Raw genomic sequence first — 576,716 nt, 5'->3', positions numbered from 1 at the left:
AAGGTTTGGATCAGTATCCTTCATTGTTCAAGCCAATAGCGCAGCCTTGCAGTGTGGGCTAAGAGAATGCCTGTGCCTGAGCAGACAGCACAACATGCAGTCCAGTGGCTGAAGCTGCCACCAATCAGCCAATTGGAGTAGGGCGGAAGTGGGTGAGGTTTGGGGCAGCCAATGAACGCACTACATATTGACCATCCAAGTGGTGGCCAACACTCTCCTGCACACGTGAAGGAGCCTTCAGACTTAACCAAGAGAGATTCTTAGGACACACGTTTCTCTCTTTGATCCTGCAGGAGGACGACATCAGGACCATGGAGCCTGAAGATTTATTGGCATGCCTCATGGCTTACAGAGAGCCGTGCAAAAGAAGAGTGTGGCAGAGGTGCCTGGCTTGGCAGAGGGAGGAGCAACTTCCTCTAGATGAAGAGGCAGCAGGGCCTGCTATTCATGCAGCTGAATATCCATAGTGAGCCATCGCTCATAGGTGCCTCGCTGGGCCCAGAATCTATAGACAGCGCTTGTCATTCCTGCAGATGGCTGAGAACCAGTTTTGTCAGTGAGAACCAGAAGATTGCACATGTTTGGGAACTGGTCAGTCACATATACCACCTGCTGCAGGCTTTGGCACCAGGGGGATGTGGAGGGCATCCATTGCCAGTATTGTGAAAGTGACCATGGCGTTCAACTTTTATGCCAGTAGCTCCTTCCAAGGCTCCACAGGTGACCTGTGCAGGATTGCACAAGGCTTCATGCTCAGGTGTATCCTGGAGGTAACGGATGCCATCTTCACGAAGGCACAGGAATTTGTTCATTTTGTCCGGATCAGGAAAGCCAGGATTTACACAGATCTCTGGTGTTCCACAGACGCTGGCTGCAATCAACTGCACTCACATGGGGCTTAGGTCTCTGCAGCAACGAGCAATCAATTCTGTCAGCCGCAAGGGCTTCAACTCAATCAACGTTCAGCTGGTGTGCAACTATCACAAACACATCCTACAGGTCTGTGCACGATTCCCCGGGACCGTTCACAACTCCTACATCTTTAGCAGGCCTCAGATCCATGATATTTTCCAGGGTCCACAGAGGCTAAAGGACCGGCTCCTCAGAGACAAGGGTTACCCACAGAGGATGTGACTGATGAAGCCGATGCAGTGGCCTCAGACTGCAGCAGAGCGATGGTATAATGCAACTTATGCTGCAACCAGACTTTGGTGGGGCAAACAATAGGCATTTTGAGAATGAGGTTCTGGTGCCTCGACAGGTCCAGTGGAGCACTGCAATCCAGTCCCCAGAGGGTGTCGCGCATTATCGTCGCTTGCTGCGCACTCCACAACCTGGCGCTGCAACAGTGGGGGGGACCTGGCTGAGAAGAAGATGGAGGAGCTGCACATTTCCTCCAATGAGGAGGACATCGAAGGGGATGATGATGATGAGCTCCTCGAAGGCGAGGATGCCGGCGATGAGGCCATTGCACTGGCCAGATGAGGCAGTCGCGTTCTTGAGGTTCTCATAGCCACAAGATTCATGGAGGATGATGACAAGACGCAGTGAGAACAGTCCTGACATCCTCACATTGCCTCTGTGAATGTTTGATTCTTGTGTGGCTGATGGCAGCGCACATACCCTCAGTGCTCAGGCTCATGTCATGGAGGCGCAGTAAAGGCCCTAATAGGTGCTAGATTGCAGGAGGATGATGACAACATACAGTGAGGACACTCCATAGATATTCACATTGCCTCTGTGAATGTCTGACCCCTGTCTGTCTGAGGACAGCTCACTTGTTCTCTGTGATCAGGGTCATATCATGGAATCACAGCCGTGAAACTTTAAAAGCACCTGATCTTTTGTTAGCCTTCAGCACCTGAGCCCTTCAGGAGCACAGCATCACCAGTCACAGATGCTGAAGAAATGGGGGCCAGCCCCACTTCAAAGTTGCTGAGAGCACACAGAGAGAATGACGGAACTCTGTGACTCCTGCCCACAACATTCTGGCAGCAATGACAAGCACCATCGAGGTGCAGGCATCACAAATGTGTCCAGGGAGTATCTAGACCATCACTTTGGTCTGAAGGCTGCACAAAGCACAGGGAAGAAACCCTGGATTGAGGCACCTGCCTTTATCTTGTGCAGGAACCAAAGTTTCACATTCGAGTGACACGAACAATGCTCATCAGAACAAGGAGCCTTGGCAGGGAGAATTTATTTACAATAGTGAACATTATATAAAAAGTGATTAACACCGTGCCCAGGCTTCGCAACTACATCACCTTCTTAACCCTGCCGCTACGTCTTGGGGTCCCCCAACATCCACAGTGGAGGCGGAGGCAGCCTGCTGACTGAAACACCCTGTCTGTGATGACCTTGGTGGGTGTCCTCTGGAGGGGCAAAACCTGGAGGGCCCCGGCCTGCTTTGGGTGTCCTGCTGTGTGGCAGTGGCACCCTCCTCTGCCTGTTAAACTGGAGCTCTGGATGTCACAAGAAGAGGGGATTGGGTCGACCAGGCATTCCCAGAGTGAATAGCTCTGGGGTGTTGAGCTGCTGGTCCTCCTCACTATGGGTGCCAGACGTTCGCTGGCTGACTCCTTGAGAACAAGAAGCTGGAGTGAGATTGAGCTGCTCCGCATCCCTCTGGTATAGACACTGTTAGAGGAAAACTATGGCATCAGCAATGGAGTTCAGCCCATGCAGCAGTGCAGGACCAATACCCTGGACCAAGGTCTCCATGGCGGCTGCCATCTTACCAGTGTTGACCTCGGTGCATTGGTATGCTACCACTATCACCTCAGACTGAAGGCAGACAGACTCCTCCATCATGCCTTGTAATCTGAGGAGTGCAGCGGACATCCCTTCCTGATGTTCCCGAGCTTGCATTTGCAGCTCCAGCAACTGAGGTATGACTGAGTCCAGAGGCTCATCATCTGACTCAGACTCAGCAACTTTCTGGCTTCCAGCAGTCCTCCAAGTGCCGGAAACCTTGGAAGTCCCTGCCTCTACAAAAATAAAAATACCTGGAAAAACTCAGCAGGTCTGGCAGCATCTGCGGAGAGGAACACGGTTAACGTTTCGAGTCTGTATGACTCTTCAACAGAACTAAGTAAAAATAGAAAAGAGGTGAAATATAAGCTGGTTTAAGGTGGGGGGAGGAGGGTAGAGCTGGATAGAGGGCCAGTGATAGGTGGAGATAACCAAAAGATGTCACAGACAAAAGGACAAAGAGGTGTTGAAGGTGGTGATATTATCTATGGAATATGCTAATTAAGGGTAGAAAGCAGGATGAGCAAGGTACAGATAGCCCTAGTGGGGGTGGGGTGAAGGGAAGGGATCAAAATAGGCTAAAAGGTAGAGATAAAACAATAGATGGAAATACATTTAAAAATAATGGAAATAGGTGGGAAAAGAAAAATCTATATAAATTATTGGAAAAAAAAAGGGGGGGGATCGGAAAGGGGGTGGGGATGGAGGAGAGAGTTCATGATCTAAAATTGTTGAACTCAATATTCAGTCCGGAAGGCTGTAAAGTGCATAGTCGGAAGATGAGGTGCTGTTCCTCCAGTTTGCGTTGAGCTTCACTGGAACAATGCAGCAGGCCAAGGACAGACATGTGGGCATGACAGCAGGGTGGAGTGTAGAAATGGCAAGCGACAGGGAGGTCTGGGTCATGCTTGCGGACAGACCTCCTTGCCTCTGCTTGCTCTGGGTAAGATTGTGACCCTGAGGCTGCTCTAGAACTAGGTCCCACCGAGGTGCATGTCTCTGTACTGGTGGAGGGTGTGGGTGAGTAGCTGTGATGGGTCTTCAATTAGGGGGTCATTAGATTCTTCCTCCAAGGTGTCTTCAGGGCTTTAGTCAAGGATTTGGCTCATGGACCCCCTCGGCTGCTTCCCAGATGTGTCTGCGAAAGCAGGGAGAGATAATTAGTGCATGGCAGGGGGCTGCGGAACAGTGGAACTCACATCGTGGTTGTCTGATGGATGTTCGACTGCTGGATCCTCACTCAATCAACCATCACCAACCTCACGGTCAGCACAGGAGTGGTCCCGGTCATCACCAGCCAGCTGGATGACTCTATTTTGAAAATCTGTGAAGACCCTAATGTTGGGCATTCGTCTACCAGCCTGTGATCTCTCCCTTCTGTTGTGTGCCAGCTTGTCCTGCATGAAGACAGATGGAGAGAATGTAATCATGGACATCTGCCAGGTCAGATAATAAGGATGCCTGGCATGTGTGGGTGGTGATTAGTGCCATGGATGAGATGAGGACACTATCCGCAGGGCAGATGAAGGTGCATGTGAGAGAGTGAATGGTAATGTCCCTTGAACTGGCAGTGAATGAGATCCCTGTGGATGTCTGATGAGAGTGATGAGAAGAGTGACTTACCCTGGAGATCATCATTCATCCTCTTTCGGCACTGGGTGGCTGTCCTCTTTTGCAGGGCACTGGCGCTGACCACCGCTGCCAATGCCTCCCATGCAGGACTGGTAACCTTGCTTGCTGGTTTTCACCCAGGGCAGGGATAGAGGACTTCACGGCGGGCCTCCACTGTGTCCAGTCGGTGCCTGAAAGAGGCATCGCTAAATTTGGGGGCAACATGTTTCCTCCTCTGGCAACCATGACTTTGCAGCAGCCTTCAGTCCCTTAGAGGGTGCTAGCTCTGTGCAAGGGAGGTGGTCGCGTAGTGGTATTGTCACTTGGCTAGTACTCCAGATACCCAGGGTAATGCTCTGGAGATCTGGGTTCAAATCCCACCATGGCAGATATGATTAATTAAAATGATTAATTAAAAATCTGGAATTAAAAGTCTAATTATGACCATGAAATGATTGTTGTAAAAACCCATATGGTTCAGTAAAGGAAATCTGCCATCCTTACCTGGTTTGGCCTACATGTGACTCCAGACCCACAGTAATGTGTTTGACTCTTAAATGGCCTAGCAAACTACTCAGTTCTCAACGGCAGTTAGGGTGGGCAATAAATGCTAGCCCAGCCAGCGACACCCACATGAACAAATGAAAAAGAATTACAGAAGGCCTGAGGTGACAAAGGGGCAGGCGAATCAGAGGCTGCCCTGCCAGGGGTCTGGAGTGTTTCCCATGCATTGTCAATGAGGCAGGACCTGCCAGGAATAGGACAAAATGGCACGAAAACCTGCCATTGTGGCCGGTAGTAGAAATGACTTTTTTTCACGCCCAGTGCCATTCCCCTAGGCCGGATTTAATGGAGCCCGCTGGAGTGGACTAAGGAGCAGGTGGCCTACATAATCGCAAGGTAAGCCATGCAAACTATTCCAGCCAGTGGGAAAACTGACCCCCATTTAGGCAGCGGCAGGAATTGCAAACCTGCCCACTGGCTAAGTAGGTTCATCATTGAGTCCATTATCCCTGCACCCCAATAGGTTTTAGCAGTGGCTCAAGGGTTTTCCTGAACTTGCATGGGTCTCTCATTGCCTTCTGAAGGCTGCCCAGCAAACCCTGCCTGGTTTGTCAGTGGCACCCTGAGGGGAACTTCCTTCAGCAACATGCAATGCCCAATCGAGGGACCCTGCACTTGGAATGGGATGCCTGTTGCATCGGAACCTCCTCCCCTCCTCACTGGTGACCCCGTCCCCATGATCCACAACCTGCCCCGCTTACCTGTCTCCAGGGATTCATTGATGAACCCTGGTGAAGGCCTCTGAGCACTGCTGACAGCAGCCACCACTCCTAGTGGCGGTGTCTTTAATGTAGAGTTGTCAGCTGCTGATTGGCCGGCAGCTTTCAGGGGCAGGATTTCCACCCTGCTGAGGACTTAATCCTGCGGGAGGCCTGACACTGCCTACTTAAGTGCCTGATTGCACTATTTAAGTGTTGGGTACCCCTTGGACAGGTGACATGGGTTTCTCACTGAATCCCCTACTGGTGGGCCGAACCCACGTCACCTGCACTGAATTCCACCCTTCATTCGAAAACATAAAGGCCCCAAAGATCCACAATTCGGATTTGCCATCATAACAATGGTAGAATGAGACTTTGCTCCACTGGCTAGTGACACAACTGATATTATCAGAATTTCTGCCATCAGGCAAGTTGAATACAATGGGAAGGCAACCACGTTCGTATCAGTGGAACTGTGATGCCCTCAAGGTGGGGGAAGGGGGAGAAAATTATGGTGTTTGTAAGTTATTGAAGAAGCACAAAACCATCCTTTTCCAGAAGGCTGCTTTACTGTATGTGATTCCTTGATGTAAGAAAACCAGCTTTCAGAATTTAGTGGACCCTCCTCCTTCTAGCTTAAAAGTACTGTATGCCAGCTTGACGCTGGTATATAATTTGTTGTGGCCATCAGAGGCAGTTTTGGTGGGAATGGCACCAAATTGTCATTACCTATCCCACTTCCTTCTATCATGCTAGGTTAATAGTGGGTGGACACAGGAGCTGCCACCTCCGCCTTTACCGAGAAAAACAGCAGGGTGGTCACTTAACGTAATGGGTCCTGCCCAGATATGCACCCACTAAACCTGTCCTACCCTCAGAGCCCCACTGTGGTTTAAAGCCCAATAAAATTCAAGATCAAAATGTTATGAGCATTAAATGAATAGAGCTGGATGAGGAAATCTCTATTTAAAAAAAAAATATAGGGTGGAATTTTCCGTCCCCATTGGCATCGGGCGTCATGGCGGGCGTGAGCGGACAATATGGCAGGAAGGCCAAAAAATGGTTTTATGGTGTTGTGAACCCAGTTTATAATCGCCCGCCCCGCTCATCCTTGGCAGGCCGCCTTTCCTGCCGCCAGACATCGGGAACATCATTTTAATACATCTGCATATCATAAGCCCTGCTCACTGGAATCATCCTCCCTAAGCTGGACCCTCCGGGCACGTCGGTGTGATTGCACGCTGACATGTTTCACAACAGCATTTAGAAGGCGTGCACCTGTTGAGCTGTACATTGAGGGAACTCAGAGGTGAGTGCACAGTAACATTGCGCAGTGCTCGCGAGGGTCGCCCATTCGACTTTAAGGTCGAGGCGCCGCGCATTCAAGCGAGGGCACAAGCAAGTCACCTTTTCCCGACTAGCTGTCAGTGTGGTGCAGGGCAAGGGCTGTCCTGCGGTTGGGGCGAGTTGGCAGGGGTGGGGCTGCACTGCGTCTGAGGTGAGTCATGGGGGACAAGGGCTGAATTGTGTCTGATGGTGCATAAGCACATGCAGGGCTGGGGGGAGGGAAGTCACCATGCATTCAGGAAAGCTTGTATAAAAGTGACCATTCCTCTACAACTGAGACAATTCAGGCGCAGCCACATTGATATGCTTGGAGCCAGGCCACTATCTTATCTGCCCACTGAAGCAACTCAGAGGCTTGAAAGTGCCAGCAAATGCTCCAGAGCTTTTCACCTCTCGGGCACAGACTGCAAACTAATGAGCGTTTTAGTGGACTGCAGAACAATTGGATGATTGGGAACGTTGTACAATCTCCTTGCTAAAGCTGGCCATGGAGCAGTCACTGGTGGAGGTGCTCACAGCTCCTTGCAATGTCATCATTCAGGTTTAGACCAGTCTCCCACATGGTTCAAGCTAACAGTGCAGCCTTGCAGTGCAGGTTGGGAGAATGCCTGCACCTGAGCTGAGAGCACAGAATGCAGTCCAGCGGGTGAAACTGCCGCTAAATCAGTCAGGTGGAGTGGGGCGGAGGAGGGTGGGGTTTCGGGCAGCCATGCAGCGCACTAAACTCTGGCCATCCAAGTGATGGCCAACAATCTCTGGGATGCATTAAGGGGCCTTCAGACATAACCAAGAGAGGTTCTTAGTACACCCATGCTAATCCACACATCTGTCTTTCATCCTGCAGGAGAAGTACATCTGGAGCATGGAGTCTGGTGACCTAGCTGTATGCCTCATGGCTTACAGAGAGCGGAGACGATGGAGAAGAGAGCAATAGAGATGCCTGGCTGGACAGAGGGAGGAGCAGCACCCTCAGGAAGACGGAGCAGCTGGGGCTCCCATGCACATCGCTGAAGAGCCACAGCAAGCAGTCGCCTAGCAACACCCAGGGTCTATATACCCTGCAGGTGACAGAGAACCTGCAGATGGCCGAAGACTGCACACGTCTAAGGAATTGGTAGGGAACAGGATTTGGTACCCTGGGACATGGAGGGCATCCACTGCAAGTGGCCATGAAAGTGACCGCAGTGCTCAATTTTTATGCCAGTGGCTCCTTTCAGGGCTCCACAGGTGACCTCTGTGGGATATTGCAAGTCTCCACCCACAAATGCATCCAGGAGGTCACAGACATCATATTCGCGCAGGCACACAACTTTGGACACATCGCCTGGGATCAGAAAAACCAGGAAGAAAGAGCATTGGGATTTGCTCAGGTCTCAAGTTTTCCACAGGTACAGGGTGCCATCAACTACACTCACATGGTGCTCAGATCGCCATGGCAACAAGCAGCCAACTACTTCAACCAAAAGGGCTGAATATTCAGCTGGAATGTGACCACCACAAACACATCCTGCAGCCCTGCCCATAGTTTCCAGGGAGTGCCCCCGACTCCTATATTCTCAGTAGGTCTCAGATCCCTGACGTCTTCCAGGGTCCACAGAGGCTGCATGATTGGCTCCTCGGGGACAAGGGCTACCTGCAGGGGACGTGGATGATGACACCAGTACGGTGGCCTCAGACTGCAGCAGAGCGAAAGTATAACGAGGCTCATGCTGCAACTCGCACCTTGGTGGAGCAGACCATCGGGATGCTGAAAATGAGGTTCCAATGCCTGGACCGGTCTGGTGGAGCCCTGCAATACAGTCCACAGAGAGTGTCACACATCATCGTTGCCTGCTGTGCCCTTCACAACCTGGTGCTGCAACGTGGAGAAGAGCTGGCTAAGGAGGAGATGGAGGAGTCACATGGTCCCTCCGATGAGGAGAACATCGACAGGGAGGAGGGTGAGGAGTTCCTTGAAGGTGAGGATGACGGTGATGAAGACATTGCACTGGCCAGACGAGGCAGGCGCGCTCAGGAGGCCCTCACAGTTGCTAGATTCATGGAGGATGATGACGACATGCAGTGAGGAAACCTCAGATAGATCCTCACATTGCATCTGTGAATGTTTGACTCCTGTCTGGCTGATGGCAGCGCGCATACCCTCTGTGATAAGGCTCCTGTCATGGAGAAGCAGTGGAAGCGCATAGTCCCTACATTCCAGGAGGATGATGGTGAAATGCAGTGGGGACATGCCATAGATCCTCATAGAGCTTATGTGAATGTCTGACTCCTGTCTGGCTGATGGCTCCTTGCTTCGCTCTGTGAACAGGGTCATATCATGGAGATGCAGTAGGGAACCGTTAATTTCTTCTGATCCTATGGCATATTTGTGAGCTGAACACTTCAGGGCTACACTGTCACCGGACACAGACGCTGATAAGATGGGGGGCCAGCTGCACTTCAAAGGTGCTGGGAGCACACAGGGAGAATGACGGAACTCTGTGCCGCCAGCCCAGGGCATTCTGGCAGCAATGATCATCCCCATCACGGTGCAGGCATGACTGATGTGTCCAGCAACAGTGAAATTGCACCATTAGTGTGCTAGGAAGGTTGCATAAAGCACAGGGAAGAGTTCTTTGACTGAGACACCTGCCTTTTATCTTGTGCAGGGACCAAGCTTTCACATCTGAATGACACGAGGACTGCTCATCATAACAAGGAGCCATAGGCAAGAGGACATTCTTGGGAGTTTATTAACAAAGTGAATATTATGTACAAGTGATTAACACCGGTGCCCAGGCTGTGTAACTACATCTTCTTAACCTTCCTAACTCTGCCGCTACATCTTGGTGCCCCCCGACAACCACTGCGACACCCTGTCTGTGATGATCTTGACAGGTGTCCTCTGGAGGGCCAAAACATGGAGGGCCCTGGCCTGCTTTCGTGGTCCTGCTATGTGGCAGTGGCACTCTCCTTGGCCTGTGAAGCTTGATTTGCTGGGGTCACAGGAAGTGGAGATTCGGATGGGCCAGACACGCCCTGTGGGTGCCCGAGAGCCCTGGCTGACTCCTTGAGAAGGGGAAGCTGGAGTGAGATCGAGCTGCCCCGCACCCCTCTCACGCTGACACTGTTGGAGGCCAATTATGGCAACAGCGATGGAGTTCATCTCGCGCAGCAGGGTAGGATCGATGTCCTAGACCAAGGTCCCCATGGCAGCCACCATCTTACCACTGTCGACCTCAGTGCGTTGGCATGCTGGTGCTATTGCGTAAGACTGAAGGCGGATGGACTCCTCCATTGTGCCTTGCAATCTGAGGACTGCAGCAGACATCCCTTCCTGATGCTCCCGAGCTTGCCTTTGCAGATCCAACAACTGAGGTGTGACTGAGGACAGAGGGTCGTCATCTGACCCAGCAGTCCTCCAAGTGCCGGAAACCTGGCAAGTCCCTGCCTCCGCCTGCTGTGGATCAGACAGTGTGACCCTGAGGCTACTCTAAAGCTAGGTCCCACCGAGGTGTGTGTCACTGCGCTTGTGGAGGGTGTGGGTGAGCGCTATGATGGGTCTTCAGTTAGAGTTTCATCAGATTCCTCTTCTGAGTCGTCTTTGGGGCTTGAGTCGAGGACCTGGCTTGTGGACCCCATCAACTGTTTCCCAGAGGTGCCTGCGAAAGCAAAGAGAGATAATTAATGCATGGCAGTGGCCTGTGAAACAGGACACATCACTCACAGCATGGTTGTCTGATGAAGTTGCACTGCTGGGTCCTCACTTGGTTGAGCACAGCTGGCCTCATGGTCAGCACAGGCATTGGTCCAGATCTTCACTGGCCAGCGGATGACTCTATTTTCAAAGCCCATGAGGATTTTGATTTCAGGCATTCCTCCACCAGTGTGTGACCTCTCCTTTTGTTATGTGCCAGCTTGTCCTGTATGAATCCAGATGGAGACAATGTAAGCAGGACGCCTGCCAGATCAGATAATAATGATGAGTGGTGGTGTATGTGTGTGTTTGCGCGTGTATATATAGTGATGTCCCTTGAACGGGCAGTGAGTAAGGGCCCTATGGATGTGTGATGGGCTTGTGAGCGTGTGACTTGAGAGTGATGAGAAGAGTGACTTACCCTGGCACAACGTAAAAGATCATTCATCCTCTTTCAGTGCTGGGTGGCTGTCCTCTTTTGCAGGGCATTAGCACTGACCACTGCTGCCACTGCCTCCCATGCAGGATTGATGACCTTGCTTGCTGGTCTTCACCCAGAACAGGGCAAGACGACATCTAGGCGGGCCTCCACTGCATCCAGTAGGGAGGGAGGCATCACTAGATTTGGGGCACCATGTTTCCTCCCTTTGGCAGCCATCAGTTTGCAGCAGTTTCCTATCCCTTGAAGAGTGCTAGCTCTTTTCAGGGGCAGCCTTTAAATATGGCACCCAGTTTATTGAATACCTGAGGTGATGGTGGGGTGAGCGAATGAGAGGAAGACCTGGCGTGTTTCCCAGGAACGCATGATTAATGAGGTGGAATTGGGATGATACAGCATGAAAACCCGCCATTGCGGCCAGGAGGTAAAGCGTCCTTTTTCCAAACCGCGACTGTACTGAGTGCAAATCTGGGACAATTCCACCATAATTAGTGATTTTCTAATGTTGTTTTAAATCATTTAACTTTTGTGTTCTCAGCCTCACCGTGGCATAATGTGTCACAAAAATATCACCTCATATTGCCAATCAGCCATTCCTTATGATGACAAGCATTTACTTGATCCAGATATTGTGACAAGTGTGTGTCTTGTGGTGTGGTGAATGTGGGAGATGAATTATTGTCACAGGCTGTAGGGCAAAAGGGGGGGAAAATGTTCTGCTGTTTGAATTCATGCCTCGTATTATCAGGAATTGCCAGGGAGCTAAAATGACATAAGCTGTGATTAATCAAGTGAGGATTGTGTCTGGGCGATTTATCTGGACAGACAACTCGTATTTCATCTACAAAACCTGTTTTAACAAAAACAGAGGACCAGAATGATCCAGGACAACTCTGGTTTAAAAAAAAACTGTGCTGCAAAATTGGGCTCCATAGCACCCATAGCTTTGGTATTATGGGTACATTTTGGGTACCCAAATGTCATCCATGCCATGCGTGCACTGTTTGGCATGGCCCGCAATGAATGGCGTCTTGATAAGGGTGTTAGGATTGTATTCCAGAAACATGTAAAGTAGAACATACAAAATAGGAGCAGAAGTAGGCCATTCGGCCCCTTGAGCCTGCTCAGCCATTCATTAAGATTATGGCTGATCTTTTTGTGTTTCAAATTCCACATTCCCATCTACCTCCGATAGCCTTTGATTCCCTTGCCTAACAAGAATCCATCTACCTTTGCCTTAAAATTATTCAATGACCCACCTCCAATGCCTTTGGAGGCAGAGAGCTCCAAAGTCGCACAACCCTCAGAGAAAAAAATTCTCTTCATCTCTGTACTAAAAGAGCAACCCCTAATTTTTAAACAGTGCCCCCTATATCTGGACTCACTCACCAGACGAAACATCCTTTCCACGTCCACCTTGTCAATATTGTTCAGGATCTTATATACTTCAGTCAAGACACCCCTCTCTTCTAAACTCCAGTGGAAACAAGCCCAGACTCTCTAACCTTGCCTCATAAGATAACCCACTCATTCCAGGTATCAATCTAGTAAACCTCCTCTGAACCGCCTCCAATGCCTTTGCATTCTTCCTTAAATAAAGAGACCAAAACTGCACACAATATTTGACATGTGTGATCTCATCAATGCCCTGTATAACTGAAGCACAACGTCCTTACTTTTATGTTGAATTCCTCTCGTAATAAAGGATAGCATTCTATTAGCTCTCTTCATTACTTGCTGTACCTGCATACTAACTTTTTGTGACTCATGCACTAGAACACCTAGATTCCTCTGCAACTCAGAATTCTGCAGCCGTTTTCGGTTTAAGTAACATTCTGCTTTTTTATTCTTCCTGCCAAAGTGAACAACTTCACATTTTCCACATTATAATCCATCTGCTATATTTTTGCCCACTCACTCACCTATCTATATCTGTCTGCAATGTCCTTATGCCCTCTTCACAATATAGTTTCCTACCTATCTTTGTTTCATCTGAAAATTTAGCTACCATGCTTTCACTCCCCTCATCTAAGTCATTGATGTAAATTTTTTAAAAATATGAGGCCCCAGCACAGACCCTTACAGGACTCCACTGGTCACATCCTGCAAATCAGAAAAAGACCCATTTAGACATACTCTGTTTTCTGCCAGCCAACCAATCTTCTATCCATGTTGATACATTACCCCTACACCATGAGCTTTTATTTTCTGCAATAACCTTTGATGTGGCACCTTATCAAATGCCTTCTGGAAACCCAAGTACAGCACATTTACAGGCTCCACTTTATCCACAGCACATGTTGCTCCTTCAAAGAACTCCAATAAACTGGTTAAACGTGATTTCCCTTTCACAATACCATGCTGACTCTTCCCGATTACCTTGAGTTTCTCTAAGTGCCCAGCTATAACCTCTTTAATGATCGATTCTGATGCCTTCCTCCTAACAGACATCAAGCTAACTGGCCTATAGGTTCCTGTTTTCTGCCTCCCTCCCTTCTTGAATCGAGGGGTTATGTTTGCTACTTTCCAGTCTGATGGAACTTTTACAGAATCTAGCTAATTTTGGAAAATTAACACCAACGGATCTACTATCTCATTAACCACCTCTTTTAAGACCCTAAGATGAAGTCAGGAACCGGAAACCTGTCAGCCCACAGCTCCATCAGTTTGCTCAGTACCGCTTCCCTAGTGATTGTAATTTCACCAAGTTTCCCTCTCCCTTCTATCTCCTGATTTACAGCTATTACGGGAATGATTTTGTATCCTCTATTGTGAAGACAGGGGCAAAATATTTGTTCATTTCATCTGCCATTTCCTTATTATCTACTGTTAACTCCCCATTGTCCAATACTCACTTTACTTACTCTTTTCCTTTTTAAATACCTGTAGAAACTCTAGCTATCCATTTTTACTTTTCTAGCTAGCTTCCTCTCATATTCTTACTCCTGATTAATCTTTTAGTCATTCTCGGCCGTTCTTTATTTTCTAACCAATCATCTGACCTGCCACTCATCTTTGCGCAGTTATATGCTTTTTCCTTAAGTTTGATGCTTTCCTTAACTTCTTTAGTTAACCATGGATGGTGGTTCCGGCATGAAGTCAGTTAACATAACAGCACTGCCGTATTGAACATCACCACTCCCATTAACACCTTCTCTTGAGTATGCACAACTGAACATGTACCCAACGGCAGAAAGGACCCCACCTCCCAGCCAGAACTTTCGAGGTATCAAAATCTTGCAGGTTAGTCGCTAATTATTTTCCACTGGCTCTGTTTGAGTTTGTAGACCTGCTTGGTGTTTTCCATAATTGGTTAAAGTCGATGAAGTCAACAAGGAGTAGTTCTGAAGGTGCTGATAGCCTTGGTTCTGACTTCAAGAGTCACATCTCTGGCCTGCAACAATCCTGAATCAATGAAATTCAGGGCTTTGGTCACCTTCACAGCCACTGACAATGTTGTCTTCGACCTGCTCTAAGGTTGCAGGTCTGTTTGCCAGAGTTCTGTAAACAGCTCCTTTCGAAAGTGCACATGATGCACAGGCTGATCCTGGCCTAGTGGGACATAGAAAATGCTTCCTGAAGACTGTAGTTGGAGAAGGCCTCCTCCTGAGAGGTCTTCTCCCCCTCCTCCTCCTCCCTCTGAACAACTTGTCCTTTTCTTTGCCGCCTCTGCTCCATCTCTTTCTGTCAGGAGGGGGGTGTTCTTTCTGGTAAGAGAAAAGCAAGCAGACTTTGTCTGAATAGCAGGTTCCCCCATGGTGCGAGGTACCATTGATTGCAAGCAGGCAGCTTTGCAGGTGCTGCATCTCAATACTAAGAGGACATACTGCAACAGCAAAGGTCACTACTTGATGAATGTATAGTTGGTGTGCAATGCTCAGAGCATTATGCCGGTGAATGCCCAGTATCGTGGCAACAGTCATGATACATTTATTCTGCACCACTCCATGAGCGGAATGTTACATTGGCAGAATTTTACAATCCTGCCGAAGTCATCCCAGAAGGAAAAACAATTCGGACCAGTACTCTTGTTCCCCAGTTTTTACTGGTGTTCCATTTTAAGGTATACAAGACCAGTTCAGCCCAGTATTCTGATTTCCCAGTTTTTACTGCTTTTTCGTCTGGGAATGGACTTTTGCTGCATTTTACAGCCCTGCCCCTGCCAAGGCAGGACAGAATTTTACAGCCCATGTTCCCTCAGTATGAGCTGCCATGTGGAACCGGAGGGTGGCTCCTGGCAACAAGGATTTTCTATGCTACACCTGGCTCATTTTCTGTAACCCAATCACAGCTGGCCCGTACACGTACAACGGAAGTTAAGCCATGTTAATTGTATATTAATTAAGTGCTGAATTGCATTCAGGTGGCAGGAATTAACTGGGGATTCAATTGTGCTCCTGCACGGAGGAACAGACTGAAACTGTGGCTGTTATGTTTGGAGGCAATTGTTTGTATTGTAAATAAAAGCTTGTAATTGTAATGGTTAGGCTCCAGTTCTCTCCTTCACTGCCTGACTATCTGGAGAAGAAGACACAAAGTACCATGAGCAAACCATTGAGGTACTGGAGCAAGTGTTCTGCTGCCTTGAAGGCTGTGGAGAGGCCCTGTAGTGCTCAAGGGAGTGTGTAATCCAATTCTTGGTGTCTGCTGTATTGTCCACAACCTCACTATCATGAGGGCACGATCCTTGCCACCAGGGATTTGCTGAGGAGCAGGGGGCTGAGAAGGAGGAGGAGAAGGAAAGGGTGGAGGTAACCAGGACATTTTTTATCACCTCATTTGGCTGCAGTTCTATTGAACACAACATCAAATCCCCACTGTCATACAATGCACCATCCCTCTCTCACAGACCATCCTGTGACCACAATGCTGAAATAGAAGACACCACAAAACAAACATTCCAATCCAATTTTATCTAAAAACCATCCAATATTCCATTCAAAAGCCAATCATACTTGTGCATTCCAATCATCCCTCTTCTGTGTGCTTTTGCCTGTCCTGTTGCTTCTACACAGTGCTACCCCAGTGACTGCAGCATGACTGGTGGAAGGCTGCTGACTTCAGTTGGGTGACTGCAGTTGGCCTTACAGGGCATCCTCAAGCAGCTGTGGCCTTAGAAGTCTGAGCTGGCTGCCTGTGAAGCAACAGCAAGGGCACTGGTGGAGTGACAATAGTGGGAGCATGAATCATATCATCATGAGAGAGGAGAATGGATTTGTGCTCCATGGAATCACTGCTATTCCACCAGGGTGCTGCCTCAGCCAGAGAGCTGGGGAAGAGCAGGGGAGCAGGGTCAGAGGAGCCAGAGGAGTGTATGTAGGGAGAGGAATCAGGGGCAAACCAGGGAACAGAGCTGGCGGTGGAGGGGGGAGCAAGGGGAGAGGAGCCAGAGGAGTGGGGGAGTTTTAACACTCTTGGTTTGAAAGGATTGTGTTCCTGATCAGGCTCTAACTATGTCTGCTAGAAGCAGCCCTAATAAAAAGGCATAAAAAGTAGTGTAAGTCTGGGCAATTAGCCCAAGTTCCCAAATGACAGGTCCTGGAGTAACCATTAGTCTGGGTTCCTCTGGAGTCCATTCAGGTTCACCACAACTTCTGGATTTGAGCGAAAGGGGGCTCACTGGAAGTTGTTACCATTCTGGCCCTCAATAGCGGTGAACTTCTCAGCATTCATCACTATTGGGACTGCAAGGTCCAGACCAATAAATTTCATCTTACTGCCATTAGATATTTGACTGGCCCTTGTTTTCATCTGGGGACAAGAAAAAAACATTAAAGCTCCTTGTTCGAAATTCATGTTTGCTCTTGTTGTGAACAATCTGATTCAAGTCAGATATTCCTGTCACACAAGATAATTCAAGAGATCATATGCGCCTAGAAATTTGGCTGTGAAGTGCATGAATAAGGACACTAACTGATGGCTAAGTCTCTATTGTGAGCTAGAAGTGCATTAAACACCATTTTTGTAAAGCCAAAAATTTGAAATAGAATGTCCAATATGCAAATAAGGGGCCTAATGATTGCTTGAGACCTCCTCTGCAAGATTAGTTTGCTTTAGAGTAGCTGGCAACAGCTGCATTCAGGAAGACGAGATCTACATGAGGCCTAACATGTAGTCTGGACTGTCTTTTAGACCAAAACCAACAAGGACTGCTCCTACCAACCGCCACATTCAAAGCTTGCATATCATATGCAACCATCACCTCCAGTCTGACTGTCACACACGCAAGAGCTGCCAGTAACCCCCAACCCCTTCCCCTGGCAACTACTTCCTCTCATCAGCCATTGCAACTTCCCAAACTAATTACCCCCTTTCTGATTTCCCTCCCCCCACCACTTACCCGTTCCCCTTTGGTCAAGACCCTAGCCAACCCATCCAGTGCAGCTATGATAATGATATCTATGTGATAATGTAAAACATTTCCTCAGCATATCCTATCCACAAAAAGCAGGATGAATCTAACCTAGTCACTTTCTTCCTTAATCAGCCTCTTTTTAATCATCAAAAGGTTGATAGAAGGAGCCAGCAAAGGTGCTATTGTTTAGCAGTTTCTCACCAATAATGTGCTCACCAATGTTAATTTCTGGTTATGACAGAACCACTTTGCTCCCAACCTTTTCCCAGCCTTAATTCAGACCTGGAAGGAAGAGCTAATGCCAGCAGAGAGGTGCAATCACAGCTGCATTTGTCCAAGTGCGGTACCAAGAAGCCCAACAAACATGAGGTGACCTACGGCACATGTCATTACTATGGGGCAGAAATCCCATGAAATTATGACACAAGTGACATATGCCATTGTTACACACATCATCATTTCCTGGGAGCTCCACAGACCTCCACTGAAAAAGTTGATCAGCTAATTATAATAGCATCACTCTCCCATTAAAATCAGCAGCGAGATCAAGCCGCATTTTGGCCAGTATTCATGCTACTGTCACTAAGGCTGAAAAATAATGGCACTGGAGACCAGTCTGTGGCATGATTTATGTGTTTATTCAAGATGGTTGCAGCTGATGCCTCATTATCCACACTAAGCGAACACAAGATCAATCTGGAGAGAATTCCCAGGCCCATTCTCATAAATCAAATTTAAGGTGCCATGAGACATTTCTGAGAGATTTTATAAGTGCTAAATAAATTATGGTCTTTGTTTATAATTTGTAATGTTATAATTGGCAAACCTACCTCTATTTAGAATCAAAAAGTAATAACATAGGCAAGATTTTAACCAAACATCCAGAGAACATGAAGATAGCATACTCTTGGTAAAATAATACATCAAATTCAGTTAGAAACTCAAGTTAGGCACATTCATTTCATGGCTATGTCCAGTTTGGAATGTTTTTGGTGCTTTCAGAATTGTGGTTAAGCAACATCAACAACAACAACTTGCATTTATATGGTACCTTAGGCACAGCAAACAGCGCTATCAATGAAAATATCCTGGACTCTCAGCTACAGAAAGAGATATCAGATATAAACATCAGCAATATGTGAAAAGTTAAAAATGAGCTTTCACCACTGGTGGAAATGTCAGCAACCATTTCCAACTGGCCACATTTCACTGAGGCTCCCGTCACAGTCAATCAGTTCATCATTTGCAAAATAAATTTTAAGCTTTGTTAAACAAGTGAATTATGTGGCATCAGCACAGCATATCAGCAAAATAGTGCCTAATAGATATTACCTTAAAATTGAAATAACTTACAAAGTGAAAATCTACTCTTGAAGACATGTTACACATCTATAGGTGAGAATGATAGCAATTGCTGCATTCATACTACTGTTTCCTTAAGTGTCACCGTGAGTAAAACATGTTACTTATTCCAAAATGCCAGTTTCCCAAAATGACTTGTTAAAGCATGCTGGGTCTGTATCAATCTTTGGCTGTACCACTTCTGATACACCACCATTCTCACTGCAGCCTACTCTAATTAGTGCAGTAACAAACTGTGGTGTAATTCACCAATGAAGGATCAGGAAGCATAACAGTCTAACTTATGGAGGTCGTCATCACTATCACCATTGCAGCAAAATCTAGGCCATTGTCTGCAAGTTCACTTCTAAGCCACATACCATCCTGACTTGGAAATGAGTTGCTAAAGATTCATTATCATGGGATCAAAATCCTGGAATTCCCACAACATCAATGCGGAAGCACCATCACCAGAGGCACTACATCAGTTCAGAAAAAAGCAGGCCAACTCCGGATACACACTAAATGCAGCCTCGCCATTATAACCCACATCCTAACAATTTGTTTTAAAGCACAAAGACGTTTGAAAGAAAACAGTCCATTACTAGGAAACAGACAACCTAGAAAATAAGTACAGCAGAACTAAAATTAAAAGAAATCAAATTCCCTGAAGGTAATGACCCAGTTACAGTTCTGAACATTTCCATTAGGAATATTCTGAACCTACGAAACCGACTATCTTCTGAGGAACTGCAGTCAAGTGGAAGTATATTGGTCTCCTTAGGTTGGTTCAGACCCAAATCAATCAGGCGCCATGTGGTAAAAAGAAACTACTCTGATTTTCAAATGGTTGTATAAAGGAGAAAAGACTTGCACAAAATCATGGCACGATATGCCCCAAAGGAATTCAGTGCCCAATAATTCCTTTCCCATTTGCGGCATATTCTTTTCTGCCCTGTGAAGAACTCAATTGCATGTACGAGATCAGGAACACAGAGAGATACTAAATAAAGAAAAAGTTGAGATTTAAAAGTGACTACACACTGAAGTTCTTGACTTTTTGAAAGAATGAAAAGGAAAGATCTTATAGCAATGGTAGAGCTCTTGACAGATCCCAGTCAAAGAACAGGTTTAACGAATAATCAAACATTTCATTATTTGGAGCTCTAAAGTATCGATTTATCAATTAGTCAGATATCTCATAAGAAAAAAATAAGAAATGTGTAAACATATTACAATCCTGTAGCGTAGTAAATGGAATGCCCTAGAAAAAAACCATAATGATTAAATATCATTCTCCATCCCTCAAACTTGAGAGTATTCTCTAATGTATTCCCAGACAGAGTTCTAGTATTGACCCAAGATTGGCATTTTGCAGAAGAAGTGGGAAGGTGCATGCAAAAAGAATGAGAGTAGCTGTCTTTCGTTCACATTTGAATTCACATTAATTCAGATTATGGGCAGAATTTTACGGCCCCGTTTTGGCGGGGACAGGGCCATAAACTGCGGCGAGACATTCTAAACCCCATTGACTTCAGCGGGAACATAAAATCCCTCTGTCGTAAGATTATGCCCCATGAGTCTCAATAGGAACAATATACGCTGGAAACACCTCATTGATATTTATTAAACTGAAATATTCAATAGATATTTGGTTCCCAAATGTAGATTTCTGGAGACTAATGACATCAAGGGATATGGAGAAAGCACAGGAAAGTGGCGTTGAGGTAAATGATCAGCAATGATCTAAATGAATGGTGGGGCAGGCTCAAAAGGCTAAATGGCCTACTCCTGTTCCTGTGTTGCTACGTTTGGTAAATCGTTGCTTGTCATGCTGGAATATTCTGAAGTACCCCCCCCACCCCCATCATCACTCCTTTCTTATATAGAAGTTGGAACAAATACTGAAGGTCCAATGGATTTGGTTACATCCAATTTAATTCATTTCTCAAGAATGTATCTTTCACAAACAAATACAAATTGCTGCTTCCAAGTCAATTCAGGATTTGCTGTTAGGAAATTAACTAGGAAAACAGAGATCTCATGGCCACTGAGAATTAGAACAGAGATATTCTAGGAAATAGCTCAGATAGGTGAGTGCAGTTAGTGTGGGTGAGGTAGGGTTCTTCATAAAATCTTAGGTCAAATCATGTGCATCGTCTACATCAAAAACACAATGGGCAGAATTTTCTGCCTGCCGGGCGGGCGGGCCAAACCCAATCTCCGGCGGGCTGGGAGCCGATCCCCGCTGGAGAAGCGGGCCCCGCCGCCATTTTAAGTGGGCGGGCCAATTAAGGCCCGCCCAGCGTGACGTCCGGCAAGAAGCGCTATACGCTCCCTGTGCGGGCGGGGGGGGCGATTCCCCAAATGCGAGAGTGCACTCTTTCACACATGTGCATGAAAGAGCGCACATTGCTTACATTTTTAAAAATATGAAAAATAGAAACAAAAAAATTCCCTAACATGTCCCCCTCATGTGACAATGTCACACTGAGATGGGACATGTCCATAATTTACATAATAAGTTTATTAAACTTTTTAAAACCCTACATGAAACCTCATCCCGCCGGTGGATGAGGTTTCATGTTTTTTCTATTGCCCGCCGGGGCTCCTGGCCTGCCTGGAAACCTTAAGGTTGGACGGGCAGGTCCTTTAAATGTATAAATGATCCTGTCAATGGCCTCAATTGGCCATTGACAGGCCGGCGGGTGCACAGCTGATTTTGCTGCGGGCCCACCTTCCTGAAAATTTAAATGGGGCGGGATGACACTGGGGGTTCTGCCCAACGTCATCTCGTGTCATTTTACACATCGGCGAGCGGGCCCCATCCCCTGCTCGCCGACGGCAAAATTCTGCCCAATGACTACCCTTTTGGAAATTCAGTGGCTCACATATTTGAATTGTGGAATATAAGAGTATTTCACAGCTGCAGTTAATAGCAGGAAGTTTTCGTACACAAAATAGGTGGATTAGGTTTAGGTCAAAAGTAAAAATTTCTTCAAAAATCTGTATAGTGACCCAAAAACGCCTCTAATCCACCCTTTTCTGGGTTTAATGGAGATGAGACAAGGGATAGGCTGCTAATCCACTCCCAGGAGACAGGTTGGCAATTTAAATGTTTTGGTGAGGCCGACAGCCTCTGATTTAACCCTTTACAGCTTTTACAGTGCAGGTATGGCCAGGTTTCACAGATCTAAGTAAAGCCTGTAGCTGGTGAGGCGGGTGCAGCTTCAGGGAGAAGGGAAGTTCCTTTATTGAAAAGCTTGAGGGCCAGAGGGGAAGGAGTGCCATCAGCTGGCTCCCCCCAAGTTCCTCCTCATCAAACCGTCCCCACACAAAGGCCACTGGGTTCAGACATCCGGGATCAGACCTCCAACCCCATCAGGGTCATGGATTGCACCCTGGGTCCTGTGGTTTGCTCTAGTGCATTCCCCACATGACTGGAAGCCAAGCCTGTAAATCAGGCTGACTTGCAAACAGGAGACTTGTAATGGCCAAAAGACATACTCTATGGACTTAAACACTTTACTGGTTTACAGCAAACAGATAAAAGAATGTACAACAGAAAGTATGGCTTGGATATTCATGGGCAGGATGTGGAGACGGATTGTGGAGTTTCATGAAGAATAAAGAGTTAATATCAGGAGCACCCTGATATTAATGTAACAATGATGTAACTATGATGCATTATTACTTGGTTAAGTAACTCAGATCTAGTGGGAAGCAGAAGCACACAGATCTGTAAATAAATAAGAATGGTTTTTACAAATAACAGTCTAGGGTAGCATCCTTAGGGTAACAGGCAAACCCTGAAGCAGCCCCATTTAGACCCCGAATGCAAGATGAAACATCTCAAACAGGCAAGCTGGATGTCTGGGGGTTAACAGCATGCTGGCCAGCCAGGTTCCCCATTTGAAACTGCTCACCTTGTTATACTCAGCCTGTCCTGTTGATATCCAGGCCAACATTTCTAATGCACGTTTGTTGTAAACCAGTGATTAACCTTGGGCTCAGTGAGAGATTAACATGTTAAAAATCTGAAAGAATTCCAACATGCCTCAAAGCTGCCCATTCCTGTTTTAACAGAGGTGGATGGATAAGCAGGAGACCAAGATGTGGGTCAGTCAATGAAGCATTTTACAGGGTTTCCATTTTAACCAATGTCAGCCAAGTTTGAGGAATCTGTCAAGTGAAGGATGTGAAAAGAGCTGCAGCTGTCAAGTTTTTTTTTTAAATTCACTCATGGGATGTGGGCACTGCTGGCTAGGCTAGCATTTATTGCCCACTCCTAATTGCCCTTGTAAAGAGGACATTTTCTTCTAAGAGTCATCACATTGCTGTGGGTCTGGAGTCACAGACCAGGTAAGGACAGCAGGTTTCCTTCATTAGTGAACCAGATGGTTCTTACAATAATTGGGAATGGTTTCATGGTCATCATCAGATTCATAATTCCAGATTTTTTAAAAATTCAAACTTCACCATCTGCCATAGTGGGATTTGAACCTCGGTCCCCAGACTATTACCCTGGGTCTCTAGATTACTGGTCCAGTGGCAGTACAACTATGCCACCACCTCCTCTTTACAGCAATACTTGTGAGCCAGGAGGAACAGGGTGTTTCCTCCAAGCCCAACAAGCTAACAGCCAACAAGCTGTAAACATTCCTTCACCTCCATGATCTCGCCCAAGGAACTCCCTTGAATAATGCTACCAACATCCCCCGTCACAATCTCCAACTCTCCCCTCCACCTCACTACTACATCTCCCCCCCTCAATCACCGGTACTCCCCCGATCTTCGACCCTGAAATTAAGCCTCGAGCCTCATTTAATTAAGTCGGCCTCTGTTGTGTCCCGTCGCTGGATCAATTTTTCGGGACACCTGCCTTGCCAGTCGTGGTCTTCAGACAATTCTTGTGGATTTGTAAGGAGAGCGGGAGTTGGGCCAAGCAGCAGCTCTCAGGAGGCAGTGAAAGTGAGTGGAACATTCCTGATCCCACTTGTTCCACAGAAACATTTAAAACAACAGGAATTACAGACCAGATTTTGCCATCAAGACAACAATGAAGTGAACAGCATTCACGCTATATATGAGTAAAAATAAGGTAACTTCAGGTCTACGTATCACTATATATGGGTATCACTATGGGCAGGATTTTACCCCTGTTGGGGGCGAAGTTGAAGTGCAGGCGTGTGGAGGCACGCCTACGATGGCGCGCCGCCATTTTATGTGGGCGGGCCAATTAAGGCCCACCCAGCATGACGTCCGCATGGAAGTGCTATGCGCTCCATGTACGGGCGAAGGGGGAGGATTCCCTAAACGTGAAAGTGTGCTCTTTCGTGCATGCGCCCAAAAGAGTGCACTCATCTCCCTGAGGCTAAGTGCTGCCTCAGGGAGTTCTACAATAAAAAATATTAAAAATAGAAAAAAAAAATCCCTGACATGTCCCCTCATGTGACTCTGTCACATGAGTTGAGACATGCCCATAACTTTTTAAAAAACTTTTATTACACTTTTTAAGACCTACATGGAACCTCATTCCGCCCCGGATGAGGTTTTATGTTTTTTCTAATGCCCGCCAGGGCTCCCGGCCTGCCCACCAACCTTAAGGTTGGAAGGGCAGGTCCATCAATTATGACTCTGTCAATGGCCTCAATTGGCCATTGACAGGTTGGCAGACGCACAGCTGATTTTTCGCCTATCCGAAAATTTAAATGGGGCGCAGTGACATCGGGAGTTCCGCCCGACTCACCATGTGGCATTTTACGCGTCGGCAAGTGGGCCCCACCCACTCGCTGACAGGGAAATCCTGCCCTATACCTATCACTATATACATATTGCTATAAATAATTCAGTGCTTCAGGTGCGAGATTAAATGCAAGAAGTTATGTCGGAGTTGTGAGACACCCCCCCTTTAACTTCATGAAAACACCATTTTGCTCTGCCTCACCATTGAAACACATTAAATGGCAAGGTGGCTGGGGATAGTGGGGTCAGATAATGGTAATATTACCAGACTAGCAGTAACCAAGAGCCCAACGTGCTTTGGAGACAAGAGTTCAAATCCCACCATGGCTTGAATTTAAATTAAATTAAGTAATAAATCTGGTGTAAAATGCTACTATCATTAATAATGATCATGAAACTACTGGATTGCTACAACTTGGTTCACTAATGCCTCTCGGGGGGAGGAAATCTGCTGTCCTTACCTCGTCTGGCCAATCTCTGACCCCAATCCCACTAATTATAGATGCTGCTGAAATGGCTTAGCAGGTCACTCAGTTGTATCAAACTGCTAGGGAAACAAAGCCCACTACCAGGACAAACCCACCAGATATATTTGTACAGTGGTATACAATGTGGAAGGAATGGCCCTGGGTCTCCTCAACATTAACCCTGGACCCCAGAAAGTTTCATGGATATATAATTATTTGGACAGCCAAGGGCTGATTAAGGATAGTCAGCATGGCTTTGTGCGTGGTAGATCGTGTTTAACGAGCCTTGTAGAGTTTTTCGAGGAGGTTACCAAGAAAGTAGATGAAGGAAAGGCTGTGGATGTTGTCTACATGGACTTTAGTAAGGCCTTTGACAAGGTCCCACATGGGAGGTTAGTTCAGAAGGTTCAGACACTTGGTATCCATGGAGAGGTTGTAAACTGGATTCGAAATTGGCTGTGTGGGAGAAGACAGAGAGTGGTAGTGGATGATTGCTTCTCAGACTGGAGGTCTGTGACTAGTGGTGTGCCTTAGGGATCTCTACTGGGACCATTGTTGTTTGTTGTCTATATCAATGATTTGGATGATAATGTGGTGAATTGGATCAGTAAGTTTGCTGATGACACTAAGATTGGAGGCATTGTTGACAGCGAGGAAGGCTTTCAAAGCTTGCAGAGAGATCTGGACCAACTTGAAAAATGGGCCAGAAAATGGCAGATGGAATTTAATGCAGAAAAGTGTGAGGTGTTACATTTTGGAAGGTCAAACCAAGGTAGGACATACACAGTAAATGGTAGGGCACTGAGGAGTGCGGAGGAACAAAGGGATCTGGGAGTTCAGATACATAATTCCCTGAAAGTGGCGTCACAGGTAGACAGGGTTGTAAAGAAAGCTTTTGGCATACTGGCCTTCATAAATCAAAGTATTGAGTATAGGAGTTGGGATGTTATGGTGAGGTTGTATAAGACATTGGTGAGGCCAACATTGGAGTATTGTGTGCAGTTCTGGTCGCCTAACTACAGGAAGGATATCAGTAAGATTGAGAGAGTGCAGAGAAGATTTACTAGGATGTTGCCGGGTGTTAAGGAGTTGAGTTACAGGGAAAGATTAAACAGGTTAGGATTTTATTCCTTGGAGCATAGAAGAATGAGGGGAGATTTGATAGAAGTTTACAAAATTGTGAGGGTTATAGACAGAGTAAATGCGAGTAGGCTCTTTCCACTTAGATTAGGAGAAATAAAGACGAGAGGACATGGCTTTAGGGTGAAAGGGGAAAGGTTTAGGGGGAACATTAGGGGGAACTTCTTCACTCAGAGAGTGGTGAGAGTGTGGAACGAGCTACCATCTGACGTGGTAAATGCGGGCTCACTCTTAAGTTTTAAGAATAACTTAGATAGATACATGGATGGGAGAGGTCTGGAGGGTTATGGACTAGGTGCAGGTCAATGGGGCTAGTGGAATAATATTTTGGCACAGACTAGAAGGGCTGAATGGCCTGTTTTCTGTGTTGTAGTGTTCTATGGTCAAACATAGGCAAGGAAATATCCTGCTGATTACCACATACCTCCGTCAGCAGATGAATCAGTGCTCCTCCATGTTAAGCATTCCTTGGAGGGTAGCAAGGGCATAGAATGTACTCTGGGTGGGGGACTTCAATGTCCATCACCAACAGTGGCTCAGTAGCAGCACAAATGACCAAGCTGGCCATGTCTTGAAGGACATATCTACCAGACTGAGCATGTAGCAAGTGGTGAGATAACCAACACAAAGGAAAAACCTACCCGACCTCGTCCACATCAATCTACCAGCCACAGATGCATCTGTTCCATGACAGTATCGCTAGGTTGGGTGACCACCACACAGTCCTCACACACACAAAGCCTGTCTTCACCCTGCGGACACCCTCCATTGTGTTATGTGGTACTGCCACTGTGCTGAATTGGATAGATTCAGAACAGTTCTAGTAGCTCAGATGAGGTAATGTGGGTCATCAGCAGCAGCAGAATTGCAGCCACAACAACTTGTAACATCACTTTATGATTACTACCAAGCTAGGGGATCAACCCTGGTTCAATGAGGAGTTCAGGAGGGCATGCCAGGAGCAGCAACAGGCATACTTGAAAATGAGGTGCTAACCTAGTGAAGCTGCAACACAGGGCTATATGCATACAAAAAAGCAGAACCAGTATGCTACATACTGAGCTAATTGATCCACATCCTGCACATCCTGTCATGAATGATGGTGGATCATTAAACAACTAACTGGAGGAGGTGGCTTCACAAACATCTCCATCATCAGAGCCCCAAAAATCAGTGCAAGAGTCAGGGCTGATTCATTTGCAACTATAGTTAGCCAGAAGTGTCCAGTGAATGATCAATCACAGCCTCCTCCTAAGGTCCTCAGCATCATAGGTACCAATCTTTTGCAATTCGATTCACACTACATGATATCAAGAAACGACTGAAGACACTGGATACAGCAATCACTCTGGGCCCTGACAACATCCGACTATGGTGCTGAAGACTTGTGCTCAAGAACTAGCTACACGCATAGCCAAGGTGTTCCAGTACAGCTACAACAATTGCATCAATTTAGCAATGTGGAAATTACCCAGGTATGACCTATCCACAAAAAGCAGGACAAAGCCAATCCACCCAATTACTGTTCTTTAGTCTACTCTCAATTATCAGCAAAGTGATGGATGGTGGCGTTGACAAACTATCACATAACTTTTATTCAGAAATAACCTGTTCACCGATGCTCAGTTTGGATGCCTCCAGGGCCACTTGGCTCCAGACCTCATTACAGCCTTGATGCAAAAATGGACAAAACAGTTGAATTCCAAAGACGAAGTGAAGGTGACGGCCTTTGTCAACAAGGCACTTTTTGACCAAATGTGGCATCAAGGAGCCCTAGCAAAATTGCAATCAATGGGAAGCAGGGGGAAAACTCTCCACTGGTTGGAGTCATACATTTTGTTGTTGAAGGCCAACCATCTCAGTCCCAGGACATTGCTGCAGGAGCTCCTCAGGGTAGTGTCCTAGGCCCAAACATCTTCAACTGCTTCGTCAATGATCTCCCCTCCATCATAAGGTCAGAATTGGGGATGTTTGCTGATGGATTGCACAGTGTTCAGCACCTACTGCAATTCCTCAGATACTGAAGCAGTCTATGCCTGGATGTTGCCATTCCTCGACAGCATTCCGGTTTGGGCTGATAAGTGGCAGGTAACGTTCATGTCACACATGTATTATCAATGACCATCTCCAACAAGAGACGATATAATCATCTCCCTTCACATTCAACAGTATCATCGTCACTGAATCCCACACCATCAACATCCTGGGAGTTACCATTGACCTGAAACTGAACTGGACCAGACATATAAATACTGTAGCTGCAAAAGCAGGTCAGAGCCTGAGGATTCTGTGGCGAGTAACTCACCTCCTGACTCCCTAAAACATGACCACCATCTCCCAGGCATAAGCCAGGAATGTGATGAAATAGTTTCCACTTGCCTGGATGAATGCAGCTCCAATAACACCCCAAGAAGCTTGACATCATCCCAGACAAAGCAACCCACTTTGTCAGAACCCCAACCACCACTGACACATAGTGGCAGCAGTGTGTACCATCTACAAGATGAACTCAGAAAGGCTGCTCCGATGGCATTTTCCATAGAACCATTGAAAATTTACAGCACAGAAGGAGGCCATTCAGCCCATCTTGTCCATGCCAGCCCGAGGACACCCAGGTGCCCTTTCTAATCCCACCTTCCTGCACCCGGCCCATAGCCCTGCAGCTTACAGCACTTAAGGTGCAGATCCAGGTTCTTTTTAAAAGAGTTTAGAGTTTCTGCCTCTACCACCAACTTGGGCAGCGAATTCTGGACACCCACTACCTCTGCATAAAAAAGTTCTTCCTCATGTCCCCCCTACACCTTCTGCCACTTATCTTGAATCTATGTCCCCTGGTTCTAAAATTCTCCACCAAGGGAAACAATTTTATCCTGTCCACTCTTTCTATTCTCCTCATAATTTTGTACATCTCAATCAAGTCACCTCTCAGCCTTCTTTGTTCTAAGGAAAATAACCCCAACCTATCCAATCTCTCCTCGTATCTACACTTTTCTAACCCTGGCAACATTCTTGTAAACCTCCTCTGCACTCTCTCCAGAGCTATTATGTCCTTCCTGTAATGTGGTGACCAGAACTGCACACAATACTCCAGTTGTGGCCTCACCAATGCTCTATACAATTCCAACATTATATCCTTACTTTTATATTCCATACCTCTGCCAATGAAGGAGAGTATTCCATATGCCTTCTTTACAACCTTGTCTACTTTAACTGCTGCCTTCAGGGACCTGTGTACTTGTACGCCAAGATCTCTCACTTCACCTACCCCTGTTAGAATATTCCCATTTATTGTGTAATTCTTGTAACTGTTTGACCTCCCTAAATGTATGACCTCACATTTCTCTATGTTAAAACCCATCTGCCACTTTACTGTCCACTCCACCAACCCATCTATATAGTTTTGGAGATTATGGCTATCCTCTACACTATCCACTACTCGGCCAATCTTTGTGTCATCTGCAAATTTCCCAATCATGTTCATGTCCAAATCGTTAATATATAACACAAACAGCAAGGGTCCCAACACCGAGCCCTGTGGAACACCATTTGAGACAACTTTCCATTCGCAACGGCATCCATCAACCATTACCCTTTGTTTCCTGTTAAAAAGCCAACCTTTTATCCAGTTTGCCATATTACCCTGAATCCCATGGGCTTTTACTTTCCTGACAAATCTGCCATGTTGGACTTTGTCAAATGCCGTGCTAAAATCCATGTACACAACATCCACTGCGCTACCTTCATCAACCCTTCTTGTCACTTCCTCAAATAATTCAATCAAATTTGTGAGGCAAGAACTTCCTTTAACAAATCCATGCTGACCATCCCTGACCAGTCCATACCTTTCCACATGACAGTTAATCCTATCTCTCAGGATTGATTCTACTAATTTTCTCACCACTGATATAAGACTAACTGGCCTATAATTGTTTGGCATTTCCTTTGACCCCTTTTTAAACAATGGAACTACATTTGCACTTCTCCAGTCCTCCGGTATCTCCCCTGTATCTAGTGAAGATTGGAAAATCATCCTCAGAGCATCTACTATCTCCTCCCTGACTTCCTTCAGCAGCCTCGGAAACAATCCATCTGGCCCTGGTGACTTATCAACTTTCAAGGATTTCAACCCTTCGAGTACTTCCTCTCTCTTTATGACTATCCCATCCAATATCTCGCAGTGTTCCTCCTGGACTACTATATCTACATCCTCCCTTTCCTTTGTAAACATGGAGACAAAATACTCATTCAAAACCCTTCCCACAGCCTCTGCATCTACACACAAGTTTCCATCTTCATCTCTGATAGGTCCCACTTTTTCCTTAACTAACCTTTTAGCATTAATGTATTGGTAAAACATCTTTGGGTTATCTTTAATTTTACTTGCTAATCTTTTTTCATGCCCTTTCTTTGATTTCCTTATTTCCTTTTTTACTTCGTCCCTGCACTTCATATATTCATCTAGGCTATCTGCAGTGCCTAGTTCTTTGTGCTTATCATACGCTTTCCTTTTCTGTTTGATCTTCCCCTGTATTCCTCTAGACAACCAGGGGGATCTAGATTTGGCAGTACCACTCTTATTTTTGTAGGGAACATATCTACTTTGTACAATTAGGATCTCGCTTTTTAGTGCTTCCCACTGGTTTTCCACTGTTTTATCCTCCAGCAGTGCTGCCCAGTCCACCTCAACCAAGTCCCTTCTCATTTCTGCAAAATTTCTTTTTGCCTTCCCCCAGTTCAAGACTTTTACTCCTGCCTTATCTCTGTCCTTTTCCATGGTAATGCTAAATTTAACTGAATTGTGATCACTGTCCCCGATATGGTCGCCAACTGTCACTTCACCCACTTGCCCTTCTTCGTTCCCCAATACTAGGTCTGGAATTGCATCTCCTCTCATTGGGTTTGTTACTAATTGGTTGAAAAAATTTTCCTGGACACACTGCATGAATTTTTCTCCCTCAGTGCCCCTTATATTGTTTGAATCCCAGTTGATATTAGGATAGTTGAAGTCTCCTACTATTATTGCCCTCTTGTTCTTACAAGCAGAAATTTGCCTGCATATTTGTTCTTCTATCTCCCTTTCACTATTTGGGGTCTGTAGTATACTCCCAGTAGTGTGACTGCCCCTTTTTTATTTCTAAGCTCAATCCATAAAGCTTCATTTGTTGACCCATTTAGTATATCATCCCTTCTCACAACTGGAATTGATTATTTAACCATTAGTGCTACCCCCACCTCCCCCCCACCTCCTTTTTAATCTCCTACTCTATCGTGTCTGAAGACTCTATAACCAGGGATATTAAGCTGCCAGTTTTGTCCCTCCTTTAGCCAGGTCTCAGTTATAGCAATGACATCCTGCTGCCATGTGTCTACCTGTGCCCTTAACTCATCTACCTTGTTTGTAATACTCCTTGCATTGAAGTATAAACAGTTTAACCCCATCAATTTCCCTTGCTGGACACTTGGTAAACTTTGCTTCTCCTGAAACTCCATGTCTATCACAATGTCCCTAGCTAATGTTCTACCTCCATTTTTCTGATCAGAATCTGACCTATCTGATCCTACTCCTGGGATCCCATCCCCCTGCCACACTAGTTTAAATACTCCCCAACAGAACTAGTAAAAGCCCCCGCAAGGAAATTGGTCCCAGCTCTGCCTGGGTGCAGCCCGTCCAGTTTGTACAGGTCCCAACTTCCCCAGAACCGGTCCCAGTGCCTCAAGAATCTGAATCTCTCCTGGCTACACCATCTGTCCAGCCACGTGTTCATTTGGTCTATCCTCTTATTCCTGCTCTTGCTAGCACGTGGAACTAGGAGTAATCTGAGATTACTACATTTGAGGTCCTGCGTTTTAATTTATCTCCAAGCTTCCTGTACTGAGCTTGCAGGTCCTCATCCCTTAGTTTACCTATGTCGTTGGTACCAATGTGTACCACGACCACTGGCTGCTTACCTTCCCTCCCCAGAATGTCCTGCAGCCGCTCTGTGACATCCTGGACCCTGGCACCAGGGAGGCAATATACCATCCTTGATTCACGTTTGCGGCCACAGAAGCGTCTGTCTGTGCCTCTAACTATTGAATCCCCTATCACTATAGTCCTGCCACTTGTTTTCCTCCCACCCCTCTGAGCAGCAGAGCCACCCACAGTGCCATGAGCTTGGCTGTTGCTGCTTTCCCCTGTGAGGCCTTGCCCCCCTTCAGAATCCAAAGTGGTATATCTGTTAGAGAGGGGGATGACCACAGGGGACTCCTGCACTACCTTCCTGAGTCTTTTACTGTTCCTGATGGTCACCCATTCCCTTTCTGCCTGTGCAATCTTCACCTGCGGTGTGACCACCTCGCTAAACATGCTATCCATGACTTGCTCAGCATCGCAGATGCTCCACAATGAGTCCACTCACAGCTCTAGCTCCGAAATCCAGTTAGCTAGAAGCTGCATTTGGACACACCTTCCGCACACATGGTCACCAGGAACACTGAAAGCAACCCTCATTTCCCACATCCTGCAGGAGGAGCATATCACGGGTCTGAGATCTCCTGCCATGACATCCCTCTCAATTAAGCTAGTTACTCCCTTAAAAATACGCTAGCTCGGGGCCTTATTTATGTTTGCTAGGAACCTTGTTTCTTGACTAATTCTACTTGTACAGTACTACTCTGTACTTTTTTTATAGCCCCTACCTCAGTATTAAGCAATGCATAACTTTAATATGTTGAAAAAAAGACTCACCAGGATTTACTCACCAATCAGCTGCTTTTTAAAAAATCTACTTTCAGAAAAGTGTCCCTCGCAGGTCTGGTGCTCTCCTGAAGGTACTGCCTCTCCCTCTCTCTCTCTTTTTTTTTTGGTTTGAGGAGGAGGGAGGGATGGAAACACTACAGCAATGTAATGTTTGGGGCTATTCCGTTCTTTGACAGTGGGTCCTCCTTGATCCCCTTCTGAGTTGCGGTGACTGCGCTGACTTCTCCCAGAATACTTCTCAGTCACTTCTCACTACCACCCTCTGTTGGTTCCAAACCCGTGACCTCTACCACCTAGAACAGCTAATAAGGCATATAGTACCTTAAGCTTCTGTTCTTTGACAGTGGGTCCTCCTTGATCCCCTTCTGATTTGCGCTGACTTCTCCCAGAATGCTTCTCAGTCACTTCTCACTACCACCCTCTGTTGGTTCCAAACCCGTGACCTCTACCACTTAGAACAGCTAATAAGACATATAGTACCTTAAGCTTTACTAATAAGGGCATCGAGTACAAGAGTAAGGAGGTCATGTTGAACTTGTATAAGACATTAGTTAGGCCTCATCTGGAGTACTGCATCCAGTTCTAGGCACCATGCTCGAGGATGTATCTGTAGGCTTTGGAGAGGGTACAGAGAAGATTCACAAGAATGATTCCTGGGATGAAGAACTGTAGTTATGAGGATACATTGGAGAGGTTGGACTCTTTTCCTTGGAGAAAAGGTGATTGAGAGGAGACTTGATAGAGGTTTTCAAGATCCTGAGGGGTATAGACATGGTAAATAGTGAGAAACTATTCCCACTCAAGTGAATATCAAGAACTAGAGGGCACAGATTCAAAATAATTGACAAAAGGAGTAAATGTGATTTGAGGAAAAAAATTTTCACCCAGAGGGTGGTTGGAGTCTGGAACAAACTTCCTGAAAGGGTGCTGGAGGCAGGTTTGATCAAGGTATTCAAAGGGAATTGGATTGCTACTTGAAAAGAGAGAATGTGCAAGGTCACGGGGATAAGGCAGGGGAGTGGGACTAGGTGGAATGTTCTTTCAGAGAGCCAGTGCAGACTCAATGGGCCAAATGGCCTCCTTCTGCACTGTAAAGATATTGATACTATGATACTGTGAGAAGGACAACGGCCTTACACCATCCTGACTAGGAACTATATTGTCATTGCTTCACTGTCACTGGATCAAAATCCCTTGCTAACAGCACTGTAAGTGTGCCTACACAACATGGACTGCAGTGGTTCAAAAAAAAAAAATTCTTTCGAGTTATCAACAGTCACAGATTGCAACTCTTTTGAGTACAATCACAGTTCTTGGTTTCTGGGAGTGGGACATGAACCCACAACCTTCTGATCCAAAGGCAAGGGTGCTATGGACTGAGCCACAGCTGACACCTCCTGCAGTGGTTCAAGAAGGCAGCTCACCACAGCCTTCTCAAATGTCAATTAGGGATGGGCATTAAATTCTGGTCTTGCAGTGATGTTCATAGATCAAAGTGAATAAAGATAATATACAGTGTGCAGTGGATACAAACTAAATTCGCCTCAGTGATTAGTTGCATTAAGTACACTTTCAATGATGTGATAATTATTAATCCTTGACAATCAACCTCTCTGACATTGAAAATTAACTATCAACATCATGGAACCTCATTCTTACAGGTTTTGATTTTTTTTAGGGGGGGAATTTAAAAAAAAATATTTCTACATTTTTCTTGCACTTCCTTTCTCGTTTTTTCAATCCAATCTTTCTTTCACTCTCTTTACTTCTCTTCGTGTACCTGATTTTAAATTGAATTCACTCACTTTCCTTCATCCTCCTTCTCAGGCCTTTTGCTATTTATTTCACAATCATTCAATCTGATTGATTAAGGCAATACACAGTTGCTTACCCTGTTCATTCAGGTCCCAGATACCTTAGTTCCTATTTGCTGCACCATTATCAGCTCACGCTGTTTTGGACTGAAGGGTGTAGAGTCAAGTCAAACTAATGGCTTGTCCAATTAGAGCAAAACTCGTCCCTGTCATTTAGTTGGCAGGTGCTGCTTAGGCCACAGCAGACACAGAAGAATTCTAAGCAGAAAAAGTCTGAAGTCTGTTCAACTCAGAACCCAGTGTAGGAGAGGGGTCCTTAATGTCGGCCTTAGGCCCCTGATTTACATAAGTAAAAAGTCTATCCACTATTTTAGGTGACTGCCAGTAGCGCCTGAAAAATCAATCCATCCTATGTTGGGTGGTTATCTTTCAGATGTTGTTGCATGGTGCACCAGATGTTTGTCCCTGACATTGGACCACGTTGTCATGTTTCATCAGCATAAATCAGGAGAAATTAGATCCAATTTTGAGACCCCGTTATCTGGAGGCATATGCCACCCATAATAAGTAGTACGATATTTTGCCATTTGTATAATATGTCTCATTTATGATCTTTCAGTTTTGGAGTCTCTTTCAAAAGGAAGGATGTAATTGAACTCATGGATAAAAGATTGCAGTACTACAAGTGAAATGCAGCAGGAATAAAATAGAGAATTGTGACAATTTATTCTATTTGGGGAAAGCATTAAAATTGAAGTCTTACAAAATATACAGTGAAATTCTCTGAAGAGCACATAGGATTGTCACAGTTTTAAGAAAAGTGTTAATGTGAATTTGTCACTGCAGTTTTTAATTGAGTCTAGGCTTTGTACTTAGGAAGTAATTACGATTCTGTGTTGTTACTGGGGATTGGGATTCACTTCACTTCGCCCCAGATAATCCTGCAAACCAATGTGAATTTGCAGGCAACTCCCACTAACACCGCTAAACTATAGAGTTTTAGCACGTTATATCCATTGTGCTCCTGTACAAACCTGAATGCAGTGTTCAGTTGTTCTGTGTTTGATGGTGTGAGTCCATTTACAATCGGTGCCCAGTGCGCTTCATTGGTTAAGCCTGGGTCTGGATGAAGAGAAAAGTAAGCAAAACTGTAAAAAATTCTGGAAGCCAGAACTGAAGCATGAAGTAAACATTTTTTAGCAGTGTAAATGAAACCTGTTACACACAAAGAGGGGAATTAACATACATAGGAGAGAATTTTCTCCCTGTCAGGCAGGCTGATCAGGAGCAGGCATGGGCAGGCGTGGAGCCAATTGCTGCCTGCGATTGGCTCCGCGCCGCCATTTTACGTCGGCGGGCCAATTAAGGCCCGCCCAGCGTGACACACAGCCAGTAGCGCATAGCGCTACCTGTGCAGGCGGGGGGAAGAGGGAGAGTCAGAGCCTGCACTCATTTGTGCATGCCTCAGGGAGATTAAGTATATATTGAGACTTTTCAATAAAGAAACATAGAAATTACTTGCACATGTCATCTCATGTGACAGTAGCACATGAGCTGGAACATGTTTACGAGATGTGAAAACATTATTTATTTATTTAATAAAACCTTCAGGAAACCTCACCCCGCCTGTGGATGAGGTTTCCTGAAAAACACAAAGGCCGCTTGGGCTCTTCATCTGCCCACCAACCTTAAGGTTGGACAGGCTGCTTTGTTAATTATCTGAATTGTTTTTTTATTGGCCTTAACAGGCCTTTGACAGTTCGGCAGGCGCAGACGCATCCGGCGTGTGCCCACTGAACGAAAGCTTGGAATGACGCGCGGTGACGTCAGGACACACGCCCGACGTCACCACGCATCATTTTATGCGTCGGCGTGCTGAGCCCGCCCCCGCACTCCGACGTGAAAATTCTGGCCATAGAAACAAGTGTCACCTCTGCAGAGATCCAATATATAATACATACAGCAAGGTGACAATGAAGTTGATGGAGAAAAGTTTATATCCATCACCTCCTGCACCTTTCCTTTCTTCACCGGGAGATCCATGCAAGCCGTGGGATTGATGGTTGTCAGGATTCAAGACCTACTTGCTCACCACAGGGGTGGAAAGTCCAGAGGTAGCAGCAATCTGGAAGAAGGTGATAATTGGATATTGTCTTGGAGCAGAAGGCCAGCAAATATTCAAGCAGCTCACAGAAGATGCCTATATGATATAGTGGTAAGTACTGTCAAAAAATACTTCGAGCCAAGGAAAAGTGTGATGATCAAACAATATGCATTGTACCAAAGATGCCAGGGAAAAGTTGTAGTGTTCAATTGTTCTATGTTTGATTGTGTGAGCCTGTTTACAATTAATGGTTACTGTGCTGATTGGTCAAGCCTGGGTCTAGACTCATGAATGGTGGCTTGCTGACAGTGCACAGCCCAAATGAGGGACTGGCAAATTAGACCAAATAGAAATTGCGGCCTTCATTATTACTATTTGGACAAGTTGACAGCACCTGTTGCGCATCCACAATGAGCTTCCCCTTTTCTAAAGGTGAATGCCAGCCAGCTAGCCTTCTTGAAGCTTCTGGTCCTATAGAAATGTTTTAAAAGACAAAACAAAACAAAAATTAAAAACCAGACTGCTGTTAAAATAATGGCAAAGCTAATGGTGCTCACCATTGTTTTTGTATAAATGGCACTTCAGCTTCAGATTCTGATTCTTTTTTGAACAAAGTAAACTTACCTATAACTGGTGGTCAATGGAGCAACTAAAGAATCCAGAATGGTATTGGCCTGACTCCTGTTCTGTTGGTTGTCAACCAATGTTGACAAGGGGACCCAAAACATGCATTAGGCCTCTCGTTGATGTACAACAAGGACCTTACACTTGTTTTAGCAAACTATCAGGATATCTGAAAAATGGGCCTGAAAATCAGTGACCTGTACATGTACATATTGAGTGTCAGCTGTCCAACTACTAAATCATAGAAGCTACATATATTCATGTACAGGGACCTGTCCTCAGCAGACAAAAGGAAAATGTTCAAGCATTACCATCTTTTTAGACTTAAATAAAAGCATGGGGGACAAAAATTCCCTGCTGCATTCTCCATGACAATGCCTCAACTTGCCAACTAATCAGCACATTTTTCTCATGCAGTGTAAATCGCTGTTCCCTTTGAAATTTGGCATTCTTGTGCCTGTCCTGTTGACTGCAGGACAAAAAGCTTTGACTGCATGTCTCTTTTCTCAGCAATAAATCATGGAATCATAAAATGGTTGCAGCACAGGAAGGGGCCATTTGGCCTGTCATATCATGCTGGATCTCTGCAGGAGCAATTCACTTAGAGCCATTCCCATGCCTTTATCCCTGTAGCCCTGCACATTTTTCCCTTTTCAGGTAATGATCCAATTCCCATTATTAAATTATCATGCTTGTGTCTGTTTAATGCTCAAAATGCACACAAATTTGTACCTCAGAAGCACTATAGCCAGAAATTTTTGCTCGTTAGGCAGGCACACGCCCAACCCAAACTAGCGTATAATGATGTGCGATGACGTTGGCTGAGTGTCCCAACGTCATCACGCACTTGCGCGATATTTCAGTCAGCGGGCGTAGACGGGAGTCAACAGCGTGCGCGTAGACAATTAACAGGCCTATCAAGGCCATTAAAGTACCAACTGAATTTAATTTTTCACTGCCAGTCCAACCTTACAGTTGGCGGGCAGGTGAAAAGGCCAAGTGGCCTTTGGATTTTTTTAAGGAAACCTCATCCACGGGCAGAATAAAGTTTCCAACAGCAATTAAAAATTAAATAAAAATGTTAACATTTCATTAATAACATGTCCCTGCTCATGTGATAGAGTTGCTTGAGGAAGCATTTTTTTTTAACGTTTTAAAATTCTTTATTTTTAATTTTTAAAATCTTAATCGGAGCTTCTCCTGGTGCACCCGCACACATGTGCGAATTTCCATGCTCGCGCTCCGCCCCCCACACAACAGAGCTGTATGGCGTGTTTCACACTGGGCGGGCCTTAATTGACCCACCAGTGTGAAATCACAGTTGCAGCCCAATTACGGGCGGTGGTCGGCTTCCCGACCACTCCCGCTCACCCCCGCTGAGCCCACACAATGAGGGCAAAATTCTGCCCTACCAGCGTAGATTCCACAGTAATTCAGTTTGCAGAATTGTAAACATAGCGACCAGGATTTTCCATTCGTCGGGCGGGAGTGGTCAGGAAGCCGACTGCTGCCCGCGATCAGCTCCACACTGCGATTTCATGCGGGTGGGCCAATTAAGGCTCACCCTGCCTGGACCACGAGCGGTAGCACTGAGTGCTGCCTGTGTGGGCAGGGGAGGGAGGGAGAGTCGGGGTCAGCGCTCTTTCACGCATGCGCACGAAAGAGCGCTTCAATCTCCCTGAGGCACAGGGCTGCCTTAGGGATATGGAAGCGCTTTATAAAAAAAAATAAATACAATAAAAATTTAATGAAACATGTCCCCTCATGTGACTGTGTCACATGAGATGGGACATTTTTTTTTTCAAAAAATAGTTTTTATTTAATTTGTAAAAGCTTTAGGAAACCTCATCCCACTCGAGGATGAGGTTTCCTAAAAAAATGTAAAGGCCGCTTTGCCTTTTCGCCTGCCCGCCAACCGTTAGGTTGGATGGACAGCATTAAATTCAGGTTAATTACCTGGTTAATGGCCTTAATAGGCCTATCAATTATTGGCAGGTGAGCAGCCAACTCTGGTGCGCGCCCACCAAACAAAATATTGCACGACTTCGCGATGATGTCTGGACGCACACCCGACATCATCGCGCATCATTTAACATTCCAGGACATCGGGCGCACGCCGAATGGAAAATTCTGCCCAGTGAGTTTTTAAATAGGTGAGACTCCCAGCTGATTTGGAAATAGAAACAGTTTAAATAAGCTATATTTGTGTTTATGTGTGTTAGGAGTGAGTTTTAGCTTTAAAGTTTAAGTTTGATTTGTATTTCTGTATTTGTGTGTTAAGAAAAAGGTCAAGTTTTAGTTTCATTTTAAAAGGTGAAACCTGGGATCTAATTTCATTTCTGAGTAGAAACAGCAGGTCTAAAGCTGTTTCTATAGCTTCATTTCTAATGAGTTTTACAACTCTAAGAGAAGTTAAAGCAAACAGGAGTAGAAAAAAAAACTGTGCTGTTGTTTAGCAACAGGGGCCCAGAGGGGGAGACCCACCCACACACACACACACACACACAGAAAAAACAGAAGCCAGGACAGGCAGAACATGAAAAGGGACAGATAGCAGGTTCCATACTAAAGAAGAAAGTCTCCAATATCCAGGGGAGTGGAACAGGAGAAGGACCCAAGAAAATCTTCTAGTCAAAGGAAGGACAGGAACCTGGAAAAGGGCCTGTTAAGTGAAGTAAAGAGTGAGGAGCTTATAGGGAGAAAGCTACAGGAAGAAGATTTAAAGTGACATAAATACTTGCGAGAAGTCAGCAGGTCCAAAAACACAGTTGAAGGTCTATAACTCTTGGATATGGGCATATGAAGCAGTGGTGTACTGTTGACAGCTGAGTCAGTGGGAGAAAATGCATGGAAGAAAGCTTGAGTGCATGTGGTGACCCGGGGAGAGGAACATCAGAAGGAGAGTTCGAAACCCTGGAGGTGAGCCCTTGCGGAAGGCATCTGAGAGAAAGCGTCAGCTTGGGAGAAAATTCCAAAGCGAGTTCTTGGGAGAGTGGAGATTGGAAACCCTCATGTGAAAGACGGAATTCAGTGAGACCTGTTGACTTATGGTGTGACAAGCATCTGGGGGGACGGGAGCTGATGAGAGATCCATAGCATCTGTTTGGAGTGGCATCTGTCACTTGGATTCAGGGTGTGGTGTGTCTGACCACAGGTCACCTGGGTGTTTACATGGACTGTGTACTTAATATGAGTATTAGAGTATAAAATAGCTTTTGTAACTTGTGTTATCCTTATAAATCTGTCTATATCGGTAAAGGTATAGTTGTGAGTAATGTAATATAGTTAATCTTTTCTTGTTTAATAAATGTTTTATTCTTTTGTTAAAAGTTCATCAGCTGACTTCTGTGACTCTCTTCACAACCACTCTCCATGTATCTAAACAAACAAATAAAAGTCAGGATCTCTCAAGCCGGGTTCCATCCTGCGATCAGGCTTGTCCAATAGTAACATCGGCTAGGATCAGAACACCACAAAAAAAAAGGCTCTTTTCTCAGAAAACATAATCTATAAATTAATTAATAGATAACAGCAAACTAGACTTAACAGTAGATAACCATGCAGCTGATACACATATCTTTCATCTTTCTGATCATATCTTTCACTTGTTCAACATTTTTATGGTGCAAAGTATTCAGATTATTTGCTGGCACTAATTGTCTTATTATGCATATAAATCCCTGTTATACTGAAAGTCAAGAAAACATTCACAGCGAACTTACAGTTGTCCTACATTTACTTAAGACTTCTGTTCAATGTTGGCTGTTTAAAAGGTTGTGAACTAAATGTAGGACAAAGATTGCAAAGATCACATTGGGGTTCTGTATGCAGAGGGAGGAGGAGGGCTCTCCACAGAGGCTCTTCTGATCAAGAGTCTTCAGGGGGCACTTCTCCTAACTCCACCTTTGTAAGTTCTTTTGAACTTCAATTCCAATTTTGTTCATTTGGGACTTTAACCATTCAGGCAACAGGAGACAGTTTAGAGAAGACAGTTTAGTGAAGTAACTCAGGAAACTTTAATAAGTTACAACTTAATACTTATTACAGCAGGGCAGCGACTTTACAGGCGTACCACGGTTCTTGCTTCCCGGTTCAGCTTTGGGTGCAAGTCGACACTCATCTCGCTCTCGCTCTCTGGCTTCTGACCTTCTACTTTCAGCTGACAAGAAGTCCTCAGTTTCAAAATCAGCATACGTTGCTCAGTGAAAGCTGTTGCTTATTAACTCTTTCCAGCAACAACCCACAGTGTGATCAATGATGTTATTGTATTCTGATTGGCCTAAACGAGGCAAGGCTATTTTCTAATTAGCTTAAGAGGCACATGATCAGTCTGTGATTGGCCCCATAGATGATGGTCATCAATTGATATAACTTCTCACTAGAGTTTATTTGTTATTTTAATAACTTCTTGCTAAGACAAAAGGGTGTTTTATGATATCTTCTTTTGACAATTTGTTTAGGATAGGGGAGGCATGCTATCATGTCCTCATGAATGATACCCTGAGCTCAACATCTCAGAACCCTAATCAATAACTGTCTCTAGAGGCCATCTGCTGGGTGATGTTTTTCTCCCTGTGTTGTTGGTAATTGGAATGAGTTACTTTTCTTTTAAAACAAGAGGATCATTTGGAAAAGTTGCTTATAACCTTACAACTATGTAGGCCTAATACAAAAGATTACAAAATAGGCAATACTTAAAAGTTATACAAAATGTGTATAAAATATAAGTGCATAGCAGTAATCAGTGTTTAAAATGTAAGGTGGTAAAGTCTCCTTATACATTCAATTAATACAAAACCTAGAGAGGAAAAAGACTAAAAAGATTATACAGTTACAAAACTAGTCACACATTGTTACAAAAGTTAGTTCTTAAGATAAAGAATATATTGCGTCAAATATAATTGCTTTATTCTAAAACACCACAAAGTAAAACTAGCTTAACGTCGGACACAGCCATTGTTATTCTTTCCCTCCTACCTTCCATTTCCTGATACCCAACTCTGATAAGGTTCTATGATGTGGGGGAATATAAGCTTGTCCATTCAACCTTGAAAGTGGCAACTCAACGTGGCTCTGTAATATGGAGGTAAGTACAACAAGGGCCTCTTCATCAGTTGTTCTCTATCCCATTGTGCCTTTCTCTGTCAAATGAAGCCAAGCAGAGTCACATGATATTAACCGTTGATATCCTCTATTGGTTACAGTTTAAAAGAATAGTATACTACAAGGTTAAAAGATCAATATGGTTTAATTGTGTGACCTAAACTAAAATTAATCATTAAACATCATTTTCCCTACGCCATAGCCGGCAGCAATGTGTGAGGTGCATGCAATTCAATAAAGAGGTGGTCACTGAACTGTACCATCTCCTTCCAGAAGACCTGCAGCCTCAAAGCTAGGTGAGGATGGCACTGTCCATGGTTGTCAAAGCCACCATCACCCTCAAATTCTACATAACCAAATTCTTCCATGTGGAAGCATTTCTAACAATTCTCTGCTCTCCATCATGCTCACGTGTCATGTGCACCTCACCGTTTGACAACGCAGCTATCTCTACTGTATTACAGACCGAGATGGAAGGAGTGCACAGTAAATTCTAGCCCCACTTCTCCACAGGTCATAACAGTAGTTTAAATGTTTAATTCGCCCACAAAACTGGCCAATTGTTACCCTTTCATACTATTATTCCCAGCATAGAAATACTCTAACCAGGCTTCTTACAGTAAATACAAAAAAATTAACTTATTGTAAACAAACTCCTTTTTGAAACAAATTAATAAACTGTTAATTAACATACAAGTTGTAGTTTATGAGAGTAACAATTTCCCCCTTTTTTAAAAAAATAGATATTCGAACACCCCCATACACTCACATGCAAACACAAAACAAGACAAAGCAAACACAGTCCCCTGAAGAAGCTGAAGTATGGGAATGTTTCTTTTAAAAGGATAAAATTCAAGGAGAACTCAATCCTGTCGACCTAACTGAATTCTGGTCACAATAGGTCTGGAAGTTCCTTCACATGGATTTTTTTTTGGTGAAACTGTCCTTGGCGACTCTTACTTATCACAACTTTGCAAATGATCAAAAAAAAAATAGATGAGTTATCATGATGAGGCTTTTCACAAAGGTGGGGCAGAGAGAGGGAAAGAGAAAGTCTTTTTTTTGCAGCTTGCTTCTAAGGCACTCCCACACACACTTTGTCTGAGAGTTTTAAAGACTGAAATGTTCAAAAAATATTTCCCTTAGACCAGGTGTTTTTAACCAACCAGCCTTTAGCCTGGAAACAGCAGTTCTTTATTGACTTAGATATGCAAAGTATTTTTTTTTATTCATTCATAGGATGTGGGCATCACTGGCTAGGCCAGCATTTATTGCCCATCCCTAATTGTTCCTGTTCAGAGGGTGTTTAAGAGTCAACCGCTGTGCGTCTGGAGTCACATGTAGGCCAGACCAGGTAAGGTCAGATTTCCTTCCCAAAAGGACATTAGTGAACCAGTTGGCTTTTTACAACAATTGACAATGGTTTCATGGTCATCATTAGACTTTTAATTCCAGATTTTTAAAATTGAATTCAAATTCCACCATGTGCCGTGGCAGGATTCAAACCCAGGACCTCAGAGCATTACCCTGGGTCTCTGGATTACTAGTCCAGCGACAATAGCACTACGCTTTCACCTCCCCAGAGTATCTCTTCCCTCACTAGTTGTTCCCCATTGGATACCTATCTTGACCCGTGCTCTCTTAAAGAATGGCATATTCACAGCCCGAATTAATGTCGCAAACTTTTAAAAATAACTCAGGAGGAAGAACGTCCAAAATTTAATGCCCTTCAAATTTTCAAAAAACGGGTTCCTCACCTGACTCCACCCGTAAGAAATGAAACACCATTTTCAAATGTGTTTCATTGCAAAACATATAGGAAAACACCTACAACATATGTATAAAAATTTTAAACATGCACTCATCCATTCTCACTCACTCCTTATACAGAATGCCTGTATACATTCTTATCTTTTGATTTCTATATTATACTAACAAAAATACCTTCTGGATAACACATCAGCAATTACATTGCCTTTTCCAGTGATACGGACGACCTTTAAGTTATAAGGCTGTAGTAACAAACTACATCGAAACAGTCTGACATTCTGAGTCTTAAACATTTCTCTAAAGGCCAGGGGATTATGGTTAGCATATATTAGGGTTTTTTTTGCAGCCATGATGGATATATATCTCAAAATGTTTTAGAGGCAGCATCAATCCCATGGTAAAAGCAAAATACCGTGGATGCTGGAAATCTGAAAGAAAAACAGAAAATGCTGGAAAAACTCAGCAGGTCTGACAGCATCTGTATTTTTTTGTTGGAGGGAAGAGCAATACTTCTTCAAGGTAGGCATTCCTGGAAGAGAGTTGCAGTGAATTAAACACTAAGATAAAAACAAAATACTGGGGATCCCAGGGTTTCCTTTTCCATGGTCGAGTGTCTTTTTTGATGCTGATTTAACTTTTTAGAACAGTATGCTGCTGGCATTTCTATGCCTGATTAATCCTCTTGTAATAAGCCCGCACCCTAGTCACTGGCATCGATTGCCACCTTGAAGGGCTTAGTGAAGTTAGGGGCAGCCAACACAGGTTCAATTAAGTGATTTTTCAGCATGGGTTGGATTTCTGCTTCTACCTGAGCCTGTTTCTCCGGGCTTAAACAATAAAGGTGTTGGTTTATTGCAGAAGACCTCCCAATATCCACATCATGCATAGCTAAAGTTATACGCCCTGGTTCATTTCTGTAGATTTCTTTCAATTTCGTAAATAAAGATCTTCTCGTTGTCCTCCCTCTTAGTATGAGAACATGGTGTCTAACTGTCCTAATATTTTAGAATTAACTAATTGAATAGCAAGAGGTTCAATTGGTGAACAGTTTAAATCTCCTTCTGCCTCACTCTCACTGTCTTCTTCATCCTCCACTCTCCTTACTATCTGACATACCTGCTCCTTCTCATCCTCCTCCCTATGATGGTATGGTTTCAGCATGTTGATGTGACATAGCCAATTATTTTTCCAGTGATCTGGCGCATCTATCAAATAATTTACTTTACTAACCCTCTTAACTAGCTTGTATGGACCACTGAACCATGCTTTCAGAGGATTCTCCTGTAAAGGCAATAACACTAAAACTCATCCCTTGGTTGAAAGGTTCGGGTCTCAGTTTTTTTTTATCTGCCCATTCCTTCATCTTTGTTTGAGAAAATTTAAGATGCTCTAGAGTCATTTTGCAGGCTCCCATGAGCTGTTCCTGGAACATGGACACATAATCTACAATACAGGATTCGTCCCTCTGTCCTCAAAGCTTTTCTTTGATTAATTTCAGAGGACCTCTTATCTCATGTCCATAGATTAATTCAAAAGGACTAACACTGATAGATTCATTCGGTGAATCTCGGGTGGCAAATAAAGGAATGTCCAGCCCTTTGTCCCAATCATGGGGATATTCATGACAACGTGCTTTAATCATTGTTTTCAGAGTTTGATGGTACCTCTCCCAAGTTCTATATATCTGTGGATGGTATGCCATGGACTTAACTGTTTTATACCCAAACTACTCATTATGTTTTGAAGAGTTTTAGACATAAAATTGGAACCTTGGTCTGACTGGATTTCCAATGGTAACCCATAAGTAGTAAAAAATTGGGTTAACTTTTCTACCACAACCTTAGCTGTAAGCATTCTCAAAAGGATGACCTCTGGAAATTATGTTGTCATATCCATAATATACCAGTGTCCCATTTTCGTTTTCGGTAACAGTCCCACACAGTCTACTAACACCCTACTAAATGGTTCTCCTAAAACAGATATGGGAATTAAAGGTGCCAGTTTGATTGTGGTTTTCCCACCATGTACCATGTATGGCATGTTTGACAAAACTGCACCATGCCCTTGTGAAGACCTGGCCAGTAAAAATGTTGACTTACACATGCTTGGGTCTTTCAATCCCTACATGTCCTACCATAGGAATCTCATGAGCTACCCTTAATATTCCCTGATATTTTGGCGGTACAACTACCTGATGAACCACTGTCCAATCTTCATCTGCAGCTATGTGAGGAGGTCTCCACTTCCTGATCCGATCCAGAACCCTTCTGTTTCAGCTCTGGTTTGAGCTGATTGTGCCACTTTACTTAGCTCTGGATCGGCTTGCTGAGCCTCAATCAGAGACAACTTACTGAGCATTTCCTTCAGATTGTCCAAATCCCCAAAGAAAGCTTCAGATAGCCAAATATCTGTTTGTGGTGCCAATTTTATCTCTGATGATAGAACTTGTTTAGTCATTGCTTTGGTCACTACACAGGAAGGAAATATTTCTGGAACTTTTTCCTGCAACTGTTCTGAATTCACTTGGTCTTTCTGTAACTACTGGAGAAACTATTGTCTGGCACATTGACCTCTACCTCGCGGAGGCTGAGCGTCAACTCGCAGACGTTTCCTCCTACCTCTCCCTGGACCATGACCCCACCACAGAACATCAAGCCATTGTTTCCAGGACTGTCACTGACCTCATCTCCTCTGGAGATCTTCCTCCCACAGCTTCCAACTTGATAGTCGCCCAACCTCGGACGGCCCGCTTCTACCTCCTACCCAAAATCCACAAACAGAACTGTCCTGGCAGACCGATCGTGTCAGCCTGTTCCTGCCCCACGGAACTCATTTCTCGTTATCTTGACTCCCTTCTCTCTCCCCTTGTCCAGTTCTTCCCACCTACATCCGTGATTCCTCTGACACCTTACGTCACATCAACAATTTCCAGTTCCCTGGCCCCAACCGCTTCCTCTTCACCATGGATGTCCAATCCCTCTACACCTCCATCCCCCACCAGGATGGTCTGAGGGCCCTTAGCTTCTTCCTTGAACAGAGGCCCCAACAATCCCCATCCACCACTACTCTCCTCCGTCTGGCTGAACTTGTTCTCACACTGAACAATTTCTCCTTTAACTCCTCTCACTTCCTCCAAATAAAAGGTGTGGCTATGGGTACCCGCATGGGCCCCAGCTATGCCTGTCTCTTTATGGGGTATATGGAACATTCCTTGTTCCAGTCCTACTCCGGCCCCCTCCCACAACTCTTTCTCCGGTACATCGATGATTACTTCGGTGCTGCTTCATGCTCTCGTCGGGACCTGGAAAAATTTATTAATTTTGCTTCCAATCTCCACCCCTCCATCATCTTCACATGGTCCATCTCTGACACTTCTCTTCCCTTCCTTGACCTCTCTGTCTCAATTTCTGATGATAGACTGTCCACCAATATCCATTACAAGCCTACCGACTCCCACAGCTACCTCGACTACAGCTCCTCACACCCCGCTTCCTGTAAAGACTCCATCCCATTCTCTCAGTTCCTTCGCCTCCGTCGCATCTGTTCTGATGACGCTACCTTCAAAAACAGCTCCTCTGACATGTCCTCCTTCTTCCTTAACCGAGGTTTTCCATCCACGGTCGTTGACAGGGCCCTCAACCGTGTCCGGCCCATATCCCGCGCATCCTCCCTCACGCCTTCTCCTCCTTCCCAGAAACATGATAGGGTCCCCCTTGTCCTCACTTATCACCCCACCAGCCTCCGCATTCAAAGGATCATCCTCCGCCATTTCCGCCAACTCCAGCATGATGCCACCACCAAACACATCTTCCCTTCACCCCCCTTGACGGCATTCCATAGGGATCGTTCCATCCGGGACACCCTGGTCCACTCCTCCATCACCCCCTACTCCTCAACCCCCACTTATGGCACCTCCCCATGCCCACGCAGAAGATGCAACACCTGCCCCTTCACTTCCTCTCTCCTCACCATCCAAGGGCCCAAACACTCCTTTCAAGTGAAGCAGCATTTCACTTGCATTTCCCCTAACTTAGTCTACTGCATTCGTTGCTCCCAATGCGGTCTCCTCTACATTGGAGAGACCAAACGCAAACTGGGCGACCGTTTTGCGGAACACCTGCGGTCTGTCCGCAAGAAAGACCCAAACCTCCCTGTCGCTTGCCATTTTAACACTCCACCCTGTTCTCTTGCCAACATCTCTGTCCTTGGCTTGCTGCATTGTTCCAGTGAAGCCCAACGCAAACTGGAGGAACAGCACCTCATCTTCCGACTAGGCACTTTACAGCCCTCTGGGCTGAATATTGAATTCAACAACTTTAGATCTTAAACTCCCCCTCCCCCCATCTCCACCCCATTTCTTTCCCCCCCCACCCCCGCTTTTTTTTTCAATAATTTATATAGATTCTTCTTTCCCCACCTATTTCCATTATTTTTAAATCTAAAACTAAAACCTTTAGTCTTTCCACCCCACCCCCACTAGAGCTGTACTTTGAATATCCTGTCTTCCATTCTTAATTAGCACTTTTCTCAGACAAAGACCACCACCTTCAACACCTCTTTGACCCTTTTGTCTGTGACATCTTTTGATTATCTGCTCATCTCCACAATCATCACACCACACCCTCAATGTGTCTCTTCCCCCCCTTTCCCACCCCCCCACCTCCCACCCACCTTAAACCAATTTATATTTCTCCCTTCTTCTAATCTATGCTCCAGTTCTGCCGAAGGGCCATGAAGGCTCGAAATGTTAACTGATTTCTTCTCCGCCGATGCTGCCAGACTTGCTGAGTTTTTCCAGGTAATTCTGTTTTTGTTTTGGATTTCCAGCATCCGCAGTAGCTTTTAGCTTTTTGTTTTTATCTTGGAGAAACTACTATTCTTGCTCCGGTCAAATCATTTCCAAAGAGTAAGTCAACTCCATCTACAGGCAAACTATGAACAATTCCTATTGTTATCGCTCCAGACATTAGGTCACACTCCAGGTGCACCTGATAAAAAGGAACAGATATATTCTCCCAGCCAATATCATTCACTAAAACCTTGGCATTTAGTGAACTCTCTGGTAGGGAATTCAGGCCTTTCCTCACCAAAAGTGTTTGGGTAGCCCTGCATCCCTAAGTATAAGTGTAGGTTTACCTGTTTCACTTGAGGAATAAAGAGTTACTTTTCATTTTGACAAGAATTCCCTGTAGCTTTCAGGTATCTTGTTCACCTCAGCAACACTCAAAAAAGTGTTCACACTCGGACTCACAGCTACAGTTAATAGTACAACTTGATAAGTTGTATTTTCAGTCAGAGCTTTTTTTTCTGAATCATCCTTACATACCCCAGTAAGCCCCATGGATTTTCCACGTAACTTACAGCAATTTTCCTGAATGTGTCCCACCTTGTTACAATGGAAACACTTAGACCTTCGGACATCAGTCCCGCCCTCAGAACTTTCCTTTTTGGTCTGAGGAGGAGATTTCAGCTCATTCCCAGTTATCCCTTCTCTTCCCTGGCTTCTTGCCTTCCTTTCACCCTCCCATATTCTATCCTTCTCAGGTTTGTGGCGGTGATGGAAAAGGTGTTTGAATTCATGGACAAGCTCGTAATCATCAGCATCTCCGCTGCCTGCCTAGCTGTTGAAACCTGCTGGCTCTCTACATGAGTTCTTACTACTGGAGGGAGTGAAATTTTAAATTCCTCCAGAATTATTTCCCTAAGGGACTCATACGTGGCCTGTGCCTTCAGTGCCCATATCCAATGATCAAAGTTAGTTTGCTTTACCCTCTCAAATTCAACGTAGGTCTGCCCCGGCTGTTTCCTTATGTTTAAAGAATGTTGCCTGTATGCCTCAGGGACTAACTCATATGCACTAAGAATATCCTTTTTTACTGCATCATAATACATAGGCACCTCTTCCGAAAGTGATGCATAAACCTCTTGAGCTCTGCCCACTAACCTACTTTGCAGGAGCAATGTCCAGTTTCCTTTTGGCCACTTAATTTGCTTAACTACCTTCTCAAATGAAATGGAGAATGCCTCTACATCCCTTTCCTCAAACTTTGGTAGGGCATGTACAAATTTAAACATCTCCCCATTGGATTCTGGGTTATGATAAGTTCATCTGTCCGTAAAACGTTCCCCAACATCTGGTGCCTCGGTTTTAAATTTCAGCCTTTTAAGCTGGTCTTCGCTATCTCATTCCTTCTCCCTTGCCTGAAATTCCAGTTCTAGCTGCCGAAATGCTCTTTCTCATTTTGCTCTTTCCTGTTCAAGTTTATGTTTCTTCATTTTTTTTTTGTGTTCAAGCTGCTTCATTTGCAACCGAATCCTAGCTAACTCAATTGACTCATTTCCTGGAGAATGTGATCTCTCTTGTAGCCCTTCCAATTTCAAATGCTACGTATGTCTGATTTCCTCACCCCCTTTGGTCCATTCTAACTTCAACTTTTCTGCCAATTCCTTTAGCTTAGCCTTGGTTACTTTTTGTAATCCAATCAGGGATAAACCTTCCATCTTTAAAAATGTCATTGCAACTTCCAAAGTCATGTTGGTTACCAATGAATTAGAAACCTGGTATCTATCTTTTTATCCTTTAACAGTTATTATTAATCTGCATCCATTCATTCATTGTCCGCACTTCAAATCCTGTGAAAGACCCCAATCTTATGAAGTGGACCAAGGTGGGAGGAGTGCGCAGTTAATTTTAGGCCCACTTCTCCACAGGTCCTAACAATAGTTTAAATGTTTAATTCACTCACAAAACTGGCCAATTTTTACCCTTACATACTGTTATTCCCAGCATAAAAATATCCTAACCAGGCTTTGTTCAGTAAATGATTCATTATAAGGCAAACTACATTTTAAAACAAATTAATAAACTGGTTAACATACAAGTTGTAGTTTAGAAATGTAACTATTTTCCTCTTTTAAATTAAAAAAAAACAGATATTCGAAACCCCCCACCCCATACACTCACGCACAAACACGAAAGAAGGCAAAACAAATACGGTCCCCTGTTGAGGCTGGAGTAAGGGAACATTTCTTTTGAAAGGATAAAATTCAAAGAGATTTGGTCACAATAGGTCTGGAAGTTCCTCCAGGTAGATTTTTTTTTGGTGAAACTGTCCTTGATGACTTTTATCACGACTTTGTGGACTCTCAAAAAAACAGATGAGTTATCCTGATGGGATGTTTCTGAGGAAGGTTTAACACAAAAGTGGCTGAGAGAGGGAAAGAGAAAGTCTTTTTCTTGCAGCTTACTTCTAAGGTACCCACACACACACACTCTCTGCCTGAGGGTTTTAAAAACTGAGATGGTCAAATAATACCTCTCTTAGGCCAGGTGTTTTTAACCACTCAGCAAGAGTCTTTAGACTGGCAACAGCAGTTCTTTGTGAACTTAGATATACAAAGCACCTCTTCCCCATTGGATATCTATGTTGACCAGTGATTCCTTAAAGAATGGCATAGTCACAGCCCAAATTAATATTGCAAACTTTAAAAAAAAAATAATTCCACTAGCTGCTGTGGTGGGATTTGGACCTGTGTCCTGAGAGCATTAGTTTGGACTTCTAGATTAGTACATTTCTACTATGCTACTGTCTACCCTGAACGATGAAAGACAAGAATTCCAACTGACACGTGGACAGGCCTCAAAGTCTATATTGTGCAGACTATGGGCTGAATTTTCCAGCTCCATTGGATTTGGGCCTGCAGGCGGGAGGCCCGACGACATGTCGGGGGAAAAGAGGGAGGCCCGACATCTTCCCACCTCCATGGCATATTGCCAACGGCAGGAACCTTATCGAATTAACCAATTGAGCAACTTAAAGGGCCATTCTGCTCCCTGCAGGCATTTTACCTGCATCTGGAGGGCCTACCAGCATGTAGGGAGAGCATTGGGTTAACCCTGGTGGCCTCCCAGCGAGTTCCTGGCGGAGTTCCTCCTTTATGGGCACTTCATGGACCACATAGAGGGCACCCAGCTGCAAAGGAATGTCAGTGCACCTCGATCACTCCCTTTCTAGATTGCTAGGCCCTGCCTGATGGCCCCCACTTCCCCACAAAAACCGCACCTCTTTGAGGGCCCAACATATTTAAGGTGGCTTCATCCTGGAGCTGCAAACTCAACAATGGCCACCTTCAGCAGTGGCACTACTGAAGCTGCTGGGCTGTCGGCCCTCTGATTGGGATGGTAGATCTTGAGGGTGCCGTTAATTGGATGACAGCCCCGGCAATGGCCTGTTAATTAGTCGTCACCGGCAAAATGCTGCCCCAGGATCCCTCTGCCTGCCAAAGCAGGGCCAGCTCCCATTTTTTGTTTCAACAATGGGACTTCAACTTCCCTGGACAAATCAGCTCTACATTCAGTTAATGATGATCACAAATAAAAGTGACCATGGTGTGTCAAGTTACAGTGTGATACCTAATTTTGTTACCAGGCGTGCTGGTGACCCCCATTTGTCCATGGACTGTGCCACCCTGTCAATATTCAACATTTCTTCCGAAGTGATAAAGGTGACCATAAATTAGGATCACCCCTGATCCCCTGATCTGCCTCTCCCTGGAGTTGTGTGCTCTCTTATCGTCTAATGAGATAATGCAGAGTTATGTGTGTGAAAAATGGAATGCCCAAAGAGGATGGAATGACAACATTTGTACAGGATGACTGTGAGGGATAGGTGCAAGTTTTCAATAAGATGAGGGTGAGTGTGAATATTGGCTGTTCAGATGTGGATGTGAGGAGGTGCTTTGATAGAGAAGAATGAGTGAAACAGTAATGATTACTGTTTTGAGGAGTGTTTCAGAGAAGAATGCTGGGGAAATCAGAGTGTGGAGGTTGGGACCTGAAAGTGAGATGCCACTCACCTTTCCTACCATTATGCGGTAATGAACCTTTTGTGACACCGTATCCATGGTCTAGGGACCACACTCCACTTGCTCACTGCATCAGAGACTTCAGCTATGACTGCTTGGTTTGTGACTGGCTTTCACCTTCCATCCATGGCAAACTACATGTTTCTTGGGGCCATCACCTTCAAATGAGTCAGGGGGTAACTATGCTGCATCCTGCTTTCATTGCTTTGCTTCCAGAACTATCCTGATGTGATATGTATGATGCAGCCATTCTGATCCCTGCCTCGTCCCTTTGAATAGAAATCCTTCCATTGACAAGTATGAGTCTTTGTCACATCCACATTCTGTCACTGGCCAGGAAACCTAGAAGCAGGACGCTAATACCATATCTGAGTTAAACAGCCACAGCAAATCTGACAGCTGCAACAATTGGGATCCTGGCCTGCTGCCAGCACCTTTTCCCACATCCCCCCACAACACCCCAGCTAAAATAACTGCAGCCAGGATCAGTTGTGACTCACACACAAGGGATTTCCGGCCTTCAGAAATAGCAGCAACCTCATTATCTCTAAAGAGGTGCTAATGCCAATTGTGACTGCCAAGATCAGATCTTAAGGTGTTGAACAAAGATAATTTACACTTCTAAGGCCAGCATTGACAATCTGTCTGTATAGACAAAGGACGCTGAAACCTCTGTTGAACTTACTAATGGATGAAATATTAACCATCTCAAGAATCCAGACCAGGGATATACATCCTTTTCCCAAACCAAGGGGGAGAAGTGGGAGTTATGTCACATGATGGCCCCCACAAGCCCTAAGCTGCTTGGACCTGTAATATTGCTTTGTGGAGCCCAAAAGACACAGTCTGTCATCTTCTAATCGCCAAACAGCAGCAGAACCAGAGCTCTGTGCAGGTTTAAATTGCTTGGCCCTCATCTACACTGTTTCTACGAGAATGTCTGAACTTCTGTACCAGTGCCTACAAGACTAATTCATCCCCACGGACCCATCTCATCGTGGAAGTCATTTTTACTGGAAAAGTGAATTATCCAGCATCAATCTGCAGCCTGCCAACTCTGGGAGAATACACTATTGGACTTTGATTCTGGACTCTGGATTCATGTGAAACAATAATTCTTATCTTATCTGCAGTCTTTGCCCTGTACCTCTTCCTTTCCCTTATCTTTCTTCTACTGTATGAATGTACCAGGGCAATGTAGCAATACCCCCTTCCATGCTTTGAATGTGTGTTAAAATAAACTAACCCTTTGATTTTACCCAAGTTTGCTGTGGGGTTATTAGTAGAGGATTAAATCATTCCAAAACTGGGCGGTTGGGGAAAATACGCCACCAATTATAAAAGGCGGAATCAAAAATCAAAAATACCTTTCTGTTTAAGGATGGGTGGTGAGAGGAGAAATCAGGGCTGTTTAAATTAAACCCCCTTCTGTCCATAACACCAGTGTGTTTGGATGATATACCTGCCATAGCTGAACAGATGGAGGTATGTGGAAGCTGTGAGTGGTGGGCGTGAGACTGACATCATTGAAAGATGTGTGAAGGTGATGTGGAGTATCTGAATGTTAAGCATGTGAGCCCTGAGTGTTAGGAAGTGCTGATTGGTGTGTGGTGGGACATGGTGCATTGAGCAGCATGAAAGGTTGGTGATGTGGTGGGTATAAGATGTTATGTGAAGATGCATCACTACCCTTGACCACCCGTGTGGCGTCATTAAACTTCTTGCAGCATTGCTGCTATATCCTCGAGTCAACTCTGGTCTTATAGGGACATTGCTCAAAAAGAAAATACATGCTTTTCCCAAAGTACTAGGGTCAATCACACTGGGACACACTTCTCTCTTGCCTGGTGCTTCCCTTTGTGCCTCTCTCCTTATAGCCATTTGTAATGCAGGCAGCCAACATTAACTTCTGCGTAACAAATGCTGTTCCTCTATAAGAGGGGCAGGCTATCTTTAAGAGGCACAGGCGAGCTGAAACTTAGCAAGGTTCATTAGGCAACACCTTCTAAAGCCACGACCATTACCATTTAGAAGGACAAGGGCAACAGATACATGGGAACACCACCACCCGGGAGTTCCCTTCCAAGCCACTCGCCATCCTGACTTGGAAATATATTGCTGCTCCTTCACTGTCGCTGGGTCAAAACCCTGGAACTCACTCACTGATAGTGTTGTGGGTGTACCTACAGCACAGGGACTGCAGCAGTTCAAGAAAGCAGCTCACCACCACCTTCTCAAGGGCAATTAGGAATGGGCAATAAATGCTGGACTAGCCAGCGACGCCTAGCCATGAACACTGCTGAGTTCCCTGCTGAGCATTCAGTCAGTCAGCATCAGAAGTTGTGCTCGGCTGAACATTACAATTATTCAGATGAGGAGGCAGCACAAAGTTTGTGTGCTACCTGCCTCAAAGGGATCAGGTACGGGATAATCACTACCCTCAACCCCCTGTTCAAAATTAGGGTCAAATTGTGAGCATTTGACCCTAATGCTCAAAATTATAGTCTTATTTTGAAACCCAATAACCTAGAAATAAACGGGAAACTGATCTGTTCACCTATGACTTGTTTTTAAGTGGAGCAACCTATAATTGAGTTCTTCCCAAACATCCAATTCTGCCTTTGGAAGGGTGAAAAATGAGCCATAAAGGAATGTTTAAGCAATGGATTTGAATTTATGTTTTGGCAATGGTGTTTATTTGTGACTCAGCTGGTGGAACTGGCCATTGCTGGCATTATATAAATTTGTGTTATTTTATATTTCATTTTTAGTGGCATGTGAATTGCTGCAATATATTGGGGAGGATGGGAACAGTTAAGTCAGAGAGACTGCACCATGTCAAGCACTGATGCAGCTTGGAACAAAAATAGCCATCCCTAACGGCTCTGCCTGGCAGCACACAGATGGCCGCACTTTAGGTTTACTAGAGACATATGTAACTCTAGTTTATATTTACAGACCTAAAATAGCCTTGAATATGCCTGCAGTGTGAACAGCATTCTTCCCACTGCATGCTTACTATGGTTTATCTGAGTAGCGGGAATCACATTATTTTGTTGTTTGCCAACTTAGAAGCGTATTAAACAGGATACTTTTCTTAATATAAAATATCCCTTTTTGCACTCTAGGACAATGGGAAGCTATTAATATTATCGTGCCAACATTAAATTGTTTTGAAAAACAAACAAAGCAACTAAATGCTACACATCCATTCTTATGATGACTAATGTTAGTTACACATTGTTAGGGTCAGCAGACAAGTTAAGGCACAACAATTGCCCAAAAAGGCAGATGTTCTTTGAGATGGTCCACATCTTTGTATTTGTGTTTATTACCATGGTTAGCTCATTATTAGCCTAGGTTGCTTGTATTTTCCCTGCAACTCACTAGGAGCCATACAAATAGTAAGTCAGGTGAGTCTCAGATTTATTTCTTCCATGTGTTCTTTGTATAACATAAGCACTCCAGCGTATTGTGAGAAATGAACTGCCAAGTTAGAACATTATAATACTTAATGGTTTATGAAAAAAAATAAGTGCATTATCTAAAGGAATCCAATAGATGCTAATGATGAAGATGCATAGGAGCCTTACTAAGCACTCTTCCTAAATATTGCAGTTATCAGCCATTTCTCCATAAATACTTGGGCCAGGATTTTGCGGCCCCTCCCGCCCAGCGGGGTATTATGGCCCCACCGAACTGGATGGAGATTTAAATGGCTCGCCGCACCCACCGGTGGGGAGACACGCCGCGGAGGGGCCATAAAATCCTGGCCTGGGTGTTAGACTAATTGCAGTTCACCTGCTCTAAATATTTATTCAAATAATATTTTACATTGGAATTTTGTCAATTTCTTCATAAAATTAGTCTGTTTCCAAAACATTAGCGCTGTACATTTAAATAGGCGAAAATGTGTGCAGATTTGCACAGTATGAAAGGAAGATGGATGATACTGTTCCCAAATAAAACGAAGTGCTGTTATAAATAGAGACAAATTCAACATAAGCTCGTCCTTCTATAAATTTAAAATAAACATCATTAATCAGCTTTCGATAGGACAAAATACATTTGGATAATTGTAAATTTGAGTTTTATTCAAAGAAATCTCAGAGGTTATCAGTTTGGATTTTCCTCAAGATAGCAATGAGCTACCCCACGAATGAGCAGGGATAAATATACGGCCAGGGAATAACATAAAAACAGGTCCTTTGTACTTTGTGATGCTGGTGCTAGCAGCCTGATTAAAACACTCAAAACTGCATCATATTCTTCTGATGGCCTTTAGACCTTGAAACATCAGCAGAAATTTAGAGGCAGAAAGATTGGTCCAGTCATTCTCGGCTGCATATGGTCAGCTGCTTTGTCTCAACCCTAACCAGCTATCTTTCTGATACCACTTAGGACAGGATTATAACCACGGAGAGAAGAGCAGCTGTTTTAAAATGCATTTTTGCTGATCAGCTCAGTTCAGCCAGTGGCTGGTATCATTCCCTTTGCTGTAACATATAAAGATAGCAGTACTGAGTCCAGGTAAGATGTAGTTTTACGTGACGGTCAAAATGTGTAAATTACAGAATAAATAATAGCAATGTCTTTACATTTAGCAGGAAAAAAACGGAGGGAGGGAAAAAATAGGGAATTGCAGACTGCTTAGCCTAACATCAGTGATAGGGAAAATGCTAGAGTCTATTATAAAGGATGTGATAATAGGACGTGTAAAAAATATCAACGGGATTAGACAAAATCAATATAGATTTATGAAAGGGAAATCATGTTTGACAAGCCTTATGGAGTTTTTTGAGGATGTAACTAGCAGCATAGATAAGGGGGAATCAGTGGATGTGATGTATTTGGATTTTCAGAAAACTTTTGATAAAGTCCCACATAAGATGTTAGCGTGTAAAATTAAAGCATGGGATTGGGGGTAATATGTTGAAATGGATTAAGAATTGATTAGCAGTCAGGGAACAGAGAGTAGAAATAAATGGGTCCTTTCGGAATGGCAGGCTGTGACTAATGGGGTACCGCAGGGATCAGTGCTTGGGCTGCCATTCACAATATATATCAATGATGTGGATGAGGGACCCAAATGTAATATTTCCAAGTTTGCTGACGACACAAAACTAGGTGGGAATGTGAGTGGCGAGGAGGATGTTAAGAGGCTTCAAGGCGATTTGGACAAGTTGAGTGAGTGGGCAAATACATGGCTGATGCAGTATAACTTGGATAAGCGCGAAGTTATCCATTTTGGTAGGAAAATCAGAATGACAGAGTATTATTTAAATGGTGATAGATTGGGAAATGTTGATGTACAAATAGATCTGGGTGTCCTTGTACAGCAATCACTGAAGGCAAGCATGTAGGTGTAGCAAACAGTTAAGAAGGCAAATGGTATGCTGGCCTTCATTGTGAGAGGACTTGAGTACAGGAGCAAGCATGCCTTACTGTAGCTGTACAGGGCCTTGGTAAGACCATACCTGGAGTATTGTGTGCAGTTTAGGTCTCCTTTCCTAAGAAAGGATAAACTTGCCATAGAGGGAGTGCAGCGAATATTCACTATACTGATCCCTGGAGTGGCAGGATTGTCATATGAGGAGAGATTAGGTTGACTAGGCCTATATACACTGGAGCTTAGAAGAATTAGAGAGGATCTCATCAAAACGTATACAATTCTGACAGGAATGGACAGACTGGATGCAGGGGTGATGTTTCCGATGGCTGGGGGGGTCTAGAACGAGGGGGCACAATCTCAGGATATGGGGTAGGCCATTTAGGTGAGGAGAAACTTCTTCACTCAGAGGGTGGTGAACCTGTGGAATTCTCTACTACAGGGGGCTGTAGTCACTGAATATATTTAAGAAGGAAATCGATAGATTTCTAGACTCTAAAGGCATCAAGGGGCATGAGGAGAGCGCGGGAGTAAGGCATTGAGATAGAAGATCAACTATGATCATATTGAATGGCGGGGCGGGCTTGAAAGGCCAAATGACCTACTCCTGTTTCTATGTTTCTATGAAAATATGAGGTATCCCTTCTGAGCAACAGAAACTATCAAGAATCTTTTGAAAAGCTTGGTAGGATCTGCCTGAAGAAAAAATATCAAAATGATTTATTTCATTAAGGTATTTTTGTTTCAAAATTATTCTACCTGAAGTTATTTTCAAAAGTTATAATTTATTTAAGAGAACCATAATTAGTGATTAATTCATATAGAAATGTGAAAGAGCACCTTTTACAACATAGGATGTCACAAAGCAATTCACAGCCAATTAAGTACTTTTGAAGTGTAGTCACTGTTGCATTGTAAGGAAATGCTGCAATCAATTTGCACACAACAAGATTCCACAAACAGCATTGTGATAAATGGCCAGGTAATCTGTTTTAGTAATGTTGTTTGAGGGATGGACACTATCAAGAAGAACAGAGAGAACACTCCTACTTTTCAACTTACGCCATGGGAAGTTTTCCAGCTGAGGGGCAGACTGAGCCTCAGTTTAACATCTAATTTCGAAAGACAACACATCCCAGAGTGTACCTCTCCTCCAGTGCAACAATACATTCTCAGCCTGGACTATGTACTCAAGTATCTGGAATAAAGCTTAAGTCCACGTCCTTCAATATTTGAGTGTTACCATTGAGTCAAGACTGACAAAATGTATCAATGTTAAGACAAACAATTTGCTCATACATAGATTTATTCAGAAACTGGCATTTCCAAGAACGTTGTTATGCAAATATCAGACTCCAAGACTCCAATATTTACAGGGAGGCACAGTTAGACCAGGAGAGGAATCCAGAACAGAAAACTCAAAACTCCTCAGACATCCTGCAGCTATAAAAGCTGTATTTTATATTTTTACTGTGTGCTTCCTGTTATGACGCGGCAGATGTCGTGTGCCAGGCTGATCAAATCCACAAGGGAAACTTGATCATGCAGTCACAACAGTTTTGCAATTTGTATTTTATTTCAAGATGCGTGCCCTGAATTCAGTGGTAATAAGTCCACCAAGACTTCAGAGTTTTTTCAGAAAACTAAATTAAACATTTATTAACAAAAGAAAAGATTTCAAGCACATACATAGATCTGCAAATTACTACCATAACAACTCCTAAAACCCCTAACTAATCTGGCTTCCAGTTACATCCCTGTTAAGGCAACAGAAAAAAAAAATAGATTTAAGCAGATCCAGGCAAGTTAACACAACCCCCTAGGCAGTAGAATTCAAAATGGCTTTTCCCAGCTTCGGTTTCTGTAGACAGCGGGGTTAATGCACAAATACTGGAGGTTTCTCACACTTCTGTTCGACCTTACACATAGCCTCATTTTTCTTTATACATGTTTCTCCCTTTTAATGTAAATTCCATGTCTTTGGAACTTTGCCTTTCTCATAATACAAATCTTTTTATATTGTCAATAGCCTTTGGGAAAACTAAACACACTGCTTGGCCTAGCTTCTCTTTGAAATTCAAACTACCCTGATTTATCTAAAAATGCAATTTCTCCTCACCTCACATTCTAAGACTTCAGCCATGTTTGCGTATTTAGCATTTCAAATCTAGCTTCCTTTGATGAGTCAAAGCCTCCAGACCAACTGTCTCCAATTCAATTAAATCCCACACACACACACACACACACACACACACAGAAACTATCTAAGCCCCACTATTAACCTACTTTTATAATAAATCACAATAGTATTAAGAGAATTATTACACTCCCATGACATTCCTGCCTGGTAGCCTGTCAGGCACCAATGCCATTAGCACCAAGGACATTGCTGGGTACCAGAAAGCAGGGAAGGAGGCAGTGATAGATCATAGTTTGGAGTAGTTTTGGGGGGATGTTCATTGTCTAGGGGAGAGATCATGGTGGGAGGGTGATTAATTGTTTGGAGTGCAGATCGTGGTTGGGAGGAGAGATTGCAGGGGGGAGATGGTTGCGAGGGGGAAGATGCTGGTTGGCTGGTGGGGAATATTGTGGTCAGCGGGGGATGTTCAAGCATTTTAAAATGGATAAATGGTGAAGTCAAATAGAGAAAAGGAGAAATTGTTTGGTTCTGTGTGAACAAAATGAGCTGAGCCATGAGAATCAGGCACTGAGGTAGGGCTTGTAGTTGCTAAGATACCGCATACCACAGTATACTGCTAAAGAGGTCAGAAATGTGAAGGCCTGAAAGCAACAAGTATATAAAAATTGGCCTACGCAATGCAGTATGATAAACAAGCTTGTGGGACAGAGTTAGTGGCTGAAAAATTAGAGCATAGTGTAAACACCTCAAGCATGGTGTCAGTTTGGTGTGATATTGTCCTGAAAATGTGCAGCCCAATGTAGCTGGCCCCCCCAAAAGTTAGAGCGTTCTTGGGGAAAGTCGGAAGCCCTTTTGCTTTAATGCTAACCCCACAATGGTGTTTACAAGTCTGATCAGCTTGGACTTTGTACAGGAAATAGGTTGTATTTATTGCTTGTCATTTAATGTAATATTGTGGAAAAATAGTACAAGAACAATATTTTATTAGTTAATGCATATTACCGATTATTGTTTAAAACCACTCAGTCTTGAAGCACACAGAGCTAATTGTTGCAGGACTAACCCTTTGTTGCCACTGTAACCATGGGAAATCCACTAACAGGAGCATTGAGGGCACGGGCATATAGGAGATTGTGGGGGAGGGAATAATCGGGGTGGGGTGGGGGGAGTCGGTTACCCTGGAGCTGGATAAAGAGAAATTATCTGGGCTGGGAGGAAGCACACCTGCTCTCCTTGGCTCACAAGCAGTGCTGTAAATGCTGACATGTCTCCTGAGAAGTGATAGTTCACCCATGCCCCCATCTCATCTCCGTTAAAACTGGAAACAGGCAGTCTCAAGGCAGAAAAGCAAAACACAGAAAATGCTGGAAAAACTCAGCAGGTCTGACAGCATCTGTGGAGAGAGAAACAGTCAACAGAGCCCTGAAGAAGGATCATACGGACTCGATACATCAATTCTGTTATTCTCTCCACAGATGCTATCAGACCTGTTGAGTTTTATCAGCATTTTCTGTGCTTGTTTCAGGTTTCCAGCGTCTGCAGTATTTTGCTTTTACCAGGTTCAAGGCAGGTTGGGGCCAGGATTGACATATTTTTAAAAATGTAATTTCTTATCTACATAAACCCATTCATTCTCAGTGGTTAAAATTGACAACACAATTCACACTACACACGGTAGAATAAATTCACCACTTCCAAGCTTTCAGCTGGAACCTGCACTCAGGGTCAAGGCGAAATTTTCACTGCCCGCATCAGGCGTCATGGTGGACGTGAGCGGACAATATGGTGGGAAGGCCAAAAATCGACTTCACGCTGTCATGAAACCAGTTGGCAATCGTCTGCTCCACTGTCAATGGTGGGCTGCATTTCCTGCCATCACACGTCAGGAATGTCATTTTAATACACCTGCATATCATTATAAGCCCTGCTCACCAGAATCATCCCCCTACACTGGATCATCTGGGCACACCGACGTGATTGCACACCGACGTGATTGCACACCGGCGTGATTGCACACCGGGGTGATTGCACACCGACGTGATTGAACACTGACGTGATTGCACACCAACGTGATTGCACACCGACGTGATTGCACACCGGCATGATTGCACACCGGGGTGATTACACACCGACGTGATTGAACACTGACGTGATTGCGCACCGACGTGATTGCACAACGACGTGATTGCACACCGGGGTGATTGCACACCCGGGTGATTGCACACCGACGTGATTGCACACCGGGGTGATTGCACACCGACGTGATTGCACACCGGCATGATTGCACACCGACGTGATTGCACACCGGCGTGATTGCACACTGACGTGATTGCACACCGACGTGATTACACACCGGTGTGATTGCACACCGACGTGATTACACACCGGTGTGATTGCACACCGACGTGATTACACACCGGTGTGATTGCACACCGACGTGATTGCACACCAGGGTGTTTGCACACCGGTGTGATTGCACACCGACGTGATTGCACACCAGGGTGTTTGCACACCGGAGCAATTGCACACTGTCGTGATTGCACACCGACGTGTTTCACAACAGCATTTATAGGGCATAAACCTGGCGAGCTGCACTTCGAGGAGAACTCAGAGATTAGTGCACAATGACATTGCACAGCATTCGTGAGAGTTGCCTGTTGGACTTCAAGGTTGAAGCACCGCGCATTCCGGTGAGGGTGTGGCAAATCGCTTTTTCCCAGATGGCTGACAGTGTGGTGCCAGGGAAAGGGCTGCCCTGAGGTTGAGGTGAGTTGTGGTCAGGTAGGGGCACTGGGCAATGGTTAATAGTAGTGCACAAGCACATGTGAGGGGGCAGTGTGGAGGGAAATGGCAACACATTAGGGAAACCTTGTATAAAGTGACCATTCTTCCACAGCTCAGACAGTTCAGGTGCAGCCACATTGACATACTTGGAGTCGGGTCTCTAGCTTATCCGCCCACTCAAGCAACGCAGAGGCCTGAAAGTGCCAAGTGCTCCAGAGCTTTTCACCCCTTGGGCACAGACTGCAAACTAATGAGCATTTTGGTGGACTTCAGAACAATTGGATAACTGGGCACATTGTACAATCTCCTTGCGAAAGCTGGCCATGCAGCAGTCACTGGTGGAGGCGCTCACAGCCCTTTACAATGTCATCATTCAGGTTTGTACCAGTGTCCCCCATGGTTCAAGTTAACAGTGCAGCCTTGCAGTGCGGGTTAGGAGAATGCCTGCGCCTGAGCTGAGAGCACAGCATGCAGTCCAGTGGGCAAAGGTGGATTGGGACGGAGTTGGGTGGGGACTCAGGCAGCCATGTAGCGCACTAAACTCTGGCCATCCAAGTAGTAGACAACACTTTGGATGCGTTAAGGGGCATTCAGAGTTAACCAAGACAGGTTTTTAGTACACCCATACTAACCCACACAACTCTCTCTTTCATCGTGCAGAAGGAGCACATCAGGAGTGTGGAGCCTGGTGACCTAGCTGTATGCCTCATATGCCATGAGGCACAAAGAGTGGAGACGAAGAAGAAGAGAGCGATGGAGGTGCCTGGCATGGTAGGGAGGAGCATCACCCGCGCATGACACTGAAAAGCTACAGTGAGCAATCAATGGTCGCCCAGCTAGATCCAAGTTCTATAGATGGCACTTGTGATTCCTGCAGATGCCCAAGAACCAGTGTCGCCAAAGACTGTGCATGCCCAGGGAAATGGTTGGTCACATCTGCCACCTGCTGCAGGATCTGGCACCATGGGTACATGGAGAGTATCCACTGCCAGTGGCTGTGGAAGTGACTGCGGCGCTAAATTTTTATGCCAGTGGCTCCTTTCAGGACTCCACAGGTGACCTCTGTGGGATCTCTCAAGCCTCCACAATGCATCCATGAAGTCCACAGATGCCACCTTTGCGAAGGCACACAGCTTTGTGCATTTCACCTGGGATCAGGAAAGCCAGGAAGCAAGAGCAATTGGATTTGCCCAGGTCTCAGGCTTTCCACAGGTACAAGGTACCATCAACTGTACTCATGTGGCACTCAGATCTCCGTGGCAACAAGCGGTTCAACTACTTCAACCACAAGGGTTTCCACTCGGTGAATGTTCAGCTGGAGTGACCACCACAAATGCATCCTACAGGCCTGCACGTAATTCCCAGGGAGTGTCCTCGACTCCTACATTCTCAGTTAGTCTCAGATCCCTGACATCTTCCACGATCCACAGAGGCTTCAGGGATGGCTCCTCGGGGACAAAGGACACAGAGGACATGGCTGATGATGCCCGCCTCAGACTGCAGCAGAGAGAAGCACAATGAGGCTCATGCTGCAACTTGCACCTTGGTGGAGCAAACCATTGGAATATTAAAAATGAGGTTCCGGTACCTGGACCGGTCTGGTGGAGCCCTGCAATACAGTCCACAGATTATTTCACCCATCGTCGTCGCCTGACACTGAGGGGAGAGGAGCTGGCTGAGCAGGAGATGGAGGAGCTGCAGGTCTCCTCCAATGAAGAGGATATCAATGGGGATGAGGATGAGGATGTCCTCAAAGGTGAGGATGATAGCAATGAGGCCTTTGCACTGGCCAGGTACAGCAGGTGCTCTCGGGAGGCCCTCATAGCTGCTAGATTCATGGAGGATGATGACGACATGCAGTAAGGAGACACCATGGATTCACACATTGCATCTGTGAATGTTTGACTCCTGTCTGGCTGATGGCAGTGCACATACCCTCTGTGATAAGGCTCCTGTCATGGAGACGCAGCGGATGCCCACAGTCCCTACATTTCAGGAGGATAATGATGACATGCAGTGGGGACACTCCATAGATCCTCACATAGCTTATGTGAATGTCTGACTCCTGTCTGGCTGATGGCAGATTGCTTACACTCTGTGAACAGGGTCATATCATGGAGATGCAGTGGGGAAACTTTAACTTCTCCTGATCCTATGGCATCCTTTGTGAGCTGAACCCTTCAAGTACTACTGGACACAGATGCTGATGAGATGGGGGGGCCAGCCACACCTCAAAGCTGCTGAGAGCACAAAGAGAGAATGACGGAACTCTGTGCCACTGGCCCAGGACATTGTGGCAGCAATGATAAGCCCCATCGAGGTGCAGGCATGACTGATATCCAGTGACTGTGAAGGTGCACTATCAGTGTGCTGGGAAGGTTGCACAAAGCACACGGAAGAGGCCCAGAACTGAGACAGCTGCTTTTATCTTGTGCAGAGACCAAAGTTTCACATCTGAATGACACGAACACTGCTCATCATAACAAGGAGCCATAGGCAAGGGGACATTCTTGGGAGTTTATTAACAAAGTGAACATTGTGTACAAGTGATTAACACCTGTGCCCAGGCTGTGCAACTACATTTTCTTCACCTTCCTAATCCTGCCGCCATGTTTTCATGCTCCCCCGACATGCACAGCAGAGGTGGAGGCATCCTGCCGACTGCTACGCCCTGCCTGTGATGACCTTGATGGGCCAAGACCAGCGGGCCCCGGCCTGCTTTCATGTTCCTTCTGTGTGGCAGTGGCACCCTCCTTGGCTTGTGGAGCTGGAGCTGCTGGGGTCACAGGAAGAGGGGATTCTGATGGGCCAGACAATCCCAGAGTCATCTGGGTGGATGGCTCCGGGGAGTGCACCTGCTGATCCTCCTCCCTTTGGGTGCCACAGGGCCCCTGGCTGACTCCATGAGGAGAAGGGAAAGCTGGGGTAACATTGAACAGTCCTGCACCCCTCTTGCATTGACATTTTTGGAGGCCATCTATGGCATCAGCGATGGAGTACAGCCTGTGCATTCCGCAACCATCGTCTCCATGGTATTAGAATCATATTCCTCAAGCCTGAAGTTTTCTTTTACAAAGTGGAAAGATTTGGCATGATCTGGACATGTGGATGTTAACCTGGGATTTTTTTTTAAAAGGTCATAAATTTACCTTGGAACTGTCAAAAAGCAGGCCTCTTCCAAGAAATCGCCTGACCTATATGGTACTTGAAAAGAAGTTGTTTGTTTGTGTTGAACTGCAAAGCACTTTAATTACTGAAGCTGGGAGACAAAAAGACAATCACATGGGAGAGTGGGGAAAAAACTTAAGTTGTGAACCTCCTTGTTTTGTAGGCAGTCTTTTTGGAGAACAAGCTGCTAAAGGAAGGTTACCTTGACTGGCTCCCTCTCTCTAACGTGCCTAAAATTGTCTGTGGATATCAACCTGTAGCCAAAGTACCCTCATCGGAATGTAACTAGTCTGTATTTGGACCTGCAAAGCTGAGACCAGTGGTAAGAACTATCAGGCATCCACCAGGATCTTCACATGAGAGAACTCCAGGTCAACAGCATCGACAGCCTGCGGACTTTATCCTTTATTTTATAATACCCACCTTCCAAAGCCCACCTCTGCAGAGAGACTCCATCTGTTTGTCCTTTGTTTATCTGTGTGTGCATCTGTGCGTGTGCTTGGGGAATTCTTTAGGAAGGGATAGATAGTTATACTTCTTGATTACAATTGTGTGTTAACCACTACTTGCAACTTGTTTAAAGAAGTTTTATTTTAAAAATAAATTAATCATTCTGAGTTTTTGAAAGAAGCCTGTTTCTGGGTACTAGAGGTATAGGTACACAATTGGCCATGTCGGTGAGAAAATTAAACATTTAAATTAATGGTATGGCCTGCACAGTAGTGGGGTTTTATAATTCACACACTCCTCCCATCCTGGCCGTAAACCGGGAATTGTGCAGTGGTATTGTCGCTGGACTAGTAACCCAGAAACCCAGGGTGATGCTCTGGGGATCTGGGTGTGAATCCTGCCATGGCAGAGGGTGGAATTTGAGTTCAATAAAAATCTGAAATAAAAACCTAGCTGGTTCACTAATGAAATCTACCGTTCTTACCTGATCTGGCCTCCAGGTTGACTCTTAATGCCCTCTGAAATGGCCTAGCAAGCCACTCAGTTGTATCAAACTGCTACAAAGCCTCAAAAAAGGAATGAAACCGGCTGGACCATCTGGCAAAAGCCTAAGAAATGGCAATGGCAAACACAGCTCTGTTGACCCTGCAGCTGCTTTATCAATGACTTTCCTTTTCTTCCATCAGAAGTGGGGATGTTCACTGATGATTGATGATTGCACAATGTTCAGCACCATTTGCAACTCCTCAAATGCAGCAAGACCTGGACAATATCCAGGCTTGGGCTAACAAGTGGCAAGTAACCGCGCCGCACAATTGTCAGGCAATGACCATCTCCAACAAGAGAGAATCTAACCATTGTCCCATAATGTTCAATGGCATTAACATCACTGAATCCTCCACTATCAACATCCTGGGGGTTACCATTGACTACAAACTGAACTAGACTAACCATATGAATACTGTGGCTACAAGAGCAGGTCAGAAGCTAGGAATCGTGTGACAAGTAACTCACCTCCTGACTCCCCAAAGCCTGTCCACCATCTACGAGGCACAAATCAGGAGTGTGATGGAACATTCCCCACTTGCCTGGATGAGTGCAGCTCCCATAACATTCAAGAATCCTGAAATTCCAGGACAAAGCAGCCCACTTGATTGGCACCACATCCACAGATATTCACTCCCTCCACCACCGACGCACAGTAGCAGCAGTGTGTACCATCTACAAGATGCATTGCAGGAATTCACCAAGGCTCCTTCAATAGCACCTTCCAAACCCACAACCACCACCATCTAGAAGGACAAGGACAGCAGACAGATGGAAATACCAATACCTGGAAGTTCCTCTCCAAGTCACTCACAATCCTGACTTGCAAATATATCACCGTTCCTTCACTGTCGCTGGGTCAAAATCCTGGAACACCCTTTCTAACAGCACCGTGGGTCTACCTACACCATATGGACTGCAGCGGTTCAAGAAGGCAGCTGACCACCACCTTCTCAAGGGCAACTAGGGATGGGTCCAGCCAGTGAAGGCCACATCCTGTGAATGAATACATTTTTTCAAAAATCATAAACTGGGGGCTCTTGTGGGATTTTGAAATGCGGACAGCAGGTGATTGGATTCCTCCATTATGCCTTGCAATCTGAGGAGTGCAGCGGACATCCCTTCCTGACGTTCCTGAGCTTGCCTTTGCAGCTTCAGCAACTGAGGTACGACTGAGTCCAGAGGCTCGTCATCTGACTCGGACTCAGCAGATTTCTGGTCTCTAGCAGTGCTCGGATGCTGGAAACCTAGGAAGTCCCTGCTGCCACCTGCTGTGCATCAGACAGTGTGATGTGTTCACCAGATTGTGACCCCGAGGCTACTCTAAAGCTTGGTCCCACTGAGGTGTGAGTCTATGCATTGGTGGAGGGTGTGGGTGAGCGCTGTGATGGATCTTCAATGAGGGTTTCAGCAGGTTCCTCTTCTGAGGTGTCTTCGGTGCTTGAGTCAAGTACCTGGGCCATGGAATCCCTCAGCTGATTCCCAGAATTGCCTGCAAAGTAAGGAGAGATCCTTAGTGCATGGCAATGGCCTGTAAAACAGGGCACATCACTCACAGCATGGTTGTCTGATGGCTGTTGCACTGCTGGATCCTCACTTGACCTCAACATAAGTACGGGAACGGTCCAGATCCTCGCCTGCCACCCGGATGGCTCTGTTTTCAAAGTGCGTGAGGATCTTGATTTCAGGCATTCCTCCACCGGCCTGTGACCTCTCCCTTTTGTTGTGTGCCAGCTTGTCCTGTATTAATACAGATGGAGAAAGTGTAAGCAGGACACCTGCCAGGACAGATGATTAGTATGCCTGGTATATGTGGGTGGTGAGTGGTGCCAGGGACAGGATGAGGACAACAACGGTTTGTGTGTGAGATTTAATAGTGATGCCTCTTGAACTGGCAGTGAGTGAGATCTCTGTGGATGTGTGATGGGTTTGTGAGTGTGTGAGTTGAGAGTGATGAGAAAAGTGATTTACCCTAGCAAAACGGACTTCATTCATCCTCTTTCAGCACTGGTTGGCTGTCCTCTTTTGCAGGGCTTTGGCACTGACCACAACTTCCACCACCTCCCATGCTGGATTTGTCATCTTGCTGGCCTTTACCCAGAGCAGGAGTAGAGGACATCGCAGCAGGCCTTCACAGCGTTCAATAGATGCTCGAGGGAGGCATCAGTAAATCTGGGGGGCAACATGTTTCCTCCCTTAGGAAGCTATGACTTTGCAGCAGCTTCCTATCCCCTGAAGAGTGCTGGCTCCTCGCAGGGGTAGCCTTTAAATTTGGTGCCCAGTTTACTGAAAGCCTGGGGTGACGGTGGCGTTGTCGCTGGCCCTGCCAGTGAGCCAGCGTGTTTCCAAGGTATCAACGATGTGGGATTGGGACGATAGGGTGTGAAAAGTCACCATTGCAGCCACCGGGTAAAATGTACTTTTTCCCACGTGCTAACACACTTAGTGCAAACCCTGGACAATTCTTCCCCTTGTGTGGAGCTGTGATTGGGATATATGCTCCCTTCAAGAATGACCCTTGGTGAATTTACCCTAGTAAGTGTCGAGATTTGTCATGGCTGCTTAGCCACAACAAATCACTTGTCTCGGTCAGAAGTGTACGGCACTGTAGAAAGTTCAAATATTGTCACAGAGAACGTAATTTCCTTCTGGCTCCTGTTTTAAACAAATACAAAAAGGCAGAAACTAAAACAATTTCATTTTTAAATTAATCAGGAAGTGCCATCCACCATTAAACTGATTTGTGGAAAAGGCAAGATAATATATTCATGTTCAATATGTCTATGACTCACCCGGCCTTTCTCAATCTATGTGGTTAACCATGCATTATTGTTCATTTAACTTTATGGATAGGATAGTTTTTTGAATGCTGCTACAACAGCCCTACATTCTCAAATACTGAGTTCTGTTTCAAAATGGTTGTCAGCAACAACACATATTTTTCTTGTATTTATGAGTTTTCTGGCTTATCCCACATATAATTTGCAAAAGATCGATTTAAATTTGACAGCAGTGTTTTACACATTGTTATGTTGGCACTACAGCTAAATGGATGTTTTTTTCTTTGGGGGTATTTCTGCACAATTTCGTCTCCACGTGCCTTTTCCAAAACATTACACTAACATAAATCAGCAACTTGTGCTTGAATTATTTGCACCTGGTATTTCTTGGCATTAACTTGGTTCAAAACATGTAACCCACATAAGCAGTATTTATTATCTAGCTCTTACCTTATAGCACTGAATGTGGTCTTCGATCTTGTCTATCTGAAATTGTGGCCTTGATTTTTATCAGGTGCAGGAAGAGTAAATGCGGGAATCCAGTAACAGGCGACACACACCATTTATTGGACAATAAGGACTTGGCTATCTTACCAGTGCAACTTTATTTAAGTAAAACTTCCTTGACTCTTTCCAACATTCGCTATATTCACAGCCCAGTTGCCTATCAGGAAGGGGGGGTGGTTTGGCCACGGGAGGCTGCAGCCGGAGATCCACGGGAATGGTTCCTGGTAGCCACTGGGAGGAGAGGTTCCAGGGCAGTCTCAATGTACAATTTGGGAGTTCAGCATTCCCTCACTATGTGGTATAGAACAACTAGAGATTGCCTCAGGATGAGGGTGCATACTGCTCCTCTTGGTCCACAAGGACTTCAAAGAGAAGAACATTTTCTGAAACTTAACCTGCTGTATTCTGATTAGTGAAACCCCAACTGGTCAACCAGCGTCCTTTAAGAAAGGAAACACACTTTCCTTATGCAGTCTGGCCTGCATGTGATGATTAACTTAGCAACCCAGTTATTTAAAACCATGATAGCAGTTCAAGAAGACCCAACTTCTCAGGGCAGCTAGGGTTGAGCAATAAATTCGGGCCTTGCCAATGTGGCCCAGGACCTGAAAATTAATTAATAGGCTTGACTACTGTGAGGAGATAGATGGGAATCCAGAAGTTTCGTGGTCTTTAAAAAGCACCAAAATCAGCCAAAATGCATTGAACTGTTCTTGCTATTTATTTGTAAACAATGCTGCACACAGTCTTTTTGCTGGCTTCAAACCTTCTGCATAAGCCAGTTGCTCCCAAATGTGGGTGCACCTGTCGACTTTCCTCTTGGGGTTGAGCATGATTGCGAAAATTAGCAGAGACCATAAAGAGCAGGACCAGCTTCTAGAAAAGGGAGGTGGAGGAGAGAAGGAGGAAACCATGTCTGCAGAGGATATTCAAGGAACAATTCTCTTACTTGAACCTCAGTGATGACTGATGTTTGGGACATCTGTGCTTCAGTAATGAAATCAGCTTTGAAATATTCTAACTGTTGCAACTGCAACCCCAAACTTAGAGCAGGACAAACATAGCATTCCTAATGGCTGTGAAGGTGACCCTGGTGAGAACTTTTATATTCCTGAGTCCTTCCAATCTGGTGCTGGAGATATTTGCAATATCTCGCGGTTTGCCATCCACTGTTGCATAAAGGAGGACACTGAAGCTCTTTATTCAAAGAGAGATAACTTCATTTCACTCCCCCCTGCCAAAGACAAAAAGGTGGAATGAGCTTGAGTGTTTGCAAGTTTTGCACGCTTCTGCATGGTGGAGTGTGCCATTGAATGCATGCACATTCCATTGCAGGTGTCACATGTCACCTCTGCCATACACTGGAACCAAAAGGGATTTCGCTCCCTCAACATGCAACTGGTGGATGACCATTGCCGTGCATCATGCAGATTAATGCTCAGTGTCCCGGCAGTAGTCATGATGGCCTCATTCTGCAGCAGTCTGCTGTGCCAGCTGCATATCAGTCACAATGGCAAATCAAATGGTGGCTACTGGATGACAAGGGCTAACCACTGACAACATGGCTGAGAACTCCACAGCATGTGCACAGCATGCATGCTATGAGAAACATGCTGCAATGTGAAATGTGATAGGGGCAGCAACTGACTGACAGGTAACAGCAAGGGCACTGGCAGAGGTGGCAGTGATGCGAGAATGAATGTTGTCACCCTGAGAGAGGCCAGCAGGCTCGTACTCCACAGAGCCACTACCACTCTCTTGGGACGGCGCCTCAGGAATCCTAAAGTCTATTGGGGGACAGATTGCTGAAATGCTGTGAACACCCTTTTAAACATGGGGTCCACACCTATGATGGCAGCAGTCTGAACTTCCACAGCAGCAGCCAGATTTTTGGTGGAAGCTGCTTATGCTGTAAATTAGGCTAAAACATTGGCCATCGGATGTTAAATCATAATTGGGTCCACAGTGTGTTGATGGAGTTGGCCAGCTTCCATGCTGCAAAGGTTGAGCTCCTAACTTTTCACAAATACCAATACCAAGTTGGTGCCAGACTCTTCTATGCTCCTTGACATTGAATACAGGCTCACTGGCAGGCTCCCAAATGCACCAAGCTTTTCATGGTGTATACCTAGCAGTTTTCTTCTGTAGTCTGGCCCAGTGAAGTCCTCATCTGAGTCCTCGGCACATGAACTCATCTGCGACTTAATCCTCCGGCGAGCTGGCACTTCTGCTATCCTTGCTCCCTCTCTTGCTGCAATGCACATATACCTGCTCTTTTACCACATGCAGATCTTTGGCTCAATGCTACCCTCTAAGATAGTTGCAGCATCTGAAACTGAGTTGGTGGCTGTAAGCATGAAATCAAGTTATGGCGCATCTTTGTCATCACTCTTCTTGGTCAGCTTCCACAGCGTGAAAGGAAAATGACACAAGAGCAAGTTTGTGGTGTAGGAAAGGGGGCAAGTAGGAGGTGCATGCTTACACCATTTGCAGCTTGGAAGTCAGAAGAGATAGTGGAATAAGGGGGAAGTGAGTTATGAGAAGAAGGATTAATGTAAGGATATCATCATCCTCAATGGTTTCACTGTCGCCACTGGCCATTGCTTTAGCAATAAACTTTCAATAAGGGTCAGCATCATCTCCTTCATGGGGAATAGAGCATGCAGGCATCCCTCTCCCATTCAGTTAGCTTATGCTGCCTCTGGTTGTGTGCCACCTCCTGCTGCAAGAGAGAGAGGGAAGGATGTTAATGAGTGTGGTGCCATCTGTTTGGGTGATGTGGCTGTCAGGGTTGAATAGCTGGCAGTATGTGCAGGTGTGAGATCTGGGTGGGAGGCTTGCAACAGTGCTAACTGTGAGATGAAGATCTGAATGCAAGGTATGAACCCTGATTGAGGACCTTGATGCCTGACTCCTGGCATTAATTTTCATTGCTGTCTGCTCCCACTTCTTTCTCACTGTGTGTCTGGGGGATTTTCTGTTGTCTTGTAGATACAGGACATTTCTCCTGATAGCATTTGGTAGAAAGTAATCGTTACAATCCCAACTGATGTTAATACTGGACAAGTCAGGTCCCAGAGTGAAACCTGGCTTGATAGATCCTAATCTTTTTTTTAAGAAACCGTGGAGGTAAGTTACTGAACACATTCCCAGGAGTCTGCTGATGAACTCTTAACACAAAGAATAAGACAAATTAGCTTTTTATTACACTGGACAAAAAGGTTGGAAAAATCTCATTACAAACACAGGAAAATTATGCAAACATTCACTATTCCTTCACCGCAGCTATAACTTTACATACATATACAAATTCATAAAGATGAATCAATTTACCATATCTATCTTATATTCTAATATTCAAGGTAAGCATGTGGTACATGTGAACAAATTGGTGAACTGTGGTCAGGCACACCACATTCCAAAGCAGATGGCAGATGTGAACAAAGCAGATTCTATAGATTTTTCAACAACCTATCCAGATGCTTTTCATACCCTGAGCCAACCGGTCTCACTAAAGCTCTGTCTTTCTCATGAGGATTTCCAATCTCCATTTTTGAAGAACTCACCTTGGAATTCTCTCCCAAAAGTCACTCTCACTCAAACAGCTTCAACAAGAATCCACCTCCTGGGTTTCAACCTCGCCTTCTGAGATTCATTTGCCCTGGATCTCCACATACACTCAAACTTCACCTTCCAAGCATACTTTCAGATCCTTGGCCATGCCAAGCAGAACACAACTGCTCCAAAAGGTCACCTTTGCCCTCACAGCCCCCAGCATGGAGTCAACAACCTTCGGCTGCCTTCTCAGAACTTCAGGGCTTCTCTCAAGGCCACTTCACTTCAATCTGCTCCGCACAGCTCTCTAACTTGGAGCCTTTTTCTCAGATCCTGTCAAGTATCTTGACTCAATGCAATCCAACTCTGATCCCTGCTTTTGTCCCTACCTGGGACTTTTTCCTGGGACCTTTTTCAGGTTTGGGAACATCTTTCTGGTTTGGGACCTTCGCCCTGTCCCCCTCCCCGTGTCCTGCTCCCTGGGACACCTTCCCTACAATGATGCTTCTCTTCAGGTGACCTGCCCTGCATGTTCATGCTGTTTTACTTTTCATCTTCCTTTTCTTCTGCCCAGGCATGCAGGGCTGATTCCCAGCTTAGAAAATGTAAAAAAGACTTACAGCATTCGTGTGGTCATTTCCCGGCTGGCACATGCATGAAATCAACAAGCTGCACATGTGTGGTCATCTCCCGGCTGGTGAATGCGCAAGAGACACAAAAACGGAAAAAGACTCGAACTACGAGGTAAGTATTCGAGTTTTGCAACCCTGCCCCTCAGAAGAAAGAAAGCTTCACTATAGTGAAGGTTCCCTTATAATGGCTTAACACTTTATTTGCAAGGACCTAACATCACAAACTCCTAACAAATAGCTTATCACATACTAGACAGATAATTTTCACTTTGTTTCACAACTATACATCATATTACAAAGGTACAATGGTTTGCCCAATACAAAAGTCAATGTGTGCACTAATATAATAAGAATTTAAACATCGTAGAATTATCATAACTCAACACTTACGTTTCTTTTTTTTTCTTATTCCCAGTCTTTAACTCAGCAAAGAATGTCTCATTTAAGTCCACAGCTCAACCATTGTCTTTTTCATTAGCTGTGGGTGTAACTCCATAATCAAGCACTTTTTCCAAGCTCAAACATGGTGAATTCTTAACTTGAGACAATAAAGTCAAAATGGCATTTTTGTGCGTTAACACCACAATTCTCCTCTTATCAAAATGTCTTTTAGCCATTTCAAGGGTCTTATCAAGATGCTTTTTATGGTCACACAAAAAGATTTCATACTCTTGCTCGCTTTGATCATTGAACATTTTAAGATTTTGTAGATTCTCCTGATCCCATTTCAAACGGGTCTTGTTTAATTCCCTTCGAGCAACATCAACTAGTTCCTCCCTCTGCAGTTTTATTGTTCGTTTCAATACTTCAACTCTTCTACATAATTCACAAACCATATCATTCCCCTCCTCTGCAGATTTCAAATGGTCTTTTGCAAGCTGTCCACTTGCCAGAATTCCAGGTGCTGTTCCCTGCATGTCAACCTTGGCTAGAACTTGTAAAGCAGTGTCTCTGGTTATTGACCCTTCCAGATCATACACCTCATCTTTCATATTCTCCAGATTGCATTAAAGTTCAAGAATCTCATTGCTTTTTTCACGACAAAGTTCTAACAGTTCATCAGTCTTGGTTTTTAATTCTGCATTAAACCAACTGTTCTGAGTCACTAGCAATTCATTTTCCTGTTCAAAGCATTTTTCATGATACTTCATTGAGACTTCTGATGCTTGAAATTTATCAAATTTTAACTGAAGATCTACCTTTGCTAAATTTGCTTCTACCAGTTTATCATTTAGGCATTTCAAGTCCTCATTCAAGTATTCTACTTCCTGTGACTGATAGTCAATTGTTCTCATCAATTTTCATTTTTCATTAGCAAACCCATCTTTCATGCATAAAAGTTGGTTCTCCACACTATTCACTTTTTCCTTCAATCACTCGTTATCAGCAATAAGCTTCTTGTTTTTGGACACAGTCTTTTTTTGGAGTTTGTTAAGATCAGCATGATCAAATGCCTGCTACAAGACAGTAGCCACTATGTTACTGTCTCTGCTAACCAAATCATTACCCAGAATAAAATCCACATAGGTAACCCAGGAACAATTCCCACCTTAACCATTCTGTTTATTAAGTCACTTCATAAATTGACTTTACACAAAGGAACAGGTTTATAAATTACATAAACATCTCCTATTAGTACCTTTTCTTTTATCAAACTATCTCGAACACAAATTGTATCATCAGCCACCATCAATGACTGATCTGCCCCAGTATTTCTCAAAATATTAACTTGTTTACTTATTTTGTTGGAGGAGTAAGGGAACACTTCTCCCTTTGAGATAAAACATCCAGAACCTTTGGTAACCTGACTCTCTTCAGTAGTAGTCAAAGAAGAATTCTCTTGACTATGATGAGCCATTTCCCACTTTCTAGTAGGTTCTGAGGGAACACATTTCACCTGTACCATCATTACACTTTTAAAACCCATTTTCATTTCTGGTACAACCTTTTCTGAGGATTCCTTGAGTGTTCCTATGACTGCAATATGCTTCCCAATTAATTTCCAATGATTAACTTTAGTATATCTAGCTTTATTACAATGGAAACATATCATTTTCTTTACATCACTTGTAGGTTCTAGCCTATCTCCTTTATTATTTTGACACCCTTCTTTCAGTTCTCTAGAACTAGTATCTTGTCCATCACCAGATTTTCCATTCCTCCAATTTCCCTGTTGATTCCCATATGACCATTTCCAGGCATGTAACTTCCTGTGTGAGGTATCATAGATATCTGTCAAAACTGCCACTTCTCAGATCTTTGATGCTTGACACTCATCTAAATAAGTCTTAATATTTACTGAAATGCAATTTTGGAATTATCCCCTAATCATAATTTCCCTCACGTTCTCAAAAGTTTTTTTTCTAATTTCAGTGATCAAAATCACTGATCCAACAGCATTTCTTTTTCTCTTGCAAATTCTACAAATGTCTGATCAGGTTTCTTTCTTAAACATTAATTGATAAGCTTCAGGCATAAGCTCAAAGGCATTGAGTATTGCATTTTTAACCATTTCATAGTCTGCACATTGTTCTTCTGACAGACTAGTGTACACACTCATAGCTATACCTCACAGAGCACTTTGCAACATGAAGGTCCAAGCATCTTTTGGCCATTTCAACTTCACAGCTATCATTTCAACTCCATCCTCTCTAAATTTTGGTATTAAACAAAGATTTTTAGTTAAATCAAATGGCTCTGTGGAATTAGAATTATTCTCTGGAGCACTATCTCTCATTTCTTCCTTTATCCCAGGCATTTCTCTAGCTAGGTCATGCTGTCTGATTTCTTTCTTTCTTTGAAACTCCAGCTCAAGCTTTCACATTTCCATTCTTTTTTCTTTTTCCTCTTTTTCCAGATCAAGCTTTTTCATTTCCAGTCTTTTACTGCTGAAAAAAGAGACACGTCAAAGTTTTTTGTTTTGCATTCATTAGGATACTTTGCAGGAATACCGATATAAGGGGAAAACAACAAATTTTACTGTATGTCAGGAGAGTGCTGATTGGTCAGCAAATGGACTCTGATTGGTACAGGCATTGCCATGAGGAATGCACCAATGGTGGTGACTGACAGTTAACTGCCAAGTATTGTTTGAAATTTAAATCAGGCAGCTTGACTCTAATTGGTCAAGGCATTGCCCTAAGGAATGAGTCAGCGAATGGCTGCCACTTATTTTTGTTTAGGTGAAACAGGTGCAATGTGTGTACATGTTCTTTCTGTCTGCAAAGAACAGGGCCTAGTGTATTAATACATGTAGCTTCCAGTACACGCAAATGCACCACACTGTGAGCCTGACTGGTAATCTTTAATTGGTTGTCAGCGTAATTCTTAGCAAACTGAGCATTACTTAGCAAATGTTATCCAATCATGGAATCACATCTAGTTTTGGACACTGTGTTTTGAGGTTTGCAAGCACGGGCTGGTTGGATACGATCTGCACCTTGCCCATTGCGAACAGTAGCTGGGACATGCTGTTTGATACAATCTGCCAATCTTTGGATCGTATGGCCAATATAACTAGCATCATACTGGCACTGAAATTCATACACCCCATTACTCATTTGTGTGATAGGCAGAACATATTTTTAGCTTGATGGCAGCGTCTTGTTAGTAGCAAACGCCACTCATGTTGCTACTGCATAGTAGCAGTGTGAAACAGCTAGCTTTATCTGTCGCTCAAATTTCTGAGATACCTTGCCCTTCCAGGGTAATCTGTAGTAGACTGGGTATTTTTCAGGGTCAAAAGTGACAGCCTTAGGCCCATTCATGTGTTTATGTGATATACAGCGCATAGCGATCTGATCAGGTTAGCCATTATCCTGCAGGATGCCTTTGGTGCACCCTATTTCAGCATCAAGCTTGCATGGTGAGCATTGGCTCAGGCGCTATTTACAAGATTAATGATAAAAACAATCTTATAGCTTGTGGAAATGTAAGAATCCCAATGCGTATGTTAACCAGTGAAGGGCGGCTTGCAGTAGACTGTGGTAGAAAACCCCTGACAGATTTCTCAACTAGTATCCCAAGGAAAGGGAGTTCATTTGACTGCTCTATTTCAAAGGTGATTTTGAGCACAGGTTGGAGCCCATTAAGATATGTAAGAACATTATTACATACAGCTTTGGATATAAATATAGCAGACACATCATCCACATATTAGAAATATGCGAGGGTAAGAAGTTAGGTGTCATTCCATTGAAGACACATTTCTCATGGAACCCAAAAATGATGCTTGTGAGAGCTGAGCCTAGAAAGGATCCCATGGCAACACCATCTATTTGGGCATACATGGTGTCATTACAGATAAGTTACAGTTAAGTTAAGAACAGGTAAGCTATTTATGAATTTCTCCAAGTGTGTATTAAACCTAAGGATGTGTCAGTTTTCATTTACAAATGTATCGATAATGAGACACAGTTCCACCATCAAGCAAGCGTTTATGCAAGATGAGATTGAACAGAATGGTAATAGGGTTACTAATTTATGCCATGCCCTACACTGTGCTTGGTCTGAGGTGCACAATTCTTTTTTATTTTTCAATTTGGTCCGTTTATGCTGCTATATTGCTTCAATAGATGACAGCATCATAAACAGTACCCATTTGAAACATGCCTGGACTATAAACTCACTTAAGTGGAAGCGGTTTGGCAACACAATTAATGATGCCACTAAAGACGCCAAAAATCTCCCTGTCATAAAAATATAATAATATTCATGATGTTATTGGGACTTATTGTAAAGCAGGAATAGTGGGGTCTGGATAGTATGTGTGTATGTGTGTGTGTGTGTATGTATGTGTGTGTGTGTGTGTGTGTGTGTGACTTAATTGAGTTAAAGACAGCTGGTCTGAAGGCTTTGATGTATCAGAAGAGAAGCTAGGTTTGAAATGCTAAATAAATAAACATGCCTGAAGTTTAAGAATGTGAGGTGTAAAGGAACATTTGCACTTTTAAATAAGCCAGAGTAGTTGAATTTCAAAAGATAGGTTGAAATGTTACACTTAGCCAGAAAAAGCCAATCAATAAGTTTATTTTTCCCAAAGCTTACTGATAAAATTGGTACTATGAAAGATTTTTATTATTAGAAATGTAAAGTCCAAAGACACATTGAAACAATGAAATTTACATTCAAAGGGGAAAATATGTGTAAAGGTGAGAAGGCTATGTGTAAGAGGAAGGAATTCTAAGATCTGACAAGTGTGAAAAGCCTCCAGCCTCTATGTACCAAGCAGTTGCCTGTAGGAACTGAAGCTAAGAGAATTCATTGTGAATATCCCTGTCCAGGATTTTGTGTGCTTTGCCTGTGTCTGTTAAAATCCATTTTGTTTTTACTGTTGCCTTAACAGGGGTGTAACTGGGAGACAGATTAATTAGGTGAACTAGGAGTTATCATGGTAGTAATTTGTAGACCTATGTATCTGCTTAAAATTATTTATTTTATTAATAAATGTTTAATTTAGTTTTGTAAAAAAATACACCAAGGCTCGGTGGACTTATTACTATTGAATTCAAGGCATGCATCTCGAAATAAAAAATACAAATGGCAAAACAGTTGTGGCAGGTACTTCAAGTTTTCTGCTGGGATTTGAGCATCTTAGCATTTACCGTCCTCTGTGCCATAACACTGACCATGTACTCTCAGAAAGCAAGGAGTTTGTTCTCGCACATAGTTTCAATTTTGGTGTGCCTTCATCCCAAATCAAACAGGAAGAGGTATTTGCTGAGTTAAATCTCCTTTACTCCCAACTATCCCACCACAAACCAGCATCCACCACAAACCAGCGTCCACTGAAGACGTTGAATCATTGAAAGTGCGCTTAACTGATATAGCACACGCATTTTGCAGAATTCCAAACAAACTTTCTGACTTTCACATGCAAAGCAAATACCTTGCAATGTTGCAGGGCCTTAAGACCAACCTGGACATACACATCAGTACAGCTGACAAAGGGATGGGAATAGTCATCCTTAACAAGCATGACTATATCAATAAAATGCACGCCATTCTTAATGACAGGTCCAAATTCATATCCATTGGATCTGCCGTTCAACATGACTAGAAAGCCTTGCTCAAAAGTAAGTTAAAAAAAAATGGTTTCTGTACTTGTGTAAGAGCACGGAGCTGCCACATGATATATATGACAACGTTTGTCCTCACGGTTCGCTACATGCTGGTACGTATGTGTTGCCCAAGAGACACAAAAGTGATGTCCCTTTACGCTCTATCTTATCTATGACTGGTTCTGCACAATGTGAATTGGCCAAATGGTTGGGTGAACAACCAGTTTTCACCAAGTTTTCCACATACACGGTGAAGGACTCCTTCATATTTGCGAAGGCCACACAGGACTTGCAAATCGATAGTAATGCAGTGTCCACATGTGCACTTGACATTGCTAGACTATTCACCAATGTTCCACTTAAGGAGGCCATAGATATTTGTGCTGCAGCACTTTATCGTGGCGATCCAAACCTGCCATCATTGTGTAAATCAGTATTCATTGAAAATATGAACTCGGCAACCCGTGCAGTTGAGTTCAGTTTTAACAACACCATGTATGCCCAAATAAATGGTGTTGCCATGGCATCCCCTCTAGACCCAGCTCTCACAACATCTTTGTTGGGTTCCATGGGAAACGTGCCTTCAATGAAATGACATCTAACCTCTTATCCGTCGCATATTTCCATTATGTGGATGATACGTATGCTATATTTATATCCGCAGCTGCATGTAACAATTTCCTTACATATCTTAATGGGCTCCATCCTGTACTCAAATTCACCTTCGAAATGGAGCAGTCAAATGAACTTGTTCTCACACTGAACAATTTCTCCTTAAACTCCTCTCACTTCCTCCAAATAAAAGGTGTGGCTATGGGTACCTGCATGGGCCCCAGCTTTGCCTGTCTCTTAATGGGGTATGTGGAACATTCCTTGTTCCAGTCCTACTCCAGCCCCCTCCCACAACTCTTTATCCGGTACATCGATGATTGCTTCGGTGCTGCTTCATGCTCTTCTCTGGACCTGAAAAAATATAATAATTTTGCTTCCAATTTCCACCCCTCCATCATTTTCACATGGTCCATCTCTGACACTTCCCTTCCCTTCCTTGACCTCTCTGTCTCAATTTCTGGTGATAAACTGTCCACCAATATTCATTACAAGCCTACCGATTCCCACAGCTACCTTGACTACCGCTCCTCATACCCCGCTTCCTGTAAGGACTCCATCCCATTCTCTCAGTTCCTTTGCCTCCGTTGCATCTGTTCTGATGATGCCACTTTCAAAAACAGTTCCTCTGACACGTCCTCCTTCTTCCTTAACTGAGGTTTTTCACCCAAGGTGGTTGACAGGGCCCTCAACCATGTCCGGCCCATCTCCCGCGCATCCGCCCTCACACCTTCTTCTCCCTCCCAGAACCATGATAGGGTCCCCCTTGTCCTCACTTATCACCCCACCAGCCTCCGCATTCAAAGGATCATCCTCCGTCATTTCCGCCAACTCCAGCATGATGCCACCACCAAACACATCTTCCCTTCACCCCCAGGGATCGTTCCCTCCGGGACACCCTGGTCCACTCCTCCATCACCCCCTACACCTCAACTCCCTCCCACGGCACCTTCCCATGCAACCGCAGAAGGTGCAACACCTGCCTCTTTACTTCCTCTCTCCTCACCGTCCAAGGGCCCAAACACTCCTTTCAAGTGAAGCAGCATTTCACTTTCACTTCCCTCAATTTAGTCTACTGTATTCGCTGCTCCCAATGCAGTCTCCTCTACATTGGAGAGACCAAACGCAGACTGGGTGACCGCTTTGCAGAACACCTTCGGTCTGTCCGCAAGCATGACCCAGACCTCTCTGTCGCTTGCCATTTCAACACTCCACCCTGCTCTCATGCCCACATGTTCGTCCTTGGCTTTCTGCATTGTTCCAGTGAAGCTCAACGCAAACTGGAAGAACAGCACCTCATCTTCTGATTAGGCACTTTACAGCCTTCCGGACTGAATATTGAGTTCAACAATTTTAAATCATGAACTCTCTCCTCCATCCCCACCCCCTTTCCGATTCCCCCCCTTTTTTTTCCAATAATTTATATAGATTTTTCTTTTCCCACCTACTTCCATTATTTTTAAATGTATTTCCATCCACTGTTTTATCTCTACCTTTTGGCCTTTTTTGATTCCTTCACCCCACCCCACCCCCACTAGGGCTGTCTATAGCTTGCTTGTCCTGCTTTCTACCCTTAATTAGCACATTCCTTAGATAATATCACCACCTTCAACACCTCTTTGACATTTTGTCTGTGACACCTTTTGGTTATCTCCACCTATCACTGGCCCTCTATCCAGCTCTACTTGTCCCACCACTCCCCCACCACCTCCCCCTTAAACCAGCTTATATTTTACCTCTCTTCTATTTTTACTTAGTTCTGTTGAAAGGTCATTTGGACTCGAAACGTTAACTGTGCTCCTCTCCGCACATGCTGCCAGACCTGCTGAGTTTTTCCAGGTATTTTTGTTTTTGTTTTGAGTCAAATGAACTTCCCTTCCTTGACGTACTAGTTGAGAAATCCGTCAGGGGGTTCTCTACAATGGTCTACTGCAAGCCTACCTTCACTGGTCAATATATGCATCGGAATTTGAGCAACAGGTGAAGCCAGCTGTTTCATGTTGCTATTATACAGTAGCAACACGAGTGGTATTAGCCACTAACAGGAAGCTCCAATCAAGTCAAAAAGACATTCTGCCTATCACACAAATGTGTAAAATGGTATGTGAATTTCAGTGCAGGTATGATGCTAGTTATGTAGGCCGCATGCTCTAAAGATTAGTGGATCGTGTTAAACAGCATTTCTGAGCTGCTGTTCGCAATGGGTAGGGTACGGACTGTACCCAACCAGCCTGTGCTTGCAAAACTCAAAACACAGTGTCCAACATTAGATGTGATTCTGCGATTGGACAACATTTGCTAAATAATCCTCAGTGTGCTAAGAATTACACTGACATTCAATTTAAGATTGTCAGTCAGGCTCGCAGTTGGTGCATTTGTGTGTAGTGGAAGCTACATATATTAATACACAGGGCCCTGTTCTTTGCAGACAGAAAGAGCATGTACACACATTGTGCCTGTTCCAGCTAAACAAAATAGGTTGCAGCCATTTGCTGACTCATTCCTCAGGGCAATGCCTTGACCAATCAAGGTCATGCTACCTGACTTAAATTTCAAACATTGCATGGCAGTTAACTGCCAGTCACCATCACTGGTGCATTCTCCATGGCAATGCCTCTACCAAGTGGAATCCACTTGCCAACCAATTAACACTCTCTTCACATACAGTATAAATGGTTGTCTTCCCCTTATATTGGTATTCTTGCAAAGTGCCCTGACAAATGCAAGATAAAAAGCTTCTTTTGGTCTCTTTTTTCAACAGTACTCAAGTTCTGTACTACCAAACAACTATTTCCATTTTTTTCCCCCAAGTTCGATCTTCTGCTTTTCTCCACCTCTTCTTATCTCTATTTCTTTCATTCTAAACTGAATTTTAGCAAACTAGCTGGGAGGCACCAAATTTAGGTTTCTCTCCTTTTAATTCTAAATGCTGGGCAATTACTTTAATCATATGATCCTGACAAGATCTTGCTTCTATTTCTACGTTCAATTGATCTGTTAACTCTCTTGGTTTAGCCTTAGTCAAGGATTTCAGATAATCTAATGTTACATCTTCTACACTCAGAAAAAGTCTTAGTAACATTCAAAGCCACTTCTGAGTTCCAACCATTGTATTTTACTTTTCAGCAAATCCTGTTCCCACTCTCAGTACTTCTACATACTTAATTCTTTAAGGATTCATTGATCCCACCGAAATTCATGGATTTTTTATCCCGCAAGAGCCTTACTTTGTTATGATCCCAGCTGATGATGATGAAAACTGCTCAGATTCCAGATTGAAACCTGGCTTGATAGGTCCTAACTTTTGCCAGGAGTTTCCTTGCCCACCGGAGTCAGGTGTATTTGGTGGTGTGAGCGGACAACATGGTGAGAAGGCCAAAAATCAGTTTCACAACATCCTGAAGCCTGTTTGCGATTGTCCACTCTACCCACTAATGGTGGGCTTTATTCCCTGCCATTGGACCTCAAGAACCTCATTGTAATACATCAACATATCATTATAAGGCCTGCCCGCCGGATCATCCTCCACCACTGGATTGTCCGCCCATGACATCGGGAAAACATGCCGACATGTTTCACAACAGCATATATAAGGTGTGCACTTAGCGGGCTGCACTTCTCTTGGGACTTCAAGGTTTTTTTGCCTACCTTGCTTCGGTCAGCACTCGCAGTCATCAGTGCCAGGCTTCACAGACAACACCACATCACTTTTAGTGGGGCTCATGGGTAGGTCTCTACCTACAGATCAGCCATATGTGGGTAGCTTTTCAACAGCGGGTCAAGGTCTTGCTTGAGGAAGGGGGAGAAGTGGCCTCAGGCAAGGGAAGAGGCTGCAGGATGAGAGTTGTACTGGGGAAGGAGAGCATCACAAGGTGTGTTGGGGGTGGGGGGGCTACATATTAATTTGTGCAAGTGACCTCAAGATGGTGAGGGCTGAGGAGGCAGTCTCCAGAGGAGATGAAGCCAGATGGACATGTGAGGGCATGTGTGTGAGAATGGGTGGTGATGTCCCTTGAGCTGACAGTGAGTGAGATGCCAGTGAATGTGTGATGGGCTTGAGTGTGTGAGTTTAGAGTGATGAGATAGTTGCCTTACTCTGGCTGCACAGATGAGATCATTCATCATCTATCTGCATTGAATGGCCAACCTCTTCTGTGCAGCATTGGCACTGATCACCACAGCCATCGCCCACCAAGCTGGAGTGGTAATGTAGCTGCCCCTCCTGCGCAAGAGCGGCCGTAGAGGGCATCACAGTGGGCCTCCACAGCATCCAAAAGGCACTCGAGGGCTGCAGTCTTGCCTTTCGGGGCCATGTCTTTTTTGCTGCAGTCCTGGGCTGGTAGCACTGAGCGCAGTTGTACTTTAAATATGGTGCCTGGCGTGATGAAGCGGCGAGGTGACGGCGTGGCAGGTGAATCAGAGCCTTCCCATCACCGAAACGGCATGTGTCCTGGGAATGCATAGTTAATGCAGCGGGTTTGGGATGATAAGCCGTGAAAAGCTGTCATTGCGGTCGGTGGGTAAAATGTCATTTTATCCACCCACTACCACACTTGGTGCAAATCTGGGACGATCCCGTCCCTTGTTTTTTATTTAGAAACTGTAGATAAAAGTTACTGAACAAATTGACAGGAGTTTACTGATGAACTTTTAACATAAAGAATAGAACATTTATTAAACAAGAGGAAAAAATGAACCATATTACATTAGACAACAAGATTGGAAAGATCTCAATACAAACACAAAAAAATGATTCAATCTCACGCCATTCCGTTTATCCCAGCAATACCCATACAGACACAAACCTAATGAAGATTCACCCCTATCTTAACATCAAGATGCTTGGCTGGCTCATTTGCAAATGGTTTTCTTATGGTGGTTTTTGAGCATTCACTGGACTCTTTTTTCCCCAGCTGGTGCTGTTCCCTGATTATCCCAAAACCATACTCCAAACTCACTATTACTTGAACTGCAGAGCAAACACGTAAGTTCCCTAAACTCAGTCCCCAACATCTTTGCAGTACTTCTTATCAGAGAGCTTAGAGCTCCTGCCTTCACCCTCTGACATACACACTCTGAACTTCTTTTCTATCTTTCCCTGTGTCTCTAAGTGTCACTGGACCACTATCGCCAGGCAACAGCAGTTTTTTCTACTTTGTGTTTTTTCCCAAAATCACTAAACCGCTAACCCCTTTGTAACCCATCTCTTCACTTCAAGGGTTGTAGAACCTCATTAAAATTGCATGTATAGAAACAAACCGGGAAAACCTGACCTTTTTGCTAGGAGGCCCTCCAGACTTCCCAACACCAAGCTCACAAAAAAAAACCTAAATGAAGCTAAAACCATGTTCCACCTTTCTTAGCACAAAAATGTAAAAATAAATTAAACTTAAAGTTATACATTGTTTCTAACTTTATGATTTTGGGTCCCCTATAGATGTATGCAACCAATGAACAGTGCAGTTAGTCCTGGTTGCATGCAGAAATTATAATAATGAACAATCGCTACAAAGGAAATCTCAAATGCTTGTTTTCAGTGACCACTAATTTAACCCTCTAAATCTCTTAAGAACCAAAACCAGCCCTTTTATATATGCTGTCAGATTAACAAGAAGAGAGCTATTTGTGAGAAAATGGACATTTGGAAAGGCAATGCTAGGTATACATCATTTGTCCAAGGGTACAGTCAGCATAGCTGAGAAATTTGTATGGGGCATCAAGCAGAGAGGAGAATGAGAATAAGCTGAGAAAAAGCTTCGGGAAAATTACTGCAGAAGCATGGACTGGCAGGAAAATGCCAGAAGAGAATAGCAATCTGTGCAATGATTTATCTCATTAGAATGCTTGTAAGTTGCAAGTAGACCTCTGGAGTTGACTCTCACATGTTGAAAGGTTGCAGTTAATGACTGGGTATCAGTGTTTCCAGCAAGCTATTCCATTTAATGGTGCAGCAATTGAATTCATCTGCTCCTTCTTCGGTCAAACTGTATATGTTAACGTTTCGTTTAAATTGCTGCAAGTACTAAGTAACTTCCCTTGACTTAATTAATTTATGAGCAAGGACATGGACACACACGAACAAAGAGCCCATCAAGGCAAGCCATCCCTCACTGAATATGATGATAGGTCTGGTTATTTATGTGTATGGCTCAACACTGCCACAGAAACAATGAGATTCCCTGAGAGCTGCTGATGGCTATAAGCAATTTCTAAAGAGCACTTATCCAATCTAATTAAAATAATTCATCATAAGATACAGTCCATCGTATGCTGAAGATGCAGTCCTGGTGGGCAGACTGAAGTGGAGTCACCCTTCAGTACACACCAGCCAGGGACTCCTCAATGGTTGTGAAGTGCTGCACTTCCAACAACATTGTGCAGCAGCGAGAATTGGACCTGCAAGAGGAGCGAGGTAAGCAGTTCAGATCCTCCGTGGATGTTTTGGAGGGGGAAGAGGAGGAAGAGGAAGAAGAGGAAAGGAGGAGGATGAGCGCAATGCACCCTCTCAGCAACCAAAAGAACCAGCTGTAGTTCGGTGGAAAGTATGCTCATTGCCCTCAATTTTTCTCGCGTCGGCAGGAGTGAGCAGGGATGTGGCGGAGCCGACTGCCGCCCGCAATCGGCTCTGTGCCACCATTTTACACAGGCGGGCCAATTAAGGCCTGTCCAGCATAAGATGTGAGCAGTAGCGCTCAGTGCTACTTGTGCGGGTTGGGGGAGGAGGGAGAGCTGGGGCCAGCGCTCTTTTGCGCATGGAGCTGGCTCAGGGAGATTGAAGCACTTTTGAAATAAAGAAATAAATGGAATAAGAACTTAATGAAACATGTCCCCTTATGTGACTATGTCACATGAGATGGGGCATGGTTTTATATTTCAGAAACATTTTTTATTCAATTTGTATTAGCTTTAGGAAACATCATCCCGCTCGTGCATGAGGTTTCCTAAAAAACATAAAGGCCGCTTGGCCTTTTTACCTGCCCACCAACCGTTAGGTTGGACGGGCAGTGTAAATTTGAAATTAATTAGTTCCTTAATGGCCTTAATAGGCCTTGTAATTATCAGCAGGCGCACAGCCGACTCCGGCATGTGCCCGCCGAATGAAACGTCGTGAGACAGCACGATGATGTCAGGCGCGTGTTCTGACGTCATCGCGCATCCTTTTGCATGCCAGCATGTAGGGCCCATCCCCCCATGCCGACTGGAAAATCCAGGCCATTGAATCAGAAGGTTCTGGTTTCCAGGTCCAGTACAGAAACTTGGACCAGGATTTTATACTCAGCCAGGGTCCTAACCCCTGGTGCAAATGTTGGGGGCAAGCTATCTACCTGCTCTGGCAGCTCGCCTGATGACCATATAACAATCAATGGGCCGTTAAATGGCTTGAGGTGGACCCTCCAAGCCCATTTTTAAAATTATTCATTTGTGGGATGCGGGCTTCGCGGCTTGGGCCAGCATTTATTGCCCATCCTTAACCGTCCTTGAGAAGGTGGTGGTGAGCTGCCTTTTTGACCACTGCAGTTCACATGTAGGTGCACCTGCAGTGTTGTTAGGGAGGGAGTTCCAGGATTTTTACCCAATGACAGTGAAGGAACGGCGATATATTTCCAAGTCAGGATGGTGTGTAGTTTGGAGGGGAACTGCCAGGTGGTGGTGCTCCCATGTATCTGCTGCCCTTGTCCTTCTAGATGTTAATGGTCGTGGGTTTGGAAGGTGCTGCCTAAGGAGCCTTGGTGAGTTTCTGCAATGCATTTTGTAGATGGTACACACAAAGTAGGTGCTAACTCCCTTGCCCACCACTAACCCAAGCAGTGAAAACTGTTGGTTTTCCGGCAGTGTGGACCTTTGCCCACTGCAGGAAAATTTGTGGAGGGGGTGGTCCATCTTCCCGTTGGCTACTTAAGGGCCTCAATTGACCAATAGGTGGGTGGGTCACCCAATGCCTTCCCCGCCACCCATAAAATTACGAAGGGGTAGGTGGGTAGACTCAAGGAATGGTAACCAAGGCATAGTGCACAATTTTATGCTCCCAGCCCACCTGCCAACCTGTCCCCAGGCAATGTAAAACTCAGCCCTTGAGAGCAAAATCTAAGCTCACAATACAGTGCATTATTGAGGGAACATAGCACTGTTGGAGATGCTGTCTTTCAGATAATATATTAGCTGAAGTTCTGTCAGCTCTCTTGGGTGGACAGACAAGTACCCATATTAATATTTTGAATTAGAGCATGGGTGTTGTGCCTCATGTTCTTCCAATATTCATCACTCAATCAACAACACTAAAGTGATTACTGTTCGTGGGAGCTTGCTTTTCAAATTGGTTGCCATGTTTTCTACATCACAAAGGTACACCTTCAAAGTACATCATTAGCTGTAAGAACTTTGGGACATCCTGCGGTTGTGAAAGGTACCATATACACACAAGACTTACTTTTTTGCATTGCTGCTCAGGATCCCACCCCCATCCCCACCTATGCCACTGACGACAGCAGTCCTGGAATCAACCAACCACCCCTTGAACATTCCCTATTGGTCACCATCAATGCATGTGTTCCCATTCAGCATCAAACAATTTAAAAGGCCACTCACCACCATGCACCCAAGAATAGATAAGGCAGGAGGGTGATGAAAGCGAGTAACATTTATGTGAGCTAAATCAACAACAGAAACTTTTCCATGCAATATTTCCAAAGATACTCACATGCATACCCTTGTGCAACTACAAAGCTATACTTTTCCTTTTCCTGCTACTCCTATGTGGTGCAACTTATATGGTTCCAGCAGAGGTGGAGACAGGCCACTCAGATCCATGTTCTGACTGCTGAGATGCCAATATGCTCTGAGTTTTGCAAACTGTGCGGGCCCTGTCAAAGACTGCTCCTCCTGCACACATCCAGGGACAAACTTGGTCAACGGGACATAAGGCAGCATGTGGGCTGCAAACTGATAGGGGAACAGTGGGTGAGAAATTGAATTAATTTGAGTGGAGTTTCCACTTCCATGTCCCCTTTCACCATCATCCCCCACTTGTCACAGCCACGCTTCACTCCTACAACTCTGCTGGTGCAGATCAGCACGGTCCAGCAAGGCCAAGGAAAGATATCTGTCACCCTAATTAATGCTGCAGCTTTTGGCAACCTGTGCATAGATGATTGAAGTGTTTAATGTTCGAAGGCACTGTACACTCTATGCATGGAAAAGCAAATCATCTTATTGGCCTACAGTATCAACCCACTCAAGCTTGAGGTGGACTCCTCCATTCTATCTGCAATCATGGTTGAGTGGGATTTGAAGGCCTTTAAATGCATCACACATTACCTGCTGCTGCTCAACGATTCTCCTTTTCATTGATGGTCATTCCTTGCCCCAGGGCACAGCATCTCTGTCCAGTTAATCAGAGCTTGTGGGAAGCTGCACTCTTCTTCATGAAATCTCAATTTCTGTTACTGTCACCACCATCTGTTCTTGCTCACTTTATGTAGTGTGAATCACCAAGTAAAACCACAATTATTTGGCTCAATAGTCGTAGCGAAATGTGAGTATCTGAACTGGTGCATAGTCTGCATGAATCATGAGACGGTGCATCCTGAAAAGAACTCAACTTCTTGAAATTTCATCATCAACTATAACCACTAACTTCTATTACACCTGTGACAGTCCTGTTGGAGATATAAGACATGAATTAGCTGTAGCAAGGTAAGAATGTTGCAAGTTATTATGGAGATGATCATTTTCACTCACTGTTGAAGCCAAGTCACCATGGCTGAGTGCCATATGACATGGGTGGCTAATATTTAATGGTTTCACCAAGTAGCTGGAAGATCTTCATCTTCCTATCTCCAACAGCTAGGCACACTGAAACTCCACTGTTTTTTATCATCTGCCCCTCTGCAGTAAAATTTGTCCAGGGCCATCTCCACTTTTCTTCTTCTCCCTAGTGTTGAGTCCCCTTTCCCTGAAAAGTGGGAAGAAACACACCTATTATCGAGAGTAATGGCATGTGTTCACCTGATGGGTGGAGTGAATTTGTTGAGGATGAGAGGGGGAGATGCATGAAATTTAATAAATGTGGGGGTGGCGTGGAGTGGCGGATGGATAGATGGAGGTGTGAGGGAGTGTATAGAAAGAGAAAGATGGATGCACCTGGAAGGTGTGAGGAGAGATGTGATCAGTAGGTTTGAGAAGACAGAGTGTGGGGGTGGGATAATGTATACAGCAGAATTTCAGTGAATGTATTTACCTTCCTTGACCTAGTTAGGCCATTGAACCACTTCCTACACTGATTCCAGGAATATAGCATAATGGTCCAACTGCTGACCTGCTCTTCCACTTCCAACCATGCCTTCTCAGTTTCAGCTGCACCCTACTCCTTCCCATTGCTGGGGGACAGTATCTCCCTTTAAGAACATAAGAACATGAGAAATAGGAACAGAAATAGACCATTTAGCCCCTCGAGCCTGCTGATCATGGCTGATCTTCTTGTGTTTCGATTTCCACATTCCCATCTACCCCTGATAACCTTTGATTCCCTTGCCTAACAAGAATCTATCTACCCCTGCCTTAAAAACATTCAATGACCCCACCTCCACCACCTTCTGAGGCAGAGAATTCCAAAGTCACACAACCCTCTGAGAGAAAAAAATTCTCCTCATCTCTATCTTAAAAGGTGACCCCTAATTTTAAAACAGTGCCCCCTGGTTCTAGACTCACCCGCGAGAGGAAACATCCTTTTGACATTCACCTTGTCAAGGACGTTCAGGATCTTGTATACTTCAATCAAATCACACCGCACTCTTCTAAACTCCAGTGGAAACAAGCCCAGTCTGTCTAACTTATCCTCACAAGACAGCCCGCTCATTCCAGGTATCAATCTAGTAAATCTCCTCTGAACCGCCTCCAATGAATTTACATCCTTCCTTAAATAAGGAGACCAAAACAACACACAGTATTCAAGGTGCGGTCTCACCAATGCCCTGTATAACTGAAGCATAAAACCCTTACTTTTATGTTCAATCCCTCTCGTAATAAAGGATAGCATGCCATTAGCCTTCTTAATTGCTTGCTGTACCTGCATACTAACTTTTTGTGAAGCATGTACTGGAACACCCAGATCCCTCTGCACCTCAGAATTATGCAGCCATTCTCCATTTAAATAATGCCCTGGTTTTTTGTTCTTCCTGCCAAAGTGAACAACTTCATATTTTCCCACATTAAACTCCATTTGTCAGACCTTTGCCTACTCACTCAACCTATCTATATCCATCTGCAACCTCCTCATGTCCTCTTCACAACACACTTCCCTACCTATCTTTCTGTCATCTGCAAATTTAGCTACCATGTCTTCACTCCCATAATCTAAGTCATTGATGTAAATCGTAAAAAGTTGAGGCCCCAGTACAGACCCCTGTGGGACTCCACTCATCACATCCTGCCAATCAGAAAAAGACCCATCTATGCATGCTCCCTGCTTTCTGCCAGCCAGCCAATCTTCTATCCATGCTAATATGTTACCCCCTACACTATGCACTTTTATTTTCCATAATAATCTTTGATGTGGCACCTAATGAAATGCCTTCTGGAAATCCAAGTACAGTACGTCTACAGTCTCCTTTATCCACTGCACATGTTACTCCTTCAAAAACTCAAATAAATTGGTTAAACATGATTTTCCTTTCAAAAAACCATGCTGACTCTTTCCGATTGCCTTGAACTCTTCCAAGTGCCCAGCTATAACCTCCTTAATGATTGATTCTAATAACTTCCCCACGACAGACATCAAGCTAACTGGCCTATAGTTTTCTGTTTTCTGCCTCCGTCCCTTCTTGAATAGGGGGGTTATATTTGCCACCTTCAAGTCTGATGGAGCCTTTCCAGAATCTAGGGAATTTTGGAAAATTAACACCAGCGCATTAACTAACTCTTTTAAGACCCAAGGATGTTGTCCATTGGGACCCGGAGACTTGCCAGCCTGCAGCTCCATCAATTTGCTCAGTACTGTTTCCATAGTGATTGTAATTTCACCAAGTTCCTTTCTCCCGTTCACCTCCTGATTTGCAGCTATTACTGGAATGTATTTTGTGTCCTTTATAGTGACCACAGGAGCAAAATATTTGTTCATTTCTTCAACCATTTCCTTATTAACTATTATTAACTCCCCACTGTCACTTCCTAGAGGACCAACACTCACTTTACTTACTCTTTTCTTTTTTAAATACCTGTAGAAACTCTTGCTATCCATTTTTACATTTCTAGGTAGCTTCCTCTCATACTCTAATTTCTTTCTCCTGATTAACCTTTTAGTTATTCTCTGCCATTCTTTATATTCTGTCCAATTATCTGTCCTGCCACTCATCTTTGCGGAGTTGTATGCTTTTTTCCTTAAGTTTGATGCTTTCCTTAACTTCTTTAGTTAACCATGGATGATGGGTCCTCCCCTTACAATTTTTCTTTATAGTAGGAATGTACTTATTCTGAACACCCTGAAATATCCCCTTCAATGTCTGCCACTGCTTCTCTATTGAACTTTCCTCTAGCCTAGTTACCCAGTTCACTTCAGCTAGTTCAGCTTTCATCCCCACATAGTTGCCCATATTTAGATTTAAGATACTAGTCTTAGACCCACTCTTCTCTCTTTCAAACTGGATGTAAAATTCAATCATATTGTGGCCGCTGCTACCTAAGGATGCCTTTACCCTGAGGTCATTAATTAATCCTGTTTGGCTCCTGTGAAGACCCTTTGGCTTCTCACAGCTCCTAGCAACACATCAAGGGAGGTTTCAATAGAGCAGGACACAGCCTTTGAGCATCTGGACTCCATTGTGAGACTTCCTATTCTCTTCCTATCAACTGCAACTCCTCCAATTTGTACCTCATTTTACGGTAGCCATACTGTTATTGTATGGCTCTCTTTTAAGTTACATTTCAGTTTAATTTCCCTATTAACCACTTACATCTATTCAATTATATGCTTATTTTTTGCCTTTCCAATGAAAATTTAAAATGGGCTGTTTCCATAACAGGTGGCCAATCTGAAATCCCAGTTCTAACAGTAGATGGCAAGTTGAATATCTAGTCTCCATCCAGGCTAATGTGCAATGCCATGGGAGATTGAATTGTATGCAAAAAAAAGTTGTATCACGTGGCACAATTAATAAATCCCCAGATACCAAATTATCCTCTTGTAACCCATGCTGCTCCTGAAGTTACTTTCATAATAATCAAAATCATGATTATTAGAAAATCAGAAGGGCAAAAGTTAGACTGATTCTTTGCACTTGATCACGAGAGGAGGATAAAGGGAGATGCACTATCATAACACTGTTGCTTCCAAGTAATTTTTAAAAGAAATTTGTGGTCTCTAACATGAGCTGAAAGTTTTGAAGGTGCTATAATATGTCCCTGCTTATTAAATAAGGCACTTAATAAACTTCAGTGTAGGCATCTTAATAGATAAACTACAAAATATCAATATTCAAATGGAGACATGCAATGTCTCAACGTAATTTCAAGGTAATAATCTCATTACAGTATTCAGATAGAATCTGCTGTTCTGATTTCTAACTCACTGATGATTTTGTTTTGGGATGTAGGAACTGGAGTAGGCCATTCAGCCCCTAGTGTCTGCTCCACCATTCAATGAAATTTTGGCTGTCCTGTATCCTAACACCCACCCTGACTCATAGCCCTGCATCCCCTTTGCTAGCAAGAATCTATTTTTAACAGATTTCACATCTATTGCTTTTTGTGTGAGAGAGATCCACATTTTTGTGAAAAAAATTTCCTAACTTCTTGCTATAATGGCCTGGCTCTGATTTTATAATTATGTCACTTTGTCCTCATTTTCTCCGCTAGCAGAAAAGATTTCCCTCCACCTAACTTATCATTTCCTTTAAAATCTAAAATCCTTAATTAAATCACTCCTTAGCTTTCTAATTCCAAGGAATACAAACCCAGTTTATGTATTCGCTCTTCAAAATGTAATCCTTAGAGCCCTGGTAACATTCTGATGGATCTGTGCAACATTCCATTCAAGGCCAATATATCCTTTCTAGGGGGAAGTGCCCAGAACCTGCTCAAGATGTGGTTTAACCAGAGCTTTGTATAACAAAACTTCCTTCCCTTTAGATTCTAGTGCTCTAGTTAGCAATTTTGGGTTTTTTTGTACCTGGTCATTACATTTAGTACCCTTTGCATCTCTTTGGATGGCCAATGTTTCTAGCTTTTCACCATTTATGAGAACAGAAGAAATAGCATGAGTAGACCATGTGGCACCTTAAGTTCCTCGCTCTTATTAGCTCCTTGTTATTTTCTATTTCTAATATGTAATTTATATCTTCTACTGTGAAGACTGACACAAAATATTTGTTCAATATCTCTGCCATTTCCTCATTCCCCATGATAATTTCTCCTGCCTCTGTTTCTAATGGACCAATGTTTACTTTAGCTACTTTCCTTTTTATATATTTGTCAAAGTTTACAATCTGTTTTTATATTCTTGGGTAATTTATTTTCATATTCTAATTTCTTTCCCTTTTTATCAACTTTTTGATGGCCCTTTGTTGGTTTCTAAAACACTTCCAATCCTCAAACTTCCTAGTATCTTTGGAAATTTATAATTCTCTTATTTTAACCTAATGCTATCATTAACTTCCTAATTAAGCCACTGATGGCTTTTTCTTGTTGAGCTCTTTGTTTTTTAATGGGATATAATTTGTTGAACATTTTGCATTCTTTCTTTAAATGTTTCTCACTGTTTATTTATCACAATACCTTTTAGTTTAACCACCCTATCAACCTTAGCCAGCTTTCCTCTCACACCTAATTTGGCTTTGTTTAAGTTTAAGATTCTTGTTAGGGACTGCGATATGTTGCTTTCAAACATTAATATTGACTTCAATATGATCTCTTTTGCGCAGCGGACCTTTTGCTATGAGATTACTAATTAACTCTGCCTCATTGCACAATACTAGATCTAAATTAGTTTTAACCCCAATTGGTTCCACAACGTATTGTTCCAGGAAACTGTCATGAAAGCAACCTACAAACTCACCTTCCAGATCATCTTTGCCAATTTCATTGTCCCAGTCTATATGACACAATTATTACATTGCCTTTGATTACCCTTTGCTGGCATCATATCCCAGTATATTATTAACTTTCAGTCAATACTTTTAAAACTGGATGCAAGCTATTAACATAACTGTTGAAGAACATGTGACCATTGGCATTTTGACTTTCAGCATTTTGACCTTCAGACAGTCCTAAGTCTCAAGTGGATACCTAATTAAATATGGACATTCACAGCCATTTGGGGAATGCACATTTTTTTGTTTAAGGATGGATCAACATAGAAGGACTACAGAATTCCATCCAACCTGACTCTCTGATTTTTCCTGGACAAATTGAGGCATCAAAAGTCAAAGTGTGTATGACAGACGTGAATGGATCCTAAAACCTTCCACTTATTATTATGGTTTCCCTCATCCAAACTAGACTAGGTGAATCTGAAGGTCTCAATGGCAACAGAAGATGATTGGAATCAACATTCACACCACCCTTTGTTTGGAAAAAGGACTTTGAACTTGTGGAAGTCACATAATGAGAGAACCATCTTTATTGTCTGCTTTTAAAATCATCAAGAAGCTGCTTGTAGACAGAGAGTTCCACTGAAAGCCATCAAACTAGCTGCAAGTCATCCAAACAAAGTCCACCTGAGAACCAATCTCCTAGAAATTCAACTATAACAGACCTCACAAGCTGCTGAGAATCTTTCACTTTACCAGACCTTCACTTCAACTTAAAAGCATCAACATCATCTAAGAAACTGCGGGCCTACTACAAAAAGACTGAGATAATTAATCTGTATCTAATTTTGTATGTGTGAGAGTATATGTGAGATGAGTGAGTGAAACTTTGCAGTAATATGGGATAAGTGTGTAATAATAAATAACCTTTTTTTTAAACTCACAAAAAGCTGGCTGCTAAATTTTTTCAATGGGCCACATACTCCAGGGTAAGAAAACACAAACCTCTTTCACTACAAAACTTTATTAATCACGGGCAATAAAGAAACACATACATTCTGTCCAGGATACTGCTTTCTAAAACTCTTCTAACCCTTAGATTCACTGCTCCTCTTGGCAACATTGTAGTACTCCTCCTGCAGTCTAGTACTATGCTTAAGCTCTTTTTAAGCTCCACTCTTGATCTTGCCCTTTAGCACTGCTCCATTCTTGTTAGCCATTGATGGATCACTTTTGCTATGGAGTTTTTAATTTCTCAACGGGACATGTATTCATTGAGAATTATGAAATATTTCTTTAAATGCTTGACATGGCTTATTTACCATAATACCTTTTATTTTAATTTCCAAATCTATTTTAGCCAATTCACCCCTCATATCTGTGTAATTGTATTTAATTAAGTTTAATACTCTGGTTTCAGACTTAAATGTGTCAGTCTCGAAGTCAGTGTAAAATTCTATAATTTTGTAATTCTTCTTCAGAGGATCCCTTACTACGAGATCACTAACTAACACAGTCTAATTACATAAGATAAGATCTAAAATAGCCTCTTCCCCAGGTAATCAGTGATTGTTAGCTTTGAAGTTTTACTTTGTAATTTGGACCCTAGTTCCTCAAACTCCCTCAGCAGAGTCTCAACCCTAATTCCACCGATGTCATGTGTTCCCACATGGACCACAACAACTGGTTCCAACCCACCTACTATAAGTTCTTTAACCCTGCCACAGGGAAGGCAACAACACTTTCAAAACACCCAATTCCAACCCCTACTCCTTAATTACACTGTTCCCTACCATTATCACATTCCTATTCACTCCTTCCACCTTGACTGGCCTCCTGTAACACAGTGCTGTGATCAATTTGTTCATCCAACTTGCAGACATTTCTCTGATCCACACGGGCAGCAAGAACCTCGTACCTGTTAGATAAGGACAAAACCAAGGTTCCTCCAGCACTACACCTGTGGTTCCCTGACCTGCCTGATTCACAGTCACACCTTGTTGTGTTAGCACGAAACAGACACGTACCAATACGTGAGCAACTTCTAAATTAAGTTTCCAGATAACTGTCCCCCTTCTTGATGCTCTGCAATGGCTAGACCTCATACTCCAGCTCAATAATTATGAGCTGAATCTCCTCGAAGTACAGACACCTAGAGAGATGTTGTTCTATGGAATCAGGATGCTCTCCACAAGCACCCACATGCAACAGTTATGACACTCCATCTACATAGCGACCCCTATATAATCTTGCGCTGTGGTGTCACTTTGTACTGTTTCTCCTGCACCCCACACAGACCACCCTTTAGTACTGCTCCACTCTGTAACACACCCTTTAGCATGGCTCCACTCTCGATCTCACCCTTTAGCACTGCTCTGCTCATATCTCAACCTTTAGCACTGCTCCGCTCGTATCTCACCCGTTAGTACTATTCCATTCTGTATCTCACCCTTTGGTACTGCTCCAATCTCAATCTCACACTTTAGCACGGCTCCACTCTCAGCCTTACCCTTTAGCACTGTTCCACTCTCAATCTCACTATTTAGTACTGCTCCACTCTCAATTTCACCCTTTAGTACTGCTCCACTCTCAATCTCACCCTTTAGTACTGCTCCGCTCTCAATCTCACCCTTTAGTACGGCTCCGCTCTCAATCTCACCCTTTAGTACTGCTCCACTCTCAATCTCACCCTTTAGTACTGCTCTGCTGTCAATCTCACCCTTTACTACTGCTCCACTCCCAATCTCATCCTTTAGTACTGCTCCACTCTCCATTTCACCATTTATAACTGCTCCGCTCTCAATTTCACCCTTTAGTACTGCTCCACTCTCAATCTCACCCTTTAGTACTGCTCCACTCTCAATCTCACCCTTTAGTACTGCTCCACTCTCAATCTCACCCTTTAGAACTGCTCCACTCTCAATTTCACCCTTTAGAACTGCTCCGCTCTCAATTTCACCCTTTAGTACTGCTCCGCTCTCAATTTCACCCTTTACTACTGCTCCGCTCTCAATTTCACCCTTTAGTACTGCTCCGCTCTCAATTTCACCCTTTAGTACTGCTCCACTCTCAATCTCACACTTTAGTACTGCTCCGCTCTCAATTTCACCCTTTAGTACTGCTCCACTCTCAATTTCACCCTTTAGTACTGCTCCACTCTCAATCTCACCCTTTAGTACTGCTCCGCTCTCAACTTCACCCTTTACTACTGCTCCGCTCTCAATTTCACCCTTTAGTACTGCTCCGCTCTCAATTTCACCCTTTAGTACTGCTCCACTCTCAATCTCACCCTTTAGTACTGCTCCGCTCTCAATTTCACCCTTTAGTACTGCTCCGCTCTCAATTTCACCCTTTAGTACTGCTCCGCTCTCAATTTCACACTTTAGTACTGCTCCGCTCTCAATTTCACCCTTTAGTACTGCTCCGCTCTCAATTTCACCCTTTAGTAATGCTCCACTCTCAATCTCACCCTTTAGTACTGCTCCGCTCTCAATTTCACCCTTTAGTACTGCTCCGCTCTCAATTTCACCCTTTACTACTGCTCCGCTCTCAATTTCACCCTTTAGTACTGCTCCACTCTCAATTTCACCCTTTAGTACTGCTCCACTCTCAATCTCACCCTTTAGTACTGCTCCGCTCTCAATTTCAGCCTTTAGTACTGCTCTGCTCTCAATTTCAGCCTTTAGTACTGCTCCGCTCTCAATTTCACCCTTTAGTACTGCTCCACTCTCAATCTCACCCTTTAGAACTGCTCCACTCTCAATTTCACCCTTTAATACTGCTCCGCTCTCAATTTCACCCTTTAGTACTGCTCCGCTCTCAATCTCACCCTTTAGTACTGCTCCGCTCTCAATCTCACCCTTTAGTACTGCTCCGCTCTCAATCTCACCCTTTACTACTGCTCCACTCTCAATCTCACCCTTTAGTACTGCTCCGCTCTCAATTTCACCCTTTAGTACTGCTCCACTCTCAATTTCACCCTTTATACAGCTCCACTCTCAATTTCACCCTTTACTACTGCTCCACTCTCAATCTCACCCTTTACTACTGCTCCACTCTCAATTTCACCCTTTAGTACTGCTCCACTCTCAATCCCACCCTTTAGTACTGCCCCACTCTCAATTTCACCCTTTAGTACTGCTCCACTCTCAATTTCACCCTTTAGTACTGCTCCACTCTCAATCTCACCCTTTAGTACTGCTCCACTCTCAATTTCACCCTTTACTACTGCTCCACTCTCAATTTCACCCTTTACTACTGCTCCGCTCTCAATTTCACCCTTTAGTACTGCTCCACTCTCAATTTCACCCTTTACTACTGCTCCACTCTCAATTTCACCCTTTAGTACTGCTCCACTCTCAATTTCACCCTTTACTACTGCTCCGCTCTCAATTTCACCCTTTAGTACTGCTCCACTCTCAATTTCACCCTTTAGTACTGCTCCGCTCTCAATTTCACCCTTTAGTTCTGCTCCGCTCTCAATCTCACCCTTTAGTACTGCTCCACTCTCAATTTCCCCCTTTAGTACTGCTCCGCTCTCAATTTCACCCTTTAGTACAGCCCCGCTCTCAATCTCACCCTTTACTACTGCTCCACTCTCAATCTCACCCTTTAGTACTGCTCCACTCTCAATTTCACCCTTTAGTACTGCTCCACTCTCAATCCCACCCTTTATTACTGCTCCACTCTCAATTTCACCCTTTAGTACTCCTCCACTCTCAATTTCACCCTTTAGTACTGCTGCAATCTCAATTTCACCCTTTAGTACTGCTCCACTCTCAATCTCACCCTTTAGTACTCCTCCACTCTCAATTTCACCCTTTAGTACTGCTCCACTCTCAATCTCACCCTTTAGTACTGCTCCACTCTCAATCTCACCCTTTAGTACTGCTCCGCTCTTGTCCTCGCCCTTCAGCACTGCTTCACTCACGGCCTCACCGTTTAGCACTGCTCCACCCTGGATCTCACCCTTGCGTACTGCTTCACTCTCAATCTCACCCTTTTCCATTGCTCCGTCCTTAACCATAGTCTTTTCTGTCACTTCTGCCTCACCCTTTTCTTATAGCTTAGATTTCCTTTAGCTAAACGATATTATAATTATGTACTGAGGTAAATTAAAAATTAAACATTTTGATGTAATTCCTCGGCTGCTGATGCTCCTCATTCCCAATCAACATTGTGTGATTTTTTAGTTAATCTCCCTCCTCATTTGGTATTGGTGCCTGCTCTCTGTGCAGTTCCCTGAGTGCTCTCTGTGGCTGCTCTCTGTGCAGCTCCCTGAGTGCTCTCTGTGGCTGCTCTCTGTGCAGCTCCCTGACTGCTCTCTGTGCCTGCTCTCTGTGGCTGCTCTCTGTGCAGCTCCCTGACTGCTCTCTGTGCCTGCTCTCTGTGCCTGCTCTCTGTGACTGCTGTCTGTGCCTGCTCTCTGTGACTGCTCTCTGTGCCTGCTCTCTGTGCCTGCTCTCTGTGCCTGCTCTCTGTGCCTGCTCTCTGTGACTGCTCCCTGTGCCTGCTCTCTGTGACTGCTGTCTGTGCCTGCTCTCTGTGACTGCTCTCTGTGCCTGCTCTCTGTGCCTGCTCTCTGTGCCTGCTCTCTGTGGCTGCTCTCTGTGACTGCTCTCTGTGACTGCTCTCTGTGCCTGCTCTCTGTGACTGCTCTCTGTGCCTGCTCTCTGTGCCTGCTCTCTGTGCCTGCTCTCTGTGACTGCTCTCTGTGCCTGCTCTCTGTGACTGCTCTCTGTGACTGCTCTCTGTGCCTGCTCTCTGTGCCTGCTCTCTGTGCCTGCTCTCTGTGACTGCTGTCTGTGCCTGCTCTCTGTGACTGCTCTCTGTGCCTGCTCTCTGTGCCTGCTCTCTGTGACTGCTGTCTGTGCCTGCTCTCTGTGGCTGCTCTCTGTGCAGCTCCCTGACTGCTCTCTGTGGCTGCTCTCTGTGCCTGCTCTCTGTGACTGCTCTCTGTGCCTGCTCTCTGTGCCTGCTCTCTGTGACTGCTCTCTGTGCCTGCTCTCTGTGCCTGCTTTCTGTGCCTGCTCTCTGTGACTGCTCTCTGTGCCTGCTCTCTGTGACTGCTCTCTGCGACTGCTCTCTGTGCCTGCTCTCTGTGACTGCTCTCTGTGCCTGCTTTCTGTGCCTGCTCTCTGTGACTGCTCTCTGTGCCTGCTCTCTGTGACTGCTCTCTGTGCCTGCTCTCTGTGCCTGCTCTCTGTGCCTGCTCTCTGTGACTGCTCTCTGTGCCTGCTCTCTGCGCCTGCTCTCTGCTCTCTGTGACTGCTCTCTGTGACTGCTCTCTGTGACTGCTCTCTGTGCCTGTTCTCTGTGACTGCTCTCTGTGGCTGCTCTCTGTGCCTGATCCCTGTGCCTGCTCTCTGTGCCTGTTCTCTGTGACTGCTCTCTGTGACTGCTCTCTGCCTCTGCTCTCTGTGCCTGCTCTCTGTGACTGCTCTCTGTGCCTGCTCTCTGCCTCTGCTCTCTGTGCCTGCTCTCTGTGACTGCTCTCTGTGGCTGCTCTCTGCCTCTGCTCTCTGTGCCTGCTCTCTGTGCCTGCTCTCTGTGCCTGCTCTCAGTGGCTGTTCTCTGTGCCTGCTCTCGGTGGCTGCTCTCTGTGCCTGCTCTCTGCGATTGCTCTCTTTTGCTGCCATCAGGGTTGCTCTCTCTGGCTAGTCTCTATGGCTGCTCTCTGTGGCTGTTTTCTGTGGCTGCTTTCTGTGTCCATTCTCTGCGTGTTCTCTATGTCACTGCTGTTTGTGGTTGCCTCCTGTGGCCGTACTCTGCCACTGGTCTCTGTGTCTGGTCTCTGCAGCTTCTCTATGCCATTGCTGTTTTAGCCTGCTCTTTGTTGCTGCTCTCTGTGATTGCCCTCTGCCACTCTTTTTTAATATTAATTTTTGTAGCAATGGAAGAAAAAAGGACAAGAGAATAATTTAAGATTGATAATAAAAACGTCTCATAGCACTAAGTTTTACCAGTAATCATTGGGTAAAGTAAACACATTGTTTCTAAACTTCACCTGGCTAGGTGACATGTTTCACTTCCTCTTTTGAAAACAATCTAGACTGGTTTATTAAAAGTGCAAATGCTCCCTTGATACCTATGTTTCTAATCTCCCTCATGTTTACCTAATTAACATTTCAAACCTAACTTCTCCTCTTACATCAAAGCATCCACGCTAGCTGCCTCTAATTCAATTAAATCACACACACACACACACACACACTGACATATATAGATACATAGTCACATCCTACTATTACTCTATTTTACAATAAGTTACAATAATATTATGAAAATTATTATATCTTCCCAATCTTCAGGCATGCAATATGCTCAATAAGGCCTTTAAAAAATATGCAGTCACAGCACTATAACAGTTTCTTAAGCTAGACAATGTTGATGGAGCTTAGCATCCATATAAAGTGGTCACTGGTTGGTTGGACCATTACACAGATGTAAATTAATGAACTGTGCTCTTAAGGGACCTCACCATGGATTCTGCAGGAAGATAAATAAAACTGCAACCAGAGACAGAACAGGTCTCCAACTACAAATGAGAAGGTGCATTTGTATAACAAACCAAACATTCAGCAAGAATCATAAAGTGCTTGATACATTGAAGTACATTAAGGAACATTAAGGCATGGATAAACAAGACCTGCACTATACCCAAGGAAATTAGAATGCCTCAAAGCAGGCTCCAGTACAAAAGTGGGAAATGTGCACATAGGTGGAGCACTGGGGGCTGTTAAGGTTAGGTGGGGAGCTACCCCACTCCGCAATGAGAACATCCTCCTGCACAAGTAGATTCCCTCCTTCATTCTTTAACTTTTCTTTTATTTCCTGTATGTCCAATCCTACAACTTTGGCTCGGTAACGCCATTGCTGACCAAGCTGATGAAGTCCTAAAGGGCATAGCTGCCAAGCTGGATCTGTGGCAGGTGGTGAGGGAACCAACAAGAGGGAAAAACGTATTTGACCTCATCCTCACCAACCTGCCTGCCACAGATGCATCTGTCCGTGACAGTATCGGTAGGAGTGACCACCACACAGTCCTTGTGAAGACGAAATACCGTCTTCACACTGAGGATACCCTCCATCATGCTGTGTGGCACTGCCACCATGCTAAATGGGATAAATTTTGAACGGATCTAGCAATTCAAGACTGGGCATCCATGAGGCACTGTGGGCAATCAGCAGCAACAGAATTGTACTCAACCACAATCTGTAACCTCATGGCCCGACATATCCCCCGCTCTACCATTACCACTGAGCCAGGGGATCAACACTTGTTCAATGAATAGTGCAGGAGGGCATGTCAGGAGCAGCACCAGGCATACCGAAAAATGAGGTGTCAACCTGGTGAAGCTACAACACAGGATTACTTGCATGACAAACAGCATAAGCAGCAAGTGATAGACAGGGCTAAGCGATTCCACAACCAATGGATCAGATCTAAGCTCTGCAGTTCTACCACATCCAATCGTGAATGGTGGTGGACAATTAAATGACTCACTGGAGGAGGAGGCTTCGCAAATATCCCCATCCTCAATGATGGGGGAAACCAGCACATCTGTGCAAAAGGTAAGGCTGAAGCATTCGTAACAGTCTTCAGCCAAAAGTGCTGAGTGGATGATCCATCTCGGCCTTGTCCAGAGGGCCCCAGCATTACAGATGCCAGGCTTCAGCCAATTCAATTAATTCCACATGATATCAAGAAATGGCTGAAGATAGTTGGTACTGCAGAGGCTATGGACCCTGACAATATTCTGGCAATAAGACTGAAGGCATGTGTTCCAGAACTTGCTGCATCCCTAGCCAAGCTGATCCAGTAGAGCTACAACACTGTCATCTACCCAGCAATGTGCAAAATTGCCCAGGTATGTCCTATCCACAAAAAGCAAGACAAATCCAACCCAGCCAATTACCACCCCATCAGTCTACTCTCCATCATCACTAAAGTGATGGAACGGGTCAACTACAGTGCTATCAAGTGGCACTTGCTTAGCAATAACCTACTCACTGATGTTCAGTTTGGGTTCCTCCAGGGCCACTCAGCTCCTGACCTCATTACAGCCTTGGTTCAAACATGGACAAAAGAGCTAAACTCCAGAGGTGAGGTGAGAGTGACTGCCCTTGACATCAAGGCAACATTTGACCGAGTGTGGCATCAAGGAGCCCTAGTAAAACTGGAGTCAATGGGAATCAGAGGGAAAACTCGCCTCTGGTTGGAGTCATACCTAGCATGAAGGAAGATGGTTGTGGTTGTTGGAAGTCAATCATCTTAGTTCCAGGACATCACTGCAGGAGATCCTCAGAGAAGTGTCCTAGGCACAACCATTTTCAGCTGTTTCATCAATGACCTTCCTTCCACCGTGAAGTGGGGATGTTCGCTGATGATTGCACAATGTTCAGCACCATTCGCGACTCCTCAGATACTGAAGTGTCCAAATGCATCAAGACCTGGACAATATCCAGGTTTGGGCTGGCAAGTGGTAAGTAACATTCACATGACACAAGTGCCAGGCAATGACCATCTCCAACATTGGAGAATCTAACAATTACCTCTTTACATTCAATCACATTACCATCACTGAATCGCCCATTATCAACATCCTGAGGGTTACCATTGACCAGAAACTGAACTGGACTAGCAATATAAATACTGTGGCTACAAGAGCGGGTCAAAGGCTAGGAATCCTGTGGCAGGAAACTCACCTCTTGATTCCCCAAAGCCCGTCCACCATCTACAAGGCACAAGTCAGGAGTGTGATAGAATACTGCCCACTTGCCTGGATGAGTGCAGCTCCAACAGCACTTAAGAAACTTGACACCATCTAGGACAAAGCAACCCGCATGTTTGGCACCCCATCCACAAACACTCACTCCCTCCACCACCAATGCACAGTAGCAGCAGTGTGTACCATCCAGAAGATGCACTGCAGGAATTCACCAAGGCTCCTTTGACAGCACCTTCCAAACCCATGACCACAACCATCTAGAAGGACAAAGGCAGCAGATAGATGTGAACACCACCACCTGGAAGTTCGCCTCCAAGCCACTCACCATCCTGACTTGGAAATATATTGCCATTCCTTCACTGTTGCTGGTCAAAATCCTGGAACTCCCTTCCTAACAGCACTGTGGATGTACTTACACCACATGGACTGCAGCAGCTCAAGAAGGCAGCTCATCACCACCTTCTCAAATGCAATTAGGAAAGGGCAATAAATGCTGTCCTGGCCAGCAATGCCCACATCCCACGAATGAATAAAACAAATCCCTGAGCTTCTTAAAATTCTGATTTCTTGCACATCCCCAATTGCTCCAATATTGGTGCCTGTGCCTTCAGCTGCATTGGCCTTAAGCTCTTCAGTTCCCCCCCTAAACTTCTCTGCCTCTCTATATATCTCTTGCTCTCCATCACCACCTTCGAGAAGATCCTTAAAACTAATTTCTTTGACCAAGCTTTTGGTCACTTGTCCTAATATTTCCTTATGTGGTTCAGTGTCAAATTTTATTCAGCAACACTTCTGTGATTTGAGTGTAAGCGCAACCAGAAGTAGGGCAGAACACAATTTATGCAGGAAAAATGTAATGTGTGCTGATCTCCAGAGTCAAGCTCATTATATTTTTTTGGATGAGCTCCAAGTGTCAGGAATTTTTAGAGCTTATCCATGGTTCGCTGCTTACCCATGGGGGGAGGAATATCCTAATTATTTTTGGTCAAAGAGAAAGGTTCAGAGAATAAGAATGTCTGACAGGTCTGCAGGATAGAAAGTCCCCAGGATCTCAGCTGCAGCAGTGGAAGCATTTTCACTGCCAAGAATGTGTGAGTGGAAAGACAGTGATGTTCCAGTTGATTTGACACTGCCAGCCCTTCACATCATATGTTGTGACTCACTCAATCTGTCACAAGCACCAAAGGCAACCCAGGAGAGTCAGAAACCAAAGGAGATGAAAGGCACTGGTGATCAGGAGCAACTTCTGGTGGCACAGGAGAAACTGACATCACTGTCAAGAGGGCCAGAAGGTATTGCCTCTTGGCTGAAAATGACCCAGAAATCTGAAACCCAAGGCTTTGCTCCTAAAACAAAATAAAAGGACGCTTCTAGAGCATCCACACTGGTGCAAGTGCTAGAGTCCATGTTAAACAGAGTGCTCCAGATGGTGACTCTGGTAGAGGAAGCCATTGTGCAGGACTTAAGAGGATCAATTTACAACTCAGTTGCCCACCATATGGAATCTTCAGGGACCTCTGTAGCAATTTCCCCATGATACATGATCTAAAAGCAGCTTGTGCATCTTCCATGAATGGTCAGACTGCCACCATAGAGGTCTACATTACAACATCCTCAAGATCATTGAGGCAGGGTTGCCAAAAAAAAACACCAGCTTCACTGATCATGTTGGGACCATTAAGTATGTTTTTCCTCAGTTCAGTGCCTACATTGAACATGCACCACTGTTCATCACGTGGCATGAAGGGGCATGAATCATCGTGCCGTTTCTAGGGAATAATGGTATCATTTCTATTTCCCTTTCATTGACCTCTGGGCAGCCAGATTACAGTAAATCACACAACATTTTCAAAGGGAAATCCATTTTTACATCACCAATGTCCAGAATATCCAATGCTCTTAACAATTTCATTGTCTGCTAGAAATGTCATGTTCCAAAGAATCTAATAAAGGCAACATGGCTTGGAAATTGCATGCAGGCATTAATTCTGATTTTGCCTGGCTCAAAAGTGACTTTATCATACTTGTCCCACTAACTAGTTTCTTTGTTATATATTAATGGACGGGACTTGGGTAAAAAGGGTTCAATTTCAAAGTTAGCAGACAACAGGAAACTTGGAAGTGTAGTCAACAAGTAATAGATTTCAGGAGAACATAGACTGATGAAACAGACAGACATATGGCAGATTCAATTTGATACAGAAAAATGTGGTGATATATTTTGTTAGAAAGAACGAGGAGAAGCGATATAAACAAAATGGTAGAATTTTAATGGGTGCAAGGAGGGAAAAATTTGTGTGTTTGGTATATAAACCTTTGAAAGTAACAGGATAGGTTAAGAAGACTGTTAATAAAGCAAATGTGATGCTGGTTTCAAAAATAAAGGTACAGAGCGCAAATGCAAGGAGGCTATACTAAATATTTATAAAACAGGGCTGAGACTCATCTGGAGTGTAGAGTCCCATTCTGGTCATCACACTTTTAAGTATATAAGAACAGGCACTTGTTATTTTTTATTCATTCACAGGACGTGGGCTTTGCTGGCTGGGCCAGCATTTATTGCCCACCCCTAATTGCCCTTGAGAAGGTGGTGGTGAGCTGCCTTCTTGAACCGCTGCAGTCTATGTGGTGTAGGTGCACCCACAGTGCTCTTAGGAAGGGAGTTCTTGGATTTTGACCCAGCAACAGTAAAGGAATGGTGATATAGTTCCAAGTCAGGATGGTGAATGACTTGGAGGGGAACTTCCAGGTAATGGTGTTCCCATCTATCTGCTGCCTTTGTCCTTCTAGATGGTAGCAGTTGTGGGTTTGGAAGGTGCTGTCATAAGCCATGGTGAATTCCTGCAGTGCATCTTGTAGATGGTACACCCTGCTGCCGCTGTGTGTTGGTGGTGGAGGGAATGAATGTTTGTGGATGGGGTGCCAATCAAGCGGGCAGCTTTGTCCTGGATGGTGTCAAGCTTTTTGAGTGTTTTGGGAGCTGCAATCGTCCAGGCAAGTGTACTTGGTAGTGCAGAACTTGAGTATTGCTGAAAAAAAGACATGCCGTTGAAGCTTTTTGTCTTGCACTCATCAGGACAGACACAAGAATGCCAAATTTCAAAGGTAACAACAATTTATACTGCCTGAGAAAAGGATGCAGATAGATTGGCAAGTTGACTCTGATTGGTTGCCATGGGCAATTCACCAGGGAACTATTGTTCCCCATGCTTTTGTTAAATTCAAATATGGCACAATGCCTGGACATATTTCTTTTGCCTTAAGAGGATAGGTCCCTGAGTATGAATATATGTAGCTTCACGCAAGCATAAGTGAGCCACAATGTGAGCCTGGCTGATAATCTTAAATTGGTTATTGGTGTAATTTATGGTGCACTTGGGATTGTTCAGCAAGTTCTGCCCCATCATAGAATCACGTCTGAATTTTGAAAGCATGGGCTGGTTGAGTACAGTCAGCACTTTTCTTAATGTGAACAGCTGAAGGGCCATGCTGTTTGATATGATCTACCAGTCGTTGGAACTTTCAGCCTAAGTACTTGGCACCACACTGGCACTGAATTCATATATTATTCACTTTTATGATAGGCAGAACATCTTCTTGGCTTGATGGCAGCATCCTGTTAGTGGAAAATACCACTCATGTTGCTACTGCTTAGCAGTAGGGTAAAACGGCTAGCTTCACCTGTTACTCAAATTTTTGAGATACCTTTCCTTTCCAGGATACTATGAGGTAGACCGAGCACTTCTATGGTTTGAAAGTGGTGGCATTAGGCACATTCATGAAGATGTGCTATACACAATGAGCAATGACCTGATCAGGGTAGCCATTATCCCGCAGAATAGCTTTGATATGCTGTATTTCAGCATCAAGTTGCACAGTAAGCAAATGTGTCAGGCCCTAATTAGGGATTGCCAATAAGGCCAATCTTAAAATGCATGGAGCTGGAGGAAGCCCAATGCATATATTGACCAATGAAGGTAGGCTTTCGGTAGGCAGTAGTAGAGAACCCATTAGCAGATTTCTCCTCAATTTGCTAGTTGATTTCTCAGTCATGTATTTTTCTCCAATTATCTTCATAATTTTATATGATTTTTCTTCAATTTAGTTCTGCTACCAAGACAAATAACATAGTTATATATTTGAAGAGTTAAACTCCATTCTTGTAGATCTCCACTGGTACAGTTCTACTAGAACGCCATTCGCCATTTTGTACTTCGGTTGCAGTGAGAACACAGTGCATTTGGGACACATTCCATTGATTATGGGCAGGATTTTTTCGCCCCCATTTGTGGTGGGTGTTCTGGCAGGCAGGAGCAGAAAATATGGTGAGAAGGCCAAAAATCAATTTAGGCATCGTAAAACCAGTTTGCAATTGTGTGCTGCTGCCTTCAATGGCGGCTACGTTTCCCACCACGACACATCAGGAACAGAATTTCAGTAGGTTTGTGTCTCATTATATGGACTCATCATTGGAATCATACCCCAACGCTGGACCATCAAGGCACGTCGGTGTGCAGTTAGAAAGATACGTTTCACAACAGTAAATATGCGACATGCACTGGGCGACCTGCTCTTCACTCATGACTTTGAGTTTGGTTAGCCACCTTCACATCAGACAGTGCTCACAGTGCGCCAAGCTTCGCAGGCAACACCACATCGCTTTCAGGGGGCTGTCAGAGGCAAGTCTGTACTTACCAGACCAGCGGTGAGGTGGGGTTGGCTTGTAATGGGCTGCAGGGTTAGCGTTGCACTGGGGAAGGGGAGAAACTGGTCTGAGACATAGGAAAGAGCTGCAGGGCTAGGGCTGTATTGGGGGGTACGAGTGGGGAAGGTTGTACTCAGACACATGACTGGTGGAAGGATGCGGAGGATTTGCATCCTCACTGCCAGGATCAGGTGAGAGTATGTTACAGAATGACATAAGCCATTTGGGGCCAGAATGGGAGGAGTGCTGAATGAAGAAGCGCTTCAGTTTACATTGCTGAGCTTGCAAAAACTGTCCTTGTCCCAGTCCAGGGAGGGGAGGGTCAGTCCAGTCTTAGTCGTGCCCAGCATGTTGTGCATAGGGCGATGTTGTAACATCATGCGCCTCACTCCGTGGGGTTTCTGGCATAATACTTGGCTGCAAATGGTGCACTCAGTCAGAGAGACATCTGCAGCCTACAGAGGGGGAAAAAGTATTGTGGGGACATTCAAGGGTGTGTGGGGGGATGGGCATATGTTTAACTGTGCAAGTGACATCAAAATGGGGAGGGGTGAGGTGCACATGGGGCATAGGCACATCCACCTCAAACTGTTCAGGGGCTAACAAATAGATATCCATCACAATCACGATGGGATCAAGGAATACAGGAGGAGGATTGAGTGGTCTTGGATGGAAGGAAACCTGAATATGAAACTCATCTGGGACAATGGGAGGGGTTTCCATACTCACACAAGCAGGGTCCAAGCTGGTCTGGCAGTGAGAATTCAGCACCACCATCTTCGAGCCTGCAGCGATGGCACAGTACAAAATTAAAATGAGGAGAAACTCTGCTGATCAGCGCTCTGTGGATGGATTGGAGAGCAGGTAAATTTACTGGGGGGCCGATTAAAGGGGCACCCAACTGAACTGTGCATTCCCAAATGAGGAGAGAGGCACAGCTAAGACGCCTTAGGAGCCTTCAAATGACAATGCAGGAAATCAGGAAAGTGAAGCAATTCATGCAAGACTAATCCCACAAGTGGCACTAATCCATCTCCTTGTTTTAACCTCTTGTTCACAATGTGGAGATTCCCCAGAGTGATAACACACTCCAGAGCAATTGGGTGACTGGTCAAGCTTCAGAAGCACATTAGAGTCGTGGAGCTGGAAGGTCCACGAAAGAGAAGTCTTAGGCCCCCCTCAAATAATCTGACCAAGCATTTACCCTCATGCTTATTCCAAAGAATGTAGTGAATGAGGATCCCAGTGCCTGGGCTGAAAGCAGCACATCCAAGTGCCTGGCCAAAGCAGCGTCACAGCAGTTGGTCATGTAAAGGGATGGGGTAGGGCGGCGGGGGTGCCTTGATACGCACCCTGCCCTGGCCATCACCTCAGGGGCGAGTATTTGCTGACATGAGGACAAAGCCCTTAAACCCACATTCACAGCCAAGTCATTGACAGAAAGAAGACCATTGGAGACTAATGCTGACTCTTGTTTGTTTCTGATCAATACTACAAAGAGGAGACCATCCACACAATGTAACTGGATTTATTGCTGCTTGCATAATTGCATACAGTTATGGAGAGAAGGAAAAGAGAAGATTGCAGCGGAGGTGCCTGTCTCACCAAAGGGAGGAGTTAAACCCTCAAGACCAAGGGCCAGCTGGGTCTCCTCCGGATGCAGAGGATGAGGCTCACAGAGACATCGTGTGTAGGTGCCTCATGAGACTGAGGGTGTACAGAACTCGCATGTCCTGTCCGCAGATGAGTGAAAACCAGTGTCGCCAACAGTTCCACATGTCCAGGGATCTGGTGACTCACATTTGCCACATTCTCCAGGAATTTGCACCATGGGGACTGGGGACAGTGCTGGTGATCCATTGCCAGTGGCTCTGAAAGTAACAGCCGCACTCAACTTATACACCAGTGGCTCCTTCTAGGCCTCCACTGAGGACCTCTGTGGGATGTCTCAAGCATCCACTCACAAATGAGGTCATGGATGCACTTTTTGCCAAGGCCCACAATTACGTCAACTTCGACAGAGATCAAGAAAGCCAGGACACCAGAACACTGGGCTTTGCTGAGATTTCTGGATTCCCACAGGTGCAAGATGACATTGACTGCATTCATGTGACTATAAAAGCTCCCTGGCAACAGACGCTCCAATACATAAACAGAAAAGGCTTCCACTCGCTCAATATACAGTTGGTCTGCAACTACAAAAAACGTATCATGCAGGTTTGCGCTACATACCTAGGAAGCGTCCACGACCCATACATCTTGAGTGGATCGCAGATCCCAGACATCTTTGAGGGGTCACACAGCATCCAGAGTTGGCTCCTCAGTGAAAAGAGGTACTCACAAAGGACGTGGCTGATGACGCCTGTGTGGCAGCCACAAACTCCTACAGAGAGAAGGTACAACGATGCCCATGCCGCTACCTGAGCATTGTTGGAGCACACCATTAGCATGTTAAAGATGTGATTCTGGCATGTGGACAGATCTGACAGAGCATTCCAGTATACTCCCTAGAGGGTCTCACGGATCACCGTGGCTTGCTGCATGCTGCACAACCTGGCATTGCCAAGGGGGACAGACTTGCCATGTGCTCACATGGAGTAGCTGCACATCTCCTCCGATGACAAGGACATCATAGGGGATGAGGGCATTGAGTTGGAGGAAGCCGAGGCTGCAGGGGAAGAGGCCATAATACAGGCCAAACAAGGCAGGCATGCGTATGAGGCCCTCATAGCCACCAGATTCCCAGAGGAGGATGACGAGCTGCAATAAATACCCTCATGGACAGGAGCCCTCCATCATGGGGCAACATGAACACCAGCATTGCTATGTCTCTCATTTCAACCATGCACTTCTATCTGAGAGTGAATAGTAACGCATAAAGGTCACATTGTCCTGATCCTTTGAAGGATGATGAAGACTCGGGAGCACGTGTCCTTGCTGAGATGAGGTGCTAACTGGAGGAGGGAGTCCCCATCAGATGTCAGAAGGTGCTGACTCTTCAAGCATCTCCCCAGTCGCAATGACAGCCTACAAGAGCCAGGAGTTGTTCCACTACCCTCAGTGGGCTCGTAGCTGTATGTCTTCAATCTGACAAAGATCCTCAAGGAAATCCACCTCCAGCAACTGGACAACGCATTCTGTGTAATGTCGCTAGTGAAACGGATAGGTGACCCTTGGGCCAAGGCAGTCGAGGACATTCCGCAGGTGTGTATCTAATCAGAGGTGGGTCCATCCTCCGTGTCACCTTCTTCTCTATCACATTAATATCCAACACCCTCGGTTAGGGACGCTGGCCCACTTTTATCCTCACTTCACTATGTATGTGGACCACCTGAAGGTGACGACATTCAACCACTTTATTAAAACAGTAAAATGCCTCCTCTTTAAGACACACATTGTCTTATGGCCCTCGTGGCCAGCCCTGGCCCCTGCGAACTTTAAAATTCTCAGACACCATGAAGCCCTCAATGTCACGAGTCATTGCTAATAAAGAGTGGACTTCAGCTTCAGTACATCCTCGTTCTTTTCCCATTGCACCGTCAACATTGTCTAAAGCTATGATGTGTGCTTCCAGAGCATGCTGAAAGGCTCTACTGACCGCCAAATATCACTATTTGCAATTAGCACCACTCGTCTCAGCGAGTGTTTAGGTGATGGGATGCACAGCGCTGCATCAACATTGTGACAAGAGCCTTGTGGCCACAATCCAGACAATTACAGGTTGAGAAACGCTCAATGTTTCCGGTTTGAGCACCAGGGCAATAATGTGACTGAGAGGGGCAGACCTTCAGCACCTTGAGGTGGCAAGGTGCTCCCACTTATTGGTGAGCTTAGCAACTATATATTCGGAAAGTCGGAAACGCAATTGGCAGACAGGAGTGCACACGAGTTCTGAGTATGGGCTCATAGCATGGAAACCTTGCTGAGAGAGAGCACGTGGAGTTACCCTATATATGGCCCTTCTCCATGCGTAAACGCATCTCTCCTTGTAGACTATACCTTCACCTTTCAAAAATGCAGACAAGATTGGAGGATAGCTCTGCCTCAATCTTACACAGCCAAGAATAAACATGACATGACCCAGCAAAGCATGTGAATGAGGTTCCTTCCACAATCACACTTAACATTAAGGTCAAAGCATCACTGATGTAGAGGATGATCTGGAAAAAGGCTACATACTGGTGATATGGAAGCAGACTACATAGATGTGAGACTCATGATAGCAACATCTGCAATAAGTTGGGGGAAGGGTCATTGTGTCATACCTGATTGACAGCAACACAGCTCATCATAAAAAGAAGACATATACAAGAGGAGATGTGAAATGTGCATGATTCTATTTATTTATTTCTATCTGGTGCTTCTCCGACATCCACAGCGGAGGTGGAGGCAGCCTGTTGACTGCTACACCCTGTTGACTGTGATGGGCATCCTCTGGCGGGCCGAGACCTGGAGGGCCCCAGCCTGCTTTGGGTGTCCTGCCGTGGGGCAGGTGAACCTTCCTTGGCCTGTGGAGCTGGAGGTGATGGGGTCACAGAAAGAGGTGATCATGATCAGCCGGACAGTTCCATAGTCACCTGGGTGGATGGCCCTGGGGTATCAGCTGCTAGTTCTCATCTCTATGGATATCCAAGGGCCCCTCATTGACTCCTTGAGGAGGAGGGTCAGCTGGGATGAGATCAAGGTGCCCAGCCCCCCTCTGGTGTAGCCACTGATGGACGTCACCAATGGCTACAGCGATGGAGTGCTGCTCCTGCAGCAGTGCAGGACCAATGTTCTGGACCAAGGTCTCCATGAGGCAGACACCATCCTACCAGTATTGGCTTTGCTGTGTTGGCATGTCAGCGCTATCACTTCAGACTGAACATGTCCATTATCCATTGCAATCTGAGGAATGGAGCTGACATCTCTTCCTGATATCCTCTTGATTGTCGCTGCAGCTCCGCAATCTGATTCAGGAAAGATTCTGGAGGCTTATCCTCTAACTAGGACTTCACAGATTCCTGGCTTTCAACAATCCTCCGAGCGCTGGTGACCTCAGATGTCCCTGCCTCCGCCTGCTGTGCACCAGATTGTGTGCTGTGCTCACCAGATTATGACCCTGAGGCTGTTCTAGAACTGGATCCCACTGAGGTGTGTGTGTCTGCAATGCTGGAGGGTGTGGGTGAATGCTGTGACAAGTGTTCTATGGTTCTCTCCTCTGGTTCCTTGTCCAAGGTGTCATCAGGGCTGGAGCTAAGGGCCTGGCTTGTGGATGCCCTTGGGCGCTTTTCAGAGGTGCCTATGAAAGAAGGGAGAGATAATGGCAGGTAACTTTAAAACAGGATGATGCCCTCAAAATATAGTTGTCTGAGGCATGAGCTAGTGCAGAATCCTCACTTGAGTGTGCGCTGCCCACCTCATCATCACCAGAGGCACGGCCCACATCCTCTCCAGCCAGCTTGATGGCTTGATTCTGGTAGGGAGGGAGGACCTTGATTTCAGCCACCCCACCCCTGGTCTGGGACCTCTGTCTCTGATTGTGTGCAAGCTTGTCCAGCATAAAGACAGATGGAAAGAGTGCGAGCAGGAAGCATGCCAGGCAAGATGATAAGGATGCATGGCATGTGTGGGTGGTGAGTGCAGCCATGGACGGGATGAGGATACGAACTGCAGAGTATATGAGGCCAGATGGAGATGTGAAGGTGTGTGTGAGACAGTAAGTGGTGATGTCACTTGAGCTGGCAGCATGTGAGATGCCAATGAATGTATGATGGGCTAGTGAGTGTGGGAGTTGAGAGTGATGAGATGGTTGACTTAACCAGGCATCACAGATGATATCATTCATCCTCTTTCTGCACTGGGTGGCTGACCTCTTCTGCGCTACAGTGGCACTGACCACTGCTCCCACTACCTCCCAAGCTGGAGTAATGAGGTTGGTGGACCTCCTCTGGCCATCATGGGGGTAAAGGACATCAAGGTGGGCCTTAACTAGGGTTTTTTTATTCATTCACGGGATGTGGGCTTCACTGGCTGGGCCAGCATTTATTGCCCATCCCTAGTTGCCCTTGAGAAGGTGGTGATGAGCTGCCTTCTTGAGCTGCTGCAGTCCATGTAGTGTAGGTACACCCACAGTGCTGTTAGGAGGGGAGTTCCAGGATTTTGACCCAGTGACAGTGAAGGAACGGTGATATATTTCCAAGTCAGGATAATGAGTGACTTGGAGGGGAACTTCCAGATGGTGGTGTTCCCATGCGTCTGCTATCCTTGTCCTTCTAGATAGTAGTGGTCGTGGGTTTGGAAGGTGCTGTCAAAGGAGCCTTGGTGAATGCCCAGCAGATGTTCCAGTGAGGCATCACTGAATGTCTTCCCTTCTGGGGTTATCTTTCTCCTCTGTGGTGGTCCTGGGCTACTGACATTGAGAATGCTCTGCATGGGTGCTGTTTAAATATGGCAACTGTAATGAGAAAGTATGAGTTCACAGCAGGGCAGCTGAATCAGAGGCGTGTTTCCCATGCATGCATAATTGATCCGGTGGGAGGAGGATGATATGGCGCGAATACCCGCCATTGTGGACGGCAGGTAGAAGGCCAGTTTTCATGCCCGCTGCTGAATTTAGTGCAATGGGAGGAAAATCCTATCCTATATCTTCAGGGTATGATTTCCATAGCACAATTATCTGGATTGCTAGATATTATAATAGGTAACAGAAAGCATACTGCAATAGTACATTTACATTTTGGCATGAAAAATCTCATTTGAAGTACAGTGCTAACACAGTGCATGAATTGTGGATATTATTTAATTCTTGCAAATCATGCTTTAGATTTTGTAGAAATGCTTAATTTTTGAACAGTATAAAGTTTGGATCTCCTACTCTGATAATTTGCATGCAATTATCCAATAATATAAATTAAACAACGTAAATAGCACAGCAAATTGAAAATTTAGCACAAAAATGGATTTATCAAATAAATCAAATTGAGCTCTTTGAATTAAAAGAAGTAAACTGTATAAATGATGACCTCCAATTACCTGAATAAATAGTCGCTGTGGTAATTCTTTTAATTTGATCCAGGAAATGTTACTGGGCAGAATATTGCACTCGTCGGGCATGCAAGCGCCACCGAACGAGTGTAAAATGACGCGCGATGATGTCGGGCGAGTGTCCCGATGCCGTCACGCACTCGCACGATATTTCGATCAGCGGGTATGCGCGGGAGTCGGCAGCACACCCGCCGACAATTAAACAGCCTATTAAGGCCCTTAATGAGCTAATTGATCGAAATTTTTCACTGCCCGTCCAACCGTTCAGTTGCCGGGCAGGCGAAAAGGCCAAGTGGCCTTTGCATTTTTGGAGAAACCTCATCCACGGGCGGGATGAAATCTCGTCCGGTGATTAAAAAAAAACTTTTTGAATTCATCTCTAGCATGTCCCTGCTCATGTGATAAAGTCACGTGAGGGGACATGTTTTTTTAACATTTTTAAATTCTTTATTGATAATTTGGAAAATCTCCAGCTCCCTGTGGTAGCTCTGGCCGTTAATTGGCCGGCCAGCGTGAAGTCGGGGTCCGATTGCGGACGGCGGTCCGTTTCACAGCCGCTCCCGCTCGCCCCGGCTGAGCCTTCCTCATGACCGGGAAATCCTGGCCGCTATGTTACGAAGAAAATGTTCAGGTGGTAAAATGCGTATTTTATTACCTTTTGCAACCGTTGCTGATTTGGGGTGAAAATTTACAATTATCACCTCGTTATTTTCTGTGAATGCCCTTCACCTAAATTTCAATCTGTTCTGATTTTAGGCTTATAATGCTAAAATATCCTGTAAAAATCAGGAATTTACCATTACCACCTCATGTTATTTTCTCTGAATGCCCTTCATCTAAATTTCAATCTGTTCTGATTTTAAGCTTATAATGCTAAAGTATCTTGTAAAAATCAGGATTGACTATGGTACATAACACAACAACATAGCTAACACACAAACGCTATACATTTCAAACACACAACATAACCATCTATATTTTTCATGTCTATTTGCAAGAGGCCTGTCCATTAAATAGTTACGTCACTTGCTGTTGCCCTGGGTTACAGGAGACCATGTGTAAACTTGCATACATTTTTCTCAAAGAAAGAACACATGATGCTGTTAGATAAATCGCCCTAAGGAAACAGAATTTAACACAGTAAAATTAATTATTCTGGACAGAAACCTGTAGTATCTTAAATTACATGAAGTTTAGTAGTCTTTAAAAGCATTTGAGGCTGTCAAACAAAATCCCATGTGTTTACTTGTCCAGAATGTGCAAAAACATAGCTTAGACCTGTCATGTACAACAATGTTTATTAGCTTCTAAGCAGAATTACACCACTTAGAAATGAATTTTAAACATAGCGTGTGTCTTCTGTGTTGCAAACACCGAGTCAATTATTTGTACATACTGACGTGGTTGAACCCCTTGAAGTATATTTTAACCAATGTCCAACAGTTCCATACAATGTGTCATTAAGTCACAGGTGGATTTTTCTCTAGAGCTAGAAATTTTATCAGTTTCTCTTTGGATCAATAGCACTCACATAAGATATCACTCTCTCAACTTGCAGCTTGATTTATTTATTCCTTCACAGGATGTGGGCTTCACTGGCTGGGCCAGAGTTTATTGCCCACCCCTACTTGCCCTTGAGAAGGTGGTGGTGAGCTGCCTTCTTGAACCGCTGCAGCCCATGTGGTGTAGGAACACCCACAGTGCTGTTTGGAGGGGAGTTCCAGGATCTTGATTGAGCGACAGTGAAGGAACGACGATATAGTTCTAAGTCAGGATTGTGAGTGACTTGGAGGGGAACCTCCAGGTGGAGGTGTTCCCATGTATCTGCTGCCCTAGCTCTTCTAGGTGGTAATAGTCATAGGTTTGGAAGGTGCTGTCCAAGGAGCCTTGGTGAATTCCTGCAGTGCATCTTGTAGATGATACACACTGCTGCTACTGTGCGTCGGTGGTGGAGGGAATGAATGTTTATGGATGTAGTGCCAATCAAATGGACTGCTTTGTCCTGGATGGTGTCCAGTTTCTTCAGTGTTGTGGGAGCTGTACTCATCCAGGTAAATGGGAGTAATCCATCACACTCCTGACTTGTGCCTTGTAGGTGGTGGACAGACTTTGGGGAGTCAGGAGGTGAGTTACTCATCACACGATTCCTAGCCTCTGACCGCTCTTGTAGCCACAGTATTTATATGGCTAGTCCAGTTCAGTTTCTGGTCAATGGTAACCCACAGGATGTTGATAGTGGGGGTTTCAGTGATAGTAATGCCAACATCAAGGGGCGGTGGTTGTATTCTCTCTTGTTGGAAATGGTCATTGCTTGACACCTGTGTGGCGCAAATGTTACTTTCCACTTGTCAGCCCAAGCCTGGATATTGTGCAGGTCTTGCTGCATTTGGACATGGACTGCTTCAGTATCTGAGGAGTTGCAAATGGTGCTGAATATTGTGCAGTCATCAGCGAACAACCCATTTGTGACCTTATGATGGAAGGAAGGTCATTGATGAAGCAGCTGAAGATGGTTGGGCCACGGACACTACCCTGGGGAACTCCTGCAGTGATGTCCTGGAGCTGAGATGACTGACCTCCAACAACCACAAACATCATCCTTTGTGTTAGGTATGACCACAACCAGCGGAGAGTTTTCCCCCTGATTCCCATTGATTCCAGTTTTGCTAGGGCTCCTTAAGGCCACACTCGGTCAAATGCTGCCTTGATGTCAAGGGCGGTCACTCTTACCTCACCTCGGGAGTTCAGCTCTTTTGTCCATGTTTAAACCAAGGCTGTAATGAGGTCAGGAGCTGAGTGGCCCTGGTGGAACCCAAACTGGCTGTCAGTGAGCAGGTTATTGCTAAGCAAGTGCTGCTTGAGAGCACTGTTGATGACCTCTTCCATTACTAATGATCGAGAATAGAGTCATGGGGCGGTAATTGGCCGGGTTGCATTTGTCCTGCTTTTTGTGTACAGGATATACCTGGGCAATTTTCCACACAGCTGGGTAGATGCCAGTGTTGTAGCTGTACTGGAACAACTTGGCTAGGGGCGAGGCAAGTTCTGGAGCACATGTCCTTAGTACTATTGATGGAATGTTGTCAGGGTCGATAGCCTTTGCAGTGTCCAGTGCCTTCAGCAGTTTCTTGATATCATGTGAACTGAATCGAATTGATTGAAGACTGGCATCTGTGATGCTGGGGACCTCCAGAAGAGGCCAAGATGGATCATCCACTCAGCACTTCTGGCTGAAGATTGTTGCGAATATTTTGCATTGCTGTGCTGGGCTCCTACATCATTGAAGATGGGGATATTTGTGGAGCCTCTTCTTCCAGTGTGTCGTTTAATTGTCCACCATCATTCATGACTGGGTGTGGCAGGACTGCTGAGCTTAGATCTGATCTATTGACTGTAGGATCGCTTAGCTCTGTCTATCACTTGCTGCTTATGCTGTTTGGTATGCAAGTAGACCTGTGTTATAGCTTCATCAGGTTGACACCTCATTTTTAGGTATGCCTGGTGCTGCTCCTGACATGCCCTCTTGCACTCCTCATTGAACCAGGGCTGATCGCCTGGCTTGATGGTAATGGTAGAGTGGGGGATATGTCGGGCCATGAGGTTACAGATTGTGTTCGAGTACAATTCTGCTGTTGCTGATGACCCACAGTGCCTTGTGGACGCCCAGTCTTAAGCTGCTAGGTCTGTTCGAAACCTGTCCCATTTAGCACAGTGGTAGTACCACACAACACGTTGGAGGGTACCCTCAATGTGAAGACGGGACTTCAACTCCACAATGACTGTGCAGTGGTCACTCCTACTGATACTGTCATGGACAGATGCATTTGCGGCAGGCAGGTTGGTGAGGACGAGGTCAAGTATGTTTTTCCCTCTTGTTGGTTCCCTCACCACCTGCCACAGACCCAGTCTAGCAGCTATGTCATTTAGGACTCGGCCAGCTCGGTCAGCAGTGGTGCTACCGAGCCACTCTTTGTGATGGACATTGAAGTCCCCCACCAAGAGTATATTCTGTGCCCTTGCCACCCTCTGTGCTTCCTCCCAACGATGTTCAACATGGAGGAGGACTGGCTCATTAGCTGAGGGGGGTGGGTACGTGGTAATCAGCAGGAGGTTTTCTTGCCCATGTTTGACCTGATGCCATTAGACTTCATGGGGTCCAGAGTCAATGTTGAGGTCTCCCAGGGCAACTCCCTTCCGACTGTATACCACTGTGCTGCCACCTCTGCTGGGTCTGTCCTGCCAGTGAGACAGGACATACCCAGGAATGGTGATGGTGGAGCCTGGGACATTATCTGTAAGGTATGATTCCGTTAGGGTGACTATGTCAGGCTGTTGCTTGACTAGTCTGTGAGACAGCTCTCCCAATTTTGGCACTTGCCCCCAGATGTTAGTAAGGAGGACTTTGCAGGGTCGACAGGGCTGAGATTGCCATTGTTGTTTCCGGTGCCTAGGTCGATGCCGGGTGGTCCATCCGGTTTCATTTCTTTTTTGTGACTTTGTAGTGTTTTGTTACAACTGTGTGGCCAGGCCATTTCAGAGAGCATTTAAGAGTCAACCACATTGCTATGGGTCTGGAGTCACATGTAGGCCAGACCAGGTAAGGACGACAGATTTCCTTCCCTAAAGGACATTAGTGAACCAGATGGGTTTTTATAACAATCGACAGTGGCTTCATGGTCATCATTGGACTTTTAATTCCAGATTTTTATTCAATTTAAATTCCACCATCTGCCTTGGCGGGATTTGAACCAGGATCCCCAGAGCATTACCCTGGGTCTCTGGGTTACTAGTCCAGCAACAAGACCACTATGACATCGCCTCCCCTAAACAAATTGTCCTAAACAAAGTCATTAATGACATTGTGGGTATTACCTATGACTTATTGAGCCTTGAAGAATCCAGCAATTTTGTTTTTCACAGATTGCCAGGTCTCTGGGAAGATCTTTTTCAACCTTGGCTGATGACACCTATGTGCTTTCTTACAAACCCAGCTATGGCAATGTTGCTTTAAGATCCATGCAGACTCCAGAATCATAGAGCACACCAAAGGGATGTTGAAGGTGTACTATGGTGCTAAGATCAATTGGGGGTATCCCTTAGTACAGTTTGACAGGGGTGTTAAGGATCACAACAAAAACAGAATTACCTGGAAAAACTCAGCAGGTCTGGCAGCATCGGCGGAGAAGAAAAGAGTTGACGTTTCGAGTCCTCATGACCCTTCAGCAGAACTGAGTATGATCTGCTGAAGGGTCATGAGGACTCGAAACGTCAACTCTTTTCTTCTCCGCCGATGCTGCCAGACCTGCTGAGTTTTTCCAGGTAATTCTGTTTTTGTTTTGGATTTCCAGCATCCGCAGTAGTTTTTTGTTTTTATCTCTGTGTTAAGGATCATGCTGTATGTTGCCAAATTTCACCTCTTCATGGAATGCGCAGAGGATGAATGCTTCCGTAATGGGAAGCGCATTAGCCCGAAGAATGTAATTTAAGAGACACATGCTAATTTGAGAAGATTTGGGAGGATTTCTTTTTGAGTATCACATCTGCCTGTTAAATGAAAGAAAACACTTGCACTTATGTAGCACCTTTCACGACCTCTGGGTGCCCCAAAGCACTTTACAGTCAATTAACTACTTTTCGAATTGAAGTCACTGTTGTAATGAAGAAATGAAGCGGTCAATTTGTGCAGCCACGTCTCACGAATAAAATAATGACCCGATAAACTGTTCTGTTGATGTTACTTGAAGGATAAATATTAGTTAGAAAACCTTCAAAATAATGCTGTGAGATGTTTTATGTTCACCTGAGAACAGATTAGGTCTCAGTTTAAAGTCTCATCAAATGATGGCCCTCCTGACACTGCACTGGAATGTCAGCATAGATTTTGTACACAGGTCTCTGGGGTAGGACTTGAACCCAACCTTATGGTTTACAGATAGAAAGTTATAAGTGAACCATGCCTGACACCTGGGTGGAATTTAATTCCCTCCCAGGTGCATGTTTGGTAGCGAGGGGAGCATTTAATTCCCCCATTCCCACTTTCCCCACTTCCCACCACCACCCCAATTAAGTTCAGGCCGGGACTCGTGGATGATCTTCCTGCTGCTGATATTCCATGCAGGAAGCCCAAAAAGCACATCTTGTCGGGGCTGCTTGCTGGCTTCCGGGAGTCACATGTTGTCAGGCACTCAATGCCTGATTGAGGGACTCAGCATTGGGAAAGGGTGGCCCACTGAGAACCATTCACTGCCCTCACTGCTGACTCCCTCCTCCATCCTCCACCCTGCAAACCCCTCTCTCACCAAGGTTGGGTCCCTTGGTGATCCTGGGCCTCAGGTGGGTGCATTTCAGAAGCAGCCACTGCCTCCCCGGTGGCACTGCCAAGCAATGTACAGCAGCCGGTCTTTGATTGGCTCGCAACTCTTGGAGGGCAGGATTTCTGCCCCTGGGATCCTTGACGTTGGGGAAAGCCTGCCACTGCTAGTTAAGTGCCAGCACATCATTTGACGGACCTTCCCAAGAGTAGGTGACGCAGGGCTCTTGCCAGCTTTTCAGCCCGTAGGTGAGGCCACTGTCACCTACATTAAACTCTGACCCTAAAAACTGCACAGTTCTCTGTACTTCTTCATTTTTTCCATCATAAATATGCCATCATCTTTAATCCTGCCTCTATGCACATCAGCTCACATAATTTACATTCATATAAACTCATAACCATTTTCAAAACTTACCAATAACAATTTCTCTATGCACTACAACTTTATTGCAACCAAGCTTTTAATGAAAAACATACATGGATATATGTAGAGGTGATGCTAACTCCCCTCACCTAGTGGGACTGGGGAAATAGCAGAGTTAAAATCACACTGGGGGGGATTTACCTGCTAAATTCCCACAATTCACCATTTTCAATGCACAGTCCTTTTAAAGCACAGGGCCAACCATCGGTATCAGGCATACTTATGAATACAAATTATGGTCCTATGATGACATTTGTATCTCAATGTTATTTTAATGAGCAAAAACTAAAGTTCCACTCAGCATTGAACCCATTGAATAATTGAGATTGGATTCCCTAGGTCTATCCAAAGCAGTGTTTTAAAGGAGTTACTCACCTGAAATCATTCAGATCATAGGTATCTGTTTACTATTGCTGTAGTAATTATGATTTTATTTAGTGTGTAATGTATCTTTAAGCATAATACGTGTTAAGGGAGATCACATGATCTGTAGTAACCAATAGGAGAGTAGTGTGGGCTAGCTCAGCAGTCAGTAAAGAGATAAGAGTTGGAGTTGAAAGCACATGTGTAGTTGCTGCTGAGTAAATTGTAAATAAACTTAATGTTTCCACCTAAGAAGTGTCTGCAGATCAACTATATCATTAATAGCACAACTCGGCCAACCTTACAACAATTGCATGTTTGGATTTCCACAGAAGATGGTGCATTGGAGATTTTCTTTTTTCCCTGAATATATTCAAGTTAACCAACGCACAACTTATGATGAATGTAATTCTTGTAAATTTGATTCAGCTACAAAATGAGGGAGAGAAGCAAAAGAGGAGCTGCAAAAGTAGCGGAAACGGTTGGGCCAATTAGAAGGTAACAAATGAGCTGGGGGCTCTGCACACAAAGCCTCCCACATTGAATGTATAAGCAGAGAGTAAGTTTCCTAGGTAAGAGGAACCTGCTTCTTCAGGTAGGTTGTCAGACTTCTGCAGTTTCCATTTTTTAAATTTCTGCTCAGGAGGTGGGTTGACAAGGCTGCAATTTATTACTCATCCCTAGTTACCCTTGAGGGTGTGGTAGTGAACCTTCTTTTTGAACTGTTGCAGTCCAAATGGTTAATGTGCTCCCACAATGGTATTAGGCAGTGTGTTCCTGCTTTCGCACTGGCCTAGTTACTATGGGCCTGAACTCCGTGGAGGCCAATCAGAGTTGGATTGTTAATCCGCTCCTAGTTTCCTATCTGGAAATCCAGCTGCTCCTTTCTTGATCGACCTTCTGACTCAGGCTGGGCGCGAGCATAGTCGAGGGCTGGAGAGTTGGAGGTAAGGAAGCCAAGGCCCCCTTTTATATGGCACATGCTGCCAGTCAGTTGGGGGCATGTCAGTTGGTCAATGGGGAGTGGGGGGTTGGGTAGTCAGTGCGGCGGGTCAGTTGGGGGGGGATTGCTTGGTCAGTGTGGGCATGTGGGGTTCAGGTGGACAATAGAGTGGGTCAGTCAGTGGGGTTTGTTGGTCGGTCAGTGGGTGGTGAGGTTGGCTGGGGACTGGATTGGTCGGGGGGGGTGGTGGTGATTAGTGGGGTGGGTCAGTCAGGGGGATAGGTTGGTCAGTGCGGGGGGGCGGGTGCGGTCGTGTGTTCAGTGGGGGAGGTCAGTCAAGAGGGTCGGTTGGTCAGTGGGGAGTATGAAGGCTGGGTGGTCAATGTAGGGGGTCAGTCAGGGTGTTTGGTCAGGGGGTGTTGGTTGGTCTGGGGGGGGAGGTCAGTCAGAGGAGGGTAGGTCGGTCAGTCGGCAGGGGTCGGTTGGTCAGTGGGGGGGTGGGGGTCCGATGGTCAGTGGGGAAGGTCAGTTGAGAGGTGTCAGGCATTTGGGAGGAAGAATCAAGTGATCGGGGGGGTGTCTGGTCAGTGGGGGGGAGAGGGGCAGTCAGGTGGTCAGGAGGGATGTCCCATGGGGGTGGGGGAGTCTCCTGGGGGTTCCGGGAGGTGGGGTCAGTGCTATAGTTACCCAGGAGCTAGAAGTGGTTTTACTTCTTCTAACTTTTTCTGGGTAACTGTTACTGTAAGACAGTTGGAACTATCTGAAGTTTGCGATTTATATTGTCATTTTGGATAGTTCTCAGTGCAGGGCAATTGCCCAACAGAGGTTTGAACTTCCTGGGCATTTGCCAGGCAATCCTTACTTGGGCACTTCTGGGGGGGGTGGTTGCAGATTTCCCAGTGCATATTTGGGGTACATCCCTAGCTATAACACCTGGAAGCTTGGAAGATAAGGGCCCATATCTTTACCAGCGTTAAACCCAATTGATGGAGGTGATGCTCCTGGAATTAACTATCTCTGCCACCCATCTCCAAAGCTGTTGAATGTTATGCTTTGGCATCTTTTTCTCATCTGATTGAAATTGAATGTGCCTCTGTGCCCTCACCTCTTCACTTAGGACCTTAATGGATGAATCAAAAAATGTGGGGGCTTGCTTCCAATTTATCTTCCAAATTAAGATATTTCCAAGAAACGAAGAGGCCATCATCAGCAATGTGGATGAAACCTGTCTTTGAAAGTTGCATTTACATTTTAAATAGCCATCTGTAGGCCTGCTGGAAATCCACCTGCAGGTGAGTGTGCAGCCGTCACTGATACCATCAGGTAGGCAGCTGGGCAGTCATATGTTAATGATGCTTTGCTGTTAAAATCCATGTGCGCTCAGGCTGATGCCACCTACCTAAAACCTGCTGCTACTTAAAACGCATGTGTGTGTGTGTGTGTGCTTTTTTTCGCAGTCCTTCTCCTTAGTGGCAGTGTGTGATGTGAGAAATTTAACCTTGTGTTTCTGAGATAAAGTCTGGCAGATTGCTAGTTGTTGTGCTTTTATTGTCGTCTCTTGGCCCTTTTGAGGGCCTCAACTTGAAGCAGTGAAGTCCCTTCAGTGAATAGTGAAGTAAGGTGGCTCTACTGCAGCATGCAATCCGTGGAGGGGTGATAACTGGTCCATGTAACAAACATGACACACCATGTGAGATTTCTAATGGGGTGAATGCATCAAAAGCTGTGAGTGAAAGGACTCTACCAGATAACGTTGTAAAGGATGATGCTCGCACTCCTAGGTATCAATGGTAAGCAGTTTAAGCACTTTATCTTAGTGTGAGAGAACATAACCTCTAAGGAGTTTAGATGTTTTAGTACAATGCTTCTTGAAAAACTGTGACTGCCTCCTCTTAGCTTACCTGACCTGATAAGATCATTAATTACCACATGTGTTGTTGTTCATTAGTGCTAACTGCTCTTGCAAATGCTACTCTCTGTTGGGTGCTGTTCTTTTTTTTAAACCCGTTCATGGGATGTCAGTGTCGTTGGCTAGGCCAGCATTTATTGCCCATCCCTAATTGCCCTTGAGGAGGTGGTGGTGAGCTGCCTTCTTGAACCGCTGCAGTCCATGTGGTGTAGGTGCATCCACAGTGCTGTTAGGGAGGGAGTTCCAGGATTTTGACCCAGCGACAGTGAAGGAATGGTGATATATTTCCAAGCCAGGATGGTGAGTGACTTGGAGGGGAACTTCCACGTAGTGGTGTTCCCATGTGTCAGCTGTACTTGTCCTTTTTAGATGGTAGTGGTTGTGGATTTGGAAGATGCTATCTAAGGAGGCTTAGTGAGTTCCTATAGTGCATCTTGTAGATGGTACACACTGCTGCCACTGTTTGTCAGTGGTGGAGGAAGTGAATGTTTGTGGATGGGGTGCCAATCAAGCAAGCTGCTTTGTCCTAGATGGTGTCAAGCTTCTGGAGTGTTGTTGGAGATGCACTCAAACAGACAAGTGGAGAGTATTCCATCACATTCTGACTTGTGCTGCTTGAAACCAAACAGGTTGCTACTCTACTGACTATGTTTTGGCACAAGCAGTTCTAAAACTTCGTCAGATCTTAGTAGACTCAATAAATTTTGCTTGCAATATAAATTTTCTAATTTTCTTACTGCAAATTTTCTTATGTGCTAACTTCTTAAAGTTGCTGCAGCCCTTTACATGCTGCAGGAGATTGAAAATCCCTATCCCTCAAGTGGCAAACTCCCCAGCAAAGGTGTTAGTGGCACTGGAAGCTTAGCATGATTATTGAAATTGGGCTGGATCTCAAGAATACAGTGAAGCCAGCTCACCTTAGTTTGGGTGAATGTGATCCTTCATTATTCACCTCTGGCTTTTGCTGAGGTACAAATTCTAGCTCCCAAGGGTCCAAACATGGCAAAAAAAGTAGCATAGCTGGAATATTGGACTCAGGGGTAGGCACAGGCAGAACAGATTACTTTGAATTCTCCAGCATAAATCAAGAGACTAGCAAGATACAGAATTTTCCTGTTGCCCTTCTCTAGTTTAAAGTATTATGGAGTTATGGAAGGATTTAAAAAGACACCCAAAATGCATGACCAACACAATGATATTTTAATAGTGCAATTATATCTTCTGAAATTATTTTCAAAAATCAAAGTTAGTTTAACATTTAGTTTCAAAATAGTAGATTTTTAACATTTCAATGTTACAATTCGTTTAAAAAAATGGCAATATTTCATGAAGTATAGAGCCTTATACACAAGTATGAAAGTGGTGCCAAGAATTTGCATCAGGACCATGTATGTGGATATTTGGGGGACCAGCACTCTGCTATAGATTGTGATACAGCTTGCTAATGTATTATTGGTATCATTAATTCTGCATGTATCTATTTTTTTTCTTTCATTGGATGTTATCATCACTGGCAAGGCCTGCATTTATTGCCCACCCCTAATTGCCTTTGAACTCAGTGGCATGCTGAGCCATTTCAGAGGGCTGTTAAGAGTCAACCACATTGCTTTGGGTCTGGAATCACATGTAGGCCAGAGCAGGTAAGGATAGCAGATTTCCTTCCCTAAAGGATATAATGGCCACTATTACTGAGACAAGCTTTATATTCCAGATTTATTAATTGAATTTAAATACCATCAGCTGCCATGGTGGGATTTGAGCCCACGTCCCTGCAGCATTAGCCTGGGCCTCTGGATTACTAGTTTAGTGACATTACCACTATGCCACCACCTTCCCGTGATACCGTTTTGCAAAATGGTATCCCTGTTCAGGGCACTAACCAAGTCATAAGAACAGAAGAAATATGAGCAGGAGTCAGCCATTTGTTCCTTCGAGCTTGCTCCACAATTCAACAAAATTATGGCTAACCTTCTATTTCAAATCCACCTTCTCACATTATCCCCATTTTCGTTTATTTTTCTTCATATCCAAAAATCTATGGGTCTTTGTCTTGAAGATATTCAATGTGTTATGACCAGGTGAGGAGTGAATTGGATTCCCTCTATTCAGCTTCTTCGGTTGGTCACAACATTTCTTTTTCACAAGGATATGCCTTTTTCAAATCCAAATGTATTTAACTATTTATGCAGTGAGCAATGAGGAGCCAATCAGACAAGGTTTTCTTGAGTTAAAGAAAAAGCTAACAAAAACAGTTAATTAAAACGCGACGTCACACACACAGGCTTCAGAAATAAGGGAAGTTAGAGTCCAATAAAAAAAAAGTCAAAAGAACATACTGTTAGGTGTCCTTTGCTTGTCCTCGCAGCATAGGCTGGGATTTTCCGGCCCCATTGTGGGCGGGACCCAGGGCCAGCAAGATGGCGCCCCAGCCAGAAGTCCATTGACTTGCGGCGGGACCGGAAGATCGCGGCGGCGGGCGAGTGTGGAAAATCCCGCCCATAGATTTTAAACGTTGTGGCCAATTTAGGTTAGCTGGTTTCGTGGGTTCGGTCAGATGTAGAAGATATTGCAATTATTACAAGATCTCCATTCGCTGGTAGATTACTAGTAAAGGTATCTTCTGAACTACTGGTTGATACACTTGTTCCAGAAGAGGGAGAGAGAGCCCAGCTTTTCGGCTGAAAACTTTACTGACTCTCCCTGTGTCACTTGCAATCTCTCTGCAGTGGCTGTAGCCTGGCGTGTTATACTACACCCATTGTGTCTTTCCAAGGGGTTTTGTGTGGGTCTGTCTGTAGCAGCCATTGTTGCAATATCCTGCACTTTGCATTTTAATGTTTCTTCCTTTGACAGTGACAAGTTTTGATGGATCTTTGAATTATTGGAAATATCCTTCTGTTCACACTCCCTGAGGGTGCATTGTTTGCTTTTTCACGTTCACCTTGGAAGGTGGTCTTGAAGTAGTTTGTTCTGTCTCATTTCAAATTGTAAATTTCCAAGTCAGTTGAAAGTTGAAAAGTCGCATTTTCAAAAATAAGGGGGCAAAGCCTTGTGACAAGTGTCTGGACATTCATGGCTTTTTGGAGTAGAGAATTCCAAGGATTTATAACCCTTTGAGTGATAAGATTTTTCCTCATCTAAGCCTTAAATAGTTGACCCTTTATTCTAAGTCTGTAAAATGTGTTCTAGATTCCCCAGCCAGGAAAACATTTTCTCAGCATATCTGTCAAACTTGTTAAAAATTTGATCTGTTTCAATTGGAAACCTCTCCTAAATCCTAGTGGTGGAATCGTCCCAGATTTGCACTAAATGAGGTAGTGGACAGGTAAAAAGAACGTTTTACCCATCGGCCACAAAGCCGGCTTTTCACATCGTATCATCCCAAACAGGCTGCATTAATTATGCATGCCTGGGATACACGCCATTTTGATGGCGGACGGGCTCCAATTCACATGCCACACCATCACCTCGCCACTTCATGACACCACGCATCGCATTTAAAGTACAGCCGCGCTCAGTGCTTCCAGTCCAGGACTGCAGCAAAGAACACATGGCCCCGAAACGCAAGAAGACTGCAGCCCTCGAGAGCCTTTTGGAGGCCCGCTGTGATGTCCTCTGCCCCTGCCCTGGCCACAGGAGGAGCAGCTACATTACGCACGTCCTGGGACACCCTCCTTCCCCAGTACAGCCCTCACCCTACGGCCTCTTCCCTTGCCTGAGGCCACTTCTCCCCCCTTCTCCTAGCAAGCCCTAGCCCTGCAGCTGTTGAAAAGCCACCCACATATGGCTGATCTGGTAGGAAGAGACCTAATCGTGAGCCCCCATAAAAGGGATGTCGTGCTGTCTGTGAAGCCTGGCGCTGAGGACTGCGAGTGCTGACTGAAGCAAAGTAGGCAAACAACCTTTGAAGTACCAAGCAAAGTGCAGCCTGCCAAGTACATGCCTTACATATGCTGTTGTGAAACACGTCAGCTAGTTTTCCAGCCAATGTGGGCAGACGATCCAGCGGGGGCAGGGGATGCATCCAGTGGGCTGGCCTTATAAGGATATGCTGATGTATTACTATGATGGGCTGAATTTTTCCGTCGGCAAGCAGGGGGTGGGTCCTGCTCGCCGACGCGAAAATGACACGGGGTGACGTTGGGGGGCCATTGACAGGATAATTAAAACAATTAATGGACCTGCCCGTCCAACCTTAAGGTTGGCGGGCAGGCCAGGAGCCCCGATGGGCTTCTGAAAAAACCTGAAAGCTCATCCACCGGTGGGATGAGGTTTCATGTAGGTTTTTAAAGAGTTTATTAAAGTTTTTGTGAAATTTATTAACATGTGACATTGTCACATGAGGGTGACATGTTAATGATTTTTTTATTTTTCTATTTTTTGCGTTTGAAAACCTTTCAGCGATCTCCCTGAGGCAAAACTTAGCCTCAAGGAGATGGGCGCTCTTTCACACGCATGCATGAAAGAGCGCACTCTCACATTTGGGGAATCCACCCCACCTGCACAGGAAGCGCATTGCACTTAATTGGCCTGCCCACTTAAAATGGCGGTGGGGCCCACTTCTCCGGCGGGGATCGGCTCCCCGCCCACCAGAGATTGCGTCAGGCCCACCTGCCCGACAGCCAAAAAATTCAGCCCGATGTTCCTAACGTCCAATGGCGTGGAATGTGGCCCGCCATCGGCAGGCTGAGCGGACGATCGCAAACTGGTTTCACGACGTTGTGAAACCGATTTTTGGCCTTCTTGCCATATCGTCCATTCAAGCCACTGAAAATCCAAGCCTAGGGAATGCATGACTAGTCTGCTCAATTTCTCCGCATTGGACAATCCCGTCATTCTAATCCATCATTCCATGTCCAAGTGAACTTTGGCAATATTATTTCCTTTGCTCATATAAGTTGAATGGTGTAGGTAAAGTCTTTGCAAGAAGAAGCTGAAACAAGACATTGTGAATTTGACCCAAATATGATTGACACTTCTCTATTTTCTCTGTAATTTTTTACAAGCTCTTTTCTGTGAGTCAGGCATATAAATCACACATTCTTTCCCCATAAATGTACCAACCCTAATTGTGCTTGAGTTCTCAGTTCAGAGCTCAGAAAAGAAACTTATTTGACAGCAAATTAGGTTTCTATTTATGCAATGACATGCCTCTTAAAACTATGATTAAATTGTTTGATTTGAGTAATATAGCTTTAGTGTTGGTGTCAGATTTACATTTTTTTTAATTAGTCATAATCCTAGGCCTTCTCCCACATTTTGTAATTTTTGTTTTGTTCAGGAATTCCTTTGCCAGCCTTTGAATAAGATAGATGGATCGATAGTGAGTAATTTCTGTGAGTGTCGATCTTTTGTGCAAAGATACTAGAGGGAGTTTTGTTCCAAACCATGAAAATTTTATTAAGAAGTTACAATGTAAGTATTAAAATGTTAAAATATGGTAGTACAAATATGACATGCTAAATAAGATAATGGGCTACAACTTGGTAAAGTTTAACACCTGCAAGTTTCTAAGGTTATCCATCCTGAATAGCTTTGTGATAACACTGGAGGGTCCAGTCTATCTCAGAAAATTCTAAGATCTACAAGTTTCTTTTTTTATTCATTCACGGGATGTGGGTTTCGCTGGCTGGGCCAGCATTTATTGTTCATCCCTAGGTGCCCTTGAGAAGGTGGTGGTGAGCTGCCTTCTTGAACCGCTGCACTCCATGAGGGTGTAGGTACACCCACAGTGCTGTTAGGAAGGGAGTTCCAGGATTTTGACCCAACGACAGTGTAGGAACGGTGATATATTTCCAAGCCAGGATGGTGAGTGACTTGAAGGGGAACTTCCAGGTGGTGTTGTTCCCATCTATCTGCTGCCCTCGACCTTCTAGATGGTAGTGGTCGTGGGTTTGGAAGGTGCTGTTGAAGGAGCCTTGGTGAATTCCTGCAGTGCATCTTGTAGATGGTACACACTGCTGCTACTGTGCATGGGTGGTGGAGGGAGTGAATGTTTGTGGATGTGGTGCCAATCAAATGGGCTACTTTGTCCTGGGCAGTGTCAAGCTTCTTGTGGGAGCTTCGCTCTTCCAGGTAAGTGGAGTATTCCTTCACACTCCTGACTTGTACCTTGTAGATTGTGGACAGGCTTTCGGGAGTCAGGAGGTGAGTTACTTGTCACACAATTCCTAGCCTCTGACCTGCTATTGTAGCCAAGTATTTATATGGCTAGTCCAATTCAGTTTCTTGTCAATGGTACCCCCAGGGTGTTGATAGTGGGGGATTCGGTGATGGTAATGCCATTGAAAACCAAGGGGCGATAGTTGGATTCTCTCTTGTTGGAGATGGTCATTGCCTGACACTTGTCAGCCCATGTCTGGATATTGTCCAGGTCTTGCTGCATTTGGACATGGATTGTTTCAGTATCTGAGGAGTCACAAATGGTGCTGAACGTTGTGCAATCATCAGCGAAAATCCCCACTTCTGACCTTATGATGGAAGGAAGGTCATGATGCAGCAGCTGAAGATGGTTGGGCCAAGAACACTACCCTGAGGAACTCCTGCATTGATGTCCTGTGACTGAGATGACTGACCTCCAACAACCACAGCCATCTTCCTTTGTGCTAGATATGACCCCAACCAGCGGAGAGTTTCCCCCTGATTCCCATTGACTGCAGTTTGGCTAGGGCTCCTTGATGCCACACTCAGTCAAATGCTGCCTTGATGTCAAGGGCAGTCACTCTCACCTCACCTCGGGATTTCAGCTCTTTGGTTCATGTTTGAACTAAGGCTGTAATGAGGTCAGGAGCTGAGTGGCCCTGGAGGAACCCAAACTGGGCATCAGTGAGCAGGTTACTGCTAAGCAAGTGCCACTTGATAACACTGTTGATTACTCCTTCTGTTACTTTACTGGTAATGGCGAGTAGACTGATGGTGCAGTAATTGGGCAGGTTGGATTTGTCCAGCTTGTGTAAAGGACATACCTGGGCAATTTACCGCATAGCCGGATAGATGCCAGGGTTGTCGCTGTACTAGAACAACTTGTCTAGGGGCGCGGCAAGTTCTGGAGCACAAGCCTTCAGTACTATTGCTGAAATATTGTCAGGGCCCATAGCTTTTGCAGTATCCAGTGCCTTCAGCCGTTTCTTGATATCAAGTGAAGTGAATCGAACTGTCTGAAGACTGGCATCTGTGATGTTGGGGACCTCCAGAGGAGGCCAAGATGGATCATCCACTCGGCACTTCTGGCTGAAGATTGTTGCGGATGCTTCAGCCTTATCTTTTGCACAGATGTGTTGGGCTCCTCCATCATTGTAGATGGGGATATTTGTGGAGCCCCCTCCTCCAGTGAGTTGTTTAATTGTCCACCACCATTCACAACTGGATGTGGCAGTATTGCAGAGCTTAGATCTGATCCGTTGGTTGTGGGATCGTTTAGCTCTGTCTATCACTTGCTGCTTATGCTTTTTGGCACGCAAGTAGTCCTGTGTTATAGCTTCAGCAGGTTGACCCCTCATTTTTTTAAGGTATGGCTGGTGCTGTTCCTGGCATGCCCTCCTGCACTCTTCATTGAATCAGGGTTGATCCCCTGGCTTGATGGTAATGGTAGAGTGGGGGATATGCTGGGCCATGAGGTTACAGATTGTGTTTTGAGTACAGTTCTGCTGCTGCTGATGCCCCACAGCGCCTCATGGATGCCCAGTCTCGAGTTGTTAGATCTGTTTGAAATCTATCCCATTTAGCACAGTAGTAGTGCTACACAACACGATGGAAGGTATCCTCAATGTGACTTTGTCTCCACAACAACTGTATGGTTGTCACTCCTACCGATACTGCCATGGACAGATGCATCTGCAGCAGGCAGGTTGGTGAGGATGAGGTTAAGTATATTTTCCCTCTTGGTTCCCTCACCACCTGCCGCAGACCCAGTCTAGCAGCTATGTCATTTAGGGCTTGGCCAGCTTGGTCAGTAGCGGTGCTACTGAGCCACTCCTGGTGATGGACATTGAAGTTCCCCACCCAGAGTACATTCTGTGCCCTTGCCACCCTCAGTGCTTCCTCCAAGTGGTGTTCAACATGGAGGAACACTGATTCATCAGCTGGTAATCAGCAGGAGGTTTTCTTGCCCATGTTTGACCTGATGCAATGAGACTTCAGGGGGTCCAGAGTCAATGTTGAGGACTCCCAGGGCAACTCCCTCATGACTGTATACCACTGCACTGCCACCTCTGCTGGGTCTGTCCTGCAGGGATGGTGATAGTGGTGTCTGGGACATTTATCTGTCAGGTATGATTCCGTGAGGATGACTATGTCAGGCTGTTGCTTGTCTAGACTATGAGATGGCTCTCCTAATTTCGGCACTAGCCCCAAGATGTCAGTAAGGAGGACTTTGCAGGGTCAACAGGGCTGAATTTGCCATTGTCATTTCTGGTGCCTAGGTCAATGCCGGGTGGTTCCTCCAGTGTCATTCGTTTTCTGTGACTTTGTTACAGTTTTTTTTTACAACTGAGTGGCTTACTAGGCTATCTCAGAGGGCATGGAAGAATCAACCTGTGGGTTTGGAGTCATATGTAGGCCAGACCAGGTAAAGATGACAGGTTTCCTTAATTATTGAACCAGATGGATTTTTACAATAATCGACAATGGTTTCATGGTCATCATTGGACTTTTAATTCCAGATTTTTATTGAATTCAAATTCCACCATCTGCTGTGGCAGGATTCAAACCCAGGTCCCCAGAGCATTACCCTGGGTCTCTGGATTACTCATCCAGCGACAATACCGTTATGCCATTGCCTCCCCGTTCCAGGTTTAAGGTTCCATAAGTTATCATAATCACCGATTAATTCTTACAGGACCTTGAGCTCCCCATTTCTCCATTTTTGGGCCCGCACATCGATCACTTTGTTTGTCACATTCCTCAAGAAGGAAGAAGCAGAATGGTTTCCCACGCCTTAATCCTAGAAATATAAGCAAGTAATGGAGGCAGGGTATCTCATTACTTAGAACATCGAGGGTACATGATTATAATAGGTCTTAAGTAATCTTTAGCTGAAGGTTGACAATGTTCTTCAGAAAGCCTGAAAACTATTAGCTAGATAGATAAATAGATTGGATAATAAGCTTGCTAATTTTTACTGCAAAGATTTTTAATACTTTCTATTTTTATTTCTTCCCTTTTAATTCTATACAAGACATCAAAGAGAAACAAAATATTACACAAGGAATTTTATGACTGAACAAACACTAAATTGAAGGTCTCCCCATCAAAAAGACATGAATAAATATGTCTAAGGTGACATAGAACTGCACTTAATATCAAGTACAATAAAACGTTATATTGCTCTCTGTAAATGCAGATAGAGACCAACTGTACAAATATTGTTATCCTGTTTAATTTTAGCTATTTAATTTACATAATTCACTCACAAAAATAGTAAATAAGTACAAACAGCACTGAATCATTAAACCTACTTGATATGCAGGCAAAATGCTAGATACCTCTGTACCATCACAAGGTAATTATGGATGAGAAAGGAAATTCAGCTTCATTTGACCATCTAGAACAACCCAGACTAGCCACATTACTGCATCTAATTGTTCCTCAGATGATTCAAGAGTTTTGGCCTCCAATACTGCCTGGGAGTCAATTCCAAATATCACTCTGCATGAAGAAAAAGCTCCTGATATCAGTCTTAAAGTTATCTTTCACTAATTTAAACCTGTGTTTTACTATTGATTATCCTTGTTTTATGCCCACTGATTATTTTAAATCAGCCTTTCAGATTAATCATTTCCATACCTTGCCTTGTCTTCTTTCTGATCAATCACCTCTCAAATGCTACCTTTAGAGTACAAGACTCGGCAGTCTCTCCTCAGGGCTCAGATTGCTGACACTTAGGATCAGCCTCTTGGCTCTGGCTTTGTTTTCCTAAGAGAAGGTTGAGAAGAGATTTGATAAAAATGTTCAAAATCATGAGGGGTCTGAACAGAGTAGATAGGAAGAAAGTGTTCCCATTGCTGGAAGGGTCAAGAAACAAAGGACCCCAAGTTAAGGTGATTGCAAAAGAACCAATGGCAACATGAAGAAAAGCTGTTTTACGTAGCAAGTGGTTAGGATATGAAACGCACTGCCAGAGAGCATGATGGCGGCAGATACAGTTGTGGATTTCAAAAGGGAACTGGATAAACACCTGAAGAGAAAAGAATAATTGCAGGGCTATAGGGAAGTGGCGGGGGAGAGGGTCTAGCTGAGTTGCTGTTGCAGAGAGCTGGCATCGACATGAAAGAGTGAGTGACCTCCTTCTGTGCTGTAATTGTTCTATGATTTTATGCCACTCTGCACATGGGAGAGTGACCTTTGTGCCTGTACATTGGTGTGGTGTTCACTGAACATCCTTCTTTTCATAGCATGACTCCTGGAATCTGAGCCCGCTGCCTCCTCAACCAAGGAAGGCACCTTCTCAGTTCCACTGGAGAACAGCTAAACTATTCATTCCTTCTCCTCTTCTGGCTCCCACTTTCTTAGTCAGTCATCCAGTGTAATATCCTCATCTCCCACCATCTAGATTTCCCTGAGTGAAAGGCTCTGAGCTGCTGCATAGGATACAGAAGGTAAAGAGTAATAAAGGAAAAGTAATACAGGAAAAGAGGGCAGGAGTAACAAATGGGTCGGATGGTCATCATTATCCTTGTCATCATCATCAACTAGCAATTTGTTTCTTCCACCTCCTTCTCCTTATTATCATCATCCTCATATTCCTCTTCTCCTGTCTCGAGCATATGTGCACCATTTTCTTTTAGAACAATATTAACAGCAGTGGATGAAGATAAGCACTAAATGGAAATTTCTAGCAGATAGATGTAACCAGAAAGTTAAATGTTGGAAGGACCCTGTAATATCAGGTGTTGGAGCTCTTCAGGTTAGCATACAAAAACTCTTGTGCCAGTAATTCTAAATAGTGGTTCCAGGTGTAAAAAGTATAGACCCATTGAACCACAGTGTGTGAAGGGAGACATGCCAATACATTAAAGAACTAAATGTGATCAGTGGGGGGAAGGGTGAGAGGGTCCCATGGTGTCAGCAAAAAAAAGGAGGTGGCAGCTCTTTACCTTGGCTGCTCTGGTCAGATTATGAAATTTTTGTGGCACTGTTCCTCCGTCCTGTGGGTGAGGCAGGTGGCACACAGCATAACTGCCCACTCCTCCCACCTGGTTCTGGTGACTGAGTTAGGTGGCATCCTATTCTGTGCGGCAGAATTTTACACAACCCCACGGGTGGATTTGTATTCAGGGCAGCCCATAAAATTCTGCAGGTACCTTTCCTGCTGCATAGTCAACTGTCCCTGACATTGCTGCAATCTTATGGGCGGTGGGCAAGCCGAAGGGCAACCCACCTGGCCTCACCCCAGTTGGCCACAATTATTTGGTTAGTGGATGGCCACTGGTGATCGGGTGGTTTGCCTAGCGGTTTAGTCTACTTGGGCCCCCAGCAGGAAAAGGTGGGTGCCTCCTTTGCAGCCCCTCTTTTCTGATCAGGGGCCCTGAAAGTCTATCACCCCTGCACGGTGTCCCCTCCACCCCGTGGCCTTTGCACTCCGTCCTCCACCCTCCTTGCACCATCTACCCCCTGCCCCACTCCCCCCAGGAGCCTCCTGACCTGGCCCCACTAAAAGCCCCCAGGTTTACCTCTCATCAAGTCCCCGGCCCTTTCTTTTGGGATTGGCTGCAGTCCCAGCAGTGGCCACTGCTCCCAGTGGCACTGTTGGGATCAGAGAGCTGCCAGCCAATCACATGGCTGGCAGCTCTCGGAGGTGGGACGTCATCCCTAAATGGGGATGGAAGACCCGTCTCCAGTCAATTAACATTCCTCAGAGTGGAACAGAGTTAATAGTTCAGGTTGATAACCTTTAATCAAAACTTATCAGAACTTTAATTTTGAGTATTGCTGAAAAAGACATTTTGTCAAAGCTTTTCATCTTGCACTCATCAGGACAATCACAAGAATACCAATGTCAGGGGAAGCAACAACTTTATGCTGTAAGAGAAGGGAGTGCTGATTGGTTGGCATGTGGACTCTGATTCTCTATGGCAATGCCTCTACCAATCAGAGTCCACTTGCCAACCAATCAGCACTCCCTTCTCTTACAGCATAAAGTTGTTGCTTTGCCTGACATTGGTATTCTTGTGATTGTCCTGATGAGTGCAAGATGAAAAGCTTTGACAAAATGTCTTTTTCAGCAATCCTCAAGTTCTGTACTACAAAACGACTATTTGTATAACTTTCATTTCATAATTCCAGCGTCTGCAGCACTTTGCTTTTGTTACAGAATTGCAAGTTTTCTTTGTTGCTGTATCCTTTGGTGTGGGATTATTGAACATTCTTAGTAAAGTGAAATAAGAACACACATCTAAGGATCTGCTGTCACTTTAGGTTACTCCAGGCTTTTAATTCCTGAAGCAATAATCTTCCTTTCCCTCCCCCAGTGACTGACTCATGGTCTACCATTTGATATTTAAATCAGCTGGCCCCACACGTTCTTGTGGGGCCAAGGGCTCAAACCAATAACACATGGAAATCCTGGTCTATCTGCTGATTTGCAAGGCCTAGGTCACGATAAGCCTTATAGCTGCTTATGCATATGTTAAAGAAGAGCAGTTGCTGTCAGCCTTTCAGCCATCTGCCGCATCTGAAAACACAGCAAAGAGTTTATCGCTGCAGGCAGATTTAAACAGCGTTAGAGTGGGAAGACAATGTTAATATCAGTGATAGGAAGAGAAAGTCAAGACACTGTGTACATTGGTGTACAAAACACCTTTTAACTATAAATCTTTATGTCCTTGATTTAGCAATTGCATCAACTTATTCGGAGATGTGAAACAAAAATTAAGTGTTTCTGTCTGATTAGTTATCAATTGTTTTCTTAATTATTGGCCACAGTATGCACAAGGATAAATTTTGGATTTTGTTGACCCTTTTTCAAGGTACAAGAATAGACATTTTAGTTGCCAGGTCAGAAAGAAATTAGTATGCAGATGTAAATTAGTGTATCTGTAGCTAATTCTTAGCAGATAATCGACTTCAATATGTTATTATTTAAATGTCTACATTTTCCATTTTAAAACACTGGAACACGGGCAGGTTCCAGGCTTTTTCAACAACTTTATATTTAAATACTGTGAAATGGTAGACCATCAAATTAAAGTGATACCATGGATTCAAACTTATGTTCTTGAGATGCTGTCAGACCTGCTGAGTTTTTCCAGGTATTTTTGTTTTTGTTCTAGATTTCCAGCATCCGCAGTATTTTGCTTATATCTTATGTTCTTGAGTGCTTTCACTGGACTTTAAAACAAGTCAGTCAATTTATCCAACATATATCAATGAGTCTGGTGGTTTTGATTGACGGTCTTGTTTAAGAATTGTGAGAAAATCATCGAGGTAAAATGTAGTAATCAATAATGAGCCAGAGAAGATAATAGAAGTAAAAGAGTGGGGCACATCTAGGCAACCATGACCATGACATAATAAGATTTAGAATAGTAGAGAAAAAAATAAACAAGAAAAAGACAAAGGTAATAAATTGGCGAAAAATTAGTTTTGATTGGCTGAGAAAAGAACTTCGGAAAACAAATGGACAACAATATTGGCAAATAATGATGTAGGGCAACAATGGGAAACATTTAAAAGCCCAGAAAAAAAAAATATTCTGTGAAAACAAATGAAGCATTACCTTAAACATTGAATGAATAAGGTCATAAGGGGAAAACTGAGGTTAAGGAAAGATGCAACATTAAATAAATGGACAGCAAGGGAGAGCATAACAAGGGAAAATATGAAGAGATTATGAGAGAAGTCAAAAAAATTAGGAAGACAAAGAAGAACTATGAAATTAAATTATCTCAACATAAAACAAAATAATAAAATTTCCTTTAGGCACATCATTTTAAAAAAAAGGAAATCTAGGATGGAAATAGGGCCATTAAAGGATGGTTAGGATAAAATCATAGGCAGTGATAGCAAAATGGCAGAAATATTAATTAATTTGCTTCAGCATTTACAGGGAGACAAATCAGGAGGACATGACATCAGAAGATGAGATTAGAAATTATATAATAATTGAGGGTTCAGTCTCGGTGGGGGTGCAGGTAGGGGGTCAATCAATACTTGGGATTGATCTTGTTGGGAAAGAGAGCTTGTTGATCCTATATGGGTAGAGGGCAATTGGGCAGGGGGGAACACAAGTAAAACTTAGCATGGGGGGAGGGAGTTCGATGCCAGGGGACAACCGGGAGAGTGAAATCAATCTTGGAGATGAAGATTGACGAGGGGTGTTAAATCGGGGGTGTTGATCTTGGGAAGGGGAAAGGGGTTGAATCTGGGGTGGGGCAGTTGGGGATGCCAAAGCAGGACTCCAAGGATGGTGGAGGAGTAGGAGGGACAGAGGCTTAAATTGAAGGAAGTTGTGGAGTGGATTGGAGGGCCGGGGTGGGGATTTGAGGCTTAGGAATTAGATTAGAGGCTTGGTGAGGACATTCGAGACCTGGGAAGGGATCTAAGAAGGTTGGAGGCCTGTTAGGAAAGGCTTGGGTGGGTTAAAGTGCCGAAACATGGTGTTTGCTCATGCAGGCACATTGGATCGAGTAAATAGGAGCACTGAGCTCCTGGATCTGGCAGTTCTCACTTAGGTGTAGCTGTTGGATTTCTTGAGACTTGGAAAAATGATGTCATCCACAATTAAATTCAAAAACTTGAAAATCAATGTGTCTTGCAGCACTCATTATAATACTTAAAGTGCTAACCTGCTTCTTTGGAGCAGATTGGTCACCTGCCCAACATCCTGTCTCCATTAAAGTTGGAGGTGGGCAATGTGGAGGCTAGTTGGTGTCAAGATTCTAATTTTTAAGACCTTAATGGTGCCACCCCCCCCCCCCCCCCCACCAACCCCAACCAACCCTGATCCACGTCCACCTGTTGTTTTTGGTGAAAATTCCACCAATATCTCTAAGTTGTGATGTGTTAGACTGTGGTAACTGAGGGTATAGCCCCTCCTGCTGTCTATCAGAGGTCACGTGATGTTGTGTCAAGACTCTGACCAGTAAGCCCTAAGTGCAAGCAATCTGGGGGGTGGGGCTTCCTGATGAAAGTCCTGATTGAGCGTGTAGCGCCTGAAAAACTCTCTGTAGATAGATGGGAACACCACCAGCTGGAGGTTCCCCTCAATCACCATCTGACTTGGAAATATATAGTTAAGTTTAAGTTCCTTGACTGTCGCTATGTCAAAATCCTGGAACTCCCTCCCTAACAGCACTGTGGGTGTACCCACACCAAATGGACTGCAGCAGTTCAAGAAGACAGCTCACCAACACCTTCTCAAGGGCAACTAGGGATGGGCAATAAATGCTGGCCCAGCCAACGAATCCCACATCCCTTGAATGAATAAAAAAAATAAAGCTTTGCTGTTTCTTGTTGAAATTTGTCCACTCCGTCAAGTCATTACAGGCTTTAATCACTAATTAACGTATTCTTTCCCTCTGTTTCTTTCGTGCATCATACCACAATCACTGAGCACAAATACGGAAGACGGAAATGCCCAAGATTTACACAAAGTGCGGAAGCGGGTGAATAAAACGACGTTTTACCCACAGGCCGCGATGATGGGTTTTCACAGTGTATTGTCTCAAACCTGCCACATTACTTATATATTCCAGGGAAACACAGCGTTTCCATGGTTTCATCACACCAGGCACCACATTTAAAATACAGCCGCGCTCAGTGCGTCTAGCCCAGGATTGCAACAAATAACACATGGCCCCGAAAGGCAAGAAGACTGCAGCCCTCAAGCATCTTTCAGACACCGTGGAGGCCCGCTGTGATGTACCTCTACCCCCACTCTGGCCTCAGGAGGGGCAACAATGTTACAACTCCAGCTTGGTAGGCGATGGCTGTTGTGATCACTGCCAATGCTGCACAGAAGAGATTGGCCGTCTAATGCAGATAGAGGATGAATAATCTCCTTGTGCAGCCTGGGTATGGCAACCATCTCTTCACTCTAAACTTACACACTCAAGCCCATCACACATTCACTGGCATCTCACTCACTACCAGCTCAAGGGACATCACCACTCACTCTCTCTCACACACACTCACATCTCCATCTAGCTTCATCTCCTCTGGGGACTGCAATCTCAATCCTCACCATCTTGAGGCCACTTGCACAGATCAACATGTGCCCCCACACACACCCTGGGATACCCTACTTCCCCCGGTACAGCCCTTGTCCTGCAGCCTCTTCCCTTGCCTGAGGCCACTTCTTCTCCCTTCCCCAAGCAAGACCTTGACCTGCAGCTGTTGTAAAGCCACCCACATATGGCTGATTTGGTAGGTAGAGACCTACACGTGAGCCCCCCTAAAAGTGATGTGGTGCTGTCTGTGAAGCCTGGCGCTGATGACTGCGAGTGCTGCCCGAAGCATGGTAGGCAAACTAACCTTGAAGTCCCAAGAGAAGTGCAGCCCGCCAGGTGCACGTCTTATATATGCTGCTATGAAACGCATCAAGAGTGTTTTCCCGCCGACGTGGGCGGATGATCCAGCCGGGCAGGGTGAGTCCGGTGGTCTGGCCCTGTAGCTGATGTACTACAATGAGGTTCCTGACATCCGATGGCAGAGGACACAGCCTGCCATGGGCGGGCGGAGTGGACAATTGCAAACTAGTTTCACAACGTCATGAAACTGATTTTTGGCCTTCTTGCCACTCACACCATCGAACACACCCAACACCAACGGACATGGAAAGTCCTAGCAAGAATGTGATCTTTACCATACAGTGTGGCAACGAGCATCAGGTTGAGAGCATTTGCCTTTAAAAGCTAATTGCTGTATTAGAAAAATATACATAGTAGTTATAGACACTAAAATCAAAAATAACAAGAAATAGTTAACATAGCATATTTTGTATAAAAATAGTATGATATAAAATGAAACCTAATGAATTAATTAATTTGAAAAAGGCCCTAGCACAACCAAACATCACTTTGCCCTCTGCTGGACAATTGGAAGCTTACAAAAAGAGCAATTTTCTAATTGGAAATTCCTCTTTGATTAGTTGCATTATTGTGCTTCTTAAAGAACACGATGTGCCATAAATGTATATTCTTCATAAAATAATGGACAGATTACCCAGAGTTCACTCCAGCATCTTTGCAGATTTTCCAAAAGTTCCACAGATTTATGTTATTCCTGCAAATATATGGGGACTGTACTGACCAGTTATCTTTTCTTAGACTAACAATATTTTTATATATTTGTCATTACTGTACCTTGTAAAATAGTTGTAGATAATCATGGATTGTTTTTCCTTATTTATTATGAAACAAGCCATTATGATTAGAATAATGAGGGAAAGATGGAACTGGAAGTTGAACTGGATTAAATACCAGCCTTTGGGATTGAAATTGGACTTTAGCAATTTTTAGCACCATATTGGTATAGGTGCATCTTAACCACCCAGGCACCAATTAAGATAAAATAAGCAGGTTCCTTGCACTGATATACCACATATTTACACCATTATTGAGATGCCTCGTTCTACCTTTGTAACATCACCCGACTTCACCCCTGCCTCAGTCTTCTTCTTCTGAAACCCTCATTCATGATTTTGTTAACTCTAGACTTGTCTATTCTAACACAGATCTGGCAGCCTCTCAGATTTTACCCTCCATAAATTCAAGGTCATCTAAAACTCTGCTGCCCATGTCCTTACTCACATGAAGTCCCATGTCCCATTCACCTATCACCCCATCCTTGCTGAACTGTATTGGCTCCTGGTCAAGCAATACTTTGATTTTAAAATTCTCATTCATGTTTTCAAATCCCTCTATGGCCTTGCCCTGACCACCTCTGTAATTTCTGAGCACCTCTCAGTGCTTCCAGCCCCAGGACAACTGCAAAGAAGACATGACGCCAAAAGGCAAGAAGACTGCAGCCCCTGGTTTAGTGGCACATCCCTCGAGTGCCTTTTGAATTCCGGGGAGGTTGCCCGTGATGTCCTCTACCCCCGCTCTGACTGCAGAAGGAGCAGCAACATTACCACTCTGGCTTGGTAGGCGATGGTAGTGGTGATCAGTGCCAATGCTGCACAGAAGAGGTTGGCCATCCAATGCAGATAGAGGATGAATGATCTCATCCATGCAGCCAGGGGAAGGCAATGATCTCATCACTCTAAACTCACACACTCAAGCCCATCACACATTCACTGGTATCTCACTCACTGCCAGCTCAAGGGACTTCACCACTCACTTTCTCACACACACCCTACATCTCCATCTGGCCTCATCTGCCCTGGAGATAGCCTCCTCAACCCTCTTGCACAGATCAACATGTGCCCCCAAATCACTTTGAGATATCCCACTCCCCCATTACAGCCCTCGCCCTGTAGCCTCTTCTTCCTGCCTGGAGGCCACTTCTCCCCCTTCCCCAAGCAAGCTCTAGCCCTGCAGCCATTGAAAAGCTACACCCGCCTTATGGCTTGCCTGGCAGGTAGAGACCTGCTCGTGAGCCCTTTAAAAGTGATGTGGTGTTGTCTGTGAAGCCTGGCGCTGATGGCTGTGAGTGCTGACCGAAGCAAGGTAGGCAAACAAACCTTGAAGTCTCGAGCAAACTGCAGCTGACCAGGTGCACGTCGCTTATGTACAGTTGTGAAACACATTGACATGACAAGCAGAGGGGACGATGGCAAACTGGTTTCACGACATTGTGAAACCGATATTTGGCCTTCTGGCCATATTGTCCGCTCATGCTTCCAAACATGCCGAATGCCAGCGGGCATAAAAAATTCCACCCATTGTCACCAGCAATATCCCTTCTAGAGTAAGATGTCAATGAATCCCAGGATAAATCCACAATAACAGACATCTGACAAGACTGAAGAAATGATCTTCTGGAAAGCACTAGGTCCTGAACTTAGTCCATGGGACATCCTGCAGTACTGAAACAACCTTCATGAGTGATAAAAGCTGTAAGATATTAGATTTGCTCTGCCAGTGGTATCTGAAGATAGCTCCATCACATGTTGAGCTACGTGAAAACTGTGAAGTCATGAAATGATGTTGATAGTTCTTGGATTGTAGGAAGTGGATGCTTATGTGGAATGATAGCTTTGTTCACTGCCTTAAGGTTGACATATAGTCTAGGTTCACCATTTTTGCATCATGCAATGACTAGGTTCAATATCCATGGCAATGAGTCGATTTGTGCAATGAGACTGTCTGCTCCTAGTCGTTTCAGCTCCTGTGACACTTCCGCACAGATTGCAAATGGCAACCATCTCAAATTTTGCGAAACTGATGGAATTGATGTGTTGACATGCGAAGCATGGCGATACCCATTAATCTCCCCAAATCCGGCAAAGAAGGAAGGGTACCGTTGTGTATAGGCTGCATCATTGACCACGTTAATGTGTGCTGTGATGGGGTCCTCAAGTCTGAATCCAAGACTATTGAAAATGTTTACTCCCATAAGGCTTCTGCTTGTAACAACATGGAACGTGAACCTATCTAGGCTGACATTTTTGTCGCTTACTGGAACCATGATCATTCCCAAAACATGAATAGTTGAGTCGTCATAAGCTTGAAAAGTGTCTGTTGCAGGAGTCAGAGGAAGTTGTAAAAAAATTGATGGTAGAGTTTGTCACTCAAATAAGATACTTTCACACTAACATCAATGAGAAGCGACACTGAGATGTTGGCAATCTTAACTGAGCAATCCTTAAAATGACCAGGTGCTTTACCATTTGTGATGGTATACACATGCTGTAGCTCACCCTCAAGAGGAGACTCCTCCATGTGTTGAACCAGTGAAGTCCTCTGCTTCAATGACTTGCAAACCCTTGCAGAATGGTTCCAATTTAAGCATGAGTTGTGTTTTTCTTCCTCAAGCTGGACGTGGTGTTGTGAATCAATGTGCAGTTCCACAAATTAGGCATGATTTTGAAAATATCTAACCATGATGGGGCACATGTTGATGAGACTGCTGAGGTCTCTTTGTCCGTAACCCTTGCACATGCGTTGGCTGTGTCTGAGGCTGCATATCTGTGTAACCTCTTCAAATCTAACACGGCAGATTTGATTTGTACTGCCAAGGTTGTGACTTTTTCCAAGGTAAATTCATCATCCTCCATGAGGGCATGTTCCCTTCTTTGTGGAATTGAAGTCTTTTCAATTAATTGATCACAAATCAGCTTCTTAGTTAGTGTGCCAAATTAGCATGCAAAAGCCAATTGCCGCAATGCTGTCATGTATTGTTTTATGGATCACCATTTCCCTGCCATCTCTGGTGGAATGTATATTTGTTCGAACAGCACACTTTTCTTTACTCTTAAGGGTTTTTTTAGAGTTCTTATCACTGTATCAACCATAGACCTGTCTTCTGTAAATGACTCAATTATTCACTGTTCTTCTGCTCCAAGGCGATTTGAGTATTTGCTTCCTATGGATTGTTGCTCCAACTGGATTGTGCATCTCTGTAGTGAGCAAGTAGGTCTTGAACCCCCGAAATCCATTCACCCCATGGCATGGGTGCATCTCCCAGTGAAGAAAGTGATAGTGCTGGAGCTGGTAAATTTAAACTTTCCTCCATCACACTTGTCACCACTTTGTCATATACTTTATATGCCAGAGCTATGCAAAGCGGACACGCCAGTTTCTATGCATGTAACAGATTTTATGTGCTTTAAAATGTCTGCTCCATACTTACAGATCTAGCTTCCAGCAACTTCTACAGTTTGTTTACTCTTCTCTGAGTCTATATCCAGACTTAATTGATCAAGCACAGTGAGCACAAATAGTAAACGCTCACATAATCAGACACAGAACAATTGAACATTGCACTTGGAAGATGGAGTGTGCCAAGGCTTTTAATATTAAGTTGAAGCTTGAGTGTCTGTCCTGCTAATGTATGAATGTGCATGAGATTCTGTGAAAGAGCTGTAAGGTTGTCTGTCTTATTGGCATGGACAAGCAACAAAAGTGGAATAGGTTGTAAGGAAACACTGTGGCATGCAATTGTGGGCTATATATCTCATAAATGCTGCTGTTGGATAGTCTTCCTTTTCTAAACTCCTTAAAGTGTAATGATTTCCTGCCAGCCATTGACCACCACCTTGCAGAGAAGGTATTCTTGAGTGCCAAACAGGGCAACTCTCATTACACCCTTGCCGTGCAACAATTGTCAAACAGTTGGGTGCAATAGCATTCCACCACTTGCACACAGTTTTGTGACCCCAGACGGGTTTTGCCTTGCTTCATTTTTGACTTTGAAATTTTTTCTCTTCTGCAATCTTTGGAAAATCTGATAAAAATGTTTAGAAAACATTTTCAGCCTTTCAAGGAAAAAATGTTTACTCTCTCCCACCATATGATCATTTGCTTTTAATTAACTGTACACTTTACATTTTTCCAGCAATTCTCTATGGAACAATATGCACAGGCAGTGTTTCCAAATTATTTAGATTAGTTGATTGTGAACTGAAGTAAGATCAGTTTTCCTTGCTTCTTGTGTTTGTGGGCATGATCGGATATGGCCCTGTCATCACTACAACAGGACCATATTATTAGCTTCTGAATCTAACCAAGCCTGTACCTGACCTATAAGCGCATGATGCTGGCACCAGGGGCTAAATTTTCCCATCCATAATCAGGACAGAACAGAGACGGGACACCAAAAAAATGGCACCAGTGGCCTGCATGCCAGACTGCCACTTCTTTTTCGACTGTGCTAACTTTTTCAAGGACGAGGGAATGCGGTGGGGTGGACAGGAAAGTGAAATCGCCGCCTCATTAATTGGGCATGTTATGGTCATTAGGGATCTCGTTAAGAGTTCACCTCCTGACTTTTCCAGAGATTTTCATTGGGGTGGGCAGCCATTAGGAGCTCTGTGAAGCTGTTCAGCTCCGGCCTAGCAGGAACAGGCGGTAGCGCTGAAACAGTTATATTTGATGAAAAAAAGTGCAAATTTGGACCAAAAAGAAACTACTGAGTGGCAATGAAATTTTGATAACCAACCTTTCCCAAACCTATCCCGATCCAGCTCTCCATTTTCCCTGGCCACTTTGAAGATGAAGATCCTCCCAATTTTTTAAGACCAGGTAGAGACAGCAGCTACAGCAGCGTTTCAGGCCAGAATGTGGCTCAATTCCCTGGTGTGTCACCTCTATTCCCACACACCTGCCACCACTGCCCACTCCTCCCTACATCCGCCCCGCCCCGCCCCCAGCCACTGAATGGGTGACAGACCCATCTTTAGGGTCATTCTGATCCTGTGAAAACCCCGCCTCTTTGCAGACTTGCAAGAAAGCATGAAAGCGAGCTGGATCAGTCCCACCTCCCAATTCCCACTGCAAATGAGAAAATCCAGCCCCAGCTGCCTGAAATGGAAAGCGTATTTTCCCAATATTAATAGATCTCATCAAGATGAGCACAAAATTCTCAAGAAAAAGAATTGAGTACGATTGAAGCATTTTTAACTTTGTTATTACTTCAGCATGAGAAGAATATAACAGGTTGGAAAGAGATTTATTTGATAATGAAATGAAGCACTCACACAAATGTTGCTATCCCAATACTTGATTGCTTAAAACCCTAGCAGGTGCATGCATTGTGAAGGAACAGTCATGCCCACGCTTTATAATTGAGCTTTTGGCACAATGCAACTCCATCTGGATATGACAAAGGTAAAGAAACTTCATAACTCAGGCAAGGAAATGAATTGTGCAATGAAAGTCATCCTTCAAGAATTAATTGCACCATTATTATATTAAACAGCTAAGAAAAACAGAAGAGGTGGCAATATACATGTTCACAGGTTATTTCATGCAAGCCACTTTTATAATGGAATGTTAACAGTGCTGATTCCGGAAGAATAATTTTATATAATTGTTGGCAACCCCCATGAAAAGTTACTGGATTTGCAAATATTGCTGTTCAGAAAAATACATTTTTCATTTCTGATTTGGAGCAGGACTGATGTTTATAAGGATAGATATACATGAGGTGATCAAATAACCACACTTCATAATGGTTTTCTGCTGCTGGATAAAATGAGTATGCTGTCTTCAGCGGGCAACAACCTAGAGTTGATGGACAAGGGAGTCAAGGGTTATGGGGACAGACAGGAAAGTGGAGTTGAGACCACAACCAGATCAGCCATGATCTTATTGAAAGGCAGAGCAGGCTCGAAGGACTGAATGGACTACTCCTGCTTCTAATTCCTATGTTCCTTGAATGGAGATGTGAGAATGGAAGACTATTCCGCCATTCTAGATTTGGGAAGCAGGGATTATCTATACAACTTTTCCTAAAGTGGTTAAATGGGTAGGTTAGAGTCCATGTAAACATTGTACTTGGTCTCTGCATAGAGTGAATTTGACAGACAAATTGGCTTTTTGTTTGTTCCATGTTTCCTTACATGCTATGAGATACTCTTTCAAATCAGCAAAGTCATTTTGAAGGCATAACTCTGGGTACATGTGGCATCATGAAAAATAAGTCTCAAAGTGTTGGGGAGTCTCATATACTGGTTTGAGAAATATTGGACGGGGTTGGAATGATATAAAGCTCTGTTCTGGTGATGTATTGACACATCAAACAATTCAGAGTAAGACGTTCAAACAATCTTTGTCACACTATCACCTTTAACCCAGAGTTGATTTCTGATGTTTTAAATTTTCTTTATTGTGTCTTTCATTCAACTCTTTGAGTAAAACCTCATGTGATTTTGCTCAGTCAAATTTGTCCCAGGAGCACTGGGTGATGCAATGGGTTCATTTACTGCCCTTTCTCCTCTGAAATTTAAACTTCAATCCAGCCCAGAATGAAAAAGTGAAATGTGGCTGTCTCTTTGGATAGTTTTGAATTAGTTGCTAAGGGACATGAGCCCAACGCAACAATATACGTTCATAAATGAGTACATTGAAACATGTTTAACGGACTCGCTAATTTGCCAGCAAAATTTGTTCATCAGTCCAAGGTACTTCCTAACTGTCTGCTTCAAGTTCTTCTATTACTTCTTGCTACAATGTATGACTCAGTAACTGTAGCCGGAATCACTCAGATTGAGTGCCTGCAGTTTGTATGCAAATTACCTATTTTCAAGCTTTTCCTCACACCCTGTCATTTCAATGAAGTACATATGACAGTGTAGCTCAATTGTAAATGGCAACATTTTAATTCAGCTCAACAGCTATCCAATTCACTTAAACAATCTGGAAAACAAGGAAGGTAAAATAAAATTCCTCATTGCAGTTTCACTCAATTGCAAAGACTATTCATTTTGTCAGGTAATCACTTAAATGACTCCGCAAGTCTAAACTGTCATTCTAACTCTATAAAGCCACTGCACTTTTAAAGTAATTCATTGGCCCTGAAATACTTTGGATCACCTTAGGATGTGATGACATGTTATCCTTTCTTTCTCTTTTGTTTATAATGTTCATGTTTAGTGATTATACCACCTAATGCCAACTGAGATTAGTTCTCAATGGCTAATTGGGCTTCAATTACTTGTACAACCACTGCCAATGTCAGGCACAGTTATTGGCCAAGACCCCTTAAGTTGCAACATGTTGGATGAAATGAAGTCCTACGAGCTGGGTATCAATAGCTCGAGACCCCACAAGACTGAACAACGCTGAGGTGAGAGTTCACAAAGAGGGTGCTCTTATCCATTTTTTGGACACACTCTTGTAAAAATGTTAGCAGGAAGGAACCACAAGAATCTGAAGAAAATGTAAGTTAGATGCATTTAATTAACTTTTTTTTGAGGGGAAACATGTCCATCACTTTCTTTATGGATTGGAAGCATTAGCTTAGTGGAGCATAGAATGGCCCGTAACTTCTTGGAGTGGCAATCAGAGTCAGATTACCACTCCACTCCTACTTAATTACCTGGAAATGAAGATCCTCCTTTCTCACCCGACCTTCCAACTCAGGCTGGGTGACAGCAGCGTAGTGCAGCAGGTTCCCAAAGCCCTGTGTGGAGGGCAACTGAATCGGAGGTAGGGAAGTCACGCGCCTTTTTTACGGTACTGGCTGCCCTAAAGCAGCTAAATTTAAAGGTACAGCCACTTTGAGAAGCCAGGGAGAAGGTAAGATTGTAAGGTAAGTGGGTAGGATTGGGAGATGGGGGTGGGGGGGTGTCAGAGGGTTGGGGGGTCAGGTGGTTAGGGGGGTAGTGGGAGGAGTCGAGTGGTCAGTGGGGGCGGTCAGATGGTGGGGGGTTCGGGTGGTCAGTGGGGGGTACTTAGTGGAGGGGTGGTCAGTGGGGGTTAGGTTGGGTGATGGGGGGGTTTAGGTGGTCAGTCCCATATGGGGTCAAGGGAGTCATTCGGGGGGTGGGTTAGTGGGTGGGGTGGAGGGTGTTTGGGGTGGTTCCGTGGGGGGTTGGGGGAGGTCCCATGGAGGGTCAGGGATGGGAGGGGCTCAGTACTATAGTTATCCAGAAGTTAGAAACTGTTTTAATTCTTTTAACTTTTTCTGGGTAACTATTACTGTAAGACAGTCAGAACCATTCAAAGTTTGCAATTCATACCATACTTTTGGATGGTTCCAATTGCAGGGCAATTTCCCAATGGAAATTTGAACTTCCCGGACAATTGACGTGCAATGCTTACCTGGGGACTTCCAGGAAGGGTTCCTCAGCGCACCTTTGAGATATCCCCCAGTTACGATGCCCGGCGCCTGGACGTTACAATCCAATGTTTTCTGAGTGTCAGGATTCCAAAGAATATAGGACATATATCAGAGACACGTGATTAGGTTACTGGAGACTGGGGAATTTAAATTAAATAAAACCCAGTCTATACCGACATATAGAAAGACCTGGGCAACATTCAGGCTTTGACTTCTAAGAGGCAAGTGGCACTCAAGTTTCACAAATGCCAAGCAATTACTATCTTCAAAAAGAGAGCCTAACTGCCTCCTTTTGACATTCAACAGTATTACCATCACCGAATCACCAACCAGCAACATCCTTGAGATCAGCATTGGTGAGAAACTTAACTGAACCAGCCACATAAGTACTGTGACTACAAGAACAAGTCAGAGGCTCAGTATTTAGTGGAAAGTGGTTCATTTCCCAACAGAATGCTCCTCACTTACTTGCATCAGTGCAGCTCCAACAACCCTTAAGAAACCCCTTCCATCACTTTAAACATTCACTTCCTTCACTACCAATGCATCATGGCTACAGTTTGTACCACCTATAAGGTGCACTGCAACAATAACCCAAGGCTTCTTCAACAATACCTTTCAAATCCACTGCCCTGACCAATTAGGGGGACAAGGGCAGCAGATGCATGAGAAAACCACCTCCTACAAGTTCCCCACCAAGTCACTGATCATCCTGCCTTGGAAATAAATATGTTTTTTCAAGTTTACTGGGCCAAAATCCTGAAACTCCCAAGCAGTACTGTGGTAGTAATTTCAACACAGAGACTGCAGCAGTTAAAGAAGGCAGCTCACCAGCACCTTTTCATGGGCAATCATGGATTTGGCAATAAATGCTGGCCTTGCTGATGATGCCCACATCCAATGAATGAATAAAGAAAAAGGGGATGGTACTCATGTACTGGACATTGAGTCTGGCCACGACTTCCTGACAGTCACAGGGACAGTTACCTGAGGTGTCAGGTCAGATAGTCCTGCTCACAACCACTTCACAAAGCAGAAAGTCCACTTTTCCATCCATCAAATAGAATTTGGTTTGGACGTTGTAACCTCCTCATCACTAGCTGCCTTCATATTGTGTTTTCTTTCACTTCATTTTACTTCAGTTCATCGCAGCCTTGGTAAAGGCTGACAAATACTTTAAATAAATTATGAAGCTTTATGAAGGCTGAACCAATATTTGCTGCAATATGCAGCCACTTAAGTGCACAGATTAGTTTAAATTTGAGCTGCTAACGTTCGTGCATCCTTCATTACGCCAGCTGGCAGCACAAAGAGATTATGCTAATGATTCAAATGAGCAGAAACCGCGAAATTATAAATTGTAACCTCAGTGTTCTGTGGGCTAATTTGAGTCAGGCAGCCAGTCAATCCTGGCACATATCTGACAGGTTTTGCAAAATCACAGTGATAACTGTCATTATGCTGAAGCTGGTCAATTTTCACCAAGAATACTATAATCAGCCCTGGTTGCCAAGGTACAGAAGTGTTACACAAAAAGGTCATGAGTGTGGACTTTTATGTTTTCTAATGTACATTTATGACTTGGATATTGGAACCAAATATCAGCTGACCAAACCTGTTGAGGATGTTAAAATCGGGAGAGCAATCAAGATGTGAGATCAGGCAACATATTTGCAGAATGATTTAAATTGATTTTGCACTGCACGTTATATTTAACAATAAATGTAAAATGTTGATAAATGGAACATAAAATGTTTATTATGATTACATAATTAATAGAATTCAATTAGGAAAGGGTAACTTAGAAAGGAACCGTAATGTAATGTTAAACCTAAGATTTTTAAATTACAAAAAATGTGGTGCAGCAAGTTTTTTAAATGCTGAAAAGATGCTGAGGCATGTAGCCAGACGAGTATATTCCCTGGTTAAGTGCTTATGTTAAAGCTTTACTATCTGTCTTGAACACCACACTTTAGTGCTCTGATCAAATGTGGTTACCATGCTACAACGCCAAACGTATATTGAAGAAGACGTACTGAAGGACAACAAGACTGATCTCATTTAAATAGGACATGAGCTGGAGGGAAGCTTAGAGAAGGCCAAGCTCTCCAGTTAATTTTCTCTTCTTTTCGAATCACAGAATTGCCTCAATGCACTCACAATTTTATATGTGCGGTTATGCTTCTGCAATTGGACACTGTAATCAGAGAGTTAGATAATGTAGGGATGAGCCTTGATTGGTCAAATGGTCCATTTGCATCCTAGGTTTGCTAAGTAACAAAGCATTAACTCCAATGACTGCACAACAAGCACAATGGTATTTTTGCCATCAGATTAATTCTCATCTGCTTTCATCCTTGGAGCAATTGCCACTTTTATTACCCATTATCAGTAATTATTCCAAAGCAACTACATTTCCATGATTGATCTGACCATTTTGTTGTAGCAGTTCCACCACAATATACCCACAATAACATAAATACTTTTATATTTTTCATTTGCTAAAATATATGCACAGCTCAGTAGGGAATCTGGCAGTGGAGTGTCAGCGCAATGGAAATGTAATGATGTTTTTATGACTTGGTGAATGTAATCTGAGAAAAAGAGCAAGACGCGTAACATTAATTCTGGGTATATGAGAATTAGATGACGATTTCACAAATCCTAAACATACTTAGAAAACTTAAGCTTTGAACATTAAAATCATACAAGTGTCAACCAAAGAAAAAAGTAGATCTTGGCACAAGCAAATAAGTCTTTGGGCGCAGTCATCCCAGATTTCCTCAAAGTGCAGTAGCAGTGGGAAAAAAGTTGTTTTACCAGCCAGCCGCAATGGCAGGTTTTCACACGATATCATCTCCTTCCTGGCACGTCCTGTCTCATTAACAATGCCTTCCTGGGAAGCACGCCAGATCACCGGTGGGGCGGCCTCTGATTCCCCTGCCCTGCCATCCCCTCGGGCCTTCAGTAATCTTGGCACCATATTTAAACAGCACCCCTGCACAGAGATAGCATTCTCTAAGGGATCAGAAGCTACTGAAAAGTCTTGGCTGCCACAGAGAGCAAACATGCTGCCCCCAAATGTAGCAATGCCTCTCTTGGGTGCCCACTGGCCAGAAACCTGCTAAGTCTGAATTAGATGACGAGCCTCTGGACTCAGTCATACCTCAGTTGCTGGAGCTGCAAAGACAAGCTTGGGAACATCAGGAAGGGATGTCCACTGCATTCCTCAGGTTTCAAGGCACAATGGAAGAGCCCATCTGCCTGCAGTCTTTTTTTTTTATTCATTCACAGGCTGTGGGCTTTGCTGGCTGGGCCAGCATTTATTGCCCATCCCTAGTTGCCCTTGAGAAAGTGGTGATGAGCTGCCTTTTTGAACCGCTGCAGTCCATGTAGTGTAGGTACACCCACAATGCTGTTAGGAAGGGATTTCCAGGATTTTTGACCCAGTGACAGTGAAGGAACGGCGATATAGTTCTAAGTCAGGATGGTGAGTGACTTGGAGGGGAACTTCCAGGTGGTGGCGTTCCCATCTATCTGCTGCCCTTGTCCTTCTAGGTGGTAGTGGTCATGGGTTTGGAAGGTGCTGTCTAAGGAGCCTTGGTGAATTCCTGCAGTGCATCTTGCAGATGGTACACACTGCTGCTACTGTGCGTCGGTGGTGGAGGGAGTGAATGTTTGTGGATGTGGCGCCAATCAAGCACACTGCTTTGTCCTGGACAGTGTCCAGCTTCTTCAGTGTTGTAGGAGATGCACTCATCCAGGCAAGTGGGGAGTATTCCATCACACTCCTGACTTGTGCCTTGTAGATGGTGGACAGGATTTGGGGAGTCAGGAGGCAAATTACTCATTGCATGATTCCAAGCCTCTGACGTGCTCTTGTAGCCAGAGTATTTATATGGCTAGTCCAGTTCAGTTTCTGGTCCATGGTAACCCCTAGGATGTTGATAGTGGGGGATTCAGTGATGGTAATGCCATTGAACATCAAGAGGCGCTGGTTGGATTCTCTCTTGTTGGAGATGGTCATTGCCTGACACTTGTGTGGCGCAAATGTTACTTGCCACTTGTCAGCCCAAGCCTGGATATTGTCCAGGTCTTGCTGCACTTGGACATGGACTGCTTCAGTATCTGAGAAGTCGCGAATGGTGCTGAACGTTGTGCAACCATCTGGAAACAACCCACTTCAGACCTTATGATGGAAGGAAGGTCATTGATGAAGCAGCTGAAGATGTTTGGGCCTAGGATGCTACCCTGAGGAACACCTGCAGTGATGTACTGGAGCTGAGATGACTGACCTCCAACAACCACAACCACCTTTCTTTGTGCTAGGCATGACTCCAACCAGCAGAGAGAGCCTGAGGTGATAGCACCGGCATTGCAACACACCGAGTTTCAACACTGTTAGGATGGAGGCTGCTATGGAGACCTTGGTCCAGGACTTCGCTCCTGCGCTGCTGTGTGGCTGAACTCCATCGCCGATGCCATAGTTGGCCTCCAACAGTGTCAATGTGAGAACTGTACAGGTCAGCTCATTCTCACTTCAGCTTCCCCTTCTCCTCAAGGAGTCAGCCAGGGACCCTTGTGCACCCATAGAGAGGAGGATCAGCAGGTGCATACCGCAGGGCCATCCATCCAGGTAACTCCAGGAGTGTTCGACCCTTCCGAATCCCGTTTTCATGTGACCGCAGCAGCTCCAGCACCACAGGCCAAGGAGGGTGCCACTGCCACACTGCAGGACCCCAAAAGCAGACTGGGACCCTCCAGGCCTCAGCCCTCCAGAGGACGCCCACCAAGGTCTTCACAGACCGGGCGTAGCAGTCAGCAGGCTGCCCCCATCTCCGCTGTGGATGTCAGGGGAGCAGTAAGATGTAGCAGCAGGGTTAGGAAAGTTAAGAAAATGTGATTGTACAACCTGGGCACGGGTGTTAATCACTTGTACTTAATGTTCATTATTGTAAATAAACTGCCAAGAATGTCTCCCTGTCTATTGCTCCTTGTTCTGATGAGCAGTGTTCATGCCACTCAGATGTGAAATCTTGGTTCCTGCACAAGATAAAGGCAGGTGTCTCAGTCCAGGGCCACTTCCTGTGCAGTGTGTAACCTCAGACCAAAATGATGGTCCAGCCTCACAGTCACTGGACACATTAGTGATGTCTGCACCTCGCTGGTGCTTGTCATTGCTGCCAGAATGTCGTGGGCAGGCATCACAGAGTTCCATCATTCTCTCTGTGTGCTCTCAGCACATTTGAGGCAGGGCTGGCCCCCTCACCTCTTCAGCATCTGTGACCAGCAAAGCTGTGCTCCTGAAGGGGTCAGGTGTTGAAGGCTGAAAAAGGATCAGATGCTTTTAAAGTTTCATGACTGCATCTCTATAATATGACCCTGATCACAGAGCGCCACTGAGCTGCCCTCAGCCAGACAGGAGTCAGGCATTCTCAGAGGCCATGTGAAAATCTATGGAGGGTCCTCACTGCATATCGTCATCATCCTCCTGGAATCTAGTAACTATTAGGGCCTCTGCTGCATCTCCATAACGTGAGCCTGAGCACTGAGGGTACATGCACTGCCATCAGCCACACAGGAGTCAAACGTTCATAGATACCAGGACTGTCCTCACTGCATCTCATCATCATCCTCCACGAATCGTGTAGCTATGAGGAAGAAAAAGGTAATCCAGATAAAACACAGGTTGAGTTAGCCAGGATTCAATTATAAATGAAACAAATTGAATTGGAATTCCAAAGGGAAGAAAAAGAAAGAGAGAAAGAGAGGGAAATGGGAAAACTTTTACTTGATAGAGAAAAAAAAGAAAGAGAAAAAGTAAGAAAGATGCAAAGGCTTGAATTACAATTCCAAGAACACAAGAAAACGAAAGGCTAGAATTGCAAAGAGAAATGAAAGCCTGAAAATTTGAAATGGGAAGGGAAAGGTTTTGAGTATATGAACATATGAGTATATGAGTATATGTAGGAGGGAGACTTCATGATGAATCAGCTTTAACTCCTGGTTTTGATTGGGCAAGGAATATTCACCTCTTGCCTAAATTTACTGAGGAAGGTGTTGAAATGTATTTTGTCTAGTTTGAGAAAATTGCTACAAGATTACAATGACCGAGGGCAAGATTCCGAGGTTGTCGGGCGGGTGTGGTGGGCGGGCTGGAGAGCAGCCGGGCAATGATCTGCCCCCTGCCATCGGCCCCTGACCGTGATTTCACGTTGGTGGGCCAGTCAAGGCCTGCCCAGCGTGAAATGCGGCTCCGCACAGGCCAGGAAGGAGCGGGCAGGGGCGAGGGCCTGTCAGCCACCAGGTACAATGGCAAACCAGCGGCCAGTTTAAAAACAGCCCAGGTAGCCCCTGGAAGGCTGCCATGGAAGGACGTGTGTTCAGCATTCCCAATGGAGTCGAGTGCGACTGGACACTGCAGGTGGGAGGGCAGGTCGGGTGGGCAATCGGCCCCCTGCTTTTCCAACGAGCGCCTCGCTGTCCTCCTGGAGGCGATGGCTGCCAGGAAAGACACCCTTGTCCCCAGGGATGGGAGGAGGAGGCCACCGCACCTCACCAAGAGGGCATGGGAGGAGGTGGCAGCTCTGGTGAGCAGCCATGACATGGTGTGATGCATATGGGTGCAGCGCCGAAAGCGCTTCAATGACTTGCTGCACTCAAGAAGGGCAAGTACCACGTTGCCATGGATCAGTGTGAAGAGAAGTGTTAAGGTGTGGCTGTCCCACCATGGACCTCAGGGGTGCTGGAGTCTCAGTGCCAACTGTCAATGACGCCAGAGCTGGCCAAGGGGGTGAGTCCTGACTGCTTGGACTCAGTGCCTTGTGGCTCGAAGACCATGACTCTGATGTGCCCTGGGGGGTGTTCCTCAGCTGGGATTGGCAAGGCTGCAATGGCGCTGCAGGAAGAGAGTGGACTAAACAATGTTCCTCTTTTCTTTTAGGAGTAGACAAACAAAAAGCAGATAGAGAGGGCACGTACAGGCAGAGGGCAGCCCAACCTCCTGCTGCTCAGCAGGTTCGAGCAAGACACCCCAGAGCTCGAGAGCCGGCATGCTCCACATGCAACTGGGCGTGGAGAGGCGGGGGTGCCAGATGACAGTAAGAACACAGTGCGCAGAGCTGAGAGCTTTGGATTGTGAAACTATTCTGGTGTGGTGTCTTCAATGATGTGAGCCTCGAACCTGGAGTCCCCATTGATCACTGGAAGACGCTGGCACCATGATGCAGATCGTCATTGTCTCACCAGGGTGCCTGGAATGCACAGTGACATGTCCTTGTTCTCCCTTTTAGGTTCGCCAGCAGGCATTCGCTCTGTGGACCAGAAAAGGCCACCCCTTACACCAGAGGACCACCGAGCTTCTGTTGCACCTGCATCACATCTGCTCTCTGAAGCAGGCACCAGCTCAGATACCAGCACCTCAGTGGGCATTAGTTCGGCGGCTAGCATCTTAGTGCACATTGGTGATGGCACTTCACACTTACGTGAGGTGCAGGCGCTGGCAGCCAGAGGACTGCTGGGGGCCAGGATGATGCTCAGTCGAAGGCTGATGATGAGCCTCTGGAGTCGTCCTTTAGGCGGCAGATGCTGAATGTCCAGTGAGATGTGCAGGAGGATCTGGTGGAGATCCATAAGGGTATGCCTTGAGGGCGTTATAGAGGAGTCCATGCAGAGCGTGAGCACAGCATTGACCCTCATGGCTGAGTGCACTGCCTCCTCCACTGAGAGAGAGGCGACTCTCAAGGAGAAACAGCTCCAGGGACAGAATCAGGGGTTCTTGGGGTTGTGCTCAGATCTGCAGTCCCTCAGACAGGCACTGAGCTCAGGTGGTCAGTGCCAGCATGGGAGATGGATGAGGCAAACAGTGTCCCAGCTAGGTGCCCATCCACAATGGTGAGCAAAGAGGTCTTGAGTGACCTCATGTTGGTGCATGACCTGCTTTTCATCTCTGCGGACTCCTCTCAGGGCACTCTGGATGACAGCAGCAGCTTCTCTGCCCCTCTGCCAGTGACCATCGCATCTAATGAGGCTGCAATGACTGGGGAGATGCCAGCTGTGGCATTGGCCACTACCTCCCAGGCAGGGCCACCGCAGGCTCCACTGGCCAGAGGAAGACTGCCAAGGTCATCAAGGCCAACAAGACAACAGAGTCAGCAGGCTGTCTCCAATGCCGGTCAAGTGAGGCAGGGGGCACCAAGACATAGAACTCGCAAGCGGAAGTTAAAGGCACCATGAGCACAAGAGGGACAGGTCACAGGTGACTTTATGTTCATTTATGGCTACTTTATCTGTACTGGTCTGAGAATGAAGACCAGAGGAGTTTATGTAAATAGTTTGGAATTGTCAAAACGAGACACATTTTGTGTTTGTCGTCATGGCCTGAGTAGGCTTCACCTTTTCATTTTATTGGTGCTGGGTACGCCAGTATGTAATGCTGGACGTAAGTGGCTCTGAACTTTAAGATAAAAGCAAAATACCGTGGATGCTGGAAATCTTAAACAAAAACAGAAAATGCTGGAAAAACTCAACAGGTCTAGTTGCATCTGTGGAGACAGAAACAGGGTTAACGCTTTGAGTCCATTTAACCCTTCTTGAAGAAGGGCCCTTCTGCTTTGGGCTCTGAACATTATTGCACGGGCACTGAGTGTTCTTTGTGTTCAAATGAAAGGATCCTTTCAGACATCCGGGATGGAGGAGGCAGCCTTAGCGTGGGGTCGAAGCTGATCTTTGGTAGACTAGCTTTGGATCAAGGCATCCCTGGTGTCCCTGCCTCCCTGGAGGTTACTGAGGTCTGCCTCCATGCCCTCAGCATTCTCCTCACCGTGATCCTCTCCTGACTCAATACTGGATTCATCATCTGTGGTCCATGCAGCTGCATCAAGATCCTCTTCCTCCAGTGGGTCTCACCTTGCCAGTGCCAGATTGTGGAGAGTGCAGCATGCAATCTCTATTAGTGACACACGCTCGGGGGGTATTGTAGTGCTCCCCCTGAATGGTCCAGGCAATGGAAACTCATCTTGAGAAGAACTCTGGTCCTCTCTACCACTACCCTTGTGGAAGCATGCGTCATATTGTAATGCTTCTGTGCCTCTGTTCTTGGGTGGCAGAGAGGCATCATGAGCCATCCCTTCCTCAGATTTCTAAACTTATGTTTATGTCACCCAGCAGCCGTCCATCCAGTCAGACTGGAGCACTGAAGAGCCTCGGCACCTGGGAGTGTCTCAGAATGTAAGCGTCATGTGAGCTGCCAGGGTACCTTGCACAGACTTGCAGGGTAAGCATCCTGTGATCACAAACTATCTGCACGTTCATGGAGGAGAATCCTTTCCTGTGGATGAAGACACCCGGCTGACCCGCTGGCGCCTTGATGGCCACATGTGTGCAGTCGATGGCACCCTGGACGCGGGGGAACCCAGCAATCACTGCAAAGGCTCTGGCTCGCTGTGTCTGGCTGGCGTCATCCGTATGGTAAAGAATAAAGGTCAGTACCTGCCTGAACAGAGCTTCTGTCACCAGCTTGACACAACTGTGGACAGCTGATTGGGAGACTCCACACAGATCCCGCACTGAGCTCTGGAAAGAGCTGGAGGCATAGAAGTTGAGGACCACTGTGACCTTCAGAGCTACTGGCATGGGTGCCCACCCACACAGTCGGAGCTGATGTCAGGCCCAATCATCTGACAAATGGAGGTCACAGTCTCCCTCGAGAGGGGGAGCCTCCTTCGGCATTGCACCTCAGACATTTTGAGTTTTGAGACTTTAACTGCATCGCCACCTGTAAACCCTGGCAGCAGGATAGTGGCAATATTTGTGGCCCCTTCCACCTTGGACTTCCTGCTGGCCCTGCGTCCTTGTGCCTGTGCCTATACTCCCACAGGGCCCTCCCTGGAAGCTGCATTGGGACACCTGGCCTCCTCTGCCTTCTGCCCCTCTCTTCCTCCACAGAGGAGGTGCCACCAGCAGAGACCAGAATCCCCATTACCAAGGTAACGGAAGGCTGTCTGATACCTAGAGGGGCCCACATAATCTGAATCCTCCAGGGGCCTTGCAGATACCAAGAAGACCTGAAATGAAGCCTGGAAATACTAAGAATGAAGCCCCGAACAGAGATGAAGCTGCCAAGTACCAATAAGTCACCAGCAGCAAAGTATCTAACAAAATCCTCACTACTCACACTGGCAATGCTGCAGACCCTTTTTATCCTGCCCTTGGATGAGGTTTTTGAAAATGTTGGCTGGCCGCCTGCTCGTTTTGCCCATGCGACAAGTGTGGGGCATTTGCTCATGCCTGCCGAGCAAAATATCGCGCGATGACTTCAGGACGCTCGTCCGACATCATTGCGCGCTTTTTTACATCCAATTGAGTCAGGAGTGCACCTGTCTGCGGGATGTAAAATTCTGCCTCTAGAGAAATTTGGATTATTTTATTTTAAAGGTAGGGAAAGCATAGGAGGTTTATTTGACCCTTTCGGCTGAACTGTGTGTAGGTTATGATACAGTTAAGACTGCTGTCTTAAAAATATGAGTTAGTTTCTGAAACTTACAGACAAAAGTTTAGAAATCTGAGGAAGAGACAGAATTGGACTTTTGTGGAACTTGCTAGAGAAAAAGAAATAGTATTTGATAGATGGTATAGAGCTATGAAGCTTGAGCAAGATTTTGAAAACCTTAGAGCTGTGTTACAAATAGAAGAATTTAAAAACTGTAGACCTTTAAGAATAAGGTCTCACCTAGAAGACCATAAAGTTTTGAAAATATGAGAGGTTGCTGTTATGGCTGATGATTACAAACTATCCCAGAAACACACATGTCGCAGCAAACCTTTGTTTGCAAACCCACAGAGATGCCAGAGAGATAAGAGAAGTTAAAGTGAACCAAATACTAATAACACTGAGGGAGATAGCAGAAATGAAAATACAGATGCTCCTCAGTATAATAAAAAAGACAGCATGGAAGATAGGACCAAGTTGCCATTTTTATCATAGCAAGGGCAGATTGAAAAATAGATCGCTGGAAATTAAAAGCCAAGCCTGTAGCTGTTGTGAGAGTGTCTCATGTTTCTCCAGAAATTGCTGCATCAGTGAGTGAAGCTTCTGACAAACCAATATCATCCAATGTATTTACAGTGGGTGTAAATCCAAACATAAAAGATTATGTAGTTTAATATTTGAGGGTGAAGTAACTTCATTTTTGTTTGATGAAAAGGGCAAGAAGATTGTTATTCTTAAAGATATGGGGTCAGCTCAATCCCTGATGTTAGCAAAACACGGACATTTCTCTCCAGAAAGTTTGCTACATAGAAGTGTATTGATATAGGGCATTGATAGAAATTGTTTACCTGCTAAATTGTGCACAGTGAATTTAAATTTGCTTTAATCAATGTTTCTGTTATTGCGGGACTGGTGTCAGAGTTGCCTATTAATGATGCTGACCTTATCTTAGGGAACAGTCTAGCTGGATACCATGTACTGCCTCCAGACGTTTCTACGAAATCCACTGAAATTGCTAAAGATGCGGATATATCAGCAAGATCAATGAACTTGGAAAAACTTATGCATCTCTCCCTGAATCTCTTGTAAAGAACAATGGTTTGGCTCAAGAGGTGCCTAAAGAGTCAAAAGCTCAGACATCTAAGCCTAAAAATACACAGAAATCACAGACTGACAACAAGGAGTTTAAAACAACTGAAAATGAATTGAAGCTGTCTGAATTAAGCCTGCAGGCAGACCTTAACTCACAGGTGTAAACACAGGATACAGCTGTGGCAATTGGCTGATGGAGAACAAAAGGAAGAAAGTGCTTTAAAACAAAACAACTTGGCCATAAATAATGCTGATACTGTGGAAATTCTTCTTGAATTCACTGCCTGAAGGCAGCTCCTTGATAATTATTTGCCAAACCAAGGCAAAGTGCTGCAATTTTGTTCACTACTGGTGGGGCAAAGAGTCTACCTCAGCCTATACATGCTGTTGGCGTTAACTGATCCACATGCTAGCCATCTAGCCAACTGAATTAACCAGCCCCCCTGACAGTGGAGCTACAAGAATTTGAATTCTGAAGCACAAATTAAGACTTCTGAATGACAAAACTATTGCTCTTGTGAGGGAAGAATTAAGCAAAGTTGGTGCTGAGCGAGGAAAAGATTTTAAAATAATTTGTGAACTGTCTAGAAAAGAGCATCAGGAATTTTTGACCAATCATTGACATGATCTTAAGGAAATTCTTAAAACAATGGAGGGAGAACCATGATCCTGCATTTAAAAAGGAGAAGAATATTTTAGTCGTTTGGCTAGCCGAGACTTTCTTTATTGACCTGGACAATATAAAATCCACAGGCATGAAAATCAGCGGACATCTAGAGTTAAAAACAAAGAAATGTTGTTCACAAGCTGCGTTTAAAAGTCAATACCCTGTTGACAGTCTAACATCTGATTCTGAAGAATATCAAAAGGACATACTGAAGCCATGTGGGAAGAGGAGTTGTAACAGAGGATCTTGTCTCGGTTTACAGCTTACATCTAATGGAATTCTAAAATCACAGTTTGTCCAAAAATAACAATGGACAGGATTTTTCAGATGGTGTGGTTTCTTGCCCTGGTGGGGAGTGCATCCTGCCAATCACAGCAGCTCCGCAACCATTTCCTGCTCCATGGAGCATTAGTTGGCTGGAGACGAGACTTCTGCCACTCACCCAGATGGAAATTCCCCCTCAGAATGCTGCTGGCCAATCTTACTGGCAGACAGCTCTGTACACCCAGCAGCACCAGTGGCCAGGACTGGGGCTACAAGCATTCCCCAGGTTCTAAGAGCAGAAGTCGAGGACCAGGTAAGTGTGGGAGCCTCAAGGTGGGGAAAGAATGAGGTAAGGGTGGTCAGGAGAAGGGGTGGGGCTCTTGATGGAGAGGCCAGAGGGAAGGACGCTCCCACAGGGGGCAGATCTTGGTGGGGGGGGTGGAAAGGCCCCTGAAGGAGGCCCTTGAGGGAGGCACCCCTCCCCTTCCTGCCTGAGGCTAGAGCAGAGTGACCTACCAGGCTTCTCCCAGGCCCTGAAATCCTCCCACCAGCCTCAAAATTGAGGCCAGGTGGGAAGCAACTCTTAACCCCAATTAGCCACTTAATACAATTGGGGTGGGGACAGATGAGCCACCCTAGGCCTCACTCGCCCCATGTAAAATTGCGGACAGGTTGTGGATGGGTGGGTGGGCAGCAGGAGGGCCACCTGGAGAATTTTACAGGTGTCCCCACCAGCAAACCTTCCAATGCGGAACATAAAATTCTGCCCATTGTGTGACTTGACACAGTTACCCAGACACTACCAACTGTGCCACCTTTTAATCAAGGATATCAGAAGAATGTACAAACCGTGCAAGGTGAGATAGGTGATATTCTGTGATGTATAACAGGAAGTGAAGCCTCTAGCAAGTCCTCACTTATATGAGAGAAATAACTTTAAAGACACATATAAGTTATGCCTTAAATCCTAACTGTTACATGGTGATGGATTAATCCATGTAAGAGTGTTGATGTGGATTGTGTACTGGAGAAATGGGATAAAAGGGAGAGATTGATAAATATACTGTGTGTAGTAAGTTAATTGTTAACATCTGTAGAATGTTAAGTTGTTATATTTTGGATAATATTGTGATGGCTTTTAATCTTTTGGAGGGAGTGTTACAAATACAAAAATTAATATTGTTATGTGTTGGGACTCTCTTTATTTTAGGGTAAAACGGAGTAGTGAAGGGGTCACGTGACCTGCTGGAACCCTATTGACAACATGCCAGGGGGTTTAGTTGCTATCAGGACAATGAGGCCCAGGTTGCTTCACTTGGAAAAAGTTACAAGATGTCAACACCTGTAGTCAATAGAAAGATAATTTTTGCTGACTTTTGAGTAGAGTGTTAGTATCCAAGTCTCACAGGCAAGTGTTAGGAATTTCAGGCTTTAAAAATGGTTATACTTTAAACTCTCTATTTATTTACAAGATAGAATGGAGTTGAGGGTTTAGATGAAAGTAAATCAGCATTTCTTTCATTTAATTCTTTCATGGGGTGTGGGCATCACTGGCTGGGCCAGCATTTGTTGCCCATCCCTAATCACCCTTGAGAAGGTGGTGGTGAGCTGCCTTCTTGAACGGCTGCAGTGCATGTGGTGTAGGCACGCCCACAGTGCTGTTAGGAAGGGATTTCCAGGAATTTTACCCAGCAACAGTGAAGAAATGATGATGTTGTTTCAAGTCAGGATGATGTGTGGCTTGGAGGGGAATTTGTAGGTGGTGGTGCTCCCATGCATCTGCTGCCCTTGTCCTTCTAGGTGACAGAGGTTGTGGATTTGGAAAGTGCTGTTGAAGGAGCCTTGGTGAATTGTTGCTGTGCACCTTGTAGATGGTACACACTGCTACCACTGAGCATCGGTGGTGGAGGGGTTGAATGTTGAAACAAAAACAAAAAATGCGGGAAAAACTCAGCAGGTCTAACAGCATCTATGGAGAGAGAAATAGAGTTAACATTTCGAGTCCATATGACCCTTCTTTAGAGCTAAAGAGAAATGGAAATGTGATGAAATTTATACTGTTTAAAGGGGGCGGAGCATGTGAGGCTGGATAGAAGGCCAGTGATAGATGGGGGCAAAGGAGAGATTGACAAAGATATCATGAACAAAAGGACAAAGGGAGTGTTGAAGGTGGTAGATAGGTTGCCAGTCAAGCAGGCTGCTTTGTCCTGGATGCTGTCGAGCTTCTTGAGTGTTGTTGGCGGTGCACTCATCCAGGCAAGTGGAGAGTATTCCATTGTACTTATGACTTGTGTCTTATAGATGAGGGACAGATTTTGAGGAGTCGGAGGTGAGTTACTCACTGCAGAATTCCTAGCCTCTGACCTGTCCTTTTAGCTACAGTATTTATATAGCTTGTTCAGTTCCATTTCCGGCCATTGGTAATCTCGTGAGTGTTGATAGTGGGGGATTCAGTGATGGAATTTTTTTTTCATTCATTCATGGGCTGTGGCGTCGCTGGCTAGGCCAGCGTTTATTGCTCATCCCTAGTTGCCCTTCCAGTCAGTTATTGGAAATTCAAAAATATTTTTAAAAGTTATTGGCCTTTACAGGGATTGTGACAAATTACCTACCGGAATGTAAAGTCACAGGGTACAATTGTTACTTAGGACAGCTAGGGCTTCAAGCGTCACCAGGGTATTATCAGAGCCTTAAATTTTTAAGATCTTCTGTAAAGGTTTGGCTGGTCCTATTAAATGAGCAATGGAAGATCCTCAAAAAGGACATGGTTTGAGTACAGACTAGGCACATTCCCACAAGAGGAAGAAGGCCATTCAAAGCTGGAGCTCCCTTGATGGACTAAAAGTATAGAGATTTAAGTGAAACCGCAATAGAGGCATATGATAAATTTTGTGTATATAATTCAATAGAGAACCAAGCCGAACACTAAAAGTATAGAGGAGAACTGATAAAGGAATTTTATTAGGAGGAGCAAAGAGAGTGTAGGAAGATAGATTAGCGTGCAACCTAAAAGTGAACCCAAAAGTCTTTTATAAACATATGAATAATAAAAGGATAGTCAAAGGAAGGGTGAGAGTGACTAGGAACCAAAAAGGAGATCTTGTCAAAATAGAGGGCATAGTTGGGGTACTAAATGTATACTTTGCATCTGCTACCACTGAAGAAGAGGGTACTGCCAATTTCACAACAAAGGAGAAGGTAGTGTAGAAATTGGATAGGATACGACTAAATAAAAAGGATGTACTTTTCACTGCTCAATGTGGAAAATTCACCCAGCCTGGGTGGGTGCATCTGAGGTTGCTCAGGGAAGCATGGTGGAGAGGTGGTGAATGGTTGTTGTTCAGGCTGGAGAAACGTGGCCAGTGATGTTCCCCAGTGGTTGATGTTGGGATACCTACTCTTTTTGATACATATTATTGATCTATTCTTGGGTATAGGGGCGTTTTGAAATTTTGCAGATTAAATGAACTTAGAAACATCATAGAAGGGTAATAGACTTCAGAAGGACATAGATTGGTGAAATGGGCAAATATATGGTAGACGAAGTCGAATGAAGAAAAGTGTGAAGTGATTAGTTTGGTAGGAAGAATGAGGAGAGGGGATATAAACTAAATGCTACAATTTTAAAGGGCTTGTAGGCACAGGAAGGCCTGGGGGGTGGGGGGAGTGGTGGGGGTGGGGGGGGGGGGCGGTTCGGGCAGGGGCAGAGTGGATGAGTAAGTGGGGATGTACATATACAAGAAATATTGGTAACCGGGGATACATATATAAGCAATTGGCAAAAGAACCAGAGGTGACATGAGGATTTTTTTTGACATGGCAAGTTGTTATGACCTGGAATGCACTTCTGAAAAGGATGGTGTGTAAGAAATTGGGGCCTTGAATAAACAGGTATTTTCTACATAATGTAGAACATTTAAACGGTTTTTTAAATAGCATCGATTCTCTCTCTGGAAAGAGGATTTCTAAACAGTTTGATCTCTAAATAGTCCTAGTTCAGACTGCCATGTTGACATCCCTAAGCTGTTAGAATGGCGTCTTGTGTGCCCCCTTATCTATGCAAGTGTTTTGAAAGGACCAGAATATGATATGATGTAAACTAAAAAGCTGACCTTGAGCAGGGTGACACACAAGGGGAGTGATGACGTTTTGAGTACCTCTCCTGTGTCCGTTGGCCAGATTAGTTTTAACAGATGGTTGACACTGGGTAAGCTACCGGCCCCCAGAAAAAGGGTATATTAACAAGTTCTCGCACACAGGGGCCCTGTCCTGTTGGGGTCATATACTGGTGAGGTCCTGGTGAAGCATCGTGGTGAGGTTACAGTGCCTGTTGGCAGGTGTTTCCTTCAGATAGACAAGGAGGAGGAGGAAGATGAGATCAACACACTCTGTGCCAACCATTTGTCCACCGCCTGGGACCAGTAAACTGCTCGCAACTGTTACGGGTCGTATGCATCTTCTGCCCAATTGGTTAATGTATCATATCTAAACTGCTGTATCTTAATAAACCATCTTAAAAATACTTATGACTAGTCGACTGCCTATTTAGGTATCTGTGGCTTCGGATCCCAGGACATCTTGCAGGTGGAAGAAGATTTAATAGGAACTTTCAAAAGATAATTGGATAAATACTTGAAGTAGAGAATATTGCAGGGCTCTGGGGCAAGAGCAGCTGAGCAGGACTGGCTGGATAAACTCTTTCAAAGAAATGGCACAGTCACCATGGAGCAAATAGCCTCCTTCTGTGCTTTATCATTTTATGATTCTATAGTTCTCTGAATAAATGCAAGGCAACAGCAATTTATGGGAGGGCCAAAGGAGGAAAGCAACTAGAAAAAAACTGAGGCAAGTTCCAATCACATTCATCAGAAAATTGTGTGCAGTTAGTATGAATCTCCAAAGTGTACTTCTGGTCGGTCAAGTTTGCCAGCAACAATGCAAAGTGCTTCCATTTTTTTTATCACAGCTTCAAAAAATATAGGATTAATTGTGTAACAGCAGTCAATAAGATTGAATTTCTCGTTTCCCCGCCTCAAATGTATTGGATCAACAGGAGTCGGTTCAAAGAGGAAACTTGGCCTGCGAGGATTGAATGCCCATCATGCCCAATTTCCCATCCTACTGAATGGATGTTACTCTTTGGATAGTAAACTTATGCAAAAATGCAGTAGTCAGTAATCATTTTGGTAACTTTTTCTGGGCTGTAGAGCACAGCGCTACCTGAGCATTATAAACAATGCAAACATTGCTCCATTGTATTTATAGTGCGCTTGGCAATAATTCATGTGAATAACGTGAACCCTGTTTTCTTTTTTTCTTTTTGGATGGTAAGGTTACTTCTGGTTTCCTAACAGCTATCTATTTATTCTGTCAGTAGTTTCAAATAATGGTACCTTCAAATAGCAAATCAAAACTATTGACAGCTGCAAAATAAAAGCATCCTTGGCAGCTCCCTAGATAACAGGCATTAATATGCAGGATTGCATTACTCTGATTTAAAACAAGATGAGAATATGTGAAGAGGTACTCCTTCCTGTTCATAAAAGCATTGAGGTTGAGATGTGAAGCTCTGATGGCCACATGGGTTTCATCTATAATGCACTGGGCTGTCGGGAAGTCTGCCAGCAGAAAGAATTTCTGTGCTTTCTTTCTACTGCAAATGTAATAACAGCATTTCCCCTGTCAAACGGTAGCAGTCACTTGTTTTATACAGAAATCAGCTGTAGATTGGATGATCTCGCAAGTATCACTACAGTGCAGGAAGGATCCTATTGCATGGAGACTTAATGTCACAGAGATCTTTGCAACATTTGTAAGAGCCACCTCAGCCTTTGAGGTTGTGAGTAACTCAGTCTAATGCAAATGGCACAGGTCAGTCACTGCCTCCCCAGAGAAGCACAGGTGGTGAATTCAGGCTGCCACTGGCAAACATAATCTGTAAAGACAGCTACTTGGTTATTGACAGGAATGAATATTCTGCTTGGGGTATTGTTGCTTCTGAAGTTTGAGTCCCTTTGTGAATTCATCGACCTCATCCAGTACATACAGCACTGTATCATGCTCAGTAACAGCATGAAGATATTACAAATTTTAAAGCTGTATCTGGATACAACAGTTTTTAAGATGGCCGACAACACATCATGTGACTATGGCAATATTGGCTCCAGATAAGATCTAATACTCACGCAAATGCCTCATTAAAATATGAATAATCCCGGCCACTTGTGAAACTCGCAAATCCTATTGTTAAGGATGAACTATAAACAACCAGGACTGTGGTACCAACCAATTCATCCTCCTGCCTCACAATGAACAACAGATACATCAGAGCTCAATGGGTGTCAAACGAACCTGAAATGAGTCTCATCGACCTTTCATTGCATTGTGATGGTCCTTCGTCTCAAAATGCACCAAGTGTGAAAGACTACAACACAGAATGTGTATTGGCCCAACAAAGTGGCCAGAATTTTCCAGCCCCGTTGGCATCAGACAACATGGTGGGCGGTGGGGATGGGGTGGGCACAATATGGGCACCCAGCACGGTTTTCATCATAGGAGTCAGCACATGCAGCTGCCCATATGCCAGTGGTGCAGTTTCTAAGGAATGATATACACTCACTGACCTTGGCACATGCGTGAGGTCAAATGTCTTTGGCACAAGACCACCTGTTCTCTCTGCTTTCTCAGCATTTCTTTTTGAATGGACATTGGGTAATCACACACTGGGCTGAATTTTGTAATTTATGAACGTGTCCCATTTCATGTGACATCGTCACATGAGGGGGACATGTTAAGGATTTTCTTTTTCTATTTTTAACGTTTTTAAAACTGTCAGCAATCTCCCTGAGGCAGCATTTAGCCTGAGGGAGTTGTGCGCTCTTCCGTGTGCATGCGCGAAAGAGCGCACTCTTGCTTTTGGGGAATCCCCCCACCCGCACAGGAAGTGCATAGTGCCTCCCGCCGGACGTCACGCTGGGCGGGCTTTAATTGGCCCACCCACGTAAAATGGCAGTGGGACCCGCTTCTCCGGCGGGGATCAGCTCCCCGCCCGCCGGAGATTGGGTCGTGCCCGCCCACCCGAAAGGCAGAAAATTCTGCCCACTGTTTCCTGCACCCAATAAAATTCAGTTCTTTGATCTGCTTTGTCTCTTTACAGATGGGGGATTGAATGAAGCCACCAGCTGCTGAGAGGCATTGAACTCACCTCACAATATGGGGACAATATGAGACAAATGGTTTCACACCGACATAAAAGAAGTTTGCAATTGTCCGCTCCATCAGTCAATGGTGGGCCGCATTTCCCACTGCCGCACATCAGGTACCTAATTTCAACACTTTAGCATCTCATTATAAGCCCTGCTCACTGGAATCATCCCCCAACGCTGGATTATCCGGGAATGCCGATGTGTTTCACAACTGGACACAAGCAGCGTGCACCAGGCGAGCAACACTTCACAGACAGCACCACATCACTTTTAGAGGGGCTCATGGGCAGGTGTCTACCTGCCAGGGCAGCCCGTAAGACAGGGAGTGGCTTTTCAATGGCTGCAGGGCCAGGGCTTGTTTGGAAAGGGGGAGAAGTGGCCTCAAGCAAGTGAAGAGGCTGCAGGGTGAGGGCTGTACTGGGGTAGGGGGGTAACCTAGGGTGAGTGCGGGGACACAAGTTGCAAGTGGCCTCAAGATGATGAGGGCTGAGGAGGTAGTCTCCAGAGGAGATGAGGCTTGATGGAGATGTGAGGGTGTGTGTGAGTGAGTGGTGATGTCCCTAGGGCTGGCAATGGCCGTGATTTTCCGGCCCTGTTGCGGGTGGGACCCGATGCGGGTGAGGTGGCACCCCAACCAGAAATCCATTGACTAGCGGTGGGACTGGAAGATCCCGGCGGCAGGCGGGTACGGAAAATGCCCCACAGAGAGTGAGATGCCAGTGAATGTGTGATGGCATTGTGAGTGTGTGAGTTTAGAGTGATAAGGTGATTACCTTGCCCTGGCATCACGGATGAGATCATTCATCCATTTTTGCACTGGATGGCTGATCGCTTGTGTGCAGTATTGGCACTGACCACCTCTGCCACCTCCTCCCAAGCCAGAGTGCTGAGGCTGATGAGCCGCCTGCGGCCAGAGCATGGGTAGAGGGCATAATGCTGGGCCTCCACAACGTCCAGAAGGTGCCCCAGAAATGCATCACTGAATTGGGTGGTTGCACTCTTCTTGAATTTTGGGCCATGTCTTCACTGGAGCAGTCCTGGACTACAAGCATTGAGAAGTTTGCTCACGGTTGCAGTTTAAATATGGCACCCTGCATGAGGAAGCGGGAAAGTAATGGCATGCTTTGCAAATCGGAGGCTGACCACCAGCGAGACAGCATGTTTCCTGTGGCTGCATAATTAATGAGGTGGGAATGGGACGGTATGGCACGGGAAACCCAGCATTGCAGCTGGTGGGTAAAATGTCCTTTTTCCCGCCCACTACCGCACTTTGTGCAAATCTGGGACGATTCCGCCCACTATCTTATTTTGGAAAGGTATTTGGACTTGTGTGGGACACATTTGGACTCATGTGGGACACATGGTTAAGGCAGCTATGTTTGTACCTGCCTTTAAAAAAGTTACAGCAAATCTGTTCAGGCTCAGAGAAACACCATGAGAGATACCAGCTGAAACACCAGCCAAAAAGCCATCAAACCAAGCCAACCGAGCAACCAAGGTAGAACAGCTAAATCCTGAAAGTGGGAAAAGGATTCTCCCCCAGCCTGTTCCATCTTCAAGATTACCCTGGGACCGACCTGGCAATTCAACTAAAAGAAACCACACAGGTTACTGAGAATCCTTTGCTTTCACCTGACCTCCACTCCAGCTACAGCTTCACATCAGCTAAAAGACTACAGTCCTGCTATGAAAAAGACTGAAATCATTTCAACTTGTAACAGCATTTTTGTTTCCTTATCTGTATCTATTCCTTGTATGTCCCAGCAGATTGGAGGGTGGTAAATGTAACCCCATTTTTAAGGAAAGGAGGAAGGGAGGAAACAGGGAATTACAGACTGGTTAGCCTAACATCAGTAGGAGGGATGTGATAACAGGACACTTAAAAAAATATCAACGTGATTAGACAAAGTCGACATGATTTATGAAAGGGAAATCATGTTTGACAAACCTGCTGGAGGTTTTTAAAGATGTAACTATATGAATAGATAAGGGAGAACCAGTGGATGTGGTGTATTTGGAATTTCAGAAAGCTTTTGACAAAGTCCCACATAACAGGTTAATGTGTAAAATTAAAGTACATAGTATTGGGGTAATATATTGGCATGGATTGAGAATTGGTTAACAGACAGGAAACAGAGAGTAGGATTAAATGGGTCTTTTTCGGAGTGGCAGGCGGTGACTAGTGGGGTACCACAGGGATCAGTGCTTGGGCCCCAGCTATTCACAATATATATCAATGATTTGGATGAGGGAACCAAATATGATATTTCCAAATTTTCTGATGACACAAAACCTGCTGGGAATGTGAGTGATGAGGAGGATGTTAAGTGGCTTCAAGGCGATTTAGACAGGTTGAGGGAGTGGGAAAATACATGGCAGACGCTATATAACGCGGGTAAGTATGAAGTTATCCACTTTGGTAGGAAAAACATAATGGCAGAGCATTATTTAAATGGTGATAGATTGGGAAATGTTGATGTACAAAAGGACCTGGATGTCCTTGTACGCCAATCACTGAAAGCAATCATGCAGGTGCAGCAAGTAGTTAAGAAGGCACATGGTATATTGGCCTTCATTGTGAGATGACTTGACAGTACAAGAGCAAGGATGTCTTATTGCAGCTATACAGGGCTTTGGTGAGACCACACGTGGGATATTTTGTGCAGTTTTGGGTCTCCTTACCTAAGAAAGGATATACTTGCTATAGAGGGAGTGCAGCGAAAGTTCACCAATTTCGTTCCTGAGGTGGCAGGTTTGTCGTTTGAGGAGAGATTGGTCGACTAGGCCTGCATTCACTGGAGTTTAGAAGAATGAGAGGAGATCTCATTGAAATGTATAAAATTCTGACAGGGCTGGACAGACTGGATGCAGGGATGACATTTACCCTGGCTGGGGCCTAGAACAAGGTGTCACAGTCTCAGGATACAGGGTAGGCCATTTAGGACTGAGATGAGGAGAAACTTCTCTCAGAGGGTGGTGAACCTGTGGAATTCTCTACCATGGAAGACCATGGAGGCCAAGTCACTGAATATACTTACAAAGGAAATAGATTTCTAGCCTGTAAAGCCATTAAGGAGTATTGGGAGAGAGTGGGAGTATGGTGTTGAGGTAGAGGATCAGCCATGACCATATTGAATAGCGGAGCAGGCTCGAAGGGTGGAATGACCTACTCCTGCCCCTATTTTCTATGTTTTTATGCTTCTAAAACATCTGGGGCAACAGTGTGATAACAAATAACTTCTTCATTTTTAAATTCACTAAAGCTTTTTGCTGGAAATTATTTAAATTGGGACAAACCACTGAGGGTAAGAACATGCACTAACCTCACACACAATAAAAAGCTTTGATCATAGACAACAAGAAAACATAAAAACTGTCCATGAGAACTGCAGCAGCAGCCGAAAGAATTCTCTTCTTCCCAATCTTGTTCGATGCAACTGGAACTGCAAAAATGCTATATATTTAGTAAAGTATTAAGAGCTTTGCAAACATGTAGATTTTAACACTTATAACCATGAAGCTAGCAGCTGGAGGGAAAGGTCAGACAAAGACCTGAAAAGCATATCGTGTATTATATACATAGTAGTTTCAGCACAGAAACAGCCCATTCAGCTAACATATCAGTGTTAATGCTCCATACAAGCATCCTGTCACCTTTATTTATCTAACCTCATCAGCACAACCTTCTGTTCCTTTCTCCCTCATGGCTGGATTTTATGTGGAGGTGTATTCCTGGCCACACCCAATGGAAAAGCTGGTCCTGAGCCCACTGACTGAGAAGCTGTCTGCCTCACAGTGATAATACGCTGGGAGCACAGGGGTTCCTCTCGAGGAGCTACCTCCCCACTTCTTGCCCAACAGTAGCCCATGCAGTGAAATCTGCTGGGCTACCTGCCTCGTCTCTGCCTTCCCCTGAAGATTGTAAAATAGAGGCAAAGGCAGAATGAGGCCCTTATGTGGCCATTAATTGGGAAAGCCACCCACTTTATTTTTCAAGACCCCCACCTTCAAATACGGCGGTAGGTGGCCGTAAAATGCATCCTCATGTGTTTATTTAGCTTCCTCTTAAATGTATCTGAACCATATTCACCTCAGTTATTCCTTGTGGTAGCAAGTTCCACATTCCAACCACATTCTGGGTGAAGAGGTTTCTCCTGAGTTCACTATTGGACTTATTAATGACCATCTTATATCAATGATCCCTACTTCTGGTCTCCCCTACAAGCGGAATTATCTTTTCTGCACCCACCCATAGCAAATTGCAGGATGAGGGTGAAGTGAGAAGGTGGATCAGGCAGAAACATATCATCCTCAACAGCTTCAGCAATACCACTTTGGCCATGGACTCACAGTGATAGCCTGTCCAATTGTTCCCTGCACGTTTTTCATCATGGGAGTCAGCACATGTAGCTGCCCATATTCCCCCAACTGGTTAAGAGCTGCAGCCACCTAATATCGGTCACCTTGTCCTGCAAAAGAGAGGCAGTTGTGTCAGTGAGTGTGGTGCAATATATTTGGGTGATGTCCCTGCCACAGTTGAATAGCTGGCAGTGTGTGCAGACTGGGAGATATGAGTGTGTGGCTGACAGCGGTGCTGGGTGTATGATGGCGAACTGAAGCATGTGAATCTGAGGATTAAGTCGTGGTTGGCTGACTGTTAGTAGGCGAGTGAAGTGGATGTGTGAGCAGTGTGAGGCCAGTGGTGCAGTTGTTAGGGAATGGTATACACTCACTGACCTTAACACATGCGTGAGGTCAAATGCCCTCAACACTAGACCACCTGTTCTCTCTGCTTTCTCAGCATTTCTTTTTGAATGGACATTGGGTAATCACACACTGTTTCCTGCACCCAATTTTGGGAACTATCCAATTTGCCCCACAGAACTATTCACAACACTCCAGCGGCTGAATTTTACACTGCTCGGCGGGGGACAAGAGTCTGACCCAGAAGTGCTTGGATTGCCGATTGACCCTGCCCCTCCAACCCCCTTTGAAAGATGCCCGATAATTAGTCTTGCGGCCAATTAACAGAGCCCGCTAGATAGCCAGCAAGCTACCTCAAGGAGGTGGGGGGTGGGGGGTGGCAGCATACCCAATCGGCAAGGCCCCTGTCGTGGAGCTGTGGCATGTGCACCAGAACTCATCATTTGTAGGCTGAAGCATTTTCACAAGAAGATTTTGAAATCCATTGAGCTATTACAGCAAGAAAGAGTTTGGCTTTAAATGTGGTTGATGATTGTGATAGTCGTGAATTATTCAGGACCCTTGCCAAGGAGGAAAGAACATTTGAATGCACCTGACCTTATGAATAGCAAGTGTTTAGGAAAAGACTCAAATTCAGTTCTTTAATCTGCTTTGACTCTTCACAAATGGAGGGTTGAATGGTGCCACCAGCTGCTGAGAGACACTGAACTCACCTCAAATGATGATGATGATACCATTCCTTTCCCCCACATAACAAGCATCAGCAGCTGCCACCACTAGCCCTGAGTGACCCAGCACAGATACACACCACTCAGTGGGTATGCGCAATTCAGCTATCAGGGATCCATACGCTGGCGAGAGGACATCACAGGTACAAGACCAGCTATGGGAAACTGAGATGGGGAAGGCCCCTGGCACTCGGAGGAGTGTTGGAGGCAACTTCAATGCGGCGTCCCAGTCTCATGGCGAGCCTCTGGGGTCATCAGCCAGGTGGAAGATGCTGGACATACAGATCAAAGTACATGGAGATGAGGCAAAAAAATTCCAGAGTGGTTACGCATACTGGCAAGGACAGTAGAAGAGTCCATCCAGGCCATGAGTGCTGCGATGACCCACTCTTCAGAAAGCGTGGCTTCCTCCATTGAGAGACTGGCGACCATCATGGAGTGCTAAACCCAGCAGCTCACTGATGGGACACTGGGTACGCATTCTGATCTGCACTCCATCACCTTGTCTCTGAGCTCCAGTGTCCAGAGCTAGGGCAAGAAGGGAACAAAGAGCCTGGAGTCACAACCAGGTCCTAGTTCCTCTCAGGAAAGCAGGGAGGATCAAGTAGACCTCATGACGGGGCATGAGCAGCAGCTAACACCATCGGGGGGGCACCTCTCAAGGCGTTATTGATGAGGACAGCCTCTCCTCTGCCCCTCTGCCATTGGCACAAATGCCTCTGGTGCCTCAGTGACAGTTGAGTGTCCAGCCAGTGAGCACAGGAGCCCCACCACACCAGGGCCCTCACGGCCTCAGGCGACAGAGGATGTTCCACCAAAGTCATCACAGACAAGGGCAAAGAAGGGTCAGCAGCCTGTCTCCATCACAGTCGACAGCAAGGGAGGAGCGCCATCCCATAGCATCCATAAGAGAATTAAAAAGACACGTTAATCACACATGGGTGATTTTCATATGTGTGAGTTAGGAAAAATGTTGATCAATGTTGTAAATAAATGATTGCTCTTTCCATATAATACTCCAGCTGAATTCATGTATTATCTGTGTATGATGTGATGGTTTTGAATTGGATATACTAGATGCTGTTATGGAGTTTGTGTTCATGTTGCTCCCTCTGCTCGGCATTATTTGGTGACTCTACATTGCCCTTAAAAAACGCGGCCTTGATGTTCATGAGATGGCGGTAACAGGAGAAGGTGAGAAGGACCAAGAAGGTGTTGGTGAGCTGGAGACACGCTGTTATTGAAATATTCTCCATATAACAGATTTTCATATCTCCAAGGCACCCAGATCTTCCTGCGGACAGAATGCATTGCTGGCTGGCATGGCCCACCCTACTCTTCATCAGAGTCATCATCAGAGGACTCGGCTGTCTCCATCAAATCCCCCTTGGCCAGGGATTCCCCTTTCTGAGGGGGGTGGAGCCAGGTTGTGCAACCCATAACAGACAACAATTATAAGTGACACTCCAGCAGGTGCATATATCAGAACACCAACTGATCTGTCCAAACATCCGAATCACAGTTTAAGCAGCCGAATGGTCAGCTCAATGATGGCCCTGGTGGATGAGTGGCTCTTGTTGTACCTCTTCTCAGGCTTCATTTATGGGTACCTTACTGGTGAATACCTTGGTGCAGTGTTGCACCGATGGCTACGATATCCCACAAAAGTCTCCAAACAGCACCTGGAAGAACCATGTGGCTAAAAATTTCAGTGCCCCTGTGACCTTCAAAGCATCAAGTTTCCACCTATACAATTGCATGCTAACTCCCAAGCAAGCAGGTCACAGATTGATGTGACTGTCTTCCTCATGAGACAGGGTCTTCTCAAGCACTGGTGTTCTGACTTTTGGAGTCAGTCTTGGCCAGTATACTCTATTAACAAGATAGTGCCTGCTCCTCCCTCTACCAGGATAACCAGGGAAAGAGTAGGGCCCATTAGGGACCAAGGGGGCAATCTAAGGGTGGAGCCAGGGGACATCGGTAGAGTGTTGGAAATGTTGAAATCACCTAATATAATTACCCTATTGTTATTGTTTTTACACACCTCCACAAATTGTGACATATTTGCTCCTCAATTTCCTGCTGACTATCTGGGGATCTATAATAAACATCTAACAATGTGGCTGCCCCTTTTTCATTCCTAAGCTCTACCCACAAAGCTTCATTTGATGCCCCCTCCAAAATATCATCTCTCCTTACTGCAGTAACTGACTCCTTAACTAATAATGCAATGCCCCTTCCTCTTTTACCCTCTCCCCTGTCTCGTCTGAAGATTCTATATCCTGGAATGTTGAGCTACCAATCCTGCCCCTCCCTCAACCACGTCTCAGTGATGGCTACTATATCACAATTCCACGTGTCAATCCTCACCCTTAACTCATCCGTTTTACCTGTAATACTCCTGGCATTAAAGTGGAGGCCATCCAGCCTTGCCTTACTCCCTTGAAACTTAATGCAGCTGTACTCCCTCTGACTTGATTGTTTTACTGTATTATGATGTGTCTCTATTTTGATGCAAGACCTCATCCCTCTTTCTACCTATGGCATTGGTACCAACATATTCCATGACCTCTGCCTTATTACCCTCTCCCATAATTATGATCCAGCCCCTGTCATAAAAAATGCATTTTATGAAGGCAGACCCCTGGATCATTGGCTTCTGTTGCTTCACCCTGAGCCATTTCCTTGCCTATATTTTCAGTAGTGATTTGCCATTGCTGTCCACTCTTAGGAGCAGGGTGGGGAGGCATTCTGAACCACATGCTAGCCATCTAGCCAATTGAGCTAACTGCCCCCCTCATAATGTAAATAAGCAACAACAACTAGCGACATCCTACCACCATATGCTAGTATATCCATTTTAAATGTGGGTAGTGCTGTTGAGCAAGAGATACAGTGTGGGAATCATTTAAATGGGATTTCTGTGTATAATAAGACTTAGGGCAGAATTTTCTGTGCCCACTGGCGTTGGGCATCATGGCGGGCGTGAGCAAACAATATGGCGGGAAGGCCAGAAATTGGTTTCATAACGCCGTGAAACCAGTGTGCATTTGCTCCACCCATCAATGGCAGGCTGCGTTCCCCGCTGCCGCTTGTCGGAACTTCATTGTAATACATCTGCATATCATTCTAACCCCGGTGGCCAAAATCACCCCCCCCCACCATCCCCAACCCCCCCAAGCTGGTTGATTCGAGTATTCACACCAACATCTTTCACAACTGTACATAAACGACATGCACCTGGCGAGCTCCACTGCGTTTGGGACTTTGAGGTTTGTTTGCCTACCTCTTTTCCCTGGTTTTATTGTTTTGTTAGCAATAAACTTGCCAATTTAGTGAATACTTAACTGTTCACATGCTGTGATCATAGAAACAGCAATCGGACATGTTTTCTTCAGTTTAACAAAGAATGAGGCTAGCTTTATTATACCAAAATAATACCAAATAATATTATACCCAAATCAAGCTAGGTAAAAGAATAAAATATGCTCCGACTTTCATACGCACACAAACACACATTCTCGAGGTTCTCACACAAACACACACACACACCAGAAGCTCACACACAAATACAAATTACAGATTGGGGGAAGGTAGATTGGTCAAATTAGAGTCCATAAAAAGTAAAATAACATGCAGTTGTACTTTGGTGACTTGGCTGACTTTAGGCTGACTTTGGTGATCTTATGACTTTCCTTCGGTGGTCCCGATGCTTCTGATTTAAAGATGTAGATGACTGAGTTGGTTGTTCTTCTGGAGACAGTAGTTCTGTATTGAATTCTTTTGTGAAATCTCTTCAGCAGAGGCATCCTTCAATGGTCACAGACAGCAAACAGGGCTCAAATCTTGCCAGGTGGGTTGAAGAGAGAGGGAGGCAGGAAGGACACCATTTGGATCTTCTCTCTCAGTGTCTCAGCTGCTTGACCTCAGTTCTGCTGAGAAAACATGCTTAAAACATATGAGGGGTTGGCTTGTCATATGACCTCCCCTCTCCTACTGCCAGAAGGATCGAAATAAGGTAATTGTCAGCATATTCCAAGGGTAACTTAATTTAATCATGCTTGGGAGGCTTTCTTAGCCAGTGTCCAATTGTCCAAGTGATTAGGCTTAATGGTTTGACTCCAACAGAAGAATACTTCCGGCCTTAATGCCCTGCTAATCCAACAGGAGATGTGTGTCCTTCACATTCCCGAGGAGGTCATTGTCTTTGGTGTGTTTTGCAGGCATGCTGCCTCCTTTCCAATGAATTGGAATTTGGAATGTACATTAATGTAAATTGGAGTAGCCATCTTGGGCTGTAATCTTAAACTACCTTTAGTCCCTGTGTTTTAAAATTATATTTTAAAAGTTCAATTCATGATTCCAGCTGATAGATTTTTTTACATAAAGCACGCTTTCATGACAGCCACAAAATGCATTCCAATAGTTCATGTACCTAATTTCGTAACATACGCTTGCCTTCAGAGGCTTTCATGCCCCCATCAGAACTTACAGCATGTAATTACATATGCTTGCAAAACAGGCAGCCTAGTTCTGGTTGTAAAACCATCATTCATTTGGCAACTATTAGCTGAACTAAATAAGGGTGTCAATCTTGTAAAATTCTTTTCAATTTTATTCAATCTAGTTCTAAGCACACATTACACTCACTCAATAATGAGCATCCACTTGACTTACTAATGCAAGCGTCATGAGCCATGCTGACTAATGTCTCCTATGTCTTTCAGACTATCAACTTTGTTCTGTCACACCAATTCTCTGCCTGAGTCTCTGATCTAACCAATTATTTTGTAAATGTAAGAGTTAACAATGTCCTGCTGTTCACAATAAAGATGGCCTGATAACATATATTCCCAGGCTCACAATTTTCTCTGGTTCATGATGAAGATATATGTATGAACATATGAATTAGGAGCAGGCCACTGCACCCCTTGAGCCTGCTCCACCATTCAATAAGATCATGGTTGAACTGAATGCAACTTCAACCTGTTAGGGGGGAATTAAATACATATGTATTAAAAAAGAGAATATAGTAAGAATTTACCGAAAAGCCCCTAAAATCTCCAGGCAGACATAGCTGCTAAACATATTAAGAGTTGAAGATTACCAGATGAACATTGCCCAGCCTTGAGAGTCAGACTGGAGACAAAAGTATGACATAAATTAGATTAAGTGCACTCCCCTCTCACATAGGGAAGGGCAGATGGTTTTAGCTTAGATATGGGAAGATGAACAATGGACAAAGAGGGGGCTTTGATGAAACGCAAACAGTCTTGAGTTGTAAGGACCAAGGTCTTTGCGTATGTGTTTTAATTCTGATTGGATAATATAATTATGTCTACATCCTTTAGAATAATTGGTTAGCGAGTTCACATGTTTATGTACTCAATAGGATAGAGTTAGTATGGAACTGATGTGTCAGTTACCGATTGGGTGTATTCAAATGTACTCAAATGTGTTATGATAAGAAAAGGTACAAAAGTAGTGAAATATGATCAATCAGGGAGTTGGGTCTTCATTCTTAGGAATGATTGTGGCTCTCTTGCATATGCTTGAATAAAACCGGTTAAATGGAAGCCTGAGTCTCTGTGGTCGTTGCGGGATCAGACAGTGTAACATCTCCTCTTCAAACCCTACATTCCTGCCTACCCTCAATAATCTTTCACTCCCTTGTAAATCAAGAACCTATCTAGTTCTGCTTTAAAAATATATACCCTGACCACTTATCTTTAAATCCTACAGCTAAACTGATATTAGAGTAACAACAGAAAATATGCAACAAAGGAAAGCTACTTAGATCATCAAACCTATTCCTATCTTACATCCTGTATAATTTTTATCCCCCCAGGCTCCTTTCAAATGAATTAACCTTCTCAAAGAAGTGATAGCCACATGAAAATCCTCTAAAGAAGATAAAACTTCTTTCAATACCCTTAGGGACTCCTAAAATAATTAACAGAAAACTCCAAGACATCAATCTAATTCTGTATTCTACATTATTCAACTCCAATAACTTACATTTCACAAGTGGCACTCCCATAATCTATCAAGACTGCAATCATAATATTCCATAGTGTGTATATTTAACATAAATTTCAACATTATTTTCACCCAGATACTCATACAATTCTTTTTCAAGGCAAAATAAGTGAAACACTGCACTTATGAGGCTGGAGTGTTTGTGAATTTCCTTATCTGGGTTGTTTACATGATGTAAATGCACTCCCAAAGCAGGGCTATGTCCTATAGGATTGTAGTTGCACACTGCTGGCCATTGGCATCTTCACTCAGTGATCTCAAGGTGCAACAAAGATGGAAATCTTCCCTAGTATCTTCTGAAAGGAGTTCAGTTTTTAAATCAGCTATATTAATTTATTGTAGCACTCCTGAACACCCACAATGCATTGTATTTCAAAGTTTAAAGCATACAATTCACATCCAATTGTATACAATATTCTATAACCATGCCAATAAATTAGCATAACTTCTTGTGATGTAATTAAATGTCCTTGACATCTACAAAAATAGCTGGAAAAACTCAGCAGGTCTGATAGCATCTGCGGAGAGGAATACAATTAACATTTCGAGTCCGTATGACTCTTCATCAGAACTAAAGAAAAATAGTAATGAGGTGAAATATAAGCTATTTGAAGGGGTTGGGAAAGGTATTCCTCTCCACAAATGCTGTCAGACCTGCTGAGTTTTTCCAGCTATTTTTGTTTTTGTTTCAGATTTCCAACATCTGCAGTATTTTGCTTTTATCGTTGACATCTATCCTGGTCTTTAATTTGCCTTGTTTTTATCAGTCCCACATAAATTACAAACTCCAGTTATCAACTCAGCACCCTGTTTTATAATTTGCTTGCTTTATGGGATGTGCAAGTTCCCTAAAATTAATTTTAAAACAATTGACATCTCACCTTAATAGTGACAGTACCTGGGCTATGTAAACATTAATAGTGCCAGTAACTGGGTGACAGAAATCAACTGTTCTAAATGTTTGTTTAAGAAGAATTACATTGTAAGTGGTTTGAAACAAGGAGGTGAGGGATCAAGCTTGGGTAGATTCAAGTCAGGAGACCATAATAGTAATGTGGGAAATGAGGGTCATAAAATAGCAGGAAGGGACAGAGAGATAAAACCTAAGAATGTGCCAATAGTCAAGACTAAATGTTACAAAAGTAACAAAAAGACAAAAGTAAAGGCTCTGTATCTGAATGCACATAGCATTCATAAGAAAGTAAATGGGATAGCGCACATTGAAGTAAATAAATATGATCTGAAAGCCATTATGGAGACATAGTTGCAGGATGACAAGGATTGGGTCCTAAATATTGAGGGGTAAATGATATTCAAGAAGAATAGGAAGCTAGGTAAAGGTGGAGGGGTAGAACTGCAAGGATGGCATTTGTGCAATAGTTCATGATTACCTTTGTTCAGGAAATCAGGATGTAGAATCGGTTTTGGGGGAGATTAGGAATAGTAGGTTAAAGAAGTCATTAGTGGGAGTGGTCTACAGGCCCCCTAACAGTAACCACAATGTAAGAGAAAGTATACAAGAAGAAATACTGGGTGCTCATGATAAAAGGACAGCAATAATCATGGGTGATTTTAATCTCCACATAAATTAGAAAAATCAGATTGGCAGTAGTAGCCTGGATGACAAGTTCACAGAATGCTTTTGAGATAGTTCTTGGAAAAGCGTATTCTGGAACCAACCAGAGAGCAGGTTATATTAGACTTGGCATTGTGTAATGTGACAGGATTAATAAATGACACAAGTGAAGGCACCCCTAGGTAGCAGCAACCACAATATGATTGAATTTTACATCCAGTTTGAAAGGGAGAAGAGTGGGTCTAAGACTAGCATTTTAAACTTAAATAAGGGCAACTATGTGGGCATGATAACTGAGCTAGCTGAAGTTAACTGGGATACTAGGCTAGGGAAGAGATCAATAGAGAAGCAGTGGCAGACATTTAAGGGATATTTCAGAATACTCAAAATTGGTATATTCCTACTATAAAGAAAAAATCTAAAGGGAGGACCCACCATCCGTGGTTAACTAAAGAAGTTAGGGAAAGCATCAAACTTAAGGAAAAAGCATATAACTGTGCAAAGATGATGGGCAGGACCGATGATTGGTCAAAATATAAAGAATGACAGAGATTGACTAAAAGGTTAATCAGGAGAAAGAAATTAGAGTACGATAGGAAGCTAGCTATAGATATAAAAATGAACAGCAAAAGCTTCTGGAAAAGGAAGAGAGTAAGTAAAAGGAAAAGAGTAAGTAAAGTGAGTGTTGGTCTTCTGGGGAGAGACAGTGGGGAGTTAATAGTAGATAACAAGAAAATGGCAGATGAAATGAACAAATATTTTGCTTCTGTCTTCACTATAGAGAATACAAAAAACATCCCAGTAATAGCTGAAAATCAGGAGATGGAAGAGAGAGGGGAACTTGGTGAAATTACAATCACTAGGGAAGTGGTGCTGAGCAAACTGATGGAGCTACGGATTGACAGGTCTCCGGGTCCTGATGGACTTCATCCTAGGGTCTTAAAAGAGGTGGCTAGTGAGGTAGTTGATGAGTTGGTGTTTATTTTCCAAAACTCCCTAGATTCTGGGAAGGTTCCATCAGACTGGAAAGTAGCAAATATAACCTCTCCATTCAAGAAGGGAAGGAGGTAGGAAACAGGAAACCATAGGCCAGTTAGCTTGATGCCTGTCATGGGGAAGGTGTTAGAATTGATCATTAAGGAGGTTATAGCTGGGCGTTCAGAGAAGCTCAAGGTAATCAGGAAGAGTCAGCATGGTTTTATGAAAGGGAAATCATGTTTAACCAATTTATTAGGGTTCTTTGAAGGAGTAACATGTACTGTGGATAAAGAGGAGCCTGTAAATGTGCCGTACTTGGATTACCAGAGGGCATTTGATAAGGGGCCACATCAAAGATTATTGCAGAAAATAAAAAGTGCCCGGTGTAGGGGGTGAAATATTAGCATGGACAGAAGATTAGCTGGCTGGCAGAAAATAGACAGCATGGATAAATGGATATTTTTCTGATTGGCAGGATGTGACAAATGGAGGCCTGCAGGGGTCTGTGCTTGGGGCTCAACATTTTACAATTTATATCAATGACTTAGATGAGAGGAATGAAGGCATGACAGCTAAATTTTCAGATGACACAAAGATAGGTAGGAAAGTATGTTGTTAAGAGGAGATAAGGAGGTTGCAGATGGGTAGGTTAAGAGAGTAGGCAAAAATCTGGCAGATGGGGTATAATGTAGGAAAATGTGAAGCTGTTCACTTTGGCAGGAAGAATAAAAAAGCATAATATTACTTAAACAGAGAACAGTTGCAGAATTTCGAGGTGCAGTAGGATCTAGGTGTTCTAGTGAATGAGTCACAAAATGTAAGCCTGCAGGTACAGAAAGTAATTAAGAAAGTTAATGGAATACTATTCTTTATTATGAGAGGAATTGAACATAAAAGTAAGAATGTTATGCTTCAGTTAAACAGGGCATTGGTGAGACCACAGCTCAAATATTGTATGCAGCTTTGGTCTCCTTATTTAAGTAAGGATGTAAATGCATTGGAGGCGGTTTAGAGGAGGTTTACTAGTTTGATACCTGGAATGAGCGGGTTGTCTTATGAGGAAAGGTTAGACAAATTGGACTTGTTCCCACTTGTGTTTAGAAGAAGGGTGACTTAATTGAAGTATATAAAATCCTGAATGGTATTGACAAAGGGGACATGGAAAAGATGTTTCCTTTTGTGTGGGAGTGCAGAACTAGGGGGCACTGTCTTAAACTTAGGGGTTGCCCTTTTAGGACAGAGATGAAGAGAATTTTTTTCTCTCAGAGGGTTGCGTGACTTTGGAACTTTGCCTCCAATGTCAGTGGAGGTGGGGTCATTGAATATTTTTAAGGCAGAGGTAGATAGATTCTAGTTAGGCAAGGGAATCAAAGGTTATCGGAGGTCAACGGGAATGTGGAATTCCAAAGGCAGACAGCTCAGCCATGATCTTATTAAAAGGTGGAGCAGGCTCGAGGAGCCGAATGGCCTACTTCTGCTCCTATTTCATATGTTTGCATGTTCGTAGTCACAGCTTGCCAGTTTTGTGGTTCAGCACCATATTGTAGCTTACTTTCACAAGGCCGTCTAGCAATGCTGTGTAGCTCTGGTATATGTATGAATATTCATAAAAAATTGGACTTGCCATGGATAAACTATACACACATCAACTGCAATCTTGCCAATCTTAGTATTTTACCTATATTTTAGATGATTTATAAATTGTGGCTTTACTTTATGGCAAATGATTTAAGGTAAAATTTACTTTTCACCTTACTTGACAAGGTAATTTGAAACTATTTTTTCAGTGGCAGTTACAGCATGTTTAATTTACCAATGTGCATTTACTATCTCCTTGGAAAGAAAAATACTGTTAGGAAAAAATCATTCTCATCGTGAAATAAGAAAGGTCGGTGTAATGTACTTTGTTATTATCAGTTAGTGGCTGGGATTTTCCATGCCCGCTGGCGTCGGGCAGGTTTGGTGGCGTGAGTGCAAAAAGGCCAAAAATCGGTTTCATGACCTTGTGAAACCAACTTGCGATCATCTGCTCCGTCCGGTGATGGCCGCGTTTCCCACCATCAGAGGTCAGGAACTTCATTGTAATACATCAGCATATAATTATAGGGGCCAGCCCACCAGATTCGTCCCACCCCGCTGGATCGTCCGCCACATCAGCGTGATTGCACGCCGATGTGTTTCACAACAGCATATAAAAGGTGTGCACTTGGCGGGCTGCATTTTGAGGGGAACTCAGAGATGAGCACACAATAACGTTGCGGAGCGCTCACCAGGGTTGCCTTTTTGACTTCAAGGTTGAAGCATGTTAGGAGGTGGGGTGCAAGGGCTGCTCTGTGGTTGAAGGTAAAGCACAAGCACGTGTGAGTGGTGGGGTGAGTGGGCAAGGGAAGCGGCCACGCATTATGGACACCTTGTATAAAGTGACCATTTCTCTGCAGCTGAAACACTTCAGGGGCAGCCAAATTGATATGATTGGAGTTGGGCTCCTATCTTCTCTACCCACTCAAACAACGCAGAGGCATCAAAGTGCCACCAACTGCTCCAGAGCATTTCACCCCTCGGGCACAGACTGAAAAGTAATCAGCGTTCTAATGGATTGCAGAACAGTTGGACAACTGGGCATGTTGTACAATCTCCTTGTGGAAGCTGGCCATGGAGGAGTCACTGGTGGAGGCGCTCACATAGAAACATAGAAACTAGGAGCAGGAGTAGGCCATTCGGCCCTTCGAGCCTGTTCCGCCATTCGTTACGATCATGGCTGATCATCCAACTCAATAGCCTGCTGCCGCTTTGTCCCCGTATCATAGAACCATAGAAAATTTACAGCACAGAAGGATGCCATTCGGCCCATCTTGTCCATGCCAGCCCAAGGACACCCAGGTGCCCTTTCTAATCCCACCTTCCTGCATCCAGCCCATAGCCCTGCAGTTTACAGCACTTTAGGTGCAGATTCAGGTACTTTTTAAAAGAGTTTAAAGTTTCTGCCTCTATCACCAACTTGGGCAGCGAATTCCAGACACCCACTGCCCTCTGCGTGAAAAAGTTCTTCCTAATGTCCCCCCTACACCTTCTGCCACTTATCTTGAATCTATGTCCCCTGGATCTAGAATTCTCCATCAAGGGAAACAATTTTATCCTGTCCACTCTATCTATTCCCCTATCCTTTGATCCCTTTTGCCCCAAGAGCTATATCTAACTCCTTCTTGAAAACATACAATGTTTTGACCTCAACTACTTTCTGTGGTAATGAATTCCATTGGCTCACCACTCACTGGGTGAAGAAATTTCTCCTCATCTCAGTCCTAAATGGTCTACCCCATATCCTCAGACTGTGACCCCTGGTTCTGGACTTCCCCACCATCGGGAACATCCCTCCTGCATCTACCCTGTCTAGTCCTGTTAGAATTTTATAGGTTTCTATGAGATCCCCCCTCATTCTTCTGAACTCCAGAGAATATAATCCTAAACGATTCAATCTCTCCTCATATGTCAGTCCCACCATCCCAGGAATCAGTTGGGTAAACCTTTGCTGCACTCCCTCTATAGCAAGAACATCCTTCCTCAGATAAGGAGATCAAAACTGCACACAATATTCCAGGTGTGGTCTCACCAAGGCCCTGTACAATTGCAGCAAGACATCCCTGTTCCTGTTCTCGAATCCTCTGGCTATGAAGGCCAACATACCATTTGCCTTCTTTATCGCCTGCTGCATCTGCATGCTTACCTTCAGCAACTGGTGTACGAGGGCACCCAGGTCTCGTTGCACATTCCCCTCTCTCAATTTATAGCCATTCAGATAATAATCTGCCTTCCTGTTTTTGTTACCAGAGTGGATAACCTCACATTTATCCACATTATACTGCATCTGCCATGCATTTGCCCACTCACTCAGCTTGTCCAAATCACACTGAAGCATCTCCGCATATTCCTCACAGCTTACCCTCCCACCCAGCTTTGTGTCATCTGCAAATTTGGAGATATTACAATTAGTTCCCTCATCTAAATCATTAATATATATTGTGAATAACTGGGGTCCCAGCACCGATCCCCGGGGTACCCCACTAGTCACTGCCTACCATTTGGAAAAAGACCCGTTTATTCCTACTCTTTGTTTCCTGTCTGCCAACCAGTTTTCTATCCATCTCAATTCACTACCGCCAATCCTATGCGCTTTAATTTTACACACCAATCTCTTATGTGGGACTTTGTCGAAAGCCTTCTGAAAGTCCAAATAAACCACATCCACTGGCTTCCCCTCATTCCCCCTACTAGTTACATCCTCGAAAAATTCCAGTAGATTTGTCAAGCATGATTTCCCTTTCATAAATCCATGCTAACTCTGTCTGACTCTGCCACTGTTTTCCACATGTTCAGCTATTAAATCTTTTATAATGGCCTCTGGAATTTTCCGCACTACTGACGTCAGGCTGACTGGTCTATAATTCCCTGTTTTATCTCTACCTCCCTTTTTAAATAGTGGGGTTACATTAGCTACCCTCCAATCTGTAGGAACTGTTCCAGAGTTCATAGAATGTCGGAAGATGGCCACCAGTGCATCCATTATTTCTCAGGCCACTTCTTTAAGTACTCTGGGATGTAGATTATGAGGCCCTGGGGATTTATCGGCCTTCAATCCCATCAATTTCCCCAACACCATTGGCCCTTGCAATGTCATCATCCTAATTTGGACCAGTCTCCCCCATGGTTCAAGCTAACGGTGCAGCCTTGCAGTACAGGTGAGGAGAATGACTACGCCTGGGCTGAGAGCACAGCATGCAGTCCAATGAGCAAAGCTGCCGCCAATTGGTCAGGTGGAGTGAGGCAGAGGAGGGTGGGGTTTTGGACAGCCATGCAGCGCATTAAACTCTGGCCATCCAGGTGGTGGCCAGCACTCTCTGGGATGGGTTAAGGGGCCTTCAGACTTAACCAAGACAAGCTGAGCTGTGAGCAATAAAGAACCAGTCAAACAAGGTTTTCTTGAGTCAAAGAAAGAGCAAATTTATCAACCACTAAATCTGAGAAAAATAATAATAACGCAATGTCAAGCATTGGGCACACACGCACGCGCACACTTGCACACGTTCTTTGCATTTTTAATGTCTCCTCCTTAGACAGTTATGAGTCTCAGTAGTTGTCTGGATTATAGTAAATGTCTGTCTCTTCACACTCCTTTGAGGGTGATTGGTTTGTTTCTCACCATCACCTTGGAATGTGGCCTTGCATTTTTAAGCATTTTTCTCTGTCTTAGTTCAATAAAAGAGTCCAATAAAAAAGGTAACATAATAAATGGTTAGGTGTCATTTGATTGTCGTTGAGGCGTAGATATTAAGCCTTGTGGCCGATTTAGGTTAGCTGGTTTTTTGGATGCGGTCAGATGCAGAAGATGTTGCATTTATTACAAGATCTTGGTTGCCTCTTAGATTTCTGATAGAGTTTGTTTTGCGAACTGCACTACACGCCTATACCTAAATAGAGAGGGAGAGAGATAGAGCCTTCACCTTGTTTCCTCTACTGAAGGCTTTCTTGAAACCACCTGTGTCACTTGCAATCTCTTTGTCGTGGCTGATAACTTTGCCTCGAAATACTTCACCCATTGTGTATTTTCAAGGGGTATTGAGTGTGTCCATCTGTGGCAGCCATTGTTTTAAAATCCAGTTCTTTGCATTTTTAATGTCTCCTCCTTAGACAGTTATGAGTCTCAGTAGTTTCTGGATTATAGTAAATGTCTCTCTCTTCACTCTCCCTTGAGGGTGATTGGTTTGTTTCTCACCTCCGCCTTGGAATGTGGCCTTGCATTTTTAAGCAGCTTTCTCTGTCTTAGTTCAAATTGGAAAATTTCCAGTCAGTTGAAAGTTGAAAAATCATATTTTCAAAAATAAAGGGGTATAATCTCATAACAATGATACACAGCTGTGTAGGTCAGTCATTTTAACTCACAAAAATAAAATCAGTCTAAAGGGCTGAATTTTGTGTGGAGGCCACATGTCCCGGCAGTGGCACCAGAAGCAGCTGCTGCTTCCACTCGAGTGTCATGTGGCCTTCCAAATGTAACCACACGGGGACTAGCCAATTAACTAACTGGAAGTGTTGTGTCTGTCTAATTGAGCAGCAGGGACAGGCCTCACTGCACTGATGGCAGTGTCACCTGACTCAAAGGTAGGTGCTGGCACCATACTTAAAGGGCTGCCACCCCTGCATGCACTGCTACCTACTTGGAATTGCTCACTTCAATAATATTGCAGAACACCCCTTCATAAAAACAGAAATCCTCTGCACCCCCACAACAGAAGGGAAAATCCCTGAACCGATCACCCAGAACAGAAGACCCAAGGAGCTGATCCAAGGAGCTGACCAGGAAACCTACTGAAACCATGGCAGACAGAAAACACCAAGTGGGCCCATGGTTTAAAGGTGTCTCCCTGCAGGTTCTCCTCTAGGCTACAAGGCCACCCCACCCCACCAATAACTCCCCTTTCCCCCTGCCCCCCCACACTCCTGATCCCAACATGAGTGCAGAGCTGCAAGTGAATCAATGACCTTCCTTTGCTCTGCCAAGGTGAGCTCTCCATATCGTACTCCTCTTTAGGGCTTGCATGTGGCAACATAAGACAGTGAGCTAGATGGAGAGGGAATCACCATCCAGTCGGTGGCAAGAGTGGCAAAACTACTAGCTTAAACTTAAATAAAGACAATTACAAAGGTGTGAAGACAGAGTTGACGAGAGTGGATTGGGAAAATAGATTATAAGGTAAGACGGTAGAAAAGCAGTGACAGACATTTGAGAAGATATTTCATAACACTCAATAAAGATATATTCCATTGAGAAAGAAAGAAAGACTCTATGAGATGTATAATAATGTGATGGAGCAGCAGGTTTGGTGAGGAAAAAGCTAAACTTAATTTAGGAGACATGTAGAGGTGCTTGCACACTAGACGCGATCTCTCCCTCAGAAGCCGTGCCACAGGATGACCCACACAATAAGCTTATTGGTCAAAGGCCCCGTAATCACATCACATGATAAGTGATTGACAGGAAGGAGGGACAATATATCTAGTCACTGCACTTCCTCTCCCTTTAAGTTTCTTACGTTTACAATAAAAAAAGTCAGAAAAACCAGCAAACATTTGTACAGTCTCTGATGATTTCAAATTAAGGGCAGAACTTTCCGTGCCCGCCAGCATCGGGCGTGATCGGTGGCATGAGTGGACAATATGGCGTGATCGGTTTTACAACAGCAGGAAACTAGTTCACGACCGTCCACTCAGCCAGCTGACGGCGGGCCGCATTTCCCACCATCGCACCTAGGGAACATCATCGTCATACATCAGCGTATCATTATCAGGCCAACCTGCTGGAACCATTCTACCCCACCCACTGTATCGTCCATCCACGTTGGCAAGAAAGCACAACAGCACATAAATGGCATGCACTTGGCGGGGAACTCGGAGGTGAGTACACGTTAACATTGCACAGTGCTCACCAGGCTTGAAGTTGGACTTCAAGCTTCAGGGGTGTTGTCAGGGGCGGGTGGCTAAGGGTAGCCCTGCCGTTGAGGTGACTTCTGGCAGGGGGTGGCAAGGGCAACCTTGCTGTTGAATATATCGCATAAGCATTCGGGGTGGGGGGTAGAGCAGGTGAGAGAGGTGGCCAGGCATTAGGAAAACCTGTATAAAGTGACCATTCCTCTATAATTGAGACAGTTCAGGTGCAGCCGCATTGATATGATTGGGGTCGGGCTCCTAGCTCATCTGCCACTCAAGCAATGCAGAGGCATCAAAGTGCCACCAAGTGCTCCAGTTTTTCACCCTCCACCCCATGCCTGGCACAGTCTGCAAATTCATGAGCATTTTAGTGGACTGCAGAACGAATTGGACAGCTGCACACGTTGTACAATCTCCTCACTAAAGCTGGCCATAGAGCAGTCACTGCTGGGGGCGCTCACAGCACCTTACAATGTTAGCATCCCGGTTTGGACCAATCTCCCCCATGGTTCAAGCTAACAGGGCAGCCATGCAGCACACTAATCTCAGGCCATCCAAGTGGTGGCCAGCACTCTCCGGGCAGTGTTAAGGGGCTGTCATTCTTAACCAGGACAGGTTCTTAGTACACCCATGCAGGAAGAGTACATCAGAATCACAGAGCCTGGTGAACTAGCTGTATACCTGATGGCCTAAAGAGCATGAAGATGATGGAGGAGAGAACAACAGAGGCATCTGGCTGCACAGAGGCAGGAGTAGCTACCTCAGGAAGAAGGGGCAGCTGGGCCTCCCGCACACGCTGCCCAAGAGCCACAGCGAGCCATCGCAGGCTGGCACCTAGCGACACCCAGGGTCTATAGACGCCACCTTTCATTCCTGCAGATGGCCGAGAACCAGTGTTGCCGAAGACTGCACATGTCTAGGGAACTGGTCATTCACATCTGCCACCTACTGTAGGATTTGGTACCATGGGACATGAAGGGCATTTACTGACAATGGCCATGAAAGTGACCGCGGCGCTCAATTTCTACACCAGTGGCTTCTTTCAGGGCTCCACAGGTGATCTCTGTGGGATCGCACAAGCTGCCACCCACAAATGCATCCATGAGGTCATGGATGCCAACTTTGTGAGGGCACACAACTTTGTGCATTTCACCCGGGACCAGGACAGCCAGGAATGAAGAGCGATTGGATTCACCCAGTTCTCGAGTTTCCCACAGGATCAGGATGTGATCGACTGCACTCATGTGGCACTCAGATCTCCATCGCAACACATGGTGAACTAGATCAACCACAGGGGGTTCCACTTGCTGAATGTGCAGCTGGTGTGCGACCATCACAAATACATCCTGCAGGTGTACACACGGTTTCAAGGGAGTGTGCATAATGCCTACATTCTCAGTCAGTCACAGACCCTTGTGGTCTTCCAAAGTCCACAGAAGCTGCAGGGTTGGCTCTTTGGGGACCAGGGCTACCCGCACAGGCCATGGCTGATGACACCCATACGGCAGCCTCAGACTGCAGCAGAACGACGCTATAATGAGGCTCATGCTGCAGCTCGCAACTTGGTGGAGCAGACTATTGGGATGCTGAAGCTGAGGTTCCGGTGCCTGGACCGTCTGGTGGAGCTCTGCAGAGGGTGTCACGCATTGTCGTTGCCTGCTGTGCCCTTTACAACCTGGCGCTGCAACAGGGAGAGGAGCTGGCTGAGGAGGAGAAGAGCTGGAGGTCTCCTCCAATGAGGAGGACGCCGATGGGGATGAGGGTGAGAAGGTCCTCAGAGACAATGATGACGGGAACAAGGCAGGTGTGCTGGGGAGGCCCTCATAGCTGCTAGATTTGTGGATGATGATGACGATATGCAGTGAGGTGTCCCTATAGATCCTCACATTGCATCTGTGAATGTTTAATTCTTGTCTGACTTATTGCAGTGCAAATACCCTCTGTGAGAATGCTCCTGTCATGGAGATGCAGTGGAGGCCCTAATAGTCACTCGATTGCAGGAGGATGATGACGACATGCAGTGAGGACACTCCATAAATCTTCACATAGCAGCTGAGAATGCCTGACTCCTGTCTGGCTGAGGGTAGCTCGCTTGCGTTCCGTGATCAGGGTCATATCATAGATTTGCAGCCATGAAACATTAGAAGCATCTGATCCTTTGTCCACCATCAGCGTCTGAGTCCTTCAAGAGCTGAAGCACAGCATCAGTGGTCACAGATGCTGAAGAGATGGGGGCCAGCCCCTCCTTAAATGTGAGAATGAGAGAACTCTGTGGCACATGCCCTTTACATTCTGGCAGCAATGACCAGCACTGCCGAGGTGCTGGCATCAGTAATGTCTCCAATGAGTGTGGGGCCAGACCATCACTTTGGTCTGAAGGCTGCGCAAAGCACAGGGAAGAGGCCCTGGACTGAGACACCTGCCTTTATCCTTGTGCATTAAAGTTTCACATCTGAGTGACAAGAACACTGCTCATCAGAACAAGGAACCACAGGCAGGGAGACATTCTTGGGAGTTTATTAACAATAGTGAACAATATGTACAAGTGATTAGCACCCATGTCCAGGCTAATTCTTAACTTTCCTAACCTTGCTGCTACGCCTTGGTACTCCCCGGGCATCCACAGCGGATGTGGAGGCAGCCTGCTGACTGCAATGCTCTGTCTGTGATGACTTTGACCGGCGTCCTCTGGAGGGCCGAAACTTGGAGAACCCCAGCCTACTTTCGGGGTCCTGCTGTGTGGCAGTGGCACCCTCCTTGGCATGTGGAGCTGGAGCTGATGAGGTCACAGGAAGAGGGGAGTCAGTTGGGCCGGACACTCTCGGAGTCACCTGGATGGACGGCCCAGAGTGTGCACCTGATAACCATGGTAGCTGGAGTGAGATCGAGCTGCCCGGCAACCCGCTCATGTACACACTGCTGGAGGCCAACTAAGCCGTCAGCGATGGAGTTGAACCCGCGCAGCAGTGCAGGAGCGAAATCCTGGACCAAGGTCTTCATGCGGCTGCCACCCTACCAGTGTTGACCTCGGTGTATTGGCATGCTGGCGCTTTCACCTCGGACTGAAGGAAGACGGACTCCTCCATTGTGCCTTGCAATCTGAGGAGTGCAGCGGACATCCCTTCCTGATGTTCCCTAACTTGCCTTTGCAGCTCCAGCAACTGTGACATGACCAAGTCCAGAGGCTCATCATCTGACTTGGATTCAACAAAATCCAGGCCTCCAGCAGTCATCCGAGTGCCATAAACCTGGGAAGTCCCTGCCTCCGCCTGCTGTGGATCAGAAAGTGCAATGTCTTCACCAGATTATGATCCCGAGACCACTCTAAAGCTACGTCCCACCAAAGTGTGTGTCTCTGCGCTGGTGGTGGGTGAACGCTGTGATGGGAATTCAGGGAGAGTGCCTCCAGATTCCTCTTCAGAGGTTTCTTGAAGTTTTGATTCGAGGCCCTGGCTCGGGGGTCATGGACTGCATCGGCTGTTTGGCAAATGTGCCTGCAGAAGCAAGGGGAGATAATTAGCGCATGGCAGTGGCCTGTAAAACAGGACGCATCACTCACAGGATGGTTATCTAAAGGATGTTGCACTGCTGGATCGTCACTTGGTAGAGCACTGCCGACCTCACCGTTAGCACAGGAATGGTCCAGATCCTCGCCGGCCAGCTGGATGGTCCTGTTTTCAAAGTCTGTGAGAACCTTGATTTCAGGCATTCCACCACCGGTCTGCAACCTCTCTCTCTTGTTGTGCACCAGTTTGTCCTGCATGAATAGAGATGGAGAAAGCGTAAGCAGGATGCCAGATGATAAGTATGCCTGGCCTGTGTGGTTGGTGAGTGATCCCATGGAGGGGATGAGGACAATGAAGGCAATTGTGAGAGAATGAATGATGATGTCCCTTGAACTGGCAGTGAGTGAGTGCCCTGTGGATGTGTGATGGGTTTGTGAGTGTGTGAGTTGAGAGTGATGAGAAGAGTGACTTACCCTGGCGGAACAGAGGAGATCATTCATCCTCTTGTGGCAGTGGGTGGTTGTCCTTTTTTGAAAGGCGTTGGCGCTGACCACCACTGCCACCGCCTCTCAAGCTGGGTTAGTGCTGTTGCTACCCATCCTGCGGCCAGAGTGGCGGTAGAGGACATCCCGGCAGGCCTCCACGACATCCAAAATGTGCTTGAGGGGCTCATTGCTGAACATGGAGCCTGCAGTCTTCTTCACTTTCAGGGCCATGTCTTCCGTGCAGCAGTGTTGGTCTGGAAGCATTGAGATGTGTGCTTGCGACTAGACTTTAATATGGCACCAGGCGTGATGCAGCTGCAGGATGATGGCGGGAAAGTGAATGAGAGCCCACCCACCATGGAAATGGCATGTTTCCTGGGAGTGCATAGTTAATGTGGCAGGTTTGAGACGATAAGGTGTGAAAACCTGCCATTGCGGCCGGCGGGTAGCTACCACACAGGGCAAATCTGATTCAATTCTGCCCCAAGTCTCTGAGGAGCTCGGCGGAGACAGTTAGAGCAGCGTAGCTCTACTGAAGCAGGTTTCTGAACAGGATTAACGGGATCTGGAGCTGCATTAGGAGATACATCGTTGGAACTGGGTAGTTCTGTATTTGGCAATTCATTCGTTACGTCTGGAAGATCAGCTCTTGGACAATCACTCACCTCAGAAGTCGGCAGCAAAACACCAATCACAGGTTATTGTCTTGCATTCGTTGGAATGTTGCTCTAGCCCTAATGTGATCTACATGTTTATGTATAATTCTGTCTTCGACTTGCACTTGAAAAAATAATGGACCAGTCCCTGAAATGATGGCTCCTGGAGTCCAACAGGGTCCACTCCCAAAATTACGCACATACGCAGGGTCACCTACCTGGAACGTACGAGCCTTGCTGTGTAGATCGTGGTTCAATTTTTGATTATTCTGGCTCTGTGTCACCTTCCTCTCTAGATTTGGAAACACCAAGTGTAAACATAGATGCAAACAATGTTTCATCAGTAACTCTGACGGTGTTGAGCCTGTAGCAGTATGTGGTGTTGTGCAGTAACTTCGAAGAAATGGCGAGACTCCAGTGTATCTCCAGATAACTTCTTCATACCAACTTTAAAACTCTGGACAGCTCTTTCAGCGACACCACTGGATGAAGGATGCCAGGGAGCAGTCTATTTGTGTCAGATACCGTTCAGGTCCATGGATCTCTGAAATTCAACACTGGTGAAAGCTGTTCCATTATCAGAAACAATAATCTCAGGTAAACCATGTATACTAGAGGAATGATGCAGCTTTTCAATAGTTGCGGCTGAAGTTGGCATTTTTACTTCATAGACATCAAACCATTTTGAATGTGCATCGATGATTAATAGGAACATCATGCTTAGAAACGGTCCCACATAATCAATATGCAGTCTAACCAAAGATCGACCAGGCCATTCCCATGGGTGAAGAGGAGCTGAAGCAGGTAGTTTCTGGTGCTGCTGGCAAAGGGAACAGTGTTTAACCATATTCTCGATGTCACTGTTTATTCCTGGTTACCAGACGTAGCTACGTGCCAGAATCTTCATCTTCAATATGCCTGGGTGTGCACTGTGGAGCTCTGCCAAGAGTGACTTTCTACCCTGTGATGGGACTCTTGAACCCCACAGCAAGATTCTGTCTTGACAACTCAGTTCAGTGTTTCTGGAATAAGATGGTCGTAAGTCATCAGACACAAGTGTTGTTGGCCATCTTGTAAAACAAAGTCTTTGACTTATGATAGTAGTGGGTCTCTGTTCATCCAATTCTTGATCTGTTTGGCACATACAGGTGATGAATCCAAGAAATTTAACGATAACACTAACTCTTGTGGAACGGGTGTACTGACAAGACTATCTGGTAATAGAAGATGACTAAGTGCATTTGCATTGGTTATATGTGAGCCAGGACAGTACATGAATGTGTACTAGTCAGCTGATAGCGTCAAAGCCCAACGTTGGATTCTCGCCGAAGATATGGGTGGAATAGCTTCGTCATCACTGAACAAACCTGTTAGCAGCTTATGGTCAGATACATTTGTAAAATGTCGCCCGTGTAGGTATTGGTGAAACTTCTTGACACCAAACACAGCCAACAGCCCTTCTTTCTCCAGCTGCGAGTAGCCATTTTCAGCCTGGGAACATGTTCTTGAAATGTAGCCAATGGGTCTTTCTTATCCATCCTCCATTTAATGAGATAGAACAGCCCCTACACCGTAAGGAGAAGCATCACACGTCAACACTAGCTCTTTAGATGGGTCATAATGTACCAACAAGCATGATGAATGAAGCGGTTTCTTCACTGTTACAAAGGCTTCTCCTTGCTGTGAACCCCATGACCAGTGGTGGTTCTTGCTCAGCAACAAATGTAGTGGTGTCAGTACAGTGGATAGATTAGATAATAAAACGGTTATAGTAATTAATCATACCTAGGAAAGATTTAAATTCTATCACATTAGAGGGCGAAGGTGTATATTTAATTGCTTGAACCTTGTTTTCAACATGATGCAACCCCTTGGTGCCCACTCTGTGACCCAGGTAGGTTACCTCTGATGTTTGAAATGTGCATTTTTCTCATTTCAAACGCATACCTGCTTCCTTAAATCTTCTCAGCACTTCCTCAAGGTTAGCTATATGTTCAGCTTCGGTTAGTCCAGTGACGAGAATGTCATCTAATTACGTGACCACACATGGAAGCCTCTGCAGGAAACTCTCCATGGTTCGCTGAAAAATAGTGCATGCTGATGAAACTCTAAAAGGTAATTGGGTGTACTGGTAGACGTACTATCCAATTCCAATTGTTGATAGGCATGACTCATGTCTAGCTTTGTGTATAACTTGCCTCCTACTAACTTGGCGTACAAGTCATCGATTCTAGGAATGGGGTATTTGTCTAACTTGAAAAATTGAAAGAAAAGATGTTCAATGCTGCAAAAATTAGTGGCAGACCAGGAGATTGGGAAAATTTTAACGACCAGTAGAGGATGACTGAAAAAATAAAGAGGGAGAAATCAGAACATGAGAAGAAACTAGCATGAAGTATAAAAACAGACAGTAAGAGCTTCTACAGTATATAAAAAAGGAAGATAGTAGTTAAGTGAATGTTGATCCCTTGAAGAATGTGACTGGGGAATTAATGATGGGAAACAAAGAAATGGCAAAGGCTTTGAACAAATACTTTATATCTGTCTTCGCAAGAAGACACAAAAAAATCCCAATAATAATAGGAGAAAATCAAGGGACAAAAGGGAGGGAGGAATTTAAGCAATCACTATCATTAGAGAAAAAGTACTGGGAAAATGAATGGGACTAAATGCTGAGAAGTCCACTGGACCTGATGGCCTGCATCATAGAGTCTTAAAAGTAATGGCTGCAGAGATAGTGGATGCATTGGTTCTAATCTTCCAAAATTCCCTATATCCTGGAAAGGTCCCAGTAGATTGGAAAACCACAAATCTAACACTAATCTGCCATCCTTGCCTGGTCTGGCTTACACGTGACTCCAGACCCACAGCAATGTGGTTGACTCTTAAATGTCCCTCTGAAATGGCCTAGCAAGCCATTCAGTTGTAACAAACCACTACAAACTCACAAAAAAGGAATGAAACCGGACGGACCACCTGGGATCGACCTAGGCTCCTGAAACGACAACAGCAATCTCAGCCCTGTCGACCCTGCAAAGTCCTCCTTACTAACATCTGGGACTCTAGTGCTGAAATTGGGAGAGCTGTCTCACAGACTAGTCAAGCAACAGCCTGACATAGTCATCCTAACGGAATCATACCTAACAGATAATGTCCCAGGCACCACCATCCCTTGGTATGTCCTGCCCCACCGGCAGGACAGGCCCAGTAGAGGTGGCTGCACAGTGGTATACAGTTGGGAAGGAGTTGCTCTGGGAGTCCTCAACATCGACTCCAGACCCTATGAAGTCTCATGGCATCAGGTCAAACATTGGCAAGGAAACCTCCTACTGATTACCATGTACCACCCTCCCTTAGTTAATGAATCAAAACTCTTCCATGTTGAACACCACTTGGAGGAAGCACTGAGGGCGGCAAGGACACAGAATGTACTCTGGGTAGGGGGCTTCAATGTCAATCACCAAGAATGGTTCGGTAGTCCCACAGCTGGCCAAGGCTTAAATGACATAGCTGCTAGACTGGGCCTGCAGCAGGTGGTGAGGGAACCAACAAGAGGGAAAAACATGCTTGACCTCATCCTCACCAACCTGCCTGCTGCAGATGCATCTGTCAATGACAGTATCAGTAGGAGTGACCACCACACAGTTGTTCTGGAGACGAAGTCCCACCTTCACATTGAGGATACCCTCCATCATGTGGTGTGGTACTACCGTGCTAAATGGAATAGATTTCAAACAGATTTAGCAACTTAAGACTGGGCATCCATGAGCCATCAGCAGCAGCAAAATTGTACTCGAACACAATCTGTAACCTCATGGCCCGGCATATCCCCCACTCTACCATTACCATCAAGCCAGGGGACCAACCCTGGTTCAATGAAGAGTGCTGGTGGGCATGCCAGGAGCAGCACCAGGCAGACCTAAAAATGAGGTGTCAACCTGGTGAAGCTATAACACAGGACAACTTGCATGCCAAACAGTATAAGCAGCAAGTGATAGACAGAGCTAAGCGATCCCACAACCAATGAATCAGATCTCAGCTCTGCAGTCCTGCCAATTCCACTTGTGAATTGTTATGGACAATTAAACAATGCACTGGAGGAGGTGGCTGCACAACTATCCCCATCCTCAATGATGGAGGAGCCCAGGACATCAGTGCAAAAGATAAGGATGAAGCATTTGCAACAATCTTCAGCCAGAAATGCAGAGTGGATGATACGTCTCAGCCTCCTCCTCAGGTCCCCAGAATCACAGATGCCAGTCTTCAGCCAATTCAATTCACTCCATGTGATAACAAGAAACAGCTGAAGTCACTGGATACTGCAAAGGCTATGGACCCTGACAACATTCCGGCAATAATACTGAAGACTTGTGCTCCAGAACTTGCTGCGCCCCTATCCAAGCAATTCCAGTACAGTCACAACACTGGTATCTACCCGGCTATGTGGAAAATCGCCCAGGTGTGTCCTGTACACAAAAAGCAGGACAAATCCAACCCAGGCAATTACTGCACCATCAGTCCACTCTCGGTCATCAGTATAGTGATGGAAGGGGTCATCAACAGTGCTATCAAGCGGCATTTGCTTAGCGATAACCTGCTCACTGATGCCAAGTTTGGGTTCCGCCAGATAAACTCAGCTCCTGACCACATTACAGCCTTGGTTCAAACATGGCCAAATATGCTGAACTCCCGAGGTGAGGTGAGAGTGACTTCCCTTGACATCAAGGCAGGATTGACCAAGTGTGGCATCGAGGAGCCCTAGCAAAACTGGACTCAATGGGAATCAGGGTGAAAACTCTCCATTGGCTGGAGTCATACTTAGCGCGAAGGAAGGCGGTTGTGGTTGTTGGAGGTCAGTCATCTCGGCTCCAGATATCACTGCAGGATTTCCTCAGGGTAGTGTCCTCGGCCCAACCATCTTCAGCTGCTTCATCAATGACCTTCCTTCCATCATAAGGTCAGAAGTGGGGATGTTCGCTGATGATTGCATAATGTCCAGCATCATTTGCGACTTCTCAGACACTGAAGCAGTGCATGTCTAAATGCACCAAGACCTGGACAATATCCAGGCTTGGGCTAACAAGTAGCAAAAAACACTCATGCCACACAAGTGTCAGGCAATGACCATCTTGAACAAGAGAGAATCCAACTATTGCCCCTTGATGTTCAATGGCATTACCATTGCTGAATCCCCCACTATCAACATACTGGGGGTTACCATTGACCAGGAACTGAACTTAACTAGCTATATAAATACTATGGCTACAAGAGCAAGTCAGAAGCTAGGAATCATGTGACAAGTACCTCACCTCCTGACTTCCCAAAGCCTTCCACCATCTACAAGGCACAAGTCAGGAGTGTGATGGAATACTCCCCACTTGCCTAGATGATTGAATCTCCCACAACCCTCAAGAAGCCTCACACCATCTAGGACAAAGCAGCCCGCTTGTTTGACATCCACAAACATTCACTCCCTCCACCACCGACGCACAGTAGCAGCAATGTGCACCATCTACAAGATGCACTGCAGGAAGTCACCAAGTCTCCTTCAACAGCAACTTCCAAACCCATGACTACTACCATCTAGAAGGACAAGGGCAGCAGATAGATGTGAACACCACCACCTGGAGGTTCTCCTCCAAATCACTCACCACCCTGACTTGGAAATATATTGCTGTTCATTTACTGTCGCTCAGTCAAAAATCCTGGAACTCCTTTCCTAACTGCACTGTGGGTGTACCTACACCACATGGAGTGCAGCCGCTCAAAAAGCTAGCTCACCACCACCTTCTCAAGGGCAACTAGGGATGGGCAATAAATGCTGGCCCAGCCAGCGAAGCCCATATCCCGTGAATGAATATTAAAAAAATGTCTCAGGCTTGTGCACGCATGGCTTCCTCCATAGAGAAATTGGTGACCGTTATGAAGACCCTGATTTAGCAGACTATTCAGTGGATGCTGGAGGTGTGTGCAGAACATCATGCCATTGCCTTGTCCATGACCTCTACGCAGCAGTGATAAGGCAAGAGGGAGATGAGGTGTTTGGAGTCTGCACCAGGTGCTCATCTTTCTCTGGTGAGCAGGGAGGTACAAGTGTGTCTTGCATGGAGGAGGAACAGCTGCCTTCTGTATCTAGGGTTCCTCTCAGTATGGTCCAAATGTGGACAGTGGCTTAGCAGTCTCTCTGCCAGTGACCCCTTTGCCTACAGTAGCCACAACAACAGGGGTGGGTCCTCCACCTGTATAGGAGCCTCTCAGTGTTCCAGGACTCTCCAGGCCTCAGACAGCCAGAGGCACCTCACAGGAGCACTTGTAAGTGAGTTAAGAGCTCTGAGACACAGTTGGTGTTCTTGGCCATTTAGACTTTCTACATGCTAAGAATTTATAATATAGTTCCAATCAATAAATATTAGACCTACTGCTGTTAGTCATTATGTCCTTTCTTACTGCCTTGTCAGATATCATCTACAGCCTTGCTCCATTAGTTGGCTGTTAGTGTCCCAGTCGCCACATTTGGTCAGCTCCTCAGCTTCCCATGTTGCTGACACCACTCTTACAGGCCCAGGAAAATGCTGGCCAAAGAAACTCTTCTTGAATCATATAATATTTGGGCATTTTTTGAATTGTCAAATTATAAATTATAAATATTACTACAAGCTGTTGAAATATATTTGAAACACAAGGGTAGAATTTTGACTTTACACTGCCTGGAAAGAAGCAAAAATGATATGGGGAAAAGCCTTTTCACGAAACCAGTGGTTAAGGTCTGGAATGCACTGCCCGAGTGTGTGGTGGGGACAGGTTCAGTTGAAGCATTCAAGAGGGAATTAGACAGTTATCTAAAAAGTAAGATTTTGCAGGTTTACAAGGAGAAGGCGGGAGAAAGGCACTAAGTGAATTGCTTATTCAGAGAGCCAGTGCAGACACAATGGGCTGAATGGCCTCATTCCATGCTGTAACATTTCTGTGATTCTGTGACATTAAAAATCTCTTGGACAGAGGGAGGAAAATTGACTGGAAGGATTCCACACCTATAACTGAACCTGCCTATGTTTCCTTCCATTTAAATTAATTGAAGGAAAATCCAATGAGCTCTATAACAATTGTGCAATTGCTCCCTGGCAGATTTTCCCCTCTGGGAAATGCCTAATATCCAGGAGGAAAAAAAATCATTGGAATACTCATTCGTCCAAATCACCAAAGCATCTCTTGAGTATTTCAGATATATTTCTGAGTACATGGTATAATGTGCTCAGCAGACTGTGATAAAACCTCATTACTTTGTTTAAATTTCAGAATAACATTGGCATAAGTGAGGAACAAGAAAGGGCTCAGAACAAAACCTTGGAGAACCCCTGCCCATTTGGTAAAACTGAGTGGGTATTGTTGTCTGTATTTTAACACTAATTGAGTGCTTTCCCAAGAAGACTGATATCCATCAAGTCAGCTCACTGTTGTGTTGAATTGAGAGTTGGCTTATCATACTCCATTGTTAAAAGCCTTTTCCAAATTCAGGAACACCGCCAACATGCTCTCTTACTTGTTAAAGGCTCACAAAAAGCTTTGAGAGTTGCAGCAAATTGTCACTGGTGCTTGTTCCTCTTCTGCATGTGGTCCAATCTCAATTCCCATGAGGTAATTTTGCAAGTGGCTCATCTCTGTCATATTGTGTGTCTCAGCTCATCTGCTGCTGCAACCCTCATACCTCTAAACTTAATTATTCCAATATTCTCTTGGTTGCCTTTGATACCTCTAAACCTCACATATTGCACCTTTTATAAACTTGTTCATCCAAATCTCTGCTGCCTGTACCCTAACTCACACCAAGTTCTGTTCACCCATCATCTCTGTGCTCACTGATCTACATTGGTGCTTGGTCCAGCAATGCCGTGATTTTAAATTCTCGTCCTTGTTTTTAAATTTCTTCATGGCCTTGTCCCTCTCTATCATTGTAACCTCCTTCAGTTTATGACTCTCCAAGGTCTCTGTGCTCCTTCAATTCTTCAAATCTGTCCTCTCATCCCTGATTTTCTTCACTCCAACATTGATAACCATGCCTTCAGTCATTTAGGACCTAAACTGTAGAATTCCATCCCTGAACCAATCTGCCTCTTGACCTCTCTTTTGTTCTTTAAGAAGATCCTTTAAAAGCTATTTCTTTGACCAAGCTTTTGACCTTGTTCCTAATATTTTTTGTGGCTTCTTGTCAAATTCTGGTTCATAATCACTCCTGTGAATCACCTTGGGATATTTTCCTTTTTGTTTCATTTGTTCATAGGATGTAGGCACCGCTGGCTAGGCCAGCATTTATTAACCATCCCTAACTGCCCTTGTTCAGAGGGCATTTAAGAGTCAACCACATTGCTGTGGGTCTGGAGTCAGATATAGGCTAGACCTAGTGAGGACTTTAGTGAAGTAGGTGAGTTAAAGGAATATATAAATGTAAGTTGTTGGTGTTGTTCTTTTGGGATCATTCTTTTAGCAGCATTATCAGACATCTCAGGAGGCTGATAGTTCAGTAATTTGCTGAAGTCAGTTGAGTCTTTGCCTGATTTGCTACCATTGTGATCATGGAGTGATTTCTAGTAGCTCAGGAAATGGCCCAGCTCTAACAACTTAGTGAACACTTCAGTTATCATCACCATCCCCTTGTCAGATGCCTTACTGAGCATACATTTGGTGAAACCATCTGCTCCTGCCACACTTTCTAAATATACCTTACCCTGTACCAGAGTTCAGCAGCAATAATTGGCTGACCCAAGGTAGTTGCATTGCTTTACAGTTCATTTTATCTTCATTACTTTCAAGGGCTGTGGTCAGAGCTTGGATGAGTTTTGCTTGTGTCTGGATGTAATGACCTATATCCTTTTGCTAGTTTCTGTTAAATTTCTCGTGATTTGGTTTAGTGCAAAGATGATCTTTGACAAACTCAGCTCTGTATACCTCTACTGTTGACCAGGGAATACAGCGTCATGACTTTTCTTGCTCTGGTTCTTCCCTGTAGCTCTGCAGATCTGATGACAAATTATTTGAGGTGTCACTTTCCTTCAACCTTTCTTCAAAACAGATTGTCGCTGCTTCTCAGTTTCAGCTTTGAGAGGTTGTCAAGTTTCAGTCTGCAGATGGTAGATAGATGTCTCTGTCTCCTTCAGCTATGTTTTAATGAAATCGCTTCGTGAGTTTTTTTTTAAGTAACGTCAACACAAAAGCAAAATACTGCAGATGTTGGCAATCTGAAATAAAAACAGAAAATGCTGGAAACACTCATCCGGTCAGGCAGTATCTGTGGGGAGTGAAACAGAGTTAATGTGTCAGGCCAATGACCTGTTGAGTATTTCCAGTATTTCCTGGTTTTATTTCACTCCAGTAATGTTTTGGGGTGTCACATCCTATCGCCACTAGTCTTCATCAATATAACTACTATTGCTGTTTTCATTAAGGCATCAGTTAGCCACTTACAAACCAGTTTTAAAGCATCAGAACTTTTGCAAATGATCGGATCAATATCGTTCTTTTCTCAAGCAGCCTGGAGGCAACACAAACAATTCTTTCAGCCTAATATTCTGGGTGGTTAGACCTGGTAAGAGGTTAAATGTGAACAGGACTGACAAATGGTCATTCCCCACATTCTCCGCAACCCTGAGGGAATGACTTTTATGCATTTTTGCTTCAAGCCTCCAATATATATCTCCAGTTGGGACCAATAGGAAATGGAAGAAAAGGGAGCAGGTCCTACTAAGGGAGTATCATAAGTTAGGAAGTAAAGTGAAAAAAACAGGACATCATGCATGGCAACCTCAGGTTTACACAGCAATATCAGACTTAGGAGCAGGAGTAGGCCGTTCAACTCTTCGAGCCCGCTCCATCATTCAATATCCTTCAGTGCTGAAGGCACTGGATGCTGCAAAGTCTATTGCCCCTGACAATATTCCGGCAACAGTGCTGAAGATTTGAGCTCCAGAACTTGCCGTGTCCCTAGCCAAGTTGTTCCAGTACAAGTACAACACTGGCATCTACCCGGCTATGTGGAAAATTGCCCAGGAATGTCCTGTACACAAAAAGCAGGGCAAATCCAACCTGGACAATTACCCGCCCCATCAATCTACTTACGATTATCAGTTAAGTGATGGAAGGGGTCATCAACAATGCTATCAAGCGGCACTTGCTTAGCAATAACCTGCTCACTGGCGCTCAGTTTGGGTTCTTCCAGGATCACTCAGATCCTGACCTCATTACAGCCTTGGGCAAAAGATCTGAACTCCAGAAGTGAGGTGAGAGTGACTGCCCTTGACATTAAAGCAGCATTTGACTGAATGAGGCATCAAGGTGCCGTAACAAAACTGGGGTCAGTGGGCATCAGGGGATGTATTTCCAACTCAGGATGGTGTGTTGGAGTCATACCTAGCACAAAGTAAGATGGTTGTGGTTGTTGGAGGTCAATTATCTCATTTCCAGGACGTCATTGCAGGAGTTCCTCATGGTAGTGTCCTAGGCCCAGCCATCTTCAGCTGCTTCATCAGTGACCTTCCTTCCATCATAAGGTCAGAAGTGGGGATGTTTGCTGATGATTGCACAATGTTCAGCACCATTTGTGACTCCTCAGATACTGAAACAGTCCATGTCTAAATGCAGCAAGACCTGGACAATATCCAGGCTTGGGCTGACAAGTAGCTAGTAACATTTGTGCCACACAAGTGCCAGGCAATGACCATCACCAAAAAGAGAGAATATAACCATCACCCCTTGACATTCATTGGCATTACCATCTCTGAATCCACCACTATCAGCATCTGGAGGTTACCATTGACCAAAAACTGAACTGGACTAGCCATATAAATACTGTGGCTACAAGAGCAGGTCAGAGGCTAGGACTCCTCCAGCAAGTAACTCATCTCCTGACTCCCTCAAGCCTGTTCACCATCTACAATGCACAAGTCAGGAGTGTGATGGAGTAATCTCCACTTTCTTGGAGGAGTGCAGCTCCTACAACACTCAAGGAGCTTAACACTATCCAGGACAAAGCAGCCCACTTGAATGGCACCCCATCCACAAACATTCATTCCCTCCATCACCGACGCACAGTAGCAGCAGTGTGTATCATCTACAAGATGTACTTCAGGAATTCACCGAGGCTCCTTGGACAGCACCTTCCAAACCCACGACCACTACCATCTAGAAGCACCAGGGCAGCAGACACATGGGAACACCGTCACCTGGAAGTTCCCCTCCAAGCCACACACCATCCTGGGTTGGAAATATATCACCGTTCCTTCACTGTCGTTGGATCAAAATCCTGCATCTCCCTTACTAACAGCACTGTGGGTGCACCTACACCACATGCAGCGGTTCAAGAATTTAGCTCACCGCCACCTTCTCAAGGGCAATTAGGGATGAGCGATAAATGCTGGCCTAGCCAGTGACGCCTCATCCCATGAATGAATAACAAAAAATAAGACCATGGCTGATCTAGTTTTGGTCTGACCCCCTAAACATGTGATTCCCTTGTCTATCAAAAATCTGTCTAACCCTGCCTTGAATGAATCCAATGACTCGTCTTCCACTGTTTCTGGGAAAGAAAATTCCACATATGAAAGACCCTTTGAGAGAAAAGATTTTTCCTCATCTCCATTGCAAACGGTAGACCTCTTATTCTTGAATTGTGTCCCTTGGTTCAAGTCTGCCCCATGAGTAGAAACATCCTCCCGGTATCTACCCTATCAAACCCCCTCAGATATTTCTGTTTCAATAGGATCCCCACAAGACTACTCCAAAACCTCTGACCCCCCACGGAATCCTCCCACCCCCAACTACCCCAATGGAGGCTTCCCACCTCCATAGGATTCCCTCCCACAGAACTCCCTCCACTCCTGACTAGCCCCAAGAAAAACTTCATTCCCAACCCCATGGGTACTCTTCCCCCATCTACCCCCCAATGGGGCTCTTCCCCCCATCAAAGGGGACTACCCCGCACCATGCGGACACCCTCCCCCTCCCCCATGAAGACATTCGCATGGGGACTCCACCCCCCCACCCCCAAAGGCCTGACTCTCACCATCCCCCCACCCCCCTCCAGCATCAGGCCCGACTCCCGGCTCTCACCCCACTCCTACACCCCCTGCCAAGGCCTGACTTGACCCGATCCCCATCTCTAAGTCCCCAACCTACTACCCTTCCTCCTGCCTCCCAGCAAGGCCTGACCCTACCACAACATCCCTGCCAAGGCCCAACACAACCCTCCCCCCCGCCAAGGTCTGTCCCAAATCCCCCAGCCCCCAATCCTCCCAAAATCCTACTCCCTTACCTTATACACTTACCTTCTCCTTGGCTTGTCAAAGACCTTTAAACCTGGATGGACCTTTAAACTTACCTGGTTTACAGCAGCTCATGTCATAAAAAGGGGGACATGGCCTCCTTCACTCCAATGCAGCAGCCCTCGACTGAAGGCTTCAGGAGTACGCTGCCCGGCACAGTTTTCGCCCAACCTGAATCGGAAGGTCAGGCGAGACACAATCGAAGAAACTTAAAGGTAAGAAAGTCCAACTCTGATTGCCACTCTGTGGATGTTCAGGCCCACTCTTTTCACAGACACAGAGAAACGGACAGAGGTCTTGAGAACAGGCTTTGCCAGACAGGAAGCCATGCTTAAACTGATAAAATTGTATCTGCTACATGTTATTTTGATTCTGAAAAAATTCTCAGGACAAAGAGTTCTAACAGTAAAACAGACAACATAATGTTACAAACTTAAGTAAACAAGTCAGCCAGATGTCGCAGGAACATCATTGAGTTGAGACCTCAAGAAGAAAGATTTCCTCATATTTGCAAAAAAGACAGCAAAAACTACACTTTATACTTTTGATTCTAAGTATAAAACTAGTTTATTGTTTGTTTGGATATCTTAATTAATTTTATTCTCTAAGTGGATTTGAGATTTGCATGTGTTATATTTATCTGAATTATGTTGCATTTACACTGTAATATTCAAAATATTACTATAATGTAATCCAAGATTTAAGCTTATAATGAAGTATTATATAGTAACCATTAAAAAGGTTATAGTTTCAGCCTTTAAATCTCATGGGCCCTAACTCTTATGGAATTCTTAATTGTACGATTCTATATATTCTGAGAAAGGTTACTCTATAAGAGAAACAACGCTGTTTCATTGTACCATGTATGTTGGTTCGTGAGATAACTTTGTTTAGTTTAAAAGCCCCTGGAAGAAAGGGCATTTTTTCTTAAGACCAAATCACTAGCGTAGCTGATTCAGCTCTTACAATGATTCAGAATTTTTCCTAGTTGAGGTTTTAAATTAGCAATAAATTCAAAAGGAAAGATTTACCCTTGCTGGAGGGGATAAAGATAACAGAACTCGCACACTTGCAATGAGTGCCTAAGTCTTATTACCTGAGCCAGGTACTATTTGGCATAGGGATCAGAGATCAAGAAGATGAATATATAGCTGAGACACAATGGTGTGGGAATAAGGTGTTCCATTTCATGAGACACTGCAGTACTGGGTCAGGTAATGGGTGTACTATTGGGACAGGCTCCACCTGAGCCTGAGTGGGTCTAGTGTCCTAGCGGAAGGGATAAATAGAACTGTCAATAAGACTTTCAACTAGTTTTGGTGGGGAGGGATCGAGCAGAAACAATGTAAATCTGTAGGTAAAAGAAATAGGGGATGAGAATGAAGGCCAGACCAAGGTAAGGCACAAGGGTAACATAAATAATCAGGGAGCAAATACAGTTAAAGGACAGAAGCAAAAAATGACTGTTAAAAATAAAGAAAAAGGATCCACTATTAAAGATGAATTAAACTCCTGTGCAGCAATATATCCCATTCAATTCCATGGTTGCTCTTCCCAGATGCAGGTCCTCGGCTGTCTGTTGATGTTTCATCCTGAGCCGCTGGTCTTAGTGGTTTTTGTCAGTGGCTGTTTACCGTTGTCTTCCTGTCTCAGGGGCAGGGAGAGGTGGCAGATCCCAGGTTCACCACAGCCGGAATCAAACCCAAGTTGTCGGCATTATTCTGAACGACACACTAGCTAGCTATCCAACTGGGTTAACTGTCATCCTGCTATAATATATACAATATCCAAAATAAAATGAAGGAACTAGAGACAACAATCCATAATCTGATGCAGTTGGAATAACTGAAACAAGCCAAATAAAGAATAGGAGTGGCAGCTAAATATTGCAGATTATAACATAATCCAAAAGTATAGTGAAGGAAGCAGGGCAAGGTAGCTGTATTAGAGGTGAAACAGCAGCAATAGAAAAAAGGGACATAATTAACAAGGTTAAAAACAGAATCCATATAGATTGAAGTAAAAGACAATTAGGGATTGATTACAGTTAGTGGGATATACCAAAGATTACATAATAATCGAAAGAAAGTGGAGGAAGAAATATGGGAAAAAAATATGTGAAATGAGTGAAGAGCATAGAATAATAATCATTGGAGATTTTAACCAGCTCCAAATAAATTGGCAGGAAGAGGTTGTAAAAGGGTTGTATGAAATGGAGTTTTTGTGCTTTGTGCAAGACTCCTTTCTTAGCCAGTATGTAAAACATCCATTAGACCTGCTAGGTAAACCAGAACAAGTAAATGAAGTAATCATAGAGAAACATCTAGGCCTTATCAATCACAGCATGGTAAGGCCAAAATAAAGGCTGAGAAGGTCAGACAAAGACCAAAGTAATAAATGGCAAAAAAGCTGATTTTAAAGGGGTGAAAATGGGACCAAGAAAAATAAACCAGAAAAAATTGCGGACAATAAGAAAATAAAACAGCAGTGGAAAACATTTAAAACTTTTGATCATAGAGGCCAAGAGAAATATACCCCACTTAAAAGCAAGTACAACCCATCCAATTATAACACATCAGGGTTGAATAAAGAAATAAGGACAAAATTAAAACTGAAGAACGAAACTCACATTAAGTACATAGAAAAAAAGGGATGCTTACCAAAGGGAATATGAAAAGATTAGGAAATAATTAAAAACACAATTAGACAGGCAAGAGAAATTATGAACTTATTAAGGCATATAAAATAAATAGTAAAGTATTCTACTGACACATAAATAACAAAAGAAAAATTAGAATAGGAAAAGGGCCAAGAGGGAATACGCATGGTAAATGCATAGGTAATGACAGCAAAATGGTAGACATATTCAGTAATTACTTTGCTGAGATATTCACCAAGGAGACTGACGTGGTAGGAATGACAACAGAAGAAGTGATCAAAAAATATACAAAGGTACTTAAGATAGAAGGTGGTGGTGGCGGGGAGTGCTGGGAAGATCATTGGGGGGAATCAAACTTAGAAAGGATAAAGCCGCTAGTCTGCATGGATTGCATCCAGACAAGTGAAGAGAAGTTAGGGAAGCGATAGCAATGGCATTTTCCATAAACATGCATTTTTGTTAGAAAAGTGAATAGTGCCAGAAAATTTCTAGTTAAAGGGACACCAGCAGGAATCAGAGTGGTGAATTGTACATTGCTTCCTGAGCCTTCTGCAGCTACAGGGATGGAGAAGACACATGGGAAGACCTCCTGCGAGGTCTAAGGGGCAGAAGTGAGGCGATGTTTCCTGCAGCTGGGAGGAAGAGGCCAGCCTCTCAGACCAAGCCGGAGTGCATAGAAGTGGCCCAGGAAGTGAGCAGCAAGAGTGTGGTCCCTTGAACCTGGATACAGTGCCCCAAAAGGGTCAATGAGGGCAGGAAAGGTGAGTTGCATCCCATTTTCAGGTGCTAATCCCCTCACGCTGATTTACCCACCATTCTCCTACACATCACTCCTCAGACCATCACACCTACCAGCACCACTCATTTCTCTCTCTCATCCTCTGCCTAAAAGGTCCTGTGTTAGAGGCAATGTTTGTCAGGGTCAACACCTATGTGCACTTTGCTACTGATGAAGCTTGTCAAAATGGGAGGGTCCTCAGATTTGCTGCACTAACAGAATTGAGACAGGTACAGGAAATCATAGATTTCACACACATGGCAATTAAGCACCCTCAGACCACATAACAGTAGTCATCAACTAAAATGGATTCCACTCTATCAGTGTTCAACCATATACAACCACCAAAAGTTCTTCATGCATATCTGTGCAAGATACTAAGGAAGTTGCCATGATGGATTCATTCTGCACCAATCAAGTCTCGCACATATATTTAAACCTTCAAGCAGAGTCAGAAGATGGCTGTTTGGAGACGAGGACTAGCCTCTAACAACGTGGCTGATTACATGTGTGAGGACCAGTTCCAATATAACAACCAGGAAAGGTACAACCAAAGCCACATGAGCAGAAGATTTGTTATTGAGCAAGCCATCAGATGCTGAAGATGCAACTCATGTGCCTGGACAGATCTGAGGGGGGCCTTCAATATACAAGGATGTCTAGAATGACAGTGATGTGCTGTGCCTTGCACAACATTGTACTGCAGAGAGGACAGAAGCTCCAGGAGGAAGCAGATGATGACTGCTTTACTTCATCATAGGAGGAGGATGAGGAAGAGCAACAGGAGGATCAGGAAGAGGAGGAGGCGGAGCCTAATGTGTAGAGGGCACCTCCAGCCATTCATTTAGCTGGCAGGAACGCCTGGGGCAAACTGATTCAGGCATGCTTCAGCTAACCTGAAACAGTGCAGGTATCTGCCAAACCAATTCCTAATCCGCAGATCACTAATCCTCCTACCCCAGGCCCCAGCACAAAGCAGTCCCACAGTAAACAATCCATCCCTCTCACTGACACCATTTGCTCCTCTTTTACTGTTGTCACACCAATCTTCACAAGGCAAAAGGCAACTTAGCAGTTTACAAAAATAGGCAAGACAGGGCAATGGAGCTTTGAAATAAAGTTTATGGTTGTTAAACATGGAATAGAAACATGACAATGTCACAGTGTTAAACACCCCAGAAGGAAAACACAGTAAAAACTGGAAAATAAGAGTACTGGTCTGAATTGGTTTTTCCTTCTGAGACCCAATCAAATATTACTCTTATCAACTACAACCCCTTTTTTTCTCTATTACTCCTGTGTGGTACTACTTCCATGGGTTCAGAGCTGGTGTCAGGCTGCTTTTTTCCCTGCTCTAATTACTTAGATGTTTATGGTCAGACTCCTCTGGGATTTGGAGGCCATGAGGGTCCAGTCAAAGACTGCCCTAGCTGCACCTGTGCAGGATCAGATTCGGCCATCAGTTCAGGAGACAGCATGTTGGGCTCTGATTAGGAGAGGTGGGAGGAGGAAAGAGGTCAGGAGCCAATTTGTTTTGAGCAGAGTCCCCACTTCCAAATCCTCTTCCTCCATCTTCCCTCTCATGTCCTCCAACACTCCCCTGCTAGCCAAGATCTGGAGAGCACTTTGCTGCATGTCAGTGATGTACTGAACAACCAAGACGAGGACTTATTGAGTCTTATTTAAGGTGGCATACTGAGCGTGCAGGCCATTGATGGAGCCTAGCATAGGCTTAGTTGCCTGCTGCATCTGATGCTCCACACAGGTGGATATTTATTCCATGGATGTGGCTATCAGCCTGAGACATCACTCTGCTCATGCTAGAGATGGTGTCCTTCAATCTCTCTCCAGTCATGCACAGTACCTCAGGAAAGGCTGACAGAACCTCACATATTTTCTCTGCTATTCCAGAATGGTCATTTTTTTTGTTAATCCCCGAGACTCGTCATCTGTGTGCAGCTGAGCAGAACTTGGAGAGTCCTGTGCCCTCCAACAGGGATTCTCCACTGCTGTGCATCACTCCACTTGCTCTTCCTGCTCGATTGTGATGAGTCCTTCACCATGTGACAACCCATCTGTGGGCCGTTTGCAGTATGTGTGTATCTGAGCTGGTGGAGAATGTGCTTGAGTCATGTGATGATGCATCCTCGGTGAGAACGACCTTCTGTCAGGAGACTTCCTCCTCCTCCAGTGCCAGCTCCTAAAGATTGTAGGATGTGTGGGAGTTGAAAGGCGTGAATTTGAACTGACAAGATAAGAGAGTTCTAAGTCATCATTGTGCAGATCATCAAATTTCAGGACTGCTGACATCAAGTTAAAATGAATGAGTGTTGTGTGCCATGTGGCTGTATTGTATTTAATTCTGTCATCATGTAGCTGGAAGACACACATGTCTCCATTGCCAAAGACAATGCATTCTGAAACCTGGCTTATCAGCAGCAGATACTCCTCTGTAGATATCAATGGGATGATGATTTGAAGGCCACTTCCCATTCTCTGCCTCTCCCTGGTGTTTTGTGCTCTCTTCCCCTGCAAGGAGAGAAAGAAAAGACTAATGTGTGTAAGAAGTGGAATGTTTGAAGGGCATGGAGGACAGCATTTATGGAGGGTTACTGGAGTTATAAGTGTGGCATTGCAATAAGATAAGGGTGAGTGTCAGTGGTGCCTGATCAGATGGAGATGTGAGAAGATGCCACGACATAGAGGGATGAGTGCACTTGCAAAGTATGTTGGTCTGAGAAGTGATGTGCAGGAGAAAGCTCAAAAAGGCAGAGTGAGAGGAATTGTAATTGTAAATGCCACTCACCTTTCCTGCCCCGATCAGGTCATTAACCTCCTGCGGCACTGTATCTAGCAGTGAGACACCACGCTCCGGCTCCTGACCTCCTTGGTAAGCTCCAGTCACTCTTCCTTGTTCACTTTGGTAGGTTTCTTCCTCCCATCCACAGGGAAAAGATTCTCCCTGCAGGCCCTTAGAGCCCTCAACATAATGTCCAGGAATGTACCTGATGGACTGAAGTTTAGTGCACCAGGGCACGCATTGACACTCCCTCTTTCAAGGTGTTAGCTGAATTTTGGCGATCCTAGAATACTTCCATTCTGACCCTTGCAGGGGTCCTTTAAATAGTGGAGCTGAATCTTGCCAGTATAAAAGGTCAGGAAATTTGGAAGTTAGATGCAAATGCTGTGGCTGAGTTAAAAAGCCACCGACAAACACTGACATTTCCAGGTTTTCAGTTCACTGCCTCTCGCTTCTGCTGTGAATGATTCTGACAATTAAAATTCCACCTTAAATATCAATCAGGGTTCAAAGCTTTTTGATCATTCTCTGGTTATATGTACGGGTGTATATATATATATATATATATATTTGCTTATTTTACCCACGTGCGTCATTTTTAACATTTAACTGTCAGACATTACATTTTGGCAATAACTAACATGAAGTTTTGTAGTTATCATAACTTTCAAGGCACCAGAGATGGCTTTGTGTCATACAATGAACCCTGGTGCACTAAAATGTAGCTAAACATAGAACATTGAGTTCAACATTCTCAGTAATTTTAAATGTATTTTCAGTTGCTTTCAGAGACTACTAATTTCACAGTAGCAGTTCCGAATGGGTGCTGAGAGAGGAATGGAGCTATTTACTGGAGATTTAAAATGCTGCTCATGCAATTCGTAATCTAATTGATAACACTGCAATTTTTAACAGCTTTAGAGTATGGCCAGGAATGGTCTGTCTGTGCACAAAGTGGATAAGGAAGTGGAAATATCCTTCTTTATTTAAAGAGAGACATAGTACATTGGAGGTAGTTCAGGCAAGTTTCATTAGATTTAATGCTGGGATGAAGGGGTTGTCTTATGAGGAAATGTTGAGCAGATTGGGAACATACTGCAGTTCAGAAGAATGAGGGGTGATCTTATTGAAATATATAAGTTTCTGAGGGTACTTGACAGGGTAGATGCTGAGAGGGTCTTTTCCCCCGTATGGAAATCTAGAACTAGGGGCCACAATTTCAAAATTAGGAGTCTCCCATTTAATACAGAGATGAGAAGGGATTTCTTCTCTCAAAGGGTCATTAATCTTTGGAATTCTCTACCACAACGAGCAGTGGAGACTGGATCATTGAAAATGTTTGAGGCGGAGTTGGACATATTTTTGATCTACAAGGGAGTCAAGAGTTATGGGGGGCAGGCAGAAAGGGGAGTTGAAGCCAGAATCAGATCAGCCATGATATTATTGAATGGCAGAGGAGGTTCAAGGGGTCAAATAACCAACTCCCGCTCCTATTTCATATGTTTCTTATAAATATGTAATTTTCTACTTTATATTTAAACACATGTTTTAGCACACTATGGGCAACATTTTTAATTCGGCAGGTGGGTGCACGCCCGACCCGCTCAAGGGTGAAATGACGTGCGTTGACATCGGGCAAGTGTCCTGACGTCAACACGCAGTTGTGCGATATTTCATTCAGCCAGCAATTAAAAGGCCTGTTAAGGCCATTAAATTATCAATTAAGTTATTCGCTGCCCATCCAACATTACAGTGGGTGGGCAGGCAAAAAGGCCAAACGGCCTTTGCACTTTTTAGGAAAACTCATCCACGGGTGGGATAAGGTTTACTAAGGCAAATAAAAATAAAATCTAAAAATTTTAAAGCTTATTATTACATTTTATGTTCTTTATTATTTTATATAACTCTTCATCTCCCTGAGACAGCTCTGTCCCTCAGGGAGATTCCAAAGCACGCGCTTGCCCTGCTTGCCCTCCACCTCCCCCCACCTGCAAAGAGTGCTACTGCTCGCGTTTCATGCTGGGCGGACCTTAGTTGTCCTGCCAGCCTCCTCTTGTGCCAAGCCCACCCGACAAGGGTACGATTCTGCCCTATGTTTTTTTTCAAGTTGTTATATTTTTTCCACTAATTTCTAAATCAGATCTGATTCCACGGGCAGCGTTTTATGCGTCGGTGAGTAGGGGGGCAGGGCCCGACGTCACTGCGCGTCATTTAGATTTTCAGTTTAGCAGGCACTCAGCCAAGTCAGCTGCACACCCGCCGAACTGTCACCGGCCACTTAAGGCCTTTAAAAAAGTAATTAACCCAATTAATGGACCTGTCCGTCCAACCTTAAGGTTGACGGGCTGGCGAAGAGCCGAGGCGGCCTTCAGAGAAAACATGAAACCTCATCCACGGGCGGGATGAGGTTTCATGAGATGTTTAAAATGTGCATAAAATTTTTAAATACAATTACCTGACAGTGTCACATGAGGGGACGTGTCAGGAATATTTTTTTCTCCCTTTAATAAAGTTTTCAAACTTGAGCCGAGCTCCTTGAGGCAGAACTTTGCCACAGGCGGATCTGTGCGCTCTTTCCTGCACATGTGCGAAAGAGCGCACTCCCGACTCAGGGAATTCCACCCCCCCACCACCCCCCGCACAGGGAGCACACATTGGCCCACCCAGGTAAAATGGCGGCATGCCCCCGACTTGGGGTGCCGATTGGAAATCCGCCCGCCTGCACCCGCACTCGCACAACCCCCCTCCAACAGGGGGAAAATGCTGCCCCATGTAATGTATTCACCTGCAAATAGTTGCTGTCAGTTGAGATGGATGCAATGTTACTAGGTTAAGTTATGATCTATTCAACTTAATGTCTTTTTTAATGCCTAAATTGTTTTAGCCCCAATCAGCAGTCCATATATCTGAGGTGTTTTGTTAATTCATGAATCAAAGCAGTTATGAAACTCAAGTTGAACATATTTGAATAAATTATTTGATCTTAAATTTGTATATTGTAAACAATTTTTTTCATTTATTTCACAAAGATTAAAATATTTTATGCACAAAATGGGCACATAAGATAGAGATATTTAATTAATATAGTAGTGTGCAACAAATAAGGAGGTTTGTGGCAGTCCTTTTTAAAATAGAGGTCAGATGGAGTGCATTGTTTGAGGGTTTGTATGAAGGTACCCTGTGTTCTTCTGATAAACTTAGTGTGATGATGTAAATGCAAATTCATGCAAGGAGCTAGTCTAATATCTTATCCTGACTATATTTGTCTGAATCTATAAATAGCATCAGGCAATGCAGATGAAAATGTGACTTAAATTCTCTAGGCTATTGTGCATGTCGGTTGCAATTCCGTTGTGTGTAGTTTGAAGTGCATTTTGTTTTTATTTCTTCATGGGATGTGGGCATCACAGGCTAGACCAGCATTTATCGTCCATCCCTAATTGCCCTTGAGAAGGTGGTAGTGAGCTGCCTTCTTGAACTGCTGCAGTCTATGTGATGTAAGTATACCCACAGTGCTGTTAGGGAGGGAGTGCCAGGATTGCGAGACAACAACAGCGAAGGAACGGTGATATAGTTCCAAGCCAGGATGGTTAGTGGCTTGGAGGAGGAACTTCCAGGTGGTGGTGTTCCCATGTGTCTACTGCCCTTGTCTTTCTAGATGATAGTGGTTGTGGGGTTGGAAGGTGCTGTCTAAGAAGACTTGGTGAGATCCTGAAGTGATTCTTGTAGATGGTACACACTGCTGCCACTGTGCATCAGTGGTGGAGGGAGTGAATGTTTGTGGACGGGGTGCCAATCAAGCAGGCTGCTTTGTCCTGGATGGTGTCAAACTTCTTTGTACTGTTGGAATTGCACTCACCCAGGCAAGAGGGGAGTATTCCATCACACTCCTGATTTGTGCCTGTAGATGACGCACAAGCTTTGGGGAGTCAGGAGGTGAGTTACCCGCTGCAGGATTCCTAGCCTCTGACCTGCTCTTGCAGCCACAGTATTCATGTGGCTAGTCCAGTTCAGTTTCTGGTCAATGGTAAGCCCCAGAATGTTGATAGTGAGGGTTTCAGTGACAGAATTGCCATTGAATGTCAAGGGACCATTGTTAGGTTCTTTCTTGTTGGAAATGGTCATTGCCCAGCACTTGTGTGGTGCGAATGTTACTTGCCGCTTGCTAGCCCAAGCCTGGATATTATCCAGGTCTTGCTGCATTTGGACATGGACTGCTTCAGTATCTGAGGAGTCATGAATGATGCTGAACATTGTGCAATCATTAGTGAACATCACCATTTCGGACTTATGATGGAGGGAAGGTCATCGATGAAGCAGCTGAAGATGGTTGGGCCTGAGACACTATCATGAGAAACTCCTGCAGTGATGTCCTGGAACTGAGATGATTGACCTCCAACAACCACAACCATCTACCTCTGTGCTAGGTATGACTCCAAAAAGTGGAGAGTTTTTCCCAATTCCCATTGACTCCAGTTTTGCTAGGGCTCCTTGATGCCACACTCGGTCAAATGTTGCCTTGATGTCAAGGGCAGTCACTTTCACCTCACCTCTGGAGTTCAGCTCTTTTGTCCATGTTTGAACCAAGGCTGTAATGAGGTCCGGAGTTGAGTGACCCTGGCGGAACCCAAACTGAGCATCAGTGTGCAGTTTATTGCTAAGCAAGTGCTGCTTGATAGCACTGTTGATGGCCCCTTTCATCACTTTAATGATGATCAAGAGTAGACTAATGGGGCAGCAATTGGACAGGTTGGATATGTCCTTTCTGTGTACAGGACATACCTGGACAATTTTCCAAATTGCCAGGTAAATGCCAGTGTTGTAGCTGAACTGGAACAGCTTGGCCAGGGGCGCAGCAAGTTCTAGAGCACAAGTCTTCAATACAATTGCTGAATATTGTCAGGGCCCAAAGCCTTTGCAGTATCCAGTGCCTTCAGCTGTTTCTTGATATCACATGGAGTGAGTTGAATTGACTGAGGACTGACATCTGTGATGCTGGGGACCTGCAGAGGAGGCTAAGTTGGATCATCCACTTGGCATTTCTGGCTGAAGGTTGTTGCGAATGCTTCAGCCTTATCTTTTGAACTGATGTGCTGGGTTCCTCCATCATTGAGGATGGGGATATTCGTGGAGCCTTCTCCTCCACTTTCACAACTGGTTGATGCAGGACTGAGAGCTTAGATCTGATCTGTTGGTTGTGGAATCGCTTAGTTCTATCTATCACTTGCTGCTAATGCTGTTTGGCACACAAGTAGTCCTGTGTTATAGCTTCACCAGGTTGACACCTCATTTTTAGGTATGCCTGTTGCTACTCCTGGCATGCCCTCCTGCACTCTTCATTGAGCCAGGGTTGATCCCCTGGCTTGGTGGTGATGGTAGAGTGGGTGGAAATGCGGGGCCATGAGGTTACAGATTGTGGTTAAATATAATTCTGCTGCTGCTGATGGCCCACAGCACCTCCTAGTTGCCCAGTTTTGAGTTGCTAGATTTGTTCAAAATCTATCCCATTTAGCATGGTGGTAGTGCCACACAACATGATGGAGGGTATCCTCAATGTGAAGACAGACTTCAGTTCCACAAGGACTGTGCAGCAGTCATTCCTACCAATCTGTCATGGACAGATGCATCTGTGGAAGGCAGGTTGGTGAGCATAAGTTCAAGTATGTTTTTTCCTCTTGTTGATTCCCTCAGGAGCTGCCACAGAACCAATTTAGCAGTTACGTCCTTTAGGACTTGGCCAGCTCAATCTGTAGTGGGGCTACTCAGCCACTCCTAGTGATGGACATTGAAGTCCCCCACCCAGAGTACATTCTGCTCCCTTGCCCCTCTCAGCGTTTCCTCCAAGCGGTGTTCAACATGGAGGAGCACTGATTCATCAGCTGAGGGTAGACGGCACGTGGTTAACAGCAGGAGGTATATTGCCCATGTTTGACTTGATGCTATGAGACTTCATGGGGTCCAGAATCAATGTTGTGGATTCCCAGAGCAACTCTCTCCCGACTCTATACCACTGTGCTGCCACGTCTGCTGGGTCTGTCCTGAAATGGGACAGGATATAACGAGGGATGGTGATGGTGCGCCTGAGACATTATCTGGGATATTATCAATAAGGTATGATTCCATGAGTATGATTATGTCAGGCTGTTGCTTGACTGGTCTGTGAAACAGCTCTCCCAATTTTGGCACAAGCCCTCAGATATTAGTAAGGAGGACTTTGCAGGATTTGCAAGGTACTCAATGAGAACCCTGCCCACATCTTCAGCATCAACGCACAAGTGACCATGTACATCTCTAATAGGTGCTACATTTTCCTTAGTTATTCTCTTGCTCTTAATGTATTGGTAAAACATCTTTGGGCTTTCTTTGATTTTACTTGCCAATTTTTTTTGTACCCTCTTTCCTTTCCTAATTTCCTTTTTTTACTTCACCCCTGTAGTTTCTATACTCCTCCAGGCTTTCTACAGTAATAAGTTTTTTGTGACTATCATAAGCTTTATTTTTCTGCTTTATCTTAACCTGTAGGCTTCTGGATAACCAGGGGGCTCTAGATTTGGCAGTATCACCCTTTTTCTTTGTGGGGACATGTCTACATGACTCTGGAACAGTTCCCACAGATTGGAGGGTAGCTAATGTAACCCCATTATTTTAAAAGGGAGGTAGAGAGAAAACAGGGAATTATAGACTAGTCAGCCTGATGTCGGTAGTGGGGAAAATTCTAGAGTCCATTATAAACGATTTAATAGCTGAACACTTGGAAAACAGTGGCAGAATCGGATAGAGTCAGCATGGATTTATGAAAGGGAAACCATGCTTGACAAATCTACTGGAATTTTTCGAGGATATTACTAGTATAGTTGATGAGGGGGAGCCAGTGGACGTGGTTTATTTGGACTTTCAGAAGGCTTCGACAAAGTCCCACATAAGAGATTAGCGTGTAATAGTAAAGCGCATGGGATTGGGGGTAGTGTATTGAGATGGACAGAAAACTGGTTGGCAGACAGGAAACAAAGAGTAGGAATAAATGGGTCTTTTTCTGAATGGCAGGCAATAACTAGTGGGGTACTGCAGGGATCGGTGCTGGGACCCCAGTTATTCACAATATATATTCATGATTTAGATGAGGGAACTAAATGTAATATCTCCAAATTTGTAGATGACACAAAGCTGGGTGGGAGGGTGAGCTGTGAGGAGGATGCAGAGATGCTTCAGTGTGATTTGGACAAGCTGAGTGAGTGGGAAAATGCATGGCAAATGCAGGATAATGTGGATAAATGTGAGGTTATCCATTTTGGTAGCAAAAACAGGAAGGCAGATTATTATCTGAATGGCTATAAATTGAGAGAGGGGAATGTGCAACGAGACCTGGGTGTCCTTGTACACCAGTCGCTGAAGGTAAACATGCAGGTGCAGCAGGCAGTAAAGAAGGCAAATGGTATGTTGGCCTTCATAGCCAGAGGATTCGAGTACAGGAACAGGGATGCCTTGCTGCAATTATACAGGGCCTTGGTGAGACCACACCTGGAATATTGTGTGCAGTTTTGGTCTCCTTATCTGAGGAAGGATGTTCTTCCTATAGAGGGAGTGCAGCGAAGGTTTACCCAATAGATTTCTGGGATGGCAGGACTGACATATGAAGAGAGATTGAGTCGGTTAGGATTATATTCGCTGGAGTTCAGAAGAATGAGGGGGGATCTCATAGAAATCTATAAAATCCTAACAGGACTATACAGGGTAGATGCAGGAAGGATGTTCCCGATGGTGGGGGAGTCCAGGACCAGAGGACACAGTCTGAGGATATGGGGTAAACCATTTAGGAGTGAGATGAGGAGAAATTTCTTCACTCAGAGAGTAATGGGCCTGTGGAATTCGCTACCACAGAAAGTAGTTGAGGCCAAAACATTGTATATTTTCAAGAAGGAGTTAGATATAGCTTTTGGGGTGAAAGGGATCAAAGGGAATGGGGAGAAGTCGGGAGCAGGCTATTGAGTTGGATGATCAGCCATGATCATAATGAATGGCGGAGCAGGCTCGAAGGGCCAAATGGCCTAGTTTCTATGTTTCTATGTTCTATGTTACGCTATAGAATCTTGCTTTTGAATGCCTCCCACTGATTTGGGACTGTTTTCCCTTCTAGTAGCTGTATCCAGTCCACCTCTCAGCTTCATAAAATTTGTCTTCCCCAATTTAGAACTTAAAAGAACCTCTCCAGTGTTTAATGTAATTAAAGTTTAACCAACCCCTTAACAATATTGATCATTACTGTTAAGTTTAAGTTTATGCTTGTTAGCATTGTGAATTTATTCTGTCCATCTTAAATGTATAGGATGCAAAATTCGATCTGAAGCACTTTTTGTTGCTAGGAATGCCCTTGGGGATCCAAATAGCATCTGTGGCCAGTGTGAATAAATCTGATGCAAGTCGTGCCAGCTGCCATATTGATGAGGGTGTTAGCACACAACAGTGAGCATCTGCTAGAAATAGGGTGGAAGCTCATGAGAAAATCAGTCGGTGATGCCAATTTGATGCCAATGCTGCCACTGTGGAGCTCAAAGCTCCAGCCAAAGACTGGCGTGGGAGAAGTGGGTTCCTTTCATGGGGCACTGGCACCTGTACTGGGGAAATTGGGTCTGTACCTTTGGGACGGTCTACACCCGAACCATGCTGCCGCTAATATTCTGGTGAGCCACATAAATTGGGAAGTACAGGTGGCTTTAAATTAAATAGTGGGGTCAAGGAATCAAATGTGGGAAGATGTGGTAAATCAAAAAGTAGAGACAAGGCAAGAGAGAAAGGTGCTAATGTGGAAAATGATAAACACAGACTGTGACAGAAATGGACAGAGAGTACAAATCTAAAAATAAATCAATGGATAAGGCTAGAGGTTACAAAAATAATAAAAGGAAAAAACTAAAGGCTCTGCATCTGAATGCAAATAGCATTCAAAACAAAATAGATGAACTGAAAGTGCAAATAAAAATAAACAAGTACGATCTGATAGGCATTTACAGAGACATGGTTACAGGATGACAGATTGGGACCTGAATATTGAAGAGTCTGTGACATTTAAGAAGGACAGGAATCTAGGAAAAGACAAAGGGGTGGCTCTGTTAATTAATGATGGTGTTGGCATATTAGAGAGAGATGACCTCAATTTAGAAAACCAGGGGCAGAATTTTCTGGCTGACGTGCGGGTGGCGGAGCTTAAAATGTCGCGCGCTGACATCGTGCAAGCGTCCCGACATCAGCGCGTGGCATCACGATATTTCGGTCGGCGGGCGCGCACAGCAGTGGGACGCGCGCCCACCATTAATTAAAGGCCTCGTTAAGGCCCTTAACTTGCCAATTGTCCAGGTTTTTGAGAGGCCTGTGGGAACTTCGGGTCGGTGCATGGGCCCAACGGGCAGGCGGGTAGGAGATTTTAAAATAAAAGTCATGCAATGTTGGGATATATAGACTCAGAGGGGTTGTTCATGTTTTACACAAAGTTTTAATTGCAGAAAGTGTTTTAAAATTGCCTGTGTGATTGTTAGCAGTTCACATCGATTTCCAAGAGCTTTTTGTGTACTTTGAAACCAGTCTGCAGACAATAACCTTTCTCGGGCCTGCAGCTTTCCGGAGGCCTCCATTTAGCCTGGGAGTATGGGTTCTGACATCTCCACTGGAGGCAGCTCCTCTAAGGAGTAAGGAAGGGATAGAATAAGGAGGAGGCCAGGAGTGGACAATCAGCCTCCAGGGGAGCCACCTTTGGGAGGCCAGGCACAGGCACATGGGGCGCAGGGCCAAGGGGTAGTCCAAGGTGCAAGGGGCTGCAGAAGATGCCCCTATCCTGTTGCCAGGGTATACAGGTGGCGAAGCAGCTACCTCAATATGACTGAGGTGCAGTGCCGAAGGAGGCTCTGATTCTCAAGGGAGACAGTCACCTATATCCGTCAGATGATTGGCCCTGAGATCTCTCCTAACTGTGTGGGTGGACACCCCATGCCAGCGGCTCTGAAGTTCACAGTTGCCCTCAACTTCTATGCCTCTGGCTCCTTCCAGGGCTCGGTGGGTGATCTTTGCGGTGTCTCCCAATCAGCTGTCCACACTTATGTTAAGCAGGTTACAGACGCTCTGTTCAGACGGGTATTGACCTTCATCCACTTCCGCTGTGACCAGGCCAGCCGGACACAGCGAGCCAGAGGCTTCGTGGTCATTGCTGGCTTCCCCTGCGTCCAGGGTGCAATAGACTGTACACATGTGGCCATCAAGGCGCCAGCAGGTGAGCCTGGTGCCTTCATCAACAGGAAGGGCTTCCACTCCATGAACGTGCAGATAGTGTGTGATCACAGGATGCTGATTCTACAAGTCTGTGTAAGGTACCCAGGCAGCTCCCATGATGCCTACATCCTCAGACACTCCCAGGTGCCGGGACTCTTCAGTGCTCCAGCCCGGCTGGATGGTTGGCTGCTGGGTGACAAGGGTTATCCCCTCAGAAGGTGGCTCATGACGCCGCTCTGCCGTCCAAGAACAGAAGCTGAGGAGCGGTACAATAGGAGCCAGGGCACCACAAGGGCTGTGGTGGAGAGAGCCATTGGCCTTCTCAAGATTCGCTTCCAATGCCTGGAACGCTCAGGGGGCACACTCCAGTACCCCCCAGATCGCGTCTCTGTGATAGTGGTAGCATGCTACGCTCTGCATAATCTTGCGCTGGAAAGGGGGGATGCAGTTGACGATGAAGACCTTGACGCACTGGATGCAGCTGCACATGATGAATCCAGCAGTGGCTCAGAGGATGAGGAAGCACAGGGCAATGATGAGGGGCAGCACGCTGACCCGCTACTACACCAAGGAGGCAGGGACATCCGGGATACTTTAATCCAACAAACCTTCAGTTAGCTCCACACACATGGATCAGCAGGACCAGCATTGCCTGCCACTTCCACATATGGCACTTAGGTGCCCCATCTTCTGCTGCAACTACGGGCTTAATACAGAAACATCAATGTCCACTCAAACACTCATGATATGTCTGTGAAACAGACAAATGCAGCACAAAGGAAACACCCTCAACCATGGTCAGAAAAGTGGAATTTATTATGTCCAAAATATAACAGAAACTTCTGCATTGCAAACATAAGTATATTGTTCCCTAATCTAAGGCCAACACAAAATCACCAGTGACATACCCGATGAGTGCCTAACGTGCCTTATGCTTTTGTTTGTGGGTGCTACGTCTAGGTGCCGCCCCATCGCTCGGAGAGGCTTTTGAGACAGCCTGCTGACTCTGCTGTCCTGTTGGCGTTGATGACCTTGGCGGGCGTCCTCTGGCCCGTGGAGCCTGTGATGGCCCCGCCTGGGAGGGAGTGGCCAGTTCCAGAACTGGCACCTCCCCAGTTATCGCAGCCTCAAGGGAAGCAACGGTCACTGGCAGAAGGGCGGAGGAGCTGTTGCCCACATCCGGAGCGCCCTGAGAGGAGCTCGCAGCGACGACAGGCAGCTGCTGCGCCGACGTGAGCTCCCATTGGACCTCCCTGCTCACCGCAGATGCATGGGCACCGAGCGCCAACATTCCTCATTGGGAATGACCACCCGTGGCCAGTACCGCTGTGAGGGCTTGCAGGTCAGAGCGTAACCCAATCAGAAGATTCTCCATCCGATCGAAGCCCCTCTCCATGAGAGTCGCCAATCCTTCAGTGGAGGAAGCCTGAAGCTCTGCCCGAGGTTCATGCCTTCACGTGCACTCTGCCTGGACTCCTCCATCGCAGAGACCAACTGAAGCATACCCTCATGCAGCCCTGCCAGATGCAAATGCGAATCCTGCTGCTTGCCCTGCAGCTGCTGCATTGGTGACAACTCCAAAGGCACGTCATCAGTGCTGGACTCAGCGTGTGCCTTGTTCTCTGCAACCCTCTGGCTGCTGGCATCATCGGCACTCTCTGCCCCTACCATCTCCTCCAGCGATTGTGATGTGCCCTCTCCACTGTGACCCGGGACACTAGCCGACGGTAAATTCCCCACCGAGGTGTTTGTGTCTGTGCTGGTGCCTGGCTGGCTGAAATGATGTGCCGCTAGTTGCCCGTCTTGGCCCTCGGGTGTGGAGGGGGGGCTGCGGTGTCTTTGGGCGCGGCCATGTGGTGGTGATGCTGAAATTAACAACAAGGATAGTGCATCATTTAGCACACAGTCAGTTAAACCTTTCATCCCTTCCCCCCCAGCCTCATAAGTCGCCCACTCTTCAAGACCCTAAGGAGACAAACATTGATGGGGTGGAAAAGAGTCAAGAGGAGGCCCAAACATTAGACGTGCATACAGACAGGCTGGTCAGATGGCCTCAGGAATGCCACATGGCATGTTATGTACCACTGGAGTGGGGAGAGTGCAGAGGTACCTGACCTGGATGCATGCTGGCCTGGAGAGTTGCGATGCTGAGGAAACATCGCAAACACTTGCGACATTTGCCGTGGATCACAGGAGATTGACAGGTCACATTATTGACCTTCATACCGTTAGGAGGGGCATAGAACGGGTGGGCAGAAGGCAACATTTCCCCTTGGCGCAGGGATGACTAACGTGGTGGCATTTATTTAAGTTGAGTGCCATGAGGTTCACAGCTGAGGTGCTGAGGACCTTTTGGACAAAGTAATGTGGGGCGCACTGGCTGAAAGGGTGGTGGAGGTACAAACCCTCCTAAGATGCAATAAGTCTTTGGATGTGCAGCAGCGATGCCATGGCATGTTAGGCCATGGGGATAGTGGTCACAAATGGGATAAGGTGACTTTGGAAGGTGGTGAAGACATGAATCCTCAAGGGGCCGAGGGACCTTTGTGTATGACCCACATGTCAGAGTGTCTCAGTCTGTGAATGAGCATTGTTGCAGCATTAACAATTGCAGCAGCCATCAGTAGTTTGAATGGTGGGCAGACAGAGTGAATGGGACCTCAAATACCTGGCCGCTGGACCCCAGCCTCGCTGACACCTGCCGCCCTGGCCGCCAGCTTCCTCCCCAGCTCCATGGCCTGCTCCTCAAAGGTTGTGAGGTGCTGGAGCAGGGTGCGCCCACCTCCAGTCCTCTGGCGCTCCCGCTGATTGTGTTGACTTTTTGCCTGCAGAACAGAGAAGAGGATTTGTTGGGGCTGATCGCTCATGTACTCTGCACGCGCACGCACGCCGCACCCCAACCACAGTGGCCCATCTGAGGCCTCCAGCGACTCCTGTCCACACTACTGGTGATCAGTCCCCAGAAGATAGTACGGCTGGTCCCAACCCCCTCCCCCAACAGTCCCCTTGGACACATTCGGTGTCCATTGTTTTGAATTGCACATGGGTCTTAGCGCCCATGGCAAGGAGGCGCAACTAGGTGCGGCACCGAGGCCAGCAGATGGTACTTGGCCACAACACCTTGAGGCTCCCCTTCCACCATCTCATCACCATCAATAAGACATGTGTTGGAGTTCTGAGTATGTGTCTAGCTGCCTCCCCTGCAGGTTGCCCCCAGACTACTCAAATGCAACAAACACCAACATATGCTGTAGGGAGAACCCATCTTCTCCTCAATCACTAAGGCTGATGTAAGCATGGTCACCCAGCGTGCGCCAAATGCCCAATGCAGTAACGACACTAAGACGTGGTGGGGTTGGAGGGGCTCAAAGGCTAAGGCTACCTTCTGGGTCAAATGGCCAAGGCTGACATGGTACTCACCCTTCCAGAGCACAACAAATCATTGAATCTCTTGCGGCACTGGGTGCCTGTGTGCCGCACATCATCATGGGCACTGACAGCATCACCAACCTCCTCCCACGCCTGCTTGGTGACATGGGGGCCCTCCTCCTCCCATCATCTGGATACAATACATCCCAATGGCTGGAAACATCTCGGAGGAGGACAGCAAGGCATGCATCGGAGAAGCAAGGGGCAGAGTGGCCCCCCGCTGGCCTCTCCTGCAGCCTGCCCCCCTCCTCCTGCTCATGCTCCTGTCCAACCACAGCTGCCTCTCTCTTTCCCCGAGTGGCCATGGTGCACTGCCTCAAGCAGGTTGCCTGGCCACTCCTTAAACAGACTGCTGGTTCTCCATTGGAACCAGCAGTCTGAACACGCCCGCCCCCATGACTATTTTCCCGTTCTCCACGGGAGTCGTTAACCCGCTGGGCGGGCCTTAATTGGCCCTCCCGTGGAAAATAGCAGCGCGGCCCGTTTCGGAGGTGGCAATTAGCTGCCCGCCCGCCCGTTAAGGGCAAAATTCTGGCTCAGGATGTAGAAGCAGTTTGGGTTGAGTTGAGAAATAGTACATGGTAGGACAGAGTATAAAGGAGGAGATATGGGAGCTTTCCAGAAAGGTATGTCAATAATCATGGGGATTTTTATCTGCATATAGACTAGGAAAATCAGATGGGCAAAGGTCACCCAGATGAGGAGTTGATAGAATGTTTTCAGGATAGTTTCTTAGAACAGCATTTCTGGAGCCACCCAGAAAGGAGGCTACATTAGACTTGGTATTGAGCAAAGAGATAGGATTCATTGCTAACCTCATAATGAAGGCACCCCTAGGTAGCAAAGATCATAATACAATTGAATTATACATTCAGTTTGAGGGAGAGAAGACTGGGTCTAAGACCAGTATTTTACATTTAAATAAGGGCAATTATGAGGGCATGAAAGCACAGCTAGATAAAGTAAGCTGGAAAATTAGGTCAACAGAGAAGCAGTGGCAGACATTTAAGGGGATATTTCAGTATAGATACATTCCAATTGGAAAGAAAAGTTTCAAGGGGAGGACCCATCATCCATGGTTAACTAAAAAAAGTTAAAAACAGTATCAAACTTAAAGAAAAAGTATATTATTGTACAAGGATGGTTAGCAGGTCAGAAGATTGGACAGAATATATAGAAACTTAAAAAATGACAAATGATTAATAAGGAGGGAAAATTAGAGAACAAGAGAAAACAAGCTAGAAATATAAAGGTAAATAGTAAGAGTTTCTATCGATATTTAAATAAGAAAAGAGTTAACAAAGTGAGCATTGGTCCTATAGAAAGTGAGTCTGGTGACTTAATAATGGAAAATAAGATGGCAGCAGGTGAATTGAACAGACATTTTGCATCGGTCTTCACTAAATTAGGAAATGGAAGGGAGGGAGGAACTCAGGACAATTACAATCACCAGGGAAGTACGTGGTACTTAGCAAATTATTGGAGCTGTGGGCTGACAAATCTGTGTCCTGATGAACTTCATCCTAGGGTCTTAAAAGAAGTGGCTAGTGAGATAGCTGATGCGTTGGTTTTAATTTTCCAAAAGTCTCTTGATTCAGAGAAGGTTCCATTAGATTGGAAAGTAGCAAATGTAACTCTGTTATTCAAAAAGGGAGGGAGACAGAACACAGAAGACTGCAGGCCAGGTAGCTTAACATTTGTCACAGTGAAAATGTTAGAAGATATTATTAAAGATGTTAAGGCAGGGCACTTAGAAAAATTCAAGGCAATCAGGCAGAGTCAGCATGGTTTTGTGAAAGGAAAATCATGTTTAACCAATTTATTGAAGTTTTTTGAAGGAGTCACATGTACTGTACTTAGATTTCGAGAAGGCTTTTGATAAGGTGCCACACCAAAGGTAATTGTGGAAAATAAACGCTCATGGTGTAGGGGTAACATATTGGCATGGATAGAAGATTGGCTAGCTAACAGGAAGCAGACAGTAGGCAGAAATAGGTCTTTTTCTGGTTGGCAGGATGCAATGAGTGGTGTGCCACAGGGAGTGCTGGGGCCTCAACTGTTTACAATTTATATAAATGACCAAAGGTATGGTTGATAAATTTGCTGATGACAAAGATAGGTAGCAAACTAAGTTATGAAGAGGATATAAGGAGGCTACAAAGTTACATACATATGTTATGAGTGGACAAAGCTCTGGCAAATGGAGTATGTGGGCAAATGTGAAATTGTCCATTTTGGCAGGAAGAATAAAAAAGAAGCATATTTTCTAAATGGTGAGAGATTGCAGAGCTCTGAGGTGCAGAGAGATCTGGGTGTCCTAGTTCATGAATTACAAAAGGCTAGTATGCAAGTAATTAGTATGGCGAACAGATTGTTATCTTTTATTATGAGGGGAATTGAATGCAAAAAGTGGGGAGGTTATGTTTCAGTTATAGAAGGCATTGGGGAGATCACATCTAGAGCACAATATTGGTCTCCTTATTTGACGAAGGATGTAAATGGATTAGAAGCAGTTCAGAGAAGGTTTGCTAGACTAATACCAGGAATGGGCGGGTTGTCTTATGAAGAAAAACTGGACAGGTTAGGTCTGTATGCACTGGAATTTAGAAGGGTAAGAGGTGACTTGATCTAAACCTTTAAGATCCTGAAGGATCTTGACAGGGTAAATGTGGAGAGGATGTTTCCTCTTGTGGGAGAATCTAGAACTAGGGGTCACGGTCTAAAAATAAGGGTCACTCATTTAAGACAGACATGAGGAGAAAGTCTTTTCTCCGAGGCTTGTGAGTCTTTGGAACTCTCTTCCTCAAAAGGCAGTGGAAGCAGAATCTTTGAATTTTTTTTGAGGCAGAGCTAGATAGATTCTTCATAAGCAAGGGTGTGAAAGGTTCAGGGGTAGTCAGGAATGTGGATTTGAGGTTACAATGAATAGCACAGCAGGCTCAAGGGGCTGAGTGGCCTGCTCCTGCTCCTAATTCATATGTTTGTATTATAAGTAAGTCTGGGTACTAGATTTTAGTGTAAAAACCATTGTTAAGTTCATTTTTATTCATTGTAAAAGCTAAGAAGGTCAAAACACTCACCAGAATTTTCCCATTGGCAATTTAGGGGCAGGGCCTGCTCACCGACGCGTCATCCCGGTCCATTGAAATCTTTTGGAAGGCGGGCAGACAACGAAATCAGCTGTCCGCCCGCCAACCTGTCAATGGCCAATTGAGGCCATTGACAGGATAATTAAGATAATTAAAGGCCTGCCCGTCCAACCTTAAGGCTGGTGGGCAGGCCAGGAGCCCCAGCGGGCTTCTGAAAAAACATGAAACCTCATCCATTGGCGGGATAAGGTTTCATGTCTGTTTTTAAAAACTTTAATAAAGTTTCTGTGCTTCTTATTAACATGTCCCATCTCGTGTGACATTGTCACATGAGGGGGATATGTTAATTTTTTTTTATTTTTCTAGTTTTAAAGTTTTTTAGGCTGTCAGTAATGTCCCTGAGACAGCACTTAGTCTCAGGGAGATGTCCGCTCTTTCACGTGCATGCGTGAAAGAGCGCACTTTCACAGATGGGGAACCCCCCCCCAGCACAGGAAGCGTATAACACTTCCCATCGGGCAGCCCGCTGGGTGGGCCTTAATTGGCCCGCCCACTCAAAATGGCTGCGGGCCCCGTTTCGGCGGCGGGGATGACTGCCCACCCGCCGCCAAGCCGGTGGGGCCCACCCGCCCACCAAGGGCAAAATTCTGCCCCACCATTTTGCGCTAACACTGAGATAAGAAGTCATTTTGATGTTGTTAATTTTTTACAATAAACTCACCCAAAACAGTATTATGAAACAGTCGCTGACTAACAACAGATAATTTCATTAGAAGGAAGTACATCAATCGCTCAGGTAATTGAAGGATAAGTAATTAATAATTAGTTAATTGGAAGTCACTATGTTATTTCTGTATTTCTACATTAGCATTTCTTATGAGGGAATTTAAGTGCTGTAAGAGCTGGGAAAGGAATGGGATAAGCCTTGGGAGTCCCTCCCTGTCAGGAGCACACACTGTCCTTGATTGCTGAATCTGTCTTAATGAGTGGGACTCCTGTAAAGGCATCAAGATAAGAGACCATCTTAGGACAATGCCTTCCTTTAAGCTATAAGAATGGATGGAACTTTACGTTGCCCCAGCGTCAGGTGTGTTCAGCGGCATGAGCTGACAATATGGCGAGGAGGCCAAAAATCGGTTTCACAACGTCGTGAAATCAGGTTGCGATTGCCCGCTTAGCCTGTTATTGATTGTGGGCTGTGTTTCCTGCTGTTGGATGTCAGGAACCTCATTGTAATACATCTGTATATCATAAGGCCAGCCCGCTGGAATCACCTCTCTTTCCCTCCCCACCGCCTCCCCCCCCCACCCCCCCACCCCCAACGCATTGGATTGTCCGCCGACGGTGTGATGGCATGCTGACGCATTTCACAACAGCAAATATAAGGCGTGCACCTGGCGAGCTGCACTTTGGGGGGAACTCGGAGGTGAGTGCACAATAACATTGTGCACCACTCGAGGGTCAGCTGTTGTCCTTCAAGGAAGAGGGGACAAGGGCTACCCTGTTGGTGGTTGAAGGTAGTGCACAAGCATGTGCAGGATTTGGGGTGGTGGAGGGAAGCGGCCACGGACTAGGGGCACCTTGTATAAAAAAAGTGACCAATGCTCTGAGGCCGAGACTTTCAGACGCAGCCACATTGGCATGCATGGAGATGGGCCTCTAGCTTGTCTGCCCACTCAAGCAACGCAGAGGAATTAAAGTGCCATTAAGTGCTCCAGAGCTTTTCAATCCTTGGGCACAGACTGCAAAGTAATGAGCATTTTAGTGAACTGCAAAACAGTTGGATGACTGGGCACATCATAGAATCTCCTTGCTAAAGCTGGCCACGGAGCAGTCACTGGTGGAGGCGATCACAGCCCCTTGCAAAGTCATCATCCCAGTTTGGTTTGGACCAGTCTCTCACATGCTTCAAGCTAACAGCGCAGCTGTGCAGCGCAGGTTAGGAGAATGCCTGAGCGGAGAGCAGAGCATGCAGTCCAATGGACAAAACTGCCACCAATCGGTCAGGTGGAGCGGGGCAGAGGAGGGTGGGGTTTCACGACAGCCATGCAGCACACTGGCCATCCAAGTGGTGGCCAGCACTCAAATGGATTAAGGGGCCTTCAGACTTAACCAAGTGAGGTTCTTGGCATACCCAAGCTAACCCACGCATCTCTTTCATCCTGCAGGAGTACAACATCAGGAACCTGGTGAAGTAGTTCTATGCTTTGTGGCATAGAGAGAGTGAAGACAACAGAGAAGAGAGCGACGGAGACACCTCGCTGTACAGAGGGAGGAGCATTATCCTCAAAAGGGGCAGCTGGAGCTCCCACACATGCCACCAAAGAGCTACAGCAAACCATCACTGGTAGGCGCCTAGCTAGACCCAGGGCCTATAGATGCCCCCTTTCATTCCTGCAGATGACTGAGAACCAGTGTCACCGAAGACTGTGCAAGTCTAGGGAACTGCTCGGTCACAACTACTATTTACTGCAGGATTTGGTGCCACAGGGACATGAGAGGGTATCCACTGCCTGTGGCCATGAATGTGCCAGCGGCGTTCAATTTTTATGCTAAGGGCTTCTTTCAGGGCTCCACAGGTGACCTCTGTGGGATATCACAAGCCTTTACCCACAAATTTATCCATGAGGTCACAGATGCCATCTTTGCAAGGGCACACAACTTTGTGCATTTCGCCCCGGACCAAGAGAGCCAGAATGTGAGATCTAGTGGATTTGCCCAGATCTTGGGTTTCCCACAGGTGCAGGGTGCCATCGACTGCACTCACATGGCACTAAGATCTGTCGCAACTAGCGGTCTAATAAGTCGACTGCAAGGGCTTCTGTTTGCTGAATGTGCAGCTGGTGTGCAACCACAAACATATCCTGCAGGTCTGCGCACAGTTTCCAAGGAGTGTCCACGACTCCTACATTCGCATCAGTCTCAGACCCCTGACGACTTCCAGGGTCCACAGAGGCTGCAGGGGTGGCTCCTCAGGGACAAGGGCTACCCGCAGAGGATGTGGCTCATGACACCCATGCAGCAGCCTCAGACTGCATAATGAGGCTCATGCTGCAACTCAACTTGGAGCAAACCATGGGATGCTGAAAATGAGGTTCCAGTGCCTGAGCCTGGCCAAGTTGCCCATTAACAGGTCCAGGCAGCGGGCGATCGAGGGGGGAGTCCCGCCCGATTGTTTGTCCCTCTTCCGCGGCTACGTTCATGGCCGGGTGTCCCTGGAGAGGGAGCACGTGGTGTCTGCTGGCACCAACAAGGCCTTCCGTGCCCGGTGGGCACCCTGGGGACTGGGGTGTTTTGTTGACCCCTTTAATCACATTTTGGTTTAATGTTTGTAATGTTCCTTTAAACTTTGTCCTTGGTTTTACAGCTGACCTGACTTAGGGGCTGTGCCTGATTTATCCCTTATTGTGTTAATTTAGTTTATTGTTTTAACTCTGAAAGAGTTACATCTTTTGAAAAACCTTTTGCTTTGTTTGCACTTCAGTCCCATGCTCCTGATCTATGAACACTTGGTGCGGAAGGGGGTCGGGAAGGAGGAGAACCTCCTCATGAACCTGCTCCTGAGCCTGGCCAAGTTGCCCATTAACAGGTCCAGGCAGCGGGCGATCGAGGGGGGAGTCCCGCCCGATTGTTTGTCCCTCTTCCGCGGCTACGTTCGTGGCCGGGTGTCCCTGGAGAGGGAGCACGCGGTGTCTGCCGGCACCCTCGAGGCCTTCCGTGCCCGGTGGGCACCGTGGGGACTGGGGTGGTTTGTTGACCCCTTTAATCACATTTTGGTTTAATGTTTATAAGTTTCCTTTAAACTTTGTCCTTGGTTTTACAGCTGACCTGACTTAGGGGCTGTGTTTGATTTATCCTTATTTTGTTAATTTAGTTAATTGTTTTAACTCAAAAAGAGTTACATCTTTTGAGAAACCTTTTGTTTTGTTTGCCCTTCAGTCCCATGCTCCTGATCTATGAACACTTGGTGTGGAGGGGGGCCAGGAGGGAGGAGAACCTCCTCGTGAACCTGTTCCTGGGCCTGGCCAAGTTGGTCATTAACAGGTCCAGGCAGCGGGTGATCAAGGGGGTCGTCTGACCCGACTGTCTGCCCCTCTTTCGCGGCTATGTTCACGGCTGGGTGTCCCTGAAGAGGGAGCACGTGGTGTCTGCCGGCACTCTCGAGGCCTTTCATGCCCAGTGTGCACCACGGGGACTGGGGTGTTTTTTTGACTCCCCTAATCACATTTTGATTTAATGTTGGTAAGTTTCCTTTAAATTTTGTCTTTGTTTTTGCAGTTTCCCTTTGAGGGGCTGCCTTTTATTTTGTCCCTAATTTTGTTAATTTAGTTTACTTGGTTGACTCAAAAGAGTTACATCTTCTTAACTTTCCTAACCCTGCCGCTACATCTTGGTGCTCCCCAGACATCCACAGTGGGGGCGGAGGCAGCCTGCTATGCCCAATGTGTGATGACATTGTCGGATGTCCTCTAGAGAACCGAGACCTGGAGGGCCCTGGCCCGCTTTCGGGGACCTACTGTATGGCAGTGGCACCCTCCCTGACCTGTGATGCTGGAGCTGCTCGGGTCACAGGAAGAGGGGATTTGGATGGGCTGGACACTCCCGAAGTCACCTGGGCAAATGGCCCCAGGCTGTGTACCTGCTGATCCTCCTCCATAGGGGTTCCCAAGGGCCCCTGGCTGACTCCTTCAGCAGGAGGGGAAGCTGTAGTGAGATAGAACTGCCCCGCACCCCTCTCACATTCACTGTTGGAGGCCAACTGTGGCGTCAGCGATGGAGTTCAGCCTGCGCAGCAGTGCAGGAGCGGTGTCCTGGACCAAGGTCTCCATGGCGGTCTCCATCCTACCAGTGTTGACCTCAGTGCCGACATGCCAATGCACTTCAGACTGAAGGCAAATGGTCTCCTCCACTGTGCCTTGCAATCTGAGGAGTGCAGCGGACATCCCTTCCTGATGTTCCCGAGCTTGCCTTTGCAGCTCCAGCAACTGAGACATGACTGAGTCTATCTGACTTGGACTCAGCAGATTTCTGGCCTCCAGCAGTCCTCCAAGTGCTGGAAACCTGGGAAGTCCCTGCCGCCGCCTGCTGTGGATCAGAAAGTGCAATGTGCTCACCAGACTGTGATGCAGAGGCTACCCTAAAGCTATGTCCCACTGAGGGGTGTAATTCTGCGCTGCTAGAGTGTGTTGCTGAGCACTGTGATGGGTCTTCAAGGAGGGTGCCTCCAGATTCCTCTTCAGAGGTTTCTTCAGGGCTTGATTGGAGGCCCTGGGTCATGGACTCTGTTGGCTGTTTGGCAGATGTGCCTACGAATGCAAGGGGAGATAATTTGTGCATTGCAGTGGCCTGTGAAACAGGACACATCACTCACGGGATGGTTGTCTGATGGATGTTGCACTGCTGGGTCCTCACTTGGTAGAGAATCACCAACCTCAGTGTCAGCACAGGAATGGTCCACATCCTCACCGGCCAGCTGGATGGCAGGATGCCTGCCAGGCCAGATGACAAGTATGCCTGGTATGTATGGGTGGCGAGTGGTCCCATGGGCAGGATGAGGACAATGAATGTTACTCACCATAAGTTGTTGTAGTGGAAGAATTAATCCAGGCTGGTCTTTTGGTTCAAATTGGTTTATTTTCAGGACAACTCCTCAATGCTACTGACTTCCTAGTAGCTTCCACAAAGTGTTCCAGCTGTATCTTTTTATTCTGTTTAGATGGGATAATCAATGCCCATCACCTGTTTAACTAGAAATTGTCTTTAACAAGGTGATTGCCATGCAGTGAGATTACTTATACATTGACAGATTTCCCCCTTATCTTTTTTTTTAATTAAAGCTTTACTATGTATTATAGTGGATAGCCTAAATCTGGTTGCCATATCTATGAAGTGTAGTAAAAAAAATCCCTATCCTTGTCCCAAACTTTCAAGTTCATTGCCACTGCATCGTTAAACTCCCTGGCTAGTGGCAAGCTCACAACATGGTGGTGTCTTGCATTATTTAAAACAAATTTCACACTGAGCAGTGATTTGTTCAATAAGGTCACTGTATCCTTTATCAACCACTCCCACATCTTAAGCAGAGTCTTCAGTTTCTGTGGCGCCAGTCTGCCTCATCGACAGGCTCCAGTTGCAGCCAAGCCAGTCCATGCCACACATGGTAGAAGTGCAAGCACTGTCCAGAAATCCCCCACCAGTGAGTTTGTAGGTGTGGCGGGGGTGGGGAGAGGGTGTGGTCTGGGTGGTGGGTATCCATCAAAGTTTTCAGCCAGCCTTCCCACCAGGTTGCCGCCCGCCACAACCTCTTTGCATTTTTGCGCTGGGTCAGGCGAGGCCTAGCCCACCCACCCTTCCCTCAACCGAGGTCTTTAAGTGGCCAATTCCAGGATCATTTCCAGCCCTCGAAAGCAGAGTTCAGGGGCGGGGGGGAGCCCAAAAATTAACCCTGTTCAGGCCTCGGGCAGGAAGTGGATGTGGAGGGGGCACCTCAATCAGCAGCCTCCTTTCAGCATCAGGTGCCAACCCCAAAAGGTCTGACCCTTACAGGTGCTCCCTACCCCCACCCACCCTCTCCATCGACACCCCAACTCCCTTCTGTCCACCACCCGCAGCAGGCCTCACTTACCCTCCCAACCCTGAAACCCCCGAAACTTACCTGATTCTGGACTCTCAAGACTAAGGGTGGGATTTGCAAGCCCCACCCACCGCCAGGATCATCCAGTCCCGCCAAAAGTCAATGGACTTTTGACTGGGCCACCAAATCTCCCGCAGCGGGTCCCACCACGACAGGGATGGAAAATCCCAGCCTTTGTCTCTGGGGTCCACTTGTAGGCTCAGTCCTGTCCACTGCAGCTTCTGGCAGTTTAGGGACTAGAGAGCAGCTGGCCAATCAGATTGGCTGGAAGCTCTCTTAGGCAGGACTTTCTCCCCTCAGTTGGGACAAAGTCCTGCCTCCAGCCAGGTAACATCATTGGAGATTGAAATAGAAGCCAGTATGGATAGGGATGTGCTTGCTGTCAACTCATCGGATGCCAGAAAGAGAAAATCCATCATCCAAAATCTCCTGGTCCATGTCTCCCCAGTATGCTCATGGAGCGATCCTCTGACCTATACCTCAGTGGGAAAGAGTGTGTGATATGTTTGTGCTTTACTAAGGATGCCCTCACTGAAATTTGCCATCAACTGTAGCCGCACTGCAGCCTCAGGGCAGGAGAAGGAGTGCATTGCCAGTGGCCATAAACTATTATGGATCGGGCACATCCCAGATTATAGCTGGAGAAATTTGCAATATCTCAGTTTGCCATTCACTGTTTCATAAGGGATGTCACTGAGTCTCTCTATTCAAAAAGAGTTGACTACATTTCATTATCCCTTAGCAGAGAGCAGCAGTTGGAGCAAGCAGTTGGCTTCATGAGGATTCCAAGCATCCCCATGGTGCAGAGTGCCAATGGCTGCATACACATTGCTTAGCAAGATGGAGAGGATGGATTAAAAGAGAGTACTACTCACTGTAAAAAAAAGGGATGTCCATGTGGAGATACAATCTCCCCTCCACCACCCTCCCCACACCCACAAAATATGTTAGGATGCAAGGAATCTGGTGATGCAACATAAAGATTGTTTACACTGTGCCTTCCAGGGATTGCCCACTGAAGTTATGGTTCATATCATATCAGTATGGTTCAGACTACTGAACTAACAAGTGATAACAAACTTGAGTATTGCTGAAAAAAGAGAGATGTCTAAGCTTTTCATCTTGCACTCATCAGGACATTTTGCAAGAATACCAGTTAACTGTCAAGCAGTGTTTGAAATTTAAACCAGGCAGTTTGACTCTGATTGGTCAAGACATTGCCCTGAGGAATGAGTCAGTGAATGGCTATCACTTATTTTTGTTTAGCCGAAATGGGCACAATGTGTCTATGTGTTCTTTCTGTCTGCAAAGAATAGGGCCCTGTGTATTAATATATGTAGCTTCCAGTGCATGCAAATGCACCAATCTTAAGTTGATTGTCAGCAAAATTCTTAGCACACTGAGGATTATTTAACAAATGTAGTCCAATCGCAGAATCACATCTAATGTTGGACACTGTGTTTTGAATTTTGCAGGCACGTGCTGGTTGGATACGGTCTGTACCTTGCCCGTTGCAAACAGCAGCTGGGACATGCTGTTTGAAATGATCCACCAGTCTTTCGAATTTTTGAGATACCTTGCCCTTCCAGGGTAACCTGAGGCAGACCAGGTACTTTTCAGGGCCAAAAGTGATTACCTTAGGCCCGTTCATGAGTTTATGTGATATACAGAATTACACTGACAACCAATTTAAGATTGTCAGTCAGGCTCGCAGTGTGGAACATTTGCATGTATTGGACACTACATACATTAATACACAGGGCCCTGTTCTTTGCAGATAGAAAGAACATGTACACACATTGCTCCTGTTTCAGCGAAACAAAATAAGTGACAGCCATTCACTGACTCATTCCTCAGGGCAATGCCTTGACCAATCAGGGTCAAGCTGCTTGGTTTAAATTTCAAACAATGCTTGGCAGTTAACTATCAGTCACCATCGCTGGTGCATCTTCCATGGCAACACCTCTACCAATCAGAGCCCACTTGTCAACCAATCATCACTCTCTTCACATACATTATAAATTGTTGTTTCCCCTTATATTGGTATTCTTGTAAAATGTCCTGATGAGTGCAAGATGAAAAGCTTAGACAAGTCTCTTTTTTCAGCAGTACAGGAAAGTCCCACCATTTGTGACTTCCTGGTTTGTGTTTTCACTTACCCGCGCTTTGAACTTTGTATACAGCATCGCACATTGCGGGAGCATTGTTCGCTCATCCATGTTTTCTTCTCCCTCTCTCTTCTTTCCCTGGGGAGAAAACAGCCATAACGGAGCAGAGACTGGAATAGTTGCAACTGAAGTGCAGCCCAAATGAAGGGATTAACACGGAAATGTCCAAATCTTGCTGCAATAATGGCTGTGCTAATTTTGAAATCTTCACCGATGTATTCCCAGAGGCCCCCCCCGCCTGTCGGATACAGGTACTGTACCACAATTCAGCGTAGAGTAACAGCCCAAACCAATGCTCCCCTTGCATGGCTGGAACCTATCTAATTCAGCCCCATGGAAAAGTATGCTCATTGTTCGTGATTTCGGTGTTTGCGAGGTTTTTCAGGAATGTAACCCCCGCGAACGTTGGGACTTTACCGTACCCAGGTTCTGTACCACCAAATGACTGTTTGATAAACTTAGCGGTTCATTACAAAAATAAAATTCCCATTTCATTACTGGTTACTCTCAGTCAAACCTTACTCATTGTACTGGATATCCATAAATATAAAAGATGTAACAAGGAATAATCTTCTTGAAAAATATGTTTATAAATTGATTTTTAAACATTATAGGACAGGTGTGCAATACTACCTTAATTCTGTCCAATGTGATGTGAATGAATTTCCCTGACTTTTGACAAGTTGTATAGTAATATTAAATAAAATAAACAAACAAAATGCTCAGTCTTTCATCAATGGCCAGCATCAAACAAAATGATAGCACAATCATTTAATGACCATTTGTACAAGATGTCATACAGAGTACATATATTATGCTGGAAATAACTGTCCTGCTTCACCATTACATGATCATTTGATTAAATGGGGTGAAACTTGACTTTCCGTTGCTACAAATGGGAATAAAAATCAGTAGAGATGTAAACTGTCAGGCTATCTATTTGCCATCAGTTGTTTTGTTTTATCAGTCAAAATCAAGATCTCTACCTCATTACTTAGCGATTAATTGGTCTGAAACTGAAATCTTGGGAACACAAGCATTTACCTGGGTGTGTGAAAGTCAGAATCATTTAGAGAAGTTAAATTGTGGCTGATTAACAATTCTGGAAACAGGATGTAATATTTTGGATGAGACTTTAACGTTAATTCTTTAAAAAAGAATCATTAATTATAAGAATCTGGGAAGAGAAACAACTATCAAGAATATGGCCACAGAGGAATACCTTTGAAAGAAATATTAACTAAAATTTTCCAAAAGAAGAGAGATACTGCTTATATCAGGAAATGGTGATTACAAGTTGGACTTCCGAAAACAAACTCTGGAATAAAGTTATTATCATGGTGTTATAGGGGACTTGTTTAAATATTAAAAGCACACTGCTGACATATCTAATTAATTGAGATTAAGCTGTATTGATGCAGGTTTATGAGAAGTTAATACAAAGAAGTACTGAGATATCCAAGCTCCACGAATTGATCTGCAAGTAATTTGCTCCTTCTGTGCTGATCAACCATTTGATGACAGTATATGGAAGGACTTGCACTTTAATGTGAATGTTTGAGCTTGCAGCAGTAATCTACTGGTTGTAGCAAGGCAGTACGTGCTAATGGGCAAAAGTTAATTTTAAAGAATAATTTAATTAATTCTGATAAGTAAATCAAATAAATTTCTTCTAGGCAGGCTACCAAATAATTGCTATGATAGATTTTATAATAAGAACATTCACATCACTCACAAATGGATGGTATCTATGTCATTTAAAGAGCCCCAAATCCATGAAGTAGTAATCAGCAAAGCTCTAGAAATAATACACCATGCCTTCCAAATCTAACATAAAACTTTGATAAGAAGACTAAATTAGTGCATGAAGGCTATTCATTGGATATAATTTACTTAGATTTTTATAAAGCATTTGATCAAATTTGTCAAGGTCACGACTCGTAACATTAACATCAGATTAGCTAACTGGAATAAAAACTGACTTAGCAATAGGAAACAGGAAATGGTGATAAATGTGGAAGCCTGATTAGAGGACTGGTGTGATTTTCAAGATGTTTCTTCTATGATCCTGTTTTCATATTATTCATCAACTGTGGAGAAGGAGGAGCCTCTAGCAAAATATTATTTATTAATGTAATTAAGTTACATGCAGGATGCCATCTAAGGGAAATTGACAGCATTGAACCAGGTAAATAATCCAAAGAAAGAAGTTGCTTTTATATGTTGTGCCTTTCACAACTTCAGGACATCCCGCCATTAAAGTGTAGTTTAGTCAATGTTATAATATAGAAAACATGGCAGCTAATTTGGGACAAAGCAAATTTCCACAAACAACAATATGATAATTGTAAAACAAAAACAGAATTACCTGGAAAAACTCAGCAGGTCTGGCAGCATCGGTGGAGAAGAAATCAGTTGACGTTTCGAGCCCTCACGACCCTTCGGCAGAACTGAGTATAGTTAGGAGAGAGGTGAAATATAAGCTGGTCTAAGGTGGGGGGCGGGGGGAGAGAGAAGTTGAGGGTGGGGTGATTGTGGGGATAAGCAAGCAGTGATAGGAGCAGATAATCAAAAGATGTCACAGACAAAAGGATCAAAGAGGTGTTGAAGGTGGTGATATTATCTAAGAAAAGTGCTAATTAAGAATGGAAGGCAGGATACTCAAGGTACAGCTCTAGTGGGGGTGGGGTGGACAGACTAACAAAGTTTTAGTTTTAGATTTAAAAATAATGGAAATAGGTGGGAAAAGAAGAATCTATATAAATTATTGGGAAAAAAAAGGGGGAGGGGGGAGAAACGGGGTGGGGATGGGGGGAGGGGGAGTTTAAGATCTAAAGTTGTTGAATTCAATATTCAGCCCGGAAGGCTGTAAAGTGCCTAGTTGGAAGATGAGGTGCTGTTCCTCCAGTTTGCGTTGGGCTTCACTGGAACAATGCAGCAAGCCAAGGACAGACATGTGGGCAAGAGAACAGGGTGGAGTGTTAAAATGGCAAGCGACAGGGAGGTTTGGGTCTTTCTTGCGGACAGACCGCAGGTTTTCTGCAAAGCGGTCGCCCAGTTTGCGTTTGGTCTCTCCAATGTCGAGGAGACCGCATTGGGAGCAACGAATGCAGTAGACTAAGTTAGGGGAAATGCAAATGAAATGCTGCTTCACTTGAATGGAGTGTTTGGGCCCTTGGACGGTGAGGAGAGAGGAAATGAAGGGGCAGGTGTTGCATCTTCTGCGTGGGCATGGGGAGGTGCCATAGGTGGGGGTTGAGGAGTAGGGGGTGATGGAGGAGTGGACTAAGGTGTCCCGGAGGGAACGATTCCTACGGAATGCCTCCAGGCGGGGTGAAGGGAAGATGTGTTTGGTAGTGGCATCATGCTGGAGTTGGCGGAAATGGCGGAGGATGATCCTTTGAATGCGGAGGCTGGTGGGGTGATAAGTGAGGACAAGGGGGACCCTATCATGTTTCTGGGAAGGAGGAGAAGGCGTGAGGGCGGATGTGTGGGATATGGGCCGGACACGGTTGAGGGCCCTGTCAACGACCGTGGGTGAAAAACCTCGGTTAAGGAAGAAGGAGGACATGTCAGAGGAGCTGTTTTTGAAGGTAGCGTCATCAGAACAGATGCGACGGTGGCGAAGGAACTGAGAGAATGGGATGGAGTCCTTACAGGAAGCGGGGTGTGAGGAGCTGTAGTCAAGGTAGCTGTGGGAGTCAGTAGGCTTGTAATGGATATTGGTGGACAGTCTATCATCAGAAATTGAGACAGAGAGGTCAAGGAACGGAAGAGAAGTGTCAGAGATGGACCATGTGAAAATGATGGAAGGGTGGAGATTGGAAGCAAAATTAATACATTTTTCCAGGTCCCGACGAGAGCATGAAGCAGCACCGAAGTAATCATCGATGTACCGGAGAAAGAGTTGTGGGAGAGGGCCGGAGTAGGACTGGAACAAGGAATGTTCCACATACCCCATAAAGAGACAGGCATAGCTGGGGCCCATGCGGGTACCCATAGCCACACCTTTTATTTGGAGGAAATGAGAGGAGTTAAAGGAGAAATTGTTCAGTGTGAGAACAAGTTCAGCCAGACGGAGGAGAGTAGTGGTGGATGGGGATTGTTGGGGCCTCTGTTCAAGGAAGAAGCTAAGGGCCCTCAGACCATCCTGGTGGGGGATGGAGATGTAGAGGGATTGGACATCCATGGTGAAGAGGAAGCGGTTGGGGCCAGGGAACTGGAAATTGTTGATGTGACGTAAGGTGTCAGAGGAATCACGGATGTAGGTGGGAAGGGACTGGACAAGGGGAGAGAGAAGGGAGTCAAGATAATGAGAAATGAGTTCCGTGGGGCAGGAACAGGCTGACACGATCGGTCTGCCAGGACAGTTCTGTTTGTGGATTTTGGGTAGGAGGTAGAAGCGGGCCGTCCGAGGTTGGGCGACTATCAAGTTGGAAGCTGTGGGAGGAAGATCTCCAGAGGAGATGAGGTCAGTGACAGTCCTGGAAACAATGGCTTGATGTTCTGTGGTGGGGTCATGGTCCAGGGAGAGGTAGGAGGAAGTGTCTGCGAGTTGACGCTCAGCCTCCGCGAGGTAGAGGTCAGTGCGCCAGACAACAACAGTACCACCCTTGTCAGCGGGTTTGATGACAATGTTGGGGTTGGACCTGAGAGAACGGAGTGCAGTAAGTTCAGAGAGAGTTAGGTTAGAATGGGTGAGAGGAGCAGAGAAATTGAGACGGCTAATGTCACGCCGACAGTTCTCAATGAAAAGATCAAGAGAAGGTAAGAATCCAGAGGGAGGGGTCCAGGAGGAGGGAGAATATTGGAGGTGGGTAAAAGGATCCGTTGAACGGGGAGAGGACTCCTGCCCAAAGAAGTGAGCACAGAGACGAAGACGGCGGAAGAAGAGTTCAGCATCATGCCGAGCCCGAAATTCATTGAGATGAGGGCGTAAGGGTATGAAGCTAAGTCCTTTGCTGAGCACTGAACGTTCAGCATCGGAGAGGGGACGGTCAGGGGGTATAGTGAATACGCGGCTGGGGCTGGGATTGGAAGATGGGGTGGGGACGGAGGGACAAGCGGGGGTGATATGATAATTGTTACAGCTAGGTGAGAAGTGATAGAATGGCTCCCTTCTCCATTTCTCAGTTGACTGCAACAAGTGATTTTAAAAGAGAATTTGCTTAGCAATTTAGTGAGTGTTTAACTGTTTAAGTGCTGAGACTGTAAAAGGCACACACAAACACACCAGAGTTTTCTTTTATTAAAAGAAAAGAAAATGGAGTTTATTGTACTTAACATCTGATCTATAAAAATAGGTCACTTGTTAGTATAGAACTTGTGTATTTGTGAAAAAAGAGACATGTTGTTGAAGCTTTTTGTCTTGCACTCATCAGGACAAGAGCAAGAATGCCAAATTTCAAAGGGAACCAAAAATTTATACTGCATGAGAAAAGGATCGAGTGTTGATTGGTTGCTAGTTTGGCTCTGATTGGTTGAGATGTCACCATGGCGAGTGCACCAGGGGGCTATTGTTCCCCCATGCTTTTGGTTATTATAAAAGGTGCAATATCTGGACATATTCCTGTTGCCAGGCTCACAATGTAGCTCACTTACATTTGCTAGAAGCTACATATATTATATGCAGGGACCTGTCGTCTTCAGGCAAAAGGAATATGTCCACACATTGTACCATTTTTCAAATAAAGAAAGCATGGGGACAATAGCTCCTTGGTATATTCACCATGGCAACATTTCGACCAGTCAGAGCCAACTTGTCAACTAATCAGCATGCCTTTTCACATTCAGTATAAATTGTTGCTCCCCTTGAAATTTGGCATTCTTGAGTCTGTCCTGATCAGTGTGAGATGAAAAGCTGTAGCATGGCCCTTTTTTCAGCAATCTATAAAAAATAATAAAAATGTTCCAACACACAATCACACATACATCCAAGAGATTTACAAAGACACAGAAGTAAGTTACAAAGGAAGGATAGGTTAAATTTTTTAAGAGAGAACAAAAAGAACGGCAATCATATACGATCCTGGAGATTGATGCGTTGGAAAGTTTCAGGCTGTATTCAGTGCTTCTTGCCAGGTTCTGCATTGAGACCGTTTAAAGACTTGAAAGACGATCTCTGTCTTTCTTCTGGAGTCAGCAGCTGTTTTGTTTACATTGTAGGTGGTGCGTGTGGTGTTTGGCTGTCAGATGCAGTCAGGACACACACATGCTAAATGGCTGGACAGAGAGAGACTGTGAGTTCTCTTCTCACTGTGACCAACTCATGGTCTTTCTGGTCTATCTCCCTGACCGTAGAAAAACATTTTCTTCAAACACAAAGGGTCAGCTTGTTCATCACATGATCTCCATTCACAAACTGACCAGTTACCAAATATAGTCACAGCAAGTCTGGCTACCCACATTCCAGGTCCATTGTTTAAAGTGATTCGATGACATGGTCATTGGAGACCCTTACTCAGCTGGGTCCATTGTCCAAAGTGTTTGAGTCTAACTGGTTAGTCCATAGCCACCTGAGTAACAGGTTATGTCTGCATGTATGTGAATGGTTCATGGGATGGGCCATTTACACATGTTTAAGTTGACTGTCTCTGGTGGGCTACTTCCAGACAGCTCCGCTCCTTTCTGATGGCTTTGTAATTAGGAAGGTGAATTATGTAAATGATCAATCATCTTAAGTGTTGCTGTTTTGATCACTTAGGGCAGGATTTTACACGTCGGCGAGGGGGTGGTCCACTCGCCAACGTGTAAAATGACGTGCGGTGACATCAAGGAGAACTCTCGACATCACTGCGCCCCGTTTAAATTTTCAGGTAGGCGGAGGCACAGCGAGATCAGCTGTGCGCCCGCCAACCTGTCAATGGCCAATTGAAGCCATTGACAGGGTCAATTAAGTAATTAAAGGACCTGCCCATCCAACCTTAAGGTTAGCGGGCAGGCCAGGAGCCCCGGCAGAAACTAAAAAAAAACATGAAACGTCATCCAGGGGAGGGATGAGGTTTCATGTAGGCTTTAAAAAATTTTAATAAAGGTTTTGTAAAAATTATGGACATGTCCCAACGCATGTGACATTGTTACATGAGGGAACATGTTAGGGAAATTTTATTTTTCTATTTTTATCATTTTTACATTTATAGCCGATCTCCCTGAGGCGGCACTTAGCCTCAGGGAGATGAGTGCGCTATTTTAAGTGCATGTGCGAAAGAGCACTCTCTCAATTTTGGGATTCCCCCACCCGCAGAGGGAGCGCATGGCGCCTTAATTGGCCCGCCCACATAAAATGGCGAATCGCCTCCGATAAGGGGCGCTGATCAGAAGCGCGCCAGTACACGCCCGCCCTTCAACTTCCCCCCCAACGGGGGGAAAATTCAGCCCTTATAATACTGTTGCCAGTCTTCTTAAATGTATCCTGGGGTTTCAGCTCATGTAATAAATTTAACATATGAACATGCAAATTAGGAGGACCAGTAGGCCACTCGGCCCTTCAAGCCTCCTATTGCTCCTACACCTACTCATTGAAGGTGGCAGGACAGATGGAGAGTTCAGTTAATAAAGCATGCAGTCTTCTTAAATGTATCCTGGGCTTTATTAATAGGGGCATAGAGTACAAGAGCAAGGAGTTTTTGCTGAATTTATATAAGACACTCGTTAGACCTCAGCTGGAATATTGTGTACAGTTCTGGGCATCATATTATAGGAAGAATGTGGGCACATTGGAGTGCAGAAGAGGTTTACAAGAATGGTTCGAGGGTTGAGAAACTTCAGCTATGAGGATAGATTGGAGAGGTTGGGACTGTTCTCCTTGGAGAGAAGGCTGAGAGGAGATTTGATAGAAATGTTCAAAATCATGAGGGGGTTGGACAGAGTAGATAGGGAGAAGCTGTTCCCACTCATAAAAGGATCAAAAACGAGAGGGCACAGATTTAAAGTGATTTGCAAAAGAAGCAAGTGTGACGTGAGAAAAAACTTTCTCGCACGAGTGGCTAGGGTCGGGAATGCATTGCCTGGAAGTGTGGTGGAGGCAAGTTCAATCAAGGCATTCAAGAGGGCATTAGATGATTATTTGAATAGAAACAATGCGCAGTGGTACCAGGAAAAGGCAGGGCAATGGCACTAGGTTATAATGCTCATTTGGAGAGCCGGTGCAGACATGAAGGGCCAAATGGCCCCTTCTGTGCCATTCAGATTCTATGATTCTGATCCTGTGATCTGCCATTCAATAAGATCATGGCTGATCTGATTGTAACCTCAACTCCATATACCCACCTACTGCCTATAATCTTTCATCCCCTTGCTTATCAAGAATTTATCTACCCCTGCCTTAAAAATATTCAAAGACATTTCTTCCACTGTCTTTTGAGGAAGACAGTTCCAAAGATTCACAACCCTCTGAGGGGAAAAAATTCTCCTCATTTCTGTGCTAAATGGGTGACCCCTTATTTTTAAAGAGTGGCCCCAAGTACTAGATTCTTCCACAAGAGGAAACATCCTCTAGACATCGACCCTGCCTAGACCCCTCAGGATCTTATTTGTTTCAATCAAGCTGCTTCTAAACTCCAGCAGATACAAGCTTAGCCTACCTGGCCTCTCCTCAAAAGACAACCCTCCCAATCCAGGTGTTAGTTTAGTAAACCTTCTCTGCACGGCTTCCAATGCATTTACATCCTTCTTTAAATAAGGAGACCAATAGTCTACACAGTACTCCAGATGTGGTCTCGCCAATGCCCTGTATAACTGAAGCACAACATCCCTACTTTTGTATTCAATTCCCCTCGCAATAAATGATAACCTTCTATTAGTTTTCCTATTTACTTTCTGTACCTGCATACTAGCCTTTTGTCATTCATGCACTAGGACACCCAGATCCCTCTGCATCTCAGAGCTCTGCAATATCTCATAATATTCTTCTTTTTATTTTCCTTGTCAAAATGGACATTTTCACACTGTCCCACATTTCATTTGCCAGGTCTTTGCCCTCTCATTTAACCTATCTATGTCCCTTTGTAGCCGTCTTGTGTCCTCTTCACATTTTACTGTTTTACCTATCTTTGTGTCATCAGCAAATTTAGCAACCATACCTTTGGTCACTTCATCCAAGTCATTTGTATAAATTGTAAAAAGCTGAGACCCCAGCACTGATCCTTGTGGCACACCACTCGTTACATCTTGCCAACCTGAAAAAGACCCATTTATGCCTACTCTCTGTTTCCTGGTATCTATCTAATCTTCTATCCATGCTAATATGTTACCCTGTCACACCACGAACTTTTATTTTCCACAATGACCTTTGATGTGACTCCTTATCAAATGCCTTCTGGAAATCTAAATACAGTACATCAGCTGGTTCGCCTTTATCCACTGCACATGTTGCTTCTTCAAAGGACTCCAATAAATTGGTTCAACATGATTTCCCTCTCACAAAACCATGTTGACTCGACCTGATTACCCTGAATTTTTCAAGTGCCCTGCTATAGCGCCTTTAATAATACTTTCTAACATTTTCCCTCTGACAGATGTTAAGCTAACTTGTCTGTAGTTTCCTGGGCCAGGATTTTACAGTCTGCATGTGGGGGCAGGCCATACACGCTGGTGCATAAAATGACGCGCGATGATGCCGAGCGTGTGCCCTAACATCATTGCGCTATCTCGCAATGTTTCATTCGGCAGACGCGCGCCGGAGTCGGCTGTGCGCCCACCAATAATTGATAGGCCTATAAAGGCCATTAATGAAGCAATTAATGTCAAGCCTATACTTCCTGTCCAACCTTATGGTTGGTGGGCAGGCGAAAAGGCCAAGCGGCCTTTATGTTTTTTAGGAAACCTCATCCATGAGCGGGATGAGGTTTCCTAAAGCTTTTATGAATTAATTGAAAAGTTTTTCTGAAAAATAAAAACATGTCCCATCTCATGTGACACAGTCACATGAGGGGACATGTTTCATTAAATTTTTATTGATTTTATTTATTGTTTTCAAAAGCACTTCAATCTCCCTGAGGCAGCTCCAAAACATTTCTCAGTACCATTTCCCTGGTGATTGTAATTTTCCTGAGTTCCTTCCTCCCTTCCACTTCTTGACTCACAGCTATTTCTGGGATGTTACTTGTATCCTCTACAGTGAAGACCGGTGCAAAATAACTGTTCAATTCATCTGCCATCTCCTTATTTTCTATTATTAATTCCCCGGGCTCCCATTCTATAGGGCTAACGCTCACTTCGTTAACTTTTTTCTTTATTAAACATCCATAGAAACTCTTACTATGTGATTTATTTTTCTAGCTAGCTTTCTCTTGCACTCTAATTTTTCCTTCCTTATCAATCTTTCAGTCATTCTTTGCTTTTTTAAAATATTTTGTCCTATCTTCTGCCCTGCCAGCCATCTTTGAGCAACTGAATGATTTTTCTTTCAGTTTGATACTATCTTTAATTTTTTTTAGATATCCACAGATGGTGAGCCCTCCCCTTGGAATTTTTCTTTCTCATTGGAATGTATCTATTCTGTGTATACTGAAATATTCCCTTAAATGTCCACCACTGTTTTCTAATGACCTATCCCTTAACCTAATTTGCCAGGTTACTTTAGCTAGCTGTGCTTTCATGCCCTCATAATTGCCCTTATTTTAGTTTAAAATACTAGTCTTGGACCCACTCTTCCCTCCCTCAAACTGAATGTAAAATTCAATCATATAATTACTGCTACTTAGGGGGTTCCTTCACTATGAGGTCATTAAGGACTCGAAATGTCAAATCTTTTCTTCTCCGCCGATGCTGCCAGACCTGCTGAGTTTTTCCAGGTAATTCTGTTTTTGTTTAATTAAGCTTATCTTGTTGCGCAATACCAGGTCTAGTATAGCCTGCTCTCTGGTTGGTGACAGAATGTGCTGTTCTAAGAAACTATCCCGAAAACATTCTATGAATTCCTCATCTAGGCTACCTTTGCCATTTGATTTTCCCAGTCTAAATGCAGATTAAAATCCCTTATTGTTATCACTGTACCTTTCTGTCAAGCTCCCATTATTTCATTCTTTATACCCCCTACAGTATGGTTACTGTTAGGGGGCCTGTACAGCACTCCCACAAGTGACTTCTTGCCTTTATCATTTCTCATCTCTACCCAAACTGTTTCTACATCCTGGTTTCCTGAACTTAAGTCATCCCTCTCTAACGTGCTAATACCATCAGTAATTAACAGAGCTACCCTTCCACCTTTTCTTAGCTTCCTGTGCTTCTTAAATGTCACATACCCTTTAATACTCAGGTCCCAATTTATGTCATCCTGCAGCCATGCCTCTGTAATGGCTATCAGATCATGCTTATTTATTTCTATTTGTGCTCTCAGTTCATCTGTTTTGTTTCAAATGGTACGTGCATTCAGATACAGAGCCTTTAGTTTTGTCCTTTCATTATTTTTGTAACCTCTAGCCTTATCTGTTGATTTGCTCTTAGATTTGTACTCTCTGTACTGTCTGTCCCTTCCTGTCACAATCTATTTATCATTTCTCTCTTGTCTTTTCACTACTCTTTGATTTACCACATCTTCCCAAATTTGGTCCCTTGCTCCCACTATTTAGCTTAAAACCCTCACTACTTCCCTAGTTACATGGCTCACTAGAACACTAATCCCAGCATAGTTCAGATGTCAACCGTCCCCACAGTACAGCCCCCACTTTCCCCAGTACTGGTGCCAATACCCCACAAACTAGGATTCACTTCTCCTACACCAGTCTTTGAGCCATATATTCATCGTTCTAATTTTATGTACCCTGTGCCAATTTGCATGTGACTCAGATTATAATCCAAAGGTGATACCTTTGAGGTTCTGCATTTTAATTTACTGCAAAGCTCCTCATACACCCTATGCAGAACCTCTTTCCTAGTTCTACCTATGTCATTGGTACTTACATCGATCACAAGAACTGGATCCTCACCCTACCAGTGCAGGTTCCTCTCCAGCCATCAGCAGGTGTCCTGAACCCTGGCACCAGGCAGACAATGCAGCTGTCTGGACTCTCACTCTTTGCTGCAGAGAACAGAGTCAATCGCCCTCACTATACCATCCCCTACTCTACATTACTTTTTATTCCTCCCACTTGAATGGCTTGCTGTACCATGATGCCATGATCAGTTTGCTTATCCAACCTGTAGCCCCCCCACTCTCATCCAAACAAACCAATAGAACCTCAAACCTACTGGGCAACAGCAAAGGCTGAGTCTCCTGCACTCCTGCCCTCTTGGTCTCCTTACCTGCCTCACTCACAGTCACACACTCCTGTCTCTGAACATTAACCTGATCAGAAAACCCTATCCTAAGTGGTGTGACTGCCTCCAAAACACCCAGGCAACCTTCACCTTCCCTGATGTGCCACAGTGTCTGCAGCTCAGCCACCAGCTCAATGACTCTGAGTCGAAGCCCCTCGAGCCACTAACACTTACTGCAGATGTGTTTGCCCTGGATCACACTGGTATCCAGGAGCCCCCACATGCTGCAGCCTTGACACATTACCCATTCTGCCACCCTTAATGTATTTTAATTGATTACTTATTATATTATTCACTTATTCATTTTCTTTTTTTACATATATTTTGTTAACTTTACTGCCAGTTTGTATACTATTTTAAACCTTAGGGTTGGACCTTAACCACTTACCAGACACTCACCAAGCAACGAGCTCCTTTCCCTGTAGTAGAGTAAGAACCAATTCCTGCAGGGTGAAAAGGTAGAAAAAAGCAAAAGGAAAGGAACACCTCCTTTCCCTCCTCACCGAACTGCCCCAGGCACCAAACTCCCAGGCATGCGCTCAGTTCCAAAGCTGTATTCATTTGCCTTAGCTGCATGAAAGAACCCTGAATTTATAGAAAACTGAACTTGAGCTAGATTCAACCAGTTAGCTAATTAACTACTGAGTTCTCTCAGAGTGTGTTTATCCTGCCTAAGATTGAAAGAAAAAAAAACTTAGGCTACTTACACAATACTTTCCAGTTACTGCTAATTACAGACTAGACTAGATTTTTCAAGAACAAAATTAACACTTTAAACTCCCCCACTCACCAAACTCTGAGCTATGCACTCAGTTTCAATGCTGCACTTGTTTGCGAGATGTGTGAGATGTGTTCTTCTATTTTGGATTCTATGTGTGGGATTTGGTTCTTAGGCAGACTGTAGACATACTTTGGGATCTGCTTAACACTTGTTTATTACTACTAATAATAAACAGATTACAGAGTTGGCAAAAACAGAAATACCTGGAAAAACTCAGCAGGTCTGGCAGCATCGGCGGAGAAGAGCAAAGTTGACGTTTCGAGTCTCATGACCCTTCAACAGAACTAAGTAGAAATAGGAAAGGGGTGAAATATAAGCTGGTTTAAGGGGGGGTGGGGGAGAAGCTGTGGGGGGTGGGGGCTGTTGGGACAAGCAAGCAGTGATAGGGGGAGATAACCAAAAGATGTCACAGACAAAAGAACAAAGAGGTGTTGAAGGTGGTGATATTATCTAAAACAATGTGCTAATTAAGAGTGGAGAGCAGGACAAGCAAGGTAGCTCTAGTGGGGGTGAGGTGAAATAAACGATGGGTGGAATACATTTAAAAATAATGGAAATAGGTGGGAAAAGAAAAATCTATATAAATTATTGGAAAAAACAAAAAGGAGGGGGAAGAAACAGAAAGGGTGTGGGGATGGAGGAGGGAGTTCAAGATCTAAAGTTGTTGAACTCAATATTCAGTCCGGAAGGCTGTAAAGTGCCTAGTCAGAAGATGAGGTGCTGTTCCTCTAGTTTGCACTGAGCTTCACTGGAACAAGGCAGCAAGCCAAGGACAGACATGTGGGCAAGAGAGCAGGGTGGAGTGACAGGGAGGTCTGGGTAATGCTTGCCGACAGAGCGAAGGTGTTCTGCAAAGCGGTCACCCAGTCCGCGTTTGGTCTCTCCAATGTAGAGGAAACCGCATTGGGAGCAACGAATGCAGTAGACTAAGTTGGGGGAAATGCAAGTGAAATGCTGCTTCACTTGAAAGGAGTGTTTGGGCCCTTGGACGGTGAGGATAGAGGAAGTGAAGGGGCAGGTGTTACATATTCTGCGTTTGCATGGGGAGGTGCCGTAGGAGGGGGTTGAGGAGTAGGGGGTGTGGAGGAGTGGACCAGGGTGTCACAGAGGGAACGATCCCTACGGAATGCCGCCAGGGGGGGTGAAGGGAAGATGTGTTTGGTGGTGGCATCATGCTGGAGTTGGCGGAAATGGCGGAGGATGATCCTTTGAATGCGGAGGCTGGTGGGGTGATAAGTGAGGACAAGGGGGACCCTATCATGTTTCTGGCAGGGAGGAGAAGGCGTGAGGGCGGATGCGCGGGAGATGGGCCGGACACGGTTGAGGGCCCTGTCAACTACCGTGGGTGGAAAACCTCGGTTAAGGAAGAAGGAGGACATGTTAGAGGAACCGTTTTTGAAGGTAGCATCATCAGAACAGATGCGACGGAGACGAAGGAACTGAGAGAATGGGATGGAGTCCTTACAGGAAGCGGCGTGTGAGGAGCTGTAGTCGAGGTAGCTGTGGGAGTCGGTAGGCTTGTAATGGATATTGGTGGACAGTCTATCACCAGAAATTGATACAGAGAGGTCAAGGAAGGGAAGGGAAGTGTCAGAGATAGACCATGTGAAAATGATGGAGGGGTGGAGATTGGAAACAACATTAATAAATTTTTCCAGGTCCCGACGAGAGCATGAAGCAGCACCGAAGTAATCGTCGATGTACCGGAGAAAGAGTAGTGGGAGGAGGCCGGAGTAGGACTGAAACAAGGAATGTTCCACATACCCCATAAAGAGACAGGCATAGCTGGGGCCCATGCGGGTACCCATAGCCACACCTTGTATTTGGAGGAAGTGAGAGGAGTTTAAGGAGAAATTGTTCAGTGTGAGAACAAGTTCAGCCAGACGGAGGAGAGTAGTGGTGGATGGGGATTGTTCGGGCCTCTGTTCGAGGAAGAAGCTGAGAGCCCTCAGACCATCCCGGTGGGGGATCGAGGTGTAGAGGGATTGGACGTCCATGGTGAAGAGGAGGCGGTTGGGGCCAGGGAACTGGAAATTGTTGATGTGACTTCAGGTGTCAGAGGAATCACGGATGTAGGTGGGAAGGGACTGGACAAGGAGAGAGAGAAGGGAGTCAAGATAGTGAGAAATGAGTTCCATGGGGCAGGAACAGGCTGACATGATCGGTCTGCCGGGACAGTCCTGTTTGTGGATTTTGGGTAGGAGGTAGAAGGTTGGGCGACTATCAGGTTGGAAGCTGTGGAAGGAAGATTTCCAGAGGAGATGAGGTCAGTGACAGTCCTGGAAACAATGGCTTGATGTTCAATGGTGGGGTCATGGTCCAGGGAGAGGTAGGAGGAAGTGTCTGCGAGTTGACGCTCAGCCTCCGCGAGGTAGATGTCAGTGTGCCAGACAACAGCACCACCTTGTCAGCGGGTTTGATGACAATGTTAGGGTTGGACCTGAGAGAACGGAGTGCAGTAAGTTCAGAGAAAGACAGGTTAGAATGGGTGAGAGGAGCAGAGAAATTGAGACGACTAATGTCACGCCGACAGTTCTCAATGAAAAGATCAAGAGAAGGTAAGAATCCAGAGGGAGGGGTCCATGTGGAGGGAGAATATTGGAAGTGGGTAAAAGGATCTGTTGAACGGGGAGAGGACTCCTGCCCTCCACCCTGCTCTCTTGCTCACATGCCTGTCCTTGGCTTGCTGCATTGTTCCAGTGTAGCTCAACGCAAACTGGAGGAACAGCACCTCATCTTCCGACTAGGCACTTTACAGCCTTCCGGACTGAATATTGAGTTCAACAACTTTACATCTTGAACTCCCTCCTCCATCCCCAGCCCCTTTCCGTTTTTCCCCCTTCTTTTTGTTTTTTCCAATAATTTATATAGATTTTCTTTTCCCACCTATTTCCATTATTTTTAAATGTATTCCACCCATCGTTTATTTCACCTCACCCCCACTAGAGCTACCTTGCTTGTCCTGCTCTCCACTCTTAATTAGCACATTGTTTTAGATAATATCACCACCTTCAACACCTCTTTGTTCTTTTGTCTGTGACACCTTTTGGTTATCTCCTCCTATCACTACTTGCTTGCCCCAACAACCGCCCCCCACCCCCCAACTTCTCCCTACCCCCCACCCCCTCCCCCCTTAAACCAGCTTATATTTCACCCCTTTCCAATTTCTATTTAGTTCTGTTGAAAGGTCACGAGGACTCAAAACGTCAACTTTGCTCTTCTCCGCCGATGTTGCCAGACCTGCTGAGTTTTTCCAGGTATTTCTGTTTTTGTTTTGGATTTCCAGCATCCGCAGTTTTTTGTTTTTATTACAGAGTAGGCATGTTGCTGCTAGGCATGATTCCAACTCTCTATCTAGAGTCTAACACATGACTGATTGGCGTCAGTGGTACATCATCATCTACGTCATATATTATCCTATCCCATCTGGTAACCCTTTATACGATACCTTCCCCAAGTATACAACCCTATCCTTTAGCAACCACACGAGATCAAACGATCCCGGTGGTGGGCGGGACTGGAAAATCCCGCCCTGGATCACACTGGCATCCAGGAGCTCCCACATGCTATTTCCAATGCATTTCTGTAACTCCCTTTTCACAACTATAAACTCTAACCACTCCAACTCCTACTCTTCCCCTACCGAAGTCACAGTGCTGAGGGATTCAATCTTCCTCACTATCTTCAGCCCTTAGGAAAGACGGCTTGGAGACATGAGAGCTTTCTTCTGCATCTGGTAGGACATCATCATCTGCAGAATAGGACAAAACTTTATCAGCATTTCTGTCAGCATTGCTGGGAAGCTGAGTGTAGGTTTCAGGATGACTGAACTGCAAGGACACTGAAAGCTTTTCAATGAAAGACTGATTCAAGAGAGAAGACTGAAGAGAATCGACCTTTCAATCCTCTGGGACTGGAAGAGGAGAACTCAAGACATTCAGGAACATGTTGCTCCCTCGTAGAACTCTGGGAAGAAGCTTCTGAAGAGGAATGATCTTCAACTCCTGGGAAGAATATCACAGCTGTATCATAGGCTATTGCATCAAAGGCTGAAAAGACGTTGAAGATCTGAGATTTCAATAAAATTAGACAGCAATGGAAAAAAACAAAAGGATTCCAGTAACTCTTTCAGGAAAAGATAAAGAGAAAATTTCCCAATGATATTTAGGAGGACTGTCTACTTTCAGCAGGCAGTGGTAAGAGAGCCACACTTCTCTCTGTGCGAGTTTGCTCCGTTATTGGCAATGGGAAGAATTGTTGAGAATGTGGAGACAAGACAGCTTCATCTTCTGTAATGAGAGGAATTTCATATAGACAATCGGCTCAGGGACAAGATTTCTGTGCAGGATCCTGCAGCTTCAGAAGTGTTAAAGATTGTGCCACAGCTTCTGCGCTGACCTTCAGTTCTGAAGGGAAGGAGACTTTCACTTGGGACTGAAGTATGAGTGCCAATAGACTTTCACACTGAGAAACTACCAGTTCTTGAGAGTTGTGATCCTCTGTGGACTCTGGCCTGAACTCAGGAAAAGCATTCTCTGTGGAAGACTCTTCATGGACAAAAGGAGATAAAGTAGGCAATACATTGGTAGATTCAGTGGAATTAAGATCTGAATGTTGCTCAGCCCCTAAAAGCACAAGACATTCTTCTAAAAATACAATAGAAACTTCATGAATAAGGTGCATCTAACAATGGAAAAGAAAAATCATCATCTAGAGCCTCAACACCTAAGAGATCACTCAGTACTGCAAGGGATTCTTCCTCATCACTCGCCAGGAAGGGCCAATTAAGGTCCACCAGGTCTTCATGGAGGTGGTCACTTTCTGTGCTTTCTTTATCCTGCACCTCTGGCCTGACTTCATGATTAACCGAGGGATTCATAACTTCCATGTCTGCCCTGGGTCTAGTGGATTGTGTCTCTGTGAAAGCAAGGATCTCACTGTTGTTTGTATAAACTTCCTCAGCTTCTGAAGACTGAATTTCCACTGCTTTTAAATAATAGGATGAAGATTATTGTATGAAAGACATTGAGTCTTCCGAATAGTAGACATTAGCTGCTTTGTCTATGATTCCTAGAAGCCAACCTTGCCACTCAACAGGGATGTACGCTGATTATGAAGAACATAGAGAGAACCAATAACCTGTCACCCCTGGTAGCTAAGAGCAGAAATAATCTGGCCTTTGATTGGAAGATCAATGCCACCTGGACCTTGTAACTTGATGTCTGATGGATAAAGGGTCATTGGCTGAAATTAGTTGATATGGTAACATATATGCTCCAGTATCAATTTCAAAAGTAGTATCGAAGTCTTGAACTTGTACCGTGACTGACCAGTAGTCTGGATGAAGACTATCTACTTCCACAAGAAACTCTATAGATTTGTCTTGTTTTTGACTTGCCGTTTCTTGGAAGGAATTTGTTTCATAAATATTTTCTGGCCATCAACTTCAATTAAAAGCACTGGATTTGCAGAAATGCTTGAAATGTCCAGTTTTGCCACACTGGAAGCATTTTGTGCCCCTTTCTGGGCAGTCTTGGCTTCTTTGCTGGTTTTCAAGCCACAATGCAAGCATCTCAAAATGGTTGCCGGTGTGGAGTTCTCCAGCCTTTACGATGGTTTGGTGGGTTTTTGTATGGGTGGGGTTGCTGCCAGTAGGCCTACCCAATATGGGAGCCATGTGAAGCCTCGAAGCCACCACAGATTATAGCCTGATTAAATGTTCGAAGCTCAGCCTGCCTTGCATACTGGACCGCTTGGTCCAATGTATGATCATCTTTGGTCTGCAGAAAGTCAGAAATTTTTCATCCTGGACACCCATGACTGTGCAATCATGGATTAGCTCGTCCTTCAGCGCCCCATATCCGCAAGAACCAGCTAGGTGATATAGGCCTGTTAAATATAATTCAATCAATTCCCTAGGTCATTGCGAGCGCTAGTTAGAAAGTTCCTCAAAGTGTCTTGAGTTCTTCTCTTCTAGTCCCAGAGGGTCTAACGCTCAATTCTCTTCCGTCTTCTCTTTAGGATTGTTCAATTACTAAATTTTGCTTTGGGCTAAAATGGACGTCGAAGGCTTTAATAATAGAATCAAAGTCCACAATGGACACCTGCACCCCTTGTCTTCGGAGAACGTTGTCTGCTATTGGACCTGCTGCATAAGGAAAGGAACTAACTTGAAGCTTTTGGTCTTTTTCATGAAGTCCTGATGCTGTTCGGTACCAGAGAAAATGGTGTTTCCATAACTCCCACTGTTGGCCTCTCTACAGGTCCTAGAGGCAGTCAGATGGGCGGGGCAAGGGCAGGGAATGCTCACCAGGTACGGTCATTACTACATCTCTCCAGTGTGCCTCTTTCTTCTGCCAAAATTTCTCGAGCTGCTTTCAAAGGTTTCTTCATTCTGAGGTTCCTTTGATAACACCGTTGTCTCTTTTTACATCGATGTCTCCACGGCTGCCACCATGTTGTGAGATGTGTTCTTCCAACTTGGACTTTAGGCATGGGACTTGGTTCTTAGACAAACTGTAGGTATACTCCGATATCTGCTCAACACTAGTTTATTAATACTACTTCTAAACAGGTTACAGTGTAGGTAGCTCCTAGACATGATTCCAACCTCTCTCTCCAGACATCTGTTGTATTCATGTTGATTGAGGGATATATTTTGGCAAGGACATAGGGGAGAACATCACTGCTCTTTGAAATAATGCCATGCCATCTTTTAGGCAAACCTGAATTTAACATTTTATCTGAAAGATATGACTTCAAAAGGCACAGCACTCCCTTCATGCTCAAGTCTCTGAATTGGGACTTGAACCCACAACCTTTGATTTAGATGTGGGAGCAAGACCACTGAGCCACAGCTGACACCTTAGAAATGGAAGATGGAGTTTAATGCCAATAGATTTTAAGTAGGGTATAGGCTATTCCTACACAAATGGGTATATATAAGGAAAGATAAAAGAGGCTAGACCATTAACTAAAAAGTATCCAGTTAATGTGAAGGCGTCACCAACTGGACTAACTCCAAAAGCATTTTATTTCAAGTTAAAATAGATTAAGTTAAATTTTATTTCATTTTATTTCAAGTTAAATAGATTATTTTAACTCTATATTACTATACAGAAGGTTCAGAAGGGATATGAAAAAGCAAGTAGGAGAAGCCATGAGGGGTTATGAGAAAAGACTGGCAGCTAACATAAAAGAAAATCCTAAAGTATTCTATAAGCACATCAATAATTAAAAGGTGTTAAAAGGAGGAGTAGGGCCAATTAGAGACCAAAAAAGGGGATTTACACATACAGGCAAGAGACATGGCTGAGATGTTAAATGAATACTTTGCATCTGTCTTTGCCTATGAGGTAGATGCTGCCCAGGCCATGGTGACAGAGGAGGAAACTCAGTCACTAGAAGAGTTTAAAATTGATAAGGAGGAGATATTGGATAAGCTGTCGGTACTTAAAGTTGATAAGGTATCAGAGCCGGATGGGATGCATGCAAGAATATTTAAGGAAATGAGAATCCAAATTGCAGAGGCACTGGCAATAATCTTTCAATGTTCCCTGGATTCAGGGGAGGTGCTGGAGGACTGGAGAATTGCAAACATTATGCCCTTATTCAAAAAAGGTTGTAAAGACCTACCCTGCAATTACATACCAGTCAGTTTAACTTCAGTGATGGGGAAACTTCTAGAAACAATTATTCAGGATAGAATTAATAATCACATAGAAAAACTTGGATTGATTCAGAAGAGTCAGCATGGATTTGTTAAAGGAAAATCAGGTCTAACTTGCTGGAGTTTTTTGAAGAGGTAACAGAGATGGTTCATGAGGACAAGGCCATTTATGTGGTGTACATGGACTTTAAAAAGGCGTTCGATACAGTGCCACACAACAGACTTGCGAGGAAAGTTATAGGTCATGGAATAAAAGGGACAGTAGCAACATGGATACTAAATTGACGAAGGGATAGGAAACAGAAAGCAATGGTTAATGGGTATTTTTCGGGCTGGAAGAAGGTTTGTAGTGGAGTTCCCCAGGGGTTGGTATTGGGACCCTTGCCCTTCCTGATATATATATAAATGATCTAGATCTTGAAGTTTAGGGGACAATTTCAAAGTTTGTGGACGACACGAAACCTGGGAGAATTGTAAACTATGAGGAGGACAGCATAGAACTTCAAAAGGACATTGACACATTGATGGAATGGACAGGTAGGTGGCAGATGAAGCTCAATGTGGAGAAGTGTGAGTTGATACACTTTGGTATAAAGAACATGGAGAGACAGTATAAAATAAAGGACACGATTCTAACGGGTGTGCAGGAGCAGAGAGACCTGGCTGTAAGTGTACATAAGTCATTAAAGGTGGCAGGACAGGTAGAGAGAGCTGTTTCTAAAGCATGCAGTATTCTAGGTTTCACTAATAGGGGCATAGAGTACAAGAGCAGGGAGGTTATGATGAACTTACATAAGACACTGCTTAGACCTCAGTTGGAATATTGTGTACAGTTCTGGGCACCACACTTTAGGAAGGATGTGACCGCATTGGAGAGAGTGCAGAAGTGGTTTACAAGTGTGGTTCCAGCGATGAAACACTTCAGTTATGAGGAAAGATTCGAGAAGTTGGGACTGTTTCCTTTGGAGATGAGAAGACTGAGAGGAGACTTGATAGAAGTTATCAGAATCATGAGGGGCCTGGACAGAGTAGATAGGGAGAAACTGTTCCCTCTAGTAAATGGATCGAGAACCAGAGGGCACAGTTTTAAAGCGTTTTGCATAAAAAGCAAATGCGTGATGAGAAAATCTTTTTTACACAGCAAGTAGTTAGGGTTTGGAATGCACTGCCTGGAAAGGTGGTAGAGGCAATTGAGGCATTCAAGAGCGCATTAGATGATTATTTAAATAGAAACAACGTGCCTGATTATGGGGAAAAGGCAGGAGATTGGCACTAAGTTAAAATGCTCAGAGAGCCGGTGCAGACACGATGGGCCGAATGGCCTCCTTCTAAACCGTAACAATCCTGTGATCCTGTACATTTACAATACATTTAGAATATTTTGTTCAGATTAGAGTATAAGACCTTGAAAAGGAGTTTAGGGAAGAATTAATATAATAATTCTGGTTGTTCTTTTCCTTTGGTTTTGAAAATATTTTGGCTTTTCACTGAAAAAAAGATGAGGCTTGACAAAGATATACATCATGCGGTGGCAAAGACATTATGTAACTTGGATTGTGACACCAGGACTAAAGAACAGTTAAAAATTATGCAAACCTCAAGTCAGACTTGGGAGGGGAGCTTTCCTCTGTGCACTGTATGTAACAAAATTGTACACCCGTTCTTTATAGACCTTTCAAACCTCAGGACTCCCCAAAGTACTTTATAGTCAATCAAGTATGTTTGAAACATAGCCACTGTTGTAAACATGGCAGTCAGTTGCACCCACAAATAGCAAAGTGCTAATAACCAGATAATCTGGTTTTTTTGTGATGTGGATCGAGGGACAAATATTGGCCAGGACAACAGGGATAATTTCACTGCTCTTCAAAATAATGCCATGGATCTTTTACGCCCTTGTGAGAGATCAGACGATGCCTCGCTTTAACATCTTATCTGTCAAATCTCCAACAGAGCACGGCCCTCAGCACTTCACTGGAGTGCCAGCCTATTAGATAAGTGTCTGTTTAAGAATGAGACTGATAAGAAAGGTAAACAAAAATTGCCGGAAAAAACTCAGCAGGTCTGACATCTGTGGAGAGGAAGAAAGAGTTAATGTTTCCAGTCCATATGACTCGTCATCAGAACGCTCAGTTCTGATGAGTCATACGGCCTCGAAACGTTAACTCTGCCTTTCTCTCCACAGATGATGTCAGACCTGCTGAGTCCTTCCAGCAATTTTTGTTTTTGTTTCAGATTTCCAGCATCCGCAGTATTTTGCTTTTATGATAAGAAAGATAAACATTTTCACAGGTGATCGAATATTCAAAACAGCTCTGAAACATGTGCTTCATGTCTGAAAACATTGATGAGTCACCTGTGAAGCATAGCTGATCATGTGTGAATTACAGGCAGAATTTTCTGTTCAGCGTGTGGGGGCGGGCCCCATACACTGACGTGTAAAATTACAGGCGGTGATGTCGGGCGTGCATCTCGATGTCACCGCGCGTCATTCCGATCTTTCGTTCTGCGGGCGCGCACCAGTGTCGGCTGTGTGCCCGCCAAACTGTCAAAGGCCTGTTAAGGCCATTAGTAAACCAATTAAACAAATTGACAGGGCTGCCCGTCCAACCTTAAGGTTGTTGGGCAGGCAGAGAGCCCAAGTGGACTTTGCATTTAGCACGAAAGCTCATCCACGGGCCGGTTGATATTTCATGAAGGTTTTATTGAATAAATAAAGCTTTTTTAAACATTTCATTAACATGTCCCAGCTCATGTGACACTGTCACATGAGGGGACATGTGTAAATGATTTTTAACTTTCTTTATTTTAAACTTTAAATCTGAACTTAATCTCCCTGAGGCAGCTCCGAGCCTCAGGGAGATTTCTGTGCGCAGGCCCCGACTCTCCCTCCTTCCCCCGCCCGCACAAGTAGCACTGAGCACTACCAGGTGTGCGTCATGCTGGGCGGGCCTTAATTGGCCCGTCCACATAAAATGGCAGCGCACAGCTGATCGCGGGCGGCAATCGGCTCTGCGTCCGCCCGCCCAACAGGCAGAAGATTCTGCCCTATGTGTTTGGATTAATATTCTAGAGTTTTGCCTAAATTTTGTATAAATCTTTGATAATAAGACTAAAGTGATGAATGAAGGCTATTCATTGGATATAATTTACTTAGATTTTCATAAGGCATTTGATCAAATTCAGCAAGATCATGGCGCGTAACATTAATGCTAAATTAGCTAACTGAGATAAAAATTGATTTAGCAAATGCCACTGTAAGAATTATCTTTCTATGTTTGAAATATTCTTATATAAATCAACTCCTCTTGTTTCCTTTCATACACCCTAATGAGGGAACAATGGGGTAGATATTGCAGTCCTGATGGAAAGCTAATGTTACAGATCAGTTGTCCATTATAGAAACTATCCAGTTTTCATTTCCAAGGCTTTGGCAATTTTTCAAAAGCAGTTTTAACTAACGTGTAGTGTACTGCAGCGTCTGGAGAGCATTAAAAGACACATTTCGACCATCAGCAACTTCTGCCCACACTGAAAGGGCTTGGGATTAGAAAGTAACTGACCAGGATAAAGGAAAAGGGGTCCAAATGTTCAGTATGACTCTGCAGAAAACAGGGGCAGCATTTTCTCGTTGGCGAGTGGGGGACTGGGCCCACTCGCCGACATGTAAAATGACATACGTTGACGTCGGGCGTGCGTCCCAACAACACTGCGCATCATTTAGATTGTCAATTCGGCCAGCACGCAGCCAAACTATCAAAGGCCGATTAAGGCCATTTAAAACCTAATTAATTCAATTTAATGAGCTGTCCGTCTAACCTTAAGGTTGGCGGGCAGGCAAAGAGCCCAGGCGGCCTTCGGATTTTTCTTGAAACCTCATCCACGGGCGGGATGAGGTTTCATGAATTGTTTTAAAATCTACTAAAAATTTATACATTTATTCTTTGACATGTCTCAGCTCATGTGATAGTGTCACATGAGGGGACATGTTTTAAAAGTTAAAAATCCTTTATTTTAAAGTTTAAGACTGAAACAATTTTGCATGCACGAAAGAGCGCAGGGAACCACTCAGGGAATTCCCCCCCACCCGCACAGGGAGCACACAGCGCTTCCGGGCACATGTCACGATGGGCGGGCCTTAATTGGCCTGCCCACATAAAATGGCGGCACAGCCCCGATCGGGGGCGCCCATCGGGTTCGCACCCGCCCGCACAACCCCCCTGACGGGGGGAAATTTCTGGCCCAGGCATTACGGGTCAGCACTTCTCTTATTTGCTAGCTTCTGAAGCCAAAAAGGCTTGTCAGGAATTTTTTTTCTCTGTGCCACTTTACAGCACCATCCTACGGCTCAACACTACAGTATGGTTACAAGAGGTTGCAGCCAAGTTTCAGGCTACAGCAGATATTTTACTGTTCCAAGCTTGGTGGGCATTAGTATTGTTGCAGCAGATGATAGCAGATGATATTCCCCTTTGCTGAGCCAAACTATGTGAAGGAAGGTTATTAATGTCATTTTGACAGCTACAATCATGCAGGCAACTCTGGTTCCCCATGACCTTGGCATGCCTTCATTCGTCCAATATCGGCAATCTTGGCTCAATGGTAGCACTTTGTCCTCCAAATCATAAGTTTGTGAGTTCAGGTCACATTCCGGAAAATTAATAATTACCTTGGGCAGGATTTTTAGGTCGCTGTGCGGGCGCGATCGGCGTGTCTGGAGAACGGACCATAGACCACGAACGGCCCCCAACCACGATTTCACGGTGGCTGGCCAATTAACGGCCAGCCAATGTGACACGGGTGCTGAAATACTCAGCACTGCTAGGGTGGGGTTGAGAGGAGGGTGGGCACTGGTGCAAGCGCGGGCGAGTGCCAGCGCAGAATGAAAACTCCCTGAAGGCAGAGAGATGCCTCAGGGAGCAGAAGACTTCATACGTGTTAAATAAAGATTTTAAAATCAGAATAAAAATGTCCAAGCATCACAAAAAGTCGCCTGAATATATACATTATAAACATTCTGTCCATAGATTTTTTTCAATTTAATAATGGAAACCTCATCCCGCCGCCTGGCCAATTCGCCAGTCCGCCAACCGTGAGGTTGGACAGACCACGAAAAATCAGGGACAATTACAACTTTAATGGGCTTAATTTCCCTCTTAATTGTTGGCGGGCGAGCTTCAGACTTATGTACGCGCCCACTGACCAAAATACTGCGCGAGCGCGGGATGACATCGAGACACTGGCCTGACCTCACCATGCATTATTTTACACTTGAGCAGGTCGGGTGTGTGCCCACATGCTGACCTGAAAATTCTGCCCCTTGTGTAATGAGGGATGGGTGAAAATAAATTCCAGGTACTTGACACAGGGCAGAATTTTCCACTCCCACCAGCAGTGGGAATTACAGCAGGAAGGGGAGCATGATTTGGTGGGGGGCCAACAGTCAGTTTCCCAAAGTTGGGAAATTAGTTTGGAATCTTGTTCTCCTGACTTTCATGGCGGGTTAAAGGTGGGTCGAGTGTCCGCTGATCTATGTTGGGAACCCCATTTACATCTCATAAATGCTTATTAAAAGCCTAGCACACCAGAATTTTGTCCCATCTCCAAATGTAGCGCCAGCGGGAATTTAGAACGTCTTTTTCACGGCTGTACACAAGTGGCATCCACCTGGCGAGGTGGACTTCTTCTTGGACTTTCAGGTCAGTAGATGCCTTCCTTTCACACTGTCACTGAGAGTTATCAGATGCCTGTGCCACATGCTTTGGGGAGGCAGTGGCATAGTGGTATTGTCACTGGACTAGTAATCCAGAGGCCCAGGGTAATGCTTTGGGGACCTGGGTTTGAATCTCACCACGACAGATGGTGGAATTTGAATTAAAAAAAAACCTGAAATTAAAAGTCTAATGATGACCATGAAATCATTGTCGATTGTTGTAAAAACCCATCTGGTTCACTAATGTCCTTAAGGGAAAGAAATCTGCTATCCCCACCTGGCCTAATTGTGAATCCAGACCCGCAGCAATGTGGTTAACTCTGAAATGCCTGGTATCTACACCACATGGACTGCAAAGGTTCAAGGAGGTGACTCACCACCATCTTCTCAAGGGCAACTGAGGGGTGGGCAATAAATGCTGACATAGCCAGCAACACCCACATTCAATGAATGAACTTTTAAAAATTGCTGCGCCAAGGCTGGGCAGTGGGGTGAGATGAGACCGAGCCAGGGCTTTGGGGGGTGGGGGTGGGGGTGCGGGGGGGGGGGGGGGGGGGGGGGGGTGGAGGTTGTGAGGGAGGGTAGTTGAGGGGAAGAGTGAATGGCACCCGAATGTTTGCGCCTACGAGGTGATGGTGGGGCGGCCACTTCCTCCCCATCCTGCCACGAGATTCGACTTGATCTTCACGGCTGCATAATTAATAAGCTGAACAGTGCAATATTGTACATGTTCAGCCGCCCCGCTCTCCAGCAGAAGTCACTCCGACTTCCACTCCAGACTTAGTCTCCAGAACAGAAAATTCCACCCATAATCTACGTTGACGCCTCAAAACAACACTGAAGGAGTGTTGGAATGTCAAAGGTGCATCACTTTTAGGTAAGATGTTAAATTGAGGATTTGTCTTCTTTCTCAAGTGGACTTGAAAGAGCCTGATCCACAATTCTGCCATAGCCCATTTGAGCCTGTTCCGCCACTCAATGAGATCATGGCTGATCTGTGATCTAACTCCATATCCTTGTCTTTGCCCCATATCCCTTAATACTGTAGCTTTGGTTAATAACAAATCATCAATCTCAATTTTAAAATCAGCAATGGATCTAGCATCAATTGCCAATTGAGGAAGAGAATTCCAAACTTCTACCACCCTTTGTCAGTGGAGTGTTTCCTAATTTCATTTCTGAAAGGTTTGGCACTAATTTTTTTAGCTTAGCCCACTAGTCCTAGAGTCCCCATCCAGCAGAAATAATTTCTACCAATCCTTCAGTTCTCCCTAATATTTTGAAAATTTTGATCAAATCACTGCTTAACCTCCTAAATTCCAGGAAATACAATCTAGGCTGTCTAATCTCTCCTCGTAGTTTAACCCTTCCAATTCAGATACTATTCTGGTAAATCAGCTCTGCACTCCCTCCAAGGTCAAATAGCTATATGCAACAATTATGTAAAAACAACAGGTCGCACCAATTAAACATGCTGCCTGCAACACCATGACTGGGCATGAGTTAATCACATATGGTGATCCCAATGCCCATTTTCGAGATTCAGCCAATTTAACGTGGGCAATAAATACTGGCTTTGCCAGTGACGCCCACATCCCATGAATGAATAAAATGAACAGTTGCTTGGTAGTACAGAACTTGAATATTGCTGAAAACAAAGACATGTTGCACTCATCAGGTCAAACACATGGATGTCAAATTTCAAACAGTCACAATAATTTATTTTACAGGAGAAAAGGGTGCTGATAGGTTTGCAAGTCAACTCTGATCGACCGAGGTGCTACCATGGTGAAATCTGCTCTCTTTTCAGCAATAAACTGATCACTATCTAGTCATATGCCTCATTGCTGTTTGTGGGATCTTGCTGTGCCCAAGTTGGCTGCTGCATTTCCCAACAAAACAATAGTGCCTTCATTGGCTGTGAAGCACTTTGGAATATTCTAAGGATTTGAAAAGCACCACATAAATGCAGATGATCACTTTGTTTTTGTCTTTCAATACTTAGTAAAGCAGTACAAGCTGTGATTGTGTACAAGCTGATGATTCTTAAGGCCCTTCCAGCATAAGGGATTCATATCCCATTGCGATGCCACTAGGAGGATGGGGGCTATTGCAGCAACAATCATTGAGTAAAGGTGCCTCCACCAAAAACATCTGGCAAAATGAGTTTTGCTATTTCTCGCTGTAGATGGGTAGAGGCAAGAGGACCTAAAGCATTTCTCGGCAACCTGAGCAGCCTTGCATTGTTCTTCTTGCCCATGTTTTCTCTGAACATGTCAGCTCGAGGGAGCTTCTAATGGGAAATCCTCTGGCTCCTTTCCTCAATGACTGTTGCACCAAGTGGCATCACTATTGTTCCCACTGTCATCACCATGGGATATGAACACATCATGCTAGAAGAGTCTTAAGATTCATCGCAATCACAACTTGTCCTGCTTTACTAAGTGTTGAAAAACAAACACAAAACAACATTTGCATTTATGTGGTGCTTTTCATATCCTCTGGTGCCAATAAAATTAGCATAAGGCAAAATAAATAGCCTAATTTTGAGGCTGTTACTACTTCATTAACAGAAGACAAAAAAAAAACAAAAATTGATATCTTCTTTTCCTGAATTTTAAATTTCCAGTTCTGAGCCAAGGACAATTGCTTATAACTCTTTGTTCAAAACTCAGTTGTCATGCCTGAGGATTTCCATTTTTTTTACATAAGTTCTAACCAAAGGGAGCAGAGGGTCTCTTTCTGTTCAGGAATTTGTCAACAAGCCTGTCAACCAAACCGACTACCCCTTCCACAGGGTAGATCTTCTACAAATATCTCATAGCCACATGAATAAAAATTGTCCCATGACAATATTTGTTGACTATCTGAAACAGGATGGCAAGTTGATTTACATCCCTGGTCAATCTGGTGATTGGGACTGAGATGCAATAGTAGATCCTCATCGTGTCGATTTGAAAGAAGCTGTGATAAATCCCAAACTGGCACATTTGGTTTTATGATTCCACAGCCTTACAAGCATACAAAGTAACTATGTTCTAAACTATAACCCAAAAATCCTTTCTGTGCAGAAAAAAAATGCAATGACTAACTGAAGAAAACCTGTTTGTAGGTTAGCTGTTTTGTATATTCCACAAGATCTTTGTAGGATATTGAATCAAAGAGTATTTTGAAGAAGAACAATTGAAAGCAAGTTCGTTCATTTTAAATGTGTGATTTTTTAAAGATAAAGATGAACGATAACAGGGTCTGAACGATGCCCTACTTTAGCATGCTGCCCTTATACCCCTTAGACTGGGTCTGAATGCAGGCTAAATGAAAAGTTTTCCTGAAAAATAAAAACATGTCCCATCTCATGTGATACAGTCACATGAGGGGACGTATTTCATTACATTTTTATTGATTTTATTTATTATTTTCAAAAGCGCTTCAATCTCCCTGAGGCAGCTCCGTGCCTCAGGCAGATTGAAGGGCTCTCTCGCGCGCATGTGCATGAAAGAGCGCTGGCCCTGACTCTCCCTCCTCCCCCAGCCCGCACAGGTTGTGCTGAGCGCTACCGCTCACGTATTACGCTGGGCAGGCCTTAATTGGCCCACCTGCGTAAAATGGCAGGGCTGAGCCGATCGTGAGCGGTGGTCAGCTCCGCAACCGCCCCCACCCGCTCCCGCCGAGCCTGCCTGACGTGGGGAAAATTCAGGCCAATGTTTCCATTGCCTGTTGACTATAAAGGCGAGATGAGTTTAGGCAATATCCCAACAAGTCCATAAAGAGGCAGAGTTAAATAGTTTTAGAGCTGAATGTTTTTCTGCCCTTTGAGGATGGGCTGGGTGGCAGGAAGGCTGGAAAAATTGCATGGGAAGGTGGTGAGTCATGTAATTGTTGTCTTCCTGCCATCATGCCATTTACTGGTGGGAAGGATGGCAGATGGCCCTCTTGCCATGAGCCCAATCGAGCCACTTAAGTGGTTAATTAAGGGCCCCTTCCCACTTCTTCTAGCATTTTAACAGCAGATGGGGGACCCTCTGCCTCATGGGGCGACTAGCAGCTGCTGACCTCCCAGCGTGCTCACAGGAGGGCCCTCTTTCTGGACAGCTTTTGGCTCAAGGATGGGCCCCTGGCAGCAATGGTCATCTAATGGGAATGGCCCTCCCTGTCCTCATCTAACCCCTCCTCCTGGCTTGGGGCTGCCTGCCCGGGCCCAGCAGCCCAAACCCTATTTACCTGATTTTGAGGGTGCACAACTGGCACTTCCTGTTTTTATTTTATTTTCTTTTTCTCCTGTTCCAGCGTACGAACGTTGGTACGTCCTGCTTAAAGGATTCAAAAACTTTTTTTTTGGAAAAACAAAAATCGTTGCATCAATTGCCTTGTGATTTTAAATCTACAAGTCTCAGTCTTTTTGTACAGTTGTAGATTTAGATTTGTTGAATATTTGTAGGTAAGAAAATTTATCGAAAAGATGTGAGATAGAACTCGAGTTGTTCTTAGTGAGACTATATGTACTGTGTTATATAGTGTAGGAATTTTATGTGTAATCATACGCTGTGATATGTGGGTTAAATCCTGATGACAGGTGTGAAACTGGAGCATTTCTCTTCACCCTATAGATGCAATTACAGCAGTGACCACCAGTTCCGGTGGCACTGTTGAGGTAGATTCATCCAGCAACTCTTGGAGGCAGGGTGTTGCCCTTAATAGGGCCAGCAGTCCCAGCAACAGCCACTTATTTGGATCCACCAACAAAATACAGCCTTGTGTCCCGCTGTAAACTGAAGCAGAACCTCTGCCACCTACCTAAAACTCCGGCCTTAATTTATATCTTGTTATGATGGAAGAAATTTAACACCGCATGGTGGGCAAGAAAGCAATGGGGGAATTTAATGTATATTCTCTCCTCATTACCAAAATGTATCACTTCACACTGTTAAGTTTAATCTGTCATGCGTCTGCACACTTCACCCTCTGTGTTCTCCTGAAGTCTGTTACTATCCTCCTGACTGTTTACTAAATTTCTGATTTTTTTGTCATCTGTAAACTTTGGAGAACACCATATTCCCCCCAAGCTTGTGAATCTGCAATGCAGGTCAGCAAACGTGAGGCACACTTGCAAGACAAAATCTTGATTTGCTGATTTTAAGAACTAATTTATGGATGGAATTTGGAGGAGTTGGGAGGTTTTGAAAATGGCAAACTTACCAGATGGACTCAGGGTATCCAAAGGCATGTTCCGTTTTAATGGCACAAAATTCAGAAATTTAGTAAACTGTGAGGAGGATAGTAACAGAATCCAGGAGGACATAGACAGTGAAATTACAGGTTTCAGTAATTGGAAACCTGATCCCAAACTGCCTCCAATGCACCCACTGCTACTTTTTAGTGGAAGTAGGTTTTGAATGCTTGTGAATAATCATCTCTAGAGAGACAGCTCACTAATTATAATATTTTAAAGAGGCAACTTTAAAGAGATTTGCATTGTGAATTGAATTTAACGCTTCCTGCATGTGTTTCATGGGGTTCAGGAACGCACTAAGTTTGAGAAGGCAGCATATGTATTGGCTGAGGGAGGGGGCGTTGAATGAGGCATGGGATCACTTTGCATGGAGTTCCGACTTTCATGTCCTCTTTCACTGCAATCCTTCTCCTTGGCCAGCAGCACATCACTCCTAGCTCTCTACCATGGAGCAGCTTGGTGCAGATCAGTGATATCTTGTAAAGCTACACTTGTAGTGTCTGTCGTTCTGTTTAAGACAACAAACATTTTGGCATCCAAGTTTGCATAGCCGTCATCAAGGCCTGCATAGACTCATTTGAAGAGATCAGTCTATCCATGGAAGAAAATATTCTTGCAATGGTCTGTGCTATCAATCCACTAATGCTTGAGCTGGAACCCTTCATCTGCTCTGCTATTGTGGACAGTGTCTATGACAGGACTGCCAGTACTTCACAGGTTTGGTGCTGTCCCTCAATGATTATCCTTTTCATCTGTGGCCCACAGTTGAGCAGAAATTTGAGAGTTTTCTGCTCCCTTATGAACTGTAAGTCCAATTAGACCATTAGGGATGGGCATTGGATGAGGCCTTGCCAGTGATGCTCACATCCCATGAACAAATAAAACAAAAGCAAATCCAACAATCTATGTAACAGGGCCCTGTGAAGTGTGTGTAACTGCCCTGGTGCTTAGAAACATGCGCCCTGAGATGGTGAGCCTTCAGAAGAAATAAATGCTTCTGAGAAACTGTCGTCTGCAAAGACCCCAGAGTGGTGTTCCACACCTGAGGTCCCTTAAGGAGAGAAGAGGCAGGTATGAATTAGTTCTTGCTTGGAAAGATTATCTCCTTCCTGCTCTTTAATGCATCCAGCAGTAGATCAAGTGAGGTGTCATTAAAACAGTACATAGTCTTTCAATGGCCTGAATCCATTTGGTAAGTCCGCCATCTCTTTGCAAAACTTCCCAACTCTTCCAAATTCCATCTTTAAATTGCAGTTAACATGTTGAGATTTTGTCATGTGGGTACACATCAAGCCCTTATATGGTATTGTGGATGAGAAGCATTTGCATTTTCCAGGCAAAATCTCAGGCATGGATTTTCCGTGCCCGCCTGCATCGGGCGTGTTCGGTGGTTTGAGTGGACAGTATGGCGCGATCGGTTTCATGACGTCGTGAAACCAGTTTGCGATTGTCCGCTCCGTCCACCAGCGGGCGGGCTGCATTTCCCGTCATCGGACGTCAGGAACCTCATTGTAATACATCAGCATATTATTATGAGGCCAGCCAACCAGACTCAACACCCACTGGATCCTCCACCCATGCCGGTGGGAAAACGCATCAATGTGTTTCACAACAGTACATAAGCGACGTGCACCTTGCAGGCTGCACTTCGGTCAGGACTTCAAGGTTTGTTTGCCATCCTTGCTTCAGTCAGCACTCTCAGTTATCAGCACCAAGCTTCACAGACAGCACCACATCATTTTTAGGGGACTTGGCTCATGGGTAGGTCCCTACCAACCAGATCAGCCATATGTGGGTGGCTTTTCAACAGTTGCAGGGCAAGGTCTTGCTTGGGGAAGGGGGAGAAGTGGCCTCAGGCAAGGGAAGAGGCTGCAGGACGAGGGCTGTACTGGGGAAGGAGGGTATCCCAGGGTGTGTGTGGGGGCACATGTTAATCTGTGAAAGTGGCCTCAAGATGGTGAGGGCTGAGGAGGCAGTTTCCAGAGGAGATGAGGCCAGATGGGCATGTGAGGGTGTGTGTGTGAGAGTGGGTGGTGATGTCCCTTGATCTGGCAGTGAGTGAGATGCTAGTGAATGTGTGATGGGCTTGAGTATATGAGTTTAGAGTGATGAGATGGCTGCCATACCCTGGCTGCACAGATGAGATCATCCATCCTCTATCTGCATTGGATGGCCAATCTCTTCTGTGCAGCATTGGCCCTGATCACTGCTGTCACTGCCCACCATGGTTGGTTGGTGATGCCACTGTCCATCCTGCGGCCAGAGCGGGAGTAGAGGAAATCACGGTGGGCCTCCACAGTATCCAAATGGCATTCCAGTGACATGTCATTAAACCTGGGGGCTGTAGTCTTTTTGCCTTTCGTGGACATCTTCCCTGCAGCAGCCGTGGGCTGGAAGCACTGAGATTTGTGCGCGACTTTAAATATGGCGCCCAATATGGTGAAACGGCGAAGAGATGGTGGGTGAGCAAATGAGATGCGAATGATGGTGCCCACCATCGAAACGGCGTGTTTCCCAGGAATTCATAAATAACGTGGCGTGTTTGAGATGCTATGGTGTGAAAATCCACCATCGCGTCATTTTACCCGCCTGCTAATGCACTTAGAGCAAATCTGGGATGATTCTGCCCTCAGTGTCTCCATCTCTAATGGTTAGAGACGCAGTTAAGCCACTGATCTCCATGGCCTCTTTCTCTGGTGATGTCAGCAGCACTATCTGCAACAGGAAAGAACAGACCTATCAGTGTCTGTAAGGCATATCTTCACCTGATAAATGCAGTGCACATGATGAGGCTACCGGGCATTGGCAGGATACTTCACAGTGAATGCAGTTAGAGGTGAATGGTGGTGCTGGAGGATGGATAAATGGGAAGATAAGAAGTACATCGAAAATGAATGGTTTTCAAACTTAAGTGGGTGTAAAAAGTGAAGTGATGGAATACATTTAGCAATCACAATGAAGTGCCAGGTGGGCAATATAGGATGTAAGTGAATCTGCAAATATACACATATTTCTTGGACTGGCTAAGCCATTAACCCGTTTCCTACACTGGATCCAGGTACAGGCCACAATAAACCTATTGATTACCTTCTCAAGCTCTAACCAAGCCTTTTTGGTAGCAGCGACAGGTTTCTTCTTCCCAGGGCTGGGGAAGATTATCTAGTTCCCACTCTTCACCGCATTCAACAGTACAGCAGCTGGGGCGCCATTAAAACGGGCATGCCTTAATATCCTGAGTCCATTTGGTAAGTTTGCCATTTCCAAACCCTTCCAACTCCTCCAAATTCTATCTTTAAATTTGCTCTTTAAATCAACAAGTCGACGTTTTGTCTTGTGGGTGTGCATCATGTTTGCTGACCCACATTGGAGATTCACAAAATTGCAGGGAATATACAGTGGTGTTCTCGAGGGATCAGTATTGGGGGCATTGTTTTTTAATAAATATTAATGACCTGGACTTGGCATAATTGCAAAGTTTGCAGATGACACAATTTTGGAAATTTAGTAAACAGTAAGGGGGATAGTAACAGACTTCAGGAGGACATTGGCAGTGAAATGGGCAGACACATGACAGATTAAATTTAACACGATGTGAAGTGATAGATACATTTTGGTAAGAATGAGGAAAGAATATACATTAAATGATACAATTTTAAAGTGGGTGCAGGGGCATGGAGTCTTGGGATTGTACACAAACTTTTGAAGGTGCAGGACAAATTGAGGAGGCTGTAAAAAGAAAACATATAGGATCTTTGGCCATATTCATAGAGGCATAGAATACAAAAGCAAAAAGTAATTCTAAATCTTTATGAAACACAGGTTAGGCTTGTGGATGGAGGATTATTTTCAATTTTGAACACCCAACATTGGGAAGAATGTCAATGCCTAAGGCCGGGATTTTCCGGCCCCGCCATGGCAGGATCAACCATGCGAGATTCGGCATTCCAGTCAAAAGTCCATTGGGGAGGGATTTTCCCTCGTCGGACGGCCTGTGGGGTGGGGGGGAAGCCGACCACCGCCCTCAATCAGGGCCGGACCGCGATTTCACGCTGGCCGGCCAATTAAGGCCTGCCCAGCGTGAAACATGAGCGGCAGCGCTGCCTGTGTGGTGGAGGGGGGTTGGGGGATGGGATGGGGGAGGAGGGCGAGTGCGCAGGTTCACACATGCACCCGGGTGCAAGCTGGAATAGCTCCGTGAGGCACAGAGCCATCTCAAGAGGATGAACAGTTTAAAACATCAAAAATGAAGATTTTAAAAACGTTATAACACATGTCTTAACATGTGACTCTGTCACATGAGCAGGGACATGTTATAAATGAAATGTTACAATTTTTATTTTATTTTTATTTGCTGTTGGAAACCTCATCCCGCCCGTGGATGAGGTTTCCCAAAAAATACAAAACCGCTTGGCCTTTTCGCCTGCCCTCCCATCGTAAGGCGAAAATTTAATTTCGGCTAGGACTTTAATGACCTGTTTAATAGGTGTGTTAATTGTCAGCGGGTGCGCTGCTGAATCCGGAACGCGCCCGCCGACCGAAATATCGCACGAGTGCGCGATGACATTTTTAAAATATCTGCGTTCGCCCGACGTCATCGCATGTCATTTTACACTTGGTCAGGTCGGGCACAGGCCCACCCGCCGAGCTAAGAGTTTTCCCCATTGTCTTTCGGTGGGTCCGGACAATCCCAGCAGTGGGCTGGGCCGGAAAATCCTGCCCTTAGAACGGTCGCTGAAGAAATTTACTAAAATGGTACCAGGAGTGAGGGTCTTTAATGATGTGGAGATAGGCCCCAAGAGTTAGGCTATGAGGAGAGGTTAGACAACCTAGGAATTCTCTGGAATTTAAAATGTTGCGGAATGACTTGATTGAAGTTTTCAAGATATTAAGGGAAACATGCAGGGTAGATTTGGAGTAACTACTTCCTCTATCTGGGGAGCCTATGGGGCATTGTAACAAAAAATAGAGCCGGACTTTCTGTAGTGCAATTAGGTAACACTTCTTCACATAAATGGTAGCAGAAGTCTGGAACTTTCCTCCACAAACAGCAATTGACACTAGATCAATTATTAATTTTAAAATGGAAATTGATAGATTTTTGTTAGCCAAAGGCATTAATGGATATGGGACAAAGGCAGGCACATGCAATTAGGTCATAAATCAACCATTATCTCATTGAATGGTTGGAGAGCAGGCTCAAAGGGTTAAATGACCGATTCCCATGTCTCTATGTTCTTAGGTTGGAAATGATGGGGCTGTTTCCCTTACAGCAGAGAAGTTTAATGAGAGATATGATAGAATTGTTCAAAATAATGAACACTTCTGATTGAGTATATAATGATAAACTGTTTCCAGTGGCAGAAGGGTTGCTAACCAGGGGCAGAGCTTTACATGCATCCATCAGTAGGTTTCAAATGGTGGACCTGTAAAATTCCCCCAAGTGGTCTTTTTGCTGCCCTCCTCCAACACCCCATCCCACACCCCACCCCCACCCCGCCTGACCTGTCTGCAATTGTACGGGGGTAGGACAAGGCCTAGGGCAACACACCCGCCCTGACCCATATTGAAGTCCTTAGGTGGCCACTTAGGGATGCTTTCCTCCCCGGTAGCAGGTGTTCAGGGACAACAAAGGAGCCTAGCAGGAAGCCACCTCAGGTGGGGGTGGACAGGGATTGGGGGAGGGGGTTGGAGGAGTGGCATTTTCATTACTAGTCCTCTTTTGAGGTTGGGAACCCCCCACCACACTTTGACTCGGGGGACTGCTTGTCCCAGCAGTGACCATTGGTCCCTAGGATGCTGCTGGGACTACAGAGCTGCCTGCCAATCAGATCGGACAGCATCTCTCTGAGGCGGGGCCTCCATCCGCCTGAGGGGTGGAAGGTCTGCCTCCAGCCACTTAATGGCCATGGGGCACCCCTGACTGATTGGATGTGTTCCCTGCCAACTTCTTTTGTGGCTGGGCAGGAAACCCTGCCTTCAGAAAAACTCTGACCCAGGGGTCACAGGTTTAAGGTGATCGACAAAGGAACCAGAGGCGACATGAGGAAACAATCTTTTGAAGGCAGCAAAATGTAATCTGGAATGCATTGTCTGAAAGGATGGTTGAAGCAGATTCAATATTAACTTTCAAAAGGGAATTAGATAAATACTTTAAGGGAGAACATTTTCAGGGCAATGGGGAAAGAGTGGGGATGAGGGACCAGTTGGATAGCTCTACCAAGGAGTTGGGCATGATGAGCCAGATAGCCTCCTGCTGTGCAGTAATTTTAGAATTCATTCTATAATTCTATGATTCTATATTTAATATTGTTATTTTATGGCACAATGAAAAACAAAATCCTTCTATCAGCACTCCAGTTCATCATTTTATTGGTAGCCAAGGTAATCAATCATGCTTCCCAGAAGGAGAACTCATTTCTTTCACATGCTGTTGAAGTTCCAAACACCAGTAATAAATTCCAGTAAAGATGTAGTGGAACAAAGAGAGCAAACATGAATATTGGAAATGAGCCAAAGATTATTGCTATCACTTTCAGCCAACGAACAAATGAGGTCAAAATGTAATCAACTGAAACTGGCAATAAAAAATATAGACACTGGTTTATAGATTACATCTGTGACTGTTGTTCGGAGACAATAGCCGCCAATGCATTGCCTTCTGTTAGTACACATAAATCTTAATAGAGTGATGAAACTAGAGGTGTGCAGAATTTACCCTACTTGGGCATGTTGATCTCATTTCACAGCGAAATAAATGTTCTAATTTCACATTAAATATGAGACCTGTCAAGAAGATATAATAATTCTCATAATGTTATTGGAATTTATTGTAAAATAGAGTAATAGTGGGATGTGCCTAAGTGTCTATATGTGTTTGTGTGTGTGTGTGTGTGTGTGTGTGACTTACTTGAATTAGTCTGGGTGTTTTGATCTAAGAAGAAAGATTAGGCTTGAAATATTAATTAGGTAAATATGGAGAAGTTTACCAACATAGGTATCAAGGGAAATTTGCATTTTTAACTAAACCAGACAAGATTGTTTTCAAAGGAGGGGTGAAATGTGTCACCTAGCCAGGTGAAGTTTAGAAACAAAGGGCAGAATTTTCTGCCTGTCGGGCGGGCGGGCCCGACCCAATCTCCGGCGGGCGGGGAGCCGATCCCCGCCGGAGAAGCGGGCCCCACCGCCATTTTACATGGGCTATGCACTTCCTGTGTGGACGAGGGGGGGATTCCTCAAAAGCAAGAGTGCACTCTTTCGTGTATGCACACGAAAGAGCGCACATTTCCCTGAGGCTAAGTGCTGCCTCAGGGAGATGGCTGACGCTTGTAAAAAGATTAAAAATAGAAATTTTTAAAAATCCTTAACATGTCCCCCTCATGTGACAATGTCACACGAGATGGGACATGTTCATAAATTACGGTAAAACTTTATTAAACTGTTTAAAACCCTGCATGAAACCTCATCCCGCCGGTGGATGACGTTTCATGTTTTTTCTATTGCCCGCCGGGGCTCCTGGCCTGCCTGCAAACCCTAAGGCTGGATGGGCAAGTCATTTAATTGTTTAAATGATCCTATCAATGGCCTCAATTGGCCATTGACAGGTCGGTGGGCGCACAGCTGATTTTGCTGTGCCCCCGCCTTCCTGAAAATTTAAATAGGGCGGGATGACATCGGGGGTTCCCCACGACGTTATCCCACATCATTTTCCATGTCGGCAAGTGGGCCCCGCCCCCTGCTTGCCGGCAGCAAAATTCTGCCCAGTGTGTTTATTTTTCCCAAAGATTACTGGTAAAACGTAGTGCTATGAGAGGGCTTTATTATCAGGGAGATAAGTCCAAAGACATAGTGAATCAATGGGTATTTGCATGCAGAGGGGAAAATATGTATAAAGGAGCAAAGGCTGTGTCAGGGAAGGCATTTTTTAAGATATTACAAGTGTGTGAAAAGCCTTCAGCATCTAGGCCTCTAGCTGCTAACCTCAAAGGACTGAAGTTAAGAAAACTCACTTGAAATTCGACTTGTTCAAGGTATCATGTTTCTTTTCCTCGGTTTTTTAAAATCTATGTGTCTTACTGTTGCCTTAATGAAAGTGTAACTGGGAGTTAGGGGATTTAGAAGTTATCATTGTAGTAATTTGTAGATCTGTGTATGTATTTAAAATCATTTCTCTTATTAATAATTGTTTGATCTAGTTTTTTGGTGGTCTTTTTACTACTGAATTCAAGGCAGGCATCTCGAAATTTATACAAATTGAAAATTAATTATGATGGGTGTTTTAGGATTTGTTTTAGGCTCTGGGATTTGAGCAGCTCAGCATTTATCATCGGCTGTGTCAGAACAGACCAAATATTACGTTTTCAATCTACCTTAGTAGGAAAACAATTGGGGAATAATGCTGCCAGCTACATACCAGACACTATCACTTTCTGATTATTTTGCCAGAGAAACGATCATTTTTATCCACATTCATGCAAACACAAGAGGATATCCTCAAACATCACGGCAATGATGGAATGATATCATAGATTCCAATTTCCATCTTTAATGCGATAGAACATAAGGTTCTACTCAAGCAGATAACTGACATCCAGTGTTGCCATGGTCAGTGGGAGTGCATTAAGAATACTGTGTTAAAGAATGTAATTTATTAGTGGGCAATGGTGTCCAACCCCAGAAACTTGGGGCTGAATCTTCTGGTCGGCGTGCGGGGGCGGGCCTGACATGCCGACGTGTAAAATGACGCGCGATGCCGTAGGGCGTGCAACCCGATGCCATCGCGCGCCATTGCGATATTTCATTCAGCAGGCGCACGCCGGAGTCAGCTGCACACCCGCTGAAATGTCAACAGCCTATTAAGGCCCTTAAGAAACTAATTAAACTATTTAAGAATGTTGCCCGTCCAACCTTAAGGTTGTCGGGCAGCCAAAAAGCCCAAGCAGCCTTCACGTTTTTCAGGAAACCTCATCCACGGGCAGGATGAGATTTCCTGAAGCTTTTATAAAATCAAGAAATTAATTTTCCCACTTTCGCAAACATGTCCCAACTCATGTGACGCTGTCATATGAGGGGACATGTTTAAATCAATTTTTACATCATTTATTAAGATGTTTTATTCGCTATTCAATCTCCCCAAGGCAGCTGCGCGCTGCCCCGACTCTCCCTCCTCCCCCAGCCTGCCCAGTTAACGCTGAGTGCTACCGGCCACGCGTTACGCTGGGCGGGCCTTAATTGGCCTGCCCACTAAAGTGGCGGCGATCGGCTTCGCACCTGCTCCCACCCAGCCCGCTCTTCATAGGAAAAATCCAGGCCTTGAAATCTTTTCCAAAGATACGCAATCCCCTTCAGCTGACTTGCCAGCAGCTGGCCCATTGCACTGCTGGTTGTGTCTGAGGCCCGTATTAGTCAATTTTTCTCTCCTTCTTCAAGTAAGCCTCCAAGGTGCAAGGCAGAAAAGCACTGGGATCTTACCAACATTGTTTAAGTGAGGCTGATCCCAGAAAATTTGCCAGGATCAGCGGCAGGTTAACTAGGCAAATGGAAAACCTATGTGGCTGACTTTCTGCTGGGTTTACATTGAAATGGAAAATCCCATCAACAACGTCTAATGACTAATAACTAAAACCTCTGCTTTCCTGTTTAAAAATATGCCTATTTATACTGTTTTCCAAATCAATTATTGCTTGTTATTAAAATTGCCAGTGTCATTTTAACTCCTTTTCATTGATGCAAGCTCTTGGGTTCAGTGCCTTCATGATGTGCAAGTAAGGTATGATTATCACAAGGTTGTGAAAAATACAACATGCCAAAAAGGTCTTAAAATAATTCCTAAGGAGAACATTGAATGAGGACCTTAAACTGTTCAAGCAACAAAAATAAGACAAACACTAAATAGTACCTTTATAAACTAATGACCTTATTGTATGATTCCTGGCAGAAGCGTCTTAAAAAGGTTTGGCTTAAATAACATTGGCTAGAAAGGAAGACTATAAAAGGTTCTGTATAATTTTCAAGTGAAAAGGAGAAATTCTGACGCGTCTAACCTGAAGTTCACCTAACGTAAACTTGCTAAAAGAGCTCAGTTTCACAAAATCCTGGAATTTTCCAGCCCCATTGGTGTCAGGCGTCATGGTGGGCGGGGGGAGGGGGAAAATGTGGTGAGAAGGCCACAAAGATTGCTTTTACGCCATTGTGAAACCAGTTTGCGATCAGCCGCTCTACCCGTCAATGGCAGGCCGCATTTCTTGCTGCCGCATGTGGAAAAGTCATTTCATTACAGTTGCATCCAATTATAAGCCCTGCTCGCTGGAATCATCACCTCCCTCCCCACCCTACATCAAATTTACTGCCCACGTCGGTGTGACTTCATAACAGCCTTTAAAAGGTGTGCACCTAGTGACCTGAACTTTGAGGGGAACTCAAAGGTGAGTGCACACAATCTTGTGCAGCACTCATGAGCATCGCCCATTAGACATCAAGAAAGAGGCACCATGCACTCACAGGGGGGACAGGCAAGTTGCTTTTTCCTGGCTGGCTTTCAGTGTGGTGCCGGGCAAGGGCTGCAGTGTAGGTCAGACCTGGAATGGGGTGGGGGGCAAGGCAGCACTGACAGACTGAAGGAAATCCTCAAGCACATGCCAGGGTGGTGGGGAGGGAGTCAGCACTGACAGACTGAAGGAAATACTCAAGTACATGCTGGGGGTGGGGGGGGGGGTGGGAGGGACGTGGGGGGAGGGGAGTGAGGGAAGCAGCCATGCACTTGGAAAAGTTTGTCAAAAGTGAGCATTCTTCCATAGCTGAGACTGTTCAGCAGCAGCTCCATTGACATGCTTGGAGTCGGGCCTCTGAAGCTTTTCTGCCCACTCAAGTAACGCAGAAGCATGAAAATGCCACAAAATGCTCCAGAACTTTTCACCCCTTGGGCACAGCCTGCAAATTATTGTGTGTTTTAGAGGGCAGCAGAGCAATTGGCCAACTGGGCAAATTATACAATCTGCTTACAGAAGTTGACCATGGCACAGTCACTGGTGGAGGCACTCACAGCCCCTTGCAATGTCTTTATTAAGGTTTGGCCAGTATCCATCATGGTTCAAGCTAACAGTGCAGGTTAGGAGAATGACTGCGCCTGAGCTGAGAGCACAGCATCCAGTGGCCGAAGCTGCCGCTAATCAGTCAAGCGGAGTGGGGCGAAGGTGGATGGGGTTACAGACAGCTAATAAGCGCACTACACACTGGCCATCCAAGTGGTGGCCAGCATTCTCCTGCATGTGTGAAAGGACCTTCAGACTTAACCAGGAGAGGTTTTTAGTATACCAAAGTTAACTCACACATCTCTCTCTTATCCTGCAGGAGGAGAACACCAGGAGCCCAGTGATTTAGTGGTATGCCTCGTGGCTTACAGGAGCAGATAAGAAGAAGAGAGCAGCGGAGGTGCCTGGCTCAGCAAAGGGAGGAACACCTCCTCAAGATGAAGGAGCGGCATGGCCTGGCGCGCACGCAGCTGGAGAGCCACAGTGAGCCATCGCTCGTAGGCACCTCACTAGGTCTAGGGTCTATAGATGGTGCTTTTCATTCCTGCAGATGACTTAGAACTAGTGCCACCGAAGACTGCGCAAGTCAAGGCAACTGGTCGGTCACATGTGCCACCTGTTGCAGGATTTGGCACCACGGAGACATGGAGGGCATCCATTGCCAGTGGCCGTGAAAGTGACCATGGCACTCAATGGCTCCTTCCAGGGCTCCACAGGTGACCTGTGCGGGATCTTGATAGCCTCCATGCACAAGTGTATCCAGGAGGGCACGGACGCAATCTTTGTGAAGGCTCAGAACTTGAAGCATTTTGTCCAGGATCAGAAAAACCTGGAAGCAAGAGCGCTGCAATTTGCGCTGATCTCTGGTTTTCCACAGGTGCAGGGTGTCATCGACTACAGTCATGTGGTGCTTAGATCCCCATGGCAACAAGCAGTCAACTACGTCAACTCCAAGGCCTTCCACTCGCTAAATATTCAGCTGGTGTGCGACCACCACAAGCGCATCCTGCAGGTCTGCACGCAATGCCCAGGGAGCGTCCACAAGTCCTACATCTTTAGCAGGTCTCAGATCCCTGACATCTTCCAGGGTCCACAAAGGCTGCAGGGATGGCTCCTCGTCACAAGGGCTACTCACAGAGGACGTGGCTGATGACGGCTGTGCGGCAGCCTCAGATGACGACATTCAGTGAGGACACTCCATAGACCTTCACATAGCCTCTGTGAATATCTGACTCCTGTCTGGCTGAGGGCAGCTCTCTCGTGCTCTGTGACCAGAGTCATAACATGGAGACACAGCCGTGAAACTTTAAATGCACCTTATCCTTTGTCAGCCTCAGCACCTGACCCTTTCAGGAGCGCAGCATCACCAGTCACAGACGCTGAAATGATGGGCGGGACAGCCCCACCTCAAAGGTGCTGAAGCACATGACGGAACTCTATGATGCCTGCCCACGACATTCTGCAGCAATGACAAGCACCAACGAGGTGCAGGCATCACTAATGTGCCCAGTCGGTGTGAAGCCAGACCATCACTTTGGTCTGAAGGTTAAACATTGCACAGGGAAGAGACCCTGGAATGAGACACCTGCCTTTATCTTGTGCAGGATACAAGGTTTCACATCTGAGTGGCACAAACCCTGCTCATCAGAACAAGGAACCATAGGCAGGAAGACATTCTTGAGAGTTTATTTACAATAGTGAACATTAAGTACAAGTGATTAACACCCATGCCCAGGTGTCAGCTGTGGCTCAGTTCATAGCACCCTCGCCTTTGAATCAGAAGGTTGTGGGTTCATGTCCCACTCCCGGAAACCAAGAACTGTGAATGTACTCGAAAGAGTTACATTCTGTGACTGTTGATAACTCGAAAGAGTTACATCTTCTTAACCTTCCTGTAACCCTGCTGCTACATCTTGGTGCTTCCCTGATGTCTGCAGTGGAGGTGGAGGCAGCCTGCTGACTCCTATGCCCTGTCTGTAATGACCTTGGTGGGCATTCTCTGGAGGGCCAATCCTGGAGGGCCCTGGCCTGCTTTCAGGGTCCTGTTGTCTGGCAATAGCACCTTCCTCGACATGTGGGGCTGGAGCTGCTGAGGTCACAGGAAGAGGGGATTCAGATGGGCTGGACAGTCCCGGATTCACGTGGGTGGATGGCCCCTGGGTGGGGGTGCACCAGCTGATCCTCTTCCCTATGGATGCCCGACGGCCCCTGGCTGACTCCATGTGGAGAAGGGGAGGCGGGTGTAAGGTTGAGCTGTCCTACACCAATCTCGCGTTGACACTGTTGGAAGCCAACTATGGCATCATTGACATAATTCAGCCCACGCAGCAGTGCAGGACCGATGTCCTGGACCAAGATCTCCATGGCAGCTGCCAACCTACCAGTGTTGCCCTCGGTGTGTTGGCATGCCGGCACTATCACCTCAGACTAAAGGCGGACGGAATCCTCCATTGTGCTTTACAATCTGAAGGGTGCAGCGGACAGCCCTTCCTGATGTTCCCTAGCTTGCCTTTTCAGCTCCCGAAACTGATGCATGACCAAGTTCAGAGGCTCGTCATCTGACTTGGATTCAGCAAATTTCTGGCCTTCAGCAGTCCTCCGAGTGCTGGAAACCTGGGAAGTCCCTACAGCCACCTGCTGTGGGTCAGACTGTACAACGTGCTCACTGGAATGTGACCCCAAGGCTACTCCAGAACTAGGTCCCAATGAGGTGTGTGTCTCTGCACTGGTGGAGGGTGTGGGTGAGCATTGTGATGGGACTTCAATTAGGGAGTCATCAGATTCTTCTTCCGAGGTATCTTCAGGGCTTGAGTCGAGGACTTGGGTTGTGGACCCTTTCGGCTGCTTCCCAGACATCCCTGCGAATACAAGGAGGGATAATTAGTGGCAGGCAACTGCAGAACAGGCGAACTACCTCACAGCATTGTTGTCTGATGGATGTTGCACTTTTGGATCCTCATTTGGTAGAGCACCTCTGACCTCACCATCAGCACAGAAACAGCCCAGATCATCGTCGGCCAGCTGGATGATTCTATTTTCAAAGCCTGTGAGGACCTTGATGTTAGGCATTCCTCCACCATGGCATATGTAGATGGTAAGTGGTGCCATGGACATGATGAGTACAAAATCTGCAGGGCAGATGAAGGTGAGTGTGAGAGAGTGAATGGTGATGTCCCTTGAACTAGCAGTGAGTGAGATCCCTGTGGATATGTGATGGATTTGTGAGTACATGAGTTGAGAGTGATGAGAAGAGTGACTTACCCTGGCAGAACGGAGGAGATCATTCATCCTTTTTCAGCACTCAGTAGCTGTCCTCTTTTGCAGGGCATTGGCCATGACCACCGCTGCCACCGTCCCTCATGCTGGATTTGCCATCTTGCTTGCTGGCCTTCATCCAGAAAGGGAGTAGAGGACTTTAAGGAGTGCCTCCACTGCTCCCAGTAGGTGCCCAAGGAAGGCATCACTAAATTTGGGGGCAACATGTTTCCTCCCTTTGGCAGCCATGACTTTGCAGTAGCTTCCGATCCCTTAGCGAGAGCTAGCTCTGTGCAGGAACGCCCTTTAAATATGGCACCCAGATTACTGAAAGCCTGAGATGATGACGGGGCGGGCAAATCAGAGGCCGCCCTGCCAGTGATCCGGCGTGTTTCCAGGGAACGCGTTATTAATGAGGCGGGACTTGCCAGGAATAGGATGATGCGGCATAAAAACCCGCCATCACAGCCAGTGGGTAAAATGCCTTTTTTTCCCACCTGCCACCACACTTTGTGCAAATCTGGGACAATTCCGCCCAATGTAACAATTTCTGATTGCCTGGTTACAGCAAGGTATTTTACACTTGTTATTGATCTTTGCGATGTTCAGCAATATGATCCTGATGTTTATTCATTACAATGCAAAGAATTACCATTTCCCATTTAACCAATGTAGTCACTGATGTAACTTGAGATCACATCATGGTGCTGCTGTCCTTCCATTTCAGAAGAATGTAAGCAAATTAGCTTTCATGCAGTGTTCAAAGTATTGGACACTTAAGACAAATTTATTATGGTTACTGGGCTTAGCAAGGCAGATAAAATGCAGAGCAAATATTGATGTTTATGGTACTGAGTATTGCTGATAACCAAAGTTACTGACATGAATGCAGATATCTCCCTGGAAGGTAGTACAACTAAATCTGTGGAATAATTGCTCATTAATTAAGAACAATAGAACCATGGAAGGTTATAATATAGAAGAAAGTTTTCAGCCTGACATGTCTCTGCTGACTCTATGCTGCAGCAATCCAAAACCAATCCTAGCGGTTTAATCTTCTATTGGTTCTGTATTGTCTGCCTCAATTATTTATCCAGTTTTTGCTGCCTCAGCTACTTTATTCCATGCTACAACAACTATCTGTTTAAACAACTTTCGCCTAACATCTCTCCTCATTCTTGGCAACTCTATAAATTTCATCACAAGCTCCCACAATCTTTTGACCATCTCTGCTTCGCTGAGAAATGTCCTGGTATCTTGTCTTCCCCCATAACTCTAATTTCTCATCCATAAATTTGAACGCATCTAAAACTCTACTACCTATACCCCAACATGTGCCAAATGTTGTTCACCCATCACCCTTGCACTACATTGGCTTCCAATAAAGCAACACCTCAATTTTAAAATTCCCATCTTCATTTTCAAATCCATCCATGGCCTCACCCTTTCCTAACCCTGTAACCACCCCTGGCTGCAGTGTCGAAGATACTGTCTATTCTTTGATGGGATGTGGGCATCATTGGCAAGGCCAGCATTTGTCACCCAGCCCTGATGGCCCGTTAGGCCATTTCAGAAAGCAGTTAAGAGTCAACCACATTACTATAAATCCAGACCAGGTAAGAATGGCTGATTCCCTTCCCTAAAGGACATTATTGAACCAGATGGGTTTTTATAGCAATTGATGATTGTTTCATGGTCACCATTACTGAGACTAGCTTTATATTCCAGATGTTAAGTGAATTTAAATTCCACCAGCTGGCATGGTGGGTTTTGAACTCATGCCCCCAGAGGATTAGCGATGGCCTCTAGATAACTAATTGTAGTAAGTGAAGGTATAGTCTTTCCGCTGCCTATTAGGGGTCACGTGATTGTTCTTGGAGACTAATGAGCCCTAAGTGCGAGTAATCCTGGGGCCAGGGCTTTTCTAGTTGAGGACCTGGTTCAAGCATGTAGCTTCTGAAAAGCTCTCTGTAATTAAGTTATCTGTTTCAAGTAAAAACCAGTCTGGTATGTCAAGTCATTACATTTGTCAACGAGGGTAAAATAGCTCTGATGCTGCACCTTGCCTTGTGAATGTGAGTACACCAGATCTTAGGAAAAAAAAGAAAAGTATACTCACCAGTCATGCCACTCTTCAGTAAAATCGATCCTTATCAGGTCAGAATTGGTTCCTCTGGAAATTCATGAAGAAAAGCAAAATGAATTTAGTGCCACTCTGAACAAACTGAAGAAACAGTTGGCAGAAAAGACTCATCAATGTTCAATATTCCAGGAGGAAGCCTAGGGATAAAAGAAAGAGACTTGAAGAGCTGAAGAATCAGCTGAGTGAAACAGAAGAGCATTAGAAGGGAAAGTCGTGGAACTTTCCAAGATGCGAGTGGATAATGAAGCCATGGGTAGCTCAACTGCTGAACTGAACCAAGTTAAGATTTTACCAGAGGGAAATTTGGCCGACTGTGAAATCACAATGAAGGATGAGGCAAAATTCTGCAGCAAACAAAAGAAGAAAATACAGAAATTAGATCAGAAAGGTCAATTGGCTACATCTCCAGAGCCCTCTTTGCAGCCAAGAATGGTTATTCACAACTAGAAAAGAAAGGTTTATCAGCAATATTTGGAGCAAAAAAATTTCACCAGTATCTGTATGGACAACATTTCACCATAGTGTCAAACCATAAACCATTAATTGGTTTATTCAGCGAGGATAAGGCCATTCCACCAATGACATCAGCAAGAATTCAATGTTGGGCACTGATATTATCTGCATTTGAGTATACCTTTATGCACCGTCCCGGCTTGCATATTGCAAATGCGGGCGCATTCAGTCATCTCCCGTTACCAGATAGCATTGTACATGCTCCAGTGCCACAAGAAGTTGTGCTTATACTGAATTTCTTGGATTCTTCGCCTGCGTGTGTGAAGCAAATTCGGAATTGGATGAACAGGGATCCAATTTTGTCAAAAGTCCGAGACCTTGTATTGCAAGGGTGGTCAAATTCACCAATGTCTGACGAGATGAGGCCATTCCATGCCTGAAAAACAGAGTTAAGTTGTCCAGGTAGAGAATCTTGTTGTGAGGATCAAGAGTCGCCGTTCCTTCGTAAGGAAGAGAATCACTCTTGACAGAGCTTCACAGTGCACATCCAGGCATATCGAAGATGAAAATGCTTACTCGAAGCTATGTCTGATGACAAGGCAAAGACAGTGACATTGAAAGCACGGTCAAACACTGGCTCCAGTGTCAGCAACAACAGAAGTTGCCTGTTTCAGCTCCACTCCATCCGTGGGAGTAGCATGGTCGGCCCTGGGTTAAACTACATATTGATTATGCAGAACCATTCTTAGGTACTATGTTTTTATTGATCATTCTAAATGGATGGATGTGTATGAAGTCAGATCTTTGACATAGAGCACAACTATTGAAAAGCTGCGTCAATATTTTAGTATACATGGCCTACCGGAAGTCATCATTTTGGATATCAGTACAGTCTTTACCAGTACAGAGTTTCAGAGATTCATGAGTTTAAATGGAATCAGACATATTAAACCAGCACTATATCATCCCTCATCAAATGGGCTAGCTGAAAAAACTGTTCAAACTTTCAAACCTGGAATGAAGAGGTTATCTGAAGGTACTCTAGAAACTCGACTCCTGCTTTCTTCTTAATTACCGTACAATGCCTCATTCAACTACCAGTTCAACACCGTCTGAATTATTGATGAAACGCTGCCTATGTACAAGGTTAAGTCTGTTGTTTGCAAACTTAGAGGGGAATGTAGAGAAGAATCAGAGAAATCAAAAATTGAATCACGATATTCATAGAAAAGCTCGAAGGTTTACTGTAGGAGATACAGTTGTCATGCAGAATTTTGGAAGTGGACCTTGTTGGGTTCCTGGAACAATTGTCTCAGAGACTGGACCCCTTGTCCTTCCAGGTGGAAGTGAGAGACTGAATTGTTCGAAAATGTGTGGATCATCTTAGGAATAGAGAGACATTCCCACAGCCAGCTATTCCGCCTGTGATTAACGTCGAACCATTAATCCTTAAGGTGACAGATCAACCTAGAATAGACATACCTGGGCCAGAATCTTCGGGTCGGCATACGGGGACAGGCCCTGCTCGCTGACGCGTAAAATTACGCGCATGATGTTGGGCGTCCGTCCCAACGTCACCGCGCGGCATTCAGATCTTCAGTTCGGTGGGCGCACACCGGAGTCAGCTGTCAAAGGCCTATTAATGCCATTTAAATATCAATTTAAATAATTAACACAGCTTCCCGTCCAACCTTAAGGTTAGCGGGCAGGCGAAGAGCACAGGCGGCCTTCGCATTTATCATGAAACTTCATCCATGGGCGAGATGAGGCTTTATGAAGGTTTTTAAACTTCAATAAAAATTTTTAATAAAGTTCATAGACATGTCCCAGCTCATGTGACACTGTCACATGAGGGGACATGTCTTAAAAAAAATTTTCTTTCTTTATTTAAATTTTAAAAAATCAAACTAATCTCTCCGAGGCCGCTCTGTACCTTAGGGAGATTTCTGTGCTCTTTCATGCGCATGCGTGAAAGAGCGCAGGCCCCGACTCAGCCTATTCCTCCCCACCCGCACAGGGAGCGCTCAGCGCTTCCAGGTGTGCTGGATGGGCCTTAATTGGCCCCTTCACGTAAAATGGCGGTGCGCAGCTGATCGCGGGTGGTGATTGGCTGTGCACCCGCCCACGCCCACTCCCACCCAGCTCCCCCGATGGGGAGAAAATTCTCCCCCTGATGTCTCTGTAGAGTTGCCTAACCCTGAACTGCCACTTTCTAATGATGTACCTGATACTGCAGCTCCTGCTCATGTTGATCCAGTGGAAGAACCTCAAGTGGTAGAGCTATGCCACTCTAACCAAATAAGGAAACCATCTCAGAGACTTAATCTTTAACATCCTGACTTGTATAAATGTATAGTTTTGTGGGTTATTCAAATATTCCCTGTATATAGGAAGTGAAAAAATAACTAAAGTGGGAGGAGGTGTAGTAATTGAAGTTATAGTCTTTCCTACCTATCAGGTGTCACATGATTGTTCTTGGAGACCCTGATGAATGAGCCCTAAGTGCGGGTAATCCAGGCTGCATGACTTTTCTAGTCGAGGGCCTGGTTCAAGCATTTAGTTTCTGAAAATCTTTCTGTAATAAAGTTATCTGTTTCAAGTAGAAACCTGTCCGGTACATCAAATCATTACACTAATCTAGTTACATTACCATTATGCCACCATCTTCATTGGCAGTGGATGTCTGGCAGAGATTTCTTTCTGGCTGAATCCAAAATGGAGACCCAAAAAAACTCACTGGCCATGAGCAAAGGCTTCAAAGTTAGTCAGATTTATAAGCAGAAATCTGTGCCAACTTTAGCCAGACTCAGACGGTAAGTGCAAGAGGATAGTTAGGAGTTACTATGTTTAAGCCAAGTGAGGTGACCTACTCATGTGTAGATACTTAGCTTGTCCATTATATTCTATTATAATGTAAGGACAAGTTGCATTGATTGGCTTATTAAGTTTGATAATATCTGATGTTCTGTATTTTCACTTGCTATGGAATAAAGTTGCTTACCAATTCATATCATGGTTTGCCTGGCACTAGTTTCTCAGCTGAATATTGAAAAGATTAGAGAGATATAAGGGGCATATTTATAATACATGAATATCCAGTTCAGATAACAAGGGGATACTCTTGTTACACTTCTGAGTTACGGTGATGCACAAGTATACATTGGGCAGAGTGAGTATACACTAGCTTGTAAGGTGTGAAAGATTTACTGACATGCTTCTGAATCCAAGAAGATATCTACAGCAGAGCCACATTTCTAAAAAAAAACACTGCAAAACAGGAAGGGCTATCCTGAAACATTTTAACACACATAATGTTATGAATAACATGGGAGAATTTTGAATGCTTAGTTCATTTTTAGTCCAAGCTACCTCAAATCTATATAAAAAAAAACACTTTCAAACTCATTATAAGCAGCTACTTACACTAGTTGTGCCATGTTTGCAATTATCTTCCAGTAAAAATATGGAAGATGAACAGGAATACTCCCGTGGGAAATTTACCCCACTATCTGAGTGTTTGAATTGATTAAAATAAAATACAGAAGCTACTAACACTATTTTGTAATACTTTACTAAACATCAATGTTAAAGCCATTATAATGTTCAAAATGTTACAGATTTTAGCTATTTTGTCTCAGCCAAGGACTTCTTGTAAAGTAAAATACCAATTAATAATATATTGTGGTTTAGTGTTCCAAATGCTGCTATTTGTTATTTTCTACTTAATTAGGACTTAGGTAATCTTAATACCTGCCATAAAATCTATGTTGTGGCTTAGAAACTATTCTGTTCTTGTTTACTTTTCCAATGTTTTTCCTGCAGTTAAAGCTTAAGTTACAGTCTAGTGTCTAGTTGTTCTGCTAACTGCCAGAGCCAAAGAAGATCAAATGAGAGTATGTTATTTTTTTATTCATTCGCTGGATGTGGGCTTCGCTGGTTGGGCCAGCATTTATTGCCCATCCCTAGTTGCTCTTGAGAAAGTGGTGATGAGCTGCCTTCTTGAACCACTGCAGTCCATGTGGTGTAGGTACATCCACAGTGCTGTTAGGAAGGGAATTCCAGGATTTTGATCCAGTGATAAAACCAGTCAGCTGAAATAAAATGGAGGGCTGTCTGTTCAATTTTTGGACATGTTATGAATTTCCCTAAATCTTTGGGACACAGGAAGAATAGCCCCATTTAAGAAATGGTCTGAGATGTTGAATGGAATAAAGAAAGTAGCCTGGAGTGAAAGAAAACTGTAACAACAGAGGCGGCAAAAGCGAGATGGAGTATTACTAACATACCAATGAGCTAAAACCCAAGGAAGTGGAGCAGTAGCTGATAATGGAAAATCTCCACAAGGGCTCAGAGTGATGCAGGTTTGTTTAGTTACTGAGAAAAAAACGAGGGCTCACCAGTTGGAGGTGCTGAAACTTAAGGTGCAAAGGAGCAACACAAGGAGAAGAAGGAATGCCACTGATCCAAGGCAAAGGTACTGCAGGGACAATACCAACATCCCCTGGAACTGCTAGAGAAAATTGTTGGTAGCTTTGGCATAGGAAAGTGAGACCCAATAGGACTTAATGTGGTCCAGCTCAATAGATCGGGAAATGCAAGACAAATCCAGATTTACATCAGTACTCTCAAGCCTTTGCCCCTTGAAATAGAGGGAATGGAGATGGGGACTGTACCAGGGTAACAGCTAGGATGGGACACAGTCAAGGTTTCTTGCTGGAGCCTAGGGCATCAAAAGTGTTTGAGTAAATCAAACGTTACCGAGGTGATGTGATAAGTAAAGGACCAAAGACTGGGCAGTTAGAAGTTTGAAAGTACATTTGCTAATGACTTACGGGAGAGGTTAGTTTTTTTGGAATGGACAGCAGGTTTGGAACGGGATAGAGAATTTGAACAGTGAGGATGCAATGAGAGATATACATGTCATTGAATGAAACTGCAGGACTGTGAAAATTGACAAACTTGAGGGGGTTGACTGTGAATAAGGGGGAATTTATACAGAGGAAGACATTAAGAGAGGAAGAAGGAGAGACTTAGGAAAGATAACATAAGATCATAAGCAATAGGAGCAAGAGAGGAGCATACGGCCTGGCAAGCCTGCTTCGACATTCCATATTATCATGGCTGATCTTGTGCTTCAATCCCACTTTCCCTGCCACTCAATGTATCCCATGATGCCCTGAAAGACCAATAATCTGTCAATCTCAGCATTAAATATATTCGATGATGGTACAGCAAGAATTTTTTACCCCTCTAGGGTACAGAATTCTTGCTGGACCTGCATGTTAACTTTTTGTATTCTCTGTGTGAGAACACCCAAGTCTCTCTGAACATGAGCATTTACAAGTTTCACACCTTTTAAAAACTAGTCTGCTTTTCTATTCTTATGAACAAAGCAAATATCTCACCCTTCCCCACATTAATCTCCATCTGCCGTCTTGTTGTCCACTCACTTCACCTGTACAATTCTCTGCATAGCCACTTTGGGTCCTCGTGAGAGCTTGCATTCTGACCTCGCCTTGTATTGCCAGCAAACTTGATTAATCATTCTCTGCACGAAATCATCCCAGATTTGCACTAAGTGGGCATGAAAAATATTGTTTTACCTGTTGGCTGCAATGGTGGGTTTTCGTGCCATGTCGTCCTATTCTTAGCAAGTCCCACCTCATTAATAAAATATTCAAGGGAAACACTTCAGATTGCTGGCAAGGCAGCCTCTGATTCATCTGCTCCGCCATCACCTCAGGCCTTCAATAATCTGGGCGCCATATTTAAAGGGCGTCCCTAAATAGAGCTGGCATACAGCTAGGGATTGAAAGCTGCTGCAAAGTCATGGCTGCCAAAGGAAGGAAACATGTTGCCCCCAAATTTAGTGACGCCTAGTGACGTATAGCGGATGGCTGCCGTGAAGCCCTCTACCCCCACTGTGGGCAAAGACCAGCAAGCAAACTCACCAATCCAGCATGGAAGGCGATGGCAACAGTGGTCAGCACCAACACCCTTCAAAATAGGCCAGCCACCCAATGCCAAAAGAGGGTGAATTATCTCCTCTGATCTACCAGGGTAAGTCACTCTTCTCATCACTCTCAACTTACACTCATAAACCCATCACACATCCACAGGGTTCTCACTCACTGCCAGTAAAAGGGACATCCCTTTCACTCTCTCACACACACTTTCATCTCCCCTGCGGATCATGTCCTCATCTCATCTATGGCACCACTCACATGCCAGGCATCTTTCTCATCTGGCCTATCAGGCATCCAGCTTACACTCTCTCCATCTCTCCATCTCTCCATTCGCAATAAAGTGGATGAATCAACCACGCAAATAGATGTAAACAGGTATGATATAGTCAGGATTACAGAGACATGACTGCAGGGTGACGAGGGATGGGAACTGAATATTCAGGGGTATTCAGTATTTAGGAAGGACAGACAAAAAGGAAAAGGCGGTGGAGGTGCATTGCTGGTTAAAGAGGAAATTAACGCAATAGTGAGGAAAGATATTAGCTCCGACGATGTGGAATCTGTATGGGTGGAGCTGAGAAACACTAAGGGGCAAAAAACGTTAGTGGGGGTTGTATATAGACTCCCAAACTGTAGTGGTGATGTTGGGAATGGCATTAAACAGGAAATTAGAGACGCATGTAATAAAGGAACATTTGTAATTGCGGGTGACTTTAATCTGCATATAGATTGGGCAAATCAAATTAGTAACAATACCATAGAGGAGGAATTCCTGGAGTGTATACGGAATGTTTTTCTGGACCAATACATTGAGGAACCAATGAGAGAACAGGCCATCCTTGACTGGGTATTGTGTAATGAGAAAGGAATAATTGGCAATCTAGTTGTGCGAGGCTCCTTGGGGATGAGCAACCATAATATGATAGAATTCTTCATCAAGATGGAGAGTGACGTAGTTGATTCTGAGACTTAGGTCCTGAATCTTAATAAAGGAAACTGCGATGGTATGAGGCACGAGTTGGCTATGATGGATTGGGAAACTTTACTTAAAGGGATGACGGTGGATAGGCAATGGCAAACATTCAAAGAGCACATGGGTGAACTGCAACAATTGTTTATTCCTGTCTGGCGCAAAAGTAAAACAGGAAAGGTGGCCAAACCATGGCTTCCACGGGAAATTAGAAATAGTATTAGATGCAAGGAAGAGGCATACAAATTGGCCAGAAAAAGCAACAGACCTGAGGATTGGGGGCACTTTAGAATTCAGCAAAGGAGGACCAAGGGATTGATTAAGAAGGGGAAAATAGAGTATGAGAGTAAGCTTGTGGGGAACATAAAAACTGACTGTAAAAGTTTCTATAGGTATGTGAAGAGAAAAAAATTGGTGAAGACAAATGCAGGTCCCTTACAGTCAGAAACAGGGGAATTTATAATGGGGAACAAAGAAATGGCTGACCAACTAAATACATATTTTGGTTCTGTCTTTTCACAAAGGAGGACACTAATAACATACCAGAAATGTTGGGGAACATAGGGTTTTGTGTGAGGGAGGAACTGAAAGAAATCAGTATTAGTAGGGAAATGGTGTTGGGGAAATTGATGGGATTGAAGGCCGATAAATCCCCTGGCTCTGATAATCTACATCCCAGAGTACTTAAGGAAGAGGCCCTAGAAATAGTGGATGTATTGGTGGTCATCTTCCAAGATTCTACAGACTCTGGAACAGTTCCTGCAGATTGAAGGGTAGCTAATGTAACCCCACTATTTAAAAAGGAAGGCAGAGAGAAAATAGGGAATTATAGACCAGTCAGCCTGTTGTCGGTAGTGGGGAAAATTCTAGAGTCCATTATAAAGAGTTAATAGCTGAGCACGTGGAAAACAGTGGCAGAATCGGACAGAGTCAGCATGGATTTATGAAAGGGAAATCATGCTTGACAAATCTACTAGAATTTTACGAGGATGTAACTAGTAGAGTTGATGAGGGGGAGCCAGTGGATGTGGTACATTTGGACTTTCAGAAGGCTTTCGATGAAGTCCCACATAAGAGATTAGCGTGTAAAATTAAAGTGTATAGGATTGGGGGTAGTGTATTGAGATGGATAGAAAACTGGTTGGCAGACAGGAAACAAAGAGTAGGAATAAATGGGACTTTTTCCGAATGGCAGGCAGTGACTAGTGGGGTACCGCAGGGATCGGTGCTGGGACCCCAGTTAGTCACAATATATATTCATGATTTAGATGAGGGAATTAAATGTAATATCTCCAAATTTGCAGATGACACAAAGCAGGGTGGGAGGATGAGCTGTGAGGAGGATGCAGAGATGCTTCAGTGTGATTTGGACAAGCTGAGCGAGTGGGAAAATGCATGGCAGATGCAGTAAAATGTGGATAAATGTGAGGTTATCCATTTTGGTAACAAAAACAGCGAGGCAGATTATTATCTGAATGGCTATAAATTGAGAGAGGGAATATGCAATGAGACCTGGGTGTCTTTGTACACCAGTCGCTGAAGGTAAGCATGCAGGTGCAGCAGGTGGTAAAGAAGGCAAATGGTATGTTGGCCTTCATAGCCAGAGGATTCGAGAACAGGAACAGGGATGTCTTGCTGCAATTATATAGGGCCTTGGTGAGACCACACCTGGAATATTGTGTGCAGTTTTGGTCTCCTTATCTGAGGAAGGATGTACTTGCTGCAGAGGAAGTGCAGCAAAGGTTTATCCGGCTGATTCCTGGGATGGCGGGAATTACATATCAGGAGAGATTGAGTCCATTAGGATTATATTCGCTGGAGTTCAGAAGAATAAGGAGGGATCTCATAGAAACCTATAAAATTCTAACAGGACTAGACAGGGTAGATGCAGGAAGGATGTTCCCGATGGTGGGGGAGTCCAGAACCAGGGGTCACAGTCTGAGGATATGGGGTAGACCATTTAGGACTGAGATGAAGAGAAATTTCTTCACCCAGGGAGTGGTGAGCCTGTGGAATTCGTTACCACAGAAAGTAGTTGAGACCAAAACATTGTATGCTTTCAAGAAGGAGTTAGGTATAACTGTTGGGGCGAAAGGGATCACAGGGTATGGGGAGAAAGCAGGAGCAGGCTGTTGATTTGGATGATCAGCCATGATCATAATGAATGGCGGAGCAGGCTCGTAGGGCCGAATGGCCTAGTCCTGCTCCTAGTTTCAATGTTTCTACGTTTCTATCTGTATTCATGCAGGACAAGCTGGCACATAACAAAAGGGAGAGTTCGCAGGCTGGTAGAGGAATGCCCAACATCAAGATTCTCACAGGTTTTGAAAATAGAGTCATCCAGTTGGCTGGCGAAGATCTGGACCGTTCCTGTGCTGACAGTGAGGTCACTGGTGCTCAACCATGTGAGAATCCAGCAGTGCAACAACCATTAGACAACTGTGCTGTGAGTAAGTTGCCCTGACCCACAGTCCCCTGCCATGCACTAATGATCTCTCCTTGCTTTCACAAGCACATCTGGGAAGCAGCTGAGGGGGTCCACGAGCCAGATCCTTGACTCAAGCCCCAAAGACACCTTGCAAGAAGAATCTGATGACCCCCTAATTGAAGTCCCGTCACAGCACACACCCACACCCTCCATCAGTGCAGAGACACGCACCTCGGTGGGACCTATTACTGGAGTAGCCTCGGGGGTCACAGTCTGGTGAGCGCATCGCACTGTCAGATCCACAGCAGGCGACAGCAGCGACTACCCAGGTTTCTGGCACTCGGAAGACTGCCAGAAATCTGCTGAGACTGAGTCAGATGAGGAACCTCTGGACACAGTCATACCTCATAAGCTGGAGCTTCAAAGGCAAGCTCAGGAACATCAGGAAGGGATCTCTGCTGCATTCCTCAATTGCAAGACACGATGAAGGAGTCTTTCTGCCCTCACTCAGAGGTGAAAGCAAGAGATATTTTTTATTCATTCAAGGGATGTGGGCTTCGCTGGCTAGGGCAGCATTTATTGCCCATCCCTAATTGCCCTTGAGAAGGTGATGGTGAGCTGTCTTCTTAAACCGCTGCAGTCCATGTGGGGGTGTAGGTACACCCACAGTGCTGTTAGGGAGGGAGTTCCAGGATTTTGACCCAGTGATGGTGAAGGAATGGTGATATATTTCCAAGCCAGAATGGTGTGTGGCTTGGAATGGAACTTCCAGGTGGTGGTGTTCACATCTGTCTGCTGCCCTTGTCCTTCTATATGGCAGTGGTCATGGGTTTGGAAGGTGCTGTCTAAGGAGCCTTGGTGAATTTCTGCAGTGCATCTTGTAGCTGGTACACACTGCTGCTACTATGCGTTGGTGGTGGAGGAGTGAATGTTTGTGGATGTGGTGCCAATCAAATGGGATGCTTTGTCCTGAATTGTGTCGAGCTTCTTGAGTGTAGTGGGAGCTGCATTCATCCAGGCAAGTGGAAAGTACTCCATCACACTCCTGACTAGTGTTTGTAGATTGTGGACAGGCTTTGGCGAGTCAGGGGGTGTGTTACTCGCCACAGGATTCCTAGCCTCTGACTTACTCTTGTAGCCACAGTATTTCTATGGCTAGCCCAGTTCAGTTTCTGGTCAATGGTAACCCCAGGATGTTGATAGTGGGGGATTCAGTGATGGTAATGTCATTGAATGTCAGGGGTCCATGGTTAGATTGTCTCTTGTTGGAGATGCTCATTGCCTGACACTTATGCAACGCAAATGTTACTTGCCACTTGTCAGCCCAAGCCTGGAAATTGTCCAGGTCTTGCTGCATTTGAACATGCACTTCAGTATCTGAGGAGTCGCGAATGGTGCTGAACATTGTGCAATCATCAGTGAACATCCCCATTTCTGACCTTATGATGGAAGGAAGGTCATCGATGAAGCAGCTGAAGATGGTTGGGCCTAGGACACTACCCTGAGGAACTCCTGCAGTGATGTCCTGGAACTGAGATAATTGACTTCCAACAACCACAACTATCTTCCTTCGTGCTAGGTATGACCCCAACCAGCAGAGAATTTTTCTGATTCCCATTGACTCCAGTTTTGCTAGGGTGCCGTTATGCCACACACGGTCAAATGCTGCCTTGATGTTAAGGGCAGTCACTCTCACTTCATGTCTGAAGTTCAGCTCTTTTGTTCATGTTTGAACCAAGGCTATAATGAAGTCAGGAGCTAAGTGACCCTGGCGGAACCCAAACTGATCATCAGTGAGCAGATTATTACTAAGCAAATGCCACTTGATAACACTGTTGCTGACCCCTTCCATCACTTTACTGTTGATGGAGAGTGGGCTGATGAGGCGGTAGTTGGACAGGTTGGATTTATCCTTCTTTTAGTGTACAGGGCATACCTGGGCAATTTTCCAGATTGCCCAGAAGGTGCCAGTGTTATAGCTGAACAGGAACAGCTTGGCTAGGGACATTTGGCTAGAGCACAAGTCTTCAGTACTATTGCCGGAATATTGTCAGGGCTCATAGGCTTTGCGGTATCCAGTGCATTTCTTGATATTACGTGGAGTGAATCAAATTGGCTAAAATCTGGCATCTGTGATGCTGGAGACCTCCGGAGGAGCCTGAGATGGATCATCCACTCGGCATTTCTGGATGAAGATTGTTGCAAATGCTTCAGCCTTATCTTTTGCACTGATGTGCTGGGGTCATCAATCATTGTAGATGGGGATATTTGTGGAGCCTCCTTTTCCAGTGAGTTGTTTAATTGTCCACTACCATTCATGGATAAATGTGTCAGGACTGCAGAGCTTAGATCCGATCTGTTGGTTGTGGAATCGCTTAGAATCATCTATCACTTGCTGCTTATGCTGTTTGGCATGCAAGTAGTCCTGTGTTATAGCTTCACCAGGTTGACACATCATTGTTAGGTATGCCTGGTGCAGTTCCTGGCATGCCCACCAACACTCTTCATTGAACCAGGGTTGACCCCCTGGCTTTGTGGTAATGGTAGAGCGGGGGATATGCCAGGCCATGAGGCTACAGATTGTGGTTGAGTACAATTCTGCTGCTGCTGATGGCCCACAGTGCCTCATGGATGCCCAGTCTTGATTTGCTAGATCTGTTTGAAGTTTATCCCATTTAGCACAGTGGTAGTTCCGAAGAATTCGATGGAGGGTGTCCTCAATGTGAAGATGGAACATCGTCTCCACAAGGAGTGTGCGGTGTTCACTCATGCCGATACTGTCATGGGCAGATGCATCTGCGGCAGGCAGGTTGGTGAGGATGAGGTCAAGTATGTTTTTCCCTCTTGTTGGTTTCCTCTACCGCCTGCTGCAGACCCAGTCTAGCAGCTGTGTCCTTTAGGACTTGACCAGCTCGGTCAGTAGTGGTGCTACTGAGCCACTTTGGTGGTGGACATTGAAGTCCCCCACCCAGAGTACATTCTGCACACTTACCACTCTCAGTGTTTCCTCCAAGTGATGTTCAACATGGAGGAGCACTGATTCATCAGCTGAGTTATGGGGGGTGGGGCAGAGGGGGCCAGGGTGTTCTAAGTGTTAATCAGCAAGAAGTTTCCTTGCTCATCTTTGACCTGATGCCATGAGACTTCATGGGATTGGGAGTCAATGTTGAGGACTCCCAGGGCAACTCCCTCCCGACAGTATACCACTGTGCCGCCAACTCTAGAGGGTCTGTCCTGCCTGTGGGACAGGACATACCCAGGGATGGTGATGGTGGTGTCTGGGACATTATCTGTAAGGTGTGATTCCATGAGGATGACTATGTCAGGCTGTTGCTTGACTAGCCTGTGAGACAGCTCTCCCAATTTTGGCACTAGCACGCAGATGTTAATAAGGAGGACTTTACAGAGTCAACATGGCTGAGTTTGCTAGGTCGATGCCACATGGTCCATCTCGTTTCATTCCTTTGAGTCTTTTTAGCAATTTGATACAAGTGAGTGGTTTGCTAGGCCATTTCAGATGGCGCTCAAGAGTCAACCACATTGTTGTGGCTCTGGAGTCACACATAGGCCAGAGCAGGTAAGGACGGCAGATTTCCTTCCTTAAAGGATAATGCACCAAGGTCAACACTGTTAGGATGGCAGCCACCATGGAGCCCTTGGTCCAGGGCTTCTGCACTGCTGCGCAGGCTGAACTCTGTCACTGATGCCATAGTTGGCCTCTGAAAGTGTAAACGCGAGAGGGGCGCAGGGCAGCTCAATCTCACTCCAGCTTCCCCTTCTCCTCAAAGAGTCAGCCAGGGGCCATCGAACACCCATAGGGAGGAGGACCAGCAGCTTGAGTCCCCGGGGCCAGCCATCCAGGTGACTCTGGCACTGTCCAGCTGATCCAAATCTCCTCTTCCTGTGACCCCCGCAGCTCCAGCTGAACAGGCCAAGGAGGATGCAGCTGGCCCACAGCAGGACACCCAAGGCAGGCCGGGGCCCTCCAGTTCTCGGCTTTCCAGAGGACACCCGCCAAGGTCATCACAGACAGGGCGTTTCAGTCAGCAGGCTGCCTCCACCTCCACTGTGGATGTCGGAGGAGCACCAAGACGTAGCGGCAGGGGAAGGTTAAGAAGAGGTAGTAGCACAGCCTGGACACGGGTGTTAATCATTTGTACATAATGTTCACTATTGTAAATAAATTCCCAAGAATGACTCCTTGCCTATTGCTCCATGTTCTGGTGAGCAGTGATCATGTCACTCAGATGTGAAACCTTGGTTCCTGCACAAGATAAAGGCAGGTGTCTCAGTCCAGGGCCTCTTCCCTGTGCAGTATGTAACGTTCAGACCAAAGTGATGGTCCAGCTTCACACTCACTGGACACATTAGTGATGCCTGCACCTCGATGGTGCTTGTCATGGCTGCCAGAATGTGGTGGGCAGGCATCACAGAGTTCTCTCATTCTCTCTGCGTGCTCTCAGCACCCTTAAGGTGGGGCTGGCCCCTATCTCTTCAGCATCTGTGTCCAGTGACACTGTGCTCCTGAAGGGGTCAGGTGCTGAAGGCGGACAAAGGATCAGGTGCATTTGAAGTTTCACGGATGCATCTCCATGATATGACCCTGATCGCAGAGCGCAAGCGAGCTGCCCTCAACCAGTCAGGCTGTCTGAGAAGCAATGTGAAGATCTATGGAGTGTCCTCACTGCATGTCATCATCATCCTCCTGGAATACAGCAACTACTAGGGCCTCTGCTGCGTTTCCATGACATGAGCCTGAGCACTGAGGGTATGTGTGCTGCCATCAGCCACACCAAAAGACAAACTTTCATAGATGCAAGTTAAGGATGTCAGGACTGTCCTCACTGCATCTCGTCATCATCCTCCATGTATTTTGTGGTGATTAGGGCCTCATCACTGGCACCGCCTTCAAGGACCTCATCACCGTCATCCCCTTCGACATCCTCCTCATCGGAGGAGATGTACAGTTCCTCCATCTCCACCTGAGCCAGGTCCTCCCCCCATTGCAGTGTCAGGTTGTGGAGTGTGCAGCAAGCGACACTGATGCACAATATCCTCTGGGTACTGTACAGTGCTCCACCAGACCTGTCAAGGCACAGGAACCTCATTTTCAAAATGCTTATCATTTTCTCCACCAAAGTCTGGGTCGTGGCATGAGCCTCGTTATACCTTCGCTCTGCTGCAGTCTGAGGCGCCGCATGGGCATCATCAGCCACGTCCTCTGTGGATAGCCCTTGTCTCGGAGGAGCCAACCCTGCAGCCTCTGTGGATCCTGGACCTGAGACCTGCTAAGGATATAGAAATCATGGATGCGCCTCGGGAATAGTGCACAGACCTGCAGGATGTGTTTGTGATGGTCGCTCACCAGTTGAACATTCAGTGAATGGAAGCCCTTGCGGTTGATGTAGTTGACTGATTGTTGCCATGGAGATCTGCATGTCTTGAGTGCAGTCGATGGCAACCTGTCCCTGTGGAAAACCTGAGATCTGCGCAAATCCCAGCGCTCTTGCTTCCTGGCTTTCCTGACCCCAGGCAAAACGCACAAAGTTAGGCATTCTCCTAACCCACACCGCAAGGCTGCGCTGTTAACTTGAACCATGAGGAATACTGGTCCAAACCTTAATAAAGACATTGCAATGGGCTGTGAGCATTTCCACCAGTGACTGCGCCATGGCCACCTGGGCATGGGATTGTACAGCTTGCCTAATCAGCCAATTGTTCTGCTGCCCCCTAAAACACACATTAATTTACAGTCTGTGCCCAAGGGGTGAAAAGTTCCGGAGCATTTAGTGGCACTTCCATGCTCTTGCATTGCTTGGGTGGGCAGAAAAGCTGCAGAGGCCCGACTCCAAGCATGTCAATAGAGCTGCAGCTGAATGGTCTCAGCTGTGGAAGAATGTTCACTCTTGACAAACTTTTTCAAGTGTATGGCCGCTTCCCTCGCCCCTCCGCCACCCACCCACCCATCGACAAGCGCTTGTGTAGTTCCTTAAGTCTGTACTGCCTTGCACACCCACCATGCCAGCCTGACCCACACTGGAGGCTTTGCCCCGGCACCACACTGAAAACCCGCCAGGATAAAGTGACTTGTCTGTGCCCCCTGCAAATGCGCGGCGCCTCTTCCTTGATGTCCTATGGGCGATACTCGCGAGTGCTGTGCAAGGTTGTGTGCACTCACCTCCGAGTTTCCCTCGAAGTTCAGGTTGCCAGGTGCACACCTTTTAAAGGTAGTTGTGAAGCACGCTGTTCTGAAGTCATACCTTCGTGGGTAGTAAATTTGGTGTGGGCGGATGATTCCGGTGAGCAGGGCTTACAATGAAATGCTAAAGTGTTGAAATTAGCTTCCCGACGTGCAGTGGTGGCAGACGCAGCCCACCATTGACGGGTGGAGCACATGATCGTAAACCGGTTTCACGATGGCGTGAAACTGATTTTTGGACTTCTCGCTGTATTGTTCCCCCCGCCCGCCATGACACCCAATACCAACGGGACCAGACAACTCTGCCTGTCTCTTTGTTTAAGTCATTAATACAGATTGTAAATTGCTGAGCACCCAGCACTGATCTTTGTGGCATGCCACTTGTCACAGCCTGACAACTTGAAAATGCCCTGTTTATCCCTGCTCTCTTCTCCCTGTTGGTTAACCAGTACCCTGTCCGTGCAAATATATCACCCTAAACTCCATGGGCCCTTATTTTGTATATGAACCTTTTGTGTGGCACCTTATTGAATGCCTTTTGGAAATCCAAATATACTGTATCTACGATCCCCTTTTTTTTTACCCTCTTAGTTACATCCTCAAAACACTCTAATAAATTTGTCAAATAGGATTTCCTTTTCATAAAACTATGTCCACTGAAGAAGAAACTATATTGATGAATTCAGTGAAGGGAATTCAGGAAAGAAACAAGTGGAGCTAGATTGAAATCACCAAGAATGAAGGCTTATTCAATACAGAAGTTGAGGCAGAAAGTGGGGAGATGGAGTCAAAACGTAGAGAACAGGCTTAAGAGAAGCAGCAAACAGCAAGAATTTTAAAGAGGCAGTCAGAGGACTAGAACAAGGTAAGATACTCAGGAGGAAAAGGTGGAAGCTGAATTGAGGGAATGGAGGGTAATGAGGGTCATGCTAGCATTTGGTAGCATCACCTTGCTTTCTATTAAAGCCAACATTGCCCCACCCAAAATTCTGAGGTGGTAGAAGTGATATGTTAGCCAAGGTTCAGCTAATGGTAAGTAAATCACAAAAAAGTTAGCATGCAAGTACAGCTTGTAATTAGCAAGGCAAATGGAATGTTAGCCTTTATTGAAAGAAGCATTAAGTACAAAAGTATGAGGAAGTCTTGTTACAACTGTACAGGGCAATGTTGAGCCCACACCTAGAATACTGTGTATAGTCTTTGTCACCTTATCTAGGGCAGGTTTTATATGCATATATATGCATTGGCAATTAAGAGAAGTTTCACTGGGCTGATTCCTGGGATGCCTGAGAAAGGATTACCTTTTGAGGAAAGGTTAAGCAGGTTGTGCCTACATTCATTGGAGCTCAGAAGAATGAGTGGTGAACTTCTTGAAACATATAAGATTCTGAGGTGGCTTGACAGAGTAGATGCTGAGAGAATGGGCTTGATTTTCCCATCCATGCTCTAAGTGCGGTGGTGGGTGTGAAAATCGGTGTTTTTCCCGCTGACACCTTTGACCACAAGTCCATCAGGCAGTGGTCGGCACGTAACATCTTGGAGGCCTTGCGGGAAAAGGAGAGGGTGGATCCTGTGGGATGGTTCCCCGAGCAGACTGTCAAAGTCATTTGGCAGAATGTCTCATCACCAGAACTTTCCAACAAGCACCAAGACGTAGCTTGGCTGGTGGTGAGAAAGGCCCTCCCCGTCAGACCCTTCCAACACGCCAGGAGTCTCACCCCCTCTGCACGTAGCCTTCGAGGTGGCTGTGGTGGGGACGAGACTGTTGTTCACCTCCTTGTGGATTGTGCCTTTGCAAAGAAGGTCTGGAGAAAGATACAGTGGTTTCTGTCGAGGTTCATCCCGAGCAGTTATGTGACACAGGACTCTGTGCTCTACGGGCTGTTCCCAGGGACACACACCGAGACAAACATCAACTGCAGCTGGAGGATCATCACCTCGGTGAAAGACGCTCTTTGGTCCGCCCGAAACTTGTTGGTCTTCCAGCACAAAGAGTTGTCCCGACCGAGTGTTGCAGACTGGCACATTCCAAGGCCCAGGACTACGTGCTGAGGGACGCACTAAAGCTTGGGGCAGCCGCTGCAAAGGCGCAATGGGAAAAGGTCGCTGTCTAAGACCTTTCTGCCACAGTGCACCGAGGGGCTGGGAACTATTGAGAGCCCCTCGGGCTGCACAGCTCAAAATAAATGTCTGCATTGAATGCTAATTGTATTCTAATTGTATTGAAGCACCTCAGAGTGCAACATGATGTATGTTGATAACTCCAATACCATTGCCTGATTGTCTGCATTGACCATATTGAAATGACTGTAATATTCATTGATTGTATTGAAGCACCTCGTGATTCATGAGTAAAAGTTGAATCTGATTGTACTGATGCGATGGTGATTTTGAAATGGTTTGGAATGTTCTTCCAGATATTTTATGAATAAAATATATTTTTCAAAAAAAAGTGTTTTTCCCGCTGACCACAACGGCGGGTTCTAATGCCGTGTCATCGCTATCCAGCTCATTAGTTATGCACACACGGGAGAAACATCGGATCGCAGGCGGCGGACTCTGATTCACCCGCCCCACCGTGAGCTCACTGGTACCTCACTCCCAGCCCCATATTGAAAGAGGAGCCGAGCACAGCTGTCTTACTGCATGCAGCAGTAAAACTCCACTGAACACATGGCCCTGAAAACTAAGAAGACGCAGCCCCCAAGTTCAGTGATGCCTCCCTGGGCCACCTACTGGGCACTATGGAGGCCCGGCTTGATGTCCCTTACACCCCCTTTGGCCTGGTAAGGTCCACCAATATCACCACTCCAGCTTGGATGGCGGTGGCAGAGGCAGTCAATGCCAACGCAGCGCAGAGGTCAGCCATACAGTGCAGAAGAAGATGAATGACCCGTCTGTTCCACCAGGGTAAGTCAATCACTTCATCACTTCATCACTCTCAGCTCTCACACTCACCAACCCATCAGACATTCACTGGCATCTCACATGCGGCCAGCTCAAGAGACCTCATCATTCAATCTCTCACACACAGCTTCATATCTCCATCTGGCCGTGGATCCTCTGGAGCTTGCGTTCTCATCCCATCCATAGCTCCACACATGGCAGGCATCCTTATCATCTGCCCTGGCATGCGCCCTGCTCACACTCTCTCCATTTGACTTTATGCAAGACAAGCTCGCACACAATCGGAGGGAGAGATCCCAGACCGGGGGTGGAGCGACCAATCAATGTCCTCGCTCCCTACCAGAACCGAGCCATCGTGCTGGCCAGAGAGGATGTGGACCATTCCTGCAGCGATGGTGAGGTCAGTGACAATCACTCAAGTGAAGATCCTGCACCAGCTCATCCCTCAGGCAACCATACTGTGAGTGCATTGGCCGTCATTCGAGTCACCTGCCATGCACTAACCACTTCTACTTTCTTTCATAGGTACCTCTGCCAAATGCCTGAGGCCTTCCACCAGCCATGCCCACAGCTCAAGACCTGACAACACCTCAGATGAAAAATCTGAAGCACCATTGGGGACCCGTCACAGCACTCAGCCACACCCTCCATCTGCACAGAGACACACACCTCGGTTGGTTCTAGTTCTAGAGCAGCCTCAGGGTTGGACCTAGTTCTAGAGCAGCCTCAGGGTCACAACTGGTGAGCACAGCACACAATCTGGTCCAGAGCAGGCGGAGGCAGGGACACCCGAGCTCACTGGCATTCGGAGGGCTGCTTGAGGCCAGGATTCTGCTGAGTCAGAGTCAGGTGACGAGCCTCTGGCTTCGGTCCTAACTCAGTTGCTGGAGCTGAACCAATCACAGGGACATCAGGAAGGGATGTCAGCTGCATTCCTCAGGTATCAAAACACGATGGAGGAGCCCATCTACGTTCAGTCTGAGTTAATAGCGCCGGCATGCCAACACACTGATGTCAACACTGGTAGGATGGCAGCCGACATGGAGACCTTGGTCTAGGACATAGGTCCTGCACTGCAGCAGGAACTGCACTTCAGTGTAGGCACTGGTGGCATCCATCAGTGGCTACGCAAGACGGGGGTGGGGCAGCTTGATCTCACTCCAGCTTACCCTTCTCCCCAGAGAATCAGCCAGGGGCACTCGGCCACCCATAGGAATAAGGACTAGCAGCTGGACACCCCGAGGCCATCCGCCCAGGTGACTCTGGTTGTGTCTAGCTGATCCCAATCCCCTCTTCCTGTGACCCCATCAGATTCAGCTCCACAGGCCAAGGAGGTTGCACCTGCCCCTTAGCAGGAGTCCCAAAGCAGGTTGGGGCCCTCCAAGTCTTGGCCCTCAAGAGGACGCCTGCCAAAGTCATCACAGACAACAGGGAATAGCAGTCAGCAGGCTGCCTCCAACCCCACTGTGAATGTTGGGGAAGCACCAAGACATAGCAGTAGGGTTAGGAAGACAAAGGAATATTGGGATCACATTGGTGGCACGGGTGTTAAACACACGTACATAGTGTTCACAAATCGCACCCATTTCAGATATCCTCCTGTGTATGCCTCCTCTTTATGATCAGTTGTGTGATTGTCAATCATGTGTGACACCATGGTCACTCCCCCCACTAATCGCAGACATCACTCTCATGTGCCACTGGTCAATGTTATATGTTCCAACTAAGCACACTGTGTGCCTCTTCTCAGATCATTTCTGGCATCAGTTATGCCTCATCCTTAAAGTAAAGTGTGCTTGTGAAAGTTGTTCTCTCGCTTAACTGGGTCATGTAATGTTAGATCTTGGCTGTGTCAGATTGAAGCTGAGGTATTCGGCCATCTCCTCAACATTATTGAAAGTTGAAGGTTTGGTGAAAAGAAAAGATGTTGAAACGCATTGAGAAGATTCACATATACTGTAACTTTATGTCCTCGCTGTCATCCGGCAGGATTTTCAACTAATGAGCCAAAAATCCCAGCCCGCGTGCGCTCCTGTCTGCTTTGAGCATTGCCCACTCTCCAGGTGTACACCTGATAAGCTCACCCATAAGTGTGATCACCTTCCCAGCTCAACGTGCTGGAGCTCTGCCCCTCGCAGCCACATTATTGTCCCGGTGCTCGACACTACAACCTTCAGCTTTCCCCACCTTGTAGTTGTCTGCATATCCCCTCAAGGCTCTTGTCACAATGTAGGGAAGCAGCGCTGTGCCAGATGTTGTGCATAGCGTCTCCTCACCTAAACAGTCACCGAGGTCATTGATGATAACTAAGTGATGATGTGTTGATGATGGAGGCTTTGAGCATGCTGTCAATGCTCATGTGTGATCTTGATAGGAAGACACTGTTGAGGGCAGCAATGGCCTAGGAGCCAGGATGTAATGAAGCTGAAATGTGCTCCTTAATGTGAACAAAGCCTCACCTTGAGGTTTCCGTAGTGCCGTTGCTGTATTGAGGTCACAAGGGCCAGGGCTGGCCATTAGGGGAGACTGTCTGTGTTTAAGGGGAGGTATTTTAATATATGGCAAACAAGTTATCCTCAGGTCGTCAATCTATGTGGAAAGGTCAGGCTAAATGTAGGCCTGCGGAGTGCCAGATGTTAACATTATAGAGATGAAGGTAACACACAGCATTGAGTCATCTCAAAATCCATAAGGATCAGTGTAACGCCCTCAACTGCTATCGCCCAAGTGTCACCTCTTAGTGTCAACATCAAGGTGAGTCATAAAGCGTTGTCCCATTGCTGGAGATGGGTCCCCTTGAGGAGCTTTGTCTGACTGAGGGCACACAGCTATGGGCACACTGAGGGGTGTAGAGCAGCTCCTGCCTCAACTAGGTTGCCATAGTGAATGGGATGCTGGAGAGATGCTTGAAGAGGCAGCACCTTCTGGGGTCCGATGCTGAGACACCTTCCTCCAGTTAGGACTCGATCTCAGCAATGACATATGCTCCCGTGGCCTCATCATCCTTCAAAGGATCAGGAGAATGTGATGTTCAAGTGCTCACTGTCTGATTGAAGTGGGTTGTTGAAATGAGAGGGAGAGCCACGCTGATCTTCATTTGGGCCCATGACAGAGGGTACTTAACCAAGAGAAGACTCACTCCTTCTTGTCATCCTCCTTGTGAAATCTGATGGCTATGAGGGCCTCACATGCATGCCTGCCTCATCTGGCTCATGCAATGTGCCTTCCCCTGCAGCCTCGACCTCATCACCCTAATCCCTTTCGATGTCCTTCTCATCAGAGGAGATGTGTAGCTCCTCCATGTGAGTATCTGGCAAGTCCTCCCCGCTTTGTATTGCCAGGCTGTGCAGTGCGCACCAAGCCACTATGATCTGTGAGACTCTCTGGGGAGCATACTGGAGTGCCCCGCCAGATCTGTTGAGGCACCAGAATCGCATCCTTAACATGCCAATGGTTTGCTCCACCAATGTTCGGGTAGCGGTATGAACTTCGTTGCACCTTCTCTCAGCTGGATTTTGTGGCCGTCGCATGGGTGTCATCAGCCACATCCTATGCGGGTTCCCATTGTCACCGAGGAGCCCACCCTGGATCCTGTGTGGTCCCCCGAATTTCTCTGGGATCTGTGATCTACTCAAGGTATAGGAGTTGTGGCAGCTTCCTGGGTACTTGGCTCAAACCTGCTTGTTTCTTGTGGTCGCAGACCAGCTGGACATTGATCGAGTGGAAGTCTTTCTTGTTTGTGTATCAGAGCGCCTGTTGCCAGGGAGCTTTTATAGCCACATGAGTAAAGTTGATGGCACCCTGCACTTGTGGGAAACTGGAAATCGCAGCAAGGCCCAGTGCTCTGGCATCCCGACTGGCTTGATCTCTATCAACGTTAGTGTAACTGTGGGGCTTGCTTACAGGAAGTCTGTTACCTCCTGTAAGCACTTGCGTGTGGAAGCTTAAGAGATCCCACAGAGGTCCCCAGTGGAGCCCTGAAAAGTGCTGATCACCTAGAAGTTAAGAGCAGTGATGATGAGTGAATGACTGTGGCTTTAAGCTCTTGTTGCCACTGAAATCCTGGCCAGCACATGGTGCTTTTCAAGGTGGTTGCCACCCCCCACGCTCTACATCAGCCACTGCTGTGACATTGCTTTGGCCAGGCATTTGGATGTGCAGCTTTACGACTGTCACTGGGATCCTCATTCACTGGACTTGCTAGCAAGACTCTTTGAAAAAGACATAAGGGAAAATTTTTAGTAAAGTTTGATGGGGGACTGAGGCTTCTCATCTGGTCAGCTGCCTGTGACTGTAATCTGAGCTCCTGCGTTCAGACACAGCTCCAGCTTGTCCAGTTGCCCAATAGCCCCGCACTTTTTTATGGCTCTGGGGAATTTCAGCACTTGGAACAAGGGATTTATACAAGGAGATCGATTAGTGCCAAGGATGGGAATTCATCTCGTGTGAATGTGCCTCAGTGCTTAAACTCTCCTGATTCTCTGCATTGTCACTGAAAGGCCCCTAACATTTCTCAGGTGTGCATCTCGTTCATTTTGTGAGACACAGTTCAGTTGGGTGCCCCTTCAATCGGCCTCGCAGTGCAGAGCACCAGTCCTCCAATCAGCCCTCAGAGCCCTCACATTACAATCTCTTCATTTTAATTTTGTGCTGCACCATTGCTTCAGGTTGGAAGGTGGTGGTGCTGAGGTCTCACTCCCTGACCAGCTTGAACCCTCCCTGTGTGACTAGGCAAATCCCTCCCATCGGCCTGGAGGAGCTTAATTTCCACATTACCCTCCATCCAACAACTCTCAGTGCTCCCCCTCCAATCCTTGACCCCCTTTGTGCTTGTGGTGGAAATCCTTGTGTTGCCCCCTGAATCTTTGGAGGTGGATGTGCCTTTGCCCAGTGTGGACTTTATCCATCTTGAGGCCTCCTGATCAGTGAGACATATAGCATATCCCTCCCAGGAACCCTCCAATGTCCCTACACTACCTTTTTCCCTATCCATAGGCTACAGATGCCTCCCCTAACTGTAAGTGTGCCATCTGTGGCCTAGTGTAATGCCAGAAATCCACCCCTTGTCCCCCAGCCAGACTGAGGTGCATGATGTTCCAACCAATCCCTGTGTACAACATACTGAGCACCACTGACCCCAGACCGACATGCCCTTACCCTCCCTAGACTGGAACAGGGACAGTCTTTGTGAGGTCAGCCAGGTAAACTGAATGGCTTTTTCACACCACGATCCTCCCATCCTGGCCCCAACTCACTTATGTCCCTCTGAAACAGACTCCTCCCTATTCTGGCCCAGAGGACGCCTCTCCACTGAACACCCCCATGGCCAGGATTTTACGGCTCCTCCCGCCCGTCGCGATATTACGCTCCTGCCGAACTGAATGGAGATTTAAATGGCTCACCACATCTGCTAGGGGGGTGACACACTGCGGCAGGGCCGTACAATCCCAGCCCATCTCATTTTTCTGAGTCGAATCTCTGACTACTATTGCCCCCTTCCTGGTGGAAACTTTGCCCTCTGGCCCCTTCCCCAATGTCTGTCCACTTTCACCCCTGCCCCAGTGGAGGCCTTGCCCTGCATCCCCTTCCACAACACCCCCACCTTACTGCTGATGGTAGGCAGAGCCTTGCCTGTAATAACCCCCTGAGAGAGATGCGGTGCTGCCTGCAAAGCTTGGTGATGAGTCAAGCTGCACAATGAAAGGTAGGCGAACAGGCCTCGAAGTCATGAGCAAGGTGCTGGTCACTAGGTGCACATTACTTATGTACCATTGTGAAACACATCGGCCTAGTTAGACAGCTGTGTATGCAAACTGTCCTGTCTGCCAGGTACTCATCATTCTGCATGATCCAGCGTGTGGGGGGGTGATACCAGAAAGCAGGCTTTATAATCTTTAAATGTACTCAAATGGTCTCCCCAACATCGAGCGTCTCAAACACACTCCGCCATTGAAGTCCAGAGTAGACGATAGGAACCGGTTTTCCCACCGATGTAAAGAGATATGTTTCTTCTTGCGATATTTTCCGCCCCCGCCTACCATGATGCATGCCGGGGGAAATCTAGAACTAGGGGGCACAGTTTCAAAATAAGGGGTTTCCATTTAATATGGAGGTGAGGAGAAATTTCTTCTCTCAGAAGGTCATTAATCTTTGGAATTCCCTACGCTAGAAAGCCATGGAGGCTGGGTCATTGAATATTTTGAGGCTGAGTTTAGATAGATTTTTTATTTACAAGGGAGTCAAGTGTTATGGGGGACCAGATAGGAAAGGGGAGTTAATGCCACGATTAGAGCAGCCATGATCTTATTGAATGACAGAGCAAGCTCGAGGGGCCAAATAGCCAACTCCTGCTCCTATTTCTTATGTTTCTTATAAATATGTAGTTTTCTACTTTATAAAAAAATGTTTTAGCACACTATGTTTTTTTTAAGTTGATATGTTTTTCCATTAATTTCTAAATCAGATCTGACTCCATGTAATTTACTCACTTGTAAAAAGCTGCGGTCAATTGAGGTGGATGCAATGGTACCAGGTTAAGTATCGTATCTATTCAACTCAGTGTTGTTTATAATGCTTAAACTGTTTTTGCTCCAATTACCAGTCCATATATCTGAAGTGTTTTGTTAATTCACTAATCAAGGCAGTTATGAAACTTTGAACATATTTGAATAAATTATTTTATCTTAAATTTGCATATTGTAAAAACAATTTTATTTCATTTATTTAGCAGTAAAAGATTAGATATTTTATGCACAAAAATAGTCACATATGATAGAGTTATTTAATTAATATAGTAGTGTGCAACAAATAGGCAGTTTTGTGGTGGTCCTTTTAAAAATAGAGATCAGATGCAGTGCATTGTTTGAGGGTTTGTATGAAGGTACCCTATGTTCTTCTGATAAAATTAGTGTGATGATGTAATTGCAAATTCATGCAAGGAGCTAGTCTAATATCTTATCCTGACTATATTTGTCTGAATCTATAAATGGCATCAAACTGTGCAGATTAAAATATGGCTTAACTTCTCTAGGATGTTGTGTGCGTGGGTTGCAGTTCCGTTGTTTGTAGTTTGAAGACCATATTGTTTGTATTTCTGGCTGTGATCTCACCAAGTTTTATCTGATCACTCAACTTCAATCAGATCACCCATGACCTTGTTGGATGCCGGAACAGGCTTGAGGAGCCAAATAGCCTACTCCTGCTCCTATTTCTTATGTTCTTATATCAACTGACTAAGTGAGACTGTGTATGCAAACTGTCCTGTCTGCCAGGTACTCATCATTCTGCACCAGGCAGTGTACCAGACCTTATTCTGGCTTGCTACATTGATATCCAGGCTTTGACTGAACTTTTGCTCACAGAACTGCCATGAAAAATTAAATTAAGCACTAGGCCAGTAATCATAACTACATTTGTTGTGTTCTGTTTAATTGAACAGATAACCAAGTTTAATAATTGCTTAACATCTTTATTGTGTTAGTGCAATGATTTACTTTTTCATTTACTGTTTAATAAATATGTTCAGCATTTAAAGCCTAAGGCATGGTCCAGAGTAATGTTAAATTCCAAATTCATGGAGGATCACCTGAGGGCACATGATGAAATCAAGAAGCCAAAATAAAGGCAAGGCTGTTTTCTGTTCAATTATTGGACATGATGCAAATTTGCCTGGAGATCGCACAAGGAAAAACATTCTCTGGGACATAGGAGCCTGAGAGAATAGTCTGCGAAACTGAAATCCGAATAAATATATAAAGTTATTAAAATGTTTTCTCAAGTCCTTTCTACAATTCCTTAGAACAGTTTTGTTAGGATATTTTTGCTGGTTTTTGTCCAGCGCCTTTGCTGGGTCACTTTTGATGCCCTTTCACTGAAAGTTTCAATTTCCAGCCAAAGGCTGCTGCCCTTCCTGCATCCCACAGTGTCATACAGTTCCAAAAGATATGTATTCCTGAGAGGAATGTGATCAAAATCATTACCTGTACATGTCCCTGCTTGTAAGTTCATCTCATCTATTTATAGGGGTGGAATTTACAGAGCATGTGCCCACCTGACCTAAAAGTCGGTTGGCACCTTGCCAACATGAAGGCCTGTCCCACAGCAATTAAACCCTGGGGCTGGCCATAGGAGTGGCACTTCTGGCTCTCAGAGACAGGAAGTCCTGCTCTAGAGCGATGTCGGCCAATTTGATTGGCTGACAGTTCTGTTGTCCCAGCAGTGCCAGAAGACAGCATTGGCCACTGCTGGGACTACAAGTTTGCCGAGGAAAAAGCGAAGATGTCCACCGGACTTCAGGTAAGTCTGCAGATGTTGGGTCAGCACAAAATTTTGGGAGACCCCAGGGGGGCAGGGGGAAGGTTAAAGAGGCTGGAGTGGTAGGAAAAAAGGGGGGGGGGTATCATCTTGGGGAGCGGGGTTTGCCACAGAGGACACCCAAATTGAGTATCCCCTTGCGCTGTCAAATCTGCAGGGCTGTTCCACCTGTTTCCGCCTCCCCTGCAGACTGAAAAATTGTGGCGGAGGTGGAATGATGCCCTTAGGTGGCAGTTAATTATCCATGTACAGGCCTCAATAGACCCAAGAGAGGGTGGGCTGCCTGATGCTTTACCCACCCTCTGTAATATGGGGGACAGGTCGGGGGTGGGGGTGAGGTGCAGGCTGGCCAACTGCTTTATTTTACGTGCACCCACCTTCAAATATGCCAGCAGGATGCGTAAAATTCACCCCATAATGTACTTAAGCCCATATTTCTTGCCAATTCTATTAGTTGCAGCTTTAGAACAATGCAAGTGGCTATGATAACACTGTGCATTAAACTATGTAACGTATGCAGTTTTGCCCCACAGCAACATATGTATCTCAAAGTGTTCTGGGTGTAGTCTTTATACATTAGCATACAATACTGCTCATGGTACTAAAAAATTTAAAGTTTCACAAGAGCCAAAGACAAAGGTTATTTACTTTATTTTTTTTCTTCTAGGCACCTAATTAGGAAAAAAACACTTCACATTTGGATAGCTTTAATCTTCAGACCACAATCTTTAATTTAACTATAGCAAGATCAGACATTTTACAATAATTGACCTTATACCCTTACAAAAACTGCATTATCATTCATTACTACAGCTGAACTTGCCTCTGAAGGCCATCCTTGTCCTGAGGACTAAAACAAGGGCTGTGAGTAATCGCCTGTTGAGCATTTAGTAGGTTGCATATATTCTGGGCTTGCACGGTTAAGTGACTCACCACATAAATCAGAGAACTTGAAGTTGTCGTGCAATATAATTAGATTGAATTTTATAATAATGCCACTTATATATTTTTTAGAAAGGAATTAGAAATTGAAAGCCCAGGCTGCTGTTTGCCGGGTAGAATATTGGGGGTGAGAAATTAATCTGTGCCAGCAGCCTGAAACTGACTTATAGTAAATTGACAGCCTGCTCTACATCACATCGATTTTTATTTTCCATTAGCTTGGAAAATATTGACAAGATTTTTAATTTTAAGCCAAATCAAAGCAATAGTAAGACTAGGAAATGAATCTTTCGAAAAGAGTTTGAATTTTTGTTTTGTGAACTTCAGTGTAAAGAAGACCGAGTGAAGGAAAATCAGTTGTTGATTCACTATGAGCTCATTTTGTGCTACTGGCATGGGCAATCTCAGCCCAATTATATCTTAGGTAGATATTATAGCTGTGCCGTAATTTTGACAACCTTGTTTCATCCATGCAACATTAAATGGAACAAAGACAAGTTTTCCTGCACAGTCTTAAAATTTTCCAGTGTGAAAGTTTAGTAATCAAATGAGTATCTGATTTTTTTTTACTGCATTAAGAGCCTTACACCAAGGGCAGAATTTTTCATCCCACGGGTGGGGACGTGCCCGACCCGATCGGGAGTAAAATAGCGCGTGATGATGTCGGGCGAGAGTCCTGACATCATCGTGCACTCGTGCGATATTTCACTCGGCAGGCACACACAGGTGCCAGAGCAGCACCCACCATTAATTAAAAGGCCACTTAGGGCCCTCGACAGTCCAATTGACTGTGATTTTACGTTGCGATTTTCTGCTTGTCGCATGGGAAAAATGGGTAGGCGGCCAGCCGACATTTTCATAAACCTCTTCCAAGGTGGGGATAAAAAGTGTCAGCAGCATTGCCAGTGTGAGCAGTGAGCGGTTTTGGAGGTAGTTTGCAGCTGGTTGCTTTTTGGTACTTGGCAGCTTCACCTCTGTTTGGGGCTTCATTCTTAGCATTTCCAGGATTCATTTCAGGGCTCTTGCTATCTGCCAGGCCCCCTGAGGGTTCAGGCCGTGTGGACCCTTCCAGGAATCAGACAGCCTTCCCTTACCCTGGTAATGGGGATTGTGGTCTCCGCTGGAGGCACCAACTCTGAGGAGGAAGAGAGGGGCAGAAGGGGGAGGAGGCCAGGTGTCCCAATGCAGCTTCCAGGGGAGGGACCTGTGGGAGGAGAGGCGCAGGTACAAGGGGCGCAGGGCCAGCAGGAAGCCCAAGGTGGAAGAGACCGCAAAAGACTGCACCATCCTGCTGCCAGTGTTTACAGGCAGCAATGCAGCTACCTCAATATGTCCGAGGTGCAATGCCGAAAGAAGCTCCATCTCTCAAGGGAGACCGTAACCTCCATTTGCCAGATGATTGGGCCTGAGATCAGCTCCGACTGTGTGGTTGGACACCCCATACCAGTGGCACTGAAGGTCACAGTGGCCCTCAACTTCTATGCCTCCGGCTCTTTCCAGGTCTCAGCGTAGTCTCCCAATCAGCTGTCCACAGTTGCGTCAAACTGTTGACAGAAGCTCTGTTCAGGCAGGTACTGACCTTTATTCTTTACCATACGGACGAGGCCAGCCAGGCTGAGCGAGCCAGAGGCTTTGCAATGATTGCTGGGTTCCTCGCCTCCCCATCCAGGGTGCCATCGACTGCATACATGTGGCCATCAAGGCACCAGTGGCTCAGACGAGTGCCTTCATCAACAGGAAGGGATTCCACTCCATGAACATCCAGATAGTGTGTGACCACAGGATGCAGATTCTGCAAGTCTGTGCAAGGTACCCTGACAGCTCCCATGATGCATACATCCTGAGACACACCATGCCAGGGTTCTTCAGTGCTCCAGCCCAACTGGATGGATGGCTGCTGGGTGCCAAGGGCTATCCATTGAAGAGGTGGCTCATGACATCTCTTCACCATCCAAGAACAGAGGCAGAGAGGCGTTACAATATGAGTCATGCCTCCACAGGGGCGGTGGTAGAAAGGACCATAGGTCTTCTCAAGGTGCGCTTCCGTTGCTTGGACCGTTCAGAGGGAGCACTACAATACTCCACAGAGTGGCTGTCACTGATAGTGGTTGCATGCTGCTCTTTCCACAATCTGACACTGGCAAGGGGGGACCCACTGGAAGAAAAGGATATTGACGCAGCTTCACAGGCCACAGATGATGAGTCCAGTAGTGAGTCCAAAGATGAGCACAGTGAGAACGCTGAGAGCATGGAGGCAGACTTCAGTAACCTCCAGGGAGGCAGGGACACCAGGGATGTCTTGATCCAATGCTCCTTCAGCTAAGCTACCAAAGATCAGCTTCAAAAGCACACCAGTTGCCACATCCATCCCGGATGTCTGAAAGGACTGTTTCATTTCAACACAAAGAACACTCAATGCCTGTGCAATAAAGTTCAGAGCCACTTACATCCAGCATTACATACTGTCGTATCCTGCACCAATAAAATAAAAAGGTGAAGCATACACAGGCCATGATGACAAAATCAAAATTTATCTCCTTGTGCCACTTCCAAACTATTTACATAAACGGTCTTCAATCCCAAACTAGTATAGATAAAGTAAACAGAAATGGACATAAAATCACTCAAGACCTGCCCCTCTTGTGCTCATGGTGCCTTTACGTTTGCAAGTGCTATGTCTAGGTGCTGCCCTTCGCTGGCACCAGCATTGGGGGCAGCCTGCTGACTGTGCTGTCTTTTTGGCCTTGATGACCTTAGCGGTCTCCTTCTGGCCAGTGGAGCCTGTGCAGGCCCCGACTGGGAGGAAGCGGCCAGTGCCACATCTGGCATCTCCCCAGTCGCCGCAGCCTCATTAGATGCCACGGTCACTGGTGGAGGAGCGGAGGAGCTCCTGCCATCAACCAGAGTGCCCTGAGAGGAGCCCACAGAGATTTCAGGCAGCTCATGCACCAACGTAAGGTCACTTTGGACCTCCCTGCTCACCATTGACGGATGGGCACCCAGCTGGGATAGTGGGTGTCTCATCCATCTTCCATACTGACACTGACCACCTGAGGTCAGTGCCTGTGTGAGGGTTTGCAGATCTGAGTGCAACCCCAGGAACCCCTCATTCTGTCCCTGGAGCTGCCTCTCCATGAGAGTCACCTCTCTCTCAATGGAGGAGGCAGTGTGCTCAGCCATGAGGGCTAACGCAGTGCTCACGCTCCACATGGACTCATCCATCACAGAGGCAATGGCACACATACCCTCATGGATCTCCACCAGATCCTCCAGCACATCTCGCTGGACATTCAGCATCTGCCGCCTAATGGACGACTTCAGAGGCTCATCATCAGCCTTTGACTGAGCATCGTCCTGGCCCCCAGCGGCCCTTCAACTGCCATCGCCCTGTGTTATGACACAGCAGTTGGTAAAGGCTGAGTTATTTAAAATCCCAGAGGAAAACTTTAAACAACTGTCATAACCTATATTTTCAATTGGTATGTTTGAGATACAACTCTGAATTCAGAAATGAAATCACCAAGCCTCCAGAGATTTTTATATAAATTAAACTGAACATTTATTAATTTTACAATGTATTAAACACATACACATCTACAAATTACTACCATAATAACCATTAAACAAATCCCCAAATTAATCACTCCTAAAACCTTCACCAAGGCAACAATAATCCATAGACTTTAAACAGACACCAGGCAAAGCACATTTTATCTTATGAATTCAAAATGAGGTTCCTTTCGATTTGTCTCCTTTGTAGGCAGTTGTAGGCTTACAGACTACTTTGATCTCATATGCCTCTGATTTCCACACACAAAACTCTTCTGTATATACCTAACCTTCCCTTTGAATGTAAATTCTCATTGTATCACCAGGCTCTTTGAACTCTACCTCTTCCAACAATAAAACCCTTTTCATAGTACCAGTTTTATTAGTAATATAAACGTATTGCTTGGTATCTCCTAGCTAGGTGCAAGATTTCACCCCCAGTCTTTGAATGGTTTATTCAACAAAAAATACAAATGTCCCCTTTACCTTACTGTTCAACGTCTCAAAACTATTGTACATCAAATTCAGAGCTACATCTCAAACATACCAATTGAAAATTAGGTTATTACAGTTGGCTAAAGTTTCCCTCTGGGATCTTAAATAACTCAGCCTTTACCAGTTGCCGTGTCATAACAATTAGGAGCTCTTGGTGGCATAAAATTTATAATTCCTTGACTGGTTTGGAATTGGTGAATCTTAAGGTTATGAGTACGAGAAGCACTTTGAATTCAGGAGTTGGTGAGGTTTTTTAGAAGTGATGAGACTGCAAGATGACTTTGGCAATTGCTAAGATGGCTTTAATCCAATTAACACACACACACTCACACTCACAGACACAGACCATACTACAAGTCCAATTTAAAATAATTTCCAATGACGGTATATACATTAATAACTTTTCATGACAATCTGGGCACTCTCTACCTCCGTCTGCACCGTCCGCACCCAAGCAAGTGTGAAGTGCCCTCACCAATGTGCACCGAGATAGTTGCCACCGCTCTAATGCCCACCGAGGTGCTGGTGTCTGTGCTGGTGCCTGCTTCAGAGAGTGGGTATGCCACAGGTGAAAATGAAGCCTGGTGGTCCTCCGGTGTCGGGGGTGGCCTTTCAGGGTCTGCAGATCAGATGCCTGCTGGTGAACCTAAAAGGGAGAAGAAGGACATGTCATTAGTTAAAGTCATCACACTGTCACAGTGCAGGCCAGGCACCCTGGTGGGACAATGGAGATCAGCATCATGGTGCCATCATCTTTCAATGATTAATGGGGACTCCAGGTTCGAGGTTCACATCAGTGAAGAGACTACACTAGAATGATTCCACAATCTGAAGTCTCACCTCTGTGCGCTGCACTCTTACCTTCACTTGGCACCCTGCCTCTTCTTGCCCAGTTGCATGGGGAGTGTGCCGGCTCTCGAGCTCGAGGGCGTTCTGCTCGAACCCGGAGAACAGCAGCAGGTTGGATGGGCTTCCGCCTGTATGTGCCCTCTTGGCTTGGTTATGGCTTGTCTTCTCCTGAAAGGGCAGAGGAGCATTGATTACTCTCTACCTGCAGCGCCATTGCAACTTGGCCAACCCCAGCTGAGGAGCACCTCCCAGGGCACATCCGAGTCGTGGCCCTCGAGCCACAAGGCTGTCAGTCCAAGCAGCCAGGGCTCACCCCCTTGACCAGCTCCGGCATGATTGACAGTTGGCACTCAGATTCTAGCACCCCCAAGGTCTGCGGGGGGATGGCCAGACCTTAACACTTCTGCACACTGACCCATGTGAACATGGTACTCACCCTTCCTGAATGCAGCAGGCCATTGAAGTGCTTCCAGCACTGGACCCAGTGGGTCATGGCTGCTCCTCTGAGCTGCCACCTCCTCCCATGCCCTCTTGGTGAAGTGCGATAGCCCCTTCCTCCCATCTCTGGGGACAAGGATGTCCCTCCTGGCAGCCACCTCGTCCAATAGTACATTAAGATGGCAAGGACTCAAGGATAAATGACTCCAGAAACTTTTCAATGGACACAGGTTAAACCGTCCAGCTGCCTGGAATGTAAGATATAAACTGAAAAATCTTTTAATTCAAAAGTATCATGAAAGTTAACACTTGCTCGCCATAAGCTGCTCAGTGATATTCAGCCCATATCAGAACCACTCGACTCCAAACATCACCCCAGATTGACAAAGACGTGGATGCCAGAAGTGAATGCCAGAGAAGTGAGAGAACGTACTCTAAATATCAAGGCAACATTCAACAAAGTATGGAACCAAGGAGCAATGAGGTCAAAGAGGTTCAAAGCAAAACCTTCCAATGTCTGAAGTCAGTCTTGACATAAAGAAAGATGACTGTGTTGTCAGAAGCCAGTCATGACGGTACCAGAACATCACTGCAGGAATTCCTCCAAGAAGTGTCACCGTCAGCTGCTTCCATCAATGACAGTCTCTCCATCATGCTATTAGGAATGTGGCTGTTCACTGATAGAAACATGGAATTATACAGCACAGAAAGATGCCATTCAGCCCATCATTGCCATGTTGGCTCTTTGAAAGAGCTATCCAATTAATTCCACTCCACTGCTCCATCCCATAGTCCTTCAGTATTCAATTCCCTTCTGAAAATTACAATTGAATCTGTTTCCATTGCCCTTTCAGGCAGATCATAACAATTTGCTGCATAAGAAAACTCTCCTCATTATCCCACTGGAATAGAGCATTTAGTTACTTTCACATCTCTTCAGATAATAAAACGGCTCATGTCTGCTTAAAACAGGGCCTATAAAACATAAGGTCTTGGGCTGACAAGTTGTAGCTAACATTTATGATCCTTAAAGTGCCAGGTAATAACCATCTTGAACAAGGAGCTGCCTCATATCCAACCTCAGGTTGGAGGTTAGAACCTGAATGGATTCCACTATTGTCTATGATGTCATTAAAAATTGGTAAACTATTGAAATAGCTCCACTTACACTATAAGGATGATTGAATGTGCTGACAGTTACATATATAACAACTTTGAAAATTTCATTTCAAAGTGTCATAATCAACAATTGTCACCTAAGAAAAGCAGTGAGATGTGATTGAAAGCTTATAGTCAGGGATAAAAATGCTACAAGTGCAATAACCTTTCTTCCTATTTCTTTTAGAATTGAGTTATGTTGCAATGTCAAGAGGGTTGAAAGCATTGTTACAAAACTATTAAATACCTCTTCAGAGAAAAATTTCCAATTTTATTTGCAGTGCTAAGAAAACTATTAAAATGATTAAGTTCTACAAATATCACTACAGAGCATATATATTTATATATAATAAAAAATTGACAATTAAATTTTAAGTCAATGAAGATGCACAATTAACTGTCTGCAATATGCACATGACTATCATATCTTACATCCTACTGTGACTGAAAACCCTATCTATTAGCAAAATTTAAGTCAAATGCAATTCTGTATTCAGAATGTTCTGCACACAGGTTCCTATTAATTGCAAGTCAGAACACAGGAGATAAAAACTTGCATTAGTACCATGAAATTATGAAATTTATGAAATTATGAACAATTATGAAATTATGAACACTTATGAAATTCACATATGTTATAAAAGATTTTTAATCAGGAAAACATCCTTGCCTTTATGCCAAAAGATATAATTTTCTAAAATACTGGGAATCTGAAGCATTTGAAATAATGAAACACTATCCATGTAGCAAATTGGTATAATCTCACCAAAGCTGGTCTTGCTCTGATTCTCAGAAACTGGTGAATGCAAGTTAACTCCTAGTGATATCAGATAAGCAATATCTCACCTTAGTATCAGCAACTTTGACAGGAGTTTGAGGACTACCAGTACCAAAAAGAACTTCCTCTGTGTAATCCCAGAAATACGTTTCAGGCAATCTATCTGCAGAAACTGTGGGACTAAAGAAAGCATTAGTGTCTATATTTAAAATAAATTTAATGGAAAAAATAATGAATGTAGAGCTGTGGATGTGATTTAGTTGCATATTTACTTCATCAGTTTGCTGAGTGATGAATCGGGTAGTGGTAACCAAGATACTGTAACTTATTTTCATTTGAATTCAAACAAATCCATCTGTGTCTTCCTCCCACATATATCTTAATCTCAGTGTCCAAGAAGCATTTGTGCGCTATTCAAGCTTCAGTGTCATAAATTAATAGACGTTTTCCATATTACACACCCATTTTTCTACTGGTAAATCATGCCATCTACCATATATTGCATCCTACTAGCTATGTAGTTAAAATTATTATGAGGTCATATTGTTTAAAATATTTAAATATTCAACGTATGTAGTGAAAATATGATTTGTTAAAGCATTAGAAGTTAATCAATGGATTGAGTATGCAGTCTCTAGAATATTCTCATAGGTAGTGGGCCTATCCTTCGACTGTTTTTTTTCTTATGAGGAATTAGCTTTTGCTGTCATACTCTACTTATGACAAAGAAATTATTTGTTGTATTAACTGATCCTGATAAATGCATGCAGTGACAAGTATATTCAATTTTTGAATTCACAGCACAAAACTGGCATCCAGGTCAAAGCCAACACTGCAACTGATCAATAAACATATCTCTCAACCACAGATCCTTATGAATAACCATGAAGAGCAGCTAAAAGAAATACACAGCTATCAAAGATTCAAGGGGAAAAATACAATAGCACCCAAAGACCGGCATGGGGATTGTGATGCATGATTAAACTGCATACATTCATTCCATTGCAGACAGGACGCTAACTGAATGCTGCATGCAATCCAATGCTAAACTAGCTATTCAGTGGCTCCACACCTCAGCAGGCCCAAGTACATGTTCAATTTAAGGCTAACCTGCACTAATTAAAGGAAAAGGGCATTCTGGATGGAGTAGGTCTTGAAAATGGCTTTGGGAAACATTTTGAGCAGGAAGAACACAACTAATGGCACAAAAGGGCAGAGAGTGCAAGGTTCTCAAACACAGCACTGGAGGCTTTCATGCTGGAAATGCACAGGAGGTGAGAGTTCCTCTATCCACAGGGTTGACAAAGAGGCCTTCCAGAAAAACACTGGGAGCAGATAGCTGTCAGAGTCAATGCAAGCAGTGTAGCCCTCAGGACTTGGGTGCAGTGGTGCAAGAAATTTAATGACCTCACATGAATGGTCAAGGTCAGTGAATTCAAAATCACTTGCCATGCCCTTACAAATCAATCACTAGCATCATACACTGCTCTATTCAGCAGCTCCCTTTCATTCACCTGCAACAATTTCTGTCAATCAGATCTCACATTCATAGCTTCACCTCAACCTCACATACTTAGCACTGCTACAAACATCTCACAGCTTGTACAAACTGCAATGCTGACAGCTGTTCAAAAATGACAACCAAATCACTCAAACACATTCCAACACATCCACTGGCACACTTCACTCTCTCTTGTGTCATGAAACCCAACTCAGGTAAGGCAAGTCCCAGGACAGAAACAAGTCCCAGTTAAGTTTGGTGAAAAGAGAGGAGCAGAGAAACGGGTTCCAAATTAAAGAAAAGGCTGTGGGGAGAAGCATTTAAGTGAAGCGGGCCATCGGGGCAAAAATACCCCTTTGGAGCAGCAGCGTTCTGCTCAGCGCAGCCGAAGTTCTAAAGTTGTGCCTGTAATTTGATGCTTGGGTGTATACTCGGGAATCCAGAGGAATACAATTTCGGAAGGCGAGATTGAAACCCTGCGAGTTGGGCCATTGCTGATGCCATTCAAATTTGGTAATTAAAGAGAGCTTAAGAGAAGCCCTGAAGATTAAAGTAGGCAGCCGAAGGTTGGTGACTCTGCGTTGCAGGACCGCTGGGTTAAAGGTGCCCCTCTGGAGCAGTAGTGTTCTGCTTGGCACGGTCGAAGAGCTGAAACTGTGCTTTTGAATTGGTGTTTGAGCGTACTCGGGAATCCAGGGGAACAGAATTTCAGGAGACGAGATTGAAATCCTGTGAAATGGACTGTCATTGTAGCCATCCAAGTTAGAGCAACATTTGGAGAGAATTCTAAGGCGAGATCTTCAAAAGTGAAGATTGGAAACCTTGGTGAGAGAGATGGAGTTTCAGTAAGATTGGTTAATTCACAGTGTGACTAACGTCTGGGTGGGTTGTTGAGAAATTCAGGGACAGTGTCTTGGCTGCATCTGCCACTTATTGTGTAGTGTGGTGTGGTTGACCACCGTTTGCTTGTTAATTCACATGTACCTCATACTTACCCTGAATATTACAGTATGAGATTGATGTTGTATCTTGTTTTATCTTTCTGACCTTGTATAGTAAAGTTTATTTTTGTTTGTTCAAAACCACTGAGCAAGTGTCTTAATTCTCAAACTTAAGGCGGAATTTTCCCAGAATTGCACTAAGTGCGGTAAAGGGCGGGTAAAATGGAGTCCTACCCGCCGACGAAAATGGCGGGGTTTCATGCCGTATCTTCCCAACCCACCTCATTATTTAAGCATTCCCAGAAAATACTCCATTTCTATGGTGGGCGGGCTCTCATTTGCCTGCTTGTTATCAGCCCGTTGTTGCCTCATGCTGGCTGCCATCTTTAAAAGGCAGCCGCCAGCAAAGCACTCACCACCATCAGCTCACCACCGCTGCCCGGGAGACATGGCCAGCAAAAGCAAACAGACTGCAGCACCCCCCTGCTTCAATGATGGGTCCCTCCAGCAACTGCTGGATGCCGTGGAGGCCCGAGGCCCGATGGGATTTGCTCTACCCCCGCTCCGGCCACAGGATAGGCAGCAATGTCACCAACCCGGCTTGGGAGACAGTGGCAGCAGTGGTCAGCGCGAACGCCCTGCAGAGGAGGACAGCCACCCAGTGTTGCAAAAGGATGAATGATCTCCTCCATTCCACCAGGGTAAGTCACTCTTTTCATCACTCCCAACTCACACACTCACAACCCCATCACACATCCACAGGGCTCTCATTCACCATCAGTGCAAGGGACATCACCATTCACTCTCTCACACTCAACATCATTGTCCTCATCCCATCCATGTGACCACTCACCACCCACACTGACCAGGCATACTTATCATCTGACCCGGCAGGAGCCCTGATACATTCTCCCCATCTCTATCCATGCAGGACAAACAGGCTCACAACAGGAGGGAAAGGTTGCAGACAGGTGGAGGGATGCCGGAGATCAAAGTTCTGATAGAATTTGAAAACAGGGCCATCCAGCTGGCCGGCAATGACCGGAACCGGTCCTGTGTTGAGGGCGAGGTCGGCGCTGCTCTACCAAGTGAAGATCCAGCAATGCAACATCCATCAGACAACCATGCTGTAAGTGATGTGTCCTCTTTCACAGGCCACTGCCACGCATTTATTATCTCCCCTTGCTTTCGCAGGCACATCTGCCAAACAGCCAACAGAGTCCATGACCCAGGGCCTCCCATCAAGATCCAAAGAAACCTCTGAAGAGGAATCTGAAGGCTTCCGTCCCGTCACAGTGCTCACCCACACCCCTCACCAGCGCAGAGACACACACCTCGGTGGGACCTAGCTTTAGAGTAGCCTCGGGATCACAAACTGGTGAGCACATCGCACTTTCTGATCCACAGCAAGCGGAGGCAGGGACTTCCCAGGTCCTCAGCACCTGGAGGATTGTTGGAGGCCAGAACGTTGCTGAGTCCGAGTCAGATGATGAGCCTCTGGACTCGATCATATCACAGTTGCTGGAGCTGCAAAGGCAAGCTAGGGAACATCAGGAAGGGATGTCCGCTGCACTCCTTAGATTGCAAGGCACAATGGAGGAGTCCATCTGTCTTCAGGCTGCGGTGATAGCGCCAGCATTGCAACTCACCAAGGGGAACAGTGGCAGGATGGGGGACACCATGGGAGACCTTGGTCCAGGACATCACTCCTGCACTGCTGCGCGGGCTTAACTCCAACACTGATGCCATAGTTGGCCTCTAATAGTGTGTACGCGAGAGGGGTGCTGGACAACTCGATCTCACTCCAGCTACCCCTTCCGCTCACGGAGTCAGCCGAGGGCCCTCGGGCACCCATAGGGAGGAGGATCAGCAGGTGCACACTCCGGGGCCATCCACCCAGGTGACTCTGCGAGTGACCGGCCCACCTGAATCCCATCTTCCTGTGACCTCCGCAGATCCAGCTTCACAGGCCGAGGAGGGTGCCACTGCCACACAGCAGGATCCTGAAAGCAGGCCAGGGCCCTCCAAGTCTCGGCCCTCCAGAGGACGCCCGCCAAAGTCATCACAGACAGGGCGTCACAGTCAGCAGGCTGCCTCCACCTCTACTATAGATGTCCATGGAGCACCAAGATGTAGCGGCAGGGTTAGGAAAGCGAGGTAAAAGTAGTTGCACAGCCTGGGCCCGGGTGTTGATCACTTGTAAATACTGTTTACTATTGTCAACAAACTCCTAAGAATGTCTCACTGCGTGTGGCTCCTTGTTCTGATGAGCAGTGTTCTTGTCACTCAGATGTGAAATTTTTCTGCACAAGATAAAAAGGCAGGTGTCTCAGTCACTTTCTCCTCTGTCTTCTACAGTCTCTGTAGGCCATCAGGCATAGAGCTAGGTCACCAGGATCCATGATCCTGACGTGGTCCTCCTGCAGCATGAGAGAGAGAGAGACGTGGTTATCGTTGCTGTACTTAGCACCTTTCCTGGTCCTGTGTGACCTCCGTTTAACACTTCCTGGAGAGTGCTGGTCACCCCTCAGATGGCCAGAGATGAATGCGCTGCATGGCTGCCCCGTCAACCTGCGACATGGGGGACACTGGTCCAAACTGGGATGCTGAGATTGCAAAGGGCTGTGAACACCTCCAGCAGTGACTGCTACATGGCCAGCATTGGTGAGGAGATTGTACAACGTGTGCAGTCCAACTGCTCCACGGTCCAATAAAGTGGTGGCAGACTCGAAGTCTGTGCCGGTGGGGAGGGGGCTGGAGGGTTAAGGTGTGGAGCGCTTGTTGGCCCTTTGATGCCTCCGCAATGCTTGCATGGGTGGGCAGGCTAGAAGCCTGACCCCAATCATATCAATGTGGCTGCGCCTGATCTGTCTTAGTTGCAGAGGCATGGTCAGATTATACAGGTGTCCCTAATGTGTGGCCACTTCCCTCGCCTACCCTGTCCCCCACCACCCCTTCGATTGCCTGTGCGTGGGATGAAGAGCCAGGGCAGCACTTGACCCCCCCACCCCACACCTCAGCAGTCACCTCCGAGGCTGGCCAACACTTGCCCCCAGACACCATCCCCTGCTCCCCTGCACCGCCCCCCACCCCCAGCAGTTGCCTCCGGGGCCAGGCATCTGTTGCCCCTACCCTCTGGCACCCCTGAGGCCTGTAAACAACAGGTGAGCTGTGGAGAATGCTGCTGCTCACTCACCTCACTCCCCCAAAGTGAAGGCCGCCAAGTGCATGTCGCCTGCGCGCTGTTGTAAAACACGTCAGCGTGCTTTCCCGCCGATGTGGACGGATGATACGGCGGGGTTCCAAGAGCCTGGTGGGATGGCCTTTTAATGATATGCTAATGTATTACAATTAACTCCCCGCTGACCAATGGCGGGAAATGTGGCTCACCATCAGCGGGCTGAGAGAACAATTGCGACTTGCCTTCACGCCATCGTGAAGCAGGCCACGCCATATTTTCCACACACGACACGTATCACACCCGCCACCAGAGAGCTCGGAAAATTCCGCCCTTAGTCTACTTTAAACAAAATGTTATTGGTCCTTAACCGGACCTTACCAACATCTTGCAGGTCTGGCCAAGGATCAAAACACTTGCATAACCAGAAGAAGCTGCACGTAATCAGTGAGGGACAGGGCCAGATGCATGTCCTCACCCCTATGGAGGAGACAGTGCTGTCCATCATTGCAGTGGCCATGACTGCGTTTGTGGCAAGTGGTGGGGCAGAAACCATGAAAGATGATAGTACGCTCCTACCTAATCCTCATTCTGTCATCCTTCTTCACCATCATTCCACAATCTCTTCTTATTTACAAGCTATAGATGGGGCTGAACCTTACATGGAAATAAGGTCTCCAACATAAAAGCTGGGGGTGAGCCCACCCCCCACTTAGTGGGCTTGCCCCATAACTATTTAACAACTGTCAAACCATTAATTGGCTTGTGACTCAAGTTCCGCACACATCAGGGAGGAAGTCATACTTCTGAGAGCTGCCGGCCAATCAGAGCAGTGGGTACTGTTGCATCTACAACTAGTCTAAGATGGAAGTGAACTGCAATGGAGCCAGACTTGAAGGTAAGTCCAGGATCTCGTCTGAGGCAGGCTGGTGGGTCCCAGTGAAGGGAGTGGGGACCTGGGCAAACAAGTCAGTTGGGGAGGGGAAACACAGTGGAGGGGGAAATACCTTGGTGGGGGTTGGGGGAGGGGGGGTGGGTTTGGACCAGCATAGGGGGCCTGGAAAAGCAAGCATGCCCATTCTCGACCACCAGTCTGCCAGATTTCACCTGGTGGCCTGAACCTGCCTCTCCTGTCACAAGTAAAATCCCAGTGGCGGTGGGAGGATGCTATTAAGTGGTATTAACTAGCCACTTAAGATCTACAATTGGCCCACAAGTGAACAGTCTGTGCCACCATTGGTAAAATTGCAGCAAGGGTAAGTGGGGGCAGTGGGGGTGGGGCTGCTAGCATGGAAGCCAATTTTATAGAACCTTCCCTGCCATCCTGCCACTGAGGGGGCTGTAAAATTCACGCTATGGTGTAAGCATGCACCTCCTGATTACCCCCTTCCCTCACTATAGCTCTTGCCTTGTGCCTTTCGCCTTTCAGACACTCAAGAACTGCCCCCTGGACAGGCAATGGTAGGGGTGCAAGAGGTGGAAGAGCAGAAAGACATTAATGACAAAGAAACTATGCCACTCGCTCTCACACCCTCAACCACCATCTTAGATAGTGACACGGCACGCATTTTAACGGGTAGCTTTGAGGCGGGATCTCCACGTGGTGACACACTGGGCATGAGTGCCCTGCAGTGAGTACAGAGGGCAAAAGTGGTGCGGGTGTCAGCTCATCATGGGGCAAGATGCGCACGAGGTTTACTGCAGAACACACAGCTGAGGACTTTGATTAGGCAACACAGAGAAAAGGATGTACACGCGGAAATGATCAGTGCATTTGCAGGCCAGCCAAAAAGCCTATAGTCACTGTCAAGGAGTACGGAGGGGTTTGGCACCAAATTGGCACGGGCTTTCCACAGAGTGTGGAGCCCATCCTTTCCAATGTGGAAATGGTGCATGGCCAATTCTATTAGAACATTCTCAGACCCCACCACAATGCAGTGCCTGATGGCCAATGTCTCAGCTTCCTTGGCAGCACAAGTAGAAGCCGCCCTATTTTTCAGATGCTGCAGTGAAAACGCAGACTTAAGTCATGTTCAGACTGCTGCCATTATAGCTGGAGGTACCAGAGTGTAATGGGACTTGCTGGGTCTCACAGCAGTCCAGCAGCCTATGCACCAACACATTGTTAGAATTAATGAGTCACCACCCCAGGAAGGTGGCAATTGCTGCATGGGGCACAAACTTACTATCCTCAAACAGGATTGCAGCATTTGCGCTCCCACCGCTGCCACACTTCCACGCTGCCAGTGCCCTTGCTTTGCCCGTCAGACAACAAGCCTAGGCTGTTGCTGCCCAATCAATGTCCAAAGCCCCTCCAGGGCCAGAGCTGCTCCAGTTCATCCAGCAAGGCCATCTACAGCCTCCCCTGTTGAAAGTCAGCAGCCTCCCATTAGTCATGGTGCAGCCATAGCACTACTTAGCAGCACTAGGACAGGCAAAGGCACATGAAAGATAGGCACTAAGGGGATGCACAAGGGTGAACTATTTCGACAACTATTGGATGGCTTGTTTGATAAAGTTGGTTTGCAATGTTTGTTTTGTTGTGACATTTATTTCAGCATTGTGGTTGTGATAGTGATAGACTGTGTCATGACAGTGATAAATTGTGATAGTCAGTGATAGAGGAAAGGTGTACGACTGTTGGTAATTGGGAATTGGGTTTGCCATCACTGGTACCCCAATCAGATGAATTGACCATAGACAGCCTGGCAAGAGAGGGAGAAAGTGTTGGTTGGCTGCTCCCTACCTCCTCCTCCACCTCATCAGTGGCTGGCCATTTACCAGAGGCTGGATTTTCAATCCGGGATAGAGAGCCTAAAGCCCAGATTATTTCTGGGTCCTGACCTGTTCATGTGACGTGATTTTAAAATACAAATGGCCTAGTTGCCTGGGGGCACATTTGACACCGAATTAGCACTGCCATGAGGGACCTGGAGATGAGATTCAATAGCTGAGGGCCCTTTGAAAAAATAAGTGTCAGCCTTGACTAGGCTTGCCATTTGCTGAGGAGATGGTGCAGGATGGTGCACAGGGGGCCAGCGTTTGCATGGGCAGGCATCCACTGGCAGTCTCAAGGTTCTCAGATGTTTCCCTTGAAATGTTAACTGAGGCAGTCGCTGACAGTCGAGAAATATTTTTTCTGGTATTACAAGTGCGAGATTTTATAAGGTGGTTATGGTTTAAACTGTCTCTTTTAATTCAAGCTAAATGGAGCAAGTGACCTCTTACTCATTCAGCCTAGCAATAAGCCAATGTGAACAGGTTGCTATGGGTACCGGGGGCCCAGGTCAAGTTCTATGACATCCAAGTACCAGATTTAACACCTGAACACAAAAAGGAAGCAGCTGGCTTGGCTTGGTGTAGATTTTCAGACTCTCAGATTTACTGATTCGGAAACCCTGAACACAGAGATAAAGAGCAAGACAGAGAGAAAGAGGAAGGAAACAGCATCCTTTAAGGACAGCAGGGGAAAACATTGTTCTCTATTTAGCTCACAGGCAGAATGCTGGTGGGAACTCATCCACTGGTCAAAGAGACGAAACCTGCAGAGACTTAAGGACATTGACATGGCTCGGTGAAAGAATCACCAGAGTGGGCCTTGCTGTCAGTTCAGGGATTCTCAGAAGACTGAGGGAAACGACTTTCAATGGACACTGAACATTGTTACTCAGTGAAATGGGGCGAAGAAAGCCCATTGGAAGCTGGGAGTAACTTTGGACTTGTTCTTGTGAAGATTGAAATTCTGTAGAGAGTGTGGCGTGATGTATAAATCTGCATTGGGTTATCAGTTGTGTTAAGAAACTAATAAGGGATGACTGTTCTGAAGTTTAGAGGATTAGTTGCCTACTAAGTAATGTTTATTCAATGTTGGCTTCAGTTTGTTTATTACAGTGAAAGTTTTAAAATTTGAAATCTTGTCATGTAATCCCTTAATTCAGTCGCTCTGAATTCAAAGCTCTTGTTAAAAATTATTGACCTCTACAAAGATTATAACAGTGTCCAGCAGAAGAAATCCAGCCAGATACTCCAAAAGGCCTTGATGGAAGTGGTGATGTAGAGGAGTGACCAGAAGGACTTTGGTGGGGTGTCAGAAAAAACTCATTCATTTGATAAGATCTGGAAAGATGAGTGATAAGTGGCACCTAGGTGACAGGTCTCTAATTCTGTATGCAACAGCAAACGCAAGAGCTGAGCAGATTGACTGTCCATAGTTCTCCCTAACATTGTCAGGGCAAGTGGCTAGTTGCATCACTGAGACATAGCTACTCCCTCATATGGTGCACAACTGAGCAGGGGGGCATCACTGAGGAACACAACATATTATGTCAATGTCATGCTGAAACGAGGCCAGACTACAGGTGCATCATTCTCTCCTCATCCTGCAGGAATAGAGAGCTCACAACTCTCGCAAAATGTCTTGAAAGGATGATGATGTGGCGGACCTGATCAACCTGACACCGATGGAGGAGATAGTGCTGAACATTGTGAGGATGCCATCACAGCAGGTTGTGGGCATTGGCAAGATGGCAAGCTGTGAAGTACATGGTCATTTGATGGCTTGATCTTCAGGTGAAGGGCATGGAGAAAACTCCTGGACCTGAGTAATCCAATATGGTGGTAAATCCCAATGCCCTCTGTGCCTATGTTGGCCCATCTGTCTCAAATGGATGTATTGCCCCGCCCTCTGAAATAGGGAATTTGCGACCGGTCTGATGGCATGATGCACTGCGGACTGCGAGATGCCAGCCACATCCACAGCTGATCCCTGGAATGATGCAGATGTATAAAAATTCTGAGCCACGGTGATCTTGACCATTGCAAGTAGGGGACTGCCATGGGGGCCGTAAGACATCAGGTCATTGTGGACCAGAGCAACAACTTCCAGACCAACTGCCTGGATCAGCACTGTCTCCTATGGCACTGGCACTCTGTTGTTTGCAGTTGACTCTTGGGGGTACACACAATATCATGGGTAGAGTCTTCTTCCCCTTGGAGCCCCTCTCTGTGCTCCTCTGGCCTCCTCCTAACCAATAAGATGCATCTGCTGAAGCTCCCCCTCACTACACAGTCCAATGTCAGAGTAGCCTGTTCCCATTTCAACTCTCAGCTGTCAGCTACTCATTCACCAGAGTTTCCTCTGCCAACCTCTGCTGCCCAAGAAATGCCAGCAGCCTCACCTCTCTCTTGGGAATCCCACAAGTTACAGTTCACAAAAACAAGTCTCTCAGCTCTAGTGATAAGAACTCAGAGCCACTGACTAAGCAGCTGAGCATTATTCCTTAGATGAAAGCAAAAAACTGCGGATGCTGGAAATCCAAAACAAAAACAAAAATACCTGGAAAAACTCAGCAGGTCTGGCAGCATCTGCGGAGAGGAACACAGTTAACGTTCCGAGTCCGAATGACCCTTCAACAGAACTAAGTAAAAATAGAAGAGAGGTGAAATATAAGCTGGTTTAATGGGGGGGGGGGGGGGGGGGGGGAGACAAGTAGAGCTGGATAGAGGGCCAGTGATAGGTGGAGATAACCAAAAGATGTCACAGACAAAAGGACAAAGAGGTGTTGAAGGTGGTGATATTATCTAAGGAGTTTGCTAATTAAGGGTAGAAAGCAGGACAAGCAAGGTAAAGATAGCCCTAGTGGGGGTGGGGTGAGGGGAAGGGATCGAAAAAGGCTAAAAGGTAGAGATAAAACAATGGATGGAAATATATTTTAAAATAATGAAAATAGACGTGAAAAGAAAAATCTATATAAATTATTGGGAAAAAAAGGGGGGGATCGGAAAGCAGGTGGGGATGGAGGAGAGAGCTCATGATCTAAAATTGTTGAATTCAATATTCAGTCCGGAAGGCTGTAAAGTGCCTAGTCGGAAGATGAGGTGCTGTTCCTCCAGTTTGCATTGAGCTTCACTGGAACAATGCAGCAGGCCAAGGACGGACATGTGGGCATGAGAGTAGGGTGGAGTGTTGAAATGGCAAGCAACAGGGAGGTCTGGGTCATGCTTGCGGACAGACCGAAGGTGTTCTGCAAAGCGGTCACCCAGTCTGCGTTTGCTCTCTCCAATGTAGAGGAAACCGCATTGGGAGCAACGAATGCAGTAGACTAAATTGAGGGAAGTGCAAGTGAAATGCTGCTTCACTTGAAAGGAATGTTTGGGCCCTTGGACGGTGAGGAGAGAAGTGAAGGGGCAGGTGTTGCACCTTCTGCGGTTGCATGGGAAGGTGCCGTGGGAGGGGGTTGAGGTGTAGGGGGTGATGGAGGAGTGGACCAGAGTGTCCCGGAGGGAACGAACCCTGCGGAATTCCACCAGGCGGGGTGAAGAGAAGATGTGTTTGGTGGTGGCATCATGCTGGAGTTGGCGGAAATGGCGGAGGATGATCCTTTGAATGCAGAGGCTGGTGGGGTGATAAATAAGGACAAGGGGGACCCGATCATGTTTCTGGGAGGGAGAGGAAGGAGTGAGGCCAGATGCGCGGGAGATGGGCCGGACACGGTTGAGGGTCCTATCAACCACCGTGGGTGGAAAACCTCAGTTAAGGAAGAAGGAAGACATGTCGGAGGAACTGTTTTTGAAAGTGGCATCATCAGAACGGATGCGACGGAGGCGAAGGAACTAAGAGAATGGGATGGAGTCCTTACAGGAAGCGGGGTGTGAGGAGCTGTAGTCGAGGTTGCTGTGGGAGTTGGTAGGCTTGTAATGGATATTGGTGGACAGTCTATCACCAGAAATTGAGACAGAGAGGTCAAGGAAGGGAAGGGAAGTATCAGAGATGGACCATGTGAAAATGATGGAGGGGTGAAAATTGGAGGCAAAATTAATAATTTTTCCAGGTCCAGACGAGAGCATGAAGCAGCACCAAAGCAGTCATTGATGTACCGGAGAAAGAGTTGTGGAAGGGGGCCGGAGCAGGACTGGAACAAAGAATGTTCCATATACCCCATAAAGAGACAGGCATAGCTGGGGCCCATGCGGGTACCCATAGCCATACCTTTTATTTGGAGGAAGTGAGAGGAGTTTAAGGAGAAATTGTTCAGTGTGAGAACAAGTTCTGCCAGACAGAGGAGAATAGTGGTGGATGGGGATTGTTCGGGCCTTTGTTCGAGGAAGAAGCGGCGAGCCATCAGACCATCCCGTTGGGGGATGGAGGTGTAGAGGGATTGGACGTCCATGGTGAAGGGGAGGCGGTTGGGGCCAGGGAACTGGAAATTGTTGATATGATGTGAGGTGTCAGCGGAATCACGGATGTAGGTGGGAAGGGACTGGACAAGGGGAGAGAGAATGGAGTCAAGATAGCAAGAAATGAGTTCCGTGGAGCAGGAACAGGCTGACACGATCGGTCTGCCGGGACAGTCCTGTTTGTGGATTTTGGGTAGGAGGTAGAAGCGGGCCGTCCGAGGTTAGGAGATTATCAGGTTGGAAGCTGTGGAAGGAAGATCTCCAGAGGAGATGAGGTCAGTAACAATCCTGGAAACGATGGCTTGATGTTTAGTGGTGGGGTCATGGTCCAGGGGGAGGTAGGAGGAAGTGTCTGCGAGTTGACGCTCAGCCTCTGCGAGGTAGAGGTCAGTGCGCCAGACAACAACAGCACCACTCTTGTCAGCGGGTTTGATGACAATATCAGGGTTAGACATGAGGGAATGGAGTGCAGCAAGTTCAGAGAGAGACAGGTTAGGGTGGGTGAGAGGAGCAGAGAAATTGAGACGACTAATGTCACGCCGACAGTTCTCAATGAAAAGATCAAGAGAAGGTAAGAATCCAGAGGGAGGGGTCCAGGTGGAGGGAGAATATTGGGGGCGGGTAAAAGGATCCGTTGAACAGGGAGAGGACTCCTGCCCAAAGAAGTGAGCATGGAGACGAAGGCGGCGGAAGAAGAGTTCAGCATCGTGCTGAGCCCGAAATTCATTGAGATGAGGGCGTAAGGATATGAAACTAAGTCCTTTGCTGAGCACTGAATGTTCAGCGTCGGAGAGGGGAAGGTCAGGGGGTATAGTGAATACATGGCCAGGGCTGGGATTGGAAGACGGGATGGGGACAGAGGGACAGGCAGGGATGGAGAGTCCTGGATGGGTGTTGGTGTCGATGAGTTGTTGGAGCTTGCGTTCCTTTGCACCTGAAAGAAAGAGACAAAGTTTCTTGTTGAGGCGTCGGATGAGACGAAGAATAAAATGAAACTGCGGGCACGCGCAGCTTTGAAAAAGGGTGCGGCGGTGCTGCTGGAGTGAGAGGTCGAGTGTGTTCATATGGCGGCGCATGGCACTGAGTGTGGATCTCAGAAAGCGACGAGAACAGCAGTCCGAGGAGCGTTGTATGTCCCAGAGATACCTGTAATCCTGGGTGGGTTCGAAACATTATTCCTTGCTCCATAAGTATGTTGACCTGTATATCCAACCGCCCTCATGACTCCATGCAGTGTTCAAAACAGCTGCACCCTGATGTGTCCCAAATGCTGCTCTTTCCCCTTGGCTCTCAACTGGAAATTTAAAACTGCTTCTCTGACGCTTTATGAGCTTATCAGCGAGCTCAACAATCACTTAATTGAAGGGGGTCAGGTTACCGGCTCCCCTGCTCTTGTCCTCTCTTTGAAAATCATACCATGTTCCGGAGGCCTTTCAGGACTGTGACTTTTCAATAAGCACCTACACCCATGCTTGACACCACCAGCAATTGAAAATGCAGTTGCATGCATCAAGGGCTGTGCCTTTACGAATCGTGACATGCACTGATGTGTGGGGTGGCCCCCAGGTGTCATGATCCAGGCAGCCCTTGTTGCCTAGTAACCGCTTTTCGGTTTGTCACGGTAGCTCAAATGCAGATAGTATAGCAGTGTGCCGCAGAATAATGACTGCTGCCAGGAAACCGGGCATTGACCTGCATGATGCGCTGTGTATGATTACACAGCAAGTGGGCATTGAAGGAGCGGAATCCCTTCCATTTGTGATATAGCTCAGAAATGAGGCATCTTCACAGCAACATGCACAGTCAGTGGCACCCTGCACCATGGAAAAGCATGAATTCCAGGTGAAGCTGCATTTCGCTCTGCCTGCTTTCATCTTTTTATTTTATTCATTCACCAGATGTGGGCTTCGCTGGCTGGGCCAGCATTTATTGTCCATCCCTAATTGCCCTTGAGAAGGCGGTGGTGAGCTGCCTTCTTGAACCGCTGCAGTCCATGTGGTGTAAGTACACCCACAGTTCTGTTAAGAAGGGAGTTCCAGGATTTTGACCCAGTGACAGTGAAGGAACAGCGATATATTTCCAAGTCAGGATGGTGAGTGACTTGGAGGGGAACTTCCAGGTGCTGGTGTTCCCATCCATCTGTTGCCCTTGTCCTTCAAGATGGTGGTGATCGTGGGTTTGGAAGGTGCTGTTGAAGGAGCATTGGTGAATTCCTGCAGTGCAACTTGTAGATGGTACACATTGCTGCTACTGTTCATCGGTGGTGGAGGGAATGAATGTTTGTGGATGTGGTGCCAATCAAGCGGGCTGCTTGTCCTGGACAATGTCAAGCTTATTGAGTGTTGTGGAGGCTGCCCTCATCCAGGCAAGTGGGGAATATTCCATCACACTCCTGACTTGTGCCTTGTAGATGGCGGACAGGCTTTGGGGAGTCAAGAGGCCGGTTGCTTGTCACATGATCCCTAGCTTCTGGCCTGCTCTTGTAACCACAGTATTTATATGGCTAGTCCAGTTCAGTTTCTGGTCAATGGTAAGCCCAGTATGTTGATAGTGGGGGATTCAGTGATGGTAATGCAATAGAATATCAGGGGGCAATGGTTGGATTCTCTCTTGTTGGAGATGGTCATTGCCTGACACTTGTGTGGCACGACTGTTACTTGCCACTTGTCAGCCCAAGCCTGGATATTGCACAGATCTTGCTGCATTTGGACATGGACTGCTTCATTATTTGAAAAGTTGCAAATGGTGCTGAACATTGTGCAATCATCAACAAACATCCCCACGTCTGACCTTATGATCAAATGAAGGTCATTGATGAAGCAGCTGAAGATGGTTGGGCCGAGGACACTACCCTGAGGGACTCCTGTAGTGATGTCCTGAGCTGAGATGATTGACCTCCAACAACCACAACCATCTTCCTTTGTGCTAGGTATGACTCCAGCCAGCGGAGATTTTTCCCACGTGTTCCCATTGACTTCAGTTTTGTTAGGGCTCCTTGATGCCACACTCGATCAAGTGCGGCCTTAATGTCAAGGGCAGTCACTCTCATCTCATCTCGGGAATTCAGCTCTTTTGTCCATGTTTGAACCAAAACTGCAATGAGGTCAGAAGCTGAGTGACCCTGGCAGAACCCAAACTGGGCATCAGTGAGCAGGTTATTTCTAAGCAAGTCCCGCTTGATAGCACTGCTGATGACCCCTTCCATTACTTTACTGATGATGGAGAGTAGACTGGTGGGGCTGGGTTGGATTTGTCCTACTTTTTGTGGACAGGACACACCTGGGCAATTTTCCACGTAGCCAGGTAGAAGCCAGTGTTGTAGCTGTACTGGAACATCTTGGTTAGGGGCGAGGCAAGTTCTGGAGTACAAGTCTTCAGTACCATTGCCAGAATATTGTTAGGGCCCATAGCCTTTACAGTATCCAGTGCCTTCAGCCGTTTCTTGATATTACGTGGAATGAATCGAATTGGCTGAAGGCTGGCATCTGTGATGCTGTTTAGCATGCAAGTAATCCTGTGTTATAGCTTCACCAGGTTGATATCTCATTTTTATGTATGCCTGGTGCTGCTCCTTGCATGCCATCCTGCACTATTCATTGAACCAGGGTTGATCCCCTGGCTTGGTGGTAATGGTAGAGTGGGGTATATGTCGGGCCATGAAGTTACAGATTGTGTTCGAGTACAATTCTGCTGCTGCTGTTGGCCCACAGCGCCTCATGGATGCCCAGTATTGAGTTGCTAGATCTGTTCGAAATCTATCCCATTTAGCGCGGTGGTAGTGCCACACAACATGATGGAGGGCATCCTCAACGTGAAGGCAGGGCTTCGTCTCCACAACGACTGTGCGGTGGTCACTCCTAACAATACTGTCATGGACAGATGCAGCTGTGTCAAGCAGGTTGGTGAGGACGAGGTCAAGTATGTTTTTATCTTCTTGTTGATTCCCTCACCACCTGCCGCAGACCCAGTCTAGCAGTTATGTCCTTTAGGACTCGGCCAGTAGTGGTGCTACCGAGCCGCTCTTGGTGATGGACATTGAAGTCCCTCACCCAGAGTACATCCTGTGCCCTTGCCTCCCTCAGTGCTTCTTCCAAGTGATATTCAACATGAAGGAGCACTGATTCATCAGCTGAGGGAAGGCAGTAATCAGCAGGAGGTTTCCTTGCCCATGTTTGACCTGATGCCATGAGACTTCATGTGGTCCGCAGTCTATGTTGAGGACTCCAAGGGCAACTCCCTCCCCACTGTATACCACTCTGCCGCCACCTCTGCTGGGCCTGTCCTTCCGGTGGGACAGGACATACCCAGGGATGACGATGGTGGTGTTTGGGACATTATCTGTAGGTTTTATTCCATGAGGATGACTATGTCAGGCTGTTGCTTGACTAGTCTGTGAGACCGCTCTCCCAATTTTGGCACTAGCCAAACTAGGACTTTGCAGGGTTGACAAGGCTGAGATTACCTTTGTCATTTCTTGTGCCTAGGTCGATGCCGGGTGGTCTGTCCAGTTTCGTTCCTTTTTTGTGACGGTTTGTTACAACTGAGTGGCTTGCCACATTGCTGTGGGGGCGTCTGGAGTCACTTGTAGGCGATTTCCTTCCCTAAAGGGCATTAGCGAACCAAATAATCAGCAATGGTTTCACCATCACCATCACCATCAGAATTTTATTGAATTCAATTCAGGATTCAAACCCATGTCCCCAGAGCATTACCCTGGGCCTCGGAATTATTAGTTCAGTGTCAATACCGCTACGCGATCGCCTCCCCTCTGGGGAGTGTGGATGAAATCCATTCAACTCTCTTAGAATACAGAGCCACAGTTTTTACAGGAAATTGAATCTTTTTTCTCCATTGTTGGTCGCTCGATCAAAGAGCTGCCATTTTAAATATTGAGGAATTTGAATGTGTGACTAGCTCTTGAGGTAGTAATGCAGTAGGGTTTTGTGGCTCTGAATTTTGATATAAGAGGAAGTGATTCAAATCACAATTATGTTGCTGAAGATGCCAGTTTTATCCACAGCTTGAATACTCACTGAGTTTGGCAACTATGCAGAAAAATGGATCTGCAACAAAGGTTCTCTTGCTTAATTTGAAGTTTTGAGCCATAGGGCAGACGTGCACAGCATGGACTTACTACAAGACCAGTAACTATTGCAGCTGCTGATAACAGAAATCAGCTAAAATTTTCCCAAAGGGACTAAGTTAGCAAGAAAGCCAGGCCAAAGTACATCTGAACAAATCATGTATGACGAATGAGTGGTTGCTGGTGAAAATTCACTGCAGCTGACTTGACCTCACATGAACGTAATTATTCAATGATGTGAGGAAACTGTTCAGAATTTCACAATGTTTATGGGTAACAGATTTTCAAGTTTGTGCTGTGTAAACATTGCTGTGCCATGCACAATTACTGAGTGTAAAACAACAAATGATTGCCACATTCAGACAGTGTCATGAATAGAAATGTATCATCAGTTAACATCTTGAAATGTTCAGTACAAAGCTTCTGATTTGTGGATTCTGTTGCTACCTGCTTCATTTGGTACTGGTGACAGAGATATTACTGAGCATTTATTACACTCTCTCAATATGAAAAATATCACGACCTGAGGCTAGACTCTGAAAGGAATGTGGAATCATTTTTCCATTGCAATTATTCATTCATGCCATCAAAGTAAATCCTTGAGCTAATAGCACACTTTTAAAATTCTGACAGCTCACCGGTCCCTATTAAAGTCCAGTGCTGCAGGGTTCACCTTATATTTCATTGTCAAAGCTATGTTGCTTTCCTCCTTTTATCTAACTGCGTCACTGAATGATTTAATCAGTTAAATAGATAATATGAAAATTATGGTTGAGAATCAACCTATGACACATTCAGCTCTAAAAGGCATTGAGAAGTGAATATGGAAAAGCATGTATTTAGTAAAATCTTGAAGGTGGATGAGCATACAATTATATAAGCTTTCGGAACTCAAGTGATAGAAACTCATCTTTGGTGGCTGTGCAAAATGGGTGCTATCTCATCAGTCCATTCTACACTGTGATATTTGATTCCATTTGATTGGAATGGAACTGAATATCAGGTGCTACCAAGCCAATACCTGTCCATTTTGTACCACTGCCCCAGAAGCATTTCTACTCCCCCAACCTTTAAATATTGTAGATTTTCGATAGCATTGTTCATGGGCCAAAGGATGCTTAAAAATGACTCCAAAGAGTTCAAAGCAGGTTAGCAGGTAGCAGTAGACACAGCAGTCTGGATTTTCCATCAGCTGCGCCCATATATGGGCATCAATCACATGAACCCAACTGAATTATAGGACAGGGTTCTTTGATGTTGGAACGCTATCCAACCTTACCATAATTTCTCATAGTCACAGGAAGCATTTGCACATTATTGGAAATTTGCACGTAAATAAGGTGAAAATGACATGCCAGAGAATTTCCCCGAGGCTGCACTGGGTCTTCTAGCACAATTTGCCCAAAATCGACCAAACCAATGTAAACCATTTTTAGCACAAGTTACATCCAGTGCAAACGAGTTTCCAGGATTTTTTTGCACTGGCTTGATAATCATCGCACAGTAAGCAGAGCCCAGCCACAAAACTGGCCACGCACTCAGATCAAATGAAATACCATAATTGTGCACATTTGCAGGCATTCAAGGAACCTCTAAAAATTAAACTTTTTTTTTTAACATGCATGGATGATAATAGGCACCTTTTAAAAACTTTTACATATTAAACCAATTTTAATTTACTAAGAAACTGTCTAGTGTACATCAGTGAAACTAATAAATGGTCCTGTATAGCTTTTTAAAATCATTTTCAGTTATTTAAAATTGGGATACTCACAAGCTATGGACTAGACACTTTGGGCAACATTTTCCCCGCGTCGGGGAGTAAGTGCGGGCGGGCGTGGGCAGGCGGCCCTTCGATCAGCGCCCCTAATCGGGGGTGCACTGTCATTTTTCGTGGGTGGGCCAATTAAGGCCTGCCCAGCGTGCATGCATGTGAAGGAGCGCTCCGATCTTCCTGAGACTAAGTGCTGCCTCAGGGAGATCGGTTCCCAAAGTGAAAAAGTTATTCTGTCGAAAATTTCATTTACCATCCATGTCCCCTCATGTGACAATGTCACATGAGTTGGGACATGGACATAACTTTAAATAAAAGTGAATCTTAATTTTTTAATTCAGTCATGAAACCTCATCCCGCCCTTGGATGAGGTTTCATGCTTTTTCAGGTGGCCGCCAGTGCTCCTGACCTGCTCGCCAACCTTAAGGTTGGACGGCCAGGTCCACTAATTGGTTCAATTGTTTTTTAAATGGCCTCAATAGGCTGTTGACAGGTCAGCGGGCGCACAGCTGATTTGGCTGTGCCCCTGCCGACTGGAAAATGCAAATGACACGGGATGACATCGGGAGTTCTGCCCCGCCCCCACTCGCCGATGGGAAAATTCTTCCCTTTGAATAAAAACACTTAGTTTTTGTGATAAACCCATTTTCAGCTGTTTTAGTCAAACCACATCGGGTTACTACTCTTAAATATATCAATGGATTTAATTAATGCAAGAGGAAAAGCCAAGTATATTCTATAACTGACAATTTCGCTGGTTCATGCAAGAGTTTTCTTTTGAAATTATGCAAAGAATGTGAGCAGAAACTGGAACCATAAAATCAATTTGAAAAACTAGCATGATTTCGAGCACAATTTATACCCAGATTCTTGTTTGTGCCCGAAGCAGAAACATTTGTTTTATTATTTTGGCACTGACAAATCGTTTGATACATTTATTTGTGTCATATGTTCAGGGGTTGCCATTTTTCTCCCAGTATTTTACAAGAGCACAATGAGTTTCCCATGGTGAATTCTACTATAACTTTGCTTTTTGGAAAGAAAAAAGAAAGAAAAATGGAGATGCCAGGTTACTAACGTAGGCACTGAAGTTGCGCACCATCCAATAGCCTATGTCACCATACCAGAACAATTAGCAAAAAGTTATATAAGCCTATAGTTGCCAGACAAGCAGTGCCTATGAAGGAATTACTTTACAAAGTAAACCATGCTTGAGTTGAGTCAATGAAACTGGCATATAATTCACTTTCATAGCAAACACTTTGCTGTCAATGACTTATAAGGTCACAAATGTCCTTTGCTTTTGGACTACAGATGGCAGAAGACATTAATAGCATGAACCATTTATCATGAACAAATGCATAAACCAAATGATGGATAAGTTGTTTGTTAGTGCAAGCAATGTCGTCTTCCCATAGCCAATGCACAGCAGCATGAGAGCTATAGAGCTTCCCCCAAAATGCCATATGTGCCTCCTTAGTCAATGCGACAAGCTACATCAACAGAAATGGAATCCATTCTCTTAATGTGCAGCATATTTAAGATCAGCTGCATTATCAACATAATGCAAATCAATGCTCACTTTCCTGAAGCTGTATAGATGGGCGGTTTTTGAGATTTCAAAGCTGTGTCATGACAGCCGTGCAATTTCCACAACACATGGTGAGCAGTGATAGGTTGAAATCTAATCATCCACCATAAGCATGCTATTAGCATGTTGAAGATATGCACAGTTGCCTAGATCTATGTTTTCCTGCAACATAGTTACGCTATAGTCTCAAGAATCATATTTTTGCACTTCATGTTCTGCAACTATGCCTCACACTATGGAAACTGCAAAGGAAAAAAGAAGGACATCCTAATGGGCAGCAAGTCAATCAGTGAGAGGGGCAGCTACATCATACAAGCATACAAGCATACAAACATAGGAACAAGGAGCGGGAGTAAGCCATTCAGCCGCTTGTAAGCCAGTAAGCCATTGAGCCTGCTCCACCATTTAATAAGATCATGGCTGATCTGACAGTAACCTTAAATCTGCATCCCACCTACCCCTGATAACCTATCACCCCCTTGCTTACCAAGAATCTATCCACTTCTGCCTTAAAAGTATTCAAAGACTCTGCTTCCACCACCTTTTCAGGAAGAGGGTTCCAAAGACTCAAAACCCTCTGAGTTAAAAATTTTCACTTCATCTCTGTATTAAATGGCTGACAACTTATTTTAAACAGTGACCCTTAGTTCTAGATTTATCCACAAGAGGAAACATCCTCTCCATATCCACCCTGTCATGACCCTCAGGATCTTATGGGGAGAATTTTCCCCATGTTGGGCGGGCCATGTGGGAGCGGGTGCAGACCTGATCGCCACCCGCGATCGGGTGCACGTCGCCACTTTACATGGGCGGGCCAATTAAGGCCTGCCCAGCGAAGTTCACGACTTCCATGCATAGCGGGAATGGGTGGGCAGTGGCAGACACGCTCAGACCAACCGAGTCCAATGGCGACCTGGCGGCCTGTTTAACTGAAGGCCTGGCAGCCTTGGAAAGGCTGCACACAATGGTTGGAAGAAAAGCACACCAGAGGAACAATGTGCCTGACGCAAGTCCGGAGGATAGGTCATTGGGGCAGGCCAGGCCGGAGGGTAGGCCATCGAGGCAGGCCAGGCCGGAGGGTAGGCTGTTGAGGCAGGCCAGGCCATTGGGACAGACCAGTCCAGAGGGTAGGCTAGCGGGGCAGTGTGCCCCTCGTTTTTCAGACGAGTGCCTAGCTGCCCTCCTGGAGGAGGTGGCAGCGCGGCGGGAGGTCCTTCTTCCAAGGGACAGGAGGTGGAGGCCTCCCCACTTGACCAAACGTGTGAGGGAGGAGGTGGCTGGGAGAGTTAGCTCCCATGATGTGGTGCGGCGCACATGGATCCAGTGCCGCAAAAGGTTCAATGATCTCCTGCACTCGGGAAGGGTGAGCACCATGTTACCTCAAGTCACTTAATGCAGCCGTCACCCTTTCCCCCAAACGCCTCCCCCCCACCACACCATCTATTCTGAATACAGTAACATCATTGAATCCCTCATGGTGTGGATCCCTCGCTGGGTGTGACAGCAGAGATTTCCCAAGCCCAGTTCACCCTGAGCGGGTTGAGCTAGGATGTGTTCTGCATCCGCAGCATGGGTGACACTGACACCCAGAGTATAGAATGGGATTGAATGTCCAGGGTCTGCAGCTAGACAGAGAGCTGGAACTGGGAAGCATGTCGAAGTCAGGGTGCTAACATGCTGGGAGGGAAGCTTCCAGTTGGCGGGACACCAATTCAGCTTCTAGTGTTTGCGCTCCACGTGTTTGTGCCTCCTTGCTTAGCAAAGTGACACCTTGTGGTGCCACATGTGAAGGAGGCAGCATTTGGCCAAGGTGGGGGGTGGGGGTCAACCCTGGCTTGTTTGGGTGAGTGTGCGGCAGCTGCAGGGTGACGAAGAACTGGAGTCCTGCAATGTCCCCCTCTGGCTGGGTTGGCAGAGATATGATGGGAATTCAGGTGCAGGCTGGGATAATCAATGCTCTTCTCTCCTTTTCAGGAGAAGACTATGCACAATGCATCTGAACGAATGTGGACTGGCAGAGCCCAGGCCCAGTTGGCCATCCTAACAGCTTTCGAGCAGCAGGCCATGGATCTGGAGAGGCGCCATGCCCCCAGGTCCACCGGTGGTGGTGAGGCTGGGGTGCCACAAGGAGGTATGTTTGGCGAGCAGTCAGGTCACCATGTTTGTCCCAAAAGCCATGGCACTGCTGAATGCTCAGTGATTGAAGTTTGCAACATGGGTTTACCATTGATTATGGAAGGATGAGCGCATAATGATCTGGCTGGGGGAGCGGCATGCAAGATGACATTGTCTGCACTGTAACTAATCAAATGTCCTTTCTTTCCTTTCAGCATCACCGGAGCAGGGCTAGGAGGAGGAGGCAGAGGGCCCACTTCTCACTCCTGAAGCCCCAGAGCAAATCCACTCACCAGCGTCATACCATCTCAGCCAGGCAGGCACCAGCGCAGATATTAGCACCTCAGTGGGATTTAGATATTCGGCTAGCATCCCAGGGCTTGGCAATGAGGGCACTTCACTCTCGCTTGAGGTGCGGGCAGAGACAGAGAGTGCCCAGGGCGCCGGCAGTCGGAAGACTGCTGGGGACCAGTTACACGCTCAGTCTGTGGCTGATGATGTGCCTCTGGAGTCGTCCATGAGGCAGCGAACGCTGGAAGTGCAGCAGGGTATGCAGGACAATCTGGCGGAGATACATGAGGCAATGTGTGACATGGTGTCCGTGCTGGAGGAGTCCATGGGGAACATCACCGATGCAATGAGCTTCATGGCTGAGCATCACGCTTTCTCCATGGAGAGAGTGGCAACTCCTTTTGGAGAGGCTCCACCAGGAGAACAATCAGGGCCTCCTGGGGTTGCATTCGTTCCTGCAAGTCCTCACAGCGTCATTGGCCTCAGGTAGTCAGTGCCAGTGTGGGAGATGGTTTGAGCACCAAATATCCCAGCTTGGTGCCCATCCATCTACAGTGATCAGGGTGGTCCGAAGTGGCCTCACGTTGGCGCAGCAGCTGCCTGTCATCTCTGCGGGCACCTCTCAGGGCGCTCCAGATGAGGGCAGCAGCTCCTCTGCCCCACTTCCAGTGACCGTGGCATCCAATGAGGCTGCAGCGACTGGGGAGATGCCAGCCGTGGAGCCAGGCTGGGCCATCAAATGCTTCACGGGCCAGAGGACGGCCGCCAAGGTCATCGAGGCCAACAGGACAGCACAGTGAGCAGGCTGTCTCAGGTGCCAGTGACAGCGAGGGGACAGCACCTAGACATAGCACCTGTAAGTGTAAACTTAAGGCACCTTAGGCACACCACGGATTTCTAACTGGTGCTTTTATGTTGGCCCACAGTACTTAGTCCAAGACTCCGTGTGATGTCCAACACCGTTTTTGTTTTGCTTTATGAAGTTATATTTGTTCACTCAATAAATTTTGTCATGTTTCCATGCCTCAGGGTGATTCCTTACTTCTGCATGTGTACAGGAAGCCATGATGTTATGAGTGAGTTGTTTGACATTGAGCTTTATTGACAAGGGCCTTAGTTAATGTTAGTATCCAGGCTAATTTAGCACTCAGGTATTGAATGTGGAGCCTGCAGCCCTGGCGTGTGATGAAGGTCCATCTGTGGTGGGCTAGCTGAAGGTTCATTGGATTAAAGCCTCCCGGGTGTCCCTGCTTCCCTGGAGTATGCTCGGATCAACATCTACCCCCTATGCGTGCTCATCCTCGGACTCACTGCTGGACTCATCGTGTGCATCCGGAGCAACTGCGTCCACGTCTTCCTCATCCACTGCGTCACCCCTTTCCAGGGCCAAATTGTGAAGAGCACAGCATGCAACCACTATCAGTGACACACAATCTGGGGGGTACTGGAGTGCGCCCCCTCAGCGGTCCAGGCATCGGAAGCGCATCTTGAGAAGACCGATGGCTCTCTCCACCACAGCCCTTGTGGTGCCGTGGCTCCTATTGTACCACTGCTCAGCCTCTGTTCTTGGATGGAGGAAAGGGGTGACGAGCCTCCTTTTGAGGGGATAGCCCTTGTCACCCAGCAGCCATCCATCCAGCCGGGCTGGAGCACTGAAGAGCCCCGGCACCTGGGAGGATGTAAGCGTCGTGGGAACTGCCTGGGTTCCTTGCAGACTTTTAGAATCAGCATCCTGTGATCACACACTATCCACACATTCATGGAGTGGAAGCCCCTCCTGTTGATGAAGGCACCGAGCTCACCTGCTGGTGCCCTGATGGCCACATGTGTGCAGTCGATTACACCCTGGATGTGGGGGAAGCCAGCAATCACTGTGAAGCCTCTGGCTCACTGTGTCTGGCTGGCCTCATCCCAGCAGTAGTGGATGAAAGTCAATGCACGCCTGAATAGAGCATCTGTCACCTGCTTGACACGAGTGTAGACAGCTGATTGGGAGACTCCGCAGAGATCACCCACTGACTGGAAAGAGCCGGAAGCATAGACATTGAGGGCAGCTGTGACCTTTAGAGCAACGGTATGGATTGTCCGCCCACACAGCTTGCGGAGATCTCAGGGCCTATCAACTGACAGATATAGTTGACCGTCTCCCTTGAGAGATGGAGCCTCCTTCGTCACTGGACCTCAGACATATTGAGGTAGTTGCTTCACCGCCTGTATACCCTGGCAGCAGGGTATTGGCGTCTTCTGTGGCCCCTTCCGTCTTGCACTTCCTGTTGGCCCTGCGTCCCTTGTGCCTGCGTCTCTCTTCCCAAAGGTAGCTCCCCTGGAGGCTGAATGTGGGCTCCTGGCCTGCTCCCCCTTCTGGTCCTCCCTTCCTCCTCAGAGGAGGTGCCTCCACCGGACAGCACAACTCCCATTCGCAGGCTAAAGGAGGACTTCCTGAAAGTTGCAGGCCCCAAAAATGATCTTTACTGTAGAGTCCTGATGAAGGCTTTTACTCCTGTCCTAGCAGCTGGTATGAGTTTTGAAGTCTTCCTGCTCACACTGGCAAATATAAGTAACTTTCACACTTAAATACCTGAAAGATCACATTCACGACCTCACTCACCCCTCTTATCCTGCCCGTGGATGAGGTTTATAGAAATGTCTCCTACCCGCCTGCCCGTTGCGTCCTTGCGATGTGCTGAAGATTGCACGGGCTGCGAAAAATCTAATTTAATTGCTGCCTCAAGGGCCTTAACTGACAGGTTAACTGGCCCCGCTATAAGTTTGGATGCGCGCCCACCTTCCCAAATATCGTGATGGTGCGCGGTGACGTCGGGACACTCGCCTGACATCACCATGCGTCATTTTATGCGTAGGCGTGCGGGGCCCACCTCACATGCCAAGGGGAAAATTCTGCCCCATATGTTTGAATCAAGTCGCCTCTTACTCTTCTAAACTCCAGTGGATACAAGCCTAGCTTGTCCAACCTTTCCTCATAAGACAACCCACCCATTCCACGTAATAGTCTGGTAAACCTTCTCTGAACTGCTTCCAACGCATTTACATCCTTCCTTAAATAAGGTGACCAATACTGTACACAGTACTCCAAATGCAGTCTCACTAGTGCCCTGTACAACTTAAGCATAACCTCCCCGCATTTGTATTCAATTGCCCTCAAAATAAATAATAGCATTCTATTAGTTTTCCTAATTATTTGCTGAACTTGCATACTAACCTTTTGAGGCCCCAGCACTGATCCCTATGGCACACCACTGGTTACATCTTGCCAACCTGAAAAAGACCCATTTATGCCAACTCTCTGCTGCCTATTAGCCAGCCAATCTTCTATCCATGCCAATATGTTACCCCCTATACCATAAGCTTTTATTTTCAGCAATAACCTTTGATGTGGCATTTTATCAAATGCCTTCTGGAAATCTAAGCACAGTACATCCACTGGTTCCCCTTTATTCACAGCACATGTTACTTCCTCAAAGAACTCCCAATAAGTTGGTTAAACATAATTTCCCTTTCACAAAACCATGTTAACTCTGCCTGATGACTTTGAGCTTATCCAAGTGCCCTGTTATGACTTCTTTAATAATAGCTTCTAACATTTTCCCTATGACAAAGATTAAGTTAACTGGCCTGTAGTTTCCTGCTTTCTGTCTCCCTCCCTTTTTGAATAACGGAGTTACATTCGCTAGCTTCCAATCTAATGGGACCTTCCCCGAATCTTGGGAGTTTTGGAAAATTAAAACCAATGCATCAGCCATCTCACTAGACAATTTCTTTCAGACCCTAGGATGAAGTCCATCAGGACCGTAGCTCTTGTCAGCCTGCAGCTCCAACAATTTACTCAGTATCATTTCTCTGGTGACTATAATTTTCCTGACTTCCTTCCCCACTTCCATTTCCTGGTTTAAAGCTGTTTTTGGGACGTTACTCGTATCCTCTACAGTGAAAATGGATATAAAATACCTGTTCAATTCATCTGCTATCTCCTTGTTTTCCATTATCAATTCTCCAGACTCACTTCCTATGGGACAAACACTCACTTTGTTAACTTGTTTCTCCTTTAAATATTATAAAAACTCTTACTATCTGTTTTTATATTTCTGGCTAGCTTTCTAGCATACTCTAATTTTACCCTCCTTTTAGTCTTTTACTCATTCTTTGCTGTTCCTTATATTCTGTCAAATCTTCTGATCTGCCACCTGTCTTTGCACAATTATATGCTTTATTCTTTAAGTTTGATAACTAATTTTAATCTTTCTAGTTAACCACGGATGGTGTGTCCGTCCCTTGGAATTATTCTTACTCATTGGAATGTATCTATTCTGTACATCTAAAATATCCCCTTAAATATTAGCCACTGCTTCTCTATTGACCTATCCCTTAACCTAATTCGCCAATTCACTTTAGCCAACTCAGCTTTCATTCCCTCATAATTGCCCTTATTTAAGTTTAAAAACTTAGACTCCGACCCACTTCTCTCTCCCTCAAACTGAATGTAAAATCCAATCATATTATGGTCGCTGCTACCTCGTGGCGCCTTCACTATGAGATCATTAATTACTCCCATCTCATTGCACAATACCAGGTATAGTATAGTCTGCTCTCTGGTTGGCTCCAGAAAATGCTGTTCTAAGAAACTAGCCCGAAAACATTCAATGTACTCCTCATCTATGCTATCTTTGCCCATCTGGCTTTTCCAGTCTATATGTAAATTAAAATCTCCTATGATTATCGCCATGCCTTTCTGACAAGCTCAAATTGTTTCTTCTTTTATGCTCAACCCTACCATGTGGTTACTGTTAGGGGACCTGTACACAACTCTCACAAGTAACCTCTTGCCTCTAATATTTCTCATCGCCACCCAAACCGTTTCCACATCCTAGTTTTCTGAACTTAGGTCAACCCTCTCTATTGCACTAATACCATCATTAACTAACAGAGCCACCCCTCCACCTTTTCCTCGCTTCCTGTCCTTCCTAAATATCCTGTACCCAATCCGTGTCCTCCGACAGCCATGTCTCCATAATGGCGATCAAATCATAATTATTTATTTCTATTATTGCTCTCAGTTGATCTGTTCTGTTTTGAATGCTACGTGCATTCAGATGCAGAGCTTTTAGTTTCATCCTTTTATTCTTTTTATAACCTCTAGTTGCATCTGTTGATTTACTGTTAGATTTGTACTCTCTACCCTTTCCTGCCACGGTCTGTTTTTCATTTCCCATAGTAACACCTTTTTCTTTTGTCTTGTCTCTGCTTTTTGATTTACCACATTTTCCTAAATTTGATCCCTTGCCCCCACTATTTAGTTTAAAACCCTCTCTACTTCCCCAGTTATGCGATTCGCCAGAACACCAGTCCCAGCATGGTTCAGTTGTAGACCATCCCAATGGTACAGATCCCACTTTCCCCAGTATTGGTGCAAGTGCTCCATGAACTGGAACCCACTTCTCCCACACCAGACTTTGAGACACGCATTCATCTGCCTAATCTGATTTGTCCTATGCAAAAAGGATATAGAAAATAACCTGTTTCCAGTTGCAAAAAGACATTCACGCACTCTCAAACTGGAGATAATCTCTTGAACCATATCTGGTCATTCCCTCCAAAGACGTATACAGCGCTTTCTAATTCATGCTAGAATATTACATTAATTTCCATGCCTGTCTGCACCCCCAGTAGCTTTGGTAGAATTGTAAATTTAATGTGAAACTTTGATATATGTATTCCACGGTACTTCTTCTGGGTAACAGTGATGTGTTTAGTTCTAAGGCTCTTCTTGTGCTTCTCCCAGGGGTTGAATTTTACACTTCACAGGCGGGCATAAAATAGTGCAAGATTACATCGGACAAGCATCCTGATGTCATCCTGAGCTTGCGCGAAATTTCGGTCGACGGACACGCACAAATGTCAGAAGCGTACCCGCTGACATATAAGACGGCAATTAAACCCATTAAGGGCGCAGCACTTGCCTCCGATTTTTTGCCGCCTGTCCAACCTTATGGTTGGCGAATGGATAAATGAGCCGGGCGGCCTGTGCATTTTTCATCAAACCTCATCCATGGGCGGGATGAGATTTTGGTGATGAAATAAAATATAAATGAATTTCTGTGGACAGCATTTTCATTAGCTAAATTTTCAGGCCATTGATTATGATGCATGGACACTTTTTTTCAGCTTTTGAAACCTTTATTTTTGCTTTTTCAGGTCTTCAGCTCCCTGAGGCAGCTCTCGACCTTCAGGGAGCTTTCTGTCAGCCCTGGCCCATGTCCGCGTTGGCATCATCACCTGCCCTCTTCCCGTCCCAACCCTGGCAGCGCTGAGCTTTTCAGCGCATGTTTCACGCTGGCTGGCTGTTAATTGGCAGTCCATTTCCCAGCCGATCCCAGGCCTGCCGATTGCACCCGCTCACTGAGCTGATAACAGGCCCTAGATGTTGTCTCAGTGACGGAAATGCATGAGGGTTCTTGGCTGTCATATAGCAGCAGGAATCTCCTAGGAATGAGGTGGCCCTCAACTCATAATACAATATAAAAGCAAAAAACTGCGGATGCTGGAAATCCAAAGCAAAAACAAAAATAAAAATACCTGGAAAAACTCAGCAGGTCTGACAGCATCTGCGGAGAGGAACAAAGTTAACGTTTCAAGTCCGTATGACTCTTCAACAGAACTAAGGAAAAATAGAAGAGAGGTGAAATATAAGCTGGTTTAAGGGGGGGGTGAGGCAAATAGAGCCGGATAGAGGGAGAGTGATAGGTGGAGATTGCCAAAAGATGTCATAGACAAAAGGACAAAGAGGCGTTGATGGTGGTGATATTAGCTAAGAAATGTGCTAATAGGTGACATTAAGGGTAGAAAGCAGGACGAGCAAGGTAAAGATAGCCCTAGTGGGGGTGGGGTGAGGGGAAGGGATCAAAATAGGCTAAAAGGTAGAGATAAAACAATGGATGGAAATACATTTAAAAATAATGGATATAGGTGGGAAAAGAAAAATCTATATAAATTATTGGAAAAAAAGGGGGAGGATCGGAAAAGGGGTGGGGATGGAGGAGAGAGTTCATGATCTAAAATTGTTGAACTCAATATTCAGTCCAGAAGGCTGTAAAGTGCCTAGTCGGAAGATGAGGTGCTGTTCCTCCAGTTTGCGTTGAGCTTCACTGAAACAATGCTTCAGGCCAAGGATGGACATGTGGGCATGAGGGCAGGGTGGAGTGTTGAAATGGCAAGCAACAGGAAGGTCTGGGTCATGCTTGCGGACAGACCGAAGGTGTTCCGCAAAGCAGTCACCCAGTCTGTGTTTGGTCTCTCCGATGTAGAGGAAACCGCATTGGGAGCAGCGAACGTAGTAGACTAAATTGAGGGAAATGCAAGTGAAATGCTGCTTCACTTGAAAGGAGTGTTTGGGCCCTTGGACGGTGAGGAGAGGGGAAGTAAAGGGGCAGGTGTTGCATCTTCTGCGTGGGCATGGGGAGGTGCCATGGGAGGGGGTTGAGGTGTAGGGGGTGATGGATGAGTGGACCAGGGTGTCCCGGAGGGAACGATCCCTGCGGAATGCCACTAGGGGGGGTGAAGGGAAGATGTGTTTGGTGGTGGCATCATGCTGGAGTTGGCGGAAATGGTGGAGGATGATCCTTTGAATGCGGAGGCTGGTGGGGTGATAAATGAGGACAAGGGGGACCCTATCATGTTTCTGGGAGGGAGAAGAAGGAGTGAGGGCGGATGCGCGGGAGATGGGCCGTACACAGTTGAGGGCCCTGTCAACCACCGTGGGTGGAAAACCTCGGTTAAGGAAGAAGGAAGATATGTCAGAGGAACTGTTTTGGAAAGTGGCATTATCAGAACAGATGCGACGGAGGCGAAGGAACTAAGAGAATGGGATGGAGTCCTTACAGGAAGCGGGGTGTGTGGAGCTGTAGTCGAGGTAGCTGTGGGAGTCGGAAGGCTTGTAATGCATATTGGTGGGCAGTCTATCACCAGAAATTGAGACAGAGAGGTCAAGGAAGGGAAGGGAAGTATCGGAGATGGACCATGTGAAAATGATGGAGGGGTGGAAATTGGAAGCAAAATTAATAAATTTTTCCAGGTCCAGATGAGAGCATGAAGCAGCACCGAAGCAGTCATCGATGTACTGGAGAAAGAGTTGTGGGAGGGGCCCAGAGTAGGACTGAAACAAGGAATGTTCCACATACCTCATAAAGAGACAGGCATAGCTGGGGCCCATGTGGGTGCCCATAGCCACACCTTTTATTTGGAGGAAGTGAGAGGAGTTTAAGGAGAAATTGTTCAATGAGAGAACAAGTTCAGCCAGACAGAGGAGAGTAGTGGTGGATAGGGATTGTTCGGGCCTCTGTTCGAGGAAGAAGCTCAGAGCCCTCAGACCATCCTGGTGGGGGATGGAGGTGTAGAGGGATTGGACGTCCATGGTGAAGGGGAGGCAGTTGGGGCCAGGGAGCTGGAAGTTGTTGATATGACGTGGTGTGTCAGAGGAATCGTGGATATAGGTGGGAAGGGACTGGACGAGGGGAGATAGAATGGAGTCAAGATAGCAGGAAATGAGTTCCGTGGGGCAGGAACAGGCTGACACGATCAGTCTGCCGGGACAGTCCTGTTTGTGGATTTTGGGTAGGAGGTAGAAGCGGGATGTCCGAGGTTAGGAGACTATGAGGTTGGAAGCTTGTGGAACTCATGGCAGTTTATTCTTGTCATGGACCTGCTCCAAGCTCCAACTCTTGCACAGGCTCATGAAAGCTAAACCCTGTTTCCTTGTTACCGTTTATGCAGGATATTACAGAGTGTTGACTGGATGACTCATTCTTGCCATGCCCCTAATGCTGTACTATGCAATTGCCAGCATACAGCCCATAATGGATATGACGACAAGTGCATGTATTGCCAATTACATTTCATACAAGGCTTTTTGTAGAGTGAAAGGAGATAAAGATATGAATGAAGGCAAACTTTAGTGGAAAAATCATAAAAATGCCTGAAAAAAATGAAATGAATGATGTTTATGTCATTTCTCTGGGGGTTTCTAGAACTCCACAGCTGAATGAATGGATGAACCCATACCAAAAATTATCCCTTTCACTTTTATATTATCATCTTCTGTTTCGCTTTTGAATATTCAGTTAGCGGTGATCCTAACAGTGGGTGAAGTGAAAAGGAATCTTTAGTAGATGAATTCAAGAAGCAAAATGGGATGATAGAGTCTACACTGAGCCCTTCATGGGATACTGCAGTTGCACCATTGAATACACTTTAATTGGTTTTTGATGGGATGAAGTTGATAAGATCTCCTACCCTGAGGGGGACCCTGGTGATTGTAATATGTTGTTCTCACATCTCTCTGTCACTGATGTAGACAAGAACATTCAGCTCTATAGCTTAGTTACTGTGTCAATTGTGAATTCAGTTAACTCTTATGGTTACTTAAGGGGAAAGAGCTAATAGGTCGAGCAATATATTCAATTTGTTCAAAAAGTCTTAAGTCCCCAGGCTAATTTCCAAGTAATTACCAGGTAATTTATAATTGTAATATTCTATCTGTTATATGTTAAATTTGGTATGTGGGATGTGCATTTCATTCAAACCTTTCACAGCACCTGATACCCCAAGGGCAAATCATTAAGTGATACCAGTTCTCTTCTAACTGCAAATCTAAAATAAAATAGTTAAATAACAGCATTTGGAGACACAAGCCTCTGAAACAATCCCCTAGATTTAGATCCCTGATTTCAACCAGCCTTTACCTCTTCATGCAACGGTGTGAGTGCCTTTGACCCACAGGGTAGAACGCACATCTGCACTTCTTCCCTCTCACGTGAGATGAGGTCCTCACATCTTGCAGATGACCTCAAAAGGTCATCCACGCCTTTTGAATCATCAAAGAAGATTCATTTTCTTTGAATCTCTATTGCTTAAAAACAGACACATGGTTTAGCTGTTTCCAAAAAGCCTTGATAGGTGTTCATCCTCTACAAGCAGATACTTTAGACTGAAGTTAAGCACATGCAGCACCAAAATATGTCCCGCCACATCATGCTGACCAAAATAGTAACAATATTAAATGCAATGCAACTCCGCTGACACTGGTCCAAAATTTGTCATTCCACAGTATACCCCAGTTGTCCTCTGTCTATATTGGGGATAATTCCCAGGTCTGGAGAGTTGGTAAGTTAGTTTTCCCACGCTGATTGAGCAGTATTCCCTGAGTCAATGACCTCCCCCACCCTCATAACCTGAATCAGGCCTCGAGCTTTTGACCATAAGACCATAAGATGTAGGATGGTGCATAGCTTTATGCACACTGCATATTTCAGGCCCAAATTCTAGTCCAGACCAATTCCTAGCCAGAATCCTTGGTGCCAATCTTCACTTGGGTCGGAGTTCCAATGATGAGGTAGAGTTCAGGTGAACATTATGATGATTCAACTCCACAATGTGCAAGTTTTTAAAAATAGGATCCTTGCCTGAAAGTCAGCTTGATTAAAGGGCTTGGCTCCCTGTCAGGCAGGAAAAGCTCCAGAAGAGACTGCAGCCCATGAGCTGGTGGGTGTATGCTACTGGGGTAGAGATTGTGAGGGGTGGGTGTAGTGTGGCTTGGAGATCAGGGTGATGGTAAGGGTTTGAAGGCAGATTGGTGGCAGAGATTGCGAGGGTAACTGGTTAGTATGGAGTGTGATCAGTGAAGGCAGTGGGTGTTGGTGATCACAGGGCTTGGCAAATGCTGAGCAGGTCAGTGATCACAAGAGGATCAGTGATCAAGACGGTGTCCAATCAAGGTGGGGATGGTTGATCATTGCGGCCATGAGCGTTGGTGATAGTATGACTGTTATCCAATTGTAGGGAGATGATTGCTGATTGTGGGTGGAGGAGTCAAAATGCAGGAAGGTCGAAATGCAGGACATGAAAACTGATTGCAGTTAGGGAAACAGATTAATGAGATGATCTCCTCCTGGACCACAAGTAGTACTGCAAAGTATACCTCTTCTATGCAGCTATCCTCACCTCCCTTTAGCTACCAGGTTATCTAAGGTGTAGGAAACCCAGTCAGCCAGAGTTAAACCTGAAAGACAAATAAACAATGAGGCATGCAATCTCATTAAAGTGTTTAAATGATCAACCCACCTCCTGGGGAAGGGCTGGCTGCCTGCTCTTGTCCCACTTCCATTAAAGCTGGAAGGGGGTGGGTTCAGGGTGGTATGCATTCAAGATTGGGACCTTTTAAATGTATACATTCGAATTGATCTAAAACCATACATTTTGAGGGAATTAAACTTCACCTCTTTGTGTCTTCAAACATAAACCACACAGGGCCCAAATATCTGTGAGCTGCCCATCCCACTGTAAATGTTTGGGTGTACCCATTGGTGACTTCCAGTGCCTCACCTTACGAAAGAAGGCAGCATCACTGAGAGGTTTCCCTATTTACATAATTTACCTGGGATACATTCTCAGGCTATGCTGGTGGACAAAGTCTACAACATGTAGCAGAAGGTGATAGTCACTTTAGGGAGTTTGCTAGGACATCCTAAACAACTACCTTAAGTGGCCTATTGGCTAGCTACCTCTATAAGGGAGACAGAGAAATCCTACAAATAATCAGGGATAGAGGGGTATGGTAGCAGAGTGGTTATGTTACTAGTAATCCAGAGATGCATTCAAATCCCATTGAAGCTGGAAAATGGAAATTAAATTAATTAAGTAAATCTGCAGCTAGGTTCAGTAAAGATAGCTGTGAAATCCTGGCTTAATTTCTGGCCTTTTGGCCATACTTACAGCAGCAGTGCATTGAAATGCTTTTGTGTTTTGGCCCCACTCTTTCCAAAATGTGTTAAAAAGAAGTTGAAGACCATCAGGTTTGATGTTATACATGTGTTTCACATCTGGCATTGAGTTGGCAGGGATCAGCTCTTTAGTGTGGAGCCCTTGCCTTTCTGGAAACTGGCAATGTGTGTCTGACACTATACTTGATTTATTTGCTTCTATAAAGGAACTTGCCACATGGGGAAATTGCAAGGTAAAGATGCAGGCAGCTTTACTTTGCCAGGATAATAACAAGCTGCACTGCCATCAAGTTCAATTTGTCTCATTTCTCTCGTTCAATATCATCATAGATTTTTGGGAAGGTCAAGAACATTTGGTTTCATTTTATGTTTGCAGTCCAATTATCTTGCCATTTTACTAATAGGGTGGCCATATTTTGCACATTTTCTTTGCTTTCGTTTAGGAAAAATACTCATAAGAATATAAAAGCTTAAGAAATAAGTGCACGAATAGGCTATTTGGCTCCTCGAGCCTGCTCCACCATTCAATAAGACAATGGTTGATCTGATTGTGGCCTTAACTCCACTTTCCTGCCTGCACCCCCGTAACTCTTCATTCTCCTGCAATTCAAAAATCTGCCTAACTCAACCTTGAATAAATTCAATGACACAGCCCCCACTGCTCTTTTGGCGGGTAGTGAATTTCAAAGATGAATGACCCTCTGAGAGAAGAAATGCTTCCTCATCTCAGTCTCAAATGGCAGACTCCTTATTTTGAAACTGTGCCCCTTATTTCTAGAGGAGAATTTTTCCTATGACAGGCGGACTGGGCGAGAGCTGGCGGGGGTGAGCGCAGAGCCGATCACCACCCGCAATTGGCTGCGCGCCGCCATTTTACACAGGCCGGCCAATTAAAGCCTGCCCAGCATAATGCGTGGCCGGTAGCGCTCGCTACCTGTGCGGGCAGGGGGAGGAGAGAGAGTCGGGGTCTACGTTCTTTCGCGCATGCATGTGAAAGAGCGCAGCAATCTCCCAAAGCACGGAGCTGCCTCAGGGAGATTAAGTAGATAATAAAACTTTATAATAAATAAAGTAAAACATTATTTAAACATGTCCCCTCATGTGACAGTGTCACATGAGCTGGGACATGTTTGTGAAGTTAGCAAAATTTATTTAATTATTTTATAAAACCTTCAGGAAACCTCTTCCCGCCCATGGATGAAGTTTCCTGAAAAACACGAAAGCCACTTGGGCCTTTTGCCTGCCCACCAACCTTAAGGTTGGACGGGCAGCGTTCTTAACAAGTGTAATTACTTTTTTAATGGCCTTAATAGGCCGTTGACAGTTCAGCGGGTGCGCAGCCACCTCCCGCACGCGCCCGCCGAACGAAATATCCAAATGACGCACTATGACGTTGGGATGCACGCTCAACGTCATCGCGCGTCATGCTATGTGTCAGCGTGTCGGGCCCGCTCTCGCAGGCTGACACCAATATTTTGCCCCTAGATTCCCCCATGAAGGGACATATCCTGTCAGCACCTACAATTCCATAACTGTATCAACTTGTATCTTACTTATAAATTCTATCTGTGACTTTTTTTTACCCATTTGTTCAGCTCATTTTCTCTCTCTCTTTATATTTGGTCCTAACATTTTTACACCTAGCCAGATTGAATCTGGTTACCTGTGCTTTTCTCACTCGCCTCTCCCTTTCCCATCTGTTTCCCTGCACTGTCAGTATGTTTTTCTCCTTTGCTTTTTATGTGCCTCTCTTTATGCCACCTGCTCTGTGTCACACCAAAGTTCATCACAGTTAGATAGTGGACAGGGCAAATGATTTGTTGCAGAAAATTAATTGTTATTTCTAGGATCTGCTCATAACCCATCATTTTCACAGGCTTGGGGATTTGTTATGCCACAGTCTGCACTCAGACAAAAATACTCGTTACACACAGTCAATATAGTGATTCATAGGACATTGAGTCATGACAGATCTCTTGACCCAATAATAAATTGTTCCATTTTTACAGTCCACTCTCAGGTAATGAATTATTCCATGCTCACAACTGCATAATGGATTATTTCATCCTTACCATCCACTCTCAAAAAATGAATGATTTTGTGCCAACATATATTCCTTATCAGATATAAAGCTTTCCTTTTAAGAAGATAAAAATTAAAATATGGGTCTTCAGTTTGATTTTCTAAACTTCATTAATTCAGGTAGAACTTCTTTCCTGTTTCTCAGTTTTCCTTTCTCTGATTTTATTCTCCCATGTACTTTGCCTACATCATTACTTCAATGTGGTCAGTTTTATCTCCACTTATTTGTCTATCTTATATCTCTCACACACATCTGGGCCCAGTCGATGTTAGAGTAGTCTGGATGGAGACTGGGGGCTGGATTTTCATAGAGCTTAGACGACTCTGGAGGCCTTTAAAAATGGAGGGTGGGACACGGTTTCAGGGTTCCCGCCCCCATTCCTGGCGCCGACAACATTCGCTCGCTACTCACACTCCTGACCTGACTGGTTCCTTTGTGGAAATCAATCAATGACATGCACAAAGCAATGTTCACAGTCATTGATGATCTGGAGCTTGAAGGATATTGATGAAAGGAGCACTTGTGCAACATGGGTGTCAACTCTGGCCACTTGAACCATAAGAAATCTTGCAACTTAATAAAATTGCACAGCCTTGCCACTTTGATGGCAGACATCTATAGAGAAGCTGACAAACTGGCTTGCTCAATTGGAACAAAGCATCTGTGCCCTGTCTCACGCATCTGAGAACAGTTGAATGGAAAATGGTAGAACTGAAGCAGTCTGAAATGAGACTGGAGCAAAAAAAACTCTCACTGCAGTGCCTTTGTGGTTATGTGCTGCAGATAGTCTGCTTTTCAGGGCGCAGCATATGGTACAGTTCCCACATGTCTTCTCTTATGAAGCAAAGCTTTCTAATCCATCACTCTTAAATGAGGGGTGGGTAGGAGTAGCAGTGTGTTGACATTCTTCTGGGTGAGTACCATCAGGTGGTTGCAACATGCCTCCTGTGCAGTCTGACCAGCCTGTATTCCATTCATTCTTTCACCTAGTCTTCCTCCAAAACAGAGAAATGCTGGTATATTCCCAAAGGGAGTGCCATAGGACCCTGTGCAAAATAATATGGTCCCAAATATTGGAAGCCATAAACCTGATGGCCTGTTTGCACTCGTTAAAGAGGATAAAAATTGCAAATAAAATGAAGTCAAAAGGACGTGATACAGTTAGGCCCAGGTTTCTGTTCTCAAAGGAGATGCACAGAGTCAGGAAATTTTCCAGCTCACCATATCCGCCTTGGGAAAAAGTGCCCTGAATAATGGGATCTTCATTCCAGGGGTTGGTGGGTGGTGTGGGTGCATGCTGGAGTCAGGCCTGATGCCCCAGAAGTGGTTTGGAGGCAGCTACAGAGGCTGCCAAGTGCGAAGGCGAATTGGTTAAAAAGCTCGCTTCAGTGCTCTGGGATTTGGTCCCAGTTCTGTGGTTGAATATCAGGGCATATAGGCCTCACCCCTCACCTTACCTCACACCCCCACAAACTGCCCATGCCCTATCAATGCCAACTCCTGCTAACCTATTCTCCCAATGATACTTCATATCGTCCATGCCAACCTATGCCCCCACTCATCCCCAAGGCCCCTTATAACTCCTATGCCAACTTAATGTCAACTCTGGCCAACACATGACCCCACTCATCACACTTTTCCCTTGCACCCTCCATGCCAACCCACCCAGTATGCACCATGGGCAGACCTCAGGAGCCATGTTGAGATGAAATAAAAGTTCTTAGTGTCTATTGCAGACTTTAAAATATAAAAAATTTCTCATTGATAAAAGCCGACTCAATACATTTAAATCCCTCAAGTACTTAATCCATCATAAAAACAAACATATGTATTCATAGCCCCACAAGAAAGACAGCTAATCTCTTAATAACTTCTAGGAGCTGTCAATCAAACTGTGAACTTACAGCCCCCATTGTGATAATGGTGGGTTGTGGAAGCAGTCAAGCAGTAATAATACTATAATTCAACAAACAGCTACCGAAACTGTAAGCACCAACTTATTTTCAATTTAGAGACACAGCAGGCTGGCTTTCTTTTCAAAATTTAAAGGGCATGTAATTTAAATAACTTGACAACTTGACAGTTCCAGAGACCTTATCTGCATTTTGTGAGCATTTACATCTATTCTTATGAATTGTAAGTCACACACTGCAGGATAAGAACCTCAGTCCAGTGAATATGGGGTGTTTGAACTCAGCACTGAGTTGAACTCAGGACCTGTCCCCTTTCCCCTACCGGCAATAATACAATCTGTTGGAAATGGGGGCAGGGCTTCTGGATCTGGGGTTCCGGGGTCATGTTGGATAAGACTTGGAGTCTCCACAACTCTCGGCGTTAATATTGTAACATTTTGGAATCACTTCCTCCTTTACCATAAAGGATGAATGCTTCATGCAGACTTAATTACAGCTGGTGGAAATAAAGTTGTAATGGTAGGAAACGTGATAGGTGACACCACAACAGCATTATGCCTTCATTAAAATATGGCCATTGGAAATTGGCCACGCATTTCCTGTACCCACAGTCACTTCAGAGAATTGGACAACTGCAAAAATTGGCAGGGTCCTGTCACCAACATCTGCTAAAGCAGCATGGTGAAGGCAGGAAACGCCAACAAGAGTGTCCGTACATTGTACTTAGGAGGAATGAGTTTTCCAATCTTGTTTTCTGCTGTAGTCAGAAAGAAGTAGCCAATTTTGGAAGCTGCTATTTGCTGTGTTTTGAAGGGTCACGAAAGAAAATGTGGCAGCCTGTGAGCTGAATGGGAAGGAATTTCTACATCAGTGTGCAACTTGTTGGAAAAGAATGCATACTGTTCCCTTGATTTAAATTATTGCAAGCATGGAATAACTCTAGGGAGGTAATACGACAGGAAATGGGAGATGGCATGATGGAAATAACATTAGGGGTAGTGACACAAACACAGAATAATTGGAAAGTGACAATGGCAGCATTTTAAGATTTCTTTTGGGTAGCTCTACCTCAGGAAATGGAAAATGATAGTGCGGGTTGTGCCAATGACTGCACTAAAAATGAGAACATTGTAAACGTAAAACAAAATACGCTACCTCTATAGTGAAAACAGCAATGCAGTTACTCATCCCAAATAATAAAAATGTAAATGTAAAATTCAGCTGCAATACCATGAGCTTGTTTATGTGCATAAACAATAGCAACTTCAACTTTTGTTGTAGCAATGCATAAAAATACAAATACATTTCTGATTAATTAAAGCTATACCATTTTGGAGCACAGAAAACAACTGGGGGCAAATTTCCCCCATCTAACATCAAGACCTTGCAATTAGATACTGTTATTAACAACAAAACATAATGAAAAAATGGATGTCAAGCCAAAGCAGGAGACCAATTTAAGAGGAATGACCAAAGACTCGATCAAAGAGGTGGGTTTTATAGATGGCTTTAAAAGGGGATAGGGATGTGGTGAGGCAAAGGGGTATAGGGAAAGAATTCAAGAAGTTGGGAGCTACCAGGTAAAAGTACAGCTGTTAATGCTTTGATAAATGGAGGGAATGACCATGAGACCATAGGTAGAGGAGTGGAGATTTCAGTGAGGCTGCGCAAGATGCAACAAAATTTGCTGAGTTTCTGATTGTGTTACACCTGGTGACCAGGGTATACCTCTTCCCCCACCATACATTTGGGAAATGTAGTAAGTGCCTTTAATGCTGGTTGGCTTAAAGTAGAATTGTGAGAATATGAAACCATGATTCCAATGAGCTTCCAATTACCAGTCTCAAATTTTAATTCATTAATTAGGTTATTTAATGCTATTAGCAAACCAACCCAAAATAGCCAAATGCTCATCAGTAACCGGATTTCTTCTAACACAATAGAATAATATGGGCAGAATCTACCACTCTGGGACTAAGTCCTGTGGCGCGGGCGGGAAGTTGGAGCAACTCCCGCTGCAAAGCATATCAGGTGAAGCCACCGAATGATGCGATGTTCGGCTCATTAATTATGCAGCCGCAAGGTTCATGTTGAATCTCGTGGCAGGTCAGGCAGGAAGTCCGCTACACCACTGTCATGTTCGGGCGCCATATTTGAAAGACACCCGGACACCCACCTCTTGCAGATTAGCCCTTCCCGGACACGTGCCCACACCCCCCACCCGCCCCCCCACCCAACCCCCTGCAGAGTTTCCTTCCCTTGACACATGCCTCTTGCAGAATTGCCCTTCCCCAGACATGCCCCCACCCCCTGAGGGTTGTTCTTACATGGACCTTCCCTCTTGGAATTGGCCTCCCCTTCCTACATATGTTCCAACCTAGCCCCCCCGCCCCCTTCCTTTGTGATTCCAATCCCCTCCTTCCTTCATGTGCGTGCCACCTGCTGCACAATACACTGCCAGGATCTGAAAGAAGAGCTGTGCGAATGTCGAAGGCAACGTCCAGTGGCAGGTAAGTGAAAATGATCTCCCGCACCGGGTGCACACCACATTTGCAGATCGGGAAATAGAACCCTCTGATTTCCTGCTGGTGGGGCAGAAGATTTCACAGGGGTGCAAGATCATGGCCTCTGGTTCCATTAATGAGCATTCATGACATGCAAATTACGATCCCGACGTTCACCACTGGGAAAGACAACCTGCCATGAACCCGCCATGAAAGTGCTGAGGGATAAATTATTTTGGCCTGACTCCAAATTTTCCATTCCACCCCCACCACCTTCCCCCTAACCCCCTCACCCACCACAATTCCCACTGCTGGCAGGACCAGAAAATCCCACCCAATATGTGTGGTTAAATAATTAAAATCAATCACATCAATCTTAAAGTACTTTCGCTCCTTTGAATTTAATAAGAAATAAAATTAATTTTTATAATTGTTGAGTTTAACAAAAGGAGCTCATTTCGCTCCAAATTTCAGTGGGGCTTACATTTTGCTCCCCTACATTTATCAAGGGCTATGAATCTCCTTGTGCACTCCATATCCCTGACATGAACTTATTTTTGTCATTTAATTACATATTCACCCACCCGATTCCTGGTCCAGGTTAAAATCAGGAAGCTTTATGCCAGTGAATTTACTTGATCGAGCTCTTGATTTATAATTTCGATGAAGTGTTCACTGAGTAAAATTACATTGAGTGCTGGGTGATTGGGTTGGTTACCTGGGATACTTGGAGGCCTACGGTAACTTCAGACTTTAGGAAGCTGCAGTCCCAGAGGACAACTTCTCATGCGGTGTCAAGTCCAAGTCTGAAGCTTCCTCAGGTGTAAGCATTGAAAGTGGGCTTAAGGCATCAACTTATTATCACTGTCCAAAGATACAGTGGCATCTGTGACACTCCATTTAGACCATTAGTGTTTAACAGACTGAGCCCCAAACAGGTCTTGGCAGCTCTGTGAAAGTGTCCTATTCAAAGTACCTGTGGCGACACTGTTAGCTGTTACTCTTGAAACCACCAAATGTTTTTCAAAGGCCAATATTTAGATATACTAAGTAATAGTGAACCAATGGATGTTGGATTGATTTCACTTTTTCGCTATATAATATAATGATAATTTAAAATTACGCTATATAATATAATGATAATTTAATTAATAGAAACTTGTTTAATTGAAATCCTCTGAATGGACAGTGTTGAGAATGCTACTATAAACATGAACTTCAAATAAACTGACTAGAATGTCAAATTACTTTGGCAGAATTTAGCCTAAAAGTGAAAATAAGTGAAAAGAAAGCCACTTAAGTTTTCACATTATCAATCTTCTGATAAATGAGAAAATAAATGTGGAAAATGCTGGAAATGGACATCTGAAAGAGAAACTGGTGAATATTTGTGGTGATGAATGATCCACCAGCTCTGTAATATCTTTCACATATTCACTGATCTGTTTTCAACTTTCAACATATTTTATTTTGTCTTATTTTATTAGTATCTCTGATGATAAATGAAGATCTATTACCTTAAAAGGCTAAAAGTTCATTAAGACCCATTTTCAGGTGCAGGAATCATGATTTGTAACCTGCCTGCATTGGCTCCCGTTGAAGCAGGCAGCACACGAACTTGGTGCTAGCTCCTCTTTCAAATGATTGTGACATTGGCCAGAGCAGGGCCCATGCTACTGGTTGCCTCAGCTCTCAGCAGGAGGCCCAGCAGTGTGATTTGAAAGCATGTGGTGCAGCCAGCCTACTCCTCCTAAAGGCAGTTTATCCCTCTTAAAGGGAAACTACACTCCATGGAAGGCAGCTGCTACTGACTACCTGTATTGATACTGGTTGCATGCAGGAGCTGTACAAATGGAGTACCAGGGAAGAGAGAGAACCTTCCAGGTTCATGTCTGCAGCACTGGAGGCCTTAGTGATGGAGCGTGACAGGAGGAGAGAGGTCATGTTTCCATGGGAGGCACCTGAAGGGTCTCAAGGCACAACAGTCCGAAAGGAATGGGAGCATGTTGCGAGGGCACTCAGTGCCCAAGGTTTCGTCCCAACACTTGGCTGCAGTATCATAAGGAGTTCAATGACTCCATGCAGGTGGTCAAAGTCAGTGAATGGATCTCCTCATTACCTCGTCCTACTGTGCCACCAATCTAACATTCCGTCCTCCTTCTCATCCTCACACACATTCCAATGATGCCAGCCTCATGCCCAACTCCTGCCGCTTCTACATGACTCCAGCTATTCAAATGTGGTGGGCACATCACCCAAACACAATGCAACATAATCACTGACATAATTCTCGCTATTTTGCAAGACAAGGTCATCCATCCCCACCAGGAGAGAGCAGAACTGGTACAAGAACAGTGACATCTACATCTCCTGAGTCCCACACAGCAAATGGTCATCTGCATTGTGGGGCCAGCTGTGACAGAGCCCATGATATTTGGTGTCACTGAGAACATTAAGAATGTTGGTATGTCCCTGCCTTATGTCTCTTCTCAGTCCGTCTCGCTCTTTTTCATTGATTCGCTATTGTGCAGTTTCCGCTATTGCCAAAGTTTGCTTAATCAATGACCTTCACTCCATCATAAGATCTGAAGTGGGAATGATCGCTGATGATTGCAGAATATTAAACACCTTTCACTTCTCCTCAGATGCTGAAACAGTCCATTTCCAAATGCAGCAAGACCTGGACAATATCCAGGCTTGGGCTGACAAGTGGCTAATAATATTCGCGCCACACAAGTGCCAGGCAAAGACCATCTCCAACAAGAGATAATCTAACCATCATTCCTTGACATCCAATGGCATTACCATCACTGAATCCTTCAGTATCAACATCCTGGGGGTTACCATTGACCAGAAAATGAACTGGACTAGCCATATAAATACTGTGGCTACAAGAGCAGGTCAGAGGCTAGGAATTCTGCACAGAGTAACTCACCACCTGACTCACGAAAGCCAACCCACCATCTACAAGGCACAAGTCAGGAATGTGATGGAATACTCTCCACTTGCCTGGATGAGTGCAGCTCCAGCAACACTCAAGAAGCTCAATACCATCCAGGACAAAGCAGCCTGCTTGATTGGCACCCCATCCACAAATATTCACTCCCTCCACCATTGACGCACAGTAGCAGTGGTGTGTACCATCGACAAGATGCACTGCAGGAACTCACCAAGCCTCCTTAGACAGCAACTTCCAAAGCCACAACCATTACCACCTAGAAGGGCAAGGGCAGCAGCTGCATGGGAACACCACCACCTGGAAGTTCCCCTCCAAGCCACACGCCATCCTGATTTGGAAATATATTGCCGTTCCTTCACTGCCACTGTGTCAAAAGCCTGTGAATGTATCTGCACCACATAGACTGCAGCAGTTCAAGAAGGCAGCTAACCATCACCTTCTCAAGAGCAATGAGGGATGGGCAATAAATGCTGGCTTAGCCAGTGATGTCCACATCCTATGAATTAATTTTTAGAAAGCGCAATTTCACTCCTGCAAGGTGAACGTAGCTTTTTTGGATGGGAAATAGCAAATAAAGAAATGCAACATTTTGCCATTAAAATATATGGGTTTGTAATAATAATTAAAAGGGATTTGCACCCATCAGTAAGGTTGAATGTTGATAGATGGATAACTTCTTTGCAAAAAATGGCATGTTTGGTGTAACAAATTAGAAATACTTTGAATAAATATATATGTAGTAGTCATCTTGAAATAGGTAAAGGAAAAGGTTGGTACTGTAATTTCCTGGAAACTGCTTAAGGTTTCATTTCTTTCACCTCTCTGGAAACAGACCAGTATAATGATTATTCTTAGGTGTTGACAGTTCTAGCTAGCCTGAGAAGGGATCATGGTCAGATGAGCCTCTGCAATAGTACAATAATGGGAGAGCAACTGGATGAGATACTTTTTTTAAAAACTTATTACAAAGCTGTGCTAGGCTTTTCATTTAATCTTGCTGAATAAGGATGTTTGCTGGAATGTAAAAGTTAATTGATTTGCCGAGTAGAATAGGAGTTACTTTGGTGCATCATTCCATCGTTCAATAGTCTGAAAAGAAATTGGAACAGATAGACTTATATCCACTTAAAGCAGCTCATTGACAGGCCAATACAAACAATGGAGCTCCTAAAGTTAGGTGCAAAGTTTCAGAGAAGTTAATGGCAGGTGAATAAAATTAAAGGCAGGTTTTCACCTCATAGTTTAAGCAAAGGACTCAACTTTTTACTTGGTATTTTAAAATAAAGTAAGCCTTTATAGAACAATAAGGCCTTGTCAATAATCCATCCCGATCCACCCCTGAAAAAGAATATAAAGTAAGAGAAAACAAAAATAAAAATACCTGGAAAAACTCAGCAAGTCTGACAGCATCTGCAGAGAGGAACACAGTTGACGTTTCGAGTCCGTATGACTCTTCAACAGAACTAAGGAAAAAAAAAGTTTTGTGCTTTTATTATAAAGCAAGAGACTTTGGGAGACCTTAGTGCAATGGACAGCAGAGAGAAACTCCTAAGGGTACACCCATGTGAACACCGTTAGGTAGTTTGAGAATTCATAAATACGCGAGAAGAAAGAGTGAGCTGTTCATGCATGAAAGCCATTCTGCCTGACCTGGACGAGTACTTGTTACTTGTCAGGGTCATATGTTTTTGCTGTCTAATTAGTATGTTAAATCCCATCTTAAACTCTGATTAAACTTAACATCCCACCATATTGGTTGCAGTCAATCCTGATTCAGATATCATTAAAATGAAAAGGTTAAAATTATGACATTGGTTGCAGATCATGATAAGGTCAAGACTCTTTACTGCTAAATAAGTATAGCGAATTTGCAAATCTGCAACAGTCTCTATTCCACAGATCAGTCTGGAAAAAAGATAGAAAAGGTTTATAGAAGAGCTATGTCACACAATAGTTAGACTCATCTATGTGAATGTTGGTAGTGGATTACTTAGATTTAGCATGCTATGCAATTGAAGAGGATAATTGGGGAGCATTTTACGCTTGTATCAGGATTTTATATTTAAATCAAAAACAAAAAGACCTGGAAAAACTCAGCAGGTCTGGCAGCATCTGTGGAGAGGAGCATAGTTAACGTTTCGAGTCCGCATGACTCTTCAACAGAACTAAGGAAAAATAGAAAAGGGGTGAAATATAAGCTGGTTTAAGGGGGGGGTGGTGGGACAAGAAAAGCTGAATAGAGGGCCACTGATAGGTGGAGATAACCAAAAGATGTCACAGACAAAAGGACAAAGAGGTGTTGAAGGTGGTGATATTATCTAAAGGAATGTGCTAATTAAGGGTAGAAAGCAGGACGAGCAAGGTACAGATAGCCCTAGTGGGGGTGGGGTGGGGTGAAGGAATCGAAAAAGGCTAAAAGGTAGAGATAAAACAATGGATGGAAATACATTTAAAAATAATGGAAATAGGTGCGAGAAGAAAAATCTATATAAATTATTGGAAAAAACAAAAAGGAGGGGGATAAATCGGCAAGGGGGTGGGAATGGAGGAGAGAGTTCATGATCTAAAATTGTTGAACTCAATATTCAGTCCGGGAGGCTATAAAGTGCCTAGTCGGAAGATGAGGTGCTGTTCCTCCAGTTTGCGTTGAGCTTCACTGGAACAATGCAGCAAGCCAAGGACGGACATGTGGACATGAGAGCAGGGTAGAGTGTTGCAATGGCAAGCGACAGGGAGGTCTGGGTCATGCTTGCGGACAGACCGAAGGTGTTCTGCAAAGCGGTCACCCAGTCTGCATTTGGTCTCTCCAATGTAGAGGAAACCACAGTAGACTAAGTTGAGGGAAGTGCAAGTGAAATGCTGCTTCACTTGAAATGAGTGTTTGGGCCCTTGGACGGTGAGGAGAGGGGCAGTAAAGGGACAGGGGTTGCATCTTCTACGATATTGTGCTTCACCAGTGGACCAAATTATTTGTTATAGTCAGTTCTGCCGAGGCTGGTGTTTCCATGCCTTCTGTTCTGGGACATTTAATGGAAATTTACAGTACTCAGACAGAAAATTGTGCTACATATGATAAACAGTAAATTGTGTTGCATGTGGTAAGCAATAAGTTATGTTACACATGTTCAACAGTAAATTGTATTACACGTGTAAAGCATGGGATTTGTTGCAGTGCCGCATCAAGTCATTTGCCCCAGTCACCAGTGATTAAATACTGTACAACAAAAGAGAAGTTTGGTAGATTGCGATTGTACCAAATACATGTTCATGTAAAGTCAATATTGGTATCCCTAAGTATAGATTTGACATAGTGCCTCTTTAGATGGTGCTGTTTAAGCATTTTAATACGCTGTTCTTCTATACTAGCTTTGTGGATTTATACGTTTCCCTCATCAGTCTGATGGAGCAACAGCTCAGGGAGATAGAAATCTGGTTCACTTAATTCTGCAAAGAAAAGTTGTGATTGTTTAGTACAGAATTCATTCTGGTGTCACCTATTTTAAAACTGACACATAATTATACTGGTTAGTATTTAACTTGGTATTTTATCATGTTCTTTTAAAGGGGTGAGAAAGGTTGGCTTCTCAGGTCCTGGGGCCATCAGATTGCTGCTCTCCAACAGCCATCTCTTTGGATTAATTAGCCTTGCTGCAAACTAGCACATACATGGCATATATTGGCAGTTTACCATTAGATTAAGGTTAGCAGTATCGCCTCTCCCTATCTGCAGCCAATTTCTCCACTTGTTTCAGAGCAAGGAGAAGCTGAAACTCATGTAGCTACTTTGTCAGCTATCTGAATAAGTCATTCAACCCATGAATTACTACTGAACTTTCATTTAGTATTTGTTTTGTTGGTTAATGGTTATAATGAAATTAGTACTGTTATTTAAATAGCCAACCAGAAGATTTCATTTAGAAATGAGCACTGCACAGTATTGATCCTGCAAAAAATTAAAAAAAAGTGGACATGTTTACAACCTGGCACATACAATTGGAAATTAAAAGGATTTTGCTGATTTCAAGTTCAGAAGTTTACTCAAACATTTAGAAGCATTGTGGAACAAATTACAAGAATTCTAATTGGAATGGCTGGATGAATCTGGTGGAGTCCTGCAAGACAGAAAATCAGCAGTCTCAAGAATCATTGTAACTTATTGCATTCAATGTAATAACAAACAGTTACTGTTTCTTCAAGCTTTGGTGGTGATGACGAATAAGGTGTGAAAGGATCTCCCTTACCACAAGAAAGCAGCACAGGAAGGAGTGGACAAAGTACAAGACAGCCAGAAACTAGAGATAGAAATGGTTTTCAATAATTTTAGGTTCACTCACCAAATAAAGTCACTTTATACTTTTATGTTTTCCCCTCTCATGTTCATCAAAGAATTATGCCAAGTTCCTTCATAAGGCAGAAATGTACATTTCTCCCGCCATCATTCCAAACCATAAAAATGGAAAGCATGTACAGAATTGAGATCAGTCACAACTTTAAGATCCTATGCCCAAGTGTATGGTGTGTAGGGGTTAAAATAGGGGCAGAGTAATTACCTCCCAGATCATAGGGCACTTGCTTCCACTTTGAATTTCACTCCCAGGGGCAGGATTTTTCAGTCAGCGTGCGGGGGCGGGCCTGACATGCTGACGCGCGAGTTCCGAGGCATGCCGCCATTAATCAACAGGCCAGTTAAGGCCCTTGAGGCAGCAGTTGAAGATGATTTTTTGCAGCCCATGCGATTTTCAGTGCATCGCACAGACGCAACAGGCCACATTTATATAAACCTCATCCAGAGGCGGGATAAGAGGGGTGAGTGGGCTCGCAAATGTGAGTTGTTAGAACTTCAGTTTATTACTTACTGCTACTTGCTTGTGTGAACAGGACAACTTCATTTTGCTTCAGAGCTGCTTAGACAGAAATAACAGGCTCCAGTTCAGGACTCTGGAGGAATCATAACACTTGGGGCCTTCCAGGTATCAGTCAACCTTCCCTTATCCTGAGAATGGGGATTGCGGTCTCCGCTGGAGGCACCTCCTCTGAGGAGGAAGAGAGGGCCAGAAGGGGGAGGAGGCCAAGAGCTCATATTCAGCCTCCAGGGGAGCCACTTGTGGGAGGACAGGCGTGGGCACAAGGGGTGCAGGGCCAACAGGAAGTCCAAGGTGGAAGGGGCCGCAAAAGACGCCACTATCCTGCTGACAGGGTTTACAGGCAGCAATGCAGCTACCTCAATATGTCTGAGGTGCAGTGTCGAAGGAGGCTCCGTCTCTCAAGGGCGACAGTGACCTCCATCTGTCAGATGATCGGCCTTGAAATCAGCCCCAACTGTACAGGTGGGCACCCCATGCCAGTGGCGTTGAAGGTCACGGCTGCCCTCAACTTCTATGCCTCCGGCTCTTTCCAGGGGTCAGTGGGTGAGCTTCGTGGAGTCTCCCAGTCAGCTGTCCACACTTGTGACAAGCTGGTGACGGATGCTGTGTTCTGGCTTGCATTGACTTTCATTCGCTACTGCTTGGACGAGGCCAGCCAGGCAGAGCGAGCCAGAGGCTTTGCCACAATTGCTGGGTTCCCCCGTGTCCAGGGTGCAATCAATTGCACACATGTGGCCATCAAGGCGCAAGTGGGTGAGCCGGGAGCCTTCATCAACAGGAAGGGATTCTACTCCATGAACATGCAGATAGTGTGTGATCATAGGATGCAGATTCTGCAAGTCTGTGCAAGGTACCCAGGCAGCTCCCATGACGCTTACATCTTGAGATACTCCCAGGTGCCAAGGCTCTTCAGTGCCCCAGCCCAGCTGGATGGATGGCTGCTGGGTTACAAGGGCTCTCCCCTCAAAAGATGGCTCATGACGCCCCCCTCCATCCAAGAACAGAGGCCGAGCAGCGGTACAATAGGAGCCACACCTCCATAAAGGCTGTGGTGGAGAGAGCCATCGGTCTTCTCAAAATGCGCTTCCAATGCCTGGACCTTTCAGGGGGCACACTGCAATACCGCCCAGAATGTGTGTCACTGATAGTGGTTGCATGCTACGCTCTCCACAATCTGGTGCTAGAAAGGGGGCAACGCAGTGGAGGAAGAAGATGTTGATGCAGCTGCGTTGGCAGCAGACGATGAGTCCAATAGTGAGTCTGAGGAACAGCACGGTTAGGGGAACGCTGAGGGGATAGACGCTGACCTGGGCATCCTCCAGGGAGGCAGGGACACCCGGAAGGCTTTGATACAAAGCTCCCTCAGCTAGCCTACCAAAGATGAACCATCATCACATGCCAGGGCTGCAGGTTCCATATTCGATACCTGAGAGCAACATTTGCCTGGTCAGCAACATGAACTATGTGCCATTTCAATAAAGCTCAATGACAAAAAAGTCACTCATAACATCACAGGTTCCCCTTCACCTGCAGAACTAATGAAGCACCCAGAGGCTTGTTGAGAACCAAAACATTTAATGATTACCAACTTGCATACAGAAATCAAAGTACATTAAAAGGTGTTGAACAGCACACCAACTTAAAAGTGGCACAAAAGAAAACCACTCGTGATAAGCCCGTGTTGTGCCTAAGGTGCTTTACATTTATGCTTGTGGGTGCTACGTCTAGGTGCTCCCCACTTGCTGGCACCGGCATTGGAGATGGTCTGCTGACTCTGCTGTCCTGTTGGCCTTGATGACCTTGGTGGGCATCCTCTGGCCCATGGAGCATGTGCTGGCCCTGACTGGGAGGGAGCAGCCAGTGGCACTGCTGGCATCTCTACAGTCGCCGCAGCCTCATCAGATGCCACAGTCACTGGCAGAGGGGTGGAGGAGCTGCTGCCATCATCCGGAGCGCCCTGAGAGGAGCCCACAGAGACGACAGACAGCTCGTGTGCCAATGCAAGGTAGCTGTGGAACTCGCTGCTCACCATTGATGGATGGGCGCCTAGCTGGGACACTGGGTGCCCAATCCACCTCCCACACTGACACTGACCACCTGAGCTCATTGCCGCTGTGAGGGCTTGCAGGTCCGAGTGCATCTCCAGGAAGCCCTGATTGTTCTCCTGGAGCAGCCTCTCCATGAGAATCGCAGCTCTCTCCATGGAGAAGGCATTGCGTTCGGCTATGAGGGTCATTGCATTGCTCATGCTCCGCATGGACTCCTCCATCACGGACACCATGCCATGCATTCCCTCATGTGTCTCCGCCAGATCCTCCCGCACACCCTGTTGGACTTCCAGCATCTGCTGCCTCAGGGACAACTCCAGAGGCTCATCATCAGCCGCTGACTGAGCATGTTCCTGGTCCCCAGCATTCCTCCGGCTGCCGGCGCCCTGGGCTCTCTCTGCCTCTGCCTGCACCTCAAGCGAGTGTGAAGTGCCCTCACCGCTGTGCACCGAGATATTAGCCAAAGATCTTCCTACCAAGGTGCTGGTATCTGTGTTGGTGCCTGCCTGGCTGACAGGGTGTGACGCTGGTGTGTTAATGTCTTCTGTGCCCTCAGGGATGAGTCTGGGTGTGCTCTGGTGAGACTGAAAAGAAGAACAAGGACATTTGATTAGTTGAAGTCATTACACTGTTAATGCCTGGCACCTGGATCAGGATGTGCTCCTCCTTCCATTATCAATGGGGATCCCATGTTGGAGGCTGAAATCAATATACAGTCAACAGTGGAATGTTTGCACTGACAGACATTGTGACCTCAGTGCACGGCATCTTACCTCCCAGTGGCACCCCAACCTCACCGCTTCCTGTTGATCTAGGCACATGGTGCCTCTCCAGCTCGAGAGCCTCCTGCTCGTATCTGGTCATGATGAGAAGGTGGGGTTGCCCTCCACCAGTCCACAACTGCTCTGCATTATTGTATGCTGTCTTCTCCTGAAAGGAGAGAGGAGCATGGATTAGTCCACCCTGTACCTGCATTGCCATTGCAGCCTGGCCAACCCCACCTGAGTGAAACATTGCAGGGCTCATCCAATTCATGACCCTGGAGCCGCCGTACACTCACTCCAAGCAGCCAGGGCTGACCCCCTTACCCAGATGCTGCTTCCATCACATTTGCCACTCACACTCCCAAACCCACGAACACCAACACCTAGAAGGACGAGGGCAGCAGATAGATGGGAACACCACCACATGGAAGCTCCCCTCCAAATCACTCAGCATCCTGATTTGGAAATGTTTCACCGTTCCTTCACTGTCGCTGGGTCCAAATCCTGGAACTCGCCCCCTAACAGCACTGTGGGTGTACCTGCACCACATGCAGCTGTTCCAGGAGGCAGCTCACTACCACCTTCTCACAGGCAACTAGGGATGGGCAATAAATGCAATAAATAAATAGCCAGCGAAGCCTATGTCCTGTGAATGAATGAATGCAAAAACAAAATTCTGAGGTGGGGGACTGAAGGGCAACCTAACTGCTGTGCTAAGTCACCCAGGCCAACACGATACTCACCCTTCCCAATCGCAAGAGATCATTAAGCCGCTTGCAGCACTGCAGCCAGGTGCGTCTCACCACATCATGGGAGCTGACCTGTACTGCGACCTCCTCCCAGGCACCTTTTGTTAGGTAGGGGGGCCTCCTACTCCCGTCCTTGGCACCAGGATCTCGCGGCGTACTACCACCTCCTCAAGGAGGGCAGCGAGGCACTCATCTGAGAACCTCGGGGCCAACTGCCCCGCCAACCTGCCCTCCCACCTGGCCTGCTCTCCAAGGACTTTCTCCACCATGCTCCTGACTGAAATCAGTGGCTGCCTGCGCCATTTTTGAATAGGCCGCTGGGTCGCCATTGGACCCAGCGGTCATTGGCCTCCCGCTGCTGCCCGGCCCTTCCTGCTGATCTCGGGAGCTTCAATTTACGCTGGCCGGGCCTTAATTGGCCCGCCCGCATAAAATGGCAGCGCTGAGCCGATCGCGGGCGGCGATTGTCTCCCCGCCCGCTCCTGCCAAGCCTGCCTGCCACATGAAAAATCCTGCCCCAGGTTTCAGGAAGCATATGAGGTGCCTGCTCACTGCCCAAGATTAATAACAATGTTTACAAAATTATGCACACCCTTGATCCAAACTTCAGACAGGCTTTACCAATGGGTGAGGTTCACAGTATGCAGTAGGAAAATTATCCCTTTTGAATTCACTTCTTTGCTTGCAGGACAAGTTGGAACATTAAAGAAAGAAACATATCTGAACTGGCAGAGAGCCCAGAAATGCAAACCTTTGACTGTCTTTGAATAGGTAACATTAGAATTAATTAACTCTAGGAGCTTAGGAGAGAGGGAAACCAGATGCCTCCTGAGCTCAGGGTGAATGCTACTCTCCCTATGTTTTCTCCACTCTTTCACTCATTCACTTACTCACACATTCACTCACAGTTATACACTTGCACATTTGTTACACATAATGGGGTGGATCTTGACTTTTAAGTGGCCTTTGGCTATGCATGGTTGTATCACCAGTGTCAATGGGGTGGTAAGGCTGCTAACTTCATTCTGAGGCCATCACCGCCCTGTTTACATCAGGCAAGGAAATTCAAGATTGAGGCAACACTAACACTATTCGAAGATATCTCATGTGCCCCATATTATAACATTTTTTTTTCGTGGAACAGGTTATCAACAAGTCAGCATGCGCCAGCATCTTGCATCATCTCACCAACAGTTATAAGGACCAAAATAGCTAATCACACCCTGCAGGATGTAGATAGTAAGCCTGAGAAGATAGCACCAGTTTGGTCATAGTGTACAAGTGAGGAGGAGCAAGTTGTAGTGGCAATGATGGAACAGGAACCTGCTTGCCTAAGGGCCAGCTCCATTCCTTCCTTAGTAATAGTGCCTAGTAATTTGGTTCTCCTACAAAAGGAGGCTGTTGTCTGTGTAGGAACGCCTACAGGAGCTACTTGAGACTGTTCAAAATATCTTTCACCTTCTGCCTAAGAATATGGAAGAGTTTACTAACCGCATCTGTGCAGTACATGCAGGAAAAGTGTTGCAGATTCAGTGGAGTCTGAAGTAGAGTCTACATGGTGCAGGTTCTAAGAGCAATCTAAGTATTACATGATTGCTCAGACCACCGGTACGACAGCTTGGGGCTCCAGTATGCAAGAAGCTTTTTTCGTACGGCTTCAACATATTGGTAGATTCACGGACTGTGCTATGAGGCAAGGCTTCAAAATTCTCAGTGTCATCCTCAGACTGAATCATCCGAATTCAATGATTATGAAGTGAGAATGTTCAGTAGTATGAGAATGGCTGGAAAAGGCCTGATGAAGGTTTTTTTTTTTACCAACACCTCTGGCTCATCTATTTTCCCTGCACAAGCAACACTAGATATGTCAGAATGCTAGGAAGACTAGCCAGATACAGCTATGACAGATATTCTAAAACAGTTTCAGGACCATATTGGGAACTAGCATAATACAGCTTCTGCTTAAACTAGCCAGCATAATTACCTCCTCCACTGGAAAACCATTTTAAAATTAATCACAAATTAGAAGCAAGAAGTTGTGTGCAATATATCAGCACTAAGGGAAAGTACACTATCATCAATGATACATAACACAAAGTAGATGAATAAACTGAGTTGAATGTATTTGAACTTTGTCAGAGAGTTTCTTTCTTGATTGAATCAAGTACTGCCATAGATGTTAGTTGAAGAAGTGCTTGAAGCCACATTATTGACCTTATTGGATTAGAGAGTTACTCAGCAAGCAGTTCAGGTACTTAGCCGAATATCTGCAGGATGAGAGCCAAGTTCAGCAATCTTCTTAGTTGTACTGGTGCTTCTGTAATGGTATCACTGTTTGAAACTGGTTTTGCCCTTCCTTTCAGGTTGAATTTCTCTTCTGCCATGATTATCTCTGAATCCTATTATTGTAATCTCCTCTAGTCCCACAACCCTCCAAGGCATCTATGCTCCTCTAATTCTGGCCTCTTGTAATTGTTCCACCATTGGTGGCTGTGCTTCCAGCAGCCAAGGTCCTGAACTGTGGAGATAAAATTGTTCAACATACTTAATTGGTCTCCTTTTTGAGGCATGAAGACAGAGAAGTAGTTGATTGTGGGGACATCCCTGTATTAGTCTGGGAGAAGCCAGAAGCATGAAGTTGATGACTGTGGCAGCTTTGACTGCCAATGACAGATTAGTTTTATGTCTCCATGAAACATCTTGTTTATTTGCTAAATGTTACCTTGGATATTTACAACAAAAACAAAATATTGTAAATGCTGGAAATCTAAAATGAAAATAGAAAATTCTGGAAATGCTCAGCAGGTCTGGCAGCATCTGTGAGAGAAAAACAGAGTTAATGTTTAAAACCTTTTTCTCTCCTCTGATGCTGTCAGACCTACTGAGCTTTTTCAGAATCTTCTGTTTTTATTTTGGATGTTTGCTGTTGCCTAGATCTGAATCTGTGCAAACAATGTGCCAAATGAGATTGGTAATAACTTTAGACATGAGGGGACCTATTTTACCCACCTGCAGGTGGGGGAGAGGGTAAGAATATATAGACCTATAGACTCACACATATTTCTGCTACTCAGCAACTAAGGTGCAGAGCAATCTCATCCCCGTAAGTACTTTTTATTTTGTTACAAAATCTGTTTATGTGATGCCCCCCCCCCGCACAATCTAAAAGGGCAAAGGTTTCCAGCTGTAAGTTATGTTGCAGTTAGCATCCTATTAATAGTGAACAATGTTTGTAGCGAGGCAAAGCAATACACATACCTAAAAATGCTAATGTAGTATTTGTTTAGTAGTTGATCTGGCTGCATGACACCTTACTTCGATGCATGTTTTATTTTGCAACACATCATAATGGTCCTTGTCCAGTCAACTCAGGTAAATATTTCTCTTGATTATTACTGACTTACACCAGGAATGTGTCTTGAAAATTGCATACTCTGTGCCAATAATTTTCCATCCATTAACTTTATATGGACACAATGCATAATTTCCCAATATATTATAGTATGTTCCAGGAGTGCAGACAATAGTATTGTAGACCCTTGTGCCTGTGACTGAATTTAATTTACCATTGAGCACAAAAAGGCAAAATCTCCTTGCATTAACTTATTAAACTTAATTCCTGTACTTTCAACCTGATTTGGACATATCGTTATGCCAGCTTTTCACTCATTCATGGTGAGGTGTCAGACACAACTTTCACATTTGTCTGTTATAATCCCAACACCTATCAGCCATATAACAGCCACCAAATATGAATTTTGCAATTTGTGATTAAGAAGCTGGGACCAAGTATGACAAAATGTCCTATGAACTCAGATAATAATGCATAGATATGCTTCTGTCATGTTTTATGTCTTCCATCTTACATATTAGTATTTTATGATCATACTTTCAATTGGTATCTGATACCTTGTTAGTGGAATTTGTCAACCACTGAACTATCTAACTATCTATCCAGTTTTGTTGGTCAATGGTGGTTAAATAGGTGTGATCTATTTGTGGCATGTGAATCGTATGTATGAAATATTAAAATAGAAATGCTTGCAGTTTCAAAATCTTATACTAGCTGTGATCCATGCAGACTGAAATAGTAAAGACATGTATTTATTGGAACCATAGCTAAAAATTAGACATTAGTCCTTTTTCTAATCTGCATCATATGAAACTGCATGATTTTATATGCGGCATGGCAAGTATATTTTGGATGCATCAGCTAAATTAAATCAATATTGGTGAATAAAGAATCAAGTATGTTACTGAAGACTGAAAAGACAATTAATTTATATAGGCTATTTGATATGACCTTAAGCATGTTTCTGTGGAATTTAAATATGGTGCCAAAACTGGCATTTGAACATGGGAACCCAATGTTCCGTCTTCTAAGCACGACTACTAATTTCTAAAATATTCCAAAGATCAAGCAGGATTTCAGGTAAGCCATGGCATCTATTGAAAACCACAGAAGCAAGTTCATTTTGGACTTAACAGTTGGAATGTAAAAATACACAAGAATACCTGCAATTAATATAAATAACGAATCTATGTGATTTTGCTTTTTACGGCATCCCATCGATCATGCGCTTGTCGAGTGGGAACACTTACCAGGCAACCATGGTTCATTTGAGAATAAGCACCATCTGGTCAGAGAGATTACTACAAAAATACCTGTAGGAGAACAAGCAGGATCAGAAGCAAGTGCAGTCTCTTTTGGAGCACCAACATTAATAACTGATGGGTTACTAAATCCGACAGGCAGAGAACTTTCTTGCAGCTGCCAAAATGATTGACAGATCTACTGCTTCTCAGGACCCTGGACCAACCATATCTGCCACGAGAAAGAATAGCTAAAAAGACAGCACAATAGCCATCACCTCAAGGCGATTACAAGCAGAGGAGTAGAAAAAACCTTCAACACCTCTATCAACATCCATCCAGGAACTGCACTGCTCCTAGATGAATGACACATCAAGGTCCAAACTTGCAAAAAAGGAAGAATTTGCATTTATATATTGCCTTTCATGATATCAGGATGTTGAAAGTGCTTTACAGCCATTGAAGTGTCTTTGAAGTCATTTTTGTAATGTTGGAAATGGGATAGCCAATTTCCTTGCACAGCAAGGCCTCACAAACAGCAGTGAGAAAATAGACACCGATGCTGGTTGAGGGATAAACATTGTCCAATACACCATGGAGAACACCATAAAATAGTGCCATGGGCCCTTTTCTGTTTACTTGAGAGGGCAGACAGGGTCTTGGTTTAAAATCTCCAACATTTTTGACCATGCAACACTCCTTCAGTATTGAAATGTCAGCCTAGATTTTGTTCTTTTTTGTTTTTTCTAGAGTGGAACTTGAGCACACAACTTTCTGAGGCATGAGTGCTACCGATTGAACCATGGTTGCTACATTTGTAAAACTAAAGCCTTTGGAAAAGAGAAAGTGAAAATGAATATATACTTGGACATGACTTTCAATACCTTTTTTAGAAAAAGAATATACTTTAAATAAAGCATAAAGTGATAAAAATAAAAAGCCAAATTTATATATTTAGGGTTAACTACTTGAAAATATTAATGCATTAATACTGGAAGAAATGACAGAATTCTTAGTTTATATACATGTTCAATAATGCTACTATAGGATGAAACTTATCCCACATCATGTCAGGTGTAGCTACTTGTATTGTGTTTATGTAATTATCCCAAAATACTGCATGGTATGAAAAATACCTAGTTATTACAGGTAAACTAGAAAATGAACCATTAATAATTGTAAGTAACTGATACAAGGAGCAACATCTGTTGCAGCAGAACAAGGTACATATGGTTTGGGAGAAACTCATATCATATGTGTTCTGTAGAGGTAATGGTAGAACACTTCTCTGTTCCTTAATCTTGTTTCTCAAAGCAATGGTCATGACTGCCATCTGGCTGCGGGCAAAATACATCAGATTAATGTACTGCAAGCAAACATATTTTTCCTCTCCTGTTCATGTATGTTGTGGGCTATCATCGGTATGATCTTATAATAGAGCATTAAAGATGGCAGCCTTGGTTCAATTGTAGCACTCTGATTTCTGACACAGAAGGTTGGGAGTTTCATGCCAGAAATGTCAGTGCATAACCTAGGAAACCATGCAGTACCAAAGGAATCAATTTTCAATTGAGATGTTAAACCAAGGTCCTACCTTCCCTCTCAGATGAATGTTGAAGATCCCATGGCCCAACTCAAAGAAGAGCAGAGGGCAGTTGTCATGTCCAATATCTATCTCTCAAATTGTACTACTGAAAAAGATTGTCATTTATCTCATTGCTGTTTTATGGGATCTTGCTGTGTGAAAATTGGCACTGTGATGCCTACATTACAACAGTAACCATCCTTCAAAAGTAATTATGTGGCTTTTGATGCCTTTAGGGTGTGAAATGTACTATATAGTTGCAACTTCTTTCTTTCTAAAAAATGGTACGGCTTTATCTTCTTCAGAAGAGAGAACCATCATGTTTTGAGTCACTTCAACTAATATATATGTTCTGGTCATTGGTAATCACCTTCTTCTTCAGGTAGCATCCTTGATTATTTGAGGGTCGCTGAACCACAGATTTTGTGGCAGGGCAGGGTGGGGAGGCAGGCACCTGAAACTACCTCAGCTGGAAAGGGGATCGTACCCCTTGCTATTGGCATTATTCTAAACCACATGTTAGCCATCTAGCCAACTAAGCTAACCATGCCCCACCACAACCACCTTCCCCCCCAGCCCCCTAGGAATCATCTTACTTTGTGTTTAATCATCCATTTGAATAGGGGCCACACTACTTGTGGAGAAATTTCTTTACCACAGACTTGCAGAACCTATTCTATGCAGTTGCTGAAAATGTGAGACAACTGAAGGAGATCAAAAATGCCTGGATTTTAGACAAGTACATGATATATATTTGTAAAATTTGAATTAAGAAGCCTAATAAGCTGTATGAATATTGTAAATTGTTGATTTGTTTTGAAAATTAATAAGGGAATTAAGTATTTTTTCCCTAGCAAGTCATTGTTGTAGGGTGTTCGATACCGTTCAGTAGGTCTTAATGAAGTCTTCATAGTCTTAAATAGGATAACCGTATGTTTTCATTAACAGAAGAATTATGTACATATATACAGTAAAGGGTTTAAGCTAGGAACTGTCTCCATGCTTGCTTGTGAACATGGCCCTGTCCAACACTAGGCTGACTCCTAGGAGTGGATCATGCATTCTCTTACATCGCTGGGTGGGTGGTACTGTACCCAGTTTTACTTTAACCCTATATGTGCTAGACCTTATACTACAGTCATCACTAGAGTTGCCCTTACTAGGATTAAGCATGTCACCTATTATCAGGGGATCATCTTACTATTTGCAAAGCAGGTCTAAACAACTATACAACTGCGATAGGTAGTAATAAATAAAATGGATGTGTTAACAACTGTTTACCACTATGTTTGGCAATATGGTTTTTTTCCTTAAACTATTAACTTCTACTTATTATCCAAACACTATTTATCAAAATCAGCATCCGTTTGTGATATTGCAATTGTGCTTTCTTTCAGATGCACGTGGCTTGCAAATGGACAGGGCAATTTATATTTATAATAGCTTCAAGTCAGAGATAAGATACCAATCTGCAGTTTTGACAGCAAAAAACAATAATAAATGTAACTCGTCTGCCCTAGTCTGTATTACTGTATCACCTGAGTATGAGTTTGACACCAGAAAATGTCATGTTTGTCACATGAAACAAACCCTCAAGCAGTTTTGATAACACTAACATTTTGTTGTTATTGTGATATCACTTGGTGATGGTAGAAATATGGTTCTAACAAGAAGTATGACATATTATTTCTTTTATGGGTAGTGTAGAAATTTCTTACCCTCCTGGTTTATAATTCACACATGACAGGATGTGTAAAAGGAACGTAAGAACAGAGATTAGTAACATTTGATAAATGAATGCTGCATTGTTCACTGATGGCACATTTAAAAATGCTGGAACATTGACAAGGAATTCATTCCCAAATAGAACAAAAGTGAAAGCCATGTGACCTGCTATTTGAGTTTTGAAATGCAGAATGATAAAGAGATGACTGAATAATAAACTTTGATCCAGTGTATAATTTGATATAAATTGTAAGGTTGTATTTGGATTCCACGTTCTAGTTGTACAGAGAGTTCCTGCAATAAATCTGCAAACGAGTGCATCCAAAATAGTCCACCTGTTTTACTGAAGACCTTGGAGTGAGAAATGGTTATGAAAGGACTGCCATTGAAATACATTCTGTCATTTTTATCTTCAATTATTGAAAGAATAAAGCAAACCTTACAAATTAATTCAAATGTTTTGTGTGGCATGTGTTTATGTTCCAAGCATTGATGGTGAAGTGTAGCAGCAGTGTGTAGTGTTTTGAAGCTCACTATGATGCAGCATGGAACCAGAACACATAAGCTTGCACCATCATTTCCCCACTAAGTGAGTTTCCTGGTCTCAGTTGAACCAATGATGGAAGTACCTGATGGAAGTTGTTTGTCTGGAGGGAGGAAGGAAAATAATTAAGGGGACCAGAAATCCCATGTTTTTCTTCCACACTTGATGAGGTAACTGGGCACAAGTGTTAAGCATTCCTCTCTGCTGCAGAAGGTGTGCTTCAGGAAATACAGGTACTGTATCTCAAAACTGGTAACCTCAAGACCGAAGCTGTGCCAGATTTCAGATCTTGCCAGATTTGGGGTCTGGTGTTCAGGCCATGGATGGTGCGGGTCAAGTTGGGTCAGGTGGGTTCAATGTTCGCTCAGAGTGTAGAAATTGACTGGCGCGCAAGCAGCGCAGGGGATAACTAGTCCAGCGCCAATGCAGCACCTAACGAATTGCCAAGATAAGCTATTTGTTTTTTACTCAATTAAAATTGATGCATGGCACAATCTAAAAATCTCCGGTTTTCAGACAAGTCCAGTTTTTGGGTAACCAGATTTGAAACACTGCACTGTAACAGGGATAAAACCATCTAGGTTCTCATTTCTCTATTTTAGCACTGACCAATGAATGTGATAAACAGATCTCCAACACATGCCATCTGCTTTGTCATTGGCTTAATGTAACTGTACCAGCTGCATCAATACAAGAGCAAGTCAGAGATTGGGCATTCTGTGGCATTTTCACAATCTACAAGGCACAAATCTGGTGTGTCTTGGAATACATTATCCTAGATTAGTGCAGCTCCTGCAACACTGAAGAAGCTCAATACCATCCAGAACAAAGCAAACTGCTTATTTGGTTCCCAATCCAACTACTCAAATATTTACCCTCTCCACCACCAGTGCACTGTGACTGCAGTGTTTACTATCTACATGCTCTTCCCCAAGGCTTCTTCAACAGGGACCTTGCAAACCCATGGCCTCTATAAGGAGGATAGGGGCAACAGGCATATGGGAACACCACCACCTTAAAGTTCGCCTTCAAACCATACACCATTCTTATTTGTAAATATATCATTGTATATTCATTATCGCTCGGTCAAAATTCTGGAACATCCAACCAAATAGTGTTGTAAATACTTTCATCACATAGGCTGCAGCAGTTCAAGCACTTCTCGTGGGCAATTAGGGATGGGCAATAAATGCTGACCTGTGCAGCTGTGCCAAGATCTGTCCGATATTGACATTAGTTTTCATCCTAACTCAGTGAATTATTATTAAAGCACAGAACAACCCCCAAAATAGCAAATCATACCATTTATGATGCTGATGTGAGCAAAGTTCACATACCAACAAAAAAGCTGAGTTATTGCAAGACCTTTATCCTGCAAAATCTGCCACTACGATGAATTTTGTGTGGCCATTAGTAATTTCAAAAGAAGTTTCAGGGACCTTTGTCCTCGCAGATGGGTCGTCTCCATTGGCTGGGCCTGGCCTTGGAAATGCAAATTGCCTTTGTACCATTCCCTTGGATTTGATCTTTGCAGTCACAGGTGTCATGAGCATCTCTTCAAAGATAATGAGGTGGAAGTTGTTCCGAATGCCAGGAAGCTCCTTTTGTTTGAGTCATAGCCAGTCAAATCTTCAATCATTTTAAAGCCTTTGTCCAGTTTTTAAGATTGTATAAATCAGCCATGATGGCATACATTTACATATGTATTTTATAAAAGTGCAGAGAGAGGTCTTAGCCCCCTGACAGTATGGTCTCCCACATGATATCCTCCATAAAATTGAGGTTATTCAAAACTCTGCTGTCCGTGTCTTAACTCACAGCAAGTCTCGTTCACCTATCACCCCGATGCTCGATGATTTATATTTGCTCCCGGTCAAGCAATGTCTTGTTTTTAAAATTCTCATGCTTGTTTTTGAACGCCCCATGGTCTCGCACTTCCCCATCCTGTAATCTCCTCCAGCCTCACAACCCTCCAAGATAACTGCACTAATTTATTTCTGGCCTCTTGTACATTCCCAATTTTAATCGCTCCACCATTGGTGGCCATGCCTTCAGTTGTCTAAGCCTCAAGTTCTGGAAATTCCTCCCTACACTTCTCTGTCTCTCCGCCTCATTTTTCTCCTTTAAGGCACTCCTTAAAGCCTACCACTTTGGCCAAGCTTTTTGTCATCTCACCTAATATCTCCTAATGTGGCTGCATGTCATGTTTTGTTTTGTGATTTTTAATTCATTTACAGGATGTGGGATTTGCTGGCTGGACCAGCATTCATTGCCCATCCCTAATTTCCCTTGAGAAGGTGGTGGTGAGCTACCTTCTTGAACCACTGCAGTCCATGTGGTGTAGCTATACCCACAGTACTGTTAGGGAGGGAATTCCAGGATTTTGACCCAGCTGCAGGGAAGGAATAGTGATACATTTCCAAGTCAGGATGCTGAGTGGCTTGGAGGGGAAATTCCAGGTGGTGGTGTTCCCATCTATCTGCTGCCTTAGTCCTTCTAGATTGTAGTGGTCATGGCTTGAGAAGGTGTTGTCTAAGGAGGATTGATGAGTTTCTGTAGTGTATCTTGTAGATGGTACACATGGCTGCCACTGTGCATCAGTGGTGGAGGGAGTCAATTTTGTGGACGGGGTGCCAATCAAGCCAGCTGCTTTGTCCTAGATGGTGTTGAGCATCTTGAGTGTTGTTGGAGCTGTATTCATCCAGGCAAGTGGAGGGTATTCCATCACAGTCCTGACTTGTGCTGTGTAAATGGTTGACAGGCTTTGGGGAGTCAGGAAGTGAGTTATTTGCCACAGGATTCCCAGCTTCTGACCTGCTCTTGTAGCACAGTATTTATATGGCTAGTCCAGTTCAGTTTTTGGTCAATGGTAACATCCAGGGTGTTGATAGCGGGGGATTCAGCGATGGTAATGCCATTGAATGTCAAGGGGCAATGGTTAGATTCTCTCCTGTTGGAGATGGTCAGTTCCTTGCACTTATGTGGCATGAATGTTACTTACCAATTGCCAGCCCAAGTCTGGATATTGTCCAGGTCTTGTTGCATTTGGACATGGACTGCTTCAGTATCTGAGGAGCCACAAATGGTGCTAAACATTGTGTGATCATCAGTGAGCATCCCCACTTCTAACCTTATAATGGAAGGAAGGTCATTGATGAAGCAGCTGAAGATGGTTGGGCCTAGGACACGACCCTGAGGAACTCCTGCAGTGATGTCCTGGAACTGAGATGACTGACCTCCCACAACCATCTTCCTTTGGGATATTTCATTACATTAAAGGTACTCTATAAATATAAGTTATTGGTGTTGTTGTTGTGAGATAGGGAAATGTTCCTAAGTCTTTAGTATCAGAGGGATTTTCACATAAATTAGTGTAAACCATTCAATATAATGGAAAGGTGTGGCCATGAATTAGTGTCAAGCTCTGGGCATCCATAAAATGTTCTCATGGGAAGATAAATTTCATGAAAACATGTTTCTCAGTCCAAGCACAATAATGTCCTTTGCATTAATGTGATCTTCATTCTCTGCTTGTAAATCTTCCTCCCTCTTTCTTGGAGGTTCCTCCTTCTCCTGAGAGTGTCAGGACAGCTCAGAGCACCATGCGATCAGATGCAAGAGGCACGGTACAGCAGCAACAGAGAAAGGGAGAACATGGAAAACAAGCTTGGATAAAATTTGAAGAAGTGCCATCAAAGACAATGGCGCACAGGACTCCATGAAAGCCAAGGTAAGCCAATTTAGTATGTACTCTATAATATTAATTGAAGTTGGCAAACATTGATTTAGAAATAGCTATCTTAATAAAAGGGCAATTAAACAAAGTAATAATTAAGTAGTAATCATAGAAATTAATTATTTTTTAACTGATCAAGTTAAACCTATTTAACAATTACAGTCGAGACCATGGGCAATTCTATTAGTTCTTGACATAAGTTTTGTGAACCAATAAACAAATAAGTATTTAGGATAAGCATGAAGATTAAATATTTTTAGCGAATGAAATAAAGTAAGTAAGGGATATGAACACCAAAGAATCTGGTGTAGCTAAACATTAACTCAAGTAATATTGTGATGGAAGTATAATAATTTTCATAATATTTTTCTGGTTTATTATGAAGTAGGTTTATGGGGTAAGTATAGCTGGGTCTGTCTGTGTGATTTAATCACATTTTGGTGCAAGCTTGAAATCATCAAAAGGTGCTTGACATACTAATGAGTAAACATGGATGCTGGCTTAGCATGTAAGGTGAGAAGGGAATTTGCATTTTTAGATAAATGAAGAGATTTGGATTTCAAAGGGATCTTAGACTGTTTACAACTAGCCATATAAGCAAGGCTAAGGAGTGTGTTTATTTTTCCCAAATGTTACTGACAATATTGGCAACATGAAGCTTTTTATATCATGAGGAAGATAAAGTTTCAAAGATATATGGAACAATAGAATTTATTTATTAAAAAGAGAGAGAATTATATAAAGGTGAATGAAAGGCTATGTAAAAGAAGGCCATGTAAGATCTAACAGGATTGTATGAAACAGCCTTAATGAAGCCTCCAGCCATTTGTACTATATAACGAAATTGAAGTTGGGGAAAAGCCATTTGGAATTCCACTATCAATTGGGTATTGTGTTAACTTACTGGTTCTGCTTTATATCTAAAAATTAGTTTGGACTGTTGCCTTAAAGGGAGTGTGTAGCTGGGAATCAGGTTAATTAGGAATTTAAGGAGTTATTATAGTAGTAAGTAAATGTAGTCTTATTTACATGCTTGAAAGCTTTTATTCTGCTAATAAGTATTTTAATTTGATTTTTAAAATCTCTAAAGGTCTTGGCAGGCTTATTATTTCTGAGTTCAATGCACACATTTTCTCGTAATAAATACAAATTGCAAAACCATCGTGATAGCACGACCATGTTTCCCTTGTGGATTTGGTCTGCCTGGCACATTGCACTGTCTGATCCACAGCAGGTGGCAGCAGGGATTTCCCAGGACTCTGCACTTGGAGGACTGCTGGAGGCACGAAATCTGCTGAGTCCGAGTCAAATGGCCAGCCTCTGGATTCGGTTACACCTCTGTTCTTGGAGTTGCAAAGGCAAGCTTGGGAACATCAAGAAGGGATGTCCACTGCACTCCTCAACTTGCAAGGCACGATGGAGTAGTCTGTCCACCATCATTCTGAGATGATAGCACTGGTATGCCAATGCAACAAGGTACGATGGTGAGCTTGGTCGAGGATATCGATTCCGCACAACTGCACGGGCTAAACTCCGTCGCTGATGCCATAGTTCACCTCCAACAGTGTCAAAGTGAGAGGGGAGCATGGCAGCCTCAATCTTACTTCAGCTTCACCTTCTCCTCAAGGAGTCAGCCATGGGCCCTCGGGCACCCATAGCCATATAAATACTGTGGCAAGAAGAGCAGGTCATAAGCTAGGAATCCTGCAACGAGTAACTCACCTCCTGACTCCCTAAAGCATGTCCACCATCTACAATGGTACAAGTAAGGAGTGTGATGGAATACTATCCACTTGCCTGGATGAGTGCAGCTCCCACAACACTCAAGAAGCTTGACACCATCCAGGACAAAGCAGCCCACTTGATTGGCACCACATCCACAAATATTCACTCCCGCCACCACCGACTCACAGTAACAGTAGTGTGTACCATCTACAAAATGCACTGCAGGAATTCACCAAGGCTCCTTAGACAGCATCTTCCAAAGCCATGACCATTTCCATCTAGAAGGGCAGCAGATAGATGGGAACACCACCACATGGAAGTTCCCCTCCGACTTACTCACCATCTCCTGACTTGGAATTATATCGCCGTTCTTTCACTGTCGCTGGGTCAAAATCCTGGAACTCCCTTCCTAACAACACTGTGGGTGTACCTATACCACATGGACTGCAGCGGTTCAAGAAGGCAGCTCACCACCACCTTCTCAAGGGCAACTGGGGCTGGGCAATAAATGCTGGCCCAGCCACATCCCATGAATGAATTAAAAAAAAGATCAGCTGGTGCACACCACGGGGCCATCCAACAAGGTGACTCCGGGAGTATCCGGCTTATCTGAGTCCTCTCTTCCCGTGATCCTAGCAAATCCAGCTCCACAGGCCAAGGAGGGTGCCATTGCCACACATCAGGAACCTGAAAGCAGGCCGGGGCCCACCAGGCTCGACCCTCCAGAGGGCTCCCATCAAGGTCATCACAGACAGGGTGTAGCTGTCAGCAGGCTGCCTCCACCTCTGCTGTGGATGTCAGGGGAGCACCAAGACTTAGCAGCAGGATTAGGAAGGTTACGAAAATGTAGTTTCACCATATGGGCACAGGTGTTAATCACTTTGCATAATGTTGACTATTGTAAATAAATTCTAAAGAATGTCACCCTGTCTGTGGCTCCCCGTATTGATGAGTAGTATTTGTCTCAGTCTGAATTGAAAGTTTGGTCGCTGCACAAGGTAAAGGCAGGTGGCTCAGTCCAGGGCCTCCTCTCTGTGCTTTGTGCAACCCTCCCAGCACACTGAAGGCACTCCTTCACAGACACTGGACTCATCATTCATGCCCGCACCTCGATGGAGTTTATCATTCTGCCCTGAACCGGCAGCACAGAGTTCCATCATTTTCTCTGTGTGCTCCCAGCATTTTTGAGGTGCGGCTATCCCGCATCTTATGTCCAGTGACAGTGTGGTCCTGAAATATTCATCTCATGAATGATACCATAGGATCAGGAGAAGTTAAAGTTACCCTGCTGCATCTCCAACGACGCTGTTCACAGAGCGCAAGCGACCTGCCATCAGCCAGACAGAAGTCAGGCATTCTCATAAGCTATGTGAGGATCTATGGAGTGTCCCCACTGCATATCGTCATCATCCTCCTGGAATGTAGGGACTACAGGCATCTGCTGTGTTTCCATGACATGAGCTTTATCATGAAGGGTATGTGCACTGCCATCAGCCAGACAGGAGTCAAAAGTTCACAGATGCAATGTGAGGACCTATGGTGTCTCCTCACTGCATGTCGTCATCATCCTCCACGAATCTAGCAGTTATGAGAGCCTCCCGAGCACTCCTGCCTCGTCTGAATAACGCGATGGCTTCATTGCCATCATCCTCACTTTCGATTACCTCACTACCCTTATCCCCGTCAACATCCTCCTCATCAGATGAGGTGTGCAGCTCCTGCATCTCCTCCTCAGCCAGCTCCTCTCCCCGTTGCATCGCCGGTTTATGATGGGTGCAGCAGACAACAACAATGCGTGACACCCTCTGTGGGCTGTATTGCAGGGCTCCACCAGACCGTCCCAGGCACCGGAACCTTATTTTCAACATCCTAATAGTTTGCTCCACCAAAGTGGAGCATGAGCCTTGTTATACCTTCTCTCTGCTGCAGTCTGAGGCCACCACACGGACGTCATCAGCCATGTCCTCTGCGGGTAGCCCTTGTCCCCGAGGAGCCAACCCTGCAGTCTCTGTGTACCCTGGAAGACCTACTGAGAATCTAGGAGTCGTGGACACTCCCTGGGAATCGTGCACAGACCTGTAGGGTGCGGTTGTGGTGGTCACACACCAGCTGAACATTCAGCAAGTGGAAGCCCTTGCGGTTGACGTAGTTGACTGCTTGTTGCCATGGAGATCTAAGCACCATGTGAGTGCAGTCGATGGCACCCCACACCTGTAGGAAACCTGAAATCTGTGCAAATCCCAGTGCTCTTGCTTCCTGGCCTGATCCTGGGCAAAATGCACAAAGTTGTGTGCCTTTGCAAATATGGCATCCGTGACCTCCTGGATGCACTTGTGTGTGGAGGTTTGCGAGATCCTGCAGAGGTCACATATGGAGCCCTGGAAGGAGCCACTGATGTAAAGATTGAGTGCTGCGGTCACTTTCATGGCCACTGGCAATGGATGCCCTCTGAGTCCCCATGGCACCAAATCCTGCAGCAGGATACATACATCACCGATCAGTTCCATGGACATGTGCACTTTTCAGGGTTAAAAGTGACGGCCTTAGGCCTGTTCATGAGGATGCCTTTGATGCACCCTATTTCAGCAACAAGCTTGCATGATGAGCAAATGGCTCAGGCCCTATTTACAAGGTTGCCGCTAAGGCCAATCATATAGTGTGGAACCATAAGAATCCCAAAGCGTATATTGACCAGTGAAGTGCTCAGCCTACCTCAGGTTACCCTGGAAGGGAAAGATATCTCCAAAAATTTGAGCAACAGCTGAAGCTAGCTGTTTGACGCTGCTACTATGCAAAAGCAACACAAGTGATATTCACCACGAACAGGATGCTGCTGTCAAGCCAAAAAGACGTCCTGCCTTTCACACAAATGAGTAATGTGGTATATGAATTTCAGTGCCAGTGTGATGCTAGGTATGTAAGCCTTCCATCCCAAAGACTTGTGGATCGTATCAAACAGCATGTCCCAGCCAATGTTCACAAACGGCAGGGTACAGACCATACCCAACCAGCCCGTGCTTACAAAACTCAAAACACAGTGTCCAGCATTAGATGTGATTCCGCGATTGGACAACCTTTGCTAAATAATCCTCAGTGTGTTAAGAATTACACTGGCAACCAATTTAAGATTATCAGTCAGGCTCACAGTGTGGTGCATTTGCATGTACTGAAAGCTACATATATTAATACACAGGGCCCTGTACTTTGCAGACAGAAAAGAGATATACATACATTTTGCCTGTTTCAGCTAAACAAACTAAGTGACAGCCATTCACTGACTCATTCCTCAGGGCAATGCCTTGACCAATGAAGGTCAAGCTGCCTGGTTTAAATTTTAAACAATGCTGGACAGTTAACTGTCAGTCACCATCAGTGGTGCATTCTCTATGGCCACTTGCCAACTAATCAGCACTCTCTTCACATACAGTATAAATTGTTGATTTTTCCTCTTATATTGGTATTCTTGCAAGTGTCCTGATGAGTGCAAGACGAAAAGCTTAGACATGTCTCTTTTTTCAGCAATGCTCAAATTCTGTACCAAACAACAGCTTGCTTTCCTAACCTATCTATGTATCATCAGCAAATTTGGCTATAATATAATTGGTCCCATCATCCAAGTAATTTATATAAATTGTAAATAGTTGAGGTCCTAGCACTGATCCCTGTGGCACTCCACGAGTTACAGTTTGCCATCCTGAAAATAACCCACTTATCCCAACTCTCTGTTTCCTGTTAGTTGCCAGTCCTCTAGCCGTGCTAATATATTGCCCCAACATCCTAATTTCTCATCTCGCATTGTAATCTTTTATGTGGCACCTTATCAAATGCCTTTTGGAAATCCAAGTACAGCACATCCACAGGTTCCCCTTTATCCACCATGCTTGTTACACCCTCAAAGAACTCTAATAAATTTGTGAAACATTATTTCCCTTTCACAAAACCATATTGACTCTGCCTGTTAGCATTATGGTTTTCTACCTCGTTAATAATGGATTCCAGCATTTTCCCAATGGCAGACATGAGGTTAACTTGCCTATAGTTTCCTGCTTTCTGCCTCCCTCCTTTCTTGAACAGAGATGTTACAGTTGCAGTTTTCTAATCCATTGGCACCTTTCCAGAATCTAGGGAATTTTGGAAGATTACAACCAATGCATCCACTATCTCTGTATCCACTATCTCTACAGCCACTTCTTTTAAGACCCAAGAATGCAGGCCATCAGGTCCAGGGGTCTTGTTTGTCTTAAGCTCCATTAGTTTTCCCATTATTTTTTCTCTAGTGATAGTGATTGTTTTAAGTTCCTCCCTCACTTTTGCCTCTTGAATTTCTACTATTTTTGGGATGCTTTTGTGACTTCTGCTGCAAAGATGTGTACAAACTACTTGTTCACAGCCTCTGCCATGTCCTTGTTTCCCATTATTAATTTCCCAGTCTCAACCTCTAAGGGACCAATGCTCACTTTAGCTACTCTTTTCCTTTTCATATACTTGTACATGCTTTTACTGTTTGTTTTATATTTCTTGCTAGTTTTCTCTCATACTCCAGTTTCTCCTTTTTTTTAGAGGTAGAGTAATTCTTCCTCAATGGAATTTATCTTTGTTGGGAGTTATGAAATATCTCCTTAAATATCTGCAACTTCTTATCTACCATTTTCCATTTAAGCCTATACACCCACTCTGTCTTCATATCCTTGTAATTGCCTGTATATAAGTTGAAGACAATAGTCATGGACTCACATTTCTCACTCTCTAGCTAAATATAAAATTCCATCATGTTATGATCACCTGGCCTAGAGGATCCTTCACTGAGGTCTTTAACTAATCCTGTCTCATTATACATTACCAAGTCCTGAGTAGTCTGTTCCCTGGTAGGTTTCAAAACGTATTTTTGTAAGAAGCTGTCCTGAATGCACTCTAGGAACTCATCCTCCAGGCTACCTTTGTTTATTTGATTTTTACAAACTATGTGAAGATTAAAGTCACCCATGGTTATGTCCTTTACTTGCAAGCCCACAATATTTCTTGCCGTATGCTCTGTCCTACTATGCAGCTACTGTTAGGCAGCCTATAAACCACTTCCATCAATGACTTATTTCTGTTGTTATTTCTTATCTCCACCCAAAGTGATTCTACATCTTGATTTACTGAACCAAAATAAATACTCACTATTGTCCTGATCTCATCCTTTATTGAAAGAACTACCCCACTTCCTTTTCATTTCTTCCTGTCGTTCCAAAGTGTCAAAATCCCTTGAGTGTTCAAGTCCCAGCCTTGTTACCCCATCTCTGTAATGGCTATCATATCATACTCATTTATTTCTATTTGTGGTATCAATTCATCTATCTTGTTATAAATACCGTGGGTATATAGATAAAGAGCCTTTAATTATATCTTTTTACCATTTTTGCCTACTCTAAACTTATTTGCTGGTGCACCCTTATGTTAGTATGCACTGTCCTTTCCACTCACGCTTTGGATATCATTACCTGTATCATTAAACTATACTAATGCTTTGTCTTTTCTCTTTAACTTTCCAAATATCCCCTCACGTGAACCCTCTCCCCCATCAGCTATTTAGATTAAAGTCCTCTCTACAGACCTAGTTCTATGATTCACCAGTATTCTGGTCCCAGCACAGATTGGGTGAAAGCCGTATGCTCCCTCTTTCCCTAGTACTAGTGCTAGTGCCCGAATTGAAAACCATTTCTCTCTCACTAATCTTTGAGCCGTGCATTCATCTCTCTGATCTTATTTACATTATGCCAATATGCTCGAGGCTTAGATAGTAATCAACATCCTGGGGGTTACCATTGACCAGAAACCGAGCTGGACTAGCCATATAATAACTGTGGCTACAAGAGCAGGTCAGAGGCTAGGAATCCTGTGGCGAATAATTCACCTCCTCATTCCCCAAAGCCTGTCCACCATCTACTTGGCACAAGTCATTTGCCTGGATGAGTGCAGCTCCAGCAACACTCAAGAAGCTTGACACCATCCAGGACAAAGCAGCCGGATTGATTGCCACAAGCATTCACTCCTCCACCACCAACGAACAGTGCAGCAGTGTGTACCATCTACAAGATACACTGCAGAAACTCACTAAGGCTCCTTAGGCAGCATCTTCCAAACTCACAACCACTACCATCTAGTAGGGCAAGGGCAGCTGATACATGGGAACAGCACCACCTGGAAGTTCCCCTCCAAGCAACTCACCATTCTGACTTGGAAATATTTCACCTTTCCTTCACTGTCACGGGGTCAAAGTCCTGGAACTCCCTCCCTAACAGCACTGTGGCTGTACCTACACCAGGCAGCTCACCACCACCTTCCCAAGGGCAATTAGGGATGGGCAACAAATGCTGGCCTAGCCCACATCCCGTAACTAAATTTTAAAAGTCAGGAGCTTATTACCTTTGTGGTTCTGCGTTTTAATTTAGCTCCTAGTTGCTCATGTTCCCTTAGCAGAACCTTTTTCTCAGTAATGAGATGGAGCCTATTAGGGACAAAAGAGATCTACATATGGAGGTAGCTGAGGTACCAAATAAGTACTTTGCATGAGTACTTCACTAGAGAAAAGGATACTGCTACATGAAAGTAAAGAAGGAAGCAGTAACGATATTCAATAGGATAAAAAAAAGATGAGGTACTTTAAAAATTGGTAATCTGCAAACTAGAAGAGTAATCTGGTCAGGATGGGATGTATCCTAGGTTACCACAGGAGGTAGGATGGAAATTGGGGAGGCTCTAGTCATAATCTTCCAACCCTCCTTAGAGATGGTGGTGGCATAAAAGGATCAAAGGATTGCAAATATTACACCCAGGTTTAAAAGGGGAGATGAACCTGGCAAATATAGGCTCGTCAGGCTAATGTCAATGGTGGGAAAACTTCTAGGAACAATAATCCTGAGTGAAACTAATTGGCGCTCAGAAAAGTACTGATCAATTAATGGAAGTCTGCTTGGATAAATTTGGGCCCCTTGCTGAGCTGTGCAAGGACTCAACAGTGCACTTAACACTAGGCTGCATGCCACTACCATTTAAATTGACAAGCTTTTGTTTGTTTGCTTGTTGCTGGCATCGTTATGAACCGGCGTGGGTTAATGGTGCATCATGATCCCTGCAGCTGATTACTGGTCTAAACCCAATTTTTTCCACTAAATATTCTGCTTAAATATTAAATCCCAGAGCAACCATCGCAAATATTGCCATAGTTTCAGTATAATATCCAATCATGATCAAATTTCATTGGGAGGATCTTATAACTTCGACAGGGTCATAAAATGAATGATATCAGATACATCACTCATTATACATCCTGCCCGATTTTCCTGCCCATTCCCTCCAAAGTTGATCATTCTAGGGATTAATTTTTAGAGCATTAAAAATCGAACAACTGCATTGTGCATTTCAGGGCACCAATCCTAGCTATTTCATAAAGTTTCTGAGTGAGATGTTTTATGTGCTATTTTATACCAAAATAAATATCTGTAGATTTTAATTAATTTTAACTTTCATGCCATTTCAATAAATTTAATTTGTTCAGTGGATGAAAGAAAAGAAATGACCTCAGATGATAGAATACCTATCATTTTGCAATGGGAATGTTATGATTATTTCAAATTTAAGTATGATCTGTTAGCATGCCTTCAGTAAACAATAAGATAAAGGATGAACAATGATGTGGCTCGGCATTACTTATACCCCATTCAGAAATGGGGTAGTGTGTAATGTGAAAGCTAAAACAGTGAATCTCATAAAAATTACTGATGTGATTACCCTTGAATGCTACATTAATAACTCGGAGTTCTCCTTAGCAGTGTGAAATGGGAAAATGAAAATTTATGTACCACAGAATTCATGCAATCCCGCTCAGAGTATCTATCATATGATTTGCTTATATTGCAACACAAGCTTTTCAAGGTAGAGGGAATATTGCATCAGAGGAAGGAAGGAAGGAAAGAGGGTAGGAAGGAAAGAGGGATGAAGGAGGGAGGGAGAAAGGTAGGAAGGAAGGAAGGAAGGAAGAGCAACAAAGTAGTGGAAGGTATCGTTGACTGTCTTTCTGCAACACTTACTCAGCAATAACATGCTCATCAGTGATCAATTTGGGCTCTGCAAGGACCACTTAGCTCCAGACCTCATTAAAGCCTTGGACCAAACATAGACAAAAAAGCTAAATTCAAGAGGTGAGGTGAGAGTGACTGCCCTTGACATCAAAGTAGCATTTTACCGAGTATGGTATCAAGGTGCCTGAGCAAAATTGAAGTAAATGAGAATCAAAGGGAATGCTGTCTACAAGGGTTGGTTTCATACCGAACACAAAAGAAAATGCGAGGGGTTGTATTTGTTGGAGGTCAATCATCTCAGGTCCAGGATGTTGCTGCAGAAGTTCCTCAGGCGAGTGTCCTAGGCCCAACCATCTTCATCAATGACCTTCCCGCCATCCATAATATCAGAAGTGGGGATGTTTGCTGATCATTGCACAATGATCAGTGCCATTCGCAACTCCATGCACTATCTGGACAACATTCAGGCTTGGGTTAATAAGTGGCTGATAACCGTACCTTCCAAACATGCAACCACCACCACCACTTAGAAGGACAAGGACAGAAAGTGCAAGGGAACACCACAACCTCCAAGTTCCTTTCCAAATCACACCTCATCCTGACTTGGAACTATGGGCGGAATCATCCCAGATTTGCACGAAGTGCAGAAGTGGGCGTGTAAAACGATGTTTTACCTGCCAGCCACAATGGCGGGTTTTCACGCCATATCGTCCCAAACTCGCCACATCACATATGCATTCCCAGTAAATACGCCATTTCCACAGCGGGCGGGCTCTCATTCGCCCGCCACGCCATCACCTCACTGCTTCAGCACGCCAGGCATCATATTTAAAGTCCAACCACATGCACACATCTCAGTGCTTCCAGCCCACAACTACTGCAGGGAAGATGTCCACGAAAGACTAAAAGACTGCAGCCCCCAGGTTTAATGACACGGCATTGGAATGCCATTTGGACGCCATGGAGGCCCGCCGTGATGTCCTCTACTCCCGCTCTGGCCGCAGGACGGGCAGCGGCAAACCAATCCAGCATGGCAGGCGGTGGCAGTGGTGATCAGTGCCAATGCTGCACAGAAGAGGTTGGCCATCCAGTGCAGAGAGAGGATGAATGATCTCATCCGTGCAGCCAGGGTATGGCAGCCATCTCATCACTCTAGTCTCACACACTCAAGTCCATCACACATTCACTGGGATCTCACTCACTGCCAGCTCAAGGGACACCACCCATTCGCACACACACACACCCTCACATGTCTATTGGCCTCATCTCCTCTGGAGGCTGCATCCTCAGCCCTCACCATCTTGAGGTCACTTTTGCAGATCAACATGTGCCCCCACACACACCCTGGAGTACCCTCTTCCCCAGTACAGCCCTCGTCCTGCAGCCTCTTCCCTTGCCTGAGGCCATTTCTCCCCCTTCCCCAAGCAAGCCCCAACCCTGCAGCCATTGAAAAGCCATCCATATATGGCTGATCTGGCAGGTAAAGACCTACCCGTGGGCCCCCTAAAAGTGATGTGGTGCTGTCTGTGAAGCTTGGCGCTGATGACTGCGAGTGCTGACCGAAGCAAGGTAGGCAAACAAACCTCGAAGCCCCAAGCCAAGTGCAGCCCGCGAGGTGCATGTTGTTTATGTGCTGTTGTGAAATATGTCGGTGTGTTTTCCCGCTGATGTGGGCGGACATTCCAGCGGGGGGTGGGGTTTGAGCCTGGCAGGCTGGCCTTATAATGATATGATGATGTATTACAATGAGAAAACACGGCTTGCCATTGGCTGGCTGAGCAGATGATCATAAAATGGTTTCACGCAGTTGCAAAACCGATTGCGCCATATTGTTTGCTGACACCACCAAACAGGCTCGACACTGGCGAGCACGGAATATCCCAGCCTATATTACAGCTCCTTCCCTGCACTGGGTCAAACTCCCTGTCTAACATTAATATGGTGTAACTACACCGTATGGACTGCAGCGGTTCAAGAAAACAGCTCACCACCACCTCCTCAAGGGCAATTAGGGATGAGCAATAAATGAGTGAATAAAGAAAAAATCTTAAGGTTTTATTTTCATTCTTACTCAGCCTCAATGAATCATTATCACGGGGTATAGGTTCATAAGACATTAAAAGCAGTACCTCATTTTCAGGTTTGAAGCAGAAGGTATATCGACATGCAAATTAGATTTAATATGTGGGAAAATGAATCATCGGGATGTGAGTAAATACGATAAGAATTATTAAATGCTCTTTGACGCTGTGATTCTTCCATGTTGAAATAGATTGGATTTCATTTGAAACATACCTGTGCTGAAACTGTGAGACACAAGCATCAGGTAAGAAGTGAAACAGCTTCTATCCTGAAGCATGGTAATTCTTTTCATAGATGTGTACATGTGAATTCATAAAATTAATGGAAACTGGAACAATATGGATATATTAATACCACAAATACACAAATCTCACCAGAGAACATGAATATCTCGAGTTATGTTCAATTGAATTTATCATTAAAGAAGGATGACAATGGGCAGAATTTGCAAGGGGCCATGGAGGCAAGTCTGGAGGCAGGGATGGGCCCAAAAATGGAAGGGAGATCTAGCCAGCAGGCTCCACAACACATTCCCACCTCCACAGGATTCTGCAGCAGGTGGGCTAATGCCAGGACTGTTTTTTTTATTCATTTACAGGACGTGGGCATCACTGGCTAGTCCAGCAATTTTATTGCCTATCTCTAGCTGACCTTGAGAAGGTGTTGTAGGTACACCCACAGTGCTTTTAGGGAGGGGCTTCCAGGATTTTGACCCAGCAACAGTGAAGGAACAGCGATGTATTTCCAAGCCAGGATGATGAGTGGCTTGGAGGGGGACTTCAGGTGGCAGGGTTCCCATGCATCTGCTGCCCTTGTCCTTCTAGGTGTTAGAGGTTACAGGTTTGGAAGGTGCTGTTGAAGGAGCATTGGTTTATTGCTGCAATGCATCTTGTAGATGGTACACACTGCTGCCACTATAAGCCGGTGGTGGAGGGAGTGTGTTTTGAAGGTGGTGGATGGGATGCCAATCAAAGCAATCCTGCTTTGTCCAGGAGGGTGGCAAGCTTCTTAAGTGTTGATGAAGCTGAACTCATCCAGGCAAGAGGAGAGTATTCCATCACACTCCTGACTTGTGCCTTGTAGATGGTAGACAAGTTTTGAGGGGTCAGGAGGTGAATTACTCTCCATCGAATTCCCAGCCTCTGACCCGCTCTTGTAGCCACAGTATTCATATGGTTGGGCCAGTTCAGCTTCTTTTTTTTAATCCATTCATGGGATGTGGGTATCACAGGCTGGGCCAGCGTTTATTGCCTACTCCTGATTTCCCTCGAGAAGGTGGTGGTGAGCTGCCTTCTTGAACTGCTGCAGCCCATGTGGTGTAAGCACATCCATAGTGCTGTTAGGGAGGGAGTTCCAGGATATTGACACAGCGACAGTGAAGGAACGGTGATATATTTCCAAGTCAGGATGGTGAGTGGCTTGGAGGGGAACTTCCAGGTGGCGATGTTCCCATGTGTCTGCTGCCCTTGTCCTTGTAGATCGTCGTGGTCGTGGGTTTGGAAGATGCTGTCTAAGGAGACTTGGTGAGTTCCTTCAGTACATCTTGTAGATGGTATACACTGCTGCTACTGTGTGTTGGTGGTGGAGGAAGTGAATCCTTGTGGATGAGGTGCCAATCAAGTGGGCTGCTTTGTCCTGGATGGTGTCAAGTTTCTTGAGTGTTGTGGGAGCTGCACTCATCCAGGCAAGTGGAGAGTATTCCATCACACTCCTGACTTGTGCCTTGTAGATAGTGGACAGGCTTTGGGGAGTCAGCAGGTGAGTTACTCACCGCAAGATTCCTAGCCTCTGACCTGCTCTTGTGGCCACAGGATTTATATGGTTAGTCCAGTTCAGTTTCTGGTCAATGGCAACCACCACGATGTCGATAGTGGGGGATTCAGTGATGGTAATGCCATTGAATGTCAAGGGGCAATGGTTAGATTCTCTCTTGTTGCAAATGGTCATTGTCTGGCACTTCTGTGGCATGAGTATTACTTGCATTTATCAGCCCAAGCCTGGATTTTGTCCAGGTCTTGCTGCATTTGGACATGGATTGTTTCAGTATCTGAGGAGTCACAAATGGTGCTAAACATTGTGTGATCATCAGTGAACATCCCCACTTCTGGCCTTATAATGGAAGGAAGTTAATTGATGACGCAGCTGAAGATGGTGGGACGAGGACACTACCCTGAGTAACTCCTGCAGTGATGTTCTGGAGCTGAGATGATTGACCTCCAACATCCACAACCATCTTCCTTTGTACTAGGTATGACTTCAACCAGTGAAGAGTTTCCCCCTGATTCCCATTGACTCCAGTTTTGCTAGGGCTCCTTGATGCCACACTTGGTCAAATGTAGCCTTGATGTCAAGAGCAGTTACTCTCATTTTACTTCTTGAGTTCAGTTCTTTTGTTCATGTTTAGACTAAGGCTGGAATGAGGTCAGGAGCTGAGTGGCCCTGGAGGAACCCAAACTGAGTGTCGGTGAGTAGGTTGTTGCTGAGTAAATGCCACCTGGTAGCACTGTTGACACACCTTCCACCAATTTGCTGATGATCGAGAGTAGACTGATGGGGTGGTAATTGGCTGAGTTGGATTTGTCCTGCTTTTTGTGGTTACCCAACTTGCAATGGCAGGTAGCCAATTAAGTCTCTTGAGGGCTTAATCAAAAGCACTCTCATGACACTATCTGGATTTTTCAGCCAGTAAACAGGTTACCCATCAAGCCAGGAGGCTGATCGTGAGATGGTGGCAGCTTCCTTGCAGCAAGACAGGTATCCATTGGAGCTGGGAGCTCTCTTTAATGTGAGAGATACCGAGCAAATGAATAGCCTCAACCACAGCAGTGACCACTTATTGTTGGAGGGGGAGGGGACTTTTGCCCTTCTGTCCAATAGCCCTAACCCTTTTGCAAACCCCCATTTGAGGCCGTTGACCAGAAATTGAAGTACCCTCTAATAGAATGTTATCATTTATTACAAGGAAATTGAATACAAGAGTAGAGAGGTTATGCTTCAGTTATACAAGGCATTGGTGAGACCGCATCTGGAGTGCTGTGTACAGTATTGGTCTCCTTATTTAAGGAAAGATGTAAATGCATTGGAAGCAGTTCAAGGAAGGTTTACTCAATTAGGGCGGGTTGTCTTATGAGGAAAGGTTGGGTAAGCAAGGCTTGTATCTACTGGAGTTTAGAAGAGTCAGAGGGGACTTGATTGAAACATATAAGATCCTGAGGGGACTTGACGGGGTGGATATGGAAAGGAAGTTTCCTCTTGTGGGAGAATCTAGAACTAGTGGCCACTGTTTAAAAATAAGGGGTTGCCCATTTAAGCCAGAGATGAGGAAAAAGTTTTCTTTCAGAGAGTTGTAAGATTTTGGATTTCTCTTCCTCCAAAGGTGGTTGAGGCAGAGTCCTTGACTATCTTTAAGGCAGAGGTAGATAGATTCTTGAAAAGCAAGGGGGTGAAAGGTTATCAAGGGTAGGCAGAACTATGGAGTTGAGGTTAGAATTAGACCAGCCATGATCTTACTGAATGGCAGAGCAGGCTTGAGGGGCCAAGTGGCCTACTCCTGCTCCTAATTCGTATGTTCTTATGTTCAGACCCTCATGCCCTCCTGCATGCTTCAGCAGCCCCCACTTCTGACAGTGGGACTTCTGATCTTTCAGTGCTGGGTGGCCTTCTATTGACCATCCAAACGCGGCTCCCGGAGTTTACCACTAAATTGGTCACCTCCTCCAAAATCTCCCTGAGATCCCGCCACCCACATTTCCAAGTTCCTGAGCCATATTTCATTCTGCAGGTGGCATCGGGACCCGGGAAAGAAATTTCTGTCCAATGAATACAGTCGGTAGATGATGAGAGAATTGGTAGACTTAATCAAGGAAAGGAGGCCAAATAAAAACTTACCTTACATAAAAATTCACTTGCTATCTACGCTTAATTTCAGTCATGAGAAAAGATGAAAAGCTCTTTCAGTGCACTGACAGGTGAAAAGTAGATCTCCCACTCAGTGCCAACTCATCAGTACCCCACCCCCACATCAAGTATAAAATCTCAGTATAGAAGCAAATTGTAATTAAGACTTTGATGTGTTCCCTTTTCCAGGATTTAAACTTTAAAGCTATGTTATTAAATTGTCAGTGAAATATGGCTATCATTTTTCTACATAGCTCCACAGAAAGAATGCCTACTATGCTGTAAACTACTATGGTAATATTTAATTCTTAAAGTGGTATTCTTTTTTTTTGCTGATTACATTGGCCTTGAAATATATTGGCATAAAGGTTTATGCTGGCAGTAATTCAACATTACTGACTAGCAAATTGGAACTCCTCATTTTGTTCCAGTCCAACCCTCTGTACAGCTGTCAGAAAATTGCTGTAGCACTTTTGAGCTCATAGTGCACACTTGTTCTGACATTTGGTGCAGCAGCCTTGTTATACTCATTGATTACCAAACTACTGCATAAAAATTGAGAGCTGTGATCCCATTGAAGAAGCCCATAAAATATTCCAACCATCACAGATATCCTCAATAACCTTTAAATTATAATTCCAAGGCAAATATCTTGTGGAAGGAGTAAATGTAATTGTGGACTTTCAATGAGAATTGATTAGGGAGTTAGGTGACCTTAGAGATTTTGTTCATCCCAGAGATGGTCCTGCAGCTGAATCATCCACATTCACCACTGTTTTGGCTAGATGGTACTGCCTACATTTTGGCAAATGTGCTGCTACTCGCTGGATGGACCAGAAATTGCCCTGTGTCACTTTCAGGTACATTAAACAACTATGTGCAAGCGGTGAAGCCAACAACAATTTGTGGAACAAAGAAACAAATGTTGTGGTTTTGTATTTCTGGTTGTACATTAGTGACCTAAAATGATCCCTCAATTCAGAAAAGATTGTACAAAATCCTCTCTATATCTTGTTGTGGGCATGAGTCTACATCATAGGATGTTCCAGTCTTGCAGGGACGCCATACGAATGACTACTACGAGAAATTGAAATGGAAATTGAATCATTGTACAGTAGGAACCGTTCTTCTGAGGTGTTATTTAATATGCAATATCAATCGATTTACTGAGTGAGCTTTACCTTGTACTTAATCATGCCGTACCTCCCTCGGAATCATTCAACACAGAAACTATGCATTAAAAATAGAAGCATTTCATTCTCCAGATTAAAATATCTCGCAATTTGATGAAATGAACAGTCTCACAAGATGATTAAACAAAGAGGGTGATCCACATATATGCATAAATTTGGTATCAATGTGAGGGAACGTTATTAGTATAGGCTGTTAATAAATTAATATGTCAATGTGTTTTATTTTATTAATCTAGCGAGTGTAAGCCATGCCAAAGCAAAATGAGAATAGGGACCAGTAAAAGGAAATTAATATAGTCGCCAGTGGAATTGGAAAATTAAATGAAACCTCCGCTGACAGATTTAATGTGGACAATATTGAAGGTGAACAAAAGGTAATGGGATTTTTCCAGTCCTGCATGCTGCGGGCCCTGAAATTACCGCCCAAAGTCTACAGACCTTTGGCTGGTCGTCAAACCTTCCATCCTGCCCGCAATGATTCCCGCCAATCTTTCCTTTTGTATTGGTAACTTTCATGTACAGAGAAACAAAACAAAAATGTTGCTTTATGTATCAAGTTGAAAATTCACATTTCATTTCTGATTGGACTCATGGTCTACTTTCAGAATATTTTAATTCAAATGCTTTTACATATGTTAAAAAAGATCAGTGAATGGAAATACCTCTGCTAAATCAGAGTGCAGGAATATATTTAAAATCTGGCGTCCTTATTTTTTCCAACAAACAGTAATCAAGTTTTCACTATCTGGTTTTGGTGAAGACACAGACATGGGGATTTGTAAATAAGTTATGTAACAGAACAAATCAATGCAGTAGGCTGAACAAAACATCGCATCTATTTTAGCACATTTCGACACAAGTCTAATGAATAACAATTATAAAAAACTAAAAACAAAACAAATTCTCTGTTTTAAAAAAACAGAGACCTATTAAATTAAGCATCTTTTTAAGAATATTTTACTTTTTTTAGAGTAACTATAAATTTTAATCAATTCAATTCAGTATTACGTAATATTCAGCGCCTATCTTTCATGTTCAAAAATGTACCAATTCAATTATGGTATGAATACAATTAAAACTGATTAAAGTTAATTTACTCACATTTTCTGTAACATGTAATGTGAAGCATAAAATTATACAGCAATCATAAAGCCTGCAGCTGTTGGGATGTCATAAATTGCATGATGGAACATTAGTGCCACCTAGAGATAGTTTTTTTTAATTGTGCTACACTCTACTCAAACCAAACATTATAGGATTTCTGAAATTCCACCACAGTACTAGATTAAGCAAAACAGCAGTCAGGTACTTTAATAAGTTGAGAGCAAATGTGTCAATAAAACTTTCATTATTTGTTTCAGTTTTATTGTTTAATATCTGCCATAATTGCCTATCAAAAGACGTAACTGTATAGTAATACATTCCATGCAAGTTATCATTATTATATCATAATTTACTTACAGCATGAACTGGATAAGGAAAATGTCCCCATTCTTTTAATTGCTTTTTAAAAATACATCCAAAAGCTATTGGATGAAAGATATATTCAGCACCAATAATGGCATTTGTCCCAGCAGTACTATACAAATTGAATATTAAATATTCTAGTTTCACCTGCAGAGGAGGGTTACTGGTCATCGGTGTCATGCTCCAGAAGGCACATAGGATATAATATCCAATGATTCTACGCCTGGGAATGAAACACAGCTGGTTTAGCATTTGTCGCCATCATGTCAGGCCAACCTTATGGGATTTCTGGAGGTTGGTCTTATTATGTATGCACAGAGAGTTTCTGGCCTGGTTTAGACCTGCCAGTGGGAGCTTGTGATCAGTGGGATGTGTAAAATAGAACACAGCTGCAGCTTTTACAGGGGCTCGTTCATTGTTGCTGGGATGAAAGCTCAAAATCACTGGCCAAGAATGTAAAGCATCTCCATTCTTAAATGCTGATTTGGAGGTCCTTCTGCAAGAAATGTAACATGGAGTGTTGCCCCAGGTTACTCATCTCAGAGAAGAATTATGCACTCTGTTTGGCAGGAGATTGCAACTGTAACAGATGCTGTGTCAAATAGACAAAGAATGTGAGTACAGATGAGAAAAATATTAATAGTTTCAGGAAACTTGCCAAGAAAGGCTAATCAGTATTTCAATAAACCTAGTAAGTGGGCAAAATAAATTTGCCAAAATGAGTTTCCTCTCACTGTTTTGACTGACCTGACAAGTCAAGCCTTTAGAAAGTAGATCTTTCTAAGTCTTCCCTTGCATCCTCATACTGCAGCACATCACATTTTATTACTGCCACTTCAAACTATAACTACTGCCCCAATGACCATGTGAAAAAATGAGCCCACAGTACAACCTATCTGCATGACACACTGTCATTCACGCAAATACAAGCAGGATATAGGATGGGCACTTGGGTGTCATTCTGTGTGCTCTTCAAATATCTCTCATCTCAAACCTATTTCTGTGTTAGCAGAACAAGGCAGTGCGTAAAAGTAGGGAGCAAACCAAAATGGGAAGAAGGCCCATAGTTTTAGAGCGTTAGATTAATTTGAATAGGCCAACCTGCAGACTGAGAATGGAGGAAGTACACCTGGGTGAAGCTGAATGCCTACCCTACTAGGCCCAGGGCTTGTGCCAACTTTTTTCTGTTACATTATTCACATGCATAATTTTCAACACTCCACCATGCCACACAAATCATGTTATGTTCATTTATAGTCATTGTGGTTCATGGATATCAGTAGAAGAAGAAAATGCTATCTAAAAGGCACCCTGAAACTGCTAACTCTTTTTCATTCGCCTCTACATCCTTCGGCTATTCAGCATTGGCCCATAACTTCCAAGCACCCCAGCATCGGATTTGGGGGGTACCCCAAAGGTGCACTGGGGAATCTCTCCGGGAAGTTCCCAGGTAAGGGTTTGCACGGCAATTGCCCAGAAGTGCACACTTCCTCTGGACAATTGTACTGTGCTGGGAACCATCCAATAATGTGATTTAAATCGCAAACTTCAAATGGTTATTCCAGGGTTATACCAATAGTTACCCAGAAAAAGTTAGAATTAAAACCTCTTCTAACTCCTGAGTAACTACTGTAAAGACCCCACCTCACACTGGACTCCCCCATGCTTCCCTGACCCCACACCCCATCCAACACCCAACCTCCTGAACTCCGACAATCCCACCCCCAACCGTCAACACCCCTCAGCCCCCGACCTCCAACACCCCCAACCCCACCGACATCCAAATCCCCACCCTCTGACCTCTGACAACCCCTGATCCCTCACTCCGACCTCCAATCCCCCACGCCCCTGACCTCCGATCCCCCACTACCCTGATCTCTGACCCTAACCCCCAGACCTCGGGCATCGCCTCCCCATGGACTTCCGACCTCCCCATCACTTCCACCCCATGAACTATCGACTGGCCTCCACCCCTGACTTCGGATCCTCCCACGATTCCCCCCCAACCCTCTGACCACCCCGAACCTCCGACTACCACTCACCTCCCCTGGACCTTGGAACTTCCCACGCATGCCACTCCCCCCTCTCCCCCACCCCCCAGACCTCTGAATACCACCCACCCACCCCCGGACCTCAGACCACCCCCTCCATGACCCCAAGTCCTCTGACCCTGCCACAACCCCCAGGGTCTTGGACCTTCTCACAACACAACAACCCCTGACCTCGGACACCACCCCCCACCATGGCCCCCCCAGATCACAGACACCCCACCCCATGATCCCCCAGACCTCCGACACCCCAACAACCCCCCCAAACCTCTGACCCCCCCATGACCCCCCCTAGACCTCTGATCCCACCCTCACGAACCCCCGACTTCCGACCAACCTCCGCCCCCAACCTTGGACACCCCTACCCCCACACCTCCCCGTATCTCAGACCCCCCACCCTACAGACCTCCGACCTCCCCCTCCACTGGATCACCGACCAACGCCCCCAACCCCCCGAACCTCCGACCCAAAACCCCCAGACTGCTGCCGGACACACCCAACCCTCAAATCCTATCCATTTACCTTAAACACTTACTTTCCCCCCGGGCATATCGATTTCCCTGGCCCTTTAAACTTACCTGCTTTATGGCAGCAAGTGCCATAATAAAGGGGGTGTGGCCTCCTTGAATCTGCTGCAGCTAGACTTTGCTGGGGCCTGCGAGGAGTCTTTCGATGCAGGCCCCAAGCAGCTCTGGCAAACGAAACTGTCGACGTAATTTTCAAGGCCAGGAAAATGTGCATTTATTTCTTCTAATTCCTGAGGGCCAGCACTTCCCAACGCTAGTCAGAGACTACAACGCATTGTGTCTGCAAATTAACATGCATTATGGCTGGGATTTCCCAACCCCGTTGTGGCAGGACCCACCGTGGGAGTTTCAGTGGCCCAGCCAAAAGTCCATTGACTTTTGGCGGGACCGGGTGATCCTGGTGGCGGGCAGGGCCAGGGAACCCCACCCTATGTGTGCTGCATGATGGTGTACTCCAATATGTGTGTTTGTGACTGAGTAAGGGGAGAAAGCAGTAGAAAGATAGGCTTGGATTTTCATCAGGAATGGGATCGGGAATCACCAAAACTTTGTTCTGTTTTCAGAAAATTTAAATTTCTTGAATAAGAATGGGCCTCTGCAATCTTCCCATAGGAGGGAAGAGGTTCATGTTAAGGTTGGGTTGCAACTCCATACACATGTCCTCTGACATGAGGTTCACCATTGACAGCCCTAGGGGAAATTTGTTTTTATGTTCCCCAGTATTTTCATCGGGTTAAGCAGGGTTTGAAAGGCTTCTGAAAACCTGCCTTGTTTGAGAGTTCAAGAACCTTGGGGGAGGTTGCAAAGGAGTTGGGAACATTCTGAAAGGTAATTATTACATATTTTGACAACTTCAAATATCATGGTTAGATGCGGTATTATAATTTAGATGTGTTTTTACTGCAGTGATTGATCATAGGCCTCTGTCCTGCAAAGGTAAGTTGACTATTATATTGACCAGCATCATGTAAGTGTTGAGATGCATTAGAGAATTTTTCCCTTTGGGGAAAGTGTTATGATGCATTCAAACCTGAAGAAAACAATGCTTAGAAATGCTCGTGCCATGATGTGAAGTGATTTAAAATGTCCACAGTTCTTTAAGTTAAAAGAGAAGATTTCCAGCTTTCACTTAGAAAACAAAAAAACAGACACCTTCTCCTGGACTGCGTTGACTGGCTGGCCATCTGGTGTAGCTTAGAAAAACACTGGTCACCTGTCTTTTGAATTTCAATAGGCTCCGTTGTTTGGGGTTTCAAGGGTTTATTTTGACAGCTGAGTCCATCATGAATCTTTGGCTGAGTTGCAAATGCTCAGAGGCACTTATCTCAGCAGGAGATTGTGTACACAATTAGATTGACAGTTTTAAGAGATTATCTGTCTTTAATGTGGTTATTGAAAGGTATCTGTTTATTTTTACAACTAAATGACTACTCGAGAGGATTTAAGTTTCTTTCAATGGGTCTGGAGTTTTCTCAGTGTCAATAATCATGTTTTTGAGTTAGAGATTTATTTTTTCATGTCCATTTCAAAGGCTTAAATAGCTCCTGTAGAGCACTTTGAGACATTTTAATTGTGAAAGCCACATGTAAGTGCAAGTTGTTTCTGTATGAATCTAGTTGTATCTACGCTGGCGCTGCTGTTGTGGCAATCTAACTGGTTTAATAACCCAGAGCTGAAGGAAGTCATCTGGGGCTCTTAGAAGCCACATTTCTCATTCAACAATGAAGGCATGGCTACTGGAAAGTGGGCATTGAGTGACATTGACCAACACGTTGATGAAATAGCAGCTATTGAATGTTCAATGTATGATGGGTAAAGATGCAGCAAGACCAACATTTTCCTCATGTCCCAGCCCTAGTCTATCCATTTCACCCCATGGCACCACAAGGCAACTAGAAAATCAAGCCTAGAAATACCATTACTGATCCATGTGCTGTGTAAGTAACTGTCTTAATGGTGATTTGAAAGACTCTGCAATATAACTTAAATGCTCCCATATGTAAAACATTTAATTAATAGAAAAGGTGCTATTTCCAGCTACCACTTTGAAAGAACTTTCGAGTGGGAATGTACTAACACGTACAGCAGAGACACTAGACAGTCGGAAGAAAACAGAGCACGTTTCAAATTACTGATTAACTTTTGGTATAGAAATGTCTGCAAAGGAAGTACAGTCCAACTAAAGAAAACCTCGTGGTAAAATCATAAATTAATAAATAATAATAAATAGTAAAATAAATATTACTTTGATGAGTGACTCAAACATATTAAAATCATTGGCTCCCAAGGAAGCTGAAATTGATTCAGCAATCCATCTCCAGGAGGCAAAGGTATAGCACTTTTCATGATGAAGCTTAAATCTGAGTGTTGGCTTGAAGCAAGGAAAGAAATTGACCATTACCTCCCAGAAAAAAACAAACAATTGAGAGAATAAGCACAGGTGCCAGAAGAGTCATAAAAATGTTAACAACAATAACTTGTATTCCTATAGCACCTCTAACATAGTAAAACATCCCAAAGCAACTCACAGGATCGTTATCAAACTAACTTTGACCCCAAACCACATAAAGAGAAATGAAGGAAGATGATCAAAAGTTTGGTCATGGAGATATGTTTTAAAGAGCATCTTAAAGGCGGAAAGAGATATAGAGAGGCAGAGGTAGAGAGGGAATTCCAGAGCTTAGGGCCTCAGCAGTTGAAGACATGGCTGCTAATGGTAGAGCGATTAAAATTGAGGAAGTTCAAGATACCAGAATTGGAGGAGTGCAGATATTTGGAGGGTAGTAGTGCTACAGGAGATTACAGAGATGGGGAGGGGTGAGGCCTTGGATAGATTAGGAAAAAAGAATGAGGATTTTAAATTTGAGGTGTTGCTTAACCAAGAGCCAATGTGGATCAGTGGCCACAGAGGTGAGGGGGGACGAGACTTGTTGCAAATTACGACACAGGCAACAGAATTCTGGATAACCTCAAGTTCACAGAGGGAGGTCAGCCAGGATTGTGTTGGACTAGTTAGGTCTAGAGGTAACAAAGGCATTGATGAGGGTTTCAGCAGCAGATGAGCTGAGACAGGATGGAGTTGGGCACTGTTACAGAAGTAGGAGTAGGCGGTCATAGTGATGGTGTGGATATGTGGTCAGAAGATCATCTAGGGGTCAGATATGACACCAAGATTGCAAGCAGTCTGGTTCAGCTTCTGATAGTTGCCAGGGAGAGGGAATGGAGTTGGGTGGCATGGGCCAAAGGCAATGGCTTCTGTTGTCCCAATGTTTAGTTGAAGGAAATTTGTTTTCATTCCACATTTGATGTCAGACAAGTAATCTGACAAAACAATGTAGAGAGGTGGAGGTGAGGTAGAGCTGGGTGTCATCAATGGACATGTAGAAATTGACACCGTGTTTTAGGCTGATGTCATCAAGGGATAGCATGTAGATGAGAAATAGGAGCAGGTCAAGATAGATCCTCGGGGGACACCAGATGAAATTATACAGGAGTGGGAAGCGAAGCCATTGAAGGTGATTCTCTGGTTATGACTGGATAGGTGAGAATGGAATCAGATAATGGAGGAAAGGCATTTGGAGGGGGATGTTGTGGTCAATCATGACAAAATCTGCAGACAAGTCAAGAAGTAAAAGGAGCAATAGTGTACCATTGCAGGAAAATGGTACATCATAGTGCAAAAATGGCTGAATTATAGCACTGGGGAATGATACTAAAGTCAAATAATAAAGCTATTCAGGGAATGTCAGTAGCCAGACAAGGGAATGTAGTATCAATAGTTATGTGGCTGACATTTCTCCTATTGAAAATACTAAGGCAACAGCATATTTTTCAACATTTAAACAAAGCACTCATGAAATAGTAGGTGTGTGTGGCATTCCTAAATGACACTCGTGAGAAAGAAGATTTTTTTCAAAAGTAAAATACTGTTGATGCTAAAAATCTGAAATAAAAACAAAAAATCCTGGAAATACTCAGCAGGTCTGACAGTATCTGTGGAGAGAGGAACGCAGTTAATATTTCACGTCAATAATCTTTCAACAGAAGTGGGAAAGTTTAGAAATGTAATTATTTTTAAGCAGGTGAAATGGGGGAGGGTAGAAAAGCTCAAAAAGGAAGGTTTGTAATAGTGTGGAAGATCACTGTGTCCTGCCAATGCAAAGATGGCCACCGGTACCTTTCTGCACATGCACTCTGGTCCACACTGCGCCCAGCTTACCAGTTGCATTGCGCATGCGTCTATGTACCACATGCATACACCGCCTGCTTGTTTGTAGCTGCTTGGGGTGAGAGAGAAAAAAGTGTCAGTCACCACATTTGTTGCCACATTCTGTTTATTCTCATTCCAACAGTATGATTCTCCATTCTCAGTCTATCAATGCCCTGGGAAGTACTGGGCTCATCTCCTTTTTATGAACTCACCTCAGCTACCCGGATTCCACAAATTGGGCAAAAGATTTCTAATTGAGTTTCTAATGCAGTTCTCAGTGGAATATTGAAGCAAGTTTTGGATTTTATAAAGACAGCATTCAGACAATTGGTTAATATTTCTTCATCGTTACATAATCGTATTTTGGGCATTTACACAAACTTTCTCTCTTTTTCTCACATAACCCTGCCCATCAATAACTTGTATTAGTTCAGCGAACAGAAAGAAAAACCCCACGAATACTACCACCTGCTTTGGTGACTTGTCCTATTGGGGACTTTATTATAATGGTTGTTTTTAATAAATAACAAATTAAAAGGCAGAATCTTGATAAATGAGGATGAAAAACGATAGACTAAAAACACATTGTAGCCTCTTACAATGATCAAATAATCCAATATAAAGAATCCAAAAATAAAGAAAAAAAACAAGGCCAAAAGATACACCAAGCTGCCTAAAACACAGCCGTGATGATTTGATTTATTTCTGGCCACTGCCTACTCTGTCACTCACAATGATGTAACAGCGTAAAACAGTGCAACTGCGCATGCACTGCATTGGCAGCAAACACAGCCGTGGAATATAGAGTACAGTTAATGACAAAACAGTTGGTGGTGCAGAGTCACATGGAATGCTAATGGTACAAGTAAAGAAACAAAAGATGTCTCCAGAGGAGGTGTGAATGGCAAAATGATGAACAGCTGTCATATGAAAGTAAAAACAAGAGCAAGACCAAAACATGCATAGGAAAGAAAATGGGGCAGAGAATATGGTCTGAAATCGTTGAACTCAATTCTGAGTCCAGAAGACTATAAAGTGCTTAATTGAAAGTTCAGTTGTTGTTCCTTGAGTTTACATTAAATTTGACTGGAATTATGCAGTAGGCCAAGAACAGGGAGATCAGAGTCAGAGCAAAGTGGAGAATTAAAATGACAGGCCACCAGAAGCTCAGGGTCATGCGTGCAAACTGAATAGAGTCCCACAAAGTGGTCACTTGGTCAGCCCAATGTAAGGAGACTGCATTTTGACCAGTGAATATGGCATACAAATTTGAAAGTACAGTACATGTAAATCACAGTTTCACCTGGAAGGAGTGTTCGGGGCCTTGGTCGGTGAGGAAAGAGGTGGTGGTAAAAGGCCTCTGTTGCATCTCCTGCGCTTGCTGTGGGAAGGGAGGGGGTGTTGGCGTGATTGTGAAGTGGACCAGGGTGTCACGAAGGGAACGGTCCCTTCGAAAGGGGAGAGGGACATGTGTTTGGTGGTGGCATCACATGGGAGCTGGTGGAAATAGCGGAGGATTATCCATTGAATGCGGAGGCTGATGATGTGGAAGGAGAATCCTGTCATGGCTCTGGGAGGGGAAGTAGTGAGAGCAGAAGTATGGAAAATGGGGTGGTCGTATTTGAGGACACTGTCAACCATGGTGGCGGTATCTTCGGTTGAGGAAAAAGGAGGACAAATCAGAAGTGCTGGCATCGGACACTGCATCATCAGAACAGATGCAGCAGAGATGTAGAAACTGGGAAAATGGAATGGTGTCCTTACAGGAAACAGGGTATGAGGAAGTGTAGTCAACGTAGCTGTGGGAGTCAATTAATATTTATTAATAGAGAAGATTTTGTTTATGACAACTGAATAATATCAGCCAATTACATAACATCTACATGAAGACCCTTCTATATGTTTCTCAAGCAGCTTGGAAGCCAATTGTTCCCTGTAGGTTTCAAAATATCTAAGGCCTAGATTTTCTCCCTTGCTGCAATTACATTTCTACTATGAATTTTACACTATTAGAAATGAGTCCACTTTTCCTCAATGTGCTTCATTTAACATTCATGGTGAATTCTTTATGCTAATTGAACACTACCTCTAGAAGGCAGGTGCTGCTATAGCATTAAACTAGTTGCAGCAGTTGAAAGGCTAAGAGATCCTTTTTGTGTCTTTATCAATTTGGCTTGGTGCAATATCTGATGCTGGTTCTTTAGAGCACTAAACTCAATAATGTAAAGAATTCAGCTGAAACGTAAATGCCTGTAATCTGGCAAAGTAGCATACTGTCGTATGCCTCCATGCAAAGAATGGCTATAAAATGGGTGATCCAGTCCCAGTGGAAAGAGTTGGCTTTGGCAGCGATTGCCATCTGTAGCAATCTCCACAAGACTACTCAAAGCTAGAAGAGCTTTCCTAGCCTCTGCAAGGCAGCTATAGTACCAAGAGCCTTGTACCAATGCACTGTAATAAACATAGTTCTTATTTTCTCCTTGTATGGCACATCATCTGCATTTTACCAGCAACATGCAGAAAGTTGCACAATATCCTTCACACTGCTGCAAGTTTTCCTTTACTCACAGCTGAACACATGGGAAAGCAGGGAAAGACTCACATGACAGCTAGTTCATTGCCAACATACATCTTGTTCCCAATAAAGAATTCTTTCTGACACCTTGGTTGCATTCCATTTCATGCCACATAGAGCATCTACAAGCTCTGCTTTCTTCTTAAAGGGGAAATATACTACAGCCAAAGACAAGGGAGTGATAATTCAAACATACAAGGCTCTTGTTGGAAAGTGTCAGGCAAGCAGTCATCTTAGAACATCTTGCAACTTGTAGAAGTAGGAAGTTAATATTTAAAGAGTACACAATTATGATCACAAATGGGAATCATGTGGTCATGAAGAGTAAAAAGATTGTCTTTCTTTTAAAAAGGCAAGTGCTTTTACTCCACATGGAATATATGAGGACTGATTTAGAGCAAAGGTGGGGGGCTGCCAATGTGAAACAATAAGAGAATGCATTCCTAATTGGAGCCTTAGTAGTATGAAGGCGAGCTATATGTCTGCCAGACTGTCTGTTGCCAAAGAGGTTCCAGGATGGCAGGATGCATTTAACAGTGGGCTTGCATCCAATTCACATTAGATGTGCTTGCAGCTATCGAGCAGCTGGTATAACTCAGTTATTACTAATGAGGGAAGTGCAGTCTTCTCAGCCATTGACAAGTAGTCACAGTAGTCAAACCATGCCTGGGCCTGCAGACAGGGAGGCATGGCTACCAGCGGGTAGGGACCAGAGGCAACTTAATCAACCTGCTCTCTCTACAATTGCCCTGTCTTTTCTCCATCCGCATTTCAAGGAAACAAGGAAGCCCCTAAGTGTCACACTCCTAATCCTCTAGTTCTTACGTTTAATATCCAAATTTGCACACAATAAAAGGACAAAGTGTAAAACAGATGGTAAATTTCCTGGTTCCGGAGGTACTGGGGCCACACGAGTATGCAATGTAGGACTTGTACAGAAGGGTCGTCTTAAAGGCGTTGCATCTCTGAGATTGAATGTGACTCCAGAATTAAGACTAAATTCTACTAATCTGATAGTTTATGATCTACAAATGTTATGCTAACATATGATAAACAATGAGAGTGCACAAGTACATGATAGTGCACATGATGATCATAGATAACTGCATTTATATGCCCTAATGCACTAACATTCTGTCTTCACAGATCAAGGAGAAGCCAGAGGATCAAAATAATATCATCCAATTAACTGCCAAAACCAACATCCCCACTTAAAGCAGATAACTGCACAGCTGCACACATTGAGAAAAAGTAGATATTGATGAGAATAAGGAATCACAGAGTGAGACACTAATACTGTTGAGGAATTAATAAAAGTGGTAGTGGTTAGCTGTGACACAGTATGCTAGATGTGCTTATTAGGTTGTAATAATAATTAGGATTCAGATATTAATGGCCTGCTTTTAAGCAAACCCTTCAAAAACAACAGAGTTATAATGACAAATTAATTGGATCCTTGCATCCAACATTACTACATGGTTTTGGAGTTTGCAGAGACCAACACCCAAAGAGCAGCATAAAGTCAAATTAAAAGCCAACATTCAGACAACATAAAATGGATCTCATAAGTGCACTGCACTTGATTTGAACCTTGTGTTTAGCATTTATTTATCACTGGTCACAATGGAAGAGTTCAGCATAAGATAGTAATGGATGGTATTTGAGAAACTGAAGGAGAAGGTGGTTTGACCATAGTTGCTTTGTGGATGCACTTTTTAGGATTGACAAAGCTCTGGTCCTCAGATGATACCTGTTGCACCAAACTATTTTGCTGCATTCTTAATTTCATAGTAAATTCCTCACCATTTTTGTTTTCTTGCTCTGGCCATCATTATTCTGACCATGTACCCACAGGCAGATCACTTTTTAAAACAATGCTATAAGGGACGCAGCAGGTGACATTTATTGTAGAAACTCTGGAGATATGATGTGAGCACCTTCCCCATCGAATCAATTGAGAAATCTGAAGTGCTGCTTAGAGATCCCAATGTTTATGTCAGATGATAATTCTGGTTGTAGATATGCGATTATTGTCCCTCTCTACAGTTGTTGTAAGGACGTATGGAGTACTCTTATGTTCAGAGAAGTCATCCTTCTAATCTTCTCCTGGAAAGAAAAGTGGTATACATGGTTGCTTTACAATTAAGGCATCATAAGAGAAACAAGCTGCATGATTCTGTCCTAGTAATTGTCTGCCGGCTGAATATTGAGAGGATAAAATCCCTTTTTGCTCCTACGGGGCACTGGGCCAAATGGCAATGTGCATGCAACCAATGACTCTCACACTGGGAAAGCCAGGAAATTTGTAGAATTATATTTTCCCTTCACATTGCTACTGTTACTAAATATAATGAAGTTATTATGCCTGTTGAATAACGTGTCTGTGGCTTCTTCAACGGGTTTTTTAAATTCCTTCGTGGGAAGTGGGCGTCACTGGCTCGGCCAACATTTATTGCTCATCCCTAATTGCCCTTGAGAAGGTGGTGGTGAGCTGCCTTCTTGAACGCTGCAGTCCATGTGGTGTAGGTACACCCACAATGCTGTTAGGGAGGGAGCTCAGGATTTTGACACAGTGACAGTGAAGGAACAGTGATATATTTCCAAGTCAGGATAGTGTGTTCCTTGGAGGGGAACTTCCATGTGCTGGTGTTCCCATGTGATTGCTGCTCTTATCCTTCTAGATGGTAGTGGTCGTGGGTTTGGAAGGTGCTGTCTAAGGAGCCCTGGTGATTTTCTGCAGTGTTTCTTGTAGATGGTACACACTGCTGCTACTGTGCATTGTTGATGGAGGTAGTGAACATTTGTGGATGTGGTGCCAATCAAGTGGGCTGCTTTGTCCTGGATGGTGTCAGGTTTCTTGAGTGCTGTTGGAGCTGCACTCATCTAGGCAAGTGGAAAGCATTCCATCATGCTCCTGACTTGTGCCTAGTATATAGTGGACAGCTTTGGGGGGGTCAGGAGGTGAGTTACTCACCATAGGATTCCTAGCCTCTGACCATCTCTTGTAGCCACAGTATTTATATGGCTAGTCCAGTTCACTTTCTGGTCAACGGTAACCCTCAGGATGTTGATAGGGAGGGATTCAGTGATGGTAATGTCATTGAATGTCAAGGGGCATTGGTTAGATTCTCTCTTGTTGGAGATGTCATTGCCTTGCACTTGTGTGGCGTGAATGTTACTTGCCATTTGTCAGCCCAAGGCTCGATATTGTCCAGGCCTTGCTGCATTTGAACATGGACTACTTTAGTATCTGAGAAGTCACAAATGGTGCCAAACATTGTCTAATCATCAGTGAAAATCCCCACTTCTGACCTTACGATGGACAGAAGGTCATTGACAAAGCAGCTGAAGATGTTTGGGCCAAGGACACTACCCTGAGGAGCTCCTGCAGGGATGTCCTACAACTGAGATGGTTGAGATCCAACAACCACAACCATTTTCCTTTGTGCTAGGTATGACATCAGTCAGCAGAGAGTTTTCCCCTTATTCTCATTGACTCCAGTTTTGCTTGGGCTACTTGATCCCATGCTTGGTCAAATGTCAAGGACAGTTACTCTCGCCTCAACTCTTGAGTTCAGCCCTTTTGTCCATGTTTGAACCAAAACTGTAATGAGGCCAGGAGCTGAGAGATCCTGGCGGAACCCAAACTGAGTGTCAGTGAGAAAGTTATTGCTAAGCAAGTAGAGGTTGATAGCACTGTTAATGACCTCTTTCATCACTCTATTGATGATCAAGAGTAGACTGATGGGGCAGTAATTGGCCAGGTTTGATTTGTTCTGCTATGGACAGCAAATCACCTTTACTGCTTAAAAACTGAGGGCCATGTTGGCCATTGCATTTGTGACATATTGTCCAAAATCTTCCTGAAGAACATAACATAGATATATCATGGCTCCCCTGTGGAGCCTCAGTCTACTTAAGTAATTGCCAGATTGTACAGGAGTCAATGTATTACAGAGTAGGAGGGCCCTTGAAATCTTTCCTGATCCTGAAGGTTCTCCTCTGCCACTTTGAGTTCTAGCACTGTATGTGATCCCCATATAGTAAATAAAAAGTAGAAATATGTAGCAGTTTGCTATTTACTAAATGTTCCAGGTTACAGACTGTAACTTCTGCAGCATCACAAGCTCAATATGTGGGTTGGTAATTCATCACACAAGTAATGCCTTAGTATTGGAATATGGAGCAATATATTTTAACAAAGTATTATGCTATCAATATTAAGGTTAGTGACTGCAATGTATGTGTTCAGTGCTCTAATGCACAGACCCAAATTACAGTCCACAGCAGTTTCACAGTACCCAAGAAATGGACAGTAAGCTAAGAAGCATTCACTAACCTATTGATATAATGCTGCAGGCATAACACTTAACATTCACAGTAATTTCCAGGTTTGCATCTTGTAGCCTGTTATTCTGGAGAAAATTTATTTTTATACAGTGAATATATTTTTCTTGCCTGGGTATTCAAAATTCAAGCAAAAAAAGAAAAATAGGCATCAAACAGCAAAAGCTAAAAAAGAAGTTAAATATCAGTTCAATGATCATAAATACTACTAAAACTATAGCGCCCATTTGCAGAGTCACTGGAAGAGTTCTCATATATTGCTGCCTATGTTTACTTACTGGTCTGCGCTAGTTCTTGCTGAGCATACATACATTCATGCTTGATGATATAGGCCTCTTTTATTTCTTTAATGGAATAGTTCTCAGCAGAACGGTTGATTCCAGAGTGTGCCTAAAAGGTTCTTCCAGCATAGTAGATGAGGTTAGCAGTTGGCTATGATGGGTGAGGCTGGTCACGTCCGCTGACCCTTCCCTTACAAGCCTAAGCTTTCTCTATAATGCCCAGGAAGTTGACTCGACTACAGTAAAACTGCAGTCTAGCGTAGAACCTGGTGCTAACAATATCACATACTGCAGTCACATATACTCTCTGTGTGCATTCTAACGTAAATAAAACATTGCGGTCATGATTAACTGGCAAGCAGTTATTATTATAATTGATAGGCAAATAGTCAAGGGGGTAACAAGGATAAGGATGCATATAGAGATGACCTACATCAGCATTCAGATAGTGAGAAAGGTAGTCTTCAAGGAAAATACTCTGTTCAAATGACTTCAACATTCTTCACACAAGCTTCAACTGAAGAATTTTTAAATCAGACCAAAGTCAAATAATTTCCCTCCTTGCACTGCAACCTCCTTCTGGAGAAATACATCTTCACCTTCTACTTATTGTTGTAGATGCTCTAAATGCCATGTACAATTATTGCTCTGCTAATAATAAGGACAAGAGCAAGGACACCTCTTCTTCCCCTCTAGGGGATTAAAACAGTGAAGACCCAAAGCTTTACTTAATAAAACATCAACTGCTGGCATGTGCGTTATTGTACCACTTCTATGATGAGGTTCGCGGGTGATGTATTCGTGTCATCAGCAGTGATGCCTTAAGACCCAGCTTTCCAATGTGTCCTTTCCTTGAAAGAATTCTTACATTCTGCTTTATTTCTAGATGTAGACATGCTGAGTGCTTCCAGGGAAACATGATTCTACATGCAAGGTATTGAAGCAGTGGTTGCAAAACAACTGCAAGTTCATGGAATAACATTTATTTTATTGGGATGTATGACAATGCATAATCACTGGGCTTCAGATGTGTGCAGTCCAGGAGAATCACTATTGTCATTAAATTGAGTGTGCCTATGCTCTTGCTATTAACCATGCATACTAAAATTGATGTGAATAGAGTATTTATAGAGAGTAACACATTGCAACGATGGATGATATACTTGCTTATATCTGCATTACACTTGTAGGTTTCTAGAGCGCCAGAGGCATAAGTTCAAAGTAATTTTCACTTTCACTAGTAAAATGCTGTTAAAAGAATCCTGTTATTTAACCGTGTCTCCAGGTCTGGCTGCAACAAATGATAGTCTAATCACTGTTTCTTCACTGAGTCTGAGTCTCCTGTTTAACAGCTCTTTGGGATCCCCAGGCACCTGTGGCAGTTCAGGTAAACATGATGTAGATGTGTGCCTCCTCCTACAATGTTCTCTTTGCTCTTGGCCTGCTCTCTTCTGTTCTACCTTATATATTAGCAATATCAAATTGAAGTTTACTGAAGAAGATTACTGTAGCACACGCAGGAACAAATCTAACCTCAAAAGCTTGTGTTTTCCATTTGCACTGAATAGACAACTGAATAAAAGTAAAAAAAAGACTTGCATTTATATAGTGCCTTTCAGGATTTCAGGACATCCCAAAGCACTGTACAATCTTTTTTTGGGAAAAACATACTTTATTCATAAAATATCTGGAAGAACATTACAAAACATTTCTAAATCGCCATCACAAAAAGTGCAGTCAGATTGAACTTTTACACATGGATCACAAGGTGCTTCAATACAATCAATGAATATTACAGTCATTTCAATATGGTCATTACAGACAGTCAGACAGAGCAATGGTATTGGAGTTATCAACATACATCCTGTTGCACTCTAAGGTGCTTCAATACAATTACAATACAATTAGTATTCAGTGCATACATTCATTATGAGCCGGACAGCCCGAGGTGTCTATACAATTCCCAACCCCTCAGTGCACTATGGCAGAAAGGTCTTAGACAGCGACCTTTCCCCATTGCGCCTTTGCGGCGGCTGCCCCAAGCTTTAGTGCGTCCCTCAGCACGTAGTCCTGGACCTTGGAATGTGCCAGTCTGCAACACTCGGTCGGGGACAGCTCTTTGCTCTGGAAGACCAACAAGTTTCGGGCAGACCAAAGAGCGTCTTTCACCGAGTTGATGATCCTCCAGCTGCAGTTGATGTTTGTCTCGGTGTGTGTCCCTGGGAACAGCCCGTAGAGCACAGAGTCCTGTGTCACAGAACTGCTCCAAAGCACTGTACAATCTTTTTTTATGAAAAATATACTTTATTCATAAAATATCTGGAAGTACATTACAAAACGTTTCAAACTCACCATCACAAAAGTACAATCAGATTCAACTTTTCCACATGGATCACGAGGTGCATCAATACAATCAATAAATATTACAATCATTTCATTATGGTCAATGCAGACAATCAGACAATGATATTGGAGTTATCAACATACATCCTGTTGCACTCTGAGGTGCTTAAATACAATTATAACACAATTAGTATTCAATGCGTACATTCATTTTGAGCTGTACAGCTCGAGGTGCTCTAAACAGTTCCCAGTCCCTCGGTGCACTATGGCAGAAAGGTCTTAGACAGCGACCTTTCCCCATTGCGCCTTTGCGGCGGCTGTCCCAAGCTTTAGTGCGTCCCTCAGCATGTAGTCCTGGACCTTGGAATGTGCCAGTCCGCAATACTCGGTCGGGGGCAACTCTTTGTAGTGGAAGACCAACAAGTTTCGGGCAGACCAAAGAGCGTCTTTCACCGAGTTGATGATCCTCCAGCTGCAGTTGATGTTTGTCTCGGTGTGTGTCCCTGGGAACAACCCGTAGAGCACAGAGTCCTGTGTCACAGAACTGCTCAAGATGAACCTCGACAGAAATCATTGCATCTCTCTCCAGACCTTTTTTGCAAAGGCACAATCCACAAGGAGGTGAACAACGGTCTCGTCCCCACCACAGCCACCTCGAGGGCAACGTGCCGAGGGGGTGAGACTCCTGGCGTGTAGGAAGGATCTGACGGGGAGGGCCTTTCTCACCACCAGCCAAGCTACATCTTGGTGTTTGTTGGAAAGTTCTGGCGATGAGGCATTCTGCCAAATGACTTTGACAGTCTGCTCGGGGAACCATCCCACAGGATCCACCCTCTCCTTTTCCCACAGGGCCTCTAGGACATTACGTGCTGACCACTGCCTGATGGACTTGTGGTCAAAGCTGTTTCTCTGCATAAATTTTTCCACGAGGGACAGGTGGTACGGCACGGTCCAACTACTTGGAGTGTTCCGCGGCAGCGTGGCCAGACCCATCCTTCGCAACACCAGGGACGGGTAGAACCTCAGCACGTAGTGACACTTGGTGTTTGCGTACTGAGGGTCTACGCACCGCTTGATGCAGCCACACACAAAGGTGGCCATCAGTATGAGGGCGATGTTGGGCATGTTTTTTCCCCCTTTATCTAGAGGCTTGTACATCGCATCCCTGTGGACATGATCCATTTTCGACCTCCAGATAAAGCGAAAGATGGCTCGGGTGATCGCCATCGCACAGGAGTGTGGAATGGGCCAGACCTGCGCCATGTACAACAACAGCGAGAGTGCCTCACACCTGATGACCAGATTCTTACCCACAATGGAGAGGGAGCATCGCTCCCACATGCCCAGTTTTCTTTGCACCATTGACACTCGCTCCTTCCAGTTTCTAACACATGCCCCGGTCTCTCCGAACCATATCCCCAGCACCTTCAGGCCATCAGCCCTGATGGTGAAGGGGACAAAGGATTTGTCAGCCCAGTTCCCAAAGAACATGGCCTCGCTCTTCCCATGATCTACCTTGGCTCCTGAGGCCAGTTCGAGCTGGTCACAGATGTGCATCAGTCTGCGCACCGACAGCGGATCCGAGCAGAAGATGGTGACATCGTCCATGTACAGGGAGGCTTTGGCCTGAGTGCCTCCACTCCCTGGGATTGTCACTCCTCTTATGCCCGGATCCTTCCTGATGGACTCAGCAAAGGGTTCTATGCAACAGACAAACAGGACAGGGGAGAGAGGGCAGCCCTGCCTGACTCCAGATTTAATAGGAAAGCTATCTGATTCCCACCCATTGATTGAGACTGCGCTACTGATGTTAGTGTAGAGCAGTTGGATCCAATTGTGAATTTCCTCCCCAAACCCCATTTTGGAGAGCACATCCATCATGCAGGTGTGCGATATTCTGTCAAAGGCCTTCTCCTGGTCCAAGCTGATGAGGCAGGTGTCCACACCCCTGTCCTGCACATAGGCAATCGTATCCCTGAGCAGCACGAGGCTGTCAGAGATCTTCCTGCCGGGCACAGAGCAGGTCTGGTCAGGGTGAATCACCAATTCCAGAGCGGACTTGACCCAATTGACGATGACCTTGGACAGAATCTTATAGTCCACATTCAACAGTGAAATAGGTCGCCAATTTCTAATTTCTTCCCTTTCCCCCTTGTGCTTGTAGATGAGGGTGATGATGCCTTTCCTCATGGATTCTGACATACTGCCGGTTAGGAGCATACTCTCGAACACTTCTAGCAGGTCTGGGCCGATCCAGTCCCACAGAGCCGAATACAACTCCGCCGGCAAGCCGTCGCTTCCAGGAGTCTTACTCTTCTCGAAGGACTCAAGGGCCTTAGTCAGTTCGTCAGGAGTTAGTGGTTTGTCCAGGCTCTCCCGTGTACTATCGTCTAAGATCTCTGTGATAGAGGACAGGAAGGACTGGGAGGCCATGCTGTCTGTGGGCTTCACATCATACAATCCGGCATAAAAGGATTTGCTGATCCTCAAAATGTCGGACTGTGATGACTTTACTGAGCCGTCTTCTTCCTTCAGGCTGCTGATCACAGAGCTCTCTCTGTGCACTGTACAATCAATTAAGTACTTTTGCAGCGTAAAACTGGTGCAATGCAGGAAACACGGCAGCCAATTTCCACACAGCAAGCTCCCACACATCAATGTGGTAACGACCAGATAATTTGTGTTTGTGATGTTGATTGAGGGATAAATATTAGCCAGGGCACCAGGGACAACCCCCTGTTATTCTTCAAAATAGCGCCATGGGGCCTTTTATGTCCACCTGAGAGGTTAGACAGGGCTTTAGTTTAACATCTTAACCAAAGGACAAATGCGTATTTGCATATTTGTCATGAAGAATTAAAAATAGTAAAATCCAAATATAATTAATGAGAGTCTTGAGAGATTTCTTTAAAAATGGACTAAAACAAATGTGCCTTTAAAGATCAAAATCGCTTTGTGGGACCTGCCGTTACAGCAATCTGGAATCTTTGAAGTGCTTGAAAGCTCATTAAACCAATCCTCCAGATTGAGCGTCAACTAGAATTATAATGAATCAATTGTTCCTACTAACTTCACATTAAATTTTTCTCTCCTTGTGTAATACTAGACCAATTGAGGTTTCAAATCATACCTGGAATATTGCTGTGGAGAATTCACACGGATGCATTCTCTTGACGTAGTTTGATAACTGTGCATTGGAATGTTTATCATTATAATGATAATATTTAAACATTAAAACAATTAAAAATAATTGTGCATTATAACATTTATTTGTCTGGAAGGAAAGACCTTGGTCCCAATTTTAATCCCCTGATGGTCTGGGAGCAGGGTGGTCTGAAAGCACATGGGAAATGGGTACAGTGGTAGCAGTGAAGTGTGACTGCACCATGAGAGGAATATGGTAAAAGGCATCATGGATATGAAGATTCCATTCAAAATGCAGCCAACCTCTCAGTCATTAGCCCATATGCTGCTTCTTGTCTTAATGGCTGAGCATTCTGCTGCACAGGTAGATCAGTATTTCTGGGTATAAACAAGAAAAATATGATAAAACAGCATTCCTAGTTATTGACTTTTGGCTCTTGTTCACCCTCCCCTCTTCATATTGCTCCATACTTTAAAGGGCCTTGCTTATATTTTTTACCATATTTGATGACGATTGCACAGCTCACCACCATCTTCTCAAACGCAACTAGGGATGGGCAATAAATGCTGGCCCAGCCAGCGAAGCCCACATCCTGTGAATGAATAAAAATAAAATCAGTTCTGACCGAGGATTTATAATAGAACATTGCTTTTTCATGGAGAAGATTTTCCTCTTGTCAGGCGGGTGCGACGGACGGGCCTGGGAGTGGCCGTGCAATGGTCCGCCGCCCGCGATTTCACGCTGGCTAGCTAATTAACGGCCAGCCAGCGTGAATCGCACACTGAAATGCTCGGTGCTGCCCAGGTGACGGGGGGTAGGAGGGAGAGTGGGGAAGTCAGCGCACGCACACGGGTGAGCTTAGTGAAAGCCCCCTGAAGGCACAGAGCTGCCTCAGGGAGCTGAAGATTTTTCACGTTAAAAATAAAGTTTTCAAAAAACAAGGAAAACATGTCTCCTCATGTGACTGTCACATGAGCAGGGACATGTTCAAAATGAGTTCTAAAAATGTTTATTTCATTTTTAATTAACATCGGAAACCTCATCCCACCCGTGGATGAGGTTTTCCTCAAAAATCCAAAGGCCGCTTGGCCTATTCACCTGCCTGCCAACCGTAAGGTTAGACCTGCAGGAAAAAGTCCTATTTAATTAATGGGCTTAACAGCCCTCTTAATTGGGTCTTAACTGCCGGCGGGTGGGCTGCCGACTCCCGCGTGCACCAGCCAACCGAAATATCGCGTGATTGCGCGATGACGTTGGGACGTTTGCCCAATGTCATTGCGCGCTATTTCACGCTCGTGTGTGGGGCGCGCACCCGCACACTGAGCTGAAAATCCAGTCCCATGTTCTTTTTCAGTTGTTAATGGGTCTATTGTGTATTTCCAGCTTTTCCTGCTTGTATTTTGGGAGTCAAGTGTCATGAATGAAAACTATTATCATAACGAAGCAATTAATGAGTTTAATTGCTTGTGGACAGGTATGTTTTTTAAAAGCTGGAAATCGGTAAAATCCTATTCATAGGCTATTAAGCTCATTAGTTTCATTCCTGTGACAGACCTGACTCTTGACTTTTATAGCTGCACATAGGGATAGCGCTATTTCCAGCCAGAATTAAATGATTCAATCACCCCTGGATTCTGCACTGCTGTAAATGACCAGGACTGAATTTTATGGACATAATTTGTATGTAACTATCCTCCACTCACTGCGTTTTGCCGAAAAAAACTCCCTGGCCTGAATTTTACGCTCGGAGGTTGGGCGCATGCCCAACGTGAACACATGCAAAATCACGCAAAATGACATCGGGTGTGCGTCGTCACGTACGCGTGCAATATTGAGGTTGGTCGGTGCGCAGGAGTCGGAGCCGCACCCGCTGACAATTAAAGGGCCATTGGGGCCATTAAAAAGCCTATTGACCGAGATTTCACTCATTGGTGTCTCCAAGGCCCCTGGAGGATTTATATCGTGTGGACCCTTCCGGTCAACAGCCAGCTTTCTTTTCCTCTGGTAACAGGGATTCTCTACTCTACTGGTGGGGCCTCCTCTGAGAGGAAGAGAGAGGCAGAAGGGAGAGGAGGCCAGGTGTCCACAGGTGTCCTGGTGTCCAAGGGAGCAACCTGTGGAGGGAGAGGTGCAGGGCCAGCTGGGAGTCCAAGACAGAAGGGGCTGCAGAAGATGTCACTGCTGTCAGGGTTTACAGGCAGCGATGCAGCTACCTCAACATGTCAGAGGTGCAGTACCGAAGGAGGCTCCGCCTCTCCAGGGAGACTGTGACCTCCATATGTCAGATGATAGGGCTGGAGATCACTTCCAACAGTGTGGGTGGCCACCCAATTCCAGTGGCTCTAAAGGTCACAGTGGCCCTCAACTTCTATGCCTCCGGCTCTTTCCAGGGTTCAGTAGGGGTTCTGCAAGCAATTACCAAATCTGCTGTCCATAGTTGCGTCAAGCTGGTCACTGATGCTCTGTTCAGGTGGGTGATGACATTTATTCATTCCCGGATGGATAAGGCCAGCCAGGCAGAGCAAGCCAAAGGCTTCGCTGCGATTGCTGGGTTCCCCCGCACCCAGGGTGCCATCGACTGCATCAGGAACTAGGAACTAAATTAAAGAACAGGTCCTCAGGGGTTATAATCTCCAGGTTACTACCCGAGCCACGTGCAAATTGGCATAGGGACGCGAGAATAAGGGAAGTAAACACTGGCTAAAGGAGTGGTGCGGGAAATAGGGGTTCCATTTCATAGGGCACTGGCATCAGTATTGGAACAGGAGGGATCTGTACCGTTGGGACGGTCTCCACCTGAACCGATCTGGGACCAATATTCTAGCGAAAAGCGTAAATAGGGTGGTCAACAGGACTTTAAACTAGAAAGTTGGGGGGAAGGGAAGGGTAAAACTCCAAGAACTATGAATAATGGGAAACAAAGCAGCAGGTTAGCGTGTGGGGGGGGTGGATTCAACTTCATGGAAAATTATGAAAAAACTGAAAAGAAAGGAGAGCCCAGGAGAGGCTATTAAAGTCTCCAGAACACAAAATAGGACAGAGTGTTTGGAAAGGGCTAGGAATCTATCTTCAAGCACATCAGATAAAGGGACGACAATGAGAAAGGGGACGGGAAATACAGGACTGAAGGTGTTGTATCTGAATGCACGCAGTATACGAAATAAGGTAAATGAGCTTGTGGCGCAGATTGAAATTGGCAGGTATGATGTGGTGGGCATCGCGGAGACATGGCTGCAGGGGGATAGGCAGGTTGGCAGAGGGGGTGGGGTTGCTTTGTTAGTAAGAAATGAAATTAAATCGATAGCAAGAAATGACGTAGGGTCAGATGATGTAGAACCTGTGTGGGTAGAGTTGAGGAACCGCAAAGGTAAAAAAACCATAATGGGAGTTATGTACAGGCCTCCGAACTGTAGTCAGGATGTGGGGCACAAGATACACCAGGAGATAGAAAAGACGTGTAAGAAAGACAAGGTTACAGTGATCATGGGGGATTTCAATATGCAGGTAGACTGGGAAAATCAGGTTGGTAGTGGATCCCAAGAAAAGGAATTTGTGGAATGTCTACGAGATGGCTTTTTGGAGCAGCTTGTGGTGGAGCCCACTAGGGAACAGGCAATTCTAGATTTAGTGATGTGTAATGAGGCAGATTTGATAAGGGAGCTTAAGGTGAAGGAACCCTTAGGAGGAAGTGACCATAATATGATAGAATTTACCCTGCAATTTGAGAGGATAAAGCTGGAATCAGATGTAACGGTATTACAGTTGAATAAAGGCAGCTACAGAGGCATGAGGGAGGAGCTGGCCAGAATTGACTCGGAGATGAGCCTAGCAGGAAAGACAGTGGAACAGCAATGGCAGGAGTTTCTGGGAGTATTTTGGGAGACACAGCAAAAATTCATCCCTAGGAAGAAGAAGCATACTGAAGGGAGGACGAGGCAACCATGGCTGACAAGGGAAGTCAGGGACAGCATAAAAGCAAAAGAGAAAGCATACAATGCAGCGAAGAGCAATGTGAAACCAGGGGATTGGGAAGCCTACCAAGACCAACAGGGGGCAACTAATAAAGAAATAATGAGGGAGAAGATTAAATATGAGGGTAAACTAGCCAGTAATATAAAAGAAGATTGCAAGAGTTTTTTTAGATATATAAAGGGTAAGAGAGAGGCAAAAGTGGACATTGGGCTGTTGGAAAATGACGCTGGAGAAGTATTAATGGGGAACAAAGAAATGGCAGAGGAACTGAATGGGTACTTTGTGTCAGTCTTCACAGAGGAAGTAACATCCCCAAAATTCAAGAGAGTCGGTGGGGCAGAGGTGAGTATGGTGGCCATTACCAAGGAGAAGGTGCTAGGAAAACTGAAAGGTCTGAAGGTGGATCAATCATCTGGACCAGATGCATTACACCCCAGAGTTTTGAAGAAGATAGCTGAAGAGATAGTGAAGGCATTAGTGGTGATCTTTCAGGAATCACTGGAGTCAGGGAGGGTCCCAGAGGACTGGAAAATCGCTAATGTTACCTCCCTGTTTAAGAAGCGAGTGAGGCAAAAGACAGAAAATTACAGGCCGATTAGCCTGACCTCAGTCGTTGGTAAGATTTTAGAGTCCATTATTAAGGATGAGATTTCAGAATACTTGGAAGTGCATGGTAAAATAGGGCAAAGTCAGCATGGTTTCATCAAGGGGAGGTCATGCCTGACAAATCTGTTAGAATTCTTTGAGGAGATAATGAGCAGGTTAGACAAAGGAGAGCCAATGGATGTTATCTACTTGGACTTCCAGAAGGCCTTTGACAAGGTGCCGCATAGGACACTGTTCAGTAAGATAAGAGCCCATGGTGTTAGAGTCAAGGTACTACCATGGATAGAAGATTGGCTGTCTGGTAGGAGGCAGAGAATGGGGATAAGGGGGTCCTTCTCAGGATGGCGGCCGGTGACTAGTGGAGTTCCGCAGGGGTCAGTGTTGGGACCACAACTTTTCACTTTATACATTAATGATCTAGATGAAGGAACTGAAGGCATTCTGGCTAAGTTTGCAGATGATACAAAGATAGGTGGAGGAACAGGTAGCATTGAGGAGGCGGGTAGGTTGTGGAAGGATTTAGACAGGTTAGGAGAATGGGCAAAGAAGTGGCAGATGGAATACAACGTGGGGAAGTGTGAGGTCATGCACTTTGGTAGGAAGAATAGAGGCATAAACTATTTTCTAAATGGGGAGAGAATTCAGAAATCTGGAGTGCAAAGGGACTTGGGAGTCCTAGTCCAGGATTCTCTTAAGGTTAACTTGCAGGTTAAGTCGGTAGTTAGGAAGGCAAATGCAATTTGGCATTTATTTCGAGAGGACTAGAATATAAAAGCAGGGATGTGCTGCTGAGGCTTTATAAGGCTCTGGTCAGACCACATTTAGAATATTGTGAGCAATTTTGGGCTCCGTATCTCAGGAAGGATGTGCTGGCCCTGGAGAGGGTCCAGAGGAGGTTCACGAGAACAATCCCAGGAATGAAAGGCTTAACATATGAGGAACATTTGAGGACTCTGGGTCTATACTCGATGGAGTTTAGTAGGAGGAGGGGGGAATCTGATTGAAACTTACAGAATACTGAAAGGCCTGGATAGAGTGGACGTGGAGAAGACTCCATTAGTAGGAGAGACTAGGGCCCAAGGGCACAGCCTCAGAGTAAAGGGAAGACCTTTTAGAACAGAGATGAGGAGAAACTTCTTTAGCCAGAGATTGGTGAATCTATGGAATTCATTGCCACAGAAGGCTGTGGAGGCCAGGTCATTGAGTCTATTTAAGACTGAGATAGATAGGTTCTTGATTGGTAAGGGGATCAAAGGTTACGGGGAGAAGGCGGGAGAATGGGGTTGAGAAACTTATCAGCCATGATTGAATGGCGGAGCAGACTCTATGGGCCGAATGGCCTAATTTCTGCTCCTATGTCTTCTGGTCTTATGGTCTTATGTGGCCATCAAGGTGCCAGCAGGTGAGCTGTGTGCCTTCGTGGACCGAAAGAGCTTTCACTCCATGAATGTGCAGATAGGTTGTGACCAAAAAACGCATATTCTGCAAGTCTGTGCAAGGTACCCTGGCAGCTCCCATGATGCATACATCTTCCAACACTCACAGGTGCCAAAGCTGTTCATCTCTCCAGCTCGACTGGATGGATGGCTGCTGGGTGACAAGGGCTATCCATTGAACAGATGGCTTATGACACCTCTCTGGCACCCAAGGACAGAAGCAGAGCTGAGGTATAATTGGAGTCATGCCTCTACGAGGGTGGTGATAGAGAGGACCATTGATCTGCTAAAGATGAGATGCCTGCACCGTTTAGGGGGAGCACTGCAATATCCTCCAGAGTATGTGTCTCTTATAGTCAGTCATTGCATGCTGCACTCTCCACAATCTGGCTCTGGCAAGGGACGACCCACTGGAGGATGAGGATTTTGAGCAGCTCCACAGGCCACAGATGATGACTCCAGTGGTGGATCAGAAGAGGAGCCCAGGGAAGAACACAGTGAGGACGTGGAGGCAGATCTCTGGCACCTTCAGGAAGGCAGGGACACCAGGGAGGCCTTGATTCAGCGCACCTTCAGCTCAGCTGCCAAGGCACTGCTTCCCCCTCATGCCAGGGGCACCGCCTCCTTACTGGATGTTCGCAACGACCCGTTCCATTGATCTCAAAGCCCACTCAGTACCTGTGCAATAAAGTTTAGAGCCCCTCACGTCCAGCCTGAGATACTGACATGCCCCGCACTTATAAAACAAGTGAAGCATACTCAAAAGTAAAATGTATATGCACTTGACACTTACAGACAATGAACATAACATTTTAAGATGTTAACAGTCAAACAGTCACACCAGTAAACATCTTAACAAATAATGGCAGAATGGGAGATTACCCATGAAAAGCCTCTCTTTTGTGCTCACGGTGATTTAAACAAGTATTTGTGAGTGCTGCGTCTTGGCGACCACCACCCCCCCCCCTGCCTTTGCCGGCAGTGGCATTGGAGGCAGCATGCTGACCCGGGTATCATGTTGGTCCTGATAACCTTGGCGGTCATCCTCTGGATGGCAGAGCCATGGCGGCCACTGCCTCTGAGGGTGCATCCAGTGCCATAGCTGGGCATTCCTCAGTCATCACAGCCTCATCAGATGGCACAGTCACTGGCAGAGGTGCGGAGGAGCTGCTGCCACCATCCAGATCACCATGAAAGGAGCCCACAGAGATGGCACGAAGCTTGTCTGCCAACGTGAGGTCAGTCTGGACCTCCCTGCTCGCCATTGATGAACGGGAACCTAGCAGAGATTCTAGATGCCTCATCCATCACTCACACTGGCAGTGACCTCCTGAGATCTTTGCCTGTGGGAGGGCTTGCATGTCCAAGTGCAACCCCAGAGACCCCTGACTCTGTTCCTGGAGCTGCCTCTCCATGAGAGTCGCCACTCTGTCAATGGAGGAGGTAGTGCACTCAGTGCTCAGGGTCAACACAGTACTCATGCTCCGCATGGATTCCTCCATGACAGACACCATGGCACACAAACCCTCAAGAATCTCCGCCAGATCCTCCTGTGCATCCCTCTGGACATCCAGCATCGGCCGCCTAATAGATGTCTCCAGAGGCCCATGACCAGCCCTGACTCAGCATGGTCCTGCAGCAGCCCTTCGACTACCAGCGCCCTGGGCACTCTCTGCCTCCATCAGCTCCTCATGTGAGTGTGCCACGCCATCCCCACTGTGCACTGACATTGTAGCCAGCGATCTAATGACCACCAAGGTGCTTGGATCTGTGCTGGCGCCTGGTGCACAAGGGGAGGGGTGTGACACAGATGCATCTGACAGGCACTGGCCCTCCGGTGACAAGGGTGGTTCTTGTGGGTCCTGCAATCGTTTGCTGGATGGCAATTCTAGGGGAGAAAAACGACATGTCAGTAGTCATCAGTCATCACACTGTCACTGTGCATGCTAGGCAGGCTGGTGAAACGATGGAGACCTGCATCATAGTCCCATCATCTTTCAGTGAACACTGGGGACTAAAGGTTTGAGGTTTCCATTTCAGATCAGACAGCACAACAATGTTTACACACCCCGACACTCTCGGATCTGTGCACTGCACTCTTACCTTCGTCAGAGACCCCTGCCTCTCCACGACCGGTGGACTGAGCTGGGCGTCAGCTCTCCATCTCCTGGGTCTCCTGCATCTCATACCTCGTCAGAATCATCAGGTTTCGGTGGCCTCCGCCTGTCCTTGACCTCTCGGTGTTGTTATGGCTTCTTTTCTCCTGAAAGGACAGAGGAGCATTGATTAGTCCACTCTCACCTGCAGCGACATTGCATCCGGGCCAACCCCACATGAGGAGCACCTTGCAGGGCACATCCGAGTCGAGGCCCTCAACCCACAAATCAATCAGGCCAAGCAGCCAGAGCTCACCGCCTTGGCTGGCACCGATATCAGTGACAGTTGGCATTCAGACTCTTACACCCCTGAGCACCCCGGGAAGACGGCCATCCATTAACACTTCTCCACACAGATCCATGCCAACTCGGTACTCACCCTTGCCGAGCGCAGCAGATCATTGAACCTTTTATGGCACTGCACCCGTGTGTACCATATAACATCATGGCTGTTGACCTGGGCTGCAACCTCTGACTATGCCTTCTTGGTGGGGTGCCATCCCTGGATATCAAGATGTTCCACCTGGCACTGACCTCCTCCACAAGGATTCCCAGGCACTCTTCCAAGAACTGGGGGGACAAGTGCCTATTGGCACAAGTGCCTCCCGCCTGGGGTGCCCAGCAGGTGCAGATGCCATTGCCATTCCACACAAGTTTTCTTCCTCAAACTAGACAGCTCCCTTTGTGTCCCCTAGCAGCCTTCAGGGAGCTGCCTCGCCTGCTTTTGAATCCCGCACCTGGTCGCCATTAGACCCAGTGTCCAACAGGCTCCCGCCCCCGCCCAGCCCAGCCCTTCCGACCAGTGAAAAGACGTGTTTCACGCTGGGCGGACCTTAATTGGCCACCCAGCGTGAAATCACGTTGAAAACACGATCTCGCCTGGGAGCAGATCCTACATCTGCTTCTGGGCTCACCAACTTCGCACACACACCAAGCTTGAAATTCAGGCACCTGGCTTTCTCAGGGGGCTGCTTCAGTGTCGATCAAGAGTTCTACTTGCTGTTGTAGGTAGAGACTCTCAGATTTTGTCGCGTTTTCCTGTAATGCACTGTATAAATAGACTCCGCTGAGTTTATAGATTTTGTGTGAATCCTGTCTTAAGTCTTGCCCTGCCTCCAACCATTGCCTGACACATGCAGTGCAGCTTATTGACTGACACAGTGATTTCATTGGACGTTCTTGACTTTTAGCTGTCGTCCTCCCTTTCCTTCTTTATTTTGTGAAGTTTTGAAATGTTTTGTTTCCCACTTCATGTTCTGTAAAAGTACCCAAAATGATACTCTCTTTCTCAGTTGCTGATGGTTCAGATGTACAGTTCCAGAATTTTTGTTTATATTTCAGATTTCTTTTCTTTTAAATCACTCCCTGGTTGTTGGTATGTTTTCTCACTCACAGTATACTTTCCCTATTTATATGCTAATTGTTCTAATTTTCCAAGCCAATTCTACCTTTGGCTGCTTTCCCCAGGTCAACATGCAGCTGTCTAATGTTGCATTGATAATGATGCATTGTTGCAATGTTTCTCTGTCAAGATCCTATGTTATAGCTCATTCATAATCTCCTCTCCCATAAACAATAAAACTGTGCAAGTCTCTATCAGAATATTAATGTTCCGTATTTCAAAGGCTACCAATCTTATTTAATTGCTTGAAACAACATATCACAGTGGCATACATTGTTTAAGTTTTAATTAGTTGCCCCTAGTCTGTGATTTGGTGAAAACCTGGTATTATAATAATAATTGCAATTGTAAAATAACACAGCTATAAAAACGCCACAATCAGCTGGAAAAAAAATGTAATGATGGGAATTAATAATTAATTACAAGGGATTAAGGTTTGAATACCATAGTGCTGGATTTTAATTTTTGCTGCGCAGGGAGCGGGTAGTGGTGGGGTGGCAGTGGTTAATGATGGTATAATAGCATGTGGAAACCCTGAAGTGGAGTGCATCTGTCAGTGGCTTTTTAACCCAGCCAGTGCATTAACAAATTACTGCCTGGTTTCCCAACCAGTTAGTGTGAGCTTGCATGATTATGACCTGTGTGATTGAATTTCGACGCCAATATTTAAAGGGCCACACTACACGGGAAATTTGATGAGTTTTGGAGTTGGGAGTAGAGCAAAAGTAATTGGCAAAATAGAGTTTAGGCATTCAAAGGCGTTGTCTTGTTTCAATGAGGCTACTCTTGATTTGTTGCTGGACCCAGGGAAATACTGTTTCCTACTGATGGGAGGAAGAAACCTACCAGTGAAACAAATGAAGTGTGGTTGGAGATTGTCCATGAAGTCTACATGGGTGCAATATTCATGGATTCAATGCCGAAAGCAGTTTAGTGACCTAAGAAGGTCAGAAATTTGAGTACAGTGACAGATTCCGCTACCTCCTCATATGCTTATCACCCCCAACCGCCTCAATCTGACTTCTCAACTCCACTCTAGCACAGCCCTCCTCACACTAGCTTACCTTATCTGCTCTGTCCATGCATTTCCTCACAATCCATCCATCCATCAGGTAACACTCATCTTCATCTTCATACAATGCAATATCTATTCCTCATAATCACTCCTAACAAATGCACTCTTTCTATCCATTTCCCTCTTTGCTGGAGAAAAAAGCACCGAAAATTAGGGCGAGGATAAGAAACAGAGGCATTCCTCCAGCCATCACTCAACTAACAGCTGCAAAGCAGGAAACGCTGGACATCAGTGAAGTCTCAGCATGTTTGGCCAGAAATCGGCTATCAGGTGATAATATTAAGTATCAGGCATGTTGCCACATGACATCACTCACCTATGTTGACTTAATGTCTAAAGTTTCTGCCCAAGTCACAGTGAAAGAGGAGGCAGTTGAGAAACTGGATGGACTAAAATTGATAAATAGGAGCTATTAGATAGGCTGACTTAAGTTTGATGGCACCGGGATCAGATCGAATGCATCTGAGTGCTGGCCAAGGGCTGCAGCCGAACTGCTGACACAGGCAAAAGCAATTTTTGACCTGACGTAACTTGAGTCCAGTCACTGGCTGGCTGGAACCGGTTTGATGTAGCTGAGTTTCTTGGAAAACAAAGGGAATGTGAAAAGACACAAGTCCTTATTTAGAAAAGGAGTAACGAGGTTATGCTACCTAAGTCCTTGGGACAGAGCCAATGAGGAGATGCCACAGACTAGGCAAGCAAGCCTAAACCAACGGGAGAGAGACAGCACAGCTTGAGGAGATAAGATTCAGTATAAGAATGTAGAATTTCGGGGGTGCAGGCAGCGAGAACTCCGGGGACCAACCATCGTGGAAGCGGAAGAACCTATGTCAGCAACGTAGAGACTCAAGAAAGAGAGAATGGAACACCTGGCCAGCATCAGCTCTCCTTTTCGGGTATTAGCTTTTATATTCTGTGACCACTCAGGGAGTGTCAGAGAAACCTTATGGGTGTGCGTTTAGATCCTAGTTTTGGGTATAAAACCGTATAACCTGCTGTAAACTGCATGTCTATATTTAACCAGACATATAAGCTACATGTAGATGATCTAGCGACGTGAATAAAGTGAATTGAGAGTTAAGAAAGAATTGACTCTTCTCTTTGTACTAAGCCAATAACCGTTACCGGTGACCTCCGGCAACATATTTGGCATCCCTGGGTGGGATCAAGAATAAATCTCTCCAATAAGTCAGCGGGAGGCTCGAGCCGAACCGAGTTGGCAAAGTACACAGAGAACAGGAGTTTGAGTTCATTCATAGCAACTAACATAAGATGATGAATCAAAGGTAATCTCCAAGCCCAAGTTTTGACTGGAAGGGACTCCTCCAAAAATACGTAATAGGGAAGTGGCCGCAATACGGGGATATGCAGGTCACATTGGTGACAAGGGAAAACCCGCTGAGGAGGCCCTTTGGAGAATTGCGCAAACAAAGACGTCAGATAAGAAATTTAAAAAGGTACAGAAGTCCGTAGCGATCGGATGTTTATTTGAGGAATGGATAGAATGCTGACAACAGGCTAGGAGGGAGAGAGACAGACTAGAGGAAGGGAATAAAAAACTCCGTGAGGAGATAGCCTGCCTTAGTGAGAAGGTAACTGATTTAAAGGGACAGAGAAGTGCAGATTTGATGCACATGAACCAATATCAGTTACAGTACAAAAAATTGGCTAATGAAAAGAGTAAGAGAGAGGGAGAAGCCCAAGCAGCTAAAGCTGAGGTGGAGGGATAGAAACAACAATGTAGTGATTTAAAAACTGCTATGAATGTGATTCACAGAACAGCTCAGCAAAAGAGGAGCAGTATCGGTGATCACACAAAGTGTCAGAAACTGATAGTTAGGCGGCAAGATCATATAATCTCCGGATTACTACCCAAGCCATGTGCAAATTGGCATAGGGACGCGAGAATAAGGGAAGTAATCACATGTCTAAAGGAGTGGTGTGGGAAAGAGGGGTTCCATTTCATGGGGCACTGGCATCAGTATTGGAACAGGAGGGATCTGTACCATTGGGACGGTCTCCGCCTGAACCGATCTGGAACCAATATTCTAGCGAAAAGGGTAAATAGGGTGGTCACTGGACTTTAAACTAGAAAGTGGGGGGGAAGGGAAGGGTAAAACTCCAAGAACTATGAATAATGGGAAACAAAGCAGCAGGTTAGCATGTGGGGGGGTCGTTTCAACTTCATGGAAAATTATGAAAAAAACTGAAAAGAAAGGAAAGCCCAGGAGAGGCTACTAAAGTCTCCAGAACACAAAATAGGACAGAGTGTTTGGAAAGGGCTAGGAATCTAACTTCAAGCACATCAGATAAAGGGCCGACAATGAGAAAGGGGACGGGAAATACAGGACTGAAGGTGTTGTATCTGAATGCACGCAGTATACGAAATAAGGTAAATGAGCTTGTGGCGCAGATTGAAATTGGCAGGTATGATGTGGTGGGCATCACGGAGACACGGCTGCAAGAGGATCAGGACTGGGAGCTAAATATCCAAGGATATACATCCTATCGAAAAGATAGGCAGGTTGGCAGAGGGGGTGGGGTTGCTTTGTTAGTAAGAAATGAAATTAAATCGATAACAAGAAATGATGTAGGGTCAGATGATGTAGAATCTGTGTGGGTAGAGTTGAGGAACCGCAAAGGTAAAAAAACCATAATGAGAGTTATGTGCAGGCCTCCGAACAGTAGTCAGGCTGTGGGGCACAAGATACACCAGGAGGTGGAAAAGACGTGTAAGAAAGACAAGGTTACAGTGATCATGGGGGATTTCAATATGCAGGTAGACTGGGAAAATCAGGTTGGTAGTGGATCCCAAGAAAAGGAATTTGTGGAATGTCTACGAGATGGCTTTTTGGAGCAGCTTGTGGTGGAGCCCACTAGGGAACAGGCAATTCTAGATTTAGTGATGTGTAATGAGGCAGATTTGATAAGGGAGTTTAAGGTGAAGGAAATCTTAGGAGGAAGTGACCATAATATGATAGAATTTACCCTGCAATTTGAGAGGATAAAGCTGGAATCAGATGTAACGGTATTACAGTTGAATAAAGGCAACTACAGAGGCATGAGGGAGGAGCTGGCCAGAATTGACTGGGAGATGAGCCTAGCAGGAAAGACAGTGGAACAGCAATGGCAGGAGTTTCTGGGAGTAATTTGGGAGACACATTAAAAATTCATCCCTAGGAAGAAGAAGCATACTAAAGGGAGAATGAGGCAACCATGGCTGACAAGGGAAGTCAGGGACAGCATAAAAGCTGAAGAGAAAGCATACAATGCGGCGAAGAGCAGTGAGAAACCAGGGGATTGGGAGACCTACAAAGACCAACAGAGGACAACTACAAAAGAAATAAGGAGGGAGAATATTAAATATGAGGGTAAACTAGCCAATAATATAAAAGAAGATTGCAAGAGATTTTTTAGATATATAAAGGGTAAGAGAGAGGCAAACGTGGACATTGGGCCGCTGGAAAATGACGCTGGAGAAGTAGTAGTGGGGAACAAAGAAATGGCGGAGGAACTGAATAGGTACTTTGCGTCAGTCTTCACGGTGGAAGACATGAGTAACATCCCCAAAGTTCAAGAGAGTCGGGGGGGGAAGAGGTGAGTGTGGTGGCCATTACCAAGGAGAAGGTGCTAGGAAAAGTGAAAGGTCTGGAGGCGGATAAATCATCTGGACCAGATGGATTACACCCCAGAGTTCTGAAGGAGATAGCTGAAGAGATAGTGGAGGCATTAGTGGTGATCTTTCAGGAATCACTGGAGTCAGGGAGGGTCCCAGAGGACTGGAAAATTGCTAATGTAACCCCCCTGTTTAAGAAGGGAGTGAGGCAAAAGACAGGAAATTACAGGCCGATTAGCCTGACCTCAGTCGTTAGTAAGATTTTAGAGTCCATTATTAAGGATGAAATTTCAGAATACTTGGAAGTGCATGGTAAAATAGGGCAAAGTCAGCATGGTTTCATCAAATTTGTTAGAATTGTTTGAGGAGGTAACGAGTAGGTTAGACAAAGGAGAGCCAATGGATGTTACCTACCTGGACTTCCAGAAGGCCTTTGACAAGGTGCCGCACAGGAGACTGTTCAGTAAGATAAGAGCCCATGGTGTTAGAGGCAAGGTACCAGCATGAATAGAAGATTGGCTGTCTGGCAGGAGGCAGAGAGTGGGGATAAGGGGGTCCTTCTCAGGATGGCAGCTGGTGACTAGTGGAGTTTCACAGGGGTCAGTGTTGGGACCACAACTTTTCACTTTATACATTAATGATCTAGATGAAGGAACTGAGGGCATCCTGGCTAAGTTTGCAGATGAAAAAAGATAGGTGGAGGGACAGGTAGTATTGAGGAGGCGGGGAGGCTGCAGAAGGATTTGGACAGGTTAGGAGAATGAGCAAAGAAGTTCCAGATGGAATACAATGTGGGGAAGTGTGAGGTCATGCACTTTGGTAGGAATAATAGAGGCATAGACTATTTTCTAAATGGGGAGAGAATTCAGAAATCTGGAGTGCAAAGGGACTTGGGAGTCCTAGTCCAGGATTCTCTTAAGGTTAACTTGCAGGTTGAGTCAGTAGTTAGGAAGGCAAATGCAATGTTGGCATTTATTTCGAGAGGACTAGAATATAAAAGCAGGGATGTGCTGCTGAGGCTTCATAAGGCTCTGGTCAGACCACATTTAGAATATTGTGAGCAATTTTGGGCCCCGTATCTCAGGAAGTATGTTCTAGCCGTGGAAAGGGTCCAGAGGAGGTTTACGAGAACGATCCCAGGAATGAAAGGCTTAATGTATGAGGAACATTTGAGGACTCTGGGTCTATACTCGATGGAGTTTAGAAGGATGAGGGGGGATCTGATTGAAACTTACAGAATACTGAAAGGCATGGATAAAGTGGACATGGGGAAGATGTTTCCATTAGTAGGAGAGACTAGGGTCCAAGGGCACAACTTCAGAGTAAAGGGAAGACCTTTTAGAACAGAGATGAGGAGAAACTTCTTTAGCCAGAGAGTGGTGAATCTATGGAATTCATTGCCACAGAAGGCTGTGGAGGCCAGGTCATTGAGTGCAGTTAAGACTGAGATAGATAGGTTCTTGATTGGTAAGGGGATCAAAGGTTACGGGGAGAAGGCGGGAGAATGGGGTTGAGAAACTTATCAGCCATGATTGAATGGCAGAGCAGATTCGATGGGCCGAATGGCCTAATTTCTGCTCCTATGTCTTATGGTCTTATCAGCTAGCCGCACAGAGGGGCATACCGTGTGCTTTCGCACCTGGAAAAGATGAAGAAAACGGTCAAGGGGATATAGATTGGGATGATTTAGCAGACAAGGCGGATAGATACAGCAGCGGTGATGGGGAAACTCCACCAGAGGATCCGACGCCAGCATATGTTCCAGAGCCGGAAAAACCGTCTGGCCCAATGGCCCCCCTTGTAACCACTAGAGCACAAGCAGGGGCAGATGGCCAGGTGCCAGCCGGCCTGAATATGACATATTCCACCCCATTTGCGGTACAAGAATTGAGGGATATTGCGAAAGATATTGGGACGTGTGCGCCCGGGGATGATCCTAGGGAGTTGTTCCTAGCGGTCAGGCAACAGAAAGGGGTACACGGCTTAGACGATGCTGAGGAAAGAAAATTAATTCTAATGTGCCTACACCCACATATACACTCCACCCTACCAGAGGAGCAAAAACTTGGTAGAGGCACAAATGAGGCCTTAAAGAACCAGGTATTATCTGTCATGGGCGATAACTGAGAGGACCCAGTGGAGGCGCTAATGAAATGCTATCAATGAAAAGGTGAACACCCCACCACATTTTCAGCTCGCATTTGGGCGGTGTTTCAAGGGGTCTACGGCACAGGTATAGACAGGGATAATTTACAGCTGGAGGTTAGGAACCGATGGCTGAGAACGCTAGTGTCGCATGGCACTGAGGAGTCGAGGAAAGCATTAGATCAGTTTGATCCCACTGATGACACACATACAGAGCCCTGGATAATTAGGACGATGGTTAGAGTATGGGAAAGGGAAACATCAAAACTACCCAAGACATTCAGGGACAGAGCAATACCTGTTAAGGATCTGGCGACAACCTAGAGAAATGAAGGGAGGGGCCCTACTCAGAGGGAACCCCCTCCAGCTTATCAGACAGTGGGAAGAGGTAAAGGCAGAGGAAAAGGAAACATCTCGGGAACGGGGAGAACTCAGGGCGAGGTGTCCAGATGCTATAACTGTGGCCAAGAGGGACACTTCTCAAGGGACTGCCTGAACTCGAGACGAGAGAATGCAGGTCGGGGAGGAAACCAGAGCCTACCCATGGAAGGGCCGAATAGACCAAGTCCTCAATGTGATATGATAGAAATACCACCGAGTTCCGGGTTATACCCCGAACTGCAATGACGGTCTCAGGCTTCTCCATTATGGGTGTGTGATACGCAGTGGGATGACACGGGGAGACCCCAAGTGAATGGTATGGTTGGAATCCGCTCTATTACATTCCTTTGGGACACAGGGGGGACCCGAACCTCCGTTAACACCACTCAGATCAATAACGTACATTGGAAAATTCAAAACAAAATTATTCTAAGTGGATTCACAGGGCATTCACAAGTAGGATATGTGAGTGTACCGTTGGAAGTCGGTGTGGGAGGCATAGTGATAGAGCATTCAGTGGTCCTTATCAAATTACCCAGAGAACAAGAACATATATTAGGGAGTGACTATATGGCCAAAGCAGGACTCTGCTTTGACCCAGTTAATTGAATTTGTAGAGGCATTCGCCATAATCTTCCAATCCTCCTTAGATACAGAAATGGTGCCAGAGGACTGGAGAATTGCAAATGCTATGCCCTTTTTCAAAAACAGTGTAAGAATAAGCCCAGTCAGTATAGCCTCACTGGTGGGAAAGCTTTTAGAAATGATAATTTGGGACAAAATTATCAGTCACTGGATGAATTAAGGAAAGCCAGTACAGCGCTGTTAAGGGCAAATCATGTTTACCTAACTTGCTTGAGTTCTTTGATAAAGTAACAGAGAGGGTTGATGAGGATAATGCATTTGCTGTGGTGTACATGGACTTCCCAAAGTAAAGCACCACATAAAAGGCAAAGTCCATGGAGGAAAAAGGCCAGTAGCAGCATGGATGTGAAATTGGTTAAGTGACAGGAAATGAGAGTAGTGGTGAATTTCGAACTGGAGGAAAATATATAGTGGAGTTTCCCAAGGGTTGGTGTTGGGACCCCCTGTTTTTCTTGATATATAATAATGGCCAAGACTTGGGTGTGCAAGCTACAATCTTCAAAATTTGCAAATTACACAAAACTTGGGAGTATCGTGAACTGGGAGGAGGATAGTGATAGATTTCAAGAGGACATGGACAGACGGGTGGAAAGGAGAGGCAAGTGACAGATGAAATTTAATGCAGAGAAATATGAAGTGATACATTTCGATGGAGAACAGGAGAGGCAATATAAAGTGAATCATACAATTCTGAAAGTGGTGCAGGTGCAAAGGGAGCTAGGGGTACATGTAAACAAATCATTGAAGATGGTGGGGCAGATTAAGAGAGAGGTTAATAAAACATACAGGATCCTGGGCTTTATAAATATGGGCATAGAGTACAAAAGCAAGGAAGTTATGATAAACCTGTATAAAAACTTGGTTCAGTCTCATCTGGAGTATTTTGTCCAGTTCTGGGCACCACACTTCATGAAGGATGTGAAGGCATTGGAGAAGGTGTAGAAAGGATTCACAAGAATGATTGCAAGGATGAGGAACTTCATTTGCACAGATAGATTGGAGAAGCAGGAGCTGTTCTCCTTGGAGAAGGGAAAATTAAGAGGAGATTTTACAGGGGCATTCAAAATCTTGAGGGGTCTGAACAGAGTCGACAAGGAGAAACTATTCCCAATGGTGGGAAGATCGAGAATCAGAGGGCACTGATTTAAGATGATTGGAAAAAGAAGCAGTGGTGACATGAGAAAAATATTTTTTACACAGCAAGTGTTTGGGATCAGAAATGCACTGCCTGAGAATGTAGTGGAGGTAGACTCAATTGAGGCCTTCCAAAGAGAATGAGATAGTTACCTGAAGAGAAAAGAATATAAGGTTACAGGGAAAAGGTGAGGGTGGGAATAGATGGGTTGCTCTTGCAGAGAACTGGCACTGAAACAACGGGCTGATTGGTGTCTTTCGGTGCTGTAACTATGATTCTATATAATCATGGGCAGAATTTTCCCGTTGGTGTGCAGGGGCAGGGCCCGCATGCCGTCGCGTAAAATGACATGTGGTGAATTCAGGCAAGTGTCCCGACCTCACCGTGCGCCATGGCGATATTTCGTTGGGCAGGTAAGCATTGATATCCGATGCGCACCCGCCATTAATTAAAGGGACACTTAAGGCCCTTGAGGCGCCAATTGATGGTGAATTTTCAGCGTGATCTTTGGATCAGCACATGGGCACAACGGGCAGGCGGGTAGGATATATTTGTATAAACCTCATCCACAGGCAGGATAAGAGGGCTCAGTGGGGTCGCGAGTGTGCTCTCTCAAGTATTGATTTTTCAAAGTTACTGATACTTGCCTGTGTGATCTGCAATACTTCAAAACACATACCAGCTGTTTGGACTGGAATCACAACCTTCAGGTCAGCACCCTGCAGGTTTCAGGAAGCCTTCCCTTAGCCTGGGAATGGGAGATGAGCTGTCCACTGGAGGCAGTTCCTCTGAGGAGGAAGGGAGGGCTAGAAGGGGGAGGAGGCCAGGAGTGCACATTCAGCCTCCAGGGGAGCCACCTTTGGGAGGGCAGGCGCAGGTACAAGGGGTGCTGGGCCAAGAGGTTGTCCAAGGCGGAAGGGGCCGCAGAAGATGCTACTATCCTGCTGGTAGGATATACAGGCAGTGAAGCAACTACCTCAATAGATCTGAGGTGCAGTGCCGAAGGAGGCTCTGTCTCTCAAAGGAGACAATCAACTTTATCTGTCAAATGATTGGCCCTGAGATCTCCCCTAACTGTGTGGCTGGACACCCCATGCCAGTGGCTCTAAAGGTCACTGCTGCCCTCAACTTCTATACCTCTGGCTCCTTCCAGGGGTCAGTAGGTGACCTTTGCGGTGTCTCCCAATCAACTGTCCACACTTGTGTCAAGCAGGTTACAGATGCTCTGTTCAGGCATGCATTGACGTTCATCCACTTCCGTTGGGACCAGCCAAGCCAGACACAGCAAGCCAGAGGCTTCGCGTCCAGGGTGCAATTGACTGCACAGATGTGGCCATCAAGGCGCCAGCAGGTGAGCCTTCATCAACAGGAAGGGTTTCCACTCCATGAACGTGCAGATAGTGTGTGATCACAGGATGCTGATTCTACAAGTCTGTGCAAGGTACCCGGGCAGCTCCCATGACGCCTACATCCTCAGACACTCCTTGGTGCCAGGGATCTTCAGTGCTCCAGCCTAGCTTGATTGATGGCTATTGGGTGACAAGGGCTATCCCCTCAGAAGGTGGCTCATGACGCCTCTCCACCATCCAAGAACAGAAGCTGAGCAGTGCTACAATAGGAGCCATGCCTCCACAAGGGCTGTGATGGAGAGAGCCACCAGTCTTCTCAAGATGCGCTTCCGATGCCTGGACCACACAGGGGGCGCACTCCAGTATCCCCCACATCGTGTGTTACTGATAGTGGTTGCATGCTGCGCTCTCCACAATCTTGCGCTGGAAAGGGGGGACGCAGTGGACGAGGAAGATGTTGACGCAGTGGCTGCAGCTGCACATGATGAATCCAGCAGTGAGTCCGAGCATGAGCACGCACAGGGAAATGCTGAGGGGGTAGACGCTGACCCAGGCATACTCCAGGGAGGCAGGGACACCCGGGGGGCTTTAATCCAATGAACCTTCAGCTAGCACAACACAGATGGACCTCCAGGACAAGCCTGGGCTGCAGGCTCCATACTCGATAACTAAGGGCCTTGTTAATAAAGCTGAGTGTTCCACAAATTACTCATAACATTATTGGAAACCATCCACCTGCAGAAGAAAAGAGGCACCCTCAGCCATGGTGACATGTCTGACTTTAATATTATAACAAAAGGAACTTAAGAAAACAAAATGACAAAGGCGTTAAAAATCACACCAACTTATAAAGACCTCATTGCGGGCCAACACAAAAGCACCAGTGATAAACCCGTGGTGTGCCTAAGGTGCCTTATGTTAACGTTTTTGGGAGCTACGTTTTGGTGCTGCTGGGAGTGGCATCTGAGACAGCCTGCTCACTCTGCTGTCCTGTTGGCCTCGATGACCATGGCGGCCGTCCTCTGGCCCGTGGAGCCTGTGCTGGCCCTGGCTGGGAGGGAGCTGCCAGTTCCACAGCTGGCATCTCCCCAGTCGTCGCAGCCTCATCGGATGCAACAGTCACTGGCAGAGGAGTGGAGGAGCTGCCGCCCTCACCTGGAGCGCCCTGAGAGGAGCCCGCAGAGACGACAGGCAGCTGCTGCATCGACGTGAGGTCGCTTCGGACCTCCCTGCTCACCGTGGATGGATGGGCACCGAGCTAGGAAACTTGGTGCCCAGACCATGTCCTACACTGGCACTCACCAGCTGATGTCAATATAGATGTGAGAGCTTGCTGGTCCATGCGCATCCCCAGGAAGCCCTGATTGGTCTCCTGGAGAAGCCTCTCCATGAAAGTTGCCACTCTCTCCATGGAGGACGCATGGCGCTCGGCCATGAGGCTCATTGCATTGACGAGGGTCCGTGTGGACTCCTCCACCACCGAGACCAAGTCAAGCACAGCCTCATGTATCTCCGCCAGATCTTCCCGCACACCCGGGTGCATTTCCTGCATTTGTTGCATCACGGACGACTCTAGAGGCACATCATCAGCCACTGACTGAGCATGTGCTTGATCCCCTGCAGTCCTCCGACTGCTGGCACCATGGGCACTCTCTGTCTCTGCCAGCTTCTCCAGCGGCTGTGAACTGCCCCTACCGCTGTGCCCCAGGACACTAGCCGATGTTCTAATTCCCACCGAGGTGCTAGTATCTGCGCTGGTGCCAGCTAGGCAGAGATGGTGTGACGCTGGTGAGTCCGTGACTTCTGGGCCCTCAGGTGTGTGAGGGGGCCCCTGCTGCTCCTCCTCCCGGGCCCTGATCTGCTGATGCTGAAAGGAAGAGCGAGGGCATTGGATCAGTTAACATGGAGACAATGTCAATCTGCATCCCTGTCCCCCGGATCATTATGCGCTCATCCTTCCATAAGCAATGGTCAAGCCATGTTGCAAATTTCAATCGCTGAACATTCAGCACTGCCATGGCTTTTGGGAGAACAATGGTGACCTCACTACTGGGCAAACATACCTGCCCGTGGCAACTCAGCCTCACCGACACCAGCACAACTGGGTGCATGGCACCTCTCCAAATCTAGGGCCTCCTGCTCGAAGCGGCTGAGAATCGTTAACTGTGCCAGCCCTCCGCCACTCCTCACCCGCTTGGTGGCATTATGTGCATTCTTCTCCTGAAGAGGAGAGAAGAGCATTGATTAGTGCAACTTGTACCTGGATTCTATTCGCGGACGGCCCACCCCAGCCAGAGTGGGACATTACAGGGTTCCAGTGCCTCCTCAACCCGCTGCTGCCGAACACTCTCACAAAGATGCTAGGCCTGTCACCACTGCCCCCTCCCCGCAACCCCCCCGCCCCCCCCACCCCCCAACCTCCTTGGCCAAATGGTGCCTACATCACATTAGGCACCACACGGTCTTGCCTTCCACTGCAAGGAGGCACAAGCACATGGAGCGCAGAGGACAGCAGATCGATCGGTGCCACGCCACCTTGAAGCTCCCCTCCCAGCATGTCATCACCCTGACTTTGACATGTCCTGGAGTTCCAGCACTGCGCCTAGGTGCAGCTCCTCCAGGTTGCCTCCAAAACAGTCATGTGGGTCTCAGTGTACCACATGCTGCGGGTGCAGAACCCATCCCTTCACCACCCTCTCAGGGTGACCTCGGCATGGGCAATATCTGTTGGCCTACCCAGCAAAGGACACATGCCGTCAATGATTCAATGCAGTCACTACACTCAGACTTGGTGGGGGAGCGTGCCAGGGAGAAAAGCATAACTGCTCAGTTAGGTGGCCAATGCCAACATCCTTTCCGAGCACAACAGGTCGTTGAAGCACTTGCAGCACTGGATCCAGATGTGTCGCACCACGTTGTGGGAGCTCACAATCTTCACCACCTCCTCCTAGGCATGTCTGGTCATGTGGTGGGGTGGGGGGGGTGGGGGGGGGGGGGGGGGGCTTCTCCTCCCATCCTGGGGAACCAGCACCTCCTGCTGTGCTGCCACCTCCTTGAGGTGGGCAGCAAGGCAATCGCCAGAAAAACAAGGGGCACAGAGCTCCCCCTGCCCTACCATCCTGCCTTGCCCGCTCAGCAGCAGCGCTCTGGGGAGCCCTTCCACTCGCCATGATTCAAAGCCTTTGAAAGGCTGCAGCAGCTTTTTAATCTATGCCCCCGGGTCGCCATTGGACCCAGCGGTCATTGCAGTCCTGCCGCTGCCTCCCTACTCCTGCTGTCCTCAGGAGCCACGATTCACACTGGGTGGGCCTTAATTGGCCGACCCGCGTAAAATGGCAGCACAGACCTGATCGCAGGCGGCGATCAGATCCGTGCCTGCTCCCGCATCACCTGCCAAACAGGCAGAAAATTCTGCCCCATGAGTATAATGATCACTTAAAATATTATCACCTTGAGAGCTCAAATTCATGTCTTTATTCTTGCACATGGCCTTTACACATCTCACTGGTCCAGCGGGCTGAGGATGACGATGACTCCTCAGAGAAGGTCGCTCCCTCTGAAGATGCACCATCACAGGACTCATGCAAACAAACCATGCATCAGCTCAGATACAGATACTTCGATGTGACCAGTAAGGCTGATAGTTGGGTTTTTAACTAGTGACTCATACACCACAAAGAAGCAAAAGCAGAAATGAAAACAGAAAATGCTGGAAAAACTCAGCAGGGCTGACACCATCTGTGGAGAGAGAAACAGAGTTAACATTTCGAGTCCGTATGACTCTTCTTCAGAGCTGATGCAGATGCGTACTGAAGGGCTCTTCCAGATCTGTTCAGACATCTTCAAGATACCAGTAAAAACAAAAAACTACTGCGGATGCTGGAAATCCAAAACAAAAACAAAATTACCTGGAAAAACTCACTGGTCTGGCAGCATCGGCGGAGAAGAAAAGAGTTGATGTTTCACCAATTCTGCTGAAGGGTCCTGAGGACTCGAAACGTCAACTCTTTTCTTCTACGCCGATGCTGCCAGACCTGCTGAGTTTTTCCAGGTAATTCTGTTTTTGTTCAAGATGCCAATGTTTGCTCAATGACACATCTGGTCAACATATGGCTTTTCCTATATCACTCTTGGGTCTAATTGGGTTCCTCACGGGTGTCATCAGTCACTTTTTAAATGGGTATCCCTTGTCTCTGAGCAGGCAGGCAAGTCTGCTTCAAGGTGCAAAGAGATCAGAGACGGTTAACTGTTCCAGGATGAAAGTATATTGGCAGCTGCCCAGGAATTTTTTGCACACCTGTATAAATATATTTTTGTGGTTGCAGACCAACTGCCCATTGGTGGAGTGGAAGCACTTGTGGTTGGTGAATACCCCTGGATGTCTTAATGACTACATGCATGCAATTGATGATACCCTGGACCTGTGGGATGCTGAGCACCTGCTCAGTCTGACTGGCATCGTCGGTGGCCCTGACAAACAATCACCTGTCTTTTGTAATTGTGGGCCACCAAGTGTGAGATTCAGCAGTAAATGTCTCCAGTAGTGCCTTGGAAGGATCTAGAGGCAAAGAAGTTGAGAGCAGTTGACTTTGACAGGTCAAGTGGCAGCCGGTCTTGTTCCAACAGGCTGAAAATGTCTGCCGCCACCTGGCGTGGCAACGTGAGCCTCCTGAGACACTGGTGTTCCAACATGCCAAGGAAGCTGATCCTTTCCCTGCGCACCCTGTGTGCCAGTATGACCTCCTCCAAGCTGCACCTCTCTGCTGATTCCCTCTGCCCTGTGGAGCTGCAGCCCTGTGAAGAGCTGGTAGATGCTGTTCCTGTGCTGCTATCCTGCTGGTAATGATGCTGATGCTGCTGGTCAACCTGGTTTTTATCTGATGTCCAAAATAACACAGCATAAGTTGCACCCATGATGATCTGATTCAAGATCCAAAATGAAAATGAGATATACAGCCCTCCAAGGTTTTCAAAGTAACCTCTCAGCACAAGTACAATGAACAAAATCTTTCCCACAAACAGGCAAGAAAACAGCTGTGTGGTTTCAGTGCTTATTGGAACTTTCCATATCTCCAGCCCTTTCAGTTGCTGCTCTGGTCTTGCCTTGTTTTTACTAGCGAGTTCCAGGAAACCTGGGAAACCCATGGACCCACAGCTAAATTGCAAAAGTTGATATCACTGTAATTGAGCAGTTAACATATCGAAATTGACAACCTGCCTCTCCTGAGGTGAGCACACAGTCTAACGCACACAGTCAAATGCAGAAGTCAGTGGGTTGGTGATGGCTCTGTGATCAGCTGTCAATTTACACACCTTTAACCCACACTCGCTCCCAAACCCTCGCGCTCCTGAATATTAAAATTCAGCCCATAGTGTCAGTTAGTTCCACACTTAATGGATATGGCAACTTCCCACTTCATTTGTAAGTATTTACCAGAATCCTAGTGCACATCTGAGAGGCTGTTCTAATCCCAAAAATGCTATGACAAGGAGTCATCAGCAGATTGATTTTACTGTGAAAAATTAAACATCCATCAAGAGATTAATGACTTTTAGCAGGCAGTAAATGTGATAAAGTGGGATCAGACCTTGATATTGATCAGGAACTACTTGAAGAAGGAAAAATTTGTGAAAAGCCACAGGCTATATTTCTCAGAATGAGATACCAACTGTCCCAAGCACTAAATAAAAACAATCCAAAGGTGTCCTCGTACTTTAGTAATTAGAATACAATGAAGCTTCATTGTGGCAGGTTAAGAAAGCTTTGATTGATTTGCTGTAGATTCTTATGTTGTTAGTGAAGCTAGAACTTATAAAAAAGCATCTTAATATTAAATATCACCACAAATAAGCATGTCTTCCAGCAATTAAGGGATTTCAATATTAGTGTTGTACAATTTCCAAAACAGGAATTGCATAAAATTAATTGGATATCTTTTAAGCTTATACTTTTAGCATGCTGCATAAACAATTATGAGATCGATATCAAATAACAGAAGCGTAAGTTCATATTACTAATTCTACAAAGAAAGAATGAAAGGTGTCATACAATTCTTCAATGGGCTTAGGAGTGAGTTAAATGTCAGTTACATTAAGAAAATTCTCCAAAAAGCTACAAGGATATAGGAACCATTTTATTCCTGCAACACCAAAATGTAGCAATTAATTATATTCATCAGCCAGGAGCCAAATTTGATATTACATACATTGTTACATCCAATGGCTCCAAGTAGCAATGTTGATAGGGTTAGACAACAAATTACATCCAATGTGCAAAAATTGTCTAATAATCTAGTAAATCAATTCAAAATGCATCTTTACACTGACATTTTCATCACTGCATGCTTGGGGAATTTAAAGAAACAGCATTGACCATATTATGTTCTAGGGTTAATTATATATTCTAGCGTTAACATTAAGTGATACTAGAGTTAATTTGACATGATAAAGATATTATTGTATTACTCCTGACTGATACCATTACATTCAAAAACTTGCATCTACCCATTATAAAGCATACAATTGTCTGAGACAAGTTCAGTGTCTCTCAATACCTGGAATTCCTGCTCCCCACTCTCTTACAGATATGGGTAAAAGATGGTACAAAGAGTGAGTGGACAGGTATGAACTCCGCCAGTGAGGCCCAGATGAAACAGTTGGAGACTAGAAGGTTTTGTTTAATTTTTAAATTAGATTACGTGCTCAGGGGATTGAAGAAGACTTTATCTGGCCCAATGTGTGGAACAGGTGCCAGAGAGAGCACAAAATGACATTTGCACTTGCCAACCTGTATAAATGAGAAGCCCTCTTGCTAACCTGACAAATTCTGGTGGTGTAAGTGGTGGAGCACTTCAATGGGCGGGATCATAGGGCAAGCAGAAGTATTATGACTCAGGGAATTTTGGGCTCGGTATGTTTAGTATCTTTATTTGTTGGAGTATTTACGTTCATCACATGAAAAAGAAACTGAAACAGGCAAAATCTATGTCTCACATTTATATCAAACGTTAAATGCAACTTATACAACAATGTGATACTGTTAGCAAATGTGGTGAGGAATTGGTCCCCTGCTTGCTATTATACCAAAGGCATGAGCCCATTTGAAATAATTGGGTGCTCTTAATGAATTTCAAAGAAACGTATTAACATGTTTATTATCAATGTTGAGCAGGCTTATTTCAACGCATGAGTTCTTCTTAAAGAATGAAATCCAGCAGCTGCCATTCAAAATCCACTATTTAATTTCATTATGTATTCCCAGCTCCACTCTTGTAAATACTAGACATCACCAAACAATCTCATCATTCCCCTCTATGGCAAGATTTAGACCTGCATGAATTACTTTTAGGAACCTAATAAAGAATAAATTATGCAACAACCTTGAAAAAGTCATCTCAATGTATGTGGCATCTCAAGTTAAGGATAGCTGCATTTAAGAACATAAGAACATAAGAACTAGGAGCTGGAGTAGGCAATTCAGCCGCTCGAGCCTGCCCCGCCATTCAATATGATCATGGCTGATCTAATTTTGGCCTCAACTCCAATTCCCCGCCTTCTCCCCATAGCCTTTCAACCCGTTACTAAGTAAAAAATCTGTCTATCTCCTCCTTAAATTTATTCAGCATCCTGGCATCCACTGCACTCTGACGTAGTGAATTCCACAGATTCATGACCCTTTGTTGGGCGACTGTCAGGTTGGAAGCTGTGGGAGGAAAATCTCCAGAGGAGATGAGGTCAGTGACAGTCCTGGAAACAATGGCTTGATGTTCTGTGGTGGGGTCATGGTCCAGGGAGAGGTAGGAGGAAGTGTCTGCGAGTGGACGCTCAGCCTCCGCGAGGTAGAGGTCAGTGCGCCAGACAACAACAGTACCACCCTTGTCAGCGGGTTTGATGACAATGTTGGGGTTGGACCTGAGAGAACGGAGTGCAGTAAGTTCAGAGAGAGACAGGTTAGAATGGGTGAGAGGAGCAGAGAAATTGAGACGGCTAATGTCACGCCGAGAATTGTCCTGGCAGACCGATCGTGTCAGCCTGTTCCTGCCCCACGGAACTCATTTCTCGTTATCTTGACTCCCTTCTCTCTCCCCTTGTCCAGTCCCTTCCCAACTACATCCGTGATTCCTCTGGCACCTTACGTCACATCAACAATTTCCAGTTCCCTGGCCCCAACTGCTTCCTCTTCACCATGGATGTCCAATCCCTCTACACATCCATCCCCCACCAGGATGGTCTGAGGGCCCTTCCTTGAACAACGGCCCGAACAATCCCCATCCACCACTACTCTCCTCCGTCTGGCTGAACTTGTTCTCACACTGAACAATTTCTCCTTTAACTCCTCTCACTTCCTCCAAATAAAAGGTGTGGCTATGGGCACCCGCATGGGCCCCAGCTATGCCTGTCTCTTTATGGGGTATGTGGAACATTCCTTGTTCCTGTCCTACTCCGGCCCCCTCCCACAACTCTTTCTCCGGTACATCGATGATTACTTCTGTGCTGCTTCATGCTCTCGTCAGGACCTGGAAAAATTTATTAATTTTGCTTCCAATCTCCACCCCTTCATCATTTTCACATGGTCCATCTCTGACTCTTCTCTTCCCTTCCTTGACCTCTCTGTCTCAATTTCTGATGATAGACTGTCCACCAATATCCATTACAAGCCTACCGACTCCCACAGCTACCTCGACTACAGCTCCTCACACCCCGCTTCCTGTAAGGACTCCATCCCATTCTTTCAGTTCCTTCGCCTCCGTCGCATCTGTTCTGATGACGCTACCTTCAAAAACAGCTCCTCTGACATGTCCTCCTTCTTCCTTAACCGAGATTTTCCACCCACGGTCGTTGACAGGGCCCTCAACCGTGTCCGGCCCATATCCCGCGCATCCGCCCTCACGCCTTCTCCTCCTTCCCAGAAACATGATAGGGTCCCCCTTGTCCTCACTTATCACCCCACCAGCCTCCGCATTCAAAGGATCATCCTCCGCCATTTCCGCCAACTCCAGCATGATGCCGCCACCAAACACATCTTCCCTTCACCCCCCCTGGCGGCATTCCGTAGGGATCGTTCCCTCCGGACCCTGGTCCACTCCTCCATCACCCCCTACTCCTCAACCCCCACCTATGGCACCTCCCCATGCCCACGCAGAAGATACAACACCTGCCCCTTCACTTCCTCTCTCCTCACCGTCCAAGGGCCCAAACACTCCTTTCAAGTGAAGCAGCATTTCACTTGCATTTCCCCTAACTTAGTCTACTGCATTCGTTGCTCCCAATGCGGTCTCCTCTACATTGGAGAGACCAAATGCAAACTGGGCGACCGCTTTGCAGAACACCTGCGGTCTGTCCGCAAGAAAGACCCAAACCTCCCTGTCACTTGTCATTTTAACGCTCCACCCTGTTCTCTTGCCCACATGTCCGTCCTTGGCTTGCTGCATTGTTCCAATGAAGCCCAACGCAAACTGGAGGAACAGCACCTCATCTTCCGACTAGGCACTTTACAGCCTTCCGGGCTGAATATTGAATTCAACAACTTTAGATCTTAAACTCCCCCTCCCCCCATCCCCACCCCGTTTCTTCCCCCTCCCCCCTTTTTTTTCAATAATTTATATAGATTCTTCTTTTCCCACCTATTTCCATTATTTTTAAATCTAAAACTAAAACTTTGATAGTCTTTCCACTCCACCCCCACTAGAGCTGTACCTTGAGTATCCTGCCATCCATTCTTAATTAGCACTTTTCTTAGATAATATCACCACCTTCAACACCTCTTTGATCCTTTTGTCTGTGACATCTTTTGATTCTCTGCTCCTATCACTGCTTGCTTATCCCTAAACCACCCCACCCTCAACTTCTCTCTCCCCCCGCCCCCCACCTGAAACCAGCTTATATTTCACCTCTCTCCTAACTATACTCAGTTCTGCCGAAGGGTCATGAGGACTTGAAACGTCAACTGATTTCTTCTCCACCGATGCTGCCAGACCTGCTGAGTTTTTCCAGGTAATTCTGTTTTTGTGTGGGATTCGCTGGCTGGGCCAGCATTTATTGCCCATCCCTAGTTGCCCTTGAGAAGGTGGTAGTAAGGTGCCTTCTTGAAATGCTGCAGTCCATGTGGTGCAGGTAGACCCACAGTGCTGTTAGGTAGGGAGTTCCAGGATTTTGGCCCAGCGACAGTGAAGGAACGGCGATATATTTCCAAGTCAGGATGGTGAGTGACTTGGAGGGGAACTTCCAGGTGCTTCTGTTCCCATTTTTCTGCTGCCCTTGTCCTTCTAGATGGTAGTGGTCATGGGTTTGGAAGGTGCTGTCGAAGGAGGCTTGGTGAAATCCTGCAGTACATCTTGTAGATGGTACTCACTTCTACTACAGTGCGTCGGTAGTGGAGGGAGTGAATGTTTGTGGATGTGGTGCCAATCGAGTGGGCTGCTTTGTAATGGATGGTGTCAAGCTTCTTGAGTGTTGTGGGAGCTGCACAAATCCAGGCAAGTGGGTAGTATTCCATCGCATTCCTAACTTGTGCTTTCTAGTTGGTGGACAGGCTTTAGGAAGTCAGGAGGTGAGTTACTCGTCACAGGATTCCTAGCCTCTGACCAGGTTTTCTAACCATAGTATTTATATGGCTAGTCCAGTTCAGTTTCTGGTCAATGGTAACCTCCAGGATGTTGACAGTGGGGGATTCACTGATGGTAATGCCATTGAACATCAAGGGCGATGGTCAGATTCTCTCTTGTTGGAGGTGGTCATTGCCTGACGCTTGTGTAGCACGAATGTTACTTGCTACTTGTCAGTCCAAGCCTGGATATTGCCCAGATCTTGCCGTCTTTGGACATGGACTGCTTCAGCATCTGAGGAGTCGCGAGTTGTGCTGAACATTGTGCAATCAACAGCAAACATCCCCGATTCTGACCTTATGATGGTCTTGAAGGTTTCTTGAATGCCATTGATGAAGCAGCTGAAGATGGTTGGGCCGAGGACACTACCCCGAGGAACTCCTACAGTGATGTCCTGGAGCTGAGATGACTAACCTCCAACAAGCACAACCATCTTCATTTGTGTTAGGTATGACCCCAACCAGTAGAGAGTTTTCCCCCGATTCCCATTGACTCCAGTTTTGCTAGGGCTCCTTGATGCCACACTCGGTCAAATGTGGCCTTGAATTCAAGGGCAGTCATTCTCACCTCACTTTGGGAGTTCAGCTCTTTTGTCCATGTTTGAACCAAGGCTGTAATGAGATCAAGAGCTGAGTGGTGCTGGCAGAACCCAAACTGGGCAACAGTGAGCAGGTTATTGCTAAGCAAGTGCTGCTTGATAGCACTGTTGATGATCCCTTCCATTACTTTACTGATAATCGAAAGTAGATTGATGGGGCGATAATTGGCCAGGTTGGATTTGCCCTGCTTTTTGTGGACAGGACATACCTAGGCAATTTTCCACATAGCCGGGTAGATGCCAGTGTTGTAGCTGTACTGAAACAGCTTGCCTAGAGGCATGGCAACTCCTGGAGCACAGGTCTTCAGTACTATTGCTGGAATATTGACAGGGCCCAAAGCCTTTGCAGTATCCAGTGCCTTCAGCCAATTCTTGATGTCATGTGAATTGAATTGGCTGAAGGCTGGCATCTGTGATGCTGGGGACCACGGGAGGAGGCCAAGATGAATTATCCACTCGGCACTTCTAGCTGAAGATTATAGCAAAGCTTCAGCCTTATCTTTTGCACTGATGTGCTGAGCTCCCCCAGTATTGAGGATGGGGATATTTATGGAGCCTCCTCCTCCAGTGAGTTGTTTAATTGTCCACCACCATTCACGACTGGATGTGGCAGGAATGCAGAGCTTAGATCTGATCCGTTGGTTGTGGGATTGCTTAGCTCTGTCTATCAATTACTGTTTATGCTGTTTGGCACGCAAGTAGTCCTGTTTTACAGCTTCACCAGGTTGACACCTCATTTTTAGGTATGCCTGGTGCTGCTCCTGGTATGCCTTCCTGCACTTTTCATTGAACTAGTGTTGATCCCCTGGCTTGATGGTAATGGTAGAGTGAGATTTATGCAGGCCATGAAGCTACAGATTGTGCTTGAGTACAATTCTATTGCTGCTGATGGCCCACAGCGCTTCATGGATGCCCAGTCTTGAGTTGCTAGATCTGATCAAAATCAATCCCATTTAGCATGGTGGTAGTGCCACACAACACGATGGAGGATATCCTCAATGTGAAGGCCGGACTTCCTCTCCACAACGACACTCCTACCATGGACAGGTGCATCTGCGGCAGGAAGGTTGGGGTCAAGTGTGTTTTTCCCTTTTGTTGGTTCCCTCACCGCCTGCCACAGACCCAGTCTAGCAGTTATATCCTTCAGGACTCAGCGAGCTTGGTCAGTCGTGGTGCTACTGAGCCACTCTTGGTGACGGACATTGAAGTCCCCTACCCTGAGCACATTCTGCACCCTTGCCACTCTCATTGTTTCCTCCAAATGGTGTTCAACATGGAGGAGCATTGATTCATCAGCTGAGGGTGGGCGGTACATGATAATCAGCAGAAGGTTTCCTTGCCCACGTTTGACCTGGAAGTCCAGAGTCAACGTTGAGGACTCCCAGGGCAATTCCCTCCCAACTGTATACCCACTGTGCCACCACCTCTGCTGAGTTTGTCCTGCTGGTGGGATTATCTGTCAGGTATGACTCCATGAGGACAACTATGTATGGCTGTTGCTTGACTAGTGTGTCAGACAGCTCTCCCCATTTTGGGTCTATCCCCCATATGTAAGTACAGAGGACTTTGCAGGGTTGACAGGGTTGAGTTTGCCGTTGTCATTTCCAGTGAGACTTTGTAGCAGTTTGATACAACTGAGTGGCTTATTAGGCTGGTTCAGAGTCAACATGTAAGCCATGCAAGGACGGGCAGATTTCCTTCCCTAAAGGGCATTAGTGAACATTATGACAATCGACAATGGTTTCATTGTCATCATTAGGCTTTTAATTTGCAGATTTTTATTAAATTCAAATTCCACCATCTGCCATGGTGGGATTCAAACCCAGGTACCTTATCTTGGATCTCTGGATTACTAGTCTAGTGACAATACCACTATGCCATTGCCTCCCTCTTTGGTAGATATGGGCTGCTGGATCGTAGGAAAAATAACAGTCTGGCACTTAAAGTGTTATTTAAGGCTCTCTTCAGCAATTTCGTAGGATTCTAATCACAAATGTTTTCATCCAAAATTGTTTTAATAAAGTAACATAATTAAATCTAGTTATTTAGATCTTCAGCTTTTCATATCAGATTTGTTTCATCAAGATGCTTTTAATGAGCCATTATGGGATTGAGTCATTCTAAGAATTAGAATGAAACTCAGTTCTCTTTAGCTTTGAAAATGCATTTTGGAAAAACAATGTTAGTTTTTTTCTTAGTAACTGGATTTCCAATTTAAAAATAAAGCTTTTCTCAAACATTAAGAAATTTGCAGTATATTTAATGCGAACACAAACTGACTTTGCATGTTTTATGTTAATTTTATGGTCACATAGTGAAAGCAAAGAGGGTGGTTTTTAATACTACCTGTCTGGCAGAAACTAAAATAGTTGGGAGCTAATATTGACCAACTTACTGAACAGCGCTGGAGCTGCGATGAGATTAGTGTTCTCAATTTTAAACTGCATCCAAGCAGGCAGCAAGGACATCCACCCAAAACCAAAAGGATCCTTTTTAATATTTATGCATGTTGGATCCTGATGACATCATTTGGACTCAACTATAAAATTAATCATGGGCTAAGCTGGAGCTGCAGTGGCTTTCCTGTCAGATGAAGACACTGGGAAACAGAATCAAAATCAGAAGAGGCCGAAAACCTGGGACTAGTAGTCACAGGTGTGCTCCACAAGGGATGCTTAAGTCTCCCCTGTCAGAGACTCACCCCCAACTCCGCTCCTGCTATATTGCATGAAGAAAGGTTGCTACAGATTCTAGCACAAGAAGTTCACCATATCTCCTATCAGCAGTTACTTGCAAGCACAACCTTACAATCTTGTATTTTGCTTTAACAGGTGGATACATGTTATAAATTTTTCCCAACTTTTACTTCCACTGAAAGCCCACCTGAAGTCAAAATTACCCACCACATGTGTTAAAACAGATACCAATGACTGGCACCTCTTAAGAAAAAAAACATAAAGCAAAGCCTATTGTGCAGGACGGCATCAAAGTTGAAAATAAACAAATTACAGATCTCTCTAAGCATTAGGATGGTCAGATACACTTCAAGAGCCCTACAGTACATTCCAACAGCCAACAGTAAGCCAAAGCAAAAACCCAATTAAAAGATTGACATTTATATAACCCTTTCATGTCCGCAGAATGTCCTAAATCACTCATAGCTGAAGAATTAATTTGAAGTTGTGTCAATGCTATTATGTTGGAAAACATAACAGATAATTAACAGATAATTTGTTCACAGGAAGGCTCCAGTTCAGCACTAAGATCAATGACCAGTTCACCTTTGTTTGTGTTGCTGGTTGATGGCTAAATGTTGGCCAGGACAGCAGGGAAATGCTTTGGCTCTTCATTAAGTTGTGGTCTTGGGATCATTTACATCTATCTGAATAGGTAAGCTGAACCTCAGTTTAATGTCTTATCAAAACATGCAGGGCTGTACTGGAGTGCCAGCTGAGATCACATGCTCAGGTCCTGAAGTAGGACTTGAGCCTATGACTTAAGAGGCAAGAGTGCTACCACTGAATTATTTTCTTTTATATTTTTTCTTGGGATGTGAGCATTGTCCCAGCCAGCATTTATTACCTAAACCTAATCGCCCTTGAGCAGGTGGCGGTAAGCAACTGAGTGACTTCTCAGGCAATTTAGACCACGAGACCATAAGGCGTCGGGGTAGAAGTAGGCCTTTCAGCCCATCGAGTCTGCTCCACCATTCAATGAGATCATGGCTGATCTGATAATCCTCAACTCCACTTTCCTGCCTTTTTCCCATAATCCTTGATTATCTTACTGATTAAAAATCTGCCTACCTTAGCTGTGAATATACTTAACGACCCAGCCTCTACAGCCCTCTGCAGTAAAGAATTCCGCAGATTTACTACACCTTGAGAGAAGAAATTCCTCCTCATCTCTGTTTTAAATGGGCATCCCTTACTCTGAGATTATGCCCTCTGGTCCTAGGCTCTCCCACAAGGGGAAACAACCTCTCAGCATCTACCCTGTCAAGCCCCCTAAGAATCTTATATGTTTCAATAAGGTTTCCTCTCATTCTTCTAAACTTCAAGGAGTACAGGCCTAACCTACTCAATCTCTCCTCATCAGAAAAACCCTCCATATCTGGGATCAACCTAGTGAACCTTCTCTGGACTGCCTCCAATGCCAGTATATCTTTCCTTGGATAAGGGGACCAAAACTGTTCACAGTATTCTAGGTGTGGTCTAACTAGTACCTTGTATAGTTTTAGTAAGATTTACCAGTTTTTATACTTCATTCCCTTTGAAATAAAGGCCAACATTCTATTTGCCTTACCTGTACCTGCTGAACCTGTATGCTAGCTTTTTGGTATTCATGCACAAAGACCCCCAAATTCCTCTGTGCTGCAGCTTTCTTCAATCTTTCTCCATTTAAATAATATTCAACTCCTCTATTCTTCCTGCCAAAGTGCATAACCTCACATTTTCCCACATTATATTCCATCTGCCACGTTTTTGCTTTCACTTAACCTGTCTAGATTTTTTTTTATTCATTCATGGGATGTGGGCTTCGCTGGCTGGGCCGTCATTTATTGCCCATCCCTAGTTGCCTTGAGAAGGTGGTGGTGAGCTGCCTTCTTGAACCGCTGCAGTCCATGTGGTGTAGGTACACCCACAGTGCTGTTAGGAAGGAAGTTCCAGGATCTTGACCCAGTGACAGTGAAGGAATGGTGATATATTTCCAAGTCAGGGTGGTAAGTGACTTGGAGGGGAACTTCTAGGTAGTGGTGTTCTCATCTACCTGCTGCCCTTGTCCTTCTAGGTGATAGTGGTCATGGGTTTGGAAGGTGCTTTCTTAGGAGCCTTGGTGAATTCCTACAGTGCACATTGTAGATGCTACACACTGCTGCTGCTGTGCATCGGTGGTGGAGGGAGTGAATATTTGTGGATGTGGTGCCAATCAAGCAGACTGCTTTGTCCTGGACGGTGTCCAGCTTCTTCAGTGTTGTGGGAGCTGCACTCATCCAGACAAGTGGGGAGTATTCCATCACATTCTTGACTTGTGCCTTGTAGATGGTGGACAGGCTTTGGGTAGTCAGGAGGTGAGTTACTCATTGCACAATTCCTTTCTCCCTCTGTAGACTCTTTGTGTCATCCTCACCACTTGCTTTCCCACTTACTTTTGTGTCATCTGCAAACTTGGTGACAGTACATTCATTTCCCTCATCCAAGTTATTAATATATATTGTATGCTACCCCCAACACCATGGGTTCTTATTAAGTAGCCTTAGGTGTGGTACCTTATCGAACGCCTTTTGGAAATCTAAATATATTACATCTACTGGTTCCCCTTTATCTATCCTGCTTGATATCTCCTCAAAGAATTCTAATAAATTTGTCAGGCATGATTTCCCCTTCATGAAACCATACTGACTCCACTTGATTATATTATGCATTACTAAATGCTCTGCTTTTACATGCTTTATAATAGGCTCCAACATTTTCCCAATGACAGGTATTAAGCTAATTGGCCTATAGTTACCTGTTTTTTGCCTTCCTCCCTTTTTTAATAAGGGTGTTACATTGGCAGTTTTCCAGTCCTCTGGGACTTTTCCAGAATCTAAGGATTCTTGGAAGATTACTACCAGTGCATCCGCTATCTCTGCAGCTACTTCCTTTAATATGCTAGGATGCAACCCAACAGTTCCAGGGGACTTATCAGCCTTTAGCCCCATTAGTTTCCCTAGTACTTTTTCTCTAGCAATGGTTATTGTATTTATTTCCTCCTCCTCTTTTGCCCCATGATTTTTTAGTATTTTTTGTATGCTATTAGTGTCTTCTACCATGAAGACTGATGCAAAGTATTTATTCAATTCCTCTGCCATTTCCTGGTTCCCCATTATTATTTCCTCAGCCTCATTCTCTGAGGGGCCTACATTGACTTTGGCTTCTCTTCCTTTTTATATATTCAAAGAAGCTCTTACTGTCTGTTTTTATATTACTTGCTAGGTTAGCATCAAAATTTATTTTCTCCCTTTTTTTTTGGTCATTTTCTGTTGGTTTTTAAAACTTTCCCAATCCTCTGACTTACCACTAATCTTTGCCACTTTGTATGTTTTTCCTTCACTTTGATACTATCCTTAATTTCCTTGGTTAACCATGGTTGGTTTATCCCTTTCTTAGATCCTTCTTCCTCACTGGGATATATCTTTGTTGTGAGTCAGGGACTATTTTCTTAACTGTCCGCCATTGTTCATCAATGGTCTTTTCTGCTAAACTCTTTTCCCAGTCCACTACGGCCAACTCTGCCCTCATTCCTTATTAAAGTTTAGCACAGTTGATTCCAAACTAAGTTTCTTACTCTCAAACTGAATTCCAAATTACACCATGTTATGATCACTGTTTCCTAAGGGTTTTTTACTCTGAGATCATTTATTAAACCTGCCTCATTACACATTATCAGATCCAAAATATTGTTCTAGGAAACGGTCCCGAATATTGTCTATGAATTCTTGCTTGTGGCTACCTCTACCAATTTGATTTTCCCAATCTACATGGAGATTAAAGTCACCCATGATTTATATACTGCCTTTTTTACATGCTGTCATTATTTCCTGATTTATTCTCTGTCCAACAGCATAGCTACTGTTAGGGGGCCTATAAACTACTTCCACCAGTGTCTTCTTCCCCTCGTTATTTCTTACATCCACCCATATGGATTCCCCATCTTCCGATCCAAGGTAATTTCTTGCTATCATACTTATTCCATCTCGTACTAACAAAGCTACCCCACCACCCTTTCCTTCCTGCCTGTCCTTTCGAAAAGTCACATACCCTGAATATTTAGTTGCCAGCTTTGATCTCCTTGTAACCATGTCTCCGTAATGGCTATAAGATCATACCTATTAATCTCTATTTGTGCTGTTAATTCATTTATTTAGCTCTGAATATTATGTGCATTTAAGTAAAGAGCCATTAATTTTGCCTTTTTACCATTTTTCCCCCTTTGACCCTATTTGCTGCTGTTTTTATATGTTTATGTTTGTACACTCTGTACCTTCCTGCCACATTTTGGGTATCATTACCTAAGTAGCTGCCATATCCTTTTGCTTTGTATGCCTTCTTATCCGCTCTCCAGAACCATCCCCCCCCCTATTTAGTTTAAAGCTCTGAGGACAGTTAAGAGTTGACCACATTGGTTTGGGTCTGGAGTCACATGCAGACCAAATTGGATAAGGATGGCAGATTTTGTCTCCTGAAGGGCATGTATCAGATGGGCTTTTGTGACAATCCAGTAGTTTCATGATTTTCAATATCGAGACTAGCTTTTTATTCCTGATTTATTAATTGAATTTAAATTCCTCCAGTTGCCATGGTGGGATTTGAACTCGTGCCTCCAAAGCATTAGTTCTTGCCTCTGGATTACTAGCCTAGTACAATACAATTATGCTACAGTCCCCCCATAAATGCCACGCTGGCATGTTTAAAGACATAAGGAAACAAAGTACGGGAAAGATTTTTACAGTCCATTTACCCAATCCCAAGAATTTTAGAAAACCTTCAAAATTATGTTGTAATAGTTTCATTATTATTTTTACAATATACATTTCTCTGTCTTTACAACAACTTGCATTTATGTAGCACTTATAATGCAGTAAAATGTTCCAAAGTGTTTCACAGGAGTGCTAGCAAATAAAATTTGTCACCCAACTACTTAAAGAAACATTAGGACAGGTACACAAGATAGATGTTAAGGAGAAACTCAAAGCAGGAGAGCGAGTGGCAAGTTCATGGAGGGATTTAAAACAAAACTAAGAATTTAAAACCGAGGCATTTGAAGAACTGGGAGCCAATTTAGGTCATCGAGCAGAGGAGTGATGTTTGAACAGGGCTTAGTGCAAGTTAGGATACAGGCAGCAGAGCTTTATACAAGTTCAAGTTTATGGAGAGTGGAAAATGCGAGGCTGGCTGGGAGAGCATTGGAATAGTCAACTGTACAGGTAACGCAGGAATGCATGAGAGTGTCAGCAATAGATGAGCTGAGGCAAGGGCAGAGACAGACAAGGGATGGAATTTTACGGCCCTCCTGCCAGCGGGATCTTCTGTTCCCACCAAAGTCAATGGGCTTTTGAACAGTTTGCCGCATTTTCCTGCCCTGCCCCTACCACGTCAGGGCCACAAAATTCTGCCCAATGCTACTGAGATAGAAATAGGCAGTTTTGGTGATGCACCAGTTACATAGCTGCATTCTCAGCGGAGGGTCAAATAAGATGCCACAGTTGCAAATCATCTGGATCAGGCTCAGCCAGTGACCTTGGGGTTGGATGGAGTCAATGTTGACGAGGCAAAGTTCCTGGTAGGGACTGAAGACAATGGCTTCAGTTTTCTTAATATTTAGTTGGAGGATTTTTTTTCATCCAGGATTGAATGTTGAACAAGCCACATGATAATCAAGACAGTGGAGACAGTTATATTTAATATAAAGGCAGCCGAAACCAAGAGCGTTATTATTCTAGTTTAATAGATAATACATCAGTCACATTGACTTCTTACAAATTTAGTTTTGTACTGGTGAATCCAATGTTAATTATTCAATGATTAGTGTCATGTCACGTTCCATTGAAACTTATATCAACTTCAGTCTGGATTTTAGTGCAGGTTTACAGAATATTTTAGCAAATCAGAATTAAGTTAATTGCACCATCTATCTAAACTCTTTTACACTCATAAAGTAACTCACTATTTAAGACAAAGTTAGATCAAGGTTAAAGAACGTCAGTTCAGATTGAACTACTTTGCTACTTTGGAAGCTGTCCCCAAAAACGCAACTGAACATTTACAATGAAAGGCATTTGATCACTCACTTTTCCAGGGCCACTTCATCCAATTGAGGGTCACAGGGAGTCAGAGCCTATCCTGACAGGCAATGGGCACTAGGTGGGGTACATCGAGGATGGGACACCAGTCCATCACAGGGCACACACTCACACTGGTGGACAATTTACCATAGCCAACCCACCTAACCAGCACACCTTTGGATGGTGGGAGGAAACCAGAGCATCCAGCAGAAACCCACACAGGCACGGGGAGAATGTGCAAACTCCACACAGCCAGACACCCAAGGTCAGGATTGAACCTGGGTCCCTGGAGCTGTGAGGCAGCAGCAGCACCAACCACTGCGCAACCATGCCACCTTTTAAACTAAATAAGTTTATTAAATAATTAACATGCTTGGAAATAACCCAGGTTAGGTGAAGGATCAGAAGGATACGGTTGTCATCAAAGCAATAAAGCAACTGTCTATGAGTATGACTCCAGGAGCCAATGGCATTCCACCTGAAGTATTCAGGTACAGAGGAGTTCATATAGAAAAACTCACTGTCCTCTTCTGCTCAATTTGGAATCAAGGCATTGAAGACCTTGAATTTGCTCTTTGTCAAATTCAAGAATAGTCCCGTGAACAGAACAAGGGCTGCTACATGCTGTTTGTTGACCAGACCAAGGCCTTCGACATGGTAAACTGTGAAAGCTTGTGGAAGGTGCTGAGAAAAGTTATCTGTCCTGAAAAGATGATCAGGACCATCCTCTCATTTCATGACAGCATGATGGACAGTATGATGCAGAATGGTGCCTCATCAGGTAACCTTCCTGTCACCAATGGCACACCTCCATAATCGCTACACTTCTGTTCTCCATTTACTTTTTAGCCATGCTCTTGTATGCACTCAAAGATCTCAACATAGGAGTACACTTTCAGTTTAGAACAGGTAGCAGCCTCTTCAAATTGCAATGGCTCAAGGCTCATGAAAAGGTCACAGAACAGCTTCTAACTGAACTCTTGTTGTTGATGTCTGTGCTCTCATAGCACACACTCCAGTGGACATCCAGCTGTTTTTTGACCACTTTACCCAAGCCTCAGAACACTTTGGCCTCACAATAAAACTTAAAAAGATTTTGTAGCAAACTGCTCCTGGCCGCAAACTCCATCACTCCATCGTCACAAACAATGATATACTCTCAACCCAGTTCTGAGTACCTCTCCAACAACACCATGTTGGATGATGAAATCACCATCACCTGGCAAAGGCAAGTTCAGCATTCGGGAGGCTCACCCACAGGCTTTGGAGAGAGCCAGATTTCTCAGAACAAAGATCAACATCTACCAGGCAGTAGTTCTCACATCGCTTCTCTATGGCTGTGAGGCATGGACAACCTAATGATGTTACATAAAGCAACCAGATGCGTTCCAGCTTCCAACATAAAGTGGCAGGACAAAATCCCTGACAGTGAAGTTCTTGCAAGCTGCCTTATATCTGGTAACGAGAGCATGCTCATCAGAGCTCAGCTTTGCTGGGTAGGCCATGTAGTTTGCATGGAGAATTCCCACATATCAAATGTATTTTGCCACTGGAGCAAGAATTCTGTTGAGCAGGGGAACCCACACAATACTGTCCCAAACTCAGATGCAGAGACATTCTGACGGCCAATCTCAGAGCCTGTAAGTTGGACCCCACTATATGGGAAAAAAAACCCACACAGGTTCACATGGAGGAGTCTCCGTCATCGAGCATCTCAACAGGTCCCTACAAGACAAGTGGACACACCGCAAAGCCAGTGCTTTCGCCTAGCCCTCCAACAATTTCTCCATCTGTAATATTCTGCAAATCAAGATTTAGTTTAACACCAAAAATGAGTTGACACCAACCTAGACAGTGAGCAATTGGTCACCTTGCTGAACACTCAGAAGTTAAAGCAACGGAAGAATCCATCATCAATGATCAGAACAATGGGAGGAAAGTAAGACACAAACATAACTTGTAGAAGAAGCAAAGAGTTTGAAAAGTATTTATTTTTAGCAAAGTGGACTAAAAAGAGGGAATAAAGCTTTAAAATATCGGATTGAGGAACAATTAGCAACCTCAGAACTTATTCTGGATTTTTAAAAATATTCCATTGATTTGATATTCAGAATTTTGCCTCCATGAAGCAAGAACAGATAATCTAATAGGCAATACGTGAAATCTTATTGCTTCATGTGATAAATTTCATATCACACTGGATTTAAGTAACATTAAATTATCTCATTGTTAATACTTCCACAGCTGGGAAACTATTTTTAAACAATATATTAAGGGGCAGATGCAATAATAACCCTGAATGTATGCTGCATTATCTGGCATAGACCAATCTATTTTGAATGCACCTCTGTTGTATAGAAAAGCCCTCTCTCAATGCCCTTATTCATACAGGTGATATAAATTACAATTAGGCAGTACTGGTCTATGAGTCCATTTACAGTTGTTTAAAATATAATATTGATGCTGTCCTTAACATACTAGACTGAAGAGCAAATTTTATTTCAAAATGTGTTGAAATTCAAAGCAATACAAATTGAAATAGAAAATAACATTTAAGTAAGTATGAACGCATGCTAGAATGGTAATATAATCTCTTTACAGAAGAGGATAATTTAGGCAATTAATTTGCATTGTGGTGTTGAATGATTTAAATGTTTATAAATCTGAATACCCATGTGGAGTTCTCTGCTATCCTTAAGCAGCTGCAATTTTAGTCTTTTGTATAAAACACAATGATGACTAAAAGCTTTGACTCAAGTGTGCTTCTAACGACTATATTGTGAAGTATTAACAGCACTTTGTATGTTTTTGAAAAATGATATCCATATAATGCAAGATTGGAATAATATAAAGAACTGAGGCTGGAGACTTGTAATAAAAAAGGTCAAATGCAAAGGAATGCACCAACTCACTAGAAATAGTTACCTATGTTTCTTATGTATTATATAAATATAATCCAGGTTCACAATTAGAAATTTAAGAGTAGGTGCTTTAATATGTAGAAGAAAATTTGCTTGGTATAGTTACCTTCATTTAGCAAAGTTACAAATAGTGCAAAATACAATGCAGCTCAACCTATACCAATATCTCATTGATAATTCAATAGGATTACAAGTCTATAGAGGCACCGGTTCAATTAAATGTATATTTTTCCTTCAGTAGGACTGTGACTCAGAAAAGGACGTCTGACCTATAAGGCCTTTCGCATTATGGGCTGAATTTAACACTATGGATGGGTTCCCCACACCCCCCTACCCTCCCTTGGCGTAAATTCCAGGGGTGAACCTGCCACCACTTGGCCGAATTTTCCTGCAGTCCTTAATGGCGGTTGGGCCATTAATTGGCTTGAGGTAGGCCTTCTGCCCCCATCAGGGGGAAGTCCTAACTCCAGTCAATCAAATGCCAGGCAGCTCTCTGGTTCCAGCAGCACCACTGCACTGCCCACTGCTGGGACTGCAACGGTCCCCGTGCGACAATGCAACCGAACTTCAATCTGAGTTCAGGGTCTTTCCGGGACCAGGCTTGGCACAGAAAGGAGACACACATACCCCCAGCCCCTTTGCCTGGCAACTAGCACACCCAGTGAAATGTAGAGGCTAGAGAGTTGGCTCTCTAGTAGAGATAAAATCCCAGTTGCGGCAGACTGAAGGTGGGCAGGTAGGTGCTGGGAATGACACCCCTGGCATCATGCCCAATTTTACTGCCCCACCACCATCCCCTGCCTGCCACCTCACCCCCTTAAGAGCCATAAAATCAGCCGTATGTTCTGTTTTATTCTTAGGGCTGATATTTTACTCAGACTGAAGATAGGTAACAATATTGTTGATGGATCTAATAATCTTATAGGAGACAAAAAGATTCAACAGTTTTAGTTTTTATTGTTGTTTTTGAGTAAGGGATGAGCCATTGTGCCATAAACAATAATCTTCTCAGGTTTGTTCTTGATCAACTTTTTCCCTACATTGCTAACAATGATGAAATTATTAGGATGTCAATCCTCGAGATGAAAAAAGATAACACTCCTTTCAGTGCAATACAGAGGGATTAATACAATGTTGGAGATGTCACCTCCAATATGAAATATTAAACTAAAACAAATAAACCAGATCGATCCCATGGCACAATTTGAAGATGAACAAAGATTTCTCTGGCCAACTTTCCTCCCTCAACCAACATCCATAAACAGATTAACTGATCATTCATTTGCTGTTTGTGGAACCTTGTTATACATAATTAGCTGCCATTTTCCACAATACACAATGAATAAACTTTAGAAGTAACTTCTTTGTGAGACTCCTTGGGATTTCCTGTCATGTTTTGGATAAAAATTCATTATGTCTGCATTCTGTCTGAATCTACTGATAATAAACTACAGTTCATAAAACTGCCATACATTAACTCTCCAAATGAATTGTAGCATAATGCTATTAATACTGATTGTTGCACCAAGCAACAATATGGAAGAGTTCACATAAGTAAGCATAGCATGCTATGTGCGAGATGGTGGAGGCAATGTTCAAGCTAAAGTTGACTCTGCAGGTCCTAGTTTGTACAGTAGGATCACTGCTGGATTTGCCACTCATAAGTTGCATGGCAGCTGCTGGTGTCCTTGAAGCAAATAACAAAGCTCTGCACCTGGATCTCTAATCCTGACACTGTGAAAACAGTTTTTGGAAGGCAGATCTGTCAATGATCACAGCTATGGTTGGTGGTAGTGTAGTCCATCAGAGTATGTTATCTATTGATCATCCTAGCATGTCTTCATTCATACAGTGCTTCTAGAAGCATGAATAACTTTGAAAGAAATATCCAACATCATGTTTAGTCAAGCATTCATATACATTGGTTGTGACCTTGGGGCTGCTGTCTTGTTTCTGAATGCACTAATCATCTGCCAAACAAGACATGACAATGCCATATTACTAAATTTAATTACAGTATGAATCACAGGGAGTAAGAGTATCAGAGAGTTGTTGTAGTCAGGAATATTTTGGTTGTTACGGGGTTACCATTCCATTCGTTTACAGTTGGGATGGGGGTTCATCAGAGGCTGTTGGATTATAGTATTGCTTATACTTGCCATGTGAATAGTAGCAAATGGAAGAGAGGCAATTTAGCCTATGGATTGACACAACACATGGTGATGGGATTTTTTTCCACTAGTTTTGTATTCTTTTGGAAGCTTGATGGGCATAACATTTGAATAATAGATCAATTGCAAAATGCTGGTAGTGTCCAATATAACTTAGACAAACAGGCTTGATAGGGCTCTTAACATTTTATTTTCAAGATCTTAACCTTGGCTCAAAACAAGGAAGGATACATTTCACTTGTGCAAACACAAAAAACCCCACTTACCTACCCAAAACACTTACTAGCTCGAGAAATGTTGGCCTCCCATTTGGTTTCAAAACCCAAATGCAGGCCCTATCTGGAGCATTCTGATTTTGAATTTAAGGCACACTGTACCCACTGCGTGATAAATTACTTTTAAAGAAAATGTATTTGGGCACAAATGCATGAATCAGACACCTCTGGAAATATCATCTTTTGGAGTTGTGTCAAAGTGGTGATGCTATAAGTGTTAAATGGTACCAACAAGGCCCGGAAGGGCGGGGTGCATACAGTGTTAAACACCGGAGCCCGGGCTCAAGTCCTCCTTTTCTATATAAAAAGTTGATGCCGTGCATCATCGTTCCGAACTGAACTCTTATTTCCTCTCATCTCCCGCATCTTTCCACCATCAGTGATAAACCAGTGTGAGGAACGGAGCACCGCACAGACAAAAACAGAATGACCTGGAAAAACTCAGCAGGTCTGGCAGCACAGACGACGGCCGGGAGGGGGCGGGGAGTTGCGTTTGATTGACGTGATCTTTCAGCCTTCCATTGGTCCATGGTGCTGTCCATCAATCAAACACATGCACAGGATTGGTTGGGCTGACGGACATGCGCGCGGCGGGCGGAGGTGTTAGATCACTGGATGCAACATGAAGAACGGGGAAGGCAAAATGTAACTGCCAATCCACAAATCTACTTCTTTCGGACTTTAAATCAACTGCTTTGTGTATACCAAAAATTCGAGTAAATTCTGGAATTTAAAAAAGGATCATATTTCATTCACTACTTGTCCTCTCAAATTCCTCACCTACTCAGGCCTATAAAATGTAACTTGCTGTTACCTTTGTACAGCACCCAGCATATTCCAAGAAACCTGAATTACATTTTGAGGTGATGAGAGTTTTTCTCATATTAATTGGACAACACCGTAGAGTGCATTTTAAATGATCCTGAACACCCAACTCTTGTAGGTAACCGTTGATCGTGATTGTATGCACTTTAATTCAAAACCGGCAACTTTGGAAGCTCACAGGGTCATTTCCCAAAACTAAATAAAAACACAGCTCTTTTTTTAAAGGAAGCAAATAACTGATGCTTGGGTGATTCCTGCTGTTCTTTTATACATGTAGATGGTTTGTGCTATGGGAGTGTTTTATAGAACCCAAATAGCGGGACCAAGGCCATTGTTCAATGAATAAAAGTGCACAGCATTCCCATTTGAAGCTGTTAGAGTTAGTCAGAAAATTCATAACATATATAATTTATACAATGTAGTAGCAATTAGGTACTTTGCGATGGAAAGCTCAGCTCAGGGTTGAATAAGACACTGAGATTGCAACTTGGTTCTGCCTGTGACAGTGAATAGGGAGTGAGATGGAATGATGCTGAGTAAATTGAAGAATATTACAGTTTATTTAAGACTGGATCTTGTCATGATAATAGCTGATTGTGGTAATAGACTCCAATATTAGATACTATATGGTACTCTGCACTAGATATGGAGTCATCTGAATTTTTTTTATTTGTTCATGGGATGTGGGCGTCGTTGGCTAGGCCAGCATTTATTGCCCATTCCTAAAATGCCCTTGTTCAGAGGGCATTTTTAAGAGTCAACCACATTGCTGTCGGTCTGGAGTCACATGTAGGCCAGACCAGGTGAGGACAGCGGATTTCCTTCCCTAAAGGACATTAGTGAACCAGATGTGTTTAACCTGTGGGTTGAAGGTCGGAACCTGTCTTGATATAATTCAGTTACTGCAGATATGTGTTTGTGTTAGGAAAATGTGTTATCAATAAAGTTAACTCAGCTACAATGTCGACGGCCTGTGTGCATCATTGAAACAAAAAGCAAGACATGGTGTCAGAAGTAAACTAAAAACAACACTGGAGATTCTGAAATCACCGACAGAGCTCAGTTTGGAGGGCAAACTTGCTGAAAACTGGAGCAGTTTCCAGCAGCGATTCGAGCTGTAACTCACAGCGATGGGCAGTGATAAAAAAAGACCTTCAGGTACAGTCTTCCATCTTTCTTCATGTAGCTGGGAAGAAGGCCTCAAAGTGATAAGAACATAAGAAATAGGAGCAGGAGTAGGCCATTTGGCCCTTCAGGCCTGCCCTGCCATTCAATAAGATCATGGCTGATTTGCCACAGGCCTCAACTCCTCTTTCATGCCAGTTCCTCATAGCCCTCAACTCCCCGATATTTCAAAAACCTATCTACCTCCTCATTAAATACTTTCAGTGATCTAGCCTCCACAACTCTCTGGGTTAGAGAATTCCAGACATTCACTACCCTCTGAGAGAAAAAATTCCTCCGCATCTCAGCTTTAAATGAGTGCCGCCTTATTCTGTACCTATGTCCCCTAGTTTGAATGATCTCCTCCATTCTGCCAGAGTAAGTCAATCATCTAATTACTCAGTTCACACACTCGCAAACCCATCACATCACCACAGGGCCTGCACTCACCGCTGGTTCAAGGGACATCACCATTCACTCTCTCACACTCCTTGTCATTTTCCTCATCCCATCCACTTAACACCCACACAGGCCAAGCATACTTGTCACCCAGCCTGGCAGGCATCCTGTTTGCACTTTCTCCATCTCTATCCATGCAGGACAAGCTGGCAGACAACAAAAGAGAGAGGTCGCAGACCGGTTGCGGAATGCCCGAAATCAAGGTCCTCACAGACTTTGAAAACAGAGCCATCCAGCTGGCCGGCGAGGATCCGGACTGGTCCTGTGCTGACGGTGATGTCAGCGCTGCTCCACCAAGTGAGGATCCAGCAGTGCAGCATCCATCAGACAACCATGCCGTGAATGATGTGTCCTGTTTCACAGGCCACTGCCAAGCACTAATTTTCTTCCCCTTGCTTTCACAGGCACATTTGCTAAACAGCCGACAGAGTCCATGACCAAGGGCCTCCAATCAAGCCCCGAAGAAACCTCTGATGAGGTATCTGGAGGCACCCTCTCTGAGGTTCCATCATGGCGCTCACCCACACCATCAAAAGTCACCTCAGAGGCAGGGCTGCACTTGCCCCCTGATCCCGCCCCTGCCATCAGTTGGGCAGGTGGCACTTAACCCCGACCCCCTGGCACCCTTGAAGCCTGCAAAGCAACAGGCAACCCTGGCGATCTCTGCAGAACGTTGCTGTGCACTCACCTCCAATTTACCCAAAGTGCAGGCCACCAAGTACACGTCGCCCCTATGCTGTTGTGAAACACGTCAACATGCTTTCCTGTCAATGTGGATAGACGATCCAGCAGGGGTGCAAGACCCTGGGAAAATGGCCTGATAATGATAAGCTGATGTATTACAATGAGGTTCCCGATGACCGATGGCAGAAAACGTGGCCTACCGTCGATGGGCTGAGCGGACAATCGCGACCTGCTTCCCGCCATTGTGAAACTGATCGCGCCATATTGTCCGCTCATGCCACCTATCACGCCCGCCACCAGTGGGCACAGAAAATTCCGCCCTTAAAGTGAACTACAAAAAACAGCCTCAAGCACTTCTATTCATAGTGGCAAAAACTGATCCAAAACCCATTCTTGGAATCAGAGCTTGTGAAAATCTGAAGCTAATCAAGAGAATAATGACCATCACCACTGATGACATCCTACATAAGTATAAAGATGTGTTCCAGGGGCAAAAACAAAAATAGCTGGAAAAACTCAGCAGGTCTGACAGCATCTGTGGAGAGGAAGACAGAGTTAACGTTTCAAGTTTGTATGACTCTTCATCAGAACTAAAGAGAAATAGAAATGAGGTGAAATATAAGCTGTTTAAGGGAGTTGTGACAGGTGGAGCTGGATAGAGGGCCAGTGATAGGTGGAGGCAAAGGAGAGATTGCCAAAGATGTCATAGACAAAAGGACAAAGGGGAGTTGATGGTAGTGATATTAGCTCAAGGATGTGCCTATGGTGACATTAAGGGTAGAAAGCAGGACGAGCAAGTGACAGATAGCCCGAGTGGGGCTGGGGTGGGGGGAAAGGATTGAAATAGACTAAAAGGTGGAGATAAAACAATGTATGGAAATAAATTTAAAAATAATAATAGAAATAGATGGGAAAAGAAAACTATATTTTAAAAATATATTAATTATTAGAAAAAAGGGAATCAGAAAGGGGGTGGGGATGGAGGAGAGAGTTCATGATCTGAAGTTGTTGAACTCAATGTTAGGTTGTAAAGTGCCTAATCGGAAGATGAGGTGCTGTTCCTCCAATTTGCATTGAGCTTCACTGGAACATTGCAGCAGGCCAAGGACGGACATGTGGGCATGAGAGCAGGGTGGTGTGTTGAAATGGCAAGCGACAGGGAGGTCTGGGTCATGCTTGCGGACAGACCGAAGGTGTTCCATAAAGCGATCACCCAGTCTGCGTTTGGTCTCTCCAATGTAGAGGAGATTCCCAGGGGAAGTCCAGGGAATTGGTTGCCTGACAAGAGAACACTGCATCAAGATGACAAAGCAGTGACACCCAAAATACACCCACCCAGGAAACTACCAATAATGCTGAGAGACCGACTGAAAGCAGAGTTGGACAGAATGGAGAAATTTCACATCATCAAGAAAATTGAAGATCTGACAAAGTGGGTTAATCCAATTGTAATTGTAGAAAAATCAGATGGGAATCTGCGAGTCTGTCTGGATCTCAGCGACCTAAACCAGGCAGTACACATAGAGCATTATCAGCTGCCCACAGTAGGAGAGATCACGTGTAAGCTAGCTGATGCTAAATACTATTCAGTCTTGGATGCAAATTCAGGCTTCTGGCAGGTCAAGCTAGATGAACACAGCTCCTATGCAGTACCTTCAACATACTGAAAAAGTTGGTGTGTAGATAAAACATTTCATCCACACTCTTTTTCTCTGTTCACATTTGCAACTCGAGTAAATTTTCAGGAATTTTTTTTTGTGTGGAATAGAAAAAGTGCTCTACTGGCTGGGCCAGCATTTATTGCCCATCCTTAATTGTCCTTGAGAGGGTGATGGTGAGCTGCCTTCTTGAACCGCTGCAGTCCATGGGGTGTCGGTACACCCACTGCTGTTAGGAAGGGAGTTCCAGGATTTTATCCCAGCGACAGTGAAGGAACGGCGATATATTTCCAAGTCAGGATGGTGAGTGACTTGGAGGGGAACTTCCAGATGGTGGTGTTCCCACCTATCTGCTGCCCTTTTCCTTCTACATGGTAGTGGTCATGGGTTTTGAAGATGCTGCTGAAGAAGCCTTGGTGAATTCCTGCAGTGCATCTTGTTAACATTTGGCAACAATGAGTACCTACTAGCAGTAGATTATTTCTCAAAGTTTTTTTTAGTCTGTGCTGCTGAGAAATGATGGCAAGAGCATCACTGCAATAAATCATTTAAAATCAATTTTTGCTCTCCACAGCATACCTGAAGCACTCATCTCAGATAACGGTCCACAATTCTCAGGCACTAAGTTTTGCAAATTTGCACAGGACTGGGAGTTTTGCCACACTACGTCAAGTCCCAATTATCCACAATCCAACGGAATGGTGGAACACACCGTTCAGACTTTAAAACACCTGTTGAAGAAGATAAAGGCAGATGGAACAGACCCCTACCTGGCTCTGCTGGATTTCAGGAATACTCCATTAAAGGGCATTGGATCATTTCCAGCACAGCTCCTGATGGGGAGAAGACTAAGAACTAAGCTTCCAACTGCGCCCCAACTGTTATTTCCACAGCCAGTGAGCTACAGCGTGCAGGACCTGCTCAAACTGAGACAGCAGAAACAGTACTTTGATCGAGGTGGACGACCTCTGCCTGACCTAAATATGGGAGAGACAGTGAGGATTCAGCTTGAAGGGCTCTGGAATCCTGCGCTTGTCACAGGGATCACAGGAGAACCAAGGTCTTACATAGTGCAGACTCCAAATGGACAACAATGCAGGAGAAACCAGAAATTCTTATGGAAAACAAATGAAATGCATCCCTGCTCTGAACCAGAAAGTGTAGCTGAAGATCAAAAACCAGAATGCACCAGTGAAGCAACAGATAACCAGACAAAGCCTGAAAGCCCTGAAAACTATCCAAGGGGTAATAGTGACACAGAGCTGGAGAAGGCCCCCTGTCCTTCAAAAGCACCTCTGTCACCATTCAGAACATCCAGTGGGAGAATTGTGAAAAAAACAGAGATACAGAGATGAGTATAAGACAAAGCAGACTGATCAAAACAGAGTGAGAAAGAATAGTCATAGACTTTATGTACTTGAGTTGTATAAAAGTTTTTTTTTAAAAAGGGAAATGTGATGATAATAGCTGATCGTGGTAGTGGATCCAGTATGAGGTAAGATACAGTACTCTGCACTAGATACGGGGTCACCTGACCTGAGGGTTGAAGGTCAGATAGCACATGTTGGAACCTGTCTTGATAGAATTCAGTTACTGCAGGTATGTGTTTATGTTCGGAAAGCATGTTATCAAAAATGTTAGCTCAGCTACAATGCCGACGGCCTGTGTGCATCATTGAAACAAAAAACAAGACAGATGTCCGATGAGGTTGGCAATACAGAGGCGGTGGAAGTGTAGTGGGAGTTGGTAGGGAGAGTAGACCTGGGTGAGCTCAATCAACATACAGGTGAAAGCTAGTAAGTAACAGGAGTGGGAAGATAAGCCATTGTTGGAGAAGCTCTGGCTATGATCAAATAGGTAATACTGGGACCAAGTGAGCATAATCTTGCTGAGCTGGATGGCAGCGAAAACAAATTCAAGAAAGGATGTATTGGTGGGACCATGTGAAAATCTGCAGGAAGATGAAGGCCAGATCTGCACCTCAGCCACAGTCACAGAGGATGTCATTGCAACATGGCTAGGAGCTGTTTCAGTGCTGTGGCTGTGGCAGTGGCAGAATCCTGATTGGAGCGATTCAAAAATGGACTTGCAGGAAGGATGGGCACTGGAGGCAACAGCATGCTCAGAGGAAAGGGATGTTGGAGACAGAGTGGTAATTTGCAAGGGCAGAAGGATTGAGAGTTGTTTTCTCAGGGGAGGAGTTTCAAATGCAGAAAGGTCAGTACCTAAGGATAGTGAACTTTTTAAACTACTTCAGCTAGCATTGGGACCAGGAAAGGAAGTTGGGTGGTCAGCAGTTTAGTGGGAGTGGGGTGAATAGTAGGAAAAAATCAGGAAGGTTTTCTAAATCTCTATGAAACACCAGTTCACCCCACCTGGAGTATTGTGTTCAATTCTGGGCATCACACTTCAGGAAGGATGTGAAGATTTTGGAGAGACTATAGTAGAGATTTACTAGAATGGTTCTGGGGATGAGGGATTACAGTTGCAGAAGCTTGGATTGTTCTCCTGAGAGCAGAAAAGGCTAATAGGAGATTTGGTAGATGTATTTAAAAGCAGGGTGGTTTAGATAGAGAAAATAAAGAAAAACTGTTTCCAAAAGCTGAAGGGTCGAGAACCAGAGGACACAAATTTAAGGTGATTAACATGAAGAAAAACTTCTGTTTTGCAATGAATGGTTAGAATGCTCTGCCTGACAAGGTGGTGGAAACAGGTTCAATAGAAGTTTTCAAAAGGGAATTGGATAAGTATTTGGAAGGAGAAAAAATTGACTGGAATATGGAGAAAGATTGGGACTATCTGGATTGCTCTTTGAAAGAACCTGACCAAACTCAATGGCTCAAATGGCCTCCTTCTGTGCAATATTATGCTACCCACTTTTTAGATCCCATATTGTGTGGCTCTGTGTAGAAGGATGGTTCTTGACTCCAGATTACAAAGGTTAAATCTTACAAATGACAGATGGATTGCCATTCAGCGTACTCTGAGTCAGGGGATATGAAATGTAAGATTTAGCTGTTTAAGTAATTTCCGGAAAGACTTTTGAACAGAGTTTGGAAATGAATATTGCACTGTGTGTTTTGGATGAGCTGATTGTTCCAACATTGCCATTTAATATATATGTATAGTTCAACATAGCATATGCAATTGTAATGAAATTGGTATTGTGTACAAAGAAATTGAAATTCCAGAACAAACAAAATTGTCAAACTTATTTAAATTTAATAATTCAAAATTGTTACATAATTTGATCAATGGGCCCGGAAACAGGAAAAGCACCAGGGCCCATGATTTCTCTCCCTGGCCCTGGATACAAAGTGAGGAAAATAAAAGAAGTGTCAGTAGCACTGGCACAGTAACAGTCAAATCAATGGCTAGAATCTGTGATGACAATGAATTATTATAGTCCAGCTGTCATTAGATGTACAGATCCATGCCAATGTCAGCTAAGATAATTATCACAGACAATGGGGGAGATGGTGGACTAGTAATCCAAAGGTCCAAGTTAATGCTCTGGAGACATGGGTTCAAATCCCACTACGGTTGCTGGTGGAATTTGCATTCAACTAATGAAATCTTAAATTGAAAAGCCAGTCTCAGTAATGATGGCCATGAAGGTATCACTGATGGTTGCAAAAACCCATCTGGTTCACTAATGTCCTTTAGGGAAGGAAATCTGCCATCATTTAAAGAAGTCAGTGACTAGGGGGGCATAAATATAAAGTGATTGGTAGAAGGGTTAGAGGGGAGATGAGGAAATATTTTTTCACGCAGAGCATTGTGGGGTCTGGAACTCATTGCCTGAAAGGGTAATAGAGGCAGAAACCCTCAACGCATTTAAAAGGTGCCTGGATATGCATCTCAAGTGCTGTAACCTGCAGAGCTGCGGACCAAATGCTAGAAAGTGGAATTAGGCTGGGTGGCTCCTTTTTCAACTGGCACAGATACGATGGGCCAAATGGCCTCTTTCTGTGTGGTAAACTTTCTATGCTTACATTGTCTGGCCTACATGTTATTCCAGACCCATAGCAATGTTGTTGACTCTTAACTTCTGAAATGGCCTAGAAAGTCACTCAATTCAAGGGTAATTAGGGATGGACAACAATTGCTGGCCTTTCCAGTGTTGCCCACATCCCATGAAAGAATAATTTTTTTTAAATGATAGTGACATGTTGAAAGCAAGAGTAAAGGAAAGATATGGTAACATACTGCCTTGCACGTAGACCAGCACTGTGCATAACACTCTAGAGAACCTGTAGCTAATATCTTGTTTTCTAATCACAAAGCCCGTGGTGCAACTCAATCTACAATGTGTATTAACTCTAGTGCATGCCCACAAAATTCTTTGAGGCACCAAGAAGAGTTGTAGAATCTCTCATGAAGCCATGCACTAATCAATTAGGTTTGAAATTAATATTCTAACATCCACATCACTACTAAATCACAATTAAAGTTGTGAAAGAAATTCCCTATTAAATCACACACCATGAGCAAGGATAGTCTCAACTCAAACGGTAGCTTTCATAATCCTTTGTCTTTGGCAAACCGCATGCAACAAAGTAGCACAATAGCAATGGTGTTCATTAAGAATAATCTTATTCTCACAAGATCACAAAAAAACTAAGAATGATGAAAGCCATTCATCTTATTGTGATTCATCCATTCTCCATCTCCACTAATCATCTACCTTACAGATTATAGATTGAGTTGCACCACGTGCTGAGTGATTAGAAAAAAAGATAATAGCTACAGGTTCTCTAGAGTGTTATGCACAGTGCTGGTCTACGTGCAAGGCAGCATGTTACCATATCTTTCCTTTTCTCTTGCTTTCAACAGGTCACTGTCATTTATTCTACATCATTGATCACCAGCTGTTGAGGAGCAGGGGAAAGAAAGTCTGTGTTCTAGGATTAGCAAAACTACAAAGGAAAGATTCATGAAGGTTCTCTTTTAATGTGCAACCTCAAGATGCAAATACATTTCGAAGGTAGGGAAATAACAGTGTACTGTATTCCTGAATCTCTGATGTGTGCTCAGTGTGAGTGAAGCTCTCTCCGGCATTTTGTGAGAAGAACTTGTGTAGAGCTTTCACCTCAGTATGGGGATGAGAACAGAGGTGGCATTGGGCACAGAAGGACTACTCGCCTAGGAGCAGAGGGTGGCCAAGTAAGGCTAGTTTAAGGTCAATTAAGGCCAATTATCAGGGATCATGGAATAGGCCAGATGAAGTCCTTCCATGCTGGAGGGCATTCCTATTTGTTCTCCAGCTTTAACAGGCTGCCTGCCATTCTTAATTGGATGGCGAGTACACCCTCTGGCCACTAATTGGCCAATTCAGGGAAAATCACTGCCAGGTGACTGCTCCCAACTCAGTCCTTTCAATAATGCATTGGGCAGAATTTTTCCCTCATCGGGAAATAGGAGTAAAATAGTGCGCGACGAAATCGGGCGAGCGTCCCGACATCATCACGCACTTTCACGATATTTCGCTCGGCAGGCGCGCACGAGAGGCAGAGGCACACCCGTCAACAATTAAGAGGCCTATTAAGGCCCTTAATCAATTAATTAAATTGAATTTTTCAGCAGCTTTTGCATTTTATGCAAAACCTCATCCACGGGCTGGATAAGGTCTCGACCAGTGATTGAAAAAATTAAAACTTTTGAAACTCATTTTTAACATGTCCCTGCTCATGTGACAGAGGACATGTTTCCCTTATTTTTCCATTCTTTACTTATTATGTTAAAAATCCAGCTCCCTGAGGCAGCTCTGTGCCTTCAGGGAGCATTCACTGAGCGCACCCGTGCGCATGTGCTGACTTCTGCGCTCACCCTCCTTCACCCAGGAGGGGGCCCAGGCAGTGCTGAGCGTTTCAGCACACAATTCACGCTGGCTGGCCGTTAATTAGCCAACCAGTGTGAAATCGCGGTCAGGGCCCGATCGCGGGCAGCGGACTGTTGTGCAGCTGCTCTCGGGCCCACCCACTGTGCCCAACCAATGAGGGGCATATTCTGCCCATTGTTTAAACTTTCAATCCAGCACTAATGTTAACTTCTGATTTACTTTGAAAATCTGTTTAAAGTGCGCTTTTGTTCAGCTTAAATAACCAGTACAAAATGTTTAAATATAGTGTAATCAGGGTTGGTTTTAAATGGAAGTCAAGGAAATGGGGATGGTGAGGGGTAGCGAAATGAATGCCAAACTTCCCAAAAAATTTGTTGCATAAGGCACAGGTGATTTTAACTTGCCAGTCTCGAGCTGTAAGCCGAGGGTCACCTGCCAGCACAAAACAGGCCAAAGGTAGCAGCTGGGCAGCAAAAAGCTTTCTGACAACACCAAAGGGAGGTGCACCAAGAAAGTAAGTCATCACAGGCGGGATTTTCCATTTTTGGTTGGACCCCAACGCTGGAGTCAAATGCAGGTCTTAACCCCGCACTGTGTCGGGAGCAGTCACCTGACATTGATTTTGCCTGGACAGGCCAATTAGTGGCCAGAAGGGCACTCGCCATTCAATTAAGGACATTGGGTGTGCTCTCAAAGCAGGAAGGCCAATAGGTGGTGCCGTATCCTGCCATTGTGGGTAAGGGTGAGAGAGGGAGTCTCCATCTTGAGACACACTCTCAGCACTCTCAGATTTGAGCAAAAAAATGACCACAGATGCCTGATCGCCATTGAGGAGAGGAAACCTCCACAGGGCAGCCTGTGGCCGCAGCTGTGGCCAGGTAGGCAGGGTGTCCTCAAAGACACTTTGGAGCCTCCAGGAGGTCACCTCCAAGGAGCATGGGACACTCCTGCTTCTCCAGGCCTCAAAAAGCAAGTCAAATAAAACATTTTTAAACTTAGCAATTGCTCCTCTCCTGGCCCTGGAACTATTCCCACTGCATCCATTTGACAGGAAAGCTACAGTAGCTTAATGTTGGCAGTCCAAGAGCAGCCCCATAATCTTAAAGACCCAAAGTTATTTAATCTTTTGTAAGAAATATATACGGTTTTCTAAGATATTTTTGTCCACTTTTTCTATTCCACACAAAAAAATTTCTGAAAATTTACTCAAGTTGCAAATGTGAACAGAAAAAAGAGTGTGGATGAAATGTTTTATTTACACACCAACTTTTCAGTTATGTTGATGACCAGAGGAAAGTGAACTGCTGAGTGAATGGCTGAACATTATAGTTCACAGAATGTAACCTGTTATCATATTTGATGCTGAATTCTGGTAAAGCCTTTATTTGGCTGCATCTGTTTTATGTCCACTTCATTATTAGAATGCCATGCTGATGTGAAATTTCATTGATTGTACAAAGGGTGAAATGTGAAAACCTAATTATGGGTTAATACCATCCATCCTGTAGGATGGATGTACTTTATTCAAATCTATTTATAGATCCAGAATGGTAAGGACCTGTTTCAAAGAGAATCTTCCAATCATGAGTACAAACTATTGATGCTGAGCAGAAGTACGCTTTCATTTATATGCTTCAGTTTTGTAAAGCATGTTTTCGTCACTGAGGTTATTTCACTTATGTCATCTGGTCTTATAATATGGGGGAACAGGAATTATGTGTTTCAACTATTGCCGGCATAACATATAATCATTACAAAATATGTGATTTCAATGACTGTGTTTGCCAGTGAAAAACATTAAAAACTTCAGCAGAGTGATGTATTTATTGATTATGCAGTGACAGGATACATTCAGTTCCAGTAGATTATGTCACTGTCTCTGAATTGTCTGATGACATATGGAAAAGTACATTATGTAATTATGGAAAACTTGAAATGATTTGAAACTCTATTGTTATTAAGGGGTTCAGATGGCATCACAAGTGTTTATTGATATCACCTGAACTCAGATAGAAATTTCTGATAATACATTCCTGTTTGAGTTCTTTATGATGTTCCTCAAAAGGACAACAATACCATGGAAAAAGATTTAAGGCCACTCGAATGGAGAATACCTGACCCTATCCCCACCATCCTCTGAGTCTTCTACAGCCAGGGCTATTTATATATTTATAGCAAGTTCCAGTGTGGACACATCTCATCTTTGTTCTGTTGGCAGGATAGGTAACCAACTATAGGGATTTAACGGACTGAAGCAACAATTTAAAGGTAAGGGCATTTTTGAATGAAGTCATTTCATGAATATGGAGTTGATACCTAGAAAACAGCATAACTCATCGGTGTAGAGGTACTGTTGCTGTATGAAGTGGTTTGAATATAGCAGACATAATTGCTTCCATGAGCACCATCCAAAAATAAGCATCATGGAGTGCATGGGAGGTATGCAGTACATTAAAGCAATGTCACCTATAGAGAGAATGTGGCTGTGGGTGGTGAAAAAGTTCAGCAACCCTACCAGGTCAATTAAGCTAAAAGTACCTTTATTACCTTGGAGTAAATAATTGGGCAAAATATGCATATCATGAAGTGTTTCCCCTCCTTGAGCTAGCAACATCATCCTTTCATTATATAAAATCATGGTGATTCTGCAACAGCATATTCATTGCAGTAATAATTTACACCTCCCACATTCACATTCTGAAAGGCCTTAGTTTATAAATGTTTCCAATTTAATCTTGTTGGAAGACACTTATACAAGAAATCACATCAATGAAAGGTTTCAGAATGTCTAATTGGGTCTCACAATATGTGACAGTTCGTGTCCTTCCTTAGCTGCTGAGCCCTTGGTTTTAGTCCCCACAGATGTTATTGTTACGTTATTGGAGCACATATTTTATTTAATTGTTTATGGAATGTGGGCATCATCGACAAGGCCAGCATTTATTGCACATCCATTATTGCCGTTGACAAGGTGATGGAGAGCTACCTTCATGAAGTGCTACAGTTCATATAGTAAATATACTTCCAAATTTCTGTTAGGTAGGGAGTTCTAGGATTTTGACCCAATGGTGATGAAGGAACGTTGATATATTCCAAATCAGGATGATATGTGACTTAGAGGGGAACATGCAGATAGTGTTATTCCCATGCCCTTGTCCTTCTATGCAGTAGAGGTCAAGGGTTTAGAAGGTGCTGTCAAAAAAAACCTTGGTGAGTTGAATCTTGTATCATAAGACCATAAGACATAGGATCAGAAATTAGGCCATTCGGCCCATAGAGTCTGCTCCGCCATTCAATCATGCCTGATAAGTTTCTCAACCCCATTCTCCCGGCTTCTCCCGGTAACCTTTGATCCCCTTACCAATCAAGAACCTATCTATTTTGGTCTTAAATACACTCAATGACCTGGCCTCCACAGCCTTCTGTGGCAATGAATTCCATAGATTCACCACTCTCTAGCTAAAGATGTTTCTCCTCATCTCTGTTCTAAAAGGTCTTCCCATATCTGGTACACATTGCTGCCACTGTGCGCCAGTGGTAGAGGGAATGAATATTTTAGGTGATATATGGGATGCCAATCAGTTAGGCTGCTTTGTCCTGAATGGTGGTGAATTCCTTGAGTGTTGTAGGAACTGTACTTATCCTGGCAAGTGGAATATTCCATCACACTCCTGACTAATATCTTATAGATGGTGGGAAAACTTTGGCGAATCAAGAGGTGAGCCACTTGCAAAAAGAATACCTAGCCTCTGACTTGCTATTGTATGACAATATTTATGTGGTTGGTCCAAATAAGTTTCTAATCAATTGTAATTCCATGATGTTAATGGTGATGGATTCAACATTGTTAATACTGTTGAATGTCAAAGGAAGATGGCTTAGTTCTCTCTTGTTGGAGATGGCTATTGCCTGCCTCTTGTCACCATGCAACCTAAACCTGGATGTTTTCCAGGTCTTGCTAGATTCTTCATTATCTGAGGAGCTGCAAATGGTGCTGAACACTGTGCAATCATCAATGAACATTCCCTCTTCTGCCCTTATGCTGGAGGGAAGGTCATTGATGAAGCAGCTGAAGATGTTTGGGCCTTGGACACTGTCCTGAGAAACTCTTGCAGTGATGCCTTGGGGCTGAGAAATTGGCCTCCTATAGCCACCTCCATCTTCCTTTATGCTAGGTATGATACCAACCAGTGGAGAGTTTTCCCATTGACTTCCAATTTAGCTAGGGCTCCTTGGTTCTACACTTGGTCAAATGCTGCTTTGATGTTAAGGGCAGTCACTGTCGCCTCATCTCTTGAATTCAGCTCTTTCACCCATGTGTGGAACTAACTCTGGAATAAAGTGGCCCTGGCTGAACCCAAACTAAGCAACAGTGAGCAGGTAATTGGTGAGTAAATGCTACTTGTCGACATCTTCCATCACTTTACTGATGATGGAGAGTAGACTGGCAGTGTGGTAATTGGAAACAAAAACAGAATTACCTGGAAAACTCAGCAGGTCTGGCAGCATCGGCGGAGAAGAAAAGAGTTGACGTTTCAAGTCCTCATGACCCTTCAACAGAACTAAGTAAAAATAGGAGAGGGGTGAAATATAAGCTGGTTTAAGGTGGGAGGGGGGGAAGAGAAGTTGGTGGGGGGTGGGGGGGGGCGGGGTGGTTGTAGGGACAAGCAAGCAGTGATAGGAGCAGATAATCAAAAGATGTCACAGATAAAGGAACAAAGAGGTGTTGAAGGTGGTGATATTATCTAAGAGAATGTGCTAATTAAGAATGGATGGCAGGACACTCAAGGTACAGCTCTAGTGGAGGTGGGGTGGAAAGACTGACAGGGCATTACAGGTATAGATTTAAAAATAATGGAAATAGGTGGGAAAAGAAAAATCTATATAAATTATTGGAAAAAACAAAAGGGAGGGGGAAGAAATGGAAAGGGGGTGGGGATGTACGAGGAGTTCAAGATCTAAAGTTGTTGAATTCAATATTCAGTCCGGAAGGCTGTAAAGTGCCTAGTCGGAAGATGAGGTGCTGTTCCTCCAGTTTGCATTGGGCTTCACTGGAACACTGCAGCAAGCCAAGAACAGACATGTGGGCAAGAGAACAGGGTGGAGTGTTAAAATGGCAAGCGACAGGGAGGTTTGGGTTTTTCTTGCAGACAGACCGCAGGTGTTCTGCAAAGCGGTCGCCCAGTTTACGTTTAGTCTCTCCAATGTAGAAGAGACCGCATTGAGAGCAACGAATGCAGTAGACTAAGTTAGGGGAAATGCAAGTGAAATGCTGCTTCACTTGAAAGGAATGTTTGGGCCCTTGGACGGTGAGGAGAGAGGAAGTGAAGCGGCAGGTGTTGCATCTTCTGCGTGGGCATGGGGAGGTGCCATAGGTGGGGGTTGAGGAGTAGGGGGTGATGGAGGAGTGGACCAGGGTGTCCCGGAGGGAACGATCCCTACGGAATGCCGCCGGTGGGGGTGAAGGGAAGATGTGTTTGGTGGTGGCATCATGCTGGAGTTGGCAGAAATGGCAGAGGATGATCCTTTGAATGCGGAGGCTGGTGGGGTGATAAGTGAGGACAAGGGGGACCCTATGTAATTGGCTTGATTGGGTTTGTTTTTTATGGACAGGACTTAGCTAAGCAATTTTCCACTTTGTCAGGTACATACCAGCACTGTGGCTGTGATGAAACAAATTGGCTAGAGGTACGCTTATTCTACAGCATAAATCTCCAGCCCTACAGCTAGGATGTTGTCAGGACCCATAGCCTTTACTGTATCCAATGTGCTCAGCCACTTCTTGATATCATGTGGGGTAAATCTAATTGGCTGAAGTCTAACATCTGATGCTGGGCACCTGAGGAGGAGGTTAAGATGGATCACTTTATGCTGAATTTATGGCTGAAGGTGCAAAAGACTTGCATTTATATAGTGTTTTTCTTGACCACCAGACATCACAAAGCATTTTACAGCTAATGAAGTACGTTTGAAGTGCAATCATTGGTATAATATAGGAAATTCAACAGTTCATTTGCACACATCGAGCTCTCAACAATGTGAAAATTTGCCAGGCAATCTGATTTTGTAATATTGATTGAGGCATAAACATTTGCCAAGACACCCAGGATAACTCTCCTGCTCTTCATTAAAATACTACTCTGGGATCATTTAAATCCACTTAGGAAGGCAGACAGGGCCTCAATTTAACAGCTCATGGAAAAGACAGCACCTCTGACAGTGTAGCACTCCATCAATATTGCACTGGAGTGTCAGCCTAGATTGCTGTGTCCTTGAGTAGGACTTGAACCCACACCATCTGACTCAGAGAGAGAGTACTACCAACTGAGTCACAACTGACAGATGATGCAAATGCTTCAGTCTTGTATTTTGCGCTGATGTGCTGGGCTCTGCCTTCTTTGAAGGATGAGGTGTTTATGGAGTATCCTCCTCCCATTAGTTGTTTAACTTGCCTACCACCAGTCACATTGGTTGTGGCAGAACTGCAGAGCTTTGATCTTATCTGTTTGTTATAGGGTTGCTTAGCTTTATCTACAGCATGCCTTCCAAAGTTAAGTCCACATGCACTCCATGTTGCCAGATGCAAAGGCCAGATCTCTGGATTATTAGTATAGCAGCATAACCACTATGCTACCATTTCCATGGCGTGTTTTCTTCAATCATTAGAAAATGTGAAAGCACCCAACGTGGACTGAGGACAGATCTGTATGAGTCTGCTAGCCCTCACTCTTCAGTTAGACTTGAGGGCCCTCATCACTACAATCGTCACTGGAGTGCATGGTAACACAAAATCTCCAATGACTGATTTCCTAAGCTTAGAGCTCCTCTTGTGAATTCCCAGACTGCTGTATTATAAGTCTTGAGTTTCAATGTTTGGCACTCTCTTGTCCAGCTGCAATGCGCTTGTATGTCAAATGGAACGGAAAGTGAGGCAAGAATTTGCAGATGTCATTGAGTCCTTGGCTGTGACCTCATGTAGATCCATGGATTTCTTAGCTGGTGTTAGCATGGGCATGGCTAAGAAGGCATGGATGAATTAGATAACAACAAACATAGCCCCTCCAGTTACTCCTTCCAAAAATAAGAGAAGATGCAGCAGAAAGCAAGCAGACTGAGCAGCTATCACAACACCAGATTTTTCAGGAAAATCTTGCAACCTAGCAGAGGGAAGAAGATCACCACCTGAATCCCACAAGGCTCCAACTTAGACCTAGTGGCCAACCACCTCAAGTCACGTACAGGCCGCCCTGGGTAAGGACAGCAGGTTTCCTTCCCTAAAATGATATTAGTGAACCAAGTAGGCTCTTACATCAATTGAATACTGTTACGACTGGGATGGGAGGAGTGCACAGTTTATCTAGTCCCACTACTCCACAGGTTGCACTATTAGTTTAAAAGTTGAATTCACTCACCAAAATGGCTAGTTATTTACCTTCACTACTGTTAGATTCAGAATAGAAGAGACTTGAACCAGGCTTCTTCCAATAAACTCAGAATGATTGATTTATTATAAAACAAAACTTATTCTTAAAACAAGTTGTGAGAACTGGTTAACATACAATTTGTAATCTGGAAATGTAACTATTTATCCCCTTTAAAATACCCCAGCAGACACTCACACACACAAACAAACAAACAAAGGACAAACAAATAGGGTCTCTGCAGAGTGGCGTTTGAAGAAGAGACCTTATTAAACAAAGGATAAAGTTCACAGGGTTTGATGCTGTCGATTTGGGACTCCCTCATGTGAAGACAGGCCGCTAGTCCCAGGAGATACTTGGAGGTTCTCACCAACGGAGCTTCAACGTGGAGAAGCATAGAGCTGGATCAATCCTTCTTGTTTAAGCCTCTAGGATTTCCAAGTACAGACAAGTTTCACTGAGATGAGGATTCCCAGCTGGATACTGATAGCCACACTGTATTCAGGCAAGGCAAGGAGATCATGAGCTAGGCAGCCTGGTGAAGACCTAAGTAAAAATATTGGTTTATTTGCGTCTGAGTTTTCCATATCCATGTATGCCCTGCCATAGGAAGTTTATGTGCTATCCGTAATATCTCTTTATGATACTTGGGCAGTACCATTACCTGATGAACAATTGTCCATTTTTCGTCTGCAGGTCTGTGAGGAGGTCTCAACTTCCTCATTAATATCCCATTTTTAATATAGTAATATTCTGGAACTTCCTTAGCTTTAGCTTCAGTTTGGACTAATTGCACTATCTTACTTAACTCCGGATTGGCTTGTTCAGCCTCAACTAAAGAAGATTTACTAAACATCTTTTTCGGATTATCTAAGTCTTTAAAGAAAGTTTCAGCAGACCTAATACCTGTCTGTGATACCGCTTTCACCTCTGATGGGCTTTGCTGAGCCATTGCTCAGATCATCACACACGAAGGGAAAATTCCTGGAACCTTTTCCTGTAACTGTTTGGAATCTTTAACCTTACTTGGGCTTTCGTGATTATGGGAGAAGTTACTACCTTTGTTCCAGCTAAATCATTTCCCAGGAGTAAGTCAACTTCATCAACGGGTAACTTCTGGACAATCCCTATCGTCGCTGTCCCAACATTAGGTCACACTTCAAGTGCACCCAGAACAGAGGTATGGGTATATACTCCCCGCCAATACCATTTATTAAAACTTTGGTTTTTATTGCATCTCTGGTTATGCCTTTCCTTAGCAAAAGTATTTGAGTGGCTCCTGTATCTCTTAATATACTATAGGTTTAGCTTTCTCATTTGAGGGATAAGGGGTTACTTTTCCTCTCGACAAAAAATCTTCATAACTCTTATGTATCTTATTCACCTCCCCTGAGCTCACAGCAGTGTTCACACTAGACAAAAACAGAATTACCTGGAAAAACTCAGCAGGTCTGGCAGCATCGGCGGATAAGAAAAGAGTTGACATTTCGAGTCCTCATGACCCTTCAACAGAACTGAATAATATTAGGAGAGGGGTGAAATATAAGCTGGTTTAAGGTGGGGGGAGAGGAGTTGGGGGGGGGCGGGTGGTTGTAGGGACAGGCAAGCAGTGATAGGAGCAGATAATCAAAAGATGTCACAGACAAAGGAACAAAGACGTGTTGAAGGTGGTGATATTATCTAAGAGAATGTGCTAATTAAGAATGGATGGCAGGACACTCAAGGTACAGCTCTAGTGGGGGTGGGTGGAAAGACTGACAGGGCATTACAGGTATAGATTTAAAAATAATGGAAATAGGTGGGAAAAGAAAAATCTATATAAATTATTGGAAAAAACAAAAGGAAGGGGGAAGAAACGGAAAGGGGGTGGGGATGGAGGAGGGAGTTCAAGATCTAAAGTTTTTGAATTCAATATTCAGTCCGGAAGGCTGTAAAGTGCCTAGTCGGAAGATGAGGTGCTGTTCCTCCAGTTTGCGTTGGGCTTCACTGGCACAATGCAGCAAGCCAAGAACAGACATGTGGGCAAGAGAGCAGGGTGGAGTGTTAAAATGGCAAGCGACAGGGAGGTTTGGGTCTTTCTTGCAGACAGACCGCAGGTGTTCTGCAAAGCGGTCGCCCAGTTTGCGTTTGGTCTCTCCAATGTAGAGGAGACCGCATTGGGAGCATCGAATGCAGTAGACTAAGTTAGGGGAAATGCAAGTGAAATGCTGCTTCACTTGAAAGGAGTGTTTGGGCCCTTGGACGGTGAGGAGAGAGGAAGTGAAGGGGCGGGTGTTGCATCTTTTGCGTGGGCATGGGGAGGTGCCATAGGTGGGGGTTGAGGAGTAGGGGGTGATGGAGGAGTGGACCAGGGTGTCCCGGAGGGAACAATCCCTATGGAATGCCGCCAGGGGGGGTGAAGGGAAGATGTGTTTGGTGGCGGCATCATGCTGGAGTTGGCGGAAATGGCGGAGGATGATCCTTTAAATGCGGAGGCTGGTGGGGTGATAATTGAGGACAAGGGGGACCCTATCATGTTTCTGGGAGGGAGGAGAAGGCATGAGGGCGGATGCGTGGGAGATGGGCCGGACATGGTTGAGGGCCCTGTCAACGACCGTGGGTGGAAAACCTCGGTTAAGGAAGAAGGAGCACATGTCAGAGGAACTGTTTTTGGAGGTAACATCATCAGAACAGATGCGACGGAGGCGAAGGAAGTGAGAGAATGGGATTCAGTAGGAATAGCTGTGGGAGTCAGTAGGCTTGTAATGGATATTGGTGGACAGTCTATCACCAGAAATTGAGTTGTGGGAGGGGGCCGGAGTACAGACCTGCTGAGTTTTACCAGGTAATTCTGTTTTTGTTTTGGATTTCCAGCATCCACAGTTTTTTGTTTTTATCTCTGTGTTTAATTGACTGCCACTCCTCTTCAAAAAATGCCTACCTTGAAGAAGTACTGCTCTGCTCTCCGACAGGATTTCCGTATCTCTCTTCTGCCTTGTTCACCTTCATTGCTTTCCATTTCTCTCCTGGTGTTTGACAAGGTGTTTACTAAAACCCGCTTTCACATCATATTTCCTTTCTCAGTGACTGTCTCCATCTCCGACTTACCCCACGTGGATTTCAACTGAAATTCCATCCCTCTTGTTTCGAACCCACCCAGGATTACAGGTATCTCCGGGACATAAAACGTTTCTCGGACTGCTGTTCCCGTCGCACTCTGTGATCCACACTCAATGCCATGCGTTGCCATATGAACACACTCGACCTCTCCCTCCAGCAGCACCACCGCACCCTTTTTCAAAGCTGTGCGTGCCCCCAGTTTCATTTTATTCTTCGTCTCATCCGACGCCTCAACAAGAAACTTTTTCTCTTTCTCTCAAGTGCTAAGGAACGCAAGCTCCAACAAGTCATTAACACCAACACCCATCTAGGACCCTCCACCTGTGCCTGTCCCTCCATCCCCACTCCATCTTCCAATCCCAGCCCCGGCCGTGTATTCACTATACCCCCTGACCTTCCCCTCTCCGACGCTGAACGTTCAGTGCTCAGCAAAGGATTTAGTTTCATACCCTTACGCCCTCATCTCAATGAATTTCGGGCTCAGCACGATGCTGAACTCTTCTTCCGCCGTCTTCGTCTCGGTGCTCACTTCTTTGGGCAGGAGTCCTCTCCCCGTTCAACGGATCCTTCTACCCACCTCCAATATTCTCCCTCCACCTGGACCCCTCCCTCTGGATTCTTACCTTCTCTTGATCTTTTCATTGAAAACTGTCGGCGTGACATTAGTCGTCTCAATTTCTCTGTTCCTCTCACCCATTCTAATCTGTCTCTCTCTGAAATTGCTGCACTCCGTTCTCTCAGGTCCAACCCCAACATTGTCATCAAACCCGCTGACAAGGGTGGTGCTGTTGTTGTCTGGCGCACTGACCTCTACCTTGCGGAGGCTGAGCGTCAACTCGCAGACACTTCCTCCTACCTCTCCCTGGACCATGACCCCACCACTGAACATCAAGCCATTGTTTCCAGGACTGTCACTGACCTCATCTCCTCTGGAGATCTTCCTCCCACAGCTTCCAACCTGATAGTCGCCCAACCTCGGACGGCCCGCTTCTACCTCCTACCCAAAATCCACAAACAGAACTGTCCCGGCAGACCAATCATGTCAGCCTGTTCCTGCCCCATGGAACTCATTTCTTGTTATCTTGACTCCCTTCTCTCTCCCCTTGTCCAGTCCCTTCCCACCTACATCCGTGATTCCTCTGACACCTTACGTCACATCAACAATTTCCAGTTCCCTGGCCCCAAACGCTTCCTCTTCACCATGGACATCCAATCCCTCTACACCTCCATCCCCCACCAGGATGGTCTGAGGGCCCTTAGCTTCTTCCTTGAACAGAGACCCGAACAATCCCCATCCACCACTACTCTCCTCCGTCTGGCTGAACTTGTTCTCACCCTGAACAATTTCTCCTTTAACTCCTCTCACTTCCTCCAAATAAAAGGTGTGGCTATGGGTACCCGCATGGGCCCCAGCGATGCCTGTCTCTTTATGGGGTATGTGGAACATTCCTTGTTCCAGTCCTACTCCAGCCCCCTCCCACAACTCTTTCTCAGGTACATCGATGATTACTTCGGTGCTGCTTCATGCTCTTGTCGGGACCTGGAAAAATTTATTAATTTTGCTTCCAATCTCCACCCCTCCATCATTTTCACATGGTCCATCTCTGACACTTCCCTTCCCTTCCTTGACCTCTCTGTCTCAATTTCTGGTGATAGACTGTCCACCAATATCCATTACAAGCCTGCTGACTTCCACAGCTACCTCGACTACAGCCCCTCACACCCCGCTTCCTGTAAGGACTCCATCCCATTCTCTCAGTTCCTTCGCCTCCGTCGCATCTGTTCTGATGATGCTACCTTCAAAAACAGTTCCTCTGACATGTCCTCCTTCTTCCTTAACCAAGGTTTTCCACCCACGGTCGTTGACAGGGCCCTCAACCATGTCCGGCCCATCTCCCGCGCATCCGCCCCCACGCCTCCTCCTCCCTCCCAGACACATGATAGGGTCCCCCTTGTCCTCACTTATCATCCCACCAGCCTCCTCATTCAAAGGATCATCCTCCACCATTTCCGCCAACTCCAGCATGATGCCGCCACCAAACACATCTTCCCTTCACCCCCCCCAGCGGCATTCCGTAGGGATCGTTCCCTCTGAGACACCCTGGTCCACTCCTCCATCACCCCCTACTCCTCAACCCTCACCTATGGCACCTCCCCATGCCCACGCAAAAGATGCAACACCCGCCCCTTCACTTCCTCTCTCCTCACCGTTCAAGGGCCCAAACACTCTTTTCAAGTGAAGCAGCATTTCACTTGCATTTCCCCTAACTTAGTCTACTGCATTCGTTGCTCCCAATGCGGTCTCCTCTATATTGGAGAGACCAAACGCAAACTGGGCGACCACTTTGCAGAACACCTGCGGTCTTTCCGCAAGAAAGACCCAAACCTCCCTGTCGCTTGCCATTTTAACACTCCACCCTGCTCTCTTGCCCACGTGTCTGTCCTTGGCTTGCTGCATTGTTCCAGTGAAGCCCAACGCAAACTGGAGGAACAGCACCTCATCTTCCGACTAGGCACTTTACAGCCTTCCGGACTGAATATTGAATTCAAAAACTTTAGATCTTGAACTCCCTCCTCCATCCCCATCCACTTTCCGTTTCTTCCCCCTCCCTTTTGCTTTTTTCCAATAATTTATATAGATTTTTCTTTTCCCACCTATTTCCATTATTTTTAAATCTATACCTTTAATGCCCTGTTAGTCTTTCCACCCCACCCCCACTAGAGCTGTACCTTGAGTGTCCTGCCATCCATTCTTAATTAGCACATTCGTTTAGATAATATCACCACCTTCAACACCTCTTTATTCCTTTGTCTGTGACATCTTTTGATTATCTGCTCCTATCACTGCTTGCTTGTCCCTACAAACACCCCCCCCACAACTTCTGTCCCCCCACCCCCCCACCTTAAACCAGCTTATTTTTCACCCCTCTCCTAATATTACTCAGTTCTGTTGAAGGGTCATGAGGACTCGAAACGTCAACTCTTTTCTTATCCGCCGATGCTGCCAGACCTGCTGAGTTTTTCCAGGTAATTCTGTTTTTGTTTTGGATTTCCAGCATCCACAGTTTTTTGTTTTTATCTCAGTGTTCACACTTGGTTTTACAGCTGTAGTTAACGCTGCAACTTGATCTGGTGTATTTTCAGTCAGGGGTCCTTTTCCTGAATTAGCCTTACACACCCCAGTAAGTCCGTGTATTTCCAACGCAACTTTGAGAAATCTGCACGAATGTGTCCCACCTTGTTACAATGGGAACACTTACGCCTTCAAATATCATTTCCACCCTCGGCGCCTTCCTTTCTGGTCTGAGGAGGAAGTTCCAGGGCATTCCCTGCTGTCCCTCCTCTTCCCTGGCTACTTGCCTTCCTTTCACTTCCCACCTTCTATCCTTTTCAGGTTTGTGGGGTGATGGAAAAAGTGTTGGATATATGGACCAAATGAAATAAAGAAGGCCTCTACATCCCTTTCCTCAACTTTGGAAGGGCTTGTACAAACTTGAACATGGGGGCTGGGGGTGGTTTCTTCATCATCAGAAATTTCTCCAGCATCTGAGGCCTATTTTTTTAATGCCAGCCTTTAAGCTGGTGCTCCCTTTCTCATTCCTTCTATCTCCCCTTGGCCTCTCTTTCTTTAACCTTCTCCCTTGCCTGAAATTCCAATTCCAGCTTCTTCAATGCTCTTTTTCTTTTTCCTCTCAAGCCTTTTCAATTCCAATTCTCTTTCCTATTCAAGCTGCTTCATTTGCAACGAATCCTAGCTAACTCAATTGACTCACCCCCTGAAAAACATGGTCTTTCTAGTATCCCTTCCAATTTCAAATAGCTTCATAGTCACTTTTACTGATTTCAGCATATTGACAACAAACAGAAGCCTTACTCATGTGCACTCTCCTTTTCAATAGGCACTTTTTAACTCTTACCCTCCCTTTCTGCTGAACAAAATGGTGCATGACACATAACCACTATGGGAGAAGAGTAAGACCATAGAGGAATATTCTGCATTATGATCCTCTCTGAGCTGGAATAGTAAACACTGAAGATCAGTGATTCCCTCAAGGACCGTCTAAATTGGATATTCATGGCTGGGTACTTATCTAAACAAGATCTCTGTGTATTACTTGAGCACCTTCCTACACCTCAGCCATTCAGTCAGTTTAAGATTTCAATACTTTTCATCTGCTACTGTGCAGCCTGACAGTGCCAAGATAACTCTTGCTCTTTTTCTCTTCCCTGCAGGTACTTCTCAGCAGCAAGAATATGATACTCTGGAAGAGACAATATTTCTGAGGCGTCACCACCATCCAGCCCACCCAAGCACTAGCACAGAGATTGATAACTCAGGTAGATAAAACAGTGATTTGGAGGGATCTGCATGTAGTGACACATCCATCACATCCATTGCTTCACAATATGAGCAGGCTCAGGTATTGCTGGCAGGGACACTCCAGAGTTGGCTTACTGGAGGGCAAGGTCATTTTCCACCTCTGCTAAAGAGGACGGAGGTGCAAAGAACAGGGGACCATTGATGAAAAGAAAAATACTTTTTTCACTGATGTGGTTATACAAGATTTTGGAGGATCTGCTGGAGAGAATCAGCACCATGGCTGAATGTATGGAGGAATCTGCTTCCAGCTTATGTGGAGTCATCTTGCACAACATCACCATAATGCAGTCTACCTTGAAGACTGTGGCCATTTCCAGGAATACAGAAGCTAGGTTCTCATTACAGAAGTCATGTCTTTGCAACTTTGGTGGATGCTCAATGGCTTTCATCCATGTTCATTATGTAGTAATTGAGTTATTTAATTTTATTCAGGTGGTGGGCATTAACTGGGGATTCATTTGTGCTCCTATCATGTCCCACTCCTGGAAAACCAAGAACTGTGATTGTACTCGAAAGAAGTTGCAATCTGTGACTGTTGGTAACTCGAAAGAGTTTCAATAAATAGGAGCAGGGAGGTGTCAGCTGTGGCTCAGTTCATAGCACCCTCACCTTTGAGTCAGAGGGTTGTGGGTTCATGTCCCACTCCAGGACTTTGAACAAAAAAAAAGTAAATAGGGGCTGGAGTGCATTGTTGACCCCCAGAGCCAGATTTTAATTTGAGTTAGATAAATTTCCTTCGAGATTTTGATTTTAGTTGCAGTGACCCTTTAAGGGACTATCCCCCTGTTTAATTTGATGGCTTGGTTTATTTGCCAATTGTTAATTTTATTGCTCAAAAAGAGTATAAATAGGAGCAGAATGAAACTGTGGTCAATGGATTTGAGGGTCCATGTTTTAATGTGTATCTCTGTAAATAAAAGTTTACAAAGCATTTGGCTGCAATTCAATCTTTCAGCACCTGGTTTCCTGGAAGAGTCTCTGAGCTCTACCTAGAAGGAACTGCTGGACCAAATAGGTACGGGTTTTTTAAATGTAAATTTATCACTTGCAGTCTGTTCTCCAACAGATCAATGGCAGTGATGAACTGCAGCCCAATGAGAATGGAAATTATGCAGTGGGAGTGGCACATATTGCTCTCTTTCAGGATGTCAACACTTAACACCATCGCTTCAAACAATATCCACCAGAAAGCCAAAAAGCCAACTGAGTCAGACTGTCCGTACAGCAGCTAAAGTGCTGTAACCTGTACCGGGGCTCTCAAGTGCCCAGAAGTTAGAAATCACAAGCATATCAAGGGTCTAAACATGAGCAACAGAAGCTTTCAAGCAGCTTTGATGAAGCCATTGAAAGAGCACTTTGTAGGAGTATTGATGTCAATGGACATTCATTTAGGAAAGGCGCTATGAATTGACACTTGGAGAAGGGATTCATTCAAGACAATTATTTGGCAGAATTTAATTAGGGGAAAGGGATCTTGCCTGCCGGCTGGAGAGCTACTTTTGGGAAGGCCCACCACATTAACTACCAATCAGATACTTAACTGGGTAGCAGCGGGCCTTCAAAGGGATAAAGGTGGAATCATAGCAATAAATTAATCACTTATCGATCACCTTTGACACTTTGGTCTGCAGTATCTTTTTACAGCAGCTCCTGAGCCCGCATTGTCAGGATCTCATTCATTTAGAAGTTGGTTGAATGCTTTCAGTGTACTTTAATACAGAATTAAAGGTCTGAAGAAAGAGATAATTAAGGATTTTGGATCGATGCAGATGGTCTTTGTGTAGATTTTCAGGGGTGGTGGGAGGGGGGACATAAGCTGGTCAGCAGAAGTGCTGTTCTATTAACTGATCCCTGGCACCTCTAGCTGCATTGCACTAATGCAGGCCCGTCTTCTTCCACATCTCCCTCCCTTTGCCCCATTGTTACTGATCAGAAGAAATGTCTCCCTGTTGATCTGTCTCCTCTAGCTGTAATCCACTCAATATTACCATTTGTGCAATATGCAGTATGTTACGTTGCTCAGACTGACCTTGCATGAGGACTACTTTGGGGAGGCCCAGACCCATCAAGACACCTAAAACTTTGCTTCAATCACCCAACCATATGTTCAATGATGCTCCTGGTGATGATGTAGCTGTAATTATGGCTGCGATATTAAGTCATGGCAACTTTGTGGAGACTGCCATGAGCCATGTGGGCAAGGGGTAACTCTTGCCCTCAAGCAACTATCCTCTTACATTCCTGGAATGATGGAATTTGGGGATTGGATATCACTGGATGTAAGTATTTTGACAACTGCCTGTAAAATTGCACAGTTCTGAATGATCTTTCTGCAGTATTCATGCACCAGTTTGACATTTGTATGTTATCTTTTCCTGTTGATTAAAGCTCAGGCAATTAGGATATTGGTGGCTTGCTTGATACAGCTGTGGCCTGCTTGATACAGCTGTGCACTGCAGACTGGGACATGTGGATGATATTTCCTGTAATAGTCTGGTAGGAGCCAGAGGCAAGAAAATTAAGGAGGGTGTTGATCTTGACAACCATTGGTGATGCATGGCCTGGCAGCAGCTCCTATTGCAGGAGCCTCAATGGAACAATTCCAACCTATTTGCTGAAGCGCAGCCCCCTGATGCAGTACTTCTGTGTCATACCCATGAAAATGTATGTCTCTTGGGATATAGGGCAGAATCGTCCCAGATTTGCACTAAGTGCGGTAGCAGTTGGGTAAAACGTCCGGCCGCAATGGCGGCTCCTCACACTGTATTGTCCCAAACAAGCCATGTTAATTATGCATTCCTGGGACACACACCGTTTCCATGGCAGGCGGGCTCTGATTCGCCGGCCACACTGTCACCTTGCCGCTTCATCACACCAGGCACCACATTTAAAGTACAACCGTGCACACACCTTCTCAGTACTTCCAGCCCAGGACTGCTGCAAATAAGACATGGCCGAGAAAGATAAGAAGACTGCAACCTCCAGGTTTAGTGACATGGACCTCGAGTGCCTTTTGGACACTGTGGAGGCATGCCGTGATGTTCTCTATCCCCGCTGTGGCTGCAGGAGGGGCAGCAACATTACCACTCTGGCTTGGTAGGCGATGGCAGTGGTGATCAGTGCCAATGCTGCACAGAAGAGGTTGGCCAACCAATGCAGATAGAGGATGAATGATCCCATCTGTGCTGCCAGGGTATGGCAACCATATCATCACTCTAAACTTACACACTCAAGCCCATCACACATGCACTGGCATCTCACTCACTGTCAGCTCACGGGACATCACCACTCACTCTTTCACACACACCCTCACATCTCCATCTGGCCTCATCTGCTCTGGAGACTGCCTCCTCAGCCCTCACTATCTTGAGGCCACTTGCACAGATCAATTTGAGCCCCCACACAAATCCTGGGATACCCCCTTCCTTAGTAAAGCCCCCACCCTGCAGCCGCTTCCCTTGCCTGAGGCCACTTCTCCCCCTTTCCCAAGCAAGCCCTAGCCCTGTAACTGTACACAGCCCGAAGCTAGGTAGGCAAACAAACCTCAAAGTCCTGACTGAAGTGCAGCTTGCCAGGTGCATGTTGCTTATGTGTAGTTGTGAAACACATCAGTGTGCAATCACTTCTGCCGACGTAGGCAGACGATCCAGCGTGGGTCCATCGGGCGAGCCTTATAATGATACGTGGATGTATTACAATGAGGTTCCCGATGTCTGATGGCAGCTAATGTGGCCCGCCATCAATGGGCTGAGCAGACGATCACAAACTGGTTTCATGTCATCATGAAACCGATTTTTAGCCTTCCCACCATATTGTCTGCTCATGATGCTGGGTATGCCCGACGCCAGCGGTTTCGGACGATTCTGCCCATAAACTGGATGGGCTAAGCAAGGTCTGCTATGAACAGTGTCTCCCACCTGCCTCTAACAAGCCAGCCTGCTGCTCATCCTCGTTGTTGAGACTGCATGCCACTGCTCTCCTTGCACCAATTTTTCCTCTATCCAATGTAATATATCAGACCATGTGTGGAACTTATGGGAGTAATTTTCCGCTTGTCAAACATTATGACCCATTCTGCAGTTAATTTTCATTCAAAGCCTCCAACTAAAGCACATGCACCATCTTTCATTAGCAGCAAAGTAGCTTAAAACCAGCAAGAAACTGCGCAATGCTATCAGGATTTAACCACAATAGTCAGAGATTAGCATTTTAACAAGGAGGTAATAAGTCACTTTATCCTTCTTGTCCTCCAGTGCTGAACACAGGAAGCGCTACAAAATCAGAGGCGCCATTTTCAGATGATACATTAAACAAAGGCTCCGTCTACTATCTTAAATGGACATAAAAGATACCATGGCACTATTTCAACAAATAGCATGGCCAATGTCCTGGCCAATATTTATCCCTCAATCAACACCATTAAAACAGGTTATCTGCTCATTATCATATTGCTATTTGTTGGAGCTCGTTGTGCATGAAGTGGCTTGATGTTTCCCACAATAACACAGTGATTACAGGCGGTACCTTCTGCCCTCACTGGTAGCGAGCTTGGAGGCGGGAAGCACATGTACTTAGGTGGAATGCTGACACATCTGAATCCCAGCAACTTCCCGCCTCGGCCCCTGGTCGAACCTCCTGTCCCACCACCAATCGGGGCCCTTAAATGGCCAATTAAGGACCAATTAAGGACCTCATCCCACCACTGCTGGGTTTAATCTAGCTACCAGCGAATGGATCACCATGCAGCGTGCACAACAGCTGCAACCATGCGGGCAGCTTGTCACTTCCAGGGTGGGGATTGGAGCTGGATCCCTTGATCAAACGCTTTCATTGCCTGATCAAGGGACTGGACATTGGGAAAGGAGGCCCGCTGAGATCCAGCCTCCTGCCCTTGCTCCTGACCTGCCTGCCCCTCTCTCCCCACAACTCCCAACTCATGAAACCCTCTCCCCCAACATCACTTACCTTTCTCCTGGGTCACTCTGTGATCCTGGGGCACTGGGGGGAGGTGTCCTTCCGGCAGCAGCCACCACTTCCTCCCTGGCGCTGCTGAACATAAGAGCTGCCGGCCTCTGATTGGCCGGCAGCTCTTGTAGGTGAGACATCATTCCCCAAGGACCTGATTCCAGAGGGAGGCCCGCCACTGGTCTCGCCACTGCCTGATTGGCCTGTTCGGTAGGCCTTCCAGAAAAGAGGCAGTGTGGGTCTCTCGCTGGATCTCCAGCTGGCAGGTGAGCCCCCAATGCCTCAACAAGATTCCACCTTATATTTCAAAATTACGTCATAGATTGTAAAACTCTTTGGGACATCCTGAGGTCCTTAAAGGCCCTACATGAGTGTGCAAGTCTTTTTTTCCTACTGTGTAGTTAAATATTGACTTATTTGTGAATATTGTGCAATTGGTCTTAATGTTGTATTTCTGTTGAATTTTCTGCAATGTTAAAACATCATTAGTCTGATAACAATTCCTAATTCTATACTTCTTGGCTTGATTTTCCTATTGCTTTGAATAGAGTTGTAAACCATGGGTCAATTATCAGTTTGACCAAACACCTGGTCAATGGTGTAATCCTGCTGCCCATGTACTATTCTTAGTGAGAGGTCTCAGCCTTTTTGATGGTTGGGCCTTATCTGTATAACACTAGCAAGCCAAAAGCATGAAACTGGCACTCACAGGCATCTTCCCTCCTAGAGGTGGTGTTCGCAGCAGTGTTGCGAAATACGCCAGTTCCTCCAACAAACCAAGCTGGAAGTTCAACATGAAAGGGGATCGATAGTTCAGACAGTCAGGCAGCCATGCTCCTCCAGTCCCAGAAGAATCTGAAAAACAACAACATCTTACCTGATCCAGATCACCCAAATGGTACAGGGTGCATGGCACACACTCCGATCATGGGTACCTCAAAATTGGTTCAGCGTATCACAAACACAATAGTTAAAATATTATAAGTAGGCTTCCGTTTAAAGTAGGTCGGCAGCTGGTTCACTCATACGAGGGCAACAAAAATGTTGGTAGAAGGATCAGGAGTGGGAACAGGTCAGCCCAAAAGCATAATTTTTGGAGTGCTACATCCAATTCCCATTAGAAAAAGAAACAATGATGGAAATTGCATCCCTCTCCATTGCCTACACACTAGGTCCTGGGCTTTTGTTGATTTGGGCCAACTCGGGAGCCCTTTGAAAATAGTGGGTAGGACCCAATTCCAGGATTCCCAACCCGATTGCCATTTCCGGCTATTTTCGATGGTGCAAGCAGCTCATCCGCATGCAGCACTCCTGCACTTCCTGGTTCCATTGAGGGGGCTGGACAGTCCAACACCACCCGCCCACCCCCAACAATATTTTTGTGGTGTTGGACCCCTTCTATAAGAATATTTGGTTCACAGCGCCTCAAGGGAGCTGCTGACCATGGGGGAATCCCCAGTCCCAAATGGAGAACCAAAAAAAAAGTCACCGGCTCCTAGATTTCTTAAATTTACAGGCTTGGAAACACAAAAAAATGTTCTTTAATTTTTAATAGCGTAATGCTACACCATAAGGTAGATGTGTTTTTATTGCAATTATTGGTTATAGAGCTCTGTTCTACCCAGGTAAGTTGGCCATTATATTCACCAGCTTTGTTTAAGTGTTGAAATGCATTAGAGTACTTTTCTCATTTAGAAAAGTGCTTGGGAACTCTAAATGTCATCATCTAAAGTGATGTAAATCCCTAGCCCTCTAAAAGTTAAAAAAGTCTTCACCAGCTTTCAGTTAGAGAAAAAAAAACCCTGTTGCTGGACTGTATTGATTTCAGGCCAACTGGTATAGATCTGAAAAAAACTTAGCCATCTGTTTTAGAAATGTCAACAGGCTTCATTTCCAATTGTTGTTATCACAGCTGATCCTATCACAAATGCTTGGCCGAGTTTCAAAAGCTTCAGAATAATTTATCTCAGCAAGGGACTATGTAAACAGTTTGAATGACAGTTTTGAGGGTTTATTAAAGAATTAACTGTCTTTGATGTGATAAGTGAAATATATGTTTGTTTTTTACAATAGATTGATCATTTGAGGTGATTTAATTTTTTTGAAGGAGAGTTTTTTTCAGCGCATTGTGTTTAAATGACAGCTCTATTAGATTGTTAGAATTTTTAACTTTCTTATCTTATGGAGTCGAAGGTCTTGGCACCATATTAAAAGGGCACCAGACAGCCATTCATTCACTGCAAGCCAGGAGCTTTGGATTTTGAACCCATCACAATGTCACAGAGCAGACAACATGTGGGCCCATGGTTCAGCAATGCCTCCCTGCAGATTCTTCTCCAGGCTGTCCAGGAATGGGGGGTGGTCCTGGCCCCCAGAGATGGTGGCAGGAGGCCCTCCTGTCTGTCCTTTCAAAAACATCACGAGGTCATAGGAGCAGGAGTAGGCCATTTGGCCCCTTGTGCCTGCTCCGTCATTCATTTTGATCATGGCTGATCATCTAACTCAATAGCCTGCTCCCGCTTTCTCCCCATACCCCTTGATCCCTTTCACCCCAAGAGCTATATCCAACTCCTTCTTGAAAACATACAATGTTTTGGTCTCAACTACTTCCTGTGGTAACGAATTCCACAGGCTCATTACTCTCTGAGTGAAGAAATTTCTCCTCAACTCAGTCCTAAATGGTCTACCCCATATCCTCAGACTGTGACTCCTGGTTCTGGACTCCCCCACCATTGGGAACATCCTTCCTGCATCTGCCCTGTCTAGTCCTGTTAGAATTTTGTAGGTTTCTATGAGATCCCCCCTCATTCTTATGAACTCCAGCGAATATACTCCTAACCGACTCAATCTCTCCTCATATATCAGTCCCCCCATCCGAGGAATCAGTGGGTAAACCTTTGCTGCACTCCCTCTATAGCAAGAACATCCTTCCTCAGATAAGGAGACCAAAACTGCACACAATATTCCAGGTGTGGTCTCACCAAGGTCCTGTACAATTGCAGCAAGACATCCCTGTTCCTGTTCTCGAATCCTCTGGCTATGAAGGCCAACATACCATTTGCCTTCTTTACCGCCTGCTGCACCTGCATGCTTACCTTCAGCGACTGGTGTACAAGGACACCCAGGTCACGTTGCACATTCCATCTCTCAATTTATAGCCATTCAGATAATAGTCTGCCTTCCTGTTTTTGCTACCAAAATGGATAACCTCACATTTATCCACATTTTACTGCATCTGCCATGCATTTGCCCACTCACTCAGCTTGTCCAAATCACACTGAAGCATCTCTGCATCCTCCTCACAGTTCACCCTCCCACCCAGCTTTGTGCCATCTACAAATTTGGTGATATTACATTTAATTCCCTCATCTAAATCATGAATATATATTGTGAATAACTGGGGTCCCAGCACCGATCCCTGCGGTACCCCATTAGTCACTGCCTGCCATTCGGAAAAAGACCCGTTTATTCCTACTCTTTGTTTCCTGTCTGCCAACCAGTTTTCTCTCCATCTCAATCCACTACCCCCAATCCCATGCGCTTTAATTTTACATGCTAATCTTTTATGTGGGCCTATGTCAAAAGCCTTCTGAAAGTCCAAATAAACCACTCATCCCCCTCATCAACTCTACTATACATCCTTAAAAAATTCCAGTAAATTTGTCAAGCATGATTTCCCTTTCATAAATCCATGCTGACTCTGTCCGATTCTGCCACTGTTTTCCACGTGCTCAGCTATTAAATCTTTTATAATGGACTCTAGAATTTTCCTCACTACTGACGTCAGGCTGACTGGTCTATAATTCCCTGTTTTCTCTCTGCCTCCCTTTTTAAATAGTTGGGTTACATTAGCTACCCTCCAATTTGTAGGAACTGTTCCAGAGTCTATAGAATCTCTGAAGATGACCACCAATGCATCCACTATTTCGAAGGCCTCTTCCTTAAGGATGTAGATTATCAGGCCCCAGGGATTTATCAGCCTTTAATCCCATCAATTTCCCAAACACCATTTCCCTACTAATGCCGATTTCTTTCAGTTCCTCCCTCTCACAAAACCCTGTGTTCCCCAACATTCCTGGTATGTTATTTGTCTCCTCCTTTGTGAAGACAGAACCAAAGTATGTATTTAGTTGGTCAGCCATTTCTTTGTTCCCCATTATAAATTCCCCTGTTTCTGACTGTAAGGGACCTACATTTGTCTTCACCAGTCTTTTTCTCTTCACATACCTATAGAAACATTTACAGTCAGTTTTTATGTTCCCTGCAAGCTTACCCTCGTACTCTATTTTCCCTTTCTTAATCAATCCCTTGGTCCTCCTTTGCTGAATTCTAAACTGCCCCCAATCCTCAGGTCTGTTGTTTTTTCTGGCCAATTTGTATGCCTCTTCCTTGGATCTAATACTATCTCTAATTTCCCTTGTAAGCCATTGTAGGCCACCTTTCCTGTTTTACTTTTGCGCCAGACAGGAATAAACAATTGTTGCAGTTCCCCCCTGTGCTCTTTGAATGTTTGCCATTGCCTATCCACCGTCATCCCTTTAAGTAACATTTCCCAATCCATCATAGCCAACTCACGCCTCACACCATCGTAGTTTCCTTTATTAAGAATCAGGTCCCAAGTCTCAGAATCAACTATGTCACTCTCCATCATACTATGGTCGTTTGTCCCCAAGGGGCCTCGCACAACTAGATTGCCAATTATTGCTTTCTCATTACACAATACCCAGTCGAGGATGGCCTGTTCTTTCGTTGGTCCCTCAATGTATTGGTACAGAAAATCATCCCATATACAGTCCAGGAATTCCTCATCTACGGTATTGTTACTAATTTGATTTGCCCAATCTATATGCATATTAAAGTCACCCATAATTACAGATGGTCCTTTATTACATGCGTCTCTAATTTCCTGTTTAATGCCATTCCCAACATCACCACTACAGTTTTGGGGTCTATATACAACCCCCATTAACATTTTTTGCCCCTTCGTGTTTCTCAGCTCTACCCATACAGATTCCACATCATCGGAGCTAATATCTTTCCTCACTATTGCGTTAATTTCCTCTTTAACCAGCAATGCAACTCCACCGCCTTTTCCTTTTTGTCTGTCCTTCTTAAAAACTGAATACACCTGAATATTCAGTTCCCATCCCTGGTCAACCTGCAGCCATGTCTCCGTAATCCAGACTATATCATACCTGTCTGCGTCTATTTGCGCGGTTAATTCATCCACTTGTGAATGCTCCTCACCTTAAAGCACAAAGCCTTAAGGCTTGTCTTTTTAACATTACTTGTCCCGTTCCCATTATTTTTCACTGAGGCCCTGTTTGATTCTTGCCCTTGATTTCTCTATCATTTTTCTTATTCCCCTTTCTGTCTTTTGTTCTTGTCTTTGATTCCCCTTCCTCTGACTCCTTGCATAGGTTCCCATCCCCCTGCCATTTTAGTTTAAACCCTCCCCAACCACTCTCGCAAATGTTCCCCCTAGGACATCAGTCCCGGTCCTGCCCAGGTGTAACCCTTCCAGTTTGTACTGATCCCACCTCCCCCAGAACCGGTCCCAATGCCCCAGGAATCTGAAACCCTCCCCTTCACACCATCTCTTCAGCCACGTATTCATCCAATATATCCTGCTATTTCTACTCTGACTGGCACGTGGCACTGGTAGTAATCCTGGGATCACTACCTTGAGGTCCTACTTTTCAACTTACTTCCTAACTCCCTATATTCTGCTTTTAGGACCTCATCCCTTTTTTTACCTATGTCGTTTGTACCAATGTGTACCACGACCACTGGTTGTTCACCCTCCCCCTTCAGAATATCCTGTAGCCGCTCTGAGACATCCTTGACCCTAGCACCAAGGAGGCAACATTCCATCCTGGAGTCTCGTTTGCGGCCACAGAAATGCCTATCTATTCCCCTTACAATTGAATCCCCTATAACTATTGCATTCCCATACTTTTTACTCCTCTCCTGTGCAGCAGAGCCAACCGCGGTGCAACGAATTTGGCTGTTGCTGATTTCTCCTGAGAGGCCATTCCCCCCAACAGTATCCAAAGCGGTATATCTGTTTTGCAGGGGAATAGCCACAAGAGATTCCTGCACTGCCTGCCTAGTCCTCTTGCTTTGCCTGGTGGTCACCCATTCCTTTCCTGCCTGTGGACTCTTAGCCTGCGGTGTGACCACCTCTCTATACGTGCTATCCACGATACTCTCCACCTCGTATTAGCCCATATTGGGTGAGTGGCTATTGAGGATACATGGGGGAATGCAGAGGGTATGGGGAATATGAGGAGGCATGGTGGGGCATTGGGAATATGAGGGGCATGGGGGTTATGAGGGAGCATGGAGGAGCATGGGGATCTGAGGGGGTATGGAGGGAGCATGAGGGACAAGTTGGAATTATGAGGCGGTATGGTGAGAGGGATGAGGGTTTGGGGGTCTGACATTCCTCATTAAAATTCGACCAATCTCCCAGTAAATGGAGGCAGGTATTCGAGCTGCCAGCCTGGCCACTTGCCACCTTCCGTTGCTTTCTTGGACTTGCATCCAAAGGCATCAGGTTTTACTTCATCTCATACCCCCACTTCCCTGGAACGAAAATATGGCATGCGGTGTGCTCCTTTTAAAGGAGACCTGTCTGCCAGTTTTGGGAAGTATCCCTACACAACCATCCTGCCTCCTCCACGAAAATCCGGCCTTAGGATGGTGCAAAACATTATTATTTATAGGCCTTTTTTTTAAGAGAAACTATGTTTAGGTACAGTGCGAACCTAATTTTGCTTGACCAACTCTTTAAATTTTCAACAGCTCAAGAGCAAGATCACTTCTTGGGAATCCCACCGCAGGCAGCAGTTAATTAACCCAGTAAAGTCATTGTTTTGTTGATTATGTTCCCAAATACCTTTTATTCTTTTAATTTCTTTTCCCCCATTTTCACTTACTCTTATTTCCTGCACCATCTGACTCTTGAGTAGAGGGAAACTGTTCTTCAGCTTCAGCTGTCAACATGAAGACCAAAAGAGCATAGAAAATTAACTTATTATAATGTGAAGCATGTTTTTGCTTTTAATTTCTAGCTTGGACCATGCCACCCCTTTGCTTTAAATTTAATTTTTGTAAAAGAGTAAGAGATTAATTTTCCATATAATACAACTATATGGTGGCAATGGCAACCTCTGGAGTATTACTTATTTCAAAATAGTTAATCAGGTCACATTCTGAGTGCTTGGCCATATCTGATTCTTTTAATAATGAGCTGTTAGGCAGGGCCAAGATATTAATCAAATTAATCCTTGCTTCATCTGAAACTAATAACAAGTTCTTGATCAATGACTAAGAGGCTAAGTGAGGTTGACTACAACAATAAATCTTTCATTTGGCTGAAAAATCCACCAAACAGCCACAAAATTCAATTCTTCCCTCATTGCACTCAGAACAACAGAGTCAGGACCATGTATGTCCAGTGCACTCCTGGTCCCATTTTCTACTCTCTGTAGACTTGAGGTCATCCAAAACTGTTACCAAGTCCTGTTCACACACCATCCCTGTGCTCACTGGTCTGTCAGTGCCTTGATTTTAAAATTTACACCCTTGTTTTCAAATCCCTCCATGGCCTGGTCTCTCCCTTTCATTGTACTCTCCTCTATCCTTACAACCCCTCAAGGTACCACTCCCCTGTAATTCTTCAGCATTCTTGAGTTTGATTGCTCCACCATTGCCAACCACACATTCAGCTGCCTAGGCCCTAAACCTCTTCGCCTCGCTTCTTTTCCTTTCTCCTTTAAAACGCTCCTTGAAATCTACCTCCTTCTGTCCCAATATCACTTTCCGTGGCTTGGTGTCAAATTTTGTTGATAATGCTCCATTGAAGTTTATTACCTTAAAGGTGTTGGGTGGCACCTTCCGTTCTGGAGTATAACATGGTTGGTGGGAGCAGGAATGAGAGAGACTTCTGCATGGAGGGGGCAGGATGGCTGGTCACGCACGATGTTGCACTGTTCAGCTCATTACATATACATGTGCGAGGAGCACGCCAAATCCCGCAGCTGGAGCGGGCAGGAAGTTGCTGTTCCCATTCTTACCTTATGGAGTCGCAAGTCCTGGCACCATATTTAAAGGGCACCCAGACAGCCATTCATTCACCACAAGCCAGGAGCTCTGGATTTTGAACCCATCAGAATGTCACAGAGCAGACAACATGTGGCCTCATGGTTCAGCAATGCCTCCCTGCAGATTCTTCTCCAGGCTGTCCAGGAATGGGGGGAGGTCCTGGCTCCCAGAGATGATGGCAGGAGGCCCCCCTATCTGACCAAGGCAGCCTGGGAAGAGGTTGCAGCGGAGGTTGGAGCCTGTGGGGCCCAGAAAAGAACCGACCAGCAGTGCCGAAAAAGGATGAATGATCTGAGGAGCTCTGCCAGAGTAAGTGGCACCATCTACTCACTTCAAAGTGACACTCCTAAGGGTATCAGGCAGTCTAGTGTCTCAAGGACAAGGTGGCTTCAGTCACCATTCAAGTAGGTCAGGAAAAACAATGGACCCTTACAGTTTCTAAACGTGTCATCCTCTGAGCTTCACTTCCTTGCCCCTTGAATCTTGAATGTCTTCAATGTTTCCTTTCTGAGAGAAGGCAAAAGCACATATGGATCCAGGGTCCAATGCTGCCTTTGCCAGGGTCTTAATAAAGAGATGAAGGAGGGAAAGGTGACACCACGTGTAGCTTCAGCAGAAGGGACATGGTCAAGTGGAACCATGCATGAGCAGGAGGGTCAGGAGGAGAGACCCAGATAACCGGGGTGACTTGCCAGACCTAAAGTTTATCGTCCAAATGAGTGACAGGCAATGCCGTGCAAGTCTGCGCTTGTCCCGAGCTCTGGTACATCACATATACCACGTTCTTCATGAATACCTGACACCATGTGGAGTTGGAGGGTATCCCCTGCCAGTGGCTTTGAAGACGACTGCTGCACTCAATTTCTTGGCCTCTGGTTCTTTCCAAGGATCGACAGGTGACCTGTATGGTACCTCTCAGCTCACAACGCATTGGTGCATAAAGGAGGTCACAGATGCCCTTTGCAGGCAGGCCCATCATTATATCAGGCTTCCTCTGGATGAAGATAGCCAGGCTGTGAGATTCACCGGCTTTGCCACCATCTCAGGCTTCCCAAGAGTGCAGGGTATAATAATCTGCACTCATTTGACAATACGGGCTCATGACAGCAGCCCCTAATGTTTGTAAACTGCAAGGGCTACCATTCCATCAATGCACAACTGGTGCATGATCATCAGAAGCACAGACTGCACATTTGTGCACGATACCCTGAGAGTTGCCATGACTCCTACATCCTAAGTCACTCCCAGATGCCAGATATTTTTGAGGGGCCATTATGTCTTCAGGGATGGCTGCTTGGGGATAAGGGGTACCCACTGAAGCGCTGGCCGATGACACCAGTGCATCACTTTCAGAATTGTTCTGAGGAGCAGTACAACGCTACTCTCAGGCCCACACTCTCCTTTATAGAGCAGACCATAGGGCATCTTGAGCTGTATTCCAGATGATTGGACCACTCAGGTGACTCACTGCAATACACTCCTGACAGGGTTTCCTGCATCATCTCAGTGTGTTGCACCCTTTACAATCTGGCTATACAAAGAGGTGACCCCCTGCCAGAGGATGACCTGGAAGGGGATGGGAGCTCATCAGAAGATTAAGATCTGGAGGCCCAAGAACCTCAGTAGGCTGCTGAGGGTCAGTGTGAGCGTGATCACGCCATGGTGGAAGGAAGACGTGGGAGATGTGCCCATGATACGTTAATTGCTGAAAGGTTCCAGGAAGAGTAAAGTCAAGTGAGGGAATATGGCCACATCTCTCCTAGCCCTCAATGCCATCTTCTTTCAACTCAGGGCATGTCCACCCACTTGTAGCGAGAACGAGTCCCGCATTCATGCTTGCCTCATGAATTGCCAGGCCATGATCTTTGCTTTGGTCCTTGGGGCCCTGTGAGTGAGCTCACCATGGGAACTGAGAAACCACTTAGGAACAAGAACAATGCAAGAGAAGACTTGGAGCCTTCGCCGCCATCTAATGATGCCAACACTGCTGCGACTGAGATGTGGACATGCCTAGGATTTCCTTCTCCGTGCATGTCTTTTCTCCTTCCACTACCAGTGAGGAGACACAAATGCCACTAGATTGTCAATACTGATGAGCTGCCCTCACTCAATGGTGTTCCTTGAGGAAGAAGGGTGAGAAACGCTTACATCACACACTTCAAATAAAGATTTAAACACATCTCCCTGACGTCACACAAGGGGTGCTGATACTAGTTAAACTGAGGTTGACATCACAGGAATGTTAATCTCACAGTGGGACACTATTAGTGAGTTGGAGGAAGGCTAAACCTCGAAGGGGACTCCAAAGTACAAAATCACAATGCCTTCAGATGACAGGAGTATTCACATAACCATCAAATGTATTAACAAAAGTGAAATTTAGTTACATGTCTAGCACACCCATGACCCAAAAGTGACATCAATTTTTCTTAACTTTCCGAACTCTAGCACTATGCCTGGGTGCAGCCCTTTCACCCGCAGCAGAGGTGAAGGCATCCTGCAGACTGCTACATCCTGATGTCTCTGATTACCTTGGTGGACGTCCTCTGGTGGCCTGTGACCTGGAGGGTCTTGGCCCTATAAGGGTCACCTACTCAGGGGCAGAAGTGCCCTTCGCGGCCTGAGAAGCTGGACTGGGTGGAGTCACAGGCAAAGGGGGCTTGTGAGCAGCCGCACACCCCTGGAGTATCCTGAGAGGAGGCCCCCGGGGTGTCTGGCTGATTCTCATCCTCCCGAAGGCCCCGCCTGACTCCTGCAGGCGATGGTACATCTGGAGGGTGGTCAAGGTGCCTCGTCGCCATGTCGCCTACATCCTGATGGTGCCCACCAGGGTGTGTGGCCATGGAGTGCACAAATCCGGCAAGAGCTGCTAGACCAGTCTCCATGGTAGTCGCTAGCCTTCCCATGGTGACCTCGAGGTGGTCACATGTTGGAGCCACGACATCAGACAGGACACGGACGGACTCCTCCATCGTTCAGTCTAGTCTGCTGAGTGACTGCTGAATCACTGCCTGATGTTCTGCCGCCGCCTGTTGCATCCCCAGCATAGATTTGGTGGCCACTTCCAGAGGCTCATCATTTGACTCGGACTGAGCGGGTGGCTGGTCTCCAGCAGCCCTCCGAGTGCCGGAGACCTGGGATGTCCCTGCCTCCAACTGCTGCAGGGGCGTGTCAGTGAGGTTCCCCAGAAAGTGAGCCCAAGCCTAATCTACATCTGTGCCGCACCAACACGTGTGTCTCTGAGCTGGTGGAGGGTGCGTGTGAGCGCTGTGATGGTTTTTCTCGAGCTTTGTGCTCAGATGAGGTCCGGGGGCTCGCACTGGTGGTGTTGGAATGGTTTGGGGCTCTCAGTGTGCTTGTGCCTAGAAAATAGAAAGGAGAGTTGCAGTTAATGAGCATGAGCTAGATAAGACTGCATGTGACTCACTGTGAGTATCAGGATTTGATGAGGTGAGGGAGTTGTGACTGTACTAGGTTGTTGGAGAGGCTGCTCTCCTCTCCCCCACAGGGGTGATTCCTGTCCTCCTCAGCCAGCTCGGCTTCAGCCTCCTAGAATTCACTGAGGGCGAGAATGTCGGATGTCCCACCCCAGGTCTGCGCTCTCTCGCCCCTATTGTGCACCAGCTGGACCTGTATGAAGAAGAAAGAAAGGCATGTGATGAGAAGGGATGGAGCAGAGGTTGGGTGAGATGCACGTCCCCTGTGTGTGGTGAGGCCTCCCCAGAAGGGCCGGAGGATGAAGTGTGAGCAACATGACAGATGCAATGATGATGATGTGAACGTCTCGGTGAGAAAACAAGTGTTGACATGTGTCCCTTACTAAAGGTTGCGTGAAACCCTGAAGAGAATAGCCGTTTGAGTGCCATGATGTGAGTTTGATATTGGAGGGTGCGGAAGGATGGCTTACCCTGGTGGAGCGGATGAGATCGTTCATCCTTTTCTTGCACTGAGTGGCTCTTAGGGCGTGGATGTCAGCCGCGCTGATCTGCTCCGCTACGTTGTCCCAGGCCCGAGAGGTGAGGCGGCTGTGCTTGCTGGGATAGAGCACATGCCATTGTTTCTGCACCCCTCTGACCAAGGCCTGGAGGGCCTGGTGGGTGAAGCGGGGTGCAGACTTCGTCCTGAGGCTCTCGGCCTTTCCCTTATGGGTTGCAGACATCTCTGGTGGGCTGGAGAGATTGAGATTGCATGTTGGACTGCATAATTAATGAGGCTCCAAGCACAGAATCAGGCGCGAGATGCCACCATTACGGATGGCGGGCTGGGCACTGCTAAAACAGTCCGCCACTGCACTTTGTTTTATCTTGGGAGAATTCCACCAATAAGTGACTATAAAGCTTCTAGGATTGGAAGGCCAGTTCAAACAAGAAATTTAACAGTTCGGATTGGATCAATAATTGTTTCTACTCGAGGATTTAGTTCATTTTGTCAGATTGAATTTCATGTTCTGTTTTCCAGTGTGTGCAGACCACAGCAAGCAACATTTTCCACTAATATATTGACAGCAATGGGACCATTAACGCGATCCACACAGTAATAGTTGTGAATCTGCTATATTCTAATTCTTTGAATGCCTTTTTCCAGCAGTACTATAACCCATAATGTCAATGCCGGGAGTCTTAATTCGATGCATTCAAGGGAAAATTCCCAAATGTCATGATCAAAGAAAAGACTGCTGATAAGACTACAGTGCTGTTGCACTAATTCTCTGGCCCACACACTTGAGTATAGCATCAAGCTGAGATAGTTACATTGATTCATTTGTCCATAGTTAATGACTTTTTCTTTCTTGTGTAATAAAATTAGTGTCCCATATAGAACGTATGATACATGATGACAAATTAAGAAGTAATATTAATGATTTTGAACAATATTAGTGATTTGTGCACACTCTGTAACAAACCTATAAACTGGCCTGGAGAAGGAAGGTCAAACATGATCTAAAAAATGACCTAATGTTGTCGCTTTTCAGTTGATATCAATACAAAGTGCTGTATGGCCTGTAGTGATTGCCCAAAGACTATTATTGATGCTCTGAGGTCTCCCCTATCTCAAAAAGGCTGCACAACCATTAACAAACAGCAAGAAAGAACTGATTTTCATTTGTGGCCAATCATGAAAACCTCATGCAAAATTGAGCAGCAGTGATCTCATGTTTCTCCTTCTCATAGCTCACAACATAGAGTGATTACCGTTATCAGCATCAGTCACTTACTCAAGCACCCTGTTACCTTCAAGAAGTGGACCAGAAAATAATTGTATAGGAACAGTTAAAATAGGTTGATCATTTCAGCCAATGATCTTTTGCATCCATAAAATAAATTTAGATACGTTGGGAGGACTGCAAAATCAGCGAAGACAGAACATAATGGAACTATCATTTTGAAACTTACTTACGTGATTATATACGAACATTTTTTATCTGCAGATATCCACTGCTTTTTGAGGATCGCTCACATATAGGAAAATCTAGAAGGTGATACAGCAGCTACAATCATGCCCAGACAAATGGGCATGGACAGTAAGAGATATATATCTCAGAGTCCCTGACTACACAGTGTTAGTGGCAATTTTTCTCTTCCTGAAAATGTGGTGAAGGTGTTTAGCGGCTATTACAATCAAATGTGGCTAATTTGTCTCCTAGTTTCATAAGATAACCCTGTCTCTTTAATTTTCCAAGGCTCCAAGAGAAAATAGCATTGATCTTCAAATCGGGTTCATTCAATTTACAACCATAAATTGGGTGAATCTGCTTCAAAAGTGGGTGGAGAATAGAATTGCTGAATTTTTGCTCACTCTATATCATGTGCCTTTTTAACCATGCATCATAACTTGGAGCAGGAAGTACACACCTCAAGTAAGGGAGCTTCATTTAGATATTAAAATGTGGATGGGGACATCCTTCATGTTATTTCCCTATGTTTGTTTATGGGACATACTTTTACTGTTGTCCAGGATTGCTGAGCAGTTGAAAGTATATGGACTTTCCTGAAAAGCAGATTTCAATCATTACTTGTCTGTTCTTATTTTCTTTTTCTCTATTGGCACTTGGGTTCTCTTCAGACTTTCTGACAACTGTTGTGCCAGGTATTTTTTTTTGCCACTGACACTATTACTGCACTGATGGGAAATTCATAACCTGATCACTTTGGAGGAAGATGTGATGGATTAAAGGAGAATGAAAGGTCAGGCTGCACTAGACGTGCCATGTGTTCATTTACTCATGCACACACATTTATATCTACAGACAGAGGTGTACATACTTCAATTTAGTCAGTTTAGTAGAGGATTGGTGCATGTGGAGGCTCCTATTCCTAAGGCATGATGACTGAAAGAAGCTAAGAGAATGCTTTGCTAACTGTAATGCTTCCCAATCACATTATGTCAAGTTTTCATGAAAGAAGGCCTGCCTAGGTGATCAGCAACCTGCATAGGTTTATTAGCCATATGCACCAGATACCAGCAATTATTTGTCCAGGCACCTTTTTTTTAAATTATTATTCATTCTTGGGATGTGAGCAACACTGGCAAGGCCAGTATTTATTACCCATCCCTAATTGTCCTTCAGCAGGTGGTGTTGAGTTGCCTACAACTGAGTAGCTTTATTGGCCATTGCACAGGACAGTTAGGTTGGCCATATTACTGATGGTCTGGAGTCACATGTAGGCCAGATTGTGTAAGGACAGTAGATTTCCTCCCTGAGGAGCATAAGTGAACCAGATGGGTTTTTACAACAATACAGGAATTTCACGATCACAATTAATGATTTCCAGAATTATTAATTAATTGAATTTAAATTCCTCCAACTGTCATGGTGAAGTTTGGACTCATGTCTCAGGAGTATTAGCTTAGGCGTCTGGATTATTGGATCAGTAACATTACCTCTATGCTACCATGCCGGTGGACAGATTTGGCAATGACTACAGGCAGTCAGCGGAACCTTGGAGAGTGTGCCATCTGTAGCTCCCATCAGGCTGATACGCCTAGTGATAATATCAGTTATGGTCTAAAACCCATCTCATTATCTTTCTAGATGTGTTGTAATGTTAACATTTCAGAATGGCGCTATGAATAGCAAGGATATGCATGCTCTTTGCTGGCTGCAAATCTGCATGCTTAAAATAATATTAAACCAACTTATACAGGCAAATGCAGTGAAATTCCAGGCACCATCAGATTTCTAGACCTCTTTCTCATGATTCTGATTATAACATTTATGTGAAGCCACCATGTGAAAATTGCATTTCCATCCTTACATACTGTAATATTAGAGTGCTGGAGTTTAGTGCTTCAGGGAGTTAAGCAGAGGAAGGGAAAGTGGTGTTTAGTTGCTTTTGCCTAAACTTTTTCAGCCTCCAGGAATTGATTCTTGCTCTGCTACAGGAGAAGAAGCTGGTTAATTGGTGAGTATCTGGTAAGTGATTAAGGTTTATTATATTCCTAAGGCACAAAATAGTATATTTTGAGTGAGGTGAGCAGCAAGAGGATAAATGGTGTGGATCAAGAGGCCTCCCTGTAGTGAGGCCAGCAGCAGAATGACGTCACAAACCACAACGTGATGCGAGTGCAGGGAATGCAGCTGATTGGTGACTAGGTCTGGTGAGTAATTCTAGTCTTTAAAGTAAATGTATGGTCTTTAGTTTGTGTTTAGGTCTCTAGTCTTATTTTCTCTCTTTTTCTTAAAAAAAGCGTGTTAAGTATAAGATTGATACCGGTGTAAATAAAAATTAATTACAATTAAGTGTAAAAAGCGGGGGACTCCTCAAGTATAAAGAGCAGGGATACGAGAGTAATTAAATTAGTAAATTAAATAAAATACGATAGTAATGGCAGGATGGGTGATGTGTTGCTGCTGCAGCATGTAGACACTGCTGGACACCAAGGTGACCCAGAGCGAACGCATCTGTACTAAATGTTTGTAGCTCAAGGAACTTTGAATACAAGTTGAGCAGCTGGAGTCTGAGCTGCAGACATTGCGCCACATCAGGGAGGGGGAAAGTTACTGGGACACTTTACTCCAGGAGGCAGTCACACCTGCTGAAGACTGGCACCTGTGATGCTGGGGACCTTCAGAAGAGGCCGAGATGGACCATCCACTTGGCACTTCTGGCTGACGACTGTAGCAAATACTTCAGCCTTATCTTTTGCACTGATGTGCTGGGCTCCTCCATTATTGAGGATGGGGATATTTGTGGAGCCTCCTCTCCCAGTGAGTTGTTTAATTGTCCACCACCATTCATGACTGGATGTGGCAGGACTGCAGAGTTTAGATCTGATCCATGGTTGTGGGATCACTTAGCTCTGTCTGTCACTTGCTGCTTATGCTGTTTGGTATGCAAGTATTCCTGTGTTACAGCTTCACCAGGTTGACACTTAATTTTTAGGTATGCCTGGTGCTGCTCCTAGCATACCCTTCTGCACACTTCATTGAGCCAGAGTTGATCCTCCAGCTTGATGGTAATGGTAGAGTGGGGGTATGCAGAGCATGAGGTTACAGGTTGTGCTCGAGTACAATTCCGCTGCTGATGGCCCACGGCACTGCATGGATGCCCAGTCTTGAGTTGATAGATCTGTTCGAAATCTATCCCATTTAGCACAGTGGTAGTGCCACACAACACAATGGAGTGTATCCTCAACGTGAAGGCGGGACTTTGTCTCCACAATGACTGTGCAGTGGTCGCTCCTACCGATGCTGTCATGGACAGATGCATCTGCAGCAGGAAGGTTGGTTCCCTCACCACCTGCCACAGACCCAGTCTAGCAGTTATGTCCTTTAGAACTCAGCCAGCCCAGTCAGTAGTGGTGCTACCGAGCCACTCTTGGTGGTGGACATTGAAGTCCAGAGTACATTCTGCACCCTTGCCACCCTCAGTGCTTCCTCCAGGTGGTGTTCAACATGGAAGAAGCACTGATTCATCAGCTGAGGGAGGGCAGTAATCAGCAGGAGGTTTCCTTGCCCATGTTTGACCTAATGCCATGAGACTTCATGGGGTCCACAGTCGACATTGAGGACTCCCAGGGTAACTCCCTCCCAACTGTATACCACTGTGCCACCACCTCTGCTGGGTCTGTCTTGCCAGTGGGACAGGACATACCCACAGATGATGATGTCTGGGGTATTTTCTGCAAGACATGTCAGGCTGTTGCTTGACTAGTCTATGAGACACTGTCCCCATTTTGGCACTAGCCCCCAGGTGTTAGTAAGGAGGAATTTGCAGGGTCGAAAACTGAGTGGCTTGCTAGGCCATTTGTCAGCCACATTGCTGTGAGTCTGGAGTCACATGTAGGCCAGACCAGGTAAGGACGGCAGATTTCCTTCCCTAACAGGTTTTTACAACAATTGATAATGGTTTCATGGTCGTCATTAGACATTAATTCCTTATTTTCATTGAATTCAAATTCCACCATCTGCGGAGGGATTGAAACCTGGGACCCCAGAGCATTACCCTGGGTCTCTGGATTACTAGTCCAGTGACAATACCACTATGCCATCACCTCCCCTTTAGCTCATTTAGATCATTTAGCTCCTCAAGCCTGCTCTGCCATTCAATGAGATCCTGAGCTGATTTGCAACCTAGCTTGATCTACCCACCTTTGCCGCATATCCCTTAATGCTTTTTGTTGCAATCCCTATGGAGACCAGCCACACATCTGAATTGTCCTAATCCTGTTTTAATGCAGGATTGCGTTTATATCTTTTAAAGCTTTTATCTTTAAATTTGTTCCCATTATTTAAGCTTTCAGTGTTCTTTTTCAGGACATGCAAGTTTAACACTGCTTACATTTGTGTACACCGTTTGTTCTTCTGAAAAGTAAATTCCTCCTTAGCTGCTTTAAAAACTTTCTGAAGGTTGCACTGGTGATCAGACAAAAAACCCTGATGCCCCTTTTTAGTCAGTTCACAAATTCTTTTAATTTCTTTTTGCTTTTCATCTTCCCATTCAGCATGAGCTTTGTGCAATTCTTTTCTCACAAGAGTAACCACTTTGTTATTTTGAAGTTTTAATTAACGTCCAAGAACATGAATACCTCTCATATCATTATTGGTTGTAGCTGAGGTTTTTTTTGGTTTCAAAGCAATGATTTTGTTTGTTTCATCATCAGCTTACAGTACTGTTGCTATTTGCTTTGTCACCTCATGCTCAAGTTCTGCCTGCATATTTAATTCAGAAAGTTTCAATTCTTTTGGCTTTCATTTCCATGATGACCTATTCAGTTTAATCTCTCTAAGGAATCAATTTTTTTGGTGGTGTTGGCGGGGTTATAATTTCTAGAACAAAACAGTTTTGAAAAAAATAGGTTATAACCCATGATGGGGCAATGGTGTTAGTCCTGTTTTACTGGATAGCACCCTCACCTCAAAATCAGAGGGTAGTGAATTCAAGTCCCATCGCAGGAATATGAACACAAACTTCAGGCTGACACTTCAGTACTGCACCGGTGAAGGGATGCACTGTTAGAGATGCCATCTTTTAGATGAGACTCCATTACCCTCTCATGTGGTCAGAAAAGATCCCATGATATCCTTTCAGAGAGGGAAAAGTAATTTTCCCCAAGTACTGCCCAATATTTATCCCTCAACTGGCATCACTGATTATTTAAAGGTACCGGAAACTGCTAAAATCGGTTCATCCAGCACTGCACTACATATTAATAAATCAAACTGTGATTTCTGTAGATAATTGATGTATTTAGTTCATTATCTGGTCATTTATCTCATTGCTATTTGTGGGAGCTTGTTGTATGTAAATTGGCCACAAGGTTTCCTACATTTCAGCAGTTCAAAAGTATTTCATTGGCTGTAAAACACTTGGCATGTCCTGAGATTGTGAAAGGCACTATATAAATGCAAATTTTTATTTTCTTTTATAACATCAAGGCAATGAAAAGCTCCAATATGATCATTCCGCATAATACAAAGAAAAAGACTTACATATACATAGGCAATTACCAGGTTCCACACAACCAGCTCCCACAAACAGCATTGAAATAAACGACCAGGTCATTTGTTTTAGGATTAAAACAAAAAGCTAAAAGCTACTGCGGATGCTGGAAATCCAAAACAAAACAAAAACAGAATTACCTGGAAAAACTCAGCAAGTCTGGCAGCATCGGCGGAGAAGAAATCAGTCAACGTTTCGAGCCTCCATGGCCCTTCGGCAGAACTGCCAAAGGGCCATGGAGGCTCGAAACGTTGACTGATTTCTTCTCCGCCGATGCTGCCAGACTTGCTGAGTTTTTCCAGGTAATTCTGTTTTTGTTTCATTTGTTTTAGGAGTTGGTTGAGGGGAAATTTGGCCAGTACATGGAAGAATTCTTCTGCTCCTCTTCGAATTCTTTTACATCCAACTGAAAGTTTAGATAGGGCCTCAGTTTAATGATTCACCTGAAAGATGGCACCTCTGGCAGTACTGCAGTTAAAGTGTTAGCCCATGTTATGGGCTCAAGTGTTTGGAATGGGACTTGAACCCACAACTAAAGACTATTACAAAGTAACCTACGATCAGAACTGATAATGCAAGCTTTTTCACATATATTTTATAACCTTAATGAAAATCCTTCCAAAAATGTTGATGAATTGACTAAGTTGTTAAAGATCAGAATGCATTTTTGTCAAATACTATCAAGAATAACCACTTTTAACAACTTCAACTTGAAAGATTTCCAATCTGATTTAATTTGAATGACACATTTAAAAAAAGTTGATGAAAATTTCACCATCAAGGACACATGTTGCGAACCTTTAAAACATAAGACCTTTTGACTTCAAGTACATGTCTTGAGACGTTGATAGTTACATAGTGTTCTTGAGATCAGTGTCAATACAAATCTTGATACACTGGAAGTGAAAAAGTTTGCCTTTTATACAGTTTGTTACTTATATTTAGCCATGAATGTTTAAACTGGTTGGCAATCTATCATACCTGACACTTCTGTACAGATAAAGCAAATTCCCGGAAGCTAAATCCATCAGTTATCTAGAGAAATCACAGTTTGATTTATTAATATATAGTGCAGTACTGAAAGAACTGATTTTAGCAGTTTCACGTACCTTTAAATAGTCAGAATGATCCTCTGGTATGTTGTCTGAAGAGATCCATTCTGCAAAAGAGCATGACAATCCAACCTTTGTAACATTAACACTTCAAAGATAACATGAAAATTAATTGATGTGCCTTGCAGGATATTGCAGTCAATTATGCAATTCCATCTCAATGAGGGGAGATTGGATAACTCAGGCAAACAAAGAGTCGTCCCAACCTTTATTTCTCACACCCACATCAAATAGTGCATCCGCTCATTGAACCATTCAGAGTATAAAACTTCTGATTTATGAAAGGTGACTGGTTAAACAGAAAAACTCTCAGATCTTTCTTTCTCCACTTACTTCCCCATAACAAGCAATTCAACTGGAAACTTGGTTTTACAACTTGAAATCAACCTTCAACTTGAGTGTTTTGCTACACTTGCCTAACAGTCATAAATAATGCAAAGGCATTATATAAAGTAATTATATTACTGAACTGGAGATGACTGTTTCATGACTAAATGAGAATATTTTCAAAAGTTGTCCATTGTTCTATTAAAATCTGAAATATAAAATTTTGTTTGTCGCCTCTTCATTAGGATTTTTAAAATTATTCCTTTAATGTTCCCAAAGTGACTCTACAATAAATGTTCCTGGCATTTTAGTATAATTGCACACTGTTGAAAATTTTGTTGGTTTAATTAATAGAACACAAACACCAAATTCACAATATACAAAGTACACTAGGATTAATATGAAAAAGTAAAGTAGCAGCAACATATACTTTGGGGTGGCTAAGTATCATCTGTCAAGCTTTGTGTGACTGTTGATTTGCTTAAATGTAGCTCTTCCATCTTATCATTGTTACAATTCTGAGGATTTTCAGATTGTCATGTCTTCAGTTGAAGGTAAAATGCAGGGGATCATGTGGCCTGTCCTGAAGTCTGCCTGACACAAGCCTGGAGGTGGTTTGATTGTATTGAGCATAAAGGAGGCCCGGATTGTTTTATTGGAAAGAATCTATGTGCTAACAGTGGAGAGACTGTGAGTCTCCAAAATCCCAGAAAAGTGTTGAGAATGTTGGGATATAAACAGATTTGTTTTAAGCTGTCTATTTACTTCCAAGATAAAGGAGAGTTGGGATCTCAAGGATAACTAATCAGCATCTCTATCTGGATACACAACGCATGTGGCCCATGTTGCCAGGCTGATGGGCTGTGAGATGAGAAGGGTACGGAGGAAACAATTGTAATATTTAGCTACGGGCTTTCCTAAAATATCGCTGAATATCACAGACAGGTTAGTCTGCCAGGATCCAGGAAAGAGAGAGAGCAGCTAAAGGCCAAAAGTCTCTATGGTTCACTGCACAGGAATGCACGTGAAAGCTTGCACTCAGATTGGAATGACCAAATTCGTGAGGAGTTAAAAAAAGGCTGGAAGGTTTGTCTAGCTTTAGCTGGATGGAGAAACCTCTGGGGAAACTCGTATCATCAAACAGAGTTCCGGAGCCAAAAGTTTCCAAACTGGGAAAGGAAAAGATCGAAGCCTTGGGAACTAGGAATAACTTTGGGCCAATTCTGGGAGAATTGACTGTCTACTTAAAGGCTAGTGTAATGTATACTTGATAGTTTTTTTTCTGTTGCATTAAATGTTCTGCTGTGTAGTTTAAAGTATAAGTCGCCTACAAAATTAGTGTTTAGTCAACGGTGCTTTAGTCAGTTCTTGACAGTAAATGCCTTAAAATGTGAAATCTTGTTGTATTATCCTTGCAGCTATGAACTGGAAGTTCAAATTCTTGTTAAAAGTTATCAGTCTCTGCGGGGATCATAACACCATACATGTAATGTCATAGTGAGATATGGAAGGATACAATCAGCAATGTACTGAAACAAGTAGCTTCCTTTTCATTCTAAATCACCTAAACAATGTATTTTGAATTTATTGCAATACAAATGTGCCACCATGTTGGGCAACAGGATGCTGTTATTATAGAATAAACCAGACTGTAATCCAGCAACACTGCTGTTACAAGGAATATAAAACTGTACTACACTGCTTGACTCTGCAGTGGAAATCGATCCAGGTGGTGTTTGCTGGTGTGCAAGCATCATTCAAGCTATATGGAACAAAAAATCTACTGCTAGTAACTATGAAGAAGAGAGGAATGAGGGGTGGGGGGCATTGAAAGTCAAGGGAAAGGATGATGGAATGGGATGAACGAGTAAAATAGAGTAGAGTGGAAAGAGAGAAAATAATTTACAGAGAGAGGGATAGAGAATCAGACAGGTAAAGCAGGAAATGGAAAAAAGGATAGAGTAGGATAAAAGAGGGCAATAAAGATCTCATTAATAGTTGGCAACAAAATATGTCAAAAACAATATTAATGGGCTAGGTTTGAAAATTATTGCATGATTTATTTATAATAATTGTAATTACAGTGGGAATATTAATGAGCATTCAGATATATTGGCCTGAATGTTCATATAGATGGAGAACTACACCATTGTTACAAAGCTGGTAGCAGAGGCATGGATCCAGAAGTCCAGCCCCTGAACAGAGCATCTACCATTTCGCGGGTATGGGGGGGGAATGGGGTCATGTTCTAAGTTGCACATCCATGGTCCACTGTACTTGTTAAAGTGCAGCTGCCTTAGGCTGATGTACTAGTGCGATGTCCAAAACACGACTTGTGCACTTGAGACGAGGTGGGAGAAGATCTAAAGCTGCTGGAGGCCTTCAGAGAGATAGGGTACCGTTTTGGAGAGATAAGGTCCCTTTTAGATATGGTCCCGGGACACCTTTAGGGGAGGTCAGATGCCCTTTGGGAGAGGCAAGTTGCCCTTTCAGTGAGGTAAGGTGCACTTTGGGATTTCTAAAATTAGACATGAATATGTGTATTAAGTGCATTAACTCATTCAAACTGTCAAGCTCATTGGAACTGCCAAAAGGAGCTGTCAAAAGGAACTGTCAAAGGGCTGTTGAGAAAGCTTTCAGAAGAAGCTGTTAAAAAACTTTCAAAAGGAGGTGACAAAAGGAACTGTCGGGAGATCTGTCAAAAGGAGTTATCAAAAGGAACTGTCCACAGAGCTGTCAAAATGAACCATCAAAAGAAGTTGTCAACAGAGCCAACAAAGGGAGCTGTCAAGGTATCAAGGCATTTAAAACTCTTGCCCCTTAAATATTTTGGAAAAAAAACTGTCAGCAGTGTTTAAAAAATCAGTACTTGCTATTTCACTCTGCCTGGTGACTTAAGCCTGAGGGTTATCATTACAAGGTTAATGCTGCATGACCAATTTCACAACCTTTCATTATCACAGAAGGGTGCTTGTCAGTTCACAGTTTGATTCACAGCTCCAAGTGCTTATAAACTCTTTGAAGTGGAACTATAAATTCCAAGTCCTTTTTTTATATATAAGGGATTAAAGAAAGTTAAATGGAGTGAATGGGTTTTATCAATAAGAGTATTTTTTAATAGTAAATTCAGTAATAGACACTTAAGAACTTTATTTAAACTCAGCATGGGTCCTGAGGTCATCCCGTGATGGATACTGGGTGAGTTGACATGGTAGGTGTAAGGGCAAAGGGTGGGAGTGGGTTCATGAGTTGGCATGAGCTAGAACTAAGTTGACATGGGGTTAGTGAGGGTGGCAAAAGGGGCATTAGTAGGCATGGAGAGTATGGGGGCCGTGGAGGTGGATGGGTAGAGGGCATAGGTAGGCATGAATGGAGCATGGCGATTATGCGGGGGGCGGGTGGGGTGGGGGGGGGCTGCTGACGGGGTGTAAGGGCTGTTTTTTCCTTTATTGATTTTTTTCATTGCTTTAGCAAAATGCTGGTGCACTGAGGCAAGCCTTCCGCCCAGCCTGCCTCCATACCCAACAGCCTCCGCACTGATTCCGTGGTTGCCTCTCATGACTCCCATTAAACTCAGACTTCCTGAAACAAAAATTCAAAGTTCCGGGGCACTTTTTACCAGATCGGGTTTGTGGAGCCCGGAATTGTCCTTATCCTGCACTCCCAATCTGGGAGCGAAAATTAAGGCCATTCTATTTAAAAATAGTGACCATTTTTCCACATACAATTCTTTTTATAAGTCTTGAGCTTTGAAGTATTGACAAAAATTCACAAGATTAAAAGAGGAATAATATTGTAAGTGGATGCCAAGCCTACCTGAAAAGCCACACGTCTAGAAGGGCACGCCTATTACTAAATGCCGATGAAAGCATAAGCATGACAGGTTAACAATAGATATCATCACAATAAAAGTTGCAGGTAGCTAAACGCTCTCGGACAATCAAATTCTCAAAGGTTTCAGGAGAAAGAAAATGCTTAAAGGAGATTATTGTGAACTTCCTGTCTTCTCTATCAAGAAACATTTGATATTTACTTGCTGTCATGCTGGAGATCAGAAGCCAACCATATACAAACCCTTGGATATTCTTAAAAACAAAAAACTACTGCAGATGCTGGAAATCCAAAACAAAAACAGAATTACCTGGAAAAACTCAGCAGGTCTGGCAGTATCGGCGGAGAAGAAAAAAAGTCAAATATTCTTTATGGTCAAGAGTTAGTGGAATTTCTGCATGCAAGTACAGCACTCACAGTTTCAGTCAAACTCTGACTTTGTAACTTAAGAGGTTATGGCATATTTTAAGGTAAGGTAGTGGCTGCATATGGGTTCAAAAATTTTTTGAGGCCTATATAATTGATGCCATTTAACAGCATTTTTTTCAGTCTAAGGAAAGGCTGTACAGGAAAAAAAGTTGCCATCAAAAACCAAGAGAAGACATAACAAGTTGGGAGCACAAAGGAGTTTGTGGGCATTTGACAAAGCCGCAGTAGGGGCAGAGAGGACTGCTGTGTTGTCATGTGGTAGGATGAGTAGTGGTTTGTGGGGGAAAAGAAGGTAAGGCTGCACTCTGAACGGTGCATTTTGTTCTGCAGAAGACTTGATTATTGACATGTGTTGTGATGACTTTTGCAGTAAATGATGTTCAAGTCTCCATTAGTCCATCTTGTGATCTTCCTTCTCCCTGATAATGGAATACAGCAGTCTGATTCTAGGGAATGCCAATCCTCCTCATGAGAACTTCTGACTATGACTGTGGTAGTGGTCTGAAAATCTGCTGGTGGTCTGACTCTGAGCAGGGCCCGGGAGAGGTAGGTGCAGACAGTGCCAAACACCAGACCCGGGGTCTTTTGTGGTGGGGGGAGCTCATTGGTCTAAACGGAGTTTCTTGTTGTTCCCAAGCCTGAGCAGCCAGATGCAGAGCTGTAGGCCTGAAAGACCTACTTTAACAAATGTCAGAAGCTTCAGGCTGAGAGTTCTGATTTTTAAAAAATCTTTCAAGTCAATTTCACAAGTGGCTGCACTGCTTATTTTAGAGCCAATTAGATGCTGCGGGTGGGGGGAGATAGTCGGGGGAAGTTGGGGAATGTTGGATGGGTGGGGGTAAGATTGGGGGCTATTGGAGGAATGGGGGAAGGTTGGGGGTGTTAGAGGGGTGGGGGGAGGTTGGGGAAGGTTGGAAGGGTAGGGGGAGGTTGCGGGCTGATGGTAGGGTGTTAGGGAGATTGGAGGGTTGGGGGAGGTTGAGGAGTGTTGGAGGGGTGAAGAGGAAGTTAGGGGAAGTTGGAGGGGCGGGACGGAAATTGGCGGGGTGTTGGGCGATTAGGAGGACGTTGGGGAGGTCGGTGGAAAAGGTGACCTGGAGGGAGGTGGGGTGGTGGGGATGTCACATTTTTGCTGTTGGAGTTTCTTATTTAATTACATTTTTCCATTTTAGGCTGTAAATTCAGTGTAGAACACAATGTGTATGACAGTTTCTGGGGGAAGGGAAAACAATCCAGTTTTTGAGTTAAGGCCACACTGAATTTATGTACCTTGTATAATTCTTCTCTGAAAAATTCAGCTCAACAATTCAATCTACATATTTCCTAGGCTTCTGGTAGATATCCGATTGACAAGTCCTAGAGATAGTTTCATTAGTGGATGGCACAGTGGTGCAGTGGTTCGTGCTGCTGCCTCACAGCTCCAGGGACCCGGGTTTGATCCTGACCTCAGGTGCCTGTCTGTGTGGATTTTGCATGTTCTCCCTGTGCCTGCATGGGTTTCTGCTGGGTGCTTCAATTTCCTCTCACCGTCCAAAGGTGTTAGGTAGATTGGCTATGGTAAATTGTCACCCAGTGTGCGCATGTGACGGACTGGTGTCCCATTCTGTGTGTACCCTGCCTAGCACCCATTGTCTGTTGGGATAGACCATGGCTCCCTGTGACCCTGAATTGGATGAAGTGGTTCTGGAAGATTGAGTGAGTTTCATTAGTATAAAAGGAGCAGATGCCATTTATGGTATATTGTGGGTTGATGCCAGAGAAGTCGGAATAGTAAGGTTGTATTAGCTATAGAATTGAATTGTTTTGTAAATGTAGTGATTTCTTTGCACCCACCTTTCAAACATAAGTTCATTGTTCTGTGATTGATCATCCTTAGAGAATCAGCATTGAGCTTCCAATTTCACCATTGCATTTGTCAGTCATTCCTACTGTATGCAAATGTAATGAAAGGAAGACAAAACCTACATTTATACAGCACCTTTTGTGATGTCTCAAATTGCTTTACAGCCAATTAAATACTTTTGATTTGTAGTCACTGGTGTAATATAGGCAAATGGCAGCGTAGACTCGAGGGATCGAATGGCTTATTCGTGCTCCTAATATGTGTGTCTGTATGTCATCCTGGATGAATAGAGGAGCTGGGCTAGTTGGCCTTTTATTCTTCAAATATCTTGTGCACAGAGGGTGGAATCATGGCTGCAGTGCGTTTATGACTAATGGAAGTTTACTGTGAGCAGGCTTTGTGTGGTGAAATTGTCAGGACAGGGGCGCATAATGGGCTCATAGTAAATCAGTAATCTGTTTTATCCTGTAAATGATTCAAGAGTCTTTTCCATTGACTTCAATCTTGTCCTTCTGTCTATTCACCTATTATCCTACTCTACCTTGGTGCTTTAATGAGCTTTTTCAGGAATGAAATATCGTGATGAAGTTGTGTTGCATAGTAGTTATTGAAAATATATTGTAGTGAGAAGCAGAAATGAGCAGAGTTTTCAGCCTCACTGATCAAGAAAACACAGGTACACTTATGAACCATTCAGTCTTTGTTGTCTGGCCTCTTAAAAGTCATGTCACACGGAGACACCTGAGGATTCCAATGCTTCTCACTGACTGACTATGTTATTCAATCATTCCACTGTGTTGCTCAGGAGTCATTTGATCTTTCTACCCTGTGAGATTACGACAAAATAGTATCTAATTACATCCCTCCCATTAAATAGTTATATTGAATAATATCATGTACCCAGGCAGGAGAAAGTCTTCTAATTCTTCTACAGAATGGAAAAGATCTTGTGTAGTTTATCTGGGTTGCCAGTATTGAACTTTTCCCCCAAATATGAATTTAATATCACCATATTCATACGGTGCAATGTTGTTGGTAGTATTAAAATCAATAATTTTAGTGGGATTTGACCATTTTAGTTTGATTCTCAATAGGTTATTTAATATAGTAAACTAACATGGTCAATAAGCCATTTTGAATTAATCCAGGAGACATTTTAAAAACTAACCAGTTCCTGCATGATTGGAAACCAATCAGGAATGATTGGACAAGTAGTGAGCCTCAGTTGTGAAACAGTTGAAGAATAAGTAATTAATCAATAGATGTATTGAGAAAGGCTGGTAATATAAGCAGTAAAAGAAAGTATGTAATGTTTTATGTTTGTTAATTAACATTTGATTTTAAATATACTAACTATGCATTATGAGAATTATATAATGACAGTTCTCAAGCTAATCTGGAAAGATAAGGGGCAGAATTCTCTGAGCCCGCTGGCGGCAGGCATGATAGGTGGCGTGAACAGAAAATATGCTATGACCTGCTTCACGACGGTGTGAAGGCAGGTCGCGATCGTCCACTCATCCTGCTGACAGCAGGCCGCATTTACCGCCATCAGTCGGCGGGGAGCTAATTGTAATACATCAGCTTATAGTTAAAAGGCCATCCCGCCAGGCACTTGGAACCCTACCGTATCATCCGTCCACGTCGGCGGGAAAGCACGCTGATCTGTTTCACAACAGCACGCAGGTGATGTGCACTTGGCGGCCTTCACTTTGGGGGAACTGAGGTCAGTGAGCAGCAGCGTTCTCCACAGCTCACCTGTTGTTTACAGGCCTCGGGGCGCTGCGGGGCCCGGGGCAACTGATGCCTGGCCCCAGAGGTGGCTGCTGTGGTTGGGGGGCCGGGGGATTCCAAGGGCACCTACTAGCCAGCCTCGGAGACAATCATGGTCAGTGGTGGGTGGGGTCAAGTGCTGCTCTGGTGCTGCATCGTGCGCACAGGCAATCGAGGTGGGGGTCAGGGTGAGCAAAGGAAGTGGACACGCATTATGGACACCTGAATAAACTGATCATGCCTCTGCAACTGAAACAGATCAGGTGCAGCCACATTGATATTATTGGGGTCAGGCTCCTAGCCTCCCTTGCATGTAAGCAACGCGCGAGGCACCAAAGACCACCAAGCGCTCCATACCTCCACAACTGCCACTTACTGCAGGACTTGGCGCCAACGGGACATGGAGGGCATCTACTGCCAGTGGCTGTGAAAGTGACCATGGTGCTCAATTTCTATGCTGCTGGCTCCTTTCAGGGCTCCACAGGTGACCTCTGTGGAATTTCACAATCCACCACTCACATATGCATCCATGAGGTCATGGATGCCATCTCCTCCATGACACACAACTTTGTGCATTTTGCCCGAGGCAGGGAAAGCCAGGATGCAAGGGCCATTGGATTCGCCCTGATCTTGGGATTCCCACAGGTGCAGGGTGCGATTGGCTGCACTCGTGTGGCGCTCAGGTCTCTGTCGTTACACTCAGTGGACTTCATCAACAGCAAGGACTTCCACTCACTGAATGTGCAGCTGGTATGCGACCACCAGAAATGCATCCTGCAGGTATGTGCACGGTTTCCAAGGACTGTGCACAATGCTTACATCCTGAGTCGCTCGCAGATCCCTGCAGTCTTCCAGGGTCCACAGAGACTACAGGGTTGGCTCCTTGGGGACAAGGCCTACCCGCAGAGGCTGTGACTGCTGACACCCATATGGCAGCCTCAGACTGCAGCAGAGCAACCCTATAATGAGACTCATGCAGCAGCTCGCAACTTGGTGGAGCAGACCATCGTGATGCTGAAGATGTGGTTCTGGTGCCTGGGCTGATCTGATGGAGCCCTGCAATACAGTCCGTAGAGGGTGTCACACATCATCATCGTCTGCTGCACCCTTTACAACCTGGCACTGCAACAGGTAGACAAGCTGGCTGAGGAGGAGATGGAGGAGCTCAGGTCTTCTCTGATGAGGAGGACGCAGACAGGGATGAGGGTGAGGGGGTCCTCAGTGGTGACGATGACGGGGATGAGGCTCTTGCACTGGCTAGACGAGGCAGGCGCACTCGGGAGGCCTTCACTGCTGCCAGATTTGTGGAGGATGATGATGACATGCAGTGAGGTGTCCTCGTAGATCCTCACATCACAGATGTGAACATCTGACTCCAGTCGGGCTTATCGCAGCGCCAATACCCTCTGTGAGAATGCTCCTGTCATGGAGATGCAGTGGAGGCCCTAATAGTCACTCGATGGCAGGAGGATGATGACAACATGCAGTGAGGACACACCATAGATCTTCACATGGCCTCTGAGAATGTCTGACTCTTGTCTGGCCGAGGGCAGCTCGCTTGTACTCTGTGATCAGGGTCATTTCAGAGACGAAGCCACAAAGCTTTAGACGCATCTGATGCTGTGTCCGCCTGCAGCACCTCAGTCCTTCAGGAGCTGGTGCACAGCATCACTGGTCACAGATGCTGGTGTTATGGGGGCCAGCCCCAATTTAAATGTGCTGAGAGCACACAGAGAGAATGAGAGAACTCTGTGATGCCTGCCCACTACATTCTGGCAGCAATGACCAGCACCGCTGAGGTGCAGGCATCAGTAATGTTTCCAGGGAGTGTGAGGCTGGACCATCACTGTGGTCTGAAGGCTGCACAGAGCACAGGGAAGAGGCCCTGGACTGAGACACCTGCCTTTTACCTTGTGCAGAAAGGTTTCACATCTGAGTGACAAGAACACTGCTCATCAGAACAAGGAGCCACAGGCAGGGAGACATTCTTAGGAGTTTATTAACAATAATGTACAGTATGTACAAGTAATCAACTCCTGTTCCCAGGCTGTCCAACTACTTTTACCTAACTGTTCTAACCCTGCTGCTACATCTTAGTGCTCCTGGGCATCTACAGCAGAGGTGGAGGCAGCCTGCTGACTGTGACGCCCTGTCTGTGATGAATTTGGCGGATGTCCTCTGGAGGGCTGAGACTTGGAGGGCCCCGGCCTGCTTTTGGGGTCCTGCTGTGTGGCAGTGGCACCCTCCTCGGCCTGCGAAGCTGGAGCTGTGGAGGTCACAGGAAGAGGGGATTCGGATGGGCCGGTCACTCCCAGAGTCACCTGGGTGGATGACCCCAGAGCGTTCACCTACTGATCCTCCTCCCTATGGGTGCCCGAGGGCCCCTGACTGACTCTGTGAGTGGAAGGGGCAGCTGGAGTGAGGTTGGGCTGCCCAGCACCCCTCTCGCATACCCACAGTTGGTGGCCAACTATGGCATTAGTGATGAAGTTAATCCCGTGCAGCAGCGCAGGAGTGATGTCCTGGACCAAGATCTCCATGGCAACTGCCATCCTGCCAGTGTTGACCTTGGTGTGTTGCAATGCTGGCGCTATCATCTCAGCCTGAAGATGAACGGACTCCTCCATCGTGCCTTGCAATCTGAGGAGTGCAGCGGACATCCCTTCCTGATGTTCCCTAGCTTGCCTTTGCAGCTCCAGCAACTGTGCCATGATCGAGTCCAGAAGCTCGTCACCTGGCTCGGACTCATCAACATTCTAACCTCCAACAATCCTCCAAGTGCTGGGGACCTGGGAAGTCCCTGCCTCCGCTTGCTGTGGATCAGAAAATGCGATGTGCTCACCAGATTGTGATCCCAAGGTTACTCTAAAGCTATGTCCCACCAAGGTGTGTGTCTCTGCGCTGGTGGAGGGTGTGGGTGAGGGTGCCTCCAGATTCCTCTTCAGAGGTTTATTTGGGGCTTGATTGGAGGCCCTGGGTCATAGACTCTGTCAGCTGTTTGGCAGATGTGCCTGCGAAAACAAGGGGAGATAATTAGTGCATGGCAGTGACCTGGTGAAGTGGACACATCACTCACGGCCTGGTTGTCTGATGGATGTTGCACTGCTGGATCCTCACTTGGTGGGGCAGCGCTGACCACACTGTCAGCACAGGACTGGTCCTGGTCATCGCTGGCCAGCTGGATGGCTCTGTTTTCGAATTCTGTCAGAACTTTGATCTCCGGCATCCCTCTCACCTGTCTGCAACCTTTCCCTCCTGTTGTGAGCCAGTTTGTCCTGCATGGATAGAGATGGGGAGAGTGTTTCAGGACTCCTGCCGGGTCAGATGATAAGTATGCTTGGCACGTGTGGGTGGTGAGTGGTCGTATGGACAGGATGAGGACAATGAAGGTGTTGCGAGAGAGTGGATGGTGATGTCCCTTGCACTGGCAGTGAGTGAGGGCCCCATGGATGTGTGATGGGTTTGTGAGTGTGTGAGTTGGGAGTGATGAAAAAAAGAGTGACTTACCCTGGTGGAACAGAGGGGATCATTCATCCTTTTGCGGCACTGGGTGGCTGTCCTCCTCTGCAGGGCGTTTACGCTGACCACCACTGCCACCGCCTCCCAAGTCAGGTTGGTGTCTTTGCTGCCCATCCTGCAGTCAGAGCGCGGGTAGAGCACATCCCTGCGGGCCTCCACAGCATCCAGCAGTCGCTCGAGGGACCCGTCATTGAATTGGGGGGCTGCGGTCTTCTTTCCCTTGCTGGCCATGTCTCCCTGGCAGCGGTGGTGAGCTGGTGGCGATGAGCACTTTGCTGGCAGCTGCCTTTTAAAGATGGCGGCCAGCATGATGCAACACGGGCTGATGGCAAGCGGATGAATGAGAGCCTGCCCGTCATGGGAACTGCGTGTTTTGTGTGAGTGAATAAATAATGAGGTGGGCTCAGGACGATACGGACTGAAAATCTGCCATTGTCATCGGCGGGTAGGACTCCATTTAACCCACGTGCTACCCTGCTTAGTGCAATTGTGGGAAAATTCCACACAAGGTGTGCGAAAGCTGAAGACTTCATGACCTTGAGAAGTTACATTAAGGTGGGTAGAGAATTATTTTTTATTCGTTCATGGGATGTGAATACTAGGCCAGCATTTATTGCCCATCCCTAATTGCCCTTGAGAAGGTGGTGGTGAGCTGCCTTCTTGAATTGCTGCAGTCCATGTGATGTAGGTAACCTACAGTACTCTTAGGGAGGGACTTCCAGGATCTTGGCCCAGCCACAGTGAAGGAACGGCGATACAGTCCCAAGTTAGGATGGTGAGTGTCTTGGAGGGGAACTTCCAGGTTGTGGTGTTCCCATGTGTCTGCTGCTCTTGTCCTTCTAGATGGTAGTGGTTGTGGGTTTGGAAGGTGCTGTTTAAGGAGGCTTGGTGAGCTCCTGCAGTGCATCTTGTAGATGATGCACACTGCTGCCACTGTGCATCGGTGGTAGAGGGAGTGAATGTTTGTGGAAGGGATACCAATCAAGCAGGCTGCTTTGGCCTGGATGGTGCCGAGCTTCTCGAGTGTTGTTGGAGCTGAATAAGGCATTGTATTGCTGAATGGGAAGATGGTCACATGAAACATTCTGTGTAGCCCCGATTGTATTACTGTATGAGAAGTCTGCGTACGTGATAGGAACCAATCATAAATAAGCAGGCAGTTAAGTTAACCAATTATTGTTTGACAGTTAGGCCAATTCGAAATAAGAATATGTGAGCTGAGGGTATAAAAATGAAGATTTTGGGAAGCCATTTTTTTGGCATGTTATCCACGTACTGAGTGACCAGAGGGTTATCATCACTCCATGCCTTTGACTTGACCACCTGAGGAAGCCATGAGAAGTATGTTTAGTTGTTAAATTAAGCTTTTTCCTTTTACTGTTAATTAAAAAGGTAGAAGACAAAGTTTCAACTTTTTACCTTTCTACCTTTTAATTGTCAATAAATCTTTTGAATTTACCACTGAATGTTCAGTCTTGCCTGATGGTTAAGGTTAGTGCGAAACAAATGATTTATTAAATAATTCACAATTGGGGATTTACTGTAAATATGTTGTACCACATAAATCAAATTCATCAATGTGCACTATCTGTTAATGAAGGCTGGGGCAGTCACTGAATTTAGTTTTATCATCTGTACAGTGTTATAAATAACGAAGAGGATATTTCCCTGTCAAATTAACAATATTGCATGTTGCTAATAAAGTCAAATTTGTACTTTCTAGTTTGTTTAATAGTCATGGTGGGATCACTGAAGGGTGCACACAAACTAACACTGCATTATGTCTTTGTTGCTCTTAATAATAATGACCCATGTTGCATATCTATCAGATGATATTTGTAACCAGAGGCCAACCAATGGGTGTTATCATTTTACTGGGACCTTTCGGTGATTGATGAATTGATTTGTGAATCTTGAAAGAGGGAAAAATATCATGCATGATTAAGAGGGAGGATGTAGTGGGGTGGCGGTCGGTCGGTGGGGGCACGGACGGGCGGCGGGGGCGGCATTGTTGGTGGTGGTGGGGAATAAGGGGCCTGGAAAGAGGAGAAGTACCAGGGCCCATGATTTTTCTCCCTGTCGCTGACCCTGAGAAACAAGCCCAGGAGTATGTAGGGAGAATGCCAAAATAGAATTGCTTTGTGAGGAATTCTCAGCTGGAGAAGCCTCTTTTCAAAATCTCGAGATTCTTCATTATCAGGGAATCCTCACTTCTATATCAGCTGATACTGGCATTTACTTTGCCTCATAAATCTCACTCCATGTTACCCGGAGTGCAGCAACAATGGGATTTTAGAATACTTGCACCTGTTATGTTGCTGACTCCCAGGTTAACCCAGTGGGGATTTGCCAGGCAGAACTGGGAAGACTCAAAAAGTACATGGAGGCTCATGCAAAGCAATTTAAAGGCATAAATGCAGCAAAGACTGCCACCCAAATTTCCTGGCTGAAACAAAAAAATCCTCTTTAGATATCTCTAGTGCATTGAAATGGTGAGGTAATTCACTCTGGGGATTCTATCAAAATATTTGAAATAATAGAAATACATATCCACAGTGATGTCGGAAAGCCTGCTGCAGCTTGTGAAAGTACTATTCGTGCATAAAAGCTCAAGCAATAATAAAATAAATCCATTTTAAATTGCACCAAAACCAGGGGGAGAATTTTCTCCCCGTCGGGTGGGCCATTTGGGAGCGGGTGCGGGCGGGCGTGGAACCGATCACCGCCCGCGATCAGCTCCGCGCCACCATTTTACGTGCGCAGGCCAATTAAGGCCTGCCCAGCATGAAATGTGGCTCCTGAGACAGCTGGAGTGGGCAGGCGGTGGTGGGACTGCAGTGACCACCCTGTCCAATGGTGACCCGACAGCCTGTTTAAATAGCGCGCAGGCAGCCTTGCAAAGACTGTTCATCATGGCCAACAGGAGGGCCCCCCAGAGCGCTGCTGGAGAGCAGATCAGGTAGGAGGGTAGGGCAGCGGGGCACTGTGCCCCTCGCTTTTCTGACGAGTGCCCAGCTTCCCTCCTGGAGGAGGTGGCAGCGCAGTGGGAGGTCTTCGTTCCGAGGGACGGGAGGAGGAGGTCCCCCCACCTGTCCAAACGTGCCTGCGAGGAGGTGGCAGAGATAGTCAGCTCCCATGACGTGGTGCGACACACGTGGATCCAGTGCCGCAAGGGTTTCAATGACCTCTTGCGCTCGGGAAGGGTGAGTAACCTGTTAGCATGGGTCACTTAACACAGCAGGTAGGCTTTCCCCCCAGCTCTGAGTGTAGTTACTGCATTGAATCATTCTCGGCATGTGTCCCTTGCTGGGTGGGCCAGCAGATATTGCCCATGCCTAGTTCACCCTGGGAGGGTTCTGCTGAGATGGGTTCTGCACCCACAAGATGTGGTAGACTGACACCCAGAGTGCTCTTTTGGGGGCTACCTCAAGGATCTGCACCTAGGCTCAGTGCTGGAACTGCAAAACATGTCAAAGTCAGGCTGCTGACATGCTGGGAGGGGAGCTTCCAGGTGGTGGGGCACCCATCCATCTGCTGCCCTTGGCGTTCCACGTGCCTGTGCGTCCTTGCTTTGCAAGGTTAGACCATGTGGTGGCAAATGTGATGGAGGCAGCATGTGGGCAAGGGGGGTCCACCCTGGCTGCTTGGTGTGAGTGTGTGTCTGCTCCAGGATGACGATTCACTGGAGCCCTGCAATGTCCCACTCAGGTAAGGGTGGCAGGGATGTGATGGCAACCCAGGTACAGGGGGGACTAATCAATGCTCCTCTCTCCTTTTCAGGAAAAGACTGCACACAATAACACAGAGTGCATGCGGACTGGCGGAGGCAAGGCCCAGTTGGCCTTAATCACCAGATATGAGCAGAAGGCGATGGATCTGGAGAGCCGCCATGCACCCAGGTCCACCGGTGGCGGTGAGGCTGGGGTACCAGGGGAGGTAAGATTGCTGAGCACTGAGGTCACCATGTGTGTCCCAGCAGCCATCCCACTCCTGAATGTTCAGTGATTTAAGTTTCCAACATGGGTTTCCCATTGATTATGGAAGGATGAGCACATACTGATCCAGGGGACAGGCATGCACATTGACATTGTCTCCACTTGAACTAATCAAATGTCCTTGATCTTCCTTTCAGCATCACCAGAGCAGGGCCGGGAGGAGGAGCCAGAGGGGACGCCACTAACACCCAAGGGCTCTGACAAATTACAAGCACCAGCGTCGCACCATCTCAGCCAGGCAGGCACCAGCACAGATACTCGCACCTCGGTGGGGATTAGATCGTCAGCTAGTGTCCCAGGGCACAGTGGTGAGGGCACTTCACAGTCACTTGAAGCGCAGGCGGAGACAGAGAGTGCTCAGGGCGCCAGCAGTCGGAGGACTGCAGGGGACCAGGCACATGCTCCATTGGTGGCTGATGATGTGCCTCTGGAGTTGTCTGTGAGGCAGCAGATGCTACAAGTCCAGCAGGGTCTGCAGGAGGTTTTGGCGGAGATACATGAGGCTATGCATGTCATGGTCTCAATGCTGGAGGAGTCCACACAGAGCATCAGCAATGCAATGAGCCTCATGGCCAAGCACCATGCTTCCTCCATGGAGAGAGTGGCGACTCCCTTGGAGGGGCTCCTCCAGGAGAACAATTGGGGCCTCCTGGGGATGCTCTCGGACCTGCAAGCCCTCACAGCGGCATTGACCTCAGCTGGTTCGTGCCAGTGTGGGAGATGGATTGGGCACCAAGTTTCCCAGCTCAGCGCTCATCCATCAATGGTGAGCAGGGAGATCCGAAGCAACCTCACATCGATGCAGGAGCTGCCTGTTGTATCTGCGGGCTCCTCTCAGGGCGCTCCGGGTGAGGGTAGCAGCTCCTCCGCCCCTCTGCCAGTGACTGGGATCCAATGAGGCCGCGCGGACTGGGCAGATGCCAGCCGTGGAACTGGCTGCTCCCTCCCAGGCAGGGCCATCAAAGGCTCCACGGGCCAGAGGATGCCCGCCAAGGTCATCGAGGCCAACAGGACAGCACAGTGAGCAGGCTGTCTCAGATGCCACTCGCAGCGAGGGGGGAGCACCTAGACGTAGCACCCGTAAACGTAAACTTAAGGCACCTTAGGCACACCACGGGCTTATCACTGGTGCTTTTATGTTGCCCCGCTATGAAATGATGACAAGTTGGCATGATGTTGAACACCTTTGCATTCAGTTTCTTTTCTGTTTTATTTTGTTCATTCATTAGATGTTTATATATGAACATAGCTCAGGGTGATTCCTTACTTCTGCAGATGGACGGGAATCCATGATGTTATGAGTGACTTGTTTGTCATTGAGCTTTATTGACAAGGCACATAGTTAATGTTCCTAACCAGGCAGATGTTGCTCTCAGGTATCGAGTATGGAGTCTGCAGCCCTGGTGTGTGTTGAAGGTTCATCTGTGGTGGGCTAACTGAAGATACATTGGATTAAAGCCTCCTGGGTGTCCCTGCCCACCTGGAGGATGCCCGGGTCTGCGTCTACCCCCTCAGAGTTCTCCTGAGCGTGCTCATCCTCGGATTAACTACTGGACTCACCATGTGCAGCCGGAGCATCTGCATCTACATCTTCTTCCTCCACTGCGCCACCCTTTCCAGTGCCAGATTGTGGAGAGCGCAGCATGCAACCACTATCAGTGGTACACGATCTGGGGGGTATTGGAGTGCACCCCACTGAACGGTCCGGTCATCAGAGGCGTATCTTAAGAGGACTAATGATTCTCTCTACCACAGCCCTTGTGGAGGCGTGGCTCCTATTGTACCGCTGCTCAGCCTCTGTTCTTGGATGGCGGAGAGGCATCATGAGCCACCATTTGAGGGGATAGCCCTTGTGACCCAGCAGCCATCCATCCAGCCGGGCTGGAGCACTGGGAATCTCGGCACTTGGGAATGTCTGAGGATGTAAGTGTCATGGGAGCTGCCTGGGTATCTTACACAGACTTGTAGAATCAGCATCCTGTGATCACACACTATCTGCACGTTCAGGGAGTGGAAGCCCTTCCTGTTGACGAAGGCACCGGGCTCACTTGTTGGCGCCTTGATGGCCACATGTGTGCAGTCTATAGCACCCTGGACATGGGGGAAGCCAGCAATCGCTGTGAAGCCTCTGGCTCGCTGTGTCTGGCTGGCCTCGTCCCACCGGTAGTGGATGAAAGTCAATGCATGGCTGAACAGAGTGTCTGTTGTCTGCTTGACACAAGAGTGGAAAGCTGACTGGGAGACTCCGCAAAGGTCACCCGCTGACCCCTGGAAAGAGCCGGAGGCATAGAAGTTGAGGGCAACCGTGACCTTCATTGCCACTGGCATGGGCTGCCCATCCACACAGTTGGCGCAGATCTCAGGGCCTATCATCTGACAAATGGATGTCACTGTCTCCCTTGAGAGATGGAGTCTCCTTTGGCACTGCACCTCAGATCTATTGAGGTTGCTGCTTTGCTGCCTGTATAACCTGGCAGCAGGCTAGTGGCATCTTTTGCGCCCCTTTCCGCCTTGGACTTCCTGTTGGCCCAGCACCCCTTGTGCCTGCGCCTGTCCTCCCAAAGGTGGCTCCCCTGGAGGCTGAATGTGGACTCCTGGCCTCCTCCCCCTTCTAGCCCTCCCTTCCTCCTCAGAGGAGGTGCCTCCAGTGGAGAGATCACCTCCCATTCCCAGACTTAGGGAAGGCTTCCTGAAACCAGCAATGTCCCAAAAATGATGTTTACTCCAGAATCCTGACCTGAAGTCTGTTACTCCTGTCCAAGCAGCTGTGAAGAGTTTTGAAGTTTTCCTGCTCACACAGGAAAGTAGCAGTAAGTTTAAGCATTAAATATCTGACAAATAACACTCGCGACCCCACTCACCCCTCTTATCCCGCCCGTGGATGAGGTTTATAAAAAATGTGGCCTACCCGCCTGCCCATTGCACCCGTGCAACGACCTGAAGATCGCACGGGCCCAGAAAAATCAGCGCCAATTACTCGCTCAAGGGCCTTAAGTAGCCCATTAATTAATGGTGGGCGCGCATCGGAGATCATCGCACACCCGCCCACCGAAATATCGCGATGGCGCGCATTGACTTTGGGACGCATGCTTGACGTCACCACATGTCATTTTACGCGTTGCTGTGCAGGGCCCACCCCCACACGTCAATGTGAAAATTCTGTCCCAGGTATTTGCATGTTCCCCACTGGTCATCAAAAAAATTATAGTGTGCGTATGACTATTAGAGTTATCGATCATATTGATCAAAGGCTGCTTTTGATGCTTAGATCTAAGTGGTTTATCAGGTCACTCATTACTTTTATTAGGTTCTGTTCCTGTTCTGATTTCTGATGTAAGTGTTAAGAAAAAGAGTACTTTGGAATGCAAAAACTTAGTTAACACACTTGCAATACAAGTTTTGAGTTGTTTGTTATATTCTAAGAAAGCTCATTTCCTCTTAGCAGCCTGTGAACGTAGAAATTGACTTGTTGGCCTGGACTTAGCTATCGAATAGTGATGAGGCTTTTAGTGTGTTATAATGGAGTGAGTCTAACAGCAACTTCTGACATCCACACATGATGTTGAATATGGAAATCTGGCAGCTGGTGTTCAATTTTTCCTGGTCTTCCACAAGTCTTGCTTGTCAGGCCCATCACTGAGAGAAATGGCATGAAGGATGTAATGTTGAGTTTCTTATTCAATAGTTATCCAGAAAAAATTTAGGACTGGTGAATTCACCTGTAAGTGATTTTTTAATATGATAAGTTTTAATTTCTGTCAAAGGTCCTAAAAATTTAATTTCACAAGTGTGGAGCTTCATTACCTTTATTTAATTATTGAAGATTTTTTCCTTTTTTTTAGCTTCCATTTGTCGCTTATCTCCCTCTTAATATCCTCTTTCTTACCTTCACTATGTTGCTTTCTGTACATGACTTTTCATTGAATTAAATATTCTAATTTGTACTGTCTGGATTAGACTTTGTGAACTTGAATTTCAGCCCTCGCAGGAGGCCAGTAGGCACTAAAAATAGTGCTGCCAGCCTACCTGCCTGTTCCCTGGCTCCATCCTGTTCCCAGGCCATTTTTTCAAAGGCAGGCTGTAACTCTTTTAAGAGTCAACCAATTAAACTAAATTAACAAAATAAGGGATAAATCAAGCACAGCCCCTAAGTCAGGTCAGCTGTAAAACCAAGGACAAAGTTTAAAGGAAACTTACAAACATTAAACCAAAATGTGATTAAAGGGGTCAATAAAACACCCCAGTCCCCGCGGTGCCCACCGAAAGGCAGGCTGTAGGTGCACTGTTACTTGCACAGAGGCAGCAAGTATCCAATGAAACAAATTAAGCACCAATTAAGACCTGTTAACCAAGGCCAACTGGGAATTTCCAATAGATTTCTCCAGGTTCCCAGAGACAGCAGTGACCAGTTTAGCTGACTCGAGGTTGCCTCCTGGCAACAGACTGAGGGTCAATGCTCCAGGCAGGCTCAGAGGCCCTCCCTGCCAGTCTGGGTGCAACTGCATGGTCTAGTATGCCAGCAGTGGGGCTCCCCCCACCCCTCCACCTCCACAGCGGTGGCTGGGCTGCGAAGGCCACTTCTTAATTTAAATGTAAAAAGGCTGGAGATGGAGTGTTTCCAATTTGAAGTGCCTACTCTCTCACGTACCTGCCGTAATATCCTTCTGCTGCTTTCGAGTTGGAAGGCCTCTGATTCACCTCCAGCTTTGAGAGTTCTCACACCATACTTAATCAGGTTGCAAACCCGCCTTCTGGCCATTCTGGGAAAATCACATTGAATGACCATTTCCCACAGAGTACAGCCTTCTGACCCCCACTTGAGCCTGACAGCAGGGTTCAGAGGCCCAGGGAACATCCTGCTCTGTGTATCGCAGTGAGAATCTGACTGGCTGAAGAGACACGGCATTGCTTACCCTACTTACATATGCCAAAGATCCATTTTGGAGGGCGCAATATGGTAAAAGTGCTACAAATATTGGATGTCGCTGCCCAAGTGCCCACAAAATGCCGCAACAAAACACAACAAATGGTAAGCAATGTCCTTTCACCTCTGTCCACAAAATGCAGGCCAATATTTTTCACTTTTTAAGCATGCAGTGAAGAATGCAGAATTTCTATGGGCAGAATTTTGCCCCTGGCGTGGTTGCTTGGCGGGGACGGGCGGAGTCGGGCGGTGGCAGCCAGGAAACCGACCACCGCCCGCCATCGGCTCCACACCGCGATTTTACATGGGCGGGCCAATTAAGGCCCACCCAGTGTGGAACACGAGCAACAACACTCAGCACTGCCTGTGCAGGCGGGGGAGAGGAGGGCGAGCGGGCCTAGCGCGATCTTCGTGCATGCGCGCAAAAGAGTGTTTCAATCTCCGTGCCTCAGGGAGATGAAGCACTGCTTATAAAAAAAAATAAAGGAAATAAAATTGTCATAAAACATGTCCCCTCATGCGGCTCTGTCACATGAGCTGGGGCATGTTTTTAATTCGCCCATGGATGAGGTTTCCTAAAAAACCGTTAGGTTGGACGGGCAGTGTAAATTTGAATTTAATTAGATTCTTAATGGCCTTAATAGGCCTTTCAATTGTCAGCGGGTGTGCAGCCGACTCCAGCGTGCATCTGCAGAACGAATATCGTGAGACTGCGCGATGATGTTGGGAAGTTTGCCGAACGTCATCGCGTATCATTTTGCGCTCGGGTGTGTCAGGCGCATGCCCGCACACTGAGTATAATATTCTGCCCTATAAGATGTATCGTAACTAATGGACTAATCAAATCACACTTGCTACAATGCTAATGGATTACATTTTCCCAATTATTCCAATAACAAACAAAAAAATGTGGTCTGTGTGCTAATGTGCAATGGATTTGTTCACCCCTAAGATCATAGATCTGCTTTAATAATGCACACAGTTACCAGAACGTTATAAACAGTTATTAGATGTGTTACCTTTAATGCACAAAGGAAATTAACACCCTAATTGCATCTATTTACATTTCTACTGGTAAACATGATGACACCTTATATAACAAATTTCCCTCTTCTCAGAGATCTCTGTTGTGTTGCTTCAGTAAATGAGCTGATTACTCATATGTCAAACTAGCACAAGAGAGACATCTGAACTATTCCAAATTTCATGTGATATTATTAATGATCTAATATTCTTGTGATTTGCGTTATTGTAGATGATTGACAATTTGACCTAACTTGCTGACTACTACTGTGACATAAATACTAATATTAAACAAAACAGAATTCATTATTTACCTAAAAATCCAGATCAATCTGGCAATTGGGGAACAAAAACATAGGTGGGACAGTTGGTTTTGGTGTGGTTAAGGAAGACTGTCAGGAATCATGTCATTTTTGGCCATACGAACCTTGTCTATTCAATATGTGACGTGGGCTGTAGTCTTTCATAACTACATATAATAATGTTATACTATATGCTTATGACAAACATCCCTTTACTCGTTACAGCGCCAACAGTGGTTCATTTGACGTAAATGGAACATTCAGCAAAATACTTTTCATTTGATTTTAATACTGAATGTGATGCAGTGTTCAGGATGTAGTAGACAATCAATTCGATGTTAATTATAAATTCAATACCTTAAAAAGATGATTTTAGAACTATATGAAAGCAATTTTACCACCAGTTTCAAACAATATGAATGGTAGAAAAGCAATCCAAAGCCAAATTTTGAACATTTATCTACGTACTGCATATTCTTCATTTTGTATTTAACTTGGCTACAAATCATTTTGCACTGTAACATTTGAAAAACTTAAGCATATCAGCTGCCAAATTATAAAAAGAATCTTACAAATACACAGCAGAAATCTGTTATAGCAAGATTATGCATGCTGGTTACTGTTTTGAACCTGTCTTTACTTGACATTTTGATTACACATTTTTCTTTATGTTATATACTTTAATATCATATTTTGTTAACCATCTCGTATGAAATTCTAATTATGAGCAATTGTTTTTGGTTAGCCTAACCCATTGTATATAACAAGATTGCATTGTTCCAGATCTCCATTCAGCACCTCACCAAGCTATTCCTCTGAGACTTTTCAACAACACAAACATGACCATGCATGGCTTGAACAAGGAATAGCCTTTATTTCACACAAGACTGAATATAGTTCAGGTAATATGTCCAGCCTTTAGTCATGTTGTTGATTCTTTCCCCTTATATTAAAGTAAGATTGCAAGAAATCTGTTTACACCTTTTTTAAAATACAGTTTTTTAAATGTTGATTTCCAGTTGTTAACACATTTTCCAATTAAGGGTTACATATGTATACACTTCTATTGCATTTATTGTAAGTGGTTTTTTAAAGGCTTGTTCATATCTTCTGTTGATAGGAATTGTTTAATTGGAGGGTTCCTAATTGTTTGAAGACAATGTTGTATCCAATTTATATTAAGTATATAAAAGTTAGGATCAAATTCAGACTATAATTCATGTCTGTTTGAATTAATGTCCACAATTTTCATTAACTAGAAAATATATTTTGGTGAAATATGTTAGTAAAGATACAGTTAATTAAAGTTACTGACCCACTGAAATTATGTGCTTTGTGTTCAATCTTGTGTGTAATTGAGTGCTGTGATTGCGCACTCATAGCAAGAATGATGCTTCCAACAAAAATTGATGGAATAAATATGTATTCTTTGCATGGCACTATTTCATTATCATTTCCTAGGGGCCATTAAAAAGTGGTTTATGTTACTAAAATAATAGTTTTTGAATTAAAATAAATTCTTAATTTTATCAAACATTTATTGAGTAATTTTTCTATACACGGTTAACTGAATTTTCATTCATTTTTTTCTATTTTCTGCACTGTCAGTTAAAGCAGTGGCCTCCTGGTTTGTCATGATATGCAGAAATGAGTGAAAATATTTTGCTTTTTAAAAATTTCAGAGACCAAGGAAGCAATGCTACTTCAAGAACTTAAACACGTTAGAGTAAAGTTGAATGTTAGAATTACAATTTTCCAATAAAAATAAAGGAAATATATAGGGCTGAATGTTCCGTTCGTCGGGTGGGCGGAGCTGACCCAATGGCGGGCGGGCGCGGACCCGATCGCCACCGGCGATAGGGGCCGCGCTGCCATTTTACGTGGGCAGGCCAATTAAGGCCCACCCAGCGTGGCGTCTGCAGGGAAGCACTATGAGCTCCCTGTGTGGGCAGTGGGGAATCCCTATAATCGAGAGTGCACCCTTTCACGTATGCGCACGAAAGAGTGCACTCATCTCCCTGAGGCTAAGTGCAGCCTCAGGGAGATCGCCTCTACTTTTTTAAATATTAAAAATAGAGAAGAAAAAATTCCCTTACATGTCCCCTCATGTGACAATGTCACATGAGTTGGGACATGTTCATAATTTACATAACAACTTTATTAAAATTTTTAAAACCCTACGGGAAACCTCATCCTGCCGCTGGATGAGGTTTCATGTTTTTTCTGGTTGCTGCCAGGGCTCCTGGCCTGCTCACCAACCTTAAGGTTGGATGGGCAGGTCCTTTAATTGTGTAATTGATCTGTCAATGGCCTCAAGTGGCCATTGACAGGTTGGCGGGCCCGCAGCTGATTTTGCTGCAACCCCGCCTTCCTGAAAATTTAAACGGGGCACGGTGATGTCGGGACTTCCGCCCCACATCATCCCGCATCATTTTACGCATCGGCGAGCGGGCCCCACTCCCGCTCACCGATGGTAAAATCCTGCCCATAGAGTGAGGAAAATTCCTGAGCCTTATTCCCTGATCTCCAGTAATTGTTTGCTGACTGCTGATCATCTTTTTAATATCTGAATTTTTTCAATAAAAAAAATCCCCAATGAGAACTGGTATGAAACAAATAGTTTACAATTATGTTTATTATTGCTATTATTCATCACATTACCTTCATTTTTATAGTTTAAATCAAGGTTCTGCACACCAGAGCAATCAGTGTGCCACATAGCTAGCAACTGAAATATGATTGTTTTGAGCTATTTTGAGACTGAAGACTTTAGCAGATCAAGAATAAATTGAACCTAAATACTAAATTACCTCAAATTGTTTCATGGTTAATCTGTAAAAACCAAGATGTCAGGTTATTTCAGCTATAACTTATCCTGTTTTATTAAAATTCTTATTGCAAATGCATAGAAGGACTAATTCCTGTTATTTCCAATGAATTACCAGCGAGGTAGATTTTCAGCTGACTGCTTCTATTGGGAAGGAGATGGACAGAATGAGCATGCCACCTACCTACTGGAAATGGTAGGAGGCCTGAGGCATTGTCAAAGTCAACCTTATTTAAATCGAAATCAGTGAAGCCCTAGAAAGCCACTCAGTTGTAAACAATTGCTACAAAATACAAAAATAAGAGAAATATTGGATGGATCTATTGACAATGACCAGGACAAGACATGGGCTACCTTGGTCCAGCTGACCCTGTAAAGTCCTCCTCACCATCACCTGGGACTGGGATTTAAGTTGAAAGAGGTTTTTCAAAAACTGGTCAAGCATCAACCTGACATAGATATGACCTGTGAGTATATCTATCAGCCAATATCCTAGACTCCACAATTCATATATTCATATCTCTAGGTTGACCCAACATAAGCAGGAGCACAGTTGTATACAGCCAGTTGAATTTGGTCCTGGAAGTCCACAACATGGAATCTGTATTTCATGAAGTCTCATGATTTGAAGTCATACAAAGACATGGGAACATCCTGATGAACAAGCTAAGCCGCCACCGCGCCCCCCCCCCCCCACCCCCACACCCACCCACCCACCCACCCACCCAAATGAAGAAATATCACTTAGAGGACCCAGTGAAGAAAGAAGCAAGGGCCCAGAATGTGCACTGGGTAGTCTTGGTTCAGTAGTGCCATTACTAACTAAACTAGCCAGTCTTGAAGGACATAGTTATTGGACTGAGCCTGAAACAATTAGCATAAGAGGGACAATAAGGGGGCAATCTACTTGACTTTGTGCTCATTAACTGACTTGTCACAGATATTTTTTGTCAATGATAGGAAAGACTACTAGATAGTCCGTTTAAAGACAAAGAGAGTGAATTTCTATGGGGCTTCCCATTCATCCATTGTAACTTCAACAGAAGAGTCACAGAAACCCTGGAAAAATTAAACACTAAATTTGCCCCCAAAAAGACTGGTGTTCACAGTGAGGGTCCTGCCCATTGTGTAATGTGGCACTGCTACCATGCTAAGTGGAGCAGATTAAGGACAGATTCAAGACCCCAAATTGGGCATCCATGGGTTAGCAGCAGCAGCAGAATTACGTATCACCACAATCTGAACATCCCTTATCCTGGTTTAATGGCGTGTTTAGTTTAGTTTAATTCCAGCAGCAGCACCAGAAAATGCCTTAAAATGAGGCACCAACCCACTGAGCCTATGACATTGGGCTATCCAAATCCAAAACTCAATAGGCTATATTTAGTGGTAAGAGTTCCCACAGGCAATGAGTCAGAACAAAGCACAATAGGGCCTACCATAACCAATCAGGAATGGTGCTGGACAATAGGCACGTAAAAGGCTCAATAAGCAAACTCAACCTCTACTACGACAAAACCCGATAATTGAGTTTTATTCCGAAATTTGCTGGGGCTTCTTGGTGCCTCAGTCAAATGTTTGATGTTGAGGGCAGTCTTTCCTTTAACATTCACCTCATGTGTCTGGATCAAGGCTGTGATGAGGTCTGGAGCTCAGTCGTTCTAGCAGAGCAACGGTACCATAACATGACACAATTCATCTATAGCTTCCTTGGTGAGGCAAATCGAATAACTGAGCTTTGATCAGCAGGCTATGGAGAAGTAGACAGTGCTTGATAGAATTATTGATGACTCTTTCTATCACTTGGCTGATCACAGAGAGGAGGCCAATAGGACATTAATGATTAGTCTCAACTTGTTCTGATATTTGTGAATGAAACATACCTGAGTGCTTGGCTCTGTCTGTGTCGCAGAGTGGGATCAGATAGCCTGTTATCACTTACAAACTCTGCTCCGAAAGATTTACTTAGGTTGGGTGGCAGAGTTTCCAGGATTTGCCTCAGTTGTAGAAAAATGGGAGGCAAGTCAGACAGAGAGTAAATGTCTCCTCTGCCTGGTCTCGTGTACGGAACCATTATTGAACTCCAGTCATCCCCTCTCTGGCACACCCAAGGCATGCTCCAGTCTCTTGTCCCCACTCAGCTGTGGTGCCCCCTTTGATGTTCAATTTCTGCCATTATCCTGCACGGTTGGCCATTACAGCTAGCAGGGGCATTATGGAAAGTGGGGCAGGAGGACAATGGGGCAGCAGCAACAGCACTGAAACCTGGAGGCCAAAGGGGGTCGGGAGCTAATGAACATGGAAACAAGGGAAGGGCAGGATCTGTGAAGCCTAGTATCTGTGAAGGGAAATTTTGCCCCATCCCTTACCACACACCCCTAGATTCCTTACTCTTCCTAACCTTGCCCTTCTTTCCTTTTCTCATCCCATCTCCCTAACCCTCTAATACAACACCCCAACCTTTCAATTTTCCAGCGTTTTCTAGCACTGCCCTATAATTTTTTAAAAACTTATTCAACATTCAATCTCCTGTAAAATGTTTTCAACCAAAAGTCATATGTTCATATTACCAGCTGTCAATTCATTATACTGTTTAAAATACTTAAGCTTCTAAGATATTATGTACAGCAAATGTTAATTACCTGAATAGCAAATAATTCAGTAAAAGACATTTTATTAAACTCTGGTTCATATTTTTGTGGAAATGAATAAAGATGTACAAGATGAATTGTAGGAAAATAAATGTAAATAATTTTGTATTCTTGGATGTTTGAAGACTAGGGATCAGGCATGTCATTGAGCAGTATGCTTGAGTGCTGGGCATCATCATGGTCTTCTCCATATAGTTGTGTCTCCAAAGTAGTTAGGGTCACCACCACAGCGATTTCCAATGACCAGGGCATAGCAGGATACAAATATATGAAACACAAGAGCGGCATCATACCTCAGAGCCCCTTCCAAATTGTCTGGATAGCAAATGGATACATTTAAAGATCCCAAAACCAATGGAATAAAAAAAGGCATATTATAGAAAGCACAGCCAATTCTCCCCAGCATTGTACTACTCAGGGGTTAAAGGCAAAAACTTATTCACATGTCTTTTGTAATGTCATCTCTTTGCCTGGGGCTACACGTTGAAATATGGTATCCATGCCCTGGGTAGTGCAGCAGTGAGTCATAAACTGACCAAGCCTTGCCAAACCTCCTGGCAACTCCTTAAATTACTACATTCATTTCTGTCATCACTTTTACTGCTGTTAGCAGCACAGTGCTGTGTATTTGATTTCAACGCCAGTACCATAACATGACACAATTCATTTATAGCTTCCTTGGTGAGGCAAATCGAATAACTCAGTTTGTAGATCAGGTTGAAAACTAAATAGTGGGTGGGAGGGTTCAAGTGAGGGGAAACTGAGAAATTTAAAGAGAAGGGATAAGGCAGCAGTACAGGGTAGCGATACACCAGAGTGTGACAGGAGAGGTCAGAACGTACAAACATAAGAGAGCACCAGAAAATATGGCCAGAGTAGAGAAAAATGATAAAAAGAGACAAAATTAATGGCTTGTTATCGGAATGCATGCAGCATTTATAACGAGATAGATGAATTGATTGCACAAATGTAAATAAATAGACATGATCTGATAGCCATTACAGAGAAGTGGTTTCAAGGTGACCGAGGCTAGAAACTGAATATTCAGGGGTATTTGACATTTTAAAAGGATAGGCAAAAAGTAAAAGGAGGTGGGGTATCCCTGTTAGTAAAGGATAAGATAATATAGTAGTGAAAAGTGATACTAGCTCAAAAGATCAAGGTATAGAATCAGTTTTGGTGGAGATAAGAAATAGCAAGGGAATGAAGTCATTGGTGGGAATAGTCTACAGGTCCTCAAATAGTATCTATACTGTAAGACACTATAAATAATGGGAGCTTGTCAGAAAGGCACTGCAAAAATCGTGGGCAGCCTTAATATTCATACAGATTAGACAAATCAAATTAATAAAGGAAGCCTTGAGGACAAATTTATAAAGAATATTTGGGACAGTTTCTCAGAACAATATATAGTGGAACAAACAAGGAAAAAAGCTATTTTAGATATAGTAATGTGTAATGAGACAGGATTAATTAATGATCTCACAATAAAGGATCCTCGAGGGAAGACTGATCATAATATGATAGAATTGCACATTCAGTTTGAGGGTGAGAGTCTGAAACAAGTGTCTTAAATTTAAATGAAGGCAAATATAAAGGCATGAAGACAGAGTTGGCTCATATGGACTGGGAAAATAAATTACATGATAATATTGTGAATCAAGAGTGGCAGAAATTTAAGAAGATATTCCATAATTCTCAGCAAAGATATATTGCATTGAGGAAGACTCTAAGAAGGAAGAACCATCTGTGGCTAACTAAGGAAGTTAAGGATAGTGTCAAATTCAAAGAAAAGACATATAGGGCAGAATTTTCTGACTGTCGAGGGGGCAGAGCGGAAGGGGGCGTGGGCGGGCGCGGAACCGGTCACTGCTTGCGAATGGGTCCACGCTGCCAATTAAGGCCCGCCCAGCATACTTCACAACTCCGGTGCATAGCGGGAGTGGGCGGGCGGTGGTGGGCACACTCAACCCGCTGGGTCCAATAGCGACCCGGTGACCTGTAAAAAGGAAGGCCTGACAGCCTTGGAAAGGCTGCTCGCAATGGCTAGGCGAAGGGTTCTGCAGGGGTGCACTGGAGGAGTCGCAAGTCCTGAGGGTAGGCCATCGGGGCAGGCCAAGCCAAAGAGTAGGGCAGCATGCCCCTCGTTTTTCCAATGACTGCCTTGCTGCCCTCCTCAAGGAGGTGGCGGCACAGCAGGAGGTACTGGTTCCCCAGGACGGGAGGAGGAGGACCCCCCACATGACGAAACGTGCCACGGCGGAGGTGGTGAGCTCCCGTGACGTGGTACGGCACACCTGGATCCAATGTTGCAAGCGCTTCAATGACTTGTTGCGCTCTGGAAGGGTGAGGACAATGTTGGCATTGGTTACTTAGCCCAGCAGGTCGGCTTTCCCCCCTGCTGCACCACCCCACCCCCAAAGTCTGAGTGTAGTGACTGCATTGAATCATTGACGGCTTGCGTCCTTTGCTAGGTGGGCCAGCAGATATTGCCCATGCTGAGGTCAGCCTGAGAGGGTGATGAAGAGATGGGCTCTGCGCCCACAGCATGTGTTACACTGAGTCCCACATGACTGGTTTGGGGCAACCTGTACCTAGGCACTGTGTTTGAACTCCAGGACATGTCCAAGTCAGGGTGATGACATGCTGGGAGGGGAACTTCAAGGTGGTGTGGCAACAAACCATCTGCTGCCCTCTGCGCTCCAAGTGCTTGCGCCTCCTTGCTATGGAAGGATATATCATGTAGTGCTTAATGTGATATATACAGCATGTGGCCAAGGGGGGAGTGGGAGGGCGGGGGGGGGGGGGGGTAGTAGTTGGGGGGTGGGGTGTAGGGAACAGGCCTAGAATCTTTGTGTGGGTGTTCAGCAGTGGGGTGAGGAGGCACTGGAGCCCTAATATGTCCCACTCTGGTTGGGGTGGGCCGTGCATGAAGACAGTCCATGTACAATTTGCACAAATCAATGCTCGTCTCTCATTTGCAGGAGAAGAATGCTCACAATGCGGCAGAGCACGTGAGGATTGGCAGCGGCCAGGCGCAGATCGCCATTCCTAGCCCTGGATCTGGAGAGGCGCCGTGCACCCAGGTGCACTGGTGTCGGTGAGGCTGGGGTGCCATGGCCGGGTATGGATGCCCAGCAGTGAGGTCAGCATTGTTCTCCCAACAGCCATAGCAGTGCTGAATGTTAATTGATTTAACTTTGCAATATGGCTAGATCACTGTTTATGGAAGGATGAGCGCATAATGATCCGGAAACAGGGATGCACTTTGTCAATGTCTCCATGTTAACTGATCCAATGTCCTTGTTCTTCCTTTCAGCATCATCGGAGCAGGGCCAGGAGGAGGAGCAGCAGAGGGCCCCTCTCACACCATTTCTGCTAGGCAGGCACCAGCGCAGATACTAGCACCTCAGTGGGAGTTAGAACATCGGCTACTGTCCCAGGACACAGCGGTGAGGGCACTTCACAGTTGCTGGAGGAGCTGGAGTGGCAGACTGCCCATGGAGTACTGCAGGGGACCAGGCACATGCTCAGTCGGTGGCTGATGATGTGACTTTGGAGTCGTCCGCGACGCAGCAGGTGCAGGAAATGCGGCCGGGTGTGCGGGAGCATCTGGGGGAGATACATGAGGCTATGCTTGGCTTGGTCTCCGTGGTGAAGGAGTCTACGCGGACGATCGCCAAAGCAATGAGCCACATGTCCGAGCGCCATGCGTCCTCCATGTAGAGAGTGGCAATTCTCGTGGAGAGGCTCTTCCAGGAGACCCATCAGGGTTTCCAGGGGATGCGCTCAGACCAGCAAGCCCTCACATCGGCATTGACCTCAGATGGTCGGTGCCAGTGTGGGAGATGGTCTGGGCACCAAGTTTCCCAGCTCAGTGCCCATCCATCCACCGTGAGCAGGGAGGTCCAAAGCGACCTCACATCGACGCAGCAGCTGCCTGTCACCTCTGCGGGCACCTCTCAGGGCACCTCCAGATGAGGACGACAACTCTTCCACCCCTCTTCCAGTGACCATAGCATCTGGTGAGGCTGCGATGACTGGGGAGATGCCAGCTGTGGAACTGGCAGCTCCCTCCCAGGCACGGCCAGCACAGGCTCCGCAGGCCAGAGGACAACCGCCAAGGTCATCGAGGCCAACAGGACAGCAGAGTCAGCAGGCTGTCTCAGGTGCTGCTCCCAGCAATGGGGCAGCACCAAGACGTAGCACCCGGAAATGTAAACATTAGGCACCTTAGGCACACCACGGGTTTATCACCGGTGCTTTTGTGTTAGCCTGAGATGAGGTCTTTATGATTTGCTTTGAATTGGAACACCCTTGTCATTTGTTTGGCTTACGTTTCTTTGCCTGTGATATTAAATTCAGACATGTGACCATGGCTGAGGGTGCCTCTTTTCTTCTGCATGTGTATGGTTTCCAAAAATGTTAGGAGTGCATTATGGGACATTCAGCTTTATTAACAAGGCCTTTAGTTAATGCTCCGAACCTGTCAGATTTGGCACCCAGGTATCGAGTGTGGAGCCTATAGCCCAGGCTTGTCCTGGAGGTCTATCTGTGTTGTGCTAGCTGAAGGTTCATTGGATTAAAGCCTCCCGGGTGTCCCTGACTCCCTGGAGTATGCCCGGGTCAGCGTCTACCCCCTCAGCATTTCCCTGTGCGTGCTCATCTTCTTACTCACTGCTGGACTCATCGTGTGCAGCCGCAGCCACTGCGTCGACATCTTCATCATCCACTGGGTCCCCTCTTTCCAGCGCAAGATTGTGGAGAGTGCAGCATGCAACCACTATCAGCGACACACGATCTGGGGGGTATTGGAATGCGCCCCCTGCGCTGTCCAGGCATCGGAAGCGCATCTTGAAAAGACTGATCGTTCTCTCTACCACAGCCCCTGTGGAAGTGTGGCTCCTATTGTACCGCTGCTCAGCTTCTGTTCTTGGATGGCGGAGAGGCGTCATGAGCCACCTTCTGGGGGGATAGCCCTTGTCACCCAGCAGCCATCCATCAAGCCGGGAAGGAGCACTGAAGAGCCCCGGCACCTGGGAGTGTCTGAGGATGTAGGCGGCATGGGAACTGCCTGGGTACCTTGCACAGACTTGTAGAATCAGCATCCTGTGGTCACACACTATCTGCACATTCATGGAGTGGAAGCCCTTCCTGTTGACGAAGGCACCGGGCTCACCTGCTGGCGCCTTGATGGCCACATGTGTGCAGCCTATTGCACCCTGGATGAGGGGGAAGCCAAAAATGGCCGCGAAGCCTCTGGCTCACTGTGTCTGGCTTGCCTGGTCCCAACGGTAGTGGATGAAAATCAATGCATGCCTGAACAGGGTGTCTGTAATCTGCTTGACACAAGTGTGAACAACTGATTGGGAGACACCGCAAAGATCACCCACCGAGCCCTAGAAGGAACCAGAGGCATAGGAGTTGAGGGCAACTGTGACCTTCAGAGCCACTGGCATGGGGTGTCCACCCACACAGTTAGGAGAGGCCTCAGGGCCAATCATCTGACAGATGTACTTGACTGTCTCCCTCGACAGTCGGAGCCTCCTTCGGCACTGCAGCTCAGTCATTTTGAGGTAGCTGCCTCTCCGCCTGTATACCCTGGCAGCTGGATAGTGGCATCTTCTGCTGCCCCTTCCACGTTGGACTACCTCTTGGCCCTGCGCCCCTTGGGCATGCGCCTGTACTCCCAAAGGTGGCTCGCCTGGAGGCTGAATGTGCACTCCTGGCCTCCTCCTTATTCTAGCCTTCCCTTCCTCCTCAGAGGAGCTGCCTCCAGTCGACATGTCAGAACCCATACCCAGGCTAAAGGGAGGCCTCTGGAAAGCTGCAGGCCCGATAAAGATTCCTGACTGCAGAGTGCTGACCTGAAGGTTCAAAGTACAGAGAAAGCTGCTGGAATTCATTCTGAACTGCTGCAGATCACACAGGCAAGTTTAAAACACTTTCTGCAATAAATACTCACAGACCAGATTGACAATCCCACTGAGTCCTCTTATCCTGCCCGTGGATGAGTTTCATTAAAAAGTCTCTTACCCACCTGCCCGTTGCGCCCATGTGCCGACCCGAAGATCGCACGGGCGCCTGAAAATCGCCATAAATTGACTATTTAAGGGCCTTAACTAACCCGTTAATTAATGGCGGGCGCGCATCGAACTTCATTGCGTACCTGCCCAGCGAAATATCGCGATGGCGCATGGCGACGTAGGGATGCTCGCCCGAGGTCACCGCGGGTCATTTTACACGCTGGCGTGCAGGGCCCAGCACCGGGCACGTCAAGCAGAAAATTCTGCCCATTGAGTTGTTCTTTAAAATGTTTGATCTCCCTATTGGTCTTCATCCAACACTCCTGTGTTACTTTAACATGACCTTTTTAGAAAGTGTTATTTAAGGAAAATAACCTGGAAAATGCAAGTGCATCGCATTTATAAGTTCACCTTTATTGCTCAACATGCCCTTACCAAGAGAAAAATCTATTAACCTAGATTTGTGCATTAATATGTGTTAAACTGGTTCAATCCTGGAAAGAATTCTGGGACCATTGACAAAGATGCACAAATTCTGTTAATATTAGATTACTACATGCGTAGAATGTAAGTTAGGTTTAATTCAGGTGATAAGGCAGTGGTTTTACCTCAAGATATAATTGCTGGGCCTTTAAATAGGCCATTATCAATGCTGCCACCCAAATATTATTTCAACTCATGATGTTTCCATAAATATGAATTGCGTATTTTATTTTTGTATGGAGTGTGTTCCATTTTGTCAAAGACTCTATTTCAACCTTCACTTCATTTTAAACTTCTTTGGGAAATCATGCAATGATTTCGATATGCTTTTTTAAAAAATAGTATACATGGAGCAGGATCTTCCGGTCGGCGAGCGGGGGCGGGGCCCGCTCACCTACGCGTAAAATGACGCAGGATGATGTTGGGTGGTACTCCTCTGTCCCTTGGCTCTAAGATCCCTCTTCACCTTAAAGCACCAGGGCTTGCCTACCCTGGACAGCTATAATCCTCTTTGGGATTTTTCCTACAGTTCCAGCAACGCACAGGACTGAGCTCTGGTACTGCAGGATCCGATGGAGCTGTCAGCCAATTAGATTGGGACTTCCTCCCCCTGAGGGACAGAAGTCCCACTGTTAAACAATTTAGCCCAACCGCAACGTGTCACAGCATGTATCAAATTCCAGTGATTTTCATTCCGGGAGGGCAAGCAGTTGACCATCCACCCCCACCCTGTAAAATGCAGTCCAATCGCAAATTGTTGAACTATGCCCCCACCCCTTCCCCTCCCACAGATACATTACATTCTTTTATTCATATAGCTGAGGAAGCAGTTATAATTTGAGTTTGAGGTTAACAATCCATTCAACGATATCAGCTTACACAATGTGAATAGTTGTAATTCCACCAGGTAAGGATCTCTCAGGGCAGAAATTCAGTATGTAGGCAATGGCCACAGTCACAATTTGAACTGCTCCTAATGTTCCACTTGTGGAGCAAGTGACCACATCATCCCTGGCCCATGCTCAAATGGTTGAGGGTTGTCCAGATTTCCCATGGAACCTACAAGCATATGAACAAGAAGCAGGAGTAAGTAATTTGGCCCCACGAGCCTGCTTCATCATTTAATAAGATCATGGCTGATCTGATAGTCACCTCAAATCTGCATCCTGCCTACCCCCGATAACCTATCATCCCCTTGCTTACCAAGGATCTACCTAGCTCTGCCTTAAAAATATTCAAAGATTCTGCTTCCACCACCTTTTCAGGAGAGTTCCAAAGACTCACAACCCTCTGAGAGAAAATATTTCGCCTCATCTTCATTTTAAATGGGTAACCCCTTATTTTTAAACAGTGACCCCCTGGTTCTAGATTCTCCCACAAGAGCAAACATCCTTTCCACATCCAACCTGTCAAGTGCCCTCAGGATCTTATATGTTTCAATCAAATTGCCTCTTACTCTTCTAAACTCCAGAGATACAAGTCTAGCCTGTCCAACCTTTCCCAATAAGATAACCCGCCCATTCCACGTATTAGTCTGGTAAACCTTCTCTCAACTGCTTCGAACATTGAAACCTGGGACCTCACCACTTGGGCCAGTTACTAGGTTGCTTTTGGTGATGTTTTCAGTCAGCCAGGTGCTCCATCGAGAGGTGGGGCTGTCGTCAATTTGCAGGGTGTGGAGTGTGTTCCAGTAGGGACTATGGGATTTCAGGCAAGTGTGTGGATTTTCCTTTTGAGGTCCTGTGTCAATGGGACTGCTCCATTAGCTGTCAACCAGTGGTATTTTTTGAGGAGGATGGTTTCTCTGGAGGCATCAGGAGGTTCAATATCTGTTCGCACAGGAAATCACTCCTCCTGTGTTTGTCTCACTGCACCACAAATAATCCTCATGGGTTCCCAGAGGTGAATGTCTAATACATTGTGTGGTGGCTCCTGAGCCAGGTTTTGCAGCAATACTCTGCTGTTGAGAAGGAGACAGCAAGCTTCACTTGGTCCTCCTGTTAAAGCAAGTTTTCCGATCCAAAAATCTGCAAACTAATGCTTTGAAGAAGATGACCCAACCCAGCCATTGGGCTCCCATTCCAAGCTACAAAATCCAACTGGAAAATGGATCTTCTCAGACAACAAAGCCAAGAAACAGGATCAGCAACAAGAATATACCAGCTCAATGTTGAAGGCCTATCCTGGGCAAGACTCGAGCTACTCATAATAGCCTGGAATGTGGACATAGTTACATTACTTACCACTTGACACAGTTCATGACTAATTGGATTACTTACTAATTGGCACAATACATCATCAGTTCCATTACTTGCAATTTTACATTATCACATGTATGGGCTTCATTTATGAACCATATATTAACCATTGGTATCATTCATGATCTTTTCCTTTTTTGTGGTACAACTGTCACTTGCAGACTAACTAAAGACCCTCAATGTTATATGAATAAAATTAGAATTTGTTTTAATTTAATACCAGTAGTGTTAATTGTTGGAACAAATTTGCAGTGCAAAAACATTCTTTGTCATATCGTTATTATTGCTATAAGTGAATTAAATCATTTAAATCATCTTAGAAGATTAAATTTTCTATGATCCTTTGTCAAAGAGAAAATAGAACAATTAGTATTCAGTTTCAAAGCTATTATGGAATGAGTGAGTAAGAACATTTGGGGGGAATAATTCGACTATGTTCATTTTCGGGCTCAGGGGTTGCAATGTGGAATTCACAATTCACAAACATTATGCTACTGCCTTATAGGCATGAGTTTTGTTTGCAGCCTAGTGCAACCATGATCCTGGCTGGTTGCATGCTCAACAGGCATGGGAATATCATCTGCAAGTTCCCCTCCAAGTCACACACTATCCTGACTTGGGACAATGTCATTGGGTCAGAAACCTGGAACTCCTTTCCTAAAAGCACTTTGGGTGTACCTACACCAGATGGACTTCAGCAGTTCAAGAAGGTGGCTCCCCATCACTTTCTCAAGGGCAATTAGGGGTGGGCAACAAATGCTGGCCTTGCCACTACACTCACATCCCATGAGAAATTTTTTTTAAAATCAGGATGGGGTGTGGCTTGGAGGGGACTTCCGGGTGGTGGTCACATGGATCTACTGGCCTTGCCCTTCTAGGTGGCAGTGGTCACAGGTTTGGAAGATGCTGCCAAAGGAGTATTGGCGAGTTACTGCATAAATGGTACATACTGCTGCCACTGTGAATCAGTGGTGGAGGAAGTGAATGTTTAAAGCGATGGATGGGGTACCAATAAAGCAGGTTGCTTTTTCCTGAATCATGTTGAGTTTCTTGAGTGTTGTTGGAGCTGCATTCACCCAGTTAAATGAAGAGTATTTCATCACACTCCTGACTTGTGTTTTGTAAATTGTGGACAGGCTTTGGGGAATCAGGAGATGAATTACTCATCAAAGGGTTCCCAGCCTCTGACCTGCTCTTGTTGCCACAGTATTTATATGGCCGGTCCAGTTCAGTTGTTGTTGATAGTGCAGAATTCAGCAATGGTTGCTGTTGGATGTCAAGGAGAGATGTTTAGAATCTTTCTTGTTGGAGATGGTCATTGCCTGGCACTTATGTGGTGTGAATGTTACTTATCACTTATCAGCCCAGCCTGAATATTGTCCAGATCTTTCTGCATATGGACATGGACTGCTTCAGTACCTGAGGAGTCGTGAATGGTACTGCGAATATGTAATCATCAACAAACGTTCCCACTTCTGACCTTATGATGGAGGGAAGGTCATTGATGAAGCAGCTGAAGATGGTGTGCCTAGGACACTACCCTGAGGAACTCTTGCAGCGATGTCCTGGGACTGAGATGATTGACCTCCAAGAGTCACAACCATCCTAATTTGTGCTAGGTATGACTCCCAACCAGTGGAGAGTCTTTCCCTCACCAATTCTCATTGACTTCACTTTTGCTCAGACTCCTTGATGCTACATTCAGGAAAATGTTGCCTTGATGTCAAGGGCAGTCACTCTCTCCTCACCTCTTGAGTTCAACTTTTTTGTCCATGTTTGGACCAAGGCTGTAATGAAGTCAGGAGCTGGGTGGCTCTGGCAGAACTCAAACTGAGCATCAGTGAGCAGGTTATTGCTATCACTTGATAGCACTGTCGATAACATCTTCCATTACTTTGCTGATGATAGGGAGTAGACTAATGGGGCAGTAATTGGCTGGATTGGACTTATCGTGCTTTTTTTGGACAGGACATACCTGGGCAATTTTCCATATTGTCGGGTGGATGCCAGTGCTGTAGCTGTACTGGAACAGTTTGGCTAGAGGTGCAGCTAGTTCTGGAGCAGAAGTCTTCAGGAATACTGCTGGGATGTGTCAAAGCCCATAGCCTTTGTTGTATCCAGTGCCTTCAGCAGTTTCTTGATATGACATGGAGTGAATCGAATTGGCTGAAGACTGGCATCTGTGATGCTGGGAACATCAGAGGGAGGCCCAGATGGATCATCCACTCAGCACTTCTTGCTGAAGATGGTTGCAAATGTTTCAACCTTGTCTCCAGTATTTCACAAACAGATGTTAATTCTGTTCACAGTTGGATTGGCTGATATTGTTGATGCACTCTTTCAGTATTTAACTCACATGGGAACAGTCTTCTCCTCTGTGAGGATTATATTTGCCCCAGCAATTGATGAATGAGTGAATGTACACAGCTTTTAAACAGACTAATCCAGCCTGAATCACAGCCCAACTTCCATGACAATGATAAATGAATGAAATGGCTGCTATAAGGCCTCTGAGTGCATCCATGCCCTGGGAGAAACAGTTTTTTTTAAATCAAGAGTTATATACACATAAATATTTTCTGTATTAAAAACCCAGGCACACCTCTTACGCACAATGATTCAGAAGAATTCCATCATTAATCCTCTCCGCTTGTCAGTTTCTAATACAGTAGAACTATTTGAGTTCAGCAGCTCTCCGAATCAACCCATTTAAAATACATCTCTCTTAAAGTTAGATATTTATAAGCTAACATTCCAAAGCATAATTTCAAGATCCTAGTCTTTTAAGTCAAAGATCTTGACACAATATTGTCACTGTGTTTTCAAAGTGGGGATTATCTGACATTGTTACAGCATCCAATCGAGAGAATCCTAAACAGATTCCTAGCAGGCACAATATTTCTGCTTTGGCCCTTCTTATCTCTTAATACTGCTTTAATTAGAATGTGATGGATTTTGAATGCTACTGGAGATGATTTCCATTATTGATGATTTATAGCGAAATAAGAGCACAGAGCGAAATGAAAAGAGAAATGCATTTACAATTTTGCTTTAAATTACAGTGGAAACCTTGCCCCTAACAAGCATGCTTTTGAAAGTTCAAGAGCCAATAGTTCAGATTCATCTAGTTAAGCAAATGTTTCCATTTATCACTTTGGAAAATTGATTTTTGGTCAGACTGGCACTATTATTTTTATCTCTTTAAAACGACAGTTCAAAAATGAATTTGCGCCACAAAGGTTAAAGATGGAACTTATTATCCCATGACTATGTTAAGAATTTCAAGACATTTTAAAAATGGTTACAGAAAATATTTTTTATCTATTTCTGTTTACCATTTGTAAGCGGTATAGTATTTAATCATTGAATGTTGATGGCAGCATGAGAAGTTATTAACCCTTACAAATGTGTAGATCTGAAATATCACTAGCAGTTAAGCAATGGTACTTTAGTGATCACTATAAATATTGGTCTTAGCAGACAGAAACAGAGATAATATTTCAGGGCATTGATCCAACTGTGTTTCTCACTCCACAGATGTTGCCTGGCTTGCTGAGCATTCTGACATTTTCTTATTATTCTTCTTATTTTTCTTATTTCTTATTTTCAGATTCCCAGTTTATGAAGTATTTTGCTTTTTATATATTAATCTCATCTGTTTTTTATTGACTCAGTAACTCCTTCAAATCAGTTCATTTCAATGATGTCATCAGCAATGTTTAAATTGAATTATTTTGATGAACTAACAGTGGTAAAACAGAAAATGTTAACATTGACTAGCGTCATTTGATTTGATGTGAGTACACTGGTAAAATGCTATTTTACAACAAATCATCTATTGATTTGAGCTTTTCCATTTGTTTCAACTGCAGTAACAGATTTCCTACTGTCAGGAGATCTCCTAAGTTAAATAAGTCAGCATTTGGTGGTAAAAACAGCCGCTATGGACCATTACAGTCATTATTTTAGCTACTTGACAGATCTTTCAGTGACAGATTTAGGCAGGTTCTCTTTTGTTAAAGGGCTAATTCAGACTGGCAAATATTATTCAATCAGTTAATTGTAGTGGTGAACCATAAAATTCAGTCCAACATATTACAGTTGTAAGTGAGGCTAACTACTTAAATGTATCTTTTTAAGTCCCATATTTTGGTTTAGATAATTGAAACAAAAATTTAAACCATTGTTTTACAACAGTGTCCTTTTTAACTATTTAACAGAAGGGTAAGAGAAGAAAATTCTCTTGAAATTAGTTCCAGCTTAGTGAAACTAGATAACGTACCTTAGATGTCATCATATAAATCGAACTTTGAAACTTCAAAAAATCCCTACGCTAAGTATAAAAGTGAACCACTGGTGTTGGTGTGGGTGGTTGCCATCTTTGTTAATTGCCATGTGGTGTCTGCTCTATGTGAGCTTTCTTAAACTCCCACATATCTTCGCAGCACAGCCCAGATCACCTGCTTGGTCCCTTGCTCCCAGTTATAAGGTACTGGTAAGAAAAACGTCCATTTGTGAGGTGGAAAATTGAGGTCGACTATGAATGTGAGTAAAGCATGTAGCGGCTGAAATGGGGAGGATATTTATATGCCAAGTATCTGCAAAAACATGATTTTTGGGGCCAAAAACATGGAATTGTCCTTACACCAGGTTGACTTATACGCTGTGATCTACAGTGGTGAACTTCAAATCAGCTTATATCTGATCCAATCATAATTTTGAATGATTCATTACAGTCTAGTGTAGCAAGCATGTTTCCATTTGCTCACATGGCAAATATTTATAGGTCCAAGACAACATTTAGATACAAAATCTCACTTTAAGCACGACATAATTCCAATATGAACTGGTAGTGCTTATCATATTAAATGTTGTCAGACTACTTAAATTTGATCTTGGAATAGCTTCATATTTCAGGGTGTGTTTTGATTTGTGAAAAAGAAACAACTATCGTGAGATCTCTTATCCATATAACCTCCCATTTATTTTGATGGCATCACATCCTCATTGAAAAACTTATTTTCGAAATTCATTTTTATAAAGCTGAAACAGCTAAGTCAAGAAGTGATAACATGAGAAGTTTCAAAACATTTACAATCTCAATAGTACATCACAGAAAGACAAAAAAAATCAGCAGTCATACAGGCTGGAACTGGCAGCAATATAAATGCCACTGGCAAAAGGAAGCAACAGAAGGGGGTGGGGGGGGTGGGGGGGGGGCATGAGTGCTAACTGGACTTGAAAGAGTTTGGGGGCAGCCAAAGGGACTGCCGAGTGCCAAGGCGGGCTGTTTAAAAGGCCTGCCTCAGTGCTCTGGGACTTTGTCCCATTTACAATAAAAACAACAAAACAAAAAACAACCCTCACCCCCCACACCCACTCACCAACCCCCCCACACACAGTCCCCATTCCCCATCCAAGCCAACTCATATAAACTCATGATCTCCACCCACACCCATGGGCCCTCATACCCCCGTGCCAACCTATGCCCCTCTACCCACCCCATGGCCCTTTATAGCCCCTGTACCAACTTAGTGCCAGCTCATGCCAATCCATGCTCCCATGCACCACCCTTTTCCCTTACATCCCCCATTCCAAATTACCCAGTATCCACCATGAGCAGACCTCATGGTGAGAGGAAATAAAATAAAGGTCTAACTGTCTATTACAGATTTCCCTACATTTGAAGAACAAACCAGAGAGAGGTGGTAGCATGATGGTATTGTTGCTAGACCAGCAATTCAGAGACCCAGGGGAATGCTCTGTGGGACCCAGTTTCAAACACCACTATGGCAGATGGTGAAATTTCAGTAAAAATCTGCAATTAAAAGTCTGATGGCGATCATGAAACCATTATCGATTGGGTGCCAAGTGAGGGAAAATAAGTGTCAGTAGCACTGGCACAATAACAATGGGTGGAATTTCACCCTTAGTGGCTGGGAAGCAGGCTGCAACCATGATTTTGCATGCTGCAGTGCCAACTGTAAGGTTGGACAGACAGCAAAAAAATTCATTTAATTAAATCAATGATGGCTTTTATAGGCCTGTTAATTATCGGCGGGCATGCTGCCAACTCCCGTGAGCACCTGAAATATCGTGAGGGTGCGCGATGCCGTTGGGATGCTCGTCCGACGTCATCGCGCGTCATTTTGCAGTCCTTTGGGTCAGGCGCGCCGAGCAGAAAATTCTGCCCAAGCAAATCAATGGGAATCTATGATGACAATGTATTATCATGGCCCAGCCATCATTAGATATGATCCATACCAATATCAGCTAAGATAATTATCACAGGCAATGGGGGAGATGGCGGATTAATAATCCGAAGGCCCAAGTTAATGCTCTGGGCACACGGGTTCAAATCCTGCTCCTCCAGCTGGTGGAATTTGAATTCAATTAATAAAACCTCAAATTGAAAAGCCAGTCTGAATAATGATGACCATGAAATTATCAATTGTTGTAAAAACCCATCTGGTTCATGAATGTCCTTTAGGGAAGGAAATCTGTCCTCATTTAAAATTTAAAGAGGCCAGTGGCTAAAAGGCATAGAGCCCAAAAGTTATGTTTCAGAAACTTCGATGACTAAAATTACTTCCATGAACCATGGATATGTGAAATACCTTACGTCCCTGTTCCCCCACCCTGCCTAGAATGGTGGGTGTTGGGTTTGGGGGTGTGATATCCATATTCCACCTCCTGTGCCATTTTGGCTAAAGTGCAGAGCCATTCTGTCTTTACAATTATTCAGGACAGAGTCTCAGTCTTCCTCTTGTAGATCTCCCACCCTCTCAGGTTACTCGGTTTGCCACTTGCTTGCAAGTTTCTCTCTTTGGTGTAATGTTCTGTTCACTCCCTCAATCTCCAGCACTGGGCTGGAATTTATCCAGTTAGAGCCACTTATGACTCACATTGCCTTTTTATTAAAGGGATGTGTGGTAACTTGGGTATTTAATTGGTTAAGTGATAAGGCAGAGAAAGTAGTGGTGAATGGCGGTGAGAGAAGCATGCAGTGGGGTCCCCATGAATTTGGTATTACATTGAATTTACAGCACAGAAACAGGCATTCAACTTAACTGGTTTGTGCTAGTGTTTATGCTCAACTTGAGCCTCCCCCATTTTTAGGACCATTGCATTTATTTTTGCATACAAATGAACTGCATTTGTGTATAGGGAGTACAATTTTGAAGTTTGTGAAAGATACAAAATTTGGGATGTCTTATTGGTCAGTGGTAGAGTCTCTGCCTCTGAGCCAAAAGCTCTGGGTTCAAGACCCACTCCAGGACTTAAAGGGTAAGGAATGTGCATTCATAACATGATAAACAGGGCTGAGTATCAATCTGCAGATCCTTCCAACACATGCCACTGGCAGGCAGTAATAGCAGGAGAGATTCCTAGTCAGCCATGTGATGGAAAGAAAATTGGAGCCTCTACCATCACTATTCATATCTCCTGACTACAACATGCATATAAAAGTGAGTGCATGTTGCCATAGAAACTCAGGCTCCCTGGGGAGTCAGTTGGCTGGATGGCCTGTGTGGATCAGATTGGTGCTAACAGCATGAGATTCAATCCCTGCTCCAGCTGGGGTGGATTCGGGCCCTGCCTCCTTGCCCTACCTATGGTGCAGATTGTGGCACTGTGGGACAGACCTGCTTTCAGGCAGATAACTGCCTGAAGAGGATGAAGACAAAACTTGTCAATGTACTAAATAGTGAACAGGATAGAACAACAGGTGGTATTTATATAGTGCCTTAAATGTAAAAAAAGTCCCAAGGCACTTCACAGTTACACTATAGAACAAAATATGACATCGAGCCATAGAAGATACCCAAAAAGCTTGAATCAAAAAAGTATCTTTTAAGGAGTATCTAAAAAGGAGAAAAAGGAGATAGGGACTTTAGGAAGGGAATTCCATAGCTTAGGGCTTAGGCAGCTGAGGGCATGGCCAACATTAGTGATAAGGTGGTTAAGAAAACATATTGCATACATGGAGGAAATGAATACATGAACAAGGGATTCATGCTAAACTTTTACAAATCACTGGTTAGGCCTTAGGTGCAGCGTTGTGTCCAGTTTTGGTACCACACGCTTTAGGAGGGATGTCAAGTCCTTGGAGAAGGTACTCAGGAGGTTTAGCATGATGATACCAGAGATGAGGGACTTCAGTTATGTGGAGTGTCCGGTCCAGCTCCAACTGTTCTCCTTAGAGAAGGTTAAGGGAAAGCTTAATAATAGATATATTCAAAGACTAAGAGGGGTTTTGCTACAGCAAACAGGGGGAAACTATTCCTCTGGCAAGCAGATCAGTAATCAGAGCTCATATATTTACTAGCACTAGAGAGAAATAAGAACTTTTTTCTAACTCTGCTTGTTAAGATCTGGAATATAGTTATTGAAAGGATGGTGGAATCAAATTTCATAGGAACTTTCAAAAGGCAATTGGACATGTTCTTGAAGATGACTAATTTGGAGCATTATGGAGAGAAAGCTGGCACCATATTGTACATCTCTTTCATCATCACAGGCATGATGAAGCAAATGGCCTCCTTCAGTGCTATAAGATTCCATGAATGCATTAAGGATAATTCAAGGTTGTAAAATCTTCTGACAATTTAGATGATTATCAAATGCTCAAGCTTTTCTTTTTCCTGGTAATATCATATGCATTGTTTAATATTTCTGCAATACTTTTGCTCCTTTTGTTTATTATTACAAATACAAACAGCTTTTGTGTATATTTACTAAGTATAGCTGGCTTGGGAACACAAGTTCTGCTGAACATTAGTTTGATACTAACTGGTTCACAGAATTGCCTGGTTAAAAAGGAACTTGAATAACAGGAGCTTCTAAAGATGATTTAAGGGAATTGAAATGAATTTTGACCCCATTTCTACAGATCAATATTTTGAGCTGTGTAGTCTACAAATATTCGTGGACACTCAAATTGATTTCCATCTATTCAATACACATAATATTTTTATAATATCCATCTTCATAAATATTAAGTGCAATCAAAAGGCAACTACCATTTTAAAATTGTAATATTTAGATATTAGCATGCCTTTGGTGATTTCAAACTCACACAATCTAACACTAAAATAATCTCTGGAATATCTGTAATGTTTATGATAAAGTCTGTTGGTAAATATCTTCTATCAGTTTAATTTTTTTTTGCAGAAACCCACAGACTCAAAAGAAATTAACAGAAAGCAATCAACAGCAAAAAACTTTGATAGCCTTGCAGTCCTACAGATGCAGTAACCTGTTTTTACTTCATAAGCAAGGAAATAAATCGGTAAAGAAAAACATTTAATGTTTAATAATTTAATACTAATGTTAGTAATTGGCACTTGTGGCAACACTTTTATCGTCAACTGAGCAGGGTATGGGTTCAAGCCCTACTCCAGGATTTGAACACATAATCTGTGCCGACATTCCAGTGCATTATGGAGGGAATGGTGTACTGTTAGAGATCTTTCAGGCGAGACATTAAACCAAGCCCTGTCTGCCCTTCCAAATTGACATAAAAGATTCTTACAACACTATTGAAAGAAGAGTGGGAGAGTTTGCCTGATGGCCTGCTTGGTGCTCAATGTTCATTGCTCAAGAAGCACCACTATAAACAGATCATGTGGTATTTATCCCACAGCCTGTGGGATACTGCTGTGCAAAATTAGCAGCTGCATTCCTCTACAAAGGCAGCTACAATTTAACAAGTGTTTCATTGGCTGTGAAATGCCTTGCTACCTCCGAGGGTAAGGAAAGATGCTGTATAAATGAAAATTATTTTGTCTTTTTACAACCTTGCCTTATGTAAATGCTAGTTTGAAAGTGGATGATAAATGCCACGATTTACACGACCAGTTGTAGGACAGATGTGTTCCCAGACAAATACATTAGTTCAAGAGTAGGAGGTTAGAACTGAAGGGTGCACAACTATAAGGGGAGACAGCATGATAGAAAAATGGTAAGAAGACAGCAAGATTTGTTTTTCTGCAAAGGTTTTTCACACTGATGGAACATCTGAAGAATGACTGGGGCAAAGTGGAGATCATGTTTGTGAAAGAGAGTAGTAGAATGCTTTCCAAATGCCAACCCTGTAAAGGAGACCTACATGTCAGTAAATCAAGGAGATAATACAGTTTCCAAAATGGTATTATGATGTGCCGTCTTTTAAAGATCAAATCCTCCCTTATTATCCGTGTCTTCAGATGTGTAGCTGGCAGTCAGTTCTTCCCATGTTTTTGCTGAAGTTTGCTGCCACCATACCCGGTTGCTTTTCTTCACTTCCCATTTGTTCCTCCATGACATGGGTTCAGTCGATTCCTTAATGAAACGTTTTTAGGGGAAGGTCATGTCTTACTAATTTAATCGATTTTTTTTGAGGAAGTGACAAGGAGGATTGATGAGGGTACTGCAGTGGGTGTTGTCCACTTGGATTTTAGGCATTTGACAAGGTCCCACATGGCAGACTGGTCAGAAAGGTAAAAGCCCATGGGATACCGGGGAATGTGGTGGGTTGGCTCCAAAATTGGCTCAGCAATAGGAAAAAAAGGGTAATGGTCAATGGATATTTTTGTGAATGGAAGTGGTTCCCAGTGGCGTTCCACAGGGCTCAGTGTTGGGCCCATTGCTGTTTGTGGTATATATTAATGATTTGCACTTAAATATGAGAGGCATGATTGGGAATTTTGCAGATGACACAAAAATTGGCTGTCTAGTTGATTGTGAAGAGGATACCTGTTAACTCCAGAATTATATAAATGGTTTGGTTGAGTGGGTGGAAAAGTGGCAAATGGAATCCAGAGAACTGTGAGGTAATTATTTGAGGAGGGCAAACAAAACAAGGGAATACACAATAAACGGGAGGATATTGAGAGGGATAGTGGAATTGAGAGACCTTGGAGAGCATGCCCACAGTCCCTGAAGGTGGCATGACAGGTGGATAAGGTGGTAAAGAAAGCATATGGAATACTTTCCTTTATTGCACGAGATATTGGATAGAAAAGCAGGGATGTAATACTGGAACTCTCTAAAATGCTAGTTAGGCCACAGTTGGAATTTTGTGTACAGTTCTGGTCACCACATTACAGGAAGGACATAATTGCTCTGAGAGAATGCAGAGGAACTTTACACGGGCTTAAAATTGCAGCTATGAGGAAAGATTGGATAAGCTACGATTGTTTTCCTTGAAACAGAGGAGGCTGAGGGATGCAGGGTGGAGCTTAAGAAAGCAATTAGGAGAGCAAAGAGGGGATACGAGAAAGCTCTGACTGGTAAAAATAGGGAAAATCCCAAGATATTCTGTAAGTATATCAATGGGAAAAGGATAACCAGGGTAACAATAGGGCCCATAAGGGACCAAGGGGGAAATCTATGGGTGGAGCCAGATGACATCGCTAGAGTGTTGATTGAATACTTCACATCTGTCTTCACCCAAGAGAATGAGGTTGAAGGTATCGAACTTGGTGAGAGAGACTGCGAGGTTCTTGAGCAAATTGATATAGTGAGTGACAAGGTATTGGAGGTTTTGGCAGGCTTAAAAGCGGACAAATATCCAGGTCTGGATGATTTGTGTCCCAAACTGCTGAGGGAGGCAAGGGAGGAGATCGCAGGGGCTCTGACCCAAATTTTTAATTCCTCTCTGGCCACGCGGGAGGTGCCAGATGACTGAAGAACAGCTAATGTGGTTCCGCTATTTAAGAAGGGTTGAAGAGATAAGCCAGGGAACTACAGGCCAGTAAGTCTCACATCAGTGGTAGGGAAACTATTGGAGAAAATTCTGAAGGAGAGAATCTATCTCCACTTGGAGAGGCAAGGTTTTACTAGGGATAGTCAGCATGGCATTGTCAGAGGGAGTTATGCCTAACAAATTTGATTGAATTTTTTGAGGAGGTGACCAGGTGTATAGATGAGGGTAGTGCAGTTGATGTAGCTTATATGGATTTCAACAAAGCCTTTAACAAGGTCCTACACGGGAGACTTATAAAGAAGGCAAAAGCACATGGGATACAGGATAATTTGATAGGATGGATTCAAAACTGGCTTAGTTGTAAGAGACAAAGAGTGATGACAGAGGGATGCTTTAGTGACTGGAAGCCAGTGTCCAGTGGCGTACCACAGGGATCTGTGCTGGGTCCCCTATTATTCATCATTTATATAAACGACATAGATGACTATGTAGGAGGTAGGATTAGTAAGTTTGAGGATGACACAAAGATTGGCCGGGTGGTTAACAGTGAGGTTGAGCGTCTTGGGCTACAGGAAGATATAGACGGGATGGTCAAATGGGCAGGTAAGTGGCAGATGGAATTTAACCCTGAAAAGTGTGAGATGATACACTTTGGAAGGAGTAATTTGACAAGGAAGTATTCAATGAACGGCATGACACTAGGAAGTTCTGAGGAACAAAGGGACCTTGGCGTGTCTGTCCATAGATCTCTGAAGGTGGAGGGGCATGTTAGTGGGATGGTGAAAAAGGCATATGGGACACTTGCCTTTATCAATTGAGGCATAGATTACAAAAGTAGGGAGGTCATGTTGAAGTTGTATAGACCCTTGGTGAGACCACAGCTGGAGTACTGTGTGCAGTTCTAGTCACCACATTATAGGAAGAATGTGATTGCACTGGAGGGGGTGCAGAGGAGATTCACCAGGATGTTGCCTGGGATGAAACATTTAAGTTATGAAGAGAGGTTGGATAGACTTGGGTTGTTTTCGTTGGAGCAGAGAAGACTGAGGGGTGATCTGATCGAGGTGTACAAGATTATGAGGGGCATGGACAGAGTGGATAGGGAGCAGCTGTTCCCCTTAGTTGAAGGGTCAGTCACGAGGGGACATAATTTCAAGGTGAAGGGCAGGAGGTTTAGGGGGGATGTGAAGGAAAACTTTTTTACCCAGAGGGTGGTGATGGTCTGGAATGCACTGCCTGGGAGGGTGGTGGAGGCAGGTTGCCTCACATCCTTTAAAAAGTACCTGGATGAGCACCTGGCACATCATAACCTTCAAGGCTATGGGCCAAGTGCTGGTAAATGGGATTAGGTAGGTAGATCAGGTGTTTCTCACGTGTCGGTGCAGACTCGATGAGCCAAAGGGCTTCTTCTGCAATGTGAGATTCTGTGATTCTGTGATTTAATTGAGGTGTACAACATTATGAGGGGCCTAGATAGGGTAGTCAGGAAAGACCTGTTTCCCCTAGTGGAGAGGTCAATTACCAGAGGGCACAGATTTAGGGTGATTGGTGGAAGAATTTGAGGGGATATGAGGAAAAACTTTTTTATCCAGAGAGTGATGGTGGGTGACTGGGATTCACTGCCTGAATTGATGGTGGAGGCTGAAACCCTCAGCTCATTTTAAAGGTGTCTGGATCAGAACCTGAAGTTCTGTAACCCGCAAGGTTATGGACCAGGTGCTGGAAGATGGGATTAGATTTTTTTATTGTTTCTTTTTTGACTGGCACATACACGATAGGCTAAATGGCCTCTTTCTGTGCCGTAACTTTTTCATGGTTCTCTGAAAGTCCAAAAACCAATTCTACATCACCAGCAGCAATGCAGAAGTTGTTAGTAAGATGAAGATAGAAAAAGCCTTCAAAAATGAAAATATATTCTTCAGGAATAGTTTGACCAATTGTCCGACCCGAACAAGGTAGCCTTTTACAGTATTTGTCCTGGATAAACCTTAAGCTATTCCTAACCAAGTAACAAGCAATTACTCCTTTGTTTCTCT

The sequence above is a fragment of the Cetorhinus maximus genome, chromosome 19 (assembly GCF_964194155.1).
Source record: "Cetorhinus maximus chromosome 19, sCetMax3.hap1.1, whole genome shotgun sequence".
NCBI classification, from domain to species: Eukaryota; Metazoa; Chordata; class Chondrichthyes; order Lamniformes; family Cetorhinidae; genus Cetorhinus; species Cetorhinus maximus.
Note: the sequence above shows the minus strand (reverse complement) of the source record.